Below are 576,716 nucleotides of genomic sequence, written 5' to 3'. Positions count from 1 at the left end.
ATGGCCTTCGGCCGTGCCCACTGTATATTATATACACTAACCAGCCACTAGCCATGGTCTTCAACATAGTACTAGCCAGTGGCCACAGCCTTTGATTGTGCCGACTTCTAACATATTAATGGGCACTAGCTCTGGCCTTTGGCCATGGCCACAGACTACAGCTTTCAATGTTGCCCACTGTACATTGTAAAATAGTGATGGGTTAATAGGCATAGCTTTTAAACATGCACATTGGTATTTTTGAACACTAAACGATCACTAGCTATGGTCTTTGGTGCTGACCATTGACCCCAGCCTTTGTCACTGACAAGTCCACGGCCTATATTGTTATTAAGGTAATCAAAGTTTTCATGTGCTAACTTATAAATGATGTAATTTCTAATTCCATTATTGATGTAATCAGTTATATATATATATATATATATATATTGTAATTAGTGTTGTCATCTGTAATGTCATCAGTGTTCTCATACAACATGTGATTAGTGATGAAATCAGTGATGTGATCTGTGATGTCATCATTGTGGTGATAGGATGCACAACAGGGGGCAAGATGATAAGGTGGCTTTAGCTGAATTTCAGAAGTTTCTTTGCATTAAGTGCTCACCTTAGCATCCCTTTCCTTTTTGTTACAACGTATTGCTAACTTTAAAGTCCCTGCAACTAAAGTTGTTTCCTTGAATATGTATAGGTGCGATGCAAATATGTACAGACATAGAGCTGTAAAACAAATTATATTATTATTTGTACTGTAAGACAATGTGTATAGTTCTTGGACCTATTACGGTCAATCTTGCATTCCTACCGTGAATCAGAACACATGTTAACACACTATCATGGTCTAAGGAGAAACAATTCTGCTGAACATATTATATGTGTGTTATCAATACATCATATACACAAAACAGGCTGTCCCTAGCAGAAGGACACCGTTTCCCTGTATCTCGGCGTGCTAGCCCTAGCGTCGGGTGTAGCACCGCCTATCTAAAAGGGATAGAATGGAGAAACCTTTCCCTAGTCCTACAGTCACAATTAAAAATCCAGTTCCAAGTTAGTGATAACACAATATGTGGGCATTCTACATTAGATAATGTCCAATTTTAGGATTTTCTAGAGCTCATGTGCACTGTAATGTGTTATTCTTTATTGGCCAATATAATGCCAGCTACTAGGTATCTGTATAAACCTGTACTGGTATAGCAAACGCACATATGAGGCTCCTTATCTATAAGGGCCTACAAAACATAAAAGGTTCCACAGAGAAAGATCTGTAATAGACCTGATATAGGAATCAGGTATAGATGAAATAGTGATGTCTATGCCAGGTTGCTCTATACACAGATCATCAACTCATGTGTGTGTGTGTGCAGTTCATGAGTGCTTGCCACACTACGGTGGTAAGCCACATCCAGTTTTCTGCACTAACAATGCATGAGAGGGATATAAGGAACATCACTCCTATATGCATATGGTGAAAGGGCCATTACACAATAAGTGCACCCCTGTGAGTCCTACTCCCACCACCCCTGCCCCTCCCCTTCCCTTCCTTGTTTGCATGACATCAGGCAACAGATTGAAAATACAATAGGTTTCAATTAGCCTAGAATCTGTATATTCTTATAAACTAAGTGAAGTAATATATAAACTCATTACTACTATTAGCACAGCATTGTGTAGTAAGCATGGTATATCAAGGTGCTGAATAGTGATTCCCCTCCTCTCTGTTTCTGTTGCCTTTTCTTAGGATTAAGAAACACACCAATGGGATAAATTAGCAACCCATAAGGGAATCAAGACCCCTCAGCCATGAACCACATTCGTGTCCTGATGAAGATGACCTGAATTGCTATGATTATGAATCCGGTCGACCTTTTTATAGCATGAGCTGGTCTCATGCCATTGATGATCTGTGTATAGAGCAACCTGGCATAGACATTACTAATTCAGCTACACCTGATTCCTATATCAGGTCTATTACAGATCTTTATCTGTGGAACCTTTTATGTTTTGTAGGCCCTATACCAGTACAGGTTTATACAGATACCTAGTAGCTGGCACTGTATTGGCCAATAATGAATAACACATTACAGTGCACAGAGAGCTCTAGAAAATCCTAGAATAAGACATTGGGCCTCATTACAAATCGCCCGGTTTGGAAACAACGGTGGGGGTAAACCCGCCGCCACCGTTGTTTCCATGCCAGGCGATCACAACTCCTGCAGGCGGGAGGTGATGTTCCCGCCAGTTCTGATCTGGCGGGTTTAACACCGCCCGCCTGCAGGCGGATGAGGAAACACCGGCATCATTACGAGATGCTGCCGGTGTTTCCATGATCCCCATTCCCATTGAACTCCCATAGGACTCAATGGGAATGGGGATTAAAACCATTCCGCCTCCGTGATTCCCGGAAAACCGGGGTTGTAATGCCCCGGTAAATCCGGGAATCACGGAGGCGGAATGGTAATACGAGTCTGGCGGTAACCAGGCGGTTTTACCGCCTCGGTTACCGCCAGACTCGTAATGAAGCTCATTATCTAATGTAGAATAACCACATATTGTGTTATCACTAACTTGGAACTGGATTTTTCTCCATTCTATACCTTCTAGATAGGCGGTGCTACACCCGACGTTAGGGCTAGCACGCCGAGGTACAGGGAAAGGGTGTCCTTCTGCTAGGGATAGCCTGTTTTGTGTATTATTATTTGTAGCCATAGCTACAGCATCAGCCAATGAATTGCAGAATTTTGCATGCGCGCCTAATACGAGCAACGACTGGAGTGCTTTTATTTGTGGCTAAACTTTTGCCCTTGTTAACAGTTTAACCACGGCTACAAACAAACATTTGGAGATTTCAATTACTGAAACAGCATAAAGTAAATTACAATAGATATTGTAGTATATTTTTGCAGTCTGTGTTCAATTTTTTAAAGGGCCGTTTAGGGGGATGGAAAGAGGGGAGTGGAATAGGGGAAAAACACATAAGGATGAAACATATAACAAATGGAATTTAAAAAAAAGCAACATATATTTTATTTTTTAATTTTTTGTGTTTTTTATTTTATTTTATAAAAAAGGGGGGAATGTGCCACTTAAAAAAAAAAGAAGAATAACAGGTAATCTGGTATTCAGCGATTAACTTATGCCATTCCTCAATTGTGGCACCTCCCTTGACTACCCATTTGATACATCGTCTACACATGACTTGCATCGTGGAAAGATCAGGAGTCGGTAAACCAGGAATCTGTGCAGTTGACACCACTGCTGAAGTTGAGGCTTCATTTGCAGTTTGTAATATTGTTGCACTGGTGAATGGCAGTGCTGCAGGTGGTGCTAATGTCCGTGTGCACAAATAATGGGACCCATACATTTTTCTTTTATTATGTTTGTGCGCTTTCTGATAGTCATTATTGACTTTATCCCAGTGGACTCACACTAGATGATTAATCATAATAGATGTTCCAGGCTTTGAGATGGAACACTGGAAGGCCCATGGCATGGAGTTTATTTGCAGAATGTGGCAAGTACCTCCTCTGCCTCTTTTCTAGAACAGTGTTTTTTAACTTTAGGAAGTGCCAACTGTCAGCAGTGGTTTTCATCCCAGTTGCCTTTTTCCTGGGTAACGATGGATTCAGAACCCAAATGATAATGTCATTACTGATAGTACACTTGTGGTCATACATGTTGGAATGTCCAACCGGGAAGGAATATGTTAAACAATAAAAAATACAACATGAAAAAGCCTAAAAAAATGAAAATGTCAAGCAAAAAAAGACAGACTGAACAAAACACAAGAGAAAAGAAAATAGTATTAGGGGAAACGTGGGTAAAAAGAATAAAGAATTTAAGGTGTAAAGTGCCATAAGTGCATGCAGTTACTGAACAACCCTTTCACTAGCAAGTACAGAAAGCAATCATAAATGTAAACTTCTTTTTTGTGGGTGTGGTGATTATTCACGCCAACAGACCGCGCCTGCTTGTTGGACGGTGTTGTACGAATGGATGTCATGATATGTTGTAATACGGCACGTGCGTAGCAGCGTCAATACATCCGAATGTGCGATTGCACTGTCCAGAGACACAGCTAGCAAAGACACAAAGGCGCGAAGCCATAGCACATAATATAATTGGTTTGAGGATGATGCGTAGCTGCACCAATGAAATTCGATGTGCTATTGGATGATTCTACACACACGATTGTCGTGGAACGTCATGGGCCTAGTCACATAAATGCATCTCGGTGTGCCATTGGCTGCTTTGTTGATGCAGTAAGGGAAGACAGCAGTTCACAATCCAATTGGCCGGTGGGAACAGGCACGAAAATGCATAGCCTCATCAATGCAACTTTCGATCCGTTTGCCAGACCATCTTATGCAATTTCTAATACACATCATCCCAGGGTACTCGCACCATATGATTGATCATAATTGATGGTCTCAAGCTTTCTGACGGATCCTTAGAAGGACCACGTCATTCTTGTGTTTTCGTGCACAATGTTAAACATATTCCAATGTCCAACTGGTGACGAAAATATAAAATACAAAAAGGACAAGTCTAAAAATACAATGCCACAAAAAATGAAGCCACCTCTCTGAACCTCTCTAGCATTTCTAATAAATCTTCAAATAGAGTGTTGCAATGCTGCAAATGTTTGAATACTGTTGCTAGCAGCGCCTTAAGTAGGTGGAGGCTAATTATGCAAAACCTCTGCTCTCAGCTACAGTAAAAATATAACCCTGTAACACCGTTTCCACCGCCTCACTTCCCGGTGCCAGCAATATATTATGGCAGGCAGTGGAAATGGTACATTCCCATTCCCATAGAGTCCCATAGGATTCCATGGGAATGGAATCACTAAAGCATCAGCACCATTGCTAACAGTGGGTAGGAACCTGAACTCCCAGAGGATGAGGCCTGCCATGAGTCCCAAACCTTGATGAGCAAACGCTTAGGTTGTCAGTCCGGATAGAGTCTCACTACATTGCTACGGGTGGTGTTGTGACCAATTACAAAGATACTATCAGTAGGAAAATGGACCCAAACACTTTCATTCATGCCTGGTCATCAGAATGGAAAGCACCGACAAAAATAGCTTTAGTTTGCTAACTCAACATCAAACATACAGAAGTCTGGTACAGTCACACTGCCATTGTATAAATAATTGTTCGCCAAAAGACACACAAATGCATTTTATTTACGTTTCCAATATCTATAAGCTGTTGCCAAATGTTCTTACCTTTTTTGGCAACACTATTTACTAAAACAAAGAAAAAACCTACAATGTCACACTTCATTCCTAGAATGTTAACATTGGCCTCCAGAATTGAGACGTAAATTCCCAACTTTTCGTCTGACACCTTGCACTTATGATTTTTTAGGAAACTTTGGTACCTTTGTTTGCAATCTAAAAATAACTTCAAAAAGGATAAACAGTTCGCAATGCAATAACTTCAAACATGTTCATTTTTTACATCACAACAGGCATACCAGGCACTACCATGTTGTTCAAAACACTACTTGTACAAATAATTGTTTCATTAGTTTCATTATAAAACCCAACTAAGGGCCAGATTCATGGAATTTTTTGCACTGTTCAAAGTGACTTTGCAATGCTGAAAAGTGACTTTGCACTTCCGACACAAACTCTGATTCATGGAACTGTGCAAAGCGTATTTTTGCAGTGCAAAGTCAGTACAAAGTCATTTTTGCAGTACAAACATAAAGGGCCCGATTCATGGAGTATTTGACTGGTTCAAAGTGAATTTGCACTGCTGAAAAGTGACTTTGCACTGCTGACACAAACCCTGATTCATGCAACCGTGCAAAGTGTATTTTTGCAGAACAAAGTCAGCACATAGTCATTTTTGCAGTACAAAATTACTTTGCCCGGACATTGCATGGCAAGAATACACTTTACACAGTTCCATGAATTAGGGTGTGTGTCGGCAGTGCAGTTACTTTTCAGCAGTGCAAGTTCACTTTGAACCAGCAAATATGCCATGAATCGGGCCCAAAGTGTCTCATTTGTGTCAAATGGTTCTTCTACAAAGAAATTCATATAACATTTTCATAACCGCCATGCAAAGGAAAAACAGACTATATGTAGTCCTTTCTACTATTCCATGGTGGCCATCTTCTTTGTTTCATTTTTTTTAACTGTTTTCGAAAGGGTGAACGGATTTCACATTCCATTACATGGCAGATATCTTTTTTTCAGTTGCGAAAAGCCAGAGTGTCTTCAACCGAATAAAGACACTATTAGTACCCCAGAATGAAGACTTCCAGCTGATGCATTGCATCGGAAAGAAAAAAAACTGGGAATGCCTCTCGCTCATCCAAGTGATACTGCTGGAGGTAGGAGCAGCACATCTGTAGACACATATGTAGAGACTTCATAAAAAACCTCTCTAGAATTTCTAATAACTCTTCAAAGTTCCACTCCTGTCAGTGTTTCAACACTGTGGCTATTGCTGGCAGCACCTGTAACGGGAGGAGGTTGATTTTGCCCAACTACCGCTCATAGCTACAGTAAAGGTATAACACCACATATATGCCAAAAAAAGGCAAACAGCCAGTATGGGCCAGACCATCTTGTGCACTTTCCAATAAGCATCATTCACACCATTCCAGAAGACTTGCACCATATTATTTATCATGATTGGTGTTCCCAAGCTTTCTGACGGAAAATTACAAGAGCCACATCTCAGTGTTTCTTGAACAATGTTAGATCTGTTTAAAGGTCCAACTGGTAAGTAAAACATAAACTAACAAAAACGACAACTCTAAAAAGACAATGCCACAAACATTGAAACATCCTCGCTGAACCTCTCTAGCATTTCTAATGACCCTTCAAAAAGAGTATTGCAGTGCTGCAGGCATTTGAAGAATCTGGCTGTTGCTGCCAGTACCTTTAATGGGTGGAAGTTGATTCTGCTCAATTACTGCTCACAGATACAGTAAAAATATAACACTGCATAAAAGCTAAAAAAGGCTTCACCCCAATATAGGCCAGACCATATAGTGCAATTTTCATTCCACATCATCCCAGGAAACTCACACCAAATGATTTATCATAATTGGTGTTCCAAGCTTCATATCCCATTGCATGGCGGACATCTTTTTTCAGTTACGAAATGTTGGTGTGTCTCCAAATGAATAAAGACACTATGAGCACCCCAGGATGAAGTAGACAGAAACACCTTAAATGGGTGGAGGTTGATGCGGCACAACCACCTCTCACAGCTACAATGAAGATATAAGACACATATAAACCAAAAAGAATACATCCCAGTATGGTCCGGACCGTCTGCTGCAATTTCCAATACACATCATCCACATAATCTCAGGAGACTGACACCAAATGATTTATCATAATTGATGTTTCCAAACTTCATATCCCACATCCTTTTTTTTTTTCTTTTTTCAGTCGGCATATGCTTGGGTGTCTTCAACCAAATAAATACACTATTAGTACCCTAGGATGAAGTGGATGAAAACCTGCAACATATGCACTGCATCAGCAAGAACAGATCCTGGGAATGCCTCTCGCTCATCCAAGTGGTACTATGGGAAACAGGAGCACCACATCTGTAAACACTTCATGAAAATGCCCCTCTCTGAGCCTCTCTAGCAATTCTAATAGCTCTTCAAATAGAGTGTTCCAGTGCTGCTAGTGTCTGAAGACTCTGGCTGCTGCTGGCAGCACCTTTAATGGGAGGAGGTTCATTCTGCACAACTACCACTCACAGCTACAGTATAGATATACCACCAGATATGAGCCAAAAAAGGCTGCCACCCTGTATGGGCCAGACCATCTTGTGCAATTTCCAATATACATCATCCCAGGAGACTCACACCACATGATTTATCATGAGTGGTGTTCCCAAGCTTTCTGACAAAACATAAGAAGGGCCACATCTTATTGTTTTCTTGAACAATGTTGGACAAATTCAAATGTCCAACTGGTGACGAAAATATAAAAAAACAAAAATGACAACTCTAAAAAGACAATGCCACAAAATAGTAAGCCTCCTCTCTGAACCTCTCTAGCATTTCCAATGACTCTTCCAATAGAGTGTTCCAGTGCTGTCACTGTTTCAAGACTCTAAGCATTGCTAGCAGCACCTTTAATCAGTGAGGCCAAGTATGCACAGCCACAGTTTACAACTACAATAAAAATATAAAACCACACATAAGCCAAAAAAAGCTGCAGCCCACTATGGGACAGGCTACCTCAACTAATTTCCAATACACATCATCCACATCATCCCAGGAGACTTGCTCCAGATTATTTATCATAATTCATGTTTGCAACCTTTGTGATGGAACATTAACAAAGCCACATCTTTGTGTTTTCTTACACAATGTGATTTTTACTGTCCATAATTACTATTAAATGTTCAATATCCTTTTTGATTCATTGTACTTCTTTTCCAACATTAATTATTAGTCGTTTTAATTCTTTTCATTTATCGAGGTTTAGTTTTGTGAGTATTTGTCATGGTGTTTCTTGTTTGATTCTTCGTCATGTTTGAACATCTTCTTTATCTGTTTGAAAATGTTGCAAATACTTTGAAACAATTGAGGATATACTACACTTTAAAATGAAATGTATTGTGTTGGTTGTATAAACAATTTATAGTAGGCAGACAAAGTATATGTGTTTGTTGACTAATATATTCTTCCTTTAAATATTATTGTTAGTCTCATTTTACATATACATGAAGAATGGAATTACAAAATGTGGCATGTTGTGTATTTTTATTTGTATTCTTTTTGTTAAACAACTTCTTCTGTATTCATTTCTTCTGTAGGATAATTGTCTTCCAGCCATTGCATGTGGTTTTCTGATTTAGTGCGGTTGATAGAAATGCTGCTTGTCACTTCAAATATTGGAATTAGAAATAGAAAAACAATGCATGAGACCAGATAATCGAATATTGTGTATCAACGTTCTGATTCATTGTTCATTGTCTATGTCGTGGGTTGCTAATAGCATGTCAAGTACATCAGCTGCTGTTGAATTATTGAACCTATCAGAGAATGTATTTTTTTGAGTGATGTTTATATATTCCAAGAAAACTGTTGACTATATTACATCATTCTATTAATACTTTTTCCACATAGTACATATTTATTACACAAGAGTGAGGTATAGTTTTAGGAGATTGTGCTATTTTTAGGGTAGATTTATTCTTGGATTAGATATTTCAAACATGCAGCTAATTTTAGAAACAGAGGATTTGTATTGTTCAGAACACTTAGACATTGGCAGACGGTACAACTGGAACATGTGGAGTTGACACTACTGTCAAAGTTAGGGGTTTGTTAACTATTGGTGGCATCACATTGGTGGAATCACCTACTTGACGTGCTGCCAATTTCTATACACATAAAACATGATCCCCAAGAATTTTCATTTTGTGGTGCCCATGAAATTTCCAATGCTCATCATCCACATCATCCCAGGAAACTTGCATTCTCCACATAATTTATCATAATTGATGTTTCCATGCTTTAAAACAAAGCATTAGAAGGGCCTTGTCTTAGTGTTGTCTTCCCCAATGTACACTGTACATGCTCGCCTCCATTTTAAAGCACTATTCTTTCACCTTAAACTTCTTCAACTGTCTACACACATTTTTAGTCTTATGACATTCTACTGGTGTTGATTGATTGGGGACCCAGATGGCATTATCATCCCTGCTGCTGCTGCTAATCTCATGACTAGACATGTTGACAAATGGCACAGCGACCAATTCTCGACTTTGTGTGAAAAAGTGAATAATAATAGCCACCCTTTCCATAGCGCCATTCAAATCAATGTTGAAAAAAATAAACAAACAGTCATTAAGTGCTAGTTTGGGACATAATCCTCATGTATTAAATAGCAACAATTGAAAGAGTGACTGACTTTCTATCCAATTCCATGGCCCAAATACTTCTTAGTTGCAAAATTCTGGTCTGTCTTCTAAGCAAATAACGACACTATTACTACTAAAGTATAATGGAACACAATCCTAATAGCAATAAACCCACAGCTAGGGGGAATTCCTGTATCAGATAGTGCCCCAGGGTCTTTATTAAAGCCCTCATGTTAGTCAGACCTGTAACTATGGGCATGCTAAATATTCACCTTAACTCAATGCAACAACCAGTAAACGGCCATGAAGAACTGACAGTATTTCTGTACCAAATAGCAGTACAGTTTCAAGAACATTACAAAAAAATCAGTGTATTTCCTAATTTAGACTGTTGCATATTCCCAATATTTGTGACAGAACATTAGAAGGGCCACATCTTACTGTTTTCTTGCAGAATGTGCAACAAAGTATGGGCCACACCATCCAGAAGACATTACATACTACTATAACACATAATCAAAAAATTGCTATAAGCGCCCCTCTGCGAGAGCAAACACGGCTAAATAACTTGTTCTTTAGGAAGGTACCACACTCAAGAGTCCACAGCCACACTTAGTTCACTGTACCTTTCACAGATGGGAAATTTCAGTTTGCATATCAGTCTTTATCCCGCCCACATGGGCAGTCCAGCACTGAAATGCAATGGCAATTCTCTTCTGAACAAGAGTACCAAAAGCAACCCCAGGCAAATGTTTCAACCTTGTTGGGCCTCATCAGTGAGGTGGAGCTGTGCCTCTTTGAGCACAGTGAGCAAGGGTTCCACATCTGGAATACCCTAGTAATTTAGCGGGGATAAAGACTGATATGCAAATGGCTATCTCGCTTTTCTGAAAGGTACATTGAGCTAAAGTTTGGCGGCAGACTCTTGAGTGGGTATCTTCCCAAAGAACAGGTCATTTAGCTGCATTTGTTCTCGCACAGGGGCGCCTATAACAATTCTTTTGATTATTTAAGAGACTTAGGTTTAGTCACCCCAAGTTTCCTAGGGTCATCCAGACGTGGACCCCTTGCTTACGGTAATCAGAGAGGCACAGCTCTGCTTCACTGATGAGGCCCAACAAGGCTGAAACACGTGTGTGGGGTTGCTGTTGGTACGCTTGTTCAGAAGAGAATTGCCATAGTATTTTGGAGCTGGACTGCCCATGTGGGCGGGACAAAGACTGATTTACAAATGGATATTTCCCTTCTGTGAAAGGTACAGTAAGCTGCGGACTCCCGAGTGTGTACCTTCCCGGTCATCCAGACGTGGACCCCTTGCTCACTGTGCTCAGAGAGGCACAGCTCCACCTCACTGATAAGGTCCAACAAGGCTGAAACACGCGTGTGGGGTGGCTATTGGTACTCTTATTCAGAAGAGAATTGCCATAGCATTTCGGTGTGGCTTGCCCATGTGGGCGGGGCAAAGACTGATATGCAAATGGATATTTCTCTTCCGTGAAAGGTACAGTGAGCTTCAGTGTGGCTGCGGACTCTCGAGTGCGTACCTTCCCAAAGAACAGGTAATTTAGCTGCATTCGTTCTCACGGAGGGGCACATATAACTATTTTTTTGATTATTTAAGAGACTTAGATTTAGTCACCCCAAGTTTCCTAGGGTCATCCAGACGTGGACCCATTGCTCACTGTCCTCAGAGAGGCACAGCTCCGCCTCACTGATGAGGCCCAACAAGGCTGAAACACGTGTCTGGGGTTGCTGTTGTTACTCTTGATCAGAAGAGAATTGCCATAGCATTTTGGTGCTGGACTGCCCATTTGGGCGGAACAAAGATTGATATGCAAATGGACATTTGCCTTCTGTGAAAGGTACTGTGAGTTAAAGTGTGGCTGCAGACTGTAGAGTGGGTACCTTCCCAAAGAACAGGTCACTTAGCCATGTTTGTTCTTGCAGAGGGCCGCCTATGACTATTTTTTTATTTATTTAAGGGACTTAGGTTTAGTCATCCTAAGTTTCCTAGGGTCATCCACACGTGGAGCCCTTGCTCACTGCATTCAGAGAGGTACAGCTCCACCTCACTGATGAGGCACAAAAAGGCTGAAGCACTTGTCTGGGGTTGCTGTTGGTACTCTTGTTCAGAAGAAAATTGACATAGCATTTCGGTGCTGGACTGCCCATGTGGGCGGGACAAAGACTCATATGAAAATGGGTATTTCCCTTCTGTGAAAGGTACAGTGGAGACCTTAAGCTCCCAGGACAAGAATAAACACAATACATATGGAACATTTTCATGTATCCCTATCATAATGTTCAATAAGCAAAAAAGTAATCCCCATTGTGACATACAGTGCCCAGGTGAAAACCTTCGATAATCAACCAAATTGCAACCTCAAACCTCATTGGGAGATTATTCTGGAAATCACTATTAGCTTTACCCAAATCTTTTCCGATTCAAATAGTGAGATTTGAATTAGGTATTATTTCTTCAATACAAAACATTGTGGCTTGGCAATCGCTAGGTTTCATCTTATTTAATTTTTATAGGCTATGGGCCTCATTACACGGAAGGCGGTAACCATGGCGCTATTAGCGTGCCGTTATTTTACCGTGTCCGCCTTGGTGGATGGCTGAATTACCGCCCTACTCCAAGGTGAGTGGGGGCGGTAATTCCCCATTCACCAAGGCACTTCCCCATTCCCATTTTTGCCCCCATAGGGCATAATGGGAATGGGGAAGGAGCTAATTACGGTACCGCAAATTGCGGTACCGTGATTAGGACCGAGGTCCCTTTGCGGCACCCTACTTTAACGGCTGGTAAAACCAGCCGTTATGGTCGGGTCCTGCAAAGGGAACTCGTAGTAAGGCGGTAAGGGTTTACCGGTACCGGTGCCCTTACCGGTACCGATAAACCCTTACCGCCTACCGTGTAATGAGGCCCTATGTCTTTTATGTTGTTATTCACATTTTGGCCAAGACATTTAAATTCATGAATGTTTTCCAAAAAAAATGCCACCTATGTTCCATTTGAAAGATGTTGTTTTCCTTTTACATTTTGGGATCACTAGGATATTTGATTTGTGTTTGTTTATAGTTAATAGGCTAATTTTAGCATATGATTGAAGTGACCTTAGTTTCCTTTGCAAACCTATAGGCGTCAGATCAATCAGCACAAGAACGTTAGCATAAAGGAGCCACGAAATTGGTTGCCCTCCTACCTTAGGGGAGAATGACCTGACAGATTCAAATGCCATGTTAATGTCTTTTATATCGACATTTATCAGAGTAGATGCAAGAATACATGATTGTTTAAAACCTCCATATGTTGGGATGGGTGTAGAGAGCAAACCAGAATTATTTATTTTTATTTGTATTGTATCTGAATAGGATTGTCGAATCAACCTGAGTAGATGTGTCAGGCAATACCCACTTCTGATATGTTATGCCACAATAATTCTCTGGAGATTGAGTCAAAAGATTGTCTGAAATTGATAAACGCACAGTAGACTGCTTGTTGTTTTGCGATGCCTGATTTTTATGTCCACCAGAGTGTATAAATTGACCATTGTTCCCAGGGCTGCAACAAAACTTGATTGATATTTGTTCATTAGATGGGATGCTCTGCCATGTTTTGAGATCGCGGACGATCAGCCGAGCAAACAATTTGCCCGGAACATCAAGGAGGGCTATCAGTCTATAATTTACGGGATCTGCTCTAATGCCCTCTTTGAAGATCGGAATAATTATGGATTTCCTCCAGGTGGGAGGAATTACGTATCTTTCTATGATTCTTTGATATATTGTTTGGAGAATAGTAGCACAGATATATTGATGGGTCTTCAAGATGGTATTAGAAAGGCCACCTGGACCTGGCGCTCGAGAACTGCTCAGTTTTGTGATTAGTATGAGTATATCTAGGTTATCACATTTTAAGTAAGCATCTGTCATCTTGGGTGGGTGATGGGTGGATCATTGTTCTACTTTAGCAAATAAAGAGGAAAAGGGATTAACCCAGGTTGGTTCACTTATTACGCTAATTAGACAAGTTGGTCGAGAATTGGTGCTGGTGTTTTTTAGGCACTTCCATATCTCTCCACTAGATTTGGTACTAATTGCTCTTAGTATATGTTCCACATCTAATAGGTTTTTCTGAATTCTATATTGTTTTATAATATTTTTATATCTTGATAACATCACTTTTAGCAATCTAGGGCAGTCCTCCTTCTGATTCATGCTTAATTTTGTAAGTTCTGTATGCATGATCATTTTCATATTTATGATAGTTGGATCAAATGGATGTTTATCATATGTTCTTACATTGGAGAATCAAGTTTTAGGCTGATTAAAGAAGTGTAATACCTCATTATTTTCTAGATCATTGGTTCTAGTTAGTAGTCCTCATGATAATGATTCATTCATTTTTGTAAATACGAGGGGGAAGCTATTATACGGTTACATCCATTGGAAAGGTGAATGGGGTAGTTATATGGTCATTAACCAATGATGTTTCAAGGTGCCTGGTCACCTATAGAATACTATGATCACTATGGATTGTGGGTGTTATTTGAAATTGCTGTATTAGGTCTAACTTGTCATGAGAGAAAAAAGCATAATCTTTTCCTCACAAGCAGGTTGTTCAAAAATATAAAAATATTCAGTCATTCTTATGTTCTCAGAATGCTCTTTGGTTTTATGCAAAGCATCCAGTAACCCTCATCTATTTGCACTCGTCCTCTTTCCTTTATCTGTGTTTCAAACGAGTAGAAAAAGACTGTACCAGACTGCTCTTCTTGGAATGATAATCTTCTATCATAAAATCATTTTAATGGTTATTCAAGGTTTTGAGAATTTGCGTTGTTCACTAAAACAAGTGTTTTATTCATATTATGACTACAATGTGTACTGGAAGAGATAATTAAATATGAACATTGTAACATTTTAAAAAGAGACACTTTGAAATGTTAGTACACACTTCATGTTTTCCTTTTTTTAAAAAAGCTTTTTTTCTCTAGAATACACACCATTTCGTTTCTCAAAGTTTGCTTCCTTCTTGAAAAACGTCATGCTCCGAAATATAACCAATGGTGTGTTTCTCCTGCAAGCAACAAGGCAATGTTTGATTTTGTGTGCTGGTCGCTGATTTCATGATAGCACTGTTTAACCCACACATTTTATGCCGCACACGCACTAATCATATCCAAAATCGATTACTGTAACGCACTCTATGCAGGTGCCAACAAATATGTGCTTAACAAACTTCAAACTTTGCAAAACAATGCCTTAAGGACCGCCTTGAGTATCCCAAGAAAGGACCATATCTCTGAAACTAGAAGGAGTCACAATTGGCTTACCATTCAGGACATAATCTACTTCAAGCTTGTTTCCATCACTCACAAATGCCTAAACAACGCTGCCCCCAAATACCTGATAGACAAAATCAACCTAAAAACATCATCTAGACCAACCAGATCGGCCAACTCCTGCTGGATCGTCACCCCGCGCTTCAACCTAAAAAGAGCCAGGGGTACCAGCTTCCCCGTAAAGCCGCTGCAGCCTGGAACTCCCTCCCTCTGAACTTATGTTCAGACCTACACTTCCACAGCTGTAGGCTTAACACCAAAACCTGGCTTCTTAGCAACGACACCATGGCCCTCCTGGCCTGAGACTACACCAGACTCAAACTGTGACAACAGCTTTGATGACTAGGCCTACTGACTACCTCTTAGATCCCTCCAGACTATTATACTCTGCATGCCTATTTGTCTAATGTTATTGTTAAATGTTTTTCTCGCCTCACCATGTATTCTTTTCGACCCTTATACACTGTTTGCATCCTTTTGCTACTGTCTTGTACTTTGCATATTAAGATGTCTTGATAAGCGCCCAGATACCTGAGGGTGTGGCGCGCTTTATATAAAACAAACAAACAAACAAACAAACTAATAATTAACTAAAAAGAGAAAATAACTAATGTAGTTGTAAATCCTACATCATGTTGTTCTAGTCTCTTACACGCTCTGTCAGGCCCCCAGCAAACCTATTAGAGTCTGTAAGCACCCCTCGTACAGACAATGCACCGTAAATGTAATGGTATAATTTCTGCAGGATACACACAATTACAATGTATGCCTCCAAATACTAGGCTGGTCCCCACCTCGGACTATGCCTCTGTCACAGCTGCTCTCATTCTACTTTTAACCATAAATACACTACTCTCCCTTCTTCATGGGAGCTGTGTTTTCGCTCTGCTCGCACGACTGTCAGCACTGCAAGGGGTGACTTTAGCAAAATCCCACCTAACAATACTAGACTTAGGGGAGACAGAGAGGGAACGAGAGTGAGTGTGAAGCAGACAGAGAGAGTGAGTACTATACTAGCATATGATATGGGAGGTGCAGCAAGTGTAATATAAAAACAACAGGGTGGTAAATAAAACATAATAAACACATACAAATAATCACTGAACACATTCCAGAGCATCCAACGTGCTGCTGTGAGCTACTGGCTATTTTCGAAGATAGCAAAAACAGAGCATATACAAACACACCCAATAAAGGGTAGGGGATACATTAACAATAATACATATCTAAAGTGTTAAGTATATTGTTTTCTGAACTCATTTAAAATAATAGTGGTGGATCGGATTGAAACCCAGTTAATGACACCCACACCAGATCAAACCGTGGTCCCGAATCTATCAGTAGTACGCTCTGTAGGCTTAGACGCCCACAACCAGCACTGTTTCAGAGCACAAAGGGAGCTTGAAGGTGTTTGTGCTTGAACGGACTGCCTCGGCTAAGTCACTCAGTCAATGCATTTGTGGTTAGGGCATCAAGGTATGGATGCCTCAGACCCCATTGAGTGACAAGGAGCCACCTAGTGGTGAAATGATAAACATCTTCTTGGAGGCCTGTATTCTCTGTGCATTGGAGATAAGTTGGGCCCAAAATAAGGATGATCTGTTTTGGAGTAGTGATTAATTTGTCCAAAAAAAAACAGTGATATGGTCAAATGTCGTTCTCAAATGCAGTCATTTTACTAATTCTGAAATGGTTGCAGTTGAACTGGCTCAGTTGGTAGGATCAAGCGTACGAGTGCTCACCACATGTTTGCTTTAAAATATATTTCAATATAACAATATGCATCACAGAACGAATATTAATAAAGCAGGCATGATAAACAGCTGTGAAATCTGGACATTGTCATGTGGGAAAATGATCATGTTATTTCCTCATACACCCCCTTCCCTTATGCTGTCCCATTTACTCCCTTTATTACTGGTGAACTCTTGAGGTTGAGGTTTGTATTATGTCAAGAAGCCAGCTATAATTAAAGCTGGTTTTCTCCCTGCCCTTTCCGTAGATACCTACTTTGTCATCAAAGAATCTTCCAAAGTCACAGTTTTGACTATGTCCCTAAACCGCTCATCAAAATGCGAATCAGAGATTTTAGGTGTGACCATGGCAGCAGCGCGTTATGCTGGTGTGGAGATGCCAGGCGGAATTCTGCTACCTTCCCCTCTTCTCCCAACACTTGGTCCAATTGCCAGCGGGTCCGAGTGCCACCTGCGGTTTTAGTGTCACTGCATGCTTCCTGGGGATTCCACAGGCATCTCTTATTCCTTCTCCACTCCGAACCCTCATTCATCCATGACCGCTATCCTCTATTCTAAGAGTCTTCCAAAAACTTGCTCACAAACTACTTCTCGACGTCACCTCATCCCACCAGCTAGCTTGTGCTGTCGCTTTCACGCTGCAGTCTCCTCCTGAGACCCCACAGGGCGCTTTATGCATGCAGTGCGCTCCCTCAGTGAACCGCCATATTGCAGCTGGCAGGTATTAAGGCCCGATTCCAGCAACTCATTGCCTGCAGCGCAAAAAAGTAGTTTTTCCACAGTGTTGTGCCAGCAGCCATTTGCAGAGAATTAATGACAGTCCTATGAATCTTCAAAAGGAATTTCTCCCTTTTTTAATTTAACATAAGATGTACATATTGATACTTGGGTCAAATATCACTTCCTTTTCCCTTAAATATGAGGAAAATTGTGTCATCTGTTTCCACACCTTCTGAAGCTGGGCAAATTCCCTGAGCATACCACTACAACACCTAGGACTCTTTGCTGCATTCTCTGCTCAAAAGCTACAAGTCTGCTAGGGGTGTTAGCTAAATCCCACGCAGCCGTCCGAATTAACTTGTTTTCACCCCCACATTCATGTTAATGTTTTCATGTTCCGGAATATCCTTTGTCATTCGGCGTCAAGTAGCACCACTCTCAAGTTCCATTCCCATCGTAGTTTCCCAAAAATGTTTGTGAGTACACTGTGGTTAGCCCTAATACTCGCCTGCAGCGTATCTCTCCCCCACACATTGATCATGCTTTGGAGGATCACAAATACTATACTGCGACATGGCTTTTTAACACAATCCCTGTATGTTTAAACACGTTGAGCGCAGCCGTCGTTAGGCTATGTTTAGACCACAATTCCTTCAAATGAGAATACTGTAGTGGCCATTATCAAATAAATCTCCACCAGGGGCCAGACTACAGAAGCTTTGCACGATGCACGTGCGTAGTTTGCACGGTATTAGCACTAGGGCAAAGTTTTCTAAAAATATTTGCAATTATTTGAAAACTATTGCACCATGACAAGTGCATTTTGGCATGGCATAAGCAGTAGGACAAAAATTGCCCCGGTGCACAAAAAATATATTTCCACTGTATTTTTGCACTAGGGCAAACTTTGCGCTAGTGCTGATATGAATGGTATTACAACTAGGGCAAACTTTGGCCGATGCAAAAATGCATCGAAATGTATCTTTTTTGAACTTGTGCAATTTTTGCCCTGGTGCTTATACCATGCCAAGCTGAACTTGTCATGGTGCAATGGTTTTCTAATATTTACAAGTGCTTTCAGAAATAGGCCTAGTGCTACTACTGTGCAACTTTGCAGTTGCACCAGTGCAAAGTTTCTGTAATCTGGCCCCTCGGTGCTGTGGCGCTGCCCGATGACGGGCGCGCACGCGGCGGCGTGACGTTGCACGCTGTCGCGTGCAGTTTAAATAAACGGGGCGTTTCCCGGCCGCATCAGAGCGACCGGGAAGCCCGAACCAAGACAGACGTGTCGGTCCATGTTCTTGGGGCCGGGGCTTGCGGCGAAGCCCACGGGGGCACCAGTCACCCACAACAGTGGCGACGAGTGGGGGTAACGATGCCCGGGCCCAGCGGTGACATTGTGAACAATTTTTCTCACCGGAACGAGGTCGAAGGACAGACTTCGTTTCATGCCGTGGGTAGTGCGTTTGCCCACGCGGCTGGTGGCCATTTTGTGTAACGGCTGTGGGACTTCAAGGAGCTCCGGTTTGGGCCCTGAAACGACCCCAGGTCTAATTTTTGGACGCTTTAGTAGCTAACAGCTACATCTACACGGAGGTGTGCATGTTTGGCGCATTAACTTAATTTTGGGTTTACTACGTCGAGTGGAAGCTAGGAGAAGGCCTATCTTGACTGGGCCTGCTGCATCCAGTCACTATCCTGCTACTAATTTTTGGAAAACCGAAAGGCATCCTGCTTTTTCGTCCCCTTCACCATCATCCTGGTGAACCCATCTGTCTTTATCCTCTTCATCATCGCAGAGGTGGCAGGACTCACTGCATCCTGTGGTGGTCCATGCTGAGAGTCACTGTGGGCTGAAGACTTGAGTTGCGGCCCCGATCATCCTCATGGGGGTGCCTGTGCGCTCAAGCTCATGAGTGACACCGAAGACCAGGACGGAGCACACGGTGTGGCAGCGCAGTTTCATCCGCGTGCACCAGTGGCCCCACAGGGTCTTCTACCCAGATGCAGCAACCAGTAGCTCCAGAAGACGGTCAGGTGGCGGTTCCCGCCCTTCAGCCCCCAGTTCAACCTGCTGTTGCTCCGGGTGCTCAGCTGGCAGCGCCTGCCATGGCGCAGGTGCGTGCACATGCTGCCCTGCAGCCCATCCCCGAATTTGATGTGTCAGGCCCACCATCCAGCCTGGGGCCCCGATGGAGAAGGTGGGTGGACCGCCTGGACATGTATTTCAGGGCTGCGCAAGTAGTGGATGATGACACCAAGCTGGCCACGATGTTGTCCTCGGCAGGGCCCTCTGTCCAGGAGATTTTAGAATCATTGCCACAAGGGAATGGAACCTATGATCATGCAAAGGCCGTCCTCCAGGCATACTTTTTACCCCTGGCCAACGTGGACTATGAGCGATTCGTGATGCTCTCTGCCAAGCAAAAGGATGATGAGACTCTAGACACGTTCTACGGGCGCCTGAGGCGTCTGTCACTCGCCTGCGCCTGGGGCGATGCAGAGGACATGATCAGGACCATGCTCATCCAGGCGTGCTCATCAGGCAAGCTCAGGCGCCAAGTGCTGAGGGAACCGGGAATAACGCTCCAGCGCATCCTTGAGCTGGGAAGGAGCCACGAGGTGTCAGAGGCGAGAGCGGCAAGAATGGAGGCCGGGTCACGCCCCATAAATACTGAAGAGATCTGCGCGATGTGGCGAGGGGGAAGAGGTGCTAGGAGGTATGGCGGTGGCACACGGGACAGAGCTGGGAGGGCAGGAGAGATTTGCCAAAAATGTGGATACGACCTGCCTCACCCAGCGGAGTGCCCTGCAGCTGGAAAGACATGTGGACGATGCGGCCTGCCAGACCACTTCTCAAGGGTGTGTAGGGCGGCTTTGCCGGTGCTGGTGCCGAGGGGTCAGGGCCGAGCAATCGCCACTCGCCAGGGTCGGCCATCCAAGGTTGCCCAGGTAGACCAGGGCGAGGAAGAAGCTCAGGCGGAAGAAGCAGAGGAGGAAGATGAAGAGAACATTTTCTTCGTATCAAGTGTGGACCTCCTAAAAGGCAGACATCGACGACAACCCAGATGCGTGGTTGAGATGATCCAGTCTCCGGTCCCTGTACTCGTGGACACAGGGGCATCGGTGAACGTCATGGCCCGAGAACATTACAACGGCATGGATCGGCCGCCCAGGCTGGTCACGCCAAAGGCCCGCATCTTTGCGTTTGGTGGCGTGGAGCCCATCCATCTGGACGGGGCCTTTGTGGCAAAAGTGGAACACGATGGCTCCCACATCACAGCCCGCTTCTACGTGACGCCAGTGAGTAAGAACACCTTGCTAAGTTGTGCAGCGGCGGAGGCTCTCGGCATCGTAAGCTTCGCATACTCCGACTACCTGGAGGACATTAATGACTTGCTAGAGAAGCATCAGGCCCTATTCAAGGGGATTGGACAGATGGTCGGAGAGCCGGTACGGCTGCACATAGACGAATCAGTACAGCCGGTGGCCCTCAAACATCGGAGAGTACCTTTCGACCTCCGTGAGCAGGTAGATAAAGAACTGGACAGCCTCGTCGATCTAGATATCATCGAGAAGGTGGAGGAACCGACTCCCTGGGTGTCCCCCATAGTGGTGGCAAGGAAACTCAAACAACCGGGCGCAGTCAGAATCTGCGTAGACATGAGAATCCCCAACAGGGTCATCAGGAGAGAGAGGCACCTCACACCGACACTGGATGACATCATTGCGGAGGTGCAGGGTGCTAGATTCTTCTCGAAGCTAGACCTCAGGGCCGGATATCATCTGGTTGTCCTCCACCCCGACTCAAGGTACATTACCACCTTCACCACGCACCGGGGACTGTATCGCTACAAGAGATTGAGTTTTGGGGTGTCCTCCGCCGCGGAAGTCTTCCAGAATATCATTCGGGGTGCCCTGGCCGACCTGGAGGGCGTCCTAAACATAAGCGACGACATTCTGGTCTTCGCGAGGACCGAGGTGGCCCACCTGAGGCGTCTGGTGAAAACCTTCGAGAGGCTGCAGTCGCTGGGACTCACACTACATAAGGAGAAGTGCGAATTTCTGCGCCCCTCCCTGGAGTTCTTTGGGTTTGTGTTCAAGGAAGGGGGGGTGTCGCCTGACCCCAGGAAGGTACTGGACATACAGAAGGCCCAACCACCGGAATCTGTGTCGGAGGTGAGAAGCTTTTTGGGCATGGTCACTTACTGTGGCCGGTTCATCAAGAACCTGGCGTCCAGATCTGAGCCCCTCCGAGCCCTGACAAGGAAGGACACTGTCTGGAATTGGGGTCAGCTGGAACAGGCGGCCTTCGATGACATTAAGGGCGCCCTCACGGCCGAGGACACGATGTCATTCTTCGATCCTGCCCTACCATCGGAAATCATCGTCGATGCTAGCCCATTCAGCCTGGGGGCAGTGCTGACTCAGATTGACCGTGATGGCGGCGTCCGGCCAGTAGCATATGCCAGCAAGGCGCTGTCAGACGCCGAACAACGCTACTCGCAGATCGAGCGCGAGGCTCTGGCTGTGCTATGGGGATGCTGCCATTTCCGGCTCTATGTACTTGGACGCCCGGTGACGGTGGTCACCGACCACAAGCCGCTGCTGCCGATCCTAGCGGGGTCATCATCCAAACCGCCGGCACGCATTGAGAGGTGGATGCTGGCTCTTCTAGAGTATGGGGTGACCCTGGTCTACCGGCCAGGGGTAAACAACGCGGCTGACTATCTGTCCAGACACCCCGGGCCGCCTGGAGAAGAAGTCCGTGATGTCTGTGAGCAGGAAGCGGAGGAGCATGTTCAGGTCGTGGTGGAAGCTGCCACGCCGAATGCCATGCCTCTCCAGGAGCTGGAGGCTGCGGCGGCACAGGATGAGTGCTTCAGAGTATTGAGGCAGTCCATGCAGCAGGGCTCCTGGAAGTCTGCGCTTGAGGCCCTGGCGGGACGCACTCAGGAGGCCCGGTCGGCTCTTGAACAACTGTGGAGGGTGCGTGAGGAACTGTCCTTCTTGACGTCGGGCCTGCTGCTTCAGGGCGACCGGATTGTAGTTCCCCAATCCAAGGTGGGTGAGGTGATCGCGCTGGCACACCGGGGCCACCAAGGGGCTGCCAAGACTAAGGCCCGCCTCCGGATGAAGGTGTGGTTCCCCGAGCTGGAACGCAAGGTGGACGAGTTCGTGGCAGCCTGTGTCTGGTGTCAAGCAGCGTCGCCCCTACAGCGGGAACCGGTCATCGAGGCAATGCCGAGAGGGACCCATCCGTGGGAGGTGGTTCATGCCGATTTTGGGTCCACCACCATGGGCACCCACTTCCTGGTCCTGGTGGACGAGTACTCCCGCTACCCCGAGGTGGAGTTCGTCGAGTCCGTGGCGTTTGAACACGTGGTGGTGGCGGTGGAGAAAGTGTTTGCAGCTCACGGATTCCCGCACACGCTGTGTTCGGACAATGGGGCGCCTTTTCAGGGTGAACGATTTGCTGAGCTGATGGTGAGCTGCGGGGTGGTGCACCGGAAGATCATGCCCCTGTGGCCTTGAGCGAATGGGGAGGCAGAACGCCTGATGAGAACCCTCAATAAGACGTTTAGAATTGCCCAAGGCCAGGGGCAGTCCCTACACAGGGCCCTGTACCAGTTCTTGAGAGTGTACCGCACCACGCCACATGCGTTCACGGGAGTGGCCCCGGCAGAAGCAATGTTCAGGAGATGCCCGCGAGGGCTATTGCCGGAGGTCGGAGAACGGGAACCGGCGGTCATTGATGATCAACGGGTCGAGATGGACCAGCAAGCAAGGACGGACCAGGAAAACGTGCAGAGGGGGCTTCGCCCCCAACAGCTGGAGCCGGGCGATGAGGTACTCATTCGCAATCAGCACCCGCATGGGAAACTCTCCTTGCCATATGAGCCTGAGCCGCTGGATGTTGTGGCCGTCCGGGGCTCCATGCTGACGGCGTCGGATGGACGATCGGAAGTGACGAGGAACGTGAGTTTCTTTAAAAAGATCAGAGACCCCAGGACTGACCCACCTCCTGATCCGGACCTGGAAGGAGCCCTGGAGCCCGAGGGAGATCCACCCTGCATGCCGGAGTCTCCGATGCGAAGTCCGCAGGCGGACCGATCACCCGTGCCGGAGGCGAGCAGGAGGTACCCCCAGAGGGCTGGGCGAGGGAAACCGGCTCGCCTCACCGACTATGTGCTGGGACAATTGGCTGAGGATCCAGAGGGTGAGAAAGCCTAGTTAAGGGGACCCGGGTGGATGCTAATAAAGGGGTGCTCCTGGGACAGATTTTGTGTGAGTTGTTTGTGTTGTCCCGTGATTATCATGACTTGTTTCCGTTTGCAATGTTTTACAGTGTGCAGTGAAGAGTTAATGAGGATTGTTGGTTCTCCCCGAAAAAGGAGGAGTGTGGCGCTGCCCGATGACGGGCGCGCACGCGGCGGCGTGACGTTGCACGCCGTCGCGTGCAGTTTAAATAAACGGGGCGTTTCCCGGCCGCATCAGAGCGACCGGGAAGCCCGAACCAAGACAGACGTGTCGGTCCATGTTCTTGGGGCCGGGGCTTGCGGCGAAGCACGCGGGGGCGCCAGTCACCCACAACAGGTGCCAACTCGCACTTGCCCATTATTCAACTCTGTACCAGGTCAGGGCTTTCCTGATTTCTATGGCTGCAGAGATTATTTCATCCCGCGGGTATGGCGTCCCCTCAATTTCCGAGATTGTCAAACTGATTTCAGAGCATCTTGCCTCATATTTTCCCTCACTAATAACCCATCCATAGACGTAAATGCAACCAGCCTACGCACCTTTACAGATTCCTCTGTGGTAGTACCTTCCTCCCGCCAATACTTTGGATGCTGCAGCTGGTCTGCAGCGTAATAATTCTTAAATGACAGAACTGCAGGCCTACTTCCTCATACAGTATTTTAAAATGGCTGGTCAGGCTCTCGGTTAATTTCCTGCCCATGTCAATAATGAGAGCCTCTTATCTGGTTCTTAAAAGTCTGTTACCGCCACTTAATCACCACCTTTTCCGGCACCACGTAATGAGGCCCTAGAGCCTGATAAACCCCAGCACACAGGCTGTTCAGATGCCTCTCTGAGCAAGTGTAGTTGGGGTTGCTGCATTGTGCAGAGGCTGACACACACTCTTCCGGTGCTGGGATTCGCATGTCGATATTTCCCATCCGACCTTTTAATGCTACGTTCCCAGTTGTGTGGCTCAACAGACTCCTCTTGGGGCAGGGGCGGTCAGAGGGACTGGCGAGCACGAGGAACGGAATCTATTTCCCTCGTCTGATGATACATGCTGCTAGTTCTTCACTCTGCCCCACATCTGTCACTCATTACTGAATGCTCTCGAGACACTCCTGATGGAGGCGAAGCGAGCAGAAAAGGAATAATGTGCGCAACAGCACCGCACCACTGTAGCTACAGCATACAGAAGGCACAGCATACAGAAGGCACGCTTCCGGTTTATTGATTTTTCTCATCTATAGGTTGTTTAACTTAAAACACTCAATTGATGCACACGTTAATGTATGCATGATCACTTTGCCCACATGTAATAAATGCCGAGATGGGAACTACTGAAGAGCTAAGCTGATTTAATAAAAAGTGGCAGATTACAATCCTAGAAAAGGCCTACCATGTCATCCTACTTCATTGCAAAATATAGTATATGTTTTACAACTTGCATAAGAAGTCTAGGTATTTTATCCGCCAGCTAGACATTGATTTGTCATGTACTGCCTCATGATATGGGGGTTCCCTGTCATTTCTTTGTGGGATGTCTTTTAGCGTTTCTTTTACCGCTGATTTTTTTTCTAAGAAACTCCTCTAATTTTTTTTTTTGGGGGGGTTCCTTTTTGGGGGGGTTCCCCCCCAAATCCCCATCCCCTTTAATTTTTAATATATTCCCGAACACCCACACCCAATTAATATATTTTTCTAACCTCCCAAAAAAATTGGATGAGTTTTTTTCTGCAAAAAAATAGCAGTAAAATACCCCGCGAAAAAACACCCCACGATGAAAGGACATCGTACCGATATGGGTACTGGGACACAGGAACTGAAATTAGGGTTTATGCTACCCTGACCTACCCTTTTTTGTTTTTTTCAGGATTTTTTCGCTTTCCCTTAAAACTGTGTTTGCAAGAACGGCAAACTCCTTAATCCAATGTCCACAGACTGTTTATTTATTGATTTTATTAAGCATTTATTTCAGTGCACAAAACCCGTAGGCATCTAAGCGTTACTTACAGAAAGTGCATAGTACAATTTGCAAAGTGCAAGAACATGCATACACATTTGTTACAGAATAATTAGGTGTGTGTGTGTGTGCAAACTGACAAAGCCTCACCTAATGGTACGGGGCTACATCAGGCATGAAGACAAGCAGATGAGACAAAGTAGGTATGAGTGCATACAGACTGGCAAAGCCACACATCATGGTACTGGGGCTACATCAGGCATGCAGATAAGCAATGAGACAAACTAGGTATGAGTGAATACAGACTGGCAAAGCCTCACCTCATGGTATGGGGGCTACAACAGTCATGCAGTCAAGCAAATGAGACAAAGTAGGTATGAGTGAATACAGACTAGCAAAGCCTCACCTCATGGTACCAGGGCTACATCAGGCATGCAGACAAGCAAATGAGACAAATAGTTATGAGTGTATAGAGACCAGCAAAGCCTCACCTCATGGTACGGGGGCTACATCAGGCAAGCAGACAAGCAAATGAGACAAAGTAGGTATGAGTGTATACACACCGGAAAAGCCTCACCTCATGTTATGGGGGCTACATCAGGCATGCAGGCAAGCAAATGAGACAAAGTAGGTATGAGTGAATACAGACCGGCAAAGCCTCACCTCATGGTATGGGGGCTTTAACAGGCATGTAGACAAGCAAATGAGACAAAGTAGGTATGAGTGAATACAGACTGGAAAACTCACCTCATGGTACAGGGGCTTCATCAGGCATGAAGACAAGCAAATAGATATGAATAAATACAGACTGGCAAAGGCAAAGCCTCACCTCATGGTATGGGGGGCTACATTAGGCATGCAGAAAAGCAAATAGGTATGAGTGTATACAGACTGGCAAAGCCTCACCTCATGGTACGGGGGCTACATCAGGCATGCAAAAAGCAAATGAGATAACATAGGTGTGAGGTGCAGTTATGTAAAATACAGAGGCATCATGGGGTTGAAGGAAGTGTCAACATCGGTAGTTGCAGTTGGTAAAATGCAGCGGCAGCGCAGGACTGATTGAAAAGTCAAAATCGGTAGTTACAGGAACATAAAATACAAATGCAGCGCAGGGCTGAATGAAGAGTCAAAGTCAGTACAAGAGAGATAAGGGGATAGTCGGCATGGTACGCAAGCTACGCAAGTAGATAGGTGAAATATGGCACTCTGCACGAAGTAGCTGATGAAGGTCTGTTGGAGGATACACTTGCAGCAGAGCCTGAAAGAGTGAAAAACTTGGCCGCTGTGAGGCCACTCACATCCAAGGTAAGACTACCTGCGTAGAAGGAACCATGGGTTTCCCTGTGAGGCAGTAGATCAGTACCATTCATCTGTGTACAGCAGCCTGGGGCAGGCTACGGGAACACATAGCAGGCGCTAAGTGGTAATGCTGAAGTGGGCCGTCGGGAACAAAGTGAGTTAGGTTAAATGCCCCAAAGGTTAGAGTGAGGTGGCAGAGGGCAAGCAATGTGAGCGGCCGAGAATGTGCGAAGGCGATCACAAAGGTGCTGTACATCTCCTTACCTTTTAGTGCCTTGGGAGATGCAACATGAAACAGGTAACAGCATACAGCAGACAGGCAGAGCAAGCAGAAGGGAGATTTTACATTGAGATGCTGTACACACCCGGACAGGCCCAGACAGGGATTTTGAAGCACCCTTGTAGGAGGCCCTTGGAAAGAGACCGGCTATGCCTGCCAGCTCTATCTGCAGCAGAACTTGTAGGGAAAGCTCAGCCAATCCGCCATCTGCAGAGGCAGGCTTTCTCTTTGAAGGGTCTCTCTGGTCTAGAGGGGGCAGCGGTGGCCTTGATGGAACGGAGAAAATGCTCTGAAAAACATGTTGAGTCCCAACAAGGGTTTAAACTCATAAGGGGTATCATGGGCAAGGTGGTTCTCCATGCTAGTAGTGAAAAGCACCGGCCCAAATAGGGATTATGAACTACCCTTGTAGGAGGCCTTTGGAAGGAGCCCAGCTATGCCTGCTGGCTCCATCTGCAGCAGAACATTTAGGCAAAGCTTGGCCAATCCGCCGTCTGCGGAGGTAGGCTTTCTCTTCAGTGGGTCTCTCTGGTCTGGAGGGGGCAGCAGGGGCCATGATGGAAAGGAGCAAGTACTCCGAAAAAGCATGTTGAGGCCCAGCAAGGGCTTAACCTCATAAGGGGTGTCATGGGCAAGGTGATCCTCCATACTAGTAGTGAAATACAGGCCCATACAGGGATTTTAAAGCATGCTTGTAGGAGGCCATTGAAAGGAGACTGGCTATTCCTGCCGGCTCCATCTACAGCAGAACTTGTAGGGAAAGCTCAGTCAATCCACTGATGTGGAGGCATGCTTTCTCTTTTATGGGTCTCTCTGGCCTGGAGGGGGCAGCAGCGGCCATGAAGGAAAGGAGCAAGGTGGTCCACCATGCTAGAAGTGAAATGCACAGGCCCAGACCGGGAGTTTGAAGCACAATTGTAGGAAGCCCTTGGAAGGAGCCCAGCTCTTATTCTTCTCTTTGCCCTATATTATTAAACCCTCAATTCCCCAGCTACACCCCGACTTAATATTGGAAGCCACGCCACCCAGAGTCTGGGCGCCTGTACCACGTACCCCAATGCCAGTCACATTTTGAAAGGATGGTGTGGCAGTGGGAGGAATAATTGAACCAGGGAAAAATGTGTCTGAGTTGGAGATGGAGGGAAAGGGCAAGGGTGACTGAGGGGAGGCGCAGACATTGGTGGATGGCCTGGAGAAGATAAATGGGAGGATTTCAGATACATTTTGTTTGTTATTATGTGAGGGAGGGAAAATAAACTACTTTTGGCAGGAGTGTTATTGGGTGAAAGCCATAGGTGTCAGCAGGGACAGGTAAGCAAAGCATTGGACGAGCAATGGGGAGACAGGTGTGGGAATGTCAAATGAGGACTGAGTGAGAAATGTGTGGAACATGTTTCTCAGGGAGGGTAGACTTTGGAACCATGTGGGTAGCATACAATCTCTGTTGAGTGGAAAAAGCAGGTGGAATGAATAAAGATATAGGGGGCTAGTGATTTGTGGTAGGCAACACATTGGGCCTCATTACAAGGTTGCTAGTAAAAAAAGAAAATTACCGGCATGCCAGTGCTACCGTTTCCGTGTAGCACTGCGGCCGGAATCTATGGTAGATTCCTGGGTCAGCGTGCACGCACATTCCGGTATGCCACAAACAGTAGCACCGGAATGCCGATAACGGCCCTCTAAAGCCCCGATACCGGCATCCTCCAGGCTGCAGACAGCGACTCTGGCACTGACGACGCTGTAATTACTGGTACCAGTATACCCGCACCAGAAACAACGTCATTACGTCGGAACAGGAAATACACCGGCGGCCATTATAAAAACACAATCCATTGCAATCCTCATTGTACAGGAGTGTTACTGGATAACCAAGTACATACCAACACTGAGGAACACGTCAGCTAGGCAAGCAGCCATCCGTTGCTGCAAACCACACTTCAGCTAACAGGAACTTAACATGCTGGCAGACACACTTGTGGAGCATGCTGATGTGGTGTTCTGTGCTGATCTGCGGCGCCCAGCACAACTAAGAAAGATAGCCATTTGGGAGGATGTGACATCCAAAGTCTTGGCGGTGGGGACAACACCCCGGGCGGTCTGGGATTGTATAAAGAGGTGGGGCGGCCTCCGTCTTCATGTCCGCAACCTCCTCGTCGCAGCGTGCAGCCAGGGGCCGGCCACAGGAGGTGGCGCGCAATTCCCCATCAAACTGCAGGTGTGGGAGGAGACCTGCAGCACTGTCCGCCACACGGAGAGCATAAAGGGAGTTAGAGATGCGGAAACAGGAGCAGCACCTTGTATCCCCAATTCCAATGGTCAAGTCCAAATGTCAAGTAAGTGGCACCAGATCCCTGCTGCCATTCCACCCACTGACAACCTCCTTCCACACAAGTACAATGTACCTGGCAGAAAGGCAAGAAACAAACCGCACTGACACACCCCATATGTCCCCTGTATTGCCCACACAAGTACCATCTGCATGCACACAGACACACATCATTGTCCAACTGTTGGCGTCACCGCCATGCCACCACATGGCCAAAGCCACCTAATGTCAAGATGCACACATCAATGACACCAGTCTCACACTTGTCACACCCACCATGTCCCTTCCTGCAGAGTCAACTTCAACGCAGCAACGTCCACAAGTGAAACACATCTGTTTTACAATCAAGCTCTACATGTCACACAGCTCTTGTTGCATGGCCACAACACCCAACCCACTAGATACCAGTACCCCAGCCAACAGACACTTTGCACTCCATGGCCACACCACAAAGATGCTCCCACACTGCATCCCTCACACATTCATGTGTGCACCATGCCATGCCCTCCACCATGTCCATGACAATGCACATGACTCTGAATGTACTAGCATTTATGTGTGTCAGATGGATTCACACCCATTACTGATGCCCTGCCTCACTGTCCCCCACAGGAACATCATCTGACAGCAAGGGTGAACATGAGACAGAGTCCCCAATGTTATTTTGTAGAGTCTCGTGAGTCTCATCCCACTCCCTATCGGAGAAGTTTTAGGTCACGAGAGTCAGAAATGTAGGTATTCTTACGATGCAATCAGCATTTACTCAGTACATCATATATTTATAAGTCAAGGTGTTTTGAATCTCTGTCTATTGGCTTGGAGACGAGACAGAATTTAAACAGAAGAAGTCTTGTTTATATCAGTTTCACTAAGAACCATTTAAATTAACAACATACTATTTCCTAATAGTGTGGGAAAACATTGTCAACAACAGGGTATCTCAACAAGGGTACTCACTGTCTCGCGACCACAAAACTACGAGAACGATTGAGCAGCCCGTCGCCAAGACACGCTGCTCAAAAATGCTCTGTTTACATGGTGGGCATGAAGTCGGCGCGAGTGCGCGCGTCCATTCCAGACTTCCATCTTGGTGTGGGACTGGCCGCTCGTAACCAAAGGCTCGCGGCATGCTCCTCCCACAGGCACCTGGTCGTCGCTACACCAGCTTAATGCTCAGTTTGAGTTCAAGATTAATTGGATGTCGAAAAATGGGAAGAGAGATTATTTCATTCAATCTATAAGTTATGTGGATGTACATTGTTACTGGTCTCAAACATAGAGGCATACTCTTATTCGCCAATGCAAAGTGGAGAGTATGGTGATACAAAGGCGGGAAGAGGGGCACCCGGCAGTAGTGTACTGCCCCAGGCCCCAACTTCCCGCAGGGTGGTGATGGAGACCTACAGGTGAGCATGGTGTGATACAGAAAGCCTGCTACACCTGCCCTCCCATGGGCCACCACAATCAAAGAAATCTACACATCAATCTGAACCAAACATCTTGTACAATAGCCTCAATGAGGGCGCTAAATGTGAAGCATCCTAACCTGTATTCAGTGTCAAATCTGCGGCACAATTGCCGCTAACATTCTTTTGCATAGCTCACAAGGTCTAAACTAAACATTAAACTCACGTTGTCTTCGCCATTCACAATCTGGAAACTCAAAGTACACATCACCATTAAACACATTGATTTACTTTAAACAGACCCCAAATTCGTAGGTTTTCAAATGAATTCAATGCCTGACCCGGACTCATATTCCTGATCTAGCTATCAGTACTCTGTACTAGGTACTATAATGCACATTTTTAGGGCACATTGTTTTTTGAGAGAAACATTACCATGACTTTGACAATGACAGTCTGCAAGCAACATAGCACAAACAATTAAAATCATGGACACTCATGAAACTGTAACATACCCCGCCCTGAAGAAGGATTGTTTAATCCGAAACGCGTCGGCACACATGATTGACAGGAGTGTGTTTATAAAACTCTGAGCGGAAAGAAGTGTACTGCTCAGAAGGACAATCATACCAATGTTACTCAGCAACATATGAATTCCTTGTTTAATTGAAGATGTTACAATGTGTATAATTATCTGAGTACACCTCTGTACCTATGGGGACGGTTTTTCAGCCCCATCTACTGTTAAAATCTTTATATGCTATACGTTTTTGTTGTTGACAATGTTTTCCCACACTATTAGGAAATAGTGTGTTGTTAATTTAAATGTTTCTTAGTGAAACTGATATAAACAAGACGACTTCTGTTTAAATTCTGTCTCGTCTCAGAGTGGTGGTGCCTTGCTGGAGATGAACCAATAGACAGAGATTCAAAACACCTTGACTTATAAATATATGATGTACTGAGTAAATGCTGATTGCATCGTAAGAATACCTACATGTCTGACTCTCGTGACCTAAAACCTCTCCGATAGGGAGTGGGATGAGACTCACGAGACTACAAAATAACATTGGGGACTCTGTCCCATCAAGAGTGCAGCATAGGGCTACCAGCTGGCAACGGCTGGTGTGTGTCTAGTGCTTCTTTTTTCTGAATCCCGAGTGGCCTCGAGATTCTCCCTGCTGCACCAGAAATTCAGGAAACATCTTTGAGAATTATGATCATACCTCAATTTAATGGCCTAAACACATATTATTGACACAGTTGTGCCTTCCACCTCTGCATTTAGCAAGGGTGAACATGCCACCACACCCAGGCCCACTGCAGCATGTTGCTGTCACAGCAAATCCAACACCTCTATCCAGGATCAAAGCACCTCCACGGCAAGACCAGAGCGTGCCACAACATCTTCTGCACAGCCCCCCTCCACCAGGAAACACCTTCTGCCCAGCAGACCCAGCAGCCACGAACACCGGCTGCCCAGAAGCCCCAACAGCCACCAACACCTGCAGACATGCAGCCCCTGCAGTCTAAAACACCTGCGGCCAAGCAACCCTGGCAGTCTACTACACCTTCGGCCAAGCAGACACATCAGCCCACAACATTTGTGGCCAAGCAGGCACCTCAGCCCACAACATCTGCGGCCAAGCAGGCACATCAGTCCACAACACCTGCGGGCAAGCAGACACCTCAGCCCACAACACATGCGGGCAATCAGGCACATCAGCCCACAACATCTGCAGCCAAGCAGGCTCATCAGCAGACCACAGTGTGCAGGAAGAGCCTGATTCCCCAGTCCTGAGCCTGCAGGAAGAGACTGAATCCCCACCACACAGCCAGGCATCCAAACCTGCAACACCAACAGATGGCTCTGGAGCACACAGCACTGTGGAGGCCAGTGGGGCCGACACAGAGCGATGCTGGCCATGAGGACAAAGCTATGTTCACTCCCCCAGGCCCTCAGAGCCCACCTCCCTTGCCACTGTCTGGACTCCGGTATACGAGACATTGAGGGGCGCCTCACTTAAATGGAAGCAGGCAATGCACACCTTGGTCACCCAGTACTTCACTGAGGCACAACTGACATGCCAGACTATGCAGGACACCTCACGCAACATGGGAAAAATGCTTGTCAGAGCCACCGAGGGTGTGTACCACCTGGCGAGGCATGTGCAAGAGAGAAATGGAGTGATGTCCAATATGGCTGAGTCAATTAACATGTTGGTGACCACGATAGCCGAACAATGGCAAATTACCATCACACTCGGGCCATCCTCTTGCATGACACCGACCAGTTCCATTCAGAGTACCCCTGTGCATTGGTCAAAGCGACTCAATCGCGTGCCAGAGGCTCACCCCCATCCTCCAAAAAGGTTGCGTAAATAGGCCAATTGACTACTGCATGTGGGGAGGGAGTATTTGGGAAGTGTAGTGGGGGGTGTTGGGGTATTGGGTGTGGGGTAGTGGGGGGGTGTTGGGGTATTGGGTGTGGAAGTAGTGGGGGGGGGTGTAGGAGAATTGGGTGTGGGGGTAGTGAAAGAGGATGTGTGGGGTCAATTTAACAGGATAGTAGTGTTAGGTATAAAATTCAAATCTGTACATAGTTCATTCTTATGCAATACACCTTGTGTCCCAAAAAAACATGACTGGACATTGCTTCTTGAGTGCGTCTCTATTTAATCATGTACACTATCCAGTGCCCAGTGTGACCCATGCCCAGTGCCGTATCTTTTCCAGTCCATCAAAAGTAGTGGTTAATTAAATCTTGCAGTGTCGCACGTTCATCATTGCCATTGTGGCACACAGGAATTCCAGCATCTTCTTCATCCTCATCCTCATCCTCAGGTGGCATCATGTCCATGTCAGGGCAGGGGGATGTTGCGCTGGATGCACATGTTGTGTAGCATGGCACATACTAGCACGATTTTGCCCACCTTCTCAGGCCTGTAAATGAGCCCCCGACCTGCTGAGGCAGTGGAACAGGGCCTTCAACAGGCCAAATGTATGCTTGATGGTGACCCGAGTGCGTGCATGTGCACGGTTGTAGGCCTCTTCATGCCTGTTGTGTGGATGCCTGATGGGGGTCATGAGCCAACCCATCAGGGGATACCCGGCATCACCTGCATGGGAGAAAAAGAAAGGGTACTTGTGATTTATTTGGTCATTCCATGTTAGCACTGGCTGTAGAGTGTTCATAATAAAATGCAAATCAGCACAGGGATTCATGACTGTACATGGCCAGAGGCGTAGGCAGGGTAGGGCCTGAGGGGCAAGGCCCACCCGAAATCTGTAAATGCCCATTCAGCAGCACTGTGTAGGCATTTACATATATGTTTGTCAGTGCAGTAGGCCCAACTACATTAGCTTCAGGCCCCATTTGCTAGACAATCCTGGCTATGCCACTGTACATGGCATGTGTCATTCTCTATGAACCCCGTAAGTGAATTTAGGGCTGATCCATGGGTTTGCAGTTGCTGTCACATGGCCCATTCAATGTGAACCTGCACTCTTACAATTAAAGTACAACAGACCACAACGGCCTCAGTGGCAACTCACACATATGCCTAATTTGCTTCATGTAAGACAGTGGTATCCCCAGTATGCATTCAATATATACAGGTCTCCATGTACATATCGATCGACACCTTCCTCCATAAGACTGGGTCAGATATCCATTGGTAGTATGTATCAGGGGTGAAGGGTTACGTTACTGTAATACGGCTGGGTGGAAAGAAGCTACATTGGATGAGTCCCGCACCTCTCAATCATATCTTGGTGGTAGTCGATGATTGTGCTTTTTTCATTTTCATATTTGACCCATTCTACTTGAAGTTGTCCCTTAAAGCGACATGACAGGCATACAGATCTGCGGTGTAGCTGTTGACTGGGTGCAGTGCTTGGTTTTTTCAGTGTGGCAGGTGGTTTTCTCTCTGGCAGGGCATCATGACTCGTGAATCGCTTTGCTGAGATCATGTATTCCATGCATTGTCACTGGAGAGTGGTGCATTGTGGTACATGTGGTTCATGTTTTGTGAAGTTCCTGATACATGTGCTGGTGTGTGCACTGTGTCTCTTGATTGCATGTAGACACGGCTGTGAAGGCCTTGCACATCTGCATGCATTAGCTCTGTTGCACATTCTGTTACATTTACAAAGGTCACAGTTGAAGGCACCCAGTACACTGTGTGTGGTCTTGTTCCATTCAATGTGTGAGGTTTCATGTTGTGCAGGTTGGGAATGGTGAGGTTGCTAGGTCTAATTCCTCATCTGACTTAGCCTTCTATTGTCCTACCCAGTCTCCCTGCACTTCAATGCATACCTGGTAATGTTTATGGGTTTTTGCAGGAGTGAAAATGGATTAATGCAAGCAGTGTGCACTTGTGCTCCTCATGTTTGCAAGCCAATGCTATGTTCCTGTAATGCTTGCCTGTGGGGCCCTGAAGGAGTGTCTGGTCTGGACTATTGATGTATGATACAGACTCGACTTATGCTGTTTGCCCCAAAAACGGCTAAATGCCCATAGAACAGTATGGTTGGCAGTGGTTTGGTATGAACCTTGATATGGTTCTTGGGTTGCTGGGATGGACCCCTCAGGATTAACCTAAGGACAGGGAAGCAATTGGAATGACAGGGAAGCAATTGAAATCACAAGCCACTGTGCTGCCACTTTTCCCCACCACCTTCCCTTCTGTAAAATGTCTTACTAGTACGACCAACCCCTGCTCACTATGATAACACCTTGAAGATGCCCTCCTCTCCAGTTCCTTCAATGGATTCTGTGGCCCAGACCTGCTGCGGCACACTTGGTGCTTTTAGGTGAGTCCTTATGGGCGTGTAGCTATGGGATTTAATCTGCACCTAGCAATGTTCCTGCAGCGTCTTTAATGTCTTGACAGCTTGTTCACATTGATTGTTCTTATTCAAGTGAAGAAAAGCATGCGTTTAAGGCAAAAGCTCGGATTAAATGTCTTTCTGCATAATGTCTCTCTCTACTTTCAAGTCTGTAGCTGCTGCTTCCGCCTGTTGCGTTAACCGTGGGATTCCCCACAAAAGGAGGATTCACTAGGGTGTCCGGAACATCGCATTTCAGTTTCAAAGGTGAGTATGATTGTGGAGGGAGGGGCAGAGGAGAAACATATCATTCGCTTTATCTGAGCCTGTTCGTTTACAGGTGCCGAGGAGGAGCCACAGTGGAATCTGAAAAAAACCTGCACGAGGAAATGAAGAAACGTAGAGCCACTTCGAGTACAGGATGCACATTGGGCTGATGGCAGGAGCAGGATACCATGCGCGAGCTGATGTGATGAGCCAGTTCCAATGCACATGGACGCAGGAGCTGGAGATAAGCATTACTCTGCCTGTATGCGCAGCCGAGGAAAACGCTAAGCGCTGTGTGTGACCCAGGGAGTGGCTTATATAGCCCTCGGCTGCACCCAGCACCACTAGACCACCATGGATATTGCTGAGTTGGAAAGCCAGGGCCATCTTGCTTCACACCTTGTGTCCAGTACCAAGAGCCATCTTGGAAGTGGCGCTGCTCCACACAAACAGTCTGCAGCCTATTCTTGTGCCAGCTAGCAACCTTAAGGGTCCAGGCCTTACCTGTGGTGATCTGAGTACTAGGGATCTGGCTAGGCATCATGACAGTTCCGACACCCGTCATGGCCCTGTGGTTAGACTCACCCAGCAGACAGGTTGCCTATGCTGGTAACTGCCCCCCACCAATTCAACACCCCTCATGGCCCACCCAGCAGACAGGTTGCCTATGCTGGTAATACCACCCCCCAATTCAACACCCCACATGGCCCACCCAGCAGACAGGTTGCCCATGCTGGTAACTGCCCCCTCCCCCAATTCAACACCCCTCATGGCCCACCCAGCAGACAGGTTACCTTTGCTGGAAACTGCTCCCCCCAAATTCAACACCCCTCATGCCCCTGTTGTAAGACTCACCCAACAGCCAGGTATGATGTCCAGCGTGTCGTGCCATGTAGCGGGGCAGCATGGAGTTGCGCAGCACCATGGCGTCATGTGTGGAGCCAGGGAATCTTGCACAGCAATGCGTGATTATTTTGCATGAATCGCACACCATCTGTACATTCCGGGAATGGTACAACTTCCTGTTGCGGTACACTACCTCTACAGCATGCCAGACAACCAGTTCCACATGTGTACAGTTGAGCACACCTATTACATTTGGCATGCCTGCAAGTGCATGGAATGCTATTTTGGTTGCATTCACCGCCTCCGCAGTCAATGGTAAGCTAATGTGGTCGCGTACGTGGGACAGGAGTGCAACAAGCACCTGGGTGAGCACACGGGAGAAACATGGTTGGGAGATTCCATGCAGCTGCCCCACTGTGTGCTGATAAGTGCCTGTGGCAAGGAAGTGTAGCACAGGTACTACCTTCAGCAAGGGTGGACGGCTGTCCGGATATTGATAAGGCTCACCAGGTCATCATGTATCACCAGGTCATCATGTATGAGGTCCACTATTCTGGTGATGGTTTCCCTGTCCAGACGGTACAGGGTGTGGATCTGAACGGGGGTTAGATTGAATGGGCTGGCCCTTAGGCGAGGCATTGGTGACTGCCTGTGGGGTACAACTGCTTGCACAATGAGTATCTGCTGGCCCATTCTCGCCCTCCTTCCCCTGCGCCTGCGCTGCATACTCTGGCTCACTGCCTCCTCAAGGAGTAGCTGTGCAGGCATGTCCTCCAGCTCCAGTACTGCTAGTGCTAATGGTAGCATTGTGGATTTGGGTGGGGTGTGGTGTGTAGGAGTGCTCTTTTTGTGCTGTGCCAGACTCCATTGCCTCCACCTGTGCTGATTGTGAGCACCTGTGGCAGGTTTCTACACACCAGATTCGAATTAACGGTTGCTAGGTGATGCCGGTGTTTACAGCATCATTGTATCTGATATTACCTGCATTTCCATGCCGGTAATTGATTGTCTGTGCACCTCTTAATGTGGGCCTAATTACGGTATGTCGGTGTCACTGGCACGGTTGCGGCGTGTCAAAGCTGATACCGGCAATGGTGTGGCCAGCCACAGCGGGTCCCTGCCAATGCCGGTGACACTGGCATCATGACTCAGAATACTACGTTCCGTTAAAGGATGCCGGTACGGTGATACCGGCATCGGTTTTACCAGACAGGCAACCTTGTAATGAGGCCCATTGTAATATCCAAAGTAATGCGAGTGTACAAATACTTAAAGTGGAAAAGTACCTGTTGATGGCTGGTGAAAAACACAGTATACAAGCCTGTGAGAAGCACAAACACACATATAGGGCACGGAATGTGTAAGTGTTGAAGGGTTGAGGAAAATATTAAAGGCATGGTCTAGTAAAACATTTTATTTAAAAAATAGATAGGCAACATAAAAAAAATACTAGCATTCTCTTTTTTAAAACTTCCTATGTAACGTTTTGAGCTATTCAAGCTCAAAATTTGCAAAAGCAAGCACATGGGCGCATCCATTTTGTGAAATGGATGCCCTCCTGTGCTGGCTTTTGCTTTTGTGGCACTAATGAAGGAAAAGCCTGCCAGCTGTAGTAAACCAAAGCTACCGCTGGGTGGCTTTCCCTTCATTAGTGCTGTACGCGGAGGACGGGGACCGGAGACCAGAGCAGGAAAGCTGCAGCTGAATCTCGGTAAGTGCTATTTATTTTTTTAAAAAAAAATAAGCACTAGCTGGGTTTTTTTTTCTAAGTTTTCCGGGCTGGAGGAGCCCGGAAAACTTAGAAATAAAACCGCAGCTTTAAAAATGTTGTATTTATGTTTGCGGTCGCTTTTGAAGCAACCGCAAACATAAATACAACGTTATTGTGTTGGAAAACGCTGCGGTTTTTCTTCCCAAGTTTCTCAGGCTCCTCCGGCTCGGAGGAGCCTGAGAAACTCGGAAAGAAAAACTGCAGCGTTTTCCAACACAACCGCGTTGTGCTTCTGCCTGAATCTGCTTTCCCATTTGGGGCTCTCGGGCTCCCGCTTCAAAAGCGACCGCAAACATAAATACAACGTTTTTAAAGCTGCGGTTTTATTTCTAAGTTTTCCGGGCTCCTCCAGCCCGGAAAACTTAGAAAAAAAAACGCAGCTAGTGCTTATTTTTTCAAAAAAAATAAATAGCACTTACCGAGATTCAGCTGCAGCTTTCCTGCTCTGGTCTCCGGTCCCCGTCCTCCGTGTACAGCACTAATGAAGGGAAAGCCACCCAGCGGTAGCTTTTGTTTACTACAGCTGGCTGGCTTTTCCTTCTTTAGTGCCGCAAAAGCAAAAGCCAGCACAGGAGGGCATCCTTTTCACAAAATGGATGCGCCCATGTGCTTGCTTTTGCAAATTTTGAGCTTGAATAGCTCAAAATTTTACATAGGAAGTTTTAAAAAAGAGAATGCTAGTATTATTTTTTTATGTTGCCTATCTATTTTTTAAATAAAAATGTTTACTAGACCATGCCTTTAAGCAGGGTGCAGAGTGTATAATTATCTATGTGGGACGGACCATAGTAATTTGAATAAGGATGGAGTATATTTAGATTGCAATTGATACACATAGGATATCCTTTTCGAGTCTCCCGGTTTTTGACAGCAGGGACCCAATACGTTTGCACTTTAACGTAAATGGGACCCCGCCACCACATTTTTGTCATTTGCACAGCAGAGTGTAAAAGTGCAGGGCTAAAGGCAGCGTACAGGTATGCACGCCTCCTTTTGCCCTGCACTTTTGCACTCCAGAGTGCAAATTGAGTAAACACCACCTGCCATGTATGTATGGAAGCCACATTTACAATTGATCATTCTGGAGTCCACCTGTTTTTTGCAGCAGCAAAGGTCTGGCAGACTCCATAGGAAACGCCAGCATTTACCCTTACATAAAAATGCATGCAGGTGCAAATTCTGGAGGATTTGGATGGTGAGAGAAAGGAAGCGCCGGAAACGCAAGTTGTGTTACACCCCTTCACTCCGACCTACAAATTGATGAAAATGGGGAGGACTGGATATGCAAATTGTAAAAGCCTTACTCAAGGCTTTTACGCATTGCGTTTCCAAAACACAGGGCTCAAAACGAGCCCCCGAGTGGATAACTACATCTTGAAGTGACTGCTCACATGACCTCTGATCCCAAAACTGCCATCTTTGAAAGGTCTTTCCACTTCCAAATGGGGCTTCAACTGGGCTCAGATCAACACAAAGCTCATTTCAAAACCACCAGAGGCACTCATTCTACCTGCCTGAGGCTGCCTGCAGAGGTAGGAGGACTTACAAGAAGCCTCCAGGATTGATCTAGGGACTGCTCACATGACCTCTGAATCCAAAACTGGGATCTTTGTAAGGTCTTTCCACCTCCAAAAGGGTCTTAAACTTGGGTGAGAGCAATACAGAGCTCAACTCAACACCACCAGAGGCACTCATTCCATCTGCCCGAGGCTGCCTGCAGAAGACAGAGGACCTACAATAAGCTTCCAGGAACAATATATGGACTGTTCATATGCCCCCTGACAAAGTTATTAACCACTGTCCTTTTGGCGTCCAGTGGCCCGGGCGTCCAGCTCAAAGGGCAGACAGAGCTAAGGGTTGCTTCCATTTCCTTCTCTATTTCATTCTGTGTTCCTTGTTAGCTCTTGTTTGGCACAGATTGCCACAAAAATGCCTCACATGAATCACACAAACAACATCCAAATTAAACTCCAACACAACACTCAAATGAAACATCTAATTGCATACGCCTGCATTCTTCTCAATTGCCACTCTGCACCTGCTTACACACATGAAATGAATGAACTCATTAGCAAACACTCACCAGATATACCTTCTTTAGAGAAACATGACTCAAACTCCACCATACACCTTTTATGCTGACATGCTTCCCCCTCACTATCTCATCCACCAAAGAGACTGGCCAGATAAACAAAGTGGTGGTATTGCCATCATATGTAAACACACACTCACACTTAATCGCACACACTTCACATACACATCCTTTGTAGCACTCTCTCTCCCTTGCTCCCCTCCATCACACCCACCCCACACCTTTCTCCACCTCATGTATTGCCCTCCTATACACAATCTCAACTTCCACACCGAATGGACTGGCTTCACTACTAATAATCAAATCTCCCCCTGCTACAACATCTACTTTGGCAACTTCAACCCCGGAAGTTCCCTTCCTGACAACAATCCCATTCTAAACACTATCCTTGCTCCACTCACCCTTAATGACCTCAGACAACTCATAACCTATCACACACACATTTCTGGCAACACCCTGGATGTTTTCATAACAAGCAAAATGTATGCCTCCATGGCTAATTGAATCTCGGTTTTGTGGTCTGACCTCTGTGATATCCCCTTCACACCCACACTACAACATACAATCCTATCACCTGCCACACACCACGCTCGCTGCCCAGGCAGACAAACCAAACACATTACAGACATAGCCTTAGCATCGCTCGTACGACTCCACCCCTCTCCACATGAACATCCCTCCCTTCTACTCCACCAATACAACCCCATTATCACACAGGCATTTGACAAAATTACATCCCTCAAATTACAATTTAGGAAGGAGTTAAAAACCCACCTGTTCAATTAGACCACCCCAGCTCAGGGATAGCATGTGTACATGATCTGCTCAGTACCTCACTTTGATGCTTTGATCCATATGCCCCCGGATACAGTTAAGGCTGTCTTGGAGCACAATACAAATAATCAAAATCAAAATCAACCTGCTCATGAGAAGAAATTAGGTTATATATGTCTTGGAACTCAAAGCAACCAGAGATAGGCTTAAAAAGGAAACAGAAATGAATGCCTTTTTGTACAAACTGGAACATGTAACCAGCATGAACATTTACAGTTATTGCAATGTGTTTTAGCAATGCTCCAGCATGCAGCATGTTCATCATGATTATGACAGTGGAGCATTGTACATTTGTTCTAACATTTAGGACCAAACAGACTTGACTGTATCATGAACGTGAACGGATGCCCGCAATGTGACTTTGCCCGGGCAGACCCTGGGAGGTCAACCTGATTTTCTATCAGTTGTCTCACATGAAGAGGCTAACCTAGGACAATTATCCCCTAGGATACCATTTTCATATATTACAGATAAACTTCTGCATTCCAACATTATTTCAATATTCTTTGTGTGCAAAGTTTTGCCTATAGGAGCTCCTATAGAGTTTTCATACATTGATCCTGAAGAATCAATACTGCATTTGTTACCTTAATCCAGCAGCAACAGTTGCCTCACTTCATGTTGTATGCACTCACCAGGCGAGCAACAGGAAACCAGTTAGACTGCCATCTTTTATACTTAAGTCTATTGTTTATGTTTATCTCAGGCTCTAATGTGGACTTGCCCATGTGTACCAGGTGAGGTCGATCCGGTTCTCCTTCATGTGGTACATAACAATGAGGTCATTTGAAGATAGCCTATCCTTAATTTAGTGCCAGCCAAATAACATTTGTGGCAAATATTACGACAACCTTTTTTTGTACATTTTGACTTTGAGCTTCGGGTTACAACAACCTTATAGATTTTCATTACAATGCATGTTTATTTGCACAGCTGCATATATCCAGCAGCTATCGTTAGTCCATTGTGGAGGTACTTATCCCATACGCACATCAGAAGACTAAGATGGCGCTCAATTATTTTGTTCCAATAATATTATTGCAGACTGCTGCCTTTCTTTCTTGTTTACTATGGGCTACACTTGCACAAGGGCACCTCACTCATTCATATAGAAATTGCGTTTTGCTGGATGGCGCACTTCTATGGTCTAACTTCCGTCGTTGGAGACCATCAAGTTAAAATCTTGAGGTAAGGTCTGCCTGCTGTTAGCCGTTTCGGTGGCCCTGCGGCGCTTAAATTTTCTCTAGTACATACTTTTTTGCAAATCTGTTTGCAGTTTTTTCAGACCACCAATGCCCCAACAGGGAATTTAAATTAGAAGAGGACCTTTTTTTCAAAACGGAATTAATCTGTTCGGTATTTAGAAGGCTTGCGTTTAAACCTTTTTACTTGGAATTGCCTTTCTTTTTATAACTGAAAGTATGTTCAGCTATGAGGAATAATTGCACAGAAATCCATTACACAGTTATTGTGTTAGGAAGACAGATGTAGTGAAAGTATTATAGATTTGGGACTAGTACATGTGTGAGGGGCATACACTTGGCATAGTTGAGAGTGTTGCTGTTGAGAGGGAGGAGGCATCACCGGAAGTGGTGGGTAACTATAATTGATGAGTATGACAGTGGGGATTGCACATGACATGGGTGAATGGTTCTGATAGGCAGTAATAAGTTGGACATGTTCCACTGAATTTAGTGGGGGTAAGAAGAAAAAAGAGTAGCTAGTGAAAACATCCTCATTTTTTGTGGAAATGTCTCATGGCGATGGATGGAGAGATGTGAAAAAGGCTATACGTGGTTTTCACATAAGAGTTAGTGGGAATGCAACCCATAGGGTGAGAGTTTTAAAGGCAGTTTTTGAATATGAAGGCCCCGAGTTCGTATTTATATTATATGGGATCACGTCAGTCACAGTATAAGGTACTGAGAGCAAGGGTAGGAATGAGCGTCAAGAAAAAAAGAGTACAAATGATAGAAACATGTATCAGTTCTCAGTGAGTTTGTAGGAACAGGAGTCAGACTCCTGTATTCAGTTATGAGGATAGGGCAGGATTATAGTCTAATTAACATTGGGTATTTTGATGTGCTTCTCTGGGTTCTAAATGAAAACCATGTCTTAAAGATAAGTATGATCATGTTTGTGATTGATTGTTGTGCTGGCAATTTTAACAACAACTATAACTACTAATTAACGCCAGTGTACAGACTGCCTGGTGACTGTAATGTGATCCTGCCTTCTATAAATCTACATAAATCCTGCCAACTTTATTTTTGAGAGTGCACAATAAGACATTTTTTTTAAAGAATGTGATTGGCTAAATTCCCCTCCCCTGGCACGAGAGGGGGTTGCAGCAGCCCAGCCTGAAATTCAATGCAATACTCAGTACTCAAATTAAAGTGCAAACAAGACACACTTATGGTTGAACAACTGAAAGACACAGAAGCTGGCAACTCCACTCTAGTGTCAAACAAATGAAAACAAATAACAGAGTCAATACGTGCTCCCAGGTTGTTTTTTTTTTTTTAGTTCATTGAATATAGTCTCTGAATGTAAAAAGGCGGTGCTCTGCCTTTTAGCTCAATGATCAGTTTAATGTGCACTTCTTTCAATTGTGAAAAGCGATCACTTATTCGCTTCTGTCTGGGGATCTTGACCAGCTTGGTGAGGTCCTGCCAGGTCTGTGTGTCTCCTGTACATGGCTGCACATGGCTGGCAGCGCACTAGATAGATCGTAAAAGCTTTAGAAGGTGAACAGAGAAGGCACTGCAGTAGTTGCCTTTGATGTTAGTAACCACAGGGGATCACTTTGATGCGAGTTGGGTGCCGCTCAGATTGTAATTTGCTGAGGCTCACAATCTGTGCCATGTTTGCACGCTTGCAGCACAGTGCTGGCGATGGAGGAGTGGTATCGTAAAGGCCACTTCCACCTACCCCAGCAGTCCTGCGCTGCAGCTCTGCTTGCATCTATGCCTGCAGTAAACTTGAATGCTTCTGGAAACACTGGAATGCTTATGAATTCCGCCTGGTTTTTGTTTCTACAAAAATTAGGCAGTATCCATAGGGATTCATATTAATGCCATCCGCCATGCATGTACTTAGCAGTTCCTTTCAGGAAGAGGTGTAAACAGGTGTGGAAACCTGGAACAGTTCAGACTTCTGAACCTGCCTTACATTCCTTCCTGAAAACAGAATTGCATTAAGAGGCAGTACACATGCAGGGGTAGTGGCTCCAGTGCTCTCAGTGCAGTTTTTGACTTTGTTTTAAAATGACCCACATTAAGTTTTATCCCTAGCTTATATCTCTGCACGTCATGCATATCTGGGGTCAACGGAAGAGCTTGCTCACCTTACAAATATGGCGTCCAAACTTCAACAGATAATATCAGGTTTATCAAAAAAAAGGGGACTATGGGTACAATCAGTATGGAAGGCGCTAAAATCCTGGGTATGATCCAAAAGATATCAATGAGTGGGAGGCAGCGAACACTAAACAAGCCCATAGGGCACCCGTTGGGCCTGTGGTTAAGTGCAGTGAAAGAGATAGCGGGTATCTGGCGTTAGCGCTCGTCCCAAAACTTCATAATAACAAAGAAATCAAACTATTAGGTAAATCAGATCAGCAAAAGAGTCTGTTTCAAGTGTTCCTTGTGTTTTTAATTTCTTCTTAATTAATCAGCCGACACGTGTTTCTACCCCTTCATGGTCATTCTCAAGGCTGATAATATGCATGTAATGTCACAAAGGCAATCACATCAAGTGCGAAAGAACAAAAAATGTGTTCATCCCAAATAATAAATAAAGTTCAAGTTCAAAAAGAAAAACAAATGAAATTAAATATTCATGAAAAACACATAAAATAAAATGTACATGCCAAGTTTCCAAATGCCAACAAGGGAGGGTAATAGGGCAACGGGAAGAAAACAAAAAGAAAAATACGCAATAGATAGGATCAAAATCGCGAAACAATTGTTGATTATTGCATGAATTGAAAAATGAAAGCATCTTACACAATATGATTAAGAAATAAAAGAAAAGTAACTATGAGGAGGACGGATATGAAGGTGCAACCAAACATGCCAAACATTTGTTCTGAGCAAATCAAAGACTAACTGTAAGATGAAAATTAAAGCTAGTAAGTTGACGTACCCTAATCACTGAGGACGTGAAATACATGTGTGTGCAACCAAGATATAAAACAGAGAAGGAGAGAAAACACCTTACATGCACCCAAAGCGGTGAAAAGAGACTGCAAATAGAGTCAGGTAGAAACTGTTCATCCTAAAAATAGGATAATAAGAAGATATCTAGTTGTGATCCACGTGAACAGTAATTTAATATACAGCCCCAATTATGACCACGTGAGGAATAAGAATGTGTGAAAACTGTTACAGAAATTAATCATACCAGTAAACTGTCTCATATAGGGAAACAATAAAAAACACATTTAAAGTTGTAAGATGCGTCTAGAGTCTAGTACATCGGCTTCAAATGCCTGAATGGAAAGACATCCCATTGTAAGTGGAAGGGTATTATAAGTGACAATTGAGTCAGGTATAACCGTTAAGCGTGTTGCTAAAATTGAGAGTCCAACTAAAAGTTTAACCAGGTCACAAATAGAAAATTATATCAGTGACCTGGTAAGACTTTTAGTTGGACTCTCAATACCTTTAGTTGGACTCTCAAAATATGTTCTGTCTGTGACCTGGTAGTCACAAGGCATTACTCTCTCAAACCTTCCTGGTCTGACTGTCTTAACACTCTCTCTTGTCCTCTTCATGTTCCTTGACCAGCCTCCCTCCCATGCTCTACCTCCTCATCCTGGCGAACATGTCCAGGCACCTCCTGATACATTCCTCCTTTCAATTCCTGGTACTTCTCTCCATCTCAATTGTCTTCTCGTATTACCCCTTGATGGTCTCCTCATATCACCTTCTGATGTTCTTCTCCTTTCACCTGCAGATGTGTCTTCTACCACTCGAATCTCCCAGTTCCTCCTAAATCTTCTCTACCACATTCACCAAAGTTTTTGCACTCTCTCCCAGTTCCACCAAACCCTTGATTCTCTCTCCAAACTCCTCCGAAGTCTTCCTTCTCTCTTTCACCTCCTGCAGTCTCTCTGTTCTTCCCAACCTCCTGCAAATGCTTTTCTTTCTCTACAACCTCCTCTAAAATATTTCTTCCAGCTTCTACACAAAACACACGTACCACCTGACTGGGGATCTGTAGCCTTCTGACTCCTCACGTGGTGTTGGGCCAGCTTTTAGGTTCTGCACGTGTGGCTTGGAATGAGTGATGGGTTCTGATTGCCCTTAGTAATTTGGTGCATGTGCTTTAAGACTTGTGGGTTGGTCCAACTCTATAACAGGTTCATCCAGAACTTTGCATTCTCCTTCCTGCCTTTGAACCATTCTGAGCACCTCATGGCATCCTCCTGTTCTTGACGTTTTATGGAATGTGAATCTGGGCTGCAGGGATGTTGCATACAAAGGTAAGGAAGGGGAAGTATTTTTAAATTTGAAGCTGGCTCCCAGCTTGTGCACTCAGAATCGGGAGACAAACATAGCGTTACTCTGTCAACTGGACCCACTGTACGACTGCTGTAGAAGTCTCTGGTGTGCATCTGATGTTTGTGGGTACTGACTGTGTGTGCACTGCCGGAAAATGGCAAACGCTTCTGACGTTTGAGCAGACCTGAGGTGCGAACGCCATCTAGCCCAGTGGTCTAAGTGCATGAAAAAGTAGTGAAACTGTGTTCCCTCCTTGACTGCCCCGTTCCCCACAAAATCCATCGCCACAGCCCGCCAATTTCACAATACAAACCCCAAACACAGACCTGCTGTTTAAGGGAACGTTCAGTGCAGTGCACTGAAGTGCCCGTTTTAACTACTCCCTACACTTTTATTTTGAAACAAAGCTATTTTGGAAAGGTTTATTTTTAAAATAAAAGTGTAGGAACAGTAAAACTTAATTTAAAAAAGTAGAGGAGCACCTCTCTTGCCCACTTCAACCACTGGTCCAGTCCAGGGTTTATTTTCCGTATTGATGGAAATTGACTCCTTCTCTCGGGCTTTATGACATTCTTTGATTTGGGCATAGAAAGAGCATATTATCACTGCACTCCTGGTGTTCTTGCTCTTCAGGTGTAGGAGCTTTCTCCATTAAAGAAACAGGGTCCTTTATTGTAAAATGAGTTCTCAAAGGGCCCGAGTCTTTCTGCAACAATTTGGCTTGCTCGTATAAGTGTGGAGAGATATCTTGAGAGAAATATGATCCAAGTTTACATGAGGACCCCTTGCAGCAAAATAGGTAGGGACACTTCCTGTGATTGTCTCCTGCCCAGTGATGGGGACTAAGTGAGGGTGACCAGGGCTCCTCCCCATGACTTCTCTGGGTCCACCATTCACTAGATCAGGGAGGCACCTGGGGCCCATAGTCACCCCACAAGATGTTCTCAGGGTACGGCAGGAGCTTCATCACATAGGTAAGGGAAGGAATATGTAGGTACATGTGTGTAATGTTGTGTATGTAATTCTGTTTCAGTGATGCATGTCCTAGGATGTGACTGTAGTGCTGGAGAGAGGAATGCAGATTGTGTAATGTGTGAGTATGGAATAATGGAATGGAGTGGAATTGGAATGATGATGCAGGAGGTATAACATGTGACTGATGGATGTCTCTAGCTTTTTACTGCTGAACTATGATGTGACTGAAGATTATAGACAATTGTATACATATTTACGGTGTGCATTGTGGGAAAACCTAAAGGAGGAGGCAGACTCATGGATGTCATTCAATTAAAAGATAAAATACCTGCTTGTCCCTACTGCTAACAGGGATTTCCCAACCCATGAGCTGAAACAAAGGGTGCTCTTCTACTGTCAAAAGAAGAAAAGATAGTCCTCAGTCCAAAACCTCTTCCATATCTGGGCCCACCAGTTTAACAAAACAATAGAACATTAGGCCAATACCAGGGCTCCTCAGTTCAGGCTTTATCCAGCCAATGTTGTTGGGATCACTCCCGGGGCAGGGTTATTCTTGACCATTTACCAAAGCAAGCTCCTTCGGTCTTTCTTTGTTTCTTATAAAATGTTGGAAGTCTCTGTATAAACCAAATGTCTCTTGTCCTTTAGGGGGAGAGAGGAAGCCCTTCCATCTTGTCCACCAATGTGATCCTTTTCTTTCCTCCCCTTTGTGGGAGTCTTGACCAGACTCATCGAACTTCCAGGTTTTCTTCTCTTTACCAGCTGTATAAGATTCCTTGATTCCAGTGGGCTTTCCAGACCCCTCTGGGTATTTGGCTGTGTTAGGTCTTGTGGTGCAATTGTTGGCCCCTGCCAATATTCATAACACAGGTTTCTTGGGTTCCCGTAACCCTCCTCATTAGGTTCCTTTTTTGTGTTGCGTCCCACTAGCTTCCCTTCTTTTTAGGCAAACCTGATACCTTCTTGATTTTCAGGTGTGCTCCAGCGGGATGGCGTCACAGTGTGGATGTTACTGCTCTGTTCCTCTCTCTGCTGTCTCCACTATAGAAGCACTTTCTTCTCAGATTCTGTCCATCTCGGCAGCTTTGTCAGTCCTTGCACTCTAAACAGCGGATTTGTTCTTCCACTCTGCTCTGGTCTCACTGTTCAATTCAGGGACCCAGGCTTACCACTGCTTCAACATGGTCATGCCACCAGGTAAGACGCGTCTTCCATCCCCATCTCCTTCACAGCAGTATTGCTGTGCACCCAGATTTGTCACAGTATCCTGCAGAAGAAGACATCATTTGCAGAACCTCTTCTTGGTACCTTAAGAATAATGGGGTAATATGCAGAGGCCCTGGATGACTCTTGAGGCTAAGGCTGGAAACTATATCAGGGTTTCAGTGGTTAACTTCACCCTGTTTGTTATAGCCTACTTGTGGTTGGTTTAGAGATGTTTGTTTCACATTCTATTTCCTGTATGATGTAGTGTTAGAGCTATCTTTCTACATCTTAACCCATTGTGTTGTGTGACTGTGTGTGAGTGTGCTTGTGCATCTGTGTGTGTGCCCCATATTAGTAACTTTGGAAGGGGTGTTCTATGCCTAGAGCACAAAAATCATAACCTGGAATCCCTGTGAGGGGAGGAATGTTTCCCCTACAGAAAGAGCTGTGCTAGCGATAGCCATGTTTGTAATCCAGCATTTTGCATGGGCCATGCTAGCAGAGAATGAGAAAGCAAGCACCAGAGGGAACCCAGGAATGCTACATGGTCAGACAGAAAACACAAACCGTCACTGTGAAGTAGGAAAGGTAGGCAAGAGTTGCTGCAGGCCAGCTATCAGAAGAAGCACACATTCTGAAATAGGTGAGTCTCTCTGGAACTAATACTGAAGGCAGAGAAAGAAGATGAGGAATAAGAATGTGGGCTACCTGCCTTTTGGGTCCCAGAGCTGGGACCATGACCACATGTCTCAGAATTAACCAGGCTTCATTTGACTGCTCAAATATTAAACGCCCCACCCCTGCTCTTTGAAGTCCACTGCTATTGGCAGCGTGTGAGAACTCAAGGGCCAACTGAGAGAAGATTTCCTTAACTATATGGTAATTCTTCATCCACTGCCTCTGCATTTGATTATCAGCCTCTCCATCCCCATACTTTAAACTCTACAATTAAATTCAAGGGTGGGAGCAGTTAGACTAAAGATAACACAGTGAGTCATTCAAAAGTGCCCCAACCTGATTTTATTAGAGAATTCAGTCATTGTGTGGCTTTTGCTTTTGTATAGCCCCAGATCTCTTCTAGATTATATATGCTATTCATTATGAACAAAGTGAAACACCTGATTCATTGAAGGTAGTCTGTAACTTGAAAGAAAACATATTCCTACATGAATACTATAGACATGCTTTTAAATAAGATTGTTGAGATTTAGAGATTAAGATCAGTAATGCTGCATTTAATAGCAAATCTAGCCTTGTTGCCATTTACCTGCATTTGAGTACTATTCTGGTTATCATCAATAGACCTTGTTGTCATCCTCTTTGTACTCCCTCTCCAACACAACATCCCCTACATGCCACACACCCCCCACCTCCAGCCAGGAAAATCAAATTCATTACAAACACAGCCCTTACACCACTCATATCTTCCCGTCGTCCCCTCACACTGACCACATCTTACTTCTCAACAATTAAGACACCACCGTCATCGAAGCACTCAACCAAATAGCCCCATTACAAAACTGAAATCCCATAAACACTATGGTGATGGGTATAGTTGGTGATCTGTAAGAATCTATTCATATGAACTGTTGGCGATTAGCAAGGTAGGATTTGAACCAGCTGAGGACTATCTTGCTGATTCCCATGTGGCCATGCAGATTGTCTGTGAGGGTCTGGTCTACTGTGTCAAATGCTGGTGAGAGGTCAAGGAGAACTAGTAGGGAAGGCTGGCCATAATGATGATTTTAATCGCATTGCTGATCACCTTGATGGTAACCGTTTCAGTGCTTCTTCTGGGTCCGAAGCCAGATTGGTAGGACTGAAGGAGGTTATTGGCTTCGATGTGTTGGAGGGCTTGCATAGCTACTGCTTTCCCAAGGATCTTTCATAGGAAGGGAAGATGGGTGATGGGGCAGCATTTGCTAAGATCATCAGGGTCCAGTGTTGGTTTCTTAAGAAGTGGGAGGAGTTGTCGGTCCTGTGGGTCGAAGGCAAGGTGCCTTGAGTTAGTGAGCTGTTGATGATTGTCAGGTAAGGGAGGAGTGCTTAAGTCAAAAGGGTGTTGAGTACCCATGCAGGGAGTATTTCGTTTACATACAATGTGGTCTAGAGGGATGCTAAGGTGGCAGTGAGGTCTTCCATAATTAGTGTCTTGAAAGTTGTACAGTTAGTTGTAGTTTTGCAAGATGGGATGGGTAGTGTGTTGTCAGTTGCGGTGTTGGTGTCTCTGTGCTTTGGTGGATCATGTTGATCTTGTTGATGAATAAATAGTTGACTGCGGTGGATTTTCTGATGGAGCATGCTACAGTGGGTCGGGCAGATGGTTGATGCAGTATCCAATGGCTTTGAAGAGGCCTCTGCTTTCATTGTTGGCCTTGTCTATGGTCTTTTGGTAGTAGTTGGCCTAGGCAATGTTGATTAACTGTCTGCTCGTATCCCAGAGTTCGTTGAGCAGGGCATGGTTGGATGTGCTGCATGGTTTTCACTAATTAATTTCTTGTTTTCTGATGGTTCATTTGTTGAGGTTGAGTTCTTGAGTGTACCAGGGTGCAGAAGGTTTAGGCTTGTCGGTGCACCATTTCACTGGGGCATGGTATTTGATCTTGTTTATGAGGGTGGTGTTGAGTTCTTGGAGAAGCAAGTTGCAGTCCTGGTTCTTCAGAGGTAGATAAATCCATTTTAAGTAGAAATCTGGTGAGGTCTTCCGTGAGTGCCTCAACTCAGAATCTAAAGACTTGTTGAACATTATCTTAATAAGGCCATACACCTGATGACATGAAGTATTGGGTATTAGATACCGTAGTTCCAAACATTTTCGCCAATTGTCAGGCTGAAACAAACATGGCATATAAGGAACAACAATGGATTCTTAGATTGAAGATACATAATGAATGCTGCTTGAATATAATTATGAATTGGGATTTAACATTACGAATCATCTTACCTAAATCAGCCAAACAATGTCTATCTACAAGCCAGAAAACATCCTTTTTGGATAAGCAAGACCGTTGAAGTGCTTCCCTTTTCAGTAAATAACCTTTTTGAATAAAACAATCTGCCTTTTTTGACCTCAGTAGAACTACTTATAATACACTGCAACCATTACTTTAAGTAGAACAACATTTTGAACTGTCGCTTCCTTATCACGGTCCTCAACAGAGCCAACTATGAGTAGCCACAGCTAGGTAAATAAGACTACATTTAATTTCAAGCCAATTCATAGTTGCAAGGGAATTACTCAAAATGCATTGGTACTAGAATTTGTAACATCTCTAATAACCTTAACAATATACTAACAATTCAGACCTAATTTGATGCTTACCATTTACTTGAGCACTAATGAAATAATGGAGCCGCTTTTCCGCTTATTTAAATTGCACATACAAAATCAGTGAATACATGACAACTTTTCATATGTAACAGATTCTGCAGTGTTTGAGTGTCTTCTGATGTACATGACATGTGATTGTGCCACTTGTGCTATATTGACATAATAAGAGAATCAACTTCAAAGTCCTTTACATCACCCACCTCTGCCTCTCAAATTCCACAGCACCTTACCTCTTACGCAGCATCACCAAACATACATCCTCAAGACCAACAAGAGCTGCCTACAGCAACCACTTGATCATCCTGCACTTCACACCCTCGAAAGCGGGAGATGCTAGATTCCCAACCATTGACTCATGACTCTGGAAAGCCCTACAATCCACTTAAGGGCTGAAACCACATACTGAACACTCAGAAAACAACAGAAAACTAGACTCTTCAACTGACTTGGTTCAACTTCCTTTGCCCCTGATAACCCCCACCCTCTGTAACCAGCGCCTGAATGCCTGCGGACTTGGAGTGCTTTATACATGCGAAAAAAAATAAACAATATAGCACTGGCAATGCACATTTTACCACTTCAGACGCCGAATCACCATGGTGCGTTTATTCAATTTCACTCCTAGACAGTAACACAGGTTCATACTCTTAATTTTGCAACTTGGGGCTCTTTTAGCAATATTACAAATCTTCTTCATTACGAAATTCCATTGTGACTAAATATAAAACTGTCCAGGCTACCTGCCACCCCTTATCATAAACCTACTTAGTACCCAAAGCAGGTACCTTTTAATGATAATGAATACACTTTGTAGAAACTACAACAGTGGATTTAAAATGAAAACATTAATGATACCCCTTTAACTTTTCTTCTTCTTTTTCTTTTTTCTTTTTCTTTTTCTCCATGTTGTATTAGACCCATCAAGTGGCCTTGTAATCAACACATAAAAAGAAAACTTCCACTGAGTTGCATTTCCCAAAACGTTTTTCAAGTTAGTGGCAATTTAATTATTTATGTGAGTGAGCGCAGTCTCAATTGATTTTAGTTTCTTTTTCTTTTTGTTGCGTGTCAATATAAATTAGATTAGTAGATTACATCAATTTTAAAGGATTTTGTTGACTCGTTCATTGATCATATTGAATACATGGTTGTAGGTACTATAATTGAGTTTGGACTTATATTACAATATAACAAAATTCCTTCAATTCTTCCAATACCCTAAAAGAGCGAGCAACGGCATGCAATAATGTGTGCTCTTGCCTCACTGAGTAGGTGATGACAGGTATCTTCATAGCTCTTACCGGTGGGCGACCAGCCAGGTTGCTTCCTGGGACTTCACCTTGTAGCTACCACATGGACATCACCTGACATGGTTTGTTCTCGTATTAGAGCCGAGCCATGAACGTATCATGATTTGTCAGTGGACCCTTGACTGGCCACAGGAAACCTCAGAGGTCTGAACAAAACATATTTGACTTGGCTTCCATGTTTTCATATTATGATATGCACATGATGTTAAACATGTTTCCAGTGTGTGGAAATATTACTTGATCAAATGTAATATTTTATTTTAATTAATGCAAATCCATAATAGCGTTACATTAAAATATCATTTAATTGATGTAAAACATAACAAGACCAAATTCTTTACTAAATAACTAAATCAGCTAAAGAAACAGAGATGTGCATTTATGCAGCCATTTGAAAGGTGAATATAATAAAATGTGCAACTTGCATTTTAATATTCTGCAAGAAAATGACAGACAGAATGTAGTACAAATCCTCTGAGAGATTGCTAGGCCTACACTTTATCAGATTATCATTACCAGTAAAAACTCAAAGAGAACATTTTTCTTTCATGTGTAATCCTGAACTTTGTCACCATAGAGTATGGTCCTCTCGAGTCTTTTCTAATCAAGAAGATAATTAGCCACCAAACTACGGCTCGAAAAACACAGCCAGGGGGAAAAGGAAATGTCAAGTCCCACCTGGCAAGAAGATGACTCATACACTGGGGCCCTGGTACACTTGAGGTTCCTACATCCTATGTTTACAAGAGACATGGCTGCTCTTTGAACCTAGCCTGGACTGTTATGAATTGGCCATTTCTCAAGCAAAGAAATGTCTAAAAGGGCGCCCCTCAGCGGGCCTCCTGATAGCCATTCGGTCTGGCAGTGGTTTGCAACTAAAGACCATTATAATAACTTTGGTCCTAATCGAAGCAGTGTTAATCACCAGAGAGCGTTGAAAGCTGTCAAAGGAATAACCACAGCAAGAAATAATCCTTTTGATAAACACCTACTGGAACCCAGCCATAATTGCCACAGTAAACTTAATAAAGAAAATTGAAAGCCTATTAGAGAAAGCACAGGAGGCCTATAAAGTCGACCACATAATCATCACTGGAGATCTTAATGCAGTCTGTATTGAAGACGAAAGAAAATCTATTCCAAGTGTCAACAATCTTCCGTCGCAAATAAGAGGAAAGAAATGAAACTCACTTATGGACTCGAATGACCTCCATAACCTACACAGGTTAAAATACAGAACAGTACCGCAATGTCCAACAAGGGAAAGAAATGGAACAGGCTTGACCTTAGATCACATTTTCGTCTCTCACAAGCTGCTAGCCGAAATAGAGAACTTCAGGTTCGTCAAAACTATAAATATCGACCACAACATCTTGGTTTCAACCTGGAAATACAACGGTTCAGACCCAAAGTTTATGTCGGCAGAGGTGAAACCCTACAACGGCAATTCACATCTGAAAATAAATGAAAAGGCAGTGAAGTCCATTACGGCGAAGTACCAGCTGAAGTCTACCCAAGGGAAGCTGAAGAGGACGGGGGAAATTGACTACAACCCATTACTGATGGCATACAAAAAGAAAACGATCCAGCAAACTGATCCGCGCAAATCTAATATTCATGTCTATAATAAAACTCTGGTCGGAATGAGGCAGAGGATGAGACAGAGTAAGAGGAAGGCCAAACAGTCAAGTTACCCAAAATCAATAGAAGAAGCGAAGGCCTTTGTGAAAACCTTCAAAACATGGCTTTTACATAATCGCCGCTTACTTTATCAAACGGATTCAGAGGAGATGCTGCGAATCCTGAGTGGGAAAAGGTCAAGGGACTTTTGGTCCCTGATTAGCTCAACCTACAATGAGGCAAACACAGCCCTGCAGAACAACGTGGCTGAACACACTTGGGTCTCCCACTTCACAGAACTGTACAAAAAACCTGCAAGAGAGATGCCAATCGTCCCGATAAACAAGGAAATGGACTGGACAGTCCCAACTAACAAGGACCGAATCATTAAGAAGATCAGGAAGCTAAATAACTCAAGAGCGGCGGGGCCAGATTGGATAACCAACTGCGAATTGAAGAAATATCCGGAAACCTGGGCTGCTTTCGTCAGCATAGTCTACTGAAATTGCATCGCAACAAGACAGATCCCACCATCTTGGAGGAAACCCCATGTAGTCCCAATTTTTAAGAAAGGTTCTAAGGACGATCCCTGTCATTACTGACCCATTGCTTTACTGGACACCATTGGCAAACTGTTTTGATCCTTTGCCCTAGAGAACCTACAAGAATGGACAAAGTTTGTAAAATATTACGACCCCCTACAGATGGGATTTGTCAAAGGTATGGGCACAACGTCTAACATCCTACTGCTGAGCGCTCCGAAGGCAAATTCATCAGCGGGAAAACAAGCTGTTCATCTGGTATTTGTTGACCTGATTCAGGCGTTCAACAGGGAAACGCTCTGGAGTAAGCTGGAACAGCGTATGTGCCCTAACTCCATTTTTGACCCCATCAAGTCACTCTACTCTTCCACATCAATGAGAGTGAGATTAAACAGAGCTGGTCTCTTATCTAAAGAGATAACCCACAGCGCGAGGAGTCAAGCAGGGGTGCCCATTAGCTCCGGCCCTGTAGAATTCTTACATAGCAGACTTCATGGACTCACAGCCAAAGATAAGAGGGTTGCCCCCTATGATAAGAAAATCACGAATCCTCAGACTACTTTTTTATTTTTATTTTTTATTTTTATTTTGGTTGGCTGAATTATTCAACCTTTCAAAATTGTTTACATAATACAAATAAAATTTCATTTACACAAGGTTCAATTTTTTGACATGAATTAAGACATTCAAAATGAAAAAAAGAAAGACCAAAAAAGAGAAGAGAGAGAAAGAGGCAGAAGGCTTCATAAAATGTCCTTTGACCAGTAATGATAGTTCATTCATCAAGTGAGCCAATGTCCAATTTGACTCTGTATAGTTCACAATATATGTCATATATCACCATGCAATGCTCAAACAACATTTGAATCTAGTTTAACTGAGGTGGAATAATAGTGTTGACAAATTGAACAAGGGCAATCGTAGTGGCAGTTTTTGTATTGGTCAATAGGAAACTCCATATTTCATCTCTAGTACGTCAGGAAAAAAATGTACAGCATTTATTAAAGTATCTATACCGAATAGTGCTCACAACAGGACATTCAACCACCAAATGGCAAAGAGTATCACTTTGGGGTGGATCATTACAATAGCGACAGGCAGACTATTCTACGCGGATGACATAATTCTAATTGATCAAACACAAGTGGGCCTCCAAAGGCAGCTAAACAATTGAACTGCATACCTGAAAGAAAATAATCTGGAGTTGAACAAAGCAAAAACAAAAACAATGCTGTTCGGCAAGATTGGGATGAACAAGAAAACTCCTAACCTCTATGAAGATGGGTGTCAACTAGAGAAGGTCAAAAGCTTTAAATATGTTGGCATTATCCTAAATAGCAGCAGCATTGAACAGCCCATGCAAGAACATCTGGACGGAAAAATTACTTCCTTGGTTGCACAAACATAAACGGTCAACATGAAGTACGGATGTTTTTCCTTAAAGCTGATATTGGACTTCTATAAAGCCAAAATCTTCTGGATCCTAACCTATGGAGCAGAAGCCATGCCTCTGCTACCAGATACAATTTGGAAGAAATCAGAGGGTCGATTCTGGAGACGAGTATTGTCCTTGCCACAATCAATGCAAATGGCTTTAATTCGTTTTGAACTCTGCACAACCTCTGTAAAAGCAATAGTAGAACGGACCGGACTAATGCTCTACAGGAAAATGATTTTTCTGTCCCCAATGAGGCTCTTTGATCTCATCAAAAGAGAAATGGATGGAGACCAGAACATAATGCTTACCGATTGGAGGCAAAAAAACAGAACACTTCTGGACAGAATCGGAAGTACTGAGGATGAGCTGGTTCAGAATCCGTTAAAGTTCAATAAAAAACTACTGTAATGCGACTGGATAGAAACCCAGGAGGAAGCAGCACGTTTTTCTCTCACTAAACACCTCCCGTCAAGAAACAGAAAACTCAACGAGGCACCACATATCTACTCATATTTCCAGATCAACAAACCCACCAATGTTTTCTGAGGATACGGCTGAACCTGATGAGTGCAAATGAAATCCAGCCAATTAGAGGCTTAGCAACTACAAACTCTTGCCGGTTCTGCGAGAACCCAACGCAGGTGGAGACTATAAAACATCTATTATTATTGTGCTCAGGTCTGATGAATGAAAGAAACACTTGGCTTGGACATCTTTTGAAGAACCTGCACGTGTACGACAAACAAGAATAGTGGGCCCACCTTACCTGCGGGGAAAAAACCCAATGGGTGATCGCAGTGGTAGGTTTCTTCAGACACATTGGTTTGAATGGATTAAAAGAAAAATATCTACCTCAATAAAGGGGGAGGGCACAAAGGATTACTGAACTCTCTACTGATCAAACTTTTCTATCGTCCTTTGTAAAAACGTTGTACAATTAAATCAAATAAATAAAAAAAAATTGTCACCATAGTTTGAATTCTGAAAGGGTTGTTTGTAAGTGTCAGCTTTCTTGAACACAGACCCCATTCTCCATCACTGTGATCCAGGACCAGAGTTTTCATTTTAGAAGCTTATTTGGAAGCCCACCATGGTAATAATTTGAAGAATGCAGTGTTAGTCAGTATTGACAACTTTAAATAAGTAGAGGTATACACAGACCATAACCTCCAACCTTGGCAGAACATTGTTCCTGTTCCATCAAAGCAACCTATTAAAATGTGTCTTTGTTCATGAAAGCAGAGGGTTCTGTTGATAGCCAGGACCCTTGCAACACATTTTATTCAAGCTGAATTGTACATTAGAATGTGCACTGAATAATATACTTAAAGTGATCATGTGAAATACAAGTTTAGCAATAAGCTTTATACTCTTGGCCCAATTAAAAGAAAAACAGATACAGATTCATATTCAATGTGAAAAGGAGAATCACAATATTATAAAAGGGAAATATTAAAATGGCCAAATTATTAATAAATACACATATTGTATTAACCATTAAATGCATGCAGTTACAAAAATCTAAAAGATTTATTCAGATTCAGAACATTCTAGTGAATCTGAATGTAGAATTATTATTAACAAAAAATTCCCACACTGAAAATTATAAAGAACATTAATATTCCAGTCCAATAGTTATTTCAAATTCCTAAGGGGTACACTACTACAGCTAATACAACCCCTAATGACACAGATAATTCAATGGGTCAAAGCAAGTAAATAGGAGGACCCTAAGAGGTGTCAATAAGTGAATGGAATCTATCACAGGCTTTGTGAAATCCCAAACTGCTGCATCAAAGGATGCTGAATGGGTGAGGTTTGCTGGGTATTTAAACTCAAACACGTGAGAAAATATACAAGTTTTGGAAAGCAGAAAAAGAAGAAAGCATGACTGACAGGAGAACAGCTGATTTTGACTTCAACTGGATGTAGCAAATGGAAAATCTCCTAAAACAGAACGAGATTGCCTGAGATTGATTTTGGGAGCAAATGGACTGACAGACCTGTGTTTGGTTTTGAAAGACAAACCAGAAGTGAGTACAATAATCCCAGAGCATTTAGATAAAGATCCAAATAATTAATTAAATCTGAGATTGCAATTAAAAGTCTTTTAGGGAACACAGTTTATAATCTAAGTCACTGGAGTGGGGACCTGCAATGTAAATGAAACTATGTCGAAATATATACAAATTAGATTGTCCTAAAAGCTATAATTGTTTAGTATATGTCTGTCTCTGACAGTAACACATTACTAATTCCCTGGTTTTACACAGGAGCAAATTGTATCCGGGTTTGCGATGGCTTGTTCAATGTACCTCAGAGATTTGCAGGGATTAATACATTTCTTAACCTGTGACAATACAGGTCACATTAAAAAAGACCTGAATAATGTTTTTACCCATTAAAGTGGAAGGGGCAAGGAAGTGGGGTTCTACCACTATGTCCCAAGAAAATAATCTACATTTCAATAACCAATGTCATTTTTCTAAGTAACAGATATGAAAACGTATGCCTTAAATGGACCCCAAATGCCAATTTAAATTAGGTTTTGGATTCTTCTTTAAATTTAAAATGTATAAAGTCATGATTGTGTGACACTTTAACTTTAATACATTAATGAATTTTTGCTATCCAAAATAAAAACTTATACTTGGCAGTAATTTCCATATATGTTAACAGAAAAAGTCATTTCCAAAAGTCTTGTACATGCTGTTGAGGAAAAGAAAAACTGTTTGATTGCTGTATTCTTGCAATACAATTGGTCACTTCTAATGAAAATTGGTTATAAATGACTGTGTGAGATATCAGAAACACCATAAGGTACTGGTTAAATTTGATAATCACACAATAGAATTAGTTTCCCTATGATATTGAACTGTTTCTCTTGGTTTATGTGTTAAAACAGAGAATTACGTATTTAGTTTCGAATATCTGTAGACATTAGTAGATCCTATTTTGAATATATATATATATTGGGGTGAGTGCTGCTTCATGCCTGGTCTGACCAGGTACTGTCATGTATGCTTTTTTATTCAATATTTGCACTACTTGTAATTAATAAAGGAAAAATATTTTTTTAAATCAGCAATTGGTCGTGAGTGCTTGGGCAAAGTTTTGGCCAAAGGTGGAGGTATCCGCCACCCTGCATCTTTCCTTGACATTCTTTTTGAATCTATTAGAGCCTAGCCCGCTCTAGCCCAATAGCACCAGCTCAACAATGAGGCAGAGCACAGTCTAGGGGCTAAAACCGTTTTTCCAAGATATTACCTTACCTCTGCCGCCTCCCGTGATAAACTATTGTAGAAATACAGTGACCATCTTTTCAGCACCATCTATAATCACGGTTGAGCTTCCCTCTAATTCGGAGAATACCGAGAGTGAGTTATCCATCACTCATCTCTATGACATTATTGATGGGCAGACCATCTGGGGGAGCCACCACAGAAGTCTGTGTGAAGAGCTGGATAAGACAAAGACATTTATTCACTCATTATCTGTCTTATCACCCAGTCACTTACTGAGTTTTCAGAGCAAACTTATAGCATACATCTTGGTCGTCATTACTTTATAGTGTATTCCAAGTTATGGCAGAACAGGTAGAAGCAAAACGGATGTCAGCTGCATTGATCCTGTTTGATCAAGACAAGGCAACAACTGGTATTACCAACGACAACAGTCTACCAGCAAGTCTTACAGTGCAGCAAAAACTTGACAAGTTGGAAAGGATTAAGAAAAAGGAGATCTCTAAATGGTGGGAGGCCATGACCCTACAAATGTACCTAGAAGCACAGCGTATACCAAGGGGATTAAGAATTCTTACCATACCCACCTTCGAAGACATGGACCCGTTACTAATAGAAGAATGGACAACCCACACGAACACTTGCTCATTCCGAATGATCGAAAGCCTCATCAAATAGGCCATATTAGACAGAGCCAAATTAATGAGAGAAATAAAAACCATGGAAGAACTGTTATTTGCTTCAGAAGATGGTGACAAATGCAAAAAGCGTATGATGAGACTGGAAGGGAATCTGGATAGATTTGAAGGAGAATTACGGACAAGGAAACAGCTCAAATTTAAAAGAGATAGGCTGGACTATGATCAAGGCAGAATATATAATTTTGCCAAGAGATTTGACGGGCCCATAAAAGCAAGAATGGAACAAAAGAATCCCCTACCGGTACAAAACAAAGCATCTGTAGAGGATCCCAGTAGTTCAGAAGTTGATCTTTCAGATTCAGAAGGAGCACAATAAACAAAAAAGCTGAATTATTTAGACAAGTTCAAGCTGCTCCACATGGACAGCAGAATGGACAAAAGAGGACGAGGCAATCAGCCAGTTGAGGAAGAGGATCAAGAGGAAAGATGGGAAGAGGGCAACCAGGTGGGGTAGCCGCGTTTAGCGAGGAAGATCAAATTGGAAGGGCAACAAGATCTGGGAACAAACAAAAGGGGAAACCGAGAGGCAAGACCATGAACAGTTAAAAATATTCAACAATTCAGTGAGAAGCCTCACCCAGATGGAAACATCAGTCCTATCATTGGGATTATCATACAGCCCAACATATGCCTACGACTACACGTTTGCCAGAATAGATCTCTTCAAGTTCACGCAAAAACTAAAGCTCACCAAATTTTTCTCGACTCAAGTTGGACATAAACCAAAGAAGAAAGATTCTAATACAGAAATTGCTTCCATCCTATCAGAAAAAGACCTAGGTGCTCTATTCTGTATAGATGAATTGTATTCCAATCCCAATTCTGTGAATATACACACAGAGGCAATGGATGACAACATGTTGGCGGAACGGTATGGCATTAATACCAACATGAGCAGTTTCAGCAAATTTAAGCCCAAATCAACTTTCTGCCCTAACATTGAATGCAGTCCAATTGATATCTTTGAGAAACTGGTGATGAGAGATCTCAAAAATGTATCAAGTTCCATCAGCATGGGATCCAAAAACCTTAATTCCACACAAATATGTGCGCTGGATACATTGAAAAATGATCATAATATAGTCATCCGACCCTCGGACAAAGGAGGAAGTATAGTTGTCATGGACGGTACCAGCTATCTAAAAGAAGCCAAAAGACAACTTGATGACAATTCTTGTTATGAAGTAGCAGACAAGTCAATTTTAGGAATCACCAACAATGAATATTACGAGCTGTTGTTCCTTTGGTGTGAAGAAGATTTGTTAAATGAGGATGAATACCACTTCTTAAAGAATGCTCACCCCATCACCCCGGTGATCTATTTCAACCCAAAGATTCATAAAACTCTAATAGATCCTCCAGGACACCCAATTGTATCGTCAATAGGTAGCCTCTTGGAGAATACTTCTAAATTTTTGGATCACTTCCTCCAGCCATTTGTGCTAAGCCTAAACTCTTACATTCGAGGCACATCAGACCTCCTACTGAAACTGAATAAAGTCAACTGGGAGCCTAACTATTATCTTGTCTCCCTAGACGTGGTGTCCTTGTACACGTCTATACAGCACCAACATGGATTGAATGCATGTCGTCACTTTCTGGACAGCAGATCAGTGAGCTATCTGCAGCACAATAAGATGCTGCTAGAAATGTTGAAATTCTGCCTGGAACACAACTTCTTTCTGTACAATGATGAAATATATAGACAAACCCAGGGTACAGCAATGGGGTCTTGTATGGCGCCCACCTACGCTAACCTCTATATGGGATGGTGGGAAACGACAGTGGTATGGAGTGAGGAGCTGGAAGCATTCACTAAACACATAGTAATGTGGCATCAATTTATTGATGACCTATTCCTAATATGGGATGGAACTGAGAAAGAATTGGAGAAGTACATCACCATTTTGAACTCCAATACATTAAATCTAAAGCTAACTAGCACCATTAGCAAAAAAGCATTGGTATTTTTAGATCTTTCATTATCCATTGATCAAAATGAATTAATAACCACCCTGCATAGAAAAGAAACTAGCTCTAACTCCACGCTCCTAGCTCGAAGCCACCAGCTCTTATAAAATCTATACCCTATGGAGAATTCCTTAGGGCAAAAAGAGTGTGCAGCAAAGAGGCAGATTTTCAAAAAGAAGCGAAAAACATTGGAAACAGATTTGTTAACAGAGGGTATTTGAAAAGCACAGTGACAGAATGCTTCAATAAAGCAGATAAACAATCCAGGAGAGATCGGTTTAAACCAAATCCTAAACCTAAAAATGACACGATAAGTTACATAACAGGCTACAACCAGCAAGCCAGACACATCAGAGCGATTATGCATAGACATTGGAATATATTAACAACAGACAGAGACCTATGCCAAGTATTGGAGTCGAAACCCAGTGTAACTTTCCGTAAAGCTCCAACGTTGAAAAACATTTTGGCTACAAGCACTGTGATAACCAACATGACATCACCCAATTGGTTTCCAGGCAATCACGAACTTGTGGGTTTTAAGAAATGTGGCAAATGCAAGATGTGCAAATATGTCTCCAAAGACTTTCCAATCAGTGCCAATGGGAAACACTGGACATACAAGCAGAAAATCACATGTTTTACCAAGTTTGTAGTTTACGCTATTACATGCAGTTGTGGGTTATACTATATAGGATCCACCATAGGTCGACTCAAACTTCGTATTCTGCAACACTACAGAGCCATTAAAAATGGAGATCCAGCATACCCATTGGCGGTACACTTTGGTGAAAAGCACAAGAAGCATGTATCAGAAATGAGCTTTGTGAGTTTGGTGCATATACCACTACACAAAAGGCTGGGCAATAGAGAACTTAAGGTACGCCAACTAGAAGCTAAGTTAATTTGCAAATTTGACACCTTGAAACCCAATGGCCTAAATGTGGATTCAGAGTTATATGTCTTTTTATATGATTAATTATGCATTATGCATTCTGATGTGGAGTATCCACATCAGAAATGACTTTTTGACTCTTTATCTCTGCCACATAACTCACCTGTGTCATTTGCACACCGTAATTAGAGTCACTATGCCTGTCATCATTATGCATTAGACCCCTTCTTTTGTGTCTTTAAGACAAACCCTGGTGTACAGGCTAGATATATATAGCTTTTAGCCTACAATGCACTGATTTTGGATACATATCTCTTTTATAATCCTGTGTTCATGCATTTATCTATCATGTACATGTACTATTCTGCGCTTTTAGATTGAACTAACTAATTGTGACATTTCACATGTTTAGTTACACGTTCATTGGAACCTGTTGCCTACGAAATTGATATTCCAGGATCAAGGTGCTCAGTTTTAGTGGGTCTGCTGAACAGTATTGGGAGATATTTAGGACACTTGTCCTAAGAGGGTAATATAGCCTTTTTTATGTTGCATCAGCACTTTATACATGCACTGAAATTGTGATTATTGAGAGTACTGTACAATCCCACATGGAACGAGATGCATATGCACTTTATTTCCACTCTTGAACTTTTTATCCCAAGATGCACTTGCACCTTTTGGCGAGTTGGGGACTAGCAGGCATATAATGCACTGAGCTCAGCCCCATAGTGTAGTCTCACTAGTCATGCTTCAGTGAGACCTTTCACTCCCATTAGATACGCTGTGCAGGCGGACACCACAGAAACCGAGCTGTGACAGCTGTAGTTGTTTTTGTACACTCACCCCATCATGCGGACTGCTTGACTCACCTTGGAGAATTTTTTCTCCATAGGTGAGGCAACAAATATTACAATAGCGCACTGGCATCATGATGTTGGTATATTTTATCCCGCACCGCCTTGGGATTGGATTCCTCTCATACTTACTGCTTGCGCGCCCGTAAATGCCCGTAAATGCCCATTATTCAATTGGCCTTTGAATAATTGTATTGTACAACCTTCTATGTTCCATTATTTAATGGACACTTCAAAAGGGTGGATCTACTGCCACACAGAATCATAGAGTTCGCGTTAATTTAAACTAGCGATCACGTGACGCGTGAGTGGCAGTTGGGAGGAGCCCACCGCAGGGCCCGCAAGGCTATTTATACACGAGAGAACAATAGTTGGGAACAACTACAAGCCTGAGGAAGCTTGCGAGTCGAGCGGAATGCGTGGCGTCTTTTCCACCCGTTGGGGTGAGTGCTGCTTCATGCCTGGTCTGACCAGGTACTGTCATGTATGCTTTTTTATTCAATATTTGCACTACTTGTAATTAATAAAGGAAAAATATTTTTTAAACTCAGCAATTGGTCGTGAGTGCTTGGGCAAAGTTTTGGCCAAAGGTGGAGGTTCCCTGTATCCGCCACCCTGCATCTTTCCTTGACATTCTTTTTTAATCTATTAGAGCCTAGCCCGCTCTAGCCCAATAGCACCAGCTCAACAATGAGGCAGAGCGCAGTCTAGGGGCTAAAACCGTTTTTCCAATATATATATATATGTATATATATATATATAAATATATATATGGATGTTTTTGTGCACTGAAATTACAACGTTATCGAGACAATAGTTGGTAGGTTGTGTTTTACATTCTGTAAGCAAGACACTTGTATTTAATTGCTTGATTAAAAAGAAAAACTGAATGGTCAGATAAAAAAACAGCCAGTTTTTTGTTCCAGATTGTGGAGTGGGATTGTTATGGTCTGGGGTATTATTTTGGGAATGTATTTCCATAAACATAATCACTAGAAAATTAAATTCATTTGATAGATAGAAGTCATTACAAATGTTAAAAAAACACCCTGCATCACATGGCCTCCTGCCATAATTTCTACATCTTCCTATTGACATTGAACAGTAGCAGACATCATATATCTGTATCCCTCTGACATTCTCCAGACTTGGATGTCGAGGGAGACCGTGATTTAGTGGTAATATTGCACATGCAACATTTGCACTCATGAGTTGTTTTGACTGTTCATCTATCAGGAAGAGAAACTGCAGACTTTTGCAAAATGGCTTTATTTATCACAGTGACTGCCTCTTTGGCCCATGGCAAGGTATACACCTTCTTGTGTTAATTGCTAATCACTACTGAAGCATAGCCATCCAGTGTTGTATTTCTATCCAGACAGGCTTTTCTTTTCTTTGGCACACGATTTACTGGACATTTGCCATATTGACTCCGACTTGCTTTGTTTGCTTAGTTCCACCTGAGAAGCTCGTGGCTCAGACCTTAAATCTAATATAGCCACAGTGTGTATGGTGGCCAGTGGAAGTGGTTCCTTTAATAGTCACTGCCTGAAGGAGGAGGAGGAACAGTCCCCTATATCGCGCAGGTGGATTGCTTCCTCTTTTGTGAATTCAGGAACGTAACAGTGCACAACCAGTTTCCGTAGCCTACTGTCGAACCCGTCTGTGGATTGCCATGGCGTTTGGCATTCTGAGTTGAATATATGTCATACTTGATCTATGGTCCTTTGGAGGTCACAATATTTATGTAGACATGATTTTAGGTCCTTGTACGAGAAGGTTCAGTCAGATGGGAGTGTGAAAACAAAGTCTTCCACCGACCACTTCATCAACCACCAAATAAATAGACAGCAGGCATATTTATCTAAATAATTCTCTTTGTGTGCCATAAGGAAGACACTCAAACTGCCCGATCCTTCATTCCACTTGCGTACAAGTGCTTGGGGTCATACATATCAAAAGGAACTGGGTGGGACCCTGCAGCCACCCCTGTATTTTAAGCAACAGGCATGATGAAAGGGAGAGATTTTCACATTTGATACTATGCATGGATTGAGAAAATCATGGCATGTGCGTTTTTAATATTCTGTGCTGTGGAACTGATTGAGAAATATAGCTTCAAATGATATTAATATTTGTTGTGGTTAATCTGGCGAAGAGTGATCCAAAGAGTGGTAGGCTAAGAAGAGAGAAATGCAGCAGACACCTCCACATGCCTCAACATTAGTGTTCCACTAAGAAGAGAGAGCAAGTTCTGCTAGTTGTGTTGTCATGAAGGTAAGCTATCATGCAAAAGTGCAATAGTGGGTGACTTCAGTGTACGCCATTCAAAACTTGTATTTCATTCTATGATCATGTATTTCTGCATGCACCAACAGAAATCTTCCATTATATCTAACTACTGTCACATACTCAATCCTGTCATACCTCTTTCTCCTTCTGGTGACTGCCTAACCCTCTCCTGGCCAGATTAAGTCAGCCTTATACTCTTTCTCCAACCCAAGGGCACCCTGAGCAGGTTCTGTCCAGCCCCCCCCCGTATTGAGATGATACCAGTGCAGAATTGCAATAGCTCCTAATCCTTCTGCCTTCTTCCGTAGCACTGGATCAGGTGTAGTAAACTGTGGAGAGGTCAGTAGGGCTGGGTTTGCTACTTGACATCAAGACAGCCACTGGGCTCAAAGGGAGGCCACATATTTAGGGCATTGTGACTTTATTATTCTAGATGAGTCTGGGGACGGGGGTTCTCTTATCCAACAACCCCTCAACTCCTGGTGCCCAATCATTGAAGGCTTTCTAACACCTCATCCCATACATGCAGCTTCATAGTGTCTTAAAAAGCATTTCCTCTCTCTTGAGCAGCAGTGTGGAGAAGAGGTGGCACACCAAGTTTCCACAGTCACAGGTAGTGTTTGAGACATTATGCTACAGTGTGGCACCACACTCAAACAGGTCAAGGCGGGGGAGAGAGGGGCATTTAAGGTGAAGTTTTGAAATGGCAACATTGTCATGGTGATCTTAACCGTGGACATGTGTAAACTTGAAGTGAAGGGTTTTGGTTCTTGACAGGGTAGAGTCCAGGGGATAAGCACATTCAACACTGATTAGACAATGAGTGTCAAGTGACAATGTGATGTGAAAGGTGGTTCTTTTAGAAGAACTCACTATAGTTTGACCAGTGATTACAGCTCTAATCACTGATTAGCCATCGCATTGTTGACACACTACTGTGGAGACAAATTGCTCCTGAGCATGGATGTCTTTGTCAGAGCTCCCTTAGACCTTTGGAGGATCCTGAAAAAAAGCGACTGTGGAGTATTGAATGCCTTTTGTGTTCACTTCATTTTGAACCTAGGAAACATTTTTTTGAGCATCCAGTCTATGCTGATCGATATTGCACTGACCACCATCTTGAATAATATTCTACCCAATACAGACGCCAAACTGATTCACAGAATACACATGGCTAATGGGGCTACATGACCACCAAACCTGGAGCCATTTAGCACATCCATTTTAGTGGATGTGGCTAAAAGAATACATTGGGCATTTTCCACACAGGTGCAGTATCAGCCCAATGCATGGTCATTAATTGCTTTACCCATTCACTCACATCTATTAGGCCATTGGACCCCATATCAAATGACTATTGGTAGTTCAGTTATTATTTTAGATTTGTGTGCTGGCCAGGCAGTAGTGGAAAGTGGGGTTGCATGGTGTGAGGTCAGACATGAGGAACCGCAAGTGGTAATTTAGGGGGTAATTCATAGAGTTTAGCGCACAAGTGGCACACGCGACTGTCGCACAGTGTGCGCGTGTGAATTTCTGCGCCAGCCGCGTGCGCTAAAATCCATTTCCACGCACAGCGTATTCATGGATTTTAGCTACCAAAATCAGCCGTGGTGCACAGTGGCGCAGTGACCCTGCAGCAGCACCAGTTATGCCCCCAAGAACGCCCCTCGCGCAGGGAAAAGTCATCAAAATCCCCAATCCAGCGCAAAGGGCGGCGCTAACCCTGTACCAGCACAGCAAGCGGGGTACGTGTATTACTGGGGTTCGCGGGAAGTTTCACACGCGATTGGCCCTGTGCGAGCGGGGTATGTGTATTACTGGGGTGCGTGGGAAGTTTCACACACGATTTCAGCATGGTACGTGTATTTTAGGGGTGCGTGGGAAGTTTTACATGCGATTACAGCCGGGTACGTGTATTTCAGGGGTGCGCGGGAAGTTTCACACGCGATTTCAGCAAGGTACGTGTATTTCAGGGGTGCGCGGGAAGTTTCACATGCGATTTCAGCAGGATACGTGTATTTCAGGGATGCGCGGAAAGTTTTACACGCAATTTCAGCAGGGTACGTGTATTTCAGGGGTGTGCGGGAAGTTTCACACGCGATTTCAGCAGGGTACGTGTATTTCAGGGGTGCGCTGGAAGTTTCACACGCGATTTCAGCAGGGTATGTTTATTTCAGGGGTGCGCAGAAAGTTTTACACGCGATTGGCCTGGGTATGTGTATTTCAGGGGTGCCCGGAAAGTTTTACAAGCGATTTTGCTGTCAGAGCGGGGAACTCATATTACGGGGGTGCGCGAGGAGTCCTACACGTGAATTCGCAGTGTGGGTCCTCCCAGGTGTCCCCTCTACCCCCTCCACGGCCCCTGCAGTCAGCACACACCACAGGGGACTACCCTGCACCCCTGCTCATGTCCCTCAGCACCCCCACCCCCCAGCAGTGAGGGGCACCTGCCAGCAGGCCCTGAACATGTCCCCCAGCACCCCCACACCCCAGCAGTGAGGGGCACCTGCCAGCAGGCCCCCACTCATGTCCCCCTGCACCCCCACCCCCCCAGCATTGACAGGCACCTACCAGCAGGACCCGACACATGTTCCCCAGCACCCCCACCCCCCCAGCATTGACAGGCACCTGCCAGCAGACCCCGACACATGTCCCCCAGGACCCCCACCCCCCAGCAGTGAGGGGCACCTGCCAGCAGGCCCCCACTCATGTCCCCCTGCACCCCCCAGCATTGACAGGCACCTTTCAACAGGCCCCGACACATGACCCCCAGCACCCCCACACCCCCAGCATTGACAGGCACCTGCCAGCAGGCCCCGACACATGTCCCCCAGCCAACACGTAATCACAATCTAGATCCCTGGCTCTTATGGCCACCCAAATCCCACCCCACGCCACCCTAGTCCAAACACCCAACCAAGCTTTACATTCACTCCAAATTGAAATCCCCATTACATGATAGATCACAAATAAACAGTATGCGCATGAGTTCAAGTCTGTCCGACCCACACAATGGCAACACATGACTGAGAAAACCCACACTGTGACATGCATGAAAGCAATGAGAGAAGACCACACATTGAAGTAAGAAACAAAAATGTATTCAAGTCAAAATGAAGGAAATGAAATCAAAACACACAATAATGCCAATAATAATCAAAATGCAGCATGTCCCAAAAAATGATGAATAAATAAAATGCAAATCCAAAATAATCCAAATGAAAATGTGTCCAAAGTCACCGTCCAAGAAAGCAAATCCAAAGGGAAACAAAAGCGTAATATCCATTGCTCCATGGTGAAGAAAAAAAAAGATGAAGGAGAAAAATTCCCTGTAAAACTATGTACAAATAGCAAATCCAGGGTCCATGAGCCCAACAACATAAACGAAACCTACAATGAAACCTACCTAATTACTAACTATATACAAAAATGTGGGGCATAATCCATGCGCCCCAAATGAAAGAAAAAAGAAATGAAACCCTAACACTAATGAACTATATACAATGGCGGCGGGCAAGTCCAACGGCTCACTTGTTGATGTCATGGGCCAGGGCATCATCGAACTCCTGTTCAATGTCTTGGAGGCGGGCCTGTTCTCTGGCCCCAAGGTCTCGCAGGGATAACCCCATGTCCACCTCCAACTCCTTGCTAATTCCCTCGAGGCACTCAGCCCGCCTCAGCGCCCTGCGCATGGAGTTCTCCGCCCTGACCATTGTGAGCCGTGCCTCCTCTGCCCGCCGCCGCCGCCCCGCACCTATCTGCTGGCCCAACCGCTGCCACACGGAAGACACTCCCATTCCAGGGTCCTCCTGCCCTCCGGCTGATGCCTGTCCCTGTGATATAGATGGCCCCGAGCAATGATGCCTCCCACGTTGAGCCTGCCGCTGCCTCCGACGCAACTGCCTCTGCTAGCAGGCTGATGGAATCCACTGACGCGGTCGTGCACATGCCCTGCCCGATGATGCCGGCACATCCTCCATCTGCTGGGGTCCAGTTGCTGTGGTGTCCACCCCTGCTGGACCTCCGACTCCCGACAGTGGCAGGGATGGGATCCCCACTGAGCTGGCTGCGTTGGTCAGGGCAGGTCCACAGGGGGCCCTGGTGGCATCTGGGACGGAAGACGGCATGGAGAACGACTGGCGCATAGTCTCCACAGAGGAGGAGAGGGCCGCCAGAGTGGCCGAAACATGTACAAAACCCCCGACCATGGACACTCCCAACTGGGCCACGTCGGCACGCTGCTCTTCTTGATGACGTGCGTGCTCCCCCCGGGAAGCACGCACGTCATCACGAATGTCACGCGTGCGCAATGCGACACCAATCAGGACCTTCTCCATAGGGCCAGGGGTCCCCTCGTCTGCAGGTAGAGGAGTGTCAGATGACATGGACATCCCCCCTACCTGCGGACGGGCCTGGGATGGGCCATCCCTGCTGGTGCATTGTGGTGCAGTCACAGTGTCAGGGACAGTGACATGCACAGGCCCCTCCACGGCGACCTGTGCTGCCTCCTGCCCCTGGACTGCACCACTTGCACCAGTGGTACCACCCCCACCAGGCCCCATGTGCGGCTCAGTAGCGGCCTCCTCCTCCTCTGTGGAAACCACCAACCTGGATGGCTCCACACCGTCTTCCGTTGTTGCAAGACCCTGTGGGGGCTCACCCACGAGACCCCTCAGTCCCGGACGATGGTAAATTCTGGGAGGGTGACTGGGCCTTGCGTCGCCGGCCGGTGGGGGCATCCCCGCCGCTTTGCTCCACAGCGCCGTCTCCACCCTCTTCATCACTTGGCACTGTGTAGAGGGAGACATAGAACACAAGCATCAGGGTACTGTACAATGGCCCCCTAGACAGGAAGCAATAGCAGATGTGTGGCACTGTCAAACATCACTTCCATCATTTCCCTCCACAACACATGGGTCAGCGCAGGCAAATCACATGCAGTAACAGGCATGGCGCATGCAATGAACATTAGCATACATACTGTGGCAGGGATGGGATCCCCACTGAGCTGGCTGCGCTGGTCAGGGCAGGTCCACAGGGGGCCCTGGTGGCATCTGGGCTGGAAGACGGCATGGAGAACGACTGGCGCATAGTCTCCACAGAGGAGGAGAGGGTCGCCAGAGTGGCCGACACATGTACAAAACCCCCGACCATGGACACTCCCAACTAGGCCACGTCGGCACGCTGCTCTTCGTGATGACGTGCGTGCTCCCCCCGGGAAGCACGCACGTCATGACGAATGTCACGGGTGCGCAACGCGACACCAATCAGGACCTTCTCCATACGGCCAGGGGTCCCCTCGTCTGCAGGTAGAGGAGTGTCAGATGACATGGACATCCCCCCTACCTGCGGACGGGCTGAGATGGGCCATCCCTGCTGGTGCATAGTGGTGCAGTCACAGTGTCAGGGACAGTGACATGCACAGGCCCCTCCACGGCGACCTGTGCTGCCTCCTGCCCCTGCCCCTGGACTGCACCACTTGCACCAGTGGTACTACCCCCACCAGGCCCCATGTGCGGCTCAGTGGTGGCCTCCTCCTCCTCTGTGGAAACCACCAACCTGGATGGCTCCACACCGTCTTCCGTTGTTGCAAGCCCCTGTGGGGGCTCACCCATGAGTCCTCTCGGTCCCGGACGATGGTAAATTCTGGGAGGGTGACTGGGCCTTGCGTCGCCGGCCGGTGGGGGCATCCCCCTGCTTTACTCCACAGCGCCGTCTCCGCCCTCTTCATCACTTGCCACTGTGTAGAGGGAGACATAGAACACAAGCATCAGGGTACTGTACAATGGTCCCCTAGACAGGAAGCAATAGCAGATGAGTGGCACTGTCAAACATCACTTCCATCATGCCCCTCCACAACACATAGGTCAGTTCAGGCAAAACACATGCAGTAACAGGCATGGCGCATGCAATGAACATTAGCATACATGTCCAAGGGACTCTTGAAACATACAATGCTGGTTTTAAACTCACATGCATCATGGGTCATGCCTATCACATGCACACACTTCACCGTAGTTTCATCCATCTGGCCTTGTACACCCCAGACACAGTGGATACAAGGATGAGTAGGCTGCATCAGTGAATCTGAACATTGTCACAGACATGTGTCATGCATCCATGGCATTTACAAGTCACAGAAACGCAAGTCAGACAAACAGACATGGACACCATACATGTTCATGACCGCAGCACCCATCTCTCACACCCCATCTATGTCCAACAACAGAGACAGGCATGCATTAATGTGTGCATTCCGCATGCTGCTCCAAATGTTGCATTGTAACACATGCACCTACCATGTGGTTCACACATTACTGGTCTCACATGCATGACCATGATGTCCCTGCACACACACATACATAGATGGCCTATGTCAGACATACAGGCAAGTATCAGACAACCAGCACCCTGCAACATGCCCTGTCTCACACAGCAATGCTTGGCCACTTACCGCTCAACTCCAGACAGATCTGCCTCTGAAGTATCTGGGCGTGGAGCGCTGGGGCTACGCGTTCCAGGACCCTCATCTGGATGGTACTCATGCTGCCCCGGCCCCCCTCCACGAGGCGCCGGGCCTTTACGAGGGTCCTGGACCTCAAATCCTCCCAGTGCTTCTTGATTTGCTTGTTGTTGCGGGTTGCCACCCCCTCCGCGTTGATGGCAACCACAAAGTCGTCCCAGATCCTATCCCGTCCTTCCTTGTTGGCGAGTGATGTTCCGAAGAGGGCATCATAATCCCCCAGGACATGCTCCACCAGGACACCAACTTCCTTCTGACTGACGCTGGTGGCCCTCTGCCCCTCTGGCTGGGGGTCGCCAGTGGTCTCAGATGGTGTTTGCCTCGACATGGCGACCCCCGAGGCAGGCGTGGGTGGGCAACTGGGTCCTGGGGCTGGGCTGTGGAGCGATGGTATCCCAGTCGGGAGTCTTCTGTTCCAGCAGGGGTGGACACAGCAACTGGACCCCTGCAGATTGCTGATGTGCAGGCACCAAATAGCAGGGCACGTGGGCAACAGGCAGTCAGGCAGCAGCAGATGGCAGATGGGAGCGTGCTCTGGGCTCTGGGGGGCAGGAAAATGGCCTTCAGGGCAGGAGCGTGGTCTTCTGTGTGTTTTCGCGTGGCCAGCTTGATACGGAGTGATTTGGCACGAGACAAAATTGCACTTCAGCGTGTAATTCGAGGAAAGGCCCTTAGCGAGTAAGCGCGTCAGCACACGTATGCGATTTCATTGGACCAATGGCCCTTAGCGTGTGAGCGCGTCTGTGATGTATCACGCACGGGCGTTACCCTTTCGTGTATAAAACTTCCCTCGAAGCGCAGGAATACACGTACCCTGCTGAAATCGCATGTGAAACTTCCCGCGCACCCCTGAAATACACGTACCCTGCTGAAATCGCATGTGAAACTTCCCGCGCACCCCTGAAATACAAGTACCCTGCTGAAATTGCATGTGAAACTTCCCGCCCACCCCTGAAATACACATACTGTGCTGAAATCGCGTGTGAAACTTCCCGCGCACCCCTGAAATACACATACCCTGCTGAAATCGCATGTGAAACTTCCCGCAAACCCCTGAAATACACGTACCCTGCTGAAATCACGTGTAAAACTTCCGGCGCACCCCTGAAATACATGTACCCTGCTGAAATTGTGTGTGAAACTTCACGCGCACCCCTGAAATACACGTACCCTGCTGAAATCGCGTGTGAAACTTCACGCGCACCCCTGAAATACACGTACCCTGCTGAAATCGCATGTAAAACTTCCCGCGAACCCCAGGAATACACGTACCCTACTCAGTATATGCGTGCTTTTTATTTGTGCACACTTTTGTAATGCGCAGGGACGCTACCGCCTGCCTTCGTGTGGCGGACGTGTTTAGGCCTGTGCGTGTCTTTGCCCGTGAGCGGGTTTGCCCTATTCGATTCCATAAATACGTGTGGTTCGCGTGCGTGCGGGCGTTCTGTGTACTTCCCAGCAGTACATCACCCGTTACGCCTTCTTTTTCACGCGTTATTCCCCATTCCACATGTTACGCCCCATGTTCCGCCTACTTTTGTTGTGTGCGCTGCACTATGTGCGCTTTCGCTGTGCGCTTAGCGCACGCTGTTTGGAGACGTGTGCGCCAGCATGCGCCATGCGCGGATTTGGCGCACAACCAGTGGGAAAGTAGCGCAGCGCCTTCCTTGAATCGCACGCGTGCACGTGCGCTTGCTTTCTCATGCTTGCGCCTGCTTGCGCTGGGATTTTCGGTGCACGTTTGTTTCATGAATCGGCCCCTTAGTGTGTTGGGGAGGCAGCAGTGGAAAGTGGGGTTGCATGGTGTGTGGTCAGACATGAGAAGCAGGAAGTGGTCATGGCCTCTTCAAATTACCACTTGCTGCTCCTCATGTCTGACCTCACACCATGCAGCCACACTTTCCACTGCTGCCTGGCCAACACACAAAACTAAATTAATACATGGACTACCAATTAAAATGTTGTATTGGTTTAAAAGGCCACAGAGTAGCCACAGCAACATAAACCTTTAACATTGCTATTGAGATCCTAAACACAGTTGACTCAAGTCACGTCTTCCTATAAATCGTAAAATAATATATCACTTATTCATTTCTCTCAATTCATTCTTCTTCTTTAACACAAATTCAATCATCTTCAGCACCACAATCACTAAGCTGTTTTTTTCTCCTAAAAGCACACATTCCCACCATTCAATAGGCCTCAGAGTACTTTCACCCACTCCATGGTCAACCAAAAAATGATGTCTGGCCTCGATTAGAGAATCACAGACGGTCACCCAATGGAACAGCGTCTCCACAATATCACCACCCTTGCAGAAGCTTCATTGGGAGTTTTTAACGCCTGTCAATTTCTGAGCCCATTGAACTTCTTGTCTGTTGAGAATATTCAACCGACATCGTAGGAACAGGTTGTGATATTGCTGCTACGGAAACGTCTATAAATACGTTGGGAGTGAATTAAGGCTTTTTTTTTCCGCAATTAATGTATGTCTTAATTTATCCCTGCCACATTGTTCCACTGTATTAATCCAATCAATTTCTTGCAATTTCCTCTTAACTTTGGATGGGTTCACGGCCAATTCACTCATTATAATACCCTTCTGCTCTAAGGTCTTTTCCACTTTCAGCCTCCACAGAATTAGATGTTTGTTCTGGCCTTCTCTTGGCGGATCAAGAATCGCAAATGGAGCTATAGATGTTTCATACACACATTTCCTATACAGGGCAATTGACTTCCATAATACCAAGGATTCCAAAGATTTTTATTTCAGCTCTTGCCCAATTTTACGTGTATGGGAGGACAGGTCTTTAGGACCCCCCTCCCCCACATTGCCCACCTGCGTGAGACTCACGACTCGTCGGCAGCCCCCCATGCACCTGGGCCCGGGAGGCAGGGCAGCTTCGGATCGATATGTGAGGCCACACGGCCCGTGGCGTAGCATAACATAGACACCATTTTGTAATAAGCAAAACTCCATTTTAAGTATACTGAACCCAGGCCCCAGCAGAATAGCCTTCGTACAAAAGCTGCAGCTTGGCCCCCACTTGACCGCGCACGGAGAGGGCTACACTTCCCCCAGCCTCCACCCCATGGCAGATCTGCTGAAAGCCCGTTCTCACGAGCAACCAGACACGAACAAGTAACAGAACAAACACTGTATCATTTACCTTCCGCAGTACATCATTGCCCTAGGAGTGACCGGACTTGTAGTTGGAGTCTGGAAAAGAACCGAAACCATCCCCATCCAGCATACCCGACCCCGCGCATAACCTCTGCATGGGTAATATATGGTGTGCATGACCCCTGCCCAGTTCCCCCAGATGAAGTGTTAACCATACATACTAAACACTCGAGTCTCTCAGTCTTATTCATGCTGCTAAAGAATGTGTGGTAAATAATGTTAAACGTATAACACAAATTACTCATGTTAAAGCGAAAGCGACCCCGCCCACCCCCGAGATACCTCATGTTTCAAGACCCAGTGTATGACTACTCGAATATCCACTTTGTACCAACCAATGTTTGCTGCTATTGTAAAAAGGGTAATTGAAAAGCAATATATAAAATGCTTGCGTATGATGTGACAAAATATATCGAATTACATGTGAGCCTCGTAGGATACTGAGTCAGTTTGTACTGTAATCAAACCATTGTTCTTCATACCATTCTCACTCAAATAGGTGTCAAAGGCGTCAATCCTCCGCTGGAGGCCAATATCTGTTAGATCCAAGAAAACGAAATCATCTGCAAATAATATCCACGGCACTTCCATGCGATTGATTTTGGGAGGGAAAGCAGCCACCTCCCTTTGCCAGTCTACCAAGCCAGCAATGTAAAGATAGAATAGGAGAGGGGCCAAGGCACATTCTTGTATAAGGCCTTGGTATGTTGGTATCTTTCGAGACAGGTGGCCTTTTTCTGAAAGTCTAATCCTGATCGAGGTGTTAGTGTTAAGGGCCTCCAAGGCCTCTACCAGATCCTCTAGGCATTTCCATGCTCTCAGCTGGGCCAAAACTTTCCCCTAATTACTCAGTCGGACGCCTGTTTGAGATCCATAAATGCTAAGTATAGGCAGGTTCCTGCTTCCAGTGCCCTCTCTTTAAGAATGTTTATAATAAAGAGATTTAGAGTGGTACCCACCCCCTTGACAAACCCTGTTTGTCTTGGGTCGAGGATACCACTATGCTCAGCCCATGTTCTTAGATCTCTCAACAGAACGGTCGCAAAAGGAGCTCCATCGGGTGGTAATTTTTCAGCTCCGCCCTATCACCTTTTTTGAAAAGCATTATGTTGACCTCTCTCCAAGAGGATGGAATCTTTTTATTAGCCATTATCTGTACAAACAGGATCACCAAAAGTTTGCTCCCTTGGCCTTTGTTTTTTTTCAATTCCTGGTTCGAAAGACCATCAGGTCCGGCGGCATGAGATAAACTTATCATCATCTCAGCATCAAGTTTGTCAAAAGCAAACTTCCAGGATTGGTGCTGTGCCCCTCCACCATCTGTTGCCCTGCAGCCCAAATCTGCAAATAAGGCTGTGTAGTGGGAAACCCAAGCACTTTCCGAAACCATGCTGATGACATTAGCAGATAGAAATGAGCCACCAATATTGATTAGCTCCCAAAGATTTCTTGAGTTTTTAGAACAGACCACTTTCAATGTGTGTTCTGTGTCATTCTTGGCTCTCAGTGTATTTGAGGCAATTATCAATTCCTGTATTGCTGTTAACTAACTGAATTCTATCTTTTTTAAACCTGTCCCCATCCTTTCTGATCCGTCTGATGGACATCTGCATTATTTTTCTCCTCTTTACCAAGACTTGATCATACACATGCCTCAGCACCCATTCTCCGTTATTGCTCTGACCTTCTTGTTGTAAATATTCACAGAGAATAACCCAAGTACTCCACTCCCGTAAGCTCTACTAGAGTAGAAGCCATGCATCGACTTGCAATTTGAGTAATGTCACGCTGTTTTAGTCTAATTCCACCGTTCTCATTTTTTTCATCGCTTTCATTTCCTCCCCTCCTATGATGGAGATTGACAACAGATCATGATCGCTAAACTCCTGCGGCATTATACTAAAGCTTTCCACCTTCTCTCTTAAGTTTTCTGACACAAAACTATAGTCAATACATGAATCATGCTCACCACATTTCCATGTGCACCTCCCTGTGTTTGGCCATTGAGCATGTGCATGTCCCTCGGTCCCATGTTACTCATCTGCTCCCGCTCTCTTACATTCCATTCACTCTCTTTCAAATGGTGACCACTACTACTAGTTTGATGTTTATGTCACCACAGATAACAATCCTTGCATCATCACTTTCCTGCATTGCTTCATCTATTGCCCTCACAATAGACTCAATTAGCTTAGTTTCTGTACTCACATTAACTCACTAATAGATGTTAATTAGAAGGATTGGCATTTGCTGGGCATTTTTCATTTCTTCAAGTGAAAGTATCTGAACATAGGGATTATGACATTCTACGTTAACAGAATTCCAGCCCGAGTCCATTTTGATGATGGTTAATAGACTGTCAAATGGCTGGCCTGTTAAACCCTTTGGAGCTGGGCTTAAGTGAGTGGCGTATCCATCACAAAGGTGTAGAGCCCTTAACCACATCTCTTCGAAACACAACACATCAAACTTCTCTAGATCAGAGATCATTTCTGAAAAGAGTATACAAAACCCTCTAGTGTTCCAATAGGCTTTCCTTAGAGTCTCTCCAACCACCCTGCCATGTGTCTATTCTCCCTTAGAGCTACCTAGCACCCCCACAAGCCAATCCCAAGACTCGGCCTCAACGCTTGCAGCAATCTCCACCACTTTTTCCATCATAATGCTTTTTTTCTGATTTGCTATTGTGAATTTCAAAGGTCTCAGGTCGTCTTTTACAAATGAGGCACACCTTCCATCAGGAGAGTTTGCTTTCTTCTTGGGCACGGTTTCTCCCTTTTTTGAGCCATTTCCAGGGGACTGTTCTCTGTTATTTCCGTTTAAATCGTTGCTTCTCTCCAAAGAGCTCTAATCAGTTCCTGGTAGTCACTCATCTCGTAGCCCAATGGGAGGAATTTCTCATTAAGAGACTGAATTAAATATTTCTTGGACTGTGAGGCCAAACGTAATATGACCCAATCTGTCCTTTTCTCCAAGACAAATTCCACAATGCTTATATCCCTCGAGGATATCTGGTGAGACAGTAGAATACAGTTCAGCAGTCATAGAGAGTTTCTTCTATTAAGCACTGGCATATTTGGGCCCACAATAATTCTCTCCAGATATATTTTAGGGCTAGTTCGCAGGGTTGCCTTAACACTTCCCTTGTGGTCATCTTTTTACAATTTTGCAGGAATGCCTCTTATTTTCTCCTTTAGCTTGGGACTTCTCACTTCTGTGTCTGCCCGAGATTTCATAGGTTCTTTGAGTAAGACCACCTTTCTCTTCTCCTCTAAGGTTCTAAAAACCCTCTGCTCCTGGTGCAATGGCTGGGATTTCAATTTTTCACTAGGTTTTTGGATTTACTTGTGAAGGGGCTTTGCTATTGCATCCATTTGGCTCTCAATTTTCGTCCACTCTGAATTACTGACCTCTTTCCACATTTCGTCTTCTTCAACTCGCTCCATTTCTTCTGTGAGGACACTCAAGTCCACTTCGGATATCTCCAACAATTCCCTCTTTACTTCTCGTTCTAATGACTTTGATGTCTTGATAACCAGCATTTCTTCCGGAAGGGACAATTCTTTCCTAGCTCTTTTGGGTTCTGGCCTATTATCTCTTGGGGCAGGAGAGCGTAATTTCCTAGGAAAGCTCTCAATCAGGCGGTTTTACCAATTAGCCGAGACTTCAACCTCTTTATCCATCCTGACTTTCATCTTATTCGCCAAGGCTTCGAGACTTATGAACTTGTTTGACACTCCCAACATCAAGGAAGATTGATCCTGGAGGCTGGTGTTTAACGCCTCATATAACTTTGTGAAAGGCAACAAAGATGTTGTCAGTGAAGCCATCATAAGCTGCTGGAGATAAGCCCTCGGTTCTTAGGGGGCTTCTCTATTCCACCAATCCTTTCTCACATAATCAGAGCAATGATGAGAAGAGCCTGAGGAGGGGGTGGAGACAATGGATTCTTTCTCCTCAAATACTACATCATCACCATGTCCTCCCAAAGGGCTCTGATTCAGTGCCCTATCTTCTATAGACTCATCGTTCTCTTCCTTGTCAGGGTGTCTCAAGAGGCCTGTCTCCATAGTCTCCTCAGAGTGGGATCATTCTATCACAACCCTATGTTCTGTTTGTTGATAAGCTGATTTAAGCTCCATGGGGCCCTTAATGTCCCCCATTTGCGAATTTAGATAGGTCCTTTCTGCGGCTTCTAGTTCTACCAGCAAGTCTGCTTGTTTCAATGATTGATCCAAAATGTGCACCCGCTCAATGACGCCAGCCTCTCTTTCTCTACCTGGGCCGCAGAAAGAGAGGCAGCCAGACAGAGGCTTAGCTAGGGGGGCCTGTGAGGGCTATAGCCAGAGGCATAGACAGGGTAGGGCCTGTCTACGATACAGATGTTAATGTCACTACAGTGCGTCCAACTACATTAGATTCAGGCCCCACTTGTTGGACAATTCTTGCTACGCCTCTAGTTATGGGATTGGGTCTTTTGGTTGCAGCCCTGGATAGAAGCTCAGAGGCTACAACCAAAAGGCTAGCTAGGCCCTAGATCCGACAGTCACGTAGCCCCAGATCTTTTCCAGACGTAGCAACGCCCCTGGAGCCAGAGTCTATGCTGAAGTTGGCTTTGTAATTCCTTTACCTCCCCACAAGGTGCAGAGCGCACGTGCACCGAAGATGGGTCTCTTTTCTTCAGACAGAGTGCATGAATATGTTTTTATCATGCAAAGTGGGGGCATTATATACAGACCCTTCGAAATAGAAAGTCACAGTAACAAGGATTCGAGAAAAAACGTTCTAATTCCAGAGATATTGCTTGCATAGTTTCTGTTACTTTTGTCACTGTACTATTTTGTATTTTTGTCTATTTTGTTATGCAACTTGTTTCTATCACTGTGTAAGTACAATAATAACACATGTAACTTTTAATTTTACATGATTCGGTTCTTTAAAATAATTGATACTATTTGTGACTCTTTGCACGACATGTTCTATCCAAAATAATTGAACTTCATAAAATGGATTGAGTTGTTCGCAGCGTGGGCCTTGATTTTTTTGACTCTTTTCTTCAGTGAGCACCCCAGGCACTGGGGATGCTGCAGAAAGTGGGCCTTGTGTTTCATTCTTATCTTACACTCAGTTTTCCGCATCTCACACAGAAACGTAGGCCAGGCTGTCCCTCTCCATTTGGATTCAGATGCCTTTTAGACAGATGCGGGCTGCAGGGACCGAAGGCACACACACGGCATCCTGGCAGGGCAGGTAGAGGGGCATGAAGGACACTCGTTTTTTTTTTTCTTTTTGTTTAACTGCTCCCCTGCTCTACACACAATTGGGAGCCACACTTCAGTAGAGATGTATTTTTCATGTGATAGGAGCCATGCGAGAGTGTTGAGCTAGTGGGTGCAGTAAACAGTGTCACGCTGAATAACTAAACACTCCCTAAACTGGCTTCCAACCAGCTGACCAGAGAGCAAACAATCAATGGACTGATATCCTCTACTGTCTTCCTAGGGTTTTCCTGCAGTGTCCTGCTAAATATCCTAGTATTCTGCAGTTGCTGCATTTAGATTTTACAGGCAGAAACTCCTTATCTGTATTTGAGGGATTGCAAATATTGTGTCAATTCACCCTCCCTTGTGTTTAGTGTTTTTCGGACCAGCGTTGGGATTCCTCCATTTCTGCTCCTGTTGTATCAGCCCTTGCCAAATATTTAACACCTCACCTTGCATGTTTTGTTTTGAGGTGGTTATTTTGTAAAAAAAAAAATGCTAATTGCATGCGCGGTCCCCCCATGTCATTTTCAACCTTCACAAAGTGGAGTGCAATTATGGGAGATAAAACGCTGCCTGCAAACTACTCTTTGTAGGCAGAGTATTATAATGGATGCCAATGTAATCCACCTCATCAATAGCCGGTGGTGAAACAAGGCGCAGTGCCTTGGAATCCTTTGCATTTACTACTGCATGAAAATCTCATGCAGACGTAAAACTGAGTGCTCTTTCAAGACATAGGGCCTCATGAATTGGGCGGTATTCCCAAAAGGGATACTGCCCAACTTTATTTGCCGAACCGCCCACCCATCTGGTGGTATTACCACCGGATCATGGGTTGGCCGGTAAGGATTATTCCCCATTGGGTCCATGGACCCAACTGGGAATTGTCGGTGCAGTTACTGCCAGCGGTATTAACACATGGTAATTGCCGCAAAATCAGCATTTTTCCAGCATGTTTACCGCCAGCTCTGACCTGGGGTGAACATGCCATATGATCTCATGATCGGGCGGACCCTTAAATGCGGCGGTAACCCAGTTACACCACATTTAAGAGCAACCGCCCAACTCATAATGAGGCCCAAAGAAGGAAAGCAAAACGGAGGTGCAAACTCAGCATTGCTTCCCTCCTAGGCACAACAACGAGCTGGAGCTGAAAATGGAAGCATGAACGCAATTTGCGTGCTTTCATTTTCTACTTTGCTCGTTTAAAAATGACCCCCTTAGTGTTTAAGGACATCACGCGTTCCTTTGCCATGTGTTTCTGTTCCTCTTAGTTTTGGAACCTTATTTGTTTTCACCAACAATTTGTTTCCAACCTCTTGCCAGGAAGCGCCACACACCTCCATGATGCTGCATGGCCTCTTAGTGCAGCAGTGCCTATATCTCCTTTATCTTTGGGTCCTTGAACCAAGGAACACAGCCTGCAAGATGCCATCACTACATTTAATTGCGAGTAAAAGACTGGAATGAAAGTGTAGCATATCAGCTGGATATTGCATGCATCAACAATGCCTCCCCCTCATCTGCATCAGCCCCTGCCGCATTCTGATGCAGGCTTTTGTCCTCTGCTCTCAGGCAGTCTAATAACGTGTCTTTTTTTTCCCCTTTATGGAGTGAAAACCTCTCTCCCCATTGTCGTTAGATGCGCATTTCTCATCACTTTGCCGTGTTTCCCGGGAGTGAGCGGCTCCCCTGGGGTGAGTTCGAAACACGCAGGCGCACTGTCAGCTTGCGCATTAGCCGAGGAACGGCTTCCTCGACAGAGAAGGCGTCAAGTCGATCACTGATGAAAGCAGCTCATTTTTTATCTTCATTATTTTAGTTTTCCGTGTAGGAATGGGATGCAGCCGTTCAATGCATGCATGCATTAGGAGTATAAATACACAGGGTCCGTGTTGCAATGATTTGCGCTGGAGCAGTTCGGGAGAGGCCCCGTGCACCTCAGATTTGCCACTGCTTCCTTGTCCCTGTTTCCAAAGCCAAACAGGGTGGACAATCGGGAGTATCTTTGAGGCGCTTGTGTGCAAATACGATTCACAAAGATTTGCTCAAGGGTATCTCAGAGATGCTCCCGGCCTCTCTGGATTTGCGCTAGTTCTAGGCTTGGTGAATCAGGCATTGGGGTAGCAGGAGCAAATTTGACTTCCTGGGGGCATCTTGCATTTGCCCTAGTGCAAATTTCTGTGAACGGGCCCGCAAAGTATTGAGAAAATTAGAGAGTGATGCAAGATTACTTTTTACACGGTCGCAATAGAGATATAGGAGTGTGGGTTTACTCTGAGAAGATGGGTTTCGTCCTATATATCCTCAGCACTATCTGTAATGCTGTACAGTTAAGCCAAATGCCTATTTCCAGTTGCGTGGTAACATATGTTAAATCGGACACAATTCTATGCGCTGTGATGTCATATCCCTAAGCAACGACATAGGTATTCTCATCCTAGCAATCTTACTTACCATCAAAACCACCTGCTAACTTCGTGTTTGACGTCAACCGTTGCTAATAGTCAAATGTTAGCCATCTTAAGTCTTTGATGGTGTTGTTTACAGTGAACCATACTTCCTGTCAAAATGACTAATTAGCTATTCTTCTCAGGCCAAATTCAAGTATGCAGCACCTTTTAGGTGACATCGTGGTCAGTGTTGTCAAGATTTTAAGGGTGTCTATGATTCGGAAATGCATCCTTAGTTTCCCTACATGCATGGAACCAGCACATTTAGCCCTTGATTCACAGAGTTTTCCAATGGGGTTTTGCCTTTATAAAAGGCTTCTGTGAATTCGGCACTTTGCCTTGTTCCAGCAGTGGCCAAAGGTCGCTCAGCTCTAATACCAGAGATAAGCAGTACTTCCCAACCGGTCTCAAAGCTGACTCGCAGCATTTGGTGACGCCAGCCAGTACAGTTGATGCCTTGGTTAATAGAATGTATTTATTTATGTGCAATTGGTTATTTGTAACGTGCTTAATTCCTAGAGGATTCTAAGCATGTAGCAGGAGATCGAATTTATGTTGCTCTGCATTGTCTTGCTTCCAAGGCAAGCACATTGACCCTGAGCTATCCACCTGGCCCAAAGGGGTTTGTAGTGAGTTACAGGTAACCAATGGCTTGTTCAGAGCTCATAGTTTGGGAGTACAGTTTCATTTATTTATTTATTTATTTATTTATTTATTTTAATTACTTTGTTTATAATTGCTTTAGCAAATTTTTACAAAACTGTTGCTGCGCATCTAGGAAGAGCCACATAAATGGAGAAAACCAGATGAAAGAGAAAACTAAACGCAGGCAGACAAGGCGGACTTATAGTCGACCGAGCATACACCCTGTTTATCGTGCAGGAGAGCGTTCCACTGCGAAACTCTTTAATGGAGACCCTCTCACGTCAAGGTCTTAAAGAGTGAACGCCTTGAAGAGCGAAGGGTGATCATTTCGAACGCGCTCTCCAGGATTTTTACAGTCGCCATAGTCCATCTCATTTTCTCCCCTGGCATCAGCCTGTTCCACCATGTTGAGTCTTCCTCTTCTAGAAATCCTGAATAATCTGTGCAAAGGTTGGTCAGGTATGTGGCTCCTACGTTTCTTAGCTCCGGGCATTTGAGAAGATGTTTTATTGTTTCTGCATTGGAAGGTTCTGGTGTTTTGTAATGTGTCACATACAGACAATGGTTGTAAAAGGGGTTGGAGAGATAATGATAGGAGCAAAAAGGCTGGCAATTTCTGGAATGAGATGTCTAGAGTCAAGGATTCCTGTAAACCGTATACAACTTTTGAACAACATAAATAATGCAATTACAAAACAGGATAATCATAAAACATAGACACTCAGGAACAAAAGTCAACCAGGCCAGAAAGAGCTGAGGGCAAGCGCTACAATGTAGCAAGTAGCTAGAGGAGGTCATTATATGATATGAAACGATGAGTCATTTATAACACGCCTGTACCAAGTGTATCTAGGTTAGGTGAAGTCTATTCCCTGGTTTGGAATAGAAAAACGCCTGCGGTTGAACCTAGGCAGCACAAGGTTTTCTTGTGAGACTGACATGAGAGGGCTTTTGGGATGTATTTGACACATTTCTTGTAAAGGTACTTGGTATGTTAGGAGTAAGTGGCTTTCTGGGGGGTTGCATAACACTTTGAAAATGATGAGTCGCTGGATGGGAAGATCAAAACTGAAGGTTGATGGCTGATGCTGAAATATGTTTAGGGTTACTTGTGGTCTTGTGCTAAAGGAGCGTGACAAGCAGTTTGTGCTGGACAACCCCTCTGGCGGCGGGACCAGGCCTGATTTGCATATTGTCTTTCCCCATCTGCAATCACATATTAAACCGAAAACAAATGGTCCGGAGGGTTGCCAAGAGCAATGCAAGGGTTTGTGGTTAACTCAAAACCTTCTGCTATCACTGATGGATAGTCAGTCTATGTAGTGCATATATAGTTGTTTGTTTTTACCCCAAGTGGAGCTGACTTCCTGCTTTTAAATTTCTTGGAGTTTTGCAATTTCATTCTTTGCCACTCCCAGCCACATGCTGTTGCATTAATCGGTTTTGGACAGGTCTAGAGATCTGATGATCAGACATCTCTGTTATAGGTTTAGAGAGTGCAGCATAATTCGTGGGTAGCAGGCCACAAAGCACCACAATAAAAAACATAATACCCACAAGCAACACTCAGTTCAGAAAAAAGCTTATAATGCCTGAAGTAGACCTGAAAATGTAAACTGGTAAGCATACTGTATACCCTTTTGCAGCTAAGAGCCACAAATGCACCTTCTATTAAAGGGGCAAAGAAATTCCAGCCCAGGTCAAGAAAGGTTAATAAGGCTTTATTATGCAGATAACCTTCCAGAAGAGCCCAGCTTCAGCCTCAGAGCAATCCTGCCACCCATGCCATTACAACTGTCCCAATGAAGTTCCTAACATGCTTCAAGATTTCCCAGGAAGCCTGCTGCAGGGCTTTGCTCCCATATGAGCCACGGTTCTAACCCAGGCATATTTAAAAGTGCTTGGAGTCCCTCCACCCCCACCCCCAGCTTTCCTATCTGTAAATCCTGGACCACTCATGGCCGTTCAGGGCCTAGGGAGAAAGTAGAAGGGTGTATATTCTCCTGTGCCCTTGTGCATGGTTTCAACACACCTAGGCTCATAGTGACACTCCAGAGTTGTTGACGACTTAAAAGCCTGACTGCTGCTGAGCCAAAGACATTTCACCCAAAAATGTGCCAGACTGCCACTGCATACCGAAGGACAGACATCCGGCCCTTCCCTCCCTACCAATCAAATTTGTCATATATCCATGCACGTTCCACGCAGTCCATTGCATACACAGGAAGCTCAGGGTATATTTGATGGTATCGCTATATGACTGGAACAAAAAAATTACTGAATGCACGTTTAGAGCGCATTCGGCATGAAGGAAAATGATGAATCCCCAATGCACTCCCAATGCACTGTACAAGGGGGGCGCGGGTTCCGTGGGTGTCCCCTGCCCCCCTTGTATGGTAGAATGGGTTCGGTAAATGCGGAACAAACTGTGCTGGGGCAGGGCGGTGGTGGGGGTGTCCCCTGCTTCCATACTATACTTTGAAAAAAGCACGAGACTGCACGAGAATGAGAACGTGTCTTTCGGTCTCATTTCCGTAAAAGCAGAATTTAAACGGGACCAAAAACAGAGGACAGTGGTCGCATAAGATAATAGGTAAGTCATGGAGACAGGAGGGCAGCGGTGCAGGGCAAATGTTGGGGGCGTCTGATCTCGGAAAATCATTAGTGTGACTGTTTCAAAGACAATATGTGGCAACTATGTGATCACTGCGTGCCAGAGTTATGGGGCTCAGAATTTTCATATTAGACGTTTTCGGGGGCACAGTGATCACATAGATCCTATGTCATCACTATTGATGGGTACATATTACTATATTGTCAAAACCTACTCCCAAGCAAGGCACTACAATGGCTCACCAAGAACTAAAATAAAGTGTAGCATGACATGACATGGAACAGGCATGTAATAATATTTTTAACTTGAAGTTACCAGACTTTTTCAGTGTAACCGTATCGATCTGATATGAAGTAGTGAGGTAGATGGAACAGTTCAAGGATACATACAGTGATGACAACATATGCATAAGAACTTTATTTTTTAAGACAGTATAAAACACATCAATTAGTACATCCAAAATGACATGATATATAAAAACTATTACAGAAATAGTAAGTGACCATATAATCCTATGTGATAATCTCTTGACAATAGAGTAGATTAGTTGAGGGGTTGGATATAGATCGCCAGGGGATATATCTAGAGATCTATATCCAACCATTCAACTAATCTACTCTATTGTCAAGAGATTATCACATAGGATTATGCGGTCACTTACTATTTCTGTAATTGTTTTAATATACCATGTCATTATACCCAGAAAGAGGTAGGGATAACACTAGGTATTTAGCGATTCCCCCTTACTTTCATAGTACAGTATTCGTCTGGCTACTCGATTGCATTGCCTTCTGTTATCTATAACATTCACCATTAAACACCATCTAGTCTCAACCAGGCTACTCTTGACTCAGGTTTGACCATCCCAAAATTATTAATCTGATGTTTTACTTGGGTTCAGCGTATAGAGATGCCCTTGCAAATAATCCACCTAGCGTCCAGGATTGCTGAAGCACATTCTCAAGTCCCTCATGCATCCATCATAACATTGTTTACTGACTTACGATTGTCCAGATGTGCCTTGGAAACACAATCCAATTATCACTGCACTTTAGGACGCCTCCACTTCCCCACTTTTGCAGAACTACTGACCACCTAAACAGAGTAGCATGTGTGCTATCTAAAAACACTCTTGCCCAAAGTATTCTTCCCTCTTTCTCTGTGGCATTTATCCTCTTATCTAACCTTTCCACATTTGCTTTCCACCTACATACTAAGATCACGATACCCCTGGCGGAGGCACAGTACAGGACTCCACAGATAAGCCTAGGTGTTTTGAAACTACTATGCTGGTGATTTGCAGCAGCATAAAAGGCTATTAACATTACATAACGTAGCATAGCAGCACATGACAAAACAACATAAAAGCTCTGGTCCCTGGCAAAGCAGACATAAGTGAATTCAAACATCAAATGCAACAAAGTGTACATTAGGTCAGAGTATCCATAACACACAAAGGCACCCTAACCCTAACTGTCAGCTAGTACTCAAGTGAAAAGAGATGTTTCCCAATAAAGTATGTAAATAGTGACTGCAAGGCATGACGATTGCTTCATTGGAAGGATCACATATTACAAAGCCACCTTCTATGCCATCAGGTATTTTTGCAGGGGTTATTGGGTGGGTAGGCAGGGGAAGTGGACTTGGTATGGGAGATGTGAACCTTGTTGTGGAGCTATGGTGGGATGACATCATCACTTTTGTAATGTATCTTTATAGAGCAGAGTTGAGACACTTTTCTGCAGCAATGGTGGCCACATGCAGATGCATGGACATGCAGATATGCCTCTAGGAGTGCACTGACGGCTGTTCTGAAGTTAGCCAAGCTCCTCAACATTAGTGTGCTTGGTCCCTCTGGCTTCTGCATCAAGAGCCATCATGGAGGCAGCACTTGTGGCACCGAAAGCTTGCAGTTCCTCATGCATAGTCTACTTGATGAAGATCAGCTGTGTCCTGATGGACACATGGTGCTTACACATTTCATTTGTCCAATCATTTACTAGGGAAAATCGAGATCAAACTCCTGCCCCCTCACCCCAGGCAGATGAAGAGACAGAACAGCAGGAAGAATAAGGAGCGCACTCATCATTTGCACCAGAATCCAGTACACCCATGGGTGACAAATATGCTGAGAGACACCCACTTCAACATTGCAACCTACATGCTACATTAGCCTCAATGCAGCAATACCAGAATCTACAAAACACAAGAATCCCTGTTTAAAGGCTTGCAGATGTTTATATGAATTAACCTGATCTAATTGCACAGTGTAAAGCCATGTTTTAGGAAAATTACAGCAAAGTGCATTTGTCTCACTGAACACCACCAGTGGGGATTCGTGCTGACTTCAGCAATGCTCCTCACAAACCCAGCAGCAGCCAAGGTCTTACAGTAAGATAAGATTCCTTTCCTTGAACGACAGTGAACAAAAGACATTTTCGCAAAGACCCACACATCATTTGAAACATAATTGTAACAAGAATGGCTCAGCTCTGGCCAATGAATGCTGAGAGCCCAGGGGCGAAAAGCCTCTTTCAGCTAAAACTAATGGGAACAAGTTCATAATGCAACAATTTTAGAATTAGGTAATGGGGTGGCGCAATGCAACAATTTTAGAATTAGGTAATGGGGTGGCGCAGTTAAAACCAACCCACTGACGCAAAAGTCCTAATGTCCAATGATTAGGCTTCCTATAAGGGCCCATTAGGTAACCTATAACTTAGCAGCCAATAGCAGGATGAGATAGGTTTCTGGGAGCTGGTCCAACTATTTGATGTCAGCCTGCAGTGTGTTACAAAGCTAGCTTGCAAGCCAGCCCCGGGGGAGACGGTGCCTGGATTTTCGCTGTGCACAAAGCTCTCTGTGTGTTTTCTTTTTGCTGCCCAGAAATAAACGCAGTTTGGAACATGTTGCTGCCTGCTTGGGACTTTGCTGCATTTCTTTGGGCCGAATGGGAGGTGTTGGGGCCACCCATAGCTCAGACCCCCAGAAGCCCTGGGGGGTCCACATCCCCCCAACAAGTTGGTGCCCCCTGTGAGGCTCATTGCTCATTGTAAGAATGCGCACTACCTGCACAAGCCCTGCATTGAACTGCCCTCCCTGCCGCCAACCCAAGAAGCTGTGGGACCCTCGCCTGCACCTGAAGACCACCGGAAGACGCATTCACCGTGTAAAGGCCTCGGGGGCCACTTGGAAATACCCCGCTTAAGGGCAGGTGAGAGCCCTGCAGAAGAAGGGGTCCGGTGAAGCACTTTGATGGGAGTCCGGTAGCGGAGCAAGTGTCAGTGCAACATAGGAAATGTAAGTACAAGTCCAAGCAACCAGCAACATGGGCTTTGAGGGGAGGGTGTGGTTGTGTTGGGTAACAATGGGCAAATGTTTTAAGTATTAGGAAGTATTGTGAACAGTATGTTGTAGAAATGTTAAATTGTATTGTCTGGATAGGGACTGGAGCTTTTGTGTGTAGGGAGTGTTAGATCTTCGAGGTAAAAGGTTATGTTGAATAACTAGGACTATAGACTTGACAGGCTTGGACTGCAGAAGTATGTAAATAGAGGTTTACCTGTGAGTTGGGCGTTGTAGTGTGGATCATGGATGGTGTATTCCCGTAGTGGTTGGTTAGCTGGAGCTATCCTAGATTGCGGAAGGTGTTTGACTGGTAAAGTTTCCTGGAGAGAGGCGTTTCATCCGTGAGGCGACGCCACGGGTGCAGTTTAAAATAAACACAAGTTATGACAGCTGTGGGGGGAGGTATTGTAAATAGGGTGGTGGGTAATTGTACATTGTCGCAAAATTCCGCATATTGGTGGTGATCGGCGCGTGAATTGTAGTTGAGACTGGAGCGGTGGTAGTGGTCCCTTCTTGTGATTATGAGGCTATTGGGTGGGGTAGTGACTCCCCACGTATAGGACGGAGTGCCGCGCTGGTTGATCTGGATAGCGATTACATATACGGGGGAGTGGATTTCCTATGAATTGACGTTATAGATCAATGAGTAGATGAGGTTCCCTGCTGATTGAGCGTTGTAGTTCAGTGAGTGGATGATGTTTCCCGCAGGAGGTAGCTAGATTGTTCCCGAGTGTGGAAGATAATTGGCTGGTTACACTCCCCTAGTGAAGGGCGTATCACACGCGAGGCGACACAGTGTGCGCAGCCCGATTATAAGAGTTTATTGTGGATTACCTCGCTTCAGTTGAAGCGGGAAGACAGCTGTGAGGATTGTGGGGTTTTATTTTGGGATCTTTGTGGGGTTAGAAGAAATGGGTTATTGTTCTGTGTATGCACATTTGTCTGTTCATTTGTACTGTGTTTTATTTTGGTGGCGTCACCTTTAGATTGATGCATAGGACACAGAGTTTTGATGTTGAGGAGCTAGTGGTGTGGATTTGGAGAGGAAGAAGAGGTGACCCAGAGGCGGTGCGTGGAAGGCACATGTGCAAGATTGTGGGGGTGTGCCGGAGAAGGCAATGGTTTGGTGAAGATCGGCTGCACATGGAGTGCACGGGCTAAGGTGCAGAGCCAAGAAGGCTCATAGAAACTGAAAACATTTTCAATTATCGTCTAACTTTTGCTCCCTGAACAGCGGACGATCGAAATTATCAACTTGAGGTGAGGTAAAAGGTATCACATAATAGAGAAATGACTCCCCTTCAACTGTTATGTAGTACACAGCCCCATGCCAAGATAAATTAGTAAAATGATAGTGTGCAATGATTAAAAAGTACTGAAGGTAAATAAAAAAGACCAAGGCTGCCCATAGGCGGCTTCTCCAGAGGAGTGCAGCAATTGCTACTGACACACATACACATCACTGACCTGGCTACAGTTGAACTGTGGTGCATGAAGGAAAGGAAAGTGGCGAGGTGTCAGCAGATGATGAACCAGCACAAGCAGAGGGAAGAGGGGACTCACCCTTGTGCACCTCCGGGAGTTTTGAGGACACAGATGGTAAGCAAAGAATGAATTGTATGAGAGAACTGAAAACAGCAGAAGGACATTAAACACCACACACAAACAATCACAATACACTAAAAAGAACAAACAGGAAGTTGCAGAACAACCCACTAGCAGAACAGGAGCGAGCAAGGGAGGGCTGCAGTGCATGAAAGCAGATTTGAAGGCACAGGTACAGAGGAATAAATAGCAGCATATGTATTTTTTCAAAATTAAAGGGAAGGTAAAGGGGGAGTTGCAAGAAGGTGTAACCACAGCAATAGAGAGTAGGGAGAAGGAGCGTAAAAAGCTTGACTGGGCAGAGCAAAAGGAGGGAGAAGAGAGAAGGAAGAGGGACCGGGAAATGGAAGTGCAGTGCAAGGAGAGAGGAGGGGTCATCTTGGTGGGGAACAACCCTTTCACAGAGAATGGATTGTCATTACACGCTTAACAGGACAGCCCCCAGACAAACTTGATGTGTCTCACTCTGGCACACACACTCACGCACACTCAATACTGCGGAGGACAATTGCATGGGGGTGGTGATAGGTAACAAAACATTTTCTTTTCTGGGTGACAGTGGGGCGACGAGGCCATGCATTAGGGAAGAGACATTTGTGACATCATGCGCAGAGTGGATATGACCACCTTATTAACAGACAAAGCCATAACTTGTTAAACACCAAGCATACACATGCTGAAAGTAAGGAAGATTGTTTAGGTATGTTGGGGGTGCATGGTACAGAGGGGGGTGCGTAAAGATAGTGCGTTGAAAGAGAGTAAATTGGGCTACATTATGAGCACACATCTTTCAGCGAGGAGACTGGGCGCATGCATAAACAAATAAAACAGAGCCATTCAATGAGACACATAAGGTGGAGAAAAGTGCACTTGAGGAGGGGGCATGTATTTCATTGACGGTTCACCACGGGAGGAGAGAAATGGGGTTAACGGGTGGATTATATATGTTCCCAACAGACACCATTTGGCGACAAAATAACACTGTGCAAGTAGTAATGCCACTAGCGCTTTTGAAAACAGCACTGGCACAAATGCATTAGCCAACACACATAGGGAAAGAGGTAATTGCTGCACGAATTGGAGAATAATGGTTGTATTAAAATTTGGGAGTAGATAATGGGGGGAGAAATATATTGTTTAACTGAAACGGTAATGAAAGTAGTGGAGTAATAAAATACTAGACTTAAATAAGTAATTAACAAAGTAGGTAGGGTTTAACAAGTGGACATGGGTGGGATACAGGGCATGGGAGTACATTGTGATGGTTGGGATTGATAGAGAACAAAAACAAAAAGAAAAAAGAGATAAAAAGAGGGTGGGGGAGGTATCAATATCCTTGGTAGCAAATTTAATTTGTACCAGCTTAAAGTGCCTGCAGTTCACTGCGGGGCACGCCCTGAGTAGTTGTGAGAGGAGCCATAGAAGAAATATTTAAAAACCCTGTGATTGTCTTAACTGAGTAACATGATCCTCTTAATTTAGACACACAGCCACCCTATACGACAGATTTACCACCCTGATTATTCCCTGTTTTGCTTGTCAGCGCCTAATGCCCCCGGGACAAAGGCGCTCAATATAAATAGCTTAAAGTAAAGTACAGTAAATACAAGACTCAAAGGACAATTTGTACACCACCACCTAAATTACGTGTATATGATCAAAGTGTGTCATGAGTATCTTCACCTAAATTAAGTACAGATGATCCAGATGTGTTAAGGATACAGCTACAGGACAGTGGTTGTCTACCCATTTTCCAGGTACATTTCGAATTGTGCAACAAGATAGGGTCCGACCGCCATTGAACGCCAACCAAGTGGTGATAGGATGTTGCATAAATGTACCATAGGCTCCTCCCACTAGGACACTGAATAGTGCAAGAGCAGTGCAGAGAGGTTAGGTCAAGAAATTAAAGAATATGTCAATTCTCAGGTCTCAAGCGCTTCTTTTTCATTTCTCGCCAGATACAAAGGACCCAGGGCAGGCCTGAAGACAACGGACAACTAAAATCCAATGGCTAAGGACTAGAGTGGGACATTTTGTCCTCCTGACAGACTTTGTTAGAGGTGTATGGCGTCAAGCCCTACAAAGCGGTGGCCACCCTGGCAACGAGGGAGCAACGATCAACAGGGCCAACACAACAGATTTTCATGAACTGCAAGATAGCACGAACACTCTCGAGTTAGGGAAACATGGCCATCCTATGGTCCAATGCACACAAGCAACTAGTATAGGGACCAACACCCCAGTGTGCATAGCATGCTTAAAAAGGATTTAAATTATATTTTGTGCACCCGACAGCTATAACACTTTTTGTTCTTTCTCTTTTCCTGGCACATGCAGGTTGTTGCGTATGTATGCTGTTAGAATTGTGTAGGAAATTTCCTTAAGGTTATCTCCCATTAGTCGCCCTGAGGACTACTCATTGAACAATTCTGAAGATTTTTCCCACTAAATTTGCCCACTCTGTCAGAAAACTCAGAGCCCTTAGAGCACAGTTCCTGAAGTATATTTCCTTGCGTCCATTGAATACAAAGCCCAAACTTTTCCCCAACTTGAATACAGTGCATACACTGTCCGACCAACATTGAGAAACCCTCAACAAGAAGTGGTTTCATTTTTGCCCTTAGTGATTGTTTAGTTCGCGGAGCTTGAGGTTACTAACAAGTACTAACGTATTAACGCCTTTCTTGCGATTTTCAGGCGGGCAGCTTTATCATCTCATCAGCTGCAAGGACCCAGCAGCTTAAGTGGTTATGGGCAAGCAAATAAGGACTTTTTATTGTCATGATGGGACTATTAATGATGAACGAAATAATGGGGGGTGGTCATTTAACAATTATATGTAATAGTAAGCATTACCGCTGTACCCCCTACTAACATTCCCTAACCCAAGCAGGAAGACTTACGGTGTCAAAGGGTGAGGAAAAAACTGCTGCCAAAGTAAGGAGAGTTAAGCACAGTGTAACTGCAGACACAAAAGGAGTAAATGATACACAACACACATAGCAGAAGTAACCAACAACATGCACACATGTACAAAATTGGTAGGGACACCACTGGGGAGAGCTATCGTGACTGCTCTTTAATCACCTATGCCTTGAGTACCCTGAGAGAATTGATTGCAACAGAAATACCTACAGCAAAGCATGATGCCCATGTATCTCAAAATGTTCCAAACGTGAAGAAGATTGCAAGGGAAGACAGCAACATTGAGATTGATGAAAAAAGAGGCAATCGCCTATGAAAGAAGATTACATAAAGACACTACCAATGATGAAAACTACTGGCAGCTTATTTAAGAACAACTGTATGTAGCAAGTGGCCAGAGAGAGAAGAAAAAAAATAGCAATTGCACCAGTGAGCAAGCTGCAAGAAAAAAAAAGAAAGAAAAAAAAGAGAAGAAAAAATAAAGAAAGAAAAATATGATAAGTGCCTAACAGAGTGGGACAAGAGAGAGAAGATGGTAACTAGGGTGGAGAATGAAGAAGGACCTATACTGTGAAGGTACCAGCCTTATGTTACCAGCACAACAGTGAAAAGAAGTGGACGAAAATGCTGGATGCAAGAAGGTTGAGACAAGTAGGGACATGAGAGCAGGAACATCAGTGCTTATGGACAGCTATTGAGGATATGGATCTAAAGCTCAAGAGGAACTGCCACCGGATTGGGGAGGAGACTGTTCATTGGTACACATCAGCATGCCCTTGTTGGTGATGCCCAAGGAAGATGTGAAGCATGACACATTCCCCAAGATGGAAAACAACAGAAGGAAGAGGAAGTGACTGAACAAAGAACCAAAAGCCCAAACAACGGAAGAAGAGAAACAGACAGTGGAGTGAAAAGAGGGGGAAACTGCTTTGAGCGAGACAGAAGCAACATTGGATGAAGTACCAGCACACTAAAGACTGTTCAGCAGAAAACACATGTGAACAGAGAAAGACAAGAACTGGCTAACGTTTCCATAGTAATGGATGCCATCATGACTGGCTGGTCGATTGAAGGTGATAACGGAAGCACTAGTACCGAGCGCAGCATCATTATGCAAGATCAAGATACATTGCAAGATGCGAGAGAACAGCAGAAGAAGACATTGGAATGCAAATAAGAGACAAGGTGAAAGGAAGAGCCAGACTAAGGAGAAGATAGCGGTGTGCGACATGGTTCCAGCAGTAATAAAGGTGGACACTCCCTGTGATCCGAGTAAGTAGGAAAGGAAGTGAGTGTGGTGGAACGCAGAAGGAGAACACTCCTAAATGTACTGTTCATCGACAATAATGTTAACAATTATGGACATTTCAAAGAATTGACAAAGATATGCAGACCAGAAGGAGGTGAATGTTGCTTGGTGGTGTGGTCGACAAGTCGACCAGAGGGGGACTGAAGAGGGAAAATAGAGATCAAACTCCTTCCCCCTCAACCCAGGCAGATGAAGAGACAGAACAGCAGGAAGAATAAGGAGCACACTCATCATTTGCACCAGAATCCAGTTCACCCATGGGTGACAAATATGCTGAGAGACACCCACTTCACCAACATTGCAACCTAATTGATACATTAGCCTCAATGCAGCAATACCAGAATCTACAAAACACAAGAATCCCTGTTTAAAGGCTTGCAGATGCTTATATGAATTAACCTGATCTAATTGCACAGTGTAAAGCCATGTTTCAGGAAAATTACAGCAAAGTGCATTTGTCTCAGTGAACACCAGCCACAGTGGGGATTCGTGCTGACTTCAGCAATGCTCCTCACAAACCCAGCAGCAGCCAAGGTCTTACAGTAAGATAAGATTCCTTTCCTTGAACGACAGTGAACGAAAGACATTTTCACAAAGACCCACACATCATTTGACACATAATTGTAACAAGAATGGCTCAGGTCTGGCCAATGTACGCTGAGAGCCCAGGGGCGAAAAGCCTCTTTCAGCTAAAACTAATGGGAACAAGTTCATAATGCAACAATTTTAGAATTAGGTAATGGGGGTGGCGCAGTTAAAACCAGCCCACTGACGCAAAAGTCCTAATGTACAATGATTAGGCTTCCTATAAGGGCCCCATAGGTAACCTATCACTTAGCAGCCAATAGCAGGATGAGATAGGTTTCCGGGAGCTGGTCCGACTATGTGATGTCAGCCTGCAGTGTGTTACAAACCTGGCTTGCAAGCCAGCCCCGTGGGAGACGCTGCCTGGATTGTTGCTGTGCACGAAGCTCTCTGTGTGTTTTTTTTTTTGCTGCCCAGAAATAAACACAGTTTGGAACATGTTGCTGCCTGTTTGGGACTCTGCTGCATTTCTTTGGGCAGAATGGGAGGTGTTGGGGCGGGTCCAACTTCTCCCCAACACTCTGCATGGCTGGATGGTCTGAGGGCAGAGTGTCAATGGTTGCAGGTTGTTGGACCCTGACCCCATCTTCCAGAATGTGCCAAGGTCCTCCACTGGCCTCCACAGTGCCAGCCCCTGATGAGATTGGAGGTTCATCCATGGCCTCGGTGAACATATTTACTCATGCTGTCTCCTCCTCTATGTTCTTTCCTCAGGAGCTAACATGTACCCATGTGCATTTTCTTTGGCAGCATCCAGTGGAATGAGCACTCGCTGTGTGATAAAAAGAATGGTTTTAGGTAGGAATATGTCCATGTATGAGCATGTCATGCACAGCTAAATGTTGGTGCATACTACTGCCTACAATTACTTTTCAGGAGGGATGCTGCCGATTTTACATGTAAGAAATGTGTATATTTCGTTCATGTTATAGTTACCCACGTTACGTAAGACTCAGCATGATGCAAGCCAATGTCTACATTCATATATCCCACTTTTCATCCTATAATATTCCTCTTAGGTCATATAAATTGCTAACGTGTATACATTCCTACACTCTTTGTCTATCACCCAGCACACATTTGTCATCTGGTCCTATGCTTTTTAATGCACATTCCACATTGGAATCATGGACACATCATTAATACAAAGGAACATGCCTGCCGCTCTGGATACATTGCACTTTTTACAAGCTGCCATAAATGCAGGGAGTTAAACACACTCTGAGCAGCAATCACAACATCAATGATGTCTGTTTCCACTGACGTAGACACAATGAAAGTGGAGGATGTTACTTGTAGTGACACAGTTGAAGGCACGCCCCTGAGCACTCACAAAGAATACCACCCGTTGGGGAACAAAGTACAAGAGATTTCTTGCAAGGATAATAAGCTTTAATTGCACAAAAATAAGGATGCAAGCAAAGCACTCTGCTGCTCGAAAACGTTCTGCCGCAAAATGGTACAAGCAGAAGGTTATAAGGTAGCACCTTGTTATCAAATAGAGTAAAAACCTGAGTGGCTGGCTGGTGAGACCTTGTACATGGGCCTGCTCCATAGGGGATGCCAGACTGTGATTGGCCCCAGCCCCGTCTCTCCGTCTTCCATCATATGGGATCAGCTGGACTCATCTCTCCAGGGTCTGAATGCTACTCTATCATTATGGCATGCACCCGGGAAAATCTGGGACTGGCACAGGGGGAGGATTACGGACATGCCGACCCACACATTCTTTGCTTAGTTCACATCGCACTCTCCTCACCCAAGGTTTTCCTTCCTCGCTTTGGACCATAAATGGTTGTGTTTTTCAGATCTTTTATGACCACCGGTTTTATGGTTGGTGATCTGAGGGCACCTATTATCGCAGAATTCAGGGGTCTTGGACTGGGTCAGTTGTGGGTGTCATAACCCCTGGTGGGTTGGGTGGAGGTTGGAGGTCTGCTTGTGGCCTGGCTGTGATGGATGTTTGCAGCAAGGAGCCTGGTGCTGTCTTGCAGCATTGCAGGGCGCATTCCTTTTGGGATAATAAACACTTGCAACAGTTACGGAACAAAGGGAGATTTCTGTGGGAATTAGCAATGCGGATCCCTCTACCATCAGTGCTTGAGCCTGTTCAGGTTCTTTCGTCAGGCTTGTGTTTACCGCATGGACATCTACCATAACTACAAAAATGGAGTCTCTTTATATGCGGGCACCCCGTCTATACATCTGTATTTGGTGCAATATTGTGTGAGTGCAGGGTTCCTTAGCACTGCCCCCACCACCCTGGTACACCCCAAGTCTTATTTATGGGAATCGACTCACCCTAAAATGCCTAGGTGGGAAAGGTTAATTTCCTTCCCAACACAGTACTGGATACTTCAAACAATCATTGGCCAACTCATACTTTTGAGAATGGAACTATTGACCCCACTCTCTGACAGTCAATCTTACAGCACACTGCCTTTCACACATAAAATGTTGACAGCAAATTAAGTTAAAATGGGCTTTGGGGATGCTGATCTGGTTCTCCAGCAGCTCTATCCATTTGTTAATACCAACTACTGCATCCTGGCGGACAACCAAAGACACTGCTTCCTACACAGTTGTAAGGCTGTGCACCTGTGCCACTGGCATGGGCACTTAATCAGCCAGCTTGTCTTTTTTGCACCTTTTCCCAGACTCCAGTGCTTATTCCCCTCAATGCTTTCCAGTGAGCAAAACCCCTCACATTTATGTTCATTTTTAGCTCATTCAGAGCACCTTTTGTAATGGTTGACTTCAACCATACAGCTGGAAGACTACCTCCACATGTTAAGACATGAAGGGTATGATAATATCAACTTCTTCAGTTGTAAAAGTCTTGTCCTTGCTTGTCTTCTCCCTGTCCTGGCCGCACCAAATTTCCCTTTGAATCCATGCTTCTAGTCCTGTGCTCTGCCTTCATAAACACTGCAGGGCATGCTAGCAGGTGTAGGGAATCCACATTCTGCTTTGTGTATGTTTTGAGGGTAGTTGTCCGCATTTTTGAAGGATCTGATGGTATGCACATCATCAGTAGTGTAAAGGTTTCTAAACGCCTCTTGAAAAAAAGAAGCTTCCATTGGAGTTTAATTCAAACCATCACATCAGTGATTTTCTTTCTTTGAACTTCAATTCATCAATATTTCAAGAGCAAGGGTGAGGGGCATTTCTGGGACAGGTAATGCCCCGGGCCATAGTTACAGGCCCAAGCAAAGCGAGGGTCATGGTTTATCCGCGGGTCATTACGAGGCCCCCCTTCAAGGTCCCTTGTTAAGGACTTTGAGTCCTGTCGGGCCCTGTCCGACCATGGATGGCCATACCAAGACCGTTGAAAATAGAGGGAAATCAGGTATGACTACAGGTTTCAGGGGAGCAAACCTGATATTATATATCCAAAGTAAAATTGGGGCTCCCGCACCTGGGGTGGTGTGGGCATTCACTTTACTGGGTCGCTAGAGAAGTCGCACTCAAAAGTAATTATGGGACAGTGCAAAATCGAAGTCTAAGGAGAATACAACCTGACTTCATTTGAAAATACAGTTAATAATGCAATTTTAATAAAACTCATACAAATATTAAAACCAACTGTGTAAAACTGGCATATAAAATCTAACATACGTCCTGACAAAAGTGACTAGTGCTCACAACACAAAGTGCTAAGTGCTGTTTGCCAAATGGCTACAAAAGGGTGAGGAACACAGATCAAATCAAGCTCCCATTGTACACACAGATTTATAAACAATTTGTATACTTTTGAATGAGTTCAGTATACAGCTTCAATTTAAACAAAAACAACATAGAGGCCTACTTTGTTGGGTGTCTCTAATTATGATGCCTTAGTCATGGAGTACCTAAAGTGCATCCATGGAGTACTAATCCAAAAGAAAATACTTCACATTAGTATCTATCCAAAAAACCCAACATGTTTCGTTCCTATGGTCCAATGGGTTGATAGTAGGAACTTCTTCAGGGGAAAAAGAATGTGTGGGGGTCATGGCGAGAGACACTCCCAGCCCAAGTTGAAATGGTAGCTGTCAGACAGTCGTTGAAGTGTGAAATCTTGTTCTATGTTTCAATGGACAATTCAGAGAGATAATGTCCATGTAGTCTTGTTGAAAATACAAGAAAATCGATCCAGGCCATACCTATTTAAGCAAAACACAAGAAAACCACATCTTAATTAGTGTGGTTGCTCAATAAGCTACATCCATACTCTATTGTAATTAGAAGATGCACTTAGAGTGGGCGCTTACCGTCTCTTAGTGTCGATAAGTGGTCCATAAATAATGCGAAGAATCACAGTTTTGCAGTCTCCAGTAGGAACCCTATAGGTATACAGATACAAAATACACCATCCTATCAGACCCAATAGATTAGGGTTCTAAGTCAATGCTATAGAAACTGTTATGCAATAAAGAAGTTCGAATAAAGTTGCATGGATATAAGTAAAAAAGGACTTACTTAGAACTTCACTCATGATCTCGGAGAGTTATTGAAGGTTAAGAATGCTTGTTAGAATATCGTTAATGTAGGCCTGTAGGGTTATGTACCAAATTCTGTGGGATAGAAAATGATTGTCCATGTCAATATGTATTTAGTGATAGTTATCTAATACATTCGTTGTTAATGAAATAATGTAAGGTATAGTGCTGGAAGCAGTAAAAAGTCTATTTTGGAAAAAGTGGAAAGTTAAAATCCACAAGATTAAAGACACCGCCTGACCAGGAGCAAGCCAGAACTGGGGCCAGTTGGTTCTGAGGCAATGGACAGCCATGTTTCTATGTGGCGAGGTCGAAAAACGAGTGCGGTCACTCGGGCAGTTAATTAAAATACAAAGAGGGGGCTGCAGTATAATCTCTATTGCAAAGCTCAAAAGAACACGTTAATGGTATGGTATTTCACTCAAAAAGTGTTCCCTTCAAAGGGATGTGCAAAGACGCTTTGTCATGGTGTAGCTGCAGTAGGAGATTCTGCACGGGAAGAAAGACTGCCGTTGCTAGGGTAGCCTTTTCTGTACAAGCTGATACGTGTACAAAGCTGCGCATGCGTAAGGTGACTAGTGTCTATCTTGGCGCGTTCATAGAGAGATGAGAATATATAGGGCTGTTTGCTACAAAACCGGGAATATGTGAGGTCCTGTTGTAAAAATATTCCCTTTAGTAAGATGCCACCATAAAGTGTTGGTATCTAAAAGTCTATAGAGAAAAGAAAATAGTACGAGTGCGCTCATGGCTGGAAAGTGTTGTGTCGATCAAAGTAACGAGCATGCACAGTAACAGGGATGCTGGTCTCTGATGCCACGGAGCTGTGGTCGAGTGATTGCCAGCGTACCAAGACACCAGAAACAAGGTATGCCTCACTGCTATGCCGTAACGTTGAAACTCTTTGTCTTAGGCAGCCGTATCCAGCCCCTCGTTCTTTTACAATACCCCCCTTCGACGTTCCTCTCACCCTGCACTATATTACACCCCATGATAACTGCAGCATGTTCACAAGCATCACTGCTTATACCAATCTCCCACTTCCCACAAGGAAAGAGGATTAGCAAAGTGAGTATGCCTCTCCTCATGCACCGGTCCGCCCATGATGCAGACCATTCACCCCTGCTGCCCAACCTACTGTGGTAGCACCCGCCTGACCATGCAATGTCCTCCTGTATGGCAATCCCACAGGTAACCTCTGCAATACGTCTGCCTGCCTTAACCTCCTTAGTAGTAGAGAACCTATGCCATGCAGATATGCATTCCCTAGCAGCACCAGCAAACCAGGCACAGTTTCCAAGACCCCACTCTCTAAGAAAGTTACACATGTGTCCATCTGAACCCCTGAACTGCCCACCCTAGCCAGAGAGTCCATGATAATCAAGCAAGATCATCCCTTGCCACCATGCAAGTGACACTCCAACTGCCAACAGCACTACACATGATCTCACCTACCTGACTCACCCGCACTCATGTCGCCTGATGCCGGAAACACCTGTAATCTAGCCATTCCCACAACCAACAGCAAATCCCCACCCCACACCCAATTGCTTCACCTAACTGCCCTCACACTGCACCTGACATGCCCTACAGGAATCACAAACCACCACCCAGCCGTCACTCGCCCAACCACAGCCAGCCCTCAAACACTCCCTTAAAAAGAGTTTTAGTGAACGCCAGGTCTGTCACTGCACACTCCACTGATATTTCTGACCTGATAACGAACAATGACTTAGACCTCTTGGCAATATTCACGAAACTTGGCTCCATCCAGCCTCTGACCTAAACCTATCACTGCCCATCCCCCCAACTGCATTCTCTTCCACAAGGATAGATTACTTGTAAATGGTGGAGGGGTTGCAATTATAGCCAAAAACTCTCTTTCCATTACAGAACTCTCCAATAACCTAGACTCTACTGGGGAGATACTCAGCATTAAGCTCAACATCTCCCATACTGCTACTGTGACCATGCATCAAGACTATCGTGCCCCTGGACCGATCCTCTCCTTTGAAGAGGACCTCCTGCACCTGCTCTCTGACACCAAACCATCTTCTAAAACTGTCCTCTTAGGAGACTTTAACCTTGGCTTACATGACAACACAGACAAAAGCACTGACTCACTGGCCTGCCCTCTAATCACACTACGCTTCACTCAACGTATCTTTAACCCATCACACTTTAAAAGCTGCATCCTTGATTTGCTAGCCGATCTAAACGGCAATATCATGGTTACCTCTAGCTCCTCATGTCCATGGGCATAATATCCAATTCAGCATACCAGTGACCAATTGTGCCCCTGCCACTACTACACTGCCAGCCACAGCCACCCGCAGTACTCACAACATTTGCAAAGATTCTGTCCTGCCCATACTAAACAAGCTTGTTACCTCACATCTGCCCACCACTGACCGGGCTTAGTTAGTAGACCTCTACAACCAAACCGTCACTCTAGTCATTGATGCAGTTGCCTCCCTTACTCTACGAAAACCCAACCCTGCCTCACATTGCAACACTTGGTTCTCAGCTGAGCTTAAGACCTCAGACTAGGAGAAGTTGAAACCAAATGGATGAACAACCCATCTGAAAACAACAAAGCCAGCTTCGCAGTTGCAGCTGGAGCCTTCTCAAAGGAGTTAATATTAGAAAAAAACACCACCTTCAACAATAGAATCACCAATGCAAACTCAAGCTCTCGCGCGGTCTTCACAATACAATGAGAATTAAAATCTCCTATCTTTCCCCCGACAACTTGCATCAAAGATAATGCTTGGTGCTCTAGCATCCAGAACACACTACTAGGGAAAACAGATCTTCTGCAAAAAAAGATCACAACCAAACTTAAACTAATGAATATCAACAATCCAGCATCAACTAAAAGTGAACCTACATTAGAGAGCCACACTGCTCCCCCCTTTCACTTCAACACAGTATCAGAAATGGGGGTCACTCAGATTATAGAATGCCTTAAGCCTTCCCGATGCCAAGCTGTACATGCCCAGCCTCAGTCATCAAAAAACGCACCCAAGCACTCTCATCGTTCATCACAACACCTATCAATGCCTCATTCACGGCCTGCTCTGTGCCCCCTAGCCTCAAGGAAGCTGGTTCCTCCCTTTGTTGAAAAAAAACAACTTTAGAGACAGACATACCCACCACTGTCCCCTTCCTCTTAAAAATCCTTGACCGTGTAGCTTACCTACAGATCCAAGCCTTTCTGGAATCCAACAACCTGCTAGGGCTGCGCCACTCAGGTTTCCGGCCTAGAAATGGCACAGCAACTCACTATTGGACCTAAAAAATCAAATGGATGAAATTAAAGATGGTGGGAATGTAGCCTTCCTATTACTTCTAGACGTGTGTGCCACCTTTGATTTGGTAGACCACCAAATCCTATGCAACACCTCTCCTCAGTAGCCAGCATGACCCGTGAGGCTATTACATGGATCTCCTCCTTCCTGTCATACAGGACTATTAGAGTCTTTTCAGCCACGGCCTCAACCTCCCCTTCCTTTGTCGCATGCGGTGTCCCGCGGGGATCTTGCGTATCGCCCATTCTATACAATATCTTTACTAAGCCTTTATTCAACCTGCTGGACATGTTTGGCAACTCCTGCACAAACTATGCGGATGATACGCAGATCCTTCTTCCCCTTACAAGAACCTACTCCGCGAACCTACAATCTCTCGGAAGATTCAAACCTGGATGGCATTAAATCGTCTTTGCCTAAATGTTGACAAGTCAGAGATCCTCTTAATAGGCACACAACACACTCTTAGCAAACTTGATCAGGCCTTCAAATCTTTCTACACTGGAGGAAACATAATCCCATTATCCTAATCCGTTGTGACTCTACAGGTATATCTGGGTGCCACTTTGTCACTCACGAGGTTGGTTAATACCATCGCCTCATCAGCAGCCTACACATCCAAGCTGTCAACGCATGCAGGCCCTTCCTCTCCAGCAACAGCTGCATGGCACTTGTCCGAGCATTTATATGCGCCAAGCTAGACTACTTTCATGCATTATTTGCAGGCTCTCCCTCACAAATCATCAAGAAACTACAGATCATCCAAAGCAATGCCTTAAGAGCAGCTCTAAACATTTCCAAGCAGGGTCATATATCTGCTGCAAGAAAGAAAGCTCACTGGCTCCCAATAAAAGAAAGAATCATTTTCAAAACAATGGCCATCACACACAAATGCCTGTCGAATACTGCCCCCAGATACTTCCCTCAAAAACAAAAACAAAAAACACAATCAATCAAACGCACCCGAACCTAATACACCCACCAGCTCACTATCCCTAGATTCAAGAGGAAGAGATCTGGAGGCCTGAGCTTCCCGGTCATCACTACAAAAAACTGGAACTCTCTATCGCTTGAACTAAGATCTGTTCAATCTTATTGGTCCTTCAGGAAACAACTGAATACCTTCCTCTTTAAACAAAGTGGGGGTTGATCTTTGCGCTTCCTCAGGTGCGGACTACTCAAACTAACACTGATTTGAATGTCTTCTACCTACTTGCAAGTTGAAATGTAACCTATCTTGTTGTAACTAGCGTCTTGATGCCTTTGGGTTTAGCACGCTTAATAAATATGAAAACAAATAATTAAAATAAAAAATAAATGCCCCCCCGTGCACATGTAATATTGCTATTAGTACCCCAGCACATTGTACAGGAGTACTAATAGTATTTTTCTCAAGCTGGGAAAAGTCAATGAGCTCACTTATTACAAGCTCATTGTCCATGCCAGGTTAGTAATTACTTAAAATAGCCTACAATGACCTGCACTTAAAATAATAGTATGAACTGCTACTACTAGCATCATGACATTTAAATGCAGGAAAGGAAAGGGAAGGAGAAAAATAAAAAACAAAAATGTCAATGTTTCACTGCGTGTTGAACTTCAGTACTCTGATGGATGGAAGGCGTAGCCCTTACAGTCTAGGCATCTTTCACATGAATGGCAGCAGAGTATTTATTTTATCCTCCACTCGAATCTGAAATGCAAAAGACCTTCATGACTGGAGAGTTGTTATCTTTCAGATGCCAGAGAGGACAAAAATGCTTCTGGTGAACACTTTGCCACACATGAAATGCAAGTGTTGGTGACACAGTGTAAGGGAGAATGATCACTTCCCCAAACTTGAACATAGGATGAAACAGCATTGCTGACTCGCCATTGCATCCCTTCGAAGAGTCAATCAAGAGTTTGGTAGATTTACAGAAGGTGGACTATAGTGCACCGTTTTACAGAATATAATTGGACATCTTAATTAAGGTTTCAAGACAGCAGGTGGCGGGAGTAAAGACAGAAATCAAAGTCAAGGTATTGGCAGGGTTAATATACAGCAGATCAAAGCAACAAATGCCTTACAAATGACAGTCACATAAAATCACATGCCTGCCAACTGCAAGTGACATATTCTATAAAAGCCATTCATTTTGAAGAGTTGTTGTACAGAGAAATAGTTCATGATCTAGCACCCCCTACCACAACACTCTCACCCCAAAATTCTAGGAAAAGAAACAGGTTGTAATCCGAATATTCTTTTTATGTTTAACATAATAAATCAAAATAATTAAAGGTGGCCCCCTAACTTTTGATGGTGGGGAAGTCACTTACAATATTCCACACACACACATGCAGCTTGACTAGAGAAGGAAACAGAACCCGACTGCTATTACCTCACTATGTTTACATTCACACTGCACACAAACATCAACTTGTACAAAATAAAACAAGTCTGTATGGCTGTTTTAGACAGCATATGAACCATTCTTCAATGTGACCATTCACATTATCACTGCTTGTCAGCATAATAAGGAAAAACATGTCAATAGTTTCATCAGAAAAGTACAATGTATATTTCACCTGTTTCTCGAAAACCATTGACAAGAGTTGGCATCAAAGAAAAATGTTACAATCTGCGTTTCACTTATTTTTTCTCTAAAAGCATTGCCAAGTTTTGGCAATCGAGAAAAAGCATTGGATTCACAGAGGCCTTTCTTATTCTCAAGGTAATTCTACTCTAGATGTAGGGTGCTATTGGTTTCTAGTCTGGGCATGTATACACATTAAAGCGTGTAGTATGCAGGGCCATTCAGTCTACAGCTTGGGTTTTGAATAGAAACTTTTATTTTGAAGAGCAAAAAATATTAGTTCATTAAAACAGGATAATTAAGCGGAGTAAGGAAATAATAATAATAATGCTATTATTATTATTATTATTATTATTATTATTATTATTATTATTAACAATAATAAGAGTGGTGTTTGGGCATATATTACTTACTGTCAATTGAGAGACCATTGACTAAAATGGTCTTTGGTATAGACCAAAAGACCAAATTGCTCTACATAAAGAGGACAGATGAAGAGCAGATAGCCACACCCTATCCACGGTTACATATTTGTGTATGCAAAAATATGATTGTTCATCGTGGAATACTGTTTTCAGTTATTCCACTGAATTAACAAGACTACAACAAATAATGGAGAGCATCAGAGGTGTAGAGTTGATCTTTGGAAAGAACATTTTGGGGAAATACCGCTGTGTTTGTTAAATGGTTAAAATATACACAATAAAAAAGTGCATCAGTGATGAAGCTCGAGCTCAGTACCTGGGTGTTTTGTAGATTGGACAATGTCTCACATGGCTGTATGTGCTCTGTAGCAGACTTATTGTGGCAACAAAACAGTGTAGAGATCAGTCAATGAAATGGCCAAAAGAACCATATGTCCAAATGTGACTCTAATGTACATTGAATCTTGACTGGGATCTGCTGGAAACACGTTCTAATGTGTTTTTTTGTGTTTAGAAGTGAAAATACCACGCCATCATGTTCTACAAAGATGGAGATGACTCTACTAAGCCAATTCATTTATCAGCAGGTTTTGTGAACAAACTGTCACAGGTTTGCAATTGCTTCAAAGTTTGTGTTTCCTCTCAGGGGCGACTCTATAACAAGTGTTGCATGGACAATAGAGATTTGACACAGTGTTGTCAGGAGAAAAATAAGTGTTACGGGGATGCAGTCCACCTGTGTCAGTGGATGTTAGCTTCTTTCTGTAACAAAAAATCCGTGTTTAACCTTTCACAAGAATTGTGTGATCTCAAGCATATGTTCTGGTAGAAATGACAGTCCTTTTGCAAATATGTTGCTGTTTTCTTGGTCTTTGTAAACTGATGACCAGATAAGCACCCCATTAGCTGGTGATTTGGGAAATGTATCATGGAGATCATACGTAACTACTGAAGGGATTTTATGGTATTTCCGACGTGGTCACTACATTTCAGCTTCAGGAACCATATTTCATCACATACAGGGCCCTTTTTAGTTCCTGTCGAAACTGTTTTGGGGACCTGAATACATTTTGTTGCTGAAGTGGACGTTTGGCATGATTACTGTATGGACAAGTGTAATGAGGGAGGTTTGATGCAAGGGAAGGATACTGTGCAGATACCTCAGGTGGTGCCAATCTGATTGTCTTGCACAACATACTGTGAGGTTGTTAGGTAGAAAGATTCATCCTATGACCTTATATGACTCGCCTCACTTGTCCTCATGAATTACTGACCTAATTGTGTTCAAGTGAAATCCCATCCAGTGTCTCACTTGTGTTTTAACTCTGTATTATATGTGCCTGGGTGTCCCTAAAACTCACAGTTCACGGTGCCCCATAGGTACCTGGTAGTATGTTCCCCAAGCAAGTCAGCCTCGTCTGCTTCTTGTGCAACTCACTGGCTGGTGGTAGCTGTTTGTGTAATCGCAGACCAGTGCATGCTTCTGCAGACATTTTCCTTTACAGGCAACACAAGCTGGTTACCTGCAGGTCTCCTTAAATTGGCATCCTGTTTTAGAGATCCAGTGAGAATCCACAACAAGTCTGTATATACACTGTAGACATAGAAGCAAATCGATAGCCATCATCCATCAAAAGTAAAAAATCCATCAACAGTCATGACCCTCCTGCAACTGTATCTGGGTGGATATATGAACGGGCTCCTGGGATTCATAGGTAAATCCGCATCCTGCGTGTTTGCCTGGGAAAATGTGCATGTGGAGATCCTCCTTGAATAGGTGGCTGCCAAATGTTTGAATAGCACATTGTACCTGAGTGACTCTTCTCATGTTTGGAGCCCTATATTCCCTAAAGGCCAGACACTGGCAATTCCTTTCACAAGAATCGCAAGGCTTTCTGATCGCATTTAGCCCATAGAATAACACTGGAAAATCGGATAATGGAAATGCGTTGATCACAAGCAGGTGGAAATGACGATTTGTTCTGACTCTGAAAACTTTGATAATACGCTTTTTCTGTAACCACAAGGCTTTATTTTTGACTTCATCGAATTGGATAACATTAGGTTTTTCCCAATTTTAAAAAATAAATTAAAAAAGAACACTATCTACAACATTGTGTTTAGACTCAAAAAATGAATTGATAAACATTTAGGGGCCGATTCATGGAATTACTTGTGTGGAAAACCAGGGATTTGTGTGCCAATCTGTGCACTAAACCCCATTCAGTGATTCATGCAATCGAATGCCCTGGACTTTTCTGGGACTTGTGTGGATTCTGTGCAGGCACAGCACGCCTCTGCGAGTGGATGAGCGCCTTGCACGAGATTTCAAACAGAGTGTGGGCTGGCCCTACGCAGCAGCCCAAATAGTGGGTGTAACATGCAGAATGAGGAAGAGCAAGCAAAAATGTGGACGTGTTGAGGGACGGTCACGGGCCAAGCAATTGCACGGCCATACCAACGCAAATACAACCATATTCATAGATTTGAACTAAGAACGCTGCATCGTGAACAATCACACGCAAACCCCAGAACCCATACACCACATGATAGCAGGTGTAAAGTCCAAAGACCCATAAGAAAAAACAAGCCTGCAAAATGCTTATCATACGGGTGACAGTACGAACAATCGCAGTGGTGCGCGCAAGCTATGAGCACTCGCAGCTTGCATGCCCTCTGTAAATTACGATCAGCACAACTCAATTTACAATCAGCATCATTCAACTTAAGATCAGCATCACTCAACGTACGATCAGCATATTTGCTAACAAATGGTCTGGACAATCGCTTATATTATGTTACTTTAGCAACCTTGGCGGGTGCATCAGCCATTCAGGTTGCTTGAAACCCCAGCTGAATCTAAAGATTCAAGCCTAGTTTTGGAGCAACCCAAGTGCACTGCATACCCACCATCCACCTGTTGCTGCCTGTTCTTCCAATTTCCCTGCCTCCTGCCCCCATATACAGCCCCTTAACAGCTTTATACCACCTATCCCTACATTAACATGGCTTAACTGCCAAGGCTTGTAAGAGGATTCAATTCAACACTACAGCTAAGTCAATGCCTAGTCTGGGATACTGAATGGAAATCCTTATTGATATATCTTTGTCCAGTTCATGAGTTCTGGATGACTACCCCTATATAACACCCCTCTCTTGGAACCCCCCTGACCCCACTGAGCCAAGAAGTAGTTCTGTTTTGCAAGTTTAAACGGTTTATTTGAGAATGTAAACAATATATATATATCAAACTTTATAATAAATTAATAATTGAATATCACACTTAATCTGAGCAGTAATCAATAATGGATAGTCCGGCACTAGCACACTTCTTTATAATCAATGATGAGTGGTTATAGGATGGATAAGATAGCGACAATACTTTTATGGTTTCAAATGGATGCAATGTGGAATGAAATGCAGTACAGAAAATACTCAATATGATTTCAACAAACAATGTAATCACTTTTCTCTGGCAATTCACCCCCCCTTGCATGCAATGTAAGGAACTGAAGAGGAGAGCACACCGTTCTTAGAAATGCAATCAAATGTAATTCAGTTCACCCCAGCAACTTATACAACAAATAGGAGTTTTGAAACACAGGCAAAATGCTTTGAATATGGTGACAATGCAGTGAGAAATATGCTGAAAATGCTTTTAATTCCCTTCAGGAGGTTCAGGGTGAGTGGTATCTAGTTAATATGAGTTCAGGCTCACTCTAGCAATGATTCAGGGATGGTTCTTAAGAGGCAAACGAAATTTAGCAGTTCAGGCAAAAGCAGCTATCTTTTTACAAGTAAAGAAATCGGGCCAAATCGCAAATCACGGCAAAATTCGTGAATGCGTGAATCGTGATTGCGGAGAAAGTATAAGGAGTGGGAAGTCGGTTCTAAGCTTGTTGAAAAGCTGAGATTCTAAGCTTTCAGAGGAAAGTTAAACCAAGTTCCTAGCCCAAACGGTTCCAGAGATACCACCGATGATTAAATAAGGGTAGTTTTTCGGATTTGAAATTTTAAAAGTTCAAAGCGACAGGTTACAGCTTGCAGCTAGAAAATGACAGGTGACAGTTCTACTTAGGTTAAATAGATTGAATTATATTATATTAACTAAGGGATAGGTTCTGAGTTTTGCTGAGTACTCACAAGAGATTTTGGACAGGAAGGCGACTTTGTCACGGATCCGGTCACTGCGCACAGCACTTCACAGCGATCTGGTCTCCGGTTCCGGTCTCGGCACTTCACAGTGATCTGGATCAGCTCTCTGGTTCTGCTAACAGCGGTCTGGGTCACTCTGGATCTCTGGCCTCTGGTTCTGGATACTGCTCTGATTTCCCTGGGTACAGCACTGCTTCTGGTTCTTTCTGGCACAGGGTTTCAGGCCAGAATCAACACCTGGGTTCGGCTGTGAATAGTCTGCAAATGATTTTTGGGCCTGCTGACAAATACTTTTGCTTGCAGTGGGCCTTCTTGGTTCAAAGTTCTGTAGTCTCTGTTTAGCTTGGAAGTCTAAGCGTAGGATCTCTGGATGTGAAGTCGTCAGTCAGCATGCTCCGCAGCAAATGGAATTGAATGTCCTCTCTAGCTTCCAGTGGCTCTTTTTATGTGTTTTGAAAGTGGGTGGAGAGGCTAGCTTTCTAGGCCCAACCCCTTCAGAGTTCTGATAGGTTGGAGAATTCTTTGCGTTCTCAATGGAGAGCAGGATTGTGTGTCAGAATGATGTCATTTAATGGCTTGCAGAAAGGACACTCCCCTGTCAAATTACACACAAATCTATATTTGATCAAAATACACATTTCTCAAATACATAGTGGTTTGTCATTGCATGTACATATTACCTATCACATGAGGTAGTCTCTGTTCAAACTCTGATGTTTCTAAGAGCTTGCATTCAGAAACGGCAACATTTTGCGTTTTTTAACTGGTTTTGCAATATTGGTTTTTCATTAAAAATTATACACATATACACGGCCTGTCCATACATACTCCAGTAAATTCCCATGTCTCTAGCTTAAACACAGAGTCTGTAGTATCCATAAATAGCGGGGTTTTGCCCCAGAACATCACACAAATTGGAGTTTGGGCTTGAATCGAAGGTACATTTTTTAAATGAAGGCTCTCAAAGTTATACATTCCTGTCATCTGATTACAAAGAGTTATCAGTGTTTCTGTAAAATATATATTTTGCTTTCAATTCAGTTCTCAGAATATTGGAGTCCGCCTCCAAGACTTGGGTGGGTCAGTGATCACATGTGTCTTCTGGCAGGCAGGCCTTTGTTGACAGGAAACAGTCAAAATCAACATATTCTATTCAAATGCAAGAGCCTATTGTGTGGTCTCCAGGAGGCTCCCAGCCAGTCTGCCTTCTATCAATCAAGAGGTCATGTGAGATTCTAACTCCTGGTGTGAATCTCTGGAGGTGAGAGGTTTCCCAGCCTTTGGCCTGTTAATTAAATCAGATTGTCTTCTGGGAACAGCATGTGGTTAAGATTTTAATGAACTCCCAGCCTTTGATGTAAAGGCCTCTCCTGCAACTCCTGACATGCAGTTTCCCTGTCAGAGTTTAGACCGTTAGCGCCGCCCTCAGTCAAAAGCGGGTACTGCATGCAATTTATTTTTGGATCAGTCTTGAATTCAAGCATTTCAAACAAGAGATATTACATGGAAGTATATTGTCCAGGTTCACCAAATGGCATTGGTGTAGTTCTGCAGTAAAATCATTTTGTGCCCATAAATTAGCCATGTTTGACCTGAAGAAAACAAATTCCCACCAGTTATGGGTTGCTTTTGGCAATCAGCATTGCCCCTTTTACAATGGTTTTAGGCTCTGTGCCCTTCTGTGCTCACAACATAGGCAAAAATGGGTGGCAGCCTATCTTCATGCATTTCCCTGTGCATTTTCTGGGAAGTTCTGGCCATCATGATGTTTTCCATGCCAGTACTGCACAGTTTTTGTGGTAGGGCTCGGATGCATGGGTAAAAACATCCCACAAGCCCCCCTCTTGCGATGGCCATTCTGTTTCACTGATGGAACTCGCAAGATCTGGGATGTTCTCCTCATCTTCTTCCGGTAGATGGCACAGTTCAGCATCTTTTCCTCCATCCGGTACTGATCGATCGGTTCTCCTCGCCGGTCCTGATGGGAATATTTGGCGGTACCCCGGGCCCCTTGCGTCTCTGCTCCCGGTCTCCGAATCGTCCTCCTTGGCCAGTCTCCAGGTTTTCTTTCTCCTAGGACGACAAAGGAAGAGCGGCAATACCTATTCATGGACATTTCTCCCCCACCATTGATATAGTGGGGTGGCATATATATTTTAGAACTCAACAGATATGAACATGCACATTTTTTTTAATTAAGCGACAGGAACACCTAAACTTGAGAAACACAGAATTTGATAGGTTATATGTAGGATATTTTAGGGTTGGAATTGAATTACTCTGGAGCGGTGCCCACTGGGATTGCAGAGAACTCCTCCAGTTGTTGCAGAGTGTGCCTGGGATGGCAACACTTCAACTGGTTGATGTGGACCCACTTGTCTTCCCCCTCTGCCAAACCGCCTTTGGGGATGCGGATCTTGTAGGCCACAGGGGAGATCTTCTCTATAATCTCAAACGGTCCCTTCCATGTAGGCAAAAATGTTCGCTGTTTGGCCTGGTTCCTTTTAAAATTGTATAAATAGACCCGGTTCCCCACCTGATATTCCTTCCTGGAAGTTTTCAGGTCATAGTGGGTCTTCCTACTCTCAGCTGATCTTTCTAGATTCCGCTGAGCATAGGCAAAAGCATGTTGAAGGTGTTTCCTTAAATTTTCCACATACTCATGAGTTGTGGAGGCATTTATTAGTGTCTGCTCTTGGGTCCTGTAGAGCAAATGCTGCGGAAGCACCATCTTGCGTCCAGTCATCAACTCGAATGGTGACATTTTGGTTGCAGATGAAGGGGTAGATCTGATGGCCACTAGGACCAGAGGTAACCGGATATCCCAACTTGGCCCAGAATCTGCCACAAACTTCTTTAATATGCTCACAATTGTCCAGTTGTAGTGTTCCACTGCTCCAGAAGAAGCTGGCCTGTAAGCAATGTGTAGCTTTCTCTTGACCCCCAGTATCTCCCACATCTTGGTCATTACTTCACTGGTGAACTGGCTACCCCTGTCTGACTCAATCCTTTGAGGTAGACCAAAACGGGAAAAGATGTGGTTAATCATCAGGGCAGCTGCTGTTTCTGCCTTGCAATTTGGGGCTGGGAGACATTCCACCCACTTGGTAAACAAGCATGTAACGGTCAACATGTACTTGTTTCCTCTAGACGAGCGAATCACAGGGCGTACAAAGTCGATTTGCAAATCTGACCATGGCAGTGACATCCCCCTTTTTTGGAGGGGCACACGGTGCGTGAGGGATGATGGCTGAAATTGTGCACACACAAGACACCCCTTCAAGTATTGGTCAAGGTCCTGCCCCATGTGTGGCCAGTATGCAACCTCTCTTAAGATTTCCAGTGTTGTGTGAAACCCCCTATGACCGGCGGTGGCCGCATCATGGGCGTGACTTAACATCAGGCTTTGGAATGAGGTAGGAACCACCCACTGATCGTGGCCAGCTTTGGATTTCCTTACCAGCAAACCGTCTTGGATTCGGAACATTTTTGGACATTTCATCAACACTCTTAGGTCCTCTTTCCCAATGTAATCGGTATCCGTCAGGGGAAAGTTCTCAGGCTCCTCAAGGTGTTGGTAAAACTTACCAATAATTGGATCCCCCTTCTGAGCTGTAATCAAATCAGCATCAGGGGTCTCCTTGCTCCATTGGGCAGTTGAAAGATCATTGTGAGCATTTGTCTGGGACCTAGTGATAGCAGTGACCTGGATTTCCCCCAACACGGACTCTATTTCTATTAGATCCCCTTGGATGGCCCCGGCCAGCTGATCAGCTAAGTCATTTCCAGTTTTGTCTGGTCCCTCTACTTTGGAATGACCCTTGATCTTTTTCCAGTATATGGTCATCCCATTCGAGATGACCAGATCATCAATATTTTGGATCAACTTCCCATGTTTCAAGGGTTTGTTGTTAGCACATAACATGCCTCTGGTTTTCCCATTAACCAGGTGCTCCACGAACCCGTTCCGTACATAATCAGAATCTGTGATTATGACCAGTTCGTGGAGTTGATGCTGGACAGCAGTGAGGATGGCCTGATGCACAGCCATCTATTCTGCCACCTGACTACTTCGGGGACCAATTTTGTATCCGGCGGAGGGTTCTGGGAACTCATTCACCCATGCATTCCCTACGCCGGCCACCAGTTCTTTCTCCCCGTTGTTGTCAACATGGTACGAGCATCCATCCACATAGACAGTGGGCATTCCCTCACACTTGTCTCCTTCAAAGACTTTGGGGCCAATTCATAGAATTCGGCGCACAAGTGGCGCACGCGGCTGGCGCACAGTGTGCGCGTGCGGTAGTCTGCGCCAGCCGCGTGCGCCGAAACACATTTCCGCGCACAGCGTATTCATGGATTCCAGCCACCAAAACCAGCCGTGGCGCACAGTGGCGCAGCGACCTTGCAGCAGCGCCAGTTACGCCCCCAAGAACGCCTTCCACGCAGGGAAAAGCCATCAAAATCCCCAATCCAGCGCAAAGGGCTGCGCTAACCCTGTACCAGCACGGCAAGCGGGCTACGTGTATTACAGGGGTTCGCGGGAAGTTTCACACGCGATTTCAGCAGGGTACGTGTATTTCAGGGGTGCGCGGGAAGTTCCACACGCGAATAGCCTGGGCGCGTGTATTTCAGGGGTGCGCGGGAAGTTCCACACGCGAATAGCCTGGGCGCGTGTATTTCAGGGGTGCGCGGGAAGTTCCACACGCGAATAGCCTGGGCGCGTGTATTTCAGGGGTGCGCGGGAAGTTCCACACGCGAATAGCCTAGGCGCGTGTATTTCAGGAGTTTGCGGGAATTTCCACACGCGAATAGCCTGGGCGCGTGTATTCCAGGGGTTCGCGGGAAGTTTCACACGCGATTTCAGCAGGGTACGTGTATTTCAGGGGTGCGCGGGAATTTCCACACGCGAATAGCCTGGGCGCGTGTATTCCAGGGGTTCGCGGGAAGTTTCACACGCGATTTCAGCAGGGTACGTGTATTTCAGGGGTGCGCGGGAAGTTCCACACGCGAATAGCCTGGGCGCGTGTATTTCAGGGGTGCGCGGGAATTTCCACACGCGAATAGCCTGGGCGCGTGTATTCCAGGGGTTCGCGGGAAGTTTCACACGCAATTTCAGCAGGGTACGTGTATTTCAGGTGTGCGCGGGAAGTTCCACACGCGAATAGCCTGGGCGCGTGTATTTCAGGGGTGCGCGGGAATTTCCACACGCGAATAGCCTGTGCGCGTGTATTTCAGGGGTGCGCGGGAAGTTCCACACGCGAATAGCCTGGTCGCGTGTATTTCAGGGGTTCGCGGGAATTTCCACACGCGAATAGCCTGGGCGCGTGTATTCCAGGGGTTCGCGGGAAGTTTCACACGCGATTTCAGCAGGGTACGTGTATTCCAGGGGTGCGCGGGAAGTTCCACACGCGAATAGCCTGGGCGCGTGTATTTCAGGGGTGCGCGGGAATTTCCACACGCGAATAGCCTGGGCGCGTGTATTCCAGGGGTTCGCGGGAAGTTTCACACGCGATTTCAGCAGGGTACGTGTATTTCAGGTGTGCGCGGGAAGTTCCACACGCAAATAGCCTGGGCGCGTGTATTTCAGGGGTGCGCGGGAATTTCCACACGCGAATAGCCTGGGCGCGTGTATTTCAGGGGTGCGCGGGAAGTTCCACACGCGAATAGCCTGGGCGCGTGTATTTCAGGGGTTCGCGGGAATTTCCACACGCGAATAGCCTGGGCGCGTGTATTCCAGGGGTTCGCGGGAAGTTTCACACGCGATTTCAGCAGGGTACGTGTATTTCAGGGGTGCGCGGGAAGTTCCACACGCGAATAGCCTGGGCGCGTGTATTTCAGGGGTGCGCGGGAAGTTTTACACGCGATTTCAGCAGGGTACGTGTATTTCAGGGGTGCCGGGGAGTCCTACATGTGATTTGACAGTGTGGGTCCTCCCAGGTGTTCCCTGTACACCCTCCACGGCCCCTGCAGGCAGCCCACACCACAGGGGACTACCCTGCATCCCTGGTCATGTCCCGCAGGCAGCCCACCCAACATGGGCATGCCCCCCAGCAAAGGCACATGTCTCCTTGAACTAATGAACACCAACTCATGTCCCCCACCACCCCCACCCCCCAGCACTGTGGGGCACCTGCCAGCAGGCCCCCACCCATGTCCAACTCATGTCCCCCACCCCCCCCCCCACCCCCCAGCACTGTGGGGCACCTGCCACCAGGCCCCCACCCATGTCCAACTCATGTCCCCCACCACCCCCACCCCCCAGCACTGTGGGGCACCTGCCAGCAGGCCCCCACCCATGTCCAACTCATGTCCCCCACCCCCCCACCCCCCAGCACTGTGGGGCACCTGCCAGCAGGCCCCCACCCATGTCCAACTCATGTCCCCCACCACCCCCACCCCCCAGCACTGTGGGGCACCTGCCAGCAGGCCCCCACCCATGTCCAACTCATGTCCCCCACCCCCCCACCCCCCAGCACTGTGGGGCACCTGCCACCAGGCCCCCACCCATGTCCAACTCATGTCCCCCACCACCCCCACCCCCCAGAAGTGCAGGGGCACCCACCACCAGGCCCCCACCCATGTCTCCCACCACCCCCACCCCCCCAGTCACCAGGGGCAGCCTCCACCAGGCCCCCACCCATGTCTCCCACCACCCCCACCCCCCCCAGTCACCATGGCCAGCCTCCACCAGGTCCTCACAATCCCCAACACACATGCACGTCAGCGTGTAATACGAGGAAAGGGCCATGCGCGTAGTGGAAACTGCACGTCCGCGTGTAATACGAGGAAAGGGCCTATGCGCGTAAGTGACGTGACGCACGCAGGTGTTACCCTCATTGCACGTGATGACAGAACACACGTGGATTTCCACCAATCGCGTGTGAAAGTTCCCGGCACCCCGGAACACACGTACCCAGGCCACTTGCGTGTACGCACACTCCCCTCCAATCACACGCGATGACACTCGGACCGTATCCGAACACGGGAAACACGCGCACGGCAAAAGACGTGCACAGGCGTCAACGCGTCTGCCACACGAAGGCAGGCGGAAGCGTCCCCGCGCACAGCATAAAAGTGCGCGCAAACAACAAACGCGTATATACAGCTACGATGAATGCCCCATTTGTCGCTGCACTGATCGTGGGACACCGCAGGAGGAGGAGAATAGCCAGGGCACGCATTTTCGCAACACGGACAAGCCTTTTTGGGATGCCTGATGACCAGGTCTATGGCAGGTATAGGTTTCCACCCCATATCATCCTAGACCTGGTCAGGGAGTGGGAAGATGACCTCACATCCCCCACCCTTTGCTCCCAAGCATTGAGCCCCTTGGAGAAGGTGCTCAATGTCCTGCATTTTCTGGCCACTGGGTCATTTCAGCGGACCACTGCCATAGTGGGGGGGGTCTCACAGGCCACGCAGTCACGCTGCCTACACCAGGTACTGGCAATCATGACAGCGCGCCCCTCAGTCCGCAGGCACATATACATGCCCAGAACACCCGCAGAAAGGCAGGCCGTTGTCCTGGATTTTTTCAGGGTGGCACACTCCCCCAAAGTGCTCGGTGCCATAGATTGCACCCATGTGGCCCTACGTCCACCTAGGGCCATTGAGCACATCTACCGAAACCGCAAGCACTGGCATTCCATCAATGTACAGGTGGTATGTGATGCAAAGGGAATCATCACCTCTGTCTATGCAAACTACCTTGGCTCCACCCATGACAGTTTCATAGACAGAATGTCCGCCCTGAGCCGGGCCCTGGAAGCTGGGCAGCATGGCGACACATGGCTCCTAGGTCAGTACAAATGCCCTTGCACATGCATGCAAGTCACACACAGACAAATATCCATACCCTAATTATCTCAACTATTATCATCTCCCCAGGGGACAGTGCCTACCCTCTGAGCAACCACATGATGACGCCAATCCGGAACCCCACCACACCACCCCAGGTAAGATACAACGCCGCCCATATTGCAACCAGGGGCATAGTGGAGCGCACATTCGGAGTGCTCAAGTCACGTTTCCGCTCCCTTGACCGCTCTGGCGGGCAACTACTCTATGCACCACCAGTAGTGTGCAGGATCATTGTGGCAGCATGTGTCCTGCACAATGTTGCAACACGGCAGGGCGTCCCGGTGGACATGGTGGTGCCCCCACATCCCCAACCACAGGCGCTGCCCATGGGAGGGGACAGGGCACGTGGCGAGGAAGCCCGGACCCAGCTTGTGGCCACATTTTTCACCTAAACTCCCACCCCTGCGGAGTGCACACAGGCCTGGCACATACCAGGTGACAATCGATGATGACAAAGAGACAGTCAACTGTCACAACCTTACCACCCTGAGATAGTTGCCATGGAAGTGCCACATCGTCTGCATCCCTAGCTACTTAAACACAAGCTATCCTGTGTGACCAAAAGGCACACATATGACATATGACATGATATGGGCCATACACAAGTATTCCAAGGCGCAATGAGGCAGGGAGGGGGGAACAAGGGAACACAGAGAACGGTACTACTAGGCCAGGTGTCATTGGGATCGTGCAAGTGCAGGGGTAGGGGGAATGGGAAAAGTGCAAGGGGAAGGGTGGGGGGGAGTCCAGTACAGGGGAAGTAGCCCGAAAAAATAATACATAGGTCACCTGGTGGCAACTACAAAGGTGAGTGCAGTCAAGTGCTGGGAAGGGAGGGCTGTAGGGATAGAGAGACAGTACTGCAGTGCAGGGGTTGCCAGGGAGGCAGTGCAAGTGGAGAGTGGCTGGGCCAGGGACCGAGGTCGGTGAGAGTGGCCCAGTTGCAGCTCCTGTGCAGTTCCAGTGGAGAATTCTACAAGGGAGAGGCAGAGAGTAAGCAGAAGCAAAGAGGAAGGACATGAGGTGCATCCAGAACTGGAGATGATTCCCCTCAAGTTCAAGCCAGGCCGGAAGTCTGTTCCAGGGGGAGGGCCCTGCTGCGGAGAGAAATCTACCCCCAGCTAGTTGCTCTGAGAAGCGGATGACACGGACATGCAAGGTGTGCATCACACACACCTGCACAACAGGCCATGGCCATCACTGTCATGTCACACAAACCCTCCCAAACATCAACATGTCATGGCACGCAATACCCATACACCAATGCAGTAACGATAAGGTACACATTGCCATGTCCTAAATGCACAGTGGCATCGGACACTGCTGCCTGACCCGGAATCAGATGAAATGACAGACCAACAACCTCCCACCCAAAATAAGTCATTTCAAAATGCATTACAACAGTCGTAGACGTAATATCACAATGAATGCCTGTCTACATGCACATCATGCATTGCAAAATCAACACTGCAGCTCATGTGTGCAGTGTCCTACTCCTGCATCACACTGCTCAGCGCACAGCACAGTGAACAGCCATTGTGTGTGATGCACACCCTGAGCATCAAATCTAAGTGACAGACCACGTCAAACATCAAATCAGGCATGTACTGGATCCACGATCGGTCACAGAACATGTGCTGCCGGGACACAGTGGGCACCAGAAGGCAAACAGTGTACATGTGTATATGCAAGGGTGGGAGTACATGTAGTGCATCAGAGTGCAAGTGTGTGGTTCTGCAAGGACATGCACTCCACATATGCATGTGCACTCAAGTGACCATCAGTGTTCCCTACACATCACATGTGAACATCCACCATGTGTACACCCCAGCATGTCAAACCTCAACTATCCCCTCGCACCTGAAAGGAAAACACAACACATGAACAGGCATTGATCAGCAGAACACAACATGTACATGGGATACCACCATTACTATGTCAGAGTTCCCATCACACTGCAGGGCAAGGCAACAATCAACAACAACCCCCCCCCTCCCTCACAAATGACCATGACCCACTGAACAAGTTGTTTGGAGCCCCCAAACCTCAATTCCACCGGGCCACAGGATCACCTTTACCCTTCGTCATCATCTCCCACCTTGTCTGTAAAAAGATGCCTGAACCCCCTGAATACACACTCATTTCCGAAACACAAAATCCAAGGCATAAAAACGAACCCAAACACCCTCCAGTAGATGACTTGACGTAGCAGTACCTCACAAAGTCCAAGTACTACCACAATGATGCAACAACCAAGGTAGCACAGCAAAACAATGTCACGACAGGATGTGAGACATGTGTGGTACATGACATCGGATGATGCACCATGAATGGATGTGTACTGTCACAGGTCCCCTGTACAGGCACGGGAGTGCCACGAAACAACCACCCCCACCATGTCCCGGGTGCCTGCAAGGTCAAACTCACACAGGCCCCTGAGACCCTGGTGGGGAAGGAGGTTCAGGGATATGCAGTCGGGACAGGTGTTGACACACTGGATGACTGGAATGAGCGGCAGGAGAGGGGAGGTGGAATGACACATGAAACTAGGGAATGCACGAAAATGTACAACCTGCATGAACACATACACAATCCAAACAGACTTGGACATCATTGTCATGGCCTTCTGTAGTCCAGGCTCAGGAGTGGTACGAACCCACCACCCCCTCTAGGGTTTTGGCGCCTGCAAGTTCGGGGCTTACACAGGCATCCGCAACCCCAGTGGGGAAAGAGGGTCAGGGAACGTTGCTTGGATAGGCACGGGAAGCAGGAACACCGGGTAGAGGGTACAGGTTTCAAAATTGCATAGGATCACGGGTGATTAGGGAGAAAATAACATACCAAATAGAACCACACATACATCCATGCATCAGTACACTCCCCAGCAAGCCTATGCAGAGCAGTTTGTAAGAAAAACAACAAGACACTTAGCTCTGGTTTTGAGTGCTGGCCTCCTGCCTGCGCACTCTCAGGTCCGGTTACAGGAGCACTGCAATGCTGCAAAGAGAGACACAGTCAACAACCTGTACGTGCCAATTGCACAAAAACACAACACCAAACATGCCCCATAGCAACAGACTACTCTACAAACAGACAATCTGTGGTTGATGCTTCGTACCCATATATAACATCACCCCTGTGACGGGTCATACACAGTCAATGCAGTAAGGCAGCCGCTGCTGGGTGCGTGGAAAATGGAACACCAATGTGTCACAATTCACACAACATGCAATGTTCCCTGGGTAAGCAGACAGACCCATATTGCAAGCCATGACTACAGAGCAAGTTGTGTACCACCATGACCGAAACAAAGTTGGCAGTGCATTTATCATGAAGTACGTGGAAAAGACATGCACTGCACCCGAGTATGTCCCTTGCTGCATGTCCCTGTGAGCTGCCCCTTTCCATGTCTCGGAAGGCTACATGGTTGATACAAGTGGCTCAATGGACCTTGGTGTACCGGAGGGTATGTGCCACTGCCCCTGCATGTGTCCCAGACAACCCTACTATCAGCAGCCATCAGTCCACAAACACATCTGAGCTGCATTGTGTGCTTCAACACCAATATTCGTCTAAGCTCACCCTCAGTGCTGTGACTAAGCCTGCATGTGCAACTCGCCTGGTGCAAGCTTTGCTGTGTCGTGGCCCCCCTGTGATGCTCACCTTGCCTGGAGTTCCTTGGAACATGTCAGCAGTACTACGATGTGGGTCTGCAATCACTGTGCCTCTGCTCCTGCACACATGTGCATGTGGGCACCAACAAACGGGTCCAGAATTCCGTCGTCCAATGGGACATGTCTGCTGGCAAAGGTGCTCTGGAGGCTCATCCCCCTGCAGAAAGGGCATGTAACACATGATTAATGCTTCAAAGTAATCTGTGTGTGTCTCATCAGGCATCTCATTACTTGACCATGTCAGAGAGTCACATCACAAATCACACCATCAGTCCGTCTTTGACTTCCAAAGTGTGGAACACTATCTACAGCATGAATTGCAACAGGCACGTGTACAGGAAAGAAATGAGACATAATACACAATGCATAGCAATCAATGTCCACATTAATCATGACACACCCCGTCTAGCAAAAGCTGAACAGTGGACAATTACACCTAAATCATCCCCACTAGGGGTGTCAACACAAGTCACAAAGCACCAGACATGCCACAGATATGACAGTCCAAAGCCCTTGTGTAAAATTCTGTAACACCGAACCATCCTTGCGAGCCCATGGATAAGGGAGGCAGGAGTGGCATATGTGAGTCAAGGAACCCAAGCAGCAAACACATGCACAAGACAACCATGAAGGGCCCAGCTGGAACAGACAGTGGATGCCTTCAAAAACCACAAGGCACCGCACTGTCACATGAAAGCACAATAGACTACAAATTTTAAACTAACTCAACTATTAACTAATTACACTAACTATGGAAAACCTACATTACCTATTTAAACTAACTATCAAACAGAAACTTAACTAACTAAACTAAACGAAAAATCAAAAATAGCCACATACGACCCGGGGGGGAGGGGAGGCACCCAGGAAGGGGGAGGTACAGGGTGCTGCTCAACATCCACATGCGATGATGCCGAGCCAAAAAAAAATACCTCCATGGGCTCAACGCCTGCACAGCACGACCTATGTGGGAGATAGATGGTCGTCCGAGTCTGGCTCATCCTGGAAAGGAGGACGTGGCACAGTAGCCTGGCCACGCCTAGCCACAGCTTGCCCCTCGTCGGCAGCAAGTCTGCCGGACAGGTGAGCCTGGTTCTGTGTGGCGATGTAACATAGGTCTGCATGCAGAAGCTCACGTGATACACGTGCTTCCTCTTGCAAGGTAGCACGTGTAACACGGAGTTCCTCCTGCAAGGCCTGGCTGGACAACCGCTGCACCTCCCGGCAAGCCTGTAGCTCAGCCGAGATGGTGCGCTCAAGCTGTGCAAACCTCTCCTCTGCCTGCTGCCTCTGGAACATCATAAGGACACCCAGAGTGGATCTGAGGGAGGCATACTCCTCCCTCAGGGCATCCATGTGCGCCTCTGCGTGAGCAGCAATTGCTTGATGCAGAGACGACATTTCAGCCTGGCGTGCCCTGTCTGAGGCCGCCATGCCCAGCCTGAGCGAGCGGGCCGTGGACCGTGCCGCCTGCTGCTGGAGAAGCACCTGCCTAGCAGGGGGGAGCACAGATCGGGCCACACGCTCCATGCTGTCAGCGATGTTCTCCATTGCTGCCCCCTGCCGTTCGGAATTGGCAGTCATGTCTTGCTCCCACTCAGTATACAGCGGTTGCGCGCGGCGACCGCGTTGCCGGGCTTGACCCCTGCGGGACCCAAGGACCGGAGGTCCTCGCTGTGTTGGCACCGCCTGCGGCTGCACGACTACATGCCCCCGTCGACGTGATGTCCCAGGCACATCAGTGACTGGTGTGGAGGGTGACCCTGCGTCCCGATCCACCACGGGCGGAGGAACCAAGACTGTCTGATCCCTCAGTGCAGGTGTCGCAGACAGAGGAGTGTCCACATCAGAATCACTCACCCCTGACACATGGACTTGATGGTCATCCAACTCAACATGGACGTCAGAGTCGTCATCAAGGCTGGACTCATAGGCAGCCAGAGACAGGATGGACTGCAGCACTTGGGGGTTTTCGTGGCCTACCACCCCACGACCCCCACTAGTGCCGGGTTGATGTGGTCTTACCAACCCTGTGTCTGGCGTGACAACACCATCCTCTGCATCCATTGCGTCATCACCTGAAAAATACAGAGGAAAAGGTAACTACACATGTCAGAAGCACACAACACACACACACACCGACAGCAAAGGCATCCGGCAGACATGTGACACACAACATATGACCTGGCATGCATGCTGGGTCTACTTAGAATAGCCACTGTGATCAGACCTGTTGAAAGGTGGCAGTTTGCATGGAAGTGGGTCTATGCAGTGCTGAAAATGTGTACGCCACTCACTACCTACATGTACAAGCACTCCATGGTGTGTGCCAGGAAATGTGAAGGCAGTGCAATGTCAAATTCAGACATCACGTGCATTGTGTATTCAATGTGTACCATGTCTATCAGCCAAGCACCCCTCCACCCCAGTACCAAAGCAGGGATGCCTAGCATGGTATCAAAAGGCTGCCCATACACCTGTGTATTGACAAGCAGTGTTGACTGGCATCAACAGCTTAATGTGAATCAAATTACAACACTGCTAATGATGCTGGGACAGTGGGCAGGACACATGATGGAAGATCCGGAGGCCAGCCACGTGTGAAGAAGACACGACAAGAGTTGGACAGAGTCATTGGCCATTGAACAGGCTGAGGCCTGTGAGCCACACAGATTGTCATTGCCTAAACATGTGTGCAACGCAGGACTGAGCCACAGTTGACATGGGGAGGCCGATAATATGGCAGGCAATGTATGTAACCAAGGACTCATATTACAGTGCTCATCCAGTCAAGGACACATAGGGGCATGCGTGCAATGCACATGGAGCATGAATGGGCACTCATGTCCCTGCGGGACATCTGACCCATGCGCAGTACAAGTGGGATACCCTGCATCGAGTACTAAGGCTGTACCACACGGCATATGTCTGGCAGTTTCTAAGCTGGAAGTTAGCATCTACACAGGACACATGAACAAGAAACTACACATTGGCAAGAATGTAGCAGACCAGTGCAAAGGTGGAACTGGGGTGCAGAGTGGCGGAGGAGGGGCAAGGGAGCATGCCCACATGGAGTCCCGCATGCAGGCAGAGGAGACATGCATGACGGTAGCATTGCATTACTTACACCTCAGAACCATGTACACGTCACATGTAGCAGCAATCGTGCACAACACATCCCACAAGTCAAACACACACGTCCTCAACAACTACGCTTTAACACTCACTGGACTGGGCATCAAAGTCCAGCATCTCTCCCACACCTTCGACCAATTCTGGTGGTATGAACTCCGCAACGAGAGCCTCATGCGGAGTGAGTTCTTCCTCCTCTGGTGCAGGCCCACCGCCAGTCACCAGAGTCAAGTTGTAATTTGAGGCACGCTTAGCCTTAGTGCTGCGCTTGATGTCATTCCAGCGCTTTTTGCACTCCTGCGCTGTGCGCACCTCATGGCCGAATGAACTGACATGTTCCGCAACATGCTTCCAGTGGGTGTCACGTTGGGCAGCCGTAGTATGACTATTGGCACCCACTAGCATGTCACGGCTGTGTCCCCGCACGTAGTCCACGAGGAAGTCCAGTTCCTGCTTACAGAAAGGCTTCTTCCTCGACGTGCAGGAGGTCGTGGCTGTGTGTGGGGTCCCAGCCTGTGCTGCAGGTGCAACCTTCCTCCTCTTGGACTGTGGCGCAGACCCTGGCTGGCTAATGCCGCCCTGACCAGTATGGCCAGTGGGTTCGGTGGATTGAGCCGAGGGAGTGGCAGGTGGAGGGATGACCAAAGGCCTGACTTGTGTCAGTGGCAGCTGGGTGCCGACTAATGGACCCTGCGCAGCAACATCAGCTGTGGCAGGGTCATTGACCGCAACGGTCCTGGTTGGCAGACTCACAACCGGGGTGCTGTTGGGTGCATCTGCCCCTGCACTTGCCAACACCCGGCTGTTCGGGGCAGCAGATGACATGACTGCCCCAGGGACACGTGTCTTGGTCTGAGCAGCCCGGCGTGCCCCTATGGTTTCCCCCCTGGCCTGTTGGAGATCTACCAAGGGCTCTTCAAGTGCCAACGCAGCCTGCGCTGGCAGACCCTGAGCCTGGGTGGCGGTGTCCACAGCTGCACCTGCAGCTACCGCTACCCTTGGGCCCGTGGCAGTCGATGGAACGGACTGCTGGGTCATACGGGTGCCAGTGCCAGATGCAGGAGCTGCATCCCCCGGAACCACAGGGGGTGGTGGCATGGCTGCACCGACACATGGCACAACATTGTGCTCAAGTGGCGCACCCCTGCCTCTTCCCCCTCTGTGGCTGCCCTGGACACCCTGGAGTCCCCCTACTCCCTGGTCACCACGGCCACGTCCCCGACCACGCCCGCCACGAGGAGTACGCCCAGCTGAGGCGCCCCTCACCTTTGGTGGCCTCCCAACCATGGCACAGATGTAATAGTGCTGGCACAGATGGAGTGGTGCCAATGGGAGGTGTACACCACAATTGTCCTGGGCAATTGGGGTGAAGGGGGTGGGAAGCAAGATGTTAACAGCCCCCCTGCACCTGCAAGGCTGTATGTGACCCCGGTGATGTGGTGACGGGTCACGCAACGCTCAGGCACCCCAAAACTGCAGTAAAACCGTGCACGCAACCCTGCAGCCTACGTGCGTGGATTTGACCTCCCGCAGTACACGGTGGCACCCAGTAACACGAATAACGCGTACGCGTGGGACACGCAGGCTACGATGACATCGAAAATGGGTGCAATACACAGGGGCACCCGCAGTGGGAAAAGGAGCGTTTGCGACTCACCGTCTGACTAGCGCGATGCAGAAAAACACGCGTAGCCAATACCCCCGCCAAAAGAATAGATACGTCCTTGAGAGCTGTGAAGTAGATGGCGCGCGAAACAACTGGAAGCAGCAACACACGTCGGTCTCCACGGAAGGCACGTACAGCGAACTGCTGGGCCCGCACACCTTTTAACCCGTGCTGAGGGAAACGCACGCGCGCGTCACGTCACTTACGCGCATAGGCTCTTTCCTCGTATTACACGCGGACGTGCAGTTTCCATGCGCGCTTACGCGCATGGGCTTTCCTCGTATGCGCGCTTACGCGCATGGCCCTTTCCTCGTATTACACGCTGACGTGCATGTGTGTTGGGGATTGTGAGGACCTGGTGGAGGCTGCCCCTGGTGGCTGGGGGTGCAGGGTCACATGCAGTGGGGGGGAGTAGTGCAAGTTGACATGTGGGTTGGCTGGTGGGCATGGGCATGGTGGGTGGGGTGCCTGCATGACATGTGCTGGGTAGGCCCCTGTGGTGTGAGCCACCTGCAGGGGCCGTGGAGGGTGTAGAGGGTACACCTGGGAGGACCCACACGTGCAATTCAAGTGTGCTGCTCCCCGCGCACCCCTGTAATACACGTACCCTGTTGATATGCGCTCACCTGTAATACACGTACCCTGATGGAATTGTGTGTGTAACTTCCCGCGCACCCCCGAGATACACGTACCCCGCTCAATCGCGTGTGTCACTTCCCGCGCTCCCCAGAAATAAGCGTAGCCCGCTCCCCCAGGCCCGATCGCGTGGGGAACTTCACGCGCACCCCTGAAATACACGTAGCCCGCTCCCCCAGGCCCGATCGCGTGAGAAAGTTCACGCGAACCCCTGAAATACACGTAGCCCGCTCCCCCAGGCCCGATCGCGTGAGAAAGTTCACGCGAACCCCTGAAATACACATAGCCCGCTCCCCCAGGCCCGATCGCGTGAGAAAGTTCACGCGAACCCCTGAAATACACGTAGCCCGCTCCCCCAGGCCCGATCGCGTGAAGAAGTTCACGCGCACCCCTGAAATACACGTAGCCCGCTCACCCAGGCCCGATCGCGTGAGAAAGTTCACGCGAACCCCTGAAATACACGTAGCCCGCTCCCCCAGGCCCGATCGCGTGAGAAAGTTCACGCGAACCCCTGAAATACACGTAGCCCGCTCCCCCAGGCCCGATCGCGTGAGAAAGTTCACGCGAACCCCTGAAATACACGTAGCCCGCTCCCCCAGGCCCGATCGCGTGAAGAAGTTCACGCGCACCCCTGAAATACACGTAGCCCGCTCCCCCAGGCCCGATCGCGTGAGAAAGTTCACGCGAACCCCTGAAATACACGTAGCCCGCTCCCCCAGGCCCGATCGCGTGTGTAACTTCCCGCGCAACCCCAAAATACACGTGCCCCGCTCGCACAATTGCTGTATGTTGCCACTTTTGTAATGCGCAGGGACGCTACCGCCTGCCTTCGTGTGGCGGACGTGTATCGGCTTGTGCGTGTCTTTCACTGTGCGTGGCTTTGCCCTATTCGGTTCCATGAATACGTGTGGTTCGGGTGCGTGTGGGCGTTCCCTCTGCTTCCCTGCAGTACATCCGCAGTTACGCCCTTGTTTTCGCAAGTTGTTCCCCATTCCGCGCGTTACGCCCTGTGTTCCGCCCACTTTCTAGTGTATGCGCAGAGGTTGTGCGCTTTCACTGTGCGCGTCGCGCACGTCTTTCGGGATGTTGCAGTGACGTGTGCGCCATGCACGGGTTTGGCGCACATCCCGAGGAAGACACGCGCAGGGACTTCCATGTATCGCACGCGTGCGCGTGCGCCTCTTTTTTTCCGCTTGCGCCTGCTTGCGCCTCCTTGCGCCTGCTTGCGCGTAGATTTTCGGCGCACGTTTGTTCCATGAATCGGCCCCTAAGTGTGGGGAATTAAGGTATGCCTCCATGTTGTCCTTGATTTTTAGACTTTCGACCTCGAGACAGTTTTCTCTGGCACAATCATGCAAGTCAGCCAGACCTTGCGCGAGGGGACTCTTCTTGTTTTGGCCATATCTGACCTCCACAGGAAAGCCTTGCATTGACAGAATCCAGGAAGTAATTCGGGAATTACTCACATTTCCGGCTGGGATTCTGTCACTTTGGAGATATTGCAGAGGCTGGTGTGGAGTCTCCACTATGATGTGTTCCCCCTGGATAAACGGGCGGTAATTCTTCAATGCCCACACCGTTGCCAGGAGTGCCTTCTCACAATCGTTGAATTTTTCCTCCACAGAGGATAAAGTTTTGCTCGCATAGGAGATTACTTTATTGACTTTGTCATGCTTTTGGTATAATACTGCCGTCAAGCACGTATTAGAGAACCCTGTCTCCAGGAAGAACTCCTTGTTTCTGACAGGGTAAGCTAGGCAAGGCGCTTGTGAGAGGCTTCTTTTGAGTTGTCTTACTGCCTCGGCTTGTTCTGGGCCCCATTCCCACTTGACCCCCCCCTTCAGGAGATGAATCAGGGGACTGGTGATCTCTGCGTAGCCCTCAATGAACTTTCTGCTGTAATTAGTCAGTCCAAGGAGGCTCCTTAGTTCCCGCAGAGATGTGGGGTCTTTCAGTTTCTGAAGTGCTTCCACTTTCTTTTCCTGGGGACAGAGACCCTGAGGAGTAATCTCATGCCCCAAGAAATTAACACGGGTCCTACACCACTGTGCTTTCTGAAAGGAAAGTTTTGCTCCGGCGGCCCTCAACTGGGTCAGAACATAACGGATCTCCGCTATGTGTTCCTCCACAGATGAACTTTATCTTATCATCTACATAAGCCAGGTTACCCCTTGCACCCAGGTCGGGCATGGCCTTGTGTAGGAAAATGTTGAATTCATTGCCGGAGTTGAGGTATCCGAAGGGAGTCTGGGTCCATGTGAACTGCTGGCCCCCAAAGGTAAAAGCCAGCTTGTATTGGTCCTCCCTACTGACAGGCACAGTCCAGTATCCATTGGTCAGGTCTATTGCAGTGAATACCTGTGACCCCTGGATCTGGGCCAGCCCTTGGTCAATGTAGGGCAGAGGCCATCGGGAAGTATGGACCCGTTTGTTGAGCTCCCTAAGGTTGGCGCAGAGTCTCCACTGGCCGTTTGGCTTCAATATTCCCAGCACCGGATTATTGAAAGTGCTGTGGACTGAACGGATTTTTCCCCGGGACTCAAGGTTCTTAATTATTTCAGTAAGGGACTCCATGGATGCGAGAGGCAAACGATATTGCTTCACAAACACTGGAGTCATGCCAGGGTCCGTGGGGATTGTTGTTGTGTGGATGTCGGTGCGACCACAGTCATATGAGTCTACCGCAAAGAGATCTTGGAAATCCAAGAAAACTTGTTTCAACTTTTGCGTTTTGTTCCAGAGTCACACAGGCATCAGCTAGGCTGACTCTCTCTTCCACCATCTGCCTGAAGCCTGGAAAGACTTCTGGTTTGGCTATTTCAGCGGCCTCCTCCAGCTGGGTGGAGAAGTCCCTGGTCAGAGAGCTGATTTGGACTGGAGGCTTCAGGTGGGTAAGGCAGCCTTCATGAACCTGGAAAATCACCTCATCCCTTCTGAAGTCACAAGTCACATCCTCCTTACCATAAGGGCAGGAAGTGTACACCAGGGAGTTCCCCCCATGCCGGGTAAACATCCTGTCTGGTGTTGTATTGTCCTCACTGTCACTGTCAAAACAGTCCTTGGGGATTGGTCCTAACAGTTCATTTCCTAAATCAATGGAAAAATGTCGGTCATCAACCGCCATTCCAATAATGGTGCCTGCAGCTAGAGTAATACTTTTAAAGTCACTGTTATCCACCTCTATTGGAATGGTGTCATGTTCTATGTTGACTAATGGAGTTGGGTTTACCCCCAACCCTTGCTGTTGGAGAGAAGCGTTTAGATGTATGTAAGCATCAGGGTTTTTCAAATGTTGTCCTCTTTTAACTTTCACTTCCAGGGAGAATTGTCGGGTCCTTTCTGGGATGGCGACTTCCTCTTTGATCTGAATTTCAACTGCATAAGGTAGCAATTGAGCTGACCTAAATGCTTTTTCTGGATCACCAAAGCTCATGGGATTATCCACTAATCGGGACCAAGCTTTGAGGTTTATTAGGTCCAAACTAATGGCAAAGCGATTGAGAATGTCACTGCCTAAGTAAAAGGCGGCAGTGACGTCTCGCACGACCCAACAATTATGGACTATGCTTTTGTTGCCAATGGAGATTTTGAGCATACACCTGCTTGGCAGGAGATGTTTGGAATTAGGTGCTTCCAGGTCCATTTCCCATTTGTCTATCAGTTTGAATGTGGGAATGGCTGGATCTTTTGGGAGTTGGCGGAACATGGCTTCGCTGATGAAGCTCTTACCGTTGTTCACGCACACTCGAGCGAGAACAGAGTCCTTCCCATCATTTAACTGAACAGGGATGAACAACTGCTCTCCCATTTGCTGAATATCAGCCAGGCTCTGAGCTGATTCTGATTTCACATCTTTCTGGACTATAGGAGTGGGAGTTTCTGATTGTGGATTAGTAAAGAATTTCAGGGTGTTTCCTTCCAGTGTGGAATACCACCTCAAACTGGAAGGAAGGTTGATTTTCATAAATAGAGAGGACCCCCTATCACCAGTCTGTTGTCCTACTGCTATTACTGTCGCGTCTGGAATTCAGTTGTTCCGGAAGTGAAATTCTCCTTGGTCAGATTTTTGTTCAACCATGTGGCAGGTGCCGTTTAAACTAACATGGTTGACACTCTGTTTTAATTTTATTGGTCGGCTAGTCTGGGTCCAGAGGACCTTGTTTACACAATCTATTAGGGGTGACAACCTTCTCAGGAGGTCATTCCCTAGTAAACAAGGGGTGCCCTCAGGAGTCACTACTATGACCGGGTGTTTCACCTTGTGTCGCCCAATTTTAATGTCCAAGTCTGCAGTCCCCTCTACGGGAATTTCCTTCCCGTCAAAGTTCTGCAGTTGTCCGGGAAGAGAGGTAAGAGGAATTCGGTAATTCTCCCCCCTTCCTGCATTTAGTTCATCAAAGGCCCTTTTGGACAGAAGGGTAGCTTGGGATCCAGTGTTCACCAGTGCCAAAATTGTACCCTGCCCCTGTACTTGTACCGGGGCATAGTATCTTCCCTCCTTCTCCTCAAGGGGGCACAGATAATGCACTTTTTTGGACAACTGGTGGGCTAACTTTCTGGTTTTGGACATTGCTAGAGAAGAGATTTGGGCAGAAATCTGTGGAAAGCCTTGGGAATCTGAAAGAAAAAGTTGCCAACTGGAGATCAGAGCCATTGTGGGTTCCCCTGGTTCCGGTTCTGGGCTGCCCCCCCCCTTCTTGGAGGCAGTCACCAGGATGGGTTTGAACCCGGGGATTTCGGTATTGTGGGTTCTGGGATGAGATGATGGGCGGCGGTAGCTCAGTCTCCATATCTCCCCAGTCTGAATTGACATCCCTTGGGACCCGTTTTTCCTTGGGAGGAGTTCCCCCATCTCTGAAGGAGAAGATCCTTTTCCCAGGATCTTCTTAGGATCCATCTCCTCAAATTGGAAGACCTGTACCTCCTCCCCAAGTGGGTCTGTTTGGGTCCTTTGTTTCTCCTACCCCCCCTCTGCTCCTTGGGAGGCAGGCTTTCAGGGGCAGGAGATTTTGTTTCCGGTTCCTGGTTTTCCAGAGGCTGTTTACAAGTTGGAAAGGAAGCTTCCTCCAAGGCTTTACACCCCCCTTCCCCTTGTGCCTCCTCCCATGGAACCGGTGTGTTATCGGGGTGCTGCCCCCGTCATTGTTCTGGAGCACCAGGTCCAGAGTTTGGGGCATTCTGCGGTGGCATGCTCATCTGAGGGTTCTGTTGAGCCCTCAGTATGTGACCCAGATCCCGTGCCATATTTTGGACCTGGCGCTCTAACTGGGAGACCCGCTCAGGCTGACACGGGGCTCTATTTTCTCCCCTGGGCTGATCCCGGGAAGGGTAGCTATCCCTTCTCTGGTAGTACCCCTGGTTGGGAAGATTTTGGTACCCCTCCACCCTTGGCCTCCCCTCTCCCGGATTAGGTTGTCTGGGCTCAGGGAATTGGGGAAAGAAGGGTGGAGGATTTTGGGGCTGGAAATTGGGCGGATACCTGGGGAAAAAGTTCTGCCCAGGATTTGGAGAATTTCTGCCCTCCTGTGGGAAGTTGGGAGGGAAGTTCCCTGGGTTAGGTGCTTGGCCAGATCCCCCCCCCCTTGGGCTGGAGGAGTCCACACATAACCCAGGATTGGTCGGTTTCCCTTATAGCGGGGACTTACATAGTCAGGAGTGCGGGGGACCCCATTTGTGGGACTACCTCCTCGACTCCCTGTCTGTGACTGGCCCGAGGGCCTTCTGGGCTGTAAATTATTAGGTGCAGGTAGGTTTTTAGGCCCCCCATCTCCAAATCCAAAACGGGGGTGACCTTTACCTCTGCCACCTTGGCAGCAGCAGGGGTGCTGTTGGTTTTGGGATTTTTCTGGTTATTGCTTTTATTTTCTATGGGCTTCTGCACCTCATAGATCCGGGTAGCCTGTTCAATGACCCAGTCTAAAGATCTTTTCTCATGAAAATCTCTCACGAGCTGGGTCATTATATATTTGGGCAAGGCATGGAAAAATGTATTGACAAATTCTCTGCTGTCTGTGCGCACCCTTCAGGTGGTCTGCGCAAAGGCACGTTTCAGTTCTTGCACGAATTCTTGTGGGGCCTGATCCTCCCCACATTGCAAATTGTAGGCTGCCTTGCGAGCCTCTTGAGGATTTCTGTGAACAGAAAAATGTTTCAAGATGGCCGCCTTATAGGTGGACCATCTTAAATGATTTTGGTCCTCCAGCCCCGCAAAGAAACTGGAGTATTCTGGTGAGAAGGTCCACTTTACATATTGAATACAGCTTTGGCTGTCCTTCAAATGGAAAGTCTCCATCATTTGCTCGTAAAGCTCCAAGTGTTCCCAAGCAGAATACTTGGCGTTCTTGTGATAAGGCGTGATGACACTCCTTATTGCCTTTATTTGCTTTAATGGGTCCTTAAGCAAGGCCCTTTTTGCCTTATTGGCCTTTTTGGTTCAGGTAACCCTGGTCCATTCATCCTCTGACTCAGAGGCACTGCTCCCAGAGGTTCCTGTCTGATCTTCCAGGTTTTCCGGGATTCTGCGAGCTTGGGAATGGCTGGCAGAATGTGGGGACTTGGTCTCCTGTGTCCTGCGCCGTTCAGAGGAGTCTTCAGATTCCTCTTTGCTGCCAGGATTTGATGGGTACCCCCCCATTGACCTAACTGGGCAGAAGTTTTCAGGATGCCCTTAATGGGCCTATTCTCCTGGGGTTCCCCACTAAATTGCACTGTGCTTGGGTGCCCATACCCGGATGCCCGCCCATCCCTTCCTGGGAGGTACTGGCCTATGAGCCCCATGCTTCTGGCTGGATAGTAATCTGCCATCCCTGTGGCCCGGTGCTCATGTGCGCCAGGGGACATGGGGGTGGCAGAGTGCAGGGACTGAGAGAGATAAAGGCCTCTGGTACTAGGGCTCCTGAGATTATGCTCAGGAGTTTCCCTTTCCCAGCGAACCTGCTCTCTATCCGCCCCTGCTCCCTGTTGCAATGCAAGAGCCTGCGCCTTCAGTTCCTCAGTTAAGGCCTTACTAGACTCTATCAGTCTCTCCTGCATCGCTACCTGTTGTTGGAGCCTATCATTGTGCTGGCAGAGAGCCTCATTCTCTCTCTGCTTTTCCTGATTGGTCCTGGAGCACTGGGCCAGACTTTGCTGCAGGAGGGTTACCTCCTGAGCTGTGTCCCTATTGGCCTGCTCCTGTCTTGCCAGAGCATCCTCCACCCTCCTGGTGTGCTCTAGCAAGTCCTGGTGTTCTTTTTGGAGGTCACCCAGTACCTGGTGGGCCAGGTGATTTTCTTCCATTTTTCTTCTTAAGTGGCAGACTTCCTGGCCTAAGGTGTCCCTTTCCTGACCAAGAGCTTGAATTTGTGACGCCAGGTCGTCTCTTTGCCTTTGGAAGGCACCAGCTTTCTGGCACTCCTGATCAAACTCTGCCTGGGTATCCAGGTCTTTCAGGATCAGTTTATTGCTCTCCTCTTTCTCTCTGTCTAGTTGGATTTGCAGGGTGGCTACCTGCTCTGTGCATGCCCTATTGAAATTGATCTGTTGCTCCAGCTTTTTCTGGCTCTGCAGTAGGGAGTCCAAACTGTCTTGCCGTTCCTTCTGCAAAGCCAGAATTCTGGTATCCTGGTCAGCCTTTTCCTGTTGCAGGATATCCATATCCTTCTTTATTTTAATGATGTGCTGTCTACTCTCATTTTCCAACTCCTGGCTTCTGTGCAGCCTCTGCTCAGAAGTTTCCAGATCAGATTGGGCCTTCTATAATGCCAGCAGTTGCCTACTCGCCAGATCTTGGCCTTCAGCACATTTGTCCTGCATGGCTCCCATATGTAAATATAAATATGCCGCTACCCTGGCAATCTTGTGGTGCTCATCCTTGGCCTTAGGGGCCATATATAGTTCACTCAGGGCCACATGTAGGGGACCCTGATCTCCCCATATATCTGACCCTGTTTCAGTGATCTGGGGTGTGATTGCCTGCAACCAGACCGTCTTATGTAAGAAGTGCTCTCTGGCTATTTTCATATCTACCAAGGTCGTCATTCTGGAATTTGAGTTCATTCCTGACTTACAGAAGTTTGTATTTTATTTTTGCAAAACAAACCTTTTCCTTAGAGCGTTCCTTTGAGGAGTGCTTTACAGCGTAACACAGCGTAGTGATCCGACCGGATATGTGTATCTGGTCAGCTGGCACGCTGTATTAATCTGCACAAGTGATAGATCTAACCCAAACATCCCGGACGAGCCCCCAATTTGTAAGAAGATTCAATTCAACACTACAGCTAAGTCACTGCATAGTCTGGGATACTGAATGGAAACCCTTATTGATATATCTTTGACCAGTTCATGAGTTCTGGATGACTACCCCTATATAACACCCCTCTCTTGGAACCCCCCTGACCCCACTGAGCCAAGAAGTAGTTCTGTTTTGCAAGTTTAAACGGTTTATTTGAGAATGTAAACAATATATATATATCACACTTTATAATAAATTAATAATTGAATATCACACTTAATCTGAGCAGTAATCAATAATGGATAGTCCGGCACTAGCACACTTCTTTATAATCAATGATGAGTGGTTATAGGATGGATAAGATAGCGACAATACTTTTATGGTTTCAAATGGATGCAATGTGGAATGAAATGCAGTACAGAAAATACTCAATATGATTTCAACAAACAATGTAATCACTTTTCTCTGGCAATTCACCCCCCCTTTCATGCAATGTAAGAAACTGAAGAGGAGAGCACACCGTTCTTAGAAATGCAATCAAATGTAATTCAGTTCACCCCAGCAACTTATACAACAAATAGGAGTTTTGAAACACAGACAAAATGCTTTGAATATGGTGACAATGCAGTGAGAAATATGGTGAAAATGCTTTTAATTCCCGTCAGGAGGTTCAGGGTGAGTGGTATCTAGTTAATATGAGTTCAGGCTCACTCTAGCAATGATTCAGGGATGGTTCTTAAGAGGCAAACGAAATTTAGCAGTTCAGGCAAAAGCAGCTATCTTTTTACAAGTAAAGAAATCGGGCCAAATCGCAAATCACGGCAAAATTCGCGAATGCGTGAATCGTTATTGCTGAGAAAATATAAGGAGTAGGAAGTCTCGTTGACAAGCTGAGATTCTAAGCTTTCAGAGGAAAGTTAAACCAAGTTCCTAGCCCAAACGGTTCCAGAGATACGGACGATTAAATAAAGGTAGTTTTTCGGATTTGAAATTTTAAAAGTTCAAAGCGACAGGTTACAGCTTGCAGCTAGAAAATGACAGGTGACAGTTCTACTTAGGTTAAATAGATTGAATTATATTATATTAACTAAGGGATGGGTTCTGAGTTTTGCTGAGTACTCACAAGAGATTTTGGACAGGAAGGCGACTTTGTCACGGATCCGGTCACTGCGCACAGCACTTCACAGCGATCTGGTCTCCGGTTCCGGTCTCGGCACTTCACAGTGATCTGGATCAGCTCTCTGGTTCTGCTAACAGCGGTCTGGGTCACTCTGGATCTCTGGCCTCTGGTTTTGGATACTGCTCTGCTTTCTCTGGGTACAGCACTGCTTCTGGATCTTTCTGGCACAGGGTTTCAGGCCAGAATCAACACCTGGGTCCGGCTGTGAATAGTCTGCAAAAGATTTTTGGGTCTGCTGACAAATACTTTTGCTTGCAGTGGGCCTTCTTGGTTCAAAGTTCTGTAGTCTCTGTTTAGCTTGGAAGTCTGAGTGTAGGATCTCTGGATGTGAAGTCGTCGGTCAGCATGCTCCGCAGCAAATGGAATTGAATGTCCTCTCTAGCTTCCAGTGGCTCTTTTTATGTGTTTTGAAAGTGGGTGGAGAGGCTAGCTTTCTAGGCCCAACCCCTTCAGAGTTCTGATAGGTTGGAGAATTCTTTGCGTTCTCACTGGAGAGCAGGATTGTGTGTCAGAATGATGTCATTTAATGGCTTGCAGAAAGGACACTCCCCTGTCAAATTACACACAAATCTATATTTGATCAAAATACACATTTCTCAAATACATAGTGGTTTGTCATTGCATGTACATATTACCTATCACATGAGGTAGTCTCTGTTCAAACTCTGATGTTTCTAAGAGCTTGCATTCAGAAACGGCAACATTTTGCGTTTTTTAACTGGTTTTGCAATATTGGTTTTTCATTAAAAATTATACACATATACACGGCCTGTCCATACATACTCCAGTTTTACAAAGGTAGCGGGCGCCCCTCTCTCGCAAGAACAGACATGATAACCTGTTCAGTGGTTATTAACCACTTGAGAGTTCGCAGCCACTGCTTTTACTCACTGTGCCTTTCACAGATGGGAAATATCCATTTGCATATCAGTCTTTGTCCTGCCCAGGGGCAGTCCAGCACCGAAATACAATGGCAACTCCAATCTGAACGAGAGTACCACCAGCAACCCCATACACGTGTTTCACCCTTGTTGGGGATCATCAGTGAGGTGAAGCTGATGCCTCTCTAAGCACAGTGAGAGGGAGACCACGTCTGGTTGCCCCCAGGAGACCTAGGGTTACCAATCCCAGGTTCCTTAAAAAATAGTTTTACAAAGGTAGCGGGCGCCCCTCTCTCGCAAGAACAGACATGATAACCTGTTCAGTGGTTATTAACCACTTGAGAGTTCGCAGCCACTGCTTTTACTCACTGTGCCTTTCACAGATGGGAAATATCCATTTGCATATCAGTCTTTGTCCTGCCCAGGGGCAGTCCAGCACCGAAATACAATGGCAACTCCAATCTGAACGAGAGTACCACCAGCAACCCCATACACGTGTTTCACCCTTGTTGGGGATCATCAGTGAGGTGAAGCTGATGCCTCTCTAAGCACAGTGAGAGGGAGACCACGTCTGGTTGCCCCCAGGAGACCTAGGGTTACCAATCCCAGGTTCCTTAAAAAATAGTTTTACAAAGGTAGCGGGCGCCCCTCTCTCGCAAGAACAGACATGATAACCTGTTCAGTGGTTATTAACCACTTGAGAGTTCGCAGCCACTGCTTTTACTCACTGTGCCTTTCACAGATGGGAAATATCCATTTGCATATCAGTCTTTGTCCTGCCCAGGGGCAGTCCAGCACCGAAATACAATGGCAACTCCAATCTGAACGAGAGTACCACCAGCAACCCCATACACGTGTTTCACCCTTGTTGGGGATCATCAGTGAGGTGAAGCTGATGCCTCTCTAAGCACAGTGAGAGGGAGACCACGTCTGGTTGCCCCCAGGAGACCTAGGGTTACCAATCCCAGGTTCCTTAAAAAATAGTTTTACAAAGGTAGCGGGCGCCCCTCTCTCGCAAGAACAGACATGATAACCTGTTCAGTGGTTATTAACCACTTGAGAGTTCGCAGCCACTGCTTTTACTCACTGTGCCTTTCACAGATGGGAAATATCCATTTGCATATCAGTCTTTGTCCTGCCCAGGGGCAGTCCAGCACCGAAATACAATGGCAACTCCAATCTGAACGAGAGTACCACCAGCAACCCCATACACGTGTTTCACCCTTGTTGGGGATCATCAGTGAGGTGAAGCTGATGCCTCTCTAAGCACAGTGAGAGGGAGACCACGTCTGGTTGCCCCCAGGAGACCTAGGGTTACCAATCCCAGGTTCCTTAAAAAATACATACTCCAGTAAATTCCCATGTCTCTAGCTTAAACACAGAGTCTGTAGTATCTATAAATAGCGGGGTTTTGCCCAAGAACATCACACAAATTGGAGTTTGGGCTTGAATCGAAGGTACATTTTTTAAATGAAGGCTCTCAAAGTTATACATTCCTGTCATTTGATTACAAAGAGTTATCAGTGTTTCTGTAAAATATATATTTTGCTTTCAATTCAGTTCTCAGAGTGTTGGAGTCCGCCTCCAAGACTTGGGTGGGTCAGTGATCACATGTGTCTTCTGGCAGGCAGGCCTTTATTGACAGGAAACAGTCAAAATCAACATATTCTATTCAAATGCAAGAGCCTATTGTGTGGTCTCCAGGAGGCTCCCAGCCAGTCTGCCTTCTATCAATCAAGAGGTCATGTGAGATTCTAACTCCTGGTGTGAATCTCTGGAGGTGAGAGGTTTCCCAGCCTTTGGCCTGTTAATTAAATCAGATTGTCTTCTGGGAACAGCATGTGGTTAAGATTTTAATTAACTCCCAGCCTTTGATGTAAAGGCCTCTCCTGCAACTCCTGACATGCAGTTTCCCTGTCAGAGTTTAGACCGCTAGCGCCGCCCTCAGTCAAAAGCGGGTACTGCATGCAATTTTTTTTTGGATCAGTCTTGAATTCAAGCATTTCAAACAAGAGATATTACATGGAAGTATATTGTCCAGGTTCAACAAATGGCATTGGTGTAGTTCTGCAGTAAAATAATTTTGTGCCCATAAATTAGCCTTGTTTGACCTGAAGAAAACGAATTCCCACCAGTTATGGGTTGCTTTTGGCAATCAGCATTGCCCCTTTTACAATGGTTTTAGGCTCTGTGCCCTTCTGTGCTCACAACATAGGCAAAACTGGGTGGCAGCCTATTCTTCATGCATTTCCCTGTGCATTTTCTAGGAAGTTCTGGCCATCATGATGTTTTCCATGCCAGTACTGCACAGTTTTTGTGGTAGGGCTCGGATGCATGGGTAAAAACATCCCACAGGCTGCACCGCTTGGTTTCTTGCTTATGCCATGGGAAGTGGGGCTCCGCAACAAGGCCTGCCTTCCATTTCCTCAGCAATCCGGACCCTTCCTTGCCGCTGCTGTGAATGAAGCAGCACAGCCATTTATTTGTAATGCTATTAGCACCTCAAGGGTTTGCCTCGGGGTGCTAATGGCAATAATAACGTGTTTAGTGGGCTTCACCTGCCCAGTAATGGCACCAGGGTCCGCGGTTAAGGCCCTTACTTTGCTTGGGCCTATAACTTGGGCCCCAGGACTTCACCGGCTGATGAAGCCCACCAAATGCGTTATTCTTGCCATTTTGGTGCCTCCCTCTGGAACAGCCTCCCTGCTACCCTGAAACTTGAGGAGAACCACCTCTGGTTCCAGAAGCACCTCAAGACCTCCCTCTTTTCTTCTGCCTACGCTCCTCCTCTCCCCTGCTGATCTGTTCTGCTTGGCATCTTGCACCTGGTTACCCTCTGATTTTGGGCCGAGGTACTTGCCCACCTTGCCACACACCCGCACTGCCTCCTGGCAACCCTTACACTTGTGTCTGTTTCTGTAACCCTGCAGTCCCCTCCCCCCCTTGTTCTGCACTAACCAGACACCCTCTATTCGTGCCTCAAACCTAGCACTTGCCACTTGCTGGCTGCACTACCTCTTGTTGTTTTTTGTTCCTTTGCCCAGCACTTTACGCTTCTCCCTTCACCTCCCTGCACGTTCCACCTTCCCTCTCCCCTGCACTTACACATTCTCAATGTCACTGGGCCTAGTAAGATCATTGTTTTTTGTTCTCCCTTGTTCCCGTCCCCTGCCTGGTTGCACTCTGAAATACAAATAAAATATCATATCATACTATAACTTTTTACCATCCTGCTCCCGTCCTCAGAATGTAGTCTGTAATTGTTCTTCCACGTTTACCTCTGTGAGAGTCAGGAATCAAAAGAGACACCACATAAGCTATGTGTGGATTAATATTTCTGATCTCTGCACAGTGGACCTGGGAAAATGCTTCGAACATAGGGGAATAAGAGCCAATCTGTGTCATCTACGATGCTACAAGTATAAGAATTTGTAGAAACCGTGACTAATTTCTTGTGTTCTTCAAAGATGCAGATATTGTCGGCAAAGCATTAATGGTGTTGTCCACAGTCAATGAATTCTGCGTTGAAAGAGTTCCTTTCTCCAGGGGCTGATAGCACTGCCAAAACAAGGGATTTTGAAGATCTAGGGAGTGATTTACTGGACTGCAGGGTAAGCAAGCAAGTGCTCAAAATCATGAAGCCTTTGCTGCTTCAGGATCTTTTGAGGAAGATTGCATCTCTTGCTGATTGTGTAGTTCTGTGACTGGGGATCATCACGGTTTCACAGATATACAATGGTTTCTGAGTTTGGTGTGCCTGTCAGGCCATGGGAGGGATGGTTAAAGCTTTATTACAGCTGTATCTAGTTCAAGTAGCTGGAAGGCTTTGTTGAATTATGATAGGTTGTGCTGGTTGTCTTGGATCCTTAGCTTTCCATTTAGGTAGATATTTGCCATACATTTAGCCTGGCTGAATTCAAACATTGCTATGGTTAGAGTATAGTTGCTGTGTCACTAAGAGTATGGAATGAAGGTATGTCTGGGGTTTGTACGCCAGACATGCTCAGGTGTCATACACCAGGAAGCTATTGATGATATTTAAGCCTTGAAGGTTAGAAGAGTCGTAATGGGCCACAATTAAAGGTTTGTCATTGGAAGCCTGACATGATATATGAATATTTGTCTTTATTTGGTTTTATGGCACGTTGGCAGGTAATGCATTCTAAATCTGATGGAAAAACTTTCTTTTAGGTGGGTAGTAGGTCGGTGGAATGCACAGACTTTGGCTAGGATCTAGTGAATAAACCTTAGGCTAAGAAAAAGGGAATGATACATGCAGTCAAATAGTTGCATTGCCCCTTCAAAAGACACTATTTTGACCAATTTATCTCTGACGCAAGCTGGGGATAACACCCATACATGGCCTCTAAGCTGGTGCTTCAGCTGGTTATCGTTTTGCTTCTAGGTTGTCATTCAATGAGAGTTGAGGAACCTGTAAAGGCCTAGTCCCCATCTTATACGTGCAATACAAAGAAATAAGACACACCCCCACGGGGAATGAGACTGAGAGAGCAGGCTGCAAGAGTTAGTTTTATTTTATGGAAAATTGGCATTCAGAGAACTCTGCTGCCTGAGAGCGCTCTGGCAAACATTACAATTACATGAACTTATCAAGGCAAAAATCGTCATTGGTGATGTCATCATATAAGGAACTACATGGACACAGGATTGGATAAAAATTAAGTAACATATGTAGCTGTAGGTGCTGCTCCCTCCGAGTTGGTTGTTCGGTTGGCGGGAGGGTGAGCGTCACAAGGTCCATCTGCCTGTGTCCGGGTGGGGTGAGGTTGCTGTGAAGCAGGGTGGCCACTTTCTAAGCTAACATGAGGAACTACCATTAGACATGCACTAAATAATAGTCACTACAGCTCCTTTGAGCAAATCATTCTAAGCCTATAAATTGCATACATATAATCACACCATCACTCATTGGGACTTATATGGAGTACCGGACGTAAGGGTCTTGGCAAGTGTAATAACATCGATCGTGGGGTGGGTCTGCACACATCAAAGAAACTAGGGGGCATGTTGACATTTGTTAGTTCTAGGGTGCTATATACTGTGACAGAGGTCTGATTTTAGTTGAGGGCACATTGGGGTGGGCTTCATGGCAGGGTCACGTGTCTGGTACATCAAGAGAATACTTTGCAAGGACACAGGGTTATACTGGCAGTAATTTTCCAACAGCGGGGGTAAGAGGGCACAGGCAGGTTTGTGGAGATGGATGAGCTACAAGCCATGGTTCAGGCCAGTTCACATATGGGACAGTGTTCTCAGAGGAAGGGCGAGATGTTACATTTATTTTTGTTGCAATTACCTCTGGCTTGAGCGTGAGAATGGGCTGAAAAGCTTTCAGGCAGAGTGACAAAAGGTGGGGGCCATGTGCGTGGTGTGCGCGGCGCTGCAAAGGGGAGAGAAACCTTTTCGTATTATCGCAGTGAGGCCTAGTTCAAAAGATGGAGTCGAGGGTGCACACAATGGATGCCAAGTGTCTCTCGTAACAGCCCCACCGATGCCAATGCCAGCATAAGGTCAATATTAGCATAAGGGCAATGGAGGCGTCCCCCACTATTGGAAGAGCGAGTGCTCCATGTTGTGCTGAATGTATGACGGGGGTCCAAACAACCCCTCACTCCCACACATTCCCCCCTTTCGTTACATCTAAAGTAACAAACAACTTATTATTCTTGTTCTCATTCCGATAATACTCTGCTTCTCAGGCTATGCCCACTTCTCGCGTATTAATTAGGTGTACATGTCATGTATATTCCTCCATGACCATCCAGGTCCACCCACACCTCCCTGTACCATTGCAGCTGCCTTGGTTCCTTTATGGTAGTGTGATACAAATAATCTACCCTATCCCCATTCTGGCGATATATACAGATGTCATGCGATATTTTGGTGGGTTTGGTTATCCAGTTTGCATCTGTGCATCTATCATAGTGGCTACCGTCGTCTGTTGGCCCATCGTTACCATCATCATTGTTGAGTTAGGCATTGATTTTGCACAACATCGGATACCTAGTTGGCACCCACAGAAAAATAGTAAAATAAAAATGATGACTGGGACAAAAATTTTCATCACGGTGCTGAACCAGGATGGTATCCAATTGAACATGTTGTCAAACCAGTTGCTTGCTTCTATTCCTCCTTCTTTCAACATTCTTTCCCCCACGCTGTGTACTGCTGAGATGACGTGGGAGAGGGTCCCATTATCTGCATCTTAAGAAGGTATGGATGTACAGCATGCGCTCCCGATTTTTCGCCAAACACTGCCGTCCATTTCCGTGAGAAGGTCTAGGACGTTCCGGTTCTGCATTGTCATTAACTGCAAGGCACGCAGTTCCACATTGATCACATTGAATCCCTCTTCAGTGTCGTTGGCCAGTTGGATCAGCTCCCAGCGGATGATTTGTAACCATTTGGCGTTTGTTCGCGCCTGAAGTCCTGGCGTTAGGAGGGAAGCAAAGAATGTCTCGGCAGAGTTAAAGAGTTTGTATTTTGCTGGGATCTCAGCGAGAAGATTGGATAATTCGCTGGAAATATAGTTTGATAACCTCCTTTTGGGGGAGAGTCTGTCTTTTAGGTCACTTTCAGACAGAATGTCGTAGGAGGAAAGCTCTGTGGTTGCTGGTTGGGGCACTGCCCATGTGTCAGCCGATTGCCCTGCTGCCGATATGCCAGCCAATTCCCCTGCTGCCGATATGCCAGGGGAACCTCTCCCCCCTTGGAGATTGCTTTCTAGTATTACCATCAGTGCTGAATGCAGAGTGGCCAAGGCGCAAGTACCTTTCCATGATGCCGGGAGATGAAGGTAGACTTTTTTGCCACAGACCCAGTACATGTCCATGAGCGCGGCTGTACCCTTTTTGCGTATCTGGAATGATGATGGTTTTGTGCATTGCTTGTTGGCACCCATCGGCCCCTTCCCCTCTCTGTGAAAACAAATTTCATGTGAGATTTCTTTTTGGGTCTTGATAGGTTTTTCGAGAGTGGTAACCCATGTGAGTTTTGCAATGTGCTGGGACCAGATGGGAGCGCACGTTTCTTTGACCCATTGAAAGTTTTCTTCAGTTAGTCCTCTAAGTGCTTCAGCTTTGCACTCGATCGTTTCGTCATGCCACTTGTTTTCTGTAAATCTTGTTCCTCTTATGACAAAAAATGGATCTGTAATACAAATTACTCCTTGGCGCTTGCTCGTGCATGTTTTCTCGTTCTACAGCATTTCTATTGTAACTGTGTGTGCCTGGAAGGTGCTCCGAATCCTACATAATACGAGATGAATCAAACACTGGGCGTCTGACAAGGGCACTTCTTGTGTTACAAGTATTTTAGGTGTGTCTGATGCATTCGGTATGAGAGAGCAGACATAGCAGCTCTCATTCATGGCTTGTTTTGCTGTAGCACTCATGTCTGAGTACCATTTATTTGACTGGTCTGGGTGGCGGGGGTCTACTATTTCATCTAGTCCCAAGCCATGGTAGATATCAAATCTTTTCCCTCCCGCCCCCCTTTTCCGTCTCCACCTCCCCCCTTCCCAGTCATTCATCGTTTTTACTCTTCGATAACTTAAGGAAAAAACACCTGCCCATGTTGTGTCATTGTGTTCATTCACAGTGTACCAGGCCTGTGGTTCTGGGGTCTCTTGGGTAGCAGCAACATTAAAGTGCATTATATTGCCTGGTGAGGTAGGTTCTATGGTTGCTTGTACATCAATATCTATCAGTTTAGACTCATTCTCCCAAAAGTAATCCCCATCATACTGATTGGTCTCATTTTCATTACTTGGCCTGATAGCAACAAGCGGAAAAAGGGGGGCTGTTGCTGTGCGATTCTTGTACAGTGTAGTGAGGTTTGTATTAACAGAGTGATTATGTTTCCACATAGTTTTCACACCTGCCCATGTAAGTGTTGAACCTTCTCGTATTAGGTTTACCCCACTCCCCTCTTCTTTCATATCATCAATAATGAAAGACAGTTTAATACCATGCCATAAAAAATAACATTGTAGAAAACAGTATTGCAGAATATTTTATACCATACTCTAAATTATAATATTTATTAACTCTACTATCTGCCCTATCACTAACTAAAATTATTCCATCATCGGTGAGTCAACTCCTTTATGCCACTGTGTCACCTGGAGGGGTGATATAAAATTGTTAAGTGACATGCATACATTTCATTATTTATTTCATCAAGTTATCATTTTACTGTCACCATATCAACCTTTTTCACTAATCTATTACTAAATTAATAATTGCTATGGTGTGCACACCTTAATGCTATTTTTCTATTTTTCTCGTGCATTTCATTAACATGACCTTATTTTGTATTTAATATTATTTTCTTTCAGTAATTAAAATCATTTTTCTATACAGGCTGTCAATCAAATTTTCTTGCAATTGATTGAGAGAGAGAGAGAGAGAGAGGGAGGGAGAGAGAGAGAGAGAGAGAGTCATAATTAATTTTTTACTCATTGCTTTTAATTTTCCTTTTCGTCAATTCTTGTTTTTTCATACTTTCTCTTTCACCCACTAGCAACTTCGTTGCTGTCAGTTTGTTCGCATTGAGGGATTGCACTATCACTTGCTCTTCTCACATCTGATAGATGCACCCAATATTTCAATCCCTTAACTTTTACTGCAGTAGGTGTGCAGAAGACAACTTCATATGGGCCATAAAATCTTGGGGAATTCCATCTCTGAACAAAACTTCGCACATATACATTCTCTCCTGGTATTAACTGACCCTTTGGGCTATCATGGCTGGCATCACAGTGTCTGTTGCTGCGTTTTTGGTGAAAGGTGGTGCAATTTGCCTTGCTATGCTAAGCACTGCGTGTTTTAAATGGGTAAGGTATTCCTTGAACTCATCCCCCAGCCCTGTCGCAGCTCTGTGAGCATCTGAAGCTCTAACTCACTGGGGAGAGGGGCGTATGAATGCGCCTTCACGTCACTATTTCGTGTTGGCTCAAATGATAGTCTTTACTTGGCTGTGTTCTGAGGTAGAACAGTGCAAGGGGAAAGCAATACACCCAGTTTTTCTTAAGCGTGTTACACAATTTTGATAACTTGCTTTTGAGCAGGCCGTTGATTTTTTCCACCATTCCATTAGCCATCAGGTGATAAATCAAACACAATTTGTGCTTGACCCCCAGTAACAATATTACTTCCTTGAAGAGATCATTTACAATGTGTGTGCCATTATCTGATCTTATTATGTCACATATGCCCCACCTTGAGAACACCTCCCGCACCAGGAATTAGGTGGCCCGCTTCGCGTCTGGGTGGGGGCATGGTCCTGCTTCCACACACCTTGAGAAGGGGCAAACTATCACAATTAAGTATCTTGCTCCATTACATCTTTCTCCCATATCCGCGTAGTCAATGTGGAGCTCTCTAAATGGGCCCACAGGACGCGGTAATGTTCCTCGCAGTGTCCTCAGTGTCATTCCTGAACTGTATGTCTGACATGTGGTACATTCTATAGTGAATTTCGACAAATGCTCATGTAAATTTGGAACAAACCAATGTTCCTGCATTTCTGCTGCAATGTGTTGTTTAGTTACATGTGTTGGGAAGTGTAGTTGTTGGAATGCTATTTATAGTAATTCCACTGGCATCACCACCTTCCCTGTTAGTTCCTGTCTCCATATTAGATCTGTTGATGATTATTTGCAACCTCTCTTAGTCCACAGCTCTTGCACCTCCACAGGTGCACGTCTTTGGAGCTCTATTACTTGGGATATTTGTGTATGGCTGTATCCTTCCTCGAATGTATCTGTGCTTGGTGTTTTGATAATGCATTCTATTGCTTGTGAGATATTGAAATACGCGGCCTCTTTTGCTGCTGCGTCTGCTGCCGCATTTCCCAATGAGATCGCATCTGTGTTAATTGTATGTGCTTGGCACTTCACCAATGCTACCACTGATGGTTCTGCTAATGCTTCTATCAGTTCATTTAGTAATGCGGTATGTTGTACTGGCGAACCATTTGCCCTACGGAACCCTCTTCGTCCCCATCGTGACAGCCCTGAGTGTACTGTTGTTGTAGCGTATGCTGAGTCAGAGTATATTGGTACTGCACATCCTTTAGCAGTGCGCAGCACCTCAATTAGTGCGATCAATTCCGCTGCTTGTGCGGAGTAATGAGAGGGGAGGTGTTTCTGTACAATAATTTCATATTCTTCTTCTTCCATTCTTACAACTGCCACTCCCACGTGTTTTTCTCCTGTTTCTGTCTATTGATGCTGACCCATCTACAAAGTATATTTCTGCCTCCGGTAGTGCATTTTCACTTGCTTTGGGAATATCATCCCCTTCTCCCTCATATGTGGCACAATCGTGTGTCTGGATAACCTCTTCTGTGCAGGGCTCTTTAATGAATGTGGCTGGGTTCACTGTCTTACATCTGACCACATGAACATTTGTACTGGATATTATTATCTCGTATGCTGTTGCCCTTTGTGTTGTTAACATTGATTTTGACCTTTCTTGAATTGCAAAGAGTGCGTGTTCTGCGTGTAGGATTACTGAGCATCCCATTACGATGGTGGTGCTTTTTTCTATTGCGAAGGCCACTGCAGCGAGAGCTTGTTCGCATGCGAAGTGGCCCTGCATTACGGAGTCTAATGTACCGCTGCAATAGGCCAATGGCTTGTGACCTATTTATGTTTTCTGTGTCAGCACTGCAGTCATTAAAATACCATTGCAGTGTGAGAATAGGTAAAATTCCCGATCGTAATCTGGGTTCGCCAAAACTGGTGCATGTGCAATTAGATATTTCAGATTGAAATACTTTGTCATCATTTCATCTGTCCATTTTAATGGGACATTATTCTTTTGTGCTTCCTTCAGAGCCTGTAGTAGTGGGTTTGTCTATGCTGCATAGTCAAGTATCCATGCACGGCAGTAATTACAGATGCCGAGAAACTTTTGCATGTCCTTTACTGTTTTTGGTATGATCAGGTGGCGTATGGCCACTGCTCTGTCGGGTAATATTCTCTGCCATCTTTTGAAATTAGCTGTCCTAAGAACAGTACTTCTACTAGGCAATATTGCAGTTTGCCTTTGCCCACCTTGTATCCTTTTGCAGCCAACACATTTAAACATGTTATTGAATCGGCCCTGCACTGTTCTTCACTTTTACTGCAGACAAGTAAATCATCTACTATCGTGCTTTCTACATCAATGTTTCCAAGATCTTCATGCAAAATTCAATTGAAAATGCTTGGGCTTTCACAATATCCCTGCGGTAGGCTACAATGTTTATATCTGTTCCCCCATACCATGAATCTGTGAGGTACTGAGAGCTTGGGTCAAGCGGTATTGAGAAGAAAGCGTTTTTCAAATCCACCACTGTGAAACAAGTGGCATCTTTAGGTATGCTACACAATATTGATGCTGGATTAGACAGTGATGGAAAATCTTTCTGTGTGACGTCATTAAGTCCCGTCCCTTTGCTTTTTTGATCGGAAAAATCACTGTGTTACATGGTGAATTGGATGGCACTATTATCCCTTGTTCTAGTAGTGCGTTTATTGTTTCTCATATTCCTTCCTCTGCCTCCCTCAATAGTGGGTATTGTTTTACTCTAGGGGGTATGGCAACTGGTTTCAATTTTATTTTAATTGGCGTACCTTCTTGAAATAGCCCTACATCATGGGGGCCTGTGGTTCATATTTCTGGTAGGACCTTCTCCATATCTACGTCAAATATGGTAGGTGGCACATTAACACTAGCCATGAGAGGGTTGTGTATTTCCCTGTGCTGAATCATAATATCACATGGTATACTTATTTCCATTATTATTTCTGTCAGTGTACAATTCTTCATTAGTTAAATTGCGAAACATTATTTTTGGGTCTAGGTAATGCACTGTTCTCCACTCGCATCCATGTGTGTCCAGTCCTATTACTGCAATACGTTTACTTGAAACCTGTACCCCTTCTAGAGGAATAGACAAAATTGTTCCTGGTACAATATCTGTATTCACAATTGGGCGGAAGACAAAATCTGAAGGTACTTTCCATTCTTTTCTTGTTATCTCTGGCACCACCCGGGCTAACACTCTGATACCATAAATGAAAATATGCATGTCAATGGGCACCCCTCTTTCCGCAACTTCATTTGTAATTGTGCTAATCATCAGCATTGCCCGCACAGGGCACACTCTTGGGGTGGAGCAAACTATTCCCCGCTCAGTAAAGGAGATTGTCATGTTTAATTTATTCAGGAGGTCTCTTCCCAACAAATTTATTGGCGAGTCTTCATGATACAGTAGAGGTGCGCACACTGTTTTTCCCCACACCGTTATGTCAAGATCTTTTGTGTAAGGAACCTTTTTGAAATATCCCCAGAGAACCATTTCGTTTCCAAATTTCTTCGCGAGAGCGGGAACCGGCCTTCCATGAGGCACGATTTTTCAGCTCCCGATTCCACCATAAAGTTGAACTGTTTATTGCCTATCTCCGCCCCACTAGTGGTTCCTCTTCTGCACATAGGGTAGTGGATATGACTGTACACGGAAGTACTTTCTCTGGGCTGTCCTAATCTGTATGTCTCCATTCCTGGAACAGAGAATACGTTATCTCCCACCACCGCTACACCGCGAAAAGGTGCTGGTGAGCCATTAGCGGATGTTGCAAAGATATTATTCACGTTGCTTATAGTATTCTGCTTTGCCATTTGTTGTGGCATACCTCTCTGCTGTGGTTGTTGTTGGTGGTGCTGTCTTTGTTGCATTTGGGACTCATTATAACATTGCTCATTCTGCGCATTGCCTCCCATAGGTAACCCATAGGGACTGCCTGGGTGTGGGTGACAATACTGCTGTTCATTTCCCATGGGGGGCTGTCCTTGATAATAACACACTGGTTGCATTCTGCATTCTCTTGAATAATGCCCCCACTGCCCGCAGTTCCAACATGACCCCTGCGGTCCTCCCCTCATCCCAGGCCCTCCAAATCCTCAATTCCCCATTCCTCCGAATCCCCCTCTTGATCCTTTGTACCCACCTCATCGTCTTTCTGGCCTCCCTTGCCATTGGGGCCCTCCGTGTTCCTCTCCATCCCACTTTTCCTGTCTGTTTGCAGCCCATGTTGTGGCCATTCTGGCTGGTGTGTTTCCCACTCCCTCTTCTCCTTGCCTGTCAATTGATGTTGTGGCATTCAACGCTGCGACCTTCACTCATTTATTTTGCACGTGCTTCGCTTCGTCTGACAACCTTCGCTCTGCTATCTCTCTTTCTCTTTCGCTGATCCTCCTGCAATGGTGCATAGTGATGCTCTGAATCTCAGGCCAGCCCTTGGCTTCTATCCCAGATATTTTATCTAAGGCCTTCTATACCTCCTTTGGGAGCCCTTTTTGTATTATAAAGTAGAACAAGGCGGTAGATTGGTCCCATGCCGTACCCTTTTCACTTCTCTACAGGTCTTGCACCCGGAGGATGAATTGTGTAGGCTCCTCCTCATCTCTCATAGTGCACTGCATCACTAAGTGTAAGTCTGGAGTGTCTGGAAACGTTCTCCGCAATGCATCCCATACTTGTGCTCTCACGTTGTTAAATGATGCCCCATGGCGGTCACAGTTCATTGTCACTCCCGGAAACCCTGCCTTCACCCACACTGCGTCTGCTTGATCACCGACAGCAGACACCAGCAAGCATTTTACATCCCCTATGGCCAATGGTACCCCTGCTGTGTTCTTTTCAAATGCATGTATCGATTTTCCCGCCCCACCTGAAAGTGGAGGGAGGAGTTTAAACAAGTTATTCTTATCCATCTGTGCCCACGGTATGTAGTGGGGCCTACCTGCTCCTTTGTGTATCAGAGGCATTTGTAGCTTTGCTTTTCCTCCTTTCTTACTTATCATTCCCTTTTTTATTTTACTCACCAGCATGTTCCCTACTCTTTGCCTTAATCTCCCTTGCCATCTTGGTGCAGCCCTTTCATCTTCTTGGTCAAATGGGTATGGCAGCGGAGATCCCGCCGCTGCCACTTCCTCTTCATATTCATGTAAATCACTCCATACTTCCTCTTCCTCCTCCTCTTCTTGCTCCCTTTCTTCTTGCCCCTCCCCTCACTGGCTGTCTGGGGTTGCAGGTTGTATTATTCTTACAGGTTTTCCATTTAAATGGAACAGGAACTCACCTGATTGCCACTCTTGTTCCTGCCCTTTTGGTATCGGCGGTGGCGGCAGGGATTGTGTGGATCCCCCTGCAGCACTTGGCGGAGGTGTGAGGTCAACTGCTGTCAAAGGTGGTACTTCCCCTCTCCCTGGTAACATCTGACCCCCGTCGCACAAGGCTCTTAATCGCGTTATCTCCAGTGGTGCATGTGCAAGCTGCCTGTCTAAGTCTCCTGTTAACCGTGCTAAATTCACTGGAGGGGCACTGGTTGGACCGTACAGCCCTCTCTGTTCATATGGGGGCGGGGCGGTGGCTGATGCTGTTGCCGGGGTGGTTGGTGTGGTGCACGCTGGCACATACAGGGGCTCGCTGTATCCCACTGCAGGCCTTGTCAGTAATGGGTATATTCTAGTGGGGTCATTCTCTGTTGTGGTTGTTGTGTATTCTCCCCCTGCAGCCCCATCTCCTGCCTCTGGGAACTTCTCTTTCTCAATTACTGTGTCTTTACTTACCTCGCCACTAGGTGCTACTTCTTCAAACATCCGCCACAAATCTAGCACTTCCCTTATGTTCTGCAATTGCTTTCCCCTGTACTTCACGAGCAGGTGTATAGACACTAGATCCAACACCCTCTTATCAAATGACCCTCCCTCTGGCCATTTAGGCACAACACTGTCTCCTTTTATTTCCACCACCCACTGATCATTGTATTCCTGGATTTTCTCACTATACAGAGGGAGATGCTGACAAATTTGTGCTAATGGTGTTGTCCCCCCCATAATGAAGTGTTTGTTGATCTTATTTTGTGTTCACTTCTTTTTCTGGGTATAAATACACACTGTCAATCAGTCAAAAATCGCTTTTCTGTAATACGTCTATTCAACCTTGTTTAACCTTTGATGCCAACAAATTTCAACAAACTTTTTACTTACACCCTTTGCTGGAACCACAAATTATTTTGACTGGAAATATAAATTATTTACCAATATTCAAAATGTTTCGCACATGAATCACACATTTTCTTACTAATTTTTCTGATCAACCCTTATGCTTCTCGATTCACAGGTGCATAGGTACTTACTGACAGAACAACATGTAACATTCTAGCACATAAAACACATAAAAAATATAACATGAACTACCTTGAGTTTAGTCTCTTTTTTAGTAATTCCCTTTATAATTATTTTATGTTATTGCCCTCGCTCTTACTTCTCACGCACTCCCCACCTCTGGACCCCCTCAGGCTACCTCACCAAGAATTCTACTCACATGGAAAAAGAATATTCTAAATTACTACTCTGAGTCTACTAAATACATGAGACTCCTACTGTTTTCTCTTTATCTTCACTTGTTCCCTGCACTGGACAATACAATGCTACGCGGTGCCGTCTTCTACCCCCTTTGGGCTAGGATCCCTTATTCCTCTTTACCTCTTTTTTTTTTTTACAAAACCAAAGGCCATGTAAAGAATAGATGAGAAAAAGCTTCCGTGACATTCACACAGACCCTCACTTTGCCCTAGCTTTTATTTTTGCCCACTCCTTTATCTGGTCCTCTTTTACCAAACCCTTTTTTTCTCCCTTGAAAGTCTCGCAACCGGTACTCACGTGTTCAGTCGGGTGGTCCGAGAGACACAGTTCACTGTCTATCCACAATCTGGTCCAAACCCCAACCAAGCCGTGACCCGCCTCGGCGAGCAGTTTTAGTGACGTCATCATATAAGGAACTACATGGACACAGGATTGGATAAAAATTAAGTAACATATGTAGCTGTAGGTGTTGCTCCCTCCGGGTTGGTTGTTCAGTTGGCGGGAGGGTGAGCGTCACAAGGTCCATCTGCCTGTGTCTGGGCGGGGTGAGGGTCAGGTCGCTGTGAAGCAGGGTGGCCACTAACTAAGCTAACAGGAGATACTACCATTAAACATGCACTAAATAATAGTCACTACAGCTCCTTTGAGCAAATCATTATAAGCCTATATATTGCATACATATAATCACACCATCACTCGTTGGGACTTACATGGAGTACCAGGCTTAAGGGTCTTGGCAAGTGTGATAACATCGATCGTGGGGTGGGTCTGCGCACATCAAAGAAACTAGGGGGCATGTTGACATTTGTTAGTTCTAGGGTGCAATATACTGTGACAGAGGTCTGATTTTAGTTGGGGGCACATTCGGGTGGGCTTCATGGCAGGGTTGCGTGTCTGGTACATCAAGAGAATACTTTGTAAGGACACAGGGTTATACTTGCAGTAATTTTCCAGCAGTGGGGGTAAGAGGGCACAGGCAGGTTTGTGGAGATGGATGAGCTACAAGCCATGGTTCAGGCCAGTTCACACATGAGACAGTGTTCTCAGAGGAAGGGTGAGATGTTATATTTGTTTTTGTTGCACTTACCTCCGGCTCGAGCGTGAGAATGGGCTGCAAAGCTTTCAGGCAGAGTGACAAAAGGTGGGGGCCATGTGCGTGGCGCTGCAAAGGGGAGAGAAACCTTTTTTGTATTATTGCAGTGAGGCCTAGTTCAAAAGATGGAGTCGAGGGTGCACAAAATGGATGCCAAATGTCTCTCGCAACAGCCCCACCTATGCCAATGCCAGCATAAGTTCAATATTAGCATAAGGGCAATGGAGGCATCCCCCACTATTGGAAGAGCGAGTGGTCCATGTTGTGCTGAATGTATGACGGGGGTCCAAACGACCCCTCACTCCCACACAAACCTCCATTCCCGGGTTTTGGCCAAAAAGGCATTTGTTGATGCTATTGATTCAAAAGTCCCTGGAGGTGTGCCCACACCATTTTGATCAGATGTATGTCCAGGGACGTGTGTGGCGTCTTCACCCAATTAAGACCTGGGTCTCAATAAATTCTTCAGCCGGAGAATGTTTTTGATCATTATACAACGTTATGCTTAGGTTTCAGGTGCCCTGCTAGTAAACCTTTTGCACTAATTGGACACACGCCGATAGACAATATGTCCCTCTATTATTTATTCTCAGGAAGAATGCTCAGGGGCAACGCAACGCGGAGCAGAACAGGTTTGATGCCCAAGTCTGCGCTTAGAAACCTCTGGGTATTAAGTGCGTTATAAATAACCAATTAAAATAAAATGCATTAAAATATTATGCAATTAAAGATGACTATTGGGGCTGGGCATTCCTTGGAAATGCTCCACACAGCCCTGGAACACAGACATGGACTTTCAAGTGCTGTGTCTGTGGTTTAACATGCATGTTCCTTCTCTTCTCCAAAACCATACAGTGCAATGTATGCCACATCCTTGAACAGCATATCTTCAAATTCATCACCTGCCCCGATTCACATCTGCTTCTCCTTACTCCCATTTTGGAATATCAGTAAAAGCCTAGACCACACCAGAAACCCAATATTACTGCTGCCTACCCACATACAAACAAGGCATGCCACAAACACTGCACAGAATGTAAGACTGCTTTCTTCCCCATCAGATTACATCCCATTACAACCCAGTTCTTCAATGAACCAGGACTCGTTTACTTTCCCAAGGAACAATCTATGTGTGTGTTGCATTTTGTTGTACATACACTGTGCAAATCTGCACAAACTATTTGGTAGGCTGATGTATAATCGCCTCTAGTGTCCCAGTAGTAATACCTTTGCAGTTGTTGGACCAGCACCCCATAGACAATATTCTCCTTGAAGAAGGCTCTGGCTATTATGCCATCAAAGAAGATTATGTGGGCTGGGAATTCCTTCGAGATGCCCCACAGAGTCATGGAACATAGACATGCACTTTCACTGAGTGCTTTGCATGTGGTGTAGTGTACAGGTGCCTTCTGTTCTCCAAAGGCATTCTGTGTGCCTGTTCAAGTGAAATGTATGCCTTGTCTTTGTACAGCATATCTTGCATTTCTTTGTATGCTCCAATTCATAGTTTGGCATGCAGCATCTGCTTCTCCTTGTTCCCACCATGGATAAACAGGAAAGCCCTAGACCATAACTCAAATACACCAGAAACACAGAATTATAAGAATAAACAAGGCATTCCATCACTGCACAAAACACAAGATTGATTTCTTCCCTTTCAGGTTACGTCCCATTGCATCCTTTAATGCTTCAATGCACCAGGACTCTATTACTTCCCTAAGAAACACACCATTAATATTCCGGATTTATTTATTGAGATAATAGCAGCCAGGCTATTTTTCGTTTCTGTAGAGTAGTACCCCGTATTTATTTGTAATAAGAATTGTGGGTGCTTTCCTTAGCATAATGTTAGGTGACCAATTTTGATTTTGATTTACAATTTTAACTAAACTGAACATTCAGATCAGAAACAGCCTGGTTCTTTTCCATAATGGTTGGGTTGGATTGCTGTTCTAGGTGGTGTTAGATTAGGGGGTACTGCAGCACATGAATATACATATTTGATACAATTATCAGACACAATGGTGGCTCACCTGGGTGGGGAGGTAAGATGCCATTGATGTCAACACATGATACAGTGTGTAGTACATATTGTGCCCAAGAACACAGATATGTGTGAGGTTGCATTATTGTGTGGAACTGGATTATCCCTGCTAAATAATCTGAATAGGCAAACAAGTTTGGAATAAGAATAGCTATAATTGTAAAGAGAATTGACTTGTATGTTTGCGGACTTGTAATTTGGATGAAATATTGGATTTTGGAAGTGAGACATATAATTAAACCATATTCTTGACTTGATTATAGATTAATAATTTATACATATTGATTTAGATTGTGGTCAAATATCCAATACAAAATGTACAGGAATTCAAGGTAGACTCAAAATGTCCAAAGATTATGCAATGCCCTGATATTTTCTGCTTGGGCACTGGGCGAGACAAGTTCTAGATTCATGCAAAGACACAATGAGGGAGAAAGTGGAGAAAATTGGAGGAATTACTTTCAAAGAAGAGAATCCAGTAGAACAGTAATTTCAGAAGCTATGCATGAACTCCACTAGCAATGAAGAAAGAAACATGCATATGGATCTTTTAGCCCATCTCTTCTTCAACCTCAGGTTGGTGAAGGACAAAGTAGCTGAAAGGGAAATGTCCATATATGCCATCACCGAAACTACAATTACTAAATTACGAAAGGATTTTCACTTACTAAAGGAAGTTCTGGATAACAGTCACGTATCATTACAAAGACAGCATGGTCTGTTTGACTCAATACAAGATGAATTGAAAGTGTGCAGGAAAGCCAAATAGCGCTTAGAGTGACACATTTTGAATATTGACAGCATTCATGGTCAGTGTTTACAGACATACGGATCAAACAGTAAATTAAGTGATCACACAATGTATTACTAATGCATTACTATATAAACATACAAATACAACTCTAACTTAGAAAACAGCTGCAAAACTCTTCATAAAGGTACATTTGATCAGTTACAAAACAACATACAAATAATAATAAAGCAACACCATCCCACAAATAAATCACTACTAATCAAGAAATACACCAACTCACTTTACAGTTGACACAAGCACATGCACAAAGTGATCAGATAAAGATGTCTTAACAAGAGCTGTTAAAAAAAGAAGAGGAACATTTGACTTTTAAAGTGAATTGAAATAAAATAAAATAACAAAGAATCTTGATGGCACAGTAATGCAGATTTAACAATTGAAAAAAGAATTGGCAAGCTGGAAGTCCATAAACTAAGAGTCAGTGGAAAAAATGCACGCTTGGCAGAAAGAAAAATGATGAGTTGCAAAATGCATCAGAAATACTGGTCGCCCAAACTAGAGCATTGAAGTCTAGTCAGGCCTGCCGGATTGGACCTAGGAAACAACTAGTACAAAGTGAAAAAATACTCGTAATTTAAATTAATATCAATGCTAGATCAAGGCAAGAAATTAAAGAATGTGAGGTGGGTTCTGAATCACCAGCTAAAGTTCAGAGACAAAGAAGCTTCATGGAATAAGGGAGACTATCTCTTATTGCAGAAAGTCCCATTCCTCTGCCTAATTGATCCCTTTGATAAATGTGTGGATCTGGTACATCTGGCCATAGTGAAAACCTAGGAAGTGCCAGTTTTCCCTTCCCAAATGCACCGTGACAAACAAGGAGAGCTGTGTTCCCTTTTAGATAAAGAGGAATGTGTAGACCTTCTAGTGAAAGCAGGGCGAGTGGCTCACTTAATATGTCAGGTATGGACAGGAGAGTGAATGAGAGTACTCCCAAACAGAGAATCAGAAAAGCAGTAAAGAAATGTATCAAAATGAGTTAAGATAACAAAAGCTGGAATGTATGTTCCAACAGATGGACGTTTCTGACTAAACATAAAAACAAAAAGTGATGTAATCCAGAAAAGGAATTTTAAAAAACCCTATATATTCCAGGGACTATGAGGAAATCCCAGAAGCCCGACTTAGATGGAAAATACTGATTCTGAGTGAAAATGGGAAGAAACACCCTATCATTCAGCTGCTGAGAAACAATTTGAGGCCTATAGCCTGAAGAATAAAGGAAAAAGAGAGGACCCCATTTTCGTGCACATAGGAAACCTTTCTATAATCATAATGACAGGGTGAGTTAATATGTAAGCAGGTAGGGGTGTTCAAGTAGTGGCTATGAATCAGATTGGGGAAGTTGGACGCAAGTAAAGAGACATAGAACAAGAAAACTAAGGCATTATGATCCCTTAACATAAACATTTCTAGAACTGTAACGAACATATGATGGCATCATTTGGTTTGAAAAATGGGCAAAACATCATTGAATTCCTAAAATTGACATTTTCTCCAGGGTTTTCTAGTTTATTTGCTGGACTGGAAGACCAAAATCCTGATAAATGGTCCCCTTGCAAGGTTGCCAATTTGAAACATCGTTCAACATATAGACACCCCAATAAGTCTGCAATGCAGCCAATAACGCTGTGTTTACTCAGGATCCACCTGCTAGGGACTTTGCTCAAGAACCCTGGTGTGCATTTTCTCAAATTTCTCGGAAAGTCAATACTGAAAATCGGGACTTTAAAACTAATTTCTTACACACCCTTCAAATATGCAAAGTTAGTTTGTGATTTCGATGACTCAAGGCCACTGAAATGGATTTTGACACAAGATACAAGGATCTGGGAAGCACAATCCAACAACTAAAATTAAAGGAAAGAATCCAAAACAGTTGCATGCACCATCCAACATTAAAGTAGCTGAGGTGAAGTGTACCGCTCCATTAGACTCAGATAGAGGAGGGCCAAAGACTTCCTCCTCTGCTGTTAAAGATGCTAACAGGCAGAGAAGACCCTCTTTTCAAAGCCAACTGACTAGTCCTCCATCTGGCAATCAAAGTGCAGTCAAACAAAACTGGAGACTTACCTTAGTCATCAGAACCTAGGTTCTAGGCCTATTCGGCCCCACAAATATGTTCCTCTATCAGAGAGAAATAACCAGAATCAGGTCCCAAGGAAATCCAAATCAGAATATTTCTTGGGTAAGGAATCAGTTACCTCATCCTAGAACCAGTTACCAATTGCCAAGACAGCGATCTTACTTTTCCTTCTAGGTTCCAGCATAACAAAACCCAGATATGAGTAATAGGGTGAGTGGAGACCAAGCAATACATACAATATTTACCCTTGCAGGGAGAAAGAGAGATATGACTAAAGAATACACCACAGTCAAGAGGGGGGGAAATGTTTTCACAAATTAAGAGAGGAGTCACACAATTGACTGACAGCAGTGGTCGAATTATCAAATCCCAACAGGGAAATGTTAATTCTAATGCTCATAGAAACATTGTTCAAACTGAACCAACATCTCAGGGTAGTAAAAGAGAAGAGGAAAGGGGGGGTTGGGTAGGAAAGTTATGGCAAACCTTAGACAAAGCTTATTTTACAATCCATGAAAATAACCCTAAATGTATTGAAAAATTTGGCAAATGGCAATAATACCTCCCCTTCATTCTTTGAGATACAATCAGAAAAAAACAAGCACATAAGGTTTAGTGAAGAAAAGAATGTGACAATCATGTTTATGAAAGAAGAGAACATAGTAGATATAGAATCATGGTTTTTCTTTATGAAAGATATATGGCCACCTCCAAATGAGCAAATAAACAGAACTACAAGAAGTGTGACAAACAGTTTGAAATGAAAGAATGAAATAAACCAAGAAACCCCTAGCCACAAGACCCAGAAAGACACACATAAAGTAACTTTGATAGGGATGCCCATGCAAGACGGCATTCCTTCATCTCCTGACCTTTCTAGGGATTCCAATCCAAGCAGAGTATGTGACCTACAAAATGAGGAAGGGGGAAGTCACTTCTCCATTTGTGATTTTGAAATTTATTTTTATTTATTCACCAATCCGCATACACATGAGCTTCAGGATGATGCCTACAAGGTGGCAGCCCAATGCAAGTTCATGAAATCCCAAACATGGAAAAACTACTTTCAGAACTGTCCACTGATTCAAACTTTCTAAGTAAGTTGGAAATGAAAGATAAAAGTGTTGTTGCACCTATCCAGGTTCCGGGACAGTGTGACCTACTGGCTCTCATAGATACAGGGTCTCAGTTGACTTTGATATCTCAAAAAGTCTTTGATACTTTGAATCAAGGAAGTGGGGAAAATAATTATATTCCCATCAAATTCTTTGATGGAAAATAGACTTCAGTTAAAGGGGTTACTGAAATAGAAAAAGGGTAACATTGACTCACCCATCCGGTAATAGCCAAGTCTCCACCAATGGTACTGGGGAACATTTTACTTCTAAGATATAATGTGTAAACTAGGCCCTCTGGACCCAAACTCGCTGCCAAATCAAATTGAAAAGAAGAGCCGACTATGCCAGTTTGAATGGTTCTTGTCCCTTTATTCTCGTCCATGTGGAAATTAATGTTCAAAATACTGAAGTCCCTGATATTACTATCAAATCTGTGAAGGAACAAGATGATAGTGAATACACTTCCACTGAAACGTTAATGATGGGTTTTCTACCAGACAATGAGTGGCACGTGTGGTGAACCAGAAGAAGGAGACAGACTCAAGGACTTCCCCTCAAGGGTGTTTATTTAACTTAAAGGGAAAAAAACAACTATAAAAGGGAAAACACAACTATCTACCTCTATTGCTAAAAGGGGGTTCCCTATCTATCAACTAAACTAAAGGTGCCCGTCTATTGTCAAAATTAAAATAGTCCTCAGTCCAAAAACCTATTCACTATCTGGTCCTACCATTTTAAAAAAACAACATAAATGTTAAGTCAGACCAGTATTCCCCAGATCTCTCTGGCTTTCTCCCGGGATCCAGGTCACAGTTCCAATGTTTGTTCTTAACAGTTCATCAAATAATCATTCCTGTGTCTTTCTTTAGATTCCTCCAGGAAAGGTAAAATGTCTTAAGTTCTTTAAGTGGTGGGATGATTCCCTTAATCCGTCTCCACCAATTTGGCAGCTTTCATGTGCAGATTTTTTGCAAAGAGAGCCTCCAAGTTCCCCTGTTCTTCATTTGAGGGATTGAATCCATCAGGTTCCCTTTAATTTGTATGCTGCAAAGTTTCACCTATCTTAATATGACTGTACTGTCTTTCATAGCTCAATGCAATGTCTCTTGGGTCCAACACTCGGATTTCTAGGGCTCCTGTAACCCTGCTGGATGTATCTATTTGGGGGTCTGGCTGATTCTTGTGGTGCTTCTTCTACATCAATTGGTTTGCTCTCTTTTCAGTGACTTTATACAAGGGAAACCTCCCAGTTTCCCTAGTTCATGTTTTTAGTTTGTCTGATTGAATCCTCCAGGTACCCATCTTCTTTATATTGTGAAGCCCCACTTATCTCAGTAGGGATATCCAGACCTCTCTGGCCCACTGTCTTTTTGAGCTCTTGGGACTGGCTCTTGGGCCTTTGCCAATGTCCAACACTTTTGTTTCTAGGGCTCCCGTAACCCTCCTGGATATTATATCTCTGGGGTTTGGCCCGTGTGTGGTATTATTGCACTTGCTCTCCTTTCTCCTTCCTTACTCTGTTTAGCTTGCCTCACTCCACCCTGAGCAATCCTCGTACCTTTACTGCCTTTGGATGTGCTCCAGCGGGGTGGCGGCTCAGCGTGAAAGGTGCTGTGCAACCCTCTCTTCAGTGTCTTTGTCAAGTCAGCATTCACTTTCCTTATCCTGCCTGTCTTGCCTCTTTCTATAGTTCTCACACTGAGAGTGGTGGATTTGTTCTTCCATCGCTCCCTGGTCTCAGCAATTCATTCATGGTCTCTAGGCCCACCTCGGCTGCAGTGTGGTCATGGCACCAGGTATGACGGCTTTCTCTTGTCTTTGTCTCTGCACTATTGCATTTCTCAATGCTGGCCTCCCGGCACCTCTCTTCCACCTCTTGGTCTCTCCATGCCACTGCTAGCTCTGTGATGCAGCAGGGCTCCTACTCTCCAGGACGTTGTCATGTCAGAGGCTCGCCTACGCGTAGGATTCCTCTCTTCCCATTCATGATTCGTCATTACTTTATTCTCGAGAATACTTCTAGGGGGCTTGTTACTTCACAGCAACTGTTGCGTCTTGGAGTTTCTATTGACGAATATAACGTCTGTCTCTTCTATTCCCATATAGGCAGTCAATCTATTTTTTATAGGGAGTTCCAGATAGGAATAGCAGTCCTTGTCCCCTCGAGGGGAGTCACTCCCACTGAGGTCCCACTTTGCTAAACCCTTAGGGAGGGTTTTGCTGAGTGGGCTCACATCCCTATCCTCAAAGGGGGTGGATACTCTGTGTGGAGAAGTGATGAATTCCCCAAATTCATCACACTCTTCACTCTGGATTAAAACACTCTGATGTTTCATCAGCAACGGACATCCAGCAATGTTCTCGGTCAACTGGTGAATAATTTAGTAGAAATAAAAGGAGTTTAGCTACCATAAAATGGGAGGGAAGATTACATTATTCCCCATTCATCTTAATGAAGGTAAGGATTCAGTTCTCTAAAAGTTATTTTTAACTGAAGAGTGAGGTTTTATCAGTGAGAAACTGCTAAGGCAATCACATAAAGATTTGAAGATTCCTATATTTATTCTAGAGGATACATTGGAGTCCGGTCTTGATGTGATAGTCTTAAAAAGCCTGATTACTTCCCAGTGTAAGTTAAAGGTCACAATAGGACACACATGAATCAATCATAATTACTGAGTCATAAGAGATATTAGGTCAGATTTGTATACCAGTAGCAACATATTATATCGATAACAAATCAGGGCTTGAAAAATCTACTAGCCCACTAGTATTGGTGAGTAGTTTTTATACAGGGTGAGTACCATTTGCATGATACTCAACCTTGCTGGCAAGTATGGGGATGTTAGAAACTTATTTTTCATTTATGCAAACACACTTTGTTTGCAGTAAATGGAAAATGCAGGTTTCACTGTGCACGTTTGACAACATTGCAGCCAATGCTAGGTGTGCTTATGGCAACATGCACCATTTTACAAAAAGCACTTGTAAATATTTTGTCACCAGTTACCTTGGGGCAAGTGCATTTCTCTTAGGTTGAGTGTGTAAACTAAGGAACTTACCCTGCAGGTCTAGTGGCATTTTTAAGAATGTGCAAGGCCTGCAAATTCATTTGGATTTTGGATTTCATTAGCAACAAAGTCTGGTCCAGAATAAGGGGAAACACAATGGATTTTAATGATCTTGAAAAGGCATTAGGCCAGTTCAATTGCTACCTTATCATTGCTATTCCTGGAAATACTTGACAATATGCATTGCGAGAAAAGACCAGGAAAGGATAAACCATGTTTGTTTAATGAAGAAGCTTTTAATAATTTAAATAGCATTCTTCAGCAACAAGGACTTTCGTCAACCTACTACTCCATTGGTAGATCTTAAAGATTACACCTTCCCAATATTAGTTAACAATAATGATATAATGATTCCACAAAGTGTATGTTCATCTTAAGACACCTCCATCAGAATGCCTGTCAATTCTATATACTTTTCAATGGCCCTAACTAATCCTATCATTGATCCAAAACCTAATGATTGTTATAACAATACTGACTGTAACAGACCATAGACTCTATGTAGATGAGAAGGGGAGATGTTATGGAACACTCCCCATGCCTTTATGAGATAGAAGCTGCAAACTGTGATATGTTGGACATTGAACCAGTATTCCGGGTCACTAGTAACTACCTCAATAAAAATGAATTATCTTTAAAGGTAGATGCCATAAATAGAGATCTCTCCAACCAACCAGAAGATACCTCAAACATTGTTTCCCTAGAAATATTTCCAGGCTTCTGTCAAAAGGGAAAAGACAGATCCACATGGCTAATAAATGTGAGACAGATGAAGAAAGATGACAATTGAGACAAGTGTTTATAGGTTTTCAGAAAATAATATCTGTCAATTCAGATGATTGTGGCTATACGTCTCTTCATGATGCAATACTATCAATGGACCCCAGTAGGGCTCTTGTATTTATAAATCAATACAGGTTGTCTCACACATCCATGGAATGTCTCACAGAGATTATACAACATTTGGAATCCTGTGTGATTATTTGTCTGATCCATATTACTGTTAATGATACATCATACAGTACTAGAAATATTGAAGCTCAACGGACAGGAAGACATTGTGCAGATCAAAAGTAACTGAATATAAGTATGCATATGGCAAGGTGGCCTTTTCCATAAATTAATCATGGACTTGCATAGATCCAAGGTTCTAAAATTTCTTGGTACTCTAGGATTACTAAACATAAACGTGCCTTTAAATTTGGGGGGCAGCCATGTGCATGAACCTGTACTTCTTTTCGGTACATTAACAGCAGAAATGAATTCAGTACATTCCTACATAAAGCCAAACCTTTCATTGTAAATAGAGGGAACCTGGCCTATGTAGGTGACTTAGTAATCAAAAGCAAAAATATGGAGGAACACTGTATGCAGATTCACCACAAGTTGACTCAATTAAGTAATGCAGGTGCAAAACTATCACTTCATAAATCACAGTGGTGCCAACCAAAGTACATTTTATAGGCCATTAAATTACAGCTGATGGCCTTAATCCATGTGAAAAAGAAAGTTATGGCATTACTGCAATTAAAAACCCCACAAATCTACATGAATTTAAGAGTTCCCATCTGCTTGACCAACTATATTCATGAATTCATAGTGAATTACAGAGATATCACTCACACCTTTGTCCATCTGTTGAAGGCAGAGATGAGATAGAAGTGGGCACTCTCAAACACATTCTGTGGAACAATTGAAAATAGGACTTTCCCAAGTTCCTTTCTGGGATTATCATATTAGAAATAAGTATGTTTTCTTGGAAAGAGGGTTTTCTGAATAGTGATTGCTACATTTGCATAGCAATTTACACCATTTGTATCTGAAAATTTGAATGGACCAGCCAGCTTTGTGTCTTAGACATTTGTTGGAAGTGCACGTTGTTTCTTTGAAGAGGTAGTTGGTTTTGTTTGTGCAGTTTAAAGATAATTTTAATATTTTCTCTAAACCAGCTGTGTTAGAGATAGAGTTTTCTAAGGTATTTAGTCGTGCTATGGCTTGTTTACACATGGGTAGTGTCATACCGTGCACATCCTGTTTGTCTGTGGAGCAAATTTGAACTATTGGTTGCATTTCTTTTTTCAACATTTTTTCATTGAATTGTACACAGCTTGCAAGAGTTGGCAACAAGGACACACAGTTTACCTGTTTGTGTGCTAATTGTTCAATGACAGCAGTAGCACATGAGTTATGGCCTTATAGGTCATGGATGCATCTGGTATTCAAGATACTCTGTGCTTCTTTAGATAGAACACCAATCTGAATACTTTTCAAAATGTTGGCGCAGGTGAGATCTGCAGACTGACGCATTGTTCAGTTAATTCTTTGTATTGGAAATGTTGCCAAAGATTGACATTTCCTATTCTGCCAAGAGTTTTACAGCATAGTTTGTGTCTAAAGGTTTTAAAAATAGGTTCACCTTTAACTAGTGTTAATTGAAGAAGATCTCTGAAAACAATAATGTGTTTTCCTCCAAAGAGTTCTTCGTAGTCTGTTTTGAGGACCTCTTATAATCTGAGGGGAATCAAAGCCAACATTAGATTGGAGAGCATGCTCACCTCATCTATCAGCAGAAATTTCATTTATTTCAAAACTCTGTGTAGTTCCATTGCAGCTTCTGGAGAAAGTTTGTAGTAGTCTAATTTGTTTTGGTGTTCTACTGGAAGGAGTAGTAATCGGTGTAAAGTGGCATTGCCTATGTTGTAGGCAGCTAAACCTGTGGGGGCAGTTACAACAGCTGAAAGTTTGTTGTTTATCAATTGTTGGAGGAACTTGCTGATGATTTTTATTAAGAATGTTTTCCCTGGACTAGCTTGACCACTCACATATAGCAGTATAGGTTTGTAGTCTTGGCAGGTACAAGTTTTAGATTTGTGCTGCATAACATGTTCAATTTGTTTTGTTATTTCTAGGAAAATGCTACACTGTTCATTGTTTACTTGTGATTTGAGAATAGCAAAGTCTTCTGTAGACTCTTCATACTGCTACATGGTATTTTCTACTTCAGTTATGGCTCATTTAGCATAATTTGCTATGGGTGGTTGTCCAAGTGGTTCTTGGCTTCCTGTTAGAGAAGGTTGACTGCTGTCAGGAGTATCTATATTTAGTTGTGCTTGGAGTTCTTCTTCTTGTTGCTGATCATTGTCTAACATTGTTTTGTACTGTGAAAAGTGTGTCTGTTATAGTGCTTGCATTTGCTTTTAAAGCATCTTTGTAGGAGACATGGGTATCAAATAAATCTTCTTATTTTCTCCATGGTTTAAAAAGTTGTAGTAGAGACATGTAATTCAGTTCTTTATGTTGTGGAGTTCTTAATGACAATTTCATATGATTAATTAAGCATCATTTGGTAAGTTTCACTAGGCTGCCTTCACAATTTTTAACTTTATATCTACCTTTCTTCTCATCTGGTTTAATATTAATTGTGTATGCTACATGATATAGACACATGGTTTCCAAAGTGGTACTCCTGTTTGGGTAGTATGTGTCTAGTAGATGGTTTTTCAAGATGTCTTGGCTGTCTGGATAATTTGTGGCTATTGTTTATATGTATTCATATGATATGATAACTCTTTTTCTGGATTTAGCAGGACCAGGCTTAGCCACACTATGTGTTCTTAATGACAATTTCATATGATTAATTAAGCATCATTTGGTAAGTTTCACTAGGCTGCCTTCACAATTTTTAACTTTGTATCTACCTTTCTTCTCATCTGGTTTAATGTTAATTTTGTATGTGAAGTGTTGGGCTATGTGATATAGACACATGGTTTCCAAAGTGGTACTCCTGTTTGGGTAGTATGTGTCTAGTAGATGGTTTTTCAAGATGTCTTGGCTGTCTGGATAATTTGTGGCTATTGTTTATATGTCTTCATATGATATGATAACTCTTTTTCTGGATTTAGCAGGACCAGGCTTAGCCATACTATGTGTTCTTAATGACAGTTTCATATGATTAATTAAGCATCATTTGGTAAGTTTCACTAGGCTGCCTTCACAATTTTTAACTTTGTATCTACCTTTCTTCTCATCTGGTTTAATATTAAGTTTGTATGTGAAGTGTTGGGCTATGTGATATAGACACATGGTTTCCAAAGTGGTACTCCTGTTTGGGTAGTATGTGTCTAGTAGATGGTTTTTCAAGATGTCTTGGCTCTCTGGATAATTTGTGGCTATTGTTTATATGTCTTCATATGATATGAGAACTCTTTTTCTGGATTTAGCAGAACCAGGCTTAGCCATACTATGTTTTCAGATTCTCCATACATGGCAGTACTTTGAGCTCTGTTTTTTCTCCTTTGGTTAAGTAGGCTGTAATACATCGTGCAACTGGAGTGGGATTATTTGCAATGTATTGCACACCTATATTTGCATTCCATAGGAGGGCAATGATTTCATTGTAATCATTGTTGTACTTTGATCCTTCTGTTCTTTTTATGCAGTATGTGTTCTTAGGTGATTTACCTTTGACACTATATCTAACTGAAGACATGAAGTTGTTCACTTGACCTGTGTTTGAAACTGGTCTACGGAAACCAAAGCGGAATTTGTTGTAGTATTACCCTTTGTTTTTATATTTGCGCCAACAATACTTCCCACAGTTGTGTCTTTGAAATTGTAAAGTTTGTGCATGTAGGTCCTATGTGTAATTTGTGAAGGGATTTTACAAGTGACATATTTCTGAATGAACTGCAAAATAGTGGCATCACTGTCCTGATCAAATTTAGGAGCATCGTTAATCCACAAAAGCATGTGGATGCGTGGTGCTCCTCTGGCTTGGTATTCTTTTCTCCAAAATAAGTGTTGCACTTCTCTGAGTGGAGGCACTTTTTTATTACGAATGAAGTGTAGCATGTCAATAAAGCAATGATGGAAATATCTTGATACATTTACAGAGAGCAGAGTTCTCCTGGTGTTTTATATCTATATTGTTTTTGTTTTTGGTTGCTATGTGTAGGAAATTGTGCAAATCTTCCCATGCATATTCTGCACAACTTAATGTCACAAACCATTCTGCATGTCGTCGGAACCAGCATTCTTTTGTACCACACATGTTTGCTGAAAGGTTTGTAATGCTCGACTGTAAAACTTCATCTTTTTCTTGCACTTTTTGTAGTAATTGCATAGCAGACATATTTTGAAATTGGTACCTGATTTCAATGTATGTGCAACTCCGTAGCATAGAGTTGCTAGTTCACTTTCAAAGAGAAGGTGGAATATGTATTGCACGTTTTGTCGGAATCTGGGGTCTTCAGAATACATTCGTAAAGAGCGGTATTCTGATGCTGTTATTTGTGTGGGTCTTTCATCGTACCATCCTCCTTTTCCAGTCTTAAAGACTAGAGGGAAGGCTTGTGCATCTACACTTTTTTTCCCATATGCTGATTGGAGATCCTTTGGCTTGCTGCATTTGGTAAGTTTCCAGTGCATCATCTGTAGTGTCTTTAGAGTGCAATGGTCTAAAATATTGGATTATGTCGTAGGATATAGAAGTTGAAATTGGCCAGTTTCTGATGAGTCTTGAATTCTTTCGGTGGTTTCCCTCAGGTTTTCTTCAATGTCTATTTCCCTGTAATATGCATTGTTGTCTTTTAGATATTGCAGGGCCTCTCTAACTTTATGTAAATCCACTAGTTGCCAAATTATTTTGTCTTTTGTAGGTACGCCATTTACTAGGATAATGAAATATTGATCTATTGGCCGTTGCACTCCCAGAGCGTGTACATTTTCTTTGAGATCTAATGGCAAATAAACTACTTTGCTACCAATGCCTTTTAGTAATTCAGAGGGACGTAGTTTTGATGTTTTTGGTTGAAGGCGTATTATTGCTTGAAATTGGTGCACTGCTTGCATTTTAATGCTCTCATACAAGTTAAGTTGTTGCAGTGGTTTTGGTAGTAAATTAATTCCAGGTTATTAGTGATAGCATTTATTTTGTTGGATGCAAAGAGTAGGTTTCTTCTTGGTTCTGTCTTGTACTTCAGATGCTGCTGGTTTTTAGGAGTGTGGTATTCCCTGCAATTGTGAAAGAAGGAAGTTAGTACATATGTGTGTTAATGTCACAGTAATTTCAATTGAAGAATAGATTAGTTACATTTGCAAAAGGAATTCTTTCCAAGAAGAGGTAGTGTATGTGTTACATTGCACAACTTGTATATGAATGGGTAGTTTGGAGCTTCAGCTTCATTTCTAAGGGGTTTAGTGGAGTATTTATACGTGTGACCTATGAGGTGCACCTTTGAAAGTATGTGTTGCTGTTGCACTGTTTAGTGTGGTAATGCATTAGTGGAAGTTGCAGTAGGATGAGATAAAAATCTTGGAAAAATATACATATTGAAAGGGAGAATGTGTTTGTGTGTGTAATTCCATGAATTTTTTTTCTGTGTAGATGTTTCCTTTCTGGGTGCTGGAAACTTTTCAGTTCTTTGACTTTGTTATCCACATTCATATTAGCACTGTTCTGAATTTACACTTGTATTTGTTTGCCTTTGCAAATATGGCAAGTGTCAGGTATTCTGTTTAAATAAATGCATTTTATGTACTTGAAAAAGCTTTTGTAAAATAAAAGCTGGTCTCCTGTTTTGTGTGCATTCTAGGAATGTATAATAGTGTGTTAAAGGTTAAGTGGTTGTGAAAATGGCAGAAGGAAATAAGAGAATTGTAGGTTGTACATTGCAAAGAAATTTGGAAAGTAGACGGATTTGTAAGTGAACTTGATTATAGGAGATGGGAGAAATTAGAGTATGATTTTTTTGCAGATTATGCAGGGTGAATGGTAGGTACCGTGTTCACATGCATTTATAAAAGAGTTGCACATTTATTGTAAACAAAATATTCATACCTGTAGTTTGTATTGATTTATGTAGATGTAGTTGAATCTGGAAGGAAACATCTTGAAGAGTTTTAAAGTAGTTTTAGCTGTATGTGCTTTGAAATCACATGGCACTTGTAGTCAGAGTGATGAACAGTTCATCTAAAGTGCTGAATTGTGATGATAGTCAGATGTAGAGTTCTTGGATGTGATTGGTGGATGTTTGTGTGACTCCTTATGTGTATCCAATGAGAGAGAAAAAGGGCTGCCCCTGTGCCGCGTGGTCCGTGGACAGCAGGGTTTCTCCAGGATGGAAAGGGGACTGTGGGGATTAGCCAATCAGGTGTTGAAGTTGTTCTTTGCAGGAAGAGAGGCTGTGTGTGTAGTGAAGATGGCAGAGGTGAAGAAAGTGAGGGTGTTGGTTGTTGGAGATCTGTTTGTAAATGGTTTGGAGAGGTATGCTATGTATAAACATAAGGCTACCAGTTTTGGTTTTGAAGGAGTGGAGGTTTTCTGGTCAACTGTGTCTGGTTCCAATATGCAGGCAGTGGATGGAGCTTGTAAGAGTTTCTCAATGTGGAACAGTCTAGATGTAGTGGTACTGCATTGGGGTGCCGTCCATTTGGGATACACCAGTGCTCCTAGTTTGAGTGCTCTTGAAAACTTGGTTCGGGCAGTGATGGAGGTTGTTCCAAATGCCAAGGTGATTTCTTCTGAAATGTTGACTAGGGTAGTATGGGAGAATTGTAATGTTTTTGTCACCAGCAAAATGGTCCAAGGTGTTTGGTGAACAGAGGGATGTCTGCTTTCTGGTTTAGAAGTGGGATGTTGTCTTGTAACAATGAGACAATATTGATTTTGTTAATGTGACCATTTCAAAGCAGATGGCATTTCTTTATCCATATTGGGAAATGGCATGTTATTTCAAAATATAAGGAATGCTTTACAGAGGATAATGTGAAGACATCAGGAAGAAAATAAGTGAAAAAAAATAACAAAATAAAAGGTGTTTTTTTATAAGGACTTTAAAAAAACAAAAGGAAAAAGGCTCTTTCAGAGCTATCCTCAAAGGGGAAATTGGGTACACTATTTAAATTTTCATTCCCCACTCTCAGTTTTCATGATCTGTCCGTGGACACTGCAGCTGTCCGCAGACCGCGCTTGTTACATACAGGGATTTTGAGGCTGAGAGGCATGCAAGTGAGACTGTGCAGGCCAAGGGATTGGTCAATATGGTTTACTGGGTGTGATGTGTAATGAGAGACTTTGGCAGAAAATCTGTTTCCTGAGAGGAGAGCAGATAGCTATGGCTGTGTCTTTGAGAAGGCAGAATGTCTGGATTTTGGTTGACTCATGGATAAATTGGTTGGAGGTGCATGCAGATTGCTGTGGAGTGGCTGCAGATCTTGGATTCCCTCATGTGATTTTGCACTGGCATGGAGTGTGCGGAATGAAGTAGTTAGATTTGGTTCCTCTTTGTGCCACTTTGATGACACAGCATAATCCAGACATTATTATTATTCATTGTGGAAGGAACAGTTTAGGACATGTCTCTGGAATCACCTTGCACTTTTCAATGAAAGAAGGACTTAGGAAAGTCATGGACATGTTTCCAAACGGGTGAGTAATTTGTTCTTGTATTGTGCAGAGACAAATGTGGCTGCGTTCTTCTTCATTTGGTCCACAAATGGAGAAAGCGAGGTGCAATGTCAACAAGGCTGTTTGCACTTTTTTGAGAGATGTTGGTATGTCCTCTTTTCACAATGAAAATATTATGTTTCGTAACACATATTTTTCGCAGAGATGGAGTACATCTTACTCATGCTGGGAATTCGATTTTTCTGCAAAATATACAAAATGTATTGCAACCCTTTTTGGAATTATAGCAATCCTTTTTCCAGAAGTTGTTGACCACTTGAAGTTTTTGAAACCCAAAAAACACCACAAAAAGGCTTTTTACAAAGCCACCTCTTCCTCCCGTAGAAGAGTGCAATGGTTTTTATAGTGCAGTACCCCAGGAATGTGAATGTCCACAAACTTTTAAAAATGCACAGGTTCCTGCAGCATTTCATTGGCACTTCTTTTTTTAAACTGTGAAAGGCGGCTCTGTTGTTTTGTATTTAAAAAAAAAAATTAACAAGACACACAAGGAATGGAAGGGAAGGGAGAGCAAGGATTGGGCACCAACCACGGGGATAAGAAAGGGCAGATGGAGAGAGGAAGATGTTGGGTGGGCCAAACTTGGTTAGGGGGCACTTTTTCTCATGCTCCCAGACTGAAGCCTCGAAAGCACTCTGAAATTGTTCCCCCCTGCAGAATACTGTGTCGCAGTACATACACAATACAGTAACCCTCAAAAGGTGAGGTTCTTCTGCAGCATGTATGGCCTGCGAGGCTGGTTCAGGGATGCGCTGCCCCACATGAGTGATTCTTGTGATGACAGGAGCAGAACTGGAGCTTGCTGTAGAGGAACTCAACCTACTACTTTTATCGTAGGGGACGACCGTCCGAATTGCCCCTGTGTGGAACGATGTTAGGTGCCGTCGCATGGAGTTAGTCCCGTAACTGTACAAACCCGGTTTGCCACGACTCAGCTCCATCTGGCACTCTGGAGCTTTAGGTACCCCTCCAATGGTGGTAAACAGCCTGCACACCCAAGATCCCTGGGGACTGCTAGTAGTAGGAACTTCCACTACCTCAACCTCGTCATCCTCTTCATCACTCTCTGCATCTTCACGCCTGTTCCCCTATCCAAGCCCTTCGAAAGGTGGTGGTGGTGGAGGGGGTGGAGGTGTTGCTGAAGCCGAGGCAGTAGCAGCAGGAGCTGCTTGGGATGCCATCAGGAAGGTTATCAAGAACCAGGAGCAGCAGGAACACAACAGCAACCTGCACCAATTGTCCTGTTGGCTATTAGGAATAGATGTGAACACAGGAATAACAGCCAATGCCAGTGAATGCCAAAGAGAAGCAGTGCTCTGTCTTGGAAATCCAAAAGCAGAATGAGAATCAGCTCTGGGGTGTGGCCTTTTGTAGGGGTCCTTGGGAGCGTTCCGCGGACAGCTGCACTGTCCACGGACAATTCAAACACAAAAAAGGGCACAAACAATTCCAAAAAGTATCCAGATCGGCAGGGGCATAGTCTGGGACCTCTACAAGGGTGAAGTTTCATTGAAAAACTTGTTGGATTGCTCAGAAAAGTGCTTTTTTGGTGACCGGTGACCCAGACTGTGTCTGCGGCACAAGGACCCATGCTTAGTGTGGGTGCGGTCACATGATGACATTACGGACACATTCGTGAATGGGACAGCTGTCCGCAGGACACTGAATGCGCGGGGTCAGTTGTACGCATGCGCACATGTGTTCTGTGGACAGTGTTTGGGTCCCTGAACTAATTAAAAGTGCGACACACATGCGGCTGACAGTTACAGACAGGCGCGATGTTCGTAGGACCCGAGGGTCTGATGCACATGCGCACAAGTGTCTGCCGGACAGGATTTAGTTCCCCAAACTAATTAAAGGTGCGTCACAACTTTCCGGACATGTGGACGGGTTATGTGTTCTATGGACACCTCCACTTTGATTGTGGACTATACGAACAAGGGGGGTTTTCTTAGGACACCCCATTGTGATTAATTATGTACAGGCAGACAGATTATGTGTCCTACGGACACCTCCATTTTGATTGCGGACAGTGCAAACAGGCATAGTGTCCTTAGGACACCCCCATTTTGGTTAATTGAAGACATCCCTGACAGCCACACAGACCGCAGACACCCTAACAGCCTATTTAAAAAAAAAAACACTGTGAAATATAGGAACAGTATACATAATACTTTATTATTGTACACAAATATAGAAATTATGAAAAAGAGGGGGAAGCAGAAATGGAGACATGTGCAGGGGAATTTGGGTTTTGTACATGTTGCATGATAGGGGAGGGATTGAGGTCTCATCATAACATTTTTGGTGATGGGGATTTTTTGGGGATGGTTGACTGGGACACAGAGAAGGGGTACAGGTGCACGTGGGACAGTGATATTTAATTTTTTCCATGATATGGTTTTCTGCAAAGTTCTTCAAAATAATGAAATTGGTCATTGATTGATCATTTTTTTGTTCTAAACGCTGTAGATGATTTTCCACAGTGTCTGTTTGTTGTTCCATTAGTACATGATGTACTGTTTCAGTATTATTCTTATTTTATGTATGTTCTGTTAAAGAAAAAAAAAATTGTTAGGTAAATATAAAATAAAGTGTATTAATTGGATTACTTTGAAACCTGCAGTGTCTACCATTAGTATCACTGTTTTCAGTAATTTCATCCGGGGAAAACTTTCTTCAAGCCACTCCAGAGTGCTAGCCAATTCTGTGTAAAAAAAGATACATTATTTTTTAGTGTATCCTACTAAAGAAAGTTTATAACTATAGGAATTAATGTAGTGTATTTACCAGTTTGTTTTTCAGTTTTCCTGTTACTGCTTTGTAGGTGTGCTGTTGATATTTGTTGTGCAGTTTCTGTATAAAGTATCAGTGAGGTAATTCCATTGGAGGCATATGTTATTTCTTTGTTTGGTATGTTCCATTATGTTTCATATGCTATGTAATTGGACTGTTGGTGTCTTACATATACACTTTGTACTTCTTATTTATTTTTTAATGTAATTTATTTATATGCTGCTTTTTGAACATGTTCAGTGTGTTTGTTGTATGATACAACAATGTAAGATACCCCCTGATCTTCCGGACAGTGTTGATGTTGACCGAGTCCGTCCACGGACATTTGCATGGTCCACAGACATTTCAGCCACTAGCATGGGACAGCGAGCTCAGTATGTTGTATGGTATATCTATATGAACTAAGGGTATTCTAGTAAAAACCTATCAAAATCACAATATCTATATCTATATTAAATGAAATAAATGTCTTTAAGGGATGTTATGGTTAAGTTGCGCTACTAAAAACCTATGAAATTGAATGAAAAACCTTGTTAAAGGAAGATTATAGTTACAAGTAAAACCGAGAAACCCCTGAAATTTGCCAGTTATGGTAAACTAAGCAACCATAATTCGCGCTACCGCCATGCACTGTGAAGACTAACACCCAAGACATCAAAGATGACATCACAAATGCCATTGATGACATCAATGATGACATCACATGTGCATTTAATTTTCATGCACAGCCTCCACAAAGGATTGTCATTATAATGTTGGCCGAAAAGTATCAAAGATCATTGGAAGAACTATTATGTGCCAACCAGTCCATTAAGCAATGCATTGCTGTAAACACCATTGCATTACTGAATTCTTTCCAGTACATGAACAAACTCATGTACAAACCTGGGCATTGTCTGCAGCATGCGCCATAGAGGTGCAATATTCAAAATCTTCCAATGTTGGATAGTAAAATGATGAATGCTTTCATTTCAGAGTTTTGCATACTGTGAAATATAAGTACCTACCAATACCTCACTTACTGCATAATTGTATTACTACACACAAAACATAAAGAGACCACAATGCATACAAATACAAGCATATACAAGGAAAGTAAAGTAAGCAAACAAATTGCAGTATTACCAGAAAGTGTTCATAACCTAACTAATTAACTTCATGCACAGAAAAGATTCCTGTGTTTCAGGGTTCCTTCTTCCCCTATGTATATGTATCATACGATGTCACTGAACCCTAAGGAAAGTAGTGTAAGAACATATGAGAAGGGTAAGGCTTACACATATAGTACTTTTTACTTTTTTAATTCCTGACTGACAGTGAAGAAAACAACCTGGCCTAGATATGTCAGTGAACAAAAAAAGCGGGAGCCAGACATGTGATGTCATCTGTGATGTCATCAATGACATTTGTGATGTCATCTTTGATGTCCTGGGTGTTAGTCGTAGCAGTGCACGGTAGTGGCGTGAGTTATGGTTGCTTAGTTTACCATAACTGGCAAATTTCAGGGGTTTTTCAGTTTTACTTGTAACCATAATGTCCCTTTAACAAATGGTTTTGTTCACTGAATATATATATAATCAAGGAAAAAACTTTAGTTGCAGGGACGTCAAGGTGAGAACATAATGCAACAAAACCTATCAAATTCAGCTAGAGCCACCTTAACATTGTTCCCCCTGTTGTGCAGCCTATGACCACAATGATGGCATCAAAGATCACATCACTGATGACATCACTAATTGCATGCTCTATTAGAACACTGATGACATTACAAATCACATCACTGATGCCATTCTCATAATTATACTAAAAGGCTACTAATTATATTGCAAGCAGACAAACATTACCAAGTTGTGTTCATTAATCATGCTGTAGAGGAAAACAACTTCTCAATGGGAAAAAAACGTCTGTTCTGTTACATTTTAGTTATTACGAACTAGCTTGTATCAGCAAATTTGAAAAATAATTGCCTACAACATCTATAGTTCGTACACAAATAAATGCATTTCACTACAATGCACAGATGTTACAATACTATACAAAGATGAATTTATGCTACATTATGACTAATTTACTGATTATTTTTATGCAAACTTCACCAACACTGTAACATTATTTTGAGTATTAATCTTTTCAGACTATGGTCATACCTATATTATTAATAATATGTAGACAAAAAAATATGAATGAACATAGTAACACTTACCACAAACAACACTAATAATATAACAACTGTCGTTTCTATACTTCTAATCAATTCTGTGTTTGTTGTTTGTTTATTCATATTGCACAGCCAGACCCGGGGGTATACGGGCGCGAAGGCGGAAAGAGGGTTGTTCAACTTAGGTTACATGTTGCAAAAAATCATGACATACAGCTTGTGGTTACAGTGCTGTAGACATGTAGTGTCAAAGAATCATAACAGTATGTACAGAAATTTCCCAAAATGCAGATGTGACAGATAAAAAGCACAGAACAAATATACAGAATATACATAGGATCCCAGATGCCATGAGCATGAGGTTACACATCGTGGTCTTTTAGCCAATGGACAAGTTTGGATCTGAATTGCTGGTAGGGGAGATCTTCCCTAAAATCAGTTGGAAGGGAGTTCCACAGTTGTGCCGCTTTGACAGCAAAGCTACTCCTGCCAGATTTGGTACGTTTAAATCTGGGTACTATCAGTTGGTTAGAATTAGTTTTTCATAAGGGGCGCGAGGCTGTCTGTCTGGTGAATCTGTCTCTGAGGTATTGTGGGGCTGCCTGGTTAAGGCATTTGTGTGTGAGGGAGGCTGTTTTGAGGCAGATTTTGTCCTTAGTAGAAAGCCAGTTGGTGGATCTCCTTAGGTCTGATATGTGGGCATTTTCTGGGAAGTTTAGGGCGGCTCTAAGGGCGTTATTTTGCAGTGTTTGAATTTTGGAGGTGATGTATTGATTACTGCCTATGTAGAGGGCATTGCAGTTATCTAGTTTCGACAGGATTAGTGCTCTAGCTAAGATGCCGCATTTATTGGGTGAGAGGAAAGGCTTGGCTGCTCTAATTAGCTTGCAGGTATAAGAGGTGGCTGAGGCCATGGAATTCACTTGTTTGCCAAAGGTAAGCGTGGAGTCTATATAAAAAACGAGGGTTTTGACTACTTTAGCTACAGTGATGGTGTTGTTGTCGATTATGAAGGAGTCGTATTTGGTGCCCAGTTTTTTGATGTTGGATGAGGTGCCTAGAATAAGGAGTTTGGTTTTGTCATCATACAGGCATAGACCGTGAGCGGCCATCCATGCCTGGATGATGAGGTAGATTCTGTTCACAAAGGCCAAATCCTTGTCATAATCTCCCGTCAACGGGATGAGGATCTGGGTATCGTCTGCATAGTTAGTGTAGGTGATACCAAGACCGTCTAGATCATCAAAAAGGGACTTTGTGAAGATATTATAGAGGGTGGGCGATACGCAGGATCCTTGGGGCACACCACATGTAATGGGTGCCGGGTCAGCAGCTGCTAGGGGGGAGAAGACTCGCATTGTCCTGTTATCCAGGAAGGACTGGATCCATGCGACAGCTTCCTGGGAGAAGCAGGCTGCCGTGACCAGATGATTGCATAGTATTGCATGGTCTACCAAATCGAATGCGGCAGACAGGTCCAGTAGTAGTAAGAGTGAGGTCGTCCCATTATCTCTTAGTGAGTCTATTTGTGCTCTAATGTCTAGGAGTGCAGTCTCGGTGCAATGTTGTGGTCTGAAACCGGACTGCCGGACTCCTCGGAGGTGGTTTAGTTCCAGGTGGTGTTGAATTTGTTGGTAGGCCACTTTGTCTAGGATTTTCAATAGGAACGGCACAGTAGTTATAGGGTGGTAGTTGATTGGAATGGAAGGGTCCAAGGTTTGTTTTTTGAGGAGGGGTAGGACCCAAGAATGTTTCAAGTTACTGGGTATGGTGCCTGATGTGAAGGAGGCGTTTATGAGTTTAGTAATTAAAGGCGAAAGTTCACGGGCGGCGTCTTTTATAATTTGGGCAGGACAAGGGTCACCCTGGCAATTGGAAGGTTTGAGTGTGAGGATGACTTTCTTGACTTCTTTGGTGGAGACTTTGTGAAAGTAGAAGGGGGGGGTGTCCAGTGGTTTCCGAGTCGGTGGTGGTGGGTTTGTGTTGGCCTTGGATAAGGGGCCTCTGTTAGCAGTGTTTGGGGCAGTTATGGACACTTTTTTTGTTAATAATCTTTGCTTGAAGCAAGGATATCTTGTTGGCAAGGGCATTTTGGAGGCCTTTGCACCAGTTCTTATCCTTAAGGCAGGAATCGGGAACTTGGGTGGGGGATTCTACTTCCTTCAGGCTGGCGAACAGTTCTTTTGTGTTGGATTTGGCTTGTGTGATAGGCGTGATGTAGGAAGTTTGTTTCGCTAAGATGATTTCTTTTTTGTGTAGGGAGGCTATTTTCTTAAGGTTGTTTTTGTTAGTATCCGAGGGGTTTAGTCTCCAGGTTTTTTCGCTTATTCATTTCTTTTGTCTGATGTCTTTCAATAGGGGTGTGAGCCAGGTATTTAGGTGTTGGCATGGTTTGCTCTTTTGTTCCTTTGTGCATCCTTTGTTTGGCCACCTACACACATGAGAAGTTCATAATGACATTTCATATGATACACATCATATTTTAAAAAATCTTAAAATTACAAATGATTTCCTAAACTTCTGTTACCACTGATACTGCTCCACTGCCTGGAATGCCTGTTTTGTCGATATAAAATGTATTCTAAATTATAAAAAAGATATCTACTTTGCAACTTCATAACTTCTTTCATAATTTGGAGTGAATCCTTTTCTGGCCACCTGTACACCTTAGAAGCCAATCACAATTATCTTAAACCATCCATACAAAATGAAAGACTATGCACAGTTTAATGACTGAATAGATTGTCAGACTTTCTAAAAAGAACTCCACACTGCACATAAAACATATGTATACAATTAACAAAGTTACCTTTTCAGTCAGTTGTTTGATTTTGTATTTCAATTGCACTATATATTTTTGTATCTACAACCTATTGTTTACTTGTTTCATATGTAAACAGTCATCAACTTCTATTCTCCCAAACACCCAAAATAATGTACAGAGAACCATTTATGTAACCTCACGCTTATAGAGAACACTTGTATATACTAAAATATGCAGTGTTTTACACAATAAAACAGAAGTAGAAGATTGCAGAATGCTATTTTCTCTTCTAAATTATATAATCTTTACAATACCACCTCTACATGTATTTACTACTATTTTTTTTAAAACATCCCAGTAGCAGACCATATCCTACTTTAAAGAAAATTGTGGGGCTTATTTGCAAAGTTGCTCACGCAGGCGACTCCTTACAATCCCTGTTGTTTACCACGTGTTGAAAAAGTAGATTCACTGATTCATGTTTACTTGTCGCTGGTCACTGGATTCAGACGGATATTAAGCCCATACCGTCCAAAAACACCAGAAAAACCACAAAAGATTCCAGGACTCAGCGCCAATAGTAAAGGTTGTTTACTAGCATGAACTGTATCAGTCGTAGCTATATATACAGAAAGAAGCCCTCTACTTGATAACGCGTTTCGGCTCCCACAAGCCTTTGTCAAATCAGGGCTATGTCGGTTCAAACAAACATATTATTATATTGAAATATTACCATTCATACCACAATTCAAAATTGCATATAGCATGTCAAGTTAGTAGTTTGCAAACATGTATGCCATTGGTTTAGACAGAGAAACAAGGGTTGGTGAAGGGGAGGATTGATTGGGTTCAGAAAACACCACAGAGATCACAAAAATGAAAAACAAACATATATGGAGAAAGAAAATCGAAACGTACCCATTAGTACAATTATAGAATTAAGGAGAATCCTGACTAAAAAACTAAAAAACATATTAGAGAATCCACTTACCCAACGTAATTCTGAAAAAATCTGTATGACTGTTGTCCGATATACAGTAATGGGGACAAATCCCAATGACAGAAACTCTAGACACACATCTAAATACCTAAAGAAAAAATGTTTTGCTAGTGACTTTGTGTTATAACACCTTGGGACTTTATATGTATAATATTCGGGGCTTGAATGCCGCGCTAACCAAAACAAAATGGGCACTAGATTATATGGAGGATAGTCACCTCTCAATTTTATTTTTATTTTGATGTCAGATTTTGGTATCGTTCAAGTCAGAGCATTTGGCTATGAAAGTATAATATTAGCAGCTACCCCACAGTATTAAAAGGTATGGGGACCAGGACCTGTATAGGTATCCACTCCACATTTGATATAGGTTGCCTTACTATCACTATGGGTGACCGTTTGATAATTATATTATTAGACTAATTTGAGGTTATTTTTAACTCTTCAATTCTAGAGTTTCTGTCATTGGGATTTGTCCCCATTACTGTATATCGGACAACAGTCATACAGATTTTTTCAGAATTACGTTGGGTAAGCGGATTCTCTAATGTGTTTTTTAGTTTTTTAGTCAGGATTCTCCTTAATTCTATAATTGTACAAATGGGTACTTTTCGATTTTCTTTCTCCATACATGTTTGTTTTTTCATTTTTGTGATCTCTGTGATGTTTTCTGAAGCCAATCAATCCTCCCCTTCACCAACCCTTGTTTCTCTGTCTAAACCAATGGCATACATGTTTGCAAACTACTAACTTGACATGCTATATGCAATTTTGAATTGTGGTATGAATGGTAATACTTCAATATAATAATATGTTTGTTTGAACCGACATAGCCCTGATTTGACAAAGGCTCGTGGGAGCCGAAACGCGTTATCAAGTAGAGGGCTTCTTTCTGTATATATACCCACGACTGATACAGTTCATGCTAGTAAACAACCTTTACTATTGGCGCTGAGTCTTGGAATCTTTTGTGGTTTTTCTCATATCCTACTTTATATAAACCACTTACTAGTCTATTTTTCGATTTCATATGTTTATTTTGCATGTTTATATTCAAAAAGTATATTACACATATATTTTAAAACTTTGCTTCAACCAACATTAAGTGAGCATTTTTTAACCCCTTTTACAACCTTGCTTGATGTGTGACTATAGAGGTATTACAAACAAGCTCATCTACTTCTGTATGCAACCATGTCGTAAAATGTCCAGATTCAATGAATGTGCCCTCATGAAACACAATTGCACACATTTTAAAAGAGTTCTTACTAACAGAAACTTGACTATTTACATTCATTAAATTCATTATTGATGTGTTAATTTTCCTACCATCTACAATGTATCTTTGAAACATAATCCATCCATACTATTTAAAAACTAGATTTTGCAATGTTGATTGTAAACTACACCCACAATCACTGCATTTCATGTCATGGAATACTTTAGTTACAAGTTCAGAAAATTGTACACTTTTCTGATCAGGCACATGCAGATAAACAAATATTTCACATAGATCTGGAGTAGAACGCATTTTCTTACATTTTGGACACATGTGCTTCCACTCGTAATTAATTCCAACACACTTATCTACATTAACTGTTTCTTTTCACTAATATCTCAAAGACAGCCATTACAAATTCTTGACTATCTTCCTGTGTATTGTGAGACAATTGTTCATTTCCACTGCAAAAGCTACTTCATTTCAGATTGACATTGCTAAATGTAAACTGTGTGGATTTTCATCTACAGACATTTTAAGAAATGAAAGTTCAACACATAGCTGCTTCTCTGCTGTTGAAGCTATTCTTGCATCAATGGAGTCATCTGAAACAACATACACAAAGCTGCATTACAATAGCATTCAACTCCTGTTTCATTACTAAAGCTGTAATGACAGTGTGTTACAGTTGAACAACTCTCCAACTCGATTAAATTCCCTTGTTTTTTAGTCTTACAAGGACTGATTTCATCAGAATGTGCTGTCATCGACTCCTACCATTTCCTGGATGAGTTCTTCGCAGGTACAGCTATTAGGTTCACGACAGGAGCATATAGTACACACAACCAATTATATTCTTCATTGTAATAAATGTCAGCTGTCACTTTGCTATCATCAAAGTTTATTAAAAAGAAACCTTCTACATTGTTCATACATGACAACGCTACATATGACATTCCTTCTTTAAACACTCTATGACCAATATCAATAAGTGCTGTTCTAAAGTCAACACTTGTGGTTTATGAATAGTTATTGCATAAGCAGAGCACAATGGAAACTATGCTCTTTTCACAAAGGTATCCTTAAAAAGCATGAAACATGCAGAACTCGAAGAAATCAAGTGAGTTCCTTCTGCACAATCAAAATTAACTTGTTCAATACTTGTACTGTGAGGGAAAGTGTGAATAGAAATCACTCTTCCCATTGCTCCATTGTCTAGACCAATTTCTACATTCAAATTAATCTCCAACATTACTCGTTCATTGATGAACAGTTTTAGAACTCCTTCCAGACCTGCAGTTTTAGAAATTGCATTCTCTAGTTGACCTAACCAAGTCTTTGCTCTCTTATCCAACGCTAAAGGCATAACATGACAATCTAAAACATCACATGATTTTATATCTACACTATTTTGTTTCTCTGACAGTAGCATTGTAGAGTTAAACTTGGTGCACTATGCAAGTGTGCACATCAACGCAACACAAAACATGTTTCTTTCCTTAAGAATCAACATGACATCAGACAGACTGCAATTTACATGAAACATGTTAGAAATCACTCTTCCCTTTAAAACTGCATTCACATTTTCCTCAAGAACACCTATATGAATCTTATTAAGCATTTCTGCATACTCTAAGTCTCCAGATTGCCTCATATTAATGGTAAGTTCCTGGAATTCAAAACAATTCCAAAGATTAAAATGGCCAATATATGCTACACTAGTTTTAGCATCCTTAGATTGCAGCATTCTAAAAACTGTTTGACCTTTCACATGAGTTAATTCTAACAAGTCTCCAAAAACAAGTTCATGTTTACCTCCAAATAAAATGTTGCAGTCTTCAAAACCTTTTGTATTCACAAATGAACGAAAGCAAGCATCATGTTAGACACCATACTTACTTCCTCTACAAGGACCTGTATCCAATATTGGAAACCTGTATCAAGTGCAGCACAAGAAGTAGGAAAGGTTCTCAGAAAATTAAATACCTTGATTTAATTTTCTGAGAACCTTTCCTACTTCTTGTGCTGCACTTGATACAGGTTTCCAATATTCTAGTTTGTTGTCATGTTTCACTGGTGACATTAGCAAACAAAGTAAAATATCACCTCCTACATTAAATGTTGCTAAACCTGTTGGATCAGTTACAATACATGACAAAGAGGAATCTGTTACATTTTAGATCATAGCCCTTATTGCATTGATTAAAAAAGATTGACCTGTTCCTGTTTGTCTGCTAACATACAACAACACAAGTTTGTATTGCACGCAAGAGCATTCACACTTGTTAAGCAGTAAACCATGTAAGAACCCATAGTTTATTTTATTATAAACTTCTTTTTAATCTATATTAAGCTTATTAACAATTTCATCACAATTCACATCTGCAACTTTACTTTGTTCCATTGCAATTTCTACTTCCTCCATAGCAAGCTCAACATCAGTTTGAATAATTGTCTCACCAAGAACATTTTGACTTCCTGCTGCAGATTCTTGACTGCCCTCAGGAGTTGCTTTTGCCAATTCAGCTGCCAAAAGTTCTTCTTGACATAGTTATTTCTCCAGTAAATCCAAAGACTGGTCACATTTTGGATATGTAATTAAGCATTTTCATTTTGTAGCAGAAATATATTTTTCAAAAGTTTGAAAACTTCCAAGCAAATCACTCTCTGCAAGCCATGAGAAGAACACCTGCAAAATACAAAAACAAAATCTTTCCATTTTCTCTGCACTTTGGCAAGACAGTTGCAGGCAGTTAATGAGACTTTCCTTTTCATGTCTCACTAGAGAACCACTACATCTGTGTACTTTAAACTGCCCTCTGTCACTGTGTGCTTCAATATTTTGATATTTTGATATGAGTACTTCATATAAACAAAGATCCTCAACAATTCAGATCGATTTGGATAATATATATTAATCAAGTTGGTTTTCAAAATCTCTATACTGTCAGGTGCTGATTCAGCTAACTGCTCAATTCCAGCCAAAGGCTTCAATACCAATTTCTAGTACTAGCTGTTCCAAGACTTAACCACACTACACTAACGCTACAGTCATACAGATGCAAACTAGTTAGCATATCTGTAGCTTCATAGCTAACACACTCTCTATATGAAAGCAGCTTCAAACCAAAGCTTATACCTTTCTGACTGAGACTTTTATCTGATGATAAATCTGTGCATACTTCAGCTGCATTTCCCTTTTCTGCTTTTTCATGTGTGCTGTAACATATCGAGGAACAGCTGTTGAATTATCAGCAATAAACTGTACATCAGTATTTGCATTCCATGGCTGAGCAATGACAGCATTGTAATCATTAATAAAATGGAATTCCTTATTTCTTTTTATATGATAGGTATTTCTCAGAGACTTATCAGTAACATGGTGTTGAACAGATGACATTAAACTATTCACTCGAGCAACTGGTGTCACAAGCCTTCGAAAGCCAAAACTGTACTGAGTGTAGTACTTGTCATTATGTTTGTATTTTCTTTGACAGTACTTTCCACATGAATGCTTTTGAAACCTTGCCACCTTGTTCCGTAGATCAGCATTCACATACTGAGCTGGACTAGAACAAGTAACATAATTTTCAAAGACCTCAATCACACAGCCATCACTTTCCTTGCCAAACTGAGAGCATCTTTAATTCACAAAGCGTATGTATTTGTGGAGCCCCACATGCCTGGTATTCTTTACTCCAAAAGAAATATTCTACACGGCCCAGTGGACCATTTTCTTCATTACATATGAAGTGTAACATAGCTACAAATCTGTGATGAAAAAAACGCAATACAATTACAGTGTTCATAGAACACAATTGTCCCGGGATCATGTGTTCTATGTTGTCTTTCTCTGCATTACTTTCCTGAATCCTCTCTGAAAGATCATCCCAACCATAATCAGTGCAACTTAAAGTCACAAACATGGTTGGAGATCCTACGTTTCTGATCATGCAGCTAACCTCAGAGTGTCTCCTATACCAATATTCTTTAGTTCCTCTCATTGTAGCAAGAATACTATCTTAGTCCACTAAAAGTTCATGTTTTTCTTTCATCTGTTGCAGTATCTCACATGCAGAAAGATTTTGAAATCTAGTTCCGGCCTGAAGAGTATGAGCATCAGCATAATAATGTTGAAAATTCACTTTCATACAATAAGTGAAAAATATATTCAACATTGGTGCAGAATCATGAGCCTTCTGAATACATTCTTGTACAATGATATTCTGAAGCAGAGATGTGCACTTTCCGATTAGCCAATCTCCCTCCAGTACCAGTTGGAAAAAGCACAGGTAAACAACTGGCTTCTAATTTCTTTTCCCAGATACTAATTGGTGCACCTTTCATTGCTTTCATTTTACACAATTTTAAACTGCTACCCATGACTTCATGTGAGTACGAGGATACATAGTGTAATGTTCATACACACTATTCCCTCTGCAACAGATAGACACTGAAACTGACTTTCACTGCTCTTGTTTGTTTACTCAACATTAAGCATAGACAAGTCTGGTGCAGTCAGTCTGCCTTTGTATAAATCATTGTGCTCCAATAGAAAAGCCAATGTGTTTTTTTTTTTTCCAATGTAGACGAGCTATTGCCAAATCCTCTTATCTTTAGTGGCAACACCATTTACTAAAACAAACAAAGAATCTGCAATGTCACACTTCACTCCTAGAGTATTAAAATGTTCTTCCAAATTCAGGGGTAAATACTCCACTTTGCCTCTCACAACCTGCACAAATGACTTCTTAGGTAGATTTGACATCTTTGTTTGCAGTCTAACAATAACTTGAAAAGGATTAACACTTTGCAATGCAATCACTTCAAACATGTTCAATTTTTAAAGCACAAGAGGGCTATCAGGCACTACCATATCTTTTAAAACACTTATTGGTAGAATATGTGTTTTATTATAAAATCCAACACAGTGGGGGTCATTCTGACCCTGACGGTAGGGGGTTAATGGCACCGGTAAGGATGCCGGTGCTGTTAACCCCCGACCACCCTATTACGAGGTCCCTTAGCGGGTCACACCAGGACCGGCTGGTTTTACCAGCCAGCCTTAGCGGGACCCGTTAGTTTGCGGGCCCGTTATTAGCTCCTTCCCCATTCCCATTGAGCCCTATAAGGGCTCAATGAGAATGGGGAATGGTTTTCGAAATGGGGATTTACTGGGTCCGCATAGGTCAGAATGTCCCGGTAAGTCCCCATTCCGACACCACGGACCCAGACCCGATTTTGGAGGCAGCCATGGTGCTAAAAGCTAAAAGCACCATGGCTGCGTCCAAACTCAGAATGACCACCAGTGTCTACACACATAATGTGCCTCACTTGTGTCAAATCGTTTTTCTACAAACAAATACACATAAAGTTATTTTCAAAAATGTTCTCCACTGTTTTTAATGTTGTTCTTAACACTAGTTCCACTTAAGACTTATAAAAAGTCATCAACAAGATACAGAATGTCAGGTCTTTCACTAGAAGACATCTCAAACATTGCAATACTTTTTTTATACTGTTCAAAAATCTGATCCTTTGAAAGCATAGGATCATCATTTCCACTTCCTGTAAGTGTTTCATCTACGTACACATAGGGCCTCATTACGACTCAGGCGGTAAGGGGTTTACGGCGGCGTAAACAGCGCCGACCCTTACCGCCTGATTCCGAGGTCCTTTAGCGCCATGGAGGTTTTAACACCTGCTTTTAGCAGGTGTTAAAATCCATGGCGCTAAGGGACCTTGATGTTAATTACGCCACCGTAATTTACGGTGGCGTAATTAACGCCTTCCCACTCCCATTATGCCCTATGGGGCAAAAATGGGAATGGGGAAGGGTAAATGGGGATTGGGGACTTACCGCCCCGCCAACCTCGGAATGGGGCGGTAAGTCCACCAACCACCATGGCATAAACGTAGTTTACGCCATGGTGGTAAAGGTACGACCCAGGCGGTAACTTACCGCCTGGGTCGTAATGAGGCCCATACTCTTTTAAATGTATAATATTTATCATTTGCATTGTAGAAACTAAACCTTCTACAGTTCTATTCAAATGTATTTGATTTAAAACTGCAAGGGACATACTTGGTGTTTTGCACTCATACAGTTTAACTAGAAGGTATATCATTTTAATGTGATGTGCAGCCAGCATTCGTATATGATGAAACTGACTGAAACATCTACTTTTATCAAGACAATCTAGAGAGTGACCCAAAAGTCCTGTTTTTTCACAAACTTCACAATCATCTATTCTTTGTAGCATCATTGTCTTTGAACATTATCATTTTTGTACAATACTTGCAAAAATCTCTTTAAAACTTTACAAGAAACTTATCAAAATTGCACAAATAAATGCAAGTCCATACCTCACAAACCTTTCGTTTAATTTTTGACTGACCTACAGTTTACAATTCCGTATTATTACACTGTATGATTTTCTTCACATTTGAAACATTTCTTTTTTTACTTTCAATAAAAACATTATTGGTTCTGGCAAAACTTTGTGTTGCCATATCTCATATTTCTCATATTTCAACTTCAACATTTCTAAAACTATCCTCACTACTGCAAATTGTTGCATTAAATACGGGATTTGTTTCTACAGATTTAAAAAGAATACTTTAAAAAAAAGATACTGTTTACCTCTACTTCCCTGCAGACAACCCTTTTGTATAGATTGTTGTTGTTTTCTTGATAGCATCTTACAAAAAAAGCTGTATAAAAAAATTTGAAATGATTAAGTTCACACATACTGAAAAAGGTGGTAATAGCTTCCCTAAACCATGCAAAAAAACACATGGCTACACCAATGGTTTCCTGAACTGCAAACATGTGCAATATGCGATGTGTGTCAGCATGTCTTCCACAACTGAATACAATAGCACACCTTAAATGTACAGATTAGACGTGACACAGACATGACCTGACCTGCATACCCTGTTTCACCAGGATCTCTAGGTCCACACAGGACTTCATGGTACTGTAAAACAGTACCCTGGATGCATTTATGGCCACACACATGGGACAACTGGTATGTCTCCTTGGTAACTGAAAAACAGTTATCATATAAACCACAATTATCAAATATATCACCAAGAACATTCCAAATTATATGATATCAGAAGTCAGTTATATTACACCCTTTACAAAAGTATTTTGAGGCACAACAAGACAAGGGAGGGAAGACAGAGGGAAGACAAGACAAACGATCATCTTACTAGGCCTTGTGTCATTCAGATCATACAAGTGCAAGAACGAATAATGCAAACAGAAAAGAAGAGAGAAAGTGCAAGGGAGAGGGGAGGGGAAAACAGGACACAAATGCTCTGAGTAAGTGCAGCCAGGGCAGCACGGCTCTGGGTAGTGCAATGACACTACTAACTGCTTATCCTCTTTCAACTACACTGGTATTATTCACAGGAATGTTGTCACCTATTCATGAAGAGAAATGAAAGCAATGTACTCAGTGCTTTACTCAAAGATGATAGTGATAAAATGTCTGCCAAACATCAATCCAGTAAATACTAATACCATATGTAGTAAAGAGTGTTGTACTGGATATTTTGTCCTTTGCCGCCACACATGCAGTAATAGCAATTGCTGCATGTAAAAACAAAACAAAATTGCATTCGAGAAAACTAGTAATGTGTTATTGCTTCCAGTAAGGCTCCTACCAGAAGAAAAAACACCACATATGCTCAAGTAGACACCTCTGAGGGCAGCCAGCATAGCAATTCAATACATCACTAATAACAGCCAGGGAAAGGAATCAATTTTTCAGGATGGTCTGCCTGCGATTAGCAAGTGTACAATAAACAAGAATTCTTTAGGATAACATTTATGGTTGAAACCACTATGCCCATCGTACGCACCCATGTTCCACATTAACAAATACAGTATAAAGATGTTTTGTTTGTACAACATACTAGGCACTACCACACGCTTGCTTCTCCCAGCACCCATTTAAATACTCCTCCTTAGCCATCCTCAACAAAAAGCATACACAATTAACTACCTCACCTGATTCCACCCATCTCAGCATAATAACACAGTGTCCTAATGCACTATCCTGCCTTTTCCCTACAAACTAATAACCACTAGTGCTAATCAACAAAAATATATCACCACATATTTTCTCCCTTCACTGTCCACTGTACTAATGTTTCAATGGCCATATGCCCTAACAAGTTCCAGAAAACTTTCTTAACAAACCTCATCAATAACACTGTTTCCCCAAACCCACTATGCAACCCCATTAATTTGACATTTTATACATAACATTACCCATTTCTTACATACCATAACAATTCGACATCCACACCACATCCAGTAAAAAAGGGAGTGGTATGTCAAAACCTGATACATGCCATAATCGAGAAAACAGGATGATAGATAACCTGACACAACAGATGCTGGACAATCAACCATTTGGTTTACCTACCTGCAATGCCAAATACAAAACCTAAATCCATCAAAATAACCTCCACCACTAAGTACATTTTTCAATGAGAAAGCTAAATGAAAAGTGAGCTAATTTTATACACCGCACTACCCATTTCTTACATAACATAACAATTCTTAATAAAGCATACACATAATACAAACAATGGGCCTTATTATGAGGTTGGAGGTAGCCTTGCTGGTAAAACTGGCTAGGCTACCTCCAAACTGGCAAGAAAATCCGTCACCCGCGAATGGGCAGTTACCGGGGTATTCCAGCCCCACCGGACCCGGTAATTGCCCTTCGCGGGTACCGGAGCCAGTATATCCCCATTCCCATTGAGCCCCACAGGGCTCAATGGGAATTGGATGCCTGTAGCACAGGCGTGGTTCATTACCTTGCCGGTTATACAGGCATGCTGTGCTCATGGGTGCCTTTCATTCCGCCAAGTCACACCTGGCGGAATAAAAGGCACCCGCAGCACAACCCAGAGTTTTCCGGTCTGGATACAATAGTACTGGTAAGCTTACCGGTACCGTTTTGTCCGGACCGGCAAACTCGTAATGAGGCCCAATGAATACATAAACAATTGATGACAAAGATATCAAGAGAAATAAAGCTGCAAAATAATGCACTAGCACTGAGTTACTCCACCCAGCTCCAGTTTCTACACCTAACAACCCTCTGCTTAAAGACTGTCAGGGTAATTCATAGAATTTCGCAGAAAAGTGTCGCAAGCGGCTGGCGCAGAGTGTCCGCGTGCGATTGTCTGCGCCAGGCACGTGCGCTAAAACCGATTTCCGCGCACAGCGTATTCATGGATTTTAGGCTCCCAAACCAGCTGTGGCGCAGAGTATCGCAGCGACCCTGCAGCAGCGCCAGTAACGCCCCCAAGAACGCCCTCGCGCAAGGAAAAGCCATCAAAATCGCTAAATCATCGCAAAGGGCTGCGCTAACCCTGGACCAGTCTACAGGGCTGCCAAACACGGAACGCAAAGCGGGTAACGTGCATATCAGGGGTACGCGTGAAGTTTTACACGCGATTAGCCAGGACACGTGTATCACAGGGGTACGCAGGAATTATCACACACGATTTGGCTGGGTACGTGTATTACAGGGGTACACGGGAAGTTCTACACGCGATTCGGCTGGGTACGTGTATTACAGGGGTGCGCGGGAATTCTCACATGCGATTTGGCCAGGTACGTGTATTACAGGGGTGCACAGGAATTATCACACGCGATTTGGCTTGGTACGTGTATTACAGGGGTGCGTGGGAAGTTCTACACGCGATTGGCCAGGGTACGTGTATTACAGGGGTACGTGGGAATTATCACACGCGATTTGGCTGGGTACGTGTATTACAGGGGTACACGGGAAGTTCTACACGCGATTCGGCTGGGTACGTGTATTACAGGGGTGCGCGGGAATTCTCACATGCGATTTGGCCAGGTACGTGTATTACAGGGGTGTGCGGGAATTATCACATGCAATTAGGCTGGGTGGGTCCTCACAGGTGTTCCCTGTACACCCTCCACGGCCCCTGCAGGCAGCCCACAAAACAGGGGACTACCCTGCACACCTGCTCATGTCCCCCTGTACCCCCACCCCCCAGCAGTGCAGGGGCACCCTCCACCAGGCCCCCACCCATGTCTCCCACCACCCCCACCCCCCAGCATCCAGGGGCACCCTCCACCAGGCTCCCACCCATGTCTCCCACCACCCCCACCCCCCAGCCACCAGGGGCACCCTCCACCAGGCCCCCACCCATGTCTCCCACAACCCCCACCCCCCAGCCACCAGGGGCACCCTCCACCAGGCCCCCACTCATGTCTCCCACCACCCCCACCCCCCAGCAGTGCAGGGGCAGCCTCCACCAGGCCCCCACTCATGTCTCCCACCACCCCCACCCCCCAGCATCCAGGGGCACCCTCCACCAGGCCCCCACCCATGTCTCCCACCACCCCCACCCCCCAGCCACCAGGGGCACCCTCCACCAGGCCCCCACTCATGTCTCCCACCACCCCAACCCCCCAGCAGTGCAGGGGCACCCTCCACCAGGCCCCCACCCATGTCTCCCACCACCCCCAACCCCCAGCCACCAGGGGCACCCTCCACCAGGCCCCCACTCATGTCTCCCACCACCCCCATCCCCCAGCATCCAGGGGCACCCTCCACCAGGCCCCCGCCCATGTCTCCCACCACCCCCACCCCCCAGCAGTGCAGGGGCACCCTCCACCAGGCCCCCACTCATGTCCCCTATCACCCCCATCCCCCAGCCACCAGGGGCACCCTCCACCAGGCCCCCATCCATGTCTCCCACCACCCCCACCCCCCAGCATCCAGGGGCACCCTCCACCAGTCCCCCACCCATGTCTCCCACCACCCCCAACCCCCAGCCACCAGGGGCACCCTCCACCAGGCCCCCACTCATGTCTCCCACCACCCCCACCCCCCAGCATCCATGGGCACCCTCCACCAGGCCCCCACCCATGTCTCCCACCACCCCCACCCCCCAGCATCCAGGGGCACCCTCCACCAGGCTCCCACCCATGTCTCCCACCACCCCCAACCCCCAGCCACCAGGGGCACCCTCCACCAGGCCCCCACTCATGTCTCCCACCACCCCCACCCCCCAGCATCCAGGGGCACCCTCCACCAGGCCCCCACCCATGTCTCCCACCACCCCCACCCCCCAGCCACCAGGGGCACCCTCCACCAGGCCCCCACTCATGTCTCCCACCACCCCCCAGCAGTGCAGGGGCAGCCTCCACCAGGCCCCCACTCATGTCTCCCACCACCCCCACCCCCCAGCATCCAGGGGCACCCTCCACCAGGCCCCCACCCATGTCTCCCACCACCCCCAACCCCCAGCCACCAGGGGCACCCTCCACCAGGCCCCCACTCATGTCTCCCACCACCCCCACCCCCCAGCAGTGCAGGGGCACCCTCCACCAGGACACCAACTTCCCTGGCACTGAAGCTGGTGCCCCTCTGCCTCCTTGGCCGGGGGTTGCCACTGGTGCCAGATGTTGTAGTGCCCGACATGGCAACCCCAGAGGCAGGAGTGGGTGGGCAACTGGGTCCTGGGGCTGGGCTGTGGGTCGACGGAAAAGCAGTCGGGAGCCTTTGGTTCCAGCAGGGGTGGTCACAGCAACAGCACCCCTGGCTGATGTGCAGGCAGCAAATGGCAGGGCACGTGGGCAGCAGGCAGTCAGGCAGCAGCAGATGGCAGGTGGGAGCGTGCTCAGGGCTCTGGGGGGCAGTAATTTGGCCTCCTGGGCAGGAGCATGGTCTTTCGTGTGTGAACGCGTGGACAGCTTGATACGTAGTGAGTGATTTTGCACGTGAAAATCCCACACGTCTGCGTGTAAATCGATGAAAGGCCCTTAGCGCGTAAACGCGTATGCGCGTCTATGAAGTCACGTGCACGCGTAGGAAAAAGTTGCGTGACACGTCCGAGTGTCAAAGCGTGTTATTGGTGGAAATAGCCCTACACGCAGAAGTGTCAAAGCGTGTAATTAGTGCAAATGGACCTACACGCAGAAGTGTCAAAGCGTGTAATTGGTGCAAATGGACATACACGCAGAAGTGACAAAGCGTGTAATTGGTGCAAATGGACCTACACGCAGAAGTGACAAAGCGTGTAATTGGTGGGAATGGCCCTAGCACGTACACGCCGCGTAAGTGACGCTGTACGTGTGGGCCTGCATATAAGGTACGTGTAGAACACCAATTCCTTGTACTGCTTTTTGTGGAGAGCGAGTGGGTGAATTCTGTACTTCTTGTCGTTTCACACGCGATTTACTTCACGGCGTTTCAAGTTCGTACTCCCTGTTACCTCTGACAGCTTTTTCTATTTTTTCTCTTGTACTGGTTTACCTGGGCCTGTTCCCTCAAACAGTGTTCCCTTCTACTGTTGTCCTGTCTCCTCAGAGAGCGTACATATCTTCTTTTGGCGGGGGTGTTGCCAACCAAACGCGCTCATTTTTCACGCTCTTTTACCTGGCAGACGGTGAGTCACGCACGTATCTAACATCTGTGCTTGCCCCGTGTGTAGCCTACCCCTTCAGAGGTCATTCTAGGCTGCGTGTGACACGCATACGTTCATTCTTGTGTTACTGGGTGCCACAGCGTAGTGCAGGTTTTTCTTTCTGCACACGTGGTCTAGGAGGGGTTGCGTGCACGTCATCTCCCTTTTTTGGGCCTCCTGTGCGTTGCGTGACCCGTCATCTTTCCCCAGGGGTTACATTCAGCCTTGCTAGAGCACTAGGGTACAATTACCATCTGGTACCCAACCCCTTTGACCCCCAATTGCCCAGGACAATAGTCTACATCCACTCCCATACGCACATTAACATCAGTGCCATGGCTGGGAGGCGAGGATTCCGTAAGGGTGGCAAAGGTGGAAGAGCCACAAGTGGTGGCCGTGGTGGATCCGGTAGGGGACGTGGTCGTAACTTGCAGGGTGAGCCTGTCCCCCCATGTGTGGAGGACCAGTCACGGGCACCCATAATCCCCCCCTCCCCCCCTCCCGTTGAGGCTGATGTGGCTGACACCATCCATGCTCAGCCCTTGTTGGACCAGCCCATTGTGGCACCAGACCTGGCTGACTCCATGGCTGACTTCCAGGTCAGCAGGGCTACGACACGTGCGCTGGTGCACGTTGATGCCATCATGCCACGTGGATCTGGGGCAGCAAGGTCATCTGCTGCACCAAGGAGGCAGGGCGGAGAGGCTGCAGGGGCAGCTGCGGCTCCATCCACCCCAGCCCTCACACACCCAGCCAGGACAGTGTCGGTCCTAGTCCATGCTGCTGACATTCCCCCTGACACCATCACACTAGAGCCAATGCCTGCACCAACTCCCATGCTGAGTGTGCAATCCCACACTCCTGATACAGAGTCCACCAGGGCTCCTGCCCCTAGTGTCCAGAGCGGCGCAGGACACTCAGGATCACCACCACCTTCCAAGCGGAAGAGGAAGAGTGCTCGTCCGGCACAGGCTGATGTCCCAGACACGGCTACACAGTCCGGCCCGTCCAGGAAGCCCAGCTTCACGGATGACGAACTCAATGCACTCGTCGAGTATGTGTCCGGACATGACAACGAGATGGTCATTGTTGCAGGATCCAAGACCACACCTGCACAACGCCAGGCACACTGGCAGACCGTTGCAGACATCGTAAGTGCCCTTGGAATCGTGAGGCGCACAGCCAATGATTGCTATAAGCGCTGGAATGACCTAAAGCGCAGGGCAAAGAGTAAGCTGACCTCAAGTCATGCCGCAACTCTAGTGACTGGAGGTGGGTCTCCAGTAGTAGACATGGAACTCACTCCACATGAGTCAGTCGCTGGGACCTACGTCACGGAGGAACAGATCCAAGGCGTGGGAGATCTGGCTGATTACGAGGCATTGCCCGGTGAGTGCACATGCATGTGTGTGTCATCCATGTGCATGGTGTGTGTGTGAGGGCTTCTGTTTGTGTGCCAGGTGAGAGTGTGTGCGCCTGAGTCGTATGGGTCAGCCATGTGCTTCATGCAATACTTCCTGCGCAGCTGCATTTGGCCATAGCAGTATCCCTTCTGCCAACAGTAGACATCTAGCCCAACTGCACGCCAGTTGCCCTTGAAGTGTCACCTTGCCACAACATAGTTGCTTATTTTTCACTGTTCATTCAGTCAGATTGTTTGCATTCCCCCACTTTTACTAGCCATGTCGCTGTCCACTAGTCACATGTCTGACATGGCTATGGTAAAGTGGAGTGACTTTGTTACCTGGATATCATTTGTACACACATGTCCCTGTGCAATTGGACCATTTCAGACTGGCAGCGCCAGGTGAAAAATCTGACCTGTTAGAATTAGAAAAGCAATTACATGCGGGAACTGGACTGAATGAATAGGTGCTGCCCTCCTCTCCATCTTCACTCAATAGCAATGGTACATGCCATCTGTGTGATGGCATGTGTGTTTCACCTGGCAATCACAGGCCAATGTGTGATGCCACTGCCAGGCAGCATGCAGAAAATGTGTTCATCTTCCATCTTGGTGTCATCAGTGTGTGCCATTTGCCTGCACTTCATACGCAGTGAGGGTGCATGCATGGGAGGGTTTTAGTCATGTGGGACATGTGTCAATCAAGTACTGGTTCTCTTGCTTCTCAGCCCTCATTGTGTGCCATGGTGCTAATGCCTGTTTCCATTTCTTTGTTTTCATGTCTTTGCAGGGGAAGACGCACCTGATACTGCTGGGGTTGTGGAGATGGTGCAGACCCAGGAGGGGTCCGAGGGCCGACCAACCACCAGTGAGGGACGTGGTGTGGTGGTGGGGGAGAACCCACAAGTGCTGCAGGTCGTGCTCTCAAGGGGTGTCTCTGGCTGCACCTCCCCCAAGCTGTACTCAGGTGTTGATTCGGATGAGACCTACGTGCCGTCGCAGGTGAGTGTTCCAGGGAGGGATTCTGTTCTGTCTCACCCACCTGCACCAGGGTCAGAACCCTCCATGGGGATGTCAGTGTTGGCAGCTACGCCTTTGGTGGTTACGGATGCAGGGTCACACTCCGTGACATCTGATCCTGTTCCTGGGCCAGCAGATCAGAGGGGGAATGCAGTCCTGCAGCCTCAGGCAGTGCCGGCACAGCAAGGCGCAGTTCGCCTTACCCAGACAGGTGTGGTGCCCGCCGACGTGGTGGCCGTACGCCACCTGGCAATACCGCATGGGAGCAATCCATTTACGGTATGCCAACCCAACAGGCTGCATCATCCGAGATGATGGCTCAGGCCATGGATAGGGTGGCCACTTCCATTGTCCCCCCAGAAAGGCTGATGGAGCGACTAGAGCAGGCAACCGACTCCATCTGCCAGTCACACAGGGAGGACATGTTGGGGTCCAACAGGGACAGGCGGGCGGCACTGGCGACTCTGCAGGAGGCCATCTCCATTGAGTCCCAGGGCCACAGGGAAGCCCTGAGGCAGGAGCTCCTTCACCTCAGGACGACTCTTGTTGAGCTTGAGGCTTCAACACACCAAAGGACAGAACAGCAGCTGGAGCGTCTCACCCGTACGCTCTCAGCTGAGATGCAGGCAACGAGGGCGGAGGTCCGGGCATCCCGTGAGTTGTTGCATGGGGACCTCCGCACACTCATCCTCCAGAACCAGACCTACCACACCCGCATGCTTGCAGCCATGGAGGAGCAGACTAGGGCCTTGCGTGGGCTGCCTCCCATAGTGCAACCACCTCCGGATGCAGCTGCACAGGGTGATAATAGCGACAGCAGTGATACTCCCACAATAGGGTAGCCGTGTGGGCCATGAGCCCATGGAGGTGTTTTATTTTCCCAGGATCCACGCAGGTGGGTTCTGGTGTGCATCCTGTCCTCGGACCTCCTGGGTGGCCTCCCCAACCCCCCCGGGCCCATCAATGGCCATTTTTGATTGTTTCTTATTTTTATTTTTATTTATTTTATTCCCTATTTTTTTGGGACGATTTGTTGGCTTCAGTGGTTCCTGTGGGCATACGCTGCATTGTGGCTGGGCACATGCAGGCTTGTAATGTATTTGGTTCAGATGCTTGGGTTTGAGTCACACACACCCCTCCTGCTTCCCGTTTCCATGGGCTTGCAAAGGGTGTGCCCAAGTGACAGTGAATTACACAGTGACGTTGGACTCCCATGAGCTGTGTGGGCAGTCTGTAGTCAATACTGTGTATACATTCCTAGTGCATATTGCTGTTGTGTTGTACACTGCATGTTGCATTGATGTGTAACTCATCTTCTGTGTCTACCTCCCAATTTGCAGGTCCCTTCCTCATGTCTACACAAGGACCTCTAGTCTGGAGATGGGGTCCATGTTGGCAGCAGTGCACCTACAACTCTACATGGCGCCAACACTGCACAGTTGGTAGTGGTGGGAGTGCAGGCATTTCCAGGTGGTGAGACTACTAATATGTAACATTTGTGATGTCATGTTAATGGTAGTACGTGCTCAAGTATGTTGTTGGTCCGGCATTGCTGTGAGCATTTCAGGTGTTGCAGGTTTCTAATAGGGACACTGTCCATAGTGACACTAGTGTCATGTTGTGGGGATTACTTTGTTTACCTGCAAATAGCATGACATGGCACGGTGTGTCGTGTGGCGGTGCTGGGGTTGGGTTGGCTGACATGGCACTGTCCTCTTGTTGCATTTTGCAAGTGGGTATTCTTTTTAGCTGCTTGAATGTGTAACTCCACAAAACTGCATTGGTGGTGTCTGTGTGGGTAGGGATGCACACATTGTGACACTTCCAGGTGAACAATCTCAGGCTGATATGGTATTCACGGTTCATTCTCCAGACATTCAGGATCAGTGTCAGGTTGAGTCATCATTGATTGTCAGATGGAATGTGCCAGGGCAGTGTGCACTCCACAGGGGTGTGATTTCTATGTGAAGTAATTAGCCACTAGCTGTGTACGGGCTGCCTCCCCCCGTGCCCTTTCCCCTCCCATGCGCAGCAGCTGTGCATGTGGTTGGGGATGTGGGGCCACCACCATGTCCACGGCCAGGCCCCGGCATGTTGCAACGTTGTGCAGGACACATGCTGCCACTATGATCCTGCACACTACTGGGGGAGCGTATAACAGCTGGCCGCCAGAACGGTCATGGGAGCGAAAGCGTGACTTTAGCACTCCGAATGTGCGCTCCACTATGCCCCGGGTCGTAATGTGGGCTGTGTTATATCTTACCTCGGGTGGCGTGGTGGGGTTCCGAATTGGCGTCATCATGTGGGGGCTGAGAGGGTAGGCACTGTCCCCTGTGGAGGTGGTGATTGGTATCATTGGTGGGGTTGTGACCTTGCTCAGTATCCAACATGCATGCATGTGCAGTGGCATACATACTCACCAAGCAGCCATGTATCGCCATGCCGCCCAGCTTCTAGGTCCCGGCTTAGGGTGGACATTCGGTAAATGAAGCTGTCGTGGGTGGACCCGGGATAGTTGGCATATACTGAGGTGATGATTCCCTTGGCATTACATGCTACCTGCACGTTGATGGAATGCCAGTGCTTGCGGTTCCTATAGATGTGCTCAGATGCCCTGGGGGGACGTAGAGCCACATGGGTGCAGTCGATGGCACCTAGCACTTTGGGGAATCGTGCCACACCGTAAAAATCCAGGGCGGCAGCATGCCTTTCTGCAGGTGTTCTGGGCAGGTATATGTGCCTGCGGACTGATGGGCGTGCAGTGATGATGTTCAAGACCTGGTGTAGGCAGCGTGACTGGGTGGCCTGTGACACCCCACCCACTATGGCACTTGTCCGCTGAAATGATCCAGTGGCTAAGAAGTGCAGTACATTGAGGACCTTCTCCAGGGGGCTGAGTGCTTGGGAGCACAGGGTGGGTGATGTGAGGTCATCCTCCCACTCACTCACCAGGTCCAGTATTATGTGTGGTGGAAACCTGTACCTCCCATACACCTGGTCATCAGGCATCCCGAAAAGGCTGGTTCTGGGTGTGAATATTCTGGCCCTGACTATCCTCCTCCTCCTCCTTTGGTAGCCCACTGCCACTGCTGCTAGGAACGGTATGTTCATCCTGGCGTCTGAGCTTGTTATTGTTAAAGTGCGCAAATTTATGCTTTGCGCGTGTTGTAGGCGAGCGTGTGACCCGCGCACCCCTGGAATCCAGTTCCCACTCCAATAGCGTGTGGAAATTCCCACGCACCACGGGATACAGGTGCGCTGACGTACTTGCGTGTGTAAGTGCCCGCGCACCCATGAAATACACGTACATAGGCCAATCGCGTGTACGCGCACTTTTGTCCAATTACACGCTGACGTGCAGTATTTCCACGTGTGCTCCGTCATCACGTGCTGAGTGGGGAACACCCGTGCAGGTCACGTCACAGACGCGCTTACGCGCTGAGGGACTCTGGTCCAATAGAATTGCGTATGCGTGCTGACGCGCTTACGCGCTAAGGGCCTTTCCTTGGATTTCACGCTGACGTGCAGGATTTTCACGTGCCAAATCACTCCGTATCAAGCTGGCCACGCGAAAACACACGGAAGACCACGCTCCTGCCCAGAAGGCCGAGTTACTGCCCCCCAGTGACCCGAGCAGCCTCCCACGTGCCATCTGCTGCTGCCTGCCTGCCTGCCTGCTGCCACCGTGCCCTGCCATTTGGTGCCTGCACATCAGCCATCTGCAGGGGTCCAGTTGCTGTGTCCACCCCTGCTGGAACTGAAGACTCCCGACTGGGATTACATCGCTCGACAGCCCAGCCCCAGGACCCAGTTGCCCACCCACACCTGCCTCTGGGGTTGCCATGTCGGGCACTTCCACATCTGGCACCAGTGGCAACCCCAGGCCAGAGGGGCAGAGGGGCACCAGCTTCACTGCCACCGAAGTTGGTGTCCTGGTGGAGCATGTCCTGGGGCAGTATGATGCCCTCTTTGGATCGTCCCGCGCCAGCAAGGAAGGACGGGAGAGGATCTGGGCCGACTGTGTGGTTGCCATCAACGCGGAGGGGGTGGCAACCCGCAACGTCCTGAAGATCAAGAAGCGCTGGGAGGACTTGAGGTCCAGGACCCTTGTGAAGGCCCGGCGCCTCGTGGAGGGGGGCCGGGGCCGCATGAGTTCCATCCAGATGAGGGTCCTGGAACGCGTACGCCCAGCGCTCCACGCCCAGATCCTTGAGAGGGAGGCCCGTCTGGAGTTGAGCGGTAAGTGTCCAAGCATTACTGTGTGAGACAGGGCATGTTGCGGTGTGCTGGTTCTATGATACTTGCCTGTATGTGTGCCATAGGCCATGTATGTGTGCAGGGACATCATAGTAATGCATGTGCGACCAGTGATGTGTGACCCACATGGTTGTTGCATGTGTTCAAATGCTGCATGGGGTGCCCTATGCAGATTTTGAACATGAAAGCATGCCAGTCTCTGTACCTGGACATGGGTGGGGGTGAGGGATGGGTGCTGATGCCAGGTACATATATGGTAGCCATGTCTGTGTGCCTGACCTGCGTGTCTGTGACTTGTGCATGCCATGGATGCATGACACATGTGTGTGACAATGCACAGATTCAGTGAAGCAGCCAAATTACCCTTGTATCCGCTGTGTTTGGTGTGTTTGGGGCCAGATGGATGTGACTGAGGTGAAGTGTGTGCATGTGATAGGCATGAGCCATGATGCATGTGAGTTACATATCATTGAATGTTTCAAGAGTCCATTGGACATGCATGGAAATGTCCATGGCATGCACCATGCCTGTTACTGTGTGTGTTTTGCCTGGACTGACCCATGTGTTGTGGAGGGACATGATGGAAGTGTACTTTGACAGTGGTGCTCATCTGCTATTGCTTCCTGTCTAGGGGACCATTGTACAGTACCCTGATGCTTGTGTTCTTTGTCTCCCTCTACGCAGCGGCTAGTGAAGAAGAGGGCGGAGACGGCGCTGTGCAGCAAGGCGGTGGGGATGCCCCCACGGCTGCAGCGGAAGGGGTGGGTGAGCCCCCACAGGGGCCTGCTACGGTGGGAGACGGTGAGGAGCCATCCAGGTTGGTGGTTTGCACAGAGGAGGAGGAGGCCGCCACTGGGGCACACATGGGGCCTGGTGGGGGCATCCCTGCTGGTGCAAGTGGTGCAGTCCAGGGCCAGGGGCAGGAGGCAGCACAGGTCACCGTGGAGGGGCCTGTGCATGTCGCTGTCCCTGACCCTGTGAGTGCACCACCATGCACCAGCAGGGATGCCCCGTCCCTGGCCCGTCCGCAGGTAGAGGGGATGTCCATGTCACCTGACTCCCCCCCACCTGCGGACGTGGGAACCCCTGGCCGTGTGGAGAAGGTCCTGATTGGGGTCGCGATGCGCACGGCTGTGATTCGTGATGCCGTGCATGCTTCCCGGGAGGAGCACGCACGTCATCACGAAGTGCACCGTGCCGACGTGGCCCAATTGGGATCGGCCATGTTCGGGGGTTTGCTGCATGTGTTGGCCAATCTGGCGGCCCTCTCCTCCTCTGTGCAGGCTATACACCAGTCGTTCTCCTTGCCGTCTTCCGGCCCAGATGCCACCAGGGCCCCCTGTGGACCTGCCCCGACCAATGCAGCCAGCTCGGTGGGGATCCCATCCCTGCCACAGTTGGGAGTCGGAGGTCCAGCAGGGGTGGACAACACAGCAACTGGACCCCAGCAGATGGAAGATGTGACAGCATCATCGGGCAGGGCACGTGCACGACGGCGTCGGTGGTTTCCATCAGCCTGGATGCCGTCGTGCTGGCAGAGGCAGTGGCGTCGGAGGCAGCAGCAGGCTCGACGTGGGAGGCATCATGGCTCGGGGCCATCAAGATCAGAGGGGCAGGCATCGGCCGGAGGGCAGGGCAACCCTGGGATGGTGGTGTCTTCCGTGTGGGAGCAGTTGGTCCAGCGGATAGGTGCGGAGCGGCAGCGGGCAGAAGAGGAGCGGCTCACCATGGTCAGGGCGGAGTTCTCCATGCGTCGGGCGTTGAGGCGGGCTGAGTGCCTCGAGGAAGCTCGCAGGGAGTTTGAGCTGAACATGGGGTTATCCCTGCGAGACCTCGGGGCCAGGACAGAGTCCCGCCTCCAGGACATCGACATGGGGTGGTGGGAGACATGAGTGGGGGCCTGGTGGAGGGTGCCCCTGGTGGCGGGGGGGTGGGGGTGATAGGGGACATGAGTGGGGGCCTGGTGGGGGCTGCCCCTGCACTGCTGGGGGGGTGGTGGGAGACATGAGTGGGGGCCTGGTGGAGGGTGCCCATGGTGGCAGGGGGGTGGGGGTGGTGGGAGACATGAGTGGGGGCCTGGTGGAGGCTGCCCCTGCACTGCTGGGGGGTGGGGGTGGTGGGAGACATGAGTGGGGGCCTGGTGGAGGGTGCCCCTGGTGGCGGGGGGGTGGGGGTGATAGGGGACATGAGTGGGGGCCTGGTGGAGGCTGCCCCTGCACTGCTGGGGGGTGGGGGTGGTGGGAGACATGAGTGGGGGCCTGGTGGAGGGTGCCCATGGTGGCAGGGGGGTGGGGGTGGTGGGAGACATGAGTGGGGGCCTGGTGGAGGGTGCCCCTGGTGACTGGGGGGGTGGGGGTGGTGGGAGACATGAGTGGGGGCCTGGTCGAGGGTGCCCCTGGTGGCGGGGGGGGTGGGGGTGATAGGGGACATGAGTGGGTGCCTGGTGGAGGCTGCCCCTGCACTGCTGGGGGGTGGGGGTGGTGGGAGACATGAGTGGGGGCCTGGTGGAGGGTGCCCCTGGATGGTGGGGGGTGGGGGTGGTGGGAGACATGAGCAGGTGTGCAGGGTAGTCCCCTGTTTTGTGGGCTGCCTGCAGGGGCCGTCGAGGGTGTACAGGGAACACCTGTGAGGACCCACCCAGCCTAATCGCGTGTGTAACTTCCCACGCACCCCTGTAATACACGTACCAAGCCAAATCGCGTGTGATAATTCCCACGCACCCCTGAAATACACGCGCCCAGGCTATTCGCGTGTGGAAATTCCCGCGCACCCCTGAAATACACGTACCCTGCTGTAATCGCGTGTGGGACTTCCCGCGCACCCCTGAAATACACGCGCCCAGGCTATTCGCGTGTGGAACTTCCCGCGCACCCCTGAAATACAAGTACCATGCTGTAATCGCTTGTGGAACTTCCCGCGCACCCCTGAAATACACGCGCCCAGGCTATTCGCGTGTGGAACTTCCCGCGCTCCCCTGAAATACACGCGCCCAGGCTATTCGCGTGTGGAACTTCCCGCGCACCCCTGAAATACACGCGCCCAGGCTATTCGCGTGTGGAACTTCCTGCGCACCCCTGAAATACACGTACCCTGCTGTAATCGCGTGTGGGACGTCCCGCGCACCCCTGAAATACACGCGCCCAGGCTATTCGCGTGTGGAACTTCCCGCGCACCCCTGAAATACACGCGCCCAGGCTATTCACGTGTGGGACTTCCCGCGCACCCCTGAAATACACGCGCCCAGGCTATTCGCGTGTGGGACTTCCCGCGCACCCCTGAAATACACGCGCCCAGGCTATTCGCGTGTGGAACTTCCCGCGCACCCCTGAAATACACGTACCCTGCTGTAATCGCGTGTGGGACTTCCCGCGCACCCCTGAAATACACGTACCCTGATGGAATCGCGTGTGGAACTTCCCGCGCACTCCTGAAATACACCTACCCTGATGGAATCGCGTGTGGAACTTCCCGCGCACCCTAGAAATCCACGTACCCAGCCAAATCACGTGTGAGACTTCCCGCGCACCCCGGTATACACGCACACGTATTTTTTGTCAGCGTGTCCGTGTTTGTGGGTACCCCTTTGCACGTCATTTGTCCTGGAGGGCCACAGTATAGGACATTCATCATGGCAGTATATTGGTGCTATTTGTTGGCGCACCTTTTGGCGCACATTTCTTACAGCCGCAGAGACGCTACCGCCTGCTTTCTTGTGGCGGTCGTGTTCGTGCCTGTGCACTGGTTTGAGCGTGCGCTTTTTTGCCCTATTCTATTCCATGAATACGTGTTGTAGGCGAGCGTGTGGGCGTTCCGCGCACTTGTGCCCTGTACTTCCCCCGTGACGCCCACGTTTTTGCAAGTTGTTCCCCATTCCGAGTGTTACGCCCGTGTTCCGCCTACTTTTGTTGCGTGCGCCGCGCTATGTGCGAATTTCGCTGTGGCCTGTGCGATTTTCGCTGTGACCTGGCGCACGCTGTTAGATGGCCTGTGCGCCAACGTGCGCGGCGCACTTTTTATCGCACATCCGCTGGTTTTCTCGCGCACGGACTTCCATGAATCGACCTGCGCTGCTTTTCGTGCGATTTTCGCACTTGCACTGCGGTTTCGCTATTCCACTGCGATTCGCACGTTTTTGCCCACTTGCGCCGCGCTAATTATTCCATGAATCAGCCTGTGTATGTCAAATCCAGGTAGACAACATTAATTGTACTGCTACTCACATAATTCTGCTCTGTCACAACGTTCATTCTAGTAACACTCATGTGATCAGTTCTTCTTAGTCATCCTCATCCAATAACATGCACACTCAAATGCCTCACCTGTTTCTATCTATTCAACTATCATTGTTGACCCTCTATCCTACATTTCACCTACACACTAATCTCTACTAATACTTCTACTACACAACAAACATATCAACATGTATTTCTTCCTTTTACTGCCCATCCCCACTGCACTAAACTTCAATGGCCCTGTCACCTAAGCAGACCCAGAAAACCATGTTAGCAGACCTCATCTATACTACTGTTGCTCCTAACCCACTATGCACCCCTCTCACTTTACATCTCTCTAGGTCAGCCCATTCCATAACAACATATTGCATTGCATAGCATGGAACCCAAAGCTGCAACACACCTGACAGGGCATGACATTTCATTGGCTGCTACCGTTTCTGCGGGTGCTTCTTAAAAGAGCCTTTGTGTTCTTCTACCAACACATGACCAAACTTTTTGATCAGAGAAATACTCTGAACCTCTATGATGGTTCAAAACATTTTTAAAAACATGTCTGTGCTCTTTCTTTAGATGATTAATTAATTTTCTTTTTCCAAAGAGAAATAAACCTGTTCTCCCTGTCAAAAATATTTCTCCACAATCGCAGCATATACTTCTCATTTCAAACACTCCAGTTAATTTAATATTATAAAACCAAAACAAACCTTGTAAGCCAATGCTTGGAGAACTCATCACCTATGTCCTCTACAGCACTATTGACCCCATTTTCTTCTGGAATAGGCTCCATGTTTCAAATATCAAATATAACAATAAATATACCACAAAAACAGCATTGTTTTCTCACCCATCTACATTTTTATTGGCATATATAAACATCACTGAAAAACATAAATTCTCTCAAAGGCTCTATCCAATTCAACAGCATCTGAGGTACTTGAAATCCTATTGGCAGCCAACCACCACACAACCAATGAACAACCAATCACAAAGCAAACACAAACATTCCACCTTCTCTCCTCATTAATCTTCCTCCATTCTAAATTGTAACTCTGAACTGACAGGAAGTATTTTCCGTACCACTAGAACAATGGAACAGTACATGGCATGGCTGAAGGAGAATTACCCTACAGAAAAAGAGATTAGAAAAGAAGACACTCAAATTGCTGCTCCAAAAGAAGATCCACCACAATCAGGATTTTGTGAGTAGATTCTATATATTCATGTAAAATGTGACTAACAATTACATTTAAATTAACAAATATCAGTCACACATATAATTTATCTACCTGTTGTCAAACTATCAAATGTGTACACAACCAACCCACACATTTTGAAAGTGCATTATATCTACAAATGTTTAAAAATATTTCAAATATTTTCAAACAGATGAAGAATTGATTCAAGATTCAGAAAGGAAGCCCCACAACAAGGACCTACCAATCTGATTATGGATTCCTTCATATAATTAAAAGAAATAATGATGAATATACAAAAACACATGCAAGCAATGAATAAGGGCATTGAACATTTAACACTAAACATAGAGAGTAAAAATGCAGAAAATGTGGCTACAGAACATGATATACTATGTATATGTCTAAACCTGAAAGGAAACCCACAACCACATCCCCTCCCAAATACACTTGTTTTCAACAAACTGTGTTTGAATATTTATTTACCCCTTTCAGGTATGAACACCTATATGCATTAATATTGATTAAATGTATTTCAAATATTACACTAACTATTTGCAAACACTACACTCAATACATATTTAAAAAATGTTCAAAATGTAATTGTTTTTACAAATAATCTTTAGCCACGGCTACCAAAATATCCAATTAGGCTGCGTCATCGAAATCACGCATGGGACACCCCCATTTGTTGCTGTGGTTACTCATAGCTCCATCCGTGATGAATGAAACACAGGATAGTATTGCTGCACCTACGCACATGCTTTTAATAGATGCGACTATGCAAGAGCCCGCCTACACGTCTGTTGGTACCAGCGGCTAATCCCAAAAACATTGAATTCAAAATTGCATTTCCACTGCAACAAACTCCAAAAACTGTCCCCAACATACCTATCAGCCCCCCTCCACTTCTCATAGTCCTCTACTCCCCTAGGTCTCTTATTGTCACAGCTCCAAATTCCAGCTGCAGGAGTGGCGCGAACCAACTACCCCCACTGTGGTATGGGCACCTGCAAGACAAGGCTTACACAGGCCACCGAGACCCCAGCAGGGAAAGAAGGTTAGGGTCTCGTTGGTTGGATAGGTCTCGAACAGAGGGTAACCGGATTAAGGGTTAGGAGAGAGTAAGTGGACAGGCAAGGGAACATAAGGGAAAAAACAACAATAATACATGCATTATCATCCCACACATACACACTGTGCTTTACAATAACTTTTGATGCAAAAGAAGCAATTAGCTCTGTGGTTGAGTGCTGGCCTCTTGCCTGCGCACTCTCAGGTCCGGAGCTCGGAGCAGTTCAAATGCTGCAAGAGAGTTTAGTATTAGTGACCTGTGTTAACTCACATAGGCGTAATACAAACCACAAACATACAACGTTGAGGCATGCCACCTCTGGATTAGTTAGTGCTGGCACATGCACATTCACATTGAAGGTTAGTCTGCTCACAGAGCCTAATAATGCCCAACTATAGTAAGTGGTTCAGAACGTGTGGTCCAAGTACGCTGCACGTGGCTAAAAGGGAATAAGATCCATTGTGCCGCCAAAGTTTTGCCGCACGTGGCTCAACACCTTGAGCACTACGTGCTGCCAAAGTTTGCCGCACGTGGCTGTGGTCTGAAATGCTCTCTGTGCTGCTAAAGTTTGCTGCACGTGGCTGAAGACACGTTAGTAAACAAACGCTGCGTGCATTAGTCTCAGTGGAGCATGTGAGCCGAAATCGGCGTTGGTTAAATGCTATGGAGCGTTGATAGGCACTTAGCTTTTGCCCTTACCAGGGGACGTTATGTGGCTGGGCGGTGCCCCCTGCGCATGCCCCTCTATGGATTGGAAGTTCCAATGCTTCCCTGCCCGTAGCTGCGCGTCTAATTCCCATATGTGGGTTGATCGCTTGATCACAAGGGGTTTGCTGCACTTATCTGCTGTATGCGAGGGGCCGGAATGCTGGTTCCTTGGGGCGTGGCCCCTCGCGGGATCCCCGTCGGCAGGATCTCTGGAGGATGCCTCCGTTCCGGTCGGGAGCTCCGCCCCTCCCAACCTGGGAGTGAAAAAGTAGTTCCCGGGCCGGAGATTGCTGGGAATTGTGGTCCGGAGGGCCTTTTGCCTGCAAAAGGGACAGAGAAGCCTCCTATAAGGCTGGAGGCTGTTCCTTTGGGTTTGTTTTGTTTTGTGTTTGGTTTTTCTGTGCCTGGGGCCCCTCACTGAGCCCTGATTCCCCCTCACAACACCCTGCACCCTGACACTTATAATCCCACAAAACACTCAATAAATATAAGATGCCACACCACCCAAAATTCCGGGTAGTCATGGCTTACACACGTCCACAAACGCACAACGTGTCACTTGCTCTAATATAGTTGCGGCTAAAATGGAGGAGGTATAGCACCATTAACCAGTTAGAAAGTACAACACACACACATCATACATACCCTGCTTATACAAACTACTAGAAATTCAAACTAAGAATCCTTTTCTTGCAAACAGAGAAATACTGCAAATATCATGGCTGGTTTGAAAACTGTGTGGCTGATTGGAAACTGTTGGCTGTTTCAGTGCTGGCTTTTTGTTAGAAACTAAATATTAACATGGACCTAGGCTTCAGAGATGTTACCATTAAATGGGTTGGATTGCGTGGAATGCAATTGTTGCAGGTTTTTCCAAAATTGTTAAGCCAATGGTGACTTTACATGCCCGGGGAGACAGTAGTCAGTCCCCGGGTATGGAGTCTATGGTGGGGGGACCTGCTAGGGCGCCCCCGTGTCACGACACGTAGGGTGCAAAGTGACACACATAGAAAAACTTATGAGACCCTATGGAGTAAAAGACCCCATAGCCCATCGAACACATTGACATCTCAAAGGAATTACACACATACATGTCCAAGAGTGAGAGGAAAAGGGTCACACTCTTGGCAGGATGGAAAAAACAAACTCCAGAAATTCAGCAAAGCTGCTGGGGGACTCACTAGGTTAGGAAATTCAGCCTAAACAGAGAATTCTCCCTAACAGGCACCCAGATGTCATACTAATTCACTGTGGAGGCAATGATTTGGGGAATGTACGAGGGCTGACCCTTAATTAATGATGAAACAAGACATGGGAAAGCTAATGGAACTATTTCCTCACACCATCTTTATCTTTTCCAATCTCACTCAGAGGCAAAAATGGAGATGGACCACCAGATTTAATGGTAAAATTGAGAAATCCCTGAGAAATGTTGAGCATTCATGACAGACCACAACCAATTATGGATTGCCAACAACAACACACAGTTCTACATGGCCAATTTCTATAGAGATGACTGAGTACACCTAACCGATGAAGGAAATGCAGTGTTCCTTGATGATATCATCATACATAGATACACAAATACAAAAAATAAGCCCACATTTTTTTATTCTACCTGAGACTACAGTTCATTGACTTTTTCCATAGCCGCGGCTACAAAAAGTCAATTAAAGGGGGTCTGACTTCAAGTTTCCTAGTACAATCCAACTTAAATGATGAATGCAGAACAACACTACTGATGTACTTATGTCAAGTAACTGCAAAACAAGAATCATGAAAAGAATACATAACAGTAAACTAGGTAGGCAAACATTGCACACCCACACAACATGATACCATAAGTGAAAATGCACAACCTAAAATACATTGTATGGCGCATCTAACACTAGACTACAATTTCTCCTTTTTATATTAATTTTGTTAAACTATTTTCTTTTATCTTTCTCCGAAGTATCACATACTCAAAAGTCTGAAAACACACATCCAAAGAAAAAAAAACCTTTCTAATACCTAAGAGGCCACTGACCAGTGATTTTTCACCCCAACGTCACTATACCTAAACAAAGTACTTTCAAAAAAATATAAAACACTGACAGCCCCAAACTACATAGCTGTGACTACCGTACTTCACATACCCTTGTCTAGCAGTAGTCTTTTGTAGCCTCGGATATAGCTGCAAATATCGGCGAAACGGCTGAAGAAAATGCTTTCCTCCCCCCTACACCTCACCATCTGCCCCCTCATCTGTGCCAGCTCCCACCAGTCCCCAGATGACCTCCTCACCTCCTGTGCCCTCTCCCTTTCACCCCATAGCACACTCTGCTTCTGTGACACAGTTTGCTTTCAGATGTCGGCTACTCGCGTGTATAGCCAAACCTCAGAACGCTTTGTGTTGCAAACTTGGTCCCTGGACCCCCTCCAACTCCCAAATTTCACTCAGTGCTTTCTAGCCATCCCCCCACCTCTACCCTGATGGCATTTGTATTTTGTTTTTACCCACAAATAGCTTTTCACTGCGTTTCATTTTCCCATTACCTCAACTACAGCCGCGATTATCCCTCGCATCAAGAGAAAAACAAGATGGCGGTCGTTTCATTTCTGGAAACCATGATCCTGCAATGCAACATGGGAGATGTAACTATAATTTTTGGAGAAGGGGCACACCCTTCTCAGTCAAATTTTAATATAACCACAGCACTGAATAACCCCAAACCAGACACGGATCGCGAGTCAACGCTTCGTGCCCAAGTTGTTTCGGGCCAGTCCAAATCCGTCCAGCAGTTTGGGCTTTGCGCTTTGTCAAAAATTTACCATTTTTGTCTATGGGAAAATAAATGGGAAGTAGGCCACACTTTTCGAAAAATATAATTATGGGACACTAAATAACATTTTGATTTTATAACTAATCTTTATGAAACTTTGCTGTCTGGAGGGGGGAGGGATCCAGCACACTTTCAATCACTTTCAGAATTTCAGCCAAATCCATTACTCGAATCAAAAGTTATTAACAATAGAATTTTGAAGGGTTCCTATGTGTCTCCGACGTACCTTAACTATAGGGGGGCTTTTGCCACCCTATAATATATATGTACTTTATTTAAATTGCAAACCCGTCCCAGGATATTTTCATACTGAAACATCAGCCCAGGAGTGATCTGTCACTTAATTTATTACAATTGTAACACGTTTGCTAAACAAAATGCATTGCGCATTTTTGTTCACCTCTATTATATACCTTTCCTAAAGAAATATGTGTAAACCAATGTAAGTATCAACAGTTTTTCTTTTTGTGTAACCCCATTACATAACACATCACAAACCACATTTTATTGAGGAATAAATCCAACCCTTTACTTTAGCATGAATTAGCCACTATACATATTTAATTAACTTGCATTACCAATTGCTAAACACAAAGAGAAATACACCCTTAGCCTGTGTTTTCTGCTTCATGTCAATTTAAATGAACAAATGTGTGTAAATATAGCTGGGCCGGAATACCATTGAAAAACAGTTTGCATGGTGAAGAGGTACAAGCGCCCTTTTTCATCAATGAGTAACTAATCCATTAAACTGAGCTGCACAGGGAGATGGACATTTCGAGCGTATGATTATCTTAATAAAATGCAGTACATTATGTGAACATGCATCCCAGAAAACTCAATTTATCAGTACAGGAACATTTTTAGCGTGGCATGTTCTCTCCCAGGTTGTATAGCTGAGGCTTTGTTTTCAGGAAATAATGCATCAAATAGATGAAGTTGCAGCCCAGCTTCAACCTTTTGACTGATGGCTTGGGCATACAATGCCATCTATGCATGTTTGTATTGATGACACAGATCCCAAAGGGTCAAGTCCAACTAATTGAAGATAATATTTAGCGTAGTTCCAATACCTAGAAAAACAAAAAGAAAACTGCAAGGTTTCATGTAACATGACACAAATATCAAAATCCCCCTTTTGCTCTTAACTTCTCAATGCTCTATTTGTTTTGGAAAGCAAAAACAGATTTGGAGTCTTTCAAGCATTCATCATAATCCAAGTATGAAATATATATATATGTGAACCATCATAAATGTACATATTTCCATAATGTTCTCATATAAAATGCTATTGGCACATGTTGTATGTCTATGGTTTCAGAAATTGTGCAGTTTCGCATATATATATTTCAAGAATGGTATAAATTGCAGCAATTATGAGACAAAAATGGATTTGAATGATAATCTGACTCCAGAAGGGAAAGTGTTGAACCTCCCACAGATTATGATCAAATACATTAGACCAATACAAATAAAGGGGGAAGTGTCTGTATCTTAAAAAAAAAACAACAAGACCCGTCTAACAACAAATTGTTGCATCAAATAATGTCACTTGGTTGACATTTAACACCAATTTAAGCCCAAACACTTGGGCAATAGTGATAGCTCCTGGAAAACCTGCTGAGTAGGGGGCTTGTGCGACCAGGAGAGGTCTGGATTGGGATACTACCTTGGTTAGAGCTGATACAGTGCAGTGATTTCCAATACAGGATCAGATTGCAGGCAAGGGATTCTGAAAGCATGGGATTGACTGAGACTAGAGTTTAACTGGCAGAGATTTCCTGAAGCAATTGATGTACTTGCTTGTCCTGTTCATTTAAAGGGCACACTGAAAGTGAATGTAGCAATCCCGGTGCAGTTAGCTATATGTCCCTAGAACTCGTTAAACTCCTGATTTCAATTGCAACTGCTTTAGGGTAATCCGTTAACAGCTATGCCAATGAATGGGGATTGGTTGATAAGGGAAGGACTGGGGAAGCGTATTTAAACATTTAATGCAATGTAATTATAAGTGCAAAATGCACATATTTTATTCTCTGAATTTAGCCAAATAAATTAATCTCTGAATTTTTATTGCCACATCTTAAACCTGGATTTGTGAAATGGTGTACAACATATAAACAAAGTAGCAGGAAATTATTCAATTTCTTGATCTCTGGAAACCATAGTTTACATAAAAAGAGAAACTATGAGAAAAGCTATATTTTTAAAGCGAAGTGGGAAAGAGGTCAGTTTGTCCACTTTAATTTCCAAGAAAAGTATGCTAATTGAAAGGACCATTGTCATGTTCCAAATAACAGCGCCAAACGAAAAGACTGCACTAAGCAGAATTCTAATGCCAAGTGCAATAAGAGGTTCAATTCCTGTTCCATCACATTATATTCCATGTTTGTGTGGCACTTTTGGGGTCATTCTTTACTTAAGTAGAGCTTAAAGGGAAAGTGGAAAAGCAGTTTATGCTTTCTTTTTAAACTCCACTTCATTGTGCAGATGTCCTGAGGAGTAGGGTGGCAGCAAAGCAGAGACAGCATTTCCGCTTTGCTTTCCTCCTCTGTCTCAGGAGACAACTTCATTTTACCCCGTCATGAGATTTTCATGCAGGCGTAAAACCAAGGAATATGCCTCACATTGCCACCTGATAATTAGCTGGTGGATTAAATCAGAACCCATTATAAAACACAGTCTGCAAAGCATATTTGCAGGCAAAATATTATTTCTCTCAAAGCGAAGTGTAAAAGTAAAGACTAAAGGCGTTTTTGTCTGGCTTTTACACTCCGCTTTGAAAGTGTTGAAAATTGCATGCATGGGGCCAGCAACATGTACATACAAGTGTTGGTGATCATCTGCATTCAGTTATCATTCAATTTAAAATGACCCCCTTTAAAAGAACCAAGATTTTGAGCTACCAAAAAAGGTAAACTTCAATTGAGACCCAAGCCTTTAGACAAAGTAGTCCAACATTACACTCTGTATTTCATACATGCCCAATCTTGGAATCAACCATATACTATATTCAGAGTAGAAAAAAAAACATACATGTGTTTCAGCCTTGTTGGGTATCATCAGTGAGAGTGGGTACTATCCAATAGTACAGGCCGTGTTTGGCGTGTTCGTTCTCATAGAGGGGCGCCCATGACAGCATTTTTGATTTTTTCAAGGGCCTTAGGTTTAGTCACCCTAAGTGTCCTAGGGTCATCCAGACGTGGACCCCTTGCTCGCTGCTCTTAGAGAGACAGACCTTCAGCTCACTGATGATGCACAACAAGGCTGAAACACGTGTATGGGGTTGCTATTGGTACTCTTTTTCAGAAGGGAATTGCCATAGCATTTTGGTGCTGGACTGCCCATGTGGGCGGGACAAAGACTGATATGCAATTGGATATTTCCCATCTGTGAAAGGTATAATGAGCTAAAATGTGGCTGCGGACTCTAGAGTGGGTACCATCCCATAGAACAGGCCATTTTTGCTGTGTTCGTTCTCATAGAGGGGCGCCCATGACTAATTTGTTGATATATTCAGAGTAGGATTGTTTTGAGAATAAGCAGGTTATATGTGAACCCAATGTGTACTATACAAATGTTCTCTAGTGCCAACTTTTTTCAGTGGTTTTAGAGAAAATGTATTGAAATGCATATCATGAAGTTGTTCTCTGATACCAACACTTGCCGATGTGATTAGAGAAAATGAAGTGCAATATATATTGTCAATTGCTAATGAAAGTATTAGAATATTTGCATGCTGACAAGAAGGTATAATTTGAATGCTTATTGGATATAGTTGTCTAGAGTTATCATTCAGATTTCATTTGATAGGAATGGATGTGTGTGTGTGTGTCCTGTATCTATTTAGTGAGATAATAGCAGGCAGGTTATTTTTCTTTTCTGTCGGCAAGTGGCCTGTGCATATTTGCAAAGGATATCGTTGATGAATTCCCTAGCATAATGTTAGGGAACCACCTTTGCTTTTGATTTACTATCTTCTATATTTATAAAAGTGAAAATGTGTGAGTGGCTGGGTATGTGGCAAAGCGGTGTTCCTCATACAATTCCACACCGTTTCACCAATCTGCACCATATGTTGCGTAGTTACCTGTTAAGACCCTCCGGACATGACTTTGTTCATGACATTTGGACACCCCACCCAGTTCATACGATTTCAGCACAAGTCAAAATGTGTTTGTGGGTTTGTGGCTTGGTGATTACTTATACAATTCCACACTATTTCAGCAATCTTGCTGTGATTTTGCATAGGTAGCTGCTAGAACCTTCTGGACATGACTGGCTACATAACATTTGGACACCCCACGCTTTTCCCAAGATTTCAACACCTTTGCACATAGGACGGCTGTCTGAAATGTGGTTGTTGAAGGACTGATCCTAAACCCGAAAATGCACGGTTTCTGGGACATTTGCACCGCAATACACTACAATTAACTGCACCATGCCAGGGTGAGGCAGCAGGTGGGAAGAGAGCACAGTAGGTCCCAATGTACACCAACTTTCGCCACCCCCCACCGTCTGCTCCGGTGATGTCAGCCAGCCACACACGCCCATTGTCAGTGCAGTTTACTTCAGAGTGCAAGGCACATCAAGTGATAAGCGAATCGGAACAGCGAACTACAGGATCATTGATTGTCAACAATTGATGAGAACGTTTTCATGTCTATCTGCAGAACCCGTTTGGAGAACTTGTACTTTTTGCTAGTTTTAAATATAAAAGAGTATTCAGATCAACAACATCCAGGTTCTTGTCCCACACTTTTGGGGTGGGATTGTTGTGGAAAGGGTTTTTAGATCATACCTTGCTGTATTAATCCACATATAAGATAAGATTGTCTGACAATGGGCACTTTTAATTATCAAGTGTTGTTGCATTGGTTGGGGAAGATCCTCTCGGCCACCAACAATGAGGCAAAGTCATACCGCAAATAAATATAGAAGCTTCACCCCTGTTCTGTTGTTATGTATGTATGTTCATGTTCCAGTTGTTAACAGGCAAAAACAAAACTGTAATGCAAAAAACTAGACCAATTTAGAAAGGAATTGGAGGAGGTGAGATTGGAACACAGTTTACATGGACACTGGGTTCCACTGACAGGAGAGCATCCAAACTACTGCACAACGAACCCATTTATTATGAAACTGGCAGAAACAAGGGTAAGCAGAAACACATCACCAGGTGTCACCAGGCACTCCGGAATCTATGTTGTTTCATTGAGCTCAAGTTTTTTCCCAGCCCTGACCGGAGGTCATTCCCTCAGAGAAAGTGCCTCATATCGGGGAAAGGGATGCACTGCGTGTCAGAAAACATTACAAATGATGGTGCCTCTAACTGTTCTTTTGCTATTAGCAAAAGATACCAATGAGGAATGACCCCTTCAAGTATGATGTGGAGAGGTTAATCAAAAGAAGAGTAACGTAACGTAACATAACCTAACCTAACCTAACCTAAACAGTGCATAACCAGGTATGTCATTTAGGGGTCGCCAGAGGTTGCACTTGCGACCTCTGAGGTATCCCTTGCTACCCCTGTGGTCTCCCTTGCTACCCCTAAATTAAAATGATTAAAGTTTTTTTTTTTTTACAAATTGAAGCTCCTGGTCTGTGGCCAATTCCATGTGCCTCTTTGTTTCTAGATGTTCAGGCTTCTTAAAAAAACAGGGGGTTCCACAAGTGTAACACCTTGAGTAGTGACCCTAAATAGGAAAGAATAGGAATAACAAATCATTTGTCTTTCTGGAATTCGAAACAATAATTGCTAGACTCATTAAAGGTTTATTTCAGACACACTTCAGGGGGTGAGTCTCTGATTTAGTCTGTTCTTAAACACCTCAAATTCACAATGCAGACAAAACCCTCTAAAAAGCATTTTGGGTATAATAAGCACCCATTTCGGACTATGTATTTTGCTTTTCACAAGTTGCAGTTATAACATGTTTTTTCTGCCAATACATATGGTGATCCATTCTTATATGAAATGTAAATCACGTTACAGTGATATTGTAACCATATTTTTCATAGTGTACTTAGAAACAATGCTATGTGTGACCACTTCCTATATTGTCAAGGTGTAAACGGTGGTGTTCCACCGCTTCCTTTGATGTCCCTTGGGGGGTGGGGGTGGTCAAATGACATCAGAGGTCAAGGGTCATGTGATGTCACTTCCGCTACCCCTGGCATTTTGGTGAAATGGCGTGCCTGTGCATAACCCTCTATAAAATAACATTCACGGGGTCCAAAACAGGGGTGTACTGGGAACCAAAAGAGGCCCTGGAAATATTTTTTAAAGTGTCCCCATATTACACATTTTGAGCAATTCCAACCCTTTTCCTATGAGAACATGTGAAAGTAAAATACAAAAGAGGCCCACAGTGCAGAGGCCCACTGGGAAATCTCCAGAGTTCCCTCTAGGCCAGTCCAGCCCTGGTCCAAAAGTAGTCACTATCAGCAACATTTACTGATAAGTAATGATAACTTAAAAATGTGAATGTGGGTCGTGTTATTTTCACACCATTAACAAGGTGCAGAGTTATTAAAAAAACATACAAATTCATCCAAACGAATGGGACAAAAAAAATGCCTCAATATGAAATGTCGCGCTGAGTCTGAAAAAGGAAACCATATTTGCCTCGCCTGTTAGGCTGCACAAATACAACTCTGCTAAGGCTTCGGCCTCCTTTGTAGTGCAGTGGGAATTGAAGCAAACTGTAGCAGGACTAAAAACACAGAAATTGCCTAACAGTGGTTTCCCACTTTCCAAGAGTCAGGCTGTGAACCCTTATTTAGTCAACTGCACCATGCTAACTTTCTCTACCTTTGGTTAACCACCAAAATGCATCTTCCTACATAGTCTACTCTTCACTAGACCTTGCTTGGCCTCCAGATTTGGCAGTGCCAGAATTAACATTCTAGAGGTTTGTCTGAGGTGTAAGTTGGAAGTATGCCTGAGAAAAAAGCTGACTGATCTACTAGGATTGTCTGAGCATATCTAGGCCCCTCATGTCTTGAAATATTACATAGTGTATGCATTTTCTAATTCTCCAAAGATGTCTTGTAACAACTAACCCTATGCACTTTAGCATATAGCCATTTTTTCTACACCATGGCTTTTAACGGACACCTAATAGGACTAAGAGGCAGCTGTATTATCAAACAGCCTTCTTCCCTCACTTCAGCACTCCCTCCTTTGGTCTTTTGCACCTACAACGTGTGTCCCACCCTCTTCTCTTTCCCCTGATCCTTTTGCTACTGCAGACTAAATTCTGGACTTCCAGGGCGGGGCACAACATGCCAACATCCAGTGAAGCCTGGGCACCCTGGCACCACACTGTGGAGACTTAGAGCAGCATAAAAGCTTTGTAGAATGAACTAATAAGTACAGAAATTCGACAATTAGTATTTTGTTCTGTAAAGTTTTGAAGATGTTTGCTTCCTTTGGACTGACCAAAGCACATTGCTATACTAAACATCCTTTGGAAAAAATGTAAAATTAGTAATGGCCATATGCAAGGAACAATATATGATTTACTTGCATTAAAGCTAACACTTTATTCTAATTATCCATTTCCTATTGTATTTTGTAATTAGTTCGAAACATAATTGTCTGTGCGTTTTCATAGAGATAGACACACATATCTGACCAGTTCAGATAGTCCTTTTTCTCAAACAAATCAGGCATTCCCAATGGAATACCACAGAACAGTGTCTACACTGGAGATGCCAAATGATGGCAAGTAACGATGCTACGTGGCCTGCCAAAGCCTGGTGGCTAATGCCACGCAGTCACCTCAACCAGGAGCAGGTGTTTTTTATGGACGTTTTGTATATTTTTCTAGTTTTGCAATTGCATTTACTACACATTTCTGTGTTATAGAAAACAAGCATTTTTTTTCTGACGTTTACCGCCTGCTTAACCAATTTAATTTCAGAACATGGCAGGAATGCTTGAATTCTTTTTAGTAGAGCCAACATTTAGGAGACATACATGTTTTAATATTTCAATACAAGGAAGTGGAGCGTAGCTTAATTTCCTAAAAGATTCACTACATTTACCTCCCAACGAAATGGCAAGAAGCAAACTATCTGGTCTATGACTAATCACAGCACTGTCTGCATAGAGAGGACATTCTTCTCTCTTTACATACACATCTTACAGCTGTCACATCCCATTACCTTCCAGCCCCTAGGCCTTGGGTACCAACCGGGAAATATCATAGGAAACCTTCTTAGCATGCTGTGCCATGTTGTCTTCCACCATTTTGTTAATATACAGTTATGCATGGAATAGGGTTGCTCGTACTGATGTTTTTCGCAAGCGAAACGCCCACGATCACCGTGGAGTTACGGACTGCTGCCATAATGATGCATTGTCTGAGCCTGTGTCATCTCAACCCTACAGACTGGGGACCACACGCAGCTCTCTGCTTCCCCTACTGCCTGAGCAGGGAGGTCAGGGGTAGTGACATCACACACCCAATGACATCACGGAAAGGGATGGCATACCAAAGTTGACCTTGATGACATCACATGAAATAACATCACATTGATAATACATTTCAATGGCATCACCTGAAATGACTGAAAGGGTGTAAAAAAACGTACATAAGCTTACAATTCATAAAATACCAAATTGCTGCTAATGCAGACATAAGACCTTTTCAGATACCAACCACATTTCAACTAGGGTGCTGCCTTGATGTGCCATGGAGGGGGCTTGTTATGAAAGCGGTATCCCCATTCGAACCAGTATAGGTCTGAGGCACTGCCATGCTTATGCCACTAGAGCCTCATATGGCCATTCACTGCCCTCTCATAACAATGATAGCTGCACATGTCAGTTCTAGAGATAATATGCCAAATGAAGCCCCACATTCCTAGTTGCAGCCATAATACATTATGCCAAATGTAGACTCTATGTGAGGCAACTGCCATGTAGACTTACAGTCTAGCTACAGTCAAAATATTACAGTTTTATATAGCCAGTCAATAACTTTATTTCGGTCATAAGGCCATAAAAGTCCATCCTAACACATACAAGATCAATAAAACAAATAAATATACACAATTCAAAAGTATAATGAAGCCAGTTACCTCCTTTGGTCAACAATCTCAGGACCCCCACTAGCTTCTCTTCAGCTCGGCCAGGAATACAGGTTCAATCGTTCTGGCGGGGTTGCCCAACGTCCTTTCCCCAATGGCAGTGCATTGGCACCAGAGAGCACAGAAAAGTGTAATCTAGTTTCAAAAGGGCAGACATTATTATGCACATAATTGGATCAGACTTCAATCGCACTGTTTTGTGGGGGGCAGCATTTCATTTCGAAGCCCAAAATCCCATTTGCTATTCTCTGCTCCCAGAAATCAATCAGAATAAGGTTGAGGGCACTATACAGCTTTGTATAGCAAGTAGCTTCTATCATATGTCAAGTGCATCATCAAATGTCCAGTAACTGACACCCAGTGTCAGTTAGTGCCTCATACACCTGGTATGGTTGGCATATGTAAGGGAAAACCTCAAATGTCTAATTGCTGTCATCATATGTGAAGCACACTCTCAAATGCCTCAGTAATGCCACTTAATGACATGTATTCATGGCATGAGGTACTATATGGCAGGATCACCTGAAATTGATCCATCATGTTTTAGACTAGTCTTAAATTTTCCATAATTACCACATAGTGCACGTGTTAGTTAAATGTTTGGGGGGAAAAAAAGCTTTCCCATCCCCATGTGGGGGATGGAAATGCAAGTGTGACAGCTAGGTATCCATAGAAATGATCGAAATTAAAAAAATCGAATGGGGAAATGACTGCAGCCTTTTACCAAATGTTATCGAAAATGTAAGACATTTTTCTAAAATATAGGTGTGAGGTGGGGTAAGGGTAATAGTTAAGGTGGGAGTAAGGTGGGAGGGAGAAGGGTGGTCGGGGAGTCTCCCTCGCATTTTTTTAAAAAACAAAATAATGCAGTCATTTCTCTATTTGATCTTTTCATGGGACATCCTGACAGCCACATGTTAAAACGCAGCGGTCACACTTAAGAAAAATTCAGACACCCTGTCATGATTTGTGCCTCCCCCTGTGCCTTTTCCCAAAGGTGTAGGGAGATTACTCTCGCTTCTGCACATTTTAAAGTGTATCCTGGTTGTGAACGCCGGATGTGCTTTTAAATACGCTGAAGGACCCCCTGATTTGAGGCAATGCGCAAAGAATTGAAAAAGGGCATCTGATTGAGCGACTCTAAAATGTGGTCATTTAAATGTTTTCAGAATCTGCCCTTTTGATATTATTTTCAGCCTATGGTTGGATGTATTGATGCTAACACTTAGGTATCATTAATAATCCATTATTTACATAGCTCTTTCGCCAAAGCACTTTTCTTAACCAATCTTATATATAACTGTTTTACCTGGCAATCAAAGTTATTGATAATTTCTCAACCTCACAAGGATGAAAGGATGAGTAATCCTTGCTAGGGCTCAACCCTGTGAACTGCAGAATAAATGTAGGCCCTGCTCAGAACTCTTAACCAGCTGAGCAAATATTTTTCCTTGTGTATATACCCAGCATTTGGTATTGCATTGGATCTGGGGGTTACATTTCTTAATAACATAACACTTATTATTATAGTGCTTAGAAGCAGAAGGAATATATCATGGCCCCCTAGTAAGCCTGATAATAATAGTGTTGTATTTTTTTTAAAAAGGCTGAAGGGGGACAGCAGAGGGCGGTGGGCAGATTTACTAATGAATGTTTCTTTGCACAATTGATTCAACAGCATGGTGTGTCACAATTGGAAAACTAAACAAGTTAAAAGCTCAAATCTGACATATGCCAGCCTGCACTTTCGAAGTTCATATTTCAGCAGGTTGAATCCAGCCATATAATACAAAGCGACTGGCCTGGGCACCACCCAAGATAGGGTATGTATAACCATGGAAAACAATTATTTTTTAATTATTCATCTGGAGATCACCAGAAAACCTGACTTGCAGTATTCAGGGAAATCATGTGCATAGAAATTGAGGGAAAATGTTCTGCCAATATTGGTTTGACGCATGTAGTAAGCACTACATATGATTAAAACAACATTTAGACACATTTAAATTCCAAAAACGATCCTCCAATCTTCTAATTAGGGCAGGTCGTCCTTTATTTGAATATGCACTTTCATAAGAGACAATTTGAGTGGCATAAACCAATGCCGTGGCCAATTCATTTCGGACCCATGTCCTTCATCGGAGAGATGCTATAAACAGTCTAAGATACATTCTTAATGGAATCTGATTTATACTTCAAAAATACAACCAGCATAGGCAGCAAACCAGTACATGCCTGATTTGTAAATAACACCTCCCTGGCATCAAGCAGAGCTAGGTGTGGCGTAACCCAATGATAAGAGAATATATCACAATGTGTTTAGTAACCCAAATGGTTGTGCCAATAGTAATAACTTATACAAAGTTGACATTTCTCATAAAAGTGTCAACCAACAAAGTTATCAACCAACAGAATTAAAATTAATAAGGAATTGTACTTTTTTTTCTTGTTCAAAATGTCCACACAAGTGCTATCAAAGCTGTAAAAGCATAACTGCAAAAACACCTATGCAAAGACAATGGCACAATCCTATAGCCACTTCCAACAGTGGTGTATTATACAAACATTGAGCATGATCTCCAAGGGTCTAAATATCTACTTACAGCTGAGATGCAGTCATAGTCCTATAGAAGAGAGTAGCAGAGGTTATTAGCAGAAGTGGAAGAATAGAAGGCTGCTGCCGAAAGGAACTGCTACAATGTGGCTAGTGATCAAAGAGCTCACAATCATGGGAAAATTGAGTAAACAGGGTGTGGTGATGTCATTGCGTGTGATGTCATCACATGGCATGCAGTGACATCATAACATCCTTGGACGCTTTAATTCAAGATACACTAAAAAGAGTCTATACACAGTAAACTTAACTGATAATGCATGTCAAATTGTAATACAGAAGATGTTCACCAAAGAGCGTACATGGTAAACAGAGGTACATACTAGATAAGGGACAATGCATATTTGCAACTAGACATATTAAACATATGGCAGGAGGAATGAAGAAGTGAATGTCCCTAGAATAGCTAGTGTGGAGAACCAGAAGAAGGACTTGGATGATTAGAGGTCATTCTCAAGAGGACGTATTGAAATAAAAGAGTCAAAACGCCTAGCTAGCCCTGTTGCTATGAGGAAAGTTCCCAACCTAACAACACAAAAGCTAAAAATGTGCTTTAAATCCAAAAGAAAAGTTCTTCAGTCCAAATCCTATCCAACTAACTGGCTCTACCAATTTAGAAAAACTATCCAACTACAAGCGAATTGAGAGGCTTTGTAAAATAGCCTCAGCAGGGCGTCTGCCTGGCCCAATTTATATTTAGTGTGTTCAGGGTTTCAAAAGTTCCTTTTTAACACAACAGGATATTCTTCACAGTTTTTGTATCAAGTTAGGGTTTAATTTTCTCATGTGAACACAGAAACGGACTCTTGTTGTGAACATTTCCGTTACTCCAGGACTTCTTGTAAACAAACAAAAAAACACTTCCTCCTTCGAGGTTTTGAGTTTTTCCCAAAGTCCTCTGATCCTCATACAAGTTCTTTTATTTTATCCAAGTTGTTTCAGATAGTGCGGCTGTTTGCCCTGTCTTATCAAAGTTCTATACCTTCTGTTGCTTTCTCAGCTTTAATGCAAAATGTTCATATCTCTTTCTCAATCCTTCTTTCATAGGGTTGTTGTGCACTCGGGTTTCTCAGGCTCTGTAACCTTGATAGCTGCCCCAGATGTTATTCACAATATTTGTGCTTTTCTTAATCCCGCTTTCATAGGATATTTGCAGCCTCTGGTTTCTCAGGCTCCCGTAACCTTGATAGCTTACCCAGCTGTTGTTCACAATGTTCATATTTTCATAGATCTCCCTTTCAAAGGGTAGTTGCACACCCAGGTTTGTCAGGCTCCCATGACTTGGATAACTTTCACAGCCATTAATCACAATGTTTGCACCTTTTAACGGTAGGAACTCTGTCGGGTTTCTCAGGTTCCCGTAACCTCATAGGCTTTCCCTGTGGCTACTTGTCTCCGTAGCTGTGGTCCGACGTGTGCAAAGTTTGTGGACTCAAGCTCCCTCTAATGATCTGGTCTCAGCATTCATTACCGCTTACCGGCATACCACAGCTCTCTTGTGACCATGCCACCAAATGAGACACGGCTATTCCTGTCTCTGCTACCTTCTCCATCTTCGGTTTCTCAGTCGGGTAGAATGCCAACCCTTAGACATTTGGCTAACTGCTTGCTTGCCTTCCTTGCTGCCACTGGGTCTGCGGCCCAGCATGGCTCTACACTTCCAGTACCTCAACGATGCAGAGGCTCACCTCTGCATAGCAGTACTCTTTCCTCTCTTATATACGTCACAGGAATAAACAAAACAGTTCCCTTCTTCAATGACTGTGGAGTTCAGGCTGTGTTCAGCATTGCTTTAAGCCAATACCTGAAAAGAAGGATCTCTGTGTAGATGTTAAAGTCTTTTCCACATCTATATATGCAGACAAGGTGGTTTGGACTGGGAGGTCTTCTCTGGAATGGGAGTCCTTGTCCCCAAGAGGGGATTCACTCCCAGTGAGGTCCCACTTACTCAGACACCGAGGGAGGGTCTTGCATAGTGGGCTCACCTCCCTCATTTCAAAGGGGACGGGGACGAATTGTCCAGATTCGTCACACTAGGTATTTATCAAATAGGCAAAAACAGTATATAGAAATCACTGATTTATCCCTTCATCCATATGAGGTTGATAATTTAAGCACTACTACATTTTATAGTAATAACAGCAATTATTACAGTGCTTGGAAGCAGGAGTCAGACATGAAGCACTATCCCTTAACATTTTATACAATGCCAACTATTTTACTTTCATACTGGAACACCTAGGCCACAGTAACATCAAAATGTGCAGTAACATCGGCCGATTTTCCTGATCCTTCTACTAATGAATTAGCAACCATAATGTGCTAGCAACAGACTTTGAGCAGGTAAATAAGGAATTGTTGCCTTGTGTCACTCAAATCAGTAGTTTGTTGGTAGAACCCACCTTGCCAGAAGAAAATAAACCTCAATTGTTCCTCAGGCGGCTGAGAGAAAAACTGAAAAATGCTTCATGTTGTTTCCAGAATGCCTCAATGATTATCCATTTCTGTTAGAAAGTGCTCTCCGCATGGACCAACAAATCACAAAAAGGAAAGGTGTCTAGTCTCCGTTCTATGGACACAATAACATAGTTGCAGATCATGCTTGTCAACAGGTAAGACGCGCTGTTCCAGAAACCATGCAGGTTGGCAGTATCCAGGGAACCTTGACACAGAAATTATATTTGTAAAAGTGAGTTCAGGACATTATGTCAAAGAGTTTCCAAATCATCTAAACAAGTATCAGGAAACTAGAAGGTCTGTGTCAAGAATGACTGGTAGATACAGGCCCTGTGAATGGCTCTTGGTCCCAGCCTCGTGAAGTGCATAATTCAATCACATTTAGTAATGAAAATTGATTTTCAGGTTCTTGAAAATGATCTCTTAATGGCATCTGTCAAAGTGGATTTCAGGATCACAGATAATAATATGCACCAAACCCATGTACAAGAAGTAAATCTTCACTTATCTCTAGGCCCATCCCTGGTAATACCAAAAAACTAAGTGTTGCATGTCATAATCATGGCATAAACAGATGTTGAAGTTTGATGTAATGGCCAATACACAGTATAGCATTACAGTGGTAATGCCCTGACTCCTGTTACATAATTGCCCCCTTGATTGGCTCAATCACACCAGCTCTTAATTTCAGAGTACTGTCTTCTGCATTGTTCTTCTGAACATGAGCCTCGCCATGGGGATTTCATGTCAGCATGACGATCTGTGTTTCCACATGCATATACTGTTTTTTATATTTCATCCTATTGTTTAAAGTGTGGACATAGCTCGAGAGCAGCCGAGCGCTGCACGGGGGTAAGCAGGGTTTTGGCAAGTGTCTTTTAGCAGTAGTGTAGAACTGTGAGTTGTGATCAGTACATCAGTCGTTGGGTTCATCCAGATAGTCATTAGTGAGGTGTTGTTGAAAATGACACATTTTCAGAACTTGACGGAACTGAAGAATTGTGGGGGCATTCTTGCCGATACATGGATCGAGTTCCAGAGGGATGGCGTGTGACAACAGAAGGATTGTTTGCAGCTCCTCTCATTGCAGGCAAGTTTGATTTGTGGCAGTTGGTTAATTTGTGCATGAGAAGCATGTGCCACACGATATGAAGCGATAAGCAGCCAGGTATGCTAGGGTGCTCCTCGTGACTGCTTTGTATATGATACATGCAGACCTGGACAGTATACTGGCCTAGAGAGGAATCCAGCGTAGTTCACACAGTAAAGGGGCGATTCAGCCATATTTCCAGGCATCTGTGTGCTGTGTGAGGTGGACTGCTTTTAGGGGAGTCAGGTGAGTGGCTGGGAGCCCCATCAGGAGGTGCTCTTCCCTCATCGATGTGCAAGACTACAATGGCATCCACTACTGCCCAGAAGCCCTGAGGGGGTATGAAGGGTTTTGATTAGATGTGAGTGAAAAATGTGTCTGGAAAAAGTGCGGAATCCGCACTGGAATCCAGTTCTACCCGTTCTGCAAAATCAGCATTACGGTTCCGCTACCACTGAAATTTCACCCAGTTTTATGCAGTTTCAGATGGGGCGTGTTGTTTCATTCCCTTTTTTGTGCTAGTTTCGTGCAGTGACATTGGTAACGTTGTGTGTGTCTTTTTTTCAATCCGTGCTACGTTTGAAACACTTTGTGTGGTCTTTTTTGATCCATACTAGTTTTGTGCAGTGGCACGAGAAACTTTGTGCAGATCGTTTTCGATCCATGGTAGTTTCGTTCAGCCCACAAGAATCTTTGCATGGGCTCATTTTATATCTGTGCTAGTTTCATGTTGCAGCATGAGAAACCTTGCATGGTTATTTGTTTGATTCATATCAGGTTCGTGAAGCGGCATGAGAAACTCTGTGCTGCCCTTTTTGATTCATGCTCGGTTCTCGCCGTGGCGTTCGATTCGTGCTATGTTCATGCAGAGGCACAAGAAACTTTGCACCAACTGTTGGTCGATTTTTACTAGGCACGTGAAGCGGCACAAGAAAATGTGTTACATAGGGAAGGCTGCTGTCAATGGTGAAGCCTAATGATTTTGTTGAATCCAAGAGTTGCAGGGATCAAATCTAGGGGCAAATCATTGAGGCACTGTTGGACGATTTGTTGTGTAGTGGGGGACACATGAGGACAGATTCTGCCATGGAGGGGTTAAGTTTGAGGTATGCAATTGAAACCTCCAGGACTGGAGGATGGCTAGGCCATCACAGAGAAGGCTGGTGTGGGGGTATTTTGCTCTCATGTATAACTCAGAATCATCTGTCTATTGATATATGTCTATGCAACCTTGGAGGCAGGAGTCAATTAGAATGCAACATGTTCATCTGGATGGCCTGATGTCTGTCCAAGAGGTGGAAAGTAAACCTGTCAAGGACAGTACCTGAAAATACCATCCTTTCATCAAGGAGTGAGAGGAGGATGCAGTGGTTGATGGTGTTGAATGCAGCCAATAGAAACAGGAGGACCAGGAGGCAGGTGTCACCCTTATCTGTGATATGAAGGGAATCGTCCACTACCTGGATGGGGGTTTTCTTGATCTTGGGGTAGAAACCCAACTGATAGTCCTGTCAAAGTTGTAGTTGTTTGATTCTGGCGAGTAGTTATGTAGCGATTACATTTTCTCCAATTTTACTTATAAACGGGAGGTTCGTAATGGGCCACTAGTTGTCTAGGTCATCTGGATCTGAGACCACATTTTTTAAAAGAGGTCATAGGAGACCAGTGTTAAGGTTCTCCAGGAATGAACTTTCAGTGAGAGAGGCCTTAATGATGCTGAGGTGCACGTTGACTGCTGAGTCCATGCATTAACTTTGATAATGGATGCTGGGATGTCTGATATTTTCCTTATACGAGTTAGGTTTGCGAGAGATGAGCAATTTTAGGAGGTCCAGGGGGGAGAAAGGAGAACATTCGGTCCAGAGGGGCAGCATGCATATTCAGGTGTAGGGGCTCTAACACTGGGGGAGATTGATTTGATGATCTATCAGATTATGTCTATTTTATTTAGGGTGAATTTTTCCTGAGTTGCTGGCACGTCAGGGTCAGTTGAGGGCTTGTTGCAATGCTCTTTGACTTCAGAGAGGTTTTTTCTCCTGTTAGAGGCTACCACGAAGGTGGTGGGGTAATAAGAAGCTTTGGCCTCTGCGGTTAGCGTCCTACGGTTAGCACAGAAAGATTTGATGTTGGTGACATATATCGGGTTACTGTTTTTAAACCACCACTTCTCTAGGGCTCTGACTGAGCATTTGTTGGAGGCGATCCCAGTGGTGTATTAGGGGGCAGGTAGATTGGTCTTCGCATTGCTGATTTTTAGCGGGTATGAGTGCCACCCATTTCATGGTGGAATTGTGAATAATTCTAGGATGACTGAGTAATTCCCTGTGGTGGGAATGTGTGTGAAGTTTACTTCTACCTCATTGACTGAGAAGGTTTTAAATGAGCAGTTATGAGTGAGGGGGCATTTAGCCTGACCTTTGTGGCATGTGTTTGAGTGGGTGTTGACAGTGGGGTGGCAGCATCATCAGACCAGTGGAGCTGGAAAGGCTCTGTGCAGTTGATGAGGGGCTTACGATGTAAAGACTAGTTCTAGGGTGCTGTCTTTGTTGTGTGTGCGAAGAGCACAATTTGCTTGAGGTCCATGGATTTGGTCAGTCCAAATGGCACACTTCGAGTGTGGTTGTCAGCGTGAGACTCAGGGGCTTTAAAACCTCAGAGAAAGATATTATTGTTGTGTGCTGATTTGTCAGAGGAGAGTTAGTTGAGATGCCACAGAAAAAGTCCTTTCTGTAAGGTGGTTTATAAATGAGATGGAAGGTGATGGATTCTTTGTGTGATAAAGGAACCGCAAAACAAGTGATTCAAATTAGCTTGTTCTGGAAAAGGGGATGAGACAACATGGCCAATCGCTTCTGAGGATGATTGCCGCTCACCATCCTGCCCTTCCATGCCTATTTGGCATGTTGGAGGCAGTAGCAGGTGGCTTAGAGGATGTCAAAAACAAAGGGGGAGGATAAGCTCAACAATGTTTCAATGATGAAGAGGGCATCAAGATAGTTGTATGAGATGAGGTTGGAGATCTCAGCGGCAGGAACTACTGTTGCTGGGTCTCTTCCTGGTTGATCAAGGTCAGAAAATCAGTTGTATCAAGATGTATTTGGTAAAACCAAACCAGCAGTGGTTATGGTTGTCAGATTTATATGCTGCCTGGAGCAAAATTTCTGTCTGGACAAATTCACATTCAACCCGAAGCAGAGAACTAGCATCTCAAGAAATATCTGTACCAGTCAATGGTTTCAGATTTTATGCACATTCCATTGCTTCCTCTGCCACACCCTTCATTGTAGTTCCAAAGAAAGGGGAAGGATCTGCTTTAGAGTGATTGACAACCACTGGCGTAATGGGGGCCCACGCAGCCCCTGCAGAGCTGGGGCCACCGCTAGCACATGTCCTGAGAGGGGGCCCACTTTGAGAAAAAAATGAAGACAATATGTTTTCAATTTCTTATTTAAATGTTTCTTTTTGAATTCACTCTGCATTCATAAAGAAATTATTTCTTTAACAGAAATAATGTCTTTATGAAGGCAGAGTGACTACAAAAAGAAACTTTCTTTTTGAAGTCTGAGGGCTCCCCCACCCCATGACAGGGAATACCCCAACTGGAGACATCCATGTCATGGGGTGAGGGGAGCCCTATGACTTCAAAAAGAAATAGTTTATTTTTGAAGTCACTCTGCCAAAGAAATTATTTCTGTGATGGTTCGGTCCTTAATGGAAACAATTTATTTTTGAAGTAATAGATCTCCCCTCAACCCCATGACGTGTGTGTGTGTGTGTGTGTGTGTGTGAATGTATGGGGAAAGGCTGTACACAAATGTATGGTGACTAGGTGTGCATGTACTGTGAAAGGGTGCACACTTAAATGTATGGGTGGCTGCCTGGGTGTGCCTGCATGGTGAAAGGATGCACACTTAAATGTATGGGTGGGTGCCTGGGTGTGCGTGCCTCTATGGTGAAAGGGTGCTCACTTAAATGTACGAGTGGATGCTTGGGTGTGCCTGAATGGTGAAAGGGTGCACATTTAAATGTATGGATGGCTGGGTTTGCATTTGTGTATATGGTAAATGGTGTGTGTGCTTGTGTTCAGGGGCACAACAAAACCTACATTTCAGGGGGCTAATCCTTCAAATGTTGGGAGAGGTGCTAACTCAGGGGTGGTCGGGGAGGGGGCATCTAACTTACTTTTTCGCATTTTTATGAGACTATTCTAGTTCAGCTTCAATATTACAAGCAATTAACTCTATCCTTTAAGTCTGAAAGCACCCCCTTATGGACTACTGTGAGAAAGAGCGGTCTCCTTTTCCCTGTCTACCCTTCCAATTACTCCCTTGGCATGCAAGTACTAAACCCACATCACGATTTAAATTTCCTAAAACATTTGGCACTTGAATGCAGGTACTAACAGTAAAATGCTTTACGTTAGTAATTGCTGGGCCCTTGTTAACAGCGAAACCAGGTGCAGTTTAACATCTGTGTCCTGTTCTGTCCGGCAACTGTTCTGAAGGTCAGCCAGGTTGAGTCAACATAGCCCAAAATTTCATTTGGGAGTGCTGAAGCCCTGTCATCAAAATAGTGTTACTACTTTTGTTAAAAGCCTTGATTACGTATTGGTAATTGTCATTACTCCTAGCACTATTCTTCCTCATCCCTGTACTTGTGTATGAGGTAGAGGTACATGGAGGTAATGCCTGATTTAGCTACCTGTAATCTTCATTGCTCCTAATCGCACTCTTCCTCATCCTAGTACTTATCTGTGAAGCAAGGAGCCTCATACATAAGCTCTAGGACAAGGAAGAGGGACGTGAAGGTAATTCTGGGACAAGGAGCAGATTCTAGAGGTTGAGGTAGGGGGTGGGAGGGTGAGGGGGTCTGTGGGGGGCGGGATTGTATGATAAATCCTAATGGTTGTCCATGTCCAGACTAAGTAGGCATGATATGTGGTATTAGTGGCTAGAGAGGCATTTTGGTGCAGCCAGTCTGTCAGTCCTCGATTTTGTATGACTTTTTTTAACTGTGCATTCATGCTAAGTGTAATTACCTGGATAGACTGGCATTTGGGTGCTGTCAGTCTAGCCGTTTCTTCCTATGCCATTGTATATTTTGTCAGGCATATGTGATAAAATGATATGATATATGTCATTTATAAGATGCCTGTGCACAAGTGTTTCTAGGTGTGACAAGACAAGGGAGGGAAGATAGAGGGAGGACAAGACAAAAGATCTTACTAGGCCTTGTGTCATTCAGATTGTGTAAGTGCGAGAATGAGAAATGCAAGGGGAAAGGGGGGGGTGCAAGGAAGAGGGGAGGGGAAAACAGGGCAGTAATGCTCGGAGTAAGTGAAGCCAGGGCAGCACGGCTCTGCATAGTGCAAGGAGAACAAGGGACTGTAGGGTTACAGTTACAGCCTTTACGTGAATGGTAGGCCCAGAGGCAGTGCAAGGGTGAAGGATAAAGAAAAAGCCTGGACTCAGTGAGACTCTGAGGGTAGCCAAGCAACCAGTCGGTACAGAAGACAGGCATGTCAGGTAGGTCAGCAGTGGAGGGAAAGAGAGAAAGCAGAGGAGAAGAGGAAAGTTTTAAGCTGCTTCTGGAGCTTCAGGTGGTCCACTGAAGTTTGAGAGGGGCATGGAGGCCATTCCAGAGGGAGGCACCTTCAGAGGAGAGAGATCTACCCCCCACTCTCTGTCTGGAAAAGCGTCTAACCCTTAGAGAGTTGGATGTAGTTGGGGGAGGGCTCTAGAAGGAAGGTATTTTGGAAGAGAGTGTTGGATGTAGTGTGGGCCGGATCCCAGGAAGCCTTGTGGACAATGCAAAGGGTCTTGAACTTGATCCTTGCAGCCATCGGGAGCCAGTGAAGAGATTTCAGGGCCCGAGAGATACAATCCCTGGGCTTGAGGCCAAGGATAAGTTTCCCGGTCCTGTTCGGGATTAGTCGCAGAGTGCGGAGAGTAGATTAAGGCAGATTGAAAAAGAGGCTGTTGCAGCAGTCCAACCTAGAGAGAAACAGGGCTCTGGAGACAGTGAGCTTTTGGGGGCAAAGTGAGAAAGGGAAGAGTCCCTTTGAGGAGGAGCAGATGGTAGAGGGACTTCTTGGCAATGTCCGAGATGTGAGCAGAGCAAGAGAGAGTGGAGTCGAAGATGACACCAAGGTTTTTGCCTCAAAGGAAGGCAAAGGAAGAGGGCCCAAGCTGGGAGGCCAGAGTGAGAGAGGGAAAGCAGGGGCGGGGTCCCAATGTGAAGGATCTCCGTCTTAATGGCATTAAGGCAGAGATCATTGGAGGTGCACCAAACCTGAATCGCAGATAGACAGTCAGGAATTAGCGAGAGAGGAGAGGAGCCTATAGGAAAGATGAGTGTCATCCAATAACACTGTGAGTTAGAGGAGAAGGTTGAGATAAGGTGGGCCAAAGCAGCAAAGTAGAGTTTTAAAAAACCAAGGTGAGAAGATAGAGCCCTGGGGAACGCCACAGGTAGAGAGAGAGGTGGCGGAGAGAAAACCAAGTTGGAGCTGGGAGGGGCAGTGATGATAAAGGAGGTGAGCCACTCCAGGGCCTAATCCATGATGCCAAGGTTCTCATGTAGTCGATTGATCAGGATGGCATGTGTCGAAAGTAGAGGAAAGATCAAGGAGGATTAGGACAGAAGAAATGCTGGAATCAAGGTAAGAGAGCAGATCTTCACCGTTGTTCAGGAGAGCAGTTTATGTTCCTCTGGCAGCTCTGAAGCCAGACTGATGGTCATGGAGACAACAAACGGATTCAGTGTGGAGAGTAAGCTGGGAGATGGCCATCTTTTCCAAGAGTTTGCCCAGGAAAGTGGTGATGGAGATTGGGCGATAATTTGCCAGGCAGGTAGGATCGGCCGATGGCTTCTTGAGGAGTGGATGCACAAGGGAGTGCTTAAGGGGAGAGGGGAACATTCCAGTGGCAAAAGGGTGATTACAGAAATCGGCCAAGGCTGGAGCGAGGGTGTCAATATGTTCCTTGATGGTTCTGGAGGAGTAGGGGAGCACTTGTTTGGATGACACTTTCAGAGATCGGACTTGTCTAGAAACCTTGTCGGGTGTTGACAGATAGAAAGAAGAGAAAAGAGGAGGCGAGGTAGAGATAGCCAAAGGGGGGCCAAGAGAGTAAGAGGGAGAGGTAGAGGAGATAGAGGACAGGATGTCCTGAGTTTTAGCCAGAGCCATAAAGAGGGCCTTGGAGGGAAAAGGAAGGATAGAGACTGCAACAGGATTGACCAGTTCCTTGCAGATTTTAAAGAGTTTGGTCTTGTTGTTACAGGCCGCAGAGACCCAGGCTTGAATGTGTGGTGTGCTCTCTTCTTCATGGGTGTTATTGCTACGACTGGCATTTTGGTGCAACCAGTCTAGTTATGTCTAAATGTGGCCTGGTATGCTTTACTGTAATGTTATTACGTGTCTACACTGGTCTACATTGTGCACCCAGTGGGACATGTTTTCAATGTGGAATGGCATTTTTTATAAAGCATTAATGTTCCTGTGCACTGTTGGTGACTTGCTTGTATTGGAGTGGTGTTACCCTGCAAAACAATTGCAAACACTCCGGCTTTTTAGCCAATTTTTCTCAGAAAGTGTATTGTATAATGCATTAAAACACATATTTATGTATTTCTCCTAGTACAGTGTGTGGCATACCCCTTCAGCAGCACGGTTGTGCGTATTGTGCAAGCGTGATAATCTAGGCCGGCCCAGAGTGTGGCACGACCCGTGATTTGTTGCTGAGTTGTGTTACGCCACTGTTAACAACATTACCAGAAAGAATATCTACCCTCCATATCTACCGTGTCATGAGACCAAGAAAGAACTTCCAACATATGCACTGAGTTTGATTTATGTGGCAAGTACAACTTGGAAGACATGAGAAGAGGGCCCAAATGTAAGATGGACTTTAGAATCAAATAAAGTTTATTAAAGTATTGTGTATTGCCATTTGGGGTGTGCACTGATGCTGCTGAATTTCAGCATCGTATCAATTATATTTTCCATGACTATTAGGACCTATTCAAGGAAGCATATTTACATAACTTCTTGATTTATTCCGCAAACATTCAGGAAAATACACAAACAATGTGTCTGGTTTTGACAAAACCTAGAGGCTACAGACCATGCACCAACATGGAGAAGTGTGTTTTCTCTTTTCCTTCGGTAGAATTGTTGGAGTACAGTTTTGATCCACATGAAAATGTCCATATCCCCAAGTTTACATGCACAAGATACCTACCAGTTTGAAGTTTATAATAAGTTTAATTTGGTTTACCGATATCTACTGAAACTGTATAGGCTATTTACTAGAGTTAATCACTCTACTTACTTTTGTTACATTGAGACGGGTACGCTCTTGGTACACCCAGAAGGCCCAAAAGCCATATTAGGAATTAAAACATGGCTTCATATTATCACAGATATTATAAAACACAAATCAAGATACACCATGCATCTCTAGGTCTGGGTAGGTAAGGCAAGTTTGAAGTGTGTTATTCAGTACTTTCCATTTGAATCTGTGGACCTAGAATCTTACAATCAATGTTATACTCATATTCTAATGGGCCTCTTGTCTCTTCACTTTTTTAATATTTATGCCTGAGAACGGTATGCATTTTCCTTGTGTGTATCTTGAAATTTAGTATGATTACCAGTGCTCTATTGAACACATTATGTTTGATAGCCATCTTGGAGCAAACTTTAAAAGTGTTGTACTTTTCATCATTGCGGTGTTAATCTTTTAACACATTACTGATGTTTACGTGAACGGACAAGTGAGATATCACTTCAGGTTCTGCCAGAAGTGTTATTTACGCTGAATCTTGGTGAACACTTCAGTTCCTGCAAAGCAGAATGACTAGCAGTGACAATTCAATGAATGAACACTCAGAGGAAAGGAAGGAAAAATCAACTCCTCGATGTTGCCAGGTATTTCTGACTGGAGCAGCACCCACATGCAAATATTGCCTAGTTACTTGTTACCGATTTCCTCATCCCTTTCTGAAAACCCTTAAATATTTTGCTTTATTCCATATTACATTTCTACTATCGCGGTGCATTGAAACGCATAGTTACATGCGAGAGCTATCGTTCCCAATTTCAATGATGGCTAATGAATTGTTTTATTTTAAGGGGGTAAACCTTTGCTATGAATGTGCACAAGTGAATGAGAGAGAGTGATGCAGCCCCAAACAACCAACCAGTCCAATTTCATTAAATACGAGGTTCAAATGGTGTATACTCAGAACATTTTCTGAGAAAAGTGGGATACAAAGCCAGGCTACACTATGTTTTGTAAGGGAGCAGGTGAAAAAATGAAATAGATCTTAGGTCACAAACAGCTCATAGAAGTATTTTTTTTTTTTACACATTTTCATAATTTAATTGCACTTTGGACACAATATATGCCACAATTCTGAGTGTTTAAAAACATTTTCATGTTGGTTGTGATCAAACATGGCCATGCTGGTCATGACAATATATGCCAATACACCCACATTTGCTTTGCCCATAATGCCAGTAATTAAACATGAAAACATGTCAAGGATGGCTGCACCAATATAGGTCAGTATCCCTGCGTAGAAACATTCATGCAGTATTTGTCCATTGTGCCAGTAAAAAGTCTGTCACTGTAAGAGAACATGTTTATTCCGGCTGCACCATGGTAGCCCCCTCACATAGGAATACCCATCAAGTTGGCTTTGCACAAAGATTAAAAATGATATGCAACTGTAAGAAAATAAGTTAGCCTCTTCTCCAGGTAAGGGAACTGATTTTGTTGGCGTTGCCAAAATGCCACTAAAAATTATATGCCACTGTAAGAAAATGTGTCTATACTGGCAGCACCATATTAGTCCCCCCGCCAAGTACGAACACTCATCGTTTTGTCTGTTACCATAATTCTACTAAAAAGGAAACACGTGTCCATACTGATGGCAACAATGTAGGATAATCCCCAATGTAAGAACAATCATTATGTTGGCATTGCCACTACTTCCCCTAAAAATACTATGCCACTGTAAGTAAAGATGTTCATGCAGAGACATGTAGCTTCCTGATGTGTGAACACTTATCATGTTGAATTCACCCAAAATACCACTATAAATGTTATGCCACTGCAAGTAAACATGCCGAAATGGCTGTGCCAGTATTTTGCCCCTCACCTTCTGGCACCAGAACCACTCATCAGACATTCACTAGTTCTTCCCACACATGCATTTATTCACACCTATTACTATCCACCATTCATCTGCATTCATTCACTCAATCTCACATTCACCCATGCATTCACCAGCCCTCTACCCCATCCAGTATACAGCCATATGTGCATGCACACTACTGCACTCACAAAAAATTGCATACATACACACCTGTACATATTCCGAAGCATAGACATACACACTATTTCGGAATGGTATTGCTTACCTGCAGGCGTTCATCACACGAGCTCCAGACTACTGCACACTGTCTCTGCTGCTCCGGAGAGGCCTGACTGGTGAAATACTTCAGGCAGGAACCAGGAAGAAGGGAGAGGTGTAAATCTGGTTCCTGTATGTAGTGGCAATAGTTTAGTGCCCCAGACCCTTCTAACCCATTGAGAGAGCCATACAATGCCATTGTATTGGATTCAGTACCCTAGCCATCATGGCCAATGGTGCAGACAACACTGGGCAAGCAAACTACCACCACACATGCATGGTGCATTCTCAGCTAGTGTAGTCAAAACAAGCAACACCAAGAGTGCTCACTCAGCTGTGAGCTGACACTGCTTATCATGCTATTGTTGCTTTCTAGATTGTTTTTCACTTGGTATTTCTGGTACTGCAAATACATGGTTTCTCTCCTACCATTCTGACTGTACTATTCCGTCTCTTGTGCAGGTAATTTCGCCCTCCCCTACCCACTAATGTTAGGTGTTTCGAAGGGTCTGTCATTGACCCTCTTCAGTTCTCACTTCATACCATCCCTCCCTCGGCTATGATTTATTCTTTTAATTTCCCTTACAAATTCTACTTGCATCGCTCGATGCCACATTTCAACTCCATGAAACACAGCTTTGAACTCAAATTGATATTGACTCTCTGTCTAGGATCAACGTGACTCGTAGCACATTCATCCGCATTTATTCACTTAATCCACTTTCAGAGAGGGATGTTTTAACAAAACAAAAACAGCGAAAAAAATACAGATGTTTTGTGTTTTCTATTTGGGGGTTCCCACCAGGAGCCCCCTGTTTCCCTATGAGTTTAAGCCCTCACCTCCCCACCCATTGTATCCCCTTACCCCTCCCCATATATGTATATATATTTGTTTATCTGTTTTTTTGCTGTTTTTGTTTCGTTAAAAAATCCCTCTGTGAAATTGTTGTCACTGAAATCACTGGCTACCCACATACACCCATGCATTCACCATCGCTTTACCCATCCTGCATACAGCTTCATTTGCATTAACACAACTGCACTCACAAACAAGCAGATACATGCACACCTGTAGACATTCCGAAACACAGACATACAAACGATATCAAATTATATTTGCCCACCTTCAGTGCTCATTACATGAGCTCCAGACTACTGCACACTGTCAGCCTCATCATGAGTTGGTCTTTAGCCGTTAAATGCAGCGGTAACACTATTACTGCCACATTAAAGGGTTGGCCCAATCATGAGTCAGGGGTTAAGTGGGCGTTTTACTGGAGGTAAAAATGCCCCCTTATTGCCCGTCTTCGACCATTTTCAGTGCTATTACCGCTGGCGCAATTACCACCGGCGGTAACAGTGCCCCCTACCCCAATGAGTCATGGGGAATGGGAACTTACTGCTGTATCGCTACTTGTGATCTGGTGCTAATAGCACCGTACCAATTAGCGGCTATGCTATTTGCACTGGTGTTATACGAGCGGTATTACCTCCGGGATACCACCAGACTCCTGATGAGGCCCTCTCTCTGCTGCTCCAGAGAAGCCAGACCGGTAAAACCTTCAGGCAGGAACCAGGAAGAAGGGGGAGGTGTACATCAAACTCTCCCAGAGTTCTGCTTCCTGCATGTAGTGGCAACAGTTCAGTGCCCCAGTCGCGCCTAACCCGTTGAGACATGCAATAGTGCCTCTATACCATTGTATCTGATTCAGTACCCCAGCCAGGTTGGCTAATGGTGCTGACAGCACTGGGCAAGCAAACCACCCCCACATTTGCATGGCTCATTGGGTACTTTCAGCTAGTGTAGTCCAAACAGGGAAGATGAAGAGTGCTCACTAAGCTGCGAGCTGACACTGCTTAACATGATAATGTTGCTTCAAGATTGTTTTTCACTTGCTATTTCTGGTAAATAAATGGTTTATCTCCTACCATTCTGACTATACTTATATGGTCTCTTGGGCGGGTCACTACGCTCTTTCCTGCCCACTAAAGTTTGGTGATTCCCAGGGTCTGTCTTTGACCCTCTTCAGTTCTCACTTTATATCAAAACAACAAAGGCAACACCCCAGACTTAGCTTAGGGCCTCATCACAAGTACGGCGGTAAATCGGTGCAAATAGCATTACAGACGGGTCATGTGGCTCAAACAACGCTGTATCACAACCTGGCGTGGACGTGCCCCTGACATCCACGGTAAAGCTATTAGCACCCAAAAGTAATTGCACCGAAATAAGGGCTCCTGCCAATGAAGCAGCGTAAATTGCGTCACCACCAAAACGGTAAGCATCGGGAAGCATTGAGGCAGCCATTTTGAACAAAAGAATCCATTGAATATCTCCACTTCCTGCAGCCATCCGGTCCTGTTAAGCTGCAACTATGTCCCAGGAGAGGCTACGAGGCAAGGGGGTTGAACATCTCCTGAAAAAGCCAAAATTTAGATGAGGTAGTGGCCCTGTGTGAGGAGCTGTATGGAAACAGGCAAAGGAAGACCAGTGGCCAACTGCAGTAAGAAATCTGAAACACCATCACCCAGAAGGTCACAGCAGTATCCAGTGTACCCTGTGATGGTGAGGACTGCTGCAAGATGTGGAGCAACATGAGGGTAAGAGTGCGGGGACTGCTGTCCCAACACTGCTTTGAGTCCTTGTCGACAGGAGGAGGCACTCTCGAGCCACTGGTCCTCACCACCTGGGAGGAGAAATATAGCAAAGTGCTGGACCTCAAGGGGATAGAGGGAGTCAGCAGTGCAAAGGTGGGAGCCACCATCCAGGAGGCAGGAGGTGAGTTACACCCCTCAAACAAATACATGCACAAATGACAACCCACCATACAAAGCCCCACTGGACAAGGACACAAATCAGCAGACCCCAAAGCTGGGCATGCCGTCAGGGCAAAGTGACAGGGTGGCACATCAGCCACCATCCACAGCAGCCATGGGGCATGGCATCAAGGGCAGCCCTGAACATCACAGCAGCGGGAAGGGCAGGCAAGTGAACCAAGCAAATGCCATGCACACCACACCCCTACTGGTTCACCCTGTACCAGCGAGATTGAGGTGCGTGAAGGTCCATGACACCATGCAGCAGTCACCCCAGCATGAAGCTTTCCCAGTAGGCCTGCCCCATGAAGGCATGGCAGACGAGCCACAGGGAAGTACACGTCCCACACACAGACATGTGCTCAGCCTGCCAACACTGAGCGCCACGGTACAGCCCTGCTGGCTGCACAGCATTTCCCAAAAGAGCCATGACAGTGTCATGGAACAAACCCCCAACTCCACCATGTGAGTGCCACCCTGGCAGGAGATGTGGGGCCCTGCAGGACCACAAGCATGCATGTCAGGCATAGGCCGACCCAGCATGGACACCCAGCCATTGCCACAAGCAACCCAATGACGGTGGTCCAATAAGCATCCTCCTATGGCCAACCATGCCGATTTGCCCATATGTGTGGGAACACACTCTATACCATTGCAATTGTGTCCTCCATGCCTACACACGCAGGGAAATCATACCTGACAACATTTCCTATGTTCCTTACAGGCACTCACACATCACCAGAGGTGTCAGAGGAGGAGGGAGGGGGTAGCAGGCCCAGCAGGAAGTGGCACTTCAAGGCCCTCAAGGTCTGCCACCACCACCGCACAAAGGTGCACACAATCCTCACCTAGGCGCATGGAACGCTGTGCTAGGACTGCAGCCAGCAAGGCCAAGCCTGCAGGTGTCACTGCAGGCCCAGCTTCAACACCAGTAGCCACTGGGAGCAGTGCAGGCCAAGCTGCACCCACAGCTGCAGCCATATGCAGGGACACCGAGCAAACACCTTCTGCCAGTGCCACTGAGGAGCCAGAGGGGGGCACCAGCCCAGAGTCAACACCTGCCGAAGGCCTATACTCCCCAGGAAGCCCTCCACACCACCAGTGCATAGCGACACCAGTGCCGGATGTGGACACTCCATGGTATGGCTCACCCGCATACAGCACTGGCCCAGTGCAAACCCCCCCCCCCACCCCCACCCAGACCACACAGTCCATCTCGTAGCGTGCTGCTGCAAAGGCTGAATGACATGGAGTGGAGAGAGTGGGAGATGGAGGAGATTGGGCACACTAACTCTGCACACTTGAAGGCCATCAGGGAGAGTAACCAGGGGGCCACCCACAGGGCTGTGCGTCAAATGGTGCAGAACAGGGCCGAGATGAGTGCCAACACGTCAGCCCTGACAATATATATGCACAATGTGTCTGAGAAATGATGGAGGCTGTCTCCGCCCTAGCGGAAGCCATGCGGTAGGGCAATGAGTTGCAATGTTAGCAGAACCCAGTGACAGGTTCCCTCCCGTCTACCTTCACCACACCCATGGCGGGGCATAGAAGGGCACACCGCAACAACAGCCCCTGTGCCTTCTCTGCACAAAGTCACCAGGGTCAGGCAGGGGGGAAGAGGACCGACTGTGAATGACTAAGGGACGCTGGTCGCCATGAGTGTGCATGCTGGGGAGTTGGTGGTGGGAGGGTAGAGGGGGGTAGTGTGCTGGCGAGTTGGTGATGGGGGAAGGGGAATAGTGTGTTGGGGACCTGGTGGTGGGGGAGGGGGAAATAGTTTGCTGGGAGTTGGTGGTGGGACAGGGGTTAGTTGGGGCACATCATTTCATAGCAGCTAAAATCTATCAATGCAAGGACATTCACGATTGTGTCTTTGTTGTGTTTATTGATTAGGATGGTGTCCCACAGTAGTGCATGGCTTGTGCTATGTGAAAGTGTCAAAGGAAACTGTTTATCAGTCCCTGGTGTGCCATTCTCACATCCTTCATGTCATCTCTGGCAATGCATTCATTTTGCCTCAGCCACACGCACTGCATCCTCATCCTCTAGGGATGGCATGTCCATGTCAGGCAGTAGGAGAACATTTCTCTTCAGGCAGATATTGTGCAATATTGCACACATAAGCACAATGTTGCCAATTTCTCTAGAGCATGCATCAGGGCTCCACCGGTACTGTCAAATCCTGACTCAGCACCGCTCATCCAAATCCTTACCGGTCAAAGATGTAGAAGCAAACTTTTCAGACTTCACCAAAACTGGGAATGCCTCGTACTCCTAGAATAGCCAACATCTATACTTTGAAACTAGTGGATACTTATGCCCCTCTAATAACCAGACATGCTTGGACCAAACCGTCCACGCCTTGTAACACTTCTGAGTTGGTCTCCAACTGAAGCTCAATCAGAGTCCTAGAGAAAAGGTGGTGCAAAAACCATAACCCTCGCGTACTCACCAGCATCATACCTCTCTGTGGCAAACATAAGATTCTTATTACTGAGGCCAAAGCTACTTACTTCTCGACCACAATCACTGCAGCCTCTAACAGGAGCAAACCCCTCTTTGAAATAGTAAACCATTATACTAAGCCCTCACTTGACTCCAAGATGCCAGCAACTCAGAAAAATGCAACAGAATCAACACATTTATTGAAACAAAAGACCAAATATGACAAATCATTAAATCAACCCCCCACAGCATTAGCCTCCCACTGAACCCTAGAACACACACTATACCACTGGACCAAAATTTCTCCTCTCTCTGCCTTGCACCTCCTAAAAACAAATCACCTCCCTAAATCCTACTTCAAACTATGACGATATCATGCCAGCCTCCATCATAGAAAGATTGATGAGCATGGCACTCAATGCATTCCAAGCATCATTAATGCCTCCCTTACACAAGGGTAATTCTAGACTGGTGTCATATGACCTCTTTTGAAAAAACAGACCATAGACCCAGATGACCTGGACAAATACCAGCCCATTACGAACATCCTGTTATTGGCAAAATCTTGGAAAAAGTAGTCGCTACACAACTACTAGCCAAAGCCACCAAAGTGACTTTGTTTTTTCGAAACAAACTATCATTGTGATTACTCGTATCACCCCTTTTTTTAGAAAATGTTTTAACTTAGACAACCATGCGCATGAAAAGGATTTCAAGACATTTGGGTTAATAAAGGAAGCATATGTAAAATCCCAATGCCCTTACACCATTCACGTCAGCTATAAGGCGCTTGAGTCATCACGACGAGAGATTTTTACCCTCTCTAAGCAACTTATGACCTGATGGGTGGTTGCGACTTGGCAGAACATTCCCCGATCTAGCGTCCTCTTTGGACTTCTGAAACTTGATTCTTTATTGTGGGCAATCCCGCCCATTCGATACACGTTTCCCCACTTAACCGTCTTTTGTGTACCACTGTTTCCCTATGGTTATGGATGACAATAATTTTTCCTTTGGCCTAAAGAGGCCACAATTTGCCCTGTTGTTTATTGCTCTTTTTTAACAACACCACCTGATCAAGGACTAATCCCAATAAATGCACAGATCAGCGCACATACCACAACTCACAGCTGTGTGCTCAGAGCTGGCTCAAGGGGCAATCGGATGGTGCCATTGCATAAGAGTGTGTCAAATAAAGGCCACCAGCACACTGTAGTGTAAAGTGTCAGTCAATGATTTGGATCTTTCAGTGACTCACTGAAAGATCCAAATCATTGACTAACACTTTATATTACAGGGTGACAGTGAGTGGCATTATCTGTCTGTAATGTCCCTCACTGTAGTAAGCCCCTGCTCTGGACCAGAGTCTAATTTGGCCACTGTGACACCGCTGACTCGGAGGTTAGTCCCATTCCAAGATGGTGGGTGGGGTGGCATAGTAGTGGAGCAGTGTGAGGAATTCGACCATCCACACGGGGAGTGTGCGCTTACCTGGGTTTTTTTGATTTTTTGGAAATGAAAATGAATGAAGGAAGATCAACCTCTGAAAATGTGTGAGGCCATTCCACACACATTTTCCCTGCTTACCGCACAATAAATGCATAGTCATGTGTACTCTGGGAGGACACAGCCTGCAGGTGCTGTCCTCCCCTGTCATGCTCAAGAAGGGGGAAGGCGACACCTTCCTCCAGCCCTGGGCAGCCTAATTAAAATATCAAATGCTCAAAGGATCCACCTTCCTATGTCTAAATTGGTGGTAGCAGCACATACTAATATTATTTATTTGGAACAGGCTGCGACAGGCTTGATCGCAGATTGGACAAGAGTAAGGCACGACTAACACCTCTTGGAAATGCATGTGTCAACATGAGGCTAGTTCCCACCCCTCTGTATGAAAGACAGTGATTGGCATGCCTGGCTCCACTATTTACCGTAGGCAACCCATGCAGATCAGACACCTTTTAGAGGGATGAAGTATGTGATTTGAGGGAGACAGAAGTCTGTTCTCAACACATACTTCAAGGGAGACCTGTGGTTTGATCAGGAGCCACAGAGGGCTCTGTTAATCAGAGAGACATTTTGATCGACAAAAGACAGGAATATAGGTGGGACTTAGGAGTACATGTTGTCACCTCTTACCTTTCCTGTTGCAAAGCACTTTGGTCCTGACCTCACACATAAAAGAAGATTGCTGGTAGGGACCCAGGATTAGTTCAGTAATGTAGGCTTGGCCTGCACCAATCGCTGGCACACATTTGGCTTTAAAAAAGGGCTGAGCTCCTCACTCAGCAGATCATTTGATGACTTCGAAAGGAGTAAGACGAAGGACTCATTTGGACCCTGGCTGAAGGTACAGTCTCTTTAAATCTTCTGCCAGCAAAGGAAGGCCAGGATTTCCAAGAGGGAAGCAAAATCCCTCCCCTAAACAGCTCCCAGGGAACATAGGGAGATACCAGACTCAGACGACCCATCCAGCAGCTCCAGTACTAGTACCCAGCCAGCACACAGCGTGCCCTGCTAGGTTCCGGCAGCAAGCTTCCTAGGTGGGAAGTGTCAGAGAGTCTCTGAAAAAAGGACAAGGCTGTTGCCTGCAAACACTCACCTTGGTTTTGGCCATCTGCCTTAAAGGGCGACACAAGCCCTGCAAAGAAGCTAGGAGGAGTGCCACAACCAGCATCAACCAGCGTCCATCTTTTAAAGACATTTTCGAGGCAGTCGAGCCCTCAAACCTCAACCGGCTGCACCACTGACTGTTGTCACGCTGCAGTCAACAAGGCTGTCCGAGAGGCCTCGAACAGCCAACCAGCACAGAGACAATGATTCTTGACCCAGAGGCGCCTTGTAGGCCAGCCTGCAGCTGTCCATGCAGCTTCCCTCGCCGAACTACCTGCTGCCTGATACCCGCAGGTGTCTCCTGTCTGGAACTCTGTTGCAGGAGCTGTAACGCGTCCTGGATCTGACTCAACGCTGCAGAGCAACAAGATCTACTCAAGTACCAGGGACATTGTGGTTCTATCCCCCTAGTCCTTCTACAAAGCCCTCTAGGGACAGTTAGGACCCCTTGCTCCCCTGGAGCTGAAATCAAATGACCTTGAACTGTTAAGACTGATTGCTTTACCGACTACCTTCCTGTCAGTATGCAGAGTACATCCCTTTCCTTCGTGAAACTGTCTGCCCTCTGTGTTCCTTTACAGGGTGGGTTGTATTTTGTAGTGTGCTAGAACTGTCTGTTGTAATAATAAAGTACATATTTTCATACAACCGTGAATGGACAATCCCTTTTATCCTTGGGTAATATTTGTATTTTTGCTGTGTTGCAACTAACCAATGATCCACAACCTTTCGGAGATAAAACTGCCGGTGGGTCCACGAACCAAAATTGGAAAAGGAGGTTTATAATTGACGTGTGTTCCAATCTGTTCAGATCCCTTCTGGTGTACTAGAGGTATGGGGCTGATTGATGGTTTAGATACTGATATTCATCCCTGGACCCCTGGTGCCCTGGATGTTGATTTGTCACATGCAGGCAGCGCCTATGAAATCAATCACATCACAGACACACATGCACGTGTCGCTACTAGCCAGGCGCCAGGCTAACAAGAGTGGCACAGTGCACACGAGTGCTGGCCGTCACCAACACCACTGCTGGTGACGCCTATGAGTGCATGTGCAGGGCATTCCCTGGGTACCATCTTGGCAGAGAAGCACAGTCACAGTGTTCAGCAAGCGCTGCTGCCTTCTCCAACTCTCAGCGAGGTACCAATGTGTGCCGTGCCTGACCTTAACTGGGCGGGCATTTTTGGAACAAGTTAAATTTATCGTTATGCAGTGCTTGCAAGCATGGGAAAATCGGGCAATGGGCAAATGTTGTGTGGAAATGTCAATGCATTTAATCAAGTGGGAAGGAATACTGAGGCAGTGCATCAGCAAGGGGAAGTGCAGAGGCTGCATGGCTTGGGGGGGGGGCGAGTCCAGTGATCATGAGTAAAGCCACCTCACTGCCCAGGGAAATGTCTCTTTGGGAGGGCAGCCAGCTGCAGCAGGCGATATCAACACCGGCAGGCAGCCAATGTCGAGGTATTGTGTGGGGTAATGCTATGCAGTATGGGAGGGTGATGCCGGGCTTTGCACCAGTACGGGCAGTGGGGAATGCTTTGGTATGGCACATTTCTTTGGCCTACAAGGAGAATTTTGAGATCTTTTCTTTGCTAGATATGGAGCCGGTGGGGCTTTGTTTAAGCAAATTGTCAGAGAAGGAAAGGGAAAAGAAGGACAGGGAGAAGGCCAAGAAAGAGGAGAACATCCACAATTGGTTGGCAGCATTCAGGATGTTGGCATCCATCATGATAGAAAGGTTCCCAAAGGATGCCGGGGCATTATTTGCACATGAGCAGTACATCCATACCGCATACCAGACCTATGGCGGCGAAGCATGGTTAAAGTATGATAGGGGTTTTAGGCTAAAGATGCAGATTTGGCCTGCAATGTCTTGGGATGAGGTGGATGTTACGGGTTACATCGAGAAAATTGTGCTCATCAAAGGATATGGGGGATAAGGCTCAGGACGTGAAGCCTTTTTTATAAAAAGGAGAGATGGTATTACGGGGACAGGAGGAGGGGGTCCTTTTGCGGGCACTCCTCCTGGAATAGTCGATCCAGTGATCAGCAGGGGGAGCAAGAGGTTTGCTGGAAGTTTGAGCAAGGGTATTGTCCCTTTGGTAAAATCTGCAGATTCAAGAAGACAGATGGCAAAGGTACAGGGAATCACAGCACGTCTTCATCTGATGAGGGAAAGCAGAGGAGTAACACGAAACCCAAAGAAAAGGCTAAGCGTAATTGACACCCACTTGCCCACTCGCATACGCCTGCATAAATTGATCCCATTTTTGAATACATACCACAATAGCGCGGATGCTAAATTACTTTGGGAAGGTTTCAGGTGGGGGTTTAGAATCCCTTGCAACGGGGCAACCGGGAGCAGCCAAGCAGACAATCTAAAATCGGCTGTGAGAATGCTGGAGGTAGTGGTGCAGAAAACTGCTAAAGAGATTAAGCTGTGTAGGGTAGTGGGCCCATTCACTACCCCGCCATTGGAGAACTTTGTGGTGTCACCCTGAGCTTGGTACCCAAGAGGGAGGAGGGGCAATTTCGCCTCATACAGCACCTATCCTTCCCGAGGGTGCGTCTTTGAAAGATGGCATAGCTGAAGAGAGCTGTAGGGTTAATTATTCTTCCTTTGAGGATGCAATAGAGCTAGTGAGGGGCTCGGGGAGAGGCACATTTATGACACACTGACATTGAGTCAGCCTTCAGGCTACTGCCAATTAACAAGGAAAGCTACCATTTACTGGGTTTCAAAGTGAAGGACTCTTACTATTAGGACAGGTGCCTACCGATGGGTTGTGCTATTTCTTTCGCTTATTTTGAAAAAATCAGTACTTTTTTGGAGTATGCATTGAAGCAGAGGGCCCAGGGTGGGGTGGTAATGCACTACCTCGACGACTTCTTGTTCATTGGGAAGGAAGGGACAGATGAATGTGGTGCTCTTGTGAACAGGTTCCAGGCATTGATGGATAAGATAAGGGTCCCCTTGGCAAAGGGTAAGACAGTTGGCCCACTCACAAGGCTTACATTCCTGGGAATAGAGATAGACTCAGTGTAAGGACAAAGTGGCAAAGCTTAAATAAATGATCAGAGAATTGAGGGGCAGGAGTAAGGCCACCCTGACGGAGCTGCAATGATTGGCATGGAATTTGAACTTTGCGGGTAAGGTGATCCCGGCAGCAAAAGTGTTCACCAGAAGCATTGAACTCAAGACTGTAGGGCTACAACGCGATTCCCAGCACATGTGGCTAGGGGCGGAGGTTAAAGAGGATCTCAAGATGTGGGATGGTTTCCGGGATGATTTCAGTGGGGTACTACTTTGGCAGGAGCAGTGGGCTATTAGAGACAAACTCAGGCTTTTTACTGGCTCTTCAGGCTCCCACAGATTCAAGGCTATTCTGGGGAGCGAGTGGTGCGAGCGGGCCTGGCTGGCAGCATGGCGCCAGGAGGGAAGTACCAGGGACATCACTTTGCTGGAGCTGTTTCCTATTGTAGATGCTTTCAGGTTTTGGGAACAGTCATTAGCGAATAGGAGGGTGATTCTGTGGTCGGATAACCTGGAGTTGTCCAAATCATTAATCAGGGGACGGCCAGTAATTTGAGGGTACTGAGGTTACTGAGGGAGCTGACGACAAGCCTCTCGGGGGTGGGGGCTTGCCAGCCTCTCAGCCAATGAGTTGGCTTGGAACGGGAGTATTACCAGCCGCAATCCCCCTGCTCTGTGCAGCCTCACAGCTGGAGGCCACCACATTCTCCCGCTTGGGAATGAGATTAAGTGGTGTCCTGTGTCCCACTTCCCTTCTTCTCTCCCTCCTCCCCATCCACAGAATTCTCTCCCTGCTCCCAATCCCCACTTACCTTTGTTGAAGTCCATTTTGGGAGTGGACAAGCTGGGAACACTTCTGTCCCCAGCGCGTCCGCTCCCAATCAGCGGCAGGCCATCATGGAAAGGAAGAAGGAACTACACTACACGTCTCTCTCTCCCTCTCTCTCCTTCTTCAGTAATTTACTGAAGTGTATTATGCAATGGGATGGGGCACCTAAATATTATGAAATAATATAATATATATTTCTAAAAGTAACCTCCCAGGTGCTGTCTGCCTGGGTAAGCAGAACATCTTCAGCACAATTCACTTAGATGCATTGCAAATGGTACATTCTCTGTTTTTTGTTATATTACTGTATGTCATGTCATGCATCTCTCTAAGTTCGGTTCAATCTTTGACATCTCCTTCTTTCTGTAATGTACAGTAATGGGTTCTGAGTAGATTCTGGATTTGTTATGTTAGGTTTCTTGGATGTATCCTGGGCATCTTACTCTCTTTATTTTTTCTTCTGGAACCTATTGAAATGTGTTCTGCTATGGAGGTGATGTGCTAAAATGTTATAAGAACTTTTTCTTAGTGCACCCTTTCTTAACTGTAGCCTGCATGTTGTCCTCCAGTGGAATGCAGACCTCGTCTGCACCATTCTGATTAGAGGCATTGTGCAGGACACTATGCAGAGAATCCGAAGCAATAGCTCCTACTTCTTATATTCAGCGCTTCAACATCCAGTTTAAGGAGCTTGGAAAAGAGTACAAACACAAGATGATTACAACTCTTCTAGAAAATAACCAAACGTATGCACAATATTTGAAACAATCATTTAAATCCTAAATATGACTTTATGACTATGACTTTAAGCTGCTCCAAAGCACTGAAACACGTGTTCAGGTTTTCCAAAATAACCAGAATTTTGAAAACATGAGAAACACTTTTCAATGTAATGAACGTTATTTTGTGCAAAGATCGATCAAACATATGATGGAAAAACACAATCAATTATTGCTTAGGCAAGTGAAACACTTACATATTGTCCAGGTGTATTATGTGTCCATTATGTCATGTTATGTCAACAGATACATATCAGATGAGACCCTCAGCCGCCCAAACTCAAATTTGAAATGGGGAAAAGACCAGATGAGAGAAAGGAACCTTAAAAGTTTAAGCAACAAAGAAATAAAATGTGTTCCTAACACTAGCACAGTTTGTAAAGTGTCTGTTTGAATATAGCAAGGGATCATGATAGCTATAGTACAAAATATCGGTAGAGTTACAGGTTGCCACCTCCATACAAAAGCCAAAACAGTTTTGCCACTGCTTCTTTTTGATGTTATTGTAACAGTGTAAATGGAAACAAGGACAGAAGCAGACATGTGCGACAAGGATCCTTGCATGCTGCAGTACTTTGAAGTGTGATTGTCAGTTTTTAGTGGTATCATTGCAAGGAATGGTGATATGTTAATGCTAATCTATGTTTCTCTAGGCGTCATCTTCATGATGTTGGTGGTGGAGCAATGAGAGTGTACACCTCCAGTGAAAAGAAAAGAAGCGAGTGGGGCTGTGTTGGATTTTAATATGCCAAACTCACTTTCGAGGTGCAATGGTTTTTTAATATGCCCCATTGTTTTTTTTTTTTAAAACACTGAAAGCATAGCTCAGTGGCAACGTGCTCGCCTTGGAAACAAGACGACACGAAGCAACACAGGTTCAATCCCCAGGTCCGCGCTTAGAAACCTCTGGGTATTTAAGCGCGTTATAAATATAAAACTAAGACAACAAGAGCAAAAAATTCGGTAACAGCGGCTCGATGCCCCAGGCTGTGTGAGCCCTTTAAAAAAAATTGCAAATAAAATAAATAAATAAAGAAAATTAAAAAAGGGCAATCTTTGCCATAGTGCTAATACCGTGCAAACTTTGCACTTGCGCATGTGAAAAGTTTCTGTAATCTGGCCCCTGGTGTCCCAACTGATGGAATAAATCCTTTCTAATGTAACTTAATTGGAGAAGCGCAATGTGTCTTGTCTAATACATTTTAAACTTTGTACTTATTCATCAGGCAGTGGTTTTGCCTTATCTAGCCAAACACTGCAGCTTTCCACCAATAGACACTGTTCATACAATAGTTTGAACGCAAGAGCATCCATTCTCCTGGATTAGCCCCACACCCATTACACATTTGAATGTGTTGCTGCTACTTCATAGACACGCCCCAGCAAAAGTAACACTGTCTGTTGTTGCTCTTGCTTTGCTCACCTTGCTGCAATTCCTATCATTGTTAGAATCGGTGGGTACGATTTGGCTGGTTGTGAGCAGCATCTACTACTTTTACTGTCCCTCCAAGCGTTTTGCACGTGTTCAGACACTGTGAGGTGGTGTTTTCAGCTCTGTTACTGTTTTGTGTATCAGAATCAGGCCCGGACCCAGGAATTATCACCTGGGTGGGCCAGGGTTGTGATCAGGGGGGCCCACATTCCCTTGGGTGCGGGTCTAGGAGTACCCTAAACAAGGGTTTTTTCCAGCCAGGATTTGCCCCCTTATTGCACTCGGAGTGCATCCAGCCACCATTGGAATCCACGAGGTCTGCACCATTCCAAGATGGCCGACCGTCACATCTTCACCCCTCTACTCGGCCCCACAGCCCTGCAAGCATCGTGATTGGCCCCTCTCCCCTACTTGGGAGCCAACCACAAGCCGGCAGGCTTCGAGCCGGCCCACCACGAAGGCACACACAAAGGCACTGTGCCTGTCTCTAACCTGTCTACGCCGTCGAGCATAGGGCTAGAACCCCTGCCCACCTTCTCTGGGGTAAGCATACTGCCCCTTTCAACAACCTTTTCCTAACTCATTAGCCAGCAACCTGAACTGTTTCAAGCCATCACTGACCCGGTATACATGAACCTCTCATGATTGCTACCTCCAAGGTCTCCACTGCACAGTGGTGCACTTGAACTGCCACAAAATGCTTCAGTGCCCTACTTGTATCCACTTAACCAATTACAGACCACTAGTCCTGTGTAGCCATTAGTAATGGTCTTAGCACTGCATTAGCATTATTATCCAACCCTCTCCTGCTTCATATTAGCAACATGTATCACCACCTGCATTCTGCCCTGGCCATGCCCTGCTGTATGCTGCCTCTGATAACTGTATCTGCAGTACAGTCTACCATAGTGACATTGTATTGTGCCTTATGGTCGCCTAGAGACCACTCTGACATTGTGTTGTGCCTTATGGTCGCTTAGAGACCACTGTGACATTGTGTAGTGCCTTATGGTCGCTTAGAGACCACTGTGACATTGTGTTGTGCCTTATGGTCGCCTAGAGACCACTGTGACATTGTGTTGTGCCTTATGGTCGCTTAGAGACTACTGTGATACTGTGTTGCCCAACTGATACTGCATCTAACCCACTCTCGCCTACCCACCTCAATATGTACGCCACACATACATTGTACCTCTTCATAGGCTTAGTCCACACCTTACTGACCAGTAGTACTGACTACTCTATGCCTGCAGGGCAACCCAACAACCATATCATGGAACCTAGACACACCACCACACATGCTACTCCCCCCGAGATCATACTCAGACAGTACAGACTCAGAACACGGACATTCCCATTAGCATTCCCCTCAACACCAATGCAGGTAACACTCAGGAACTTACGCATAAGCTCTCGCACTCACACCAAGACCTGGCCACCATACACCATCACAGTGCTCCAACGCCCTAACAGTGCTCCAACGCTCGCTCCAACCTCACATGACCATAAAGTCGGACACCACTTGAATAGCAAGCCTACACACACTACCAAAAAGTCCATCACTAGTACCGTCCTCAAGCCACCACAGCCAAAAAAGTTCCAACACCTTAGATGTGCGTTATTAAATGTTCGCTCACTCAACGCCCACGCTTTAGAAGTTAATGACATTATTACCAACCAGGACCTAGATATGTTAGCCATAACAGAAACTTGGCTGCATTCTGCGGCTGGCCCGACTATCAGCTTAGCTGTACCATCAGGATACTCGATCCTAAGACAGGATAGATTAACCAAAATAGGAGGTGGAGTTGCACTGATTTTTAAAAACACCTTAGCCTTAAGACAGACTCCCACCTCCGGGGAAGACACCATTGACATCCTCTCAGCCAAACTTACCCTCTCTCCCAAAAATACTGTAAACATTCACGTCATATATAGACCCCCAGGCCCTGCTAATAACTTCAAAGGCATAGTCAACCATCTTCTTGGAAGAAACATCAAACAAACGTCCAAAACACTGTTTCTAGGAGACCTAAACCTTGGATATAATGATAAACTCGACAAAGAAGCTACCACTCTCGCAAGAAACCTCACAGATCTAGGATTCACACAAATAGTCACTGCCCCGACCCACAATAAAGGCCGTATCTTAGACTGGGTGGCAGATCACAACTGTGGATCCACTCTCAACTCTAACACAGCCCTTCCATGGTCTGATCACAACTGCCTCTAATTCTGCATCCCCATATCATCTTACTCCAAACCTCTAAAACATGCACCGACCACGCTAGCCAGAAGTGCCAAAAAACTCACAGCAGACAATATACGTCCCTTTCTCAACACCCCTTGCCTAGCACCCCCGTTCTCCTCCAACCCCAACACTCTAGCAGAGATCTTCAAAAACACCCTCGCCTTGGCCATCAACACCGCAGCCCCTCTTGAAAACAAAAAAGAAAAAAAATCGTTTCACTCTAACTCATGGTTCACGGATGACCTACTAAATCTTCGCCAATGTAAGCGCCAAGCCCTCAAAACATGGCAGGCCAATCCCTGTGAGGCCACCAAAGTAGACTTTCTTTGGATCTCTAAAAAATACAAAAATGCCATATTCAAGGCGAAGTCAGAAACCTACAATAAACGTATCATGGAAGCCAACTCCCACTCAAAAGAGCTTTTCACCATCTTTAAAGAGCTCACTATCCCCCCAATCTGCACAGATGAGATTGTTAAGGATGAATCCTGGTGCAATAGCATCCATACAGCGATGTTAAATAAAATAGACCTTCTCCAAAATAAAATAGCAGAACACTTTAAGGCTCTACACCCCCAACAGACCCTCTCCGTCAATACCGCCAAAGATAAGCACACCTCAAAATTCAATTTTTCGCCAATCACAACTCCCACTCAAAAGAGCTTTTCACCATCTTTAAAGAGCTCACTATCCCCCCAATCTGCACAGATGAGATTGTTAAGGATGAATCCTGGTGCAATAGCATCCATACAGCGATGTTAAATAAAATAGACCTTCTCCAAAATAAAATAGCAGAACACTTTAAGGCTCTACACCCCCAACAGACCCTCTCCGTCAATACCGCCAAAGATAAGCACACCTCAAAATTCAATTTTTCGCCAATCACAACTCCCACTCAAAAGAGCTTTTCACCATCTTTAAAGAGCTCACTATCCCCCCAATCTGCACAGATGAGATTGTTAAGGATGAATCCTGGTGCAATAGCATCCATACAGCGATGTTAAATAAAATAGACCTTCTCCAAAATAAAATAGCAGAACACTTTAAGGCTCTACACCCCCAACAGACCCTCTCCGTCAATACCGCCAAAGATAAGCACACCTCAAAATTCAATTTTTCGCCAATCACAACTCCCACTCAAAAGAGCTTTTCACCATCTTTAAAGAGCTCACTATCCCCCCAATCTGCACAGATGAGATTGTTAAGGATGAATCCTGGTGCAATAGCATCCATACAGCGATGTTAAATAAAATAGACCTTCTCCAAAATAAAATAGCATAACACTTTAAGGCTCTACACCCCCAACAGACCCTCTCCGTCAATACCGCCAAAGATAAGCACACCTCAAAATTCAATTTTTCGCCAATCACAACTCCCACTCAAAAGAGCTTTTCACCATCTTTAAAGAGCTCACTATCCCCCCAATCTGCACAGATGAGATTGTTAAGGATGAATCCTGGTGCAATAGCATCCAAACAGCGATGTTAAATAAAATAGACCTTCTCCAAAATAAAATAGCAGAACACTTTAAGGCTCTACACCCCCAACAGACCCTCTCCGTCAATACCGCCAAAGATAAGCACACCTCAAAATTCAATTTTTCGCCAATCACAGAGTCGGACACTCTCCACATCCTTAAACAGCTCAAACCATCTCAATGCAAAGGCGACATTTGCCCCCCCAACATAATTAAAGAGTGTGCGGCACCCCTCGCACCGATCATCACAGCATTCATTAATGCCTCATTCAAGACGGGTAATGTCTCCGACAGCCTTAAAGAGGCGTGGGTACGCCTGCTCTTAAAGAAACCAACCTTGGACCCCGCCCAACCTAACAATTACCGGCCCATTACAACGGTTCCATTTCTCCTAAAAATCCTACATAAAGCTGCACACATGCAGATACAGGCCTACCTGGAAAACAACTCTGTCCTAGGTAAAAGGCAGTCCGGATTCCGTAAAGGTCATGGCACTGAAACCGCGTTACTAGATCTGAAGAATCAAATCACCCTAATCCTAGATAAAGGCAAGCCGGCCCTCTTGCTCCTCCTAGACCTTTCGGCGGCATTTGATTTAGTCGATCATGCCATTCTCACGAACCACCTAACTCAGGCCGCTCATTTCTCCAAACAAGCCACAAACTGGATTACCTCCTTCCTCGAAGGTAGAGTGATGAAAGTGTTCTCCAATATAGCCAACGCAGAGCCTACCACCATCAGGTATGGAGTCCCTCAGGGTTCATGTACAGCTCCCACCCTCTATAATATTTTTACCAAACCTCTCTTTGATAAATTGAACGCACTTGGGATCACATACACCAACTACGCTGACGATACCCAAGTACTCCTCCCGCTCACAGGAGCTACCTTCAGGACGCAGCCACCCCCCAGAATATATACGCCACCATCCAAGCATGGATGGCCACGAACGGCCTATGTCTTAACGGTGATAAGACCGAAATTCTCATCCTTGCCCAAAAATCCACTCTCAAGAATCTCGACCCACTCTACACAAACTTCTGCATAGACAATTGTGTCATCCCAGTTCTACCTTCTGTTAAAACACTAGTAGTCCACATTGACGCATCACTATCCATGGACAAGCAAGTTGACTCCATTGTCTCTGCCTCCGTCCTGAGCACTAAGCTCATTAATGCCATTAAACCTTTCCTAACCAAAGATAATTGCTTATCTATTGCCAGAGCCACCATTGGAGCCAAGATAGATTATTGTAATGCGCTATTGGCTGGCACTACCAACACCAATCTCAATAAACTCCAAACAACACAAAATAATGCACTAAGAGCAGCCCTCAATATACCTAAACGGGACCACATCGCGCAAGCCAGAAAGGCAGCACATTGGCTACCTGTCAAAGAGCGCATTACATTCAAAATACTTACCACTGCACACAAATGTATTAACCTATCCGCACCCTCATACCTGTCTGATACTCTAGTCAGATCGCACTCCACTAGACCAACCAGACAATGCCACACCAACCAACTTAGGGTCCCACGCATCAAATGAGCTAGAGCAGGTGGAATAAGCTTCCCATACATTGCCCCGAAGCTATGGAACGCACTACCTAGCACACTCAGAGCAGAAACCTCTCTCACTGCCTTCCGAAAAAAACTGAAAACCACCTTGTTCAACTAGCTCCTCCTACGACATCATCTCCTCTTCCTCTCCTATCTTGACCCTTCCTGGACTGGCTTGTGAGAATTGAGGGTGATGCCTCCTCCTCCTCCTCCTCTGAGAGGGCTGAGCAGTGAGGCCCCACGTCTCTTTACCATCTCATGTGGTGTCCGCCCAACAATACCCTCCTTAGCACTGTGGCTACTCCCAGCAGGCCCTGGAGGAGATGCTTGTGGTCCCTCCATCTTGTTGTGAAAGATAGACCCCCCCACCCAGAATACTGAAGCAAGGAATAGGAGGTTTTGTTTCTTACAAAATTACATTTTTTTCAAACTTCAAAATTTCAAGACCAGAACATACCATGTCCAATCAATACAGGTAGTCTTGTTGATCTTAACAATATTATGAGCACAACAACATATCTTCCAATAACATACACATGTATACAATACTGCCTTTACCCACCCATTCTACAAGCCCCCTCCTTTCCAACTGTGCCCATACAGTAGTCCCATTCTGAATGTCTCCCATCAATGGTTCATGTCCAAAATTATATTTTCAACACAAAATTTTATTTTTTGTTGCATTTTTCCAGCACATTTTAATTAAGTTGAGAGTGCAAGGGATTGCTATGGCTGTAAGGGCTGCATCAGGAGGCAGACAGTGCTGGTTGAGGGTTTTGCGGCCTCCAGGTATCGCTCCTAGTGGGGCATGCCCCTGTACATCATTGTCTGGTATATACTGTGTACATACTGGTTATAATATGCAATTGTCCAGGATGACGCTTTGTTTGATATGTTTACTTTGATTTGCTATTGCATGACACAATTGTGTTCAATAAATGTGGCCCGGATATTTTCAAAGTTAGATGTGTGTGACCTAATCCCTGTACTGTCCATCTATTAAACCATGAGTGGGGATTTTTGGAATAGTTTATAATGCAAACTAAATCACTTCTAGGGGCACCTAATTTTAACAGGTAAGGCATAGTGAAATTAAAAAATATGCCCAGTATCACACACTTTGTTCAAGTGGTAAAGCCATAATTTGAGCCGAGCTTGAAATATAGACACTTGACCACACACCTTCTGAGCTCAAGTTGGTACAAATATGTGTTGAAGTTTGGCTTTGAATACCTAAAATACTAATTTGTACACAGGTTACTTTAAAAAATGCACAAGTCCCATGATAAACCAACCTGACAATGTATTCATCATTGTAGAGACATGTTGATGAAAAAATTAAGGGGGGCATTTTGTTTTGAATCCTAAATTGCACAGATCAGAATTCTCCTGTTTGCACTTTTTTGCAAAAGGGATGATTCGTAATTTGTATTGTTTCCACCAAGTACTGGAAAAGTAAAGAGTAAAACAAACACACGAAAATCACATTTTCTCTTTACCACTACGTGTCTGGAAAAGTGTAAATCACTTCCACAATTAACGATTGTGGGAGCCATCCACAATGGATTGCTTTGGATTCTGCCCACTTTTTCCAGGTGTAAAATTCAGGCAGGGCCCATAGGAATCTATTGGTGTTCCACCAACGTAAAAATACATGCTGGTGGAATAGCAATCGGATTTGGCAGGGCAACCTTGTTAAATCTGATCTGCTCTCCAACTTCACCTGTCAAATCATACAAAATCCTGCAGCTCATAAATAGTGGAGCTACATGCATTTAGCACCACTTCTTCCACTCCGCTTGACCTGGAAAATTATCCCCTATGACTGCAACTTTAATTTCCCCATCCTGAATAGAAGCCTACAAGCTCAAGCATAGCAATTAATGAGAATGTACAAAAAAATCTCAGACACACAGTGAAATGAAATGCATGACAAGGTTATTGTTTCACACAGCTTGTTTTGTATCCCCTTACTTACTAATCACCCAACAATCAAGCTTAAATATCTTATTAAAACTCTATATAATTGTTTTTAAAGTGCCACAGCAATAGTCACTGTGCCTTTTTACCTTCTCTCACCTTCTCTCATCTCTAATCACTTCCTGTTGTAAATAATCTGTCTCTGAGACACGTTAAAAAGATAAGATCTCACTGGCAGGGCCTGTTCAGCACTGCTGTTTGCATCTGAGGGGAGGGAGTAGAGTGGGGGGCATTGGTATTTGTCCCTTGTCCAAATGTTAAAGGATAGTTCCGGGACTTTTTTTTTATTGTCCCTACGGTTCAGCCATGTGTTTTTAAGCATAAATCGGTAGATCGTAGAAAACTTTCCTATGGACCTTACCCGACTTTTCGTCCATTAACGCACTCGAAATCAGCCGCCATTTTGTGATAATCCTATCATTTCCCCCCATCGACCTGGCTCACCTGCGTTTGCGGCACTAAATCATATCCCCCGCCCCTGAAACAGACTTTATCAAAACATTCATATTCCCCGCCTCTATCCGTGACGTGACTGTGCTGCGTAGGCAAACGCGCCCAGGCTTCTTCTACGCGACTCCACACAGAACCCGGAAACCAACACAGATCAGCTCACAACACAGCGCGCCACAATTCGGAATATGAAACTGTACTTTTAAATCAAACCGCAAGATTGTAAATTTGGTAAAGTACATTTATTTGACATAAAATGTTTAGAGAATATTCAGCGATTTGCATTTTTATTTGCTCACGTTCCAAAAAGTTCGTTTTGAGGCACGCGATGTTCCTTTGCTGTACACAGGGTCTTAGATCATCTCACAATACAGCCTCTGAGCCTGACATCAGCAGACGCGTACCGCCCATTTCCCAACACCAAAGCACGTTTCGTGTCAACAATCGCTGCGCCTCAGCTAATGAAGTGTCGCCATGGAAATGGCAGGACGCCTCTTTCCTCAATAAGTATAAACACACCGTTTCACAACACACAGCAGCAGATTTTCGATTCCATTACTCTCTCTGTGTTACTTTCAGTATTCTGTGACTTGTTTCTGTGCTCTGGTCAGCTACCTTCGCCGCTTCTAGGCCTTGTAAACACCTGTACCATCTCTGTAAATTATTTTACTTTCTTTACCACACAATGGCTACAATAATGCCGTATATGTACGAGCCCGAGTACACCGAGGAGGAACTACTGGAAAGGCAAGCACGCGAAAACGATGGGGATTCGGACGGCAGTTGGGAGGACCAGTCAACGGATGAAGAGCCTGGACCATGTCGCATGGACGGCGTCTCCACCTGGTGCACGTGCAATCGGTGCGAGCTAATGCCAACTGAGGAGGAGAACTGCTGCTGCCGTGAAAATTCCGGGTGCTTGGCCTACATTTCGGAAGGCGAGCCAAGTCCGCAATGCATCACCGAGCTGCCAGAGTTCAGGGAAGCCTGCCTCTCACGGACCGTGTTGAGGATGATGATGGTGCTTATGCACGAACTTCGCGGCACTGTTCATCCGCGTAATCCGAGTAACGAGTAAGTATACTCTCGTTGTGATGTCAGTGATGCCACTACTATTTCATGGTCGTCTCCCACATATAAAATTACATCTACATATCATTCGAACGCATGTAAATTGGTTCCATATTGTGCATTTTCTAGATAGAATTTTTTTCAAAGCAGAATGACATTTTTTACCTGAATCGACATTGATAAGAAAGTTTTGTCATTTTAATACAGTTTGCATCTTTCTTTTTCACAGGTGGTACAGGCTGGTGGCCTATCGTTGCTTCACTTGGTGGCTTCACGGGAGGCTCGGACACCGCGTTCGGAGAGTAATACCTGCCTGTGCGGTACTTGCCATTAGACAACATTTCCCCAGCGACAGTGGACAATACCGCAGATTTTCCCTGGATGTGCTGCAACCGGAACTTTACAATGTGTAATGTTTATTATTTATGTTCAATTGAAATTAAGATCTAAAATAAAACCCAACATATATTTTAACAATGGTTGTTTTGATTTTTTAAATGAATCTAGTGTGTCTCCATTGAATAGTCTTCCTGTGCCTTGTCTTGTCACACCACATGTCTCCGGCCAGCATCCTCCCTCACGCTGGCCGCCCACCTTCAATCCACATAACCGTTGAACCCATATGCAGCAGACATACATATGTTATTTTGCGGGTTGGCATCAAGCCTCCCGGCCTTGCCTCCTCCCCCAAAAATACTTACCACACCACTTTGTTCAAGCGTTGGCAATAAAAGGCCGTTGGATTTTATTGATACAAAACATGGTTATAGGTAAATAATCAATATGGTTGATCATAATAAATCATCCTTTTGGGCACCGGGTACAGAGATGACCCCCTCTGGCCCGTGCCGCCTTGCCACCACAGGCCAGCCTGCTGCTGACTAACTGCCTAGGCATCCAGGGTCTCCAGGGTGAACTGCACCCATATATTCTCCTGGGAGGGTGAGGTATTTATAAACTCACCCCCCTGCCTTCCATGTACTAGATCCTGCAGCCTGCCTCTTACATGCAGTTAGATGGCCTCTCCTTGGTGAGGCCCTGAGGCAAACGAGTCTTGTCTGCACGACCACCGCCCCAATCCACCCCCCGCCCTATCAAAGGCAGTTCGCACCGGGGTACTTGCGCTGGCAAGTGGAGCTGTCAGGGAGCGATAAAGGCCAAGAGGTGCCAAAGACCATGTACACTTCAAAGTGGTCTATAGAGCATGGGTTGTTGTTCCCATGTCTACCTCCAGACCCCGTGTCTCCTGCCAAGCATCCCCCCTCACGCTGGACGCCCCCCTGCAATCCACATAAGTGTGTCTCCATTCACGAGTCTTCCTGTGTCTTGTCTGCACGACCACCACCCCAATCCACCCCCCGCCCTATTAAAGGCAGTTCGCACCGGGGTACTTGCGCTGGCAAGTGGAGCTGTCAGGGAGCGATAAAGACCAAGAGGTGCCAAAGACCATGTACACTTCAAAGTGGTCTATAGAGCATGGGTTGTTGTTCCCATGTCTACCTCCAGACCCCGTGTCTCCTGCCAAGCATCCCCCCTCACGCTGGACGCCCCACTGCAAACCGCATAATGCCACGACATATACACGTCATTAATTCACAAACACACCCCTGTTTCGAATTCTTTATAACCCACTTCATATTTCTAATGAGAACTTCTTTGCGCTTTGCTAGTCAACCCGTGAAGGTGCTGGTTATCTGCTCTTCGTCTCTGTGAACTTCCGTGACCACTTCGAGCAAACTCGTCAGTTTGCAACCTGTGAACTGCTCCCTGTTCTATGACAAGAAACTACTCTGATCCCTGCATCTAACTGTTTGTTCGTCAAGGTAAGGCCATGTACCATAATCATTTTGCGTCCAATTTTTTAATTTATATCTATTTGCTAGTAGTCATCAAATTGCATCCATGTTTTCTTCTCGTTCAAGACAGTACATGCAAGGAACTAGTCACATGTTCTGAGTTTAGTCAAATTATTTTTCTATTTTTTTAAAGTTATTCAAATACTTATCCGCATGTGAATAACGTGTATAGTTCCAAGAACCAAAACGAACCTTGCATTGAACCTTTTATGTGTCATTTAATTTTTTAATACATTGGTATTCATAGAGAATTGTTGATCTTTACTTTTCAGAACTTTCCACAATGCCTGCCTGTTCCATTGGCGGTTGCCCTTCGAAGACCCATAATAAATCTGAAGGTACTATAATGCATGTTTTCCCTAAGACAATAGATCAGATAAGAGAATGGGTCCGATATTGCGGATATCCACCGTCTGAGCTTGAAAGTAGAGTCCTAGAAGTCTTTGCGGACAAGAGGGGTGATCGATACCGCATCTGCAGCAGGCACTTTAGCTCAGACATGTACTCCACATCATTGCTAATAAAGAAGAAAACACCGCGAGCGACGCGAAAATTGCTCTCAACCGCTATTCCCACTCTATTCGTCCACATCCCTCCACTGGTGAGTCAAGTTTACGGATTTAGCTCTCGGCCTTGCGGTAGTGTGTAGCATTAGCTAACAATAATTTCCCCATTTATGTATCCACTCAATATGAAGGCGGAAGATTCTCCATCCGTGTCGTTATTGCAGTCATCAGCCACTTCAAGCACCTATCGGGTAATCTTACTTAGCTATTCTGCCACTGACTTGTTTTAGGCATGTAAATCAATAGTTTTAATTTATTGTGTAATTATTTTACCTAATGGTACACCCTAGTACTCGTCCTCTAGTCTTTGTTTTCAGTTATAATTATTGTTATCCAAAATAATGCAAGTACTGTCTTTCAGGGAGATGCTGAGGAGTCCAACGCATTGACGACAACCGTTGATGTCACTCAGATGCTCGAGGTACGTTTCCGGACAGTTCCATCGATGGAGATCATCAGATCTTGCATTCTTGTAGCGTGATTGTTACACACAATGTTTCTTTCGTTTTTAGCCATTGATATGTCCTTCTGTCGTCGCCCTCCTATGTGTCTTCTTTTTTCAATATTGTGTTCATTACTAATGAAAGTCCTATATTTCAGGGAGTCGATGGAGCATTAGTCCAAGAAGAAGGGGGAGCATGCAGTTACGGGTCGGCGCAACAGCTTGCAGAAGTGTGCACCGCAGTTACAGCGTCCCTTGATGTTCTTATGCATTTCGAGGTATGGATACTGACAGTTCGATCAAGCGAGATCATATGACGTGATTACATCCGCTATACTTCCTTCTTTATTAACGCAAGTACTATGTTTCAGGGAGATGACGGAGCTTCTTCTACAAGAACATCACCCCTAGTAGTTGATGCAGATCTCTGGGTGGTGACACTTCCAACGATCGAGCAAATCGAATCATATTTAGATATCCATTATTTATTTTAGACAACTGATCATTTGTGCAGGTCTATTTAGATGAGCCGTTGACGCCTGCACAAAGTTTATGTTCTTTTTAACAAAATAGAAAACCATACTAATGCAATTACTGTGTTTCAGGGAGTTGCTGAAGCGTCATCTTCAATAATATCATCAATGGAAGTCTATGCGGAGCCCGAGGTATGGATCTTGACAGTTCCATCTAACTAGATCAACAATGCGTGAATAATTGTCGTTTGAATGTTCTACACAATGCGTTCATTCCTGTTTTGCTATTGAGATGTACGTGGGTATTGGTCCCCAAGTACATTTTGTGTTTTCAATATTTTTATACATACTAATGAAAGTTCGATGTTTCAGGGAGTCGATGGAGCGTCAGTGCGTAATGGATGTGCTTATGAAAATATAGTCGTTGCAGCGCAAGAGGAAGTGGAGACATGCACACACGAGTCGGAGCAACAGCGTCCAGATGTTGAAGTTCGAGGCAAGAAAGTTTCAAAGAAAAGAAAGCAAAAAAAGGTTAGTGTCCTGGTCACTATATTATGTTGTTTTTCACTGTTAATAGTTCAATACTGTAAGTTGTGTTTAAACTGAACATCCCTTTTCCAATCTGTCCTCTAGTTGCGAGTGGGTGTACGAACTAGATCTACACAGACAGTGAAGCGAACGAGAGATGTTGCTTGTCAAACCTTTTGCCAGGGACTTGAGACTGGAGATGCATCGTGCCAATGGGAAGAATATGAAGTGATTGACAACGGAGCTATACCACCACCAGCCATTGATAGTGAATGTCCTCCTAGTAGTTCGGATGCAGTCGGAGATCAATTCACAGAATCCACACCCGCAAAAACTAAGACCGCGAGAAAGTTGAAGAAATTGTTTTATTCTCCCATCGCCGGAGAAGGAACAGATGTTGCAATGGAAGAGAATGAAATGGACGACAATGAAACACCATCAATATCACTGAACATAGCGGAAGACGATATCAGAGATTGTACCTTTAATGTGAGTGACATGTCCTCAACGTTACAGGCCGAACCAGCTGGGATGCAGAGTGACAGTATAAGGAAAGAGGCCAAATTCATTGTATTCGATAGTTGTTTGATTGATATTATTATTAAGATGAAATGTGGGCATTCGGTTGGTGGGGGAGTATGTGGGGAGCCATTGATTAATGTGACTCGTGCAATTCGAGGCACTAACCTTAAAATACATGCCACCTGTACACAATATCATCCGTTCTCATGGTCTGCACAACCCATGCTGGGGCAACTGCCAGCAGGCAATCTACTTTGTGCAGCGGCCGCACTTTTTAGTGGTTCAAGTTTTAAAAAGTTAGAGTATTTCTTTCAGTTTGTGGGAATCCATTTCATTGCGAAAACTCAGTTCTACAAATACCAAACCGATTATCTATTTCCAGCCATTAGCGAAGCTTGGAGAATGGAAAAAATGTCTATTGAAAGTACATTCGCGGGCAAACGGTTCAGGCTAGCCGGTGATGGACAGTGCGACAGCCCAGGATTTTCAGCCAAGTACTGCACCTACCACTTTCAGGACATGGAAAGTAAGAAAATTGTGAGTTCGGTGGTCGTGCAGGTGTCACAAAGTACATCCTCAGTGGCCATGGAGAAAGTTGGCTTTGCAGCATCATTGCAAGAACTACAATCGCGGGGAATGGTGATCGACCTGATAGCCACGGACAGACACGTTTCAATTGCCAAGACAATGAGAGAAGAGTACAAAAATATAAATCACCAATTTGACGTATGGCATCTTGCAAAAACAATCAATAAAAAAATGTCGGCTGCAGGTAAAAAAAAAGATATGCAAGGTATTTCACAGTGGTCCAAGTCAATCAGCAACCATCTTTGGTGGAGCTCAAAAACATGTGGAGGGTCGTTGGAAATTCTACTGGAAAAATGGCGGTCAGTAATGCTACACTGTAGCAACGTTCACCGCTGGACCACAAACCAACATTTCCACAATTGTGAACATGGCCATTTGTCCACAGAGGAGGCACGGAAGAAGAAGTGGTTGATTCCTTCATCACCCACTCACAAAGCCATTGAAAAGATTGTATTTGATAAAACTATAACAAGAGATTTGAGGGGACTCACGGAATTCTGCCACACAGGAGATTTCGAGGTGTTCCACAATATGTGCCTAAAGTACAGGCCAAAACGATTGCATTTTGGCATGGAGGGCATGATAAATCGGACTCTTCTAGCGGTCTTGGCACATAACCATAATGTTGGCCGTCAACAAAGTAGGACGACCGGAACTTTAGGGACGCTTCGCTACAATAAGGCCTTCACTAAAAGAAGTAAACAATGGGTGATCAAACCAGTGTTTGAGGATATGCAATATGAGTTTATTGAGAGACTTATTGTTAATGTCCTAGATAGGCACATACATGGAGTTGTGAACGAACCTGTGCAGGGGACAACTGCATTGCCACCCAACATTGCCTCTGTTCAATGTCCACCTAAAGCAGAGCTCATTGAGAAATACACATCACGGTTTAAATGATTGTAATTTGATTGTCTGTTCTCTCGAGTCTCCTCATGTTGCAGGCCCATTGAATATGTGTATCTATGTAATGTGTAAATAAAAGTGATTGCTCAGTGTACATGCAATGTGTCTCTCCACCCTTGCCCCTCCCTTCACCGTGCAGTAGTGCGAACCACCCGGGTGTCACCTGTGACTTTGCTCTCGAGTCTCCTCATGTCGCAGGCCCATTGAATATGTGTAGCTATGTATTGTGTAAATAAAAGTGATTGCTCAGTGTACATGCAATGTGTCTATCCGACCTTGTTCATTTGCGCATTAAATTAAACCAAACAGTAATATAAATCATTTTTCAAAAAATATAGAATGTCTCCGTATTTATGGTTCTCTGGGGCTGCAAAGCACGCAGACAAAATGCAAAGATGGAGTGTAAATTTCCTGTGAGATGGCCTTACACTGAATGTAGCTAACTAGGAATGTGTGCTCGTTCAAAATGTAGGTCAGCTGCTTTGATTTTTTGCTCGGGTGCCGGAATGGCCCACAACTCAGTATAAGGTTCTATTGGTATTTGACCTTGACAGGCCGGGACCATCCCGAAAGACTTCTTTTTGGGGGTGTGGTGCAATAACGTAAGAAACGATAATGAATAAAATTTCAGAAACGATAGCCATTTAATGTTCGTTCATTAGAAGAAATAACGTCGGCATAGAAGGAGTGGTATTTCGGGGCTGCCCTACGCACAGACACAATGGAAAATGCAAATATAATGTAAGTAACTCTTTAGATGAGTTTATACCGCAATTTAATTACTATACAGTAGCTTTAAAGACGGGTTAAGTTGTACTTGTTCGTTCTATGTGGCATATTGTTTTGTACCGCGCACTATCTTGAGGAGAACCATCTCCTTTTACGGAAGCACCTCAAAACCTTCCTCTTTGCTTCTGCTTTCTCTCTCCCTCTCCCCTGCTACAACTGGTCCACTGTCTGCGACCACGGTCCTGGGCCCTTCCACTCTCCACCTGCACTGCCTCCCTGTCAACCCCTGCACTGGGGGACTGTCTCAGTATCCTACAGCCCCCCCTTCCCAGCACTTGTTCTGCACTTACCTTGCACTCGCCACCAGCTGGCCCTATGTATTTATTATTTTATGCTACTTACCTTGTACTCCACTTCCCCCCTCCCCTTCCCCTTGCACTTTTACCTTCCCCCTACCCCTGCACTTGCGCGATCTGAATGACACCTGGCCTAGTAGGATCGTTGTCTGTCTTCTCCTTGTTCCCCCCCCCCTCCCTGCCTCGCCACGCCTTGAAACACTTGTGTATAGGCGCGTTGCAAATGCCATATTATATCATATCAGTGACGAAGTGGTCCACTGGCGCTCAGGCGGCTCTGAAAAAGGCGGAGGAGAGGGGGTGGGTTACTGGAAATGACGTATAATACCCAGTTGCACTGTCCTAGCTATGAAATAATTTCCCGACCTAATATATAAAATGAATAATTTTAATAAAGATCTGATGGTGAGACTAATTTCATTTTTTATGTTTTTAAAACAGGTACATCCTTCATTATTGTCTGTGTCACGAGTACCAGACACCGGCGGATGGCTTTTACAACCGCCAGTTGCTTCTCCGCGTGAACAACGTTACCACCCTGACCATTTTATGGGACGATCGCCAAGTACAAGTATGCCCTTACGCGGTACTAATGGCTAGATGCAACATACATACCGTTGTGGTGGCCTAGTGCCTCGTTGTTGGAACAGCCATGCGATTATCAGTGCGACCGAAGAGCTTATTTTATCGTAAACCAACACCCTGTGTACTGCACACGAACATCGCTTGCCTCAAGACGAACTATTTTGGATCGAGAGCAAATAAAAATGCAAATCGCTGAATATTCTCTAAACATTTGATGTCAAATAAATGTACTTTACCAAATTTACAATCTTGCGGTTTGATTTAAAAGTACAGTTTCATATTCCAAATTGTGGCGCGCTGTGTTGTGAGCTGATCTGTGTTGGTTTCCGGGTTCTGTGTGGAGTCGCGTAGAAGACGCCTGGGCGCGTTTGCCTACGCAGCACAGTCACGTCACGGATAGAGGCGGGGAATATGAATGTTTTGATAAAGTCTGTTTCAGGGGCGGGGGATATGATTTAGTGCCGCAAACGCAGGTGAGCCAGGTCGATGGGGGGAAATGATAGGATTATCACAAAATGGCGGCTGATTTCGAGTGCGTTAATGGACGAAAAGTCGGGTAAGGTCCATAGGAAAGTTTTCTACGATCTACCGATTTATGCTTAAAAACACATGGCCGAACCGTAGGGACAATAAAAAAAAAGTCCCGGAACTATCCTTTAAATCCACCTCTGATTGAACTCTTTAGAAAATATTTAAATACTGCTTTTTAGTTATAAAAGATGTACACCTTTTATACCTTTCCTGCAACATTATAGAAACCGCTCTTCTTTTTTGTTATTTTACTGGTGTTCATGTTTCATTTCGGGCACTGCTTAAACACTCAGTGACCCAGGATTTACATCATACTTTCCAAACAAATCCCACAACACACATGACATATTCTATTTGCATGCAAACTCTGCAAAGTTATTCAAATAGAATGAGGGTATCAAGTCAGTACTTATTAGTTTGAATCATGAAACGTTCTGTCAGAGTAGACTAGGTTTCCAAACAAAGATACATTCTATTTAGGTCAGAGCCCCACTGGTAAATATGCATGAGAGGATCTGAAACTGGTCAATACTTGCCAACCTCGCCTTATCATTTTCAGGTAGGGCCTTGTTGGACCAGCTCAGTGAGGTGCAGCTTGATTCCCTAGGTGTAGCAAGCAAGACACCCACATCTGGCCATGTACACATTCACTTAGGGAGACAGACAGAAGCCAACATGCATTTGCAAAGCCAGCAGCCTGGGCTTTTGATTAGACATGGATAGGAATTTGCCAGGCACTACCATAAGGGTACCACCTGGCCATAAGATGGGAACCGCTGGAAGATGGTGCCAGTAACTAGGCATATGATGGTATTGCCTGGCAAACGTTTGCTAATACCTATACGCAAGCCAAAACTGCTGGCTTTGTGATTGCTTGTTTAAGACAGGACTTCAGTGCAAGTCACAGAGGCATTGACAAATATATTGCTTATAAAATCAACTGGCTGAAGACACACATTGAGAGAATTGTACTACAGCAGGAGCTCATTTACAGAGGCAATAAAATAATTAGACACTCATTTGAATGCTTAGATATAACACTGGCAGGCCCTATACAGCAACATGTTTGGTGTTACTTTGTGTGTTTCTCCCCACATTTTATTGCCATCCTATCTGTGTTCCACGCATGTGTTCTGGTTGTACCTAATAGGTAAAAAGTCTCTGAATTAATTAGAACCACCGTCATTGCTCTGGCCAGCCTACCATACCATTGTTTGCATATCGGCCTTGGCCCTGTCACTAATGTCAGAAGCCCTTCCAAACCTGCTAGACCACAGGGCCTAAAAATGGATATGGTTGCTTGTGTTTCAGTTTAGATGGAACATGGCCTAGCAATTGAGATTGAACTGCACCTTTTGGTGGCAGTGCCAAAAGTCATTTGCTAAAGGCTTGTCCCCTTCTCTAATCGCACAGACATTATGGCATGGAATGTTGCACAGAGCAACAGTAGTGGTAATGTTTAATTCAAAGCCTTGAATTTATCACTTTTTGATTTGACTACACTCTCCCCTCCAGAAATACATTTGTGTTACTACCAACCTTATCTTTTCACTTATACTCAAGTAGTTAATGCAGCAGAATGTATATTTTGAATGTAATTTGTAAGGGCCCCCAGTCAGTTGATCCACCTTCTACAGAAATATGTGTTCAAGCAACTTTACCTGTCATTGATTGTTTGATCTAGTTAACCATTTTATTAAGCATGATGTGAAAAACCACTATAGTCCCACAAAAAATAAACATACTTTAAATTACAGAAATCAAATTTGTGATTTTAGGTTTGAGAAAATAGTTGTAGGCAGCCTGCTTGAATAAGTGTGCTACCTCACTTAGAGGTGTGAATAGTCTTCCATCTCCCTGGTCATTTGTACATTTATGGCTGTGGGGGATAAATCATTGTCTAGGGCAAGAAAAACAAATCCTGGCCAGGCCTCCTGCAATTCAGCCTCTCAGAATGATGTCTCTGAGAATGCAGCTGAATGTTAAGAGTGACATCCACCCCCCACTCCCTCGGTTACCAGTGTCCTTTCTGGGGGGGGGCAGAGGCTGGCTCTGGGGGGGGGCTCGCCCCCCTGTACACCCCCTGCTGGAGCCGGGCCTGATCAGAATTATGTCAGAGTGAAGATATACTTGGCGTGCAAGGACCTGTTGTTGATACCAACAGCATTAAGTAACGTGTGCCCGTGCTAGCAGTGTGTGTATCTCTGTAATTATGAGGTATAGCTCCTCAGCAATGGATAGCCTGTCAGCATGTGCAAGATGTCTTGCATCTTTGGTCACTGAAAGGTGCTTCTTTACACGTGCTTTAATTTGTGCCAACATTTGATAAACCTTCCTCAGTGCTTGCCACAAGACATCTGTCAACTTCTAGTCTAATTGTTTCACGTGCATGTGCACACATGTGAGGTGCTATATGCCCACAGGAATAAAGCCCTATGTGTTCAAAAAAGACTAGCTGAGACCAGATGGAAAAATCAACCGACCGACCAGAATAATCTCCTTCTCTCCTGCCTATCCGTTAAGTACAAAAAGGAAATCATTCAAACAAAAAAGACAACTTCAATAACAGAATAGAAAAAGCCAGTCCTAGCATTAGAGAAATCTTCTCCATCCTAAGGGAACTGGAAACCCCGGTTACTCCTAGAGACTCCTGCACAAAAAACAAATCCTGGGGTACAGACATTCAAAATGCCCTCTGCAACAAAATAACTTCACTCCAAAATAAAATCAACTTCAAAAAAACTGCCCTACACAAGATTGCCTTAGAAACTCAAGAAGCCATACAGCTTGAGTCATCATTCAAACAATCCAGATCTAGCCACCAATTCAAATTCAACTCCATCTCCATCGCTGAGGCTGAAAAGACATATCTTCCCTCAAACCCTCCAAATGTCTAGGAGACATCTGCCCAGCTCCTATCATCAAAGAAGCCGCCAAAAACCTGGCTCCTTTCATCTCCACATTATTAACTCCTTCTTTAAATCCTGCTCAGTACTCACCAACCTTAAAGATGCCTGGGTACTCCCCCTACTGAAAAAACCCAACCTAGATCCCAACATTACCACCAACTACAGGTCTATCACAACCGTACCGTTTCTGCTAAAAATCATTGACAAAGCGGCCTACCTCCAGATTCAAGCCTATCTGGAGATCAACAACTTACTGGGCACCTGCCAATCAGGTTTTAGGCCAAGACACAGGACGGAAACGGCCCTCATCGACCTTAAGAATCAACTAGATGACCAGAAAGACAAAGGCGAAGCATCAATCCTTCTGCTAGACTTATCCGCAGCGTTTGACCTGATCGATCACAATGTCCTATGCAACCACCTCCAAACAGCCACCCACTTCTCCAAAGAAGCCACTACCTGGATCAGCTCCTTCTTAGACAATAGATCCATGAGAGCATTCTCACCCTCATCAGCAGCGGACCCAGTACCCATCACATGCAGAGTACCACAAGGCTCCTGCGTATCCCCAACCCTTTACAATATTTTTACTAAGCTCTTATTCGACATACTCGACAATCTGGGTGTCTCATATACCAACTATGCTAACAACACCCGGATTCTCATTCCTATCCTTGGCGACTACGACAAAGACGTAACCATGATTAACAAAATTTAAATAATCATAAAAACTTGGATGGCCACCCACGACCTTTGCCTTAATGATGATAAAACTGAGCTCCTTATCGTTCGGTCCCCTAACAGACTGACTAAACTCTCTACCCAGTACAACTCCATCCTCATTGATGGAATTCCTGATCAAAGTCTCCAAAGAGGTCAAGACCCTAGGCTTCTATCTAGACTCAGCCCTCAACAGACAAATAAATGCCACTGCATCTGCCACCAACTACACATGTAAACTGATATACGCCTGCAAACCATTTCTATCCATGACAAGCTGTATCACAATCTCAAGGGCCTTAACACTATCCGAAGTGGACTATTGCAACGCCTTATAACTAGGCAGCAGCAAACGTAATACCACCAAATTACAGACTATCCAAAACAATGTCCTAAGAGCAGCACTAAGCATTCCAGAAAATCAGCAAATCTCCCACGTAAAACGAGAAAACAAATAGCTCTGCATAAACAACAGAATCAAGCTTAAATCACTTAACCTCACCCATTAATGTCTATCCAACATGGCTCCCCTATACTTCACAGACAGGTTCACCAAACACACATCCACTCGCCCTCTAAGAATAGCACAATCCAACCGTCTCAGAATACCTAAATTCAAGCTAAAAAAACAGGAGGCACCAGCTTCCCAGTCCTGGCAGCATAACTGTGGAACTCTATCCCCGACTCATTAAGAGCCATATCCCCCTTCCACTGCTTCAAATCTAATGCCAAGTAGTCAATCCACACTGGGGGATGCAAAGGAGCACCCATCATAATGGGCACTAATGGTTTGTGATCCGTGAAATGTGTCACACAGGGAGAATCACACAAATCTTATCTGGGGGACAGTGAGGCGTCAGAGGAAAAATGAGATGCAAGAGAGGACTCGTAGCATCCCACACAGAAGGCAAGCCCAGTGGGCCTGCAGGCTGGGCGCCCGGTGTGGGTTAAGAGAAAACCGTTGAGACTGATAGAGAAAATAGACTGACCCCCACTTCATGTTCAAGGAGGGGGGAGATGTCATGCTCATATTGGATGCCTCTTAGCCTCATTATGTGAGAGGGGCCAGTTGGTGGGTGGGGTGGTTAAAAGCAAGTGACGCGATCCCAGGAAGGAAGGCAGTGGATATTCATAAAGGAGAGTATAAAGATGTAAGGTGTGCTCCTCTTTCATTTCGGAGGCCCGAACCGTAGCACTGGTTGCCAGCCCCTTTCGGCATTTATACCCCCTACCTGATCGTTGTGAAAGATTTGCCTGTGCATATTCGAAAGTCGTTAGCCACTCTCCCCCTTAAGATGCCAAGCTTGCCAGGTGGCTTCCATACAGGATTCATTTATGAGGGTTAAGTAAGATTGCTTCAGTAGGATTTAATACTCAGAATAGTTTTAAGTGCATGTCCTCATATTAATAACTGTACAAACTGTATAAAGTAACTTGTATAAATAAGTAGGAATTTCCAGCAGTGTCAAGTATGGTATTTTGCTTGTGCTGCGTACCTGATGTTTTCTTGGACTCTCTTGGTTCAGGTGGCATGGCCATGGCTGGAACATTGTACCTGTGACACAGAAAGCACCATCAAACAATCCCCACTGGATGGAATGCATGAAAACCTAATGGGTGTCTCCCTATGCCACATTACGGCTTTGCCTGTATTTACCTGGCACAGGGACAGTGCAAGCACTGACAGAGGAGCCAGATATTTGATGTTACCGTAACATTGGATGGTGACGATTTCCAGGGAGTCAAGCATGGCAGCACTCCACCCAGTGATAACAGCTGGCAAGCGGTCTCCAAAAGAAGCATGGGGCAACCAAAGGTGAGGCAGAGGAGAAGCAGAGAGGAAGAGCCAGGAAGCAGGGTGAAGAGGGCAAGGAGGAAAGTGGTAAGCCCCCCAGAGCAGAACAGTAGCAGGCCGAGAGAGGCAGGAGGAAGGCAAAACAGTGTCCCAGGGAGCAAGGCAGACTAAGGAGAGGAGGGAGCTGTGCTGGTTCTAACAGTAACTCTGGAACAGCAGGGCGCCTTAAGATGCAGTGCCTCCAATCCTGCTGTGACTTTTATAGTCCAGGCAACTGTGTGGGAAGCATTGTCCTGGAGACCAGGCTGCCATTCCATGTACCCCATAGTAGAGTAGCGGGGCCTCTGCCTGGACAGGGCAAACCAATCATGGCAGTGCCCATACCAATTGCCAGACTGCGGCCTCACAGGCGTGATCACGCCATGTCTTGCCTGGTCTGTAGTGAGAGTTTGCACCTAGAGGGAGCTGCCAGAACCTTTGCAGGCACCAAGACACATCAAGTAAGAGAGGTGATGTTGTGTGATGGCCCATGCTGTCTGCGGCGTGCCTAACAAGCAGCAACCTGACTCCTTTTCCTTATGATTGTTATTTAATGGTCTTATTGCTTGAATTCTCTGAAGGGTAATTGAAGATAGATCTTGGAAGAATTTACTAGTAAAGCTGTAATGAAATATATCTATGGTATGTATTTTTACTATTGTATTAGTTTGCCTGTGAGAGAAATGGAATTTATCTCTTACCTCCACCTCAACAATCCCACCCCACATTCTGGGACAGGAAACAGGCTGATTTAATCTGAAAATATTTGATTTATTTAAAATATTAAAACATGGAATTAAAGGTAATCTCCTAAATTACATTGCTGGTCAAATATAATCCTTTAAATGAATACAGGCACATAGTCTACAGAAAGGAAATCGTAACCTGACCCACTAATGTCTTCATTCCACATATAATATCCAAACTATTTTTCATGAAAACACTAACAGCCAATTGTAGAAAGAACAAACATAATGACTATTCTAGACAATGTATTCCAATACTTCACAATGTAGATACACAAATTGACATTGCTTTATTTAACTTTTGTGAAATCATCAACCTACAGTATAGAATTATGGTTGTCTGAAACACACTGCCCTTGATATCAAAAAGTCAATCAGATCTCAGACTAAAGTTTGAACCGGAACAATTTACTTAGTTTTCCCTTAAACCAATAACAAGTATATGCATCAGAGAAACATATGTACTCTACAATAAAGTTTGCTAATTCTCTGACTGACTTAAATATAAAATGTTGGGCATTATCTATAACAAGCAATGGGTTCTTAGCTTAGGCATAGAAACTATTGGATTCAATCTTTTATGTTGTTGAATTTGTGGCAAATAGTTTTAAAGTTTAGAATTGTTCAGGAATTCTGCTGCTTTAAGAATGCTGTGACTGTGGGGTTAACTCACTCACTATTTTCAACAAATTAGGCTCGCCCTCACACCACCCCAGTTCCATGTGTTTCTTAGAGAGTATGTTTCAATTACTTCATTGACTGTGGCAGATACCAATCAAAGAACTTGTCGTTCCACATTTCTATTTGAGATCTCTCAGGCCTTCAGAGTTCCCAAAATGCAGGAGAAAAGCACTTTTATGATATTGTTACTAAGGGTTTCAATTTTGAATTATTAATCACAAAACACATACACCTTGCAATGCATTCCCATTTTCAGTGATATAGCTTTTAAATAGGGTTCCCCAGGGATTTAATTAGGTCTTGGAAAAAAGTGTCTGAATGATGTGGGGTCAAAGTACTCACATTCTGTATATATTTCAAAGGTCTAGGACAGGTAGGTACACTGACAGGCCTCAAGACAGCTCTCCCTTACATACTATGCCCTTGTTCCTAAAATCCCCCTCGGGTCTCCTGCTTTGGGATATGATATTTTATTTATAGCGTGCCCATACACAAGTGTTTCAAGGCCTCTGCATCCAATCCAACGTGTGAAAAGGCGTCTTGAAAGTGATGTTCTCATCCAGTTAGTATACAATCTTCTTCTCTCTGGTTGGCTGGGCCTTCTTTCCTCTCTGTTTTCACCCAAAGCTCTCTCTTCTTCCAATGTGCGTGAGTGTAGGTTCTCAGAATACACCACCCATGGAGCATCATTTAACACAGCATTTGGATTGGACAGTGCCTGTGACAGGTTCCCTTTACTTTCTCACAGCCAAGCAGGCCATCCTCCCTGCTTCTATTGCAAGATTGAGTTCTATATGTCACAAGAGAGATTTTTCAGCTATGAACTAGCAGCACCCCCCCTCAGGAAGGAGGAATCAAAATCGATCTGGAATTGGCATTTTCAAATAATTCACTAAATGAACATGCAATCTGGGTAAAGTTGACATTTTCAGATGTGTAAGAAAGTTCTAAATCCAGAGATATACTTTACATTTCTGTAACTTCAGCCACAAATGATTTACTATGCATGAATAATAGATTTTAATATTTCATGTTATATGCATATGATTCTCCCTTGTCTACTGAAGTCATATCTGTGTTTGTTTTCTTAATGAGACTCATGGCTTGGAAATTATAACTAATAATCAATTTTCAGTTGTTACTTTGCTCTGAACCAAGTTGACTTTGTGCTGTACATTTCTAAGTTGCATCTCATTTGTGTCACTTCCCACTTTATCAACTGAAAACATATGTTTTAAGAAAGGCATTTTATTGAACAAAGGATCACTTTAATAGGCAGCTTAATGGAACAGATGTAAATACAAGAATAAAGTTCGATTTAATGACATAGGTACCTGATTTTTTAATTTGCACTTAACTGGGAAACAGGCATCTGTCAATCAATGCCAGGGTAGTCTTCCAGATCAGCTAAAAAAAGAAAGACCTGTGGATTTCATTTACTAAGGCAAAGCATTCCCATTTGATGGTATTTCTTGCAGTTTAGAAAAAAGGCCTATTGCTTTCAGTAACTGCAAATGAGATATTAATCTTCAATGCATTGATCAAAGAGAGGGATAATGGGATTTGGACATTGCCGAGGTCATTACAAGTTTAGCGGTGAAGGAAAAGTGCTAGTAAAAGTGCTGGTAAAAGTGGCAGTAATTTTGTTACCAGCACTTTTACTGCACTGCCAAACTACAGGTATGCCAGTGGTGGTCACTGATTTACCGCCGGCCAAAAGCTGGAGGTAAACCAGGCCCCCACTGGCAAAGAACTGCCAGTATTACCAGCAACAGTAATACCAGCATTCCCTTCCATGGAGACTACATGGTGAAAGACTGCTGTTGCCGCACATGGAATATCCCGGTAATACCGGGATATCAGGCGATGGTAATGGTAGGTCAGTTTGTCAGCCGACGGGATATCGGCAAACTTGGAATGACCCCCTTTGGCTTAACAAAAGAGCTTAATTTAATGATGGATCTGCGTGACATGCATTTTAAATTCACAGTTTAACAGTAAGCATGATAGATTCCAGGGACGTCATTTGGGGGTTGCCAGGGGTGAGGTCTCCCTTGCTACCCCTGTGGTCTCCCTTGCTACCCCTAGAAAAAAAGCAAAAAAAAATGTTTTACTTTTTTTTTTGTTGCTTTTTAAAAAAAAAATGTAAGCTCCTGGGCTGTGGCCAGTGTCATGTGGCTCTTTATTTTTGGAGTGGCTGATTTTCTTGTGCAACCAGGGTTCCACAGGTGTATCACTGTGAGCAGTGACGCTAAACTAGAAAGAATAGGAATAACACATAATTTGTCTTTCTGGAATCCTATCAAATAATTGCTAGACTCGTAAAGGTATATTTCCGGGCACTTCAGGTGGTGAGTCTCTGATTTAGCCTGTTCTTAAACACCTCAACTCAGCCTTTCACCCTTCTGAGGTCCATAAATGAGTACCAACACAGGTTGGCTGATATTGTATGTACATTTGATCTATGTAAAGCGCTTTAGCGTAAGTGCTGTATAATAACATATCATTATCATTTGGCCTTGGACGTCTGCTTGCATTCTCAGTAATTTTTAATATGGTCCTATGCACACTGATATTAATGATACATATGGTGATCCATTCTTGTAGGAAATGGATTTAACATTATAGTGATATTGCAACCATATTTTTTGTAGTGTACTTAGGAACAATATGTGATGTCCCTTCCTGTTTTGTCACGGAGTGAAAGGTTGTGTTCCATCGCTTCCCGTGATGTCACTTTGAGGTGGGGGGTCAAATGACAACACTTCCTGTGATGTCATCAGAGGGCACAGGTCATGTGATGTCACTTCCGCTACCCCTGGCATTTTGGTGAAATGACGTCCCTGATAGATTCTGTCACATGTGACACACAATTTCCAATTTAAAGTATGAATGGTAAATTTCATATTTACTTTTTTCTCTGTTTAATATCAATTACCTGGTGTTTCATTGTAATGTATCTCTCTCACTTTGCGTCCTTTAATGATCTGATATTATATGATAAGTCATTTATAAAGCGCCTGTACGCAAGTGTTTCTAGGTGGGCCAAGACAAGGAGGGGGAAACAAAAGAAGGACAAACAACAATCTTACTAGGCTTTGTCTCATTCAGATGGCGCACGTGTGGGGAAGAGGGGAGGGGAGAAGTGCCAAAGGGTTTGGGGGGTGAGGAGAAGTGCAGCAGATTCAATAAGTGCTGCTAGAGGGTGGCTCTTAAGTGCAAAGAGAAGGGACTGTAGGGTTACAGATACAGACCTTTAAGTGCTGAGTGAGCCCAGAGGCAGTGTGAGGGCAACTGGACATGCAGGAGCCTGGGCCCGAGTTCAGGGGTGGCCCGGTGACCAATGTGAAGAGCTTTCAGGAACATTAGCAGGGTAGAGGAAGAGAGAAAGCAGAAGCGAAAAAGAAGGTCTTGAATTGCTTCCAGAACCAGAGGTGGTTCTGCTCAAGTTTGAGCGAGACAGGTATCCTGTTCCAGATGGAAACCCCAGCCGAGGAAAGAGATCTGCCCCCCATTTTCTGCTTGGAAAACGTCTGACCCTGAGAGAATTGGAGGTGGATGAGAGGAGAGCTCGAGAAGGAAGATGTTTAGGAAGAGAAAGTTGGAGATAGTATTGCCTCAGGCCCCAGAAGGACGATGCAAAGGGTCTTGAATTTGCTCCGTGCAGCCACGGCGATCCAGTGCAGAGATTTCAGAGCTGGAGAGATACGACCCCTGGGCTTTAGGCCAAGGACAAGTCTCACAGTCCTGTTCTGGAGTAGAAAGAGGCTATTGCAATCGTCCAGCCTGGGGAGGACAGGGCTCTAGAGACAGTGAGCTTCTGGGGGAAAGTGAGAAAAGGCAGCATACCTCTGAGGAGGGCCAGCTGAAAGTGTGACTTCTTGAATACGTCGGAGATGTGAGTAGAGAAGGAGAGGGTGGAGGCGAAGATGACACCAAGGTTCTAATAGAGGTGATAGAGAACATACTCGGTCTATACACCCTAGGTAATGGATAATGGAATGGGATGTTTTAAATATGTTATAAGATGCATTTTGGTGCTATAAACAGTGAGAGAAATCTATAAATGGGTTGTAAGCAGGTGGAAACATTCTTTTAAGATAATAAGATAATGACAGAATAATAGGTAGTGAATAGTAATAATAGTAATAGGATGAGAGTGATAAGAGAATTTAAATAATTGGAGTAGAGGACATAGAAGTGGCCCTTCCTTTACCTTGCACAGAAAGAAATGAGAGGCCATGAGATCAGATGAGAAGAAAGCAGAATGATAAGAAATGTTTTCAGACCATGGGCCTCGTTACAATTGTGGTGGTAAGGCAACAACGGCGCTGGTAGTGCTACCAGTGCCGTTGTTACCATGCCGAAACATTATGAGTTCTGCTCACAGGTGCCGCTCTGCACGCCTGGCCAGACCAGGCGTGCAGAGTGGCTCCTGCGAGCAGAACCAGATGGTAGCAACGTTACCATTCTGACGGTACTGCTGCTACCATCGTCCCCATTCCCATTGAGCACTATGTGGGCTTAAATGGGAATGGGGACTTACCGGCTCCGGGTCCCGCGCAAGGGGAATTACGGGGCCCGCCATGGTAGGAATGACCCGGGGACCCCTTTCGTGGGACCCGGAGCCGGACCCGAGTTTTGGGGTAGCCATGCCGGTATAAACGGCATGGCTACCTCCAACCTCGTACTGAGGCCTCATGTCTCATTTTTCAGTGGGTAACCTCAGTTAAGTTCCAACACTGAAGGTCGTTTGGGAAAGGGCTGTGTGTCCATTTTATTTCAAGTGCAAAGGTTGATTCTGAACTAGAAATAACAGGGAAAGCCATTGAAATAACTTATGTAACGAGTGTCTTCATTTAGAAAGTTATAACTCCTCACATGAATGAAATATTTTCAAATAAGAAAAAAAAGTGGGGCAAAGGGGCAAAGTGGACAGATAAGAGAAGGTTTTAAAGAAATTACATTTGAAGTCATTTTAGGTACTACACTCCACATTTCTGCAAAGGGGTAACAGCTTCCCAAGTGAATTCATTTTTTTTTTTAAAGCGGGTAATGCAGCACAGAGGCAAATGTGTCAGTTGAGGGAAGCAGGGCGAAATAGAGGTAAGTCGCGAATCTGAGGAGGGAACAGAAGGGTGATATGAGGGGCTTCCCGATTAAAAGAATCGAAAAAGGCAAAGAAAGAGTTTACAAAAAAAAATGTCATAAAAGTGGTCAGACATTGCTCAAAACAAGTTAGAGGAATCAACCCTTATGTCAAAGAGAAACAAATGATATTGAAGTGCAATGTTTAAAAAATGGAACCTGAGCAGACTATCTTTGGAAACATGATCAAGGAACACAGAACTGAGCGGAAATCTGTGGACAGGCCAGTTTCACAATAAAACTAAGACTAAGGGCCTCATTACACGGAAGGCGGTAATCCAGGGTGCTATTCCGCCTTGGTGGAAAGGGGAATTACCGCCCGATTCCAAGGTTGGTGGGGCGGTAATTCCCCCTTCCACCATTGCCCTTCCCCATTCCCTTTTTTGCCCCATAGGGCATAATGGGAATGGGGAAGGAGCTAATTACGGCACTGCAATTTTGCGGTGGCGTAATTAGCACCAAGGTCCCTTAGCGGGTTGGTTTTTAACGCCTACAAAAAGCAGGCGTTAAAGCACCAACCCGCTAAGGGACCTCGTTGTAAGGCGGTAATGGTTAACGGTTAACGGTCACCGTTACCATTAACGGTGGCCGTTAACCATTACCGCCTTCCGTGTAATGAGGCCCCAAAACGTGAATGTGAATAGCGGCAAATACACGGGGAAGGCTAACTGTACAATTGTGCAGGTCCAAACAAAATGTGTAGATTTGCGTGCACCATTTGTACACCAAGAATTAGATTATCATCACTGTAATTTCCTTTTCTCTGTATTTCATCCAGCACTAATGCGGTCAGTGAGAATGACTAAACTGTACTCAGCCTCTACACAAAGAGGGATACTAAAAATGTGTTCCATTTATGCAGACGAGCATGTATGTAACATTGTAAGACAATTTTAAGTTTGGCAGCACTCAACATCGTTGAACTGCTGCAAATTACAAGGTGCTGGTTCATGGGGTGGTGCGTGAATGACTATGACAGGTGTGAATATGTTTACTGTGCACTTTCTAAACAGCATGCTTATTCTTGAGAGCTCCATATGTAATTTCCCTTGACTACTTAATCCTGAGCGAGCTAAAAAAAAAACTTTATTTAATGGATTGGATTGACACGAGAGCCAATTGTCTCCAATTTAAAGATTTTGATACTTCAGTGTTTGGTCCAAAACGTTATAGAGAACCAGCGTCTTATCTATGCTTAGCACCATCTGCAGTGGTAAGAAATGCAATATTACGTTTACGGTTTAATATCTGGCATACTCGTGAAGTTAAAGCTTGAAGAAAACAGATTGAATCGGATGCTAAATGGTTCTGTTTTTGCAAAAATTATGCATTTGTAGAAACATTGCAACATATTATCGTTGATTGTCCAGAACTCATAAACCCGTGGAGAATTCACTTTGTCAAACATCTTGCGTACTTTGCACAAATTGACCCTAAAAATCGATGGGTTGCAATTGCAGCCACTGAGTGTATGAGCATTATATTATCGACAATCAATTTCCTGACTGCACTGAAAATGGAATGAATGGTTTTCAATTTTTACTTGTATTCTTAAATTGTCTTCTCTATGTGAGTTTTAAGGATTTTTATGCACCTTGTTTTATAACATGATCATTTTAAGGGTCGTGCCAAAGCACTGTATTTGTAATTGTAATTGTGTATTGTTTTCCATTGTAAATGTTTGATATATTGATAGTAAAATTGATAAGATTGTATTAATTGAAAAAGTTGATTTATTTCGATTATATTCAATAAAAAAAACAACAACAACAAACGACAACAGTCAAAAATAAAGGAATGTCCAAGCAAGGTACTATAAAAATGCATGTATTTGAATTAAACACACCATAAATAATAAAAATCAAATAGAAAACACTACAAAAACCCACTCCTGCAGAAATAATACAGAATATGCAAAATGTCAAGATGCAGAACTCTGGGTAATGAGACAGCAGAGAAAAGGCAATAAAAAACAAATTGTTCTTTGAAAAAGATATGTTCTTGTAGCAGAAGGGAATAAAGTGGACTATGCAGTTTCTAGGGCTCAAATGGACCAGGGGGCAGTTATCAAACAATAATACATTTGCATTGTCTTGGGGGTTTGATAATGGTGAACCAGTGGTTTGGGAATAGCATCAGGATCAGTTCAGTCATTGATGGGATCGGTGATGAAGAGGCTGAAGGTTCTAACAGCAGTTCGATTGCTACATGTGCAGTGATGCTTCTTTGTTTGAGCTGAGCCAATAAAGCACTTTAGCTGGCATCAGGGGCTGTTATTTGACTGTGCAGAATAGTGGTTCGAAAGGCCAGTGATAAAGGCATCTCTGTAGGGTCTTGTAGGTTCAAAGTGGTCGGGTAGGCTGGAATCAGGGTTTGCAGTGGTTCAATGATGAAATTGCAGCAATCCTGTCTGTCTTACCTCTCAGGAGCTGTGAGTCCCACTCCAGGCTCTCACGGGCAAGAGTAGTCCTTGTTCTGAGGCTCCCAAACAGGAGGAAGGCTGGCACTTACTGCAGGGGTTATTCGGCATGGTGAGGTCCAGGGAACCAGAGTGGCTTGCATAGAGCCATGTGTTGCTCCAGCATCAGGTCACCCCCATTGTTCCTTGGGGATTGTTAGAGAGTGGAACTTGCCTCTGCCTTGGGCTACCCGCATGTTCCTCAGAACTGGAGGATTTTGAAAAGGACTGCACTCCCAACTGGGTCCAAACAAAATCTTCTTCATGGGTTGAAGTCCAGAGAGGATTCAGAGAAGGAGTGCCTTCTTTTAAAGGAAAAAGTCTACAGATGATTAATTCACAAAAGCAAGTCTGCTTTAAGGGTTCAATCCCTGTTTTTGGAACAGGTGGACTTTGCCTTCTGACATCACACCCAAAGTGTTTTGTGTTAAAGGTAGTGGAGGGGACAGGAAGAAAGAGAGGTAAGGAGAGAGCACCATATGGTGGAACCTTCCTCCAGCTGATCTAAGCTCCCACGGTCTAAAGTAACCCTGCCCTCCTCGTTTATCAATAACTTTTGGTATGCCATCCCCTGGTGTAAGGCCAGTCCTTTTGGGAAGGTGCACCCTTTAATTTCAATTTCCAGGACAGCTTCCTGTGGAGAGGCACTCTCACTGAGGAAGGTATTTTCTGCGTCACAAAGGATCATAGAGAAGCAACCTACAGGGCCAAGTTCTTGCTGGGAACAGAAGAGACAGCTTGGAGGGGGGAATACGCATAACCCTTCCAGAGCTGAATTGGACTCAATGGGCTGGCAATTATGTGATATCAATTTGATGAGGCTTGGATAATTATGAAAGCTGCTAGCCACCCTACCTCAAACTCATTATATTTACACTTTAGCGCACCACCTGAATAGGACTATTCAAAGTTATTTGGTTTTGGGATAGAGGTGCATATCTTCATTGCAGCCCCTTCACTGCATAAACTTGGCTGTCACTGCAGCTGTCAAGAGGGCACCTGTGACCACTGAACCTGCTCTGTGCCACTCGAGAGCAGACTCTGCAGATCAGTAGGTGTATACTATACTTTTGGCATGGACTTTCTGAAAGGGGGACCTGGTTGGCAGGTCAGCCTTTCTGAGATGGATTACCCACAATATTTTATTAGTTAATAAAAAAACATTTTAAAAAGCCAGGTCTGCGGCTGGCCACCAGGGGGCGCACGGATGAGGATCCTCTTCTTGTGAGCTCTGTCCTATGGTCCCGGAAAAGTGGACTGAGCCCCCACCACGAGACCCCCCAATGAAAAATTGTTGTGATCCATGTGGCTGAAGGTGCCCATGACACCCAGAGGCAAATTCTGAAGAGAATCGGTCAAGATTACACTGAGATCTCTCGACGCGATCTTCCACCAAAGTTAATTTGCCGAGGGCCTAAGGTGTGAACCATCGTCAGCACGCTTCTCCCCAGACTTCATACCACACAGAGAGAAGGCGCATCCCGCTTTGCCTGAAGTGGCCCATCAACATTATTCAAACGTCCGGCAGGAAGGCCCTGCTTGATATGCTAATGGGTCCTCGGTCCTCTGGAACTTTGAAATACTGTAAACTGAATTCCCAGACAGTCTGCAACTACGAAGGACAAGACTAAGTGCCCCCTGCCTTCGCCGAACCGGAGCGGACTCCGGCTCCCTCGCCACCAGCTAATGTGTTCGACGCCTCCTGCATTCACAACCCCTCAAAGGCGTACGCGGTGGCCTGCGAATCGTGCCTCCTTGAGATGGGTTCCGGTGAAGACGCCATTCACGGTGAACCCTTAGCATCCCAGTAAAACAGGTAGGCCTTCCACTGCTTCCCAGCCCCGTGGTTCGCCTTCTCTCTCAGCGACTCTCCATTCCCTTGGAGTTCTGACCAAAACCCGGTCGAACTCTGTATGTTAAATGACAGTCACCGTCCCCAGGCGGTCAGGCCCGCACAATAATCCAATTTTGCACGGAACACGCACATAGTTTCACAAGCCCTGGCACGTAACATGCAGCGGCCCGGATCTTGCCCACAGTACAAAGGAACGAAGTGGGGCACGTATAGCGGTTCCAGAGCCAGGATCCCTCCTCATGATACCTGCTTAGCATGTGAACGAACTTGCTAATCATAAGACGTGTGCTTCACACACCCGGATTCCCTGTGTAGTGGAATCAATACACAGGATCTGCATCAAAGCACACCTCAACCCTGACAAGTGGGCCACGCCACACACTGCTGGGCGGCAGCCGGACTCAACTAACACAGGTTCTGCAGCATCTGATTCACTGAGACAGACCAGATCATTATAAGCGGTGGCCCTACTGCCAGCAAAAGCCCAACAAGGTGAGGAGGGCTCCCAGCGAGCGGGGAACAAGGAAGAGTGAGCTTCCATATTAATCTCAATGTAGAAGCTAAAAAGGGGCCTTCCTCCTGGAATCATCCTGAAATACATCTGAATCAGTAACAGATCCGGCAAGTCGGCCCCCGCGGCCATACAGTCCTACACAACACAGAAAGAAACAACACTGAAGAGATCTGAACACTTCAGCCCCGATGTCCGAGCAACCAGAAAAGTAGACAATTCCATCAAACAACATCTTTGAGTTACGGATGGTAGCATAACATCCGCCAACATTCCTAAGCCTCGACATTGTGCACCCTAAAGTGAACGCTCTCCCCCGAGAAGTATAAGCAGACCCCCAAGACTGTAGGGGCTTCTAGACAATTGCATCATCGCTGATGCAGAAAGACTCCTCCCCTGAGGATCCCCAACACCAACATAGACCTAGTTTGATTCCTATCTGGGTTGACAATAAAAGGGTTGGCCCCTGTCACACAGGGCGTGTGCCCTCCTCGAAATTGGGACTAAACATCAGCTCAACCTGGACTCTTCCACATATAAGTTTACTAGTTCACTGGACGAGGCACGCTTCTTGCAGCAGTGAGAACGCCATTGTGAAAAAGAGTGGGACCTGGAGCACCTCAACTCTCTCCTTGGACACGCCAACTGTGGACTGAGCAGACCTATTCAGACATTGCATGAACCAGGCACATGCTCCCTTCGATAATGTGACTTCACTGAAGGCCCCACTGAGTCCACATATGCTATCCACATGTGACGAGAGCGAACCCTACTCTCTCCTGAAGGGTTGGGCCCCTGGAAATGGGGCATGTGCCCTCCTTCAATCGACCGGCTGAATTGAAACTCACTTCTCCCCTCGCCACCAAGCAGCCTGCCTATGCCAGTGGGGGAAGAGCCGCCTCTGTATATATGAATATTAAATTGAAGTTAGCCAAGTTTGCATACTCTCCACCCCCTCCTGTTGTTGAAGGCACAGGTATCCCAATCATGGAGACCTCTGGGACATACTCAGCAGCCACCAATGGGGACATTGCTGCTCCCCTGAGCGAAATAAAGAACATGGGTGCCAATATGGGTAGGAAGATAGATAAGATCAAACAGAGAATGGATAAGATTGAAGAGAGACTTGAGGGTGTTCAGAATAACCAAGCCTCCATAGACACCCTCGAAACTCAGATGGACCTTCGAATAGCTGAAATAGTGCAGAGGGGGGAGGAGTTTTGTCTCAAAATGGACGATTTGGAAAACCGGGAAAGGCGGAACAATCTGCGCTTCTTTGGTACCCGAGAACACAAAGGGGAAACAGAAGGAGACCTCAGGAAGATGATCCATGATATAATTAAACTATTGGTTGCAGATGAGGAGATTGACAAACCAAAAACAGAGAGGATACACATCCCCTTACTTTCTTCTAAGCACTTAGACTATCAGAATTGTCCCTGAACTTAGTATGATAGCAACCTCATCTGTCTCCTCCCCATCCCCTTACTTGTTTATTTCCTCCCTCCCCTTCCAGCACTATCTGAAATGTCATAAGGCTTAGTACAATAGTCGCTTGTTTTGTTTCTCCCCCCTTTCTGCACCCCTCTCCCTCACCTTTTGTATTTCTCCTGCTCTACCAGAAGTGTCGTCAGGCCTAGTATGGTAGTCGCCTGTCTGTTTCAAATTCCTTCCATCTCTCCCCCACCCTTCCTTATCTATGTCTTAGCTCTTGTACTATCTGAAATGTAGTCAGGCCGAGTATGATAGTTCATTTCACATCCTTACTGTTCATGGCCTGTAAGAATGTCATTGTATTTTCCCTGGTTCCCTCCCTTGCCTTGAAGCACTTTGAAACACATTGTGTAAAGGCGCTATTTAAATAAACTATCATATCATATCATATAATTATCATTATCAGAGCCAGCTTCCCAACAGGTGGACCGTGATCAGTCCTTGCCTATTTCCATAGATACCAAGATAAGGCCAGAATCTTGGAAAAAAGCTGAGGCTAGTGGATCAATCACCCTCGGAGGAGCACAAATTACCATCTTTCAAGACCTCTCTTCCTTGACCTTGGCCTTGATGCGAATGTGCGGTCCCTTCACGAAATGGCTCAAGGTGCGGGGGACCCTATACAGATGGGGTTACCCCTTCTCCCTCTCTTTCGAACATGAAGGCAAGAAGGTGCAGCTGAGATCCGAAAAAGAGGTCCGCATCTGTATCTAAGAACTTTTGGAGATGCATGAAGATGGTGGGACCAAGAGGAAGCAGGATGAAGTGGAAGACAATGGCAACTCCAAGGGCCAAGGAGGAGACTGGTTAAGGGATCGAAATTGCAATGCTACATCTGAAGGGGATAACTGAATCTGACAGATATCTGAGTGGATCTCCTAAAGTTTGCCGTCACTTGTCATCAGGTTGCCCAAGACGCTTGTGAATTTGATCTTCTGGGGATATAACCTGGTGGGGGAGCCCAGCAAAGATAGGATTCTCCCTCCTGCCTGAACTGCTTTGAGGAAGAAATATCCCCATGATGGTGACACTAGGAGTGTGCGGTGCAACTGCCTATTGTCTGATGGATCCTTTGTGATCCGGACCACGCCGAGTCCAGGCGCAGGAGAAACTCTTTTTGCCCAGACGCTCCGTGCAGAGGAAAAGATAAGTGTGCTGCTGGGGGCGAACCTATGTGAGAGATGAGTTTTCAAATTTCTTTGATGAGTTTATGTTTTGATATGGGATGGGGGAAAGTGGTATGGGGGCTCAAACGTTATTGAGAATGCTTTGTGAGATGGGACTGTGAGGTAACGGTCTCCACTGGTGGTCCGATACCGGATCAACATTTTTGACTGATCCTGATCGGACGCCACCAACTGGGAATGGAGGGTGAAGATGGCTGGGGTGAGGTGGGAGTGGGGGCGAGGGGTTTGGGTCAGGAACAGAATCCTCATCAAGACATGAATTGGTGCATACACGGTGGATTAATAGCTCACTAGGTTGCCAACCTTTGCTAAGAAGTAACTTAACACATGCAATTACAAATGGCGGTTAATACAGACCAACAGATGAGAGGCCTCCTCAGGGTGGGAACGCTAAATTTCAAAGGCCTCAATTCCCCAACCAAGAGATCTTTAGTATACTGGGAATTCTGCAGGGCGAAACTAGATGTCCTCCTCTTACAAGAAACGAAATACGCCAGAGAGGAAGCACACAGACGACTAGGGGTGCAAACGGGGTATGAATTTTGGGGTTCTGGGCCTCTAAGGAAAGGGGGAGTGGGGATACTTATTAGAAAAGGGCCGGGCTTCACGATCACCTAGACATGGGCAGACGTAGAAGGGCGAGCTTTGCTAGTGGCAGGCTCTATAGGAAAAGTAAACTGAAACGGAAGAGAGACCTAGGCTAATAAGCCTTCAGTGTGGGCTGCACACCCTTAATACCCAATATGGGTTAAACAATTTCTTGATGCTTATGTATAAACTTCAATTCAACTGTGACCATTTTAGAGTGGTTTTATTATTCCGGAAGGTAATTTGTGTTTTCAAAACATCAAAATTATTGATTCAACTTCACCAATTAGGCTAGTGCTGAGGCTGGGGCAAACAGAAACCCATTAAGCTAATGCATTTCGGAACAATTCCTTCTTCAGAGCCGGGTTATAAATACCAGCATAGTGGTATTCACATGTCAAAAAGTGTCATGTCAGTTAATGCATTACAACACATCCGAATCATGATTCAAAGTTATAATACAACAGAAGACAATAATGCACATGACAATTTTTCAGTAAGACAGGGCGCCCACAGGTACAGACAAAAATTAAACAATGAATAGAGAGAAAGAAAAAGGGAGAAAGTATATATGATCAATCCGTATGTTCATAGTAATCTCCAAATTCAACCTTTGACATGACCTAAAATGGTCGGCACTGTGTTTGTTACTCTATGTCTCATCCGCGTACATGTGTGTACTTGATTCATTCAATATTTACTAGATAGTGACTCTGTGGCGGTCACATTCATTAATGATTGTGGCAATGTTTACTGTATAGTCACACTGGTCATGCAGTGCACCCCATTGTGTTAAGGTGTTAATTTGCCTTGTGTGCTAGTCACCTCTAGATTGTGAAAAAATACTGTGAGTGTGCATAGTGCCATGCACCTAAAGTCACTAACCTGTCTCCCGCGGCTTATGCTAACACGGACGAGTTCCGTGTTTCCTTGATCAAAATGCACTGCGGGTCAATCAAGAGGCCCGCGTTAGAAAATATCAGCATAAGCTTTGTATTGCCTGATGCGATGGCTGATCGCTCATTCTTACTATTAAATTGTCTTACCTTGAGGTGCAAGAAGCCGGGTCCTGCTCCTGCTTACACGACCGGCGAAAACTGATCGCGGTTTGTGGCGTTGTTATGACAACATTTGGTACCAATATGGCCGCGCGCATAATTACGCGTCGGCCATGTTGGTGAGGGCAAAGTCAAATTATTTGCATTTACACTTTACATTCAAGCTATCGCATACGGTTAAATTAATGTTACGGTGGTCATCTCTATTTACATTGGGATGGTTGCGCCCTAAAGCTGATTGTAGAAAGCTCAAGAATATCTGCGCGTGTCGAGATTCCTTATCGTGTTATGGGCTCCAACATGTGTATTACATGATAATCATACTCTATAAGTAGGCAATGCCCTAAGCCAGCCAATTTTAAGTATATTCATAATTGTGCTTGAGATCAAGTGTTTGTATTAATGGAAAAAACAGAACTTATTTTTATATTTAGGTGAACGCAAGTAAAGACTCCAGTTTAGGTGACTGATCAAAAACACAGTGTGCCGATCCAATTTGACTGTTGTGGCTACGTTACTAATCTTATGCTGTGTACCACGGACAACTATGTACTCATGTTGTAGCCATGTTAAGTTTTATTAGTTGTGTTGTTAGTGGTAGATTGGGAGATCTGATAACTATTTTGAATGAGGTAGTGCACTGACCGTAGTATATTAATCCTTCTCATATCAATAGTGTCACATACACACTTCTCATATCACCAATGTCACTAAGGGGGCAATTCATAGATTTCAGCGCAGAGGCAGTGCACGCGAGCAGCGCAGAGAGGGATCGTGCGCCAGTGTGCGCCAGCCATGTGCGCTAAACAGCATTCTGGCGCACTGTGTATTCATGGAATTCCCAAGGAAAAAAGAGCCTGGTGCAGAGAACATCCCGCAGCGCCAGTTACGCCCCCAAGAACGCCCCTTGCGCAAGGAAAAGCCATAAAAATCCCCAATCCAGCGCAAAGGGCTGCGCTAACCCTGGACCAGCTTACAGGGCCTCTACACACTAAACGCCGAGCGGGGAACGTGTATTCCTGGGATGCGCTGGAATTATCACACGCGGTAGGGCCTGTGCGAGTGGGGTACATGTATTACTGGGATTCGCGGCAGGGAGTTTCACACGTGGTAGGACCTGTGCGAGCGGGGTACGTGTATTACTGGGGTTCGCGGGGAGTTTCACACGCGATTGGGCCTGTGCGAGCATGCTATGTGTATTTGGCGGGTATGCGGGGAGTTTCACATGTGGTAGGCCCTGTGCGAGCGTGGTACGTGGATTTCGGGGGTGCGCAGGATGTTTCACACGCGATTGGCCCTGTGCGAGCGGGGTATGTGTATTTCGGGGGTGCGCAGGGAGTTTCACCCGCGGTTGGGCCTGTGCGAGCAGGCTACATGTATTTGGGGGGTACACAGGGATTTTCACATGCGGTAGGCCCTGTGCGAGTGTGGTACGTGGATTTCAGGGGTGCGTGGGAAGTTTCACACGTGATTGGCCATGTGCGAGCAGGGTACGTGTATTTCGGGGGTGCGTGGGGAGTTTCACACGCGATTGGACCTGTGTGAGCAGGCTACGTGTATTTGGGGGGTACACGGGGAGTTTCACAAGCAGTAAGCCCAGTGAGAGCGTGGTACGTGGATTTCGGGGGTGCGCAGGAAGTTTCACATGCGATTGACCCTGTGCGAGTGAGGTACATTTATTTCGGGGGTGCGCGGGAAGTTTCACATGCGATTGGCCCTGTGCGAGCAGGGTACATGTATTTCAGGGGTGTGTGGGAAGTTTCACACGCAATTTCGCTGTCAGAGTGGGGTAAATGTATCCAGTGTGGTGCGTGGGGAGTCACACACGTGAATTGGCAGTGTGGGTCCTCCCAGGTGTGCCCTCTGCCCCCTCCATGGGCCCTGCAGGCAGTCCACACCACAGGGGACTACCTTGCACCCCTGGTCATGTCCCGCAGGCAGCCCATCCACCATGGGCATGCCCCCCAGCCAGGCCACATGTCACCTTGCACTAGTGATCACCAACTCATGTCCCCCTGCACCTCCACCCCCCAGCAGTGAGGGGCACTTGCCAGCAGACCCCACTCATGTGCCACTCATGTCCCCCTGCACCCCCACCCCCCAGCAGTGAGGGGCACCTGCCAGCAGGCCCCCAATCATGTCCCCCTGCACCCCCACTCCCCAGCAGTGAGGGGCACCTGCCAGCAGGCCCCACACTCATTTCCCCCTGTACCGCCACCCCCCAGCAGTGAGGGGCACCTGGCAGCAGGCCCCCACTCATGTCTTCCTGCACCCCCACCCCCAGCAGTGAGGGGCACCTGCCAGCAGGCCCCCATTCATGTCCCACTCATGTCCCCCACCTGCCAGCAGGCCCCCATTCATGTGCCACTCATGTCCCCCTGCACCCCCATACCCCAGCAGTGAGGGGCACCTGCCAGCAGGCCCCCACTCATGTCCCCCTGGACCCCCACCCCCCAGTAGTGAGGGGCACCTGCCATCATGCCCCCATTCATGTCCCACTCATGTCCCCCTGCACCCCCACCCCCCCAGCAGTGAGGGGCACCTGCCGGCAGGCCCCCATTCATGTCTCACTCATGTCCCCCTGCACCCGCACCCCCCAGCAGTGAGGGGCACCTGGCAGCAGGCCCCCACTCATGTCCCCCTGCACCCTCACCCCCCAGCAGTGAGGGGCAACTGCCAGCAGGCCCCCATTCCTGTTCCACTCATGTCCCCCTGCACCCCCACCCCCCAGCAGTGAGGGGCACCTGCCACCAGGCCCCCATTCATGTCCCACTCATGTCCCCCTGCACCCCCACCCCCAGCAGTGAGGGGCACCTGCCAGCAGACCCCCACTCATGTCCCCCTGAACCCCCACCCCCCAGCAGTGAGGGGCACCTGCCATCAGGCCCCCATTCATGTCCCACTGATGTCCCCCTGCACCCCCACCCCCAGCAGTAAGGGGCACCTACCAGCAGGCCCCCATTCATGTCCCACTCATGTCCCCCAGGACCCCCACCCCCCAGCAGTGAGGGGCACCTGCCACCAGGCCCCCATTCATGTCCCACTCATGTCCCCCTGCACCCCCACCCCCCAGCAGTGAGGGGCACCTGCCACCAGGCCCCCATTCATGTCCCACTCATGTCCCCCTGCACCCCCACCCCCAGCAGTGAGGGGCACCTGCCAGCAGACCCCCACTCATGTCCCCCTGCACCCCCACCCCCAGCAGTGAGGGGCACCTGCCAGCAGGCCCCCACTCATGACCCCTGCACCCCCACCCCCCAGCAGTGAGGGGCACCTACCAGCAGGCCCCCACTCATGTCCCCCTGCACCCCCACCCCCCAGCAGTGAGGGGCACCTGCCAGCAGGTCCCCACTCATGCCCCCCCATGACATAAAGATGCACAATCATGGCCCACTTCTACACCAAAATACCACAGCACGCCACCCCAGTCTTGAGACGCAATGATTTCCCAATCCACCCCACACTGACATGCCTATCTCAAGACACAAACCAAAAGTCAACTATGTACATCAACACATGTCCGTCACACACACACACTGGTTGGCATTGATTGTGTAAACCCACATTTTCACATGCATGAACCCAATGAGCGAATCACACACATGGAAGTAAAATATCAAAATGTATTATGGACAAAAATAAAGCAATGAAATGAAAGCATAAAAAAATAGCAAACATGAAATGAAAAGCATGTCCAAAAGATGAGTAAATGAAAAGTATAACCAATCCAAAGAAATTCAAAAGAAAAATAGTGCAAACTCTCCCTCCACCAAAGCAAATCCGAAGGAAACGTAAAAAGAAAAATCCATTAATCCATGGTGAAATCCAAAGAAAAAGTTCAAATTAATCCATTGTCCAACTACGTACAATCCATTGCCAAAAAGAAAAATCCATTAATCCATGTTCAAATCCAAATGAAAAGTTCAAATAAATCCATTGTCCAACCATGTACAATCCATTGTCAAGGGTCCATGAGCCCAACAAAAGAAATGAAACCTACTTAAGAAACTACCTAAGAAAAAAACTATATACAAATGTGTGGGGCATAGTCCAATCACCCAAATCAAAGGAAAACGAAAATGAAACCTAACACTAAAAACTATTTACAATGGCGGCCGGCTAGTCCGACGGCTCACTTTTCGATGTCCCGGGCCAGGGCATCATCGAACTCCCGCTCAATGTCCTGGAGGCAGTCCTCTTCCATGGCCCCGAGGGTTCGCAGGGACGATGACATGTTGACCTCCAACTCCCTGCGAATTGCCTCGAGGCACTTGGCCCGCCTGAGTGCCCTCCGCATGGAGTTCTTCTCCCTGACTATTGTGAGCCGTGCCTCTTCTGCGCGCCGCCGCTCCGCATCTATGGCGTGGCTCAACCGCTGCCACACGGAAGACACTTGTAATCCTGGGTCCTCCTGCCCTCTGGCCAATGCCTGCCCCTCCGATGTCGATGGCCCCGAGCCATCATGGCTCCCATCTTGTTGCTGCTGCTGCTGTGCCTGTGCCTGTGCCCCTGCTCCTGCTGCCTGCACGTCCTCCTCTGGCCGGGGTGCAGTTGTCATGGTGGCCACCCCTTCTGGACGTCCGCCTCCCGACTTTGGCGGGATGTGTCCCCCACCAGCCTGGCCGCTGGGTCAGAGGCAGCTGTACAGGGTACCCAGGTGATACATGGGTGGGAAGATGGCATGGAGGACGACTGGTGCGTAGGGTGTTCAGGTGAGGAGGGGGTCGGAACAAGGTCCAGCAAACGGAGGAATCCAGCCCTGGTGACCAGTCCCAGTAGGTCAACGCGGTCAATGAGGCATTCGAGATGACGTGCAGTGTCTTCACGAAAACACTCCAGGTCACCTCTCATGCCCTGTTGACGCAACGCCATACTACTCAGGACAGTCTCAACCTGGTCCCGGATAGCCACGTCCGCAGGGAGAGAAAGGCCAGTTGTTGTAAGTAGATCCCACCCCTGAAAATGGGTCTGGACATAGGCATCTCTGCTGGTGTGGGATGATGCAGTCACAGGATCGGGGACAGGATTACACACAGGCACCTCCGCGGTGGCCTGTGCTGCCTCCTGTCCCTGCACTGCACCACTAGCACCATTGGAATCCCCACCTCCAGACCCCGTGTGTGTCCCTTCCATGGCCTCCTCCTCCACCAAAGCCCCCACCAACCTGGATGACTCTGTGCCATCTTCCTCCGTCGGACCTTGTGGGGTCTCAGAAGCCCCTTCTGCTGCCGAGGAGTGCACCTCCAACCTCCGCCTCTTGGACCTACCCTCGGCAGCTGTGGCCTGGGACGCGGCACCAGACTCCTCACTCCCCGACAAGATGGCAACCTGGGAGGGGAGCCGGGCCTTGCGTCTCCGGCTGGTGGTGCAATCCCTGCTGCTTTACTCCACAGCACCCTCTCTGCCCTCTTCATCAGTTGACGCTGCAGACAGGGAGATATAGAACACAGGCATCAGGGCACTGGACAATGGACTGATACAGACATGACCGTTGTACATGAGGGTCAGTGTCAAACTTCAGACATGACATCACACTCCCCAACACACATGTCATTTCAACTCACACACATGAGCAATTCAACAGCATTATTGCACCAGGCAGCACCATCCATACACAAACAACAGCACGAGCAGCTGAAGGTGAGCCTGATGTCACATGAAACACGGGGAGTGCACAACACATGCACACAGGCCACCACACTTACATGAATGTGTACATCTCCACCAACTGTCGCAGTGATGAGATCGCCATCCATGTCACATCTGCCATTCAGCCTTCTATATGTCAGTGTCACATGCATCCATGTTGCATCACAGTTGCACACTTGTCAAATACACACACATGCATATGTACACAATGCAGATACATGCAGCTGGAACCACCATCCATGTGTGACACCAAAACCATGCCAATGTACATACACAGTAAATCAAACATGTGTGCTCCCACACCTGCATTTGGCCTGCATGCTTACCAACACATACCCCATCCATGTGTCTCACACATGAGAGGACTCACATGTGTCAGCCTCACGCCCTTGTACATACACATCCATACATGGCCCTACAAAAACACATGTGCAACCTGCACACTACTGGCACACCACAACACGCACAGCGTCCAATCAGTATGCATGTACACTTACCGCTCGACTCCAGACGGGTCTGCCTCTCAAGGACCTGGATGTGGAGCGCTGGGCGTGTGCGTTCCAGGACCCTCATTTGGTGGTACGGCAGGTGGCCCCGGTGCCCCTTGGCATCTGCTGCCTTCAAGAGGCGCTGGACCTTGTCGAGGGTCCTGGACCTGAAGTCCTCCCAGCGCTTCCGGACATGTTTGATGTCACGGACTGCCACCCCCTCCTCGTTGATGTCAGTCATGATATCCATCCAGATCCTGGTCCGTACTTCATTGTCGGCGCGTGAACTTCCAAAGAGGGCATCATACTGCCCCAGGACTTGCTCCACCAGGACACCAACTTCCCTGGCACTGAAGCTGGCGGCCCTCTGCCTCTCTGGCTGGGGGTTTCCAGTGGTGGTAGATGGTGTTGTGCCCGACATGGCAACCCCAGAGGCAGGTGTGGGTGGGCAACTGGATCCTGGGCCTGGGCTGTGGAGCAATGGTATCCCAGTTGGGAGTCTTCAGTTCCAGCAGGGGTGGTCACAGCAACAGCACCCATGGCTGACGTGCAGGCAGCACATAGCAAGGCACGTGGGCAGCAGGCAGTCAAGCAGCAGCAGATGACAGGTGGGAGCATGCTCAGGGCTCTGGGGGGCAGGAAAATGAGCTTTTGGGCAGGAGCATGGTCTTCCGTGTGTATTCGCGTGGCCAGCTTGATACGGAGTGATTTGGCACGTGAGAAAATTGAACGTCAGCGTGTAATTCGAGGAAAGGCCCTTAGCGTGTAAGCGCATCAGTTACGTAAGGCACGCAGGCGTTGCCCTAACACGGGTGCATATCGAATCAGCACGTGAGAAAACTGCACGTCACCGTGCTATTGAAGGAAAGGGCCTTAGCCCGTAAGCGCGTAAGTGACGTTTCACGTGTGGGCTGGCTTAAAAGGTACGAGTATCACGCTATTTCCTTGTACGTGCTTTTTGTGGAGAGCGAGCGGGTGTATCTTGTACTTCTTGTCGGTTCACACGCGATTACTTCACAACGTTTCCAGTTCATACTCCCTGTTTCCTCAGACTGCGTTCTTTTCTTCTTTTGGCGGAGGTGTTGCCTACACGCACACGCGCGTCTTTTGCACATTCTTTTTCAAGGCAGACGGTGAGTCGCGCACGTATTTTCCAACTGTGGTTGCCCCCGTGTGTCGCGTACCCCTTCAGAGGTCATTGTAGGCTGCGTGTAACATGCGTACGCTTATTTTTGTGTTTCTGGGTGCTACAGCGTAGTGCAGGTTTATTTTTCCATGCACGTGGTCTACCAGGGGTTGCGTGCACGTGTGCTTTTGTTTTTGGGGTGCCTGTGCATTGCGTGACCCATCATCTTCCCCCAGGGGTCACATACAGCCTTGCTAGAGCACTAGGGTATGAATTCCATCTAGTACACTACCCTTTTCACCCCAATTGCCCAGGACAATTGTTTACTGCAACTCCCATATGCACAACAACATCAGTGCCATGGTTGGGAGGCGACCAAGCAGTAAGGGAGGCAAAGGTGGCCGACCTCCAAAAGGTGGGCATGGTGGGCGCGGTAGGGGACATGGCCAGGATTTGCAGTGTGCCCCTAGACCCCGTGTGTGGAGGACCAATCAGGGACACCCATGCCCCCCCCATGGTTGTGGGAAACGTAGCTGACACCATCCCAGCTCAGCCCTTGTTGGACCGGCCCATTTTGGCACCTGAACGGCACAGGATGACTCCCAGGCTGACTTCTAGGTCAGCAAGTCTAAGCCATGTGTGGCAGTGCATGTTGCTGTCACCAGGCCACGTGGATCTGGGGCAGCAATGTCATCTGCTGCCCCAAGTAAGCAGGGAGGGGAGGCTGCAGGGGCAGCTGCAGCTCTATCCACCCCAGCTCTGAGTCTCCCAGCCGGGACAGATTCGGTCCAGGTCCATCAAACTGACGTTGTCCCTGCCAACATCACCCTGCAGACAATGCCTGCACCAAGACATATGGTCATTGTGCATTCGCACACTTCTAGTACCCAGTGCACCTGCGCTTCTGCCCCTACTGACCAGAGCTGTGTAAGCCACTCAGGATCCGCACCACCTTTGAAAAAGAAGAAGAAGGGTGCTCTGGCACTACAGGCTGCGACCCCAGACACGGCTACACACTCCGGCATGTCAAGGAAGCCTAGCTTTAATGACACAGACCTTACTTGATGCACTGGTGGCCTATGTGTCGGCACATGGCTCAGGCAATGGAGAGGGTGGCCACTTCCATTCTCCCCCCTGAACGACATATGGAGCAACAACAGCAGGCAAAAGACTCCATTTGCCAATCACACAGGGAAGACATGTTGATGTCCAACAGGGACCGACGGGCAGCACTGGAGACTCTGCGGGAAGCCATTTCTGTAGAGTCACAGGGCCACAGGGAAGCCCTGAGGTTAGAACTCCAGTTCCTCAGGCAGACTCTAAGTGAACTTGAGGCTTCCCGAAATTTAAGGTCAGAGCAGCAGCTGGAGCAGCTCACGTGTTCACTCTCAGCTGAGCTGCAGGCAACTCGGGAGGAGATCCGGGCATCACGCGAGGCCATGCGTGCAGAAATGCAGGCAACCCGTGAGGTGCTGCATGGGGATCTCCGCACTATCATCCTCCAGAATCAGACCTTCAACACCCGCATACTTGCTGCCATGGATGACCATACCAGGGCTTTGCGTGGGCTGCCTCCCATAGCACCACCACGTCCTGATGCAGAAGCAGAGGGTGAAGAGAGCGACAGCAGCAGTTCTCCCACAATAGCGTAGCCGTGCAGGCCATGAGCCCATGGAGGTATTTATTTTTTCCCAACATCCACGCAGGTGGGTGTTGGTGTGCACCCTGTCCTCGAACCTCCTGGGTGGCCTCCCCCCTTTTTATTTACAGTGTGTTGCCTTGTGTGGCTCCCGTGGGCATCCACTGGGCACATGCAGGCTTGTCCTGTCTTTGGGTTAGATGCTTGGGTTCCTGACACACACACCCCTCCTGCTTCCCTTTCCATGGGCTTTCAAAGGGTGTGATCAAGTGACAGTGACTTACACAGGGACATTGGGCTCCCATGAGCTGTGTGGGCAGTCTGTAGTCAAAACTGTGTGTACATCCCTAGTGGGGATTGTTGTTGTATTGAACACTGCATGGTGTATTGATATGTGCTTGTGCATCCATGTCTTCCTCCTTATTCACAGGTACCTTCTTTGTGTCTTCACAAGGCTGTCTCCTTTGCGGATGCAGTTCATGTTGTATGTAGTACACTGACACATTTGCCTGACGTCAACACTCTGCAGTTGGAAGAGGTGGATGTGCTGGCTTATTCAGGTTGTAAAACTAGCAATACTTTGAATTTATACTGTCATATTTTGGCAATGTTTCATCCTGTGTTGCTGTATTGTGTTGCTGGTAGGTATTTGGTCATGTGTGCTGTTTGTTATTGAGTACTGGCAGCATATTGTCTGTGGCCTGTTTCCATTTGGGACAGTGCACTTTGTGACACTTGTGTCATGTGTTGTGCATTCCTTTGTTTGCTTTCACATTGCATGACATGCCATGGTGTGTTGGGTAGCGGAGATGGGTAGGGGTTGGGTGACATGCTGCTGTTTTCATGTTCTATTTTGCAAGGGGGTAGTCATTCATGCAGCATAAATGTGTCTCTTTTTGTGTCACAGCATTGGTTGTCTTTAGGTAGGTAGGGATGCACACAATGTAACACTTCCAGGTGACCAATCTCAGGCTGGTATGGTTGTGACAGTTGACTGTCCCTTATGTCATCATCATTGATTGTCAGCTGGTATGTGCCAGGGCTGTGTGCACTCCACAGGGGTGTGATTTTAGGTGAAGTAATTAGCCACCAGCTGCATACGGGCTACCTCACCACATGCCCTTTCCTTTCCCATGTGCAGCAGCCGTGCATGTGATTGGGGATGTGGGGGCACCACCATGTCCACCCGCAGGCCCCGGCTGGTTGCAACGTTGTGCAGGACAAATGCTGCCACTATGATCCTGCACACTACTGGGGGCGCGTACAGCAGCTGCCCACCAGAGCGGTCAAGGGAGCGAAAGCATGACTTGAGCACTCCGAATGTGCGCTCCACTATGCCCCGGGTTGCAATATGGGCTGTGTTGTATCTTACCTCGGGTGGTGTGGTGGGGTTCCGAATTGGGGTCATCATGTGGGTGCTCAGAGTAGGCACTGTCCCCTGGGGAGGTGATGATGGGTATCATTAGTGGGCCTGTGACATTACTCAGTATCTGACATGCATGCATGTGCAGAGGCATTTATACTCACCAAGCAGCCATGTATTGCCATGCCGCCCAGCTTCTAGGTCCCGGTTTAGGGTTGACATTCTGAAAATGAAACTGTCAGGGGTGGACCCTGGATAGTTGGCATATACTGAGGTGATGATTCCCTTGGCATCACATACTTCCTGAACGTTGATGGAATGCCAGTGCTTACGGTTTCTATAGATGTGCTCAGTTGCCCTGAGAGGACGTAGAGCCACATGAGTGCAATCAATGGCACCTAGCATTTTGGGGAAGTGTGCCACCCAGTAAAAATCCTGGATGGCAGCCTGCCTTTCTGCAGGTGTTCTGGGCAGGTATATGTGCCTGCGGACTGATGGGCGTGCAGTCATGATGGCCAACACCTGGTGTAGGCAGTGTGACTGCATGGCCTGTGACACCCCCCCACTATGGCACTTGTCCGCTGAAATGAACCAGTGGCCAAGAAGTGCAGTACATTGAGCACCTTTTCCAAGGGGCTCAGTGCTTGGGAGCACAGGGTGGGTGATGTGAGGTCATCCTCCCACTCACTCACCAGGTCGAGTATTATGTGAGGTGGAAACCTGTACCTCCCATACATCTGGTCATCAGGCACCCCAAAAAGGCTGGTCCTGGGTGTAAAAATTCCGGCCCTGACTATACTCCTCCTGTGGTGTCCCACGACCACTGCTGCGAGGAACGGTATATTCATCGTAGCGTCTGAGTTTGTTTGTTGTTTGCGTGCACTTTTATGCTGCGCAGGTCCGCGTACGCCTGCTTCCTGCTGGCGTACGTGTTTCCGGATTAGCCCGTCTTTTTTGGTGCACGCGTTTCCCCTGTTCGATTCCATGAATACATGTTGTAGGCGCGCGTGTGGACCTTCCGCGCATTTGCCTCCTGCACTTCCCCCGTAATGCCCATATTTTCACACGTTGGTCCCCATTCCGCGTATTACGCCCCTTTTCCGCCTACTTTTGTTGTGTGCGCCACGCTATGTGCGCTTTCGATGTGCGCGTAGTGCATGCCGTTTGATGACGTGTGCGCCCGCGTGAGCCACGCAGGATTTTAGCACACATCCCAGTATTTACACGCGCACGGACTTCCATGAATCGATGTGCGCAGCTTTCACACACTTGCACAGCGATTTTCGCACTTGCGCTGCTATTCTCACACTTTTGCACGCTTGCGCAGAGATTTTCATTGCACATTAATTCCATGAATCGGCCTGTATATGCTATTGGTGTTTATGCATGGTAAATCATGATAAACGTGAACAGAACAACAATGTTATTTACAAAAACAATTAAGATCAAACTCTTCATTGAGTCCTCGGAGGGATAGTGCTTCTAAGCGATCTATCCAGTAAGCTTCCCTTTGTTGTCTTCTTTTTTTCGTATCTGTATGTAAGCCATGCGCTTCAATGGTTTCCAAGACTTGAAATTTGACCTGAGAGATGTTATGTTTTTTCTTATTAAAATGTCTTGCGACTGCAGAGTTTGTGTTACAGTTGCGTATGCATGACTTGTGTTCATTCATACGAATTGTCAACTTTCGTCCCCGGCGATAGTGTGTGTGTCCAAATTATCTTCGCAAAATATGGTGTTAATGTGCGGCCCACACCAAAGGCTTATTAGCCTAGGTCTCTTTTCCGTTTCACTTTACTTTTAGTGCCCCACACTGTGGCACTTGATAGTGGGCTGCTACTAATGAACACTCAATTGAAAAAGTATATATAAATATAAACAGTACAACAAAGGAAACAAAATAAGCTGTTCACTCTCACCTTCTCTTTATTGTCTATAGGAAAAGTAAACATTACATTTGCCACGGTATACTCACCCAACTCATGACAATCTAGATTCCTGGCTAAGAAAGTCCCCAAAATCATGCTTGAGGGCACCGTTCATGTCCTCCTTGGAGGTGATTTTAATTTATGGGCGGATCTTAGCCTGGATAGGAAAACGGGCAATCCTTAAATGAGAGAGCCAGCAGAGGGAGGCTTCACTGAAGTCACAAACATGTTCGGTATATACAGATTACGGTATGTATGGCGGTAACTCCACCCTGATGAGCAGAAGTACACATTTTACTCTGCCACCCATAATACGTTCACTAGGTTTGATTATAATTTTCTATTGGAGGAGTTCTATGGAAAGCGAAATTACTGAATATTTCAAGATAAACAACACTGGGGAGGTTTTCAAGTTAACAGTATGGGAATGGGGAAGGCGACTTGGCGCAGAGTCCTGATTAGAGAGGGCTCGAGTAAGAAGAGAGAGATGAATCCGGTTGAAAATAAACTCAGGAATGAGATTTGTATTTTAGATGAGGCGGCGAGGAGGGATGAGAGTGGGAGAGCAGATAAGATCTTGGAGGCCAAAAAGAAGAGGGAAGAGCTCCGTCACCTGGAACATGAACTGAGTCCGTAATTTACAACTTTTGAGACAGAAGTTCTATGAGAAGGGAGATAGAGCTGATGCACTGTTGGCAGCCATATTACGTGACCAACGAGCCGAGCAGAAGGTTTTGGAAATAGAGATCTGGGAGAATTCCCAGACTGCAACAAATGCAGAAATCCCCAAAGCCATTGTCACATTCTATGAGGCATTGTACAGATCAGAGGTTCAGCCTGACTTATTGGGGACTGATGATTACGTGTCCTCTGTTAAAATGCCAAAACTTTCATATGATGAATCTCACGTCTTGGAGGGCCAGATAACTGAGGAAGAAGTCAAAAACGCGATTAAGAGACTATCGCTGGGTAAAGCTCCTGGGGAATACGGCTACACCGCCGGATTCTATGAAACCTTTCTCTCCTCCCTCCTCCCTTTCATGGTGTAACTCTTCAATGAAATCCTTGATACTGGGAGACCCTCGTACTCCTTTGTTCGAGCCCTTGTCTCAGTAATCCCCAAACAGGGGTGGGACCCTAAGCAATGCGGTTCATACCACCCCATATTTTTATTAAATGGTATATACCAGAATCCTTGCGGCCCGACTAGAGACATTCATGCCACGTCTAATACATGCTGACCAGGTTGGTTTTATATCAGGTAGACAAGGAGCCAACAGTATGACGAAGACCCTACACTTAATTAACGGATCTCAAAACATGATCAACGACCCTGCTCTCCTGTCGGTCGATGCAGAGAAGACCTTTGACAGGGTTGAATGGGGATTTCTTGTGGCAGTCTTACGCAAAGTGGGAATAGGCCTGGGATTTAGGGGAGGGATTCAGGCAGTGGATACATCCCCCAAAGCCTCTCACTGGTTTGAACTAGGCAGGGGAACAAGACAGGGATGCCCTCTCTCTGTGATACTCTTTGCGCTCTCATTAGAACCCTCAGCCCAGAAGTTAAGGGATGATGATCGGGTGGAGGGAATTCAACTAGGAGCAACAGAATGCAAGGTGGCTCTGTACGCAGATGATTTACTTCTGCACAATTTGAATCCCACATCCTCTATACCTAAAGCAATTCAACTAATCAAAGAATATGGAAATCTCTCGGGTTTCAAAATTAATGAGGCCAAATCAATTTTATGTCCCGTGCATAAAACTACACAGGCAGATGTGGATAGACTCTCCCTGTTAGGACTCATAGTGGAAAATGTTAAGCTCAAATATCTGGGCATACAGGTCATAAGGGATGTCAACAAACTCTATGAGGCCAATTACCCTGCCCCCCTCCTCCTGGTGTTTCATGCTGATCTCGCCAAATGGGAAAAACTGATGATATCTTGGCTGGGGAGACTTAATGCGATCAAAATGATATGCCTCCTCCGTTTTCTTTACCCATTTCAGATGCTTCCTATTCAAATGCCAAAGCTTTTGTTTGATGAGGTCAAAAGGACTATTGTGAGGTTCCTTTGGCAGGGAAAGAGAGCAAGGGTTGCCTGTGACACCCTGATGCTACCTAAAGATAGGGGGGTGGGGCTGCCAGACCTGAGGAAGTACTATCAAGCTGCCCAACTATGAATCCTGATTCCCCACTTGTGAAATCGTAAAGAACCTCAATGTGTTGCAATGGATTATCACTATCTGGCCCCGGCAACAGTGTATGAATGTCTATGGGTGCCGAGAGACAAATTGTTACGGAGACTAAGGGACCACCCGATACTGGGGACTATCTGGGAAATATGGAGGGAGAAGAGTGACATGCAAAAAGTTACATCATGACCGTCCCCCCTGAGCCATCTATGGGCCCCCAGCATCAGAGAAAGCATTCCTAATTTGGAGAGATTCCAACCCTTGTTTGAGGCTGGTCTGGAGAGGGTGGGTCAGTTGCAGAAAAATGGCCCCTTCATCACAATCTCAGAATTGGGGTATGCCCTGGGTTTAGGCCCCCTGTCTGTCTTCCATTTTTTGAAGATCCAGGGTGTTCTAGCAAGGGATGAATGGAAAGATAACGCAAGTAGAGAACTTAGCCCTTTTGAGAAGCTCTTGAATTGCAGAACAGAAATGAAAGGATTGATATCTGCCATGTGTAGGGGACTGATTGAAGCCGGGAAGGGCTCCACGTTGCCCCTGAAGGGTAGATGGGAGAAAGATCTGGGTGAAGAAATTGATCCGACCATGTGGGGAAGGATGTGCAGGGCCTCCCCCCAGGTTTCTATATCCAGCCAATATAAACTTCATGCAATCAAACTGTTACACAGGTGGCAGTATGACCCCCTCAGGCTCTCCAGAATGTTTCAGTAACTGACCCTGTTTTGCTGGCTTAAATGTGGTGAAATTGCTGATTATTGGCACATTTGGTGGGGCTTCCCCTCGGATCAGGGTTTATTGGGACCAAGTACTGGGGTAGATCAAGGATCTTGATGGAATTCAGAGGTCTCCTGACCATTTTCTTATTGTCTTTGGGTTTGAATAATGTGATAATGAACGAAATAGAATCAAGGGTCTCGCAGCTCACCTCCTGTTAGCAGCCCGTGCCACTCTAGTCATTAAGTGGAAATCTGAAAGTGTATCAAGTAATGGTGAATCGATTAATGTAGCATTGAATATTTATGTTATGGAGAAAATTACCTCAACCGTGCATGCAAAATCCGCACAATGTGACATACATTGGGAAGACTTTGTATGTAAGTATATGCCAGACACTAATCTCTAGAGCATGGTCTAGGAACAGACAGTTCCATTTACTCCCCTGATGAGAGTATACCAAACTATTATGATGAAAAAGACCTACTTCATGGCCCTGAGGATGCCACACAGAGGCGACCAATCTTAGTGCAATTGCTACAAAAGTTTCACTGTGCACCATTTGAGTTATTTTTGAATATGTAGATCAGGGAATGAGTGAGGAGAGAGTGTTCCAGGGAGGGTGGGGGTGTTCCTGGAGAAAATGTATTTTGAATAGTTGGGACATATTTTGTTGTGGCGGAAAGCTTCAATTGTTAGTACATCACTTTGGTGGATCTTGAATATTGCTTTGTAATGCTTTTCTTTATGCCTTTGAAATTCTTAATAAATTCAAATAAAAAAAAGCCAGGTCTTCCACGCCCTAGTCAGATGGCAATTCCTCACATTGTTCATCGTGTTACTCCTTAGGCATCTCTGTAACGGTTCTATGTAATTTCATTGACGGTTGTAATTTCGATGGGTTTATATTACGAGTATTTTTTACTGAAAAAACTCATGAAAATTGATTTTTTTTATTTGTGGGGGGTTCCTCCCAAGCCCCCCTTATTATTTTTTAACTATTCCTGACCCCCGCCACCTCTTATATACACCTTCCCAACACCTCTATATATTTCACCGTTTTTTTCGGTTAAAAAATACTCATTAAAAATACATTGAAATTTCAACTGTCGATGAAAGAATGCTATACCCTCTGGAACTGCCCACAATAGTCTTGAGTTCATCAGTAAATACTCCTGTTTAGTCCATATGACAGGAGGGAAATTGCCAGCTCTCACAATGATCTCACATCAAGAATGCAGTTGGAAAAAGAGTGTTGCGTCCATCATTGTGCATACACGTTCAATTTTAAACATGTCTACTGAGGAACAGTGCAGTTTGCTCGTATACAAACTTCCCTAGCAGCACTGCTGTTCTTTCTTGAGATATATTTATGTATGTTTTTTTCACAGAGGAGATTCACTCTCTGATATATTGGTGCAGAGAGTAGCCCAAGGATGCTAATTTCAGAATGTGGGTTTGGGTGTGTGTGATAGGAATAGATTCAGGGAGGGTGTAAGCATGTTTTAGAGCCTTTCTAATGGAGAGATGGTATTCTAGGTTGGGATGTTCCAAACATACACGTGATCAATGTAATGCTTGAAATATGTTGCACAATGTGTAGACTTTTAAGTCTTTGCATGCCTTGTTGATGAATTTCAATTTCAAAATCAGATAGTGGGCTTGCTAGACTAGTCTATCAGCCTCTTGCTAACCAGCCATTGCTCACATAATTCTCAAATGAGAGAGACTGTTGTGAATGGGCATTGTGCAACCTGATTACTTTATTTGTCGAATATGAAGGCCAATTCACACTTTAGTGTCAGTTCTTTTATGTACTCAACAAGTATTGGTTGCTCTTGCCTCTGACAGGAATAGGCTTTCGCTGGTGCTTTGGATGCGATGGATAAGATTTGTCTGGACCTTAATAGATCTATTGCAGGAATGGGAAAATGAGTTTTATATTTTGTATCGATATATCACTTTATATCACGTTTAGGTGAAGGATTTTGATTCTGCTATCCCTCTAAAATCAAAGTAATTTTGAAAAAAATAGCAATATTGTGATAGTGTATTGTAATAAATGATGAGGACGGCTGTGAAGAAATATAATTTCAGGATAAGGGGTGGAGCCTACTCTATAGGGAAAACATAGGGTGCCTAAAGAGTCTTACAAGCAATGAATTTTGGTTTAAATCTTTTTTGGCATGTGGGATCATAAAAGGCTTTGGGGCCGACTATTGAAGCACTAAGGGTTCCACAGATGTCTGACAGGAAAACAACTAAGCAATAAGCCCCTCGCTGGGGGGGGGAATTACCATTTCAGGTAAGGCAGGCACCAGGGCATTACCTGAAGCAGTGATGCCTCCCCCAGCGAGAAACGTATTGCTATTAGTGTCTTTTTTATGTTGTGAGACGGAAATGGAAAAACAAAATGCCTGCCAAAGTACGGGGGAAAGGGACTACATGTAGTCCCTTCTCCCTTTCCATGGCAGCCATTAAAAAGCTAAGAAAAAGGTAGACAAAATAGATAGGCCCCAAGGAACAGGGAGAATGGGCTACAAGTAGTCCCTTCTCTCTTGCATTGGTGGCCATTGAAAAAAAAAAAAAGGAAATAGGAAAGATGGCCTTCAGGGAATTGGGTAAAAGGGACTCATTTCCATGGCAGCCAGGACGCAACTGCGACTGACCCGACAAAGGGGGTAATTCATAGAATTTGGCGCACAAGTGGCGCACGTGGCTGGTGCACAGTGTGCGCATGCGGCAGTCTGCGCCAGCCGCGTGCGCCAAAACCAATTTCAGCGCACAGTGTATTCATGGATCCTAACATCCATAACCAGCCGTGGTGCAGAGTTGCACAGCGACCCTGCAGCAGTGCCAGTTACGCCCCCCAAACCCACCCCGTGTGCCATGAACAGCGCACAAATCCAGTACATGGCGCAAAGGCCAGTGGACAAGCATACATCCCCCAACCACGAAATCGCGTGTAAAACTCCCCGTGCACCCCTCGGAATACACATACCCTGCTTGCGCTAGCGAAATTGCGTGTAAAATTCCCTCGCACCCATCAGACTACACGTACCCCGCTCGCGCTAGCAAAATCGCGTGTAAAATTCCCTGCACACCACTTAGAATACACCTACCCAGCTCGCACTAGCGAAATCGTGTGTAAAATTCCCAGCGCACTCCTCGAAATACACGTACCCCACTCGTGCTAGCGAAATCGCGTGTAAAATTCCCTGTGCACCCCTCGGAATACACCTACCTGGCTCGCGCTAGCGAAATTGTGTGTAAAATTCCCTGCGCACCCCTCGAAATACACGTACCCCGCTCGTGCTAGCGAAATTGGATGTAAAATTCCCTGTGCACCCCTCGGAATACACGTACCCCGCTCGCACCAGGTAAATAGCATGGAAAAAGTGGCGGATGATGCAGTCACAGGATCGGGGACAGGATTACACACAGGCACCTCCGTGGTCGCCTGTGCTGCCTCCTGTCCCTGCCCCTGGACTGCACCACCAACACCAGTGGAATCCCCCCTCCAGACCTCATGCGTGTGCTTTCCACGGCCTCCTTCTCAACCACAGCCCCCACCAACCTGGATGACTCTGTGCCATCTTCCTCCATAGGCCCCTGTAGGGTCTCAGCGGCCCCTTCGGCTGCCGAGGAGTCCACCTCCAACCTCCGCCTCTTGGACACACCCCTGGCAGCTGCAGCCGCCGACGCGGCACCAGACTCCTCAATCCCCGACGAGATGACAACATGGGAGGGGAGCTGGGCCTTGTGTCTCCGGCTGGCGGTGGGATCCCTGCCGCTGTGCTCCACAGCACTGTCTCCGCCCTCTTCATCAGTTGACACTGCAGACAGGGAAAGATAGAACACAGGCATCAGGGCACTGTACAATGGTATATTACACACATGACAGTTGCAGATGAGTGGCAGTGTCAAACTTCCCACATGGCATCACACTCCCCACCACACATATCATTTGAGCCCACACACATGGGCAAATTAACATGAATGTAGTAGCAAGCAACACCATCCATACACATACAACAGCATGAGCATCCAAAAAATAGCCTGACGTCTCATGCAACAGGGGGAGTGCTGAACACATGCACACACGCCACCAGGCATACATGCACCTGTACATCTACACCACCTGTCACAGTGAAATCATCAACATCCATGTCACAACTGCTAATCAGCCTCCTAAATGTTGCCATCACATGCATCCATGGTGTAACACAGTGGCACACATGTCTAATACACACACGCACATGTACATTGTACACATACATGAAGGTGGAACCAGCATCCATGTGTCACACAACAACCATGCCACAGAACATACACAGAAATTCAAACATGTATGCACCCACAAATGCATTTGTGCCCCATGCATTTCAATACATACGCCACGGATGTGCCTCACACATGACTGGACTTACATGCGGCAGGCTCATGTCCCTGTACATACACATCCATACATGGGCCTTCCAAGACATATGTCCAACCTGCACACTCCTGCCACACCTCAACATGCACAGTGTCCAATCAGTGCGCATGGACACTTACCGCTCGACTCCGGACGGGTCTGCCTCTCAAGGATCTGGAGGTGGAGCGCTGGGCGTATGCGTTCCAGGACCCTCACCTGGATGTTGGTAAGGTGGACCCGGCACCCCTCTGCATGCGCTGCCTTCAAGAGGCGCCGTGCCTTGCAGAGGGTCCTGGACCTGAAGTCCTCCCAGCTCTTCCAGACGTGTTGAATTTCGCAGGCTGCCACCCCTTCCATGTTGATGGCAGCCACAATGTCCATACAAATCCTCTTCCATCCTTCATTTTCGGCGCGTGAACTTCCAAAGAGGGCATCATACTGCCCCAGGACTTGCTCCACCAGGATGCCAACTTCATTGGCAGAGAAGATGGCAGCCCTCTGCCTCTCTGCTGGGGGGTTGCCACTGGTGCCAGATGGTGTTGGGTCGGACATGGCAACCCCAGAGGCAGGTGTGGGTGGGCAACTGGGTCCTGGGGCTGGGCTGTGGAGCGATGGAATCGCAGTCAGGAGTCTTCTGTTCCAGCAGGGGTGGTCACAGCAACTGGACCCCTGCAGATGGCTGACGTGCAGGCACCAAATAGCAGGTCACATTGCCAGAAGGCAGGCAGGCAGCAGCAAATGGCAGGTGGGAGCGTGCTCAGGGTTCTGGGGGGCAGGAAAATGGCCTTCTCGGCAGGAGCGTGGTCTTCTGTGTGTTATCGCGTGGCCAGCTTGATACAGAGTGAATTGGCACGTGAAAAAATTGCATATCAGCGTGTAATTTGAGGAATGGCCCTTAGCGCGTAAGCGCGTATGTGACGTAACACGTGCGGGCGATCACCTCATCACGGGTGCATAGTGATTCAGCATGTGAGAAAACAGCATGTCTGCATGTGAAAGAGTGTAATCTGATGAAAGGCCCTAAGCGCGTGAGAGAAGTGACACGTGCAGGTGTTTCCCTCAGCATAGGTTAAAGGTGAGAGGGGCCAGCAGTTTGCTGTACATGCATTTCGTGGAGACTGACGTGCATGTTGCTACTTCGTGTTGTTTCGCGCGCAATTACAACTTCACAGCGGATCAAGGAGGTATCTCTACTTTTGGCGGGAGTATTGGCTACGCCTGTTTTTCATTATCACGCTAGTCTGACGGTGAGTCGCGCACACTATTTTTCCTACTGCGGGTGCACCTGTGTATTGCGTACCCATTTTCAAGGTCATAGTAGCCTGCGTCTCCCACGCGTACGTGTTTTTCGTGTCCCTGGGTGCCACTGTGTACTGCGGGTGGTTCATTCCACACGCATGGTCTACCGGGGTTGCATGCACGGTTTTACTGCATTTTTGGGGTGCCTGAGTGTTGCGTGACAAGTCACTTTATCACTGGGGCCACATACAGCCTTGCAGGTGCAGGGGTGCGGTTAACATCTTGTATCCCACCCCTTTCACCCCAATTGCCCAGGACAATTGTCGTGTACACCTCCTGTTGACACTACTACATCTGTGCCGGCACTACTCCATCTGTGCCATGGCTGGGAGGCCACTAAAGGTGAGGGGCGCTTCAGCTGGGCGTACTCCACATGGTGGGCGTGGTCAGGGATGTGGCCGGGTTGACCAGGGAGTAGGGGAACTCCAGGGTGGCCAGGGTGGCTGCCGAGGGGGAAGAGGCAGGGGGGCGCCAGCTCAGCACGATGTTGTGCCACATGTTGGTGCAGTCATGCCAACACCCCCTGCGGCTCCGGGAGATGCAGTTCTTGCATCTGGCACTGGCACCCATGTGACCCGGCAGTCCATTTCATCGACTCCCACATGCCCAAGGGTAGTGGTAGCTGCAGGTGCAGCTGTGGACACCTCCACCCAGGCTCAAGGTCTGCCAGTGCAGGCTGCGTTGGCACTTGAAGAGTCCATGGAAGATTTCCAGGAGGTTAGAAGGCACACCGTAGGCATGTGTACTTGGGGCAGAAATGTCATCTGCTGCTCCGACCAGCCGGGTGTTGGCAAGTGCATGGGCAGATGCAGCCGACACCACCCCAGTTGTGAGTCTGCCAATCAGGACAGCCCCGGTTAATGACCCTGGCACAGCGGATGTGGCTGTGCAGGGTCCATTCCAGGGCACCCAGCAGTCACTGACGCAAGTCAGGGCTTCTGTCCATGTTCCACCTGCCACTCCCTTGTCTCATCCACCAGTGCCACTGCCCATACTGATCAGGGTGGCATTTGCCAGCCAGGGTCCGGACCAGCGTCCAAGAGGAGGAAGGTTGCAACTGCAGTAGAGGCTGGGACCCCAGACACAGCTACGGCCTCCAGCACGTCAAGGAAGAAGCCTTTCTGCCTGCAGGAACTGGACTTCCTTGTGGACTACGTGCGGGAACAAAACCGTGACATGCTAGTAGGGCCAAATTGTTAAACTACGGCTGCCCATCGTAATACCCATTGGAAGCAAGTTGCGGATCAAGTGAGTGCATTCGGCCATGAGGTGCGCACAGCTCAAGAGTGCAAAAAGCGTTGGGATGACCTCAAACGCAGCATTAAAGCAAAGCGTGCCTCTAATTACAACATGACTCTAGTGACTGGCAGTGGGCCACCACCTGAGGAGGAAGACCTCACTCCGCACGAGTCAGTCGTTGCAGAGTTCATACCGACAGGAATGGTCGAACGAGTGGGAGAGATGCTGGACTTGATGCCCCGTCCAGTGAGTGTTGTTGCGTGTTTGTCGAGGCCATGTGTGTTTTGCGTGAGTGATGTGTTGTGCTTGACTGTCACTACATGTCATGTGTACATGGTTCTCATGTGAAAGTCATGCAATGCTTCACTGAATGTGTGGCTGCTGTGCAGGATAGTGGACATGTAGAGCAGATGGGGAACGTCCTCATCACCACACTTGCACCCTACTCAGATGCTAGTCACCCAGCTGCCTCTCCGGTCCATGTTCTAGCTCACTGGCCCTTCTGCATGTAGCCTGGGTTGTCTTACCTCTCAGCACTGGGACGATGTCATTGCATGACTGACGTGCATGTGTCCTCTGCCTGCATGCGGGTACTTCACGTAGGCATGCTCCCTTGCCCTTCTACTCCCCCTGCACTACAATTTGACCATGGCACTGGTGTGCATCATTTTGGCGTACTGCCCTGGCCTTTTCAAGGCTCCTGTGTACATGCAAACTTCCACCAACCAACCTGCCCGACACATGCAGTGGGGTACATCCTCTGTCCTTGATGCAGGGTGTCTCACTTGGACTGTGCAGATGGCAGATGCTCCGCAGAGACATCAGTGCCCATTCATGCTCCATGTGCATTCCATGAATGCCCCTATGTGTCCTTGACAGGATGACCATCGTGGTACGTGTCCAGGATGATCTACATTTCATGGCATTTGATCATCAATTCCATGCCCACTCTGGCTCAGGCCAGCATCACCCACAGGTTTAGGGTGTCACAGTCTGTGTGGGCACAGGCCTCACCCTGTTTCTGGCCCACTCACTCTGTTCAACTGGTGTAGTGGCTTCTGCACACATGGGTGTACTACTGAGGGTTCAACATGTGTCCTGCTTACTGTCCCATCATCATCTGCTGTGTTGTCAGTTGACTCAGATGATGCAATTGATGCTAGTCAACACTGTCTGGCAATACACAGGTCTCTGGTCACCCTTTCGCTGCCATGCAATGCCTCCCTGTATTTTCACTTAGGGGGTGTGGGAGGTTTGCCTGTAGCCATGCAACCAATTGCATGCACATTGCACGTGATGCCTGAACTTGCCCTTGCACTGCCTACACGTGTATTGGTAGACTTCATAATGTACTTGTTCATGTAGATAGTGGGTCACGTACACATGTTCTGCACTGCATCAACCCACAAAGTCACCTGGCATGTATTGACTGTTTTTCATCCCTTCTCTGTCATGTATGCGACGGGCACAGGTGCATCCTGTGACACATGCACTCAGTGTTAGGACTACCTAGTGGTTGTTTAGATGAGTTTATTGGTCAATGTGCGGCCAATTCCAACTGGCATAGGGAACTGATTGGATGTAGCCTGCCAATTGGGTTGTGATGACTGTGGAGCATCCTTCACATGTGTATGTGTGCACTTCCACATACATCAAAGCAAGCAGCATTACAGCTGCTTGCTTTGGTTATTGGATGCTGGTCATGTTCACAATACAGATGTATGGGGAAATGGGTTTTTTTTAACGCTTTCACATGCACACATGCACATATGCAAGCAGCTTCAACATTGTGTGGTGCAACATTGCGAGTACTCACTTATGTGTTTGTGAAAGTGTCCATTTACATATGTGCCTTCCGCAGCTTTATTGTTGACAGAGTGATATGTATTTGATAGACGTGTCTGCTGGTGAGAATTCAGCATTGTGCACGTTATGTGGAACTGGCATGATCCCAAAAGTTCACTGTTGTGCAGGATGTGTATGCCCAGGCCCACTTAGCTACTATAGTGGTTTCTGGGCTTGTAAGAGGGCACATTCATAGCCCAATGTGGACAATCAGGACCTGAGGGGTATTGTGGAGGCCTCATGTCCTGCAGCTCAGACAGTACAGGGCGTTATGGTCACTCATACTTGGTTGCAGGCCCATGCTTTGCTTGTGACATTCACTATTTCTACATGGCCCATGCCACCCGGTACGGGGCGAGTTGCAGATGGATGTAGCTATATTGATGATGATGCTTCAGTGATGCATGGCTACATGCATGTTACCTGTGTCATTGCGTGTTTGGATTCACTTACAGCAGTGGTCAATTTGCAGTTCAGGCATGCTTATGGTGTGTTGCATCTCTTAGTTGCCATCTGTCTTTTCTGCTTGTGATATGTGCCGCACATAGGTGGTGTCTGATGGAGTTCATATGCTACATTTTGTAATCGTGTAGGCTTTGCTATTACACACATCCATTTCTGCTTTTGGGGTGTGTTTGCACATCAAGGCCACTGGATGCATGCCAGGTTCGCATTTGTGTGTGACATGTCTGCTTCATGTGTTGGCTGTATATGTGATGTCTATGTGTGTGTGTTTCATGTGCCTCTGACATGTATAATAATATTAATCTTTTCTCTCCTTTCCAGATGATGACGCAATGGAGCCACAGGATGGCGTTGTCATGCAAGACACAGGGTTGCTATCACACCAGCAATCCAGCACAAGTGGGGGTTACAGGATGGTAGGCCACAAGAACCCACTTGTGTTCCAGACCATATTGTCTAGGGCTGGCAATGAGTCTAGCTCAGATAATCACTCTGACGACAATGTCGAGTTGGATGTGCATCGGGTCCATTCGTCAGGGGTGAGTGATTCTGATGTGGACGCTCCTCTGTCCGCAGCACCTGCACTGAGGGGCCAGAAGGTGGTGGGACCTCCGCCTGTGGTGGATCGGGACGAAGGGTCCCCCTCCACTCAAGTTGCTGATGTGCCTGGGGCATCAGGTCGACGGAGGAATGTAGTCCTGCAGCCGCGGGCGGTGCCAACCCAACAAGGACGTCGGCTCCTTGGGCCCTGCAGGTGTCAAGCCCAACAACGCGGTGGCCGCGTGCCACTGGGGTATACTGAGTGGGAATAAGCCATGGTTACCAATTCAGAACACCAGGGGGCAGCAATTGATCGCTGAGAGCATGTAGCGTGTGGCCCAATCCGTGCTACCCCCTGGTAGGAAGGTGGAACTCCAGCAGCGGGCGGCACAGTCCACAGTCCGCTTGCTCAAGCTGGGCATAGCGGCCTCAGACAAGGCACGCCGGGCTGAAATGCTGTCTTTGTGTCAAGCAATTGCTGTTCACACACAGGAACAAATGGATGCAATGAGGGTTGAGTATGATTCCCTCAGATCTACTCTGGGTGTGCTCTTGATTTCTCAGAGGAAGCGGTCAGAGTAGAGGTTGGAGCAGCTAGAGAGTACCATCTTGGCTGAGCTACGTGCTTGCTGGGAGATATACCAGTTGTCCAGCCAGGCCATGCAGGAGGAATTCCGTGTTACACGTGCTACCTTGCAAGACGAAGCACGTGTATCACGCCAAGTTCTACATGTTGACCTACGTGCCATCACCGCACAGAACCAGGCTTACCCGTCCCGCAGACTTGCTGCCGACGCAGGGCAAGCTGTGCCTAGGTGTGGTCAGGGTACTGTGCCATGTCAACCTTTTCAGCCAGAGGGTGAATCGGACGACGAGATATCTCCAACACTGGTCGAGCTGTGCAGGCGTTGACCCTATGGAGGATTTTTGTTTTGTCTCAACATTGCATGTGGGTTTTGAGGTGCACCCTGTACCTCCCCCCTCCTGGGTGCCTTAGCCCCACCCCAAGGTCGTATGTGGCCATTTTTGATTTTTCTTCTTAGTTTAGTTAGTTAATATGGTTTTTGATAGTTAGTATAATTAGGTACTGTAGGTTTTTTATAGTTAGTTTAATTAGTTAATATAGTTTAAAATTGCTTGTCTATTGTGCATTCATGTGACGGTGTGATGCTTTGTGGCTTTTGAAAGCATCCACTGTCTGTTCCAGCTGGGCCCTTCAAGCGTGTCTCGTATATGTGTTTGCAGCTTGGGGTCCTGACTCACATAGGCCACTCCTGCTTTCCTTATCCATGGGCTCGCAAGGATGGTTCGGTGTAACAAACATTTACACAAGGGCTTTGGACTGTCATATCTGTGGCCTGTCTGCTGCTGTACTACTTGTGTTAACACCCCTAGTGTGGATTGTGGGGGTTTTATCCACAGCATGTCTGTGATCAAATTGGGTGGATTCATGATTGAAGTGTCCATCAATTGATCTAGATTGTGATGAATGTTATTTTCTTTCCTGTATATGTGCTTGATGCACTTTATGCTGTAGACGGTAGCCTGCACCCTTTGTCTGTCAAAGTGATGGTGGGAGGAGTTCTGATGTAGGTCACTAACATGGCCCAGTGACAACCAGCATGAAGACACACACACAGGGAACTTTCAAGCATTATTTATATGTTTAATGCCCGTTCTGCAGGACAATGAGCCTCCAGACCACCTTTGCCAGCAGACAAAGGGTAAAGTACTACAGAAACCTGGCTGCGTTCGGTGGTGCAGACATGCGCATGTGTGCGCAAGCAGTAGCACAGGGCTTGTGCTCAGACGTCCAACAGAAGCAGACCTGTTTCCAGGAGCTCCAAGCAAGGTGAGCCGCACAAGGGGGCCACACTGCAGCCAACCTTCCACCAGGCCACTTGCACATGCACGCTAAGTAGCTCCACTGATGAGGAGCTTGGTCAGATATTGTTGTAGAAGCGCACAGTACAGCTAAGATGCATTGAGGGACAAATGCCAAGTAGCTTTACAAGTTGTCAGGGGCACACGCAGGGGCCGTCGTACATATCCTCCAGTCCCCCCTGCTCCATAGAAGCTGAGTTATTAGCACAGTAGCGTTCCGAACCAGAAACGTATACAGCGCACAGGGACACCCAGCGAGGCACAGACTTGTGTGCAGTGCATATCATTTGCATGTGCAAAGTGCCACTTGCACTACCTATTGTAATCCACAGCTGCCAGAACACGACTTATACTGAAGTCGCACCTCGCTATACGCAACTAGCAGGTCACCCAGGGACCATTCTATCATGTGTGATTCTTGACGCATAGGTCTTCCATTTACCACGCGCCCACATGCGCCTGCCTTACTGCATTGACAGTGTATGAACCATCACAGGGGCAAGCTAACGTATATGTACATAGCAGCAGACAAGGGTGTTTGTTTGTGGAGAAGTCACTTACTTTGCGGCAGGAATGTTGTTGTGTGTGTGTTGTAAACACACACAGATTAGTAACTCACACTCTCTTTCCAGGAGGCCAGCACTAACCCCAGAGATAAGTCTCTCTTTGTCTTGCATTTCACTCATTTCGTACTATCTGCATGTAGAACATGGTATGGTTTCTCTGATTGAGTATGTGTTATTGTCAATAGTTGTATTTTATATTTTGCCTACTTTCCCTTGCAAATCCAACTCCCCTCCCTGCCCTTCTTTCCGGTTATCCTGAATACCAATGCTTGTCCAACCAACGGATCCCTGACTCTCTTTCCCCGCCGCGATCTCGGAGGCCTGTGTAAGTTTTACCTTGCAGGTGCCCAGAACATGGAGGGGGTGGTTGGTTCGTGCCACTCCTGCGCCTGGAGACTGGAGCTGTGACACTACCCATCAGTTGTTGCATCCTCATTGTATGTTGTTTCCATAAAAAGGTACCCTTCCTGTTGAACCATTGTTGAACTGTGCTACCTTGGTAGTTCGATCATTCTACTTGTACATGTGCCAGGACTTTTTTTTACACTTTGAGTAATCTACTGGAGACTCTTCCAAGGTTTTTGTGTGCTGAGAGACTTTTTACCTGTTTTGGGGGTTTGGCTCCTTGGAGTTCTCTGCAATTTGGTATTTTTACCAGTCAAGGAGTCCTCTGAAGGGGCTGGACCTTATTTACACGCAAGGTGGAACATTAATACCAAGGGGTAGGGGCATCCTGTAGCCAGGTAGACTAAAGGGGAGAAGGCTACATACCCCAGACATAGTTGTTCAGAAGGTCATGGTGATGTGTAAATGAGGGAGGGCCTTTTGTTGTTGCACAGGAAGCCTGGGCTACAGCGTTTGGGCATTTTCTGACAATGTCATTGTGGGGTACTATGTACATGAGGTGTTCTGCTGGTCAATGGCTGTTCCTCTGTTGTATTTACATTTCACGTGTCAGGGGATTTTTGTGGTTTGACATGCTGGGTTGTACACATGGGCAATGTTCCCATGTGATGTGTATAGTACACTGAGGGTCACTTGATTTGACATGCATATATTGAGTGCATGTCCCTACTGACACACACAGTTGCACAATGCTCCACCACACATACAACCACCCTTCCATGCCCACAGGTGCACACATATTGCCTTCTCGGGCACGCTGTGTCCAAGCAGCGCATGATCAATTACCATTTGGGGATACTGGACATGTGTCAATTGGAAAATCTGTTAATTTGTCCTTTTGATGTGATGCTCAAGGTGTATTCCCAACACAATGTCTGTTCACTGTGCACTGTGCTGCGCAGTGTGTAGCAGGAGACACACACAGCACACGGGTTTGGGAGTGGCAATTTTGTCTTGCCCAATGTGCATGTGAACAGCCATTCACTGCTGTGTTGAAGCTACCACTGATGTACAGCATTTGTGTATGACTTGGTATGTGTGGGAGGTTGTTGTCAGTTATTTCATCTGATTCCATGTCAGGCATCATTCTCTCGGGTCACTTTCCATTCATCACATGTCACTTCGTATATTACTATGTCACTTCGTATATTATTGGTCATGTGTTGGCCTTTTGCTGTTGCATGCCATGTCGTGGTGTGGCAGACAAGAGTGATGTGGTTTGGGAGGGTTTGGGTGACATACCAGGGATTGTCATGGCCTGTTTTGCAGGGGGGTGTGATACACATCTTGCATGTGTTCCTTTTGGTCACACGGGATTGGTTATGTTTAAGTAGCTAGGGATGCACACAATGGGGGTCATTCCGAGTAGGGCGGTAAGGGTTAACGGTCACCGGTAACGAGCCCTATTCCGAGTTCCCTTTGCGGGTTGGTACTTAACACCTGCTTTTTGCAGGCGTTAAAAAACCAACCCGCAAAGGGACCTAGGAGCTAATTACGGCATGGGAATGGGGAAGGGCCCATGGTGAATGGGGAATTACCGCCCCCGCCAACCTTGGAATGGGGCGGTAATTCTGCCATTCACCATGGCGGAGTTGGAAAAATAACGGCGTCAACCAAGGCGCTAATAGCTCCTTGGATAACGCCAGGGTCGGAATGAGGTCCAATGTAGCACTCGCATGGCAACATCCTCAGGGTGGTAGGGTTGTGACAGTTGACTGTCTCTTTGTCATCATCGATTGTCACCTGGTATGTGCCAGGCCTGTGTGCACTCCACAGGGGTGGGAGTTTAGGTGAAAAATTTGGCCACAAGCAGGGTCCGGGCTGCCTTGCCACTTGCCCTTTCCCCTCCCATGGGCAGCGCCTGTGCCTGTGGTTGGGGATGTGGGGGCACCACCATGTCCACCGGTACACCCTGCCGTGTTGCAACATTGTGCAGGACACATGCTGCCACAATGATCCTGCACACTACTGGGGGTGCATATAGTAGCTGGCCGCCAAAGTGGTCAAGGGAGCGGAAGTGTGACTTGAGCACTCTGAATGTGCGCTCCACTATGGCCCTGGTTGCAATATGGGCAGTGTTGTATCTTACCTGGGGTGGTGTGGTGTGGTTCCGGGTTGGCGTCATCATGTGGTTGCTCAGAGGGTAGGCACTGTCCCCTGGGGAGGTCGTAATGGTTGTGATTAGTTGGGTTTGTGTATTTGTCTGTGTGTGACATGCATGCATGTGCACAGGCATTTGTACTCACCTAGAATCCATGTGTCGCCATGCTTCCCACCTTCCAGGGCCCGGCTCAGGGCGGACATTCTGTATATGAAACTGTCATGGGTTGATCCAGGGTAGTTTGCATAGACAGAGGTGAAGATTCCCTTTGCATCGCATACAACCTGCACATTGATGGAATGCCAGTGCTTGTGGTTTCGATAGATGTGCTCAGTGGACCTAGGTGGATGTAGGGCCACATGGGTGCAATCTATGGCACCGAGCACTTTGGGGAAGTGTGCCACCCTGTAGAAGTCCTGGACAACGGCCTGCCTTTCTGCGTGTGTTCTGGGCATGTATATATGTCTGTGGACTGAGGGGCGCGCAGTCATGATTGCCAACACCTGGTGCAGGCAGCGTGACTGCGTGGCCTGTGAGACCCCCCAACTATGGCAGTTGTCCGCTGAATTGACCCAGTGGCCAAAAAATGCAGGACACTGAGCACCTTCTCCAAGGGCCTCAATGCTTGGGATCACAGGGTGGGGGATGTAAGGTCATCTTCCCACTCCCTGACCAGGTCTAGGATGATATGAGGTGGAAACCTATACCTGCCATAGACCTGGTCGTCAGGCATCCCAAAAAGGCTGGTCCAGGGCAAACAAATGCAGGGCCTGGCTATTCTCCTCTTCCTGAGTTGTCCCACGATCAGTGCTGCGACAAATGGGGCATTCATCATAGCTGTATATACATGTTTGTTGTTGCGCACACTTTTATACTGTGCGCGGGGACGCTTCTGCCTGCCTTCATGTGGCGGATGTGTTGGCGCCTGTGCACGTCTTTTAACGTGCGTGGGTTTCCCATATTCGATTCCATGAATACGTGTTGTTTGCGTGTGTGTGGGCATTCCGTGTATTTCCCTGCAGTACTTCCCCAGTTACGTCTTCTTTTTCACACGTTGTTCCCCATTCCGCGTGTTACGCCCTGTGTCCTGCCCCCTTTTTGATGTGTGTGCCGACGTTGTGCGCTATCGCTGTGCGCGTTGCGGACGGCATTCGGGATGTTGGAATGACGTGTGCGCCCGTGTGCACCACGCAAGGATTTGGCACACATCCCGCAGTAAACACCCGCAGACACTTCCATGAATCGCACGCTTGCTTTTTAACACTTGCGCCGGCTTGCGGCAAGATTGTCGGCGCACATTTGTTCCATGAATCGCCCCTAATCTTTTCTACCGAATTGCCATTCCATGGTCCCCATTACAAATAGAGACGCTGTTTGCAGCCATAGCCATAACCTGTCATGATTGCAAGGCAGGCTAAAATGTATGCATTTTGGAGTGTCTGTGTTTCCTTTAGCCAATCATTTGTTTTGTCCATTATTTTGAGGGTATACATAGAGGATTGTTATACTGTTAGACATTTGTGAATGGTTTCTAGAATATATCTCTGACACTCACCATTTTTCATGGAGCTAGAAACTCTGATCTTACACCCTGTACTACACAGTCCCACATCAAAATTCTCTCTCTCTCTCTCTCTCTCTCTCTCTCTCTCTCTCTCTCTCTCTCTCTCTCTCTCTCTCTCTCTATATATATATATATTTATATATATATATATATATATATACATAATTTTTACTTAATTCAAAACCAAATGTGGTCCCCTAACTTTATGCCGGGAAAGGCACAAAATATATCATACAATCATACAATCACAGGCACCGGCAGCTTGTGTACAAAGAAAAACAAATCCCCTGCCTGTTATGATCTCTTGCTAATATATAGAACACAGGCAATCATCCAAATCAAATATATCTATATATCTATATAGGGATTTCTCAGGAAAAATATACAGTTCCTTTTCAGTATTGCCATTTGTTGGTCGTTGGGCCTCATTACACGGTATGCGGTAAGGGTTTACTGGTACCAGTAAGGGCACCGGTACTGGTAAACACATACCGCCTTACTACGAGGTCCCTTTGCCGGACCTGACCTCAAATGCTGGTTTTAGCAGCTGTTAAGGAACGGGCCCGCAAAGGGACCTTGGTGCTAATTACGGTACCGTAATTTGCGGTACCGTAAATAGCTCCTTCCCCATTCCCATTGAGCCCTATGGGGCCAAAAATGGGAATGGGGAATTGCCTTGGTGAATGGGGAATTACTGCCCCGGCTCACCTTGGAGTAGGGCAGTAATTCCGCCATCCACCAAGGCGGACACAGTAAAATACCGGCGGCAACCATGGCGCTAATAGCGCCATGGTTACCGCATACCATGTAATGAAGCCCATTGTGTTCAAAACGTTCTTTTCCAAAATAATGACAAGTGTTGCTATCTGAGAAATGGTTCGCAGAGAAAATCAACATCACTATACTGCACATGCTATGCATCCCCCTATTGGTATTCTATTACCATGTCCATATTTGTGATTCTGGTTTATGCATGTTTTTAACAAATAAACTATTATAGGTTGCATCAAAATCAGTTTCATTTTAGAAAGCACAGACTATCAGACTATCGCATCCCCCTATTGGTATTGTATTACCATGTCCATATCTGTGATTTTGGTTTATGCATGTTTTTAACAAATAAACTATTATAGGTTGCATCAAAATCCATTTCATTTTAGAAAGGACAGACTATCGGTTCATTTAAGCTCCATAGGAACATAATTTTATGTTTTTTGAAAGGATTATAGGTACACCCCCCACAATTCTGTTTGAAAAGTACATCAGTTTATTACAAGGTCCACACCCTTCTTTGCAATGTCATTGGTGGAGTTTGAATGTTCATTTAAAATTGCACCATTTTCTAGGGCATGGAAGTGGCCCAGCTAAGCGCACTTTCATCCTACTAGATTGATGAGGGCTTTCTCAGAATGTATCTTTTTAATGACTCTGGGATTTACAGATCATAATTTATTAATCACCTGTAGGTCTATGGAATGTTATGCAGCAATTTGTTACCTAAGTCTCTGACTACACTTTCAAAACACAGGATTTAATTTACTTGGCTACGGTTAAATGACACTGGCCCTCATTACGACCCTGGCGGAAAGTGACTGACCTGACCGCCATAGCGTAAATAGCGTTTCCGCCATTGCACGACGGAGCAAAGTGCGGCTAATTCCGACCCATCGGGCACGAGCACTACGCCATGGCGGAAGTGCAAAGTCCGCGATGGCGGAAATGTCCCCAAAACGCCCCTCACCGCCGTCGTACGGCGCCCTAGGTGCAATTCCGCCACCCATCTGAGCGGTCACCGTAATGAGCGGCAATCGGAAAGTACGGTGACCGTAAATATACGGAAGTAAAAAAATGGTCCCGGAACGGGAAACAGCACGGCGTACACCTATAAAATCTGAATTCCCACACAACCATAAAAAATACTACCCTGAGACACATCCCAACCCGTCATCCACCCTAGTGAAAGCAATAAAAATGGGAAAAGTAGCGAAAAAAGCGCGTGACCGCAAGCGGCAGGTCCACTTCTCCCGTGAGGAACTCACCGTGCTCACAGAGACCCTCCAGGAGAATGCTGCCGTCGTCTTCTCGACGCAAATGACCAGGACGGCACTTGCGAACAAGAAGGCCATATGGGCCCTGGTGGCACAGCGGGTAAGTGCGGTGGGGACCGCACCCCGCAACCCACAGCAATGCAGAAAGCGATGGGACGACCTGCGGATACGCGTACGGAGCATACTATCCGCCAACCGTAACATTGCCACAGCTACCGGGGGAGGATCGGAATCACCCATCAAGTTGACCCCCTGGGAAGAAATCTGTGCCTCCACCATTGGAATGGAGAGCATAGAGGGAGTCGGAGGGATGGAGAAAGGAGTGCAGACATCCGAAGAATCAGGTAGGTGGGCCAAATAAAACAATGCTAAATCCACAATGTCCAATCATGTGAAGTACCATGTGTCCACATAGTGCAACAGTAACACATGTCCAGGAGAACGTCCACATACATTGGCCTGATAGCGCACTTTAAAACTCACATTAAATACATAAATAATTAAAAATCCTAAAAACACCCTCTACACGTGCAGCAGGCACACCCTAACTGCAGGCTGCAAAACAACTGCATCCTCAATCCACACAAAAATGAAACCACCTCCAAGGCCCCGACCCAAATCACCCTCAGGTACCACCCCAATGCATGTGATACATTGCCATTCCAATTTCAACAGACCCATTAAAAACGCTCTCCCTCCTTTACTCCACCACAGGGTCCGATTCAAACGACGAGCTCCAGGACACCCCTACCAGCACACCTGCAAAGAGGGCCAAGACCAACGGCCAAAGACCCTCCACCTCAGCTGCATGCATCAAGACACGGCAGCAGCACAAATCAAGTGGCAGCACACAGGAGGGAACTTCAACAGGCACCCAAGCAGCCAGCATGCCCACAACAGCACCACCACAGGTCCCCCCAATGGATGCCACAGAAGGCACTGCTTCTGGTGGCAGCAGCACCATAGGTGACACTGCATTAATGGCAGCATGCTCCGACACAGAAAACGGGGATGTCGAAGTAAGATCCATCCATGACCTGTCTCAATCCCCCTGTTTGTTCCATCCCGTACACCATGAGGATACCACGCAGGGGCACCCACAAGACGACGACTGGCCATCCCCCACAAGCCCTGTGGCAAGGCAACATGAGGTGACCAGCCCCTCTGTGACACCACCGCAAATGGCCATGGCACAGCAGAGGCAACAGTCCCTCGACCAGGTGATCGTGCAACAGCAGCAACTGGCCACGCTCCTCAAGGACCATGCTGATGAATGTGGGGGTACTAAGGCAGCCATAGAAACATCAACTGAGACACTTAGGGCAGAAATGGAGAGAAGTACAGAGACACTAAGGGCACAAATGGAGAGAAGCACCGAGAGCCTGAGAGTACAAATGGAGAGAAGCACCGAGAGCCTGAGGGGGGAACTGCATGCGACGTCCAAAGACGTATGTGCTGAACTTGCCGCTGTGCGCCGTGTGCTCACTGAGCTCTCACAAACCCTTAGGGACATGCATGGATGTGAGCAGGCAGAGACATCATCCGTTGCAAGTTCCGTCCAGGGCAGCCCCCAACGTAGATCTGGGAGGAACCTGCGCTCCACAGGCAGGGGTGCCCCTGATACCCGGAGAGGGGGCTTGCAATAGCGTCTGCCCACTGACAATGAGCATCTTCGGACACTGGTGTTCGGGGGGGAGGTAGGAGGGTGGAGGGGGTGTGTTGGGCTCACTTGGGTGGCGGGTCGATGGGGTGTGTAACATAATTTCACATATGCTATAAACAATGCACGATCATCCAATGAGATGTGTGGACATTGATCTTTGTGTACGAGGCCTTTATAGGCGTACAGTCCATATTGTGCATGTTCCAGACACACACAGTGCCACAAGTCCCGTGTCCATGTATCAGCCACCAGGCGTGAGTGCTAGAAGCATGAATCAATGAGAATCTGACGAATGTCACGGCCCTCCTGTGCCTCGCAGACTCCTTGAGGTGCTGCCACATCCCCACCCTCATCATGACCATCATCAGGTGCTTGCAGTTCTGCGTCAGGGGGCATGGGCACATTTCTACGTACGCACATGTTGTGTAGCATGACACATGCCATGACCATCTTTGCAACCTTCTCATGGCGGTACAGGAGTGCCCCGCCAGACCTGCTGAGGCAGCGGAAACGAGTCTTCAGTAGGCCGAATGCCTGTTCTATGACTACACGGGTACGTGAGTGGGCATGTTTGTAGTCCTCCTCATGCTGGTTCTGTGGGTTCCGGAGTGGTGTAAGGAGCCATCTCTTCAGTGGATACCCGGCATCACCTGTATGTGGACAATAAAGGATGTTTGTGGAATGACATTGCTACGTACGCCCCCGCCCCCTTCCTGCCAGGTCATTGCCGCATCACATACCCCACATTATCATGCATGAAATGAGACTCACCTAGTAGCCAGGATCTGTTCCCTGCGTGTCGCTCCATGTAGCGTGGTATTGTAGAGTTCCTCAAGACCATAGAATCATGGGTTGATCCAGGAAAGCGTGCACAACAATGTGTAATGATCCTGTTGGAGGCAGACACCATTTGTACATTAAGAGAATGAAATTGTTTTCGGTTGCGGTACTGGGCCTCCATGGCATGTGGGACGACCAATTCCACATGGGTGCAGTCGATGGCACCAATGCAACCCGGTATGCCGCCAAGTGCATGGAATCCCACTTTTGTGTTCGTAATTTCCTGCTCCGAGCGTGGTAGAGAGATGTAGTCGTCTGCGTGCTTCAGGAGGGCATCGAGCACTTGCAATAGTGTCCGTGAGAACACTGGCTGTGAAATGCCATGCAACTGTCCGACTGTGTGCTGGTAGGTGCCTGTGGCCAGGAAGTGGAGTACAGACACCACCTTCAGTAGGGGTGGGATGGCGGTTGGGCTATCTATCATGCTGACAAGGTCAGCCTGTGTCATGTCCACAATGGCGGTTATGGTGTCCCGGTCCAAACGGTAGAGGGTGTGCATCTGCTCATCCGTGAGGTTGAACGGATCTGCTCGGAGGCGTGGGATTGCGGGCTGCCTGCGTGGTGGTAGTGGCTGTGCTGGCGGGCCTTGCTGGCCCTGCCTTGCCCTCCTCCTCCTCCTGTGTCTCCTCTGTGCGGCCGGTTGTTGTAGTAGTTGGTGTTCGTCTTCTTCTTGAAGTTGGAGTACTTGCAGTGCTATCAGGTCCCCCAGGGCCAACATCGCTAGTCCTGCCGGTAGCATTTTGGAGTGGGTGTGGTTGTGTGAGGGGGTTGGGTGTGCAATTTATGTGTTTTCAAGCTGTATTGCCTCCACCTGTGGTGATTCATTCCACCTGTGCAAGCTGCAATCCCCTTTGGGCGAGCACGTCCCGCACACAACGCTGCAATTCGACGCATGGCATCTTGCTATTACAATCATGTATTTGATCCCGATGGCAGTGAAATATTGGTTCTTATGTTCATTCTGCTATGGTCCCATTGTTTCACATACTATCTTTGCAGTCGCAAACAAACTTGTGAAGGGTCAGTGGAATGTAGTTCTCGATTAACGGTGGACCCTCATGCAGCACTGTACCGCGGTTCACCGACGGGCGGGGCGTCCCATTTGTGAGTGAAGCCACTTTGCATTTTCACACAATGCCGCACTACATGGATGGATTTGTGATTTCAAGCGGTCACAGATGCCTTTTCGACGTGATGTTGCAAATGAGGAATTCGAAGGACGGCGCTTTCGGTCTTCAGCTAGCGGCGAGGAGACGCCCACAGGTCTGACTGCAAATATAACGTTCTATTGTTTAATGTCCTTGGGACAGGGGCTATGGCGAGAATGCAATGATTGATATGAATAGTATGGGATGCGCAATAGCGTAGTGGACGATAAGGCAGGACGTTCCCAAATACATGTTACTTCACAACACTGGAATTCCGGCCTGGAGCACAGTGGATTTTGCAGACTGCATTACGCACAGACTCAATGGAAATTTCACATGTTATGTGAGTACATAATCAGGCGTTTTCATACCGGGATGAGGGAATGATGTATGGATGCATGGACAGATGATTTGATGGAGAGTTTGCCATGTACAGGGCTTTTTGGAATCTATCCACCTCCCCTGCGCTATGTGATGCAGAGCTGCCATAGTGGGACCATCGTCTATCTGCCCTTGTTGAACCCTCCCTGTCTCGACGCGCCTTCAAACACTTGTATCTATGCACGTTACTAATCCCATCGAATGGATTCTGTTTTGACAGACGCATGCACACAAACACTCGTTTGTAATAGTGTTTTCACCTCGATTTTTATAGTTATGATTCGCAAGTGATTTTTGGGTGGGAATAATCCTTTGGAGTGGGCTAGCATGCATATGGCTGTAGATTTAGTGTGATCATTGAAGTGAGTAATACAAATCAAGTTCTGATGGCCATACTATTCTTTTTCATTTCATTTGGGTGACAGGTATCTCCTCCCCTTTTGCCGCTGCCATCTGTATGCCACTCCTGCAGATGGCTTTTACTCCCGACACCTGCTGCTTCGAGTTAATCAGTGGAGCACCATTACGATCTTATGGGACGATCGCCAATGGGCCACATGCCCTTACGCAGTACTAGTGGCTAGGAGCAACATTTCGACCTTTCAGCTGGACTAGTGCCTACCTAATGGGACGGCCCTGCGGTTCTAGGTGCTTCCATGTTGCCTTTTTGAACGTGAATGTAGCCCCTGTGTACCATGAAGGAACAGGGCGTCACACAAGAAGAAGCTGATCATTTATTGCGGATGCAGCCCACAATAATGAAATATATTTTGGGGTTCATGACCTAATGGCTGTATGGGCTTGGTGATTTTGTGGTCCATTAAATTTCTATTCTGATATTAACCGTGTAGCGTTATTCTTTGCAAGTAATGTAGCATATTCCTATTTGTGGAGCGATGTATTGTGAGAAGATCTGCATTGGGTTCCGGCTTCTGAGTATAGTTGCGTGGTACTGTACTGGCCGCGTTTGCCTACGAAGCCCAGTGTGGTCAGGGATAGGGGCTACCATTATGACTGTTTTAATGATGTCATGCTCAGGGGCGGGGGATTAGCTTTTGTGTAACAGATGCCGGTCAGCCAGGTGGATTGGTGCAATGATGTGATTATCAGAATATGGCTGGTCACAGGTGCCTGTGTTTGCGTGCGTTTCTTGGAGGGAGACTGAGGTCATGTCCATTGGAATGGCTTCTGTATTCGTGCCATCTGTGCCCTGCAGCTCCCATTGGCCCCTCTTGAGATGAGCCTGGCTGCTCAGTCACTCTGCCAACTTGTGTGGTACATGCTTATGCTGATGGTTGGTTTGTTTACTGGCAGGAGTACAGGGCTGGTGCAGTCTCCCTCAGGATACTGCTTTGAATGTTGCCTTACACTGGTGTCAGTCGATGGATGGGGGGGCCTGTTTTTGTTTGTCTCATTTTTCTGCTCATGTTGCTGTACTTGAACCTTCACATGCCTGTGCTGCATCAGTGCGGCAATGGTGCCATGGCAAATATGGATGGCCACTCACATGGCACTTGGAGCCCCTAGATTCATTTGTTCGTTGGCATGCATGGGTGACTTGTACATTTCACTGGTTGCATTGTGTGACTTCATTGCACCTACGAGGAGTTGTGCAATGTGGCCATGGAGTGGTGTACAGGCACTCAGTAGGGCCGTTTACGGTTGATTCGCGATGCCGTACTTCTCACCATGGCGGAATGGTACTTTCCGCCATGCTTGATGGCGTTAGGTACATGTCCGCTAGGGTCAGAATTCGCGTACCATTGCGCCATGGTGGTAATTACGGTTTGGCATGGCGCGCGTGCGCGTACTTGGTGCAGTTAGCGTTGGCGTTCACTACGGTGTCGCTAATGGCATCGTACTTTACGGTGACGGGTCATAATCGCACCGAGCGCTATTCGATGGCGGTATTGCATTTCCGCCATGGTTTTTCGATTTCCGCCAGGGTCGTAATGAGGGCCACTGTGTTCTCTGTGCATAAATGCTATTAAGTTCTAGTTTAAACCATTCCTCACTTGGCTTTGAATAATGAGGAATTAAGGTAAATTTTGAACTAATATTGTGACAGCATTATGTTTTGAATCGATTCCCTTGGTAACTCCTCTTCCAGTTTCCCCCCTTTAGGAGACAGACTGATAAAGGGTTCTTGAGGGCATATGTCTAATTTCATTGGGGTTTTTATACTCACTTCTAGCTTTTTCTTTTAAGGCATTGAACCAGCATGGCCCCTGACAGCTTCTATGCAATTCTCCCTTTGCAACTAGGCCAACCGGCCTCTGCTTAAATCTGTCTAAGGGAGTCAGATATACTCCAGGTAATCTCTCATTCAGGCTTCTTCTTGGACCAGGGCATTGGTCTCTCTCATTTCTCAAAGTATTACTCGCAACTCAGCACTCATCCAATCGGGCAATGATTCTCCGTCTGTGGGTTGGAACTTAAATAGGCTCTAAATGTTCCTGCAAAGGGCAATTTGACGTCATTTCTGATGGGTTAAATACTCCAATTAGTTTAACAAGTTGACACTCCCATAGAAAACACTACTTTATTTAATTGGTCCAAATTCATTAAACATGTGACAGCAGTTGTTTTGTGAAATGTGGACTAAAATTTGTATTTTCTGCCATAACTATTGATAGGAATGTGTCTGATTATTAACACAGACGTTTTCAAACTTGCAGATCAAGTCTGCATTTTTAGACATGTCTTGCATTTCTGTAGCATGCAAAATGTAAAATGATGAAGGTATTAAAATGATATGATTTTATTAACAATTAATAAATATTAATACATTGTGTTTAGTCTCTTTTCATGTGGCTTACTACCACAATATCAGAGCCAACCTTTCAGTTGCAAAGTTACATTGAAGAGGTTATTCCTTTATTCTTGTACTCTATCATAACATTGTAATATGAAGTGGAAACATCTTTAATTTCTGCCTAGTACATGAAGGTTTTTATTTTTTCACCAAGTTAATGATTCACATGAACAGCTGACTGGGCACTGGAATGCCAGTGCTTGTGGTTTCGATAGATGTGCTCAGTGGACCTAGGTGGATGTAGGGCCACATGGGTGCAATCTATGGCACCGAGCACTTTGGGGAAGTGTGCCACCCTGTAGAAGTCCTGGACAACGGCCTGCCTTTCTGCGTGTGTTCTGGGCATGTATATATGTCTGTGGACTGAGGGGCGCGCAGTCATGATTGCCAACACCTGGTGCAGGCAGCGTGACTGCGTGGCCTGTGAGACCCCCCAACTATGGCAGTTGTCCGCTGAATTGACCCAGTGGCCAAAAAATGCAGGACACTGAGCACCTTCTCCAAGGGCCTCAATGCTTGGGATCACAGGGTGGGGGATGTAAGGTCATCTTCCCACTCCCTGACCAGGTCTAGGATGATATGAGGTGGAAACCTATACCTGCCATAGACCTGGTCGTCAGGCATCCCAAAAAGGCTGGTCCAGGGCAAACAAATGCAGGGCCTGGCTATTCTCCTCTTCCTGAGTTGTCCCACGATCAGTGCTGCGACAAATGGGGCATTCATCATAGCTGTATATACATGTTTGTTGTTGCGCACACTTTTATACTGTGCGCGGGGACGCTTCTGCCTGCCTTCATGTGGCGGATGTGTTGGCGCCTGTGCACGTCTTTTAACGTGCGTGGGTTTCCCATATTCGATTCCATGAATACGTGTTGTTTGCGTGTGTGTGGGCATTCCGTGTATTTCCCTGCAGTACTTCCCCAGTTACGTCTTCTTTTTCACACGTTGTTCCCCATTCCGCGTGTTACGCCCTGTGTCCTGCCCCCTTTTTGATGTGTGTGCCGACGTTGTGCGCTATCGCTGTGCGCGTTGCGGACGGCATTCGGGATGTTGGAATGACGTGTGCGCCCGTGTGCACCACGCAAGGATTTGGCACACATCCCGCAGTAAACACCCGCAGACACTTCCATGAATCGCACGCTTGCTTTTTAACACTTGCGCCGGCTTGCGGCAAGATTGTCGGCGCACATTTGTTCCATGAATCGCCCCTAATCTTTTCTACCGAATTGCCATTCCATGGTCCCCATTACAAATAGAGACGCTGTTTGCAGCCATAGCCATAACCTGTCATGATTGCAAGGCAGGCTAAAATGTATGCATTTTGGAGTGTCTGTGTTTCCTTTAGCCAATCATTTGTTTTGTCCATTATTTTGAGGGTATACATAGAGGATTGTTATACTGTTAGACATTTGTGAATGGTTTCTAGAATATATCTCTGACACTCACCATTTTTCATGGAGCTAGAAACTCTGATCTTACACCCTGTACTACACAGTCCCACATCAAAATTCTCTCTCTCTCTCTCTCTCTCTCTCTCTCTCTCTCTCTCTCTCTCTCTCTCTCTCTCTCTCTCTCTCTCTATATATATATATATTTATATATATATATATATATATACATAATTTTTACTTAATTCAAAACCAAATGTGGTCCCCTAACTTTATGCCGGGAAAGGCACAAAATATATCATACAATCATACAATCACAGGCACCGGCAGCTTGTGTACAAAGAAAAACAAATCCCCTGCCTGTTATGATCTCTTGCTAATATATAGAACACAGGCAATCATCCAAATCAAATATATCTATATATCTATATAGGGATTTCTCAGGAAAAATATACAGTTCCTTTTCAGTATTGCCATTTGTTGGTCGTTGGGCCTCATTACACGGTATGCGGTAAGGGTTTACTGGTACCAGTAAGGGCACCGGTACTGGTAAACACATACCGCCTTACTACGAGGTCCCTTTGCCGGACCTGACCTCAAATGCTGGTTTTAGCAGCTGTTAAGGAACGGGCCCGCAAAGGGACCTTGGTGCTAATTACGGTACCGTAATTTGCGGTACCGTAAATAGCTCCTTCCCCATTCCCATTGAGCCCTATGGGGCCAAAAATGGGAATGGGGAATTGCCTTGGTGAATGGGGAATTACTGCCCCGGCTCACCTTGGAGTAGGGCAGTAATTCCGCCATCCACCAAGGCGGACACAGTAAAATACCGGCGGCAACCATGGCGCTAATAGCGCCATGGTTACCGCATACCATGTAATGAAGCCCATTGTGTTCAAAACGTTCTTTTCCAAAATAATGACAAGTGTTGCTATCTGAGAAATGGTTCGCAGAGAAAATCAACATCACTATACTGCACATGCTATGCATCCCCCTATTGGTATTCTATTACCATGTCCATATTTGTGATTCTGGTTTATGCATGTTTTTAACAAATAAACTATTATAGGTTGCATCAAAATCAGTTTCATTTTAGAAAGCACAGACTATCAGACTATCGCATCCCCCTATTGGTATTGTATTACCATGTCCATATCTGTGATTTTGGTTTATGCATGTTTTTAACAAATAAACTATTATAGGTTGCATCAAAATCCATTTCATTTTAGAAAGGACAGACTATCGGTTCATTTAAGCTCCATAGGAACATAATTTTATGTTTTTTGAAAGGATTATAGGTACACCCCCCACAATTCTGTTTGAAAAGTACATCAGTTTATTACAAGGTCCACACCCTTCTTTGCAATGTCATTGGTGGAGTTTGAATGTTCATTTAAAATTGCACCATTTTCTAGGGCATGGAAGTGGCCCAGCTAAGCGCACTTTCATCCTACTAGATTGATGAGGGCTTTCTCAGAATGTATCTTTTTAATGACTCTGGGATTTACAGATCATAATTTATTAATCACCTGTAGGTCTATGGAATGTTATGCAGCAATTTGTTACCTAAGTCTCTGACTACACTTTCAAAACACAGGATTTAATTTACTTGGCTACGGTTAAATGACACTGGCCCTCATTACGACCCTGGCGGAAAGTGACTGACCTGACCGCCATAGCGTAAATAGCGTTTCCGCCATTGCACGACGGAGCAAAGTGCGGCTAATTCCGACCCATCGGGCACGAGCACTACGCCATGGCGGAAGTGCAAAGTCCGCGATGGCGGAAATGTCCCCAAAACGCCCCTCACCGCCGTCGTACGGCGCCCTAGGTGCAATTCCGCCACCCATCTGAGCGGTCACCGTAATGAGCGGCAATCGGAAAGTACGGTGACCGTAAATATACGGAAGTAAAAAAATGGTCCCGGAACGGGAAACAGCACGGCGTACACCTATAAAATCTGAATTCCCACACAACCATAAAAAATACTACCCTGAGACACATCCCAACCCGTCATCCACCCTAGTGAAAGCAATAAAAATGGGAAAAGTAGCGAAAAAAGCGTGCGACCGCAAGCGGCAGGTCCACTTCTCCCGTGAGGAACTCACCGTGCTCACAGAGACCCTCCAGGAGAATGCTGCCGTCGTCTTCTCGACGCAAATGACCAGGACGGCACTTGCGAACAAGAAGGCCATATGGGCCCTGGTGGCACAGCGGGTAAGTGCGGTGGGGACCGCACCCCGCAACCCACAGCAATGCAGAAAGCGATGGGACGACCTGCGGATACGCGTACGGAGCATACTATCCGCCAACCGTAACATTGCCACAGCTACCGGGGGAGGATCGGAATCACCCATCAAGTTGACCCCCTGGGAAGAAATCTGTGCCTCCACCATTGGAATGGAGAGCATAGAGGGAGTCGGAGGGATGGAGAAAGGAGTGCAGACATCCGAAGAATCAGGTAGGTGGGCCAAATAAAACAATGCTAAATCCACAATGTCCAATCATGTGAAGTACCATGTGTCCACATAGTGCAACAGTAACACATGTCCAGGAGAACGTCCACATACATTGGCCTGATAGCGCACTTTAAAACTCACATTAAATACATAAATAATTAAAAATCCTAAAAACACCCTCTACACGTGCAGCAGGCACACCCTAACTGCAGGCTGCAAAACAACTGCATCCTCAATCCACACAAAAATGAAACCACCTCCAAGGCCCCGACCCAAATCACCCTCAGGTACCACCCCAATGCATGTGATACATTGCCATTCCAATTTCAACAGACCCATTAAAAACGCTCTCCCTCCTTTACTCCACCACAGGGTCCGATTCAAACGACGAGCTCCAGGACACCCCTACCAGCACACCTGCAAAGAGGGCCAAGACCAACGGCCAAAGACCCTCCACCTCAGCTGCATGCATCAAGACACGGCAGCAGCACAAATCAAGTGGCAGCACACAGGAGGGAACTTCAACAGGCACCCAAGCAGCCAGCATGCCCACAACAGCACCACCACAGGTCCCCCCAATGGATGCCACAGAAGGCACTGCTTCTGGTGGCAGCAGCACCATAGGTGACACTGCATTAATGGCAGCATGCTCCGACACAGAAAACGGGGATGTCGAAGTAAGATCCATCCATGACCTGTCTCAATCCCCCTGTTTGTTCCATCCCGTACACCATGAGGATACCACGCAGGGGCACCCACAAGACGACGACTGGCCATCCCCCACAAGCCCTGTGGCAAGGCAACATGAGGTGACCAGCCCCTCTGTGACACCACCGCAAATGGCCATGGCACAGCAGAGGCAACAGTCCCTCGACCAGGTGATCGTGCAACAGCAGCAACTGGCCACGCTCCTCAAGGACCATGCTGATGAATGTGGGGGTACTAAGGCAGCCATAGAAACATCAACTGAGACACTTAGGGCAGAAATGGAGAGAAGTACAGAGACACTAAGGGCACAAATGGAGAGAAGCACCGAGAGCCTGAGAGTACAAATGGAGAGAAGCACCGAGAGCCTGAGGGGGGAACTGCATGCGACGTCCAAAGACGTATGTGCTGAACTTGCCGCTGTGCGCCGTGTGCTCACTGAGCTCTCACAAACCCTTAGGGACATGCATGGATGTGAGCAGGCAGAGACATCATCCGTTGCAAGTTCCGTCCAGGGCAGCCCCCAACGTAGATCTGGGAGGAACCTGCGCTCCACAGGCAGGGGTGCCCCTGATACCCGGAGAGGGGGCTTGCAATAGCGTCTGCCCACTGACAATGAGCATCTTCGGACACTGGTGTTCGGGGGGGAGGTAGGAGGGTGGAGGGGGTGTGTTGGGCTCACTTGGGTGGCGGGTCGATGGGGTGTGTAACATAATTTCACATATGCTATAAACAATGCACGATCATCCAATGAGATGTGTGGACATTGATCTTTGTGTACGAGGCCTTTATAGGCGTACAGTCCATATTGTGCATGTTCCAGACACACACAGTGCCACAAGTCCCGTGTCCATGTATCAGCCACCAGGCGTGAGTGCTAGAAGCATGAATCAATGAGAATCTGACGAATGTCACGGCCCTCCTGTGCCTCGCAGACTCCTTGAGGTGCTGCCACATCCCCACCCTCATCATGACCATCATCAGGTGCTTGCAGTTCTGCGTCAGGGGGCATGGGCACATTTCTACGTACGCACATGTTGTGTAGCATGACACATGCCATGACCATCTTTGCAACCTTCTCATGGCGGTACAGGAGTGCCCCGCCAGACCTGCTGAGGCAGCGGAAACGAGTCTTCAGTAGGCCGAATGCCTGTTCTATGACTACACGGGTACGTGAGTGGGCATGTTTGTAGTCCTCCTCATGCTGGTTCTGTGGGTTCCGGAGTGGTGTAAGGAGCCATCTCTTCAGTGGATACCCGGCATCACCTGTATGTGGACAATAAAGGATGTTTGTGGAATGACATTGCTACGTACGCCCCCGCCCCCTTCCTGCCAGGTCATTGCCGCATCACATACCCCACATTATCATGCATGAAATGAGACTCACCTAGTAGCCAGGATCTGTTCCCTGCGTGTCGCTCCATGTAGCGTGGTATTGTAGAGTTCCTCAAGACCATAGAATCATGGGTTGATCCAGGAAAGCGTGCACAACAATGTGTAATGATCCTGTTGGAGGCAGACACCATTTGTACATTAAGAGAATGAAATTGTTTTCGGTTGCGGTACTGGGCCTCCATGGCATGTGGGACGACCAATTCCACATGGGTGCAGTCGATGGCACCAATGCAACCCGGTATGCCGCCAAGTGCATGGAATCCCACTTTTGTGTTCGTAATTTCCTGCTCCGAGCGTGGTAGAGAGATGTAGTCGTCTGCGTGCTTCAGGAGGGCATCGAGCACTTGCAATAGTGTCCGTGAGAACACTGGCTGTGAAATGCCATGCAACTGTCCGACTGTGTGCTGGTAGGTGCCTGTGGCCAGGAAGTGGAGTACAGACACCACCTTCAGTAGGGGTGGGATGGCGGTTGGGCTATCTATCATGCTGACAAGGTCAGCCTGTGTCATGTCCACAATGGCGGTTATGGTGTCCCGGTCCAAACGGTAGAGGGTGTGCATCTGCTCATCCGTGAGGTTGAACGGATCTGCTCGGAGGCGTGGGATTGCGGGCTGCCTGCGTGGTGGTAGTGGCTGTGCTGGCGGGCCTTGCTGGCCCTGCCTTGCCCTCCTCCTCCTCCTGTGTCTCCTCTGTGCGGCCGGTTGTTGTAGTAGTTGGTGTTCGTCTTCTTCTTGAAGTTGGAGTACTTGCAGTGCTATCAGGTCCCCCAGGGCCAACATCGCTAGTCCTGCCGGTAGCATTTTGGAGTGGGTGTGGTTGTGTGAGGGGGTTGGGTGTGCAATTTATGTGTTTTCAAGCTGTATTGCCTCCACCTGTGGTGATTCATTCCACCTGTGCAAGCTGCAATCCCCTTTGGGCGAGCACGTCCCGCACACAACGCTGCAATTCGACGCATGGCATCTTGCTATTACAATCATGTATTTGATCCCGATGGCAGTGAAATATTGGTTCTTATGTTCATTCTGCTATGGTCCCATTGTTTCACATACTATCTTTGCAGTCGCAAACAAACTTGTGAAGGGTCAGTGGAATGTAGTTCTCGATTAACGGTGGACCCTCATGCAGCACTGTACCGCGGTTCACCGACGGGCGGGGCGTCCCATTTGTGAGTGAAGCCACTTTGCATTTTCACACAATGCCGCACTACATGGATGGATTTGTGATTTCAAGCGGTCACAGATGCCTTTTCGACGTGATGTTGCAAATGAGGAATTCGAAGGACGGCGCTTTCGGTCTTCAGCTAGCGGCGAGGAGACGCCCACAGGTCTGACTGCAAATATAACGTTCTATTGTTTAATGTCCTTGGGACAGGGGCTATGGCGAGAATGCAATGATTGATATGAATAGTATGGGATGCGCAATAGCGTAGTGGACGATAAGGCAGGACGTTCCCAAATACATGTTACTTCACAACACTGGAATTCCGGCCTGGAGCACAGTGGATTTTGCAGACTGCATTACGCACAGACTCAATGGAAATTTCACATGTTATGTGAGTACATAATCAGGCGTTTTCATACCGGGATGAGGGAATGATGTATGGATGCATGGACAGATGATTTGATGGAGAGTTTGCCATGTACAGGGCTTTTTGGAATCTATCCACCTCCCCTGCGCTATGTGATGCAGAGCTGCCATAGTGGGACCATCGTCTATCTGCCCTTGTTGAACCCTCCCTGTCTCGACGCGCCTTCAAACACTTGTATCTATGCACGTTACTAATCCCATCGAATGGATTCTGTTTTGACAGACGCATGCACACAAACACTCGTTTGTAATAGTGTTTTCACCTCGATTTTTATAGTTATGATTCGCAAGTGATTTTTGGGTGGGAATAATCCTTTGGAGTGGGCTAGCATGCATATGGCTGTAGATTTAGTGTGATCATTGAAGTGAGTAATACAAATCAAGTTCTGATGGCCATACTATTCTTTTTCATTTCATTTGGGTGACAGGTATCTCCTCCCCTTTTGCCGCTGCCATCTGTATGCCACTCCTGCAGATGGCTTTTACTCCCGACACCTGCTGCTTCGAGTTAATCAGTGGAGCACCATTACGATCTTATGGGACGATCGCCAATGGGCCACATGCCCTTACGCAGTACTAGTGGCTAGGAGCAACATTTCGACCTTTCAGCTGGACTAGTGCCTACCTAATGGGACGGCCCTGCGGTTCTAGGTGCTTCCATGTTGCCTTTTTGAACGTGAATGTAGCCCCTGTGTACCATGAAGGAACAGGGCGTCACACAAGAAGAAGCTGATCATTTATTGCGGATGCAGCCCACAATAATGAAATATATTTTGGGGTTCATGACCTAATGGCTGTATGGGCTTGGTGATTTTGTGGTCCATTAAATTTCTATTCTGATATTAACCGTGTAGCGTTATTCTTTGCAAGTAATGTAGCATATTCCTATTTGTGGAGCGATGTATTGTGAGAAGATCTGCATTGGGTTCCGGCTTCTGAGTATAGTTGCGTGGTACTGTACTGGCCGCGTTTGCCTACGAAGCCCAGTGTGGTCAGGGATAGGGGCTACCATTATGACTGTTTTAATGATGTCATGCTCAGGGGCGGGGGATTAGCTTTTGTGTAACAGATGCCGGTCAGCCAGGTGGATTGGTGCAATGATGTGATTATCAGAATATGGCTGGTCACAGGTGCCTGTGTTTGCGTGCGTTTCTTGGAGGGAGACTGAGGTCATGTCCATTGGAATGGCTTCTGTATTCGTGCCATCTGTGCCCTGCAGCTCCCATTGGCCCCTCTTGAGATGAGCCTGGCTGCTCAGTCACTCTGCCAACTTGTGTGGTACATGCTTATGCTGATGGTTGGTTTGTTTACTGGCAGGAGTACAGGGCTGGTGCAGTCTCCCTCAGGATACTGCTTTGAATGTTGCCTTACACTGGTGTCAGTCGATGGATGGGGGGGCCTGTTTTTGTTTGTCTCATTTTTCTGCTCATGTTGCTGTACTTGAACCTTCACATGCCTGTGCTGCATCAGTGCGGCAATGGTGCCATGGCAAATATGGATGGCCACTCACATGGCACTTGGAGCCCCTAGATTCATTTGTTCGTTGGCATGCATGGGTGACTTGTACATTTCACTGGTTGCATTGTGTGACTTCATTGCACCTACGAGGAGTTGTGCAATGTGGCCATGGAGTGGTGTACAGGCACTCAGTAGGGCCGTTTACGGTTGATTCGCGATGCCGTACTTCTCACCATGGCGGAATGGTACTTTCCGCCATGCTTGATGGCGTTAGGTACATGTCCGCTAGGGTCAGAATTCGCGTACCATTGCGCCATGGTGGTAATTACGGTTTGGCATGGCGCGCGTGCGCGTACTTGGTGCAGTTAGCGTTGGCGTTCACTACGGTGTCGCTAATGGCATCGTACTTTACGGTGACGGGTCATAATCGCACCGAGCGCTATTCGATGGCGGTATTGCATTTCCGCCATGGTTTTTCGATTTCCGCCAGGGTCGTAATGAGGGCCACTGTGTTCTCTGTGCATAAATGCTATTAAGTTCTAGTTTAAACCATTCCTCACTTGGCTTTGAATAATGAGGAATTAAGGTAAATTTTGAACTAATATTGTGACAGCATTATGTTTTGAATCGATTCCCTTGGTAACTCCTCTTCCAGTTTCCCCCCTTTAGGAGACAGACTGATAAAGGGTTCTTGAGGGCATATGTCTAATTTCATTGGGGTTTTTATACTCACTTCTAGCTTTTTCTTTTAAGGCATTGAACCAGCATGGCCCCTGACAGCTTCTATGCAATTCTCCCTTTGCAACTAGGCCAACCGGCCTCTGCTTAAATCTGTCTAAGGGAGTCAGATATACTCCAGGTAATCTCTCATTCAGGCTTCTTCTTGGACCAGGGCATTGGTCTCTCTCATTTCTCAAAGTATTACTCGCAACTCAGCACTCATCCAATCGGGCAATGATTCTCCGTCTGTGGGTTGGAACTTAAATAGGCTCTAAATGTTCCTGCAAAGGGCAATTTGACGTCATTTCTGATGGGTTAAATACTCCAATTAGTTTAACAAGTTGACACTCCCATAGAAAACACTACTTTATTTAATTGGTCCAAATTCATTAAACATGTGACAGCAGTTGTTTTGTGAAATGTGGACTAAAATTTGTATTTTCTGCCATAACTATTGATAGGAATGTGTCTGATTATTAACACAGACGTTTTCAAACTTGCAGATCAAGTCTGCATTTTTAGACATGTCTTGCATTTCTGTAGCATGCAAAATGTAAAATGATGAAGGTATTAAAATGATATGATTTTATTAACAATTAATAAATATTAATACATTGTGTTTAGTCTCTTTTCATGTGGCTTACTACCACAATATCAGAGCCAACCTTTCAGTTGCAAAGTTACATTGAAGAGGTTATTCCTTTATTCTTGTACTCTATCATAACATTGTAATATGAAGTGGAAACATCTTTAATTTCTGCCTAGTACATGAAGGTTTTTATTTTTTCACCAAGTTAATGATTCACATGAACAGCTGACTGGGCCTCTTAGGCTGAATCCATCCATCAATCATGCACAGATGCACTTAATGGCTAGGCTACAGGAAAAGGTCATAACCTGATGGAAGTACATTCTTCAGATATATTATTTATAAAAACAGGCCATCTCCCCATGCGATCACCTTTCCACCGTAAATGGCAAACGAGACCAGGTACTGGATTACTTCAGAATGTATGTTTGTTGGGTAGTTTTTATAAAACTAAGCACCTGTTCATGGGGTTCAGCCTGTTTATCACAGGCCCTGATCTGCCAGATGACTGACTCATAAATATCTGGATCGCCCCAGTTCTTCTTTTTGAGGAAAATGTGAGTTCAATTGCCTTGTCAGGAGATTCAATTAAACAAGTTTAGGCAAAGACAAATTTAGAATCATGCTATTTGAAATACAGATAAATCCAATACCTGTATGATTTCTAACATGCTAAATAAACTCATTTATATCTGCCGCATAGAAAGCATGCAGACCTTTTACAGTCACATTACAGCAATTCAATTAATGTCACATTTATATAAAAATGATATGTTATTTGGTAAAACTATTGCTGTTAGGGAAAGGCATATTATTAACATTCAACTATCAGCTTCCACATATTTTGAATGAGATTCACATTACAGATGTGAAAACAGTGTACATGCTCAGGTTATTTGTATTTGTAAGAAAAGGGTAAGGGTGCTCATAGTTTCACATCAGGTTTTCTTCATTTGTATGTACCGTGCTGTTCTTTAACTGCACAGCAACATTTTCCAGATGATAGGCAGAAGAAACCACCAGGCACCTGTTGTAGTTTTTCTCGTGTGCATCATACTTGGGCTACATCAGTAATATAGAATTTCCCAATAGGTCATACACCATTTTGTATTGAAATGTCAACTGTCTAAAAAAGTGTCATTCTGTTCTGCAAAGGGAGCATATTTCATTTTTGTAATTGGGCAAAAGTGTGCCATGCATGAATACAGCCAGCACAATCTCTGAAACGTCAGCTTTGATTCAGCAGGTATCCCTTTTTGTTGAACTTACCCTGACAATACCAATCATTGAGACCCAAGGGGCCTCATTACGAGATTGGCGCTAAAAAACAGCCATTAACGGCATGCCATTAATAACATGTCCGTCTTGGCTTGAACCCGCAAACAGCAGGTGATTAAGAGTGCGCAAGCACGCGCACCCCTGCATGCCAGAAACAGCCGTACTGGCATGCCAGTAACGACTATCAAACCCCCAGATAGCGGCATCAACGAATGCGCACATAACGGCTCTGGCCTCGGAAACCCCCAAATAGTGGTACTGGTATTAACATAGTGCTAAGAACGGGCCAGTTATTACAGGACTCGGAAGTAACGTCAACGCGTCAGAACGGGAAATGCTTAGGCGGCCATCTTCAAAAACACAATCCATTGCCATCCTCCACATACAGGACCTTCACCACCAGAACTAGCACACCACGGACAAAATGTCGAAGTCTACCCAGAAAGGCACTGCCCTCCGGCGTAAACCACGGTTCGAGGATGAGGAGCTGAACATGTTAGCTGACACCTTAGCGGTGAATGCTGATGTGGTGTTCTGCAGCGACCTCAGGCGTCTAGCCCAGCTGAAGAAGAAGGCCACCACCGCACGCACAGTGCGCGATTGCAAAAAACAATGGGATGACCTCTGGCTGAGAGTATGGAACATCTTGTCAGCCAATTGGAGCCAGGGGCTGGCAACAGGTGGAGGACCTCACTCACCAGTGAAATTGGACAGATGGGAGGAGACTTGCAGCTCAGTGATAGATGTGGAGTCTCTTGAAGGAGTCGTGGAGCTGAGTTTGGCATGCCAACATCGGCAGATGAAGGTAAGTGTCCCTACAAACACACAACAAATAATCATCACCATTGACCTCCAAATGTGACAGCAACGCCAGCCAATACATGGCCCATCATGCACACCTACACATATCCAAATACACATGCTGGGCCCACCACTATCACATACCAATGCATGCTGCATGCTGCGCCCATACACGAATACACACCCGACACACAGATGACCTGCACATGTCACACAGCACGTCACTCCCAACACACATCAAGGCCCAACAGCAGCCACCTTGGTGTACATGTGAACACCTGCATGATTCCAAACAGCACCCCCCAACCTTCCATGTACCCAGTCCGCTGCAAAGCCAGGCATACAACTGATCACATGGCGCCTCCTGCACAAAGACAAACTCATGCATGATGCAAGCACCACCATCACTGATGCCCTGCCACTCTCTGTCCCCCACAGGTACGTATGCAGACAGCGAAGAAGCACAGGGAAGTGCACAATGCACAACACCATCCAAAAGGGCAAGGAGGCAAGGTGATGGCACCGGACCATCTACTTCAAGTTGCCCAAGGATGGGCCAAGCGGCACACGGGACAACAACCAGTGCCCTACCAGCCAGACTGCAACCCACAAAGGATGAGCAGACATCTGCCCCTGCACCGCTGGACACACAATCGACACAGGCCGAGGAGCGATCTGGCATGGATGATTGCACACAGTCTGCTGCTGCAAGCACAATTGGGGAGATGGCTGCATCGGCACAGCATAGTGTCGACGAGGAAGCTGACCCTGACAATGACGGCAATGCAGGATTTGTCCACTCAGAGCATGTAGGTCGAACACCAAGCCTGCACGTCACCCCACAGGACACACCTTGGCGGGATTCATCCGAACAGGGCAGCCATGGTGAGTGGTCTCTGACATTGCACAGCCCCATATTGCATGCATTACCACCACATAACCCACCAACCACCACCCACACTGCCATACGGGACCTTGAGGGACGTCTGTCCAGGATGGAGGGCCAGCAGGAGGAGATGCAAGGCTATGTCAAGCAGTACCTTGCTGAAGAGGAGACAACACGCCGTGTCATCCATGACAGCACTGAGGCCGTAATCCAGGCCATCAACTCAAATGCACAGCAACTGCACAATGGCTTCAATGCCTTGGGACAGATCCTCACCAGGATTGCTGACAGCATCTAGCAGCGGCAAACTCAGGCTTTGGGGTCACAACCATCTGGCATATCCACATCGATCACGCCAGCAAGTTCCAGCAGACCAGCCCCGTGTGCAGGTCCCTGCGAAGTGCACAGCACTCAGATATCCAAAACCCACCTCCGAAGGGGGCTCCACAGTAGCAGGGCCACCCTGCAGATTCTCTTTACGAATATATTCAGACACATGTTGTGACATTGTTGACTTTGGGTGTTAGGGGGAGGGTGGAGGGTGGTGGTGCGTGTAGTACTTGGGGTGTGGAGGGTGTGGGAGGGGGGAGGGGTGTTGGGGGCATAGATTGTTAAATCTTGTTGTACAAAAAATCTCACTAATACACCTGTTGTGTACAAAACATCACATGAGTGGACATTGCTTATTTGTTGTTTGTCAATTTATTGCTTCATAGTGAACTGTGCCCATATACCAACACACCCAGTGCCCACAGTTCCCAATACATGGCACCCTCAGCATCCAAGTACATCAGAATGATTGGTCTATGACCAATCGCCGCACTGCGCAACCCTCAAGTGTATCGCGTACTGGTGTTTGTCCAACATCTACTCCTTCCTCTCCTTCTACTTCACCAGGTGGTGGCAGCTCCATGTCAGGTGGTAGGGGTACATTCCGCCGGCTGCACATGTTATGCAACATTGCACATACCATGATGATCTTGGCCACCTTCTCAGGCCCGTATATGAGTGCCCCTCCCGACCTGATGATGCAGCAAAACCGTGCCTTCAAAAGGCCAAACGTCTGCTTAATGACCACACGCGTGCGTGTATGTGCACGATTGAAGTCCTCCTCGTGCCTGTTCTGCAGATTCCTGGCAGGGGTGAGTAGCGACGCCTTCAGGGGATATCCAGCATCACCTACATGGGAGCAGAAGGAGGTATGTGTAAGGATAATGCTCAGTTGCCATGTGTGCTCAGCCAGTACATCTTTCAAGTTCATATGCACAATCCCGTCAATGTCAGACACATTCACATGACTATCAGTCCTGTACAGTGCATGCCAATCCATCGTGCGAACCTTGGGTGACATACATGACCTAGGGTCCTAGGCATTTAAACCACCAGGCTCCCCAATGCATTTTGGCTGGGGCCATTATGTACGGACATGTGAGGCTGTCTGGCGGCGGATAACTCAAGATACTTTCATCCCTCTCCTCCCATGGCCCAGGGAGCATTCCCCTTGCATATGCATGTAGCCTCCATCCCTCTCCTCCCATGGCCCAGGGGGCATTCCCCTTGCATATGCATGTAGCCCACCATCCCTCTCCTCCCATGTCCCAGGGGGTATTCCCCTTGCATATGCAAGTAGCCCCCCCATCTCTCTCCTTGCATGGCCCAGGGGGCAGACTCAAACAACAGCCAGCCACTTCAAACGACGTCTCCATCCATGCAGCGGGGTAGTGAAGAGTTCCGCAGCACCATGGCATCATGCGTGGATCCTGGGTATCTGGCACAGCAATGTCTTATTATCTGGCTGGCATCACACACCATCTGCACATTGATGGAGTGGTATAGCTTCGATTGCGGTGCACCACTTCCACGGCATGTGGGACTACCAACTCTATGTGCGTGCAGTCGAGGGCACCAATTACATTGGGCATGCCAACCAGTGCATGGAATGCTATTTTGGTGGCATTTGCCTCCTGTGGTGTACGTGGTAGGGATATGCGGCACTTGCATGCTTCAGTAGTGCATCCAGCACTTGGTTTAACACAAAAGAGAAGCATGATTGCGACATGCCATGCATTTGGCCCACTGTGTGTTGGTAAGTGCCTGTGGCCAGGAAGTGGAGCACAGATGCCACCTTCAGCAGAGGGGGGATGGCTGTGTTGATGTTGATCAGGCTGACCAAGTCTTCCTGTATTAATTCCACTATGTTGGTGATGGTGTGCCTGTACAGCCGGTACAGGGTGTGGATCTGTGCTGGGGTTAAATCAAATGGATTGGCCCTTATATGTGGAATTGATGGCTGTCTGCAGGGAACAACTACCTGCACTGGTGGGATTTGCTGGGCCAGTCTCACCCTCCTTCTCCTCCTGCGTCTCCTCTGTGTTGCCTGTTGTACTGCCTGCTCAAGAGGTAGCAGTGCAGGCATGTCCTCCAGCCCCAGTATGGCAAGTGCAAGTGGTAGCATTTTGGTTTGGAAAGAGGTGTGGTGTGTAGGTGTGCTCCATTTGTGCTGGCCCTGACTCCATTGCCTCCACCTGTGCTGATTGTGTGCACCCTTGGCACTTGGTTACAGAGCAGTTTGCTGTTAACAGATGGTCCACGATGCCGGCATTGCCGGCATCATGGTGGCCCTTCCTACCGGCATGTCGATACCGGTATGTACATGTCCGTGCAACTCATTGTGTCCTCTTCATTGCGGAATGCCGGTATTATGCGCACGGCCACAGCGGGTCCTTGTCGATGCCGGTTGGACCGGCATCTAGGGTCGTAATACTACGCACCGGTATTGGTACCCGATATTGCCTTACCGGCTCCGTTATTGCCGGACCGCCAATCTCGTAATGAGGCCCCCTGTCTTTTTAAAGATTCTTTCACATACTACTAGCTGCTTTGATTCAGTATTTTGTTAACAAGCACAGGAGGAATGGTGTGCATTATAGTTTTATGTTGGCACAGTATTTTAAAACAAGTGTGATTATATCATCTTTCACAAAATGTAAACTGGTGTTTTCCACCAGTATATGGTTTATGAATCAGATTTTCCCATTGTGGTAATATCCCACAGTATTTGGCAGTGCTCCAGCGATGTTGCACATCTTTTAGGTATATTGTGCATTGTGTGTTTTGTCAGATGCAAGGTTCTCTGATGGGACGTAAAAACTTAAAATATAGTTGGACTGCACATCAATTTCAAAGGTAGTTAAAGGGAATCTCATGGATTAATAATTCATCAGTGCTTTCATCAGTTCGGTATAAAGAAATAAACTCAATGTATTCGATCTCAAAACAGAAGAATGATTATTAACTTCCATAGAGTCCGAGTCCAACTCTATAGTCTGACAAATACTTAAAATGTCATAAATTAGAGAACTGATATCATTGTATTTCACACATATATGTGAATGTCCACAGTAATCAAAATTGTACATATATCGTTTACAGTAGACATCTGAATCTTTCATTTTACATGTGTGTCAAAAAAATGATTTCCCCAAAAGGAAATTTTATTTAGCTAGTCAAATACTATAACATAGCTTTCTAACAACATAATTACCTAAACTCATGTAATTCCTCATTTCAAACTAAATTGCAAAAGTTACTCATAATTACAGAAAAGAAAGACTGTAAAGTCCAATGCATTTTACAGAGGTGCTATTGTGCAGGAAAATATTTTTGAGCATTTACAGATTCCCCATTTCTCTGCACATTTTGGATCTGAGGGAAACTACATCACCCAGAATCCATCTGGGTCATGATCAATGTAGCAGGACCACAGAAGCCATGGCACTATTAGACTCTGGGGAGTCCCTTCTAAACAATCCATCAAAGGCAGTTCCAGTAGATAATAGTATGGGCTGCAGGATCCACCAATCTGATATCAAGTATACGGACATTTGAAATGGTAAACCGCTAGGTTTTGAATTTTGCTGTATGCCCGGACCCACTATTAGATCCACAGACCCAAAAATCACCAAAACCACTGGGGTGGACAAGTTAAGCCAGGTCCTGGTCCAGCACAAATCCAGGTGGATGTGTTCTTGCACAAACACCCAAACCCCAACTATTTTGACTCACTCTCACCCCATCAGTGTAACGGGGGAAACTACAGACAGCAGGCAAGCAGAGTTCTGACCAGCAGCTTAGTGAAATCCAAGATGCCTGCCCCACCTCTGATAACCTCTGATTCACTAGACCCACCACAAAGAGAGTGCAATGCGAGTAGCCAATCATGGCCTAGCCCTCCCTACAAACTACAAGTGTGAACAATCAGCCAGAAAGTCAGTCCAGGATACGAGCTATAACATTATACAATAACACACAGCTCCAGTCAGTTTGTGGGTTGTGGGAACAGAGTACAGACAGCGTTTGGAGAAAGTGTGGTGCAGAAGGAAGGATGGTGAGCTAGAGTGGTAGAGGGTGTTGGAGGTGGTTGGGAAAGATCAGCAGGAGGAGGTTGGAGTATTGTTGGATATTGGGAAATACCAGAAGGAGGAGATTGAAGAATGTTTGGAGGAGGTTTTAGAATTGTTTGAAGAGGTGAGGAAGTATCAGAAGGAAGGAGTGGTATTTAAATGGGAGGTCAGAGACCTTTTGAAGCAGGCTGGGAAAGGTTAAAAAGAAAGAGATGGAATTAAGAAGGAGGTGGTTGAACAATAGCAGGAGGAGTAATGAGGTGAAGTAAAAAAAGAAGGAGGACTCAAAGAAAAGAATGGCGGTGATACAGTTAAGGTGAAGAGGTAACCCAGAATGGGTGCTCCTGTGTTAGGGGTGAGACCCTGATTTGGAGGGATAGAACACAGGATGGGTGAAGGATCAAGTGCATGGTGTGTTGTTGAGGAAGGTAGGTCTGGTTCAAAGACAGAAAAGGACATGTGGAGAATTTGCCTGGTCAGGCAACTCCAAACCTGACCCCCACATCTGAAGAATTCAGAGATCTCCATCTACAGCCGTCAGATTTATTTTATTACTTTGTTTGGTGCACTGTTGGGAAAAGCTGTTTAGGTAGCCCAGGGTGATTGCTAATGACTGTCACGTCCCGGATGGGTGGTCTGAGAGAACTCTGTCCATTAATAGTGAGTTCCAGTAGGCAAGAGACTTTCCTTTACTCTGAAGAGCGTTGATCTTTACTATCGTAAAAATAAACCTTTGTCGAGAACATTCATCAGTGTCTGTGGCTTTTGTGTGTAACACTGGCCCTTGACCTGACAGATTGTGTTAGAGGTGGGATTCATGAGAGCTGAGAAAGAAGCTTCCAGGTCCTCCAAGGGCAGGCACTAAAGTTCATGAGAGTGGCCCATATGGCACGACTTCGGCACAGACTTGTACAGTACTGAGGACATTGTTGTTCCACTGCTAATGTGGCCCTAGTCTCTACCAGGTTGGAATTCACATTACCTGAGGGAACATATGGGTACATTGCAGCCTAGTCTAGCCTAGTGGGCGAATTCGACATTGACATGGGAACTGAAGTCATTGATCCAGATTACCAAGGCATGGAGAAGAAGCTCTTTTTCAATCACAGCAACAGTACCTTTAATATCGAGAAGTGGGATCCCATTGCACAATTGATCAGTGAAAGGTATGTGTCTATGGCAGCCGAAGAAACCACCAGCATTCAGATAAATTAATGAGTTACAGATGGCTACGGCTCATCCCTCTTGCCTCAACCTTCAAGGCCAAAAGAGAAATCAGAAGAGATTTGTATATCTAATTCCAAAAGTCAAGCCACATCCCAAAACATCTGGACATGACATTATGAAAATCTGCTTAGTCTTCAAAGCTATTAAAAATGCATCAAATCAACATTCCAGCAAAGTAGACACTTTAATGTAAGAGTTGTCTTCACAGGGCATCAGGACTCCACATCCATTGACTAAGGGCGTTCCACTGCAAACTCTATCTTACTCCGTTTGAGAACTTCTGGTTCATAAGGGACTATTGTCTATGTTAATGTTTCTGTCATTTTTAAGATTTTCATTGATCAACATAGATGCCTTATCACACACTACTAATTCCCTTTAAGACATCAAGCTCATAACAAAAAAGCACCAGCATTTCCTGCCGATTCTTATTGAATCATATATGGGGGTTCAATATTACATGCATAGCAGACTTCTTTTTAAGCAACAATAAATCATAATTAATCAGATATCTTGCAGTGGTGCTAAATATGTAGACACCTTTTTTAATGCTATTTTCCTAGGTTAATAGTAAATAGCTGTGCCACCTAATCATTTCATCATATATACTGCATATGTGTGTATGCAGAATAGGAAACAAATTATACTTTTGTTCAGTCAATCTTTTTTAAATCTTTCTTATAGTCCAACCTACATAACGAATGCCAAAGTTAGCATACTCTTTGAGATAAATCGGTGTCTCTGTATAAAGATGTTGGGTGCCATCCCCTCTAATGAGATTAGTTTAGCATAAAAATCACAGAACTTTGTCATTATATTTGGGGTACAATATTGCACTTAAACTAATTGCTAACTTGTCTTCTTTCACCAATATATTTCTAATCAAGTTCTTTTTGCAATATATAAAAGTCAGATGTTTAAGAAATAGTTTATGAATAAGTTCTTCATGTTCAAATAGGTTCACATTTATCTGAATAATTGATTTGGTATTCAAACATTTTCTCAAAATATGTATTACATAAAATAGGCCTGTGGAAGCTTTCCTAGTTTTTCAATGTAATTCATGGCTAACCTTAGCCACATTATTAATTTCAAGGTGTAGGACTGAATTACCATATGTTTTTCCCTAAACGTATCAAGTAATATTGAATTCTATTCAATGGGATCCAAAATGATTATTTTAGTTCTTAATATCTGGTATTTGTAGCTAACTGCATTGCAACACTTTGATAGTCGCTTTTGGATAGAAACATTGTGCATTTAAAAATTGTTCTAATCGTTTGGTTTGACCAAAATTGTTGTAATAGGTTCTTCAACAATAAAAACCTCTACATTCAAAGCAATGACTGCCAATTTACTGAGATACATTGTGAATTGTATGCTGCGATGCACAATATTCATGTATTGAAAAGATAATTGTAGCCATGCTTCTGTCCTTCACCATATTGCAAAGATATAGTTAGTTTAGCTTTTGTAAATTTGTGGTTGCCTCTGCCATTCAAAATTATTTCAAAGATACATGCGGGCCGATTCATGGAACAAGCGTGCACCGAAAATCCCAGCCCAAGCTGGTGCAAGGTGGCGCAAGCGTGAAAATGCAAGCGCACGCGCACGCGTGCGATTCAAGGAAGGGCCTGCGCGTGATTTCCATTGGTTGGGCGCCAAATCCATGCGTGGCGCACACGGGCACACACGTCATTGCAACAACCCGAACGCCGTGCGCGACGTGCACAGGGAAAGCGCACAACGTCGGCGCACACAACAAAAAGGGGGCGAGTCACGGGGCGTAACACGCAGAATGGGGAACAACACGTGAAAAAGAAGGCGTAACTGGGGAAGTACTGCAGGGAAATTCACGAAAACGCCCACACGCGCGCAAACAACTCGTATTCATGGATTCGAATACGGGAAACAAGCGCACACTAAAAGACGCGCACAGGCGTCAACACGTCCGCCACAGGAAGGCAGGCGTAAGCAGTATAAAAGTGCGCGCAAACAACAAACACGCATATACAGCTACAATGAATGCCCCATTTGTCACAGCACTGATCGTGGGACACCGCAGAAGGAGGAGAATAGCCAGGGCCCGCATTTTTTCCCTCCGGACCAGCCTTTTTGGGATGCCTGCTGACCAGGTCTATGGCAGGTATAGGTTTCCACCTTGTATCATCCTAGACCTGGTCAGGGAGTGGGAAGATGACCTTTCATCCCCCACCCTCTGCTCGCAAGCATTGAGCCCCTTGGAGAAGGTGCTCAATGTCCTGCATTTTTTGGCCACTGGGTCATTTCAGTGGACTACTGCCATAGTAGCGGGGTCTCACAGGCCACACAGTCATGCTGCCTACACCAGGTGTTGGCAATCATAACTGCGCGCCCCTCAGAATACACGTACCACGCTCACCCAGCTAAATCGCATGTGATTCTCCCCACGCACCCCCGAAATACATGTACCCCGCTCGCACAGGGCCTATCGCGTGTGATTCTCCATGCGCACCCCCGAAATACATGTACCCCGCTCGCACAGGACCTATCGCATGTGATTCTCCACGCGCACCCCGCTGCGACCGGGCTACATGTATTCAGAGGTGTGCGATGGGAGTTTTACAGACGTTTTCGTGGTTGAGGGGCTGTATGCTGGTCCACTGGCCTGTGCGCCATGTACGGGATGTGTGCGCTGTTCATGGCGCACGGGGCGGGGTTGGGGGCGTAACTGGCGCTCTGCAGGTTTGCTGCGCCACTCTGCACCATGGCTGGTTATGGATGTTAAAATCCATGAATACGCTGTGTGCGGAAATGGATTTTGGTGCACGCAGCTGGCGCAGACTGCCGCCCGCGCACACTGTGCACCAGCTGCGTGCGCCACTTGTGTGATGGATTCTATGAATTACCCCATTAGTCTCTTACCAAACTTGAATATATTTGCAGAGACAGAGATAAACTGGTCCTCATTGATGTTGCTGCAATTTGTAGAAGATACTTTTCTTGAAACCTAAAAATGTTATCATTCATATTATTCATTATTTACGTGGTGTATATCAATATTCCTTTCAAAAGTACATTTTGAAAGTTATATTTACAGAATAGATCAGTGAGAGTTTCACAGGGTACTTGTTGTATTTTGAACGATTGTTGTAGTACTTTATTATCTAAAAGCTTGACATCCATTTTGCTTGGGACTAGATGACTTTTGGTCTAAGTCAGGGGTCTGCACCCTTAGGCTCCCCAGATGTTTTGTACTACAAGTCCCATAACTCTCACTGTATTGCACACCTTCTGGCGAACTGCAGTTGCAGATCCCTGGTCTAAGGTAGTAAGAGATCAGTACTAGCAAGTCTTTTGCACAAGGAAATGTGTTAATTTATTGTTAAAAAAACACTATGGCCCTCATTACGACCCTGGCGGAAAGCGACTGACCGGAGCGCCACAGCGTAAATAGCGTTTCCGCCATTGCACGAAGGAGCAAAGTGCGGCCCATTCCGACCCATCGGGCACGAGCACCACGGCATGGCGGAAGTGCAAAGTCCGCGATGGCGGAAATGACCCCAAAACGGCCCACACCGCCGCCGTACGGCGCCCTAGGTGCAATACCGCCACCCCACTTAGCGGTCACCGCAGTGTGCGCCTACCGGAAAGTACGGTGGCCGGAAATATACGGAAACGGAAGTTAAAACATGGGGCCGGAACGGGAAACATCCCGGCGTACACCTATAAACACACTAAAACCACACAACCACTAAAATCACTACCCTGAAACACACCCCAACCCGTCAACCACCCTAGCGAAACCAAGAAAAATGGGAAAAGTAGCGAAGAAAGCGTGCGACCGCAAGCGGCAGGTCCACTTCTCCCGTGAGGAACTCACCGTGCTAACAGAGACCCTCCAGGAGAATGCTGCCGTCGTCTTCTGCACGCAAATGACCAGGACGGCACTTGCAAACAAGAAGGCCATATGGGCTCTGGTGGCACAGCGGGTAAGTGCGGTGGGGACCGCACCCCGCACCCCACAGCAATGCCGCAAGCGATGGAACGACCTGCGGATACGCGTCCGCAGCATACTCTCTGCCAACCGCAACATTGCCACAGCCACCGGGGGAGGTCCTGAATCACCCATCAAGTTGACCCCCTGGGAAGAAATCTGTGCCTCCACCATCGGAATGGAGAGCATAGAGGGAGTCGGAGGGATGGAGAAAGGAGTGCAGACATCCGAAGATTCAGGTAGGTGGCCCAGATAAAACAATGCCAAATCCACACAGTCCATCCATGTGAAGGACCATGCGTCCACATAGTGCAACAGAAACACATGTCCAGGAGAACGCCCACACACATCGGCCTGATAGCGCACGTTAAAACCCACAATAAATACATAAATAATTAAAAACCCCAAATACACGCACTACACGTGCAGCAGGCACACCCTAACTGCAGGCTGCCAAACAACTGCACCCTCACTCCACACACAAATCAAAGCACCTCCAAGGCCCCGACCCAAATCACCCTCAGGTACCACCCCAATGCATGTGATACAATGCCATTCCAATTCCCACAGACCCATCAATAACCCTCGCCCTCCTTTACTCCACCACAGGGTCCGATCCAAACGACGAGCTACAGGACACCCCTACCAGCACACCTGCAAAGAGGGCCAAGACCAACGGCCAGAGACCCTCCACCTCAGCTGCACGCATCAAGACACGGCAGCAGCACAAATCAGGTGGCAGCACAGAGGAGGGAACATCAACAGGCACCCCAGCAGCCAGCATGCCCACAACACCACCACCACAGGTCCCCCCAATGGATGCCACAGAAGGCACTGCCTCTGGTGGCAGCAGCACCATAGGTGACACCCCATTGATGGCAGCATGCTCGGACACAGAAAACAGGGATGCCGAAGTCAGATCCATCCATGACCTGTCCCAATCCCCCTGTCTGTCCCATCCCGTACAACATGAGGATACCACGCAGGGGCACCCACAAGACGACGACTGGCCATCCCCCACAAGCCCTGTGGCAAGCCAACATGAGGACAACAGCCCCTCTGTGACACCCCCGCAAATGGCCATGGCCCAGCAGAGGCAACAGTCCCTCGACCAGTTGATCGAACAACAGCAGCAACTGGCCACGCTCCTCAAGGACCATGCTGATGAATGTGGGGGCACTAAGGCAGACATAGAAACATCAACTGAGACACTTAGGGCAGAAATGGAGAGAGGTACAGAGACACTTAGGGCACAAATCGAGAGTAGCACCGAGAGCCTGAGAGTCCAAATGGAGAGTAGCACCGAGAGCCTGAGAGTCCAAATGGAGAGTAGCACCGAGAGCCTGAGAGTCCAAATGGAGAGTAGCACCGAGAGCCTCAGGGGGGAACTGCATGCGACGGCCAAGGACGTATGTGCCGAACTTGCCGCAGTGCGCCGTGTGCTCACTGAGCTCTCGCAAACCCTTAGGGACATGCAAGGACGTGAGCAGGCAGACACATCATCCGTTGCAAGTTCCGTCCAGGGCAGCCCCCAACGTAGATCTGGAAGGAACCTGCGCTCCACAGGCAGGGGTGCCCCTGATACCCGCAGAGGGGGCATGCAATAGCGACAGCCCACTGACAATGAGCATCTTTGGACACTGGTGTTCGGGGGGGAGGTAGGAGGGTGGAGGGGGTGTGTTGGGCTCACTTGGGTGGCGGGTCGATAGGGTGTTCAACATGACATCACATATGCCATTAAAAGTGCACGATCAACCAATGAGATGTGTGGACATTGATCTTTGTGTACTAGGCCATCATAGGCGTACAGTCCATGTTGTGCATGTCCCAGACACACGCAGTGCCACGAGTCCCGTGTCCATGTATCAGCCACCAGGCGTGAGTGCTAGAAGCATACATCAATGAGATGCTGACGAATGTCACGGGCCTCCGGTGCCTCGCAGACTCCATGAGGTGCTGCCACATCCCCACCCTCATCATGACCATCTTCAGGTGCTTGCAGTTCTGCGTCAGGGGGCATGGGCACATTTCTACGTACGCACATGTTGTGGAGCATGACACATGCCATCACCATCTTTGCAACCTTCTCATGGCGGTACAGGAGTGCCCCGCCAGACCTGCTGAGGCAGCGGAAACGGCCCTTCAGTAGGCCGAATGCCTGTTCTATGATTACACGGGTACGTGAGTGGGCATGGTTGTAGTCCTCCTCATGCTGGTCCCGTGGGTTCCGGACTGGTGTGAGGAGCCATCTCTTCAGTGGATATCCAGCATCACCTGTATGTGGACGAGAAACGTATGATGTGGAATGCCATTGATACGTACGCACACCCCCCCCCCCTTCCTGCCAGGTCATTGCCAATTCACATACCCCACATCATCATGCATGTAATGAGACTCACCGAGTAGCCAGGATCTGTTCCCTGCGTGTCGCTCCATGTAGCGTGGTATTGTAGAGTTCCTCAAGACCATAGAATCATGGGTTGATCCAGGGAATCGGGCACAACAATGTGTAATGATCCTGTTGGAGTCACACACCATTTGTACATTCAGGGAATGAAATTGTTTTCGGTTGCGGTACTGGGCCTCCATGGCATGTGGGACGACCAATTCAACATGGGTGCAGTCGATGGCACCAATGCAACCCGGTATGCCGGCAAGTGCATGGAATCCCACTTTCGTGTTGGTAATTTCCTGCTCCGAGCGTGGTAGAGAGATGTAGTCGTCTGCGTGCTGCAGGAGGGCATCGAGCACTTGCAATAGTGTCCGTGAGAACAGTGGCTGAGAAATGCCATGCAACTGTCCGACTGTGTGCTGGTAGGTGCCTGTGGCCAGGAAGTGGAGTACAGACACCACCTTCAGTAGGGGTGGGATGGCGGTTGGGCTATCTATCATGCTGACAAGGTCAGCCTGTGTCATGTCCACAATGGCGGCTATGGTGTCCCGGTCCAGACGGTAGAGGGTGTGGATCTGCTCATCAGTGAGGTTGAACGGATGGGCTCGGAGGCGTGATATTGCGGGCTGCCTGCGTGGTGTTAGTGGCTGTGCTGGTGGGCCTTGCTGGCCCTGCCTTGGCCTCCTCCTCCTCCTGCGTCTCCTCCGTGCGGCTGGTTGTAGTTGGTGTTCGTCTTCTTCTTGGAGTTGGAGCACTTGCAGTGCTATCAGGTCCCCCAGGGCCAACATCGCGAGTCCTGCCGGTAGCATTTCGGTGTGGTTGTGGGAGGAGACTGGCTGTGCAATTTATGTGTTTTCAGGCTGTATGGCCTCCACCTGTGGTGATTCATTCCACCTGTGCAAACTGCTCTCCCCTTTGGCCGAGCACGTCACGCGCACAACGCTGCAATTCGGGGAATGGTATCTTGCTATTGCTATCATGTATTTGTACCCGATGGCCGTATAAGATTGGATTGATATGTTCATTCTGCTGTGGTCCCATTGTTTCCCATACTATCTGTGCTGTCGCGAACAGACTTGTGAAGGGTCAGTGGAACGTAGTACTAGAGTAACGGTGGGCCCTCATGCATCACTGTACCGAGTTGCAACGACGGGCGGGGCGTCCCAATCGTGGGTGAAGGCAGTTGCCATTTTCACACACAGCCGCACTCGATGGAATAATTAGTGATTTCAAACGGCCACAGATGCCTTTCCGACGTGGTGTTGCAAATGAGGAATTCGTAGGGCGGCGCTTTCGGTTTCCAGCTAGCGGCGAGGAGATGCCCACAGGTCTGACTGCAAATATAACGTTCTATTGTTCAATGTCCTTGAGACAGGGCCCATGGCGAGGGAGCAATGATTGATATGTATAGTTTGGGAGGCGCAATAGCTACGTGGGCGATGAGGCCGGCCGTTCCCAAATACATGTTACTTCACAACACTGGAATTACGGGCTGGGGCACTGTGGATTTTGCAGGCTGCATAACGCACAGACTCAATGGATGTTTCTAATGTTATGTGAGTAATTATTCAGGCGTTTTGATCCCGGGATGAGGGAATGATGAATGGATGCATGGGCAGGTGATTTGATACAGAGTTTGCCATGTACAGGGCTTCTTGGGATCTATCCGCCTCCCCTACGCTATGTGATGCAGGGCTGCCATAGTGGGACCATCGTCTATCTGGCCTTGTTGAGCCCTCCCTGTCTCGAGGCGCACTCAGACACTTGTGTCCATGCACGTTAACATTCCCATCTGATGGATTCTGTTTTGACAGACGCATGCACAGGTACACTCGTTTGTGATGGTGTTTGCACCTCGATATAGATGTTTATGAGTCGCAAGTGGTTTTGGGGTGGTGATGATCCTTTTGAGTGGGCTAGCATGCATATGGCTGTGGATTTCGTGTGATCATTGAAGTGAGTTGTTCGAATGTGGTTCTGATGGCCATTCTGTTCTTTTTCTTTTCTTTTGGTTGACAGGTATCTCCTCCCCTTTTGCCACTGCCATCTGTATGCCACTCCTGCAGATGGATTTTACTCCCGACACCTGCTGCTTCGTGTTAATCAGTGGAGCAGCATTACGATCTTATGGGACGATCGCCAATGGCCCACATGCCCTTACGCAGTACTGGTGGCTCGGAGCAACATTTCGGCCTTTAAGCTGGACTAGTGCCTCCCCATTGGGACGGCCCTGCGGTTCTGTGCGCTTCCATGTTGCCTTTTCGTACGTGAATGTGGCTCTGTGTACCATGGGGGAACAGGGCGACACACAAGTAGTGGCTGGTCATTTCTTGCGGATGCAGCCCACAATGATATGATATGATATGATATGGTATTTGTAACGCGCCTATACACAAGTGTTTCAAGGCGCGAAATGGTGATTAGTGTTTTGGAGTTCATGGCCTGATGGCTGTATGGGCTTGGTGACTTTGATGTGCATAAATTTCTATTCTGATTTGGCCCGTGTAGCGTTTTTCTTTGCAAGTGATGTGGCATGTGCCTATTTGGGGGGCGATGTATTGTGAGGAGATCTGCATTGGGTTCCAGCTTCGGGGTTTAGTTGCGTGGTACTGTACTGGGCGCGTTTGCCTACTAAGCCCGTGAGGTCAGGGATGGGGGCTGCCTATATGACAGTTTGAATGTTGTCATGCTCAGGGGCGGGGGATTGGGTTTTGTGTAACAGATGCCGGTCAGCCAGGTGGACTGGTGGAATGATGTGATTATCGGAATATTGCTGGTCACAGGTGCCTGTGTTTGCGTGCGTTTCTTGGTGGGGGACTGTGGTCATGTCCATTGGGATTGCTTCTGTATACGTGCCATCTGTGCCCTGCAGCTCCCATTGGCCCCTCTTGTGTTTCTTTTGTTCGTTGGCATGCATGGGTGACTTGTACATTTCAATGGTTGCATTGTGACTTCATTGCACCTACGGGGGGTTGTACTTTGTGGGCAGGGAGCGGTGTACAGGCACTCAGTGGGGCCGTTTACGGTTGATTCGCGATGCCGTACTTCTCGCCGTGGCGGAATGGTACATTACGCCATGCCTGATGGCGTTAGGTACATGTCCGCTAGGGTCGGAATTGGCGTACCGTTGCACCATGGTGGTGTTTGCGGTTTGGCATGGCGCGCGCGCGCGTGCTTGGTGCAGTTAGCGTTGGCGTTCACTACGGTGTCGCTAATGGCTTCGTACTTTGCGGTGACGGGTCATAGTCGCACCGAGCGCTATTCGATGGTGGTATTGCATTTCCGCCATCGTTTTTCGATTTCCGCCAGGGTCGTAATGAGGGCCAATGTAATTTGTATTTTTAGGCTATAAGGCTAATATTTTCCTTTTTTTGGATTGCTATTAGCCTAGTGCATTGTTAATGTTTTAATCATTACATTCCATAGTTATTTATTTATCCCTATTGACCTATTGATTTGCACTGCTGGTTGCTAACAACCTATTCAGCCACTAGTTAAAGGTTTTCCCTCTGACATTGTTTTTCAATTTTATTTTACTTTTTTTATGTATCTTTTTGGGGAGAAGAGCATTGATTTTTTTTAAAGGTTAAAAAAAAAGAAACACACATATATATATATATATATATATATATATATATATATATATTTATTTGGTCGTCTTAATGATGATGAACCTCCTCATTTATCTCCCACTTTCTAGTCATTTAAACATTGAACCTTGCACAATTGTTCTTAATGTGAACGTGTTCAGATGGATTTCTAGAATCTGGCCTGGTGGACAGATTTTAGGCGGCCACTCTAGATATAGTGCACAGGGAACTCAGAGAGGTTAGCCAAAGCCCAATCAAGGTAGCAATGGAGAGCAGTCAAGGCTTATTCTCAGGAGAGTGGGAGTGGGGTCAGGGGCCCTCATTGAGTCCACACAGTATGGTACACAATAATTCAATTTAGACAGTTATGTATAGAAATACAGTTATAATAGGCCTTCTAAACACAATGGAAAATGAAACTAACCGGTAGAATAAGGGCACAATACTCTGTGATACAAGTATACACAGTCAGCATAGGTTCAAATATACATCAATTAACATAATCAGCAAAGCAGATAAGTACTTCAGATGCAGTCCATATTGGAACCAGATCACAAGACAATGGGCCTCATTACGACCCAGGCGGTAAGTTACCGCCTGGGCCGTGACTTTACCACCATGGCGTAAACTACGTTTACGCCATGGTGGTTGGCGGACTTACCGCCCCATTCCGACCTTGGCGGGGCGGTAAGTCCCCAATCCCCATTTACCCTTCCCCATTCCCATTTTTGCCCCATAGGGCATAATGGGAGTGGGGAAGGCGTTAATTACGCCACCGTAAATTACGGTGGCGTAATTAACTCCATGGTCCCTTAGCGCCATGGATTTTAACACCTGCTAAAAGCAGGTGTTAAAAGCGCCATGGCGCTAAGGGTTCTCGTACTCAGGCGGTAAGGGTCGGCGCTGTTAACGCTGCCGTAAACCCCTTACCGCCTGGGTCGTAATGAGGCCCAATATCCTAACTTAAGAAGTACAAACCCTACGATGAATGTGGCCTTATGCCCAAAAGTCACAGGAGCAAAATACATTCTCACCAGAATGCTTTCTCTCTAGGAAGGATGCAATAGGTGATAGTTTTAAAGTTCTACAACTATTTTACCAGAGGTAAGTAAGAGTAAGAGTTCCTTTCTTCCAGACCCAAGGCTAACTCAGGGGCAGGATACCCATCCCAGGTTCGATGACCAAAGGAGAGTAGAATGGAATTAGGAGACAAAGGGACTGGCTTCTAATGTTATCCTAGGGAGGAGAGGGGGAGACAAGCGCACTGATGCTTACTTAACCTCCTGACTGATTTTCACAGATGACTTCTTGGATCATCTGGGGGTCGATGGGGACTTGATATTCCACTGTTTGTTCCAGTGAGAGGTGCCCAGGACTTGCAGGTTGGAGGACTCTTCTGGTTGAATGGAAATGCAAGATGCAACCCGTTTTCTCAGAAGAAATGCAAAACCCGTGGATACAGAGCCCTCCAGGACACTTCACTGCTTGGAGGAAGGTGAGCTGCAGTGACATTCTCAGCACACTGGTGACGGCAGGGGTGTGGATTAGAAGTAGACAGTTCCACCCCCTTCCTGGGCCACAAACACACACGAAGGCTCACTAGCCCATGAAAGCCACACGTTTCCCAGGCAAGAGCATGGCGTTATAAGGGATCTCCTGACTTGGTAAGCCACAATGAAGGTCAAACTACAATATAGACAAATATCCAGTGAAAATCGTGTGGAACAGCCATTTTAGGGCACTAGCACATTTATTAGCCATACACAGTAAACACAAATGTGCATATCACATTTATTGCAAACATTGTAAGAATGTAACTGCTGCCACTGCTTGTCTTTGGACACATATAAAAAGTAACCATAAATCCCATGTGTAAAAAAACAGGATGATACAGAGGTAAGGTGTTGTGTGCAATGTTAAAAAGTACAGGAATTAAAAAGTTTCCCAGTACTGACAGTGTGAAGGACTTTTCAGTTTCCCCATAACAATGCGCAAGAGGCAAGGGGAGTGAAGCTGAAGGCTTTACTGCCTATCAAAATGTCAGGACTGGATAAAAGAGCAAAACAAATTGGTGTTCTATAGAAAAGTATGGAGAGAAAGTTGTATAAGGAAAAATCTTTCATTACGCTATGTGAAAGCATAGAATATGAAACTATAATCATATACATTTTATTTCTCTCCTGGAGGGAAACCACTCTTGAAAATATCCAATAATATTTACTTCCAAAACTCTTCCTAAATTCCTAAAGCATGTGCATTTTTTGAGTTACTGATATAGTAAACCCTCTGTTATGTGGCCAGTCCTTCAACAAGCATGAAGGTAAAAGTTACTGTAGTATCAACTGTAGTGTTAGTTTAGATGGAGTGCATGGGGGCTTGGTGGATGGTGCCAAAACATATCTAACCCTGAAGACATATTTGTAGATACATATAGGCTGAATCAGCAATTTTATGCCACTGTACAAGACCTACAACAAAGCATAGTACAATTCTCTGGACAACTGACAGTCATAAAGCATTAAAGCAAAACCCTGGGCAGTTGTGGGAGGAGGCTAAGTGAGCATGGAGCTGGAGCCGAGAAGCAAGGATCACTAGTGAATAAATTGGAAGGGTCAGCTTGTCGGTCTATGCGATTGCCCCAGAAACCCCCTTTATGAAGTCTGTATCACTGCTGTGGGTCAGGTATTGGCTGGCCAAGTAACCTCCCATCTGCGATCAACAAATTGCAAAACATTTTAAGAACTTAGGTGTAGAATTCCTGTACCTCAAAGCCTGACAGTGTTTTTTTGTTTCTGGACCCATTGTGGAATTTCCAATCACGTCTAAACAGTGGACTCAATTTGAGATCATTCTTCATCACCTTAAATCTTAGCTCCTGTATGGGTCCTTCAGCTTTCACTTGACACACAGCCAATTCTTGCCTCTGACACATCTGTCAGTTGGCTTGGCAAGTCCAGATGTCATGATGCCTACCCCCGGGGACCCAGACCAGGTCCAGCAACCCCGGAAGCAGGCATAAAGTTATTTTGAGCAAGCCCAAAACCCCTGCTAGGGGCTGTTCGGGTGCGGTCCTGGCGCCTATGGCGCAAGGCTCATATGGAGAGTCAGTCCTGGCGCCATAGGCACCAGGCTCATAGAGCAGAACTTACCTGATGCAGACCATGCTGCAAACTTACCTGATGCAGACCATGCTGCAAGAGCTCCAAGCCAAATGAGGCTTGGAAGGGACTATTTTACCTTGGGACTATTTTTTACTCGGGTGGGGCTGGGGAGGAAAACTTACCTGGGACTACTTTGGAGGCTATTTAAACCATGCCCGAAGAGCAGCACATGCTTCGCGTTATTCTGCATCCAGCAGCGTAACGCTCACCGTGTCTGCAAGCCTGCATCCAGTCTTCTGCCACGCCCGCCTTGAGTCTGCAGCTCCTAGAAAAAGGGGGAAAACAGAAGGAGAAAAGGTTAGAACAAGAGCAATACCTTCGATCCTTACCTGAATTCCGGATCCTCCGTGCCTTTGAGCTGGAAGAAAGAAGTACTTCACGCGCACCGCCTCGCCTGCTGCAGCGCAGCGCTGAATTTACCAGCCTTCGCAGCATTCTCACGATCCACTGCATCCTTCTGCACGTTCCTGTCGCACTCCGGCACCTAAGGGGAACACAAGAACAGCAAAGGTGAGCCAAGGGAATAAACAGAGGCAATAGTAACTACCCCCATAGACTTACCTGATTTACCGCCGGGGGTACTATTCCTCTTCACGGGTCGGCGCAGTCTCCATAGCATCCTCGCCGTACCACAGGCACTAAGGGGAACAAAAGGACAACAAGGTGAGACAAAGGAACAAGCAAGGGGAATCCTTCTCACCACAATAGACTTACCTAATTTTACCGCCGGAGGCATTATTCCCTGAACTTCATATTTTCTCACCTGAATAAGGGAGAAAGCAACAGGTTACATTCTGGCCTTATTTTATTGAACTGTGTTGGATAAGACAAATCCTTACCTGAACTTCGTCAGCTACCACGAGGAACTCTTCGCTGGGGTCAAGCTGCAAACTGCAAGGAATCGGACAAGAGTGAAAGTCAGACATTTGAACTCTTACGAACTACAATGTTCTGAAACTCACCAATTCCTTCAACCAGTGAAGCAACTGGTTATCTACGTGCCCCTGCGCTCGATGCAGATGGAGAGCTCATCCTTCCAAACCATCAGAAGAATACTCCTACGGGCCAAGCAAACCAAGCTGGGTGGGCCAGTCCAGTCTGTCATCTCGGCACTACACGTCACATTGGTGGAGACTGCAGCTGTCCAGTTCGGATCGACGCCCCTGTGGGAGCCAGGTGAGCATAACAGAAAGCGAAGCCTACCCACAAATTCCCACGCGGGCGTTATGGAAACTTCAGAAACTGACCAATTTGCCCAACTACTAGGGGAACTGAGGGCAGAAGTGCATTCCGCCTGTCAAGAGACCAATGCTCTTAGGAGAGAGCTGATTTTGTCAAAGGAGCGAACAGATGATCTTGCTAGGCAATTACTGCAAAGCCAGGCTGGACAAACACCCCTACCAGGACTCAGGGGGGAATCCAGCTCCTGTTTCATCGAGTAACCCTGTACAAATAAACCTACCAGGAACTATTCCATTAGCTCCGCCCGAACGCTTTGCCGGGGACCCTAAAAGGTTTGCTGTGTTCATGAACCAATGCTGCTTGCACTTTTTATGCAGACCTGGAGCCTTCCCAAACGGTCAAGCCAAGGTAGCCTTTGTATTGTCATATCTGAGTGGCAGTGCAGCTGATTGGTCAATTCCACTAGTTACTCAGGATGACCCAATTTTTCGAGATTTTCAGGGCTTTCAAACGAGCATGGACAGGCTGTTTGCCCGGCACTCCCAAGGACAGGCCCTGGATAACGAACTTTTGTCCCTACGACAGGGTAACCAGGACCTTCTCTCCTACATCGCGACCTTTAATAGGTTGATAGTGGAAACTGGATGGCCTGAGGTAAAACGAATCACGTTATTTCATCGAGGGCTTTGAGGAGAACTCAAGGATGTCTTGGCTCAAGTCGTGAACCCACCTCAAGGCTGTGCTGAATAAATAGACTTCGTGGTCCAGTTAGATCACAGACTTCAGAACAGAAAGACTGATCGAGCCAAGTTTGAGAATTGGGTGTTGGTTAAAACCCACACTAACCCCAAAGGAGCAGATGCTTCAGAACCCATGCAAATCGGAGGGGTTAAAGGACCCTCAACCCAGAAGGAAAGAGAAAGGAGACGGCAAATGCAATTATGTCTATATTGTGTAACTTCTGGGCATTTTCTATGGGATTGCCCTGTGAAACCACCCAAGAAGGTGGTAGGAGCTGCTGATAAAAGCCATATGGAGTCAGACTCGGGAAACGACCACGCCCGACAAGCGTAGAGGTCCGCTTGCTGAGCTTGAAGAAGGATACTCAGACCTCGCATTTCATCATACCAATGGCCCTCGTAGATCCAGGGCAGCCATCGCGTATGCACGCAGTAAGGGCATACATTGATAGTGGGGCCATAGGAAACTATGTGGACTACGAATTGGCTTCCAGGATGAATCTACCTCTCTGCCGAAAAACCACCTCAGATGTCATCACCACAGTCGATGGAACTGAAATCGCCTCTGGGCCTGTGACTCATTCCACCGCAGAGATGACACTATTGGGTCAGGATGGGCATCGAGAGACTATTGTGTTTGATCTAATCAAAGCCCCACAGTTCCAAATAATACTGGGGATACCTTGGTTGGAAACACATAATCCTTGTATTGATTGGCGAGAGAAGAGAATAACCTTCCCGGATTGTGCACAAACCTGTTACCCAAAGAAAAATCTGAATGCAGGCCTGGCCTCAGTAACCACAGCAGTCATGCAACTACCTCCAGAATACCAAGAATTCCAGGATGTCTTCCAAAAAGAACAGGCAAACACCTTACCTTCTCACAGATCGTACAAAATCGATCTCATACCCGGTGCACAACCCCCCTTGTAGCAGGATCTATGCCCTTACGGAACCTGAGAACCTTCACCTACGACAATACTTAGACCAGTACCTTGCCAATGGCTTTATTCGCCCATCCAAATCCCCTGCATCTTCAGCTTTGTTCTTCGTGCCCAAAAAGGAAGGTGACCTCAGAACTTGCATAGACTACCGTGCATTGAACCAGATAACTGTTAAGAACCTATACCCATTGCTTCTGATCCCTGAACTACTGGACCAAGTGAAGGATGCTTTCATATACACTAAATTAGATCTCCTGGGGGCATATTATCTGGTACGTGTAAAAGAGGGCGACAAATGGAAGATTGCTTTCCGCACAAGTATGGGGTATTCGAATACCAGGTGATGCCTTTCGGGTTGTGCAATGTACCCGCAGCCTTCCAATACTTCATGAACGATGTCCTTCGTGAACTCATTGACGTTTGTGTTGTCGTATATATCGATGATATTCTAGTATACTCCTCTTCAGAATCTGACCATGTGAAGCACGTCCGAGCAGTTCTTGAGAAATTGCGCCAGCACAAACTATATGCAAAACTGGAAAAATGTATTTTTCATGCCACAGAAGTTGAATTCCTTGGGTTTATCCTGACAACAAAGGGAGTCCGAATGGACTCACGAAAGGTGGACGCAAACATTTAGTGGCCATCACCAAGTTCAGTTAAAGGAGTACAAAGCATGCTCGGCTTTGCCAATTTCTACCGCAGATTCATCCCAGATTTTTCACATGTCGTACATCCCGTCACAGCACTCTTGCGAAAAAATAAACGCTTTATGTGGACTGAAGAATCTGAAAATGCCTTCCAAGAGCTGAAAGCGAAATTCACGTCTGCACCTGTATTAAAGCACCCGCGCCCTGAACTTCCATACATAGTGGAAACTGATGCATCCAGTCTAGCCATGGGAGCTGTCCTGTCTCAAAAGGACCCTGAAACTGGCCAGCTTCACCCAGTAGCATTTTGGTCCAGAAAGTTCTCGGCACCCGAGTTAAACTATGCGGTTACCGACAAGGAGTTATTAGCCATTAAATCCGCCTTCAAGGCTTGGCGGCACTATCCTCTCAGTGCCAGGCATACCATTACTGCGATCACCGATCACCAGAACTTACAGTATTTAAAAACAGCCAAGGCCCAATCGTCACGTCAACTCCGATGGGCATTGTTCTTTGCCGAGTTCGATTTCGTGATAACCTATCAACCAGGTTGTAAGAATGGTAAAGCAGACGCCTTATCCCGAATAGGGATGGGAGAGGCAGAAGTGAACCCAGAACCAGTACCTATAATTTCCGAACAAAGGATTCTTGGCATGACTACTCTACAGACACTAGAGGACATTCAGGTAAAGATCCAGCAACTCTTTGATCCTACAGCCCTGCAGGACTGGGTAAAGAAAGGCCCAGACTACTCTCTCACCAATGATCTGGCTTATTACCAAGGGCGGCTATTTCTGCCACACAAGGAACTACAAGAGCTAGTCATTTACCGTTATCATGATACCCTAATGGAGGGGCACCCAGGTATTGCAAAAACTGAAGCTAAAATTAAAAGACAATTCTGGTGGCCCACCTGGCGAAAGGATATTAAATCATTTGTGATGTCTTGTGGCATTTGCGCCCAAAACAAAAGTCAAAAGAAAAAACCGGCTGGACTCTTACAACCTTTAGACATTCCGCCTACACCATGGCACACCTTATCGTTAGACTTTATTACTGATCTACCTCCTTGTAATGGATTTAACACCATTCTAGTTATTGTGGATCTATTTTCCAAGATGGGCCACTTTATTCCTTTAAAAGGATTACCTTCAGCCTCAATCCTTGCCAAAGAATTCCTCGAAAACATTGTTTGCATACATGGATTTCCGTCTGTGTTGGTCTCTGACCGGGGCAGTCAATTCATTTCACATTTTTGGAAGAAATGTTGTCAATTGGCGCAAATCGACGTGAGATTATGGACCAGTCACCACCCCCAGACCGATGGTCAAACGGAGAGGACCAACCAGACTCTTGAACAATACCTGCGTTGTATGTTACATCAGACTGAGAGTAATTGGAAGGACATTCTTTGGATCGCCGAATATGCATACAATAATTCAGTACATTCTGGAACTGGACAAAGCCCCTTTTATACCCTATATGGGCACCATCCTCGAACCTCAGACCTTGACTCACCCCAACACTTAGAAATGCCCGCAGTGGACCATCTACACGCTACGATTACACAAGCCTTTAAGGAGGCAACTGCACATTTAAAACAAGCGAAGGAGAAATATAAGAAAGATGCTGATCGGCATAGAAGTGATTCTCCACAGTACCAGATAGGGGATCAAGTATGGTTGGCCACAAAACACATACCTCTCAAGGGAACGCCGACCTTTAACCCTAGATATTTGGGACCTTACTCTATTAAGGCCATTATCAACCCAGTGGCCGTCAAGTTGGACTTACCTGCTAATATGCAAATTCACCCCTTCTTTCATGTGTCACTTTTGAAGCCAGTGCAACCAGGGACAAGACTAACCAAGCCACCAGACCCCATCCTTATAGACGGGGAACCGGAATTTGAGGTTAAGAACATCCTGGACTCCAAGTTGGTGAAGTCAAAACATTTTTATTTAATTGACTGGAAAGGTTACGGACCACAGGAAAGGTCTTGGGAACCTAGTGACCAAGTGCATGCACCTCGATTGGTGAAAAGATTCCACCGAAATTTCGCAGACAAACCAAAACCACGGGGAAGAATGACTTTAGGAGGGGCCTTGGGGGGGAGTGCTGTCATGATGCCTACCCCCGGGGACCCAGACCAGGTCCAGCAACCCCGGAAGCAGGCATCAAGTTATTTTGAGCAAGCCCAAAAACCCCTGCTAAGGGCTGTTTGGGTGCGGTCCTGGCGCCTATGGTGCCAGGCTCATATGGAGAGTCAGTCCTGGCGCCATAAGTGCCAGGCTCCTAGAGTAGAACTTACCTGATGCAGACCATGCTGCAAACCTACCTGATGCAGACCATGCTGCAAGAGCTCCAAGCCAAATGAGGCTCGGAAGGGACTATTTTACCTTTGGACTATTTTTTACTCGGGTGGGGCTGGGGAGGAATACTTACCTGGGACTACTTTGGAGGCTATTTAAACCACGCCGAAGAGCAGCACATGCTTCGCGTTAATCTGCATCCAGCAGCGTAACGCTCACCGTGTGTGCAAGCCTGCATCCAGTCTTCTGCCACGCCCGCCTCGAGTCTGCAGCTCCTAGAAAAAGGGGGAAAACAGAAGGAGCAAAGGTTTGAACTAGAGCAATACCTTCGATCCTTACCTGAATTCCGGATCCACCGTGCCTTCGAGCTGGAAGAAAGAAGTATTTCACGCGCACCGTCTCGCCTGCTGCAGCGCCGTGCTGAACTTACCAGCCTTCGCAGCATTCTCACGATCCACTGCATCCTTCTGCACGTTCCTGCCGCACTCCGGCACCTAAGGGGAACACAAGAACAGCAAAGGTGAGCCAAGGGAATAAACAGAGGCAATAGTAACTACCCCCATAGACTTACCTGATTTACCGCCGGGGGTACTATTCCTCTTCATGGGTCGGCGCAGTCTCCATTGCATCCTCGCCGTACCCCGGCCCCTAAGGGGAACAAAAGGACAACAAGGTGAGACAAAGGGACAAGCAAGGGGAATCCTTCTCCCCACAATAGACTTGCCTAATTTTACCGCCGGAGGCATTATTCCCTGAACTTCATATTTTCTCACCTGAATAAGGGAGAAAGCAACAGGTTACATTCTGGCCTTATTTTATTGAACTGTGTTGGATAAGACAAATCCTTACCTGAACTTCTTCAGCTACCACGAGGAACTCTTCACTGGGGTCAAGCTGCAAACTGCAAGGAATCGGACAAGAGTGAAAGTCAGACATTTGAACTCTTACGAACTACAATGTTCTGAAACTCACCAATTCCTTCAACCAGTGAAGCAACTGGTTATCTACGCGCCCCTGCGCTCGATGCAGGATGGAGAGCTCAAACCATCAGAAGAATACTCCTACGGGCCAAGCAAACCAAGCTGGGTGGGCCAGTCCAGTCTGTCTTCTCGGCACTACACGTCACATTGGTGGAGACCGCAGCTGTCCAGTTCGGATCGATGCCCCTGTGGGAGCCAGGTGAGCGTAACACCAGACACCTCCTGGACTTCATCAGCATGATAGGCATTGAGAATATCTGGTTTGAATCCTTCCCAGCTCCGAGCAACTCTTGAGCACATCTCAAGGCCCCAATTGTTCCGTGTCTCGGGAGGATAGCCAAGAGGCAACATGCTCATCTTGGACAAGACGACACGGAGCAACACAGGTTCGATCGCCCGGGTCCTTGCTTAGAAACCTCTGGGTATTTAGCACGTTATAAATAACCTATCATATCATATCATATCATACTGCATGGTACTACTAACTGCCTTCTAGAAGGGTTGCTTGCCTATATGTGCAGATTTCTTTACTTCTCTAGATCAAATGTTAATTCTGATCAAAGCAGCAGTGATTATCTAAGCACTGTCATACACTCCTCTGTTTAATGAACCTGTGCACCCAGACTTTCTGTTCCTCTGTTTGGAAGCCTATCGGCCTTCTCATGCCCCTCATGTTCTTCTTCTTCCCTGCTTCCTTCTCAGCCCACTGATCACAATTAACCCTGGGTAGGTTCACAATACGCTTCTACATGAACACAAGTACTCACTTTAAGAACATTACGGTGGTGCTGTGTGGATTTCAAAAGCTCTAAACATAACATAACCTAATTTATAAGGTGAAAACCTGCCCATGGGTAAACAGAACAACGTAAAAGTCAATAGCAGAATAGTAAAGTGTACACAAATATACATACAAGCTAAAGCATTGCATAGCCAAAATAAAAGAAACCAACAGCAAAAGAAATTAAACCTCCTAAAAGGCCTAGACAGTAAACCTCTGCCCACCGTCGGTGTACTAGCCACCTAATATTTACGAAAATTAGTTTGTGTTTAAGTCCAGCTAAATGCATCGAGAGGAGGCGCAAACTAAAAATGAAACAGGAGAAAGTTCCAGAATTGAGGAATAATCACAGAGAATGCTTGATAGAGAGTCTGTGACTAGCGAATGACACGCTGGCAAATTGTATTACTGGGAGCCGACCTTGTCTCAGGCAAGTGAAGTCCCCACTGCCACTTCCCCCTCTCCTTATCTGTTCGTCTCCTATTACCTTTGAAGTTCTCTTATACTTTGAAGTCTAAACGTCGCTTCGAGATTCGGGTCACAGAGTTGCTGCAAAACTGCCAGGGAGGAAGGATGAAAATCGGATGCATTTCCAGAAAGATCCGCTTACCGCTCATGAACCTCTTGAGACAGTGCATTTTAGATGAACAATTGCATCGGTGAAGGCACAGATTAGTCCGGGTCCTCGTTTGACGGCAATTTAAGATTACGTTGATTCTAAAGCGAGGCTGATGTTTTTCTAATTGTATGGCTATTATGTATGCATTGCATTATGAAATAAAAGGATACATTAAGGAATATTACACTCTTTTTACACATAAGATTTATATTCCATTTTAGCCAATGTTGTTTGAACAGTAAACTGAACTGTTTGGTGCAAACAACGGCTAGAAACCAATTAAATCTTGAACCTTTCCTACTTTAATTACAGTTGATTTTACTAGAACTTTTTCTCTGTCTTCATTATTTTAGTATTCACATCATGTTTTTTGCCGAATGCACGTCCTTCATTTCTACAAATGTAAACAACTCAAATAGGATTAATTATTTTAGAAAATGTAATCTTCTCTTTTTAAATTAGCACCTCTGTTTAGTCTCCCAAACCTGCAAGATTTTTCACTTACTTAATTAAATATGCTTTAACCTGTACAATCAAATATTAACCTGACAGGCAGACTGAAACCATGGCTGAATCAATCCTTTTCTTGTTTGAAGAATTAGAAGCGAATTTCAGCAGAGGTTTTCTTTATTTTGACCAAGAATACTTAAGAAATTGTGTATGAAAATATTCAAGATACATGCACCGTTACTTTTTATTGGACCATCGTGCAGAGTCGGGCAGCAACGGTAAAACCAGGAAGTATTTTCAATGACCTTCTCTTTTTACTAAGTGTCTGATTATAGTTCATAAGGTATTTACCCAATACATTATTCCACATGGGATTTCTGTAAATGTGTACCTGTACCTAAAAGGTGGGGTCCAATTATTAAATTAATCAAGCATAATAAAACCTATGTTGCCCTTGTGTGAAGGGATGCACTAATGCATTGTAGTAGTCCTTTATATAGTGCCTTTTTGCATTTCTATTACCTCAGCGCTCTTTGTGGTAGGATCACCCTTGCGGACTGATGTCCTGGTATGGGAAAGTTCTCAGAGGAGGATTAAGATGTGTGAGTGCATTTGGCCAAGATTAGGATTTAGGAGGGCTAGCTAGGCTCCAGTAAGCAGACCAAGCGGCCAGGCAGGTGGACGGGTGCTGAGGGAGGCCATAAACAGAACGCTAGTGCCCAAGACTCGATATGTAACCAGCTAGACAGAATTTGTCGTAGGTTGACGCTGTATTCTAATGGCAGAGGTGTTGAGGCAAGTCTGCTGTTTCGGTGTAAAAAGGTTATGTGACCAGCTAAACCGAATTTGTCACAGTCGCAGCTGCATTCTAAAGTGTTTGGATGGATAGCCGTGCCTGAGGTAGATGTTCACCGAAGTGGTGCGTTACACACACCGTAAACTCAGATGAAACTTTTCTTTGAATTTGCTGTGTCATCCGATTTTCTGTAGGGAAGAAAAAGCTAGCTGCCTTTGTAGATTTTTCTAGGCACTATAGAGAGGCTACCCACAAGTCTACCTTGTGCAATGGACTGGTTCTCCTGGATCATCTTCTGAAAGAGACAGAAAGGTTACCATAGACACTAGGGTAATGGGGCTCTCTAAGTGCATTGACATGCATGAACATGGGATTTGGCACTTTGACCCTCTAGACAACGATCAGATCTATGAGGACTTTGGACAGCTTGTGTGGTAGCACAGTGCCACTTGCATATGGGGGCCTTGCAGCCCGTGCATTGACCCTGCACACTGCCAACAGAGCCTTATGCATAGTGTGCCTGTGGGAAACATTGTCCCAGACAGAACTCACCAGCACCTTCAGGGGGGCATCACACAGCATGTTAAATACTTTTATGAGTTGTCTTTCTTTGAGCCAACACCTTTATAAGGAGGAGATAGATCGTTTGAAGGACCATGATATGTGACCAGTCACCTTAGGGTGTGTTAATGTTTCAATGGTTCCAACTGCAGTGGCTCATCTGAATCTCATACCCCCGCAGAGACCCATTTTACCACCCACTGTGTGTTTTTTATGTGTTCACTGTGGTGCCAGAGAACATACACCGAAACACCCTACACTCACTGCACAGCATGCAAGATACCACGTGTTATCATGGCTTCACACATACTTTCATAACACAAATCAGCAAACAATGCAGCATGGATCCCACATTTAGACGTGGAACACAGTGAAGCGTTCTGTGTGACTAGAGAAAAAAAACACAGCATTGCTGTAGCATTGATATATTCGCCTATGAAATTATACAAAATGATACTGATGAAGAACTAATATTGCACATGCCACACTAATAAGGGTCCAGATTAATCAGGCTCACGGTTGCACCTGACGTGGTGCACAAATGCTGCTCCAGGTGTGGGCTGGGCCTTTGCAACACATAAACACAACTCCTCTCGTGTGAATGAGGAAACAGCCCCTTTTGAATATGCACCCACAAAATTACAAAGCACGCATCCTCTATGACAGAAAAGGAATCCTAGCCGCTTCTATAATACCAATGCTTGTCTCCTCCAGCGCAAATGGCACCATTTTCAGTTTGCACAGGTGGTCCTCATTTGCATAATGAGGTCCCAGATTCTCCTCGGAAGGGCTGTTAGGATTCAACATCCGTGGTGGCTGAATGGAATGTGTAATGTGGCCGAGGGAGAATGGGAGAAAGCCTTTATTACATGACCCACCTATATGGAAAATACACGTTCTACATGAATAGAACCCACCTGCTTCATCTGTAGAAGAGAAGTGTTACAACTATTGAAAATCAACTCACAGTATGTGTTTTTTTGCCAATTCGATTTACTCTGTCTGCAAGAGACATGGCTGAGAACCAAACCACAGTTAGACGGGTATGAGCTAATACTTAATCCGGCAAAAAAAGGACCGCTTGGGCGACCGATGGCCGGCCTGTTAACAACAATCAGAGCGGGGTCGGGCATCGATGTATGTGAAGTTCTGCACACACCTTATTGGATCCAAGCGATGATATTAAATTGGCAGCTGCCTCAGACCAACTTCCATCCAAGGAAATGGGAAAAGATTCTTCTCATAAATCTGTACTGGAACCCTGAATTAACAACCCAGGAAGAATTTATCAACAAGCTAGGAGAAATTATGGAAGTTGAAATGGGCCACAAGGGTGGCTACTACTCAATCATTAACAGGGATTTTAACGCCTCGTGTGAGGGCATAGGGCTGAACATGAAGCACAAAGATCATAATCTACCAGTAGAGAGTGAGGGCAGCTCTTGGAAGAGTTCATGTCAGCACGGGACATGCACAAACTCCACTGGATGAGAATTAAAACAAATACAAACGTCCCGTTGTGGCAACATGGACTCCAACAAGGAACAATTGACCACGTATACGTGTCAAAAGATTTCCTGCTGGAGATCACCAACTTTAAACTAGTCCCCACAGAGTTCAGCGACCACAACTCACTGATAACAGAGTGCCTAGCACCAAGGCCTCAACACCTTTCCACCTGCCCGGAAATCATAGCAACCGAGTAAAGATCTCAGAAAAAGCTCTTCTCCAAATAGTGAACCAGTACAAATTGATCACTGAAGATGGTTTTATACCAGTAGAACTAAGTAAGAACAAGCTAGATTACACACCTTTACTTACCAACGCTGTTTTGCCAACATACAGGCCCAACGCCCAGTTAATGTCAAAAAGAAGATACTACGCACCGCGATTCTCACATGCAAGATCATACCAGGAAAGAGTCAAAACACAGCCTAAACCTAGTAAAAATGCAACAATACATCAGGCACAGCCAGGATTTATTAGAGCAGAAGCAAACCTGCAAAATGAAGCAACCGAACATGAAACTCTAGAACATAATCGTAGTTCGCAAGTATACCAAGGAGAGAAATGTCTGTGAGAGATCCATATGAAAAACCTCCAGTGGAAGAAGAACATCTGAATGCATACCCATATGATGGATATGAAAGGTATAGTAGGGAGTAGGTAAGACTCATCTATGACACCTCTGATGACAGTGCTGCTCCAAAGGTAACAGTGTATATGAGAGAGCAACATACACCGATTCTTATAGATACTGGAGGCACTGTAAATGTGATGAACGAAAAGACTTATGAAGCCATATCAAGTACATACCCTTTACAACCATCAAAAGCTAAGATTTTTCAATGGGGTGCAGATCAACCTCTAAAATCCAAGTGACAATTTTGGTGTGACTTAGTTCACAGAGGACGATGTGTTGCAGTCGCTGTACACATCATAAACAGCCCAGTGACAGGAAGATGTCTCCTGAGCTGTAAAACTGCTTCTGGACTACAGATAATTGATATTCATTATGATCGATCAGAAGTAATACAAGGATTTCATCTGCAAACTCATAAGTTGCAGGCTCTGTCACGAAAGGAGCTGGACGTGGAGGAGCTAAAGGAAACATTTCCAAAGCTGTTTCAAGGTGTTGGCATGCTGAGGGACACAGCCATACATCTGCACATTGACCCCACTGTACGCCCTGTTCCACAACATCCTTGATGAATAGGATTCCATCTCCAGTCAAAGGTATCCCATGAGCTGCAGCAGCTACTTGACAATGACCTCATTGAACGGGTGGAGGGTGGTGCAACCCCGTGAGTATCTTCTTTGGTGGTAGTGCCTAAGTCAGATTGGTGGCTTCATCTCTTTGTAGACATGCAAGTTCCCAATAAGGCAATCCTAAGGGAAAGGCGTTGTGGGCGCAACATTGAAGACATGATAGTCAGACTCAACCAAGCCACCCGATTCTCAAAATTGGACCTAAATCAGGGATATCATCAGCTCGTGATTGATCCTGCATCCAGGCCAATCACCACATTCACCATGCATGAAGGTCTTTTCCGGTATACACGTCTTAGCTTTGGTATATCAACAGCGGCAGAAGTGTTTCAGGAGACAATAAGGCAGCTCATTGCACCGGTTACGAATGCTTTCAATTATATTGATGACATCATGATATTTGGCACTACTCAAGATACACATGACAAGGCGTTACATCTAGTCTGCAGCATTCTTCAAAGCAATGGTCTTACCCTTAAAGGACCGAAGTGTACCATCAATAAGCACAGTCTATATTTCTTTGGGCACATATTTTCTAGCAAAGGAATTAGAGCGATCCAGATACGGTCAATGCCATTGTCAACTTGAAGGTCCCACAAGATGTGACAGAGTTGCAGTCTTTCTTGGGAACAGCGGGTTTTTGCACCCGCTACCTTCCAAATTATGCAGGGTTGACCGACCCACTCAGAAAACTCCTCAAAAAGGAATCAATATAAAAGTGGGATGAAGACTGTCAAACAGCATTTGATGTAATCAAGAGTGAGCTCATCAATGATCGACAACTAGCATACTTCAATCCTGACTGGGATACAGAGATTACAGTGGATGCAAGTCCAGTTGGCCTAGGAGCTATCCTGGCTCAAACAGATCCAAAAGAAAAGTCCAACAGACACATTGTGGCATACACTATTCTCCAATGGCATATACCATGTTCAGAGGATCGATGCACTTCTTACCACATGGATAAGATATATAATATTCAAAAAGAAGATATATTGACAGGTGTCTATAGCTCACAAAATGTGTTTGTACTCGCGAATCGCTCAGAGATTTGGAATTTCAGAACTACGCAGAGCCTTTATTACATGACCCACCTATATGGAAAATACACGTTCTACATGAATAGAACCCACCTGCTTCATCTGTAGAACAAAGAGGAGGTTGGAGGGATCATCCCAATTTGATAGGAAATCGCTCCTATCACTACCAATTTACTGGTTCAAGACTGTGGAATTATTAACCACAATCTAAGAGGGCTTGCCATTGCTTAAAGAAGTGGCAAAACGAAAGTGATAGGAAAGGAAAACTTTTATCACCATCTCAACACAAGCAATTTTACCCCTGATGAATGTCCTACATTTCTCTGTGTTTTAAGGACAGAAACTTGTACAAGTTGGGTTTGAAAAATACATTTATAACATCTAGAATATGACTAAATACTCCAGTCTGAATGTTTGCACAGAGAAGTGTTACAACTATTGAAAATCAACTCACAGTATGGTTTTTTTTGCCAATTCGATTTACTCTGTCTGCAAGAGACATGGCTGAGAACCAAACCACAGTTAGACGGGTATGAGCTAATACTTAATCCGGCAAAAAAAGGACCGCTTGGGCGACCGATGGCCGGCCTGTTAACAACAATCAGAGCGGGGTCGGGCATCGATGTATGTGAAGTTCTGCACACACCTTATTGGATCCAAGCGATGATATTAAATTGGCAGCTGCCTCAGACCAACTTCCATCCAAGGAAATGGGAAAAGATTCTTCTCATAAATCTGTACTGGAACCCTGAATTAACAACCCAGGAAGAATTTATCAACAAGCTAGGAGAAATTATGGAAGTTGAAATGGGCCACAAGGGTGGCTACTACTCAATCGTTAACAGGGATTTTAACGCCTCGTGTGAGGGCATAGGGCTGAACATGAAGCACAAAGATCATAATCTACCAGTAGAGAGTGAGGGCAGCTCTTGGAAGAGTTCATGTCAGCACGGGACATGCACAAACTCCACTGGATGAGAATTAAAACAAATACAAACGTCCCGTTGTGTCAACATGGACTCCAACAAGGAACAATTGACCACGTATACGTGTCAAAAGATTTGCTGCTGGAGATCACCAACTTTAAACTAGTCCCCACAGAGTTCAGCGACCACAACTCACTGATAACAGAGTGCCTAGCACCAAGGCCTCAACACCTTTCCACCTGCCCGGAAATCATAGCAACCGAGTAAAGATCTCAGAAAAAGCTCTTCTCCAAATAGTGAACCCGTACAAATTGATCACTGAAGATGGTTTTATACCAGTAGAACTAAGTAAGAACAAGCTATATTACACACCCTTACTTACCAGATATATCATGAAGGACAAGAAAACTCCAAAATCTAAAGCAATTCATTCTCATGAGTACAACCCTGAATTAGTTGGGAAAAGACTACTCCATCGGAGGTTGAAGAGAATCTTTAATAAAGCAAATACAGCCGAAAACAAGGAGAGGTGGAAAAAAGCTCTCAACGATTACAGGAGTTGGCTAATTTACTACAGACACAAATTATATCAGCAAGACGCAGAACAAATGCTGGCCGCAGTATGTGGTAAGAAAACACAAAAATGTTGGCATATGATCAAGGTCTCAGTCAAAACGGTGAATGAAAACATACAAAACAATGTAGGAGAAAACCGATGGATAACCCACTTTGCTTCCCTTTACGCCCTACCACCGGCAGAAGGCAAACAAGATAAGAGTATTAGGGTAACTGAATCTGGTAGTAAATCATGCTGGACCATACCATCGGACAAAGAGGTGATCTTAAATAAAATCAGGAAACTGAATAGCTCGAGGGCGCCCGGCCCCGATGGTATTTGTAATCTGGAACTAAAAAAGCACCCGGAGCAATGGGCTGACCTAATGAGCAGAATATTTGAGAACTGTAACATCGTCCAGGAAGTCTCACAATCATGGAGAAAAGCAGTCATAGTGCCCATCTTTAAAAGAGGAGCGACAGACTATCCAAACCATTACAGGCCCATCCCACTCCTGGACGTGATGGGGAAGGTCTTTGCTTCACTGGCACTAGATGCTTTTCATAACTGGCTATGATCTACCGAATTCGCCGACCTGTTCCAGAATGGCTTCGTAAAAAACTCAGGGATAGGAACAAAGATTCTCGTGTTGAGTATGATGAAAGCTATGATCCTACAGGGAGGGACACCTGTATACATGGCATTCATTGACCTGGTTCAAGCCTTTGACCAGGTCAATAGACAACGCCTCTGGAAGAAACTCGAAGGAATGAATTGCCCTCCTCATATTCTGGAGCCGATACAAGTGCTACACCAAGAAACATCAGAAAGGGTGTGCCTGAGTGCAGAGCGACGCCTGTCAGACGAAATAAAAACCGCAAGAGGGGTCAAGCAGGGCTGTCCCCTCGGCCCAACGCTATACAACACGTACATAGCAGATTGTGGCGACTCATTTCACGAAGTCAGGCATTTTCTATCGACTATACGAGGTATGAAAATTCCAAGACTCCCATACGCCGACGACATAATCATGATGGACTTAACTCCTATCGGTCTCCAGCGACAATTAGATAACATGGTGGTCTATCTAAAGGAGAACAACCTTCAATTAAACAAGGAAAAAAACAAAATCCTAGTAATGGGAAAACCGTCCACAAGAGCGCTCACATTTTGATGGTGTTGCGATGGATCACACTTGGAAAAAATGAACACCTTCAAATATCTGGGGTTAGTTATAAACAACGACAAACCAGAAGTACCGATGCGAGATCTTCCTTGGAAAAAGATGAAAATCCTAGCAAAGGCTGTTGACAGTAAGTATGGGAGGTTCTCAATTATCCCGATGCTAAGATTCTTCAGGATGAAGGTGGTCACCTCGCTAATATATGGCATGGACGCAACGCCGTTACTACCAAACTCAATCTGGGAGAAACTTGAAGGCTACTTCGGAGGGGGCTACTGGGGTTGGCGAAATCCACCCCAATGGCGTTAATCAGAAGAGAACTTTGCCTATCATCATTGCTGGTAATGAAAATTAGATCCTCTCTGATGTTGTACAGGAAAGTGACAAACAGTCCCGAAGCCAAAGTCTTGGAATTAATCAGTAGGGAGATGGTGGATGGGTCAAACCTGATGCTGGAGCAGTGGGAACATTTAAATCTGAAGATACTGAAAGAGCTGGATACAACTGCAGAATTACTGATACAAAACCCAAATAAAGTCTCAAAGAAGCTCCTCGAGGCAGATTGGATCAACACTCAGGAGACGGCCAATAGGTACACCCTGACCAAAGACTTCCTGTCAACACCTATGAAGCTGAATGACGTCAGAGGGTACCTAAAGCAATTCCCGGACAAAAGGTTAAGCAGACCTTTTTTAAGATTCCGGCTAAATTAAGTGAAAACTAATGAAATACTAAAGATAAGAAAGCAGTCGAACACGAACACTTGCCGGTTCTGTAAGGAAGATTCCTTAGTGGAAACCAGTAGACATTTACTCCTGGAGTAAAAGAGAACTTAAAAGAGAAAGAACCAGATTTTTCGCCGAACCAGTGGAAAACTTCAGAACCTTGGACGTAGACAATTTGTGGAATCTTTTGACGTGTGGAAACAATAGACGAGGTGTAATTGGAGTGACCTCTTTCCTGAAGTAGTTAGACATTCAGTAAATTGGAACCCTGGGAAGGGGAAATTTGGTTGGCAAACTACTCCATTACACCTCTACCTATCTAACGAAAATTACAGTTTGGTGGATCCTAAATTTTGTAAAAATTGCTTCGCAATTGAATAAAAAATAAAAAAATAAAAATAAAAAAAGTATGTGTTTTTTTGTGTTCTGTAAAGTGTATGTTTTATTTGTTTTACATATCGTGTTTGACATTGAGTTTTATGTAACATGATCATTTTTAAGATTGTTAAAATTAAATAAAAATATGTTTTAATATGGAAACTTTATGAACCATGAGCCTTGGTCCTACATTGTGGCATACGCCAGTAGTGCTTGGACCAATATTGAGCAGGCGTTCTCACAGGCTGAGTGGGAATTTCTTGCTGTGGTCTGGGCATGTGAAAAATGTCAACATTTCATTATTGGAAGAATATTTGTCCTTGTGTCCTTGTCACGGATCACCAAATCCTCCTATCTCTCTTCGGAAATCCCAAAATGAAAATGCCTCCCAGCATACAGCAGTGGGGGATTCGCCGACAGGAGTATGATTATGTCATAGTTCACAAGCCGGGGAAGGAGGCTAATCTGGCAGACTATCTTTCCCGGAACCTGGGAGGAATGCCTGAAGATGTGATGCAGTGGGAGGCAGAAGCATATATCGCATACCTATCTCTCAATGCTCTTACCCCGGCTATCACGCAGGAACTGTTTGCAAAAAAGAGTAGGGGTGATCCCACCATTCAAGTGGCCATTTAGCTCAATAATACTAATAGATGGAGGTGCCTGGCCATGGAACGTTTTGAAAATGGGGAGGTGGATGGGAGGTATTTGCAAAGACTAGCAAGAATACAAAGTAAACTGGCTACAACGGATCCGGGGATCCGTTGTAGCCAGATCCATATTAGCCAGAAAGTCCGCCTTTCCAGTTCAAAAGGTTTGCAGCATGTTTGGGTTTCCACCATCAAAGGATCATGCCATTGTGGCCCCAAGCCAATGGCATGTTGGAGCGTTTCATGGCCACAATAAAGAGGACCTGTGAAAAGGCTGACATGGATCACATGCCTACGCCACAGGCCATTTCCCGAATGCTAAGAAGTTATTGAAATACCCTGCCTGAAGTGACTGGGCACACTCCCATTGAGCTGATGATACGATATAAACCTAGAACCCGCCTTCCACAGCTTGAGGATTATACTCCTGTAGAAGATGAAGAGATTAGAGAATGGGGAAGTGAGAAAAGAAAGAAAGCTAAAGAATGGACGGATCGCAAGAGGAGAGCTGAAGAGCATCATTTAACAGTGGGTGAGACTGTGCTGGTGCGACAGAAGCAGTGAAGAAAGCTGGATCCCAGGTATAAGCCAGAGGCCCTAGTAGTCACAGCCGTCAAAGGGCCCATGGTTACAGCTGTAGGGGATGATGAGGAAGTAACCAGAAATGCTTCATTCTTTCGTAAGCTGTGTCAGGAGGATTAAGTAACTACTAATACTTTGTTCTTTTGTAAGAGGTTCCAGTATGATTCAGAGGAAGAATCACATGACGAAGGAGAACACGAAGAGCCTGTTGGCCTCATATCACCTAGAGATTCTGAACATTCCTCTCTTGGGTCGTGTGATGAATAGGCTTGTGGGGCAATTGGTTGCCCCCAACAAATTATTCGCAAACCCCCATATCTTATTGAGCAGATGTAAAATTTGAACTTGTTGAACAGATGAATAGAGGGACTGATATGATAAGCAAGGGGGGATGTTGTGGCTGAATGGAATGTGGAATGTGGGCGAGGGAGAACGGGAGAAAGAATGGAACGGGACTTGGAGGAAGGAACGGGAAAGGGAGAACGGTTGGCAGTTAGAGATAGATAATAAAGGATGGCAGACGTGACTACAGTCTCGGCATGATCATTTAATGAGATGAATGAAACAGTGCTACAAGTCAACATATAACAACATCCCATGTAGAAACTAGTGCTCAGCACCTCCACGCGGTCACTGGGTTGAGTAGCGGACTCAATCCGTTGAAACCTCAAAGGCAGAACACTGCCCGAAGCTGGATGGGAGAAATGTTAGTTAGTTCAGGCACACATTTCAAAAGTAATATTTGCAATGAAATGAAAAACATACTTTTATTAAAATTAAATGCAGTTTGGAATTTACATTATGCAGAGGAAGGAGGCAAGAGAAGAAGGGCAAGAGAAGAAGGGGGCACACACAGGAAACGCAAGAGCCCCTTCTGAAGGACATCAGACAGAGGAGCACATCACAATCTTTTATGTTAAAACAGCACAGGGTCATTGTCATGTCTGGCTATGCGGTAGGACACAATCGTGATCACTAATGAAATGGCCACAAGTATTTCATAAACTGGCGTCTTTATTTCAAATGGAAAATGCAAACCGTTTGTAAACTGCCTGTATCATGTTCTGATGTGGGAGCCTTTGGCCACACATCCACTCCAGCAGCATACGTGCACCAGAGTGTGCCAAAATGCAGTGTTGCTTCCCACTTACCACTGAGTGCCCCACTGTTGGTCCATTGACCAGTTTTGGGGATTTCACAGATTGACAGTAGAAGTGCATCTGCCCCGGGTTAATTCTTTCAAGCTCCTGAGCATAACTGAATATCTCTTTTTGACTTGGCCAATGAGTCTCTATCTTGGTGTCTCAGAACTTAGAAACATTTCTTGTGATGGCTCTGTCTGGCTCTGTCTGGGGTTTTTGCTGTGAGCATGGAATCTTTGATGCGGATTACTGCCATTGGAGAGCTGTCAAATGATGTGCATGACTGCTTCAGTCACTGTTTATTTATAAACCGTACATGGTCACATCATTTTTTTTCATCTTGCTCTTTTTTGCTTGGTCAGTTTCTCTGATAGAATCACTGTCAATATGCTTGGTGGACGGTAAATATTTCTCCCAGCATGAGCTTAGCAGGGCATTTTGCTGTGTTGTTGTGAGGACAGGTTCAATAGCATCTCAGCTTTAAGTACGGCGATTGCTTGAGGGTTATTCCACGTGTTGTACTGTGTTATGCAGTCTTTTCTAGAGTGACCATGAACCACTCTTCTGTGCTGTTGGCTGGAGGCCGTAGGGATTTTTTTGTACAACTCCCATGTGATTCATGAGCTTGCAAATGTGTGCCTATTCAATGGTGTCCATTGTCGGTCTTCATGGTTACCCAGATGGCCAACACTGAGGATATATTATCCAGTGTAGGGCTAACAACATGTGTGAATGCAGGTGGTGTGACGTGTACCAAAGCAAGCTTGGAGTACTCACCTATGAAAACTAAATGATACTTGTCTTTGAAAGGTCCAAAGAGGTGAGCTGTTATTTTTTACTATATTTCCATAGGTAACTCCAACATGATAAGTAGCTCAGGTTTTTCTGGTCTTGTTGTGCACTGGCAAAGATGACATGCACGCACTTCTCTTCCAAACATCTTGTTTATCAAAAAGACCCACATTGTTTTCTGTATTTGTAGACTGAAAGCCACCAAACCCTCTGTGTCCTTTGCATGCTGTGCTGTTAGCTTTTGTGAGCTCCTCTCATGTGAGAACCTCAAAGAAAAACACCATCCATAGATATTCAAAGCTCTCCCTAAACATGTGTGTAGGTTATTAGGTCTGTCTTTTAGATGTCCTGTTGACATATGCTGGCGGTTGCACTGAATTTCCATTGGTGACTCAAAATTAATTCAAATAATTTGGAGCAAGTTGGATCTACTTTTGTGTATTCAATCACTTGTAGCAGAGAAACTGGACAGTTGGGATGGCTACCTTGAGAACATCGATGTGATGCATTCTTCAGGCAGGGCATGAAGGTGCAATATTATTGTATAGAATATGCAAAAGAAGGTCTAGGAGTCCCTCTACCGGCAAAAACAGAGCTCATTGACCTGTTCTTGGGTGGACACGCTTAATCCAAAGAGGAGAAATGTCCATATCAGTCTTTGTCCCACCCAAAGGCAGTCCATCACCGAAATGCTAGGCAAATCTCCTCTGAACAAAAGTACCAACAGCAACCCCAGACACGTGTTTCGGACTAGTCGGGCATCATCAGTGAGGTGGAACTGTGCCTCTCTGAGCACAGTGAACAAGGGGTCCACGTCTGGATTATCCTGCAACTTCTCGTGAGACCCCAAGTACATCAAAATATGCAAAATAAGCTCTGGGATTCCCTCTACCTGGCACAAACACAGCCCAAGGACCTGTTCTTGGGTGGGTGTCCCCCAGGAGAGTCTCTACCACGCTTTAGCTCACTGCGCTTTTCACAGAGGAGAAATTTCCACATGCATATTGGTCTTTGTCCCACCCAAAGGCAGTCCAGCACCAACATGCAAGGCAAATCTCCTCTGAACAATGGTACCAACATCAACCCTAGACACGTGTTTCAGTCTAGTCAGGCCTCATCAGTGAGGTGAAGCTGTGCCTCTCTGAGTACAGTGAGAAGGGGTCCATGTCTGGATTACCCTGGTAAATTCTTGTGAGACTACAAGTACCTCAAAATATGCAGAACTAGATTTGGGAGTCCTTCTACCGGCATGAACACACCCCATTTACCTGTTCTTGGGTGGATGGCCCGCAGGAGAGTCTCAACCACGCTTTAGCTCACTGCGCTTTTCACAGAGGAGAAATTTCCATATGCATATCAGTCTTTGTCCCACTCAAAGGCAGTCCAGCACCGAAATGCTAGGCACATCTCCTCTGAACAAGAGTACCAACAGCAACCCCAGACACGTGTTTCGGACTAATCGGGCCTCATCAGTGGGGTGAAGCGGTGTCTCTCTCAGCACTGTGAGCAAGAGGTCCACGCCTGGATTATCCTGGTAACTTAGGGTGAGACCCCAAGTACCTGAAAATGCATAAAAAGGTGTCAGAGCCCCTCTACTGAGAACTACCACAGCCAAATAACTTGTTCTATGGGGAGGTGCCCACTCGGGAGGTTCTACAACCACGTTTTCGCTCACTGTATCAAACAGTGAAGACAGACACAAGTGATCACAGTTCAAGGGTGTTTATTGAACTTAATTGGGTTGATTAAATGCCTATCTAATCCTATAGCTAAAGATGGGAGCAAGCTATGACCATCAAATAATAATAATTCAGTCCTAGTGGAGTCTCTGTCAAAATTAAAGGGCCTATACTAATAAACCTATTGCCAATCCTTACTACTAAATACAAAATGTGTGGGATAACAATGTAAGCAAAAGAAAAGTGTTCAGGAAATGATATATCAGGAGAGTTGTGCAGTTGACTTCACTTCCTCACGTTTTCAGCATGGGACAAGGTGGCACATTTGAGCCTCACACACACCCTGGCTTCTTGGCCATGAGGAAACAGTTCAAACCATAAGTATCAGTGCCTTCTGCCAAAGTCTCTCTTCCAATGACAGTCTCTTATTGCAGAGGGCCCGATGTAACAAACAAACACCAACGTTCCTTTCTTATCAGAAGTTTCACATTCACAGGTTCGCAATGGATCTCAATCGGGGGTGGACCACATATCCCTCGTTTGGGCTCAGATCCCTTTAGCACAATGTTCACAATTTGTCTCCCTCGAACGGGCTCAGACCATAGATCTCCCTAATTCGGGCACAAACGTCTTTGTATCAAAAACTGAAGACTTTTGATTGTGCGATGGGATGGCTTAAACCGTTGCAGGACCACTTTGATTCACTCAGTTTCTTATTCTTTATCTTTTACTTTTGTTTCTGCCACTTCTTGGCCAAATACCTTACAGAGACCTTCGATTGAGCACATGCGCTGTGCCGGAACACTCTGTCACGGATATTGTATCTTCTTTGCTACAGTTCAAACATCAATCAGCCCCATGACTGTCCTTGCGTCTTTCATCACATATGTTCAGCAATCGTAATCCTTGCTCTTTGTATACAATGCTGCTGCTTGCAACCTTGACTTCAATACAGACCATTCTTGTAACAGTTTCCCCAACTCACCGGCTGTGTTGATCTTTCTTTGATCTTGTAGCCAAAGACAGTACCAAGGCGCTGCTGCTTTTCGCCAACTCGTTCAGCAGTGCAGGAGGGGTCTGAGTATCTCCAACACACAATACAAGATTCTTTAGTCTAGTTTCCTGGTCTTGTGCTCTTTAATGCGAAGGTGTTTATAAAACATTCTAAACATAATCTCCTTATTATCTAAAAACAATTCAGCATTTGGTGGGAAGCCTTTAACCCAGTATGTGATGTGCAAGGCTTTTACAAGAACATTTCAAACAAAAGCAGGGAGAGAAACAAACAACCATGTTTTTGATCAAGCAATAAACATTGTATTGTCCCAGATGCACTGGTGTCCCATGTTTACTCATTCTGCATTCCATTACATTACCTTATTTGCGACTATCATCTCAGATCATACAGCATCCAGCACACATCCTGCTTATTTTCCTAAAAGCACAAACGAAACCCATAAAACAATGGCAAACTCTGCCCTCCAGCACCCCTTCCATGTGTTATATTAACTAAACCCAGTTTGGCACATTATTTGGGCTTACTTAACAACAAGACTGCATGCTCGTAGGAAGATTTGTTCCCTATATCTATAAACCCATTTAGTCCTAAACCCATGACCCAATGGCACTTCATTTAATCATTGCCTCAAGTAACCATTTGATGCTATCGCCAGCTGCTTGGGGTTTACTTCATTCATCCTTCCTTAACCTGATCATTCAAACCTTTAGGTCATGCAAAGGTCACCTACGGAAACCAAACACTCATATTCTCGTAATATCCCAGAACATGTGACCCACCTAAACCATGATCAAATCCCACATGTACATTGTTCAGGACTACTGCGCCCCTCACAGTGACTTTCCCCCTCACAAACCTCTCTTTCTCGAATTCAAAAAGCTCCTTGCTTCCCACTTTAAGCATTATTTCCCCACAACTTCTATTATGTTGCTATGTGATGCAAATCTGAAATGTATCCAAATTAAATACAAAATAACACTTATATTAACATTCATCCCAATCTATTTATCCACACTGAACACATCAAATTGCAACATCGCGTCTAATAAATCCCCTCCATTGTTCTAAGATGGCATGTGCAACGTGAACCTCTTCCCTATGTTGGGACATGGAACATGCATCCCAACATTCCCTCCTTTAATACATGAACTAATAAATGTAATTCTCGCCCTTTAATAAAACCTTCTCGAGGAGCCCAAACCCTATAAACATCCTGCATGCTCTTCCCACTTTGGGCATACTCCTCCGACGTACGTGACAAACACAACCACCCTCCATTCATTCCACAATCTACCCAACACTCCATATAGTCATCCAAATCCAGTAGAGGACAGAAAACAGTACCCATAGGCCCAATAAACCCTGGATTCATCTCTCACTCAGTTTGTGTGCCCATGTGATTTGAGATAGAACCGGCCCTACTCGCAGACAGAGTAATTAACATCGTCACAACTGTTCTAGGTACCTTGGCAGAACAGCATCTCAAGAGCACCTGACAAGAACAGAAAAAAAATACAATAGACATCAGTATCTTCAAATTATGCTCATCCAGGAGGGCACCAAGGAGAATAATGAGGTATATCTAAGTATCGACTTCAATCCCAGCCTCCTACACCATGGCCACTCAAAGTTTGTGTAGTCCTCCAATTGTTTGGGACAGGGTCCCATTATCCAAATCATTGGGGGCATGTACATGCAACATGTACTCCCTATTTTCTGGCTCACTCCACCTTCCATAGCTGTCAGAAGGTCATGGGTGTAGTGGTTCTGAAATGTCATAAGACGCAATGCTCTAATTTCTTGGTTTATGGAACTGAATGCAGATTCTGAGTGATTCATAAAAAGGAGCAACTCATACTTGGTGACCTGCAGCCATTTTGCATTGATGATAGCCTAGGCACCAGGGGCCAGGTTGGCGGCCAAGACCATTTTGGTCCTGATGAAGAGACGAAACCTATCTGGCATGTTCATTAATGCCTCTGAATAAGTTGAGGACAGATAGTTGCTTTGCTTATGTCTTCTCAAAATTTGAATTCTCTCATGTCCATTCAGAGTCTTAACTCCATTCACATTAGATTTAAAAAAAGGATGCAAGGGGCACATGAAAAAGAAAAGGCACAGAGGTGGCTCGAGGCGATGTACTTGAGTCTGTCAAATGAGCTTTAGGCACTGCCATGATTGAAAAGTGCAGTGTAACGATGCTGCACACTCTCTGCCAAGCTGAAGGAAGTATGCAAAAGTCCCACAAGACCAGTAAAGATCAACTAGTGCAGAAGGCCCTCCAGTATGATAAGTGAGACGAAGGACTCAACTATAATTTGTTTGTGCCGACAGGCACAGTGCTATCGCCCTTAAAACACAGAGAAAAACTTGTAAGTAACTGGATCTTAACAGGTTTCTCTGGCTCCTTGGGCCACGTAAGACATTTCACATACAGATTCCATGTCTCAGTGCAATCATCTTCAACCTGTGCCACTGCTTCTTCTATGAGTCCCCTCATTCCTCCTGCTCTGCAACTCATTACCCCGGCTCCCATCGATTATGTGAAAAAACAGAACCTTACATTTTCAATTGTGCTCTTGAGTTGCACCGTACATGAGCCCCTTCTTTTCTATCTTTGCACATTCATTTTCATCAACAGATATGATTATTACCTGGACTGACTGTCCTTTAAATTGCCATCTTACTCTGCATAAGGCTAGGTGCACAAAACACTGGGGCTGATTCATGGAATTTTTGCGTTGAAAATCGGGGATTTGTGCGCCATTCTGCCCGCAAATCCTCATTTGTTAAACAGGGATTTGCGGGCAGAATGGCGCACAAATACCCGATTTTCGGCGCAAATAATTCCATGAATCAGCCAGACTGTGTTATATTTTGTGACACTTTGCTTGGAATCAACAGCGGCCCCGTAGTTATGGTTAAGCTGCTCAACTCATGGAAAGAGCACTTTTTGGGCGGATTATAAATTTGCCCCACCCCTCGACTTTGCAAAAAAAGTACATTGCCCTCTCTGAAAGATTTTGCTCACGCCTACAGCCCAAACCGGTGGATGAATTTTCACCAGATTTGCAGTGGGAGCGGCGACTTGGTCCCGAAAGCGTGCTTTTGTACATTTGGTGTAAATCCGTCCAGTCATTTTTTAGAAAACAGCAAAAAAAGTAGGTAAAAATGAAATTAGTGATATTTGGGTCCGTTTCCCCAATTCACTTCTTGATTCGGTCTGTGGGACCCTCCTGGACCAATCAGGGGGCGGCATGGTGTCCACAGACTTCAACACACCCGCTGATTGGATGGTGAAAAGCTTGAGGTGCATCATTTTTTGGAAACAGTTGCCATTGTGGATTCAAGGACAGCTGGTAGTAGAGTCTGCGGATAGCAAAGTGGGGAAAAAGTCTGGAAAAAACATTTATGGTTATCTGGTGGTTGATAGAGGGGCTGGAAAGGCAGGGAGGGTGGAATAAAGATGACATGGGGCTGTTTTTCTAGGTGAAAAAGTGGACACCAAAGTATTCCGTGGACAGAGCCATGAACGAACAGCTTGGAAAACATATTTAATGTTATTTGATGACTGAAAGAGGGCTTTGAAATGGTGGAGGAGTGGAATAAAGATACAACGGAACTGTTTTATAGGTTAAATAGAAGTTTGCAGATGCCTCTGAGTGCAGGGTTACTTCTAGTGTCCACGGACATCATTTCGATTTCAGGGGATTCAGGGCGAGTTTTGTTATTTGAAAGTGTATTGTACGTAGGAATTGTGTGGTCAGATTCATGGGGGCGTGGAAGTAGGCCATGGCCCCAAGAATCTGCCCACTGGCCACAGCCACCACAGTAGTGATAGCATGTGATAGCATTTGGTTATTGTGAAACTTTGTTTTGCAGTACATGCAAACTATTGAGGGGTCAGTTATTTTGTATTTATTTTCTGCTGTTAGATATAAAGCTAATTGAAACGATTGGAATAGCTAATTTTCCTGTATTTGTAAGCCATATTTACTATTTTTTTTGTTGCTCTTTTATAAAAAAATACCTGTGACAACAGACACATACTTGGTCTGGTATTTCAGCAGATGTGTTTTGAAACTTAGCTATTTCATTTTTGTGTGTGTTAGGAGGTTGGTGTTTGTGAGGATTTCTGTAATGTTTTCTCAAATTACTGAATGTTCTAAGCCAACTTCAGTTCCACAATATTTACTTTGCATGAGCTCTATTTTTTGAAGGAGTTATTTGGCTGTTCTATGTAGGAGAATGTTATTTATATGTTGCAATTCTAGGGCAGGACTTTTTGCATAGTATAGTCTATATACTATAGTCAGAATTCAATATAGCGGATTGATGTTTTGCTAACATTTTGATGTGGTGGAAGGTGCTATTGCAAGCAATTCCTAAAATGCAGGCTAATGAATGTCCTCGAAGTCCAGCGTGGCTGCACACTGGACAAGAGTCCATGGTTTGTAAAGTTTTCATTTTACGTTTGTTTGTTAGTTTCACATAGTGATTGAGGAATTGTCATAAAGATTTAAAGGATTGTTGGCGTATGTTACACATTGAAGTGCATGTCCATTTGTACACTGGATGGTTTGTTTGGGTGAAAGCAACATTTGGTTGAAAGTTTGTCGGGGAACAATTTTTTTTATAAGGGTTTCTTTTGCCATTATGGTGCCTCCTACCATTTCATACCTCAGCCATCACTGTCTATTGCAACTGTTTTTTTGTGTTCTTGTTTATAAGCCTCTTCTTTGAAATATGGTTCTGTGCTGCTTGTGTGAATCCATTTAGCTTCACAAAAGTTTGAAAAGGTATCTATATTGACATTGCGCATATGTGGAAGTACTTTTTGTAATGTAATAATTAATATAGTTATTGGTTTCATTCTGTTTAAAATCAATATAAACAATGTACTCTTCAGTAGAAATGCGCTGTCAATTAGTTCTTGTACGATTAGTCTCATGCAGTAGTTTCTAAGTTTAGATCATGATTTTTCAGCTTTTGTAATAAGATTGTGAAGAACTCTATGGTGGAAATATTTTTGTAACATTCATATTTTGAATAGCTTTACAGTGGCTATGTTAACACTGGTAGATATAGTGTTAGGTTCATTAGTAGGTCTGCTTTTCTTTGTCCATATCTTTAACTTTTAGTTTCTGGAGGAGGGTCCTTACCTTTTTTAGTCGTGGCTGGTTTTCTTTTGTTGAGTGAGGTTACTAGCTCTTTCATTTTTATGTTTTCTATAATTTGTTTTAGGAGGTGGATGACAATATGGCTTGCTTTTATACATATCTGCTCTATTGTTTCTTTCTTTTATACAGAGTTGCATTCTAGTAGCCATTTTGTTGTGTCTGTTGGGAAAAAAGAAAGTTTGGGTTTGAAAGTTGTGGAATGTATATGCATGTATGGTGCATGGTCGTGTGGGTGTGGTTGCAGAGATGAATAGAGTGCTGTTTGATTTTGAAGTGGCATAATAGGTGTGGTTGGGAAGGTTGGAAGAGTAAGAGTCTGTAGAGGTGTGATGAGTTTTGGTTAGTGAGGAAGGGAGTAGTAAAATGGTGATTGAACAAGTAGGGGCATAGTGATGTTTTTTAATGGTGGTGTTCAGATGGGAATAGAAAGAGTGTGAATGGTGCAATATAATGAGTTAGAGTGAAATAAATGTTAATTCGAAGTATAGTGGAAGTATATTGTTACAATTACAGAAATATACATGGTACATTAATGTACTTGCTTTGTAGGATGTGAAGGGTATTCATTTTTCAGCAGCTGTTTTCAGCAATCTTCTTCTTTCCGGTAATTGTACAAGACAGTTAGTGGGTATATGTAGTAATGGTGAAGTACTTTTAGTGAGCCAAGTTGTTATTTATGAACGTAGGAAGAGTTCTTGGGAAAGATAGTTAATGAAGTTGTTACATGGATGGTGTACTAAAGTGTGCTAACTATGCTGTTAGAAGAATTGGAGTGCAGGTAGTTGTGTTTTGAACATTGGAAGGAACAGGGCAAGCGTGGGTGTGAGGAAAAAGTGCACATCTAGATTATTTATGTGCTGCTGGTTTCACTAAAGGAAGTGCTCTGTTTGTTGTGTAATGTATTTGTATTGTGTTGCAGGTTTTGTAAAGAATAGGGAAACTGTGGCCTAGTGGTAATGCTAAGGTGGATTGTTGTTGCAGCAGTATTTGGTGTTTTATAGTAGAGATTGGGAAAGAAAAGTATTTTATATATAAGGTGAAGTGATGTATATAGATAGTTTGGCGGTATACAGACATGTGTGAGCAGATGGAGAATGGTGGTAGTGTAAGGGATGTAATGAGTGAGGTTGGAAAGTGAGACATTTATATTGAATGAAAAATGGAAAATACTGACCGCTTAAAAAAAAATATTTTTTGGGAGTATTTTTGTGAAAGTTAAGAAATGCATATGCGCATTTATAGGAGCTTCGGGTGCAACTATTTTGTAAAATAAAATAAAGCCAGATGGAAAAGATGTGTAGCACGTAGTGTGTGTGGAAGTGTAATATGTTGGGAGTACATGCATACCTGCCAACATGATCCACTCCAATCTTCAGATGCTTATGTAGTCCTAGTTTTTTCGTTTGCATTCTGGGACTTGTTCCACTTTTCCCATTATAAAACCTGGAGTACAAGTCCCAGATTGCAGAAATAAATCATGACTGGATAAGCAGTTACACATTGGAATGTCTTATGTTAGCAAGTATGCATGTACTGCCAACATTGTCAACTTCCACATACCAACTGCCACTTAAAAATGGTGTACAAATGTTTTGCATCTTCTTTTTCTTTCCGTTACAAAAAAGTTACACAGTCTGCTATAAATACACATATGCATTTGTTTACTTTCATTAAAATGCTCCCAAAAAGAAACATTTTTAAACGTGCAGCATTTTATATTTTTCATTATATATAAATGTCACACTTTCGAATCTTCCAATCAGTCTTTTTTTTTCTTTTCATTCTGGTACTTGTAGTTTCAGTTTTATGATTGGAGAAGTGGAATTACAAGTTCACAGTAGTTTTTGATGCAGATGGCTGTGATTAGCAGGAGATATGTACCCTCAGAGTTCAAGTGTACATCTGAAGTGTTGAACTGAGATGACAGGGGGTTACATGTAAAGGTTTTGGATGTGATTGGTGGATGGATGTGTGACCGTTTGAAAGCAGCCAATGAGGGAGTATTACAAACATGAAAGTAGAAAGGATAGAAGTGCTGCCCCTGTGCTATGGGGTCTGCGGACACTGTGATAATCTGCAGACAGCAAGTGCCACATCCGGGTCTAATAAGGATTCCTGGCATGGAAAGGGGACTGTGGAGATTAGCCAATTAGGTGTTCTGGTTGTGGTTTATATAGGAAGAGAGGGTAGCAGGTGTTTTGATTGTTGTGTGTGGGGAAGATGGATGTGGCTATTGTTATGAAAACACTCACTGTGTTGACGTTGGGAGAATGTTGGATGAATACTTTGACAAGGCACACTGAGTTGTGTGGTATCTCTGGTACTATTGGATCAGAAGGAGTGGAGGTTTGGTTGTATACAGTGCCTGGGCTAAACTGGGTGAGTTTGCTATCTTGGGAGTTTTGGGTGGATAGCTCAGCGGCAACTTGCTCGCCTTGGAAGCAAGATGACATGGAGCAACACAGGTTCAATCCCCGGGTCCACGCTTAGAAACCTCTTGGTATTAAGCTTGTTATAAATAAAATCATATCATAACATTTTGTACGACTATGGCTCACTTTCAATATCCAGACATTATTGTGGTACATTGTGGAGGAAATAGTTTGGGCTACGTTACTAAACTATCTTTGCAGGTTGCATTAAAGGATACGTTGTAAGTCTTAATGGAACTATTTCCATGTGGAAAGAATACCTTTTCACAAATACATCAACGAGAAGCATGGAGATGCCCAAATGTGTTTTGTGCACATATAGAAACAGGTAGGCACCATGTAAATAAAGGTTTATGTGCTTGTTTGAATAGTGTGCAAATGGCCTCTTTTGAAAATGAAAACATCAACTTGGATGGTGCAAACAATTTTCGGAGTGAGGGAGTGAATTTGACTGATTTTGGTAATCAGAAGATTCTTGTAAACATCCAAAATGCACTGAGAAAGCGTATGTGAAAAAATCAAGTATGAAAAAAACAAGAAAAACTGCTCTTTTACAAGCCACCTTTGTACAATACATTGTTTAAATTAAGGGTATACCTCCCCACCCACTTCAATTGGACATTCTGTCCAGAGATACCGCAGTAGTCCACGAACAGCATGTGCAACATCCCAGTCTTTTGGGGATGCCTGGCAAGGAAAAGGGGCTGCTGTAATCGCGGATAGTCGTGGATGTCCACAGACATCAGGGGATCAGCCAATCAGGTTTTCTGGGAGTGGTGTACAAGAAAACAGGGTAGCAGGAGTTTTATTTTGGTGAGAGCACTGGAGATGGCTATGGTCTCATACAGAAGGGTTGTGACCTAGCAGTCTGGGCTGGACTGCCCCTTTTGGGGTGGGGCAAAGCCTGATTTCCATAAGGTCTTTCCCCTTCTGTAATGGCTTGGCAGGTGAATAACGATGGTCTGGAGGGTTGCCCAGAGCAATGCCAGAGATTAAGATTCATTTTAAACCTTCCAGCCATCACCTTTTTGTTTTTGCTTTGTCATCCCGAGTAGGACGGGTATGCTATGCCCAGATGTGGGTCCCGTGCCTGCTGGGCCTAGAGACCCAAGCTACACCTCATTGATGAGGCCCAATAAGGCTGAAACATGTCTGGGATGCTTGTGGTCTGGTGCAGAAAGGATGTGACCTAGCAGTCTGGGCTAGACTGATGCTTTTGGGGTAGGGCCAAGCCTGATTTGCATATGGTATTTCCCCTTCTGTAATGGTTTGGCAGGCGAAGAACAATGGTCTGGAGGGTTGCCCAGAGCAATACCAGAGGTTAAGATTAATTCTAAACCTTCCAGCCATCGCCTCTTTGTTTTTGCTTTGCCACCCCGGGTGGGATGCGTATGCCCAGACATGGTTCCTGTTCCTGCTGGGCCTAGAGACCAAAGCTACACCTCACTGATGAGGTCCAACAAGGTTGAAACATGTCTGGGGATGCTTGTGGTATCACGCAGAAGGGATGTGACCTAGCAGTCTGGCCTTGACTGCCCCTTTTGGGGTGGGGCCAAGCCTGATTTGCATATGGTCTTTCCACTTCTGTAATGGCTTGGCAGGCATAGAATGATGGTTTGGAGGGTTGCACAGAGCAATTCCAGATGTTAAGATTCATTCTAAACCTTCCAGCCATCAACTCTTTGTTTTTGCTATGTCTTTGAGGCGGCAGAGTGTATGGATTTTGGAGGACACTTGGATCCATTGGCTGAAGGTCGATTGTGAGCACTTTGGATTGTCTGAAAATCTGGGATTGCATGAATTTCAAGTGTCATGGTATGAGTGCGAGAAATGAAGTTGGGAGATTTTCTCCCGTTTTGTGAGAATATGGATCACTTGAACTGTGTGCGTTGACGGTCACTGTTCGCGGACACACCGTCACGGTTGCGGTCACATGATGATGTCCGGGGGCATTCGCGGCAATGATGCCCATCCACCAACACAAATTGAGAGGTAGACGCAGGGCGCATGCACATAAGTGTCCATAGAACAGGTGCGCTGTCCAGGCACTAATTAAAAGAGCATCATGCAAAAACAGACATGTCCGGACACCATGTGGGTCCGGGGGCACCTCCATTTTGAGTGCGGACATCCCAGACAGTTGCGGTGTCCACAGATTTTAAATTGGGATTTAAACCAAATAAAATATTACAGAACAATATGCAACACATTTAGATTATAAAAAATAAATGGGTATCATAATGGGAAACATAAATTGGAGAATCAGGATTTTCTGTACAATAATGAGCAGGGGAGGAAGGGATGAGATTTCATCAAAAAATCTTTCATTGAAATTTTGGGAATTTGATGGGGATGATTTTTAGGGACAAGGGGTACAGGCGCAAGAAGGACAGTGATAATGAACATTTTTAATCACATGATTTTTGACATAATTTAAAAGTTCCTTTAAGTCATTAGTGAGTTGATCCAATTTTGCAGGCAACATCATTATTTCATAATGGGGATAGGGCTTCTCTTTGTTATTCTTGGGATTCTGCATAATAAAATTGGGGTGTTTCCTCATGAAAACTATGTACTATAAGAAAAAATAAATTATTATTTCAGTGAGGTCTGTAAAAATTACATTAATTATTTATATCAGAATATGTATTGTACACCATTAGAGATGTTATCATCATTCATTTCTTCTTTTGGGACGTTTTTTCAAACCAGTCAAGTGTGTTTCCCGTTTCTGTGAAAATAACAAATAGTGTGTTTTGCTCATAAGAAATGTTTATATAATAAAAAGTAATTATACCGAAATAAATACTGTGTACTTACTGTTTGGTAAGAGCTTGTTCTTCAATAAGCGCATGGTGTATGTGAGTCTGTATGCAGAGTTGTGATAATTTGAGGTGTACAGTTAAGGTTTGTGCTTGGTGCATTCCATTATGTTGTGTGCTGCATGAAAAAATAATGTGTACATTTTCAAATAATGACTTAATACAAAATGTAAATTTGGGTGTAGTAAATGTATGTTGTCATCAATGACATTTGTGATGTCATCTTTGATGTCCTGGGTGTTATTCTTAGCAGTGCATGGTGATGGCACGAGCTATGGTTGCTTAGCTTACCATAACTGGTGAATTTTCTGGGGGTTTTCGGTTTTACTTGTAACCATAACGTCCCTTTAACAATGTTTTTTCACGGAATTTCATAGGTTTTTATTAGTGCAACTTAAACATAACGTCCCTTTTAACAATGATTTTTCAGTGAATATAAATATAAATATGATCCCCCAACTACTAATCCCCCCCCCAATAAAGCTTTACAAAATTCTATATCCACCGCAAGCTTGGGTTGCAAAAACACCACCAAAATTCCAGATCATAATTTGGTCATTCAATTTCCTCTGGCGTTTTTGAAAGGCTCTACTTCTTAGTACTACAAATGTGGGGCAGAAGGAGAGGAAATGCTCCAAATCCTCCAACCCTGCCCCGCACGGGGCACTTTGCCTGGAAGCTCAGGCCCGTTTTTCTTGCTAGTACTACTCCCTACGGTAGGCAGTCAAATTGAGCTCACATGATGGGGCATCTCTGAGATTTGCTGTTAGATCAGACCAAGTAATCCTTTATATCATTTGTAGCTAAAATCATAAAATTCCTTTTGGCTGGTTTCACTTTTTCCAACATCTCCCTTCTCTCATTTACCCACACTCTAACTCTCTATCAAAATACGACTCATCGCTCTGTTTAATGGACTTAACTCCTCAAAGTACATACCAGCATTAATACTCTGTAGCATGTGCTTCGTGCATGTGAACCATTTAATATTCTCAGCACCTTTTTTGTTAGTATATTTTTAAAAATATGATGAGTTAATGAGGTATTCGGGATGGCCCAAACCCTAATCCACAAGAGGATAGGCTCCAGTGCTATTTCGTCCTGAATATAGGTCAACCTAACCTCATTGTCAGCAGCATAATTTGGGCCTGTCGTTGGAAAAGCAAGCACCTTTTTCAGGAAGGCATTCTCTTCCTTTTGGATAAACCTTTGTTCCTAGTAACCTCAAATGCTACACTATATTTAATCACCCTTCTGCCTCTTTGATAGCAATTGTTTTTTAAAATGGGCTTCTGGAGTAAACAATTCAGAAAAGCAAAATCCCATGTAGTCAAAAAAACGGACTTGCAGGATGGGATCTACTTTGCACCACATTGTCGCAAAATTCACCTTCTTTCATGTCAGCCAACAGGACATAAGCACTGAATTCTTTGAGTTTTAAGTCTATTTCCCCGATAAATGCTGTCTATGTATTAATCAAACATTGCAAGGCTGTTCGGGTACGAGCAATATGTACGGCATCATCTGCATATACCAATACCGGGATTGGCATGCCCCCTATGTTTGGTACAACCACATGACAATCTACCAGTACCTTGTAAATCATATTAATATACTAGGAAAACAGTAACAGGGCCACGTGGAATCCCTGTCTAACTCTGACCTGTATGGGGAACCATGGCATACAATGTCCTTCCAGCACTGACCTTACGCACGCCTCATTATTATCATGCATTGAGGTGAGAATGCTCAAAATCCCAACTGGAAAATCATAAGACCTAAGCACCTGCCATAACTTTCTTCTGTTCTTTTTGTCAAAAGCTGTGCTTAGGTCCATGAAAGCTAAATATACTGGCTCCTTTTTTCTATATAAAGAATGTGCAATTATCATATGCACATTCAACCCTTGCTCCATAGTTAACAATCGTGGACGAAAAGCGAGTTGAATCAGAGAAAGTATTGAATTTCATGATGCCCATTCTTCTACCACTTTCAAAAGGTATGTCCCAAATATTTAGCAGATTGTGTTTAAAAGGAAAATAGGTCAATAAACTTGAGGGGATTTTCTACACCCCATCTTAAATAAGGTGACGATAAATGCCCTCCTTCACTTGTCGGGTACCATACCCATATCTAGTATTGCATTGAAAAGCCGTGTCAAAGGGGGCCCCACATTTCTATATACTACTGGTAGTAATCTGCTGGAATTCCATCAGTGCGGGTGCTCTGTTTCTTTTTGACAGAGTATTGCCTTTTACAACCTCATTATAGTTGAGTGTCAACTTTCTTTTATTGGCTGCTCTGCTATCCTTGGCAGTATAGTTTGTTACCTTTTTATATGCTATCACCTCGCTCTTTGTATAAATTGGAGAAGTTTGCCACACAAATACCTTACTCACAGCCTCCCAGACATGTTTAGAGTTCTTATCCTTGCTTACTGCTTCCAACGTTTCACATGCATGCGTATCTACTTCTAATTCCAGATTCACCAAATTTTCTTTATACTGTGCTCTTGCATGAATAATTTCAATAGAGATAGAAGTACCCTCTTTGAGTTCTACAGCGCTCATCAAACCAGTCTTTAGGTTTACCTTTTCTGGTACTGTTGAATTCTTAATCATTAAAAAAAAATTAATATCCCTGATGAGTTCCCTGTGAATTAATACCGTTAACGCTGGATTCACCCCCCGATTCATTAAAAGCACTTGCTCTCCTATCCATGGTTTGTCAGCCAATTCCCATTGTGATCGTTTGAAAGAGTGGCCATTACAAGTAATCTCTGACAGGTGTTGAATGGTGTTCTCCAATAGGGAAACTCCATATAATTGGACGGTCAAGACCAGGACAAAGTGTTCACTAAAAAGAGCTGTCTGAATGCAGAATCTATCTATCTGTTTCCATAGATTAACCATCACCAGGAAATAGTTGATAGTAGAACTGCCTCTGGTACACCTATACAGGCCTGAGCCAGGGATATCATCACCTAATCTACCAATTGTCAATCTCATTCCAGTTTGTATGAGCCATTGCCAACATTTCATGCCCTCCACGCAGGTTGTATGGTCCTTCATTCGGGGTAATGAGATACCCAACACCATATCTTCCTCAGGATCGTAAAGGCCTTCTGGTGGACCTTTAATGTTCAAGTGCCAACCGCATATTAGCATTATTTCCTCCTCGAGAAACTTATTACAAAGGTCTTCAATTCCCAATGCAATCAAGGCAAAGGAATCCAACACATTTGTGGAGGTGGGATGCATAAAGATTTACCCCTTTTAAATTTGAGTTCAAACAGTTGCAGTGGAACATCAAGAGGCCTATCCAATTCTATTACGTTGCAATTACGGGATCCTTTGAAGAGAGTTACCAACCCTCCATTTGGTCTTCCCTATCTTCCATGTTATGCCTTTATTTGGCAGGCCGTGAAGCCATCTAACACGATTTAACCCTCCTCCCATGTTTTTTACCTCAGGATGATCACACACTTGTTTAAGATAGAGTTAGTAGCTGGAACTGCCAGCTTACTTATAATCCCTGCTATATTTCATGAAACTAAGGATACATTACCTAAAATCACCTCAGCAAATGGTTGGCCCTGTTTATGCGTGACACATCAAGGGTTACTTACTCTCATCTCCTGGGTGAAAGAAGGGTCCGTGCTGTGTTTTGCAGTTGTTCACCCAGAGGCTTCCTCACAGCATGATATTCCTCAACTACCTCCTCTCAGGTCTGTTAACCTGGTTTTACCCAACCCTTGCCAATGGTATCCCAGAGCACCAACCATGTTCACCTTCTCTAAAACTGACATGTGTACCCTTTAATCTGCTTTATCAGGAGGACCTGCATGAGAAATGTGCATACGTTCTGTGATGCCAGCTTGGAAACACAGTCATCTGCAGGGGTAGCCTGGCTAAGCCACTGCTCTAACACCGTTCTTGACAAATCAATAATTGGATGATCAGGATATATTATCATATTATCACTACCCTGTTCAAGGTCAACCCCTGGCTCCTGTCAACTGAACCCAACTCCTCTAGGTTTTCCCCAGAGGTATGCCATGCATACCAGGAGTCATACAAATGACAACTGTCTGCCTTAATGTCCTCAAACACCCCAGTCCCCTTCATAGCTAAGGCATCTTGAAAATTTAAAAAGCATAAACGAACATTCAGATTGACAAAACAAAAACGAGCATTGCAACGCTTACAAAACATGCAATCCGATAGATTACAAATAGTTGGGAACAGTTTAAAATAAATATCGTTCACACCTAAGAATTTGGACAAAGCTTTCGCCAAAGCTCTTTACCAGACATTTTTGTTGCTGTGTGTGAGGGCCTTAAAACAACATATCAAGTTCACATCTCTCCATCCAGCCAAAGGGTCTCCCAAGGACGCAGCCTTATTTACCCCATTTTTAGATGGAGTCCTTTGAGTATGCAGGGAACATGAATCTGGACTTTGTGCCTTTTTAGAACTTCGTGTACCTCTCTTGCTGCCAATCCCTCTCTTCCTATTTGTGATCAATATTGGTAAGCACAGCTATTAGTGTGGTTTGCATTGCAATGCTTCATCAACCCTACATGGGCCTTCCACTGGAATTATGCCAGATCCCCCAGCACTGCTCTTTAGACTCCTGAATCATCCGTTATCACATAAGGAGGCTGAATCTTTTTTTTTACTTAGGATCCATGGGCACCTGCTTAATGCTTGGGCTGATCACTGCACAAGCCACCAGATTCTCTTTTGTGCTTGTGTTTGTCAAGGTGTTTGCAAGGTTGTTAATAATCCCCAGGAAGATATCAATGTTTTCTGACATCTCTCTCACAGGTGACCTGAAGCAAACTGAATGCATCAGTTGACTCCAGGTACGCAGCAGAAAGCCTGTTTAGATGTTTAGCTAGATGGAATATATCATCTGCATTCCCATTCAAATGTATGACCCCATCCGTTTCACCTGCAGGGCACTGGTTAGTGGCAGGAGGTATGGAAATTAGTGGACCAGTATGTTGGCGAAATTGGGAAGGCACTGCTGGGCTCAATGGCTTAACACCAGAGAGGCCATCCACAAGGGGCTCAAAGTCCAATAATATTACCCCTCAGGTGACCCCTGTGTGTCTCGTCTGGCTTCCTCGTCACTACACACAGATGGAGACGGACTATTAAATGTGTCCTTAATTATATTAGGGATCGTCAGGAGCATCTTAAACTTTCTGTCCCCGGGTTTGAACTGTCTGCTGCCTTTCAGTGCTTTATTGCCTTCCAAGCCGCCAGGTGTATTAATACACATCTTTGCCAGCTCAAAACTGAGGGCCGACTAGTACAAATTAATTTGCCCTATGCCCACTTGCAGGGGTCCACTCTCCACTTTCTTCGACTTATCCACGTTTAATTGCTGGAGGCAGTTCTTGTGATAAGTACAGTCAGTGGAGCGTTCCAGCACCTCTATGATCGATCTAGCTGAGGCCAAGGCTGTCTCTGTCTATACCAGTGAGCTCTTGCCTAAGTCACCCAATGCATTACTTAGATTGAGATGCAATAGGGAAGATCTTTCTGGAGCGATTCCTGAATTAGGCACTAAAAGGGAAGATATTACGTCCCTAGGAGGCGGACTCTGCGCTCTACTGATCACCTCATCATCCATTGATGTGACCCTCAGAGATAGAGATGGCATACCAGCCACATCGGCCAAATCGGAGCAGCTCTGACTGCTTGTAACAGCATCAGCAGCCTCTATGGTCGGGATCATGCCCAGAGCCTTCTGGCTTTGGACCATCCAGTTGATTGTATATTACCTGGATGGTTTTAATGAACCCCAGAGCTTTTGCATTTAGGCGACTGACTGTGGGACCCCCTTTTGTAAGGTTGCCTTCTGCGACTGAAGTTTCGCCACCATAATGCCTGAGATGACTGTGGCGTGATGCAACCCCTACCACACCACTAGCTCACTTCACAATTCCACAGCACTACTTTTGGGTAAAAAGGCGGGTAAGAAGTGCAATGAATACAGTGAATGAAAAGGAGATAACTAGGGGCTGAGGCCTCCAAACTTATCGCTGCACAACGCATCACTCACCACACACCCTAAACAGGTTACTGTGGTGCCTCATGTACTGACAACACACATGACCAAAGCCTTCCCGTCAGCTGCCTAAAGCTGCTTTGTTCCTCAGGCCATGGGTCAGACCCAAGCTGCTACACCACTCGCCACAGGGGTTCCAAACAGCAACGCGTCTGATGTCTGGAATCAAACATCACCAGTGTTTTCAACCTCACTTCCTCAATTCCTGGCTGGCTGGGCGAGCATACGCGAGAGAAGGAAATAACCTTGCTGTGTCAGAGTGTCAAGCTGCACCAAGCCTAGCCTGGCTGCTTCCAAAATACTTTTTAGAGGGAGTTTCGACAAAGAGCTGAACACCAAGAATATGGGAGTAATCAATGTCAATATTTCTTTTTGGTATGGGCATTAACTTTTCATAAAACCCTACATCACTAGGCAAATTATCAACATTTACATTTATATTACTCAATGCACCTTAACAAGGAGAGAAGATAAAGAGAGAAACAACAAACAAATATACATCCTAGCACTGATATTTTCCCACCATCTCTGCAATAGTCACAAAAGAGTCACTGGGCCTCATTACAAGTATGCCGGTCCGGAAATAGTGGTGCTGGTCGCTCCGTACCAGCACCTTTTTCTGGACCGAAACACTCTGAGTCGCGATGCCGCAAACGTGACTTACTGCATCCGGCAGCACCATGAACGGAATCTGTGGCATGAGGCGTTGGCCATGCCTGAAACACTGGCATAGCGGTAGTATGGGCACATTCCGAGTACAAACATCACAGAAACACTGGTATAAAAGTGGCATTGGCACTGTTTTGATGATGCTGGAAACACTGGCATCTCGGACAAGGTGCTAAACACTATCGGGTGTGCAGGAGCAGACCACAGGTGGCCAAAATCAGCCCCAGTGCACACTGTGAGCACTGGAAATGCAGAAAAGGACCACTCCCACACCCTGCACCTCTTCCAACTCAACCAAGCTTGCAGTAGCAGTAATGGAGCTGGGAGCTCTGCATTCAGGGATACAACAGGAAGAGGCAGAGAGGCAGAGGATGTGGCAAGGAGGAGAAGAGCGGTCCTCTTGGCCATGCAAAATAACAATGGTCAGCAGGTGGCACCCCGCAGGCAGTTACCCATACCCTGCATAAGGGCCAGATCCTTCAGCCTCATACGACCACAGATCCACACCCTCTACCGGCTAGACAGGGACACCATCACGTACATTGTGGACCTGATCCATAATAACCTTGTCAGCCTCATCCAGATCTGTACTGCCACCCCTCGTTGCTCAAGGTAGCATCTGTGCTACATTTCCTTGCCACTGGCACCTACCAACACAGTGTGGGTGAACTGCATGGGCTATCCCAACCCTGTTTTAAGAGGGTCCTCTTGCAGGTTCTGCATGCCCTCCTGTGGCATGTGTCTGATCTCATAGCCCTCCCCAGAATACCTAAGCAGGTCAATACCACCAAAGTCGCATTCCATGCCATGGCCTGTATTCCCAATGTGATTGGTGCATTGGATTGCACACATGTGGAGTTGGTGGCCAGGCATGACTTTGAGGCAGTCTACAGGAACCGAAACCTTTAACACTCCCTCAATGTTCAGATGGTGTGTGATGTACACCACCTCATCACCCATTGCTGTGCAAGATTTCCGGGATCAACACACAATTCTATGGTGCTCAGGAACTCCACGCTGCCAGGGTACATGGCACATCACAGCAGAGAGCGGACCTGGTTGTTGGGTGAGTGTAATTACCAAAGCACGTGCACTGTGGAATTTGGGGGGCTGAGCGGACATGGCTGTTGGGTGAGTGTAATTACCAAAGCATGTGCACTGTGGAATTGGGGGGACGACAACTGTCTCCAGTGCATGTGTGCAATGCAATGTCCAACACACAAATGTCATGCATGAGTTGAAGGGCATGACTTGCGTGTTTCAAATGGCCAGTCTGAGCATGCGCATGCATAATAACTGCAAAACTGTACTGGCACATAAAATGCACTACAGGTGCCAGAATGCATCACACCAATGACACAAACCCCTGCAAAAACACACTGAGCACAACCCATACCACCTGCAGCACAGACTAATCATTGAAATGCAGCCCACCACCCCACCTCTAATCCACTAGCATACCCCACAGCAGGTAGCCAGTTCGCCTGCCAGTTCCAAGTGTACAGACACATATGCATGTAACTTGAATGGCAACAAAATAGCTGGTCATATGAATCGATGGGTGATATGACATCATACGACATGCACATTGAAACCAGATTAGAACACGCATTAATCTGAGTTATTGGTGGCGTAATCATAGGGTCATAGGGCAAGGGGGGGGGTGAATGGGCGATGCAAAAAGTGACAGCAAACCACCCATCCACCACGCATAGGGACCAAGCATATTGGCTGCATGGCAATCATTAGCCTGTCATCGCCTTCACAATTAAATCAATACCTTTAATGCTGCCTCTCTGTGTATACATCCACATTGATCATTTTGCCTGATTCATTGATGCTCATCAACCACTCCCATGCAGCATATCATGTACATCAAAATGCAAGTATGACTTCACGCATGTAGACAGCCCCTAAATAAGAGCTATTGTAGTTTGTGCATGTAAACCAAAGTTAGCTCCTGTGACAGCTCTGCCTACTAGGTCTGTGGCCCCCGTCAGGGTCTGATCTGTCAGGAACACTGGCTGTGGCAGGCAGATTTGTATTTTGCAGGCCCAGAAACAAGCCCCCTGTTAATGCCACCGGCACACTTTCACCCGAACAAGCAAAATGTACAGTTTGACGGTGTCATTCCATTTACAGTGATGACTGCAGACCGAAAGCTGTCAGATCACTGATTCTACTTCTAACTATCCATACAATGCAGACACAGCAATTTCCATTGACAATGCCCATGGTACCAGGCTCTTCTATGATATATGCTACGCCTTGTGCAAATCACATGTAACAACTTGCATTAGTAAGTGAACAATATAGAGACTGTAACACCATGATACTGGCCCCACAATGATTTTTCCCACTTTCGGTCCTTCCCGTGCAGGTGATGCTAGATACCCTTTGATGCTACGACTGATGACCCCCGTGAGGCAACCACAGAACCAGCACAAGCAGGGATACAACCGTGTTCACATCAGGACACGTTGTACGATTGAGCAGACATTTGGCTTGTTAAAGGCAAGGTTCCGCAGCCTGAGCAGATCGGGGGTGCATTGATGTACAGCCCTGTGAAGGTGGGCAAGATTGTCCTGGCCTGTGCCATGTTGCACAACATGCATATCAGATGCAATATACCATTCCCCCCGGAAATGGACATACACCCACCTGATGAGTAGGATGAGAATGACAGTGATGAAGAACAACTGCCATTGGCGCATCCCTGTGACATGGATGTCAGTGAGGCACACAATGCACTGATTAACCACTACCTCTGAGCACATCACACAAACACATGGCCTAGGACAACTAATGCACTCAGCACTGTACAGGAAATTAAACACTCATGCACACTAAAAATGAATATCCTGTCATGATGTCTATGCAACACCAAGTGTAATGTAATTAATTAAATGCAAAACAAATATGGAACTACACCCACCACCCAAACTATTCCTCCCCACTCCCCTGCCCCTCTCCAACTATCCCTCCCCACTTACCCTCCCCATCTATCCCTCGACACGCCCCCTCCCTAGCACTCCCTCCCCACTACTGCCTCCAACTATCCCTCCCCACTGCCCCTCCCCAACTAACCCTCCAAACTCCCCTTCCCAATTATCTCTCACCAACTCGTGTCATGTTGTCCATGTAGTCCTTGCAGAAGACACATCTAGGGCACATGTTTTTTGTGGGCCTATTTGTGTGCCCGCATGCCATCTGGCGTGCGACTGTATGCAGAGGATGACAGGCGCATCAAGCGACACCTTGAGCTGCTGGGTACAGAACTTGCGGGTGTGGAGCTTGGGGATGGTGTGTGTGCCTGCTCAGTGGGCAATCTCTCAAGGAACGAACTGAAGGCACATTGCCATGGTCTCGGCAATGGAGGACATGATAGTATTGCCCTTGCGTACCCTCCTGGCCATCAGGACGATAGCAATTGTGGCACGTCCAAGGGCACATGTATTGCGCCGGCTACTGGCCTGTACACTCTTCTGCATTAACTGTGCCTCTTTCAGTAAATCTGCAGCGTGCTAATACTGGGGGCTGCCTGGGACACTGGCCAGCTGGTTCCTGGGATTGTGTGCTGGATCGAGGCACACGCTGTCCATTCAGCTATGCGCAGCACTGCCTGCGGTGCTGGTGGGTTGGTTCCCGCGGGTGCCTGATTGCAGTTGTGGGGGGTAGCCCTGAAGAGCGCAACCATCAGGTCACGTGTTCTTTACCAAGGATCGAGCCGGGCCCTGATGTGAGGTGGAGGCACACTGGCTTTCATCCAGTGCTTGGAGCACGGCCCGGGTGGGTGCAGATGAGGGATGGCCTCCAGTGTGAGAAAGTCCCACTGTGATGAAGGAGGTGTGGATAGGTCAGAGGACTTACTGCTACACTGCAGACCTGCCTGATCAGTGGATTTGATCTCTCCCCCCATGCATTCCCACCCTGCCTGACCTGCCCACTGGTGACTATGGCTGGCGGCGGTCTGCCTACTGCCCCTGCAGTGAACCACAATGCGCTCTGTGAGAGCTACACGTTGGTTGAGAGACCTGGCAGTGTGGCGGACACTGCACAGTCTTTGTGCTGGGAATGTGGGTGTCGTGATTGTAGCTCATATGGAAGCGGACAACTGCTGTGCTGTGTTACGGCGGGCAGCACTGACCTAGGACACCAGCTCTGCATGAGTGACATACAAGGTACAGGAGAGACTGTGTGAATACACTTCCCTTCTGGTGCGTGAACTGGGCCACTGGGAAGGACATGCAACGCCTGCTGGGTGTGCGGAGTGTGCTGTTCCATAGGGCTGAGGGCCTGGTTGTGCACGTGCCTGAGCCCTGGACTGGCCACGAGGTGAAGGAACCTGCTAGTGCCAACAGGAGGGTGTGCAGGTGCCTGGACGTAGTTTACATAGTGGGATTACTAGTTGGATGCACAGAGTGGGAGTCCGGATGATGGAAATGTTTGTGCTAACTTGTGCCTGGCAATTTTTGGAGTCTTCACCATTGGGTTCTGGCATCCACAGCGGACAGCACTCAGTTACTGGGAGGAGTGGTCTCCCTTTGTCTATCACAGGCAGTAAACCAGATGACAAGCATCAAACTCCTGATCTCCACTCGGCTTATACCTGCCGTATAGCGCCTTGAAAGAGAGAAAGAAGTGTTGCATTGTGAAAGGGTGTACGTCCAACTGTTCCTCTACTGAGCAGACCTGGATATGACGTTCACGTGTCGTTGAATACTGCTGGCGTCTGCACTAAAATTGTTGGGTCGGTGGGACTGCTTGCAATGTTCCTCAAGGGGGCTAGAGACTGTGCTGGGTGCTCCACTAGTCTGTTGGTTCATGGGGTACCAGGACAGCACGTACTGATGGTGGACTAGACAGGCTGAGGCATCTGTAAACAACAAATATGCTACACTGATTGGGACATTGGCCCACCTATTGCTGCTGGCTGAATGCTTGTATCTCTGTTGAAGCCTCCTTCCACGTCTGTTTTGCCCCCATTTCGAATAATGTCCCCAACCAAGGGAAAGGGTAAAGCGACAATTATGGACTTGTTTGTTAATATGGGTAAATCCTGTGAACCTTCGCAAAGTGCACCTACGACCCAGACGGAGGCCTGTGTGCCTGGCACAGGCTCCCAGGAATATCTGGTACTGGCTGCAATAGCTGCGCTGCGAAATTAGATGAGGTCAAAGTAAACATTCAGCTTCTGCAGCAGTACGTCCGACAATTAGCCGAAAGAGTTACAGCAGCTGAAATGGAGCTGATGGAAACGAGGGACTCTACTAAAGAGCTGGAGACCTGGGTTCAGGATTTGGGTAGAAGGAACGCTGCTTTGGAGTTGCGGGGGGAAGACGCAGAAGGGAGGGCCCGAAGAAACGACGTATGGTTACTTGGGATCCCAGAGGGGCTGGAGGGCTCCGATCCCACTTAGTATGTTGAGACCTTACTATTGATCCGGGAGGATAGCTCAGCGGAAATGTGCTCACCTTGGAAGCCAGACGACATGGAGCAACACAGGTTTGATCCCTGGGACAGCACTTAGAAACCTTTGGGTATTAAGCATGTTACAGATAACCTATCATATCATATCATACTGCAGGAGATAAGATCTGGGTACTTATCGCAGGGCTTTGCAGTTGAGCGTGCCCATTGCTCTTTACAGAAGCGGCCTCCACTGGGCTCCCATGCCAGACCGGCCATTGTAAAGATTTTGAATTTCTGGGACAGGGAGGTGATATTGAAGCACTCCAGGGAAGGCAGTGAGATCCTGAGAGACAATTCTAAAGTCGCCATTTATCCAGACTACACGCTGGCAGTCCAGAAGGCCAAGAACTCCTTTGTGCTGGTCAAGGCGAAGCTCAGGCACTTAAATATCAAATATATGCTTATATATCCTGCTAGGCTCAAAATCAAATATAAAGGCAAGGCACACTTCCTTGAAACACCTGCAGCTGCCAACATGTGGTTGGAACATAGCGGCTTGAGCAGCCGAGAAGAACTTAACAGCTGACCCTGGGACGCCTGTGCGGGGATGGGTCGCACGAGCTGGAAGGCTGCGATTTCTGGGCACCCACGTGGCATTACCTGATGTGACAAATGACCAGGGATCAGAAGGAAATGGAGGTTGCAAATATGTCCGGATGGTTACCCTCTGGAATGGCACACCTGTTTTAGCTCATTCTTAGATTTTTGTTGTGCTAAGTGTGCTATGTAGAACCTAAGTCTGCCTGAACAAATAACCTTGTACACTGTAGGGGCGATGTGTGATCACCCCCCAGTAGTCTTGTTGGAACGCCCTACACATAGGCGTGTAGCTGGCCTGTTGCTAGCTTCCAATGCCCGACATATGGCAGCCTGGATAGGCTTTAATGTTACGGGTACGCCTGAGCACTGTACACTCCGTGCAGTGGCTGGGCAAGTTCACATTGTAATGTTGTTGGTTGTATGTTTTTCACACATTTGGGTAAACTTGTCACATATAAGGATTTTCTGGCTGGATGGGAGGAGGAGTACTGGGAATCGATGGGGGGTGCACGGTATAAGATCAAACATGAAATGCTTGTGGGCACCCTCTAACCTTTCCAGGTCAGCCCTCAATGTTCTGCGGATACCCCTGTTGCTGGCTATAACTTCCCCCCTAACTACCACTTTCAGGGTTTCCCACACAGTGCTCCACTCCTTTACACTGCCCACACTATGCTCTAAGAACTCTTCCAGTGTCTTCTGCAGCTTATCCCTGAAGATTTAGTCATTTAAGGGGTCCGCTGGCATACAGCACATTGGGATGGGAGGTCGGGGGCTTCTTATGTTCCAGTCGACCAATAAAGGGGAGTGGTCAGATATTGTTCGACCCAGGTAATCAGCATTACCGATATCTGCCAATCGTGTCCGCCATAGCCTTTGGGTTCAATCCACCCCAGATATCAACCAAATTCAGGTTGGTCAGTGCAGTGTTGAGAGCCACAGATGCTGGCGATAGACCTCTCCGAGGGGGAGTAGACCTGTCCAGCAAAGGATCTCTGGTACATTTAAAATCACCTCCCCATATAAAAAAGCACTCTCAGTGATGCGCAACTCGAGCACTTAGAGTGTAAACATGAGATGGAATGCCATGATTCGGGAAATAAGAGTTAACTATGCATACCTCAATGCAATCTATGTAGGCTCGCAGAATGAGGTACCTCCCTTCCCTTTCCTTGTCCACCTCCAGCAGTTAAAATGGCACAGAGTAGTTTATCCATGTAAACACCCCTCTAGCATATTTGGAGTATGCCACCCTGTATCCCCACCCCCGCCCATCGTTCCTTAACCCGCTCCAGTTCATCACCTATCAGGTGGGTCTCCTGTAGCAAGGCAATGGACACCCTCTTCCGATTTAGAAAAGATTTCACCCTATTCTTGCGTAAATACGTCCCCAGCCATCATCATCATATTGCAAGTCTCTAAAGCCCAGTCGGCACGCCCAATCAACCAACAAAGTCCAGGACATGGAGGCCCGGAGGCGGGTCACCAGATCAGCGAAGAGAGCTTGGCCTAAAGCAGGAACCGCGTTCTTGAGGCATGGGGGCGATTAGCCAAATTTGATTACACTGCTAGAACTACCAGAGCGCATGCAGAGGGAGATAGACCGGGTAGGCTTTTGTCATGGCTTTGTAAGAGGGAACATTCCAGACATTGACCACTGAGCTACAGGAAGGGAATGGGAGCATACGCAGGACTCAGCTTGATATTAATGATATTTTTGCCAAGTATTACTACCAGTTATGCAGTCACAAGGAACAGGTCCCTCAGGTGGAAGTGCTGGATGCACTCACTGAAATGCAGCTACCCAGACTAGAGGCCACGTAGCAGACTGCACTGGACCAGCCTGTTACAGTCGAAGAAGTGCAGAAGCGATGGCTTCACTTGTAACTAGTAAAACACCAAGTAGCAATGGAATCCCACCCAAATTTTCTAAAACCTATGCGTCGGTTTTGGCTCCGGTGTTGCTTAGGGTTTTTAAGGAGGCATACTCGACAGGCGTACTACCGGCAAGTCTGCGGGAGGCCCTGGTGGTCTCGATCCCTAAGCCTGGGAAACCCACCGAGAAATGTGAATCCTATTGGCCCCTGGCCATGTTAAATTATGATATGAACATTTTGAGAACGATGCTGGTGGGACGGCTTTGCAGAGTGATTGCGGCTCTGATACAGAGTGATCAGACCAGCTTCATCCCCGGTTGAAGCACAGCCCTCAACTTGAGCCGACTGCTGCACATTATCAAATAGACCAATGACCGCCCTGAACAATGTGAAGTGGTATCGTTAGACGCGATTAAAGCGTTTGACTCTATTTTTTGGGAATGGCTGTTTGCAGTGCTGGAGGAATTTGGGTTTGGCAAGCAGTTCATACATTGAGTGAAGATCCTATACTCATCCCAGATGGCAAGAGTTAAATCTGGGAGATAAGCGTCGGCACTGTGAGACATACAGAGGAGAACGCACAAGGAATGACCGTTTTCACCCATGTTATATGTACTAGCGCTGGAGCCCTTAGCAGTCTACCTACGCCAGGAATTCCTAGGGGCAGGTATCTGAGTTGGTGGCACCAGACACCTAATATCACTGTATGCCGACAACATTTTGCTCTACATGGGGGATTCACTACAGAATCTTCCACTGGTTATGGAGGTACTAGGTAACTGTGCTAAGTTGTCTGGAATATCTTTTAGCAGAGAGAAGTCTTGCCTCTTCCCACTGGCAGGGCTTCGTGAGGTCAAGGCAGATGATCTGCCTGAGTTGCGGATCACGTGGAAAGTGGAATCCTTAATGTACTCAGGGGTTCACATCATGCATACACCTGAAGACATGCACACGCGAAACACAGTCGGGTGGTGAAAGGCCTGAGGAGGTCAATGACGTTCTGGGCTCGACTTCCACTGTCATTGATGGGAAGGGAGGTGATCATGAAAATGATCATTTTGCCGAGATTTCTGTACTTCTTTACTAACGTCCATCACTCCATTAATGTCTCCTTCTTCCAACTACTAGACTTGTTGATTAGGGGATTCCTATGGGGTTTGTCCCATCACAAGATCACCTTTGCAACACTGTGCAAATCCTATGGCGAGGGAGGGGTGCAGCTCCCTACCCTGCTACGGTACTACCTGGTGGCGCAACTTAGTTTCATTGTGAAATGGCTAACGGAGGATGCTACGTTGGCGTCAATATTACTACAGAAGTTGGGGGCCCCGGCCCACCTTAAAGATGTGCTATGGTTACCGCTCGGTTTCCAGAACACTATTAGTTACTCTGGGGTAGAAAGGTGTGGCTTTGCATGCTGAAACTACTGAAGATTGACTGCTCATACTCGCCTGAGGTTCTGATAGTGGCGGATGTATGCAGGAATAGGGAGGACCTGGTGATGGCACAATGCTGGGAGTGCTGGGGTATCTCAACCTGGGGTGACCTGTACGAAAACAGTACATTTAAAGAGCTGGTTACCATAACTGAACAGACGGGGTTGCCCAGTGTTCAATTCTTGTGGTATTCGAGAATGGTGGGGGTAGCTCAATGGAAATGGTCTGGGTGGCCTGAAGAGCAGGTGGCGACTCCGATATTGGCTCTGATATACTCCCTGGAAGATGGTTGGCGACGGGTGTCCAGACTGTATGGTAGTTTAGCCAATAGACCCAACCCAAAGAGTGCCATGTTAAAATCATGGTGGGAGGCCGACCTTGGAGTGGATATTGGAGAGAGAGTTGGAACGCATACTTGGCTTCCCCGGGAAGTGTCTAGGGACCCTCGTTTCAAATTGATCCAATTGAATGTGCTACATCGTACTTATATGACACCTAGCAGGCTGGCCAAATTTAGCATTGGCAAGCATCCAACAAGCCCCTGGTGTGGTGGTACAGGCGCTGATTTGGCCCACATGTTTTGGGGTTGCTCAAAGGTACAGATTTTTTGTCCCGCATTGAGCAAGCGTGCAGAAAGGCTGGGGTCACAAGATACACCTGGAGCCCAAAGGAGTGCCTCTTAGTGGCACACCTGAGGAACAGTAAACACAAGCATATGATTTTGTTTATGGACATGGCATGCATTCTGGCTGAGAGGTGCATTGCCATTGCCTGGAAGTAAATTGCGGGACTGTAGTATTCGCACTGGCACAGGGACTTCGAGACCTGGGCTGAGGCTGAGACCAGAGTGTGTATCAGACCAGCACGAACTCTCGATGCGACCTCAGATGGATCATACAAGTCTTGGTGGCTACTGATTTGGGATATGTTCCAACCCTTGGATGACAAACCACCATTAATACCATGCCGCTCCTTAAAATATTGCATCAGCGGGACTATCTCCTCCCCTCGCCCCTGACTGGAACCCGCCACCCATATTCCAAGTCAAGCATAAATACCATGGCCCCAATAAAGTAAGATGTTCCCTGAAAGGTCATCCCACTCCTTACCTTGGTATAGGAGGATAGCCAAATCCTCACCTTTACCCAGGAGGATAGCTCAGCAGCAACATGCTCGCCTTGGAAACAAGACGACACAAAGCAACACAGGTTTGATCTCCGAGTATGCGATTAGAAACCTCTGGGTATTAAGCGTGTTATAAATACGCAGCTAAGAGACATATTCCTGTAACAGCGCCTCAATGCCCCCGGGCTGTGTGAGTGCTTTAAATATGCAAAATAAAATAAATAAAAATATAGCATCAATAGCGTCATTACCTAGTTTACATGTGTGGACATTTTGTTTGTTGTTTACTATGTTTACGATGTTTATTATGAGGACAAACTGCTCTGATTACATGTCTGAAATGCATGGAACTAATGCTTGAAAGTTCATTCATGTAAGATGTATAAATATAAATGCCGATAAAAAGAGGTTAAAATAAATTGGAGGTGTTGCTTCACTAGGGCCGTTAAGGCATCCTTCCGTTCCTCAATGCGACTGAGCCAGCTATCCATTTCCCTGACACTGGGGAAGGGCGGGCGTTGTGGGCTCATTGGGTTCAACGGGCTGAATACTGCAGGCTCATAGCTGCTGTGGTCGCTGGTCTCCCCGTGTGTCGTCTCCAACATTGTCAGCTATGTCCTCGGCACTTGATTGATGGTCATGTGCATTTGGCTGCTGGTGGTATTACAGCAGTTGGGGCTGGCGGGATGGGCACAGCTGTGGTCACTGTGGCGGTTGGGCCTCGTGGGATGCCCGCAGCTTTGGTCAATGTGATGGTTGGGGCTGGCGGGATGGCCACAGATGTGGTCACTGTGATGGTTGGGTCTGGTGGGCTGGGCACAGCTGTGGTCACTGTGATGGTTGGGGCTAGTGTGATGGGTGAAGCTGTGGTGACTGTGGTGGTTGGGGCTGGTGGGATGGCTGCAGCTGTGGTGACTGTGTTCTGCCACTTTCTGGGTACGGTGTTAGGGGGGGAATTCACACTGTGGGATGTTGGGGTAGGGAGGGGTGTGGTATGGATGGGGCAAGCATGGGCTTGCAGACTGTACCAGTTAAAGGGACAGTTGTGCATTTGTGCTCAGGGGTCGGGCTTGCTGGGACGAGGGGGACACATGTCGACTTTAGGTGCAACGATAGTCATGTGCCAGTGGAAGCACGGTGGGAACACATGCAGTACGCTGTGGCAGGGTGATGTGTGTCTGTGTGGGAGCAGATGCATGTTCAGTCGGCAGTACAGGGTGCTGGTGCTGAGTTCAACATGTATTTCTGGCAAGTGTCATTGTTTGGTGGCCAGGGTGTATGTCCATATATGCACCCAGGATGTTGTTTTCCTGGCGGGGGGGTTCACGCAGGGTGTTTTTTGGGTTGTGGACTCTGCAATTCCCATTTCTGTGATATCTTGATACAGTGGTGGGAGCAGGGTGGTCAGGGATGTTGGTTATTTTTGGATTACATTTACTCACCGACCTCTTCAGGTGTCCCGGCTCTGGCCTCCGCAGCACCAACCCCTTCAATTGACTCCAGGTGGAGCACAGTGCTGCACCACTCCTTCCAGGACATCAGGCTTATTGGCGATGCGCCCCTGCCACCTGTCACCATGCCCTGTCTCTGCAGGGCCGCAAGGAGGTTCTGTACCATCAGGCGCAGGTCGTCCCAGCGCTTGTGGTAGTCTCGCACTGTGCGTGGTGTTGTCCCAACTGCCGACACCTTCTGGGCCACCTCCTCCCAAAAGCTCCTCTTGCGCAGCTGGTTTTGCCAGCGCTGGTCATTGCTGAAAAGCTCAGGTGCATGTTGGATAATGGTGTTCACAAGCATGATGAGCTCAGGCTGCGAGAAGCGTGGCTTCTGCTTGCGGGTCTCAGACACTCTAGATGACAAGCTACTGGTGTAATTTGTCTGGAGCGGTGGATGTCACCTGTGGTTTGAGGATTGCAATGAATTGTGTTTTTGTAATGGCCGTCGGCCAGTTTCCTGTTCCGGTGATCACTTTGTTTCCGGTCACAGTAATTGCAGTACCACAGTTTACGTTGCTGCTGGGTTGGGCATCGTAATGCCAGATTTAGAGGCACCGGCACTGAGGACAATGGTGTTGTCTGTAGTTGTGAGTTTTGATGGTGTTTCCGTGATGCCGTGATGCGTGTGCCCGAAAACCCGTAATCATCCGGTGATTCCGGAAACACAGGTTGCCAGCAACGGTGGCACCTGCATGATGGTAGCTAGGAAAATTTACCAGCATACTTGTAATGAGGCCCACTGTCTGTCAAGTTTTCCCACTATCTTTGCAATATTCACAAAAGAGTCACTGTCTATTGTTTGCACCGAAGCCCTAATTGGAATGAGGTACGACTTCCATGGTGTACTTAACTTAAGTATTTATCTACTGATTTTCCTTGGTGCTTTGTTCTCGTGCAGGTGGGGGAGTGCTGGTATCCTTCCGGACATTGGACAGGTGTATACAGAATTTGTTGCCCTTCACCTTCACAGTGCTGGGAGTTGCATAGACAACCTTGTAAGGGCCATGGAGGCATTGATCGCCACAACTTCAGATGAAGGACCAAATATACACCAAGTACCCAGGGAACAATTGCAGCCATTGTAGAACTTAATCCTCTTGACCAATGCCCTCTGCTGTAGCCTGATGTTGATGAGAAGTAGCAACCTGTGAAGATATAAATCTGACAGCACAAGTAAAGTCATTAAGGTAGGCCCTAATCTCGAATTTCTGAGGACTTCTGAGCATCTGATGCTGTGCGTACAGGTGAAAGTGGTGTATGTATTCTTCTTCCAGTGTCTATCTGGGAAGTCAAGTGGTGCTCCTTCCGCGGCTGGTTTCTGATTGTAAAACAGAGCCAGTGAAAGGCAATGTACCTAATTATTCTTCAAATTGAAACACTGCTTAGCTAGACAGTTCTTTAGTAGACCATTCATACACTTCAGGATCCAGCTGGCTTGTGGGTGATACACCAAACACAGCCTGGGCCTTATGCCCAATACAGAGGTAATTTCTGCAAAACACGCATTAGAAAAGTGGTTCCCATTATCAGATTTCAGAACCTCACAAAGTCCCCACTGTGGAACTACCTCCTGCATCATGAATTTAGCCACTGAGTTTGCATCAGGGCATGCACAGGGTCGAGCCTCAAGACATCAGCAAAATTGAAAAACTACAACAATAAGATAACAAATATTACTTCACATGTTTATCATGTGCACATAGTTATAAGGAAGTTATCTGAAAGGGCCGAGGTTCTGGGCAATGTCCCCTTCAAGTCTCTCAATTTGTTTCCAGTGTTGAATTGATGAGATGTCACACAGTTAGCTGTGAACTTAATTACTTGTTCCTGCTCGTTCGGGATGAACCAGTCTTCCTGGAGGTCTGCCGCTATTTCTTATTGTGTAGTGTGTGGCGGATAACTCAGCTGATCCAGAGATATGGTAAGTAACACTGGGGCATAACTACTTTACTTGTAAGGTCCTGTCTCCACAATAAATCTGTGGGTGATTGGGTGCACCCCCTTTTGACCTATAGATCCTGCTCGTCCTTTAGCACTAGGTCCTGAATTTCTGTAATATGAATTAAGGGAACTGCAGTGTAAGGAATTAGTAACTATATTTGCTGGGACACATGTTCTGTTATTTGGGAATCTGTAAATGGTAATCTGCATGACTATTTGGTCAGTTTAGTTAGTGTACATGGTGCATTTGATAATGGATACCTCTATTGGCACTGTTCGTGCTTCTATTAGTCTGGACCGTAATGTAGAATTCTGCACAGGGGTCCCACCTGATCTTCTAAACCCTCTTTTATGCCATCTCGACAAACCTGAGTGCACGGTGGAGGTGACATACGCTGAGTCAGAGTGAATGGTGACTGCCTTCGCCTTACTCATCTCTAAAGCCTCTATGATAGCTACCACTTCTGCCACCTGCACAGAATAATGCGAAAGCAATAGCTTCCGCATCCTGACATGGTATTCACCATCCACAAGGCCCACAACTTCTTCATCTGTATGCCTTTCTCCAGTGTTTTGATCAATTGTCGATAAACCCTTGATAGAGTACTTCTCCTCCCTCTAGTGCATCTTCCTTAACATCTGTACTCTCGTCCCCTTCTCCTTCATAGGTCGCACTATTATGTACGAATACAAATTTTGCAGAATTGACTATGTGACACATCACTGGATGAATAGATGCATTTGACAAAATGTCCTGATATCCTGAAGCTCTCTTCGTGGTGATTTGAACTTTTCCAAAAATCATAGAAACTGCATGTTCAACATACAATGTCACAGAGCAATTCATATTAATAGTCAAAGACTTTTGAATACCAAAAGGTGCTGCCACTGATCTTGCTCACACGGGAAATGACCATAGATGACTGGATCTAAGAGTCTGCTATAATAAGCCAGAGGCTTATGGCCCATCAATGTTCTCTGTGTGAGGACTGTCATCTTCACCTGCCCATTTGAAAAGGGAAAACAAATAAAATGGCTCCTTGTAGTCCAGTGTCACCAGGACTGGAGCATTACTGATTGCAGCCTTAAGCTATCAGAAAAAAAGGAGCATCACTTCCAACCACTCAATCAGGTCTTTTACTTTCTATGCTTCCTTGAATCCTTGCAATACGGGTCTTCTGTCACCAGCGTAGCCAGAAATCCAATCCCTCCAATAGTGGCAGAGTCCCAAATACTGCAGCATCTGTTTTGCGGTAACTGGCTGTGGGGTACTCTGAACTGCAACTGCCCCCCGCAGGCATATTTTTTCTTCCTGTGGGCAATATTACCTGCCTCAAGTACACTACCTCTGCCTTGGAATACTATAATGTTTCCTTGTCCACCTAGTACCCCTTCTCTGCGAGCAGTGGTGAGAAGCATTATTGAATCTCCTCATCACTGCTCCTCTGAAGTGCTACAGACTAGCAAATCATCCACATACTGAATCACTGTACTAGACACATCCAAATTCCACAAATCCATACAAACCAACCGATTAAAAATACTCTTGGATTCACGAAAACCCAGTGGTAATATAGTGTGGTGAAATCTTTGGCATGAATACGTAAATGCAGTAAGGTACTGAAATTTGGGCTGCAAGAGAACTGAGAAAAATATATTCTTCTGGTAAATTAAGGTAAAGTGGGCAGAACCAGTAGGGATGTTAGAGAGAATGGTAGCCGGATTGAGAACTACTCAGAACTCAGTCTCAATGATATTATTCAAAGAACAGAAATCATGCACCAAACTGCAACTGGACCCTTTTGCCTTCTTCAACGGTTAGATAACTGTGTCGCTACAACACCATAATGGTCTCATAGAGCCCATCATCCACTTCCCTAGAGATGGGTACTGTCTTATACGTGCCAATATCGCAGCAGCTTTTAACTTTATCCATACTGCGCCTATGATTTTCAGAAACCCCACATCATGAGGATTACTAGACCACAGGTGACTAGGCACCTTCTCCAAATCTTCCTTCCAATATCGCAATGTAGTTCTGACAATAGACATAAGGGGTCATTATAAGTTGGGCGGTAAGGGATACCGGTGCCGGTAATCCCTTACCGCCCAATTCTGAGGTCCCTTAGCGGGAACCGTAAAGGACGTGTGGTCGGACCACACAATCTTTATGGGTCCCGCTAAGGTACCAGGGTGCTAATTACGGGCCTGCTATGAGCAGGCCCGTAATTACCACCTTCCCCATTCCCATTGGAGCCCTATGGGGGCTCAAATGGGAATGGGGAATGGCTGGTTGAATGGGGATTTACCGTGTCCTCCAGGGTCGGAATGACCCGGTAAATCCCCATCCAACCAGACCGGACCCGGTATTGGAGGCAGCCATGGTGCTAATAGTGCCATGGCTACCTCCAATCTCGGAATGGGGCCCATAGTCTGAGTTATCTCCCTATGCTCATATTTCGATCTGGCAAGCTACACCAATCACAAAAACCATCTCTACTATGTCCTTGAATAAGTGTTCATCAGACACTCCACTTAGCGATAGTGTTGGCTCGATACACAGAACTGTACAACACTCCTCTGCTTCCTCACCAGTGCCTGAGAGAACCACTTTGTCCTTTTTGATGACTACTGCTTCTAGACGTATGGTAAATATGGTGCCTGGTGCAACCACTTGTGGAACTGTGGGATGTAAAATAAAAATTCAGCTGGTACCCACCCTACTCTTTTACTAATCCCAAGTACCCAGTTTAGAGGAACACAACTGAATGTATGTGCAACCCACCTTGTCGCACTGTCACTATAGCATGCTCACAAAAGCCCCATTTCCCTGACTAGATACAAACCTGGAGTTAAGAATACTATACCTTCTTCTGTGAATGAGATTGTCATATTCAACTTGCTCAAAAAGATCCCTGCCCAAGAGATTCACCGGTGTATCTGTACAATATAACAAAAGAGATGATAAATCCTGTGTACATACCCTAATAGATAAATGCTCCATGCAGGGAATTGAAAGGATTGCCCTAGAGAATCCCTGCATGGCCATCGTTTTTCCTGAAAGGGGAAATTACCTTCCTTGATGAAGGATATAGTTGCCCCTTTATCGCCCATGAAAGAAGAGGTTTGGTGACCTATTGCCACACATATCTGGGGTTCCTCATCTGGATCGGCGGTAACAGACAGAACTGGACATGTTAAAGCTCTCTGTGGGCTGTCCTTGTCTGGATATTTGCTTGTTCCTAAGAGCAGGAACAAATTCATCCTAAAATGCACATACCAGTATAATGTGTGACTTTACCCTAAGGCAAATGATTCCTATCCCATGGCTGTACCAGTGCCTGTGCAGGCAAAAATCACTGTGGCACATAGGACCCTGCAGCCTCATACGCCAGGTTGTGTATCACACATGCCTGCTGTTGCTTTACAGAACCTGGGGCATATGTCATTGTTGGAGGTTCCATCTGTTGCAAGGGATAACCCGCAAACCTACTTGCTGGTACATTGGGATTGACACATGGGTCATAAATATATGATTGACTAATTCTACAATCTTGTGATAAATGCCCAATCCTCCAGCAGGACCAACACTGGACTCCTTATGGTCCTCCAAATTGGCCTCTTATCTGCCTGCCAAACCTAGGCCCCATTCCCCATAATGAATGAGCAGGGTCACTGAACCCAATACATAGACTTCTATTTGGTTAACACATCAAAGGCTGGTTGTTTTTGCTTTTCAAGGGAAATTTAATGCATAACATAAATTGTATCCAACTTAAAACATATTTACAGGGCACTCATTAATTCACAGAAGGTATCTACATGTGATACATTGGTGCTCACCCAAGACAAATACCTTGGATCATAATACAAAATATATACATGCCCTTCAATCCTTGAAGGATAACATGGGGACAAATGTACAAAATCAGTAAAGTGTGTTAATTACACAATTCTAAGCAGTGTATGAATTAGACACTGGGACTGTGTTTCGGACATTTGAAGCTGTGTTATGAAGCTGCTGTTATGTCGACCTTCATCAGGACGGAACAGATTGTGGTGGGAGGGTCCTGTAGGCTCTGTCAAGAAATGGAAAGAGATGTATGTCAGAAGTGTATGTGTGGTTCTCGACAAAACATTAAATTGTTAATTAATGGCAACAAATGTATTACTAAATTATGGAAGTCTCACTGTTGAGACTACTCCAAAATCTTACCGTGTTCTACGATCTGGAGTAGATTTTAACATCTGGACTACAAGGTAGTCCGGGAATGGAGACTGACAATCATATGCTGGTGCATGTCAATCAAATCTGTCAAAAGGTACCAGAGATTGAATCAATTTTATAATCGTGGACGGGTATTGATAGCTTCATGTGTCTAAATTTCACAAAAGGACAATCTTACCCTCTCTCCCTGATTTTGAAAACTCCGTCGGAGACAGATCCTAGATATCTGCGCCTCCATTGTGGGTATAAGAGACAGTCAAAAGGAATACATCTCGCCTGCAAAACGGAGAGATGCCTCTATTAGTGACCTCTTAAAGTTTCAAACATTGTAGAAAAATGCCCACATTGTGGGGATTCAATCTAGTGAGCCCTTGTGCCTTGTGGTGGCATACTAGTACTACCGCTGGGTGTCTCACCAACACAATACTAACTGCGGGCACTGCTACCCGATCAAGCTCTATTCCTGAGTAAGTCTCTGTAAAGCTTCAGCCCTATTCTATTTGGTTGTAGTGTGATAAATCTGGTCACTATTACCCGATCCTGATCTATTCTCAAACATTAGTATGTCTGGACAAGGATTCTTACCCGTTTCTGGTTTATTGTTGCGTGTCTCTGAGATACAGTGCTGTGTGTGTGTTGTCATGGCCACCGCTGCTTTATGTAGCAGCGGCCATCTTGTCTGTTGCCGGTATTGCAGAGTGTGGTTTAGTCCCTGGCCACATACTGACCGTGCATCCAGGGGGGCATGTAAATCCAAATTATTTAATTTAGGTATGCGTATCCCACAATTCAAGAATTACTACATCTATGTTTTCCATGTGTACGTTGGTTGCCATGGCAACCCGACGTGCTGAACCACAGTGGTGCTATGTTGATATGTCTAACTCAATTAAGATTGTGTTTCCAAATACAATTATATTCCCAAATGACACCACCTTGGCTTCCTCATAACTGTAACGGATGACCCGGACCTCAGGGCCCCACTTCCATGAAGGGACGAAGGGCGTCATAGCAACTGGAAACTAATGCCGTGAGCAGCTGCCACCTCTAGTTATTTGTACTCAAGATTTCCAAATGATGGAGACACAGTGGGTATCTCGTTCATGTGATTGGGGCCTTACTGCTGCAGAAAAGTGTAATGGAAAATTGACACCCAGTGTCTAACCCATAAACTGCTTAGAATTGTGTAATGTAAATAGAAGTGTATGTATTGGGTTCAGTGACCCTGCTCATTCGTTTTTGTCAAATGTTAACCTACCTGGGTAAAGCAGGGCCATAACCAGGAGCCCTTTTTGTTCTGATACTCATTCCCCAAAATCACCCAAATGCACCACCTCCCGCTGTGGGGAAGCCTCCTCTGCCCCTGCTGTCTTTCGGTGGGGCTTGTGATTATTGCCACTTCTAAATGTATTTTAGACAGTTTCCTTTGAACCAACTTCGCTTCAGCTCACTGAACCTGCTCCGCTGCCTCCTTTTCTTTCTCCTGCCTCCTTTTAAAATGATGCAGTATATGTGCTTGAATTTATGCTCTATCCCAACAGCTTCATCCAAATCTTGTTGTACCTCCTTGGGGAGTCCCTTCTTTAGCATATGATAAAATATGGCCATATCTGTATCCCATGCCTTCCCTGCCTCCACTCTTCACAGCTGATGAATCGTTTGTATGTATGAGGCTGGAACATCAATCGCCTTCATGGTTTTAGCCATATTTGAATTAGTATCAGGCATATTGGGATACATGACTTTCAAAGCTGCCCAAATGTTTGCCCTGCAATTATTAAAAGGCAGCCCATCATGATTATTAGTGTCTAGCTGTAGTCCTGGATACCCTGCTTTTCCCCAAATTTCATCTGCTTGTTCCCCAATAAGAGCTCGTAAATAAATTGTCCATATCTCTGATGGCCAACATAATACCTGCTGTTTCTTTCTCTAATGCGTAAATCCATTTCCTTGCCCCTGCAGTGAGCAAGTGTAGTGATTTCATTATATTTTTCAATCTATATGTGACCATCGGACATAATGTTCTCTCCCCAACCCCTTCTGAAGTAACGGGAACTGTATGCGCTTTACCCTTGTCAGTATCTTTACCGTTTTACCCTTACACTTCATTACTGCTACACAACCACCAGTGAGCATCCTAAAACCACATGGTGTGATTTTCCTAAAAGCTGGTTCTGGAATTTCTCCCTGTTCTCCATCCAGGTCTTCCTTATCTTCTACCTCTACTACATCCCTTACCCTTACCAGATTTCCCAAAGACAAAGGGTAGGGTTAACCTTTCATAGGAACCTGCATGCTGAAACAAGAGAGCTGCCATCAGTCCACTTGCGTAACATGCCCAAACTGTGTCTAGGAACATTAGAAAGCCAAGGGATGCTGACCAATAAAAGCATACTCTGGATCAGACACATTAGGGGGTGTCTCTCAGTTATTAGAGAGGATTGATTGATTGAGTCATTTATATTGCTCACTAGATGAACTGAATCATATCAAGGTGCAGTTGTAAATAGGACCAAAATGATGGCTCCGTCATCTGGTCATCAACATTTTTCTCTAATCCTTAATCTACGTTATTAGGTTCATTTAAAGAGGTAGGTTTTTAAATGTTTTCGATATGACGTCTGAGAATCCGATTTTCTTTATTCCAGTGGGAGACTATTCCAAAATTTTGGGCCAAATACCGAAATCTACAATCTCCTCTAGACACACATTGCATTGGAGGGACAACCAACAGGTACTTGTCATCTGATCTTAAGGACTGTGTCAGTTGAAATTGCTTTAGTTTGTCAACCAGAAACCTGGGGCTAAGCTATTCTTGCATTTATAAATAATACATCCGATCTTCCACTGACAGCGAGTGAATGGACCGGCACAGACCAGATTTTGGAGTAGATTTTTCTACCCCGACTACTAATCTGAACACAGTCGATGTATTCGTTTGGCAGGGGCACCTGTTAAAAGACAATGGGCCTCATTACGAGGTAGGAGGTAGCCATGGTGCTATAAGCACCATGGCTACCCCCTTACTTCATACCGGGTCCGGGTTCTCGGAATAGGTACTTACCGGGTAATTCCAACCTTGGACGACCCGGTAAGTCCCCATTCTGAGAACCATTCCCCATTCCCATTTAAGCCCCCATAGGGCTCAATGGGAATGGGGAAGTAGCTAATAACGGTACCGCAATTTGCGGTACCATTATTAGCTCTGAAGTCCCTTAGTGGGTCCCGTCCTTAACACCTGGTCAGACCAGGTGTTAAGGAAGGGACACGCTAAAGGACCTCGGAATATGGAGGTAAGGGATTACCTGCACCGGCACCCTTACCGGTGCCGGTAATCCCTTACCTCCTACCTTGTAATGAGGCCCAATCACAATAATCCATCTTGGAATTTACTATGCCTACCATTGTGGCATGATATTTTTTGGGGAACATCGGGGGGAGCCTGCCAAAGGAGCCTAAGGTAATAAAAAACAGCTTTCACTTTAGCTGTAACTTGGCCTTCACAGCCCAGGTCCTTTGCAATATGCACCCCATATTCTTTAGCCTGGATGCATATTTCAATTCTGATACCAGAAAGGATGGTGGTGGGGGCATCTATTTTCAATTATCAGATGCTTTGGGCCCAACAGGATCACCACTGTCTTGTTTGGATTACGTTGGAGCCAATTGATGGCCAACCATCCTCCTACTTCTTCCAAACACCTTGGAGCCTGTGTAAGGGAGTCTTCAACGTTGTCTAGCCTGAGAAACACCTGAGTGTCATCTGCAATAGATTGGAAACTAACCTTGTGACTTCTCAGAATGTTCATTGGGGGATGTAAATACAGATTAAATAGCAAAAGTGATAGTGAGGACCTCTGAGGGTCTCTGCCACTTAGCGGGAGAGTATCTGAAAGGAAGCCCCACACCTTCACTTGTTGTCGTCGCCCTGCTAGCAAAGAAGCAAACCATTTAAGGCCACTAACCAAGATGTTCCCTATATTCTATAATCATTCCATTAGGATATTGTGGTCCAATGTGTCAAAGGTCGTGGATAGGTCTAACATTACGAGTAGGGACAGTTCACCTTGGTCTCCCACTCATAATAGTTCGTCCTAGCCCGCAACCTATTATAATTATATAACCAATGCGGTTTTGGTTCCAAATTTTTGATGGAACGCCGATTGAAGAGGGTCCAAAAGGCCCTCTCTTTCCACATGTTCCTGGAATTGCATTGTGGTCACCTTTTCCAATATTTTTCCAGGCGAGGGGAGAACTGCGACTGGGCGATAATTCTGAAGATCTTCTGGATCCAAATTTGGCTTTTTCAGCAATGGGGAGAAAACTATCCCCTGACTAAATTACGCGTTTACAAACTTGGTCATAAATGGAGTTATATCTAATGACAAGAGCTTTGCCACACTTGCAGGGAGGGCAAAAAGAGTATCATTTGTGGGTTTAAGTGCTGTTGAAAGAGTACAAATAGTCTCTTCTGACACTGTTAAAACAAAAGAGGGGGTGTTGGAATTACTCCCTCCCTCTGGAGAAGTTACAACGTCTGAACGGTTAAAAATCTCTCTTCCCTCAGTTTTCCTTTCCAGTATGATTTTCTCTTGAATTGTCTTAATCTTGGCCAGAAAGAAATTATTGAAAAACTTTAGCCTGCTCAGCTGATGCTTCTTTTCCAAGGAATGCCTTACTTGGACGAACAAAGTTTGAAATAACCCAAAATAGTTCTCGTGCCTGGCTTGAAGCTGTATCAATTTTTCCTGTTAAAAGAATTCTTTGCGCTGAAAATGGCAACTTTGTATTTTATTAATGCTGCCTTCGCCTTTTCTGCACTTTCTGGCATTTAAATGTGTGCCATTGTCTCTCCAGTCCTGTATACTACTTTTACAAATCTAGTAAATGAATAGTAAACCAATCATTAGAAATTTTGAAACTTTTTTGCAATGCTTTTTTGAGAAATATAAATATTATCCATTATTAGGACCCCTTGTTTAAAGAGAGCGTCACAATCAAGTATTGGTTCTACAGAAGCCAATTCTTTCCTCAACTCATTGCCTGAGATTTTCTCCAGTTCTTTCATCTTGCGGACTGGAGCCAGACATTTTATCTTAAATAAGTGCTCCCTAGGCTTATTCAAATTCACTGAAAAGAGCCGCAATAGTGATCTGCCCAGGTGATTGGGAGGGTATTCTTCATCAGAATTCCTTTCCCTCTTACCAATTGAACACCTAAACAAACGGCCAAGTTTGTGAGAGGCTGAGACTGTCAGGGGTGAAACAACATACAGCTCCATTATGTCCCATAGTTGTTTGGGATCTAGCCCCGATTGGTCCTCCAGCCAGATATTAAAATCTTCCAAACACAACATTTCTTTGTAATTGCTTCCAATGATAGTCAGATATTAATCCAGTACATCCAGAAAGGTACTGGCAGGCCCTGGTGGCCTGTAGTCAAGCAATATTCTTAATGAACATATAGCTAAATGTGAAAGAGGGGGCATGGGTGATAATTTAAGCAATTATATTAAGGTGACCATGAAGGAAAGTGTGGTTGTCGAATGACTTTTGGAAATTTGAAAAAGGTCACACGCATCCCTAGCAACGTGAATCTCATTTAGGCCATTCATTCCTAGAGGACGAGAGCTGGGATCTCAAGACCAAGTGACCTGGAGAGAAAACAGGTAGTAGCAGAAGTGAGTGAAGGGCTGGAAGATATAGACTGACTCAGCAAAATGCCCACAATAGATGGTATCCCAGTACGGTGTGAATCACATAATGTAGATGGAATCCCAGTACATGTTGGATACAAAGTGTTATCCTGGTACGCAGCCAGCATAGAGAAGCATATGATAGATCCTGGATGGAGGGCATTCATTCAGAACCATGACCTGGCTTGTATCCAGGAAACTTGGACTCTGACACCAATGGATCTACAGGAGTTCAGGGCATATAATACTCCAGCAACAAAGGGTGTAAGAGGAAGACGTAAGTGGGGGCTGCTGGTCTTGGTTGAAACTGTATTTGAGTGTGAAACAGAGATCAGTGATGAAAGTACGTTGGATCTTGAAATAATTATAACGAGGAATAAGAAGGGGCGCACTTTATTAATTTTTGATGTATACAATCACCCATATGGGGAAATTCCACTGGCAACCTTATTGCGAATACAAGAGCTAATCAGAGTGTGGGATTGTTGGCCGCTTAATTAATTCTATATTCTGGTACTTGGAGATTTTAATCAGCAAATTTGAACTTCTGAGAGCTAGAACGAATGGGAGAGGAGCAGGATCTGGTGTGTGAGATACCTACTTTAGAAGCAGATTAACCCCCTCCACCCCCTCCACCCACCCCGGTACATAAATACTCAATGTGGGAGGAGTATGATCTGGTGTGGGAGATTCCTACTTTGGAAGCAGATTTCCCCCCCACCATTCCCCAGAGTACATAAATACGCAATGAATTTTGCTTCAGCAATGAGCAACCAACTGGGTTCACCTATTTTGGTCATGGTAACCGCTCTAGGATTGATTACATGCTAACATTAGCATAGCGACTGGGGGGAGGTCACCAATTCTGAAATGCTACACAGAAGGGAAAGCAATCATAATCCTGCTCCACCCCTGTGCAGGGCAAATGGGAGGGGTTGGTCAAATTTCACCATCGCCAGTACACCCCAAACCTCGGGCCAAAATATATATATATAATTACATGGACGCGGTAGCGTCCATGTAGTTATGGTTAAGTTGGTGTTTCCATAGGAAGTGCATTTTTTGGGTGGCTTATAACTTCGCTCCCTCAGGACGAATCCTCACCAAACTCTGCAAAAATGGTATATGGCCCACTCTGAATTTGTTTGCAAAGTTTGGAGAGGTTTGGTCCAGGGGGGGCAAAGTTATAGGGGGGGTCCCAAAACTTTTGTTTTTTTCCCATAGATATAATGGGAAAAAACTTTGCGCACGCCTACAGCCCTAACCGCTGGACGGATTTACACCAATTTGCGGCAGGAGTGGGGGCTTGGTCCCGAAAGCGTGCTTTTGCAAATTTGGTGTAAATCCGTCCAGTAGTTTTTTTGAAAATGACCAAAATGTAAAATTAGTGATATCTCTGTTCGCTCCGCGGACGGACTTCCCGGTTGGCTCTGCGGACAGTGCCCTGATTGGCCGAGTGGCTTGCGTGATATCCGCGGACATGCGACGTGTTCGCTGATTGGATGGCGTGGTGCGTGAAGCGCGTCAGATTTTCTGTGGCGCCCGCCATCTTTTATTTGCTGACGACTGCGGACAGCGTGGTGAAACTTGGATTAAAAATTGTATTTAGTGGAGTGTGTTGGTGTGTAAGAGTGTTTGGGGAGGGTGGGGGAGTATGAGATAGGTTCAATGTTCTGTCTTTTTATGTGCTAGATACTTTTGTTGTGTCCGATTTGTCTGCAGACAACAGGGCTGTTCTGAAATTTTCTATATAAACTAAATGATGGGGTATTCTGAGGACGGAGTATGCGTCCATTTTGTTCGCAAGCAAGCTAAAATTGAGCTAAGAACACTCGCGGTGTCCTTAAATGTTCGTACATAAACAAAATGGGGGTGTCCTGAGGACGCTGTCCGTATTGTACTCTGGCAAGTTGAATGTGTTCTAAGAACACTCGCGGTGTGTCCTGAAATGCTCTGATTACTTACCGGTAATCTTCATTAGTCCTAGTCATACTCTTCCTCGTCACAGTACTGATGACCCTCCTCACCCTCCCTGCGGGGAAGGTCCCATGCTCCGGCTTGGTAATATGAAACTGAGTGATGTGGATGTGGGGGAGGAGTTATAGGAATTTAAAGAAATAGAAGAAGGTCCTGTGTCGGAGGCAGGGGCCTCATGAAGTAAGTACATGGACGAGGAAGAATGGACGTGGAGGTAATGTTTGCAATTAAACAAAATGGGGGTGTCTGAGAACGCTGTTCGTATTGTTCGTTGTCAGGTTGAAAGTGTTCTAAGAACCCTCCTTATGACCGTTGACATTAAAATTTCCTATGGGCCGTACCCAACTTTTTGTCCACTAAACAAACAATAAATCAGGCTGCTGTGCGCCGACATCACTTGCCCCATCGACCTGGCTGACCTGCTTTTGCGACACTAAATGATATCTCCCGCCCCTAAGCCTGACATTATCAAAGCATTCATATTACCCGTCTCTCTCCGTGACGTTACAGGGTGCGTAGCCAAACGCGCCCAGTCGTCTCCAGTCCTACGCGACTTTACACAGAACCCGGAAAACAACACAGATCATCTCACAACACAGCGTGCCACAATTCGGAATATGAAACTGTGATTTAAAAGCAAACAGCAAGATTGTACATTTCGTAAAGTACTTTTATTTGACATCAAATGTTTAGAGAATATTCAGCGATTTGCATTTGTCTTTGCTGTCGATCCGCAAAAGTTCATCTTGAGTCACGCGCTGTTCCTTTGCGGTACACAGGGTGTTGGTTTATGATAAAAGAAGAAATATGGTCGCACTGATAATCGGAAGGCTGTTCCAACAACGAGGCATTAGACCACCATAATGGTTGGTATGTTGCTTCTAGCCACTAGTACCGCATAAGGGCATATTGGTCCTTGGCGATTGTCCCATAAAATGGTGAGGGTCATGAAGTTGTTTAGAAGTAGCTGCACCTGGCAGTTAAGAAATCCGTCGGCCGGGGTCTGAAAATCGTGGCATTGACAGTAGGGAAGGATGTACCTGTTTTAAAAACATGAATTAGTCTCATGAGCCGATCTTCATTAAAAATATTCATTTTATTTATTATGGCTTGAAACTATTTGCTAGCGAGGATAGTGCAACGGAGTATGTTAACTTATTCCCACTAACCCACACTCTCTCCTCTGCCTTTTTCAGAGCCATCTGAGCGCCAGGGGACCACTTCGGCGGTGATAGTGCGCGGTACAAAACAATGTGCCACATTGAACGAACAAGTACAACTTAACCGGGCTTTAACGCCATGCTATTGTTATAATATTCGGTATAAAATAATCTAAAGGGTTACTTACATTATATTGTCATTTTCCATTGTCTACGCGTAATGCAGTCCCTAAATACGACTCCGTCTGTGCCAACGATCTTTCTCATAGTGATATAATATATAAAAGCGGTTTAGTTTCAGAAATTTCATCCTTATCGTCTCTTACGTTTTTGCACCCCTCCTTCAAAAGAAGTCTTTTGGCACGATCCCTGTCTGTCAAGGTCAAAAAACAATAGAACCTTATAGAGCGAGTCGTGGGCCACTCCGGCCCGCGAACAAAAATGGAAGCAGCTGACCTTCACTGTGAACAAGCATAAATTCTTACTTTGCAACATTCTGTGTAAGGCCATCCCTGAGAAATTGCTTTTTACACTCCATCTTTGTATATTGTCTGCGTGCTAATGAAAAAAGTTTGTTAAAGGGAGTCTATGTTTAACTTGCGCTACTAAAAACCTATGAAATTCTGTAAAAAAACTTTGTTAACGGGACGTTATGGTTAAGTTGCACTACTAAAAACCTATGAAATTCAGTAAAAAAACTTTGTTAACGGGACGTTATGGTTAAGTTGCGCAACTAAAAAACCTGTGAAATTCAGTGAAAAAACTTTGTTAAAGGGAAGTTATGGCTCCAAGTAAAACCGAAAACCCCTGAAATTCACCAGTTATGGTAAGCTAAGCAACCATAACTCGCGCCACCACCGTGCACTGCTAAGCCTAACACCCAGGACATCAAAGATGACATCACAAATGTCATTGATGACATCACTGATGACATCACATGTGCATTTACCTTTCATGAAAAGTCTGTACAAGGGATTCTTAGTGTAATGTTAATAAAAAAAGTGTCAAAGATTATTGGAATAAATATCAAGTGCTAATCAGTGCATGAAGCTATGCATTGATATAAATAGCATTCTATTATTAACTTCAATTCAGTATACTAAGGTACTCATGTAGAAACATAGGCATTGTGTGCAGCATACATGATGGAGGTGCAATATTCATAAGCTTGCCATGTTGAATAGTGAAATGATGACTGTTTTCATGTTAGAGTTTTGCGTACAGTGAAACTTGTGATGAGTAGGTAATAAAACCTACTTACTACAAAATTGCATTATTATAGACAAATCACAAAGAGACAACACCAGATACAAATATGAATATATACAAGGGAATTGAAGTAAGAACAAGAAACAGCAATAGTAGCAGAAAGTGTTCATAACCTAACTGATTACCTTTATGCAGAGAAATGATTGCTCTGTTTCAAAGCTGTTACTTACCCTATCTATATTTATCACATGATGTGCCTGGACCCTAAGGAAAATAGTGTGAGTACAACATATAAAAATATGAGCATATACAGGGAAAGTACAGTAATAAAAAACATCAAAAGTATCAGAAAGTGCTGATAAATCTACTGATAATTTGAATGCACAAAAAGGATTGCTGTATTTCAAGGTTGTGTCTTCCCCTATGTCTATGTTTCATATGATATGACTGGACCATAAGGGAATTATTCTAAGAACATACTTGAAGGATAAGTCTACGAATATAGTAATTTACAATTTTTAGTTCCTGACTGTTACTGAAGAAAATCATGTGGCCTAGATATGTCAGGAAAGTAAAAAAGGGGGAGTCAGACATGTGATGTCATCAGTGATGTCATCAATGACATTTGTGATGTCATCTTTGATGTCCTGGGTGTTAGGCTTAGCAGTGCACGGTGGTGGCGCGAGTTATGGTTGATTAGCTTACCATAATTGGCTAATTTCAGGGTTTTTCGGTTTTACTTAGAACCATAACGTCCCTTTAACAAAGTTTTTTCACTGAAAATATATAAATATATATATAGACTAGCCATACCACCCAGCGTTTGCCCAGGTCTGTAGCCTTGTATATGTTATTTTGTGTTGTAACTTCTTACTTTTGAAAAATTGCAAAATCAGCAATCAGCAATCAACAATCTCTTGGAATCTCCTATACTGATAGCACACGGCCGTACTCCACGCCAAACCTTTGCAGGGCGACTGGTTGGGCTTGGTCAGATCTCAGTATAGCCTGTACACCCCACACTGGTATGCCAACCTCGACCCACATTGAAGCCCACCAACTGTTGCAAAAATCAGAAATCTCCCCAAATCGCCTATACTGATAGCACAGGGCCAGTTCGCTTCCTGTGCAGGCTGAATGGGTGGGGTTGGTCAAATTTCACTATCGCCACTACACCCCAGAATGGTATGCCAACCTTAGGCTACATTGCAGCCCACAAACTGTTATGGGGCTGGAGCCAACCACGAACATACAAACACACTTTCAAAAAAATACATATAAATAGATTTCATTGATTGACGACTGTCGTAAAGTCTTTGCAAAGGTTGTCCTTAAATGATTACAGGATTGGGCAAATACTACCAGCCTCATCAACCACCTCCAGGCAGGATTTGAACAGGGGATAAGCATGGCTGTTCACTGTTTTCACTTGCCCTTACACGTGCAAAACTATTCAGTTTGTAAAACAATGAAGGTTTATGCAGTCTTTGTTGATTTGTAGACTGCTTTTGAATGTGTCCCCAGAAACCAACTTTGGCAGGTTTTGAAGAGCATTGTGATGCCCTACGTTCTATTGAGTTTAATCTGCAAACTTTATACGAATAACACAGCTACTGTGCGCTGGGGACTCAGGGTGAGATCACTGAGTCATTCAGAGTTGACAGGGGCGTGCGGCAGGGCTGTGTCCTTGCCCCACTCCTGTTTTGTATTTACATCAACAAGATAGTCCTGGACTTATTGACTAAATGCCAGTTGGAAAGATTTGACCACCCCAGGTTGGGGGCCGACAGCACTCTTCTTTGCGGGTGATGCCGTTTAATTAGCAACAGTTCCAATGGGGATTAAACATAGCCTGGGTTGTATGGTCGATACATGTAGACAAATGAGTTTGACCTTGAAGAAAGCAAAGATCAAGGTGATGGTGTTCAGGCCTAGGTGATCAAAACCTTGTGTTTGTTCCCTTGAAGTGAATGAAGCCAAATTGAACTGGTTCTTGGTCTGCCCAGGTTGACAAATCCTCAACTATTTTGGGGAGAAATAGTGGCGGTTTAAGGTAATTTTTTGTGAACCATGGAGAAGGGGGTTATATCGCCAGCAATTGGAATCTGCAAAATACAATCTACCTCAGAAGCTCTGTACGGTGCAGAGCTATGGGGCCAGAGTGAGTGTCTCAAATTGGCTCCTATAGAAAATAAGTTTTTGAAGCTGATCCTTAGATTTCTAAGGAGTTTCGGACTGGGCTGCTACATTTAGAGTGTGAGCTAATGCCAATCTCTACAGTGATATCTTTTAAATTCTGGGGGATAGCTCAGCCGCAACGTGCTCACCTTGGAAGCAAGACGACACGGAGCAACACAGATTGGATCCCCGGGTCCGTGCTTAGAAACCTCTGGGTATTAAGCGCTTTATAAATAACCTATTATATCATATCAACGTCGGTCACATATTGGGTTAGGATTTGGGCGACCCCAGAATTACAAAACTACAGAGAGGCCCTAATTGACATACTTGGGCAACCTGGAGGGCACTCACTTGCTTGGGTACATCACATTAAACAGCAGCTGAGTGGCCTCAATCTGAGCCACTTGTGGTCGAACGCGGAAATGATAACTACATGTAGTAAGCACATAGTGAAACATGCAGCTCAGAGAGCTATGCGCGGACAACTGTAAAAGTAATGTTTACAGTTAAAAATGGGGGTGTATTAGTTGATTGTGAAAAGTGAATTTAGATTTGAAGAATACCTTGATTTCATTGTTCCGGCTTATGCATGAGCACTTTATATGGCATTTAGGACAGAGACACTGTAGATGCCCCTGGGCTTTGGGCGCTTATACAAATGAAAAAATAAATGAAATAAATAAACTGGAAGGCTACAAACAGTGATATCTGCACATCATGTAGTAATGATGTGGATACCACTTTACATTTCATGTTCTTTTGTGATTCACTCAAGGACTTGAGGCTGCAGTACTGTTCAAGAAGGCAGGGATTCATAGAGCAGCAGAAGCACTGTTGTTATGCCAGGCGACTACCAACTTGAACAATATGTTTTTTGTATCAAAGTACATGCATCGAGCCTGGGTCCATAGGAACTATTTGATTGGACATTTACTTGGTGTTAATTGATACTTTTTAATCTTTTTTCAATGCTTTTGTTATTGTATTTTATCCATATTTATATGTATATTGTGATTGATTAGTTGCATGGTGTTTAGTCATTCCATCTGTAACCTATGTGTATCCTTTTACTGACTTGTGTAATTTTGTTGTGTGCTAAAGACGATCGTGTTGAATAAAGCTTTTATGAACCTTACCCTTTCGGAGCATACCGAATGGTAGCCTATAGTACCATGTCACACCGGTTCTCTTTCTGGCAGTTCAAGTTTCGCTTTCAAAGCAACACCTTCCTCTGCAAGGTACACCTTGATATCTGTGATGACCGCACTATCTACTTTAAAAAGAAACTGTGTTGACTTCCACTGATCCAACCCGGTCTCTGATACTTGCTTGTTAACTTCTTCCTGCTCCTCTCTTCTTCGTTGCCTTACTTGTGCCAATTATTCCTCTGCCTGCTGCAGTGTTTCCTCTATACTTATGCTATACAGGGGGACTGCACGAGGACAGAGGACACACAAAAAAGAGGCAGAACAAGTAGAAAGACAGGAGGACAGAGTGAAGAGACAGACTATCAGGAAGGCTGCTTAAACATACCATTTGACAGCTGCAAGGAGACACCATAGGAGATTGCTGAGAGTGCATCTGATACTCTTGATGTTCTTGCCCCTGTCATGAGGATCTGCTTGAAGCCAAAAGTCAGGTGCAACTCCTGGTATGACTCTGACCTCATCACCCTTAAAGGCAAGTGCAGGGTGGCAGTGAGGAAATGGCTAGCTTCTTGCGCACCCTCTGACAAACTGGCATGCCGCCTGCTCCAAAGGCAAAACCGGCTCTCTGTCTGCACTAAGAAGAGAGCCAACATCCTAGCACGCGTCTCTGTGGCATCTAAAAACTTGGCTGAACTCTTTGAAATCTGCAAGGAGCTGGCCAATCCTGCTGCAGTTTCCACCTCTCCTGTCCCCTCCCAGACCCTCTGCATGGCCCTGGCTTCTCCTTTTATCTCTAAAGCCCAGGACATCTTGTCCACCCTCTCATCCTCTCCTCCTCCTTCTAATCTCTCCTCTACTTCAGGCCCTCCTGTGGCCACCTCTCCTCCCTCCTCCTTTCCTCCGTTATCCCCTGATGAGGTTTCTAAACAAGTCAGATCTATGAAAGTCTCGTCAAAACAGGTTCTTCCCTGTTCTTCCCAAACCATTAAGGACCACATTGGCACCCTCGCTCCTGCCCTGGCCAACTTCTGCAACCCCTCCTTCAGCAGTGGAGCCTTCCCTTATCCCCTGAAGCACTCTTCTATGCACTCTCTTCTCAAGAAACCCTCAGCCGACCCCTCCTGCCCGGCTAACTATCGTCCGATCTCCATAACTCCTTTCTTGGGCAAACTCCTGGAAAAGCTGGCCATCTCCCAGCTTAATCTTTTCACTGAATCTGTTGGTTGTCTCCATGACCATCAGTTTGGCTTCAGAGCAGCCAGAAGCACAGAAGCTGCTCTCCTGAATATCCGTGAAGACCTGCTCTCTAACCTTGATTCAAATTTCCTCTCTGTCCTCATCTTACTCAATCTCTCTTCTGCCTTTGACACGGTCAACCATGCCATCCTGCTCAATCGTCTCTATGATGACCTGGGTATCACCGATTAGGCCCTGACTTGGCTAACCTCATTCCACTCTGATTGACCCTCCCGGGTCCGTGGGTCCTTTCTTTCCTCTATCTCACTGTCTACCTATAGTGTTCCCCAGGGGTCTAACCTCTCTCCCTGGCTATTCAACCAATATCTGGAACGTTTTGCCCACCACATTGCCGCTCTCCGCTCCAACTTTCAGTGCTATGTGGATGACACTCAGCTCGTTTTCAGGCACCTCCCTGCCACCTCTTCTGCTTCTCTCATCTCTGACTGTCTGTCTGCTATCCAGGAGTGGTATGCCGCCAACGATCTCTGCCTTCTGCCTTAATGCCAGTAAGATGGAGATTCTCCTCGTCAGCACACCTGAACCCTCCTTTCCTGTCACTCTCTGGCCGGCCTCCCTTGTCCCTCTTCATGCTCCCACGTGTGAGGCTAAGGACCATGCGGTCATCTTCGACCCAACACCCTCCTTTTCTCCCCACATCTCTGACATCTCTTAGAAGTCAAACTGCACCTCCTCAGAGGTATTCTTCCTTTCCTCTCCTTCCCTCAGAAGCTCACTGCCTCTAGAGCTCTGGTTCTCTCTAGGCTGGACTACTGCAACAGCCTCTTTCTAAATCTGCCTGCTTCTACTCTCCGCCCTCTGCAACTCATCCAGAACAGGACAGCAAGACTTGTTCATGGCCTCAAGCTCAGGAATCGTATCTCTCCAGCACTTAACTCTGCGCATTGGCTTCCAGTGGCTGCAAGGATTAAGTTCAAAACTCTCTATATTGTCCACAAGGCCTTGTGGGGCCTGGGTCCTCAATACCTCCAACTCTCTCTTTGTAAATACATTCCTACTCGAGCTCTTTGCTCCTCCACCTCCAACTCCCTCAGGGTCAGTCACTTTTCCAAGCAACGAGTTGGTGGTAGATCTCTTTCTTCTTCTGGGGCCTCCATCTGGAACAGCCTCCCTGCCTCTCTGAAACTTGAGGAGAACCATCTCAGGTTCCGGAAGCACCTCAAGACCTTCCTCTTTGCTTCTGCCTTCTCTCTTCCTCTCCCCTGCTGATTTCCTGTCTAATACTGCACTGGTCACCTGGCTACCCTCTGATTTCGTGCCCAGGTCCCTGCCCGCCCAGTTGCACTCCTGCACTGCCTCCCAGCAACCCTTGCACTTGGGTTTGTAGCAGTAACCCTACAGTCCCCCTAGCTGCACTTTTGGACACCTGCTGCCTGCACTTACCCTTGCACCTGCCACCTGCTGGCCGCACTTCTTGTTATTGTTTGATCCCATGTACAGCACTGTCACTCCCCTTTCCCCTGGCACTTTTCTCCTCCCCTGCACTTGGGCGATCTCATTGTCATTTGGCCTAGTAAGATTGTTCTCTCTGTCCTCCCTCTGTTCCCCCTTCCTTGCCTCGTCACGCCTTGAAACACTTGTGTATAGGCGCATTACAAATGCCATATCACATAATATCATATCTGGGTGGAACTGTCTATCTCTAGGAAGGCTTTAAATCTGGCTGACTACTATGGTGGAGAGCGGGAGGCCATCATTGAGAGTGGAGTGACCAGACCCTTGCCTTATCTTTCCAGAATGTCCGGGGATGCAGCTGGCTTTCCTGTACCTTAAAGTAACTACAAATGGAGTCAAAAACGCATACGCCTCCCGTCTATACCTCAATATTTTAACACATATATGACAGAAGGTTAATTTCTTAAAAAGGTTATTCCTGATGCTGGGTCCCTAGCAAACAACTTTGTTTGGTCCTATATGTGAAGAATTTCGTGTCCAAGCAATACCAACCCTAGTTAGTGCTAGTGCGACCCCTCCTTCAGCAGTGGTGCCTTCCCTTATCCCCTGAAGCACTCTTCTATGCACTCTCTTCTCAAGAAACCCTCAGCCGACCCCTCCTGCCCGGCTAACTATCGCCCGATCTCCATAACTCCTTTCTTGGGCAAACTCCTGGAAAAGCTGGCCATCTCCCAGCTTAATCTTTTCACTGAATCTGTTGGTTGTCTCCATGACCATCAGTTTGGTTTCAGAGCAGCCAGAAGCACAGAAGCTGCTCTCCTGAATATCCGTGAAGACCTGCTCTCTAACCTTGATTCAAATCTCCTCTCTGTCCTCATCTTACTGAATCTCTCTTCTGCCTTTGACACGGTCAACCATGCCATCCTGCTCAATCGTCTCTATGATGACCTGGGTATCACCGATTAGGCCCTGACTTGGCTAACCTCATTCCACTCTGATTGACCCTCCCGGGTCCGTGGGTCCTTTCTTTCCTCTATCTCACTGTCTACCTATAGTGTTCCCCAGGGGTCTAACCTCTCTCCCTGGCTATTCAACCAATATCTGGAACGTTTTGCCCACCACATTGCCGCTCTCTGCTCCAACTTTCAGTGCTATGTGGATGACACTCAGCTCGTTTTCAGGCACCTCCCTGCCACCTCTTCTGCTTCTCTCATCTCTGACTGTCTGTCTGCTATCCAGGAGTGGTATGCCGCCAACGATCTCTGCCTTCTGCCTTAATGCCAGTAAGACGGAGATTCTCCTCGTCAGCACACCTGAACCCTCCTTTCCTGTCACTCTCTGGCCGGCCTCCCTTGTCCCTCTTCATGCTCCCACGTGTGAGGCTAAGGACCATGCGGTCATCTTCGACCCAACACCCTCCTTTTCTCCCCACATCTCTGACATCTCTTAGAAGTCAAACTGCACCTCCTCAGAGGTATTCTTCCTTTCCTCTCCTTCCCTCAGAAGCGCACTGCCTCTAGAGCTCTGGTTCTCTCTAGGCTGGACTACTGCAAAAGCCTCTTTCTAAATCTGCCTGCTTCTACTCTCCGCCCTCTGCAACTCATCCAGAACAGGACAGCAAGACTTGTTCATGGCCTCAAGCTCAGGAATCGTATCTCTCCAGCACTTAACTCTGCGCATTGGCTTCCAGTGGCTGCAAGGATTAAGTTCAAAACTCTCTATATTGTCCACAAGGCCTTGTGGGGCCTGGGTCCTCAATACCTCCAACTCTCTCTTTGTAAATACATTCCTACTCGAGCTCTTTGCTCCTCCACCTCCAACTCCCTCAGGGTCAGTCACTTTTCCAAGCAACGAGTTGGTGGTAGATCTCTTTCTTCTTCTGGGGCCTCCATCTGGAACAGCCTCCCTGCCTCTCTGAAACTTGAGGAGAACCATCTCAGGTTCCGGAAGCACCTCAAGACCTTCCTCTTTGCTTCTGCCTTCTCTCTTCCTCTCCCCTGCTGATTTCCTGTCTAATACTGCACTGGTCACCTGGCTACCCTCTGATTTCGTGCCCAGGTCCCTGCCCGCCCAGTTGCACTCCTGCACTGCCTCCCAGCAACCCTTGCACTTGGGTTTGTAGCAGTAACCCTACAGTCCCCCTAGCTGCACTTTTGGACACCTGCTGCCTGCACTTACCCTTGCACCTGCCACCTGCTGGCCGCACTTCTTGTTATTGTTTGATCCCATGTACAGCACTGTCACTCCCCTTTCCCCTGGCACTTTTCTCCTCCCCTGCACTTGGGCGATCTCATTGTCATTTGGCCTAGTAAGATTGTTCTCTCTGTCCTCCCTCTGTTCCCCCTTCCTTGCCTCGTCACGCCTTGAAACACTTGTGTATAGGCGCATTACAAATGCCATATCACATAATATCATATCTGGGTGGAACTGTCTATCTCTAGGAAGGCTTTAAATCTGGCTGACTACTATGGTGGAGAGCGGGAGGCCATCATTGAGAGTGGAGTGACCAGACCCTTGCCTTATCTTTCCAGAATGTCCGGGGATGCAGCTGGCTTTCCTGTACCTTAAAGTAACTACAAATGGAGTCAAAAACGCATACGCCTCCCGTCTATACCTCAATATTTTAACACATATATGACAGAAGGTTAATTTCTTAAAAAGGTTATTCCTGATGCTGGGTCCCTAGCAAACAACTTTGTTTGGTCCTATATGTGAAGAATTTCGTGTCCAAGCAATACCAACCCTAGTTAGTGCTAGTGCGACCCCTCCTTCAGCAGTGGTGCCTTCCCTTATCCCCTGAAGCACTCTTCTATGCACTCTCTTCTCAAGAAACCCTCAGCCGACCCCTCCTGCCCGGCTAACTATCGCCCGATCTCCATAACTCCTTTCTTGGGCAAACTCCTGGAAAAGCTGGCCATCTCCCAGCTTAATCTTTTCACTGAATCTGTTGGTTGTCTCCATGACCATCAGTTTGGTTTCAGAGCAGCCAGAAGCACAGAAGCTGCTCTCCTGAATATCCGTGAAGACCTGCTCTCTAACCTTGATTCAAATCTCCTCTCTGTCCTCATCTTACTGAATCTCTCTTCTGCCTTTGACACGGTCAACCATGCCATCCTGCTCAATCGTCTCTATGATGACCTGGGTATCACCGATTAGGCCCTGACTTGGCTAACCTCATTCCACTCTGATTGACCCTCCCGGGTCCGTGGGTCCTTTCTTTCCTCTATCTCACTGTCTACCTATAGTGTTCCCCAGGGGTCTAACCTCTCTCCCTGGCTATTCAACCAATATCTGGAACGTTTTGCCCACCACATTGCCGCTCTCTGCTCCAACTTTCAGTGCTATGTGGATGACACTCAGCTCGTTTTCAGGCACCTCCCTGCCACCTCTTCTGCTTCTCTCATCTCTGACTGTCTGTCTGCTATCCAGGAGTGGTATGCCGCCAACGATCTCTGCCTTCTGCCTTAATGCCAGTAAGACGGAGATTCTCCTCGTCAGCACACCTGAACCCTCCTTTCCTGTCACTCTCTGGCCGGCCTCCCTTGTCCCTCTTCATGCTCCCACGTGTGAGGCTAAGGACCATGCGGTCATCTTCGACCCAACACCCTCCTTTTCTCCCCACATCTCTGACATCTCTTAGAAGTCAAACTGCACCTCCTCAGAGGTATTCTTCCTTTCCTCTCCTTCCCTCAGAAGCGCACTGCCTCTAGAGCTCTGGTTCTCTCTAGGCTGGACTACTGCAAAAGCCTCTTTCTAAATCTGCCTGCTTCTACTCTCCGCCCTCTGCAACTCATCCAGAACAGGACAGCAAGACTTGTTCATGGCCTCAAGCTCAGGAATCGTATCTCTCCAGCACTTAACTCTGCGCATTGGCTTCCAGTGGCTGCAAGGATTAAGTTCAAAACTCTCTATATTGTCCACAAGGCCTTGTGGGGCCTGGGTCCTCAATACCTCCAACTCTCTCTTTGTAAATACATTCCTACTCGAGCTCTTTGCTCCTCCACCTCCAACTCCCTCAGGGTCAGTCACTTTTCCAAGCAACGAGTTGGTGGTAGATCTCTTTCTTCTTCTGGGGCCTCCATCTGGAACAGCCTCCCTGCCTCTCTGAAACTTGAGGAGAACCATCTCAGGTTCCGGAAGCACCTCAAGACCTTCCTCTTTGCTTCTGCCTTCTCTCTTCCTCTCCCCTGCTGATTTCCTGTCTAATACTGCACTGGTCACCTGGCTACCCTCTGATTTCGTGCCCAGGTCCCTGCCCGCCCAGTTGCACTCCTGCACTGCCTCCCAGCAACCCTTGCACTTGGGTTTGTAGCAGTAACCCTACAGTCCCCCTAGCTGCACTTTTGGACACCTGCTGCCTGCACTTACCCTTGCACCTGCCACCTGCTGGCCGCACTTCTTGTTATTGTTTGATCCCATGTACAGCACTGTCACTCCCCTTTCCCCTGGCACTTTTCTCCTCCCCTGCACTTGGGCGATCTCATTGTCATTTGGCCTAGTAAGATTGTTCTCTCTGTCCTCCCTCTGTTCCCCCTTCCTTGCCTCGTCACGCCTTGAAACACTTGTGTATAGGCGCATTACAAATGCCATATCACATAATATCATATCTGGGTGGAACTGTCTATCTCTAGGAAGGCTTTAAATCTGGCTGACTACTATGGTGGAGAGCGGGAGGCCATCATTGAGAGTGGAGTGACCAGACCCTTGCCTTATCTTTCCAGAATGTCCGGGGATGCAGCTGGCTTTCCTGTACCTTAAAGTAACTACAAATGGAGTCAAAAACGCATACGCCTCCCGTCTATACCTCAATATTTTAACACATATATGACAGAAGGTTAATTTCTTAAAAAGGTTATTCCTGATGCTGGGTCCCTAGCAAACAACTTTGTTTGGTCCTATATGTGAAGAATTTCGTGTCCAAGCAATACCAACCCTAGTTAGTGCTAGTGCGACCCCTCCTTCAGCAGTGGTGCCTTCCCTTATCCCCTGAAGCACTCTTCTATGCACTCTCTTCTCAAGAAACCCTCAGCCGACCCCTCCTGCCCGGCTAACTATCGCCCGATCTCCATAACTCCTTTCTTGGGCAAACTCCTGGAAAAGCTGGCCATCTCCCAGCTTAATCTTTTCACTGAATCTGTTGGTTGTCTCCATGACCATCAGTTTGGTTTCAGAGCAGCCAGAAGCACAGAAGCTGCTCTCCTGAATATCCGTGAAGACCTGCTCTCTAACCTTGATTCAAATCTCCTCTCTGTCCTCATCTTACTGAATCTCTCTTCTGCCTTTGACACGGTCAACCATGCCATCCTGCTCAATCGTCTCTATGATGACCTGGGTATCACCGATTAGGCCCTGACTTGGCTAACCTCATTCCACTCTGATTGACCCTCCCGGGTCCGTGGGTCCTTTCTTTCCTCTATCTCACTGTCTACCTATAGTGTTCCCCAGGGGTCTAACCTCTCTCCCTGGCTATTCAACCAATATCTGGAACGTTTTGCCCACCACATTGCCGCTCTCTGCTCCAACTTTCAGTGCTATGTGGATGACACTCAGCTCGTTTTCAGGCACCTCCCTGCCACCTCTTCTGCTTCTCTCATCTCTGACTGTCTGTCTGCTATCCAGGAGTGGTATGCCGCCAACGATCTCTGCCTTCTGCCTTAATGCCAGTAAGACGGAGATTCTCCTCGTCAGCACACCTGAACCCTCCTTTCCTGTCACTCTCTGGCCGGCCTCCCTTGTCCCTCTTCATGCTCCCACGTGTGAGGCTAAGGACCATGCGGTCATCTTCGACCCAACACCCTCCTTTTCTCCCCACATCTCTGACATCTCTTAGAAGTCAAACTGCACCTCCTCAGAGGTATTCTTCCTTTCCTCTCCTTCCCTCAGAAGCGCACTGCCTCTAGAGCTCTGGTTCTCTCTAGGCTGGACTACTGCAAAAGCCTCTTTCTAAATCTGCCTGCTTCTACTCTCCGCCCTCTGCAACTCATCCAGAACAGGACAGCAAGACTTGTTCATGGCCTCAAGCTCAGGAATCGTATCTCTCCAGCACTTAACTCTGCGCATTGGCTTCCAGTGGCTGCAAGGATTAAGTTCAAAACTCTCTATATTGTCCACAAGGCCTTGTGGGGCCTGGGTCCTCAATACCTCCAACTCTCTCTTTGTAAATACATTCCTACTCGAGCTCTTTGCTCCTCCACCTCCAACTCCCTCAGGGTCAGTCACTTTTCCAAGCAACGAGTTGGTGGTAGATCTCTTTCTTCTTCTGGGGCCTCCATCTGGAACAGCCTCCCTGCCTCTCTGAAACTTGAGGAGAACCATCTCAGGTTCCGGAAGCACCTCAAGACCTTCCTCTTTGCTTCTGCCTTCTCTCTTCCTCTCCCCTGCTGATTTCCTGTCTAATACTGCACTGGTCACCTGGCTACCCTCTGATTTCGTGCCCAGGTCCCTGCCCGCCCAGTTGCACTCCTGCACTGCCTCCCAGCAACCCTTGCACTTGGGTTTGTAGCAGTAACCCTACAGTCCCCCTAGCTGCACTTTTGGACACCTGCTGCCTGCACTTACCCTTGCACCTGCCACCTGCTGGCCGCACTTCTTGTTATTGTTTGATCCCATGTACAGCACTGTCACTCCCCTTTCCCCTGGCACTTTTCTCCTCCCCTGCACTTGGGCGATCTCATTGTCATTTGGCCTAGTAAGATTGTTCTCTCTGTCCTCCCTCTGTTCCCCCTTCCTTGCCTCGTCACGCCTTGAAACACTTGTGTATAGGCGCATTACAAATGCCATATCACATAATATCATATCTGGGTGGAACTGTCTATCTCTAGGAAGGCTTTAAATCTGGCTGACTACTATGGTGGAGAGCGGGAGGCCATCATTGAGAGTGGAGTGACCAGACCCTTGCCTTATCTTTCCAGAATGTCCGGAGATGCAGCTGGCTTTCCTGTACCTTAAAGTAACTACAAATGGAGTCAAAAACGCATACGCCTCCCGTCTATACCTCAATATTTTAACACATATATGACAGAAGGTTAATTTCTTAAAAAGGTTATTCCTGATGCTGGGTCCCTAGCAAACAACTTTGTTTGGTCCTATATGTGAAGAATTTCGTGTCCAAGCAATACCAACCCTAGTTAGTGCTAGTGCGACGACTACAAGGGGATGTCGAGATCCTGGCCCTATCCTCTCTAAATAACTTTCCTATGTCTAAAAGTAAGTGCACACCATGAGGGGGTCGGCAACTGTATTTAATATGTCTGCTTGCAGACTGTGTGTCTTATCATTAAAATCAAAAAACACAATCTATGACAACTGGTGAATAGAGTAATATAAAAAGCTCATTTTCTCTCCACTATCCAGTGTATACAGGGAAAATGAGTGATGATAACTGAATACATTTCTTTTTACGAGCCCTTATTTTAGTGTGTAAGGGTATCGGAGTCTGGGTTATCGACCAGTACTACTTTGACAACAGTCAACCGGTTTCAGCGGGATTCATAAGTGGCCGCTTTCTTCAGGACAAAATACTTATAAATATAGTATTCATTTACTAGTTTTCCATTTTATAAAGTTTCTGGAGGATATCTTCAGGTGTCCAAAGAAGGGCTTGTTGGATTAATTCCTGATTTCTAAAGGATAAAAACAAGAGAGACAAAGGGACTATTATCAAACTCAAAAGTGCTTCTAAAACTTATATGGCAGAATTAATAGTAATTCCGCCCTTTGGTGGGTAAAGCTCCTCTTACCTCTATATGTCAAGTCTCTTAGTCGTGCCTGATAGGTGCTAAAGATATGGCAAACTCAAATGCACATGTTCTTGGCAGAGATCTCTAAAGAAACGGGGGATAGATGCTAAAGCCCATTTCAAATATCAAATTTCAGAAGGATGCTATATAGCCAATCTTATCTGTTCACCTGTCTTCACTGCTTGATGTGGGTGGTGGAAGGTCCTCAATCCCTCCTTTTCTCCTGAGGTGTTATTGTGTAACAAAAACACACCTCCTTAGATAGTGGTGTATGTTATTATGTTCAGAATAATATCACTCTGCTATTCAAAAGGGCACTACTCTGGCCTCTCTAATGTGCCGTGTCTGCCTACATCTCGTGCATAAATCACACAGGTAAGTTCGTACAGGATAAGCCCAGCTTGGGTTTCGGTTTTGTGTTTATAGTTCTACTATAGCCCCCTAGAGCTTCCCTTAACTACAGGATAGATCCTGTGATGGTATCTCAATTCTTACATGGGGGTATATTTCAATTTAGAACGCAGCACGTAACTGCGCTTACCTTAATTTCTTTTTCATTCACCTCTCATGCCGCGATCTGGGTACAGCACCATATTAGATTGTTCTCCATTTATGCTTACGTCGCGCTCACGTGATCGTTTCTGATACATGCACGGACTACAATTCCAAACATGATTAGAAGTATGATTAATCCAAGTTTCTAAATAGTTTAATGAAGCGTATTGAGGGCTTGTCATCTTACAACAATCTTAAGTTATTCTCCATTTGTTATACTTACGTCGCGCTCACGTGATTGTTTCTAATTCACGTGCGGACTATAATTCCAAACATGATTTGAAAAGTGAAGTATGATTAATCCCGGCTTCTTAACGTTTTAATGAAGCGTATTAAGGGCTTTTTATTTTTTACAGACACGTCATGCTCGCAAACTCAATTGCGTGCAGACTACCAATGTGTCCCGGGTGATGCTGGGAATTGTGTTTTTTTCCTCTCGCATAATGTGGAGTGGGTACAGCACCATATTAGATTGTTCTCCATTTATGCTTACGTCGCGCTCACGTGATCGTTTCTGATACATGCACGGACTACAATTCCAAACATGATTAGAAGTATGATTAATCCAAGTTTCTAAATAGTTTAATGAAGCGTATTGAGGGCTTGTCATCTTACAACAATCTTAAGTTATTCTCCATTTGTTATACTTACGTCGCGCTCACGTGATTGTTTCTAATTCACGTGCGGACTATAATTCCAAACATGATTTGAAAAGTGAAGTATGATTAATCCCGGCTTCTTAACGTTTTAATGAAGCGTATTAAGGGCTTTTTATTTTTTACAGACACGTCATGCTCGCAAACTCAATTGCGTGCAGACTACCAATGTGTCCCGGGTGATGCTGGGAATTGTGTTTTTTTCCTCTCGCATAATGTGGAGTGTACGTTTTTCTTTGTCTCTTATCTCATAGTGCATATACTTATCTCGCTGTTCGCCACCTATTCCAAATATGAATGTGGGACATGTCTTAGTCCCTGAGAAGTAGTCCCGTTGTAGGATTTAATGTGTGATTCACGTATTAATTCCACATTTATCTGAAGTGAATGGCCAAACCTATGTTATACATACTTGTGTGGCCATGTGTCTATACAAAACAGTGCCACATGTTACTGTCTCACAGTGTCTCCTATACTTAACTCGAGGATATAGGCTAGTGTGATGATATTTGATAATTTAATAGCCGCCGGCCACTCATGGGCTTTTCCCGTACGAACTTACCCGTGCGATTTATGCACGAGATGTAGGCAGACACGGCACATTAGAGCGGCCAGTGTAGTGCCCTCTTGAGTAGCAGAGTGATATTATTCTGAACATAATAACATACACCACGATCTAAGGAGGTGTGTTTTTGTTACAGAATAACACCCGGAGGAGAAAAGAAGGGATTGAGGACCTTCCACCACCCACATCAAGCGGTGAAGACAGGTGAACAGATAAAATTGGCTATATAGCCTCCTTCTGAAATTTGATATTTGAAATGGGCTTTAGCATCTATCCCACGTTTCTTTACAGATCTCTGCCAAGAACATGTGCATTTGAGTTTGCCATACCTTTAGCACCTAGCAGGCACGACTAAGAGACTTGTCATATAGAGGTAAGAGGAGCTTTACCCACCCAAGGGCGGAATTACTATTAATTCTGCCATATAAGTTTTAGAAGCACTTTTGAGTTTGATAATAGTCCCTTTGTCTCTCTTGTTTTTATCCTTTAGAAATCAGGAATTGATCCAACAAGCCCTTCTTTGGACACCTGAAGATATCCTCCAGAAACTTTATAAAATGGAAAACTATTAAATGAATACTATATTTATAAGTATTTTGTCCTGAAGAAAGCGGCCACTTATGAATCCCGCTGAAACCGGTTGACTGTTGTCAAAGTAGTACTGGTCGATAACCCAGACTCCGATACTTTTACACACTAAAATAAGGGCTCGTAATAAGAAATGTATTCAGTTATCATCACTCATTTTCCCTGTATACACTGGATAGTGGAGAGAAAATTAGCTTTTTATATTACTCTATTGACCAGTTGTCATAGATTGTGTTTTTTGATTTTAATGATAAGACACACAGTCTGCAGGCAGAAATATTAAATACAGTTGCCGACCCCCTCATGGTGTGCACTTACTTTTAGACATAGGAAAGTGATTTAGAGAGGAAAGGGCCAGGATCTCGACATCCCCTTGTAGTCGTCGCACTAGCACTAACTAGGGTTGGTATTGCTTGGACACGAGATTCTTCACATATAGGACCAAACAAAGTTGTTTGCTAGGGACCCAGCGTCAGGAATAACCTTTTTAAGAAATTAACCTTCTGTCATATATGTGTTAAAATATTGAGGTATATACGGGAGACGTATGCCTTTTTGACTCCATTTGTAGTTACTTTAAGGTACAGGAAAGCCAGCTGCATCTCCGGACATTCTGGAAAGATAAGGCAAGGGTCTGGTCACTCCACTCTCAATGATGACCTCCCGCTCTCCACCATAGTAGTCAGCCAGCTTTGAAGCCTTCTTAGAGATAGACAGTTCCACCCAGTTGTCATAGATTGTGTTTTTTGATTTTAATGATAAGACACATGGTCTGGAGGCGGAAATATTAAATACAGTAGCTGACCCCCTCATTGTGTGCACTTACTTTTAGACATAGAAAAGTGATTTAGAGAGGACAGGGCCAGGATCTCGACATCCCCTTTTAGTCCGCGTTCTAGCACTAACTAGGGTCGGTATTGCAATTTCCTGAACCTTAAACAAAGGCTTGCTATGTAAGCAGAAATGAGCCCTGGGAAACCAAAAGGTGGGGGAGTCTGCTTGCCTTGAATCCTTTTCCTTTATAATGTGTGTGAGTGGAAGGCGGTGGGGGGATGGGAACTGTGTAGATCCTAGCGTATGTGACCAAACATATTAATTTCATTAATTCCCCATTTTGCAGAGCACTAAGGGGTGAATTTTGTTGAAATTCAAAATGAGCAAAGCGCACTTCCCAGTGTGTGCTGAAAACTATAGCCTATAATTGAATTGGGTAATCCTTGTTGTCCAGCTTTAAGGAAGAGGTTTTTTTTTGGACCACCTGATTACAAGCGGCCGGTTTGCCGGTGTTAATCCCCATTCAATGGAGCCCATAGAACTCCATTGATGATTTTTTCAGTGTTACATGTTCTGGTATTACCAGCAATTTTTGGAGGTAAAGTGGAGGAGTTAGGTCCAGCTTCAGACCAAAGTACAAGTTTGTCCGTATTACCCAAGCCAGTATTACCGGATTGTAATACGAGAGATTTTTGGAGGTAAAGTGGAGGAATTATCTGGAAGTACCTCCAAAAATTGCTGGTATACCGGTGGAGGTAATATTAGGAAACTTGTAGTTTGGCGGTGCTTGAAAAATTGAGGTAAACAGTATTACCTCCACTTTTGTTACCACACCTCCAAACTCATATGGAGCTCCAAATGCTCACCTGCAGTGGGGCCGCAGAGAGGCGCCATCACCAACCCATAATCCTTAATCGCCATGAGACCCTCTCATGAACTGGGACATTAACTGTCACAGGTCGCTTTTGCTGGATATGCTGTGGATGGAAAATGGGTGGGGCTTAAGACCATTTTTCAATGTGTGCATGATTGTAACACCTCTCTGGGTACAGGTAGGTCTGGGGTTGAGAACCAGCAGAGGGATAAAGACAATGGAGGGGGAAATGGGAGGATAAAAGGAAGGACAATAAACAGGAAGGTGTGGGTCGTTCGGGTGAGGTCAAGGTAGGAGCAGGAGGATCAAGAAACTAGGCAGAGGGAGGATGGAGAAGAGGAGCACAGGGAAAAATTGTTGAAGGTGTGTGCAAGGTGTGATACTGATTGGTGGCGAGCATTGTTCTTGGTTTCTGTGTGCTTGGAATGTATGTTAGTGAGACTGATAGAGGCAGAGTAATGTGTGAAAGAAGAGGTGACTGGGGAAGTGAAAGGGTTGACTGAAAACAAGGTGTGGGTCGAATGAGCAGTGTTACAGTGGAGATGGGAGTAGTAATAGTTTGGAGACGGGAGACTAGTGGTAGTGGAGAGGAGAGAGGGAAAGAAGTAGCGAGTACTAGCAGAGGGTGGATGCAAATACTTGCGAGAAGAACAGTGCAGGAATAGCGGAGGAATAGAAAGTGATGGATTGTGGAGTAGGAAGTGGGAGAGTGGGATGAGGCAAGGAAGAGTGACAGCTAGACATACCAAGAGCAATAGACAGGCTTGTAATGGTCAACTGGGGCCTGAGGGTCTAAAAGCCCCAAATTAATAACCTATATCATGTTGGTGACTTTAGGGCAGGAACCACCTAGAGCGTTCCATGAGGGAGTGTGAGGTAGACACGGAATTCTCCCATTAGATCATCAGGCTTAGCTAAGACTAGTTTTAAGATAGTAGATGTTATCGATATCTAGCAGCCATCCGGGCTTGAGGGGTGCCTAGGGTTACGGAGTGAATGTCCATCTCTTGGCGAGATAGGGAGGGATGACTCTTAGACAGCCTTGTGACTGTAAAAACAATGAACACTCTCAAACTTTGAGAGTTTGTGTGTTTTTGAGGCCATCTGTGAAGTGGCTGCAGTATCTGCCCATTCCCAAGAAGCTGCAAATGTCATTGACATCAGAATGGGCCAGTGGCAATGCAATACATTACTTTTCTTGGGAAGGTGTGAATTGCAACTCCACCTTGTTGATTTCACTTCTTCATCTGCAAAGTTTGGCCAAGCTCTGCAAGTAGCTTACATACCGCTTGCAGTGCATCATTGTGTTGTTCCATGGCGTCTGTGAAGACTAAGACATCATCAGTGTAATTAAAAAAAATATATGTGTATGTATGATTACTCTCCTGATGTTTTCCTGGAAAATCTCTACAGCAGATGAAGTAGCAAAGATGAAATTGCCAAATTGGGAAGTTGAATGGGTGGAAATGTTTTAACATTCCTGATTGTTGGTCAAACTATATCTGGTTATATCCCTTGTTGAGATTCAAATTAGAGAACACACAGGCATTGTTTCAGTAATTGATTGTTTCATTCATGTACATTCCTGGATGTCCATTCTTTTCTAGTTCTCTGAATGTTGCCCTTATGTGCATTTCATCCTTTTAATTCATATTTGGTAGTGACACTATATTGATTGATTGATTGAGTGACTGTTTATTTATTATGCGCTTATACACAAGTGTTTCAAAGGGCAACCATACATGGGAGAGGAAGACATAGGGAAGACAAGACAAATGATCTTACTAGGCATGGTACATTCAGATCATGCAGGTTAACAGAACAGGAAGTGTGGGGGGGCGGGAAATAGGGACCAAGTGCACCCAGTCCCGTCAGAACATGGGTAAAGTGCAGAGAGATACCACTCTCATGGGTCGTAACCGAAGTGCATTAGCGCTGGCGAAAGTGCAAAGCCTGGGGGCAAGTGCAGGAGATTGGCGAGGAAAGCTTGGGACCTGTGAGGCTCTGAAGGTACTCCTGGCATTCAGTCAGTGAAACTGAGTAGAAGTAGAGGAGAGAGAGCGAGAGAGCAGAAAGGTGGTTAGCAGGGCAGAGGGTGAGAGAAGGAGGAGGCAAAGAAGAAAGTCTTGAGGAGTTTCCGGAACTTAAGGAGATCCGGCCCAAGATGGAGAGAGGCAGGAAGGCTATTTCAGAGGGAGGCTCCTGCAGTCAATAGAGATCTCCCCCCAGGTTTCTGCTTGGAGAAGTGGCTCACCCTAAAGTTGGAGGAAGACGAGCAGAGGACTCAGGAAGGAGAGTATTTAGGAAGAGAGCATTGCTGATAGAGTGGACCCAGGGCCCAGAAAGCCTTGTGGACAATTCAATGGGTCTTCAACTTAATATTTGCAGCCACAGGGAGCTAGTGAAGGGATTTCAGTGCTGGAGAGCTAGGGTCCCTGGGCTTGAGGCCAAGGATAAGTCTTGCGATTCTGTTCTGGATGAGTTGGAGGGGACGGAGGGTAAAGAGGACAGGTTGAGAAAGAGACTGTTGCAGTAGTCCGGCCTAGAGAGGACAAGGGCTCTGGAGATGGTGAGTCTCTGGGGGATGGTGAGAAAAGGTAGAATACCTATGAGAAGGTACAGTTGGTAGTGTTTTTTTTAGAGATGTCCGCGATGTGTGACGAGATGGAGATTGTGGTGTCAAAGATGACCCCCAGATTTTCTGCATTGTTGGTAGGTGGAGGTGCAGGGCCAAGGGAGGCTGACCAGAGAGAAAGAGGGAAGGCAGGAGCAGGGGTCTCAATGAGGACAATTTCTGTCTTACTGGCATTGAGGCAGAGGTCATTTGCAGCACACTGTGACTATGAGAAATATATGAGAAATTCATGGCGTCTGACCAGTTTCAGGTTCAGCAATATTCCCTTTGAATAGGTTTTCAATTTCCTTCTCAACTTGTGGTTGCAAATTGATCAGAACTCAGTGGTGCTGCTGAGTAAGTGATTTTGCAGAATCATCAATATGTAGTGAGACTGGCTCTTCTTTGAGTTTCGAAGTCCCTGAAACAGTAGGGATCCCATCCAATGGTTGGATGGTCCTGAGTTGTCAAAAGTGGATGGGTGGCATTTTCATAGCTCTAGCCCTTATATCAATTAAGCAAGTTGCTTCTGAAGATTTCACCTTTGAGTACGTGTATGTCACTTGATATGAGGCCATCCTTGTACTTGAGTTGCGCTGTCAATTGCCCATGGTTTCCGACAGGACCTCTCACAGGCCACCCAAAGACTCACAACTCTGACAGAGATAGACAAGGTTTAATGTTCATCTTCTCATGTTCAGAGATAGACATAATGTTGAAACACCAGTCAAATCTGAAAATGTGACCAGATACCCCATGTTCTGTATCTTCCTCTTGACCTTGCGAATCAGCTGCCATGATGTATACCCTTCGGAAGTGCTGTCAGATCCTGACACAGAGAACATTGGGCCTTGATTGCCATGCTTCAAGTTTGGCAGTTGTAATCTTGATTTTGTCTGCCAAAGAACATTTTGGGTGCAGAGTTGCATACTTTTGCAATATGATTTTCCTTGACAAGATTGCTGCACTTTTGGGCTGTAGCAGGACAAGCACATACATGCAGAAATGGTTGACTGAACCTACAGCACATTTGGATAAGAGCAGGATTGACCCCAATGCCTTTCTTTTGTATTTGACCTGAGATGGACTTGACATTAGTCTTATCTGCTCAGGTTTTGGTGCTCTTCCTTGCTCCATCTGAGCAGTCTAGGGCTCAGCTCTTGCTTCTGTTAGGCCCATAGTGAGTATGTTGGCTAAGGGAATTGTTTCATTTCAGTCAGCAGTCTTTTCTTAATGCCAAAGATGAGCATCCCCCAATGATCTGCAGTTGGCTAGCATTATAGTCCATTAATTTATAGACATTACAGGATGTCAGCAATTTACATAGCCTTCTTGCAAACATCACTGCTAATTCCACTGGCAGTTGATACACTGAATTGAATGTATGCCTTTTGTGATCAATGTTATTTTGGGGATCAAATTATGCCATTGGAATTCTTTAAGGTATTTTTAATATGTGATCTTTGTTATGCTGTACTCAGCTATGGAACCCTAATGCACCCAAGCATAATAGAATTTTCCCTGTTTGGTTGCATCTAGAATGTCAACAGTTGAATGCTGGGAGGTGAGGGGTTTCGTAGATGTAAGTTGAAGCCTGGTAATGGATGACTGCAGTCATAACCTTTTACTCTTCTATGCAAACTGGACTAAACACACGTCTTACTTCTTCCAACATGTGTGCCAGCTTATTTCATCTGGCAACAAGCTGTCCCATGTTCCCTGCAGTGAATGACCGGATGCAGCAGAAACAGAGAGTTCATCAGATGTTGAGGATTTGGAGCCCGTGGGGAAACGGGCTGAGGTGAGGATCCTGTGTGCATGGAGGACTGAGGTTTGCTCTGGAGGTCGTCCATGAGCTGCAGCCCGGAACAGCGGTGTCCTTTCTGCTGGTAGCAGAAGAGGCGGCCCGAGGGCCCAAGGGTTGCCGTAGCAACCGAGAGCACAGCTACCGGCCTGCAATGGAGAGTGCAGCTACCGGTCTCAGCTGTGCAGGCCTCCATGTTGTGGGTGACTATTAGCGTGTCTCCAGCACTGACGCTGGTTTTCCATTGACACCTACTGCCGTTGGGGGCCGCCTAGGTCTGTGAGTGTCATGGCAACCCAATTGTGGCATGGAGCAGAGGGTCTATAGGAAAGCACCCTCCAATGTGAAGCACCACAGGGAGGCTCTACTGGTTGCTGGGGCAACCAATATCAACAGCAGAGTGAGTGCTGATGGTGATATTGAGCACACGTTCATGGTTGCTGGAGCAACCAGAATACACACCATTTTCCTCGTCCTACTAGTGTTCATTTGTCTTTGGCAGTACAAGGCAGTAGAAGCTTCAAGAGTGAATGCCAGCTTCCATGTCCCAGTAGTATATATGTAATTGAGTAGTGGAAGGGGATTTGGGGGAGGACCCTCACCCATGCCTTCATCCAAGAGTCCACGCCCCTGTGGTGTGATTGTCATTATCAATCCTGCAATTCACAACAGTTGCTTGCCTGATCAGGAGGGTGAACCTTCTTGGGCCTTCACTTTTCCTTCCTCAGGGTGGAGTGCCCTTGATTAAATGGAAGGATTAGAAAGAAGAGTTCTTGAAGTTTGTATTGGCGGTCTATGGACCAAATTACTCCATGGAGCAGAAGGATGCACTACTGTACCATTGTTTGGGCCATGGTGGCCAAGAAGGGTTGAAGATGCTTCCAGGGCCCACACCTGCAGGTGGGTTGAATGTGTTTGAGATGATTTTGGCTAAGCTATACAAACATTTAGAGGTAACAGAACATACAATTCTTGCCCGCTACTGATGTGCCACTTGGGAGCAGAAGGAAGGTGAAAGCATCAAAGAGTTTGTGACACCGCTTAGAGGTCTGGCCCTGAAATGTCACTTTGGATTATGTTGCCAGCAAGAGCCCCTAAGGGGTCAATTAAAGATCAAATGTTGAGATGACTGGTTTTAAGTGTATCTCTGGAGAGAGAAGAATCCCAATCTGGATTGAGCTATAGAAATATCAAAGAAAGTTGAACATTCTGCCCTTTGCATCAAGGAGCTGTCTAAGCCGATGATTAAGAATGGTGAAGAATATTATGAGACTAGTCTTGTATGCAAAGGCAAAGTTGCACCCAAACCAGCTAACAGTAAGGAGCTTCGTAGAGACATTGAATTGAGGAAGCGGGACAAGTTTAAGGGTGGTACTCTCGCTCACAAGGAAAGCCCTACGCAGGATTTGGTGTTCGACTTTGTTAAAGATGTGGCAGCTCACTGCATCTGGCCATGGGCAAAGAGTGTACAGCAGTTTCTGTGGAGTGTAGATTGTGTGGCAAAATAGGCCACATAGCTAAATGTTGCAGATAAGTGTCTTCTGCCAGTGTCAATAGGAATTGCTGTGATGATGATGATGAGGTGGATAATGTGTCTGGTGAGTTTGAGATAGTGCAAGTGATCAATGCTAAAAGTGATGCGAAGATTAAGAAACTCAAAGCAATGGTGGAGGTGAATAGAGTTGGTATTGAAATGCTAATTGACAGTGGGGTTGACTATACCCTGATCAGCCGACGATCCTGGAGTACGAACTAGCCTGTTGTGCATTGAAAGAAGCCAAGGTGGAGGCCCATGCTTATGGGGATAAGCCCATTTTAATAACTGGTGAGATGCAAGCCAATTTAACGTTCAAGAGAAAAACTTCTCTCACCAGGGTGAACGAATTTCATGCCTTGCGGAGAAGGGGATTGTGCACAAAATTACTGCATTATACCATCCCCAGAGCAATGGATGTGTCGAGCGGTTTACTGTACCATCATGGATGCTGTGAGATTGTCTGTGATGAATAATAGTGATTGGCAGAGAGATCTTTGTGGGAGAATATTCCAGTACAGAGTGACACCACACCCCTCCAGTGGTGTCAAACCATTTGAGCTCATGAGGGTGTCGAATCACAACACTCTGCTGACTCTGGGTTGGTTAAATCAGTCTAAAGTGATTGTTTCTTTTATTTTATTCTAACCAAGCCGTCTTGGCACAAATTTGCTCACTGATTTCTCCTTTGTTGTTCTTTTCCATCCTTCCTTCCGTCTTCCCTTCCTTCCCACTCTTTTCGCCCCACCTCTGTCCCATCATGTTTTGTTGGTTAAATGAGAGGAGGTGTGTTATGTTGTGCTCAGCTATGGAACCTTGATGTACCCAAGCATGAGAGAATGTTCCCTGTTTGGTTGCATCTAGAATGTCATTGGTTGAATGCTTAGAGGTGAGGGGTTCCATGGATGTCATTTGGAGCCTAGTAGTGGATGACTGCAGTCATAGCCTTTCACTATTCTACGTAAACTGGAGTAAACAAACATGGATTCCTCTCTCTGTGGGTTACCAGCTGCTCTGCTCGCTTCCCGCGGATGCTGCTCGTAGCTTACAGCTATCTGATTTCTTTGATTTCTGTAGCTCCTGATGCAGACACCAGTGAGTATCCCACTGCTGTGGCCCGCTCATGGCCCTCCCCTTCCTCGGCTCCACAGTTCCTTAGGGATACTTGCCAACTGCCTGTCTCCCCCGCAGGGCCCAACTCGGTCACCTCCTTCTGCACAGAATTCTCCCCTTAAGGCCCACAATGCTCAGCCCGGCTCCCCTGCTGCTGGTCTCACTCCTACTGCTTCTTGTCTCACCTCTGTTAGTTGCACCTTTTATACACCTGCAACCATTTGACAGGTTGCAGGTGTGAATCCTCAGCTCCAATTGACTGACAATAGTTAGTGAAGTGCTCGGGACATGCCTGACCCTGGCAACAGTTTGTAGGCTTCTTCCTTGTGTCAGTACTAGAGTGGTGAAATGACATGTTAGTCTGCACAACTCCTAGTCACCTCTTCCTCGTCCGAGTACTATAATGGTATGAACAATGAGAAAGAAGGGAATATGGTGCAATAGTCTACAAAGGCATTGGGAAGGTGAGGTTTTCACTCACCAGGAAAAGGGAGACACCATGTGTTGTCAGTGGATCTCCTCTTCTTCCTTTTCCTATTGTTTTTAGATTGATAATGTTTTCTGGTGTTATCCCAGCCAGAGGGAAAAGAGTATCAATATCCCATAATGGATGCTGGGACCAAGGGTTCATCATGGAATAGACATGGGGGATTACATTGTCTCACCCAAGGACGTCCCCTACCATTCCCCAAGTCTTGCCTACACAGTTGATCCTCCCTCACATTTTCACCTGCATGGTTGGGATCCAAGAGCAATGGCCATTCCCTGACCACCTGAGCAGAGGATGTTGGGGGGAAAGAAGTGAGAATGCCCTTAGGTTCCTCACAGGCATCTAGAGTAGTCATTGAAGGCTACCAATGGGTATAGTATGTAGAAATCGATGCTGATGGATTCCGGGCAAGATTTTACTCGTGGGACAGAGCAGATGGGATCGCGACTTGGAGGCTTGGGGCACACCCACTGCCTGCCATGGGAGGTAAGAGGATACAGCGTAGTCCACTTTTGTGTCCAGAAATGGGAACCACACGCTGCTTCAAATACATGCCTTTGTCGGCACAAGGCCTTAGTGCCCTTCATGGCCAAGGGCAACTTCCCTTCCCTGTCTTGGAGGCCATTAGGGATGACAATTTTCGCCCCTCTAAGGAGTAGGCCATCTGACATGATCGAGAGTTCATGGTGGACTGCAAACATTCCTGTCAGGAACCCTTGGGCTGCCTTTGTGTGGTTGTGGTTATGTTGCAGGAATGAGTTCTAGTCTCCTGACATCACTACATTGTTCATGAGATCGCAGCACGTATCCTGGAGGGTGGAATCTGTAATGTCCGACAGACTGATGGTTTTTGGCTTCATTGTGTGGATCAGTTGGCAGATGTGATCTATAGTTTTTGTGGACTCCAGCAGTTCTGCTGCTGTGGTGGGCCACAGATGTTGTGAGAGAAAGTCTGCAGGATTGTTCACCCCTACTTAGTGTATGAGGTCGAACTTGTACTGCTGCAGGTGGAGGAGCCATTTTTCTATCCGTGCCGGCAAATGAGGCACATGACATGCGAAAATCGGGATCAGCGGCTTGTGGTCGGTGCATGTGGTGAACCTTTGATCATGCAAATATATATGGAAATGGCATCAAACCCAGAGGACCGTGATGGCTTCCTTCTCAGTGTCCGAATACCTCTGCTCTAGATGCGATGGGCTTGACTTCACTGGCTGGGGACTTCTGAACTACCACCACCCTTAGTCCTGTTGGGTTTACATCCATATAGAGTTCAGGTTGCAGTTCTGTATTGTAGTAAGCCATCATGTCTTCGGCCGACAGGGAGTCCTTGATGGTCTGGAATGCTTCTTGGCACCTGTTGTCCCAGAGCCACTTTGTGGATGCCTCTGTCAGTTCTCTCAGTGGTTCCAAGAGTGTGGCTAGGTTGTTAATGAACCTTCAGTTTCTTCACTGTCAGTTCCATTTGAGCTGCTTTGGCGTGAGAGATTTCTCGCTGGCGCCCATAATCTAGTATTCATAGGAAAGGTAAGCCTTTTTTGCTGAGGACGATACGTCTTAGCTTTTCGGAGTGAATGCCATTGATGACTTGATGTCTGACTTCTTTGCGGTTGCTCTTGAACTCACAGGACAGTGACAAGTGGTGTAGTCAGGTGTGGTAGGTGTCCAGAGTCTCCAATTGAGCTTGGACCGTGTGCAGAATATAAACATTTCATAATGTGGTTGTAAAGTGTGAAAGCAGTTTGCAGTGGACCGCTTTGTTTCTCATTTGAAAGTGTGTGCTATTTTCCTGTTTAATTTTGCTAATGTCATGATCAGTGGACATAATCCTCATTCAGGCTTTCAGGCTAGGCGGGGAACATTACATAAACCAGCAGGTCAAAGGTGGGTGTTAGCCTGGCACACATGGCATTTACATCATTCTCAGCATATACTTCGATAGACTTTTGTGATGTTTTACAGTAAATTCCATACACTTAACATGGCCGCCGCAAGATCCATTCATAAGTTGCAGCATGTTCTATTCATATTGCAGAGGGAGCTGAACAAAAATAGAAGAGGATACTACTTTTACCAAATATATATTGGAATGTTGCATTAGCGGTAGCAGAGGGATTTGTAAGATCTGTCAATGTTATAATGGAGGAAGCAATGGGAACATGGGAAAATCTGGACATCTTATTATGTGGAGACCTTAATATCCATTGATTTGACGAAAGATCGAGGTTGATAGCAGACTTCTCCAATACTGCAACCCCTCAGATAATTAGAGGCCTCGCTTGGAGGACCGAATTAGAAGACAAAAATGTTCATATTGTGAATGGCCACATTGAGGGGGACATCCATGCACGTCCTACATGGAAGAGAGACAATGAGAAAAGGACTCTTGGTTATATATTTGCCTCTGAGATGATATATGCCAAATTATTTAACCTCCAGGTGAGGATGATGAATTCCAGTGATCATGGTATCTTAACTGTCATAACTAAGGGATAGCCGGGGGCAACGAAAGTGAAGGGGCAAGAGGAACTCCTAGCTGCAACGGGGAGAAATAGACTTAAAATTCAAAGGGATATCCCTGGAGCGATGGTCAAAGGAGGTCTAAAAAGTAAACACCCTTCAACACAACAAAATCTTATGGCCTTTAAGCAAATCAGGGAGAGAGGTAGCCACAATTTGTTTGTAAAGCACCACATCTATGATGGGGCAGTAGCCTCAAAGAAGAAGGAACTGAACATGTGCATAAGAGAACTCCAAAAAGAAGACCTAAAAAATACACATATTGTAAGAAGTCTAAAAACTGGCTTAAAGGCTACAAGTGGATCATGCGTCATCAGCGGGGCATGGAAATTATGGTAAGAATAGTGTCAACTAAAAAAACCTCACAAATGTAGAGGCTATTTAATAACTTATGCGCACCGCAAGCCGCTTTGATTTCAAATGCAGTGTCGGCAGAGGCCTGGTGTAAGCATTTTAGTGCATTGTTTCCTGCAGAAAAAGAGGAAAAAATAGGAGGAACGACCATCAAAGAGATCGTGGTCATTCCCTATGGAGAAAGGGGATATAGAGAACATCATTAAAACTTCAAGCGACTCAAAGGCGGCAGGTCCCGATGGCCTTACAAATTACATCCTAAAGAAAGACCCTGAAAAATTGTCTAATAGGTAGTAGGATTGGTTTATGGAAATCAAGAGAACAAGGATGATTCCCGACTCTTGGCAACCTTCTATCATTGTCCCCATATTCAAGAAGGGCGATAGCTTGAACCCTGGTAACTGTAGGCCTATCACCCTCTTGGATGTAGCAGGCAAGATATTTGGAGCTCTTATACTAAAGGCACTGACAGACTGGAAGTTAAAAACGGGCTGGTATGACAAATGGCAAGCTGGTTTTGTCCAAGGAATCGTGACTACCTTAAATCCTTTTCTGATTAATTTGATTAAATCAAGAGTGAAGCAAAAAGATATGGATAAAATCTATCTTGCATCAATTGACCTCACCCAGGCCTTTGACACTATTGAGAAACCGAAGCTCTGGGATAAGTTAAAGGCCTGGGATTGTCCTCAGGACATTTTGGAAGCTCTGACCTTATTGTACGGTAATACCAGTTTACAGGTCAGACTGGACAAAAATGCCAACCTGTCAGAGCCCATAAAAACAGTGAAAGGGCTCAAACATGTTTGCACTGTGGCTCTGGCAATGTTTAATTTATTAATCTCTGACATTGCTGGTACGTTTGAGGATGTCAGATGCTCCCCCCCCCCCCCAATAGCAGGGGCACTAGTGAGTCGTCTGCTTTATGCAGACGACTTGAGCCTCTTAGATCACACGCAGGTGGGACTGCAAAGACAGTTTATATGCACTGGCCGTGTACGTCGGAGATAATGGTTTAAAAATAAATGTAGCTAAATCAAGAATCCTTTCGCTGGGAGGCATAAAAGGACGGAAGAACTCATCCAAAACATTGTGATACCTAAAGGAAGAAATAATTCATTAAGTATCAACAATCACCTATTTAGGAATGGCATAAATAATAGCGCAGCGGATGCCCAAAGAGAAGCAAACTTACAAAGCAAAACCAGAAATCCGGCTGCTCAGGCCCGCCGTATTCATTCAAAACACTAAAAGTGGCACCGATATTGACTTATGGAGCAGAGGCTTCCTTCACACTGTCAGCATCGGTATGGCCCAAACTGGAGGGCTTATTTTGGAAAGGAGTTCTCTCCTTGCCAACATGCTTGCCTATCCAGTTAATAAGAGAAGAGCTGGGTCTAGCCTCTTTATATTCTATCACAGTCTGGAAAACACTCTCCTTCTACCGCAAGTGTCTGCTAGGAACACCCGAAGGGGCTTTAAAGCCTTGAACAATGCCTTACAAAAGAACACTGAAGCTTTCCTTGTGGCTTGGAAAACAATTTGTGCAGCGATATTGCAGGATCTGAACATCTCAGAAGACCACTTAAAGGCTAATCCAGGACAGGCTAAACGCAACTTGTTTGACCAAGACTGGATCGATACATGTGAAAAGGGAAGAAAAACGAAACTATACGGTCACCTTGGTTTAGAAACCAGACAGAGGGGTAAAGTGCCAAGATACTTGGAAAGGTTTACCAGTTACACACTTAGAAGTCAAGTCATGCCATTTCGTTTACATTTGATGCCAACTAGGGAAATCATAGAATTGAGGAAAGAGAAAACACAGAGAAACTACGAATGTAGATTGTGCAAGGGTAGTCTGGAAACATTATATCACCTGACTTTAACACAGCGACTTCAAAGAACTAGATGGTTGGGAAGATTTCTTACGCAGACTATAACGCTACCAGATGCCCCTGGGCCCCACGCGCTATATAAATAAACTGAATACTAATATCAGCAGACTGGTGGAGCATTTACTCCAAGGAGACCGTGTTTCCATAAGACTGGTGTTATTATCATTTCTGAAGGAAGTATTCTCGACGATGGAAAATGGGTCGGAACCTGAAATTGGAAAATAGAACTGGGTACAAGAAAGTTTCTTGTTTTAAAAAAAGGATGGATAAGTGGAGGAGATCGTTCATCCATGTATCCATTTATTTTATGTAGTGATTGTTTCTTTTTTGGTATAAAGCTTAAGGTTTGATTTTTTTAAGCCAAATGCTAATAAAAAAAAAGTAAAATAAATAAATAAATACACATTTCGTAATCAGGGTTTAGCTGTGGCAAACAATGATCGGCCAGTGCCTCATTTGCCAGATCATAGTCATCTGCAGCGCCAGTGTTGGCCAGCGAGTTGATTGTGTGGAGGACGCCATCTCCCACATTAAGTAGAAGGTGTGACCGCATTTTCCTGGGAGTGGTGATATCCTTGCAGTCCATAGTTCTTTCAAACTTCTGTAGCCAGATGACGCATGTACTGGACAAAAGTGGCCATTAGGGTTCTAGACCCACTCCGGCTCTTCCCTGGGGAGTGTGGGCTGAACATGGCCACTAGTCTGGCTGCGGTGGCAGCACCCGTGGGTCAGCGGTGGCCGACTGGGCTGTTTGTATATCGAATGATCATGTTGTCTCCTGGGGCCTTCATTGACCTGTGTTGACCTGTGTTACAGGATGGAGTGGAACCTCCTGGCTTGCATCGGATGAGTAACTTGCAGATGGCCTCAGATGGTGACTGGACCTGGTGTGTGTTCTTTCTTTCATTTTACTTTTCAGCATTGCTTTTTTTTTCCTTTGATACTGCCATCATGGAGGGTGGGTATGCAGGGTGCGCAGCGGCTGATTAGAGTGTGCCGGCCGCGCACAGAATTATGGCTCCCGCCCGTACTGTTTGTTGGGGGGATACCCGCCTGTTCTCAGTGTTGCCATGGTGGGCCTGTGTACTGTCATGGTGGAAGTATGGGCCTTCAATACATGAAGGAGACCAGGAGACACGTCACAGTGCATAGCGTGGCCAGACTCTGATCTGACCCGGAAACCCAGGTCACACCCTTTCATTAACGTCACCACCCGTGTGTAGTGATGTGTCAGGAGTGCCTTGGGAGGCGGTATAACCCGGGACATAACACCCACTTCCCACTCAGTGCCTCCCCCTTGGTCCAATGACCAGTCATTGGCATTTCATGGACTGACATTTCCTTTCCTTTCTGGGCCATTTAAGATGATTAAATCCTTGAATACAACATTAAATCCACTACACATGAGAAGGCAGGAGCAGATAAGGAAGCAGGCGACTCAAACGACTGATTGACACATATCAGGAAAAGCACTGCCCGAGGAATTCACAATACAATAACTCAATGGGTGGTGGAAGGGGCTTATATAGCGTGTTTTTTTTAAAAACATGGCACTGATTGACCATAGTCTGTAGTGGACTGAACTTTCCGAAGGGGTAGTTACAGTTTACATATGCATGTGCTGTACTCGCAAGCTGTCCGGAATGCAATGTAGGCGTGTCCAATGGAAATGAAAAGCATGCAATGTGTCCGTGTCTCTTGGCAAGAGGAGAGTAGAAGCTCCAGGAATCAGGGCAGTACAAACAGGTGTAGAGTGATGCAGTAGTCAGCCATACACTAACATGGACCAAGGCACGTGGGTCCTTTTGGGATGAACAAGGCACCAAGGCTTTATTTGAACTTAAGCACAATCTGCTAGAAAGGGTTGAGCCAGCACTGATAAGACACGCATCACAGCAGTTCACAGGAAGAAGTTGAAAGAATAAAACAAAATGGGCTATTTTAACTTGTTTATTTATAGTGTCTGCTATTTACTGGCAACCCACCTAGCTTTGAGAAGCAGAAGAGCTATGTGCGTCGCAAATTTGGAAGATACAAATTATCAGCCAGAAGGATTCAATATTCGTTATGGAAATGTGATCAAATTTGGTTCTCTCGAAATAGAAAAAAAATGGTGCACTGGGGCACAATTGGAGCTGATAATGTGGGCCTAACAGGACCATATGAAAATGGGTAACCCATGTATACTGATGCATTATTGGAACTGACAATCTGCGAATCCTGGGGCATTATGGAAATTGGGAAATGTGCTTAAAAAAGACAATATAAAAATCCATAATGCCAGCATGCTGCTGTGAATGTCATGTGAAAAGGAGAATACTTGTGTATGATGCAACCGTGAAATGTAGTCATGGGGCGATATAGGAAACTGCAATTGTTAGTATGATGGAATAGGCAGTGCATTGTTTGTACCATGCACATGCATTTTTTAAAGACCTTGGGCACATGTGGTCTGCAGGACTAGATTTGTATACTACTTACATGTACTCTTTATTGAACATGTCCATAGCATGCAGGCTATATTTAGTGCTTTCAGTAGGGATCTACTAAAGGGCACAGTCACAGGCCCAAGCCATGTATTGCTTACAAGGTGCACACCTCATAAACATGGCCCACAGTCAAAGACTGTGAGATTCATTAGCAGTACTATTCACATCCACTCAAGTAAACATGATCTAGAGCAGAAGACAGCATGCATGTTTGTTTTATCTGAGTAGTAAACATTATAAGTTTCGCAGTGTTACCAAAATGGTGGTAATGCAGTGGGAACAGAGTTAATATTGCATTACCTATGCATTACCACACCACCAAACTACGGGTTTGGGGTTAAGGCAGAGGAAAAACCTCTGATTTTCAGCCAAGCAAAAGGCAAATAAAAAGGCCAAATTGGCAGAATTACCTTCCGGCAGATTTACTGCTAGTGTTAATTCCACTGAAATCCCAATTGAGTCCTATGGACTCCAATAAATGGGGACTATCACCACCTACCACCACTCGTAATCTGAAGGTCATTCCGCCAGACCAAGTGGTGGTAACGGTAAATCCGTTTGGTGGTCGCTCAGCGAATTTACTGCCGGGATACTACCAAACTTGTAATGAGGTCCAGTATTGTGCGGTCAAGGGGCATGTAGTGTTTACATGATGATTAGGCACTAACCATGGCCTATAGCCACATACTTTGAACTTTGTTTTGTGTATCTGACTGGTGCAGAGAGAACATCCTGCCAAAAGCCATAGATTTGGTGTACATGCACATGGACTAAACACAGGCTATTGCCAAAAGATGGGAGGCCAACTGTGGCGATTTCGAGAGCTACTCACAATGCACAGATGCAGACCTGTGGCCAGATTACAGGTACTTTGCACTGGTGCAAGTGCAAAGTTGCACCATATGAGCTCTAGGGCAAAGTTTGTCCTACTTCCAAAAACATTGGGGCCACATTCGAAAACATTTGCACCATAATAAGGGCCATTGTTCATTCTGTAAGCAGTATGGCAACAATGTCCATAATGCAAAAAACATGCATGCTCAAAGCTTTTTTGCAACAGGGAAAAGTCTGCCTGAGTGCTAATACGGAATGATATATTTGAAAGTATATGTACTCCCTATCATTGTACATATATAAAAGGAAACACCCTTTCCCATATACTCTGGGCCTCATTACGACCCTGGCGGAAGACCATGGTGCTATTAGCCCCATGGTCCATGCCGGTAAGTTACCGACTCCGCCATGGAGAAAGGGGAAATTACCACCCCATTACAAGGTTGGCGGGGCGGTAATTCCCCCTTCCTCCATGGCCCTTCCCTATTCCCATTTTTGCCCCATAGGGCTCAATGGGAATGGGGAAGGCGCTAAGTACGGAAGTTTTTTTTTTTAGCATGGAATGTCTTTAACTACTATGTATAGTGGCAGCAAGCACTTACACCGCTCCGTGCTGAATCGTGGGGAGGTAACAAAAAGAAAAAAAGGACTTTTGTTTGGAAGCTGCCACAGAAGCTTGAAATACTGCCACTAGTAAGATGGTGGCCGTAGCTGTCAACACAGCGTTTAGCACGGATGCCCGAAACTACGAGTTCGAGATGAATATGGAAATGGAAAATGAGAAACGCATGGTACCGATCTGTCCTAGGAGTAACTAAGGCTCTAACTAGATTTTGGTAAGCTTTATTCAAGTTTTGACATTTCTTGAGGGTATTTTGTTGCGAGTTATGCGTTTGCCTTAAATATACAAAGAAGGTAAGTGAAGTCCGCGCTCGTAACCGAAAGCAATTTCTTTTGTTTACACAGTTGGTCAGGGAAGTAGCACTGTATCGCCTGGTGGATGTCTGGTGCCTTCTTTGACTTTGTCTGTATAAAGAAGAAAAAGAAAATAAATATGAGGTTGCAGTAATATTCATACAGCGAGCGTTTCTGTCGTTTTTGAGACATAACATAGAAATTGTTATTGGGTGATTCATTATGGCCCACTTGTAACATGTTAAACTATTAGCTCTATGGGAGTCATTCGTTGTTTTTTACCGCGTTTATTCTGGACGCAGGTACATTCTGAAAGTGATTGGTGATTCGTGGCATATATAGTAGCAATGAACAACGGCAATGTGCGTGTGGTTTGGTGGGTTCTCTATTAAGTCTGATATAAATTTCTGTATTATTGCAGCTCCCGCCCCCTAATTGAGTTTGGGTTCTAGTGGGTTTGGCTAATCTCTATATCCCATGGGACGGTTGAGGACTGAACCACAGAGCCTGGAGGTAAATAATTAATTTTTTTGCCCCCAGACAGACAGAATTTAACTGTCTTTGAAAAGTAATGCAAAGGTAATTGTATCCAATGGGCTAATTTTTGCTCCTTGTGTGTTTGTATTTCCTCCTATCCAGTATACCCACCTGTGAAAAACAGTATCAAGATCACATGTTTGTAGTGTTCTTGGGAATTATATCAAGGCCAAAGTGACAAATAATACTTTGTTCCTCCTGAAGAAAGTCCTTGACTAAGTTTATAGAACTGAAACATGTCGAGGCAAAAGACTAGTGATGATGTATACTAGTTGTATGTGTGTATTGTTTTCTTTCTATTCCACTTGAAATCTGGCAAAGGATTACTGTTCCACCTGGTATATGTTAATGTGAACTTAAAGGTGTAGTACACCAAAGTCAAGTTGACATTGGTGTTTTGATTTATGGCCAATGAAGTTTGTAAAATTAGGAATTGTCACTTGAAATTTGCTCTTGGTGTTGTGTGTTTTTTTAAATGTGTATTAAAAATCGTGTTGTTTTGTTTTAAAGGATATTTTTATGAGACTGAATACATTTTGTTATATTTTTATAATGAGACGGAATACATTTTGATACTTTTTGTATAATACCCTTAAAGAGTGTGGGTTTTTCTGGTAAGGGGAAATTAACTTTGTTGTTCTCCCTATCATTGCACATATGAAAACTCGATTGGGTCTCTTAGGTCACTCTTAATTACATCGGCTCCACCTCTTTTAAAGGCTTTGTGATTTGAAGGTGCACCAGACCTCTTTTAGTCTCCACCCCCAGAAATGTGCATGACGGCACGCTAGAGCCCCCCCCCCATTGACTTCTTATCCCATTTAAAGCACTGGGGATAGACACAACGTGCAGCAACATGTGTCATAATGGATGTTCCCCACAAATAACCATGACCTGAACTTCATTCCCTTCCTTAGTGGTTATGTGAAGTGTGTGGAATACTAGTAGTGCATACAATGAACAAACAAGAGGGGCATCTAAGCGCATCATTATGTGTTTGCTTGCAGATGAGCAATGAGGATTTGCTAAGATATAACATTCAAATAAATATTGCATTGAATGATTAAATGTTTTGTAGAGGAGGAGCCATGTACCACCATCTCAACCGTTCCGCCCCTATTGCCTGTATGTTGTAAACCAGAGTATGTGACATACATGGAGCAGTTGAAACGACAAAGGCCCAAAGGAATTCTAGAGGCAGATTCCCATTGAGGAAACCATATCTGCATACGAAGAAATATGATGGCTGTTTAAATAAGATTGCTGAAGAAGCAGAGCAAATAAATGTTAAGGAAGCATGGTGATTTCACCAACCATCCCCAAGTAAACGTCACACAGAGCTGAACTGACATACCTAGAAGAGATGCAGAGCCCAGAGAAGGCAGATATTCTATAAGGCATCAAGAAAGTATCAAGGATAAGTGACATCTTGGGATTAAGGTGAAGAAAGTTATGCCACAGTAACAGATGAAGATATCAAGTTATTTTACACGTGTACAGATGCAAAAGAAACGCAGGCAGACAAAGTGATCTTGAGGCTAGCTTTATAGTGAATAGATTGCGGCAAGTGCCAATATACATATATATGCATATGGACAAGTAAAAGATGGATGTTTCCACTATGCATTATAGCAGTGCTGGACTTTAGCAAGAAGGCTGAGAAAGCCTTATTTCCAGAGTGTCACAGTTAAAAAGCAAATTTAATTACAGAGTGAATCTCAGCAGACAAGGCTGGATGAGCCAAGAAGCCAAGGTCTTATCAAACTGGAGTAAACTGACATTGGATACAAATTGTGTGAAAGAACAGAACTCCTGTTCAGAAGGCATGAACAAAACAAGGAAAAGGTCAGAGGTCTATTAAAAAATAGTATTAAAATGCACTAGAAGCTCGATTCCATGGTCTCTAGTCATATGGAAGGATGAAGTTGGACGAACGAGATGGTCACACCTACGCACGAGGGCAGAGCATGCCTTCACTCGCTGAATTTCTCAAAGCTAAGAACACTCTCAAGGCTGAGGTTCAAAGCCTAACTGACAGTAGAGCACTGAGGTGATGATGGATTGATATGCTAATTGGTGGGAAGCAATGGTTAAAGTGAGCTCACCAGCGCCTGGATGGCCAGCCTGCATGCTGCTAGACATAGATGGAAAAGTACTGACAGAGGTTAGATTGCCAACCAATTGTAGAAGACTGCATGATTAAGGGTCCTGTAGTTGTGTAAACCAATTTGACGTTGTGTATTTAGTGACATTCATAGTGGTCATTTTTAGGGGCGGGCTTAGTTGCCCCACCTGATGTTAAGTAACCAATCACATATTCACATTTTTTTAGACTAGTATAGATCGTATACTTAGATGTTCACTCAGAGCCAATCACCCATAATTATAGGTTTTTGTAGTTTGCCACGTAGGATGACGTTAGTAAACATGTTGGTTAACGTCATTGATGACGAGTTTTGTGCATAAGATCTCCGTTTTTTTCTAGAATGCATTGAGTAAGAGGATCGGCCGAATTCGTTGATGTTCGTTATGCTCCCTGTTTTAGATAATTGATATTAAAAAAAAAATCCTTTTGCCAACTACCCGAGTCATCTTGATTATTGATGTATTAAAAGAACTCTACATCCCCGTCTATCTCCAGGGTTATTGCTATTCATTTTAAAGGGCTGGCTTATCCAGTTCAGTTTAGCATTACAGGTTTTCAAATGTAACAACAATTTATCTGATGTAGTGTCATGGTTAGGATGCAAACCCACAAACTTAAAGAATATTTAGAAACACTTGAAATGTTCTTTTGAACATCCCAGTGTAGGAAACTCAGGGTAATAGAAAGTTGAAACATTTTGACCATTACATTACTGTTAACAGATTCCAAGGATGTAATATTTACAGCATGAGTTTGAAAGTCCCAATCCAATGTCCTGAATCTGCAGATTTTGAGTTTTTAGTTTGGGCTATTAGGTGGCGTTGAAAGCGCTACCTTAAAAGCCGGAACTATTGTCATCAACATAAGAGCTTCAAATATGGGTTTTGAATTTGGGTCATTAATGCTTTTCCTATGGAAATGATATTTGAGGAGACAACGTTGTAATCCCACCCATTCAGTGCCCTTAGCCAATGTAATTCTATGGCTAATCCCACCCATTACTGCCCATCTTTGAACTCTTTGATTTTGAGGGAGCGCTACATGGAGGCAGCCATCTTGGATGACTGTCTCTCGGAAGCTCTCTGGAAGCAAGCCGTCCATCTATGAATTCTAAATATACCATGCATCTTCCAATCCGGTGGGACACATGATTGTTCTGTCTAGTGACTGCAGCACAAAATGTCCATTTTATTTAACCAATGGCTGTGATTTTGAAAAATAATAGTTGTCCAATTCCTGCATAATTTCAACTTCTCTAATAAATGCAAATTCAATAAAATATTATATTTAAACTTGCTAATTCACTGCAGTAAATTAACCTTTCATTCAAAAAGATGAGAAAAACCTGAGCTAAATGTTGTGATTTGCACAATGTTGTAAGCACGTTATGGTAAAATAAGTAGATTTTCAAGTAAACTTTGAGGAGACGTATGTTGACCCTGTCAGTTGTCTGCAGCTGTAACACGAGTGAGCAGAATACGTCACTCTGATGAGTTCCTAACAGGCCAGAACCTCTGAAGCGCCTGATCTATGCCTTACTCTTCTCCAGCTGTGCCACCCTTTCCCAGGTACCTTTTGGGACAGTGTCGTAGCTCAGGAGGCCTGCCCTATTATGACTAGAGACTTCAGGCTCCATTCCACGGTGCACCCCTCTGAGTAACATCATTTGAATGTTACCCTTTTTGTGTAAACATATTTGTGATTGGACAGTTTGCATAAAGCAGTCTTAATGAGCCAAGACAATCACTCAAAAGGTATGTTACATGTTCTTCATTCCCCATTGCAAGTTAACCCTGCAATGACAGGGTATTTCTAGTCAAGGTGATGAATATGTAGGCATGGCATTACACATAAATGGGCAACAGAGAACATGCCTGTCTGCATTTGGTTTGATTTAATAGGGTGCTTCATGGTTATTTGGTACAAATAGGACCTATCAATGTTCTTCTGCCTCAAGGTCGCATGGCAAGCCATGCCTTGAAAGGTCTCTGTCTGCATTAAATGATATCCCGTGTTGCTATGTGGTAGGCCAGGACAGTTTTGTTCTAGCAGGGTCCATGACATCAATTCCAAAAAAACTGAAAAAAACACATTGCAAATTGTTACTGGATTTCTATTTCCGGCAAGATAGGTCAGGAACTGCATAACATGCAGCATACAACACTAAGGAATGGGTTCATTCTGCGACCACCTTCCAGAACCAAACCATTGGACCAAGTGCAACCACCGGTATTCCCATAAATTTTACAAACTGCAAGTTATAACATGTTCTTACACGAAACCTACTAATTTCTTAGTTTAAAAAAAAACTGCTTGCTATTTACTATGCAAGGCACAATTCTGTATTGCTTTACGTGTTACCGATGTTCTAATTGTAATGCGTTTCATCAGTTCATGAAATACCCCTGGGTGGTAGCGGTGCGCGGTATAAATAAGCACAACATGACAACGCATCTTTACACATTTATCCCATTTAAACTTATAAAACCGAATTAAAAATATGTTTAATGAGAAAAGCTTTATGCAAAGTGATTATCTTCCTTTAAGCCTAAATTCTTAATCCTCTTTCTCAAAAACGGCTACCGGTTATGTCAACATGCTGCCTGTTTTCACTTTTCCAATCCTAGCCTTGTCTTCATCAGGACCAAGTGTATTTGTGGAGGCCAATGTCAGCAGGAATTATGTAGCGCCTTCGTCTTATGCTGATTTCTGAATGTGTGCCAGTGACTGGACAGGATTATGGAAGTATTGTGCTTGGACTCAGACCTAATAGATGCAGGTTACCAATAGTGCACATGACCATTTTCCAATGCATTTCCATTATGCCTTTGTCCATAAAGTATGCCACTGTGTAAAACATGTTCATGCTGGCTGTGCCTGTACATGACCATGCATGCTGGCCCTCCCGTCCTCCCTGCGATGTAAACATGCTGTCTGCCAGGAGAGAATCCCTCCCCTGTCATGCGGTTCATTGCAATGTGAACACACTGATTAACAAGAGAGGACTGCTCTCAGGCAGTGAAAGGTCACCCCCAGCCCTACAGATCAGAGGTGTATCAGACACTTTAACTCCCTAAAAATTGGCGAATACTCCCCCAATATAAAAAAGGGAGTACAAATAATCCAAAAAAAATTGGAAAAAGAATCTTATGCCCCTTCTTTCAACCTCACAGCTCCATGGATATGTTTGGACCAGTAGTGCACGTAATACCAAAGGAAGACATTGCTATTTTAACTGCCTGATTTGAAGTAAAGATTTATGTTTTACTGTGCATGAATAACTAGGTGTAAAGAAATAAATATTACAATATTTTCAGCTAACACATATTTCTACTCGCTTATGCGGTAAGGGTTTACCGGTAAGGGTACCAGTGCCGGTAAACCCTTACTGCTTTACTACGAGGTCCCTTTGTGGGACCCTACATTAACAGCTGGTTTTACCAGCCGTTAAGGACGGGACCTGCAAAGGGACCCTGGAGGTAATTACGGTACCGCAATTTGCGGTACCGTAATTACTGCCTTCCCCATTCCCATTGAGCCCTATGGGGGCAGAAATGGGTATGGGGAAGTGCCATGGTAAATGGGGAATTACTGCTGCCACACACCTTGGAATAGGGTGGTAATTCCGCCGTTCACCATGGCGGACTCTGTAAAATACCGGCGGCAACCATGGCGCTAATCGCGCCATGGTTACCGCCGTCCGTGTAATGAGGCCCACTCTCTTGGGAATTGGACTTATATTTTTACTCCATACAAAATCATTGTACTCCCAATTTAAGAAAATATGGAGTAAAATACTCCCACTTCAAAATCTTATCTGGAGCACTGGTCTCCGCAAACAAACAAACAAATGCATGGTGGGGGACCCGCCCTTGCTCAGAAGCAGGCAGCAAAGCCCCTTGTGCAAAGAAAGCACACAGTGCACTGTGCTGCCTGTCGCTCAGGCGAGGAAGCAGTCTGCCATACAGGCAGGGTGCAGAAATAGTGGTGGTGGACCGCTGGAGGTATTTCAACTCACCATCAAATTCCTTACAGGAATAGATTTTGTCTCTCCCATTTTGGAGGAAGTTCATTTTGTATTAACTGTGTCTCATTAATTTTGCGAATTTCACTCTTCCCTTATCACATTTGTAACTTAAGTTAACTTTCCTGCTCATTTTAATTTGCTGACAAAAAGTAACTACTTTTGGATCTCTGAAACTAATATGACATTTATTCTAGACGCTCCTCTGCAGAGGCCTATATTTCAAGAAACATTAACGTGCATTGAAAGCTAATTAGGGATTCACTGTGTACTCAAAATGCTGTACTCCACCCACTATAGTGATTACAGGAGCATATGCGAAGAGCCAAACGTGTGAGCCGCTGCTCCTAACCATACTTTTAACAGCTAGATCATAGACTTGGCTATTATCAGTCCAGAAGATGTGCATACTCATGGTGAAAGGGGTTTCACAGGTTGTGGGACTAGGTCTGAAGGCTAGCAGAACTCACTTGCAAATATGCTGCTGCCTGACTGAGAATCCGAATAGAGCAGGTCTGTGTTGCCTACCGCCTTTAAAAATGCTGCAAAGGTCTGGCATCCTGATAGTACTGGCATTTTGGGTTATTGCAGGTTATCAAGCACAACAAAGTCATTTTGGTGTCATGTTGGCATCAGCAAAACAAAAGAGTTGATGGCTGGAAGGTTTAGAATAAATCTTGACCTCTGGCATTGCTCTGGGCAACCCTCCAGACCATCGTTCTTCGCCTGCCAAGCCATTACAAAAGGGGAAAAAAACCATATGCAAATCAGGCTTGGTCCCACCCCCAAAGGGGTAGTCCAGCCCGAACTGCTAGGTCACATCCCTTTTGCACGAGACCACAAGCATCCCCAGACATGTTTCAGCCTTGTTGGGCGTCATCAGTGAGGAGTAGCTTGGGTCTCTAGGCCCAGCAGGCAAGGGACCCACGTCTGGGCATACCCTTCCCACTCGGGGTGACAATAGCAAAACAAAAGAGTTGATGGCTGGAAGGTTTAGAATAAATCTTGACCTCTGGCATTGCTCTGGGCAACCCTCCAGACCATCGTTCTTCGCCTGCCAAGCCATTACAAAAGGGGAAAAACCATATGCAAATCTGGCTTGGTCCCACCCCCAAAGGGGTAGTCCAGCCCGAACTGCTAGGTCACATCCCTTTTGTACGAGACCACAAGCATCCCCAGACATGTTTCAGCCTTGTTGGGCGTCATCAGTGAGGAGTAGCTTGGGTCTCTAGGCACAGCAGGCAAGGGACCCACGTCTGGGCATACCCTTCCCACTCGGGGTGACAATAGCAAAACAAAAGAGTTGATGGCTGGAAGGTTTAGAATAAATCTTGACCTCTGGCATTGCTCTGGGCAACCCTCCAGACCATCGTTCTTCGCCTGCCAAGCCATTACAAAAGGGGAAAAACCATATGCAAATCAGGCTTGGTCCCACCCCCAAAGGGGTAGTCCAGCCCGAACTGCTAGGTCACATCCCTTTTGCACGAGACCACAAGCATCCCCAGACATGTTTCAGCCTTGTTGGGCGTCATCAGTGAGGAGTAGCTTGGGTCTCTAGGCCCAGCAGGCAAGGGACCCACGTCTGGGCATACCCTTCCCACTCGGGGTGACAATAGCAAAACAAAAGAGTTGATGGCTGGAAGGTTTAGAATAAATCTTGACCTCTGGCATTGCTCTGGGCAACCCTCCAGACCATCGTTCTTCGCCTGCCAAGCCATTACAAAAGGGGAAAAACCATATGCAAATCAGGCTTGGTCCCACCCCCAAAGGGGTAGTCCAGCCCGAACTGCTAGGTCACATCCCTTTTGCACGAGACCACAAGCATCCCCAGACATGTTTCAGCCTTGTTGGGCGTCATCAGTGAGGAGTAGCTTGGGTCTCTAGGCTCAGCAGGCAAGGGACCCACGTCTGGGCATACCCTTCCCACTCGGGGTGACAATAGCAAAACAAAAGAGTTGATGGCTGGAAGGTTTAGAATAAATCTTGATCTCTGGCATTGCTCTGGGCAACCCTCCAGACCATCGTTCTTCGCCTGCCAAGCCATTACAAAAGGGGAAAAACCATATGCAAATCAGGCTTGGTCCCACCCCCAAAGGGGTAGTCCAGCCCGAACTGCTAGGTCACATCCCTTTTGCACGAGACCACAAGCATCCCCAGACATGTTTCAGCCTTGTTGGGCGTCATCAGTGAGGAGTAGCTTGGGTCTCTAGGCCCAGCAGGCAAGGGACCCACGTCTGGGCATACCCTTCCCACTCGGGGTGACAATAGCAAAACAAAAGAGTTGATGGCTGGAAGGTTTAGAATAAATCTTGACCTCTGGCATTGCTCTGGGCAACCCTCCAGACCATCCTTCTTCGCCTGCCAAGCCATTACAAAAGGGGAAAAACCATATGCAAATCAGGCTTGGTCCCACCCCCGAAGGGGTAGTCCAGCCCGAACTGCTAGGTCACATCCCTTTTGCACGAGACCACAAGCATCCCCAGACATGTTTCAGCCTTGTTGGGCGTCATCAGTGAGGAGTAGCTTGGGTCTCTAGGCCCAGCAGGCAAGGGACCCACGTCTGGGCATACCCTTCCCACTCGGGGTGACAATAGCAAAACAAAAGAGTTGATGGCTGGAAGGTTTAGAATAAATCTTGACCTCTGGCATTGCTCTGGGCAACCCTCCAGACCATCGTTTTTCGCCTGCCAAGCCATTACAAAAGGGGAAAAACCATATGCAAATCAGGCTTGGTCCCACCCCCAAAGGGGTAGTCCAGCCCGAACTGCTAGGTCACATCCCTTTTGCACGAGACCACAAGCATCCCCAGACATGTTTCAGCCTTGTTGGGCGTCATCAGTGAGGAGTAGCTTGGGTCTCTAGGCCCAGCAGGCAAGGGACCCACGTCTGGGCATACCCTTCCCACTTTCCCCTTCTGTAATGGCTTGGCAGGCGAAGAACGATGGTCTGGAGGGTTGCCCCGAGCAATGCCAGTGGTTAAGATTCAGTCTAAACCTTCCAGCCATCACCTCTTTGTTTTTGCTTTGTCACCCCGAGTGGGACGGGTATGCCCAGACGTGGGTCCCGTGCCTGCTGGGCCTAGAGACCCAAGCTACTCCTCACTGATGAGCCCCAACAAGGGTGAAACATGTTTGGGGATGCTTGTGGTCTCGTGCAGAAGGGATGTGACCTAGCAGTTCGGGCTGGACTTCCCCTTTTGGGGTGGGGCCAAGCCTGATTTGCATATGGTCTTTCCCCTTCTGTAATGGCTTGGCAGGCGAAGAACGATGGTCTGGAGGGTTGCCCCGAGCAATGCCAGTGGTTAAGATTCAGTCTAAACCTTCCAGCCATCACCTCTTTGTTTTTGCTTTGTCACCCCGAGTGGGACGGGTATGCCCAGACGTGGGTCCCGTGCCTGCTGGGCCTAGAGACCCAAGCTACTCCTCACTGATGAGCCCCAACAAGGGTGAAACATGTTTGGGGATGCTTGTGGTATCGTGCAGAAGGGATGTGACCTAGCAGTTCGGGCTGGACTTCCCCTTTTGGGGTGGGGCCAAGCCTGATTTGCATATGGTCTTTCCCCTTCTGTAATGGCTTGGCAGGCGAAGAACGATGGTCTGGAGGGTTGCCCCGAGCAATGCCAGTGGTTAAGATTCAGTCTAAACCTTCCAGCCATCACCTCTTTGTTTTTGCTTTGTCACCCCGAGTGGGACGGGTATGCCCAGACGTGGGTCCCGTGCCTGCTGGGCCTAGAGACCCAAGCTACTCCTCACTGATGAGCCCCAACAAGGGTGAAACATGTTTGGGGATGCTTGTGGTCTCGTGCAGAAGGGATGTGACCTAGCAGTTCGGGCTGGACTTCCCCTTTTGGGGTGGGGCCAAGCCTGATTTGCATATGGTCTTCCCCCTTCTGTAATGGCTTGGCAGGCGAAGAACGATGGTCTGGAGGGTTGCCCCGAGCAATGCCAGTGGTTAAGATTCAGTCTAAACCTTCCAGCCATCACCTCTTTGTTTTTGCTTTGTCACCCCGAGTGGGACGGGTATGCCCAGACGTGGGTCCCGTGCCTGCTGGGCCTAGAGACCCAAGCTACTCCTCACTGATGAGCCCCAACAAGGGTGAAACATGTTTGGGGATGCTTGTGGTCTCGTGCAGAAGGGATGTGACCTAGCAGTTCGGGCTGGACTTCCCCTTTTGGGGTGGGGCCAAGCCTGATTTGCATATGGTCTTTTCCCTTCTGTAATGGCTTGGCAGGCGAAGAACGATGGTCTGGAGGGTTGCCCCGAGCAATGCCAGTGGTTAAATATTCAGTCTAAACCTTCCAGCCATCACCTCTTTGTTTTTGTCATGTTGGCATCAGTCATGCAAGAGCACTCATTCACACTGCTGGGTACAATATGTGAAAATCAGTCCCTCCTGTGACGCAATATATCCCAGATTGTGTTACTGTAATGGATTTCATGCAGGTGTTGTTGCCAAGTTCCTCGACAGTCTCTAGTTTACTTCAAAGAACATGGTATCATGGCCTAAAGGAGGCTAGAGTCTTGTTCCCTGGGGATTCTGTCAAGTCTTAATCAAGGTGACCCACAGGGAACATTCCATGGTCCATACCTCACACTGATTCTACTAGTGATGTCAGAAGCTGCACATCCGTATCCTGACATTGATATCCTTCAATGTAACACACATCGACGACAGAACATCAATATCAGTTCCTTGTATCTAAGTTCTTATTAAGCCCTTCATAAGTTCTTATTAAGCCCTTCCATCACGGGTGGCAGTGGGTTTGAAGGAGCTCTTGCAGACTAGCCTTTCCATTTTATGCAGTTTGGGCTATTAGATGGCGCTGAAAGCAATACCTTTAAAGCCAAAACTATTGTCATTAACATAAGAGCATCAAATATGGGCTTTGAATCAGAGTCTGTAATGCTTTTCCAATGGAGATGATAGTTGAGGAGGGATATGCAGTTGTACTCCCCCCATTCCCTGCCCCTGGCCAATTTAATTGTAATTGTAATTGTTTATTTATACAGTGCTTATACACAAGTGGAGTGCTTCAAAGTGCTACAAATTGGGAAGTGGCTAAGGGAATACAGAAATCATTCTTAAGCCTTGAAGTTTCTGAATGATATAAACAAAAAATAACTAACGTACTAGGCCTGACGGCATTTCGTCTAATGGTCTAGTGCAAGTGCATGAAGTGTTGTGACCAAGCTAGGGAGGGGGACAGAATAATCTGAACTTACTAGTTCTAGTACATTCAGGTCATGCATGCGTACAGGTGGAGTGGCGAGGAAGGGGGATAGGGGGGGGACAAGTGCACCAAGTCCAGCAGGGCTCTGGGTTAAGTGCAGAGAGGTTGCCCTGCTCATGGAATGTAGGCTAAAAGTACAGTTTTGCTGAACATATTGCAGAGGCACAGATGGAAGTGCAAAAGACTGGCGGGGTGCCTGTGAACCATAAGGCTCTGGTGGTGAACCAGGCAACCAATCAGCAAAAACTGAACAGAGTTAGAAAGAGAAGGAGGATGGAGGATGAAGAGAATGAAAGGAGGTTAGCAGGGGAGAGGGAGCGAGAAGGAGGAGGAGAAGAGACAGTTCTTGAGGAGTCTCCAGAAGTTAAGGTGCTCCAGCTCAAGACAGAGAGAGGCAGTAGGTTGTTCCAAAGACGAGGACCTGCAGAGGATAAAGATCCCCCGAAATCTCTGTTTGGAAAAATGGCTCACCCGCAAAGAGTTGGAGGAGGATGAGCGGAGGGCTCTAGAAGGAGAGTATTTAGGAAGAGAGCCTTGTAGATAGTGCAGTTCCCCGGCCCCGGAAAGCCTTGTGGGCTATGCAGAGGGTCTTGCACTTGATCATTGCAGCCATGGGGAGCCAATGGAGAGATTTCAGCGCTGGAGAGATTCAGTCCCTGGGCTTGAGGCCAAGGATAAGTCTTGCGGTCCTGTTCTGGATGAGTTGTAGAGAACTGAGAGTAGAAGTAGGAAGAGTGAGAAAGAGGCTGTTGCAGTAGTCCAGCCTAGAGAGAACCAGGGCTCTGGAGATGGTGAGCCTCTTGGGGGAAAGTGAGAAAAGGTATAATACCTCTGAGGAGGTGCAGCTGGTAGTAGGACTTTTTAGAGATGTCCGAGATGTGAGAAGAGAAGCAGAGAGTGGAGTCGAAGATGACTCCTAGATTCTTTGCCTCATTAGTAGGTGAGGGTGCAGGGCCAAGGTAGGCTAGCCAGAGTGAAAGTGGGAAAGCAGGAGCAGGGGTCCCAATGAGAATGATCTCTGTCTTACTGGCTTTCAGGCAGAGATCACCAAGCCTGAATTGCAGACAGGGATGAGCAAAGAGGAGGAGGAGCAGGCAGAGGGTAGCCTTAAGGAGAGTTGGGTGTTATCTGCATAACAGTGAAAGTTAGAGGTAGAGGTAGAGATCCTGTGTGCGAAGGGGGCCTTAGACAAAGGACCCAAGTTCCACCTGGGAAAGACAGTCAGAGAGAAAGGAGGAAAGCCACATCAGGGCCTGATTCGTGATGACCAGGTATCATGGAGACGGGAGATCAGGATGTTGTGATTTACTGTATTGAAAGAAGAAGTGAGGTGAAGAAGAATGAGAACAGAAGGATAATTAGAGTCAAGGTTTAAGAGCAGGTCTTCATGGGTGTTCAGAAGAGCAGTTTCCGTGCCTCTGGGTGCCAAACTGATGGTCATGGAGACAACCAACAGATTCAGTTTGGAGGGTAAGCTGAGTGATAGCCAACTTCTCCAGAGGTTTGGTCAGGAAAAGAGTGATTGAGATTGGGCGATAGTTCGCCAGAATAGAGGGGTTGGCAGAGTTTTTATTTATCAGAGGGTGCACAAGAGAGTGCTAGAGAGGAGTGGGGAAAACTCCAGTGGTGAAGGAGAGGTTGCAGCGGTTGGCCAAGGCTGGAGCGAGAGTGTAAATGTTGTTCTTGATGGTTTTGGAGGGACAGGGGCCCACCTGTTTGGAAGAGGCTTTCATAGAGTGGACCTGTCTAGAGACCTCCTCAGGTGTGACAGGGGAGATGTGGGAGAGCAAAAAGGGGGAGGAGTGGGGCGGCTGAGGGGTGCTCAATAGCTGTTGGTGCAGGAGGTGGTGCAGAAGAGAGAGAGGACAGGATGTCCTGTATTTTGGCAGTGAAGTGTGCAGCCAGGGCCGAGCAAAGGGCGTTGGTGGGTGCAGTAGAGGATGCAGCTGCAGTAGGGTTGTCCAGTTCCCTGCAGACTTTCAAAAGTTCAGCCATGTTGTTAGATGCTGCAGAGATGCAGACTTCAATATAGAATCTTTTCTTGGAGCGGATGCATCGTCAAAATTGCCTTTTAAGAAAGCAGCAGGCCAGTTTGTCAGAGGATGCATCTGAAGAGCTCCATTTTGGTTCCACTGCTCTGCACTTGGGTTTAAGGGCAGCCAGATCAGAGTTGTACCAAGAATTGCACTTTTTGGTAGGCTTCAGTCAGACCCTCATGATAGGGGCAAGAATATCCAGAGTGTTGGAGATGGAACGGTGAAAGTTAGAGAGGGATTTGTCCAGGTGGGAATCAGCCGCAGGAGTAGAAGGAGGAGAGTACGAGGAGGCAAAGGCAGCCACTGACACTCTTTTCATTGGTCGGATGACCTTAAAACCGGAGGTGGTGCAGGGTGTGCCAGTGCTAAAGGAGAAGAGAGCTTCAAGTGAGAAGTGAGAAGAGAATGATCAGTCCAGGAAAGTGAGGTAGTAAGAGGAATAGAGAGCGGGATGTCTGTTGAGATGAGAGCATCCAAGGTGTGGCCAGCGGTGTGTGTTGGGCCAGAAGGTGGAAAAGAAAGAGAAAGGGAGTCACACAGGTTGCAGAAAGGTTCTGAAGAGTCAGGAGAGTCAAGATAGATCTTATGCTCCCAAATCAGGAGGCGTTGGGAAGAGAAGGAGAGCAGCGAAGAGGCCAGGTCAACCCATTCAGAGAGGAAGAGGGTGGACTGGCCCAGCGGCTGATATAAGGTGGCCAGGGTACAGGAGGAGACAGGCGAGAGAGACAGCCTGCAGACCTGGCATTCAACATAATCCCTATAACTAATCCCACCCATTCCTGCCCATCTCAGAACTCTTTCATTTTGTGTGAGCTGTTCCATGGAGGCAGCCATCTTGGATGACCTTCTCTAAGGAAGCTCTCTGGAAACAAGCAAGCTTTCTTTGAATGGGAAAGGTACCATGCATGTTCCAAATAAAATGATGTATTGAATAATGTGAGTATAATCTTTTTTTAAAGAGCTAAAGTAATTTGCATTTTGGGAGCTTGTGTTATTATTTTAATATTTCAGATTGTTTTTTGGGAAAACAAATGGGTGAACAAAAAAAAACTACAATGATGAATGTTGTTCTCTCCCCCTTTTTATATGCCCCCATTGGTTTAGCATGGCTTTGTCAACATTTTTTTCCACCATGTTACTCTCTGCAGTAGCAGAGGATCGGCTGGCTGAGCATCTCCGTTGCCGACTGACCCACCCTCCCGCCTCCAGGGCTGAGAAATGAGCCAAGCAAATCTTCAAGCGACATTGCCAGCCACACAGCTTCTCCAGCTCTTCACAAAAGCCCAAACTGCTAGCATTGCCAATGCTTGTTTTTCAAGAATTTGCAGATCCTCTTGAGTGTTTATGGGAATTTAGGCAATGCTATCTGGCAGATGCCATTCCTTGGCTGAGTGCAGGCTTGAATACAATTTAATTGGTTAACTCTTCAAGGCAGTCAATGTATAGTCATAGGCCCTTATTACGGGTCCGGCGATAACCCTTCGGGTTGCCGCCGGATCCGAAGAAAATTACTGCCGCCTGAGTTCCCGGTAATCCCGGCGGTCCGGAAAGTCATGCACCGGTAATTTGTAACTCCCCATTCCTATAGAGTCCTATGTGATTCTATGGGAAAGGGGACCATGGAAGCACCAGCACCGTTGTTAATGGTGCCGGTGCTTCCATGACGGCTTGCCTAGCGTGGCCGATGTGCCCGGCAGGGTCAGCCCTGTCGGGCACAGCGGCTCCGGCAGGTAAACCCATAGTGTGTCGCGCCAGAAACAACTGTGGCGGTACGCTTACCAGCACCGTTGTTTCCGGACCAGCACACTTGTAATGAGTCCCATAATCTTGATCAGCATTTACGGGGGTACACTACCATTTGCATTTGATGGGTGACTGGCACTTATGGAGAAGGTGCATTTTACTTGATGATGCCTTATCGTTCGTGTCTTAGTTTAATTCAGTGATAAAAGCGGTACGATCATGAGTGAATAAACTGACCTGCATCTTAGCATTGCTTCGTCTAAGGAACAGAATCTCCCTGTGCAGCACCTGTAAATCATTGCTCATCCTAGATTAATAATGTTATTATAGCATTAATATTGCATACCATAAAGAAGCTTCAGGTAAGAAACTGTGGCTACAGGACCCCCTCAGTTAGACAAGGTTTTAAAAAGCTGAAGTATAAAGTGTTATCGAGACAATGGTTGCATGTCTGGCGTACAAAGCAGAGTTGGGAAAATATCAAAAATATATAGGTGTGTTTTCAAATCACCCTAGACCTACAAGATGTCTGTAAATATTTCTGATGTGAAAAATATGGAAATAGACAACTTCCAACTGGGGGTGTTGAATTTGGATATACCCTATCCCTTGGGCGACGTGTGGTCCATAAAGAAACATTATGTTTTAGATTCAAACAAGAAAGGCATTTCTTAAACTAATGAACGTGTGCCCCTTTCTTGACTTGTTGGGATCTTAAATGTTGGCTTTATTTCTGAGCGTCTCTATGTTTTGTGTGCGGTATTCGTTCAAGGATCTTTGTTCCTGGCGGCGGTACTTGGAAAGATGTAACCGTGAAACACTCTAATGGTGATTTACATTCCTGTTTCTTTTTTCACTCCTTGTACATGCTCATATATTTGATAGTGCATCAATGAGCAATTGACCTATTTTAAGCATTGTTGCACAGTTTATGAATTGTTGGTTATTTATTAGCTCCAAGAAACATTGCTAGATTATATTAAAAAGTAACACTCCATTGATATCTGAACATTAATGCAAGCAATGAAAATACAAAGCACCTCATAGGTCAGTACCACTCGATCAGATTTGGCGGGTTCATGATTGGCGGCATTGTGCTGGGACATAGAGATTAATTGGTTTTTGCCTCAGGGTTTTCAAAAGCTGAAAGCTATGTTTCTGGCCCTCAAAGCATTTGCCCCAACGAATGTACAGCAGTAGACTGGTCCACACAGAAAGCACCAAAGCTGTGCTTTATGTAAACAAAGAAGGAGAGAACTTGGTAACAATCCTTTTGTCCCCTGCCATTATACAATCGGAACAGTGTTGTTCAACAGAATATCCCCCTGAGATCAACACCCGGGATTGGGGCAATTGAAGGAGAGCGCACATGTGAGCAGGCGTCCACCAGTGTCTCTTTGATGGGACATTATTTCCGTGATTTCTCGCAGGTGGGGGTTACCAAGGATCCATCCGCCGTGGATGAAGAGGCTTAAGCTTGGTGGTCAGGTAGGGGTAATGCCTCAGCACTGGGTGCTCTGCTCTTCTTGGCCTCCCATTTATGCTGGCTCTCACTGGCAGATGCATTGCTCATGTGACATTTCATGGATCTCTCACAATCGATGGCTCAGCCAGGAAACCCTGCACGGGCAATCAAGCGGGGCTGGGAGATAATTCAGGGACCTCCCCCACAGTCTACCCATCTCCCATGGGAAGCCCCTTCCAGAGATCGCTTTCACTCATCAGTGTTAGCCCTGTAAGACTCCATGCCACTCCATCATCATCAGTATTTACACCCAACAAAGGACTGCTAAGGGGAATTTCACGTCACTACTCCATAGTGATCTCACAATGCTTCAAGTGCTTCTAGATAACCGGAACAGCATAGCCCTATCCCTAACCCAAGGTCTTGCAGATTGCAGTCTGCTACCATGCACGAACCTAGGCAAAGGTAATTTGCAGCCAAAGGATATTAAACCGATGGAAAATGTGCACTTGATGTTATTCAGACGAAATCAGAATTTAACCTTGCTATGTCGCATGCAGAAAAGCTCTCTAAATTTGCAGCTACTTGCAAGGATGAATGGATGCTCAACCTAGACGGAACAAAAAACTTTGGGACCTTGAATAATGAACAAAGCAGCTAGGTTCTCTGTTTCCCTCTGCCTTTCTTGAATGATATGATATGATAAGTCATTTATAACGCGTCTGTACACCATTGTTTCTAGGAGCGACAAGACAAGGAAGGGAGGACAGAAGGAGGACAAAACAACAATCTTACTAGGCCTTGGGTCATTCAGATTGCGCAGGTGCGGGGGGGCGGGTGGTGGAGAAATACCAGTGGGGGGGAAGAGTGCAAAATAACTAGTCAGTGCTGTGCGGGGAGGGGAGTGTGCAAAGTAACTAGTAAGTGCAGCCCGGAGGTTGCTTGTAAGTGCAGAGAGGCAAGGGACTGTAGGGTTACAGATACAGTCCCTTAGGTGGAAGGGAGGCCCGGAGGCAGTGCAAGGGCAAACGGTCATCCAGAAGCCTGGTCCCATAGGTTAAGTGGGTGGCCAGGTAACCAGTTTGCGCAGCAGATAGGGACATCAGTAAGGGAGAGGGAGAGAGAAAGCGTAAGCGAAATGGAAGGTTTTAAATTGCTTCCGGAACCTTAGATGGTCCTGCTCAAGTTTGAGAGAGGCAGGGAGGCTGTTCCAGAGGGAGGCCCCAGCCGAAGACAGAGATCTACTCCCCACTCTCTGCCTGGAGAAGCGTCTGACCCTCAGAGAGTTGGAGGTGGATGAGCGCAGGGCACAAGAAGGAATATGCTTAGGAAGAGAATGCTGGATGTAGTGTTGGCCCTGGCCCCATAAAGCCTTGTAGAAGATGCAGAGGGTCTTGAACTTGATCCTCGCAGCCACAGGGAGCCAGTTGAGAGATTTTGGGATTGGAGAGATATGATCCCTGGGCTTGAGGCCAAGGACAAATCTTGCAGTCCTGTTCTCGATATATTGTAGAGGTCAAAAGAGTAGAGGCAGTCAGATTTAGAAAGAGGCTGTTTCAGTAGCCCAGCCTAGAGAAGACCAGGGCTTTGGAGACAATGAGCTTTTGGGGGAATGTGAGAAAAGGAAAAATACCTCTGAGGAGGTGCAGCTGATAGTGTAACTTCTTAGAGACAACAGAGATGTGAGGAGAGACGGAGAGGGTGGAGTTGAAGATGACCCCACGATTCCTAGCCTCATTGGAAGGAGCAGATAGAGGCCCAGGGTGGGTGGCCAGAGAGAGAGCGGGAAGACAGGAGCAGGAGTCCCAATGAGGAGGATCTCAGTCTTACTGGCATTAAGGCACATATCATTGGTGGCACACCATTCCTGTATTGCGAACAGACAGTCATGTATGAGAGAAGGGGCAGCAGAGGCTGAGGGGAGCCTGAGGGAGAACTGGGTGTCACCCACATAACACTGAAAGTTAGAGCATATGGTAGCAATGCAGTGGGACAGAGGTGCCAGGTAGTGGTTAAATACCAGGCAGAGTGGTTAGACTCCTGGGGAACACCACAAGTAGAGAGTGAGATAGAAGAGAGGGAGGACCCAAGTTGGACCTGGGACGGTCGATCAGTGAGAAAGGCGGTAAACCAGGTAAGGGCCTGACCAGAGATACCTAGGTTGTCTCGGAGATGATTGAGCAGGATGGTGTGGTTGACCGTGTCGAAAGCAGAGGATAGATCAAGGAGAATGAGGACAGAAGGAATGTTAGAGTCAAGATTGGAGAGCAAGTCTTCACAGGTGTTCAGAATAGCAGTTTCTGTGCTTCTAGCTGCTCCGAAGCCAGACTGGTAGTCATGGACGTAACCAACAGATTACGCATGTAGATTAAGCTGGGAGATGGACAGCTTCTCCAGGAGTTTGCCCAGGAAAGGAGTGATGGAGAACCGGCGATAGTTTGCCGGAGAGGAGCAATCGGCAGAAGGCTTCTTAAGAAGGGGGTGAGAAAGGAGTGCTTAAGGGGAGAGGGGAATGTTCCAGTGGCAAAAGAGTGATTGCATAAATTGGCCAAGGGTGGAACAAGGGTGTCAATGTGGTCCTTAATGGTTCTGGAGGAGTGGGGAAGAACCTACTTTGATGAGACTTTCCTAGATCGGACTTGTCTAGAACATCGTCTGGGTTGAACAGGGGGAAGTAGGAGAAAGGAAGAGGAGAAGTGGTGGGAGAGGGACCTGGAATGGTAGAGGGAGAGGAAGGGTAGGTAGAGGACGAGAGAGTGAACAGGATGTCCTGAGTTTTATTAGTGAAATGAGATGCCAAGGCCCTGCAAAGGGGCCTGTGAGGGAACAGGAGAGGTAGAGACTGCAGCAGGATTGGCCAGCTACTTGCAGATTTTGAAAAGTTTGGCGACATTGTTGGAGGCCGCAGAGATGCGGGCTTGGATGTAGGCTCTCTTCTTAGAGAGGACAGAGAGTCTGTATTGCTTTTGGAGCAGGCAGCAGGCTAATTTTTCAGAGGATATGCATGAGGCCCTCCACTTCCTCACTGCCACCCAACACTTGTGCTTGAGGGGAGCGAGGTCAGAATGATACCAAAAGTTGTACTTGGATGGAGGCTTCAAACTGATCCTCATGACAGAGGTAAAGACATCAAGAGTGTTAGAGATAGAGAGATGGAGGATGGAAAGGGCTGTGTCAGAGTGTGAGTCAGCCAAAGGTGTAGGAGGAGGAGAAAAAGTAGTGGCGAAAGCCTCGATTGAGACACGCTTCATGGGCCGAATGACCGAGGAGGTGCATGGTAGTGCTGTGGATGGCTTATACTGAGGGGCAGAGAGTGACAGGTGAGAGGAGAGAAGAAAGTAGTCAGTCCAAGAGAGAGAAGTAGTGAGGAGGTTGCAGAAGGGAGGTCTGAGGAGATCAGAACATCCAGGGTGTGCCCTGAAGAGTGAGTGGGCCAGAGGGTAGCATAGAGAGAGAGAGAGAGATAGAGGTGTCACAGAGGTCACGAAAGAGCCCTGAGGAAGGGCTAGTAGCATCCAAGTGGATGTTAACGACTCTGAGGAGGAGAAGTTGAGAGGTAGAGGCAAGGTGGGAGGAGGAGAGGTCATCCCGCTCAGAGAGGAAGAGGGCGACGTGTACAGGTTAGCCTGTAGATGGTGGCCACAGTGAGAAACAGACCAGGAGAGATAGAGAGACTGCAGACCAGACATTCAAAGGAGGAGTAGGCATAGGAATACCAGAAGCAGCGATCCACTCTGGGAAGATCAGGGCCACTCTACCTCCAGGCCAGTTGGTTCTGGATTTGGAGAGGATTTTGTAGCCATCAGGGAGGAGAGTATCAACACTTGTGACAGAGCTGGCCATGAACCAAGTCTCTGTGACACGGAGTACATGCAAATCAAGCTCTTCCAGGAGATACAGATGTCCAATGAGTTTTTAACAGCAAAGCAAGAGTTAAGAGTAGCGTCGTGGTGCAGATTGCCACCTTTGAAAGACCTCTGTGGAGAGTTACGTGCATGAGATAAGCCCTGCGGAAGTGTTAGAGCTGCCTGAGAATGGGCAGAGGAGGCAGGAAGAGGTGGAAGGGTAGGCAGAGAGGAAGAAGAGAGTGCCAGAGAGGTGGCAGAAGGTGGAGAAGGCAAAGCGGCCAGAGAAGCAGCAGAGCGTGCCAGAGACGTGGCAGAGGAAGGAGGTGGCAGAGCGGCCAAAGAAGCAACAGAGGGTATCAGAGAGGTGGCAGAGGAAGGAGGCAACAGAGGAGCCGGAGAGGGGTAACTGGGGTAAATAGTAGTAGCAGAAGAAGAAAGGAAGTGGATAAGACGCCGGAAGCCTCTATCGAAAAAGGAGGAAATTGTCCTGAGGGTCCTGGACCAAGAGGTTACTATTTAAGTAGACTTTAATGATGGTCTTGGAGGACTGAAAGGGGGCCAGGTGGGCTTCCCACCGGGATACACCATTAATGTGAGAGAAGGAAAAAGGAGAGGGAACAGAGACCATATGTGGGGTTCCAGCCCTCTCCGGGCCGTCCTCAGGGCGTATTTACATTGGAATAGTAAGTAACTGTAAAAAACTTTAATGATCCATGACCAATTATATTTAAACCAAAGGTAACCACATGTTGTGTTTTGCAAAGTAATGAAATGAATCCGTCAAATTTTGATTATAAACATAAACCAGGTAAGTTAAATAGTACAAAGGAGGAATGGAGGAAGAGTCAAACAAAGAAGAGGGTAGGGGGAGAAAGGAGAAAAAATTGTTATTTTCAAATTAGTTATGAGTTAGTTTTATACAATCATTAATTACTGTATGCAAAAATCACTAATTATTAGAACAGTCTATAAAGTTTTTGAGGCAAGGTTGTTACACCTAATAGACAGAGTGGACAATCCATTACAATGGCATACCTGATAATTGTGTATTGAGAGAGTAGTAGTATCAGTGAATCTTCAATGAGCAAATTTTCTGGTACCTATAAAAATATATAAATGTACATATTGTAGCCTAATTGGTACTCTAAGTTCTGAATTATTTGCAACTGCGAGATTTTAAAGTGACAGTCTATGTTATACAAAGGCGTTTGCTCGCTTACCTAAGGTTGGGTTTCTTGATTATAACTCGGAGATAAGTAGTTTACTGGATAATCCTAGCGTCTTGAGTGTTTGAGCGAAATCTATTCTAACAAAAAAGATACATGAGGAATTGTTGGAAGTTGTGCTTGGTAGTACTAAATTCTGTTAGAAAAGTCACTGTTCACGGGAGCGCTCGTAACGCTTACCTTAAAACGCCTCAATGCGTGTGCAGCACAGCGTTTTCTGCCGGCTGCCTGCAACTCCCTGGAAGGAATGTGGGTGCGGCTGGGTTAGCCTATAGCTGCTCTGCTAGACTGTTTGAAAGTTCCGGTCATGTGACCATCTAGTTGCTGTTGCTTAGCAACTTTGTGGGTGTCAGAGAAGTGCTTGGGTTTACAAGTACATATCGTTACTTTGCTTCGAGCGTAATTAATACAGGTGCTCCTTTACTTAGTGAAAGCTGGGAGGCAAGTGTACATTTTGGCGCGGTTACACAGAACTAATTGAGTTCTGACACTAACACCGCTTCGTTGGTGTAATCTGCGATTATGGAATACGTACCCAAATTGAGTAACAAAACCCCAACAACCTAGTATTGGGGGGCCATTTAGCTGGAATGGGTTCTATATGTTGACATGATTGTCGTCTGGTCCTATTAATCAAAATTGAACAAACTATCTGCATTGGTGTAACGACAGTGAGTTACAGAAACCAGTGTTATTAATGAAAGCGAAGACGGGCAGGTGGTCAAATTTACACGTTAGTTGGCTGTGAAAGCGATGGTAATGAGATATAGTTGACATTTCATGTGCCAATACACCTTAATAATATATATTTTGGTGCCAAGGTAATTGTTCATGTAGAATGAGATTTAATATATTGATGGGGTATAATGAGTCTACTTACTGTGCTGGTAGCATGTGTAAGGTATAAACACATGTATATACAGTAATTGTTGCATTGACCCCCTGATCTACTGGGTTGGCATGAGAAGAAAAAGATACAGTTAATAGCAATAATGATCCGATTAGTAATGTCTCATAATTGTAGTCCAAAGGGATTGTCCACCCCTCTATAGTGTAACACCTGCCTTACAAAGTAACCTTAAATTTAAACATTGTGTCGAGATTAGACATTTTGTATTAGAGAAAAACATTCAATTCATGCTCTTGATTGAGTCCAAGTTGAACACATCTTAGTTTGCATATCATCCGGGCTTCCGCTTGTCGTAGATACAATTGTCTATCACCTCCTCTAGCATGTGGTTTGATGTGTTGCAAACCTACAAATCTGATTTCCTTTCTGTGCGCCATCTGGTGTTCTTTTTGCCAGTGTACCGCAAATGGTAATTTGATGTCTTGACTGTTGAGATTTGCTAGGTGTTCTCTGATTCTGACCCTTAGTTCCCTGAGGGTACTGCCAACGTAAACCTTCTTACAGACACAAATGATTCCATATATAATAAATTTGGAGCGACAATTAATGAAATCCGTAATTTTGGTAGTCAGATTACCATGACAGGTAAATACTTTGGTAGGCGATAAAGCAAATTCGCAAAAATTACAGGTCCCACACTTGTGGAATCCGCTAGGTTTAATGCTCTGCGTAAGCCAATTAGACTGTCTGTCGGAACCAGATTTCATAAAAGAGGGACATAGTAAGTTTCTGAGTGTAGGAGCTCTAGAGAAGATTATTCTTGGTTTTTCTGTAATGTAGGTCTCCAAGTCAGGGTCCAAATGTAAAATATTCCAATGTTTGTTAAGAATGTGATAGATCAATTTGGAATCACTGCAGTACTTTGTTATGAAGTTCACATGTTGTGGAAATTCAGCAAGTTGTTTGTTTTTGGACTGGGTAAGTAAAGAAGATTGTGTGATTGTTTTCATGTTCCTCAGGGCATGATTTATATTAGTTTTCGTGTATCCTCTTTCTTGGAATCTGATTCCTATAGACTTACATTCTGAATGAAAAGTCATGTTATCGCTGCAGTTTCTCCTAGCTCTGAGGAATTCTCCTCGAGGGATATTGTTAATCACATTTCTTCGGTGGCTGCTTTTTGCATGCAAAATGGAGTTGACTGCAGTAGTTTTTCGAAAGGTACAAGTTTGCAAGGTTTGGTTGACTACATAGATTCTAAGATCTAAAAACTCAATTTCAGTAGCATCAATATGACCTGTAAATTGTATCCCAAATTGGTTGTGGTTAAGGAACTGCATAAAGTCCTGGAACTGATCAGGTGTACCTGCCCATATTAAGAAGACATCATCAATATATCTTCTCCAAACTGGAATGAGCTCAATGTATGGATTGTTATGAAACACATGTGAGTCCTCAAAGAAAGCCATGAAGAGGTTTGACAAAGCGGGAGCATACTTAGCTCCCATGGCGATCCCCTTGGGTTGGGTGTAGTACTCATCATTAAAGATAAATTGATTATGGTTTAGAGTAAAATCAACAAGGTTCTTAAGCTTTTGTACATGTGTTGCATGTGATGCTGAATGTAATCTGAAGGAATAGTCCAACGTTTTGATAGCTAATGTATGATCGATTGAGGTGTACAGGGCAGTGAGATTTCCATACAATATTATTCAGAATCTGTAAGACATGAGTTGTATCTTTCAGGAAAGCTGGTATTTTTGGAACTAAGTCCTTGATACATGAGTCAATCGATTATACATTAGCTATCAAAACGTTGGACTATTCCTTCAGATTACATTCAGCATCACATGCAACACATGTACAAATGCTTAAGAACCTTGTTGATTTTACTCTAAACCATAATCAATTTATCTTTAATGATGAGTAGTACACCCAAACCGAGGGGATCGCCATGGGAGCTAAGTATGCTCCCGCTTTGGCAAACCTCTTCATGGCTTTCTTTGAGGACTCACATGTGTTTCATAACAATCCATACATTGAGCTCATTCCAGTTTGGAGAAGATATATTGATGATGTCTTCTTAATATGGGCAGGTACACCTGATCAATTCCAGCACTTTATGCAGTTCCTTAACCACAACCAATTTGGGATACAATTTACAGGTCATATTGATGCTACTGAAATTGAGTTTTTAGATCTTAGAATCTATGTAGTCAACCAAACCTTGCAAACTTGTACCTTTCGAAAAACTACTGCAGTCAACTCCATTTTGCTTGCAAAAAGCAGCCACAGATGAAATGTGATTAACAATATCCCTCGAGGAGAATTCCTCAGAGCTAGGAGAAACTGAAGCGAAGACATGACTTTTCATTCTGAATGTAAGTCTATAGGAACCAGATTCAAAGAAAGAGGATACACGAAAACTAATATAAATCATGCCGTGAGGAACGTGAAAACAATCACACGATCTTCTTTACTTACCCAGTTCAAAAACAAACAACTTGCTGAATTTCCACAACATGTGAACTTCATAACAAAGTACTGCAGTGATTCCACATTTATCTATCACATTCTTAACAAACATTGGAATATTTTACATTTGGACCCTGACTTGGAGACCTACATTACAGAAAAACCAAGAATAATCTTCTCTAGAGCTCCTACACTCAGAAACTTACTATGTCCCTCTTTTATGAAATCTGGTTCCGACAGACAGTCTAACTGGCTTACGCAGAGCATTAAACCTAGCGGATTCCACAAGTGTGGGACCTGTACTTTTTGCCAATTTGTTTTATCGCCTACCAAAGTATTTACCTGTCATGGTAATCTGACTACCAAAATTACGGATTTCATTAATTGTCGCTCCAAATTTATTATATATGGAATCATTTGTGTCTGTAAGAAGGTTTACGTTGGCAGTACCATCAGGGAACTGAGGGTCAGAATCAGAGAACACCTAGCAAATCTCAACAGTCAAGACATCACATTACCATTTGCGGTAAACTGGCAAAAAGAACACCAGATGGCGCACAGAAAGGAAATCAGATTTGTAGGTTTGCAACACATCAAACCACATGCTAGAGGAGGTGATCGACAATTGTATCTACGACAAGCGGAAGCCCGGATGATATGCAAACTAAGATGTGTTCAACTTGGACTCAATCAAGAGCATGAATTGAATGTTTTTCTCTAATACAAAATGTCTAATCTCGACACAATGTTTAAATTTAAGGTTACTTTGTAAGGCAGGTGTTACACTATAGAGGGGTGGGAAATCCCTTTGGACTACAATTATGAGACATTACTAATCGGATCATTATTTCTATTAACTGTATCTTTTTCTTCTCATGTCAACCCAGTAGATCAGCTGGTCAATGCAACAATTACTGTATATACATGTGTTTATACCTTACACATGCTACCAGCACAGTAAGTAGACTCATTATACCCCATCAATATATTAAATCTCATTCTACATGAACAATTACCTTGGCACCAAAATATATATTATTAAGGTGTATTGGCACATGAAATGTCAACTATATCTCATTACCATCGCTTTCACAGCCAACTAACGTGTAAATTTGACCACCTGCCCGTCTTCGCTTTCATTAATAACACTGGTTTCTGTAACTCACTGTTGTTACACCAATGCAGATAGTTGGTTTAATTTTGATTAATAGAACCAGGCGACAATCATGTCAACATATAGAACCCATTCCAGCTAAATGGACCCCCAATACTAGGTTGTTGGGGTTTTATTACTCAATTTGGGTACGTATTCCATAATCGCAGATTACACCAACGAAGCGGTGTTAGTGTCAGAACTCAATTAGTTCTGTGTAACCGCGCCAAAATGTACCCTTGCCTCCCAGCTTTCACTAAGTAAAGGAGCACCTGTATTAATTACGCTCGAAGCGAAGTTACGATATGTACTTGTAAATCCAAGCACTTCTCTGACACCCACAAAGTTGCTAAGCAACAGCAACTAGATGGTCACATGACCGGAACTATCAAACAGTCTAGCAGAGCAGCTATAGGCTAACCCAGCCGCACCCACATTCCTTCCAGGGAGTTGCAGGCAGCCGGCAGAAAACGCCGTGCTGCACACGCATTGAGGCGTTTTAAGGTAAGCGTTACGAGCGCTCCCGTGAACAGTGACTTTTCTAACAGAATGTAGTACTACCAAGCACAACTTCCAACAATTCCTCATGTATCTTTTTTGTTAGAATAGATTTCGCTCGAACACTCAAGACGCTAGGATTATTCAGTAAACTACTTATCTCCGAGTTATAATCAAGAAACCCAACCTTAGGTAAGCGAGCAAACGCCTTTGTATAACATAGACTGTCACTTTAAAATCTCGCAGTTGCAAATAATTCAGAACTTAGAGTACCAATTAGGCTACAATATGTACATTTATATATTTTTATAGGTACCAGAAAATTTGCTCATTGAAGATTCACTGATACTACTACTCTCTCAATACACAATTATCAGGTATGCCATTGTAATGGATTGTCCACTCTGTCTCTTATGTATAACAACCTTGCTTCAAAAACTTTATAGACTGTTCTAATAATTAGTGATTTTTGCATACAGTAATTAATGATTGTATAAAACCAACTCATATCTAATTTGAAAATAACATTTTTTTCTCCTTTCTCCCCCTACCCTCGTCTTTGTTTGCCTCTTCCTCCATTCCTTCTTTGTACTATTTAACTTACCTGGTTTATGTTTATTATCAAAATTTGACGGATTCATTTCATTACTTTGCAAAACACAACAATGCGGTTACTTTTGGTTTAAATATAATTGGTCATGGATCATTAAAGTTTTTTACAGTTACTTACTATTCCAATGTAAATACGCCCTGAGGACGGCCCGGAGAGGGCTGAAACACGTGTTGGCGTGCAGTGTCCGCTTTTGTGAATAAATACTTGTGTTTACATTTCCACTTACATTGTAATGGACTAATTACTTTACCAAGTTTAACCTTGAATTGTATGACGTTATCTGAGGGAGCGTTGACTGGCAGGCACTATTCACTTTGTTTATTCTACTATACAGAAGGGGCTCCGAGAATTTACCCTTCTACGCCTTGCCACTACTGCAAACCTCGTTACTCATAGTATCAATATTTAACCAATAAGAGGGTGTGCGCACCTACCCATATTGGGGATAATTTCTCGGTATCTTTACTATCATATGTGGGGTCCATAGGCCTGGAGATGGAATGACAAAGAGGATGTCGATGAGGGTCTGTCTGGAGGAAGCACTGGTGTAGTCCTCTGCCCGCGCAGGACAAGGCCACGGTGTTGAGCAATGCAGGTCCACAGGAGATGCTGCCCGATGATATGAAGCATGCAACGCTACGTCCACACCTCTGAACCTATAAGAAATGAGGCTCGGACACTCTGTGGCAAAGCCCTCACAGGACAAGGCTTCGTTGTTGAGCGACGCATATGCACAGGAGAAGCAGTCTGACGATACATAGCACACAATGCTACATCCCTGCCTCCAAGCCTTTAAGAACCAAGGATCGGACCCTCTGTTGCAGGTGTTGAGCAATGCAGGTTCACAGGAGACGCTGCCTGACGATATGTAGCACACAAGGCTACGTCCACGCCTCCAAGCCTTTAAGAACTGAGGATCGGACCCTCTGCGGCAAAGCCCTCAAAGGACAAGGCTGCAGTGTTTAGTCCCTCAGGTGCGCAGGAGATGCTTCCTGGTGATATGTAGCATGCAATGCTAACCATCCACGCCTCTGAGCCTTTAAGAACTGAGTATTGAACCCTCTCCGGCAAAGCCCTCACAGGACAAGACTGCAATGTTGAGCGACACAGGTGTTTGGCGGCAATGGGGTTGCAGTGCTGATTGTGGGCACGGCCGACTTCACCCTCCATCTGCAGCTTCAAGGTAAGAAGTTGTGGGAGGGTTAGTAATATTGCTACATTCCACGCAAACCCGTGACCTTGCACGTCTGTCCCATCCTTCCTCTTGCACATGCGTTGTCCCCCATTGTATTGTTACATGCCTCTGATGTCTGCGTGTTCCGCCCTTCTCTCTTCCCGTGCAAGCTCCCCTCGCAACATAGGCCCTTTCCCTCTTCCTTGCATGCCAGGTGCATTCCCTCGCGACTTAGGCCCTGTCCTCCCATACTCGTGTCTGTGGCTCCACATAAGCTGTTCCCCGATACCCCAGCCTGCACATCCTCCTTAGCGCTGCTCCCAAGCAAGTATCACCGGTCCCAAGGCCTAGCAGATCCCTCTCTGCATTGCTTCCCATGCATCAACTCTCTGCGTTGCTCCCCACACAACTTGTTCCAGTGCTGCTACCAACTATCCCCACACCCCTGGCCACACGCATCCCTCTCTGTGGAGCTCTCCACAGATTAACTCTCTGCATTGCTCCCCAGCACTGCTCCCACGCAACTATACCCACTCCCCTGGCCTAGTGCATCCTAGGATGCTAGTGCATCCTTCTCAGCTTTGCTCCCCACGCTACCCATACCCTTTCCCACCTCTCCTTCCTCTAGAGGGTCCCCCAAGCTGCGTCCAGTGCATTGTTCCCTGTCTGTGCCTCCCATCCTACGTCCTATGGCCCCTGAACATTGTATTATTTTAGTCCACTGTTTTGCATTTCACTATTGTATTGTCTCCCATTGCCTGCTTTCCTCTTACTTCGAGGTACCTTGGACTAGCAGTGTGTTGCTTTGTTGTGTTACTATTGTATTGTCTATGTGTGGCATTGCTTGCATTTCTCTTTTTCCTCTCTAGGGCCCCTTTCTGAACACCAGCTGTGCATTCTGTACTGCGCTTGCATTCTCACCTCTTGAGTTCAACAGTAGTGTACTTTTATGTGTGCACTGTTCCCTCCACTCACACCAGGACCTCACAATGCCCTAGTGTTCTTGTTCTGTGTTGTACTTCTTGCCACCCATCTTGTGTGAACCCCCTGTGTGCCTCCTCTCTGTTTGTCCCTAGTGTGTGACTCACCTCCTACTTGGGCTGCCCCCCTTACTCACCACCCACACCCTCTATGGTGTTCTCTGTTTCCCCTACCTTCTCTAACTGCTATTCTATCGAATATCCTATCCCTCTCACTAAGTCTGGCAGGAAGAAGCTCAAAAGGGACATCCTGGTCTCCAACTCAGCCCTTGCAGTCGCTGTTCATCCTGCATAACAACCACTTGATAAGGAGTTCTGGGGCGTGCTTGCTGCCCTTTGGAGGGATCTGTGTGTGTTTTACTTTGATTTCCACTCCGTTTTTTGGCCTTCTTGTTGCTTAAGAGATCTGTGTGTGTGTTTTTACTTTGACTTCCAAGCCATTGTTTAAGCTGGTCTGCAGCTAGAGTTCCCTGTATTAGTGTGTTAGTGCTTTATTTGTTTCTGGCTTTCTGACTTTCCCCACTCAATCCCTTAGCAATTGGCTAAGGCAGTCAGGTGTGACTTTTCTTTTGTCCTGGTAGCCTTCTCTGGCTGATTCTCTCTGCCAATCCTGATTGTAATCTGTAGCCATCATTCACAACAACCAACTAGTAATGTAAGGAAGGCATGTCATCAAGATAAGACAGACACAATTGATGACAGTTCATGAGTGTTTATTAAACTGTATAATGGCTGAAGTAAATGCCTAATCTAAACCTAACACTAAGATCGGAGAAAGCTACGACAATCAAATAATAATAATACAGTCCTAGTGGTGTCTTAGTCAAATAAAAAGGGCATTTACTAAAGAACCTTTTGCCAATCCTTACGGCTATGCTGCAAAATAGTGTGGGATAATGTTCACAAGAAAAGAAAGAAGTGTTCTCAAAATGATAAGTCAGGAACGTTATAGCCGGGGTATCCCTTGCCCACATTTTCCTGGGACATGACAAGGCCGGACCTAAGCACAGCTCACTCCCATGCTTTTTCCAAAATATCAGGGACTTCTGTGGCCAAGTTTCTTTCACACAAAGTCTCTTGCCTCAGAGGACCTGATGTGCCACAAACAACAAAAACAAAAGTTAATTTCAGCAATCTTCATGTCGGGTGATTTCTCTTCACCCTTGGATCCCCCTCAACCGGGCTCCTATCCTTCATGCAACATGGGCCTCCCTCAGTCGGGTACACTACGGCCCATCATTCAAAATATCAGCAACTTGTAACTAGAGTCTCAATGTCTTTTCAAACAATCCTTCACTGTGGACATCCCTCAGTCAGGTTCACACTTGTCGTCACAATGTTCATAGGTGTATCACTGTTCACCTCAATTCTCAGGCATCCCTCAGCAGGGTGCACATTTGCAAATACACAGTTCACTTTGCTTTATCACAATGCAGCATGCACTTCCCTTAGCTTTCCTCTTGGCATCCCTCCGTCGGGATCACATAGCCATTCTCACACAGTTCACGATTCTATCATCTCATCAGAAAAGCGGGGTTCCCTTCCCCTAGCTCTCTTTTAGCATCCCTCAGTCAGGTTCACACTTGCCTCAGTTCACTAGACCCATTAGGTTCTTTTCTTAACTAAGTCTGGGTCTCAGCCCCCAGTCAGGCATCACATACTTCTATTCACACAATGTTCTCAGGGGTGTTACTTGTCACTCTAATTCGTAGGCATCCTTCAGTCAGGTTTACGTTTGCCCCCAGTAATACAGTTCACTTCGCTTCCTCAATGTGTCAAAGACTTTCAACTGTACATGGGGTTTTGTTTGACCCTTGTATGACCACTTTAACACCTCACACCGGCCTCCCCTATGGTCTCTTGGTTCTTTTAGTTTCAACAAAGGGGACCAGCCAGAGTCCTTCAAATGAGCGCTCATGTGGTGCCTGTATTGTTGCCATTTGCAACCTTGGGCTCAACACAATCCGGTTTACTATTACCTCTCTCCGACTCACCAGCTATGCTGAACTCGTTGGTGTATCTTGCCCCTGGAGTCAAAGACGCTACCATGGCGGCAAGCACTTCTCCCCACCTTGGCTATCAGTGCGCAAGTGCCCCATGTACCATTGAAATCTATCACACCAAACGCCAGCTGCATCTCCCGGTCTTAGAATTCCTTTTTCAGAGGCTTTGTGGGTCTGGGTTTAAAAGGGCAAGGGGAATTCCCTTCTTGCCGTCCTTTCAGGTCTCACCACATTTCTCCTCCTTTTGAACTGCCATCCTGGAATAGCTGCTTCCTTGTCCGTTTGGCCTTGCTCAAAGTGTGCTATTCTGTTCTGCCTTTTATAACTGTGGGGAAAGGAAAGGGCAGTCAGGTGTGTGTAGTTATCAGCAGTTGCCTGACTCTGCCTGAACCTTGTGTTGGGACATGTCAGGTAAATGGCTCTGGTTTTAGTCCATTGTCGTTCACGGTGTGAGAAACTGTTCTTGTCGGAAAAGGGAGGGGTTTCTAAGCATCCTACGGGGTAGGATGGGGAAAAGGTGTTATAAGGATGGTGATACCCGATCTTACTCTTCGGTATCAACCTCTACGCCTGAAAACCCCACATTCAGGTGATCCTCCAGCACTGGTCCACCCCCAGGAACTGGATCCAATAGTGATGGCAGTGTCCTGGCCACCTGGATGATAGATCCCTGAGGACTAGTAAGTGAGACACCTTCAGGTTTCTCACAGTAAGGAGCTCTAAGGCTAGCTTGGTGCTCTTTGGAAGGTGTTGGCTGTGTTTTACTTTAATTTCCAATTCACTTTTTAGCCTGCTTGGTGTTCTTTGGAGGGATCTGTGAAGAAATGTGAAGGTTAGCCTGTGTATTGCATTTGTAGTAAGACTACATTTTAAGGCTGGCCTATGTGTTGCATTTAGAATAAATGTGAAGGTTAGCATATGATGTAATTTGGGGACTGGCAATGTCTTGCATCCAGATGTAATTTGGATTGGGCAATGTGTTGCAATTAGATGTATTGAGGCAGGCAATGTGTTGCACCCAGATGTATTTTGCTGCAGGCAATGTTTTGCAGTTAGATGTATTTGGGGGCAGACAACGTGTTGAACTTAGATATAATTTCAGGGTAGGCAATGTGCTGCACCTGTATGTATGTTGGGGGCAGGCAATGTGTTACACTTAGATGTGTTTGGGGGCAGGCAATGTGTGTGCACCTAGATATATTTTGGGACGGACAATGTGTTGCACTTAAATGTATTTGGGAGCAGGCATTGTGCTGCACTTGCATGTATTTGATGAATATATCAGCTATCCAGTGCATGGTTCTAGGTGAGGGTAGAAACTAGATGGTGCAAAGATTCTAGGCAAACGTAGAATGTAGCTAGAGCACTGGGGCATTCATTTTGTCACAGCCAATGCTTTAATCCTGTTGCACTCCATGGTTATGGAACTTTAGCCAAAGGCGCAGCCGCAGAACTGCACGCATCTGCTGCCGTCATACACCACTAAAAAACACTTCAAAGACATCTCTGCAATAAGAATGCCGCTATTGTTCACGACACATATTTGATAGATAGCTGCACACATAATAACTATCTTGCTCTCGCATACCCTCTAGACTGCCTCTCACCACCCATCCACATGTCGGCTCGACATGGGTGGATAGCAGGGACTTGACATCCCCTTCATATCTTCGTACTGGCTGCTATACACACACGCATAGTAGCAGCTTTCACATTTTTCCACCCTGGACTACGGTCCCCAGAGGGCGTTCAACCCACAGCGTGTTGGGACCATATTATTTGTGAAAGGTGCTATAGAAATGATACAACACAATCCAATGCGACATGTGCATGGGTCAGGCCAGATTCTGGCAGCAGTGTTTTTAATGTGGGCTCAGTATTTATGTGATGCATTTGGGCATTGGGGTTTTCAGTTGATTGTATGGCCATGGGCTGCCCTGATTGATGAATCTCCTTTTTTCATGAGGTCATATTTCCATAGATGCAATGATATATTTCTGTACTTACAGTCATCAGTCATAAAGTCATTGTGCCACTCTATGGGCGGCACATACATTTAGTTGCCAAAGAATTGGTCTAGTTGCAGGGTTTTTTGAGCATTGGTTTGACCTTGCCATTGTAGCCATCTGATTCTGCAGTCTGGCACATGTCTAGGCTGGTCAGGTTATGCATTCACATCAAAGAGATGACATCTCTACTTACCAGCTCGGGATGACTGCCTATTATTTTCTGCAAAACCTTCCACAGCCCCAGACAGGCATTTAGACTACCTTTGGTGTGGAGGTTAGGCCCTGGTATGCAGGGTATGAAAAATATCATGACAAGTACTGGAATACCAAAATAAAAGAATGTCGAAACGAACTTCTATAAAACAGTAGAGACTTTAATTGCACTGAATATAGGCACAACTAATAAATCCCACTAATAATCCACTCCTTTCAGAAAAATAATCCATATAATGTGCAGACCTTAGGAGGAACAAGGCACTTTAGGTTAGAAGACAGGGGAAGACAGGCAATAGTTTCAGCAGCAATGCTCAAGTTCACTGCAGATGTCTTTAAAAAGTAAGGACTGTGACCTTAAATGACATTAGGACACCTAAAGATAGAGTAGGGTGACAAAACCACTACACACATTAGGCTTATTCTTGAGGTTCGACAATACCGAGACAATATTCTAGGTGATTGTACAGAGCTTGAGGACAGCATCAATGCAGGTTGTGTCAGCTTCCAAATGGGTTGTGTCAGCATGTAAAATGGGTGAGATGAGTGCTTCCATGGCATTGAGTTGATGTCAGACAGGTCAAGATGATTGCTTCCGGTGGGTCCAATATGTGTTCAAGACAGCACAAGTCAATGGCTATCATGGTCTGAGTCAGCAGTCAAGACAGTCAAGGACATTTCTTCCACTGGGTATAGTCAGCATTTGAGACAGGCTAGGACAATGATTCCAGCGTGTCGAGTTGGCATCCAGACAGATCATAGAGTGGTTTACAACAGCTCAAATTGCATAGAGTGTTATTTCTTCCCAAAAATCCTTTTGGTATTTATTTGGAATTGGGCCTCCTTCTTCTTCATTATGAAGGACAACTTGGGCCGATTTTGTTTTGCTTGTGTATTCGTTATTCAAGAGATTTGAAGGTTTGCAGGAACATTATTTAGGATATGTTGTCAAAAAGAGAAGGACAAGAGTAGGACTGAATGAAATATATAAATCAAATGCTTTTTGCACTTGTTTTTGAGAAAGTCTTGCAGAATGACGCCTAACCCAACCAAAGTGATATAAGAGCCATAAACGCAGCGTATGAAGATAGAACATCCTTTGTCAAAAATATAATTCATGAATGAATATCTGTTATTGAAAGACAATTTTTCTTTTGATGACCACCTTGGCTGGACTATTGACGCACACAAGTGATTGCTGTGTATTAATTTTAGACTCAACCTTTTATTTTTGGCTACACGCACCTGTAAATGGCAGGTGGGCAACAGTGAAAATTGTCCAATGTTTCCTCAGCTCTCAAGACCAAAGTACGTTATATGCTACTGTGCCCTTTTTACAGCTTTCTGAGGAAAATAAGGAATTTAACAGTTTTATGAAATTAGGGCACCACTGCCGAGGTGATAAACTTCTTGAAAAATGCCAATGCACCTTATCAGGTTGTTTCAATTGCCAAGTTTTTAGATTTAGCCTGGTCATCAGATGTAAATATATGAAATAAATGCATCTTCACCAGATATTTTAATATTTTTTTATTTTTACATGTGAGTTATGAATTATTTAATATATTCTTGTGAGATTTTTAATTGTGTTGACTAGATATGTATTTTATAAAAATGTGGGAAATTTCAGAATAAAATCATTTTTTTTATTGCATAGAATGACAAAGGCCGTTCCGGTGGTCCTGCGGCTGCTCGAAGTGACTCAAACACATTCAAGTCTCTTTGAAGAGCGGATGGAGGCAGGAGAAAGGGCCCAAGACTGTTCCTTTGCTTCTTGGTTGCTCAGGGACTCATTCCAGGGTCTCAAGGGATACGGTGAGTACTTGTTTGACCTTCCCCAGCCAATAAGGTGCTAGAGAACACTTGCAGGGCTGTCACTGTGGTAACCTGATTCCAGTGCTCAGCAGCAGGTAGACTTTGTCCACACAGCAATTCACCCCAAATGACTCTTTGGATGGGTGAGGGAAAGATCTTTCTCCTCCCTCGATATCTCTTTCGTCACCTCTATGGCAAAATAAATTGGGCAGACTGTAACCCAATAGAGCACCAGCAAAATCTTTCTTCTTTTGATGTCCAAAGATTGATTGAATGAAGGAGTGGTTTCACCCCCGCACATAGTTAATCTGTTACAGCACATTGTTCCCCTTCAAGCGGTCTGTAATGGTCTAATCCTGGATGCTGTGTCGGTGTCCTTGTCTGGTTATTGTCTGGTTAAATCAGTCCCAGAGTGTGTTGACTGCAGGAAGCTGGAACAGGCAGAGTACATTAAATTTGAGTGGCCTAATAAAATAAAATATTGAGGAACACTTCTCTGGACTGTCACTACTCTCTTGGCTACTCTGACTCCTTCCTCTCCGTGGCTGTCCTACATCAAATGAGTCTCTAGTAATTACTCTATGGTGTGGCTCCCCTCTTGCTAGCAGAGTGTGTCCTTTAAAGCCCTTGATCTCTCCTCACCTCTTGAGAGCATTGCCTGTTCTCTTGGAAGTTGGCAAGAGTTTTCAGGCATGAACAAGGCAAGGCTCTGGGTCTAGGTTTGATATCCTGTTGTGAGAGTACTCCAACCCAGACAGGTTGATTCACAAACTCTGACAGAGGAGTGATTCACTAGAAACTAGGATGACACTAAAATTACATCAATAGGTTTAGGCCAGTATAACTGTCTCCATAGGCTAAATCTCTCCATAGGCTACCATATAAAAATCAGAAAAAGCTTAATATTTATTTTTGTATCAATGAAATTAAAAACTGCTTGTTTAGGGGGGCGTTATTGCGCACACAGCCCGATGCAGCAACTCGTGTGAGCTCCGGTGGAAGCTGAGGCCAAAAATGCGATAATTCGAAAAATATAGCCCGATTTTATGTACAAATATCCTGGAAGTCATCTGAAGGGCTCTATCACATGCGGGGGAAAAATCGGAATAATCAACATCCAATATCCGGAGATACACTGTGTGACAGGAGAGCTCCGAGAGAAGCACTCTCTGGGCCCTGGAGGGTGCGAGAAACTAAGATGATCCCAGCAAAGGTACGCGCTGAATTTGCCAGCCGCCCTGCGTCTATCACCCGGGAAGCTGCCAGAACATAGCAACATAACACAGGGCCAGAAGCAGCATGTTTACTCTCCCACTCCTGCATGTAAGACCGCTGGCGCTCCGGGTGTCCCCTGTCAAGAGCTAGCAGACAGGAGGCCCTGTCCAGCTCTGGGGTCCAGTCATAGCACAGTGTCGATGAACAGCTGGTAAGACAAGTGCGCGGGGAGGGGCCAGCCCGGACAATCTTGCCCATACTTCAAAGAATGATGCGTCCCCGCGGATGGTACCCAGACTCTAGGGGTGCAGCAACCTGTGTCAAGCTGGATGGTTCTCCCACCTTCCTACAACACACATCCAGACGTGACTACTTGGGGGCATCGGTGGGCCCCCCCGGCACAAACGCTCATAACATTGTGAGGCAGTGGGGCCAGGGTTGATATCTGCAGTGGAAACCACCGCGCGAGCACGAGGAGTAACATAAGGAACACTCATGCTATCACAAGGCCTGTATACATAGGCCATTACTGGGCCACCCATGCAAGGTGGTGGAGCTGAGTTGAAGGATACTCGACTCTGCACAATCCAAATGTGAATGCCAACAGTATCATCAGGCTGGTAGCCTAGGACACCTGAAATTGGGCAGAAATTCATAATCTCAGCATACCAAAGCGGCAATTACGGCCAGAATAAATCAACAGCAACGTATCACCCTGAGTGCGACGGATGGCTGGTCCCCAACCTATCATTGACCAGCTCACCTAGAGAACCCAGGTGCTGGAAACACCTTAAGAACTTATAAAATTCCACCATTGGAAGGTGTGCTCGTGCACCAACAGTAAAATATCGGGTGGTAACCCCCCCTAGAGAAGGAGCTGCAGCAATAACTCGCAACCCGCCGACTGGGCGCTGTAGAACCTTACGGGTACATCTTGACTCCCCAGGCAATTAGAGAGTCAACAGTTACATTATCAGGACAGGTAGCAGATGTATGGCAAGCAAAGGAGATATCACAAAGGCAACGCTAATGACTAGCATGAACCTAGGAACCTATGCTGTCTAAACATGTTTAGGCTTTCCTGTGGTCACACAACTAGCAGACAATAAGCCTAATACTACTGTGAACCACGGCAGACGAACCTGCAATCTGCACAGGTCGCACATCATCTTTGGTGAGCAAGAGGGGCAGGAACAAAGCCTGGAACAGGATTGAGGATGATGCCCAGAGGGGCAGGCCCCAAAAAGAGAAAGGGTGCCCTAGACAAATTCAGGACTGCAGTTGTCAGGACAGGCATCATGGACAATGCAAGCATCGAGCAGACACAGCAACCCAAACCCACGTCACCGGCAACCACTATGGACCCGCAGGAAGTATTTGCATCAATGCAACAGGGCTTTGCGGCTCTGAATGACAAACTGGATGGAATTAACATGAATTTGACGACTATCAGGAACCAACTCAAAAGGCCACCAGTCGCATCACAGAAGTGGGGTCGCGGAGTAGCATAACAGAGGACACACTAGAAGCACTAAGTAACACTGTGACAGAGATGGCTAAAGACCTGGGAACGATGAAACTTAAATGTGAGGACTTAGAGGCTAGGTCACGCCGTAATAATATACGCATAGTGAGGGCCCCGGAAAATCACTCAAAGGTCCTATGGAGCTTGCTGTGGAGGAATTACTCAAGGAACTGCTTGGGGACTCGGCCTGGTCAACGATGTTTGTTGCAGAAAGGGCGCACAGGTCACAGGCACCGTGCCCCAAACCTGGTGCCTATCCTAGTCCAATCATCGCAAAATTAATGAACTATAGGGACAGAGACCTGGTCCTACGTGCCTCCAGAGACAAAAAGAAATGAGATTAGGCTCCAATGTAATTCGGCTCTTCCCGGATTACACACTTGCGGTTCAACAAGAGAGGCATTCTTTATAGGGGCCAAGAAAATGCTCCGCGAGCGAAAAGTTCCCTACGCGATGTTATACCTGCCCAGACTTCGGATGCAATACAACAACAAGACATACTTCTTCACTTTTCTGGAAGAGGTAGCCAGCTTCATGGAGGCAAATATACTGATACAACCTAAACAGATGGCGACTATCACAGAAGACAACAGTAACAAGTCACTGCAGCATGGCCAGGCTTGATGGAAGAAGAGCACAGAAGACGGCAATAAGTACAAATACTTGCAAGGTCGCATCCCATAATGAGAATTTAAAGATAGTTTGCTAGATATATGTAATAAACAATGCCTCTGTTTTATTATGAGTTCAAGTAACAAACAAGTTCAGTAACAATGAGGTCAGATAAGTGGCCAAAGCCTTAGCCGCCACGGCACCGACCCCCAATGCATGTGCACATACTATACGGACCACTTGAGAGAGTGGGATTTCGAGGGAGAAGGGGAATGGCACAGTTGAAGTTCGGGGAACTATGAGGGTGGGGGAGTGGGGTGGGTTTGTCTGGTGGGGTGTTAAAGTTAAAAATGCACAGATACGGATCAAAAGGACATACAAGAACTCTATGGAACATTTGTACACATTGTATCTAATGGACAGTGCTGTCAGATATGGCTAAGAAAGATACAAACGGGATCGCATTATTAAGCTGGACTGTACAAGGGTTGGGGATACCAGTAAAGAGGAGGAAAAAATGGCATACATTAACAGACTGGGGTCCCAAATTGTGTATCTTCAGGAGACCCATCTATTAGGACACCAAGCAGAAAATATAACGCCCGGATGGGGCAATCATCGCTTTTGCACATCATACTCCAGCAGACCATGCGGCATACTAACACTGATCAATACCCTTTATGCACTACAACAAAGACAGCCACCCAGAGGGGCGCTACGTACTGGTACACGGGAGACTAGCCGAGGAAGAGGTACTGCTCTTGAATCTATACGGCCAAAATGTGGATGACTCAATGTTATACTCCATGCTGTTTAAGAAGTGTGCCAGATACCCTACAGCCCAAATAATTTGTGTTGGTGATCCCAACACTATTCTTGACATACGCCTGGAATGTACACCCGGCACCCCTAGGATAGTTACTATTGTGGCCCGCATGATACATACTCACATAACAGACCTGGGCCTCCGCGATGTATGATGCTCCTTGAATGGTACACAACGCGCCTACACGTTTTACTCGTCGGTGCATGGCATGCATTCGAGAATTGATCTTTGGCTGCTATCACAAAGGCTCTGTGCTGAGTAACCGAGGCTACAATACACCCTTCGAACAATGTCAGACCATCCTCCAATTCTGATTACTATGCATATCCCTAAAGCCTCACCACAAAGGTCCCCGTGAAGGTTCAAGGCAACAACAATGTCAGACCACGTATATACGAGCAGCTTGACTCAGCACATTAATGAATACTTTGAACACAATGATGGCACAGTGGGAAGTCAGGCGACACTATGGCAGGCCTTTAAAGTTTATATAAAAGGCGTAGCAATGTATAAAGAATTTGCAGTACTCAAAGATATCCATAGAGAATTGAAAAGACGGGAAGAGGAAATTGCTAAATTACAGAAACAGTACACCACAGAACTCAGACCACAAACTAAACTAGATATTAAGACCCAACTAGAAGAGTGTAGAGCAGCAGCGGATCGGGAGATCCGCTGTTTCCACAAACCTGCCGCTGCAAGACGATATGTAGAGCAGGAACGGTCAGGCAGGCTCCTAGTAAAGATGGTAAGAGGGGAACGAGGAAGCACTGTTATGCCCTGCATGACACGGCCTGATTGGATAGTGGTGACAGACCAGGAAGAGATAGAGAAAGTTTTTTACGACTTTTACTCCCAGCTGTACTCTCCCCAGAGTACTGCCATGGAGGAGGAGAAAGATAGCTACTTAGCAAACATACCCACAATGCTTCTATCTACCGAGGTGAAGAATGCATTAGAAACCCCACTCACAAAAGCTGAGATAGCTGAAGCCATTAAATCTTTGCCAAGCGGTAAGGCAGCAGGCTCCGACGGCCTCGGGGCTGGGTTTTATAAACAATTCGCGGGAACCCTGGTACCCAGACTCCACGCCATTTGGACTGAAACCCTGGATACAGGCAAGCTCCCGGAGACAACCCGGGAGGCAATAATAACACTGTTGCTTAAACATGGGAAACGTCCTGAGGACTGCGGTTCCTACAGACCGCTCTCATTCATAAACACAGATGCGAACATTTTCGCAAAGATCCTTTCCACACGCTAAACACCCCTCATGCCACATATGGTCAATGAAGACCAAGCCGGATTTATACCGGGCAGGTTCACGGCAACAAATATTTGCTGCTGCTACGATATACTGGCTTCGATCCCCAGGGACATGCAAGGGGTGGCACTGGCATTAGATATGCAAAAGGCCTTTGACACTGTCTATTGGCCTTTCCTTTTCCGGGTCTTGCATAATTACGAGGTTGGACCTAATATCATAAAATGGGTTAGAATACTGTACACACAACCATATGCAAGAGTGTGCGTCAATGGGACACTATCTGTGATATTACAGCTTGCGGGCGGCACCCGACTGGGCTGCCCGCTATCACCCCTCCTGTTTGCTTTAGTTATAGAACCGTTAGCTGACCTATTAAGGGCTAGATACAGCAGGTCAGCGATCCCTCTGGTAGACAAAATCGAGATTATCACTTATATGCTGATGATATAATGTTATACTTGAGAAATCCTGAACGTAATCTGGGGAAAGCACAGGGTGCCATTAAAAAATCTGGGGAGTATTCCGGTCTAAAATTAAATTCAGCCAAATCAGAGATTTTACCCCTTACAGAAGCTACCTCAAAACCCATGGAACTCCATAGCCTGCTGTGTAACCCCAACCAGGTGAAATACTTAGGGGTACAGGTGGTGAGGACAGCGCAACTTGCTCGCACTTTAAACTACGAGACACTCGCGGAAGAGCTCTGCACTATGCGTGAGCGATGGCGATCCCTACCTAATCTCCCTTATGGGCAGACTTGCACTGGTTAAAATGATAATCTTACCCAAATTATTTTATTTATTTAGTACGATGCCTGTGTGGTGCAGATCCTTTTTCTCAAAAATTCAGGGTGCATGCGCGACATTTGTGTGGAACGGCCAACCTAGAGTAAGTTGGCAGAGACTTACTAACCAATATTTACAAGGGGGGCTGGATGAGCCCGACTTCAAATTATATTACCTGGCATCACAGGCACACTATGCAAGACAATTGTCAGCCACCTACCTACAGGCACATAGCACAACCACCAGAATGCATGAGAGAAACCTGGTGAAACTCCTACACAAAGCAGCAGAAGCGCATCTCAGACATGACAACACTACTGATCCAATACTGGTAACATTAGTTGCCTGGGCCAGGATAACAGGGAAACCTGGAGAAGACGTTTTATATAATCGAAATATGCCATTGTGAGAAGCACCCTACATTCCCCGCAAACGAGACACTAAAATAGCTACACACTGGAGAAGTAAAGGAATCAATCGTTTCGGAGACCTCTTCCCAGATAAGCAATTCATCAACTGGGAGGAAGTCAAGGGGATTGTGGCAGATACTCCACTCCAGAAACTGTACTATCTGAGTATGAGATCGGCCATGGCAAAGATTTGGGGTGTATTCCCGGCCGAACCTAAAATACATTTGGGTCTGGGATACATATTTACTGCAGGGATGACCAAAAAATCAGCTTCCACGCTATATCAAATTGTGACATCAGGCCGAGAACCATTAACCCAGGGAGCTGGAGGGAAGTGGGAACAGGACCTAGGCCACACCATCATTGATATACAATGGACGCAGTTTTGTAGTCTGACGAAAAACAACTTATGCAATTCACGATACTGGCTAATACATTATAAAATAATACACCGAACGCATTATACACCAGCTAGACTGAAGTGTATATATCCCTCGTCGGATGGTAAATGTCCCAGATGCAGAAGTGAGGACGCAGATACATTTCGCATGCTATGGGCATGCACTCGTCTAGCCGCGTATTGGGCGGGTGTATGTGACACATTAGATGCCATGTCAGTCCAACCCATTGAATGGTGCCCAACTATGTGCCTACTTGGGGTGGTGGGGATAATGCATCCTGCATGGTGTAAACTGCTCAACCTCAGCCTAATGCTGGCAAAGCAAGTAATTTTGATGAAGTGGAAATGCATGGAACCACCTAAAAAAGGATGACTAGGACAAGGATATGTTATGGGCAAATGATTGTGAGGAAATGTATGCCGAACTATTACCCACTCAGAGTCACCCCAGAGACATATGGGGCAGATACAAGCAATACCTTTCTGACAAGAGACGGGTTCAGACACAACGTAGTTATATGTATAAAATGTACCCTAGAAATGTAATGGTAAACAATAATAATGTGTATAATGTAAAAAAAGGACAATATGATGATGTTTCTGTGCAAGTGAAAACAAAAAACTGCTTGTTTATTTTCAAATGGATTCCTCGATTTATTCCAAAAATGGCAAACACAAAAATAAAATTGGTACAAAATATGTTAGCTGGATATCCTTTGGTGGGCAACTTCCGTAAGTAGTCAGGAACATTCCCTCCAAATTGTTGCAGATTTGCCAACTAATATAAGGTTAATACTCTTTAGTGTACATATCCCATGTGCCATTTTTTAAAGAGTCACCCCAATGCTGTTAAAGATGAACTTAATTTCAGCAGACTATTTGTAATTCCACATCATTCTTTCTCCTCATCCTATAATACTGGATTAATAAAATGAGATTTGTCAGTAGACAACTGTATGATAAGAAAGGGTTTCCTTAGTGCCAGTTATGCTTTTAAATTGAAACCTACATAAGCAACTTTGATTCAGTTTCTGCATGTGTCCCTTTCCAGCTGGGCATACTTTTTTGTTAGGTACTGTGTGGCATAACAGCTTCTAGCACGCCAATTACTGACCCCCAGCATAAAGCATACATGGCATATCTTATATGTAGATTTCAGTAAGTTCATTTGTGGACGAAATGGCTGGTTGGCGCCACCTGCATCCAAACCCACGCGCACCAGTTTTTAAAACACAGAACGCTGTCTGAAAGTGAGACTGTTTTGCCGATTTGATTTTGTTGGCAGAATCAATTTACTGCGGTTCCTAACATTTCAAGAAATCTCAGATAACCTCCAACCCCACCCCCCGCCCCTGCAGTTGAAAATTGTACCAGGAACACATACTAAATAGTATAAGCATGAAGGGGACGGGACATCGGTGGTAGGTGGATTGCAGAAGAAAGCAATTTAAAAACAAATATAATTTCAGATCCCACCAGCTAATGTGTGCATCTCCCCTGACGTCTCTAAGGTATTTGACCTGCCTGTTCAAGCAAGACTGTGCGAGAGGATGGAAAACAAAGTGTTGGAGCACCCCTACCAGAATTCTAACATTCAAGTCAGATGGGCTTCAGAAGAGAAACAACAGAAAACATATCAACATGAAGAGCAAAACAGAACTTTACCTTGCTCGGTTGTTATACACCTGATATGTAAACGTCATCTTTGATGTTATTTAGAATGCAATTAAGATTATCTGTAAATGAAGGAGTTCCCTATTCACATGCTGTAATCAGCAAATATAGTAAACATAGAAAAGGGCTGCGGAAGAAAAGAATATTACAAATGAACAAGGAAAGGGTAAGTGCAGAGCAATCAAAAGTCACAGTCTGGACATCGAAGAGAAATATTTATCTTTCTTGGATTTTCTAAGAATGTTTTCCTTGATTGTCAGAAAATGGAGAGAGTGGACTAATGTATCTACCTCGGACTAAAAGTTGAAATACCACACAGACAGCTTGAGGAAAAAAGCGAACATGGCAGCACATGGATCCATCAGATGCACCAGAGGGCAAGGAGGGAAACATGAAATGCCAGCCATCGTCAAGCACTGCTAAGAAAGTCACAGGCTTCTTGTCACGTGGGTGTGGACTTTGGTACAATGTTCATTCATCGCCTGTTTTTTCTTCAGGACATTTTTTGCCCCCTTTTTTTGCTGCAAAGACTCATCGGAAATACTGAGGGGTGGGTAAAGCGGTATAAAGGGTAGCAGGTGTGGGGAATAGGTTGTACATAGGTTGGAACATAGTTTGGGGGCGTAACCCCCAAAAAATAAATTCAGTGAGATTTGGTGGCAAAAAATCGGCAGTAAAAAATGCCCCGAATAAAACACATACGATGGAATGACATAGAACCATGAACTTTGGGGGCCAAACCGTCAAACTTGAAAAAAGATGAGAAAGGGTCACAAATGCTAGGCAACATTGACTTCTATACTCTCATAGAATGAAAAAATCAACTTTATTCTGTGCCATCAAAACAGCATCCAGATCACAAGACCTGCTTGACATGACTTGTGTGGAAATGCAGGAAATGCAGGCTAACACCCCTGGTACATGCCGCGTAACACACAGTTTGAAAAGGAGCAGCTGACCATCAAGCTGGAAGCTGGTCAATAGATGATATTTCCAAACCGCCTGGGTCCAGAAATGGCGGAATTCCTGTCTGTGGAGGGCTTAATTGTGAAGTCTTTCAAATTGGATAAGTTGGTGTTGAGCAATGCAGGTTTGCAGGAGACAGACACTGCTTGACGATATGTAGCACACAACGCTACATCCATACCCCTGAGCCTTTAAGAACTGAGGACCAGACCTTTTGCAGCAAAGCCCTTGCAGGACAAGGCTGCGGTGTTGAGTGCCATAGGTGCGCAGGAGATGCTTTCTGATGACACGTAGCACGCATGCAACACTAGGTCCATGCCTCAGAGCCTTTCAGAACCGAGGATTGAACCATCTGTGGCAAAGCCCTTGCAGGGCGAGGCTGCAGTGTTGAGCAACGCAGGTGTTTGGCAGTGATGGGGTTGCGGTGCAGATTGTGAGTGTGGTCGACTTCACCCTCCATCGACGGCTACAAGGTAAGAAGTTGCGGGAGGGTTAGTAACATTGCTACATTCCATGTAAGCCCCTGACCTTGAACGTCTGTCCAATGCTCCCTCTTGCACATGCGTTGTCCCCCCTTGCAATGATATATGCCTCTGAAGTCTGCGCGTTCTGCCCTTCTCTCTTCCTGCGCATGTTCCCTTCGCAACCTAGGCCCGCTCCCTCTTCCTTGCATGCCAGGTGCGTTCCCTTGCAACTTAGGTCAAGTCCCTCCATCCTTGTGCCTGTGGCCCCAAGTAACCTGTTCCCTGCTCCCCCAGCCTGCCCATCCCCCTTGCTCTGCTCCCACGCAGGTATCACTGGTCCCCTGGCCTAGCGCACCCCTCTCTGCATTGCTTCCCACACATTAACTCTCTGCGTTGCTACCCACGCAACTTATTCCAGCGCTGCTCCCAGGCAACTATCCCCACTCCCCTGGCCTCGCGCATCCCTCTCTGCATTGCTCCCCACAGATTAACTCTCTGCATTGCGCCACACGCAACTTGTCCCAGTGTTCCTCCCACACAACTATACCCGCTCCCCTGGCCTAGTGCATCCTAGGATGCTAGTGCATCCTTCTCAGCGTTGCTCCCCACGCTACCCATACGCTTTCCCTCCACTCCTTCCTCTCCAGGCTCCCCCGAGCTATGTCCAGTGCATTGTTCCCTCTCTGTGCCTCATATCCTATGCCCTAGGGACCCTGACCATTGTATTATGTCAGTCCACTGTTTTGCATTTCAGTATTGTAATGTCTCCCATTGCATTTCCTGCATTCCTCTTCCTTACAGGTTCCTTGGACTAGCAGTGTTTTTCTTTGCTGGGTTACTATTGTATTGTCTATGTGCTGCATTGCTTGCATTCTCTTTTTCCCCTTTAGGACCCCTTTTGACCACCAGCTGTGTATTCTGTACTGTACTTGCATTCTCACAACTTGATTTCCACTGTATTATCTTTGTGATGCATTATTTGCATTTCTCTTCTTCCACTCTAGGGACCTTTTTTGACAACCAGCTGTGTATTCTGTACTGCCCTTACATTCTCACCTCTTGAGTTCCACTGTAGTGTACTTGTGTGTGCGCACTGTTCCCTCCACTCACGCCAGGACCTCATAAGGCCCTGGTGTTCTTGCTCTGTGTTGTACTTGTTGCCACCCCTCTTTTGTGAACCCCCTGTGTACTTCCCTCCTGTTTGCCCTTAGTGTGTGACCCCCCTTACTCACCACCCACACCCTCTATGATGCTCTCTGTCTCCCCTATCTTCTCTAACTGCTATTCTATCGACTATTCTATCCCTCTCACTAAGTCTGGCAGAAAGAAGCTCAAAAGGGAAATCCTGGTCTCCAACTCAGCCCTTGCAGTCTGTGTCCATCCTGCACAACAACCAGTTGATAAGTTCTAGGGCTTGCTTGGTGCCCTTAAGAGTGATCTGTGTGTGTTTTACTTTTGTTTCCAATCTGTTTTTTTGGCCTTCTCGTTGCTCAAGAGATTTGTGTGTGCTTTTACTTTGACTTCCAATCCATTATTTAAGCTGGTCTGCAGCTAGAGTTCCCTGTCTTAGTGATTTAGTGCTTTGTTTGTTTCTGGCGTTCTGACTTTCCCCACTCAACCTATTAGCAATTGGCTAAGTCAGTCAGGTGTGCCTTTCCTTTTGTCCTGGCAACCTTCTGTGGCTGATTCTCTCTGCCGTTCCTGATTGTAATCTGTAGCCATCATGCACAACAACCAACTGGTAATTTATGGAAGGCATGGTATCAAGATAAGACAGACACAAGTGATCACAGTTCAAGGGTGTTTATTAAACTGGATAATGGCTGAATTAAAAAACACATCATCTAAACCTAACTCTAAAATCGGAGCAAGCTACAACCACCAAATAATAATAATACACTCCTAGTGGTGGCTTAGTCAAATAAAAAGGGCATATACTAAAAAACCTATTACCAATCCTTACTGCTATGCTACAAAATAGTGTGGGATAATGTTCACAAGAAAAGAAAGAAGTGTTCTCAAAAGGATAAGTCAGGAATGTTATAGCTGGGGTCTCCCTTCCCCACATTTTCCTGGCAAGGGTCAAGGCGGGACCTAAGCACAGCTCACTCCAGGGCTTCTCCATCACGAACTTATAGTTCATTTCCAAAATATCAGGGACTTCTGTGGCCAAGTCTCTTTCACACAAAGTCTCTTACCTCAGAGGACCTGATGTGGTATAAACAACAAAATCAAAAGTCAATTTTAGTAATCTTAATGTCGGGTGATTTCTCTTCACCCTTGGATCCCCTCAACCGGGCCCTGATCCTTCTGGCAACATGGGTCTTCCTCAGTCGGGTTCACTATGGACTTTCATTCAAAATAATCAGCAACTTGTAACAAGAGTCTCATTGTCTTTTTAAACAACCATTCACTGTGGGCATCCCTCAACCAGGTTCACACTTGTTGTCACAATGTTCATGGGTGTATCACTGTTCACCTCAATTCACAGGCATCCCGCTGCAGGGTACACATTGGCCAAATGCACCGTTGACTTTGGTTTATCACAATGCATGATTCACTTCCTTAGCTTTCCTCTTGGCATCCCTACATCGGGTTCACATAGCCATTCTCACACAGTTCAGGATTCTATCATCTCATCAGAAAAGCGGGGTTCCCTTCCTCTATATCTCTCTTGGCATCCCTCAATCTGGTTCACACTTGCCTCAGTTCACTAGACCCCTTGGGTTATTTTCTTACCTAGGTCCGGGTCTCAGCCTCAGTCAGGCTTCACATACTTCTATTCACACAATGTTCTCAGGGGTGTTACATGTCACCCTATTTCGAAGGCATCCTTCAGTCGGGTTCACGTTTGCCCCCAGTAACACAGTTTACTTCACTTCCTCAATGTGTCAAAGACTTTCGACTGTACAAGGGGTTTTGCTTGACCCTTGTATGACCACTTTGGTCATACAAGGTTCACAGTAAGGAGCTCTTAGGCTAGCTTGGTGCTATTTGGAAAGAGCTGGTTGTGTTTTACTTTAATTTCCAATCCACTTTTTAGGCTGCTTGGTGCTCTTCGGAGGGATCTGTGTATGTTTTAACTCTGACTTCCAATCAATTTTTGAGTTGGTCTGCAACTAGAGTTCCCTGTCTTTGTGTAGTAGTCCTTTGTTTGACACCTCATGCTGACCTCCCATAAGGCCCCTTGGTTTCAACAAACGGGACCAGCCAGAGTCCTTCGAATGAGTGCCCATGTGGTGCCGGTCCACTATGCAGCTGGTCCTTCACTGGGTTTTAAAAGTTCAATCTCACACACACATTCTTTGTTCATATATTGTTGCCATTTGCAACCTTGGGATCAACACAGTCCGGTTTACTATTAGCTCTCTCTCCAACTCACCAGCTGTGCTGTAGTCGTTGGCGTTTCTTGCCTCTGGAGTCAAGGACGATACCACGGCGACAAGCACTTTTCCCCACCTTGGCTGTCAGTGTAGGAGGGCCCCATGTACCGTTGACATCTGTCACACCATACGCCAGCTCTATTTCCCAGTCTTATAATTTCCTTTTCGGAGACTTTGCAGGTCTGGGTTGAAAAGTGCAAGGGAAATTCCCTCCTTGTCGTCCTTTCAGTTCTCACAGAATTTCTCCTCCTTTTTAACTGCCGTCCTGGAATAGCTGCCACCTCACCCGTTTGGCCTCGCTCAACGTTTGCTCTCCTGCTCTGCCTTTTATCCCTGTGGCAAAAGGAAAGGGCAGTCAGGAGTGTGTAGTTATCAGCAATTGCCTGAATCTGCTGCCTGACCATTGTGTTGGGACACATCAGGTAAACGTCTCTGGTGTTAGTCCATTGTCGTTCACGGTGTGAGAAAGTGTTTGTGCCAGAAAAGGGAGGGGTAGAGTTTCTAAGTATTGATGGGGTAGGATGGGGAAAATGTGTTATAAGGAAGGGGATACTGCATCTCACCCTTCTCTATACACCTCTAATCCCCAAAGACCCCTGATCCAGTTAATCCTACCGCACTGGTCCACCCCAGGAACTGGATCCAGTAGCGATGACAGTGTCCTGTCCACCTGGATGACAGATCCCCGATGACTAGTAAGTGAGACACCTTCAGGTTTCTCACAGTAAGAGGCTCTAAGGCTAGCTTGGTGCTATTTGGAAAGAGCTGGATGTGTTTTCCTTTAATTTCCAATCCACTTTTTAGCCTGCTTGGTGCTCTTTGGAGGGATCTGTGTATGTTTTTACTCTGACTTCCAATACATTTTTGAGTTGGTCTGCAACTAGAGTTCCCTGTCTTTGTGTAGTAGTCCTTTGTTTGTTACTGGATTCCTTCCTTGCCCCACCCCTTAGCAATTGACTAAAGCAGTCAAGTGTGCCTTTCCTTTTGCCCTGACTGCTTCTCTGACTGCTTCCCTCTGCCTTCTCCCATTCACCTCAAACACTCCCTGACTATCCCTTGCCATTCCCCCACCCGCTCATTCGATTTTCTTTGGTCCGTGCCCCCACACGTGACCTGAACAGCTGCATCTCAGAGACCCTCCAGGGCAGCCAGTTAAGGGCCATTGTCAAAGTACAGCTCACCTCTGGCCAGCTCCCTTCTCCTGACTTCCCCTGTTCACGCATGGACACCTGATGGGACACCCTACAGCTACACCCAGGTAAGGTGGTATGGGCAGGGAGTACAGCATTACTGTGCTCTGGTAAATCCCTACCACTCCCACATTTCTACCACCTACTCATTATGTTATTGTCCTGCACTGTGCTCTTGGATTTGCCATTATATTTCATTTAGAAGAAATGTGAAGGTTAACCTATGTGTAGCATTTGCATTAAGACACCATTTGAAGGCTAGCCTATGTATTGCATTTAGAATAAATGTGAAGGTTAGCCTATGATTTGGGGATTGGCAATGTGTTGCACCAAGATGTAATTTGGGTTGTGCAATGTGTTGAACTTAGATGTATTGAGGCAGGCAATGTGTTGCACCCAGATATATTTTGCGGCAGGCAATGTTTTGCAGTTAGATGTATTTGGGGGCAGGCAACATGTTGAACTTAGATATATTTTTCAGGGCAGGCAATGTGTTGCACTTAGATGTATTTGGGGGCAGGCAATATAACGCGCCTATGCACACGTGTTTCAAGGCGCGACGCGGAGAGGGAGGGGGAAACAGAGGGAAGACTGAGACAACAATCCTATTAGGCCAAGTGTCATTCAGATAGTGCAAGTGCGGGGGAAGGGGGAAGAGGAAAAGTGTGGAGTTGGGTGAGTATAGTGCAGTACATGGGGTAAAGAATAAATAAAAGAATGAGAGAAGTAGGACCAGCTGGCTGCAAGTGAAGAGCAAGTGCAGGGTAAGTGCAGACATCAGGTGACAGGTGCTGGTGGGGGACTGTAGGGATACAGAGAACAGTCCCCACATGCGGGGGTTGCCAGGGAGGCAGTGCCGGTGTGTAACTGGTGGGGGAGGGAACCTGGGCCAAAGATCAGAGGGTGCCTAGGTAACCAGTACAGTTTCAGCCAGGAATTCAGCAGGAGAGAGGAGGAGAGAAAGAAGAAGCAAAGAGGAAGGTTTTGAGGTGCTTCCGGAACCGGAGATAATTCTCCCCAGGTTTGAGGGAGGCAGGGAGGCTGTTCCAGAGGGAGACCCCAGCTGAAAAAGGAGATCTACCACCAACTTGTTGCTTGGAGACGCGACTGACCCTGAGGGAGTTGGTTGCGGATGAGCGAAGAGCACGAGAAGGAAGATATTTAGGAAAAGAGAGTTGCAGGTATTGAGGCCCCAGGCCCCAGAAGGCCTTGTGGGCAATGCAGAGGGGCTTGAACTTAAACCTTCCAGTCACTGGGAGCCAGTGCAGAGATATCAGTCCTGGAGAGATACTATCTGGGTTTGAGGACAATGACAAGTCTCGCAGTCCTGATCAGGATGAGTTGCTTAGGGTGGAGAGTAGAAGCAGGTAGATTTAGAAAGAGGCTCTTGCAATAGTCCAGCCTAGAGAGAAAAAGAGCTCTGGAGACAGTGAGCTTCTGGGGGAAGGAGAGGAAAGGAAGAATGCCTCTGAGGAGGTTTATCTGGTAGCGTGACTTCTTAGAGATGTCAGAGATGTGAGGAGAGAAGGAGAGTGTGGAGTCGAAGAAGACCCTGAGGTTTGAGCCTCTCATGTGGGAGCAGGAAGAGGGCCAAGACAAGAGAGGCCAGCCAGAGAGCGACAGGAAAGCAGGGAGCGGGTGTGCCAATGAGGAGAAACTCATTCTTGCAGGCATTAAGGCAGAGATCATTGGCGGCACACCACTCCTGGATGGCAGACAGACAGTCAGTGATGAGAGACGAAGAAGAGGTGGCCGGATGTATTTTGAGGAGGACAATGTGTTGCACTTAGATGTATTTGGGTGGCACATACATTTATTTGCAGCAGAATTAGTCTAGTCGCAGGGCTTTTTGAGCATGAGTTTGACCTTGCCATTGTAGCCATCTGAGTCTGGCACATGTCTGGGCTATAGAGTCAGGTTATGCATTCACATCAAAGAGATGACATCTCTACTTAGCAGCTCGGGTTGACTGCCTATTATTTTCTGCAAAACCTTCCAAAGCCCCAGACGGGCATTTAGACTACCTTTGGTGTGGAGGTTAGGCTCTGGAATGCAGGGTATGAAAAATATCATGACAAATACTGTGATACCAAAATAGAAGAATGTCGAAACAAACTTCTATAAAACAGTAGACACTTTAATTGCACTGAATATAGGCACAAGTAATAAATCCCACTAATAATCGACTCCTTTCAGAAAAAAGCTATAGAATGGGCCGACCTTAGGTGGAACAAGGCACTTTAGGTTAGAAGACAGGGGAAGACAGGCAATAGTTTCTGCAGCAATGCTCAAGTTCACTGGAGAGGTCTTTAAAAATTAAGGACTGTGACCTTAAATGACATTAGGACACCTAAAGATAGGGTAGGGGGACAAAACCACTACACTCATTAGGCTTATTCCTGAGGTTTGACAATGTTGAGACAGGATTCTAGGTGATTGTACAGAGCTTGAGGGCAGCATCAATGCAGGTTGAGTCAACTTCCAAATGGGTTGTATCAGCATGTAAGATGGGTGAAAGGAGTGCTTTCATGGCATTGAGTTGGTGTCAGACAGGTCAAGATGACTGCTTCCAGTGGGTCCAAAATATGTTCAAGACAGCACAAATCAATGCTTACCATGGTCTGAGTCAGCAATCAAGACAGTCAAGGACATTTCTTCAACTGGGTAGAGTCAGCATTTGAGACAGGCTAGGACAATGATTCCAGCGTGTCAAGTTGGCATCCAGACAGATCATAAAGTGGTTTACAAGAGCTCAAATTGCATAGAGTGTTATTTCTACCCAAAAATCCTTTTAGTATTTATATGGAATTGGGCCTCCTTCTTCTTCTTTATGAAGGACAACTCGGGCCAATTTTGTTTTGCTTGCGTATTCTTTGTTCAAGAGATTTGAAGGTTTGCAGGAAAATTATTTAGGATATGTTGCCAAACAAAGAAGGACAAGAGTGGGACTGGATGAAATATATAAATCAAATGCTTTTTGCACTTGGTTTTGAGAAATTCTTGCATAATGACGCCTAACCCAACCAAAGTGATTTAAGTGCCATAAAAGCAGCATATTAAGATAGGCCATCCTTTGTAAAAAATATCATTCATTAATGACTATCTTTTATTGAAAGAAAATGTTTCTTTTGATTACTATCTGGGCTGGATTATTGATCAAATAGCACACAGAGTAGAGCGCTCGCTTTGACATTTGTGCAGAGCCCGCCGACAGAGGTTAGAATCACAGCATGGCCAAATTAGCCTTTCATCCTTCCGAGGTCGATAAATGAGCACCACACACTGTGGTGAGCAGCACTGAGATGACTAATGGTTTGTAGAGCTATATAAATGCTAAATTATAATAATAATTATTATTATTATTGACCCACACAAGTGTTTGCTGTATATAAAGTTTAGACTCAACCTTTTATTGTTGGCTACAAGCACCTTCCAATGGCAGGTGAGCAACAGTGGAAATTGTCCAATGTTTCTTCAGATCTTGAGGCCAAAGTACGTTATGTGCTACTGTGGCTTTTTACAGCTTTCTCAGGAAAATAAGGAATTTAACAGTCTTATGAAATTAGGGCACAAGGACCACAGCAGAAGTGATAAACTTCTTGAAAAACGCCAATGCACATTATCAGGTTGTTTCCATAGCCATTTTTTAGATTTAGCCTGGTCATCAGATGTAAATATATGAAATAATTCCATCTTCACCAGATATTTAAATTTTTGATTATTTTTACATGTGAGTTATGAATTAATGAATGTATTCTTGTGAGATATTCAATTGCTTTTACTGGATATGTATGTTATGGAAATGTGGGAAATTTCAGAATAAAATCAAATTTGTTTGAATTTGTGTAGAATGACAAAGGCCGTTCCGGTGGTCCTGCGGCTGCTCGAAATGACTCAGACACATTCAAGTCTCTTTGAAGAGTGGATGGAGGCAGGAGAAAGGGCCCAAGACTGTTCCATTGCTTCTTGGTTGCTCGTGGACTCATTCCAGGGTCTCAAGGGATAAGGTGAGTACTTGTTTGGCCTTCCCCAGCCAATACGTTGCCAAAGAACATTTGCAGGGCTGTCACTGTGGTATACTGATTTCCATTGCTCAGGCAGTAGGTAGACTTTGTCCACACAGCAATTCACTATAAATGACCCATTTGATGGGTGAGGGAAAGATCGTTCACCTCCAGGGATATCTCTTTCTTCACCTCTATGCCAAAAGACATTGTGCACTCTAACCCAATAGAGCACCAGCAAATCTTTTCTTCTTTTGATGTCCAAAGGTTTATTGAACGAAGGAGTGGTTTCACCCCTGTACATAGTAATTCTGTTACAGAACATTTTTCTCTTTTAAGCAGTCGGTAATGGTCTAATCCTGGATGCTGTGTCAGTGTCCGTGTCTGGTTATATCAGTCCCAGCGTACGTTGACTGCAGGAAGCTGGGACAGGTACAGTAAATGTGAGTGGCCTAAGACAAATAAAAGATTGAGGAACACTTCTCTGGGCTGTCACTACTCTCTTGGCTACTCTGACTCCTCCCATTCCCTGGCTGTCCTACAAAAAAGGAGTCTCTAGTAATGACTCTATGGTGTGGCTCTCCTCTTGATAGCAGAGTGTGTCCTTGAAAGCCCTTTATCTTGCCTCACCTCTTGAGAGCATAACCTAGTCTCTAGGAATTTGGCAAGTCTTTCCATGCATGAACAAGGCACGGCTCTGGGGCTGGGTTTGATATCCTGTTGGGAGAGTACCCCAACCCAGGCAAGCTGATTCACAAACTCTGACAGAGGAGTGAGTCACTAGAAGCTAGGATGTCACTAAAATGACATCAATAGGTTTAGGCCAGTATAACTGTATCTCTCCATAGGCTACCTTATCAAAAATCAGATATGGCTTAATATTTATTTGCTATCAATGAAAATCAATAAACTGCTTGTTTATTTTGAAATGGTTTCCTTTTTTTATTCCAAAAATGGCAAACGCAAAAATAAAATTTGTAGTAAATATGCTAGCTGGATATCCTTTGGCGGGCAACTTCCATAAGTACAACACATTGACCCTTTGATGCCAAAGGGTGAAAACTTTCCTGCACTCCTATGGGGACAACACCCTCGTGTATCTTTCTGTGGTCCAGATAAATGAAATGTTTAATTTTTTAATTTTTTAGCAGTCACTCATTGTTAAATCTAAATCTAATTATTTGTGGTGTGCCGCATATTTGCTGAGTATATAATTCATTTTTCAGAAGTGTCATGCATTCTTTTGGATCATAGTGAGTCTCAAAAAAAATCACAGGCATGCAATTTCATAAAACAAGTGATACTCTAGTTTAATTAACAATAAGCTAACTGAACATTACTTGCATGTCCTTATCAAATCATCAATACGTATTTACATTTCAAGGGTGTAAATCATAAATAGTTCAAAGTGATAATGGTTTTCTAACATAAAACAACACTCCAGATGTACAAGATCCACTTGTCTTGTACGTGCTAAATGTACAATTAAAGGACTGACGTTGAATAAATCATACATTAGTATTTACCAAATTCACAGTTTGTAGGTTCCCCATTGTCTCCATGTTTTTTTTTTGGTAAAGTAACACCTGGTCTAAATGTTATCCAAGGTTGCCCTTAAGTTCAATTTTTCTAAAAACCAGAAGAAACTTGGGACGGTGTCTTGTGTCTAATGCCAACGTGTTTCCAACTTTCAAAGTTCATCTTCAGGGCCTTAAAGTTATCTGTTCGAGTTATCTGATTAAAGGGTATTGTCCATTCTGTAAAAACGACAGTACTGGGCTTCAGTCAAATTGTTGTATCCTATTTGCAGATATGTCAATATGCAGCAATTACTTCTATACTTTTTATATGCTGGCTATTATATCTGTGGGTGTATAATTACATTCATCGTGGTTTGTTGCCATAATTTTTATACATGAGTTATGATTCTTTCATTTCACTAAGTCTAGTTAGAAGCAGCGTACTCACCAATAAGGCGAGCATTATGTTTCCAGAACGGGTGATGTATTGGAGTAAATCCTATCTGTCACCCACAGAGAATTTTTGCGAGGTTCTGTAAATAGAACATTTTTTCAATTTCTCTGCAAATGTAGTATGTTAAGATTGAGTATAAAAGCCTCAACCGAATACTTGAGTCGAAAAACGGGAATGTATAGCTGTGTTTACACGTGCGCTGCTAGTCTATGTATAAAAACAGCGTGATACCGTTCGCCCCATAAAGTGGCTTGTGTGTTTTTCGAATTCTCCTATTAATCTGTCTGTATTTAAAGGATATGCGAAATCCCAGAATGGTCTCGGTTCCATTTACCTTGCCGTTTCCTTAGTACCGCTTGTACTCCGGGAAGTCTGTGGCCGCCGCCATCAGAAATGTGTCCTTGTTGTTATGGAAACCTAGCGCATGCGTGTATCTTTTTATTAGCGTCCGCCATCTTGGTGTGGGCTAATATTCACTGTGTTCGTTACCATGGTAGCTTTGCTCGGATCTGTGTCATTGTTTGATACTATTTAATGTGTCTAGTAATTGCTGCGGATCCCTCTACACAGAAGGCAGCATGCATTTTATGTTATAATTCAAAAATGATGTTTCTCTGTGCGTAAGCTCATGGAAATTCAGTGTTGCGCGGCTACAAGTGCAAATTGGTCGGAACGTGGAGAGATGTCCCCATGTTCCTCTGGTGCACCCGGGCCGTGTACTATAGTAGATGAATCCCTTACAACATCAAATCTCTGTTCCCCCACCGTAGTGGGATAAAAAGGTGTCCCTATGAGAATTAAAGCTTGTGTTTACCATAAAGCTGTTGTCCCGGGTCTAATAGTGGGTTATAAAGTACATATCCTAGGTAGAAAACAGTGTCAACTAAATTAAAATTGACCTCGGTCACCTGCTGGTTCTTCCACTCACAATCTATTTATTCAAGGCATTTTGATGGTGGCAAAATAGGTTGAACAAAACTCATAAGTATTGTATCTTTTTTTTCCACATTTTTTTGAACCAAAGGCCGTTGTCCAAGATCTCATATAGAGTTATAGAGTACATATCCAAAGCAACAAAAAGTATCTGCTAATCTATAGATAACACGGGTCACTTGTTGGCTCTTCCACTCGCAATCTATTTGTTCAAAGGAAATTAGGTGATGGCACACAAATTAAACGAAACACATTAAATCAAAATCTGAGTTCATTTCTCTGGGGGTCAAGGAGTCTAATTTGTCAACCCAAAAGATTTCCCATTGTAACAATTTCTTTCATAGATTACCACCCCTCGGGGCCATCTTCACCTGTTCTAGAATGACACATTTTAACTGTGCAATAGTGTGTTTCTATTCTTTAAAGTGAACTGCCACTGGGGATTTAGTATTCTGTGTTCGAATATTGGACTTGTGTTCGGTCCATCTGGTTTTGACTTTGCGGATAGTAATGCCCACGTAGTATAGCCCACATGGGCATTTTAAAGCATATACCACATTGGTGGCATCGCACGTATAAGAATATTGTAATTCAATACTCTTCCCAGAATATGGTGAGAAATCTTGGTGCCCGTCAAGACATTGCTACAATGTTGGCGCTTATGGCAAGGTTGAGTGCCTCGATGTTGTTTCTTTGTCTTTTGCCTATCTGTCATCTCTGCTTTTATCAAGCTGTTTCGTAGGGACTTATTGTTTCTGTAGGCAAAAAGAGGAATTTGTAGAAAGAGATCTTGTAGCTGCGGGTTTAATTGAAGCATAGGCCAGTTCTTCTTGATAATATCTTTGATTTTTTTACTTTGTACGTAGTTACATCGAGCAGTTGTACTCAGTTTTTTTAGGTTTTGTTTCAAACAAGGTCTCTCTTTGTATCATCTCCACTTTGGAGGCTAGCCCGCTGATTGTGCTTTGTTTATACCCTCTTTCTGTAAACTTGGCTTCCAGAGTTTTGGACTGTCGTTTAAATTCCTCTGTGTCTGAGATATTCCTCCTGTAACTCAGAAATTGGCTGTACGGTACACTCTCTAATGTCCTTTGAGGATGAAAACTTGTTGCAAGTAAAAGACTGTTCCTGTCAGTTATTTTTGTGTAAATTCTGGTATTTAGTTGGTCCATTGACCAATAGATCTCGATATCTAAAAAATTAATCGCTGTTTCACTAGTTTGAGTGGTGAATTTAATTTGTCTGTTCATGTTATTCATCATCAGAAAAAATTCCTCTAATTCTTCCGGTGGACCTGTCCAGATCCCAAATATGTCATCGATGTAACGAACAAACATTGACAGGTGTCTAAGTCAAAAGGGGGAATTAAGAACATATTCTGTTTCAGGGTAGAGCATGAATGCATTGGCGTAGCACGGAGCCATTGCTGCTCCCATACTCATACCTGATATTTGTAGGTAATGTTTGTCCTTAAATTTTAAGAAATTATTGGTTAGTACCAGTTTCAGTAGTGTGATGATAAACAGTCGGTCTCCTGAACATGTCTCTGATTGTAGCAATAGCCATTCGATAGCTTCTAAGCCATCCTCAAGTATGATGCTGGTATACAACGAGGTGACATCCATTGTAAATAATATGTCTCGGCCATTTATGAACCTGGTATCTTTCAATAATGTGAGAAAATAAGTTTTATCTTTCACATAGGTCGGACTGTTCTGTATTAACGGTTGTAGGACTCTGTTGAGATATTTCGCTAGCTGTTCTAAAATGCTTTCTTTGGCTGCAATGATAGGTCTGCCCGGAGGTTTCTCCAAGCTCTTGTGTACTTTTGGTAATATATAGAAGACAGGCATGATAAGATGATCCTTGGTCAGGAATTTGTGTGTTTTCTCACTGATAACTTCTCTTTCAATTGCTTCTTCTAGTGCCCCTGCAATTAGGGTCCGTACTTGTTCCGTTGGATCAAATTGTATTTATCTATAAGTCTCTTTGTTGTTCAATTGTCTATTGACCTCATCTATGTAATCACTCTTCTTCATGAGGACAACGGCTCCCCCTTTGTCTACTGGTTAAAAAATAATCACTTGATTATCCAATAGTCTTTTGAGGACCAAGCTTTCCGTTTTAGAGAAATTATTGTGTTTTTTCTGGGTATAAGACAGTTTTTTCAAGTCTTCCCAAGACCTTTTTCTCAAAGGTTGTGAGTATATGATTTTGTATGGGGGGGGGGTGAAGGTGCATTTTGGTGTCATTTCGAGAAACTCCATTGTGGAGTCTGAATTTTGCTCTTCCTGAGAATTGAAGAATAGCTTTAACCGCATCTTCCGCATCAATTTGAAAAAAACGATTTTTTCTTTCAAAAGTGAACTTGAATGTTGCGGGACAAAGGGAGCCCCTTCTGAAGGACTTTAAGTTCTAGTTTAGAGAGGCGGTATTTAGAGATGTTAATCACTATGTTTTCTCATGCCCAGTTTTCTTCCTCAGTATGTTTTTTCTTCCTTTCCCTTTCTTGCAGGTCTTTTTCTAAAAAATCAGTCCTGTCTACTGGAGTTGTTGGTGGTAATGATGTTGCGGGTTCTTCCTCAGGTGTGGGGTTTTGGAAATTGTCTAATTCAGTGCTAGATGACTCCGAAGATGTTGGTTCGGTACTTGGATTCTTTTTTGGTTGTGTACGCTGTTGAAAGGGTCTTGGTGTTCTACTACTAAACACACAAACACAAGTACACTCAACTAGTACATTCTGTAAAGAAATAGTAGTGCCCCTCTAACCCTTTCTTTCAACTTCCATAAGTAGTCAGGAACATTCTCTCCAAATTTTTGCAAATTTGGCAACAAAAATCAGGTTAATACTCTTTAGTGTACATATCGCATGTGCCATTTTTTAAAGAGTCCAGCTGGGCATACTTTTTTGTTAGGTACTGTGTGGCATAACAGCTTCTGGTATGCCAATTACTGATGCCCAGCATAAAGTATACATGGAATATCTTATATGTAGATTTCAGTAAATTCAATTGTGGACAAAATCGCTGGTTGGCCCATCTGCATCCAAACCCATGCGCACCAGTTTTTAAAACACAGAACGCTGTCTGAAAGTGAAACTGTTTTGCCGATCTGATTTTGTTGGCAGAATCAATTTACTGAAGTTCCTAACATTTCAAGAAATCTCAGATAATCGACAACCCTAGCCCCCCCACCCCCCGGAAGTTAAAAATTGTACCAGGAACACATATTAAATAATATAAGCATGATGGGAAAGGGACATCGGTGGTAGGTGGATTGTAGAAGAAAGCAATTTAAAAACAAATATAATTTCAGACCCCACCTGCCTGTTCAAGCAAGACTGTGCGAGAGGATGGAAAACAAAGTGTTGGCGCACCCCCACCTGAATTCTAAAATTCAAGTCAGAATGGGCTTCAGAAGAGAAACAACAGAAAACATATCAACATGAGGAGAAACACAGAACTTTACCTTGTTCGGTTGTTTTACACCTGATATGTAAACGTCATCTTTGATTTTATTTAGATAACAGTTAAGATTATCTGTAAATGAAGAGGTTCCCTGTGCCCATGCTGTCATCGGCAAATATAGTAAAAATAGAAAAGTACTGCGGAAGAAAAAAAAAAATATTACAAATGAACAAGACAAAGGTCAGTGCAGAGCAATCAAAAGTCACAGTCTGGATATAGAAGAGAAATATTTACCTTTCTAGGATTTTTCTAAGCAGAACATGGAGAAAGTGAACTAATGTATCTACCTCGACTAACAAGTGGAAATACCACACAGCCAGCTTGAGGAAAAAAGCAAACATGGTAGCACGTGGAACCATGAGATTCACCAGAGGGCAATGAGAAAAACATGAAATGCCAGCCATCGTCATGCACTGCTAAGTCAGAGGCTTCTTGTCACGTGGGTGTGGACTTTGGTACAATGTTCATTTATCGTCTGTTTTTTCTTCAGGGCATTTTTTGCCACAGATTCATTGCTGCAAATACTCATCGGAAATATAGGGGGGTGGGTAAAGGGGTATAAAGGGTATGGGGTGTGGAGAATAGGTTGTAAATAGCTTGGAACAGGGTTTGGGGGTGTAAACCCCCAAAAATAAATGCAATGAGTTTTTGTGGCCAAAAAGCAGAAGTAAAAAATGCCCCGAATAAAAAACGTGCAATGGAATGACATAGAACCATGAACTTTGGGGGCCAAACAGCCAATATTGAAAAAAGATGAGAAAGGGTCACAATTGCTAGGCAACATTGGCTTCTATACTCTCATAGAATGAAAAAGTCAACTTTAGTCTGTGCCATCAAAAGAGCGTCCAGTTCACAAGACCTGCTTGACATGACTTGTGTGGAAATGCAGGAAATGTAGGCTAACACCCCTGGTACATGCTGCGTAACACACATCAATCATTGTGTTAAATAAAATAACCTGTGTACAATCCTGCTCAAGTCAAATGGTAAAGGAGGATCGAGATCAGCAATACAAAGTAGACTCAAGAAATGCTAGCTACAAGGATGGAAACTGTTATTGGAAACAAATATTAATTTATTTATTTATTGGGCATTTTAAGGCGCTTTAACAGCTAGAATAGTGTTTCAAAGCGCCACAAGGCAAAAGGGAATGGAACAAAACATTACAATGGATTAAAATGACAATGAAAAACAAATGACAACAACAATTCTACTAGGCCTTGTGACATTCAGAGTGTGCAAGTGCAGAGAGAGAGAGAGGGGACAGAGGCAGGGGTAAGTGCTGGAGGGCCCCCACCAGAGGGGAAGTGCCAGAGTGCTGTCAAGATGGATTTCCGAACTCTGGCCTAGTGGGCAGAGGTTCATAAGGCCAACCTAATTTCTTGGAACAGGGTAACCTTCTGTAACCTTCTGCACAAGCCAGACCAATCACAGTAGTATTGGCTGCGGCCAAGACTAGGTCTCAGGAGGGGCGAGGGTGGTCAAAAGCCCACAATGAGCACACACAGCAAATTATACCACAAATTATTCTCAGTCAGGTGTAGATTCTATATATATATATATATATATATATATATATATATATATATATATATATATATATATATATATATATATATGTTTATGAAAGGCCTTTTAAGTAAAACACAAAGTAAATGTTCAGTAGTAATATCAAAACCAACACAGCACTAATCTAGTAAACATATATATAGTAACCAATGGCCTAAAGGACTAGTACACAGTGTTGATCCACAACCTGTAAAGAAAGGGGTCACACAGTGTGAATATCATTTAGGCAGTCCTTCACAATTCAAACCCTAACTAAGAGGCAGTCCAGTCCCTAGGATAAGTGGAGCCTTGTGCTCAAAAGTACTTTTGGTGCTGGCACACGTGTTTGTGCGGTTAAGACAAAACAGGGTCTCTTCAAGGGGCTGTAGTGACTCAGGAAGGTGGGTGAGGCCGTGAAGAACAAGTTCCCACTATTCAAGGAGCGTCTCCCCAAGAGAGTAGAATAAGATCCAAGAGTTGAGAGTAGCTTGATAGCACAGGCTACCTTGATAAAGAAGAGAAGTCCTCAGGGGACACTCGTGCATAAAAATTGATGGATGCGCCAGTGGACACTGGTAAGGGTTGCAAGTAATCACTGACCCTTGGCGCACTCTGGACCAAACCTCGGCAGTCGAATCCAATTCAGTTGCAAGTTCAAATCCTGCAGTTGCTCAGCTCTGCGGCTTTCAGGCGCTGCGTTCCAGGAATGAGTCTGTGGCGGGACAGTGTCGATTTCTCTGCTGCTGATGAAGGGATCAGGCAGGTTCCAGTGGAGCGAGTCTTAGGGCACAAGGGGGCACAGCAGCAAAGCACCCAGGAAGTTTGTCACCACAGCTGGGTGACACATGACCTTGTATGCTCGGCTTCAGATGTACTCTCCTAATTCCAGACCTAACAATGCTAGGTGTATGAAACTCGGCGAACAGTGCCTTATAACAAGAATTTACAGTCTCCAAAGGCTCAAGTAAAAGCTCCAGACAGTAGTGTTCCAGGGCAAATGTCCCATATGATCTGGTTACTTCAGTGGGCGGTTCAGGAACACTTCTGAAGAGGCTTGCTTACAGGTTAAGTTGGAGGTGCCGAGGATAGTTAGTCCCACTATTCCAATGGGTCAAAGCGCTCTTGCAGGCCTTCTAAGTTCGATTAGAAACAGGGTGTCTGACGGGACAACACCAGGCTCAGGGTGTTAAACCTTACACCAGGTCACCAGCGGTTATACGGATGTGCTTCATTGATTCAGGATACTTGGCTCCTTTACTAAGTTCGGTGTGAACTCAGAAGATCGACCTGGAATGGGTGTAAGCTACCTTCTCTTATCCAATATCTCCTTCCCGCCAAAACAAAGAGAAACCAATAAGATATTTGCTCACATACAGCCATCCCAGACTTGGACCAATCATGGACCACGGTGGTCCCAGTCATCCCAGCACACCAGATATCTTGGCACCCAGGATGTGTATTGGAACTAGAGGTTGCAGCCCACATCCTGGAGGCACAAAAAGAGGGCATGCAGAAGCCCTCAAAAACTTCGGTTTGCGTGGGGGTCTGCATGACAACATAAGGAATTTCCCAAGTCGACCTGGGGATGGCAAAGGGACAAGATGGCCAAAGGACAGAACTAAGGACCTTGTGGTATGGCCATTTTAGACACTTGCCACTGTCCTGGGCCAAACGCGGTAAACACGGTTTGGGCGATTGAAAAAAGTTGGAAACACACAAAGAGTAACAACTGCCACGAGCTCTGTCCAAGGCACACTTGCACATTCACCAAAAAGCCTTTGAGGGTGTCGAGGGCCTCAAAAATGAAAAAGCGACCCCAGCATACTGTACTGTAAGGTACTTTTCACACTTATAAAATGTTACTAAAGAATAGCAACAAAGGGAAAGAATAAGGGAATCAAAGTTTCCCAGTACTGACTGTCTTAAGGGCATGTCATTTTCCCCATAACAAAATGAGCAAAATCCCAGCGGAGTACAGCAGAAGGCTGGGCTTCACTGGCAAATGCCAGGCTAGGATGGTCAGTCAACAGACAAAAGGTGGGGGTACACAACTGGAGGGAAAATAACCCATACATGAAAATCTTTCCTAACAAATGCCAATTGCAGTGACAACAGGCAAGTACGAGGCAGTTGCCACCTGGTATGAGGGAGGTCAGTCACCAATCAATGAGTGCATACTTGAGGAACACCACAGGCCAGTATGGGCCCAAAGTCAAATTCGGGCGGTGGATGCTGTAGGCGATTGGGCAGAAGACCAGGACCCAACAGGACTCATAAGGGCCCAGCCCGCCAATCTCAGTGACTGTGGTGGGATTAGCACAGGAGGGAGAGAGGGAAGGAAGAGGAGAAAAGGACAGTCTTGAGATGCTTGCAGAACTTGAGGAAATCAGGGTAAAGATGGAGAGAGATAGGGAGGCTTTTCCAAAGGAGGGAGCCAGCTGAGGAAAGGGTTCGACCACCAGCTCTGTGCTTAGAGAAATGCTTGACCAGCAGAAAGTTGGAGCCAGAAGATCGGAGAGATCTGGAAGCAGAGTATTTATTGTGAGCGAGTTTCAGATAGCATGGTCCCTGGGCCCAAAAGCCTTATGGATGATGCAGAGGGATTTAAATGTGTTCCTTGCAGCAACCGTGACCCAGTGGAGAGATTTTAGAGCTGGAGAGATACCATTCCTGGGCTTGAGACCAAGGATTGGTCTTGTAGCCTTATTCTGGATTAGTTGGAGGGAGCAGAGAAGAGGAAGGTAGATTAAGGGCAAGGCTGTTGCAATAGTCCAGCCTGGGGAGAACCAGAGCTCTGGAGACATTGAGCTTCTGGGGAAAGGTGAGGAAAGGCATGATGCCACTGAGGTGGTGATGTTGAAAATTGGCCTTCCTGACAAGGTCCAAGATGTGAGGAATGAAAGAGAGCGTGGAGTCAAAGACGAGTTTTCTAGCTTCAGAGGAAAGAGAGGGGGGAGGGCCCCTAAGAGGGTGGTAAGAGTGAAGGGAGGAAACAGGAGTCCTGATGGGAAGGATCTCAGTCTTGCTGGCATTGAGACAGCGATCATTGGCGGTGCACCAAGACTGGATAGCAGACAGGCAATCTGGAATGATAGAAGAAGTCAAAAGAGATGCAGTAGGGAGTTTGAAGAAGAGTTGTGTGTCATCTGCATTACACTGGAAGTGCAGGGAGAAGGTAGAGATCAGGTGAGCAAGAGGAGCGAGATAGATGCTAAAGAGCCAGGGTGAGAGCATAGAGCCTGGGGGAACACGACAAGTGGAAATAGAGGTGGAGGAGGAGAAGGAACACAGGATCAGCTGGGAGAAACGGTCAGTGAGAAAGGAGGTCAGCCAGTCCAGTGCCTGGCCTGAGATACCAAGGGCATCAAGGATCCACTTTATGAGGATGCAGAGGTTGACCATGTCAAAGGCAGAGGAGAGGTCAAGTAGAATGAGAACAGTAGGAGAGTTAGAATCAAGATTTGCAACAATTCTTCACGGGTGTTCCGGAGAGCAGTTTCCGTGCCTCTGGATGCTCAGATTCCAGATTGATGGTCATTTAGGCAACCAACGAGATCAGTATGTTGGGACATCTGGAGGAAGACCAACTACTCCAGAGGTTTCTAAGGAAGGGAGTGATAGAGATGCAGCGATAGTTGGCCGGACACATGTGTTTGGCAGAATCGTTTTTCAGGAGGGGGTGCATAGGGGAGTGCTTGAGAGAAGAAGGGAAAGACCCAGATGCAAAAGAGTGGTTTCATAAATCAGTGAGTGCTGGGGTGAGGGAACAAATATTATCCTTGATAGTCCTGGAAGAACAGGCAGCGACCTGTTTGGATGAGACCTTCATAGAGCGGACTACTCTAGTGACCTTGTCCGATGTGATAGGTGAGATGGAGGAGAGAGAGGAAGAGGGTGGAGGAGAGGCCAAGGTAGGCAGGGGGGTAGGAAGAGGTGTGGGGCAAATGGCAAAGTGCCCGTCTGTGTCCCCTTCCAATTCAACACCAGCTATCATTTTAAGAAACAGAATGAGCACGGTTCTACGCGGCCAGCTTCACCTTCAACTATCGCAAACATTCGTAATAATTTCAGGTTACTTCTTTCCACCCCCACTTCTCTTCACAAAGGGCACAGCGGTTCCAGTGTCAATGAACAGTTAATTACCGGCTACAGATTTCAGTCTCTAAGGAGCAAAATGCTGTAGGACAAATGTCTCCTCATGAGCTAAAACTGAAAGTAGGTACTGTAATTATGTTACTATGCAATCTTATGCCATCACAGGGACTATGCAATGGAACAAGGTTGACAATTATGCATCTACAAAGACACATCATAGTGGCCCATGTAATCGATGGAACTTAGATACTGTTCTCATTCCGTGCATAACTCTCATTCCATCTGATACAAATATGCCTTTCAAATTCAAAAGAAGATAGTTACCTATAGATTTAGCCTTTTCAATGACCATTAATAAATCAAAAGGGATCTACGCCACCTTCCTGGAAGTGATTGGTGGTGACCATTAATAAGTCACAGGGATCTACGCCCCTTCCTTGAAGCTATCGGCGGTAATTCCGATATTTAAGAAGGGGGGCAGAAGTGACCCTATGAATTACTGACTAATTTTGACCTTTAAGATATGCTCGCCGGAAATGGCTAGAATTTTTTATACGATTTAGGTGGGGGCAAGTGGGGCCAGGATGGACTTTGGAGAAGTTTGGGGGTTGCTGGCTCTGGCCAGAATGGGCTTTTTTCAAATCTTGTTTTTTAATGATTTAGGCTGAGGGAAAAGCGGAGTCCTGAGGCTCCTGGGTTTCCTTTTTTTGGTGAGGGAGAAGTAGCTCTGGGAGTGGTTGTGGATTGTTGGCCCAGAGGGGGTATTTTAATTATGATTTAGGGTGGGAGAAAAGGGAGAGATTTGGCTCCTGTGTTTCTCTTTGGAGAGGGGAGCACAACACCTGCTAGGGGTTGGGGGGGCCGCTGGGTTTCCTGACAACCTTGTTTTTTTTAAATTCTTTTTGGAGGGAGTTGAGTCATGCCATTTATTTGCGGACGAGTTTGAGCCCTGGTAGGGGGTTCTGCAACGCTCATGATTGTGAGCCATATACGCTTCATGTTTGCACCTTACATTGCAGAGCAAAGAGGAACTAACGTTCTGTTTTGTGCTACCACGTGAGGCGTATACTGTTAAAAAAAATGAGGACTATATGCTACGCAGCAAAAGTGGCGTGAGTGGAGATGTTTTACAGGGTGCACTTAATACACCCCTAAAATGAACCAAAACCGTTTTTGCAGTCCCACGCCTTGTCACTCGCTCTGTTTGTGGATCTTCTCTAAGACCCTGTGCAGCCGCAGAAAGCAGGCAGAGGTCGAAGTGGGCGGGAGCGGTCGGGAGCTGTGCTCCTATACTTTTTTATTTTTCAGTTTCACTGTTCCTATATTTTTTTTTTAAAGAAACCGTTCCGGAACGGTTTCGTTTTAAAATAAAAGTGTAGGAAGAAGTTGAAGCTTGCACTTCAGTGCACTGCACTGTACATTCCCTTAAATAATAGGCGTGTTGGTTTGGGGGTTTGGACTGTGTGTGTCAGGGGGTGCAGCAATGGGGTTTGTGGAGAGTGGGGCAGACCGGCAGGGAACATAGCTCCACTACTTCTTTTCGTACACTTCGACCACTGGAAGCAGGGGGTAAGGAGGAAATTTGATCGGCACTTTCTTCCCAGTGTCCCGCTTCAGCAGAGCCCATAGGAGGACATGAAGAGACGTGCCTAAATAGAAGCACTCATGGCCTTCTCTGGGCCGTGCTCTATTGCTCTCCTTACTACCAATAGGGACAGAAGAAAGGCAAGCCCCATCACAGATATCACTGCACATGGAGGCCTTTAGGACCTGTCTAGAGGAAGTAGGGAATTATTAATCATGCACAGCACTTCTGAAATGGAGTGCAGTGCATGGCAGAATAAGCAACAGCCTGGTGATAATTTAAGGTGCTGTGTCCAAATGTCCATTGTGTGCTAACCATCTCTGCTAACCCCCATCCTTACCTGGTAAAGAACCCTCTCTGAGTAACAGGCCTAAAATGTTTTTTTTCTCCTAATATTAAATTGGTGGTAATCTTTCTGGCTATTTTCTCCTGCAAGCTTCCATAACTCGGAACCTGGAGGGATTGTATTTCTATTTAAGATTCATAAACCAGCTTAAGTGTATGATGTCTACTGGATGACGTGATTTGTAGATGAAAGGACTCGCGGCGGAAAAACAAACAAAAACGAATTTAATGAGAAATTCATTATAAAAAAACATGAACAAATAAACGTACATGTCAGAATGCACCAGCAATATTAATACAAAGTATAGCGAATGATGTGATTTTGAAGGTTATGCTTTGAGTGAATATGGTCAATCTTGGCTGTATGCAAGTTTACATTTTTCACTAAATAACTATACTCAGTCAAATGTATCAAACATGGTAAGGCACTGCGTCAGAGACTAGCATACATGTTTATCACCTGCTTGTGTAAACAGGCTACAGCACAGCGACCACCTGCTGGTTGAGAATCCAGCAGCTGGAGACGTAAGCCTGGGCAACTGGGCTGAAAGTAAAGACCTGGCTTGCCGCCCGGAAGTGCGGCCCATGAGTTCCCCAGCCTTGCTTGATCCTATTTCTGTAACTTAGCGGGATGTCTTGGATGATTGAAGAACAATTGGATTGTAAATCCTCCACTATGGAAGATAAACGATTCCGCAAAACAGTAGAGAGCGCGGTGCTGGTTTTGCATCCTGATTGGGGGGCTCACTGCAGGCTTGGCCCCCTGTGCGATTAAACGCCGGATGCAGCCAGCTGGATTCTTTGTAACAGGCATATGAAGATGCTGCTTTGTCAGGGATCCAGTTGAGATGCGAACCAAAAAAAAAGGGAACGGAAGATGTATTAAAACCTATATATTTTACTGTATTTTTAGATATAACTCTTTCTTTGCTGTCCTGTAAATCATGTTTAAAATCGATCCTCTTTTTTTTTACAGTGTCTTCGATGATAAACTGCCTTCATGCACAGGCGGGGAAAAAGAAAACAATTCTTACAGCAGTCAGCCTGGAGTGTTCTTCAAATGATTGGAGGGAGGCGGCTGCATATACCGGCTCCAGTCTATCTGCTCATTAATTCCACGTGTCAAACTATGCAGGGCGAATATCTGCTCCTGCCTCTGTGGGTGAATGTTTCATCCAGATTCTCCTCTATCAAGACAATTTCATTTTCTACCATCACCTTCCCAGTCACCTGATGTCCAACACGTCCTATTACTTGTGTGTGGTGCATATGCTGCTTCTGCATTGCCACTTCTGCAAAGTCTATTTTCAGCCATTCTCATCCTTGGGTTCACAATGACATTCTCTGTATGCAACCACTAACAAGGCCTACCGTTCTGCAGTCACCCCAGTTGTAGGCTCACCTGCATGTTGTTGGGCCATGCCGTTCCACAGATTCCCTTGTCACAGCAACCTTGATCATGAAGACACACATCTGGCAGACCCTGTGCTAGTGGCACTAAGCGGCTCACGCTGACAATGGATGTCATTGAGAAGATTTGGCATTGCTCGGTTGGTGGTGTGCCAGAGTGATCAGACTGTGCTTTGCGGTGCGATACACTTACTGTACTTATTGGTATTGACGGCTGATATTAATGCATTCATGGTATTGTGCTGATGGGTCAGGAACTGTGCTCGTCAGCCCGTGTGCCCTTTGCTTATGGTGCTCTGCTGAGATGGGCACAGTGCACTGTTGGCAATGTACAGGCTGCCGAATGCACTATAATGATTTCAGTGTTGTGCATGGCTTCGTTATGAAGTGATTAGCAACTATTGAATTATTTCCCAAATGCTGCCTCCTCCTACTGTGACGTCATGACAAAGGTCTAGGGAGCTCGCAACCGGTAGCCATGATATCAAAGCAGGTGCACAGGCATTCATTCTGCCTGGCATTTTTCTATTCTTTTTGGGGTTGCTGGGAAGGTTGGGGACAGGAAACCAGTAGTTCTTTTTGTTCTACTTAGTTCCCTCATGTGCCCCCTCTGCACCCACTGTAGTGCTGGCCAATGATGACAGCGAAGGGGTGGAAAAGCGACAAACACAACATAACATTTTAGATGGATAGCTTTCAGCTAAATGATGTACTCAAATTCGGGGTTCAGATTGACAACCTAAACAACTCGATCTCTGCTCTCGTTATCTCTCAGTTGTCACTGGGGAACCCTCAGTGAAATGTATTTGCATAGTGGACAGTTACAATTCACTAATTCTTTATATGGTGGCCGTAAAGCCACCTCTACATCCCTGAATACTGGATCCCAAAGGACTTGTGCTCAGTGCTCAGAAAGATGTGTTGACTACAGCTTTATAATTAATAAATACTAATATATATTATATGGCAGGCGTTGCTATCATTGCCATCATATGCTCAGGTGCTAACATCATTGGAAGTTACTGTCATAAAGAGTAAAGTATTAAGATCTTTGAAATCAGAATGGCCCAATGAGTGTTCCTGTGCATCGGAGTGTGTGCTTAATGCAGCAGAATGACTGTGGGGGTCCTTACACGCTTGCCGTGTGGGGAAAATGGTGGGCATCAGCACTTTTCCCAGACTGGTAAAACACACGTTTTCCAGTGGGGGCCTGATTTACCACCATAAAGAGCTGGGGGGAAATCAGGCCCCCACCGGCAAATATATGCCAATATTTCTGGCACCGGAATTACTGCTGCTGTAAGTACCGGGAATCCCCTCCATGGAGTCCTATCAGACCCCATGCAATGGGGATTTCCGCCCTTTCTGCCACCTGTAATATCCCGGTAACATCAGGCAGTGGAAACGGTAGGGAACTTTGCCGGTAGCCCGCCGGGAAACAGGATTTTATACAGGGCTGCCCCTCAGTTCCTCGTGTACATGTTCTCTTGATGCAACGTGATCAACAGCCATATAAAACCCACCCAAGGGTTAAAACTAAGACCTTCAGTATAAGTTAGTTGTAGTTGCAAATATAAGTACTGCAAATGCTGTTATCACATTTATAGAAACCTGTTTGATTACAATTTATCTGCTTGATATGTGTAACAAATTTGACTTTGTTTAGACATTGGGCCTCATTACGACCCTGGCGCTAAGTGAAAAACGATGGCGGTAAAAGATTACCGCCATCGTTTTCCGCTAGGTCCGATTATGACCCCTGACCGTTAACTACGATGCCATTAGCGGCATCGTAGTTAACGCTGCCGCTAACTGCACCAAGGACGCACGCACGCGGCATCCCACACCGTAATCACCGCCATGGCGGAAAGGTACGCGAATGCCGACCCAAGCGGACATGCACCTAACGCCATCACCCAGCCCGTAAAGTACCTTACCGCCATGGCGCTAGTAACGCCATCGCGAACCAACCGTAAAGGGCCTTGTGCAGTGAATCCAGCTGCCACAGGTGCACAGAATCAGCACAGGTGGAGGCAATACAGACTCAGGAAGTAGAAAAAGAGCACACCCAACCCCTTCCCAGACCCAGTCACACTCCACAATGATACCAATAGGACTAGCAATGTTGGGGCAGGAGGACCTGATAGCAATGCAAGTGCTACAACTTCAAGTACAACAACAACAACAACAACAACAACAGGCTGCACAGAGGAGACGCAGGAGGAGAAGGAGGGCAAGGTGGGCCAGCAAGCCCCACCAGCACAGCCAGTGCCACCACAGAGGCAGCCCCCAATCCCACGCATCAGAGCCAGTCCATTCAACCTCACCGCTGAGCAGATCCACACCCTGTACCGACTGGACCGGGACACCATCACCACCATTGTGGACATGATACACAACGACATTGTCAGCATGATTGAAACACCCACCGCCATCCCCCCCTACTGAAGGTAGTGTCTGTGCTCCACTTCCTGGCCACAGGCACCTACCAGCACACAGTGGGGAACTTGCATGGCATATCACAACCATTATTCTCACGTACACTGATCCAAGTGCTCAATGCCCTCCTCACGCACACAGACGACCACATCTCATTGCCACGGTCTGCCCAGGAGATTGCTAACACCAAAGTGGGTTTCCATGCACTAGCTGGCATACCTGGTTGCATTGGTGCCATCGACTGCACCCATGTGGAATTGGTGGTCCCACATGCCATGGAGGTACCGTACCGCAACCCTAAACTATTTCACTCAATCAACGTGCAAATGCTCTGTGACTCCAACAGGATCTTCACACATTGTTGTGCCCGATTCCCCGGATCAACCCATGATTCAATGGTCCTGAGGAACTCCACAATACCACGCTACATGGAGCGACATGCAGGCCCAAGATCCTGGCTACTCGGTGAGTCTAATGTCATGACCATGGAAATGCGAAGTGGGTAGGTGATCGACGTACCAATGCATACTTCACCTGGCAGAAAGTGGGGGGATGATGCATACTTCACCTGGCTGCGGCTAGCAGTAGCCAGACCATACCCTGAGGCAGCACTTACGTCATCTGACAACTGTATACATGATGCCTGACCTAAGCAGCCCTAACATGGGAATGAAGGTGTGTCCCAACCATGACACAACCATCTGCAAGTGTATTGTACAAAATGTGACAACATTGACTCCAACGAATAGCAGCTACATGCACGTCACCAAACACCATCTACTGATAGGCCTGTCCCCCATAACTGCGCACAAAGGAGGCACATGACGGACAGGAACATCAATACACCACAACTCAGACAGCAAGGCCCACAAACTGTCCACATTGACATCAGTATTGTTCACTGGGGTCATAATGTGCCAGACATCAATGTTGCAATCATGTGAGCGTTGACCTCACAGGACACGTGCCAGGTCACCTGAAATACGGCCTGAACGGACACAGTGGATGTGCACTCACAAGGCACTTGTCACCCCTTCATTGTGACTTGGCATGCAAAACAGTACATGAGAGCCATGAACATATACCGGTTGCATAGTGTGAATCCATTAGTGCGACTAAAAGTGGTGCAAAGTAACAGTCTAATGCAAGGCATGGCGTCACGTCATGTTCAGTAATCATTCTCATCCCTGACACACACATTGTTGTCCACTTACAGGTGATGCAGGCTATCCCCTGAAGAGGTGGCTCCTTACACCAGTCCGGAACCCACAGAACCAGCATGAGGAGGACTTCAACCGTGCCTATGCACGTACCCATGTGGTGATTGAGCAGGCATTCGGCCTACTGAAGGCACGTTTCCGCTGCCTCTGCAGGTCTGGCGGGGCACTCCTGTACCGCCATGAGAAGGTTGCAAAGATTGTGATGGCATGTGTCATGCTACACAATATGTGCGTCAGACGAAATGTGCCCCTGGCCCCTGACGCAGACCTGCAACCACCTGGCGATGAGGATGATGAGGGTGGGGATGGTGCAGCACCTCAAGGAGGCAGCGATGCACAGGAGGGGCGTGAAATGCGTCAGAATCTCATTGACCAATGCTTCTAGCACACACGTCGTGTGCGTGTGACATGGAGAGGGCACTCGGGCCAATGTGTGTGTCTTGAAAATGCACACTGCGGACTATTTAACAATAAAGCACACATACGCAATGAGCAATATCCACACATATGATTTGTGCAAAACGAAAAAGTGTATTGTGATTTAAAAAAGGAATGACACACCCCCTCCACCCTCCCACCTCCCCCCTGAATACCCCAACACACCCCCTCCACCCTCCCACCTCCCCCCTGGAATCCCTATGAAGGTGTGGTACTGTCTGTGCAGCAGTGTGTGAAGGAGTCCTGCTCAACTGTCCAGCCACTACTGACAGTCCCCTCCCCTGACCCCTGGGGCACCCCTGCCCGTGCTGCGCAGATTCCTCCCAGATCTGCGGATGGGGCTGCTCTGTGCCGAGCTGGTTGATGAGGAGGGTCCTGGCTGCACGATTGGACGCGTGTCCCTAATGGCCTGTACTAGTTCTGTGAGGACGTGCCGCACAGCAGCGAGCTCTCTACAGATGTCCTTTGTGGAGGACTCAATGGCATCCGTGACTCGGTCCGCACTTCTCTCCATGGCAACACTTGCACCCCCACACTCTGCTACGTGTTCATTAAGGAGGGTGGATAGCTGCTGCTGGCGGGTGACTATCTTTTGCAGGGTCTGCTGGTTGCGCTGGCTCATGCCCAGTGGCATTGCCATTTCCATTGGGCTGCTCGCCTCAGGCTGCGGGGATGGGGTGGCTGGCCAATCCTCGGCCTCTGAATGCCCCTGTGTGGCATCCGCCTGCAGGGGGCTTAGGGATTTGTGGGGGGAATGTGGGTGGGCAGTGGGGCTTCCATCATCGATGTCCTCGATGCTCCCTGCCTCACTGTCTGAGGATGCTGCTATGGCAGCAATTTCCCCCAGGGTGCTGCTCGCAGCGGAGCCTGTTCCTTCGGTGGGCACAATTGTTGACGTGTGCGGTGCTGCCGCTGCGTCTCCGATGACTGTTGTGGTGGCTGTCACTGGCCTGGCCTCTTCCCCTGGCAGGGTTTGTGGCTGCTGGTGTGTTTTTCCAGGGACGGCTGAGGTGGAGGCTTGCGGCCTTGCCACTGTTGTCCTGGCCCTCTTGGTGGCTCTGGAGGCAGTGGTGTCCTCATCTTGGAGGTCTGAATCAGAGCCTGTGGTGGAGCAAAGGTGGGATACTGTTATTGATGGGTCTGCGGACATTGGCCGTGCATTGTGACGAGTGACATCTTAACAGTAGGTACATGCAGAACATTTCCGGCAGGGGCATACAGGTTTTGTGCCTTTTGTGTGGAAGTTGCATGGTGGTATGTGGGTGCCAGCAGTTAGGGTGTGCATGCTGCATGTGTGCAGGGTGTATTCCGGATGTGTCTGTGGGCATTCTCCTGCCGATGTGTTGCATATGCACTATGGGTCAACATGGTACTTCACATGATTGAACTTTGTTGCTTTTAGCATGGCTTGATTTGGCCACCTACCTGCATCTCCAGATGTCGGGACTCCTCTCTCCATCCCTCCGACTCCTTCGATGCTCTCCATCCCAATGGTGGAGGCACATATTTCTTCCCATGCCTGAAGCTTGATGGGGGATTCTGATCCACCCCCGGTTGCCGTCCCCAGGTTCCGGTTTGCTGAGAGTATGCTCTGGACCCGTAGCCTCAGATCGTCCCAGCGCTTCCTGCACTGCTGTGCAGTGCGGGGTACGGCCCCCACCGCACTGACACGCTGTGCCACCAAGGCCCATATGGCCTTCTTTTGGACTATTGCCGGCCTGGTCATCTGCGTGGAAAATACTACTGCAGCATTGTCCTGCAGTGTCTCGGCAAGCATGGTGAGCTCCTCACGTGTAAAGCGGTCCTGCCGCTGCCGGTCGCATGCCTTCTTCACAACTTTCGGCATTTTTGGGTGGGTAACAGGGTGGGTGATGGGTTTGGAAAGGTTTCAGGGTCGGATCTGGTATGGTTGGGGAGTTTGGCAATGGATTGTGTTTTTAAAGATGGCCGCCGTGCTCCTTCCCGTTCCGCCACGATGACGCTACTTCCGCTTCCGCTTAATTGCGGTCACCGCTAATTACGGTCACCGCTAATTGCGGTCACCGCTATGATGGGTGGCGGTAGTGCACCATGCGCAGCGTACGATGCCGGTAGGGGCCATTTTGGGGTCTTTTACAGCATCGCGCTCTTTGCATTACCGCCATGGCGTAATGCTCGTGCGTGATGGGTCGGAATGTGCCGCACTTTACGGCATCCGGCCATGGCGTAAACGTTAATTACGCCATGGCGGTAATGTTCGGTACTTAGCGCCACGGTCGTAATGAGGCCCATAGTGTACACACTTTCTGGATATCAGCATCCATTGGGTTTCCATTTGTTTACCATTTCCACCTCAGTTTTGAGGAAGGAAATGAATCGTTTACAGTAGAGCATCACAGAGCTACTTTATGTTTTGGAAACTACAAAAGGATGTATTTTAACCCTTTGGTCCATTGCATTGCATAGGTGGTCTGAGGGAGGGCATTAGAGATACCACCCTTTCCACTCCCTTTTGTTATCCATACATCCTAATTATTTTGCAGTGTCAAAGAGAAGTGTGTTTGTTGTTTCCATTCAGTAGTGGAATACTAGTTGTAAACACGACAGGGGAGTTTAAAAAAATGTCTCCTTCACCTCTTGGGTGGAGGTTACATTTTGAGTTAAAACACAACATATATGTTTTTCTTTTTTGTTATGGAATATTTTCATATGGGATAGAGCCAACATAACAACATTACATTATCATTCCGATATAGCTGATGTCCTCCGCCTCAAGCTTTGGCCTCCAAACTCTAGTCAGTTATTGATTATTGAACTTCCAACAGTTTTTCCATGTTTCGCCCATTTAATTCCACTAAGAATCAAACAGTTGTCTCCACTGTGGAGAACCACATACATATGGGTCACATCTACGACCATATGATTGTCCAAATCCAGACATCGAGGGCCGGAATGATGACAGGTTGTAAGTATGTCCCTTATTAATATTCATGAGGACACATGTGCATACATTTAGAATCATTGTATGCAAATGAATCCCATGAATATTAATGAGGGGTATCTTGAAAACCTGCCATGGATCCAGCTCTCTTGGCCTTAAGTTGGACAACCCACTGATCTTGACACTAGTATGACATGTGTCCTGTTTGAGATCAAATCCCCAAAGTGTGTCTGTTTCTGGCAGGATCAGTGCAGGTGTTGCAGTCCTCCTGGTATTTTCCTACTTGTCCAGTAAGTGTCAAGGTCTGCTAATTCGAGTCGGTATTTTCTGGCACAGCATCCAATATAGCCAGCAGAGCAAAAGCTGCCAAAGCCCTCTCGCTCCTAAGTCCCCTGAACATATTTTGATGACCTTCAGTTTGTTTCTTCTATTGCAGTGCAGGGAGCTCAGTGTAGGCCACTTCAAAAAGGGTTGTTCCTTGTAACAAATCATTAAGTTTGTTGATTTGACGATGGACATAATGACATTTTTATTTTCTGTGTATACAAATTCCAAGCAGAGACATCACCATGGATTGAACTCCCCTTGGGAGGCATTGAGAGGCAGCTTTAGCCTCACCTACCCCTTAAACATTATTATATTTCCTTCTCTCAGAGGTAATTAGGCTTATCCATCATCAAGCCACCCGGTTCCAGCCACTGCCAGATTTGACCCCTTAGAAGCTCTATTATTTTAACTCATAATATGGTAGGAATTACCATACATGGTATTCCTTCGAAATTCCTAAGGTCTAAAATCAGGCGGGGTGCCAAAACAGGCAGTATTTCAAAATACCACATGTTTTGCTGGTGTGGCTATACTCAAAATCAGTCTTTCATTGTTCACCAAGTTGGAATGAGAGGTAGAGGTTTCCTGGTTGTGGCATTGAAATGTGTTGACTCTTACTACCATGCATGGCCATCACAGCTTTGGTGAACAAGTTACGAGTGGATGTTTTCTCAGTGAATTACTCCTTAAAACAATCACTGAAGGTATGCACAGACCATCACCTGCCTTACCAGTTGCTTTTAGAGTTGGTGCAGTCTCTTATAACTCTGATATTGTTAACCTAAGGGAGATTACCAAGAGTCCACTGTGGTGGTAGATGAAAACCTTATAATCACAAAAAGCCATCAACCTAGACATCCTCATCAGTTATGAGTTTATTAAAACAACAACCTTGATTATGTGGTTGTTAACTCATGTTTTATTGAAAAAGTTCAAAGGTAGAAATGGTAGATCAGACACATTAACTTTCAGGTCCACTCCTTCTCGCAGAAAGTCGTGCATACAATCTGCTGTGGCACTGACCACTTGTCTGTCTATGTGCAATACCATCTGTGGGTGGAAGCAGATAATGAACACCGCTATGTCGAATTGTTTGCCAATGATATGTCAGTTGAACAACTTTCCTGGCAGGACTTTGTTTTTTTTGTTTGTTTTTTTGTATTATTGTGCATTTGGTTAATCATACCCTTAGGCATATACAAAAATGGGAAATACATACCTTTCATAGACCATAAACTATAATCATCTACAATAATATACATCCATTGTTTCAATACAAAATATGAAATTACAAACAATTCATACAGTGATACCATAATACTCACACTTATAGAAGGAACAATCAACCAATTGTCTTAATAGCAGTTAAATACGCTCGCCATAACAACCAAGGATTCTACAGAGTACAAGGAGCTCCAAAATTGATTTGTCGTAATGAAGTCAATATGATCAGTAAGTTCACTTTATCCCTTGATATAGGGAACATTTAAATAGGGACATGTTAACAACCTACAGAGTCTTGCGTCAAGAAGTATGTTTACCCAACTTGCAGTATACTCCCAAGTGGGCAAGATGTTAAACTGCAGGTAGGTAATGAACCTTCTCAAATTCATATTGCTCAATTTAGTCAAATACGATTGAGGGACTCCACATTGGAAGCCCTGCCGAGCCAATTATCCACAACGCTTTTTCCCTTCTAACTTCAATGCATTCTCAACTTTTTCCCCCCATGAGAAGTTTTCTTTTTCAATGTGTCATTACCACCTGGCAAATTCAGCATTTGTTCCATGGAAAAAGAGAGGTTTCTTAGATGTTAGGAACTACAACATCTGAATTCTCCCAAGAAGCGATTTGTGTTTTCCTCTCACAGGTTAAGAGCTTTTGTTCCCAATATAGTCTGTTTGCTGAGTTCGGGTGCTGACAATCGAGCATAGAATTTACAATGTTTGATTAGCCAGTGTGATCTTATCGATTGAGTACCCAGCTCACACTTTAAGGCTGCAACAGGTACGGATTTGGATACTCCAACTATGGCCCACAATATTTTCGCCTCAAGGCGTTTGAGCCAAGACACATATCAATCCGATAAGGCTACCAGCCCATAAAGAAGGCCCGGGTGTGTGCTGGTGGAATTGATAGTTAACCGTTCCACCACGCTGTTGCCACCATTTTGGGCTATGAATCTTTTAATCACCATCTATTTTTCCAGGTTTTCGTAAAGATGTGGTCTTCATAGAAAGATAATCCTGGGAAAGATTTAATAGGAAAACCCAAATAGATGTATCTATCTACCACTTCTAATGGAGTCTCCGCCAGCTTCCAGGCAAATTTGCTTTTGCTTGTTACTCTATTGCCTAATATTAGTATCTTAGATTTGGTTTCATTGATGACTTGATGGTTGGCTGTAGAATACACATAAAGGGCATTAATTGAATGCTGCAGGCCAATTGGAGTCTGGTCAGTGAGTACGGTATCATCAGCAAATGACATCCATGTTATGGTTTCATTGCCAAGACGAGGAGGACAATGACGTACCATACTCATTGGTAAGCCTTTTTCTTCCACCCAGCATGTCAGCTTCTTTAGCAGTAGTGAGGCAAATATTTGTAGGCTGGAATCCAGCATAGCAAGTGGTCTACACTTGAAGGGATCCATCCTATCCCCCTTCTTAAAGACAGGCACCAGGATGGAATTCCTCCCACTACTTGGACTTTCACCACTCACCACTACTTGTTGAAAGGCCTGTGTGAGAATGAGAGCCCAGAAGTTCGGGTTTGTCTTAAAAACCACATTCGCTACTGCATCCCATCCCGTTGATCTTGATGACTTTGGGCTTATGTATTGCGGCAAGGACGTCATCTATGTCCCAACCAAAGCTAGATCCCAATTCCGATATTGGCGATAAAGATTTAACAAACAGCATGTTGCTATCTAAGTATAGGAGTGCACTCGCCATTGATCTTTAGAAATGGCATTGTGAAGAGAGGGTCCCACGAATGCCCCCCTCATCCCCATGAACATGACAGCCCAAAAAGTCAAAAATGCACAAAGTCACTCACTATTCGGACAGCCCCCAGGAGCACCAGCGACTGACACATATGCAAAGAAGTATCCTCTCAGACAGCCATTCAAACCTTTTCAAGTGAATGTCTTTATGGATACAGGAGCATCAACAGTGGTCATATACCCACATACTTTGATGAATGACGTTGACTAATGCCAAGAAACTGTTGTGCTGAAATCATTAGTGACACCATGACTTAGCCAAGCTAGTCATGAAGTACACTCACAAACATGAACCATTTCAAACAAACACACACTTGCATTCATGAAGAACATGCTTACACAGTTCTGTAGATAGAGGACAGATACATGTACAGAGTGGCAAAAGCTTGTATTATTTCCTCATTAGCTAAGTGCAGAAACGCTGAATGCAAGGCAATGAAGAGATACAGAGCAAGCTTGCAGATGCTTATGGCAACTAACTCTATGGAACTACAGGACTCTATAAGAAGCCTGGCAGGACCAAATATGACTAACTTGTAGGAAATAAAGCACAATATCGATGTGCAGAAATCATAGTATAAGAAGATCACATAAGGCCACAAGCCACAGGGTGAGACATGAGGGGAAAGCAGAACCAGGCTGCACGGAGCGGGAAGGCCAGGGCTCACAGCCAAGGTCAGCACATTCCACACCTAAAATGACAAGGGGCCAATTAAAAAAATATGCAAACCTTTTTTGGTATCCCAACTTGTTCTATCCCGAAGAACAAGTTGGGATGCCAAAAAAAGGAACTATGCTCTTGTAATGGAGAACGGATTCTCCAGGAACCCTGTACCATCAGGGTCGGACAATTGAGTCCATATAACTACACAAACCACGAGGACCCACTAGTAGAGGCTTTTTTTATAGAGTTTTTTTGTCTGAAATGCAACCAATTGTACATGTGCCAGTTTTGCATGTTTTTTAATTCAACAAGTGATCCTAAACGTGGGGCCCACACACTTCTCTGAAGGTCGATTAAAGAATGAAGGGCTCACTACCCACGAGAAATAGTTCCTCATAGAAATGTGGCACCAGTGTTTGAGACGCTGCCCCAAACTCACTGTCATTGAATGGTGTGAAAGTACTTCAAACGCAGCAGAATCAGGGACACATTCACTCCCTCTTCCTCTCCCCCTCCCCTGACCCCCAATCCCCAGGCGGATAGGCGGTAGCACCCTTCTATACCTTAGGACGGAGCCCACACAGCAGGTGTGGGTACCCCGCAAGGTGAATTTTGTTGAGGTTATACATTTATTGTTAAAAGTAACAAGCAATCCCATGTATATACAGTGGGACCCCAGAAGTGGTTTTGTGTGTGAAGACTATGTACTATATATAACACTTTAGGCTGAATTGTGAAATGTAATCAATTCTTCCCTGAATGTCCTCTTGTATAGTTATGTCAAACGTGCGCACAAAGTTGCATTAAAAATGACCTCTTGTATGATTCAAATGAAGGCAACACTCTAAAAATGTCAGGGAATTGCTCATATCCCAATCATTCGCTTTCAACCAATTTGCGGACATTAAGGCATCAGAGCAAATCAATGCATTTTCTTTCCTGATATTAGATTCAGACCATAATATGCAATTCCCTTGAAGCTTGAACGTACAATGTGATAACACAGGCCCTATGCATGGATTGTGACCATGTGAGAGGTAAATGGTCGCTAACTTCAGAACTGTTAATCATCAAGGGGCTACAACGCATACACAAATTACGGTATAAGAAAACATAATCCACAATAGATGAATATTTACCATTCAACCAAGTGTGCCCCATCAACTTTCCCTTTAAAGACCTCCTATTTAGGCAGATTAAATCTAACATATTTTGAAATCTGCCTCACCCATGATCAGCCTTATTCTCAATGGGGACCAGGTCAGCAAAGTAATCGCCCATGTTGTCTTCAGTGGAATGCTTCGAGGTACTAAATGACATATGGGCATTGTAATCGCCCGCTGTCAACACATTTCACCTGAGGAACTTAACATACCACTCAGTCAACAGAACATCTATCTTTGCTTGTATGAGTTTGGTTACCACGTCTCCTGGGGGATCATACACATTTACAATCAATAAATCCCGGTTGGCTAAGGTGTTGCCCACCACAAATACTTGAGTGTTAACTTGATATGTGCTTTAGCGTCTATAGCCAAACCTCAAGAGGGACAACCTACTACATTGGGCCTGGCTTGGTGACAGATTACATTATAACCATCTATGTTACATTTTTCAGTCAACATTGTCTCCTGAAGTAAGGAAACGTCACTTTCAAGTATGGTAGTTACACACATAGTTTTTTTTTTAATGAATTGTGGCCACGTATATTCCAAATAAGCCCACTGCAATCTACCAGTTTATTATGCCTTCAAAGCTGGCTACCAAAAGTGTAAGGAACCCAGTTCGCTACTTTCTTTGTTACCTTGTTATTACGTTGGACTTTCTTTGTTACCTTGTTATTACGTTGGATTTTCGCCACCAGACTGTTCTTTTCAGAAGCATTAGCGTCAAGCATTACCGATGTTTAGTAGGAACTTTTGTTGAAAATTGTTCTTTGCTAACTGGTATGTTGTTGGCAAATGATCAGTTGAAAACCCATGTTAAGTAAAACAGAGTGATAAGCACTCAGTGATGGCACTGCCGTGGAAGAAGTAAATTCTATAAGGGCCTGATTAGTGGTGCTGTCTACATCCGGTAACTCAACCCGGATTATATCCTCTGTATTGATGTTCTTCAGTAGTTTGATGTTATGGCATAAGTCTAACAAGAACCTTTGATTCATAAATGGACTATTGTATGATGGATGTAGTTCTTCCAGTTTGGCCATTTGCCAAATACCTGTATTCCTTCACGAGATGGAAAATAGGAGGTGGCATCCTCCTCGCTATTTTGGAAATGCTGCATAGCCAAGGGTCTATTCAAATCAGGTATGGCAGTAGAGGTCATGAGCTGTAGTCTGGCCTCTAAGACAGGCGGCTCATGCATCCAATTTGTGTTACAGTTATTATAGGCCATAGTTTCAACAGCTTCCATTCTGGAAGAAACATGTGGACCTGCTTTTAGCACTGGCTCAATGCCTGCTATATTCTATTCTTTCAGTTTAGACTGCAGTTCAGACCATAACCATTTGTCCTGCGGGCCCGATATGCTGTTTGTCTTGCGCTGCATTCATCAGAGGCTTTTGTCATTTGGACTAGTTCAACCGGGGCCTGTTGGAGGTCAGTGATCGCAATATTAACAGGAGGTGGCAATGGTTGAATTACTTTATGTGGAGAATTCATAGTTTTCGCTTTTCCCCTTTTTGCCCTGCAATGCTATGTTTTCTTACTTATGACTCGATTCTCCACAATTGTAATAATGGGGATCTCTGGGAGGGGGCTGGAGACATTTCCCCTATTATTCAACTTTTCCGCTTCCTCTTCAGCTTCTGCTGTATAGCTTGTTTGAATTCGGGTGCAGAAAGTTTGTGAGGTTTCAGTCATAAACTTTTCCACAGAGTCGCAGGGAGATTGCTGCAAGGCCGTGGGCTGCATTTTTCGCATCAAGTCATCCGGCAAGGACAGGCGTGAATCCTCCCTATTTATCAAACCACTGTTTTCGAGAATAATGTTTACCACACATGCTAGAATGTTCTTTATGTCTTGTTCTTTTGCCATATTAGAACATAAAGAACACAGCGCGTCTACCGATGCAGCAACTGCGTTCAATGTCGCAGTAGGACAAACGTCCTCGATGGAAAAATTGGACTCTTGAAGCTACCTGGACATTTCTGAATCATTGTCGCTGTCCGAAGGCTGTTGGATCACTTTCACTATCGGATGTACAAGAGGTGCTAGATTTCAAACTCTCTAGGTCCGGTGTGGCCGTTAACTGTGTGCCAATTGCATTGTTACATTGTGGCGCTGAATTCGTGTGTATGTGTCACTTCTACAGACTATTTTTGCAAGCCAAGGCATAGGTTGAGGAGGGAGTTGTTATTATCGATTGAGGTGAAGGAGTTAATTCTCCCTGCATCTCCCCTGCAATTTCGTGAGACTTGCTAGCCAGGGGTTGGGTCATGTTTCCAATTAATTCCATGTCTGGTGACAGCCACCCCAAAGTAGTCAGTTATTTTGGAGTGGTCATCTAGAGTTCTAACAAACATGTCTGTGAACTCGGGCCCTAGGGTTTCCCGACAGGCCTTGCCTCACTCTCAGTGGACAATGATGATACTGACACAGGACTGCCGGTGGAACACAACTTCTTTATTGTCCACGCCTTAACAACTAACCTGCTAACGCCCCTTCAAATCCCCATTCTCCCCACCCCCCTTTCCGAACCCCAACGTCACTTCCCTAGAGTCTTGGCCCAAACATGAGCCGTCCTCCACATTGAAGTGGGAGGGTTCCATGTCTCGTATGTTTGCGACATGACAATGTCCACCTTACAGCCAGAAACTTCATTTTGGCTCGTATTCTGTATCGACAAGCTTTTTAAGTTTTTCCCGGTCCGTGCAGTAGCCTGCATTGACTCTAATTACGGGCTTTTTGTTTCCTCATTTCCAATGGAGGGTCACTGATATATTATTAGAAAGACTCATCCCCCATGCGAGAACTAGTGATAGAATTTAGCAGGGTGATCATTTTACAGGGATTTTGACCTGCACCAATTAGTTATGATTATCACGCCACAATCCCAATATGGCACTGCTTACCTGATGTACGGACAGGAGCCTCAAGATGCACCCAATCTACTGAGGTGCCGGAGTTAGAACAGGTGCGCACCCACCCAAAACGGGCCGCACCGCATCTCAAAGCTTCCTTCGCAGCATTGCCCTCACCAGGCACGTGCTTTCCTGCTCGGTCTCTCCCTCTCTGGTTCCGGCTCTGTCTCACCCACAGCATGTTTCATGCCTCTCAACTCTCATCAAGATCAGCGAGGCACCACCGCCGCAACTACTCAATTAGAGCAAAGCACCAAAAGTCGTATGTGCGTCAAGCCACACTGCCTGTAATCAGACTCTCGCACACTATGGCAGCGGCATCCGACCCAATTGTCTCTCAATAGAAGCCTGACAGGTTATGCCTTGACCCATTGAGCTATCTTGCTTGCTTTCCTGTAGTGTTAGGATACTCATCTTACCATGCAAGATATCTTTGTGACAATCCTTTACAAATCAATTGCTCATTTAGAAAAAAAGGCGATTGGTTGATTTGGTGTGCCATAAGCATTATCCTAGCAAGAAGAGTGCTCCCTAGTGGCCAATCCCCTATAACAAGGATGCCTATCAAGGGATGCAGAGGTATCCTTTGCAGCCGAGAGACCAAGACAGAGTGTTGTAGTATCATTGGTGCACGTTTCCATGGCCCCTACATGTTCCCCAGCTGTATACCTGCTTTGTCACTGCCGTTGTTGTTGTGTTCCTTTCCCAATTTACATGCATTCATTTTGTTCTACGACCCTTGTGTTGGTTCATTCTGCTGGCCATATTGTATGGGCAATGGCATAACATGTTATTCAGTAAGAGGGTGCCATTTTTGTGAGAGTTTTGTTTTGGGTACTGGCATCGTTGGCACGTGATAGGGCCTTCCTCGTGGTGATCTTAATGCCACAAAAAGAACATCATTAGAACGTTCTGTAAAGGAGAGAGCTTTGGCACCGGGGCAATGTGGCAGAGCATGCGCCTGATGAAGAAATCTGTCTGCATCCTGCACTTTGGAGGTTTCTAGTCTGTCGGGGATGACTCAGGTCTTCATGCATCTGAGGTTAAAGTACATTCACATTCGGCAAAAATGGCACCCATTATTGCAGTGCCGTGAAACATGGAACTACTTCTCAATACTCAGATAGACTAAAAAAAGAGCAAATTGGTAGCTGCGGCGGATGAACTTCGTGGACACCCCGGTTAATACTATTGAAACAGACCACATAAAACAGACATAGTCGATATTTTACAGAGCCCTGGTTTGAGAAAGGCACTGGTTAGATGCCGAAACACGTGTTACCGTAAAGGGCAATTTGTCAGACTCATTCTACAATTGTGTGTGTTAATAAAACGACAATTTCTGGAAGCACTAAACTATAAGTGTGGCGCAATTTGTGTGCAGGTGGACCCACTAACTTACCTAACAAAAGATGAACTGCAAGTATTTCTAATTTGTAATAACTAGATATCCTTCACTTTTAATTTATATGCTACGATACACTTTGGATTACATATCGTCCACACAACCACAATAACTTAAAATGTATACAATACACCGTTTTATATAAAAGAAACAATGTTTTGTTCTATGTTTCAAGTATGGCTCATTCACTTTTTTAGTCACAAATGACTACGAAAAAAAACATGAATAAAACTATCAATAAAACACAAACGTTCACAATTGACAACTGCCTGGTATTAACAAATTAAAAGGTTGTTTATATATCACTCGCCATGCCAGAGTCCAGCCTCTAAGCACAGAACCGAGTTTCAAACCCTTGCTGCTCTGTATCGTCTTTGTTCCAAGACAGGCACGTTGCCGCTGAGCTATCAGATGCCACAATGTGGTGACAAATTTTTATTGAAGCTAAAACTGTTGGCTTTCCCAATGTTTGATTTCCATTCCACTGAACTAATCAAATCCCCTCCTGTAGTGTTGTTGGAAACCGATGCAGTACTTCTCTGAGCTGTGACATGGAGAAGTAAAGTAAACTGTCACACTCCTTCCGCCCATTAGCTTGCCACGCAACACTTGAATGTGTTAAAGTGTTACGCTTTAAGTAAATAAATAATCATCTGTATAGGCTAAATAGAACAAATGCAGGCAATAGAAACTGGCACACAAAGCTAGCAACAAATGAGAAAGCCTGGAATGTACAGAGGGAACATTCAATGCCTTATGTTCTACTCTACACACCCTAGTAATAGCTTCAAAGACTGAAACTAAAAGTAAACTCCAATGGAAAATGAGTAAAGATAGTTAACTTATTAAGATGAGCAAGGTAGGGTGAAACATAGGCAGACACTAGAAGATGATGGAAAATATAGACTGGGTTAATGGAGATTGCAATGTATAGGACCAATGCAATGGGTGGTGAGTCAAATATAGAGGGAACACCAACAATGTACAGATGCTAATACCAAAGATTGCAGCACGAGTTCAATGCAATGTTAAGCATGTTCAAAAGTCCTAGAATCCTACGGCAGAGCTTCATTGAATTGGAAAACCAGGGTGCAATCAGCAGTTGCAGACAGAATAAGAAACAATGCAAATGATAGGTTAATACAATGAGAGCCAGTAAACATGGATGCTTTAAAGAGTAGGATTATCTAGATTTAGAAGGAGAACTTGAGAGGCAGACAGACACCCACAGTGAGCTGAGACACATGATTTAATTTCATTAGAAGAAAAAAGGAACTCTACGAGTCAGCCGCAAATAAATGTGGAATGAAAGTCAAATGAAGAAATAGAGACATGTGGTATATTATGAAGTGAAAAGAGTGGAGGGCCCTGCACAGAACCTTGAAGTACTGCATGGGGAAGTCTACAGATTGCTGAAAACTCACAATTGTAGGAAAGAAGTATTGTATTTGCAAGAGAGATAAGACAGAGACCAGGACGAAACTAGCTCCCAAATATTCAAGAGAAGGTAAAGACTGGAGTAGAATAGAGGTATCAACTGTGTCAAAAAACAGCTGATAATTCAAGGTGATCCAGAATAGAAGATAGATGAGAGTGTCATGCTTGAAGAAACTATTGATAGAAAGTAGGGGAGACCCAATAAAGTGGTCTATGTAAACTAAACAGTTGTTATTGGCATACTCCCATAGTGCTATAGCAGATCTTCTGAGGCCGCTTATGGTGTTGTCCAGCAGTACCAAGTCATCTGCATAGGCTAACACAGCACAATGAGAATCTCCAATTTTAGGTGGGTAGTTGTTAGCAGCCTCGATTACTACTGGTATGTCATGCACATATAGGTTATAGACCAATGGTGCAGTGACATACCCTTGTTTGATTCCCCTATTTTGGTGACCCATATTAGTCAGATGCCCTTCCTGATCTAATTTGAGCCTGACCGTAGTATTATGATGGAGGAGTCTGAGGTAGTATAATAATCCCTTCGGGCACCCAATGGTTTCTAATTTGAGCCACAGCCTGTCTCTGGGGATGGAATTGAATGCCGCCTTAAAATCTATATACAATGCGTAAAGTGGAGGCTGCTCCTTGGTGAGCGCTCTAGTGTGTAAGATGTCCATCACAGCGAGATTGTGTGTTGTAGAATATTCTCGCCTATATCCACACTGGAATTTACAGAGAATGTTGGCATTATCCACCCATTTCTGCATTTCGCTCAATAGCAAGGATGCAAATAGTTTTCCTGTTGCATCTAACATAGATAATAACCTATAGTTATTAGGATCTAATCTATTTCCCTTTTTGAAAATAGGGACGAGTATTGCAGATTTCCAGGAGTGGGGGGATTATTCCATGTTCCAAGATCTTATCGAACAGGATGGCTAATAGATTGGCCCAAAATTCAGGATAATTCTTAATGACAGCATTGGCCAATCCATTAGGGCCAGGTGCTCTTGAGGATTTCGGTCTTTGATTTTGGCCAGTATGGCTCCCGGTGAAACATCAAAAGGGCGATATATCAGCGCTTCGTTGTTAGAATTAATCTTGTCTGGTTCTAATGCAGAGTTGCGATCGTCCAAATATTTTTCCCACTCAACTCTACTTATTGGATTATCTAGCGGGCTTTTACTTTTGCCTCTGGAGTCACTTAGAAGTGACCAAATGCTTCGCAAATTTTTAGAGCAGATGGTTTGGACTAATTGCTGATGAGCGCGATTTCTTACCACCCTTTCGATGTTCTTAATGATGGTCCTATATATATTTTGTATTTTCCTTGCTAATGCATCATATTGTGAGATGGGTAAATTCTGTACCTTAATTTTGCGAAGATTAGCTCTTAGACCCCTCTTGGCATCTCTAATCTCACTGTTAAATGGCTGCACATTTCCTTTCACTCTTATCATTGGTCTTCTGGTAGATGTGGCATGTTTAATAGAAAAGGCCGCCATCCACTCCTCAATAGAATTAATGGACATGGCATGGAAATCTGGCAGGTTACTTATTAATTGGTTGGCCTTTGCAGACAATATTATTCTCTGTGATCGAACTCCGTATGGGCTGCAGACCAAATTAAATGCGTTTCATGTTGATGCAAAAAGTAATAATCTTGCCATTAATGCTAATAAATCAAATATAATGGTATTTGCCAATAGGAAAAAGGTATGTGGATATACATGGAGACTGAATGACATGGTTATTCAGCGTGTGATAAAACTAGGCTATAACATGTGTGATTCGAACTCATTGTCTATGTGGAATAATACTTTCAATCAGTAAGCTACTCCACTTATATCACAGATGAAAATCATACATTATAAATATGCAAAGTTTTCTCTTAAACCCATGTTTGAATTTTACACCTTAAAAGTGGAATCTATTTATTGTATGGTCTGGACCTGTGTATCTTGGATCTAACAACGATTCTTAATAGGCTACAAGGAAAAATATGGAAAGCCGTGTTGGGTTTACCTAAATCAGTTCCTAATTCAATTATAATTCATGAACTTGGCCTGAATTTGCTGGCTTCCAAATTTTGGTGGCGAAAGCTAACAAACTATTGTAAAATGTTATAGCCTCCTCCTAATTCATTATATCAAGATTTTTGTGGCATGGTTTGTAAACAATATCCTTTATCGATTCAACAATATGTTATGACGATGGAAGCATTATTACAATCACTAGCTATGGATCACAAGGAACTATATGAACGAGCAAATGTGGTAAAAAGGAATTTTTTTCAAATGGACTGGACTAACATTATTGAATTCAATGCTAAATACAAATCATATAAAGACCAATATTGTTTCTTTCATAAACAATCACCAAGTTTGCAATATCTACTTATTTTTCCATGTTCAAAAGCAAGGAATTTGTATCTGAGATTTAAACTAAAACTAATACATACTGCAGAAAGAACCAAGCATTGGTCTGACACAGGCATTCCTAAAGATGGTATATGCTGTAGATTTTATAGGATGAAAGATACACCTGGGTCGCTAAAACATCTGGTGATATACTGCAGTCAGCTCGAAAATATCCGGAGCTACCACATGGGTAAATTTTATAACACTAACTTGGTATTCTCTAGAGAGTTGTTATGGTCTCAATGCATGTGGGGTAAATCCCAGATGCTGATACTAGCCTTAACACGTTTTATTGCTGTTCTTGAAGAAAAATGTATCGACTTTGAAACACAAGTGAATAATGACTCTATGAATGATATAACAATATAAATGTTGATCTTGGGATGGTTTTAAGTTGGAAGAGATTTTCATTTCATTTAAAGTCAAATTATAATACATGAATATGATGTATATGTTTTATGAATACTTTTATTGTTTGAAGGTATGAATACTTTTATTGTTGTTTTAATTTACGTTTATAAATATTTGTAAAGGTGCATTGTACCAAAAACAAATAAATAAATAAATAAAAAGAAATTTAAACAAGAAGATGAGAGATTTGGTGTTGAATCAATGAGCAGCATAAGAAGCGAGGTATGAGCAAGGTTCAAATAGACACAACAGATACAATCTCAAACGTGATATAATTTGTGAAATCCTGCAGAAAGAGATGGCGGAAAGACAGGATTGGGCAGTTGAGGTGCAAGTGAGCTATTTGAAGGTGGCAATAGCCAACTGGAATAAGACAATCAAGACTGAATAAGGGTCTGGTAGCATCGTTTTTTTCAGATACAAACAATTGAGAATGTGAAGAGTGAAAAGAAGAAAAAATGAAGTCTATCATATGCCTTATGCTTTAGCCAGCATTGATCAGCGTTGTGCAGTTTGGGACATGAGTCTGTTAAAGCTGGCACTAGCCAAGATTGGTACCTTTTCTTTGAAGTATGAAAAACATGTTTTTGAACATGCAATGTAACAACAAGGTAAGCCTATAAAACATACATCTAAGCCACAGAGGATGGGGGCCTGTTTGCTGTTCAGTGGCTTGCCAGAAGAACAGGTTATATTTTAGGGAGCAGGGGATGAGTCTTGCCCCTCATGGAATATCCTGCTAAATGATACAACTTTTCTACACCACTTGTTGTGTCCAATGTGGTGTAAAGGTCTTTATTGGTTGACAAGATTCCTTCCTCTGCAGGAAATACTGCAAACTCAGTCATGAAAGGCAAGAACTGTAGAAGTCAAAGAAGCAGATGAGGTCTGTCACAAATCATGAAGCAGCAACAATGTCTGAGAGCCATGAGTCAGGATAATGCCAGGTGCCTCAGATAGAGGTACGGTAACAATAATGTGTGAGGGCAAAGGATCAGACTTTGGTATGAAATGAAGTTGAATAGAGAATATTACAGAAATGACAAATGACAGACTTGCACATGGTCATGTGTTTCTGTGACACCACAATCCGGAAAGGCCAAGTGTCTCTTGGGGACACATCACAGAGTTTCCTAATGGGTTAGGGTATGACTTCATACTCAGCTGGAAAAAAGGTCTGTAATTAAGTCATAAACGTGAACACATATGGTATTGCTTACAAGATGTATAATCTAGGGTTTTCGTCCACACAACACTTAAGAATTGCCACTAATTGACTAATCTCTCACAGCATTGTTTCTGTGGTGTACTTGGAGGAACATTCTAGAAAGTCCATCTGCACTTCCGCGACTAGTTACAGCCAATGCTCATTGGTGAAGTCAAGCCTGTACAGCCTAATAGACCGCTGGAGCAAATTGGTATTTTCATCCTTAATGAACAAAGCTATCTTAATGGCTTATGGTTGGGATGGATTGTAAAGGTAAACCCTGTCAGTTATGGTCTCAGGTGCCACACAGATCAAAGTAAGATGCATGACTTCTTTTCAATAGCATCTCAATTCTGCTCTCTACTATTGAGCAAATGATTAATGAAGGCTACATTGAATGATCTGCCTTTTTACTCTAGTTGAGAAATCTGACAGCTCCTGTACTTGCTCCTTAATCCAGAACTGTCTGTCTTCTCTAGACAATCTAAATGTTTGCTCTACTTTAGTAAACTCAGCACTGGCCCTTTACATAAAATTCTCTTTAGGCAATGGAACATCTTATGTCACTGCTACAACAAATTAACATTTCAAAAACATTGTTGAAGGTGAGGGCTGTGAAGGTTAGTACTATGGTTGCAGAGTCATCCACCAAATTCTGATAGTACTGAGCTCTGCACAAAAGTGCATTAACTTGACTATGAACAGAGGCAGTTCACAATCAAACTCCATGTGTGATCTTGCTCAGGAGAGGTTGTACCATTCCACCCATATCTGGTTTCAAAGGAAGGCAACACAGTCCTGTCCTGTCTGGCATTTGAATGTCTTTGTAGTGGGCTTAGTATTTTGCAGGATTGGAAACACTATCTTTGGGTGGCAAAGACAATCTTAACAGATTGAGCTGAGGATAGGTATTTTGTCAGGATAGACAACACAGAGTGCATCTAGCCTATTGAGGTCAGAGTTCACAAGGCTTTGGAAAGTGCCAGGTGCATTTCTCAAAACACAAGGCATTATCTGGAATTGGACAAACGTGCTCAGGAGAAGGACATGCTGTTTTCTCCCTGAAATGTTGGGTTAAGACAATCTCTCAGTAACCAGGTTAAGTGAAAGATGATCAAAACCTTGCAGCAGGTAACCTACTGACAAGCTTCAGTTTGTTGTATCCGGTGTGCATCTGTGCTGGTGACAGCTTTGAGTCCCCTCTAATCAATGCAGACATGGAGTTATGTGTTCTGGTATTTCAGAACCAGGACTACAGACTAGACCACAGAATTTGGGAAAGCACAATCATCCCAAAGTCCAACATTTTCGTGGTCATGCACCATTTCCAAAATCTTGCAACTCTTACTGTCTCTGTATATCTATGCCTCTTTTTCACCATTGTGTTAGACCCAAAGTCATGGAGAACAAGGGAGCAAATTGTTGAAGCAGATCTCTACAGAGACCCTGTTGCCTGGATATTAGTTGAAGAGAGAGCTTAACTCGCTATACTTAGCCATTTATCGACCTGCTTTGGGGAAGGTCATAGAGAAGCTTGCCTTCTCCAATTATTTTAATAACAATTGCTGTTATTTCTACAATTGGGGAAATGCTCCAAGTGGTTTTCATGGAACACCCTTCGTGGTTATGATGTCCATGAAAAAGGTCACATCCCCTCTCCATGTGGTGAATGCATATAACCACTCATCTTATTCTTCAAAGCCCTGGGCTTTCTAGGGTGTATCATAAGGAAATGATGGCAGTCCTTGCATTCAACCAGTGCTGTGTTCCAGCCATACCACTCTACGACCAAATTCTGAGTTGCCTGCAGGTTGGTCTTTGTTTTATGTATGAACTAGGTCATCCATTACTGGAAGCTCAGAATATGGTTCACCATGTCTGAGGGTATACTCTGAGGATTTCCTTCACATCCCTCCTGTCGAGTGGGGTCTTCAAAGGGTGTACAAAGAAAAGCTCAAAGTGTCTGAAGACCACTCATTATTGAAGCCTCTCCCTGTAGGCAATCAAGAGATACTGCAGTAGAAGAACAGATGTGCTCCTCGCGGCTGTTTTAAAGCCACCATCATGCTCCTCAGAGTTTTCTCAAATAATTTCACTAGGGCATTGGCAATGGAGGAGTGAGAGATGGAAAACACACCTGTTAATCCACACTCCATCTACATGATTATCCTGTACAAAGAGATGAAGTTGAATCCATGGTCCAAATACCTTAATGTGTAAATTAACCCTTGTGAATGTCCAGATAAGGACTCTTGTAAGTGACATCAACAGTCACTCACCGACATGACCACTGGATCACCAACTACATCACTAATATGAACCAGTTTCTTGAGGATGTTGGTGGGTTTGAGCAACCCATAAGGTCAATATGCACTCTCCAAAAAGTATCCACACTAGACACTGCTTTAACTGCTCACTAGGCTTGAAATATAGCTGGCAACTAGAACAGGACTTGAAGTGGCTCTCTCATTGTGGGACCAAAATAAGTGAGGTGATAGACTCTCTGAGGTTTTAATTACTCTAAGATGCCCTGTCCAAGGCACTTCATGGGACAATTACATTGGGAGGAAATGCTCTGCTAGCAACACCACCATCTTCTGGTGTTCACCATTCATAGGCTCCAAAGGCTCACTGCAAAGAAGCCAAACCTCATACTTTAGTTTTTCCATTTTCCCAGTCTGTAGGGATTTTTCTTCTGAATGGGAAATGGCTTACCTTAGCAGGCTGTTGTGAGTCAGAAACTCTCCCTGTTCTTCCCCAATGTCTTCTCTGTCAAGGCCTCCTTTTGGCAAGCAAAATCTGCATCTAAGGGAGGCCATTTCGGTCACAAAGCCAACCACCTAGATGCACCTCAGCCTCTCTCTTTGAAAAAGCAATACAGTTTACATGGCCTGTCTTGGTTTGCTGAGTGGAAGGTGTACCTCGCCTTTTATGAAAGGTTTTCAGCTGCCCCTCTGTTGCTGGAATGCAATGTTGAGCAGGCTGCCCATTTTGGGAGTGTGACAGGGTTAATGCAGCCCCCAACAGATTTGTCTCTCTTGTGACAATGTCCGTAGATGCCAACTTATTTGGAGGCAAAACATTTGAAACAAGGTTCTCCTGAACACTATCAGAATAGTGGGTATTGTGTTAAAAATCTGAATGTGTTCTATGGTGTCAGTAAATGTTTGGGGTGGACCGCTGACTAGCCTGGTGATCATCACAGGACCCTTAAACAGATATTCCAGAGGGAGCAGTGTCCCGTCTATGACTGTGTAACTTAATCCATTGTCTTTTAAAGACACTCCCCAGATAATGCTGAGTGTTCACTAGAATCTCTTCCAAGATGACCTAATGATGTTCTCACACCAACTGGAACACTAGGGCTAATTTTTCTGAAGGGATGCCAGTGGGTTCTGTTTCAGCAGGGAGAGTCAGGCTGGCAACTTGTGCCCTTAGGCTTCTGTTTTACAATAAGGGTCTTTCCATCAGTGAGTTAGACCGCATCCATTTGAAAATGCAGTGGCCTTCAGTCCTATCACTTCCCACAGTGTGAGGTTTGCTACACTTTGGGGGCCAATCCACCAGTGATATTCCTGCCTACACTTTGGGGAACTACGCAGTAGGATTTTAGAGGGATTCTCCATGTGATGGTCCTTCTGCTTCTGGGGTGCTCTCTATCCCTTCTGATTTACTCATTGAGAGAACCACAGCATCAAGATGCCAATATATTTCTGTGGGCTGAGTACTCAAAATGTGTTCTAGTATGGTGTGCTAAAAAGCTAATAACACAAACGAATTGTGCACTCTCACCCATCCACTCAGGTTTCTAATGCGATCATTCACATAGGTTTCTCAACTCACATTATCCTTTTTCTAGAGTTTCTGAAATGGCTCACACGATGAATCAGACTGCTCCTAAACATCCGTACAAGAGAGACTTATTATTGGTGATATGTTTTATGTGTTACACAAAAAGAAGGTATACTAACAGGTGTCTAAACCCAAAATATACAATGACAGTGGGTATGTCTAATACCTCAAATTCACACATGAACGTTAAAACGTTTTTTTATTAAACATATAAACGCTAACACTCAAAAAATGATCACATTACATAAAACTCCATAAAAACATATAAAACATATATTTCACAGTACACAAGAAATACAAACAATGTGGGTTGACTCTTCCAATAACTAGGTCAACACCGTGTGATACTTCACATTGGGTTGTTTTCCTTTTTTGCACAAATGCTGTTATTGTTTACTGAACCCAACTTGCACAAGTTTCTGTCCCTAGAACACAGATAAATGTAGGGCATTCATCAGGGGTATATAGTTGCTTGAGTATATTAGTGGTGATAAAGTCTTCTTTCTTATCACTCCTTCTCTGCCAAGTGTGTTGAAAGATGAGAACCCTATGGGTTAAAGACACTCTATTAGAACTTGTATTAAAATGTATCTATTATCACTAAGATCTTATGATTAGACCTTGACAAGGATATCCCCGATCCACCTAGGGGGCTAGATATGTTTCTCTCTTACATACCTTGTAGACTGTGGGGAGAAATGTCCACAATCTGTATTGCACCAACCAATGGTGATTGAGCGGAAGATTTCCTTTTCTTCGGGAATATCTTGCCACTTGTTCTTCTATTTTATAGTAAATGGAGACAAAGGGAACTGTCTTAAGGTCGTGTTTGTGTGTTTAGGCATAAAAATAGATAGACAGTATTCTTTTTGTCATGGAAAGTCCTCTTACCTGTGAGGAATAGAAATCAAATGTGTCAACCCTCCAGTATGGTCGCTAAACTGTTTGTACAGTAGGTTAGCCAAGGTGTGCTGAACCAATGGGCAGCTACAAAAGAAATTCATAAAAAAAGAAGAAATGCTTGCTCAAAATATGGATTTTCAGCCAGTAAATCCCTCATGTAATGTTGATATATGGTAATAAGGGAGCCACCACACTTACTCAGAATATGCTCATTTCTGCACGCATGTCTCAAATACAGGTCTTCAAAAATTCAGAGAAACGCCTTTCAATGGGGGGGAAAAAGGAAACCAGTCTTTGTCTACATCTATAGGGATATAACATAGTTCTAATGAAAAAATGTAAACTGAATCATGTTCAGTTCCATGTAACTAGAATGGAATTAGGGGTTCAACTCACCCAGATAGCCCGCTTGTTCTGCGTAGATCTCTTCTGGTTGGCATTCGCGTCCAACCACCATTCAATATGGCCGCTCTTAATGTGAGCGCACATCCTCTGTTGCATGATGACATCAAAACATCACGCGATGATGTCATCACGCCACTGCATGCATCCCGCACAAAAATTCGCTAGTCTAGGTAGGGAGATGTAGTTTGTATTTATGTATTTATTTATTTAGTTATTTTACATTTGCTATCCTCCATTTCTACAAAAATAGGTGCACTGAAAAGGCACTATGGATCCTCCCAAATGCCAGGGTCAGTTCTTTCAATATTCCCACATGCATACATAGATTTCCAGGCATGATTATGGTAATGGCACCTCCAGCATTTTAATCATCCAGGTGGAGACTCTCCATCTTCCAAATAAAATGTTAAGAGATTAATTAAGTATAGCTATGGTGTCACAATAAGCAACCACGGGGGTATACATTCTGGGCCATTACAAGGTGAGTGAGTCAGAACAAAAATGAAAGCATATATTCCCCCATTCATATGGACATATTGCAGAATGAAAAGAGTCACAAATTCCATATAACATATTTAAGTGTTGGCACTCTAAAGTAGATATGTCACAGAACCAGACAGGAAAGACCAGAGTGTATAGTCTAGTACAGAGAAACAGACAACCCAAATACTTTGTATCTCAAAAGATAAAATCAGGTCTTACATATACTCATTTTTAGTGATGCTTATGTCATGTATCGGATTCATTGCCTATTTCATTTGGTAACAAAATCGGGTTGATTGAGCAAACCAAGAGTCATCCCATCTAGGCATTATGCCATTCAATATCTTCATTGAGACCATGGATATGAATCTGGGTCAAGAAAATTAGTTTCTGTTCCAGGCTCAATAATTTTTTGTTGATTTGTTCCTGTGTTCTTCCTCTCACATGTTTTAAGATGGTCCATTTGAAATCACTGTGTTTATGATTTTTTTCCAAAAAATGTTTGACAAGAGGTGCTTGATCTGTCTTATTTTTGATACAACTTTTGTGCTCAATCATTCTCGTTTTACATTTTCTAGTAGTTTTACCGATGTAGATGTATTGACACGGGCATCTAATTACACAGGCTACATTCTCTTTATTACAATTTGTGTGTTCTGTGATGTTCCATTCCCTTTCTAAACCTAGATCCACTGTTGTGGTTTTTCTGGTTTGTGCACACATAGTGCAATTCCCACATGGATGGTGTCCTGGTACTGGCGGTAAACCCCACAATGTTGTCTGGTGGGATTCTTTCTCTTTAGTACCCCCAATATCGTTTTTCATCACAAGGTTGCGTATAGTTGTACTTTTTTGTTAATGCTATGAGTGGTTTGTCACATTCCTTCATCATAACTTTGTTACAATTCCTATTGATGAGGCCCTTGATTTTATAGGACAAATTACTAAAGGTATTCACAAACACCAGTGGAGTCTCTCTAGGGTCTCCATTTCTGTGCAGTTGTTGGTCTAGGAGGGTCTCTCTGTTATTATTAAAAGCCCTTGTTGCTGCATCCTTCACTAGGTGTTTCGGATAGCCACGCTTAGTCAATTTGTCAATTAGTCTGTTGGCTCCAGTCTCATAGGATTCGTTTGTGCTGCTATTTTTCTTAATATGCAAAAACTGGCCAAAAAGGTAAATTGGTCTTTACGTGTTGTGCATTGTGACTATTAAAGTGGAGGAGGGCATTTCTATCAGTGTCTTTGGTATAAGGTTTGACCAACAGAATCCCTTGATGATGATATATAGATATATCCAGAACGTTCACTAGATTGTTACTCATGTTCATAGTGAATTTAAGATATCTATTTTGTTCATTCAGCCAAACATTGAATTGATTTGCCTCATCTTCACTCCCCTTCCAGATAACAAAGATATCATCTATGTATCTTAGCCAGTATGAAATATTCTCTTGATACGGATTCAGATTACGGTAGATGACAGTCTCTTCAAACATATTCACGTACAAGTTTGCTTAATTGGGAGCCATAGCAGCTCCCGTAGCTGTACCTTCCACTTGTATGTAGAATTGGACCATAAACTGAAAAAAAATGTTCATTAGTGCCATCTCTGTGCACCACTTGATGAAAGAATTGGGGACAGGATGATCATCTTCCCTTTTCAAAAGTGTTTCTTCCACAACCTCCAGAGTGTCTCGTTGAGGTATATTAGTATACAAGGCGTGTATGTCCAAACATAAAAGTAAATGTACATCAGGATTGAACACACTCCCCTCGATTCTATTAATAGCATCAGTGGTATCCTTAACATAGCTCTTCATATAGGTATAAACGGTCTGAGGCACAGATCTAGATATTTAGATCGGATAGATCCAATAAGGAATTCATTCCAGAGGCAATAGGTCTTCCGGGAGGTTTTCCAAACTCTTGTGAATCTTAGGCAAAGTATAAAAAACTGGTACCCTGCCATTTTCTCTCATCAGGTATTCCCCTTCTTGTTTGCTAATGAGTTTCAAATCTACAGCTTTCGTAACTTTGTCTTTAATAATGATGGATAGTTCATTACTGGGGTACCTATTGATTTTCAGATAGTGGTTGGTGTCTGACAAAAGTTTTAGACATTCTTCCAATTAATCCGTTTAATTCAACACCACTATCGCCCCACCTTTGTCCTCTTGTCGGATGATGATGGCTTGATTGTTTCCCGGAGATTTGAGAATGATTTGTTCGCTCTTACTTAAATTGGGATGCTTGGGGATACCCTTAGATTCTAGAGCCCGAATCTCTTCCATCAATTTCTTTTCAAAGACAATGGACTCCGGAGAATAAGAGGTAGATGGAGCACAAAACGTGGAGGGATTTCTAAGTCCAATATGCTTGCTTTTTTCACTAAAGGAATTGTTTTTAAAAAACTCTTTAAGGTGAACTTTCCTCATGAACTGTTGAAATTCAACTCTGAACTCGAAAGGATTGTGATATTTTGATATCACATAATTCAAACCCTTATTTAGGACCAATTTTTCTTTGTCCGTAAGGGATATGGAGGAAAGATTCACTACCAACCCCTGTGACTCCGGGTCTGCATTCGGTCCAGAGCCCATTGTCTTTGGGCACTGCCTCTTTCTAAAAAAGGCTGCCGTTGTCCATTTCTGCCTCAGTTATTGCCTCTTGTACCTCGTCCTCGATTGGATCTATTATCTCCTTCACTGTTATTGCCACTCATACCCGCTCTATTGTATTCCTCATTGTCATCAGAACCCCCACTTGAGCTATAAGAGGTGTTCCTAAAACGTACTCTATGATTCTGTTTCTGATTAGGATACTGTCCTGGTCTAGAATCCCCAAACTTGTAGTCTTTGTTAGTGTATATGAAGGCTTTTTCATGTGTGAAGGTCTGCACATCCTTTTTCATTCGTTTTACTCTTTCTGTAATTGTCTCTGTCTTGAAATCTTGCATCTCTTTCAAATGATTCTCTAGACTATTCTTAAAGGCTTCTACCTCAAATTTCTTTTTGATTTCTTCTTTCAATGACTTTAAATAGATTTCAATTTTTTGGCAATTTCCTGTGCTGTCTCTATTATTAAAATAAGCCAATTGCGGCCACATTTATTAGAAATGTAGCTCCATTTGAGCTTGAAATCATCGTTATCCAAGAAGAATAATCTCAGTTCATTCTTCACAATCAGTCCTTGTGGTAGGGCCTGATTTTTGACATATTTAAGCATTATAATGGCATGAAATTCAGTTCTTATTAACATTTTTCTCAACTGCGTGAGTTCATCCCATTGATCATCTTTATTAAGAATGTCTAGATCTTTATCAAGACCCATTATTGGTAAGGATTCCATAAGTTTGCACACATACTCATCATTATAAGCTACACACTTTTCAGATTGGGAAGCCATCTCACACTAGGGTTTCTAATCGTCTCAGGAGTATCCTTTGTTGTATCAAAAAATAGAAGAACAAGATTATTTATTAGGCTTAAAGCCTCCGAGACCAACTGGTCTCTAAATGCACTATTCTCAAAACGGCCTAAACCATGTATTCGGGGATCATACACTTCCCACCACATGGATAAGTTATATGTTACACAAAAAGAAGGTATACTAACAGGTGTCTAAACCCAAAATATACAATGGCAGTGGGTATATCTAATACCTCAAATTCACCCAGGAACGTTAAAACGTTTTTTTATTAAACATATAAATGCTAATACTCATAAAATGATCACATTACATAAAGCTCAATATAAACATACAAAACATATATTTCACAGTACACAAGAAATACAAACAATGTGGGTTGATTCTTCGAATAACTAGGTCAACACCATGTGATACTTCACATTGGGGTTGTTTTCCTTTTTTTACACAAATGCTGTTATTGTTTACTGAACCCAACTTGCACAAGTTTCTCTCCTTAGAACACAGATAAATGTAGAACATTCATCAGGGGTACATAGTTGCTTCTGTATATTAGTGGTGATAAAGTCTTCTTTCTTATCACTCCTTCTCTGTCAAGTGTGTTCGAAGATGCAAACCTGATGGGTTAAAGACACTCTATTAGAACTTGTATTAAAATGTATCTATTATCACTAAGATCTTATGATTAGACCTTGACAAGGATATCCCCGATCCACCTAGGGGGCTAGATATGTTTCTCTCTTACATACCTTGGAGACTGCGGGGAAACATTTCCACAATCTGTATTGCACCAACAAATGGTGATAGAGCGGAAGATTTCCTTTTCCTGGGGAATATCTCGCCACTTGTTCTTCTATTTTATAGTAAATGGAGACAAAGGGAACCGTCTTAAGGTTGTGTATGTGTGTTTAGGCTTAAAAATAGATAGACAGTATTCTTTTTGTCATGGAAATTCCTCTTACCTGTGAGGAATAGAAATCAAATGTGTCCACCCTCCAGTATGTTCACTAAACTGTTTGTACAGTAGGTTAGCCAAGGTGTGCTGAACGAATGGGCAACTACGAAAGAAATTAATAAAAAAGAAGAAAGGCTTGCTCAATATATGGATTTTCAGCCAGTAAATCCCACATGTAATGTTGATATATGGTAATAAGGGAGCCACCACACTTACTTGGAATATGCTCATTTCTGCACGCATGTCTCAAATCCAGGTCTTCAAAAATTCAGAGAGACCCCTTTCAATGGGGGGGGGAGGAAACCAGTCTTTGTCTCCATCTATAGGGATATAAAGTAGTTCTAATGAAATAATGTAAACTGAATCATGTTCAGTGCCATAGCCACAGTAGAGGAGGAATGGAACAAGAATGGAATTAGGGGTTCAACTCACCCAGATAGCCCGCTTGTTCTGTGTAGATCTCTTCTGGTTGGCATTCGCATCCAACCGCCATTCAAAATGGCCGCTTTTAACATGCACGAGCCTCCACCGTTGTGTGACGACGTCACAACGTCACGCGATGACCTCATCACACCACTGCGCGCATCCCGCACAAAAATTTGCTAGTCTAGGTAGGGAGATGTCGTTTTTTTTTTTTTACATATGCTATCTTCCATTTCTACAAAAATAGGTGCACTGAAAAGGCACTATGGATCCTCCAAGTGCCAGGGACAGTTCTTTCAATATTCTCACATGCATACTTAGATACATAGATTTCCAGGCATGATTATGGTATTAGTAACCCGGCGAGAGACAATCAGAAGGCAAGAGCCATTCTGATTGGCTCTCGCCAGGTCCCTACCCGGCCGGGAATCCCTTCATCGGTCTTCCACGGCCTTTGTTCCTGGTGGGGGGGCGTGGCAGCCCCTCGCTCGGGTCCTTACCTATGGGCCCCCGGGCATTACCTGAGACGCTAATGCCCCCGACGCTCGGGTTCTATTGCTTAAATGGCACCTCCAGCATCTTAATCTTCGCATATGTCTAACAATTGAAACTCATTTGACTCACTAGAGAATTCACTCAGAACTACCACCTGACAAGTAAACAATACTATACTGTTTCCTCATTCTGCAATTTCTGAATAATTAAGATATTGTAGCCCGAGAATTAATACTAGATTAATTGATTTTTACCAGATTGAATACTGCCAAGTAACTGCGCCCTCACACCAGACACCAGATGGCGTTTCCATTGATTTAGGGTTTCACCATGCTATGGGTACATGACAGCGTTGATAACCAGGTAGGCACTTGTCTATACCTTTTCTCTCCATTCATTAAGCAGTGATTTGAATATTCTTTGGAAGAGTTTAGAAGTGGACCAATTTGTTAATCCACAAATGTCATAGATGAGTACTGGTCCCGATCTTTCACCGTGCTGCGACGCGCTTGTTCATCACGACGTGGGTGTGTGTCAGAAAACTTTGTCCGTGAAATCCCCCCCAGCATCGGTTTGGGTGAGGCTCTTTCTGGACAATTTAAATCAGTAGTCAGTAGTCGGTACCAAATAATATGTTAGATTAACCTGTTAACTGATTATAATCTACATAGAAGTGCATAGTCATTTTCAGTCCTTCATAGATTTTTTAGAATTTCTTGTTTTTATGCTTCCCCACAGGGATTATTACTTCACATTCTGCCCCAAGGAAGGCGTTTTTTGACATTGATGGCCTTACAGGTGGCCCGCCGAAACATAATCAGGTCTTTGCTTGATGGAACTTTATGTTCCTTGAAGTGACAGCATTTTAGACCGCTTTCTTCATAAGTATATGTGAGTGTTTACGTAGGCAGACCTGTCAATTCACATTATTGTACAAATGCACTTATTCATTATTTTGCATTCGTTTGTTGTTGTTTTTTCATTGCTTGTTAAACTTTTGTGATCTGATTGATTATATGTGTTTCACTATTAGGCTTGTTCATTTATTGTCAATTTTCGGTTTATGCATTCTCTGAGTTTAATGAATGCTGAATCCCTTTGAGTTATTGTATTAGAAATTTTCTTGATTTTGAGCTACCGTGTTACATGTTTTCTTATTTAATTTTAAATTATTATGATTTTGAAAAAATCATGTTTTCTATTTAATAAAATATAGAATCTATTTCTAACAATAGTTCTACTTTGTCTCATTTACTTCTTTAGATTATATTTTGGTTTCCAAGGGCAACTAAATTTGGATTTCTTAGATACCAAACATGATTGAGTCCCAGGACGGTAGGCCTTTCTTTTCTTCTCTGTGTTCATTTTGGGGTGAACCCACCTACGGCTAGGTCACTCGGTTCCTTTGAGCATACCTTAGCTCACTCAGTAGTAATAAGCCTGAGCAGGCAATGGCTGTCACACAAGGACATTGCGAAAATAGAGCGTAACTTCTGAGAGGTAAGGTATTTTGGCTGAAGTTACAGGTAAGCAAACTTTATTTAAAATAGTATTGCACTGTTTATAAGCCATGACCTACCAGTTAGGGTTTCTGAGATGGTCCAATGTTACAAATAAGCCTTTACTGCATACGCCTGTATTCAACACAGGCAAACACTGGCTGCCAAACTTTGAAACTTAAATATTCTAAGCTCACTAGTGGTGGCACTGTTTATTCTGTAATGGATCTGTTGTTGATAATGAGGTGATTCAGAAAGCAGGACAGTAACTTTCCCACTGGAAAATCTAAGGAACCAGAGAAAGGACAAACTCTTGCACCTGGATTACATTGTGCAGCATTAAGGTTATGGTACTGGCTAGTTGCCAGCATGTTCCATTGGCCAGAATTCATGTATAAAAATACGCCTTGAAATCCCCCAAAAGGTTGTAATGATCTTGATTGTTCTTGATTTTAATGACAGAGCATTGGCACAATCAATTACCGTCAGTCGGGGCTTTCTGTTGCTCCCACCTCCTTGTGAGAAATCCGGGCAGGGAAAGAGGTTCCATGAGGATTTTAAATCAACTGTACCTTCTGGTCAAGGAGAAGGAAGCACTAAGCTGTTTATTCCCTGGGGTATCTCCCTGGGGTATCTCAAAAAGTATGTTATTCGTAGAAACTGGCAGATCGATCTTTGCTTCAACAGGCCTTCTTCACAATTTTATTTGGTCTGGCATTCTCTTTTTTCGAGATTATCCCACTATTAGATAGAGTGATGGAATATAGGTAATACAGGAGTAATCAAAGCTTAGTGCCAACACAATATTCCTATCAGGAGGGCGTATCCAGCCAAGCATTTGGATGCCAGCCAATTGCTGGTGTGTGTTGCCGCATGTCAACTTTCCCTGACTCTCCCCCGAACAAACACAAGATGTGGATTACTCTCGTCCCAGATACCATTTCGCTCTTTCATTATCTGGCCAGAGCTGGTCTTGGCTTCTCCTGCCATCACTCTCTGAGGCAGACAGGGTCCAGGATAGCTTCACCCTTTCCTTTCACACAGAAGGAAACAAGGTTTTGCTGTAACATTCATATAGGTATTCACGCTAGAGCCTCCTTAAGGTAATTCTGCCACCAACCAATAATGAGTTCCGTATGAACACTCTGGCTTCAAATAAGCCTATGATTTTGGCTCTTCCAAAGGTGAATTTAAAACCATTGGCATAATGCTAGGTGTCTGCATATAGCAGTCCCCGTGTTCCCAGGTCTGTGTGCATCCATCGCCAGTATGGTAATATGAGCTCAGAGGCGAGCATGCATACTTCTTCTCAATGCCCTAATGATCAAATGAGTTGTTCTTTTTGCTTTCAGTCCATTGTGTCAAAAATCATATGTACTCTATGGGTGTTTTCAAACTCCTCAACAATCCAAGGTCCATCTGTACCTTTCCAACAGAGTGCACACATCCCCTACCGGTGTTTGTGATGGTGTACTGTACTGTGTACTGTGTTCTCTGTATTTGCTTGTCCACAAGGTGTTACACCGTGGTAATGACCACTGAGCGTAACTGTGTGATACTGCATTTCCCATAGAGTGAAAATCATTGAATTTACCAAGCTGTTCTCTAGCCTAGTGATTTTTAGAATAACCTAGTCCAGTGTCTTAAGTCTTAAGATATAGCTCCAGCTCACACTGGTCCGCACAGTATGCATGAGTATTCCCTAATGCAGTGGTAGTCAAACTTTTTTTATGCTGAGTCCCCCCTTGAGTACAAATGGTGCTGAGCACCCCTTGAGTAAAAATTTTGCTTCTAGCCCCCCCCTAGATTTCATTTCTGCTTATATTTTCTATAAAAATCAGTCCTTGTACTACCTTTTCGAAGAGCCTTACGCCCTCCCCCTCCCCCGGACACCGTTCAGACCCCATGGGGGCCAGCCCCACAGTTTGAAGACCTCTGCCCTAATGGGTGTTCTCAGGGCTCACTCGTGGGCATAGATGTTTTTGATGTAGGCCCATTCATCAGTGTCTTTCACTTTAACACCACGGGTGCCTCAGAGTCATTGATACATGAAGAAAGTGTGTGTTTCTTGCCATGACGATCCAAGGCTTTTATCAACTGGCAACAAAACAACAGGAATTAATTTGATTATCCAGTTGTATGTTTCTAGGAACAGTTTGGCATGTCCCAACGCACACACATTTAAATACACACGCCTCCTGCATACACCACATTTTCCTGTAAGTCCTCATTATGAAGGACTAGTGAAGGATTGTTCTAGATTCACTGTTTTCGTGGACTTCTATTAGCTCTCTAAAGAACACACTCTCAAAATTGGAGCAGACCCTTTCGCTGCCCATGCCCGGAAATGTGCCCGGGGCGACAAGTTCAAATCGAGCATAGACAACTGAACGAATCTTCACAATTCAGCAGCTCTGCTTTAAAGTATCTTTAAAGTGTTGTCAAGGTTCCATTAACTGTGTGACCTCTGCGTCAGAGGCTCCCTCTCAGAGTTTCATAAATAACTGCCCATGTACAGCCGAGCTGAAGGCAAACATCGAGAACATGGGCAAGGCATGCAGAGAAAGAGACCGATGAAGGAGGGGCAGAAAGAGAGAGAACGAGAGAGAACGCAAAAGGAGAAAGAAACGGGAAAAAGGGACCATGTGAAGTGGAATAGCGTGGGAGACAGTGGAACAAATTAAAAAAAAGGAACAGTGAGGGAGAATGAAAATGTAAAAAATGAAATAACTAAACAGAGAAGAGGAAGGAGGCAGTGAAGAATGGGAAGGAGCTAAAGGAGCACTTGAATGAGTGAATCGGAATCAATGAGGAGGGAAGGGGAAGGAAGGAAGGAAGGAAGGAAGGAAGGAAGGAAGGAAGGAAGGAAGGAAGGAAGGAAGGAAGGAAGGAAGGAAGGAAGGAAGGAAGGAAGGAAGGAAGGAAGGAAGGAAGGAAGGAAGGAAGGAAGGAAGGAAGGAAGGGAGGGAGGGAGGGAGGGAGGGAGGGAGGGAGGGAGGGAGGGAGGGAGGGAGGGGAAGGGAGGAAGGAAGGAAGGAAGGAAGGAAGGAAGGAAGGAAGGAAGGAAGGAAGGAAGGAAGGAAGGAAGGGAGGGAGGGAGGGAGGGGAAGGGAGGAAGGAAGGAAGGAAGGAAGGAAGGAAGGAAGGAAGGAAGGAAGGAAGGAAGGAAGGAAGGAAGGAAGGAAGGAAGGAAGGAAGGAAGGAAGGAAGGAAGGAAGGAAGGAAGGAAGGAAGGAAGGAAGGAAGGAAGGAAGGAAGGAAGGATCTTTGATCATGGGTGTATCGAAGCATGTCTTACAGGCAAATGGTATGATGAGTGAAATGAAAATGGGATGGATGGGTTGTTAAAGACAGAATGGAAGGGTGAGTTGTTAAATGGAGGAGGAATGGATGGATGGCTTGGGTCCATAACTCAGGCGTGAGCCGATAACATCATGTAAAGGTGCCGATTTGTCAATTGACAAATGTCAGATGTGTAAAAATGTAAAAATCTTTGTATTGACTTTGAAGAACATTCATCACTTTAAGAGTCAAAACTGTTGAAACCGATGCCATGGTAGATTTGCAAACAGCACCCGTAGTTGTTGCACATCACGGTGAGAAAATATTCAAAAACACAATATTACACTTTTCTTACAAAATAAACAACCTCTGGGGATGTGAGAGGTTGTGAGAATGGGGCGGAATATGTCCAAAAAAGGTCAAACGTTGTGTGTTTTTTCTTCTCCATGATCACTGATGTTGAGGCACATTGCTGTGATGTTTGCAAACGCGACAAATGTTCAAGGACATTCATGCATATGTATACCTATGCATTCATTACAGGGGTCTGTGAAAGGCAGGTTTTGGGTGGCTTTTAGCTTTGGCGTCATTCAGCAAAATGTGTTGAAATCCAGATAGACTTAAATAGGGAAAAATATTGCTTGCAGCTACAGGCCAAACTACTCGAAGGATTTACATCAAACTTCCAAGAGGGGCTTTCGGACAAGTCCCGAAAGCGTGCTTTTTCAAATGTGGTGTTAATCTATCCTGTGTTTTATTTTTTTCAAAAGTTCCAAAATGACGTGCAAAATAAATAGCGATATAACTTTGGTACCAACAGCACAGCCAGCCTGGCCTCTGGCCATGGCCTACATGGGACTGGCTATGGGGTTAAAGTGGGCATTGAGCCTGGCCTCCGACCATGCACAATGTTTACTGTGAGATGGCTAGCAAGGCCTGCCACATAGCTGAAGCCCATGCCCCAGGGATTGTGCCCACTGGCTGGGGTTGCAAACCATAAACAGTGGCCCACTGTCACATTATTGAGGAATAGTGGAGACTGGGCCAGCCTACGGTCCATGGCCAATGTTTACTGTGGGTTGATTTGTGGGGCAATCAATATGGCTGAATATCCTGGCCCAGGTAGTGTAGCCAGTGCCCATCACTTGAAGTCATAGACAAATACCACGGTCGTGCAATTGGCCACAGGGTCGGACTGCAGGGCATGCCCAATGTCTACTGTGGTTTGCTTTGTGGGGCCTGCAACATCTCGGAAGCCCATGCCCCATGCTTTGTTTGTGGCCCACAGTGTGATTATGCTATAGTGGGAACTGCACCAGGCTCCAGGGTAGGTCCAGTGGGTATTGTGAGTGGGTTGGTGGGGCCGGGGTCATGATTTTTATTTATTTATTTATTGGGTAGTTATAATTCGCCTATACTGCAAATGTTGTTTCAAGGTGCCACAAGACAAAAAGGGGGTCCATGGATGAAGAATAACAAAAAACAGTCCTACTAGGCCTTGTGTCATTCGGATCATGCAAGTGAGTCTCATTCCCTAGGCAATTCACCAATGACTTGCATCCCTAACATCTGCTTCTCAAGGTGACACATGTCAGTAGGCACAGCAAACAATATGCTTGTTAAAGGAGAGTTATAGTTCTCTTCATATATGTTAAAAGTGGTTACTAATAGCTTACATGCAGCTTTGGAACATCACGATAAACAGTTGAACTTCAGTGAAACAACTTTGTTAAAGGCACATTATGGTTAAATTACACTAATAGAAACCTGTGAAATTCTGTGAAAAAGAGTTGTTAAAGGGACATTATGATTAAGTTGATCTAATAAAAACCTTTGAATTTCAGAGAAAAAACAATGTTAAAGGAAGGTTATGGGTGCAGCTCAGAATAAAAAAAACAAAGACATTTGTCAATTATGGTAAGCTATGCAACCATAACTTCCCCCTACCATGTACGGCTTAGACTAATACCCGGTACATCAAAGATGACCTCACAAATGACATCCTTGGTGAACTCACTGGTGAAATCACAATTCCGGGAAAGTTATTTTGGTTTAGTGGCAGTAAGCAGTTTAAGCACTTCCTAGAGGTACTGCATTGAAAACATGACAATCATGATTT

Source organism: Ambystoma mexicanum, chromosome 7q (genome assembly GCF_040938575.1).
Source record: "Ambystoma mexicanum isolate Mex_15411 chromosome 7q, UKY_AmexF1_1, whole genome shotgun sequence".
NCBI classification, from domain to species: domain Eukaryota; kingdom Metazoa; phylum Chordata; class Amphibia; order Caudata; family Ambystomatidae; genus Ambystoma; species Ambystoma mexicanum.
Note: the sequence above shows the minus strand (reverse complement) of the source record.